Source organism: Serinus canaria, chromosome 5 (genome assembly GCF_022539315.1).
Source record: "Serinus canaria isolate serCan28SL12 chromosome 5, serCan2020, whole genome shotgun sequence".
Lineage (NCBI taxonomy): Eukaryota > Metazoa > Chordata > Aves > Passeriformes > Fringillidae > Serinus > Serinus canaria.
In genome coordinates, this window is record NC_066319.1 from 29,803,820 (window position 1) to 30,248,308 (window position 444,489).

The 444,489-nt window shown below is 39.2% G+C and overlaps 2 protein-coding genes and 1 long non-coding RNA gene across 24 annotated transcripts; 1 reads left to right on the forward strand and 2 right to left on the reverse strand.

Annotated features, from left to right (window-relative positions):
- Positions 1-19,564: 19,564 nt before the first annotated feature.
- GPHN (gephyrin) lies at positions 19,565-290,776 on the reverse strand. 20 transcript variants are annotated; one of them, XM_050975924.1, is made up of 36 exons: positions 290,668-290,762; positions 282,923-282,965; positions 282,253-282,361; positions 281,370-281,396; positions 279,417-279,475; positions 278,890-278,978; positions 277,819-277,905; positions 269,883-269,952; positions 267,409-267,806; positions 263,931-264,048; positions 261,151-261,194; positions 205,633-205,711; positions 179,094-179,151; positions 157,286-157,476; positions 148,434-148,526; positions 123,195-123,289; positions 120,900-120,966; positions 116,549-116,821; positions 115,170-115,277; positions 110,047-110,181; positions 92,543-92,599; positions 69,674-69,716; positions 66,273-66,410; positions 60,905-60,997; positions 57,820-57,875; positions 52,811-52,930; positions 50,325-50,383; positions 49,960-50,113; positions 48,000-48,121; positions 38,987-39,058; positions 29,595-29,682; positions 27,500-27,573; positions 24,783-24,847; positions 23,418-23,521; positions 22,142-22,238; positions 19,565-20,575 (listed from the first exon to the last, which is right to left on the reverse strand). In XM_050975924.1, the coding sequence occupies exons 14-36, from the start codon at positions 157,325-157,327 to the stop codon at positions 20,442-20,444; spliced, it is 2,289 nt and encodes a 762-aa protein (XP_050831881.1). In that variant the 5' UTR covers positions 157,328-157,476; positions 179,094-179,151; positions 205,633-205,711; positions 261,151-261,194; positions 263,931-264,048; positions 267,409-267,806; positions 269,883-269,952; positions 277,819-277,905; positions 278,890-278,978; positions 279,417-279,475; positions 281,370-281,396; positions 282,253-282,361; positions 282,923-282,965; positions 290,668-290,762; the 3' UTR covers positions 19,565-20,441. The 20 variants fall into 20 exon arrangements, with proteins under 20 accessions (XP_050831881.1, XP_050831882.1, XP_050831885.1 ...); XM_050975925.1 differs by lacking the exon at positions 269,883-269,952; XM_050975928.1 differs by lacking the exons at positions 277,819-277,905; positions 278,890-278,978; positions 279,417-279,475; ... (1 more) ...; positions 282,253-282,361; positions 282,923-282,965 and adding an exon at positions 268,739-268,921.
- Positions 283,092-289,411, reverse strand: LOC127059738 (uncharacterized). The gene is made up of 2 exons (XR_007777848.1): positions 288,087-289,411; positions 283,092-286,716 (listed from the first exon to the last, which is right to left on the reverse strand). It is a non-coding gene; the product is annotated as an uncharacterized LOC127059738 (long non-coding RNA).
- A 76,030-nt stretch (positions 290,777-366,806) lies between the features above and the next one.
- BMF (Bcl2 modifying factor) lies at positions 366,807-390,315 on the forward strand. Of its 3 annotated transcripts, none has more exons than XM_050975254.1 (5): positions 366,807-366,926; positions 368,257-368,421; positions 369,344-369,664; positions 370,608-370,771; positions 384,102-390,315. In XM_050975254.1, the coding sequence occupies exons 3-5, from the start codon at positions 369,349-369,351 to the stop codon at positions 384,201-384,203; spliced, it is 582 nt and encodes a 193-aa protein (XP_050831211.1). In that variant the 5' UTR covers positions 366,807-366,926; positions 368,257-368,421; positions 369,344-369,348; the 3' UTR covers positions 384,204-390,315. The 3 variants fall into 3 exon arrangements, with proteins under 3 accessions (XP_050831211.1, XP_050831213.1, XP_050831212.1); XM_050975256.1 differs by having other exon boundaries at positions 369,344-369,439; XM_050975255.1 differs by lacking the exon at positions 368,257-368,421 and having other exon boundaries at positions 366,829-366,926.
- Positions 390,316-444,489: the final 54,174 nt, after the last annotated feature.

The following is a 444,489-nucleotide window of genomic DNA, read 5'->3' on the forward strand; positions in this document are numbered from 1 at the left end:
GGCATCCCCCCGGTCCTCAGCCCAAGCTTGAATGCCCCAGCCAGGCTGGAGCCTGTGTGGGGAAAAAAGTATTTAATCTCATCGAGAGTCCATTCTGCCTCTGGGAGGCTGAGGCACAGAAGGTGCCCATAACACGCTGTCTGGAAGAATGAAGAAAACAGGAGGTTACAAGTAGTTTTACCGGGTTGTTTATATTCTTGGCTGTGTTTTTCAAGAACAGGGAGATGTCTTTTCAGTGTGCAACAGTTAAGGTTGACTTTGAGCTGCAAACTGCAATCACTTCCCTGGTTTTTCAGGCTAGCCTGCCTAGATCATTGCTCAAGGCATTAGAAAAAATGTTCTGTGTAACGAGACTAGTAAAAAAAGGCTTTCTTAGATAACTAAGAAGTCCTAAAGAGGTACCTGCTGCTTTAGTCCATCTGTCCGTGTTTCAGTTTAACCATATATAGAAATCTGTGCCATTTAACACTGACATTCTTCACAGTGAAATCCACAATTTCTTTAATGGTACCCTCTACATCATGTTTTCTTTTGGATCTTTTCTAAACACTGAGATACAAAAATTAATTTTAGAAGTCCCAAAATAACATTCTTAGGGCTTTTCTTACTGTGTGAAAAGGCTTAAGACGCTAAGGTATGTCCTGCCCAGTTACCTGCAGAGGAAAGTCTGAAAGCTTTTACCTTTTCACATTGTGGCTCTAACTCCCCAGGGCAGTAATGCCTTGTAAGTGTATTTAACATCGATTAACATATTAACATCTATTTCTGTTCTGACCAATAATGAGGGGCTTTGCATCAAGTGAAAACAACTGGAACACTGCAGGAGATACAGATGTTAGTGGACTGCAGAATTATTTGCTTGGGAAATAAAAAATTTTTTTTTAAAAAATGAAATTACACTGGTAATTTGTGACTGAGCAGCACCAAGCATGGTTCTTCTTATCTTTAGATGAACATGGTTCATGAAAGTTCACATTAACCCTTTTTTAGAAAGCACTTTAACAAAGGACCTTAGAAGCAAAGGATGCTTTCAAAATGTGATACTTGCCTAGAAAATATGACTGCAGAAAGTAGGTAGGTTCATCAGTTATCTGTTCACTGTTGATCTCTCTTTACTACATCCGAGGTTGGGATGGTCAGACAAAAAAAAGCCACAAATTCTGCTTACAGTTTCCTTCAGCTGATAGCATTAGTGCATTCCTTTCCACAGAAAATCCCATTCCCTCCAATTTGCATGTTGTCCAGCATCCATTTTTTTAAACCAGGATAAGGGAATTTTCTTCAATATGGTGTATAATTTGTAATAAGATAAAAGAGGATTCTCATCAGTTCTAGAATTTCCATTTCCATCCTTTACTGTCTTGTATCTGTAGCTGAAATTTAATTTTTTTGCCAGAAGGGATTACCAGACCAGGTTAAGACTGAGCTTGGGATATCTCTTGGATATATCTGCTTAAAGATCTGTTTGTTTCTTTGGCAACCAATCTCCTCCCTCTGGCTTTCACAAGGCATCACAGAAACCCTAATATTAGCCTGTGCCCAGCTGGCAAATCCATTCAAATGGTACTTGAATGGGATGTGCTTGGCTAATTCTATCCAACAGATTAAAATACTCTGTCAGGCCAAGAAGTTGTCATACCTGAAAACGATTCACAATAGAGCACAGAATCAGCAGCATTATTTGTAAAGACCCAGATAATCTTTCTGTTTTGAATCACTTCAGCAGACTTATGGTTCAGCTCTTATGGTTTATTTTGCCTTGTGGGTGCTATTTGGTGTTATGCTGAGAACACAAAAATTACTCTGAGAAAATAAACATTTTAGCTTGAATTTAACAAAATCTTCAAATTAAAAAGAAAATATACAGAGAAATAAGGTGAATGGGAGGATGAGGGATGACAATGGAATTATGATTGGGAAGATCAAAGCTTTTAATCTTCCTTTGTTTTGTCTTAGCTGATTAATCTTTCATATGAGAATCTACAAAGACAGCTTTTAAAGGAAATGAGAAAACTACTTTCCAAAGTAGTATAAAGCTTTTTGTTCCATCCCTTGTTCAAAGTGTTCAGTTATTATCTTTAAGTAGAAGGGAACTGAAAAGAAATACCCAAGTGATACCTTTTGTGAGCTTGGCTCTTTGAACATTTTAATTTTAGACAACATTTTTGCTATTTTTTACTGTCTGGGATTATGGAAACATTAAAGCCTGCTTGCAGCTGAAGAATCAGTGTATTTAAGCAACTTTATTTATTATAGAATTTTCTTTTTAAGATTGGTGCATTCATTCCACAGACAAATATTTTTTAACAAAGAAAATATTCATCTTTGATGAATTGAATTTGAAATGAATTGGTGTCACTGTTTGCCAGCAGGGTGCAGATATAATTGTGATCAATCTAAATCTGGCTGATTGCAATCAATAGAAAAGAGAAAAAATAAATTCAGACTCGAGATGGGGAATCAGCCTAACACAGAGCAAAATGTTTTCTTTGAAACCATTGCCCTCTGGAGGGGAAATGAAAAATCACCAAGAGATCAGGTAAAAATTCCTTTTTATGTCACTATTTAACTATATTTATGCTTTGCCTTCTGTGAATGGTTCTACAGACAGTTGCAAAGAAGCAGTGCAGTCAGAGGAGCCTCACTGGCCGCAGTGTTATATCAGTGGGCTGGAAAAGTAATCCCCATCTGTCTGCCCCATAACGCTCCTCCCCTTTATCTCTAAATTCTTCATCTCTAAACTCATGGAGCATCAATTCCACAGCAGATGTACTTTCTCTTCTAACTCCACCTTGGATCCCTTCCAAGCTGGTGTCAACCCTCTTTATTTGCCAAAATACTTATATTAATGCAATCCCTAAGGCATTCTTGTCTGCCTGATGCCAGACTCTGTATTCCATTCTCTTTCTTGACCTTTCTGCTGTTTGTTTGTTTGGTTAGTTCTTTTATTATCTTGATTACCTTTTCTTCTTGATCTTTAATTCTTGCACAGCTTTGAGAAATTGAGTACTCTTCTTTTTATCTCTCTACTTTCATGTCTGACATCTATTGAAGTAGACTTTTTTCCTCCTGTCTCTGAGAACTTCACAGAGATTTTCCCCTTGGCCTTCAGATATTGATAGCTTATGTCTTGGATAATCATGTTTAAATGTCACCTGTAATTGAATATGAATGAAAGTGAGCTCCTGCCTGCTCAGACTTTGTCTATATATTCTCCCTGTGTTGCTGGGGAAATGACAGCATCTCTCAGTGAACTTTCCAGTCTGATTTACAGCAATCTGATATCTCCTGACTACAAATTTGGTGTTTGTTTTAACTCTTAAGTAGACACATGCCCCAGCCATCTGAAAGAATGTAACAGCAGCACTAGTCCACATGTAGGGCTGGTTATAATGTTTTGAAAAAGAGTGCAAAACACCAAAGTCCATAAGCCAAATTCTGCATTAAGCAAGAAAAAAAAAAAAAAAAAATAGAATTCTTGGTCTCCATAACCCAGCAACAGAAACCCTAAATTTTCAATTCAATACAGGAATCCAATTTCATTTCAACATTTTTCATTGTTCAGGACAACAAATATCAAGGATTCAAATGCAGTTACATTTTTCTCCTTGAAAGCATCTAGAATTTTTGCTTATTTCCTATTTGATAACCTCATTCTGCATTCACTTTCATCTGGGTAGCCAGAACATCTTCGTCTCTGGTTTCTAGTGTCCTCTGCCACTCCTTATAATCCTTCAGATAAAAAAATTGTACAACTCCAAGTAAGGTATTATATTTATGAGTAGGGTCGTAAACCCAGCAGCAGTTCAGCTGCAGAAAAAGGTTACTGTCCAGAAGAGACGTTTTAAATCTGGGAGTACTATTCATCCCTCAATGTGGGATTTTAAATTCAGAAATAGGAATGGTTCCCAGAAGATGGGTGCCCCAAATAAAAACTGGAAGTCAGGATGTTAGTGTAACACTTTGGGGCACTATTTTTAATCCAGAAAAGAAAGAACAGGCAATAAAAATTATCCTTCTTTCACTGTTTTCCCCTACTAAGTTGTACTCAAATTAGTGATTTATCTTATCTCTTTGTATCTGTTTGCTGATTCTTGTTTATCCTCTGTTTGTGAAGAATTAACAGCCTATGAGATAGCTCAGGGATCTGTGAGAAAATAGGTGAAGAACCAACAAAAAGAACCAACAAAAGTTTCAGCAGTTGATACTGCCTAAGGAAAATACTCAGGTCGTAAATCCTATTGAAATAAGACATTTGTGGTTTTTAGATTCTTCCCAGGTACAATTGCCCTTCCTGAAAGGCAGCATAGTAGTGCTAATTATGTTAAAGACAGGACCTTCCTGTCTGATCGTGCTGCACTGTAAAGATTGAGCTTTGTATATTTGTCACCCAAAAGTGTGACGCTACAGTTCACATATTCTATAAACCTGAAATGCAATAAATTTTCCTCTTGAATGCAAACTAGATGTACAGGAAGACAGCTGTAAGTTACTGTAAAACATACACAAACAACATCATAATTCTCCTTGTTCCCTTTTTCTAAGTTTTCACTGAAATAATCTTGCATGCTATGCTTTATGAGTCTTATTTTGGTATAGACTTTCAGTCTGTGCATCCCAGTACGATAACTCTCCCCTCCCTTAATTACCAAGAAGATTTATGGCTAATCTTTGCTGTATCTTTAACAACATGGGTGTCTGAATACAGCACGAGACAGAATCACTTTCAAAATTGTTCTTTTCAAAACCTTTGCTTAAATATTCCCCTGTGTTTTTCAGCTTTCTTTCAGCAGATTATAAACAGCATCTGGGGCAATTAAATGCCAGCCAGCATGAGTGTTGTTCTCCAGCATTAAAATTGTTACTCAAAATCTGCTTTATTTGGATCTCTAATTCTGTAAGTTTTATTGCAAATATTCTGAAACTGAGATCAACCTTTTTTTTTTTTCTCATTGAGAACCATGCTCAGAAAAGTCCTTCTTATGTCATTTGATCACATGTTATAAAGTTGGAGTTCATGGCACAGAGGAAATTCAGGTATGGCATCCAGCATCCAGTCCCTTTGTAGAAGTCCATGCTGATCCCAATATAATGTCTTCCTTATAAAATGCCAGTAGATTTCATTTACCCATCAAGCAATGGAGCCATAGCTGCTTGATTTGTGATAGTGAATTATGGAGGATAGCACCATGATGTGCTTGTCATATGTTTATAGCATCTGTGTCATGTGCGATAAACAAAGCTGGTCTACCTAATACCTTTAAGAAAGCAGTAGCAGCTACACAATTGTCTTTGAGGAAGGAAAATGCTGTTTTGATACTAACAGAACAGTCCTTTCCACATAGCTATATGGATGGTCTTCATTACCCTTGGATAAATCTATAAACTGCAGTACCAATTCCATACTGTTCTCATGAAACTGCATCTTGCCAGAGAGTTGCAAAAATTGCTTTGGAATATACTGCATGAATACTGCTCAATTTTGCAATATTTCCTAAAAAGCATAGTCAAAACCATTATGCTTGGTATCTCTACTGCTTGCAGGATCTTCAATGACTGTCATTCTCCCAGCAGTAATTTTTCTTTCACAGGAGCTGATAGACTGTATTGGCTGGGTGAGCCAGCACTGCATACCAGTCTACTGAATCAGCTCAGTATAGGGCTGTTTTGGTATGTAACCCAGCAAGCATCCGTGCTGAGTTATTTTTCTTTGCTCCAGGCACAGCAATTAAGAGGAATTTTTTACTACATTTGCAATGCAGTCAATTTGTCCTTCTTCCCCGCTGTTGGAAACGCAGTACTCTGACGTTGTTTATTCTTTGCAGCGTTGCCTGAGAGCATTTTAGATGGGATTCCAGTAAACTGAGGCTGAATAGCAGCTCCTTTTGCATGAGGCCACAGTCCTTTGCCACACCTTGCCTCTTCAAGGTCTGTCAGAGTGACAGTTTTAGTCAGCACAGGATTTTCTGCAGTTAAAGGACCGTATCTACCAGTTCAGTCAGTCAGGAGGAGCACAATGCTCAAGAGTAGTTATTCTGGTTTTGCTTTGCCAAATTAATGACTTCAGAACAAATGTCATGAGCTTTATAGTCACCTTTGTCACATTTACCACTGCAGAAAATAAGTCTTTGTGGAACTATTTCGGTAATTTTCAGTCCTGTCTCGTCAGCTTATCTTGGGTTATGCCATGCTTGTAATTGGGGCAAACACATTTACTTAACAACAATTCAGCTCTCGGAATTTGAAAGAGTATATCTCATTAATGTCATTTCTCAGGAGAACAATCACTCCTTGCTTAGTGTCTGATCCCTATTTTGATGGATTTAACATTTTTCCTTCGGATAAAGTTATTTCTGATGGCCCTGTTATTTGCATCCAGACAGGTTGTTTGAATGCAAATCAATGTTTTATTTAGGCAGTGTGCAATGCTTCTCCAGGCATGGTATTTAGCTTATGAAGGAGGTATTCCTAATTAAATCTTAAATTTATTGCATTCGATTAGCTAGTATATACAGCATATCTTGGCATGAAATCGTTCATACCTATTACTTCTGTGTTAGGAAAATGATAATTTCTGATTAATATAAACAGCTTTCCTCTGTATTCAAAATCCGTGTATTGAATTTACCAACATTGTACGATTTTCATCTTCTTCACTTCTACTGTGTAAGTTTATGTGAGGACTGATGGTAAGCATCTGCACCCAGTCTGTGCATTGATGAGTATGAAAATACTGTTACTGATCTGTATTTCTGCAGCATTTTAAATTTGTTCTTGTAGCATACAGCAGCACTTCATAAATTTTGTGTCATCCAAGTACTTACTTGAGCAGAAGTACCTTGAGCTGCAAATACGCTGTTACAGCCATTTTCTTTGGGACCACCTTGTCAGTAAGAGCTACTTTGCTCTGATGATAAACAGAATCTAGAATTATTTTTTTCCCCATGGAAAATAATGTTGGCATTTCCAGTTATACTGAATGCTATTTCACTCTTCTTCACAGTACGGGTGCTGTCAAGAATTTGAATTTGCTACCTAGTTCTTTACAGTGTTCTGGACTGGAATCTGATTACACATGAGCTGCCCTCAAAGAGTATAAAGTTAATTTATATCCTCAAGGAACTTTAGATTGCCATTTGTCTCTTCAGATATTGTGAATTATGTATGTCCTCTGTGCTCATTTGGAGGAAAGCACAGTGAGCCTCCCATCTCCCATGCTTTGCTCTGCTTGTGCAGAACTTATGCTTCAAAACTCCAGTACAGTACTGCACATGCTGTGAACTACACAGGGATGTGCCAGTGACAGGTAGCAAGGGTAGCAGAAATTTAATGTGCTCAGATGCTAAATGATCCATAATGCAACAAGTATGTTCTGTCAAAAATTCTTTGTGGTGTTCCAGTAGGAGAGCAATGTTTGTAGCATCTAGATAATAATAAGAGTAACAATGATACCCAGTCCAGATATAATGGTTCTCATTAGTATGCTGGATTTTCAAGAGACATCTGTCTCTCCTCAGTCTACAAATGAAGAAGCTGAGGAAGTGATTTGCCCACATTTATAGAAGCAGAAATAGAACGCGTGTTACTAGGATTTAGTGCCCACTGTATGATATTTTTCTCTATCACTTGTCCCCCTGCAATGTACTCAAAGTTAGTTGAATGAGAAGCATAAAAGTGTAATCCACAGTCGGGTTAGTTTAAGTGTCTGTTTCTTTGCCTTCTGCTGCAATCTACAAGTCCTAGCCCTAAATATTGGTTTCAGTCACTAAACAAATGTAGATTCCCCTGCAAAAGAACCAAATTTATTGGTGCTTGTGCTGGCTGTGAACTAATACAGAGGAATACACAGTTTGTATTTCAGGAATACTTGTACTATAGTAAGAGGTTATGACAGGAATTGAAGTCTACCATGGAATTTTTTCTTCCATGTGTACATTTTTTTCTTTTTTCCAACTGCATCTGATATCCAGGATGCTTTGCTTTATTCTTTTATTTTCTTACTAGAAGCTTTTATCTGGGATGTTACTTAAAGCAGTCTGCTTGACTTACTGCCACTCTTTTGATTTCCTAAAAAAACCCCGCAGTAAGCATCAGAAAACAGGACAGTAAAGTATGAAATGAAAGATAAAAAGAAACACAAGGAATCAAAAGAGAGAATAGAACAGAAAAGATGAACATATACCAGGAATCACAAAGGAATAGAGATTGACCAGCAGGAATTGAGCTCCCTTTTGGGGAAGTTTACTAGAATTTGTGCTCTCTGTTCCAAACTCTGGCCTTTTCCCATTCTCTCCCCTGCTATTCTCCTTCAGTCACTCCTACAAGCTATCTCACCTACTCAGCTCACAGCAGAAATCATTGTTAGTCTTTGTAGAACACCTGAGAGGTGTGAAAAGCCTCTGCATGACTGGTATGAGTTGTCCTGATATTGTCATACTTCTCAGCTGCCTGGGGGTATGTGAAGATCATTATTTATTCTTTACTGAAAGCTGATCATCAGGTTGAGAAGACAATAGAGTCTGCAGCTGTAAGAAACCCAGGAAGAACACACCCTCTACCTCTATATGGCAAATTTGGGAATTGATAGTGGCATGCAGACTGGCAGAAAACATGGTAAGAAATTTAAGGAAAAGAAGGGACACAGTTGCACAGGAGGACACATATATCTTGGGAGAAAAGTACTATTGATGAAAAGAAAGAGGTACAGAGGAGACTTGAAGGATTGTGAGAAATGAGAAAAACAGCAATCTACAGCTAGAGAAAATAAGCAGGAAAATTAATCAGAGGAAAAGCTGAAAAACGGTGAGCATCTGTGGAGAAGGATCAGTTAGACAAGAAGAAGCAAAGATTGTTACAGAAAATAATTGGAATACAATACATCAGCTATTTTTCCTTCCCTATAGAAAATATAGTGAAAAAAATATTACTGCAAAATTAGTATCTAAAATTGTTTATATAGGACAGAAAATGGGGATAAAACTCTCAAGGAGAAGTGATTGAAATAAATAAGCAGATCCCCTTCCCTCAATGCAGCAAATCCAAATGCTGGATTTGTCAAGAGAGGCTTTTTTTGTCCAAATGATACTGTGGTGGTATGTGTGTAGTAGGAAAATATATTAAGCACTTCTATTCTATTTGTTTTACCACTTCTCATATTACAGTGTTTATGATACAATCACAAGAAAACACAAGTATTATAGCACTAAGTACTAGTAAAATATAATTATAGTGTTTGGCCCTATATGTGGGTCACAGATTATTTTAAAATACAGGATATTAATTTGAAATGAGAGTATAATTAATCTAGTGCACACATTTGGTATTGTTGACTAAATAATACTTTATTGTCTCCATTTCATGTGGAGTGCTGAAATAAGTTCTTGAGCATGTACTAAGATATCTTCTCGTAGCCCATTGTTATCTGCATTACCCCCATTTCTAAATTAATGGCTGTTAAGAGAGGAGGTGAGTGAAAAATAACACAACAATGGAAAATTAAAAATTATTTGTGTACCTAAGTCTATGTAGAGAGAGAAACAACAAGATCTTCAGACATGAAATGATGTGAGCACAGGAAAAATTAAGAAAGTTAAATGAGAACACATTTACATCATAAACTGAAGTACTTTTCCTCCAGGTCATGCAGATCACTTTAGGATCACCAGCTGGCAATTAGGACAATGAGCTGCACAAAGGCCACTGTCCAGCCATAAGAAAGACCACACAGTAATAGAATGTGCACAATAAAGGAGGTTGATTGAACAAGAGCTCATTCAAACTTTCATGACTTAGCAAAATGGAGAAGTGTGTGAAGGAGGATCATTAAAGCTTTTGTTCAAGACCCTGATTCAGTCACATGCAAAATGATGATGAGTTTAGATGTAAATTAAGGGGCATCAATAAGTTGAGTGGTGTCTGTCTCTGTCATTTCTTGGCAGGCTTAGATAACAGTGTTTCATCACTAACAAGAAATGGAGAAACATAAACGAAGGCAACTGTGGACATATATGAAGGCTTTCTTTAGGTGCTTACTTGTTCCAGATGGACAGTCTATAGAGATTTGTGCAGAAATGCAGGATGTCAGAAAGGGTGCTAATGCTAATCCTAACAGAACTTTGTGGAGAGTGCTTCAAAACAAGTCCATATTTTGCTTGAAACATGAGCCTGGCAGACGTCATGCTTGAGGACACTGCTGATGTGCTATCTGGAGATAAATTCAAGCTCAGACAAGGGGTTTTGGAAAGCCTTACATCACACTGGAAGAGGAGGTATGGACCAACATTATCTCTTTGACCTGGGTAGGTCTGCAGCTTCCTCAACCTTTCCACCATCCTGTATTTTATCTGTTTTGCAGTGGAGTTGCAATGGCTGCCGTGTGCCAAGCAAGTCAAACAGCAAGACCTTTCTAGAACAAACCTGCCACTGAACCCTGGAAGGTGAGATATAATCACAGCAGGGAATGAGCACAGGGTATCTTCTAATAATACGGCCAAAAAAATGCTGATCTATTGGCAATGAATACATAGTACACGGGAAAATTTGTTCTAAAGACCTTGCAACCCATTAAGTTTCAGCTTCTCTTATTTATTATTAAATTAGGAATAGGAATAGGGAAGTGAATAAATATCAGAAAAACTGTCATACCTGAAGTCAAATTTTTTTTCCACTTTTTTACTTCATTGTATTTGACCTAATAAAAGCAGGAAAAAAGATAATGCCATTGCCAACAAACGGAGTAATAAGCCTTACCCTAGTAATGTCGTTCTCTACCAGGATCAGTATGAAATAGGTGCTATTTTAATCTCTTTTCTGTCTGCAGTAGAAACATGTATTGGTAAATTATGTAGTAAGCCTTGTTTTTCAAGTGTGCAAGCACACTTGAGATATTTGAATGTTATGGGCTACACTTATATAGGATATATCTGAACATAGCACACATCTGAGCACATCACTTGATGTGTAGATGTCGCTTGAGAAGTGATTGTGGTGAAGCCTTGTTCTTTGCTGTGGTGCAGATGCTTATATAGGAGACAGTTTTCATTTCCTTCTGCCATCTAACTTTTGCTTGCCTAGTTTGTGCAACACCACCGACAAAAAATCTGCTCCTTTTCTGCACAAGCCAGGGTGCATATGGCAGTGCAGGAGATACAGAAAAGACAGATTTCTGGTGCCAGGACATACTGCTGATTTTGGGCAGAAAGGAAACATTGAGTGAGCCTCACACTATATGATTCCTTCACATACTGGGAGTCTAAATCAAAGCTATCTGTATGCAGATCCTTCAGCATTCAAGGAAACCACTGGCACTTCAGTCACTGAATATTCATGCACTTTTGCTTGATTGCCCATCTTTGTGAACCCAAAGGGTTATTGCTGAAATGGTCGTTCCAAAGCCCTGAACATCTATCTGAAAAACCAAAGTCTGGAAACTGCAATCTGTGTTCTATAGTAAACCTGCAAATGTTTTCCAATAGTGTATTTTCTGAAGACAAAAATATGACACATTCTACTTTTCAAAGTCAGCAGCAGAAACTAAATATATTAGATTCATTTTCCAAACATACCTACCTAGTTTTCATGTTTTCTGTGCTTTTGCTCTTATGTTTTTGTTCCTATTTGGAAACTGAGATAAGATCTTTGCTCTCCACCCATCCAGATTTTGACACCAGTCCCTATCAAAATCTGTCTTCTTTCAAGTAGCTGAGGTAGGGGGACCTGTAAGTCTCCCATGTGCAGAGAGATTTCTGTCTAAACAGAAGAGAACACTGAGGATGTTCTCAGAAGAGAACACAGAGGATGTAATAATACAAAAGAAGATCCAAACTTAAACCCCAACATTAAAGAAGACCACACAGTAACAGCATGTGGACAAAAAAGGGGGTTGATTGAACAAGAGCTCATGCATACTTTCATGATTTATCAAAATGGAGAAGTGTGTGAAGGAAGATCATTAAAGTAGAGAAGTCAATAGTGAGCAACAGCCACCACTTCAAGTATTGAAACTATTGGAGCTGAAGTGTGACTGGAAAAAATAAGACATCTATTCTGTAAAGAAAAATAGAGATTCTAGTTCTGGGTCTTGACTTTATTATATTGAATCACTAGTGACAATGGCTGTACACACAGGAGTGGACGTTCATGTCAGGTCAGCTTATGTCCAGAAATTGGTAAAGGATCTAGTCTTTGACAACAGAAGAATGGTGGCTCTGTAGGTATAGTTGAAACAGGAAAATATCAGCTAAAATTTTTTATAACCCCCTTACTTACTTTCTCACATTCTCTGCATTCTTATCTCTACAATGCCTTTATTCTACTGTCTTATTTCTTGAGAGTCCTATATCCCAATCTTGCTACCAGCTTTCAGCTTCTGGTATATTTAGAGAAAGGTTTATTAAGTATTAGTAGTGATTTTCTATCTATATGAATGTGGGTACCATTGGCCTGAAATGATTACTGGAGTGGGGCCAAAAGGTTTGTTTTAAATTTGTTTTTCCAAACTTTATGGTGTTAGTGCAGAGACAAAGAGCCAGTGTAAATATAAGCTCTGTAGAGGCCCAGAGAAGCTGGCTTTCATCTTGGGGTCACAAGGTTTGTTAATAAAGTCACCCTTAAAAGAAGAAAAACAGTGTATAGAAATGGGAAATATGTTCACATTTCTTATTTAATTTTCAAAGAAAAATTTAACAATTCTTGGTGCTAACTCACCTGGGAAGTTCCACATATTTCATGTGGGATGGCCACCGTGAGAGTTTCCAGATGTTTTTCATACTTTCCTATGGGAACATGTCAACATCACATTAGGCATTGGTGTACAGGGATTGACAGCATGGGGATCAGTGATCACACAGTTGGGTCAGTTGTGGACAAATGGGTTCTGTTTTTGATTAACCTGAACAAAAAAATAGAAGCTCCACCAATGCTGACATTTGCCACTTGATTTATCAGAGACTACCAACAGATATCATAGTAATTTGGCTTGGTGGCCCTAGAGCTTATCTGCTGGGTTGGTGAGGAGAGAGGAGAATGTGGAATAATGAAACAGGAGTATGCATAAATGAAAAGAAGGGAAAGAAGTTGAATAAGGGTAAATGATGATTGCAAATCACTCTTCACGTGTAATACAAAACATTGGATATCTGATTGCTGTGGTCAGAAACCTCTTGAGTACTATTATCAATAATTTATAGTATAAACATGATGGAAGAGACACTGTTCTGATGATTCACTCTCTTTCCAGCATTACTGTGATGTTAATGGTTTTGAACCAGGATCTTGCTAAGTGCTGTACTAAACCAGACTGGAAAAATATCCCAGGTAGTTTAGGTGTGACACATGAAATTACAGAAAGAGAAAAATGAGAAAATGCAAGAAGAATAAGTTGATAAGTATAACCATAGGATGAAGTTCATAATGAAATCACATGTTACATACCATTGTCAGAGCTTGGTTTTTACAGGCAACAGAAAAAAAGTGTCCTAAGAAGGAGTTTGAGGGAGGACAGTGCATTGAATTTCTGTATGTCTAGTAGAATCTCCTCCCAAATGTGAGACAGAGTATGTAAAAAAGATCAAAGGCTACTTTTAAATTTTATTTTAGTTTAAATGAATGGAGCTATTTTCTTGGGTTGATTGGTTAGGGCAGCTGCCTTCTTTGTAGTAAATGAGGTCTGATAAATAAAGCAGGAATAAATCATAAAGTATCCTGAAAAGGATACTCATAGCTCATTAATATTCTGCAGGTGTATCAACAATGCAAGATTTAATTAATCAAGGTAAGACCAAAGGATGTCATAATTATCACAAAGGGAGGGATTGAAATCCTGTGAAAAACACTGTTGAGGTACAGCATGTAAATAGAATTCACTTATTTTAGACACGCTGTGAATGCAGAATTGTAGGAGTATAGGCTGTTGCCAGAGTCCTGCAGGGCTTTGGCCAGTGCTTGTTGACAGGCAGGGCAGGCAGTTACACTGCAAGTGTAGGAGAATCTGCAAAAGCTGAGAGATTGTCCAGGAAGGGCTGGCTTTGATTTTGACTAGGTTGAACTGCCGCCATTGGTGGCTCACAACCTTAATGAGGTAGCACAGAACCATATTTTTTTCATCTACAACAGTTCTAGCTGCTGCTACAGGAAGGAGTAGGGCCTCACAAGGGAAAATGAAAACATAAATCTTTGTCCTTCTCTAATCTGCAGCATTGCTATTGCTGGGTTTTTGAACTATTGCCTTTAAAATGTGAGCAGAGTGAGTCTATAGGAGAAGGGAAATATATCTGTATATGTGTAGTTAACACAGAAAAGCATTAGTGACAATAACTGAATGAGGAGTACCTGTTGAGCTGAGAGGGAAAAAGAAAAATTGTAATAATTGCAAGTAATTTTGTCTTTAACATGCTAAATGCTTTTCTTTCAAGGACTTTTTACCTGGACAAACTTGCTCTTGAAGATGGGAGTAGAAGTAAAAAAAAAACATTCTGTCCTTTGCTAATAAGTTTCTGAATGTCATACATAACGGGCATCTGACTGCCCTGTACCTGTGTCCTCTGCTGTGTCTGGTAGTGATGGGCCTGGGAGAAGCTTGGGCCAGGTGTTCTTTGGGTTTGCCCACCCACCATCCTCTTTGTGATCGTTACTGTGTCTGCTTTTTATCCCAGTCCTTAACAAAGGAGTGTTAACTTGGCTTTTTTTTTTGTTACTGTTGTTTTGGTTGGGGGATTTTGTTTGTTTGTTTTTCATTTTAGTTTTTCTTTGGTTTTGTGTGTACTTTTTGGTTTGGTTTGCTTTTGGTTTTTGGTCTTAGTTTTAATCTAACCTTAGTCACCCCCTCTTAGAAAAAATCCAGTTAATGGAGAAAGCTGCAGCATGACTCCTTTGCAATGCAGACTGCCAAGGACACATGAAATCCTATCTTCTGCTCTATTCTCTGGCTTTTCATAGCACATTGGGCAAATTGATTGGATTCGGTCATTAGGGAGTAAATTACACAAAGTCAGTCATGGATGTACGGTGTCAACTATCTTTTAGTTAGATGGGCTCAAGAACCATTGCATCTGCATGTGTGCCTCTCCCCTCCTAAGACTGGCAGGTAAATAGCTCTCAGGCCATTTTTATTTTCATTATTCAGTATCTTTAGTGAGGAATAGCTACCTAGCTCTGACACAGAAGTCCTGGCAGGCAGTGCAGTACACCACAACCAACCTGCTGTCATCAGCACTGGCTCCAGTTCACTCGCCCACACAATTCCCCGAGCTCATTCTCTTGAGTGCAGCCATGCCCCAAGCCACAAAGCTCTGCAGAGCCACATCCCTGGAGACTGATCACCAGCCTTGACCATGAACAAGCCTGTTCCAGCAGCTTCATCCAAATACAAGAAAGCTATAGGAAAGTATTAAGCCCAATTCTTTTTTTTCTCTGCAGTATCTCCATGAATAGAAGAGGATGGTCTTGGTTGTCTGGCAATTCTCCAAAGCAGTGCAACAGCATCCTGAAATGAACATAGCTGAAGAGGCTGTCAGCAACAGCAAGAAACCTAGCTGGCAAGAAACCACAAGAAAATATCAGGCATAATAAGGTAAAGTATCAATATTACAGCATAGCTGTCAAACCACCAAAGCAGGTCTTTCCACAAAACATAGAACAGATCCTCAGTGGAGGTAATCACTGCAGTCTCCATTATCAGATTGAACTGAAGGCAACTAAATTCCAGGAAGATACCCATTTACCAGGAGCAAGAACTGCACAGGGATTGCTCAAAATTGAGTGGAAGTGAGTTAAAACAGCTAAGGAAAATTAACACAGATAAAAGTAAAGTTATTCATATGAGGAAATTATTTTCTTAAACTGTAATTATAATTACTGCTCCCAGGTTGGATACTACCAACAAAGCATGAGAATTTAAGGTCATCTCTTTTAAGAAAATAAGATTACCAATAAAGATTTTTAAGATCCATAAAAATATATCAGTCAGAAGTACTGAAGAACAAAAAATATTAGGAAATAGAAAACAAACAGAAGTCACCATGATGTGGTTAGTATGAGATAGTAGTGTCTTTTAATATGTGTGCAGTTTTGATCTCCTTGTTTCTGACAGAATGCAATAAACCTGATGAGGGTGAAAGAGCAGCAACAGAGATAGGTGATGCGGTTTAGGGATGACAGTGGCAGTGCTGCACTGGTTGTTGGACTTGATTTTGAAGGTCTACTCCAACCTTGATGGTTCCATGAATCTGTGAGAGATCATCCAATTTACAGTCTGTGACCACAAAGGGCAGACTACATAGATTAGGACATTCAATTCAGAAGATAGCCATCTATAAAATTATGGGTGGCAAAGTGAAGGTGACTTCTCTTTGTCTGCTCCAACAAAAAAACTAAGAAGCATCAAACAAAAGTAGGAGATGGCAGATTCAGAATAAAACAGAGGAGATGCTGCTTCACACTGTGAAAATGTGGGAGCTTTTGCCACAAACATTGGGTAGTATTTGGAAGCTGGAAAAATATCTCCTTGCCATGCATTTATACTTCTCTGGAGTTGTGAACCATTGGCTAGTATTTTGCAGAGGTCCAATTTGAAAAAAACAAAAAAGTTCTAAAAGTGCACAGACCACATCGTGCAAGGATGATTCTGGCATTATGTTGTTTCCTTCATAGCAGTTTCTTACACAGAAGCTTCTTCTGCTAGTATCAGTCATTGCCAGTGTAGGGAGATGTGTTTGAAAATGCCCATGTTGGCTTCTTGGCTCAAGGTCTGGTCTGTACATGGTCACAAAATTGGGGCCCCCTTAGTGGTCCAACCAGCACAACATTTCCAAATGACTAAGTCACTGGTTACTTTGCCACAACAGACAGACCTAAATAGGAAAGGCTCTTGTCAGACACATTAATGTGTTATATTGTCTTGGGCCACAGTAATATCTGCATGAGGAGAATGCCAGGTACCAACAAAAACCACTTTGCATGCTTTCTTGTCAGTCCAGTGGGGCAGTTTTTTGTGTGCTAATATATATGTGTGTATATATATTTATATATACACTTACCTTTCATTTTATCTTATACTTTTCTTGAAGTAACTTTATTTTTCAGTCCCTGGTTATCAAGGTCAGGGTAATACCTTTGTTTTGTGTGGTATGCTCAGATAATCTGCAGAGTTAGTAGAGTACAATGAGGTTTCAGTTTTGCTTGTGAATTAACTCTGCAAAAATTACTTGGTTGCTTGCATTTTTAAACACAAATTGGATCCAGCGCTACTGAGCCTCTGTGCACAACCTTTTGAAGGCTTTCGATTCCAAGAACTTTATCAGTTTGTGTGTGATATTGCACAAATGCAAAGAGCAAATCTTAATTGAATGCTGAATATGAGTCACTGAGCCCTTCCAGAAAACATGCAGCTAGCAGCAGCTCATGAGGTTGTAACATTTGCAAAATGTGCAGGCTTTTCCTCCCCACAAATTACCCTAGATTTTCCTGCATTTCAATGCTGACTTTAAATCCAGCATGATAACTCGTCTCTCTGAGTGGAGGCTAGGATAGATTTACTAGAAAACAACAGTCAAATTTGAAAGAAAACAAACAACCAAACAAAAAAACCCCATAAGAAAACGCAGAAGAAACACCAGTGTGGTTTTTTTTCACTTGGAGCAAATATGGAAATCCAGCTGCTGATAGTATCATGCTGAAAATGCTGTGCTTTGTCTCCTGAGACCAGCTGGCACTAGGAAGGAGAAGTGTTATAGCTGCTAGAGATCATGTTCTTTGTCATGAGGATAAGGCACTTAATTGGAACTTATGGACCAAATACAGGTATGGGAAGCTGTACCTTGTTCTACAGATTGCTGCTTTAATGACCACCAGCTGCTACAGCTGTTCTGCCCATGCAAACCCTTTGTCATCAATAGCTGTGACTTTGATTGTCCTCTCCTAGAGGAGTCTCTGGTATTTTTTAGTACATGCAGAAATGCTCTTTCATGTCTAACCTGTAGTCCTTAGGTTTCACCTTTTACATGGGAATAGTTGGCTGGCTTCAGAATCAAGAAGGAGGCTACTGTAGATATAAAGTATTCAAGCAAATAATTTTTTACCTGGAATTTTGGGAAATGTATAAAATACCCTCACAAAAGAAATATTAAGCTGGGAACATATTCCTGAATTCATTTGGGATGAAAGTCTATCAGAAATGTTTGGGAAGGGCAAATATGACAGACCATTTTCAAGCTTTTTTTTTTCCCCTGATACTAAAAACTGACTTCAATTTGCCACCTAAGGCAAAATAAAGGTTTTGGCAGATTTTGTGCTTGAGCATTTCAACATCTACTCTCTTGTTATTCTTAGTTTCCTGTCAGGTAAGAGTATAAGAATCATTGTCAGCCCCAACTTTTTCATGATAACATAGCCTGATTTGGGCTCTGACTCCTCATTTGTATTTCCTCTGAGGGAACAGAGGTGGGAGAGTGTGAAAATGTCAAAGTTCTATATCCAAATGTATCAAATGCATGTACTCAAGGAGTAGACTCTGCCTTTAAAACAACTATTGAACTTGAACTGCTAGTGAATCTTTATGTTATTGATGTCCTTTATAAACTTCTGATTTTCATTACACATGCTGCCTATAATAACCCTTAACTACATTATAATAATCCATCGGCTTATAATGCACAATGTTTGGCATTATTTCTCAGAGATGAGTTAACCCACCTCTCTCTTCCTTCTGTGGTTTGAAATATTAGTACAGTAAAAACAGGCATCCATGAATTTAATTTGGTACTACCCTGCTGCTACATAGAGAGATCACAAATGTGGACATGTAGTCCAGAACAAAAAACCTCTGATCAGCAAGTTGTGTTACTGTTTCTCTGAACAATCAGTCACTGGATTGCCTCCAAAAACAGTGTATGCCTACCTGCCTCCAACCTTTGCAGTGGCCCACACAAGGAGTTTCACAGCAAACAGTTTGGTTTTAAAACCAGCTTAGAGGGATGCCCTCTGCAGTTATCACAGAACTACAGCTCTGGTCCACCGTGATTTAAATTTTCTGTGTTCTCCCTGACTGAGTCTTCAAAAAATACTATAGATAAATGCTTTTGCTTCACAAATGGAGTTGGTGGGATAGCATTTTACCCATGAAGTCCAAGAAATAAGGTGTAGTAGGGCACTGCTATGGTCTTAATCCCAGATGAAATGTGAAGCTACCAATATACACAGTGTGGCGGGAGCTGAAAAGTCCTTATCTCATGGGGGGAAAAAAGAAAAAGAACACTTTATCAAATTCCAGACAGTGCAGCACAAGAGCTGTTTGCAAATGCTATGCAATTTATATGGGGAAACTAAGTATTCTTCAGCTCTGATTAGTCTGACTGTAACCCCAGCCCACTTGCTAATGCTGCTTCTCTTTGTCCCTTGGGAGGTGTGAGAGAGAGCTCACTCTGTAGTTTCAGTTCACTCATGACACTGTACATGAGGGAAGGCCCTAGATTGGACATACTATTTCTCTTCCTCCCTACACTCTTCCCCCACCCCAAATACCCTCTTAAATCACAGGGTTTTTCTGTTTCAAACAACCAGGCTGAACAAGTGAAATTTTAAATAATGATTGAGGATTTTTTTTATTCATTTAAGTTTCAATATCATTACAGAAAATGTTATGGTACAGAGTTGTTTAACATTAGTTTTATTTCTTTGCTCATTTAATTTCCACACGAATGCTGGTAACACTAATATCTGTACAAGATCAGTCTTTGATTTTTTTAGTTTTTAGTTCTGTACATTTTTAAATGTATTGGTTAAAAAGGCTGTCAGCACTTAAGGAAGCAATTTTTTTGTTTGTTGAAATAAAAGGTATCCAGTTACTGCCCAAGAGTACTGAGCTGGGTGGCTGCTGGGACAAGAGACATCCCTGAATGCGCGGCGAGGTGAGAAAACCTCGGGGCTTCACTGGGTTCCCAGGGCAGCCACTCTGCTTTTGGCACTGTGCACATCAACACGAGATACAAGATAAAGAACAAGCAGAAGCTCTCTGTGAAGCGGTTATGAAGCATACTAATAAGGGAAATCCAAGTGTTGTCTACGCTAGTATAAATAAGCAGACAGCCTTGTTTTAAGAGCGTAAGTAGTTGTATCTTAAAGATGAGAAAAAACACAAGTTCTGCAGGCACCTACTGCTGTCTACTAAAAGCTACCGCTATTCGAACTAGCATTGAACACACAAAGCAATTGCAAGAAAAGGAAAAAGTTGCTTTGATATAATCAGAATAAATTTCTTTGTTAAGATTTCTTTTAAAGTTTTTTTTTAAAAGGTATTTATTTAAATTCCATTTGAAATATATTTCAAGATGTTGACTATACTGATCAACTTTTATCCAAATCGGAAAAACTAGCTGTGCCGTTGCATATTACAGGATACAGTCAATGATATGTGGACATGCATCAAAGCTTCGCTCTTGCTGGTGACATCATAGCCTCCCAATGACCATGACATCCACCACCTCCCCCTTGTGAAGCTCCACATACTGCTCTGTCTTTGGAGGTAGCATCAACAGTCCATTGGCACTGCGCATACTCATCAGACGACTGCTCATCTGATTCCCTACAGGAGAGAGGCAGAACAATTTCAGTGGAGTCTTCAGTTAGTTCCAAATGCTGCAACATGGTACAACAAACAAAAGCTGTTATGATGAAAATGTTTATGTGGCTAACTTATTCGTGGAGCTTGGGTTTTGCTGTTCCAAGGTAGATGGAAACAGAGAACTCTGTGGAGATTTAGTCAGCCTCTCACTGCACTGGCTCTCAAAACCATCATTCTCTTTGCTGATTGTTTTCCTCTCCAGCCTTCCACAATATCTGTATCATGTATCTTGTCTTAGTAAATTGCAAATCCTATCGAAATTACTTTATTTTTCAATTTGTACACCTATTCCAGTTATACAAACGTTAAAATCAGCACAGTCTAGAATGTTTTTAATATCCTGTTCTAGAATAAATTTGATTAACTCTATTCTCTCTGAATAGAATAATTTAGGCTGGAAAAAACCTCCAAGATCATTAAGACCAACCTTTGACAGAACAGCACCATTTCAACTAAACCATAGCACTAAGTGCCATGTCCAGTTGTTTCTTGAACTCTTCCAGGGATGGTGACTCCACCACTTCCCTCAGCAGTCTGTTCCGATGTTCAACAGCCCTTTCAAGAGGAAATTCTTCCAGATGTCCAACCTGAGCCCCCACTAGTGCAGCTTGAGTCCATTTCCTCTTCTCCTGTCACTTGTTGCCCCCACCACTTGGCTACAACTTCCTTTCAGGTGGTGGCAGAGACTGGTAAGATCTCCTGTTATTCTCCTTTCTCCAGGCTAAACATCCCCAGCTCCCTCAGCCACTCCTCACAGAATTGCTCTCCAAGCCCTTCCCTGGGTTCACTGCCTGTCTCTGGAAATTCTCCAGCACCTCAACGACTTTCTTGTAATAAGGACCAAGAACTGAACTAGTATTTTCCCTGTGGAGCCTCACATATATGCTTTTTGTTGAACAATTTAGATGTAGCAAAAAGGCAGTTGTTTAAGGACCTAAATCTCCTGCAAGAGTGTCACAGCTTTCTAGCAGTACATAGCTGAACCAGTATTCAAATCTACCTTAACTGCAGCTGAGTATTCAGAAGTATTCCTAGGTGGCAAACATGACTAATAAATCCTTAGTTGGCTTTAAGAGAACATCTAGAGCCTCTGCTATCTTTCCTACTTTTCCAGTTCAGCTAAAATCACACTTCTTTTATTTGTATTGCTCCTACCTCTGCCCCAACTTGTGTTTGTTTAGTACATGCACAACAGCAAAAGGAAGCAAGTGTGCCTGGCTGCAAGTAAGCTTAGTGGATGTTTAAAAAAAGGAATGCATGCACATATGCAAGCATACACATGTAGTGTGTATGTGTATAAGGCAGGTTATTCAAATAAAGGATGTTTAATGGTAAAATTGACAAGCCATATCAGCACTGAATTTTGTACTAATGTGTGTGTGTGCATGTGCACAAATGTGTGAGTAAATCAGGCTGCATAAAGTAGGTTCTATGAAAAAAACATGTGCACACTCTTGTTCCCAGACACATCTTCAGGAAGGCAAGGCTGTGTGTGAGTGTCTGTCAGTCTGTGTGACTGGCACTGACCTGTACTCTGTGCCCAAGGTAGTGGTTCTTGGTGATGCCAAGTCAGAATGCACCGATGATATTCTGGGCGGGGGTCCAATTTAACATCACATGATAACTGTAAGATTAAAAGAGAAAGGATAAACATGTCATGCATTCACATTGCACTGTCTAAAATAATGGAATAATCTGCTCAGTTGTTCTTCCTTAAAAAAAGTCTTTTCAAAAACTTGCATTTCGAGGTCAGATGGTGTCTAGTGCAAGATTAAAAGCTGTAGAAGGCAGAGACTGCAGTATTTAAGAGACTGCAGTATTTAAGGAAATACAACTGTGATATTACAATATCAAAGTATCTGAAGGAGTCTACGTGCATTAAGTGGAATATTCCAAAACTGTTCCTTTAGTGAGAGTTTACAGATAGTATTTCTCTAGGAAAAAAGCCTGGTCTCTTTGGATTACATTGCAGAAAGATAAAAATGGTATTTGCATTCAAAAATCCTGCTAGCTCTGACAAAAGAAAAATGGCCAATCTTTGAAATGAAAAGACATACAGGCAACGCTCATAATGGAAAATACATGCAAAAGTGAAGGTCACTGCAAATTGCTCTCTCTTTTAGAATATTTTAGCTGTGAGATAAATTCTGGATGCTTGAGGAAGGGCAAAAGAGAGACACGAGCTAAGCGTAAGAGAAAAGTGCATAGCCAAGAACACTAAGAAAACTACAAAAGTTGATGTATGCCTTGGTACTTTATTTGAATCAAAAACAGAAGAAGAAGACATTATAATAACATGCCTTGAATCTATATTAAATACAGTTACACTATCCATGATTTATTGGAAAAGTTAGAAGAGTTTAAGGAATTTATATTGCTTTGGGTGGGGGTCGTGTGGGTTTCTTCTATAAATAACTCAACAAAAAGGCTTTAAAGTTCGTATTTTCTATTGCTAATACAGAACTATCTGTTCTAGATATTCACAGATTACTCTGCATTTTTTACCACAGCCTAAAACAAATATCTTTTTTAAACAGGAAATCATCCTTGCTGCCTGATTGGCAAATGGCTGCCTCTGCATCTATATATCTCACTCCATTAGATGGCAATCTAACTCTAAAAAATTATGGGACTGAATATTACCACCAACAGAGACTGAGAATGTGCCTCTATTTGTGTGAACATCCTTCCGCTGACAGAACTAGTCTAGGGCTCAAATTCCACAAACACAAGTCTTCCAGAGCCCAAAGAGCTGTACTTCAACATCTTGAGAGAATTTTTAAATAGAAGACAAGATTCTTACCCTGGCTTTGATGATAGTGGGCCGAGGATCCAGGATACCCTGCATTTTCCTCAGCGCAGGAACAACAAAGAGATTGCAGGTGACAACAGCTGACACAGGATTGCCTGTAGGACAAAGAGCAGTTGGTGATGATGCCCTCTTGGTTTACTCTGAAATGCTGAAAGTGAACTTATGTTTTATAGCAATTTTATTTTAAAGGACTCTACGGAGCTTTCCATGCAATGTACTGCATACAGTACAGACTGCAGAGGTGTGTGGCAAGGGGCATGAGGCAAGTCCCCCTTTTGAAAGCTACACTCTGGATGATGTGTGCTAAGGTCCTGCTCTGACCAGAACTGCCCCATGTTCCTCAGGCCCTACCATTTGCCTCTGTTCTTCTGCTGCCTTTGTCCTATGCCTAAATTTGTCTGGGGCTGGAGCAGAATTAATTGTGCATAGTTATTGTCTCTACCCTCACAGGGCTCTTTATTCATGACCAATGGTTCCCAGACACCAAGGGAAGAATACCTTTAAGTTCCCTAACAGAGTAGAAAAATGCTTTAGGACAAATTCTGAGGAGAATTCTACTGATTTATATGTTTTCTGTTTACTCACAAAAGAGGTGTTTGAGCACCTGTCAAACACCACCGTCTTACATAACTGGGCTTCCCTAGACAACAGTTTTAAAATAAATACTATGATCAGATGGATGTTCCACTGATCTCTACCCTGTAAGAAAATGTACTGCAGTAACTAGAGCAAGAGAGGGTAGAAGCACTGGAGATACATCTGAAAACCACCAGTTTATCAAGCAATCAAGGATTGCTTGTGCAGTCAAAATTCATGGAAAGCCAGAGCAATAAGAATAAAATAAATTCCTCCTCATTTAGAAGGACAGAAATCCATAAGAAAATCTTTATTCTAAACAAGTGCTTTCCCAGCCAGCAGCGGCGCAGCTGTGCTGCCCTCTTTTGGTTCCACACCATGAGCATGATAAACAAAAATATTCCATGACATGTTCCTTGGCATTCCCTCATTTTTGTCTCCATTTTCAGTATGTCAGAGTGGATGCACAGACTTACACCCACAGGATGTTTATGGTGAAGGTGCAGGGAGCTGTAGGAAAAAACACCCCTGTGAAAAATAGAAGGAAATTGTTGGAGGGAAGAAATCCTAAGACCTGTACCAGAAAACTCTGAGGACAGGGACAAAAAAGAACTCCACAGCAATCCCTGTAAGTCCATAACTTCTGTAAATTTCTGAGAAAATCTTACAGGTACCTTCCTTAGGGGCCAACACCAGGCACAGGTGCTGTGAAGTGTCACTATTCTGTTTCATGTCTGACATCTATGCACAGCAACAAAAGTAATCCACAAAACATCTTACCTGGAAGCGCAAAGATTATTTTTCTTACGCCGTCGATATCCAGAGTTGCAAAAGTTGTTGGCAGGCTATGGAAAAAGGAGTCATTTAATATCTGCATTAGAATTTGACTGAAGATTATTGTATTATTTAAAATATTTGCAAAAGAAAATAAAACAGGACATCTCTCTCTCAGCAGTTCATTAGAACCTGCTGGTTATTCCATACTGGAGGTATAATCCTCTCTTCATGGTGACAGAATAATTTTTCTTGATATTCAACTCTTAAGTTTTAAGTACACAAATTTGGAGAGGAAATATCTGAAAGGAAATTAACTAGAAATCAAAAATCTAAATCTTGTCTTCATGCTAGAAGCCAATTAACAATGAAGTAATACTGGAATTATGCAATTACAGAACTGTGTTTGTTTTTCATATAAGGGTTCCCAATTTTTTATAACATTGGTGACTCTAATTCTCTTACTCCAGTCTCTACAACAGTATTACAAGGGAGCAGAATTTCTGAGCAGCTGGTCTGCAGATGAACAAATTCAGATACCACAGGTAGAGCTGCAGCCAGGTGACACTCAGGTCTATCAATGAGAAGCTCTCTCTGCCTTTCAGAGCTGCTCAGTGATCTTTGGTGACTACTGTTACACAAATGGGACAGTAATGTGGCAGCTCAAGAATATGGCTGGCAAAGAGAAGGGACTTATCCATGAAAAAAGAAATTTATATTAGTATAATCCTTTCAAACATTAGAAACTATACTAGGAGCAATAATAAGGCTGGTTTCCTTGGCTTTATCTTGAGCTGACCCCTTGCACCTGGTCAGCAGATGACAGTTTACAACTTTGAAGATTTGCTGCACTTTGCTCATTATCACCTAGTTTTGTATCTGTTAAGACTCATCAATATCTTAGTTTATCAGGGGAAGTTAGTGCTTGATGTTCCTGTTTTAAAATGCCTCTAACATGATGGGAACTCTGTGCCAGACCTCCAACTGTTATAACCAGTGCACAAACCAATGGACAAAAAATTGAATTGCTAATTCATATTTACAGAAACTCTGAATTCTTCTATGACACTTCAACTCTATCACTGGTAGAAAGTTTCAGTACTTCCTTCTGTCAATGCAGTTAGACAAGATTACCTTACAGGAGCTCAGCAACTTTCAGACCAAGTGGAGGGATGGTAAATCCCAAGCACCACCCTGCACTCATGAAGCACATCAAACACAGGCATACTAAAAATTCTGACTTCACTCTTGGAACTTACTCAAGGGATTTTTTTCTCAATAGAGTAACCACAATCTACAATCTTTTAACATGAAGTTAATGAAACCCAAGATACAATATTTTCTATTGCACTACAGCTAATGAAAAAGAGAGTGCTTACATTCTCAGTAAGAACTGATGAGCAAATGTTTTGGTAGCAATAAGAAATGGCTTTCTTGTGGCATAAATTGAAAAGGGACTTTTAAGGTAAAAAACCCATTTCTTGAAGTTTTTCTAGCTAGTTATTAAAAGTTTATTGCTGCAGGTCTACAGAGGAGTCACCAGGAGAAAAAATTCCATTCGCTTATAAGTAAGCCAGAACCAGAATTTAATACTCTGAATTCTCTAAATCACGTTATCCCTTTTGTCAGCAGCAGAGATTGGAGTGCAGATTCTATTTCTGGGAGTTCCCTGCTTCGGTTGTAGCAGTACGACAGAAGCAGTGAGCAATTTCTATGCCTGGGCTACATCCACCAGGGGAAGAAACAAGCTTTCAGCCTCACTCATTCCTTTTGTGGAAAGGAGGTGGTGGAGGGAGCAGCACAAGCACCAAGCCCACACGCAGTTCTTTACCAGACTCTACGCAGAGACAGTGAAAGTATTTGTCTGTTTTCACAGCAAACACCCACTTGCAGCTCTGCTCCGTGACAACAGTTCTGGGCTAGAGGGAATCATCCTGCAAAGCTGTGCTTGATCTTGTGTAGCTGGACCATTCTGACCCAGCTTGCAAACAAACTGCTCTCCATAGGGAATGAGGCAGAGGTGCAGATATCTTTCTGCTCTTGCACTGTGGAGAAAAGGGAACTCTCTGTTTTCAACATGTGTGATTTTCATTCTCTTTGCAGAGCACACTTTCAGACTCACTGATGAGCAGTGCCACCGCATAGAAAAGCAATGCTTTTCTGTGAAAAGCTGAAACAGTTTCCTGGGGCAAACTAAACACATAAAGGACTCTGCTTACTTCAAAATTACTATGAGCAATATGCCAATTAGACAAAGCTTTGTAAATTACCTGTCATTCCACCTCTCTCAAGGAACTGCTTGTAGGAATATAAATTATGCAAATTTTGAAGTGAAATGAGATACTCTTTAAGCAAACTGTCCATTTAATGTCCTTATATTTCCTGGTTATTTCATGGTAATGCCAATGTGAGCTCTGTGATTGCACTGAAGGCTGTGGCAATGTTTATACCATGCTGCTTTCCCACCAGTCCCCAAACCTGATCTGCAACAGTTATCAGAGAAATATCTCTTACTGATAAAATATAATCTCTCTGTTCCAGTTAATTTCACCCATAAAGATGATGACTAATCTGAAGAGCACTGATTTTGCTGCTTTTCCCACATGTATCTATCCTGTGGTTAATAGTATATTTGGAAAAGTGAAATCTACTGAAGCACTTCACTAGGATATTTGGCCCAATGTAGCCTCCATCTAGGCTGCCTAAGCAGAAAGATTTCTTACCCAGGTTTCATAAAAACTCTGCCAAAGTGAATCTGTGCGTGAAGATCAATATCCAGCACCTGTTTAAGATAGTCCTGTTTAATTAAAAAAAAAATAAAATTAAGTAACATCAAAGTGGCTTTACATCATCTAAGCATTCAAAGCAATTAATTAATATCAAATGAAGATGAAAATTTCCATATCCTGAAAGTGCTACAGCCCAGTGGGGAATTTTCAGCATTTGAAAGAAAGTGTTTTGGAAAAGAAGAAGAACAGATTCATTTAGGTGCCAAACCTGACTCCAGAAGGACATATATTTCCTTAAAATTCATCTGCAGCATCAGAATCTTAGAGCACCCCACAAAAACCTACTACTAAAACATTCTCTATGTCAAAGGTGGAAAAAAACCTTTATGATTCAAAGCTAAGACTTTAAATGATCAAGGTATTTAAATTTTGCTATGGAAATTATCTAGTTGTTGATTTAGACATCTCCAACTACTTTTGAAATCAATACTGTACTGTAGAAATCATAGTATTCCAGGATACTGTAATGATTGTAATTTCTTGGGTCTAATGGTCTAATTCACAGTGGTGGGGTTTAACATTCCTTAGAAAGAAAAAACTGTGGGTGGTTTGTGAATGAGACCAAGATTGATCCAGTTATTAAAAAAAATGGAATTACTTGTTTAATCTTTATTGACAATTGCTGTGCCTAAAGATGCAGTACCCTATCTGTTGTGTTAAGTGAGGTTAAACATGTGGGCCATAGCAGTCATCTGTGAAGACAGGCTTTGAAAGCAGTAAATCTGAAACTCCCTGGCAGTTAGCCCTTTTTTTTTGTGCATGTGTGTGTTCAAGTACTTGGAAAGCAGCAACTCATTTCAGCCAGATGTTAACTCTCAATTATTACTTGCATTAACCCCTCCTTTACTTTGTGTTTACTGTTTGGATGTTCACAGCTATTTCATTAAAACTGTAGAAAGCTCAGTATCAGAGGGCAGACCATCAGTGGAATGTAGAGCCTATTGACCTTAGACTCTTGCCTCAAATTCAGACTGGGGAGGAATGAGTGGAAAGTCTGAATGTAAGACCAATCAGCAGTCCAGCCACTTCTCAGTGTTACTGTATCTGCACTATGGTGCCACATTCCCAATTTAAAGACCAGTACTTGTCCTTGATTATTTTTCTAGGCACACTGGAGACAATGGGAGTAATTGAAAGTTATTTGCACTGGTTTGATTAATTATCCATTTTCATTATGTATCCAGTGATATGATTTCTATCCAGAAAAGTAAACAAAACCAGCACTCATGTTTCCCACCTCCTAATGACCACCTTTAGTATCTGTTAATTATAAAAGATGTTTATTTTACCTGCCAAACCCACAGATTCAGCTTGGGATCAAAAAGTAATTTGAGTTTTCCCTTGCATAAGTCATGAGTTTTCCCTTGCATAAGTCATGCAAATGTCCGGCAGGTTCATCTATGCCCCACCAGCATCTATGTATCCCTATTTTCTCTGATGGCTTTGGCACAGGGATAATCAACAGAAACTCAATCAACAATTCTGTTAATGATTCAAAAGGCAAATATATCAGCTCGCTGGGTCTCATATGTACTCTCTGTAGGACTATCAGGTGCAAAATGTGATAAAACTATTTTTGTAACAGAGCTTTGGCACATTCAGGAAACAGCTGTGCTGAGTAAAAAATATGCTATATATATACTCAGGTTGCTTTTCAAAGTACTTTCAAAGTACCTTAATTAGATCCTTTTACCTGCTCTAAAAAGAAAGTCTATTGTCTTCATGTGCTATTAACCCAGCAGCTTCCTCATCTACATAAATCATTCCTTAAATAAAAACACATTTGTAAATCCCTCACATCAAGAATTAAAAGCTTTTCTGTTGTACTATGTCAACTATAGTACAGCAATAGGAATGAATGGAATGAGCCTTGAAGAAAGTTTTCTTCAGTAATTCACATGTAAGTGTTCCAATAAAAGTAAGGTCCATTTTTAATAAACATTAATACAAAAATAGTAGCTTGGATGACAGACTCTAGTTTGAAATTCTTACATATATTGTAGGAAGTGAAACTTAAACTTTTTCATACCTTTTCCCCCATGGATACACCTCCTGATGTAATGATCACATCAGCACGGCTGATACCCTCATTCAGTGCATTCAGTAAATCATCTGGGCTACAGGAAAGAACAGGCAAGCAGATTAGTGGCATGGAATCATTATGAGTTGTAATATAAGTCTGTGTGCACACATACAGATGCATATACACACTTGTTTTAAGAGAATAATACAAGCTCTTTTGCTTCTCAAGATTCCACACTGTTAATTCTAGTCAAGAACTGCAATCTCATTAAGTGAACACCACACTGTTTGGCACCTTTCTGTCTAAAGTTTGTAACAGGAACAGTGGGATGCTTTAGACTGGGACTGAAGAATGCTATTACAAGTGTCTAAGAGTATGCAATTGGCACAATAGGTAGTAATACAAATTGTGACTTCAGTGAACTGGCAGGGATATATAAAGGCACCCGACACATGAAAATTACTGACCACCAAGCAGGCTACAGTACTACCTGTCTAGCTTATCTGATGTGTGCAAAAATGGGGATGAGGCTCCACTTCAAACTTTGATCAGTGAAGAGTGGGAGTAAATCCTTTTTTTTTCTCTGGGGGCTCTGCAGCAAAACCACCTGTACATATCCACTTCAGCTTGCAAAAACACAATCCATGCTGTTAAAAGGTCTATTTACCTTCATGAGAAACAGTACAGTGGGAGCTATGACATTCTTCCATACAAAGAGCATAACGTGAAGGAAATTGGTGTCCTAACTCTTTTCTTTCCATTTTAGATCTAAACTGGAAACTTTGAAGCAAGCATTAGACATTTAAGAGCAGTACTAATACACAGCTTCAGGGCACGCAGTGGAGAAACTCAGTAATACAACTCACACAGGTCCAAAGGAATCAAACCCAATTTCCAATATATTAAATTCATACTTTGCATTTTACATTTGTGAACTGACCAGAAGCTGACCGGTTGCTATGACTGTATGCATTCCTTCAACAGCATGTTTTCAGTTCAGTGATCCTGAAAGCTTTCATGGGAGGCTGTTCCTACTTAGAATGCCATTGAAAGAATGGGCAATTACACTAGTGACTGTATGAAGGCCTTCACCTGGAATACAGCACCTCAGGTAAATACCACACTACAATACAAAAACACCATTGAGGGTGATGAATAAGGCTGAAAATGGAATGAGGGCTATCCTTTGAGAGCTTGGGTGTATTTCATCCAAAAGTAGAACTACAGCAGTAATTTTGGAGTTTGAGATGAAAGTACAAAAATTAGGAATATTATGCCAGTTCTAGTTGACCTTTCAGAGACTAGCAGAAACTCTGTGTTTCCAGATGTCTCAAAAAGAAAAATCCTTTCCTCTGAGCATCCTTTCTTTGCCCATGGTTCAGTGGAATACAAGCAGCAGCTATCATGATGTGCTGCTGTGTGCAGTACAATTTATGTGATGCAAGAATGAGCGCACTCCCCCACTGAGTAAATAGCTCAGTGCATGCAACCTTGCACATGGCTCATCTCACCAGAGAGCCCTCCAGTGTCCTCTGCCCTGGTTATGCCTTACAGGCAGAGACTCAAGATTCTTTCTCCACAATGTCCAGTGACTGAAGTACCATGTTCTTTGGCATCACAATGTAGTCATCCTGCACAACTTTATTATCCATGTTGGGTTACACCCCCCTCTAGAGTCAGATTGTTGTGTAAGAGGTAGACAACAAGATACAGCAGAAAGAAGGGCAGAAAGATTGTAGACTGCAATCAATAGGATAAAATTATACACTACCCTTTTTTAAAAGGAAATAGTGGCTGAAATATTGTGGCATGCCATCGTGACTATTGTTTAGGGTACTGGGTATCTTGGATACTCTTAATGGCCTACAAGGAACACCTAAACTGTTTTCTTTGGGAGAAAATAAACGGGCTTAAGCAAAACCATCTCCTTTGTTCTTTAGGAAATGGAGACATTTTATCAGCTGCCCCTTCTGAAATCTTGGGAACATTTTCTCCAAAACCCAGCACGAGTCCTCACTAGTCATTGAAGGAAAGGAGAAAGAAGCAAATCTGCTGTTGGCTACTTCTTTAAAACCTATTGTCTTGTATTGATCCTCTAAGTAGTATCTGTGTGTAACAAGATATTATTTAAGATTATTATACAGTTTGTAGTAGGAAAAGTCTCTCAAGATCTAAGTATTCCTTAATCCTTGCCAACAAGGCTGCTTGGAATGCAGCAAGGAATACATATTCATTACCTAGGTCGATATTGGCATTCCTGAGGCTCGGCAGACATATGCCACTATCACCAGCCTAACACTGCTTCCAGTACATTTTTCTCATTAGGTTGTGATGGAGCTGAGGACCTTATCTTGAACTTGCTCCAGGCTGTTTCATTTTATCTTGTTTAATTATTTAAAAGTTATTCATAGGTAGCAAGTCTACCTGTCTGGGGACATGCTAATTCTGGATAATGAAGTGGGCTTGCTTTTGGTTGTGGTTTGAGAATAATGGAAGGAACAGTAGAAAGCAAACAAGTATATATTTAACTGTTGTTAAAGTTAAATAGAATGGAAATGCAACTACTTACATAAGGAATATATATGTATGTATTTGTATATATATGAAATCACTTAACAAAGGAAAAAAAAAATCAATAAACCCCCTTCCCCCTCCAAATAAGCCTAAATTCAAACCAGGTGAGGACTCAATTCACATCTTTCCTTATGAGGACAGCATACCATTGGAATAGTTCATCATTCAAGTATTTTAATTTTGTCATGTAAAAAGCTGTATGTTACTGGAATTGGTGCATTTTTAGAATTTCCAGTAAAATGATCTGTATAATATAATTTTCTTCACCATTTTAAAATTCTTTTCTTTATTATCTGAATAGTGCAAGGCATTAAAAAATTCTATCACTAAAACTTATCCAGGCAATAGCACTGCATATAATCTTTAACATAGTTACAGAATTAATTTAATTATTTCAAAAGGAAAGATGTGATAGAAATTTTGTTGCAATAAACTAAATAATTATGTTAGTTTTGTGGAAGACACGTATATGCTGGAAGACATGATTCTTCATTGAAAAAAGGAGACAGAATTCCCTCCCTTGCCATTGCAGAAAATATCTCTTTTTTGGACATTTTTGGCAGACTTCTTTTGTCACTCAGGTCTGCTTAACTTTATGTTGTACTTAAGGCTAGTAGTTCCATGACTCTGCAATTAGCACCAAACACTCCTTACAGGAGTCCCCTGTTGCAGTCTTCAATCAACACTGTGAACATTTCCCTCACCTTTGCTGGATTTAATGCAGAGAGTTATTACTCAAACTGCATACTAACACTGAGTTGATATACTCAGATAACAAGATACTACTTCTTGTTTCATTTGTTGTGTAACAGTGAGCAGCTGCTCCTTTAGATTGAAAAAGGAAATAAAAGGAAAGGGAATAAATAATGAAAACTATTAGATCCTGAAAGAATAGACAAGATGTCTTTGACATCTGAGCATAGCATGACAAGATTGTTTTAAAAGGCAGGTGACAAATCACCATGAAGCTGAGAAATAGCACTCACTGTCTGAGCAGGTACAAATCAGAAGCTGTATTCTGAAGCAGGGCAGGGTACCGGAATAGCTAGATTAATGGTCTAATTTACTACAATAAATCCTTTAAAATATCTTGTCATAGTGCTATTCTTGGATTTTTTTCCTTCATGGACAGAACTGTAACTGGTGCTCAAATATAATGGTGAATACATAAAGTAGATTTTGATGGGAAATCTAATTTCCAGATGGTAAAATTACTGTTTCATTTGGCGATTTTCAAAGTCAGAGTGACATTGTGCACAAAAAGGGAATGTGCTTTTCTAACATGCTGCAACTTATTAAAAAAGTTATACTCAGATACGTTTCAGATCACATCTGATCATCCTTTGTTAATTCCCTGAAGAAAATTTGTTATTTAAGGACTGCATACATGAAGCTATTTATATACATAAATAAGAAACAAATCCAAACTTTCAACACCTGGAGCACCTCTGTCTGCACAAATATTATGCGTATTGTACCCACATTTTTGAAGCTGCAGAGTCATTTGCATAAGGAGTGCATGTATTTTTAATTACATCTTTATATTCTCTGCTAATTTTGTCAGGGCGATAAACAGAGTATCTACTCTACTATCCCAGTTCCCTGATCCTTCTTGTTCAGTTTTGTGGAACAGAATGAGCAGTGCAATCTGGAAATTGGTTGGAGGGTAACTATTGTACAATGGCAGCAGCAAGTATCCAGTAAGCAGATGTGTGACACTTGCTTTCATTGATTTGAAGAGAGGACTTGCAGCATGGCAGTACAGCAGGAACACCTTCTGGATTCAGGAAAAATGCTGCTTATCAAAGTTAGTTTGTGGAAAACTTATTCAACACTTGAGCTGTCAAGTAAGCTGTCTTTGAACTGAAAAGATATACAAGAAAGCTTAAGAGCTTGAACAAGAAAATGATGCAAGCCTCATTGAAATAGACATCAGGCATGTAAATTTTCTCCTTTCCACTCTCAAAACGAATAGCTACATTATAGTTAAGACCAAAAGAATTCTCTGTTTTTTAAGTGCCAGTTTGAAGGACCCTAAATTACAGTGTAATTTTCTCTTTCACAGAGAAATCAACACATGTTAATTCACTTTTGTTGATCCTATTGTTGTGCTTCACTGTCATTAATTATCAATCTGTCAGCTTTTTCTGTGATACAACCCTTAACAGCAGCAGTTTGATACATGCAATTAAACAGCTCAGTTTAATAATTTAATATAGAAAACAAATAACAGCAAATGTTAAAAAAATCACCTACCCTCTACAATAAAATGAGAGATCCCAGTTAAAATGGGACTGGAACCTTTAGTTAGGACTGACTTATCAAGCCATTGTCACAGTACCAAACCTATAGTTCATTACTAATTTCCAGGACCATTTCCACCACTTTCCTTGGTTCTTTGCCACAGCAGTCTCATCCATTCCATGTAACCTCATTAGCTGACAGTCACCTCCTGTCCTCGCTGCCCACTGCCACATACCCCATGCTGCTGCTGGGGGGTGACCAACAGAAACACTCATGGTTGTTGTATTTCTCTGTGCAGCACTCTGGGCTTTTATAAACCCAGGTCTTCTGGTAACCTGTACTTGAGAATGTGTGCATGCACCATCACAGTCAACACCTTGAACCTGTGTGCTTCACAGAGATACTGGACACAGATACAGAAAGATACACATGCACCATAATGCACCAGATGCATGCACAAGTGTCTGTTGTGAGTTCAAAAGCAGAGCTGGCCAACCTTTCTTGCCTGCTGTTTTACTTTATTTGAAAGTATCTCAAGTATTTCAGTTATATGCTGCAAGACATGATTCTTCACAAATTCTGAGGAGCTACAGATTCCTGGACACACAGTGAAAATGGAGGTGCGTAGCAGTGATCCTACACAATCACACCAGAGACCAAAGTAATCCACCTGCTTTCTAAACTACAGTAGTTGACTGTAAACTTCAAATAGAGGTGGGTGCCCTGAGCTTAGCACATTCTGGATACGTTCCCACAAACTGGCAATAGTGGTTTGTACTACTTTTGCATCTCAGGAAGTCTCTTACCTGTTAAAGAGATGTTCCAGAAGAACAGGTTTAACTGAGGTACAAAGACCTGCTAGAAATTCCCCTTGCATGCAAAGATCCCAGTCAAACTTCTAGTTCTACCTCCAAAATAACAAAGCATTTGCCAAATTAAAACTTTCATAAAATAACCAATGGACTACTTGTTGTATTCAGAGATCTCATCAAGCTCGATGACATTTCTTCTTGAGGAAAGATGGGATTTGATCCTTTAAGATTAACTCTCATTTTTTAACTGCTCATTCAGCTGAGGTGACAGATTTCAAAATGAATAGATGAATGCAGCGAGGCATAAAGACAGAGTCTGTCACCCACTTCTCACCTCATGGCCAAGAGGAGTATTTTGCATATCAGTAATTTGCAGGATGCAGAAGGGTGCATAGATGCCATTATTTTTAGCCAACTAAAATCCACCTTCTGTAGAATATAATATCGGATGTAAATCAATGCATACATTTCACTGAATGCAATTCAATGAACGAATATTTGATGGTAATAGGAATTCTGTGTTTTGACTAGTAAGGTTTTTGAAAGCAGAAGAAAATCCAATTTTGATGGTGTATGTGGTAACATATGGACACACTTCTGAAACTGTATTTGTTTCAAAATTCTCAAGTGTATTTCATCATGTTCTCATAATATATCTTCTTTTACCTTCTGTGGTATTTCCCTGGATCACTCTGAACAGATGCAGTATGTTTTCCCTAGGAAAATAGGCCAGCTTGTGAGGAAAGCTGGAATAATTACAGCAGCTTTTGGCTTGTTCAACATAACTATGTAAGTTTTGTCTATTTGACAGAAATATTAAAGAATCTGTCTTTGATAGTTTTTGCTGTTCCTTTAGTTGCTGCTGCAAATACAAATGTTTTTTGCAGAATATTCTTTTTCATGTTACATTTATGAACTCTTAGGGATTTTGGTTAGAGGCCTTCAATTAGAGGTCTTCAACTTTTTGCTGAAGTAACCATGATGGCTGTCTAATGCCTTATGTGTTTTTTTTTCTATATCAGGATGATAATAGATTTTCTTCCACTGTTTCCTTGACCTGCTTCAGAAGACTCCCACTTATATATATGCCAGAATGACAAAATATCAGAGAGGTCAGAAAAACAGATAGCCATGGGAGTGCTGCAGGAACAAGTCTCATGCACAGAAGCCAGGTGCTTATGCACAGTGGGCACATTCCTGCATGAAGGGCCCTCGATCACATCCTTGAGTGCTGCTTGTGTACATTCAGCTACAAGCATTTCAGTGTGAATTGTCATTTTTTCCATAAATGCTAAAAGAACAAGACCAAAGCTTTGATAACAGCTGTCTTCAGTTGCTGTGCCATTGTACTGACTCTTGAGCACTTAATTCACTCTAAATCCAGTATAGTGTATGTCCTTGAGTGTAAGAAGCAGCCTGAGAGCTGCTGGTTAATTAAAAAACTATTCCTGGCTATTTTTGCTGGCTGAAGATAATGAACCTTATCAGTACACTTACCAGAAATCCATTAGTTTTTCTAAGAAATTGGACGAGATTACACAGGTAAAGATTTTTATTTTATCCTCCTCCTTACAAAGGAAGTGAGTCAATATGGATTCACTGAAAAGTTTTCACTTTTTAAGTGCACTGGTGAGTCTGAAGGGCAACTGTGGTTCTGCAATTATTTCACTGAGAGCACTCATGAAATGAGAATTGGCTTATACTGACACAACTGAAAGTAAAATATATGATGATGTAATTAGTGCCAGTTGTTTACATATAGCAAATAATATCACCAAATCTGACATATAGTCAAATGGCATTGTAATCACTGATTTTCTTACCTTTTCATTTTACTTTAGCTTCAACTGTAAGAGCAAATTTTAAGTAAATTTAAAAGGAATTTAAAATTAATTCCTTCCCCCTGAAAACTGGTGTAACTGCTATTGATCCACAGTATGAATGTCTCTAGGACAGGTAGAAAGGCAGTCCCTAAAAGCAATGCCTCAAAATGAAGGCTTTCTCAAGGAAGCTCCATCCCTTACAGTACTATAACGATCACTTAGAAAAATGTCTGTCTTCAGAACAAAAATTATTTGGAAGCCGCAGGTTAGAGACAATATAAAAAGACCTTTAAAAATTCTCTGTCATCAGCTGTGTTCTAAAACAAATAGTTCTTTTTTAGAAAACACCAAATGAAATATGGCATTGATTTTTGTTTACTAAAAAAAAAAATTAAAATTCCCCATGAAGAGTAAACTACAGTGTTAGAAATAAGTGAAGAGAAGGACTGAGAAACTTATCCTATTTGAGACCAGCAACTTAATTTTTTTGACAGCTGCTAGTTTGTGGAAGGAACTAGAACTTCATCTGTCTCTACAATACTGGACCATATTCCTTCAAGCACAAAGATGTTTTTAACATAACAAAATGCCCATTGCCTTTTCTCCTGCTCTGGAAGCAAAAGCATTTTTTATTGCTCATGCTTTGGGTAGGAAGACTTCTAGGGGCTGGTTTTTGTTGGTGCTTTCCCTCACACTGCTTAGAAGAGACCAAAGGCTCATTTAATGTTTTATGCAGTAGCAATAAGGTGTGAACTGACTTGTATGAGGAATTCCAAGTCCATCACCTGCTGGTAGATTTCATCTTTTAAGTAATTTCAGATCAAGCAGACAGTCTGTATCACATTCTTCACATTAATTTAAAATGCTTTAAATACTGAAGATTCTCATAAATTAAGTTTTTTTTTTTGATGTGTAGTATAGCAAGAGGCTTAGTCCATTACATGAGGAAAACCTAGATTTATAACAACCTGGCTTCAGCATGACTAACTAATTGCTAAACAAGAACCAGTTTTTTGAAAGCCAAGGATATGGCAGATTGACTCAGTCATGAGAACAGCAATATGTTTTCCAGTATGCAAAGCAAATATTAAGCTATAACCCAATCCTCCAACTTTTTCTTACAAAAATGGGCCCATTTACCCCAGTGAGGACCCCACATGTGAAGTTTTCAGGTATTAGTCTTTGATAAGATTTTCATTTCTTTTCCACCTATTTTTATTTCCTTCATGAATGAAACTATAGAAACACATTGTTTCTGTTAATGGAGAAAATGACAGGTGGTTTATTCTCCCTGTGTCATCACTCCTGCTCTTTGGGCCTGTCTGTGTTAGAGGGCAAATTCTGAAAATTAATTTATATTAATAAACCATCTCCCTAAGTAAGATGCAGTATATAATTGCATATGTATTTTGGAAAAAATACATAGTGCATAGTTTAGAGATTTCCTGAATATTTCAGCCTGCTTTAGAGATGATCAGCATAGTGGTGGAAAACCAAGTATGCAGTATCACAGACTCACAGAACATCCTGAGTTGGAAGGGACCCATGAGGATCACAGAAGTCCAACTCCTGTTACGACTGAAGAATCACAGCAGTGACTTCCCTGGACTCCACTACTACCTTCAAGCGGGATTTTTCCTAATTGGCTCAGTTTTTAAAAGGGAAAAGCCTTGATGGATAAAGATGTTTGCTGCTCCTGATGAGTAATGTAAACATTTTCATTTTAGCCACGCTGTGGAGCCATGTAAGTCTACAGTGCACTGGTGCATAAGAACTTAACTGAGAAGGCAGTGCTACTTAATGGAGAGAATAAAACACCATCTGCTCCTGTAGGCAAATTGGTTGGATGTGTGCTCGAAGCTCTGCCCTGACAGACACCTGGCCGAGCCTGCCTGTGAGCATGCACGTGCCTCAACGTCCCAAGTGGTTTAAAAACAGTGCTCACCAATCTGGTAGGCCTGTCTCCGCAGTGTTCTGGAAGCTCTGTGTCCCTTCTTCTTTAAAAACATCTGGCTTCCTGAGGGTAAAGGAAGCAGAAGGGGTATAATAAAGAGCCAGGGAAGGAGAGAGTCTCCTGGGGTCAAAGGGAAGCTCTGTGCCCAGCTGTGTCCCCCTTGGTGGCTCTAGACATTCAAAATCACCGTGGGAAATGCTTCCTCTTTGCAAGGCCAGCCAATGGGAGAGAAAGGGAGTGCAGGGGAACATCTTTCTCTTGCAGTTTGGATGGGCTTCTCCCAAGGAATGAAGAGCAAAGTTATGGAAGTATTTAGGCTCAACTGGGCATGCCAACAAAGCATAGTTCATCTTTCCTTGCAATGTCTATGGAGAAACTTCTTTACTCTTGACTTCAAAACAAAGCAAAAAGAAGTGTTAAACAACTTGACGTTTTGGAAGGAGGACCACAGATAATGGGAAAATATTTGGAGATGGGCCCCATTGAAACACTTTTACTCACACTTTTAACTTCTTATTCAGGAAATAGGTCTCAAGGCATATTAACTGTCACCGTCTTAACTTCAAGGGGGAAAGAGCTGTAATTATCCTAATTTTATAACTCCATAGTCAATAAAGATGCCACTTCATTCATGAGAAGCTTCACACCCTGCTGCAAGAGGCAGGATTAGAAAAAATGTCCAAAACTGAGAAAGTTACTCCTATCAAGACCTTATTTAAAACAATTATTGATTTGTTATGAATTCCCAATTATGAAAGCAGCATTACCTTTTATATAGTTTTTCTGTGAAAAAACTATTTTTAGGTAGTGTCTTTGTAACAGAAATGTGAAATGAATAGAAATTATTTTTTTATAGTCTTAAATGTAGAGCAATTAAATGTTAAAAATATTCATTGGAAATGAAGATTTATAAATATACCCTTAAAAAAACCCCTGAAATCAGATATTCACGATTGACATGGACCATGACATCAGACATCACTGTGTGACTCTGGAGTCATTTCTTTGTATCAGCTGGCTGGACAGTTAACAACAACAAAGTCAACCTCCCTCCTCAGTCCATGGCCAGCTGATCCTGCACAAGGCAGCTTCAGTCTGGCATTTCAAAGATCACTTCTGTGCACACTCATGTCCTGTCTGACTGGGGAATGTGACAAGAAGACTGGGCCAGTGTCCCTACACTACTGTTACACATGCCCAAAGTCACTGCCAACATGAAATCTAAAATCCTCTTTTATCACCTTGTAAATCCACGCCATGTTTCTCCTCATAGTTCATAAAGAGGGTCTGTCAGATTGAATGCATACTAATGTTGATAGGAAGTGATGGAAAAATATTCAAATTATTCCGGTTAAAAGTTTAGATGTCCATTTCTTTCTGACAGGCTTCCCAAGAAAGCCATTTCCTAAAATGGCTTCAGTCTCTCATTTTCTCTTCTATTCATTGACAGAGTAACAAAGTCAATCTCTATTTCTCAAAACGGGGTCCCTATGTCATGAAGTGACCCACAAAAGACTTTCGGATTTAATAAATGGTCCCAGATTCTGGTTTAACACCAACGTTATGGACAGCAGTCTCAAAACTCCAAAATCTTTTCCAGCATGATGCTAAGCTCTGTTGTGTAATTTCTGCTGCTACCAGTCTTCTAATTTTATGCTTGTACTATGTATTGTCCATTAGAATAACATAAAAATTAATTTAATTCTCTGAAATAATACTTAAGAGATTATTTGTAACCAGGAGAAATGATTCTCTTTTTTATGATTTAGTATTTAAAATAGCGTGAGAACCTCCCTGAACTTCCTTCTGTTTGAATCGTAAATAAATACCCAATCTCACTTTGAAGTGAATATCAAAGCATTTGATTTAGTTTCCTAATAACTAATTATGATCACTGTTAAAATTATGCTTTACTTACACTCTGAATCAGTCTAACTTGAATACACAGGCATTGCTGCTGAAATAGAAACCTTACTCAGTTTGTTCTCCATGTGGCTCAGTATTACTGGAAGGTAATCAAGGGATCTTGTGAGAACATCTGTTGAACTACGCAGCCTGAGTTCTGGTATTACTTTAGTACACAGTTCATCTTTTAACCACTTAAGAAATCTAATGGTTCTTGTCCTGGGAATACAAAAGTGAGGACAAAATTAACCTTCTAATTCTAGAGGAGATTAGCTATATATATATATATATATATATATATATATATATATATATATATATATATATATATATATATATATATATATATATATATATATATATGTGCTAGAACTTGTGTTTAGATGAGTCTCAAATATTTTCTTAAATCTTTACTTCGTAGGATATAAACCTTCAGCCTGTAAATTTTACCTATATTCTTTAATCCTCTATATCAATTCATATTTGGCTGTATTAACAATATACTTAACCCAATTTTCTAAGTGATTCCTAGCACTGACACAGTGACCCATCTTCAGTGTTCTTCTTTGATTGTTCTGTATCTACTGCCTTCATTAGTTTTCATTACTTTCTTCTAGGATATTGGTAAAATTTCAAGCCTCAAAACCTTCTCAGTGACTTGGGCACTCAAATTCCTATATTTGCTCTAGGCACTACGAAGGTTGAAAGTCATTAAAGGAAAGGATACTTTGGCCTCTAGAAGTCAAAGTTCTCTTGAAAACAGAACTTATCTCTCCACGGACTTTTAAAATTGTTAACTTAAGCCTCAAAAATAGACCATAAAAATAGTAATTTTTATTTTCCTACAACAAATAGATTCCCTCTGTTTTCAAAGATAGGATTTTCAAAGCATTCTGTCCTCTTTATTATCTGCTCTTTACTGTCATGTGCTACTACTGAGCTGTGACTCTAAATGTGCTAATTCAGGAAGGAGCCCATGCTTGTGTTGAACACAGTCAGGAAAATGACACACTGCTGTGCATTAGCTTTGCACCTGTCACCTCTATAGCATGGAATTTTATTACCTGTCACATTATATAGTTTTCTTCTGGTACAAAAGACTCCCTTGGGACTTGCACTGTCCCATTTCACAAGTTCTTTTTTCACCTCTGTTTTGGCTGAGACATTCCTTTGTGATTTTGAAAGATGTGCATTAGATGAGATGACTTGTCAATATGACAACTTATTTGAAGATTTCCCTAATGATTATCAAGAGTTATTGTGACAGATATTAATCATTTCTGCTTGAAAAGGAGAATATTCTTGACAGGGCACAAGGAAGGAGAGGACATCCACATCTGAATCACCTTCAAACCATTACTCTGTGTCCCTGCATTCATTAGGCTATGATCAAAATTGATAAAACCATTGTATTTTGAGTAGAACTGGAAGTGAAGTCACTTTAACAAAATCTAATATTGTGACATTTAATGTACAGTCTTTCCTCTAACAAGCATTTTCTTGCAGCCACTTTTTAAATGATACTACTACTACTAATTTTGTTCACAGTAGATTTGCTTTTACCCAAGCTGGCATCAAGCTGGAGCAGGGAGAGACTAGGATTCTGTGCCTGGACTCTGTCCATAACTCATATTCTAACTCACATGATGATATATATCAGGTCAATATATCAGGCATGAGCAATTTTGGACTTGGAGCAGTTTCTCCACTCTCCTCCCTCCGCTCCAGATGTTCCACCTATATTATAACAGTAGTAATTACATGCAAGCCTCACAAATACAAAAGATTTAAACCTTTTTTTTGGGATGACAAACTTAAAATTGAAGCTGACTAAATCCTTCAGTAAGGTTTCAGTATCCATTCAAAATTTGAAGAGACTCTATCAAATCTTTTATTTTAGGGATATCACAGAGTAATGCTGTTACAACAGCAAGGGTGATTTTTAATAGGTTTATCTGTCATTTAGGAGCTCTATGTCCAACAGTATGTCAAAAAGGAGAGGTAAACAAATAAGAGACTAAACACTTCCCATGTAGAAAAGCTCTAATAAACTGCTGATTTAATAACTATTCAGATAAATCTCTCAAGCAAGTGATGAAATAATATGAATTTCCTGACTTTTTCTCCTAAAGAGAGAGATTCTTTCTCTCTCCACTGTGAAATCACAGACTCATAAATGAAAATGCTGTTGGAAGCAAGTAAATATTATACATGCCTCTGAGAAAAATGATAAGGGAATTAGAAAATAGGGAAAAGAATGCAGAGAAGGGGAAAATGCACTCATGTAAACAAAGGTAAAAGCAAAGGAAATTGAATTCATTACATACGTGATCAAAACTCCTTAGCAAGCTTAATAAGAAAGTCTCTCATAGAAGACAAGCTGTCAAAATGGAAGATGACTTTGTAAAACAGAGGCCCATCCTGCAGCAGATTTTGCTAGGGCTAAACTTAACACTTCAAACAATGGAATACAAAGAACAACACAAATGAAATAATCAGACATAAAAATATCCTGACAATTAGACTTATACAGATCAGATCAGAAATGCAACTTCTTTTTATCATTGGTTTCCAAAAAACCAAATAAATTCATAAGCTATAAGCAAAGCAAATGAAAGCCTTTTTAACTTGGTCTTGTTATTAGGAGGCAACATTGAAAAGTACATTGGAATAGCAACTTTAACTGGCCAGGTGTTTTTTTAATTTTTTAGCAAGTGTGTCTGAGATTCAGACAAAATATGTAAGACACAACAGTAACAACAATATCAGAAGGGTTCTTCCTTTCCTTAGTTTTGCATTTGTTCCTTGTGCTTGCAGTAGCTCTGGAAATGGATTTATCTTCCATTTCTACTCAGAGATGTGATCTTTTCAAACAGCTTGGCTTTTACGTGCTGAGAACACAAACAGAGAAACTTTTGGCTTCTGGCCAGACCTAACTTCAGCTGTATCACATTCTCAGGTCTCTTTTCTCCTATTGCTTTCTTCTAGGATTTCAACTGTAAACTTTATCTATGGGTTTTGGAATAGCTGTTTTTTATTTTGAATATTGAGTAATACATACAATTTATGAGAACAGAAACTATGGTGACAATCTCAGAAATCATTAAAATGCTCCCAAAAGAAATATAATATTGGTTTCAAATGAAAGTACAGCTTTAGGCAAAGTCAGACTTGAGTGGCCAGTTCAAAATGTAACTTCACGTATGATTAATATGCAAAGGCATCTTAAAAATGCTTCTAATTACTCTTCAGAAACCCAGACATTCAGTGTGCTTCCCATCTTTTCACATTTATCACAATCCTGGGCTTTAAAGCAGCTGGACAAGCTACCTAAACACCCCTGAGTGATTTGTATGCTGAAATTACACAGGAATAACCTCTAAGTTTGTCTTTGCAAATACTACTCTAAAAACATTTTTATGCTTGAATATTAGATCTGCAAATATGATTGAAGAGGATTTCCATGGTTATTAGAAACCTGACCCATTACAGCAATTGTAATACTCAACTGTGCTCCCTATTAGCTGCTGTCTCACACTCCATTAGTGCTTATGGTGCACAGGAAGTGATACTCCCAGTAAAATTAAGCAAAATTCACCCCATGAAAATTGTATTAAAAAAAGGAAATGGGAAAACAACTACCCAAATCTAAAGTATGGAAAGAAAGAAATATATACCATGATACATTTAAAAAAAAAAAGTACAAGTTTTAAATTTTTCCTTCTGAAAAGTATGTTTCTACACCAGTATTTTTACTGCACCAGTAGATATTGCAGGCATATAAAATCTTCCTGTTTTTCAATGTCTGGATACATATTATACACACAAAATACACATATATATGAGCACACACAAACACACAGAAACTATGGTTTAACTTCAGTAAACCATAAAACAGACACTGAAGGCTTGTTCCTCTCTTCCACAAACATGCTAACTAAAGTGTCAACATTGTACCCTTTGTAACATCTTTCTGGTAAGTCTCCGGCACTTGCTCAAGTGCCACAGTACTCCATCAAATCAGTCATGTTAGTCCAGATATATGTACTGAAATATTTGTAGTGTATGGGCAACACTCTGTTAGCTTTATTACATAATGAAATAACACCGTACTTCTTATCAAACTGATTTACACTGTTGGGTTTTCCTTTTGAGTGAAACAGAGCTGCTGGTGCATTTTGCTGTAAAGATATGGATTGGGCATGTGAGTGTGGAAGAATGGCAGAAGACTTGCTAAGACTGAATCCTGATATCTGGTGCAGAAGATTCTTAGCTAAGTCAACAGTACTGAATTATTCTTTCAAAACTTACTGCAAAGTATACTCCGCCATTGGAGGCTCCTTATTTCTATTCTATGAGCTAAGGTAATGACCACTGCAGAAGCTGCTTTGTTAGCATGAAACAGAAAAAAGCAGAAAACCAAGCATTTAAAAAGAACTGAAACTACCTTTGCCAAGCTAATGCTATCACAAGACTCAGAGATCATTTTAGTGGCTAAGATTCAAAAGAATTCACCTCTCACATAACTGAAAGCAAAGCTGCAGGCACTTCCTTAGACTGATATATTTGTTTGCTGCCTGGTGCTCAGCTAGCATCTGACAAGTAAAAAAAGGTAATAAAATACACTTGTAAAAAATGTAGAAAAGCAAAAAGTTCTCATGGGCCTTAAATCTCACTCGCTACAAGAAAGACATTCCAAAGAATAGCAATGAAGCTGTTGAAGGATCTGGGGCACGTCTGATGAGGAGTGTCTGAGGGACCTGGAATTGTTCAGCCTGGAGAAAAAGAGGTGCAGGGGAGACCTTATCACTCTCTACAACCACCTGAAAGGAGGGTATAGACAGGTAGGATCAGTCTCTTCTCTCAAGTAACTTGCGATATGATGAGAAGAAATGGCCTCAAGTTGCAGCATGGGAGATTTAGATTGGATATCTGGAAAAATTTCTTCTCTGAAAAGGCCATCAAGCATTGGAACAGGCTGTCCAGAGAAGTGATGGAGTTTCCATCCCTGGAGGTATTTAAAAGACATGCAGGTGTGGCACCTGGGGACATGGTCTAGTTGTGGACTTGGCAATGCTGGTTGGACTTCATGATCCTAAAGTCTTTTCCAACCAAAATGATTCTGTGATTCTAAAGTTATTTGCCATTTATTACTGAGAGCTTTCAAAATTATTTATCTTCACAGACTCTCCATGCCTAGGAGGTCACAGAAACAATTCCTGAAGGCAATGGAGTACATAGCTACAGTTTTGTGCAATGACCTTAAGTTAAACTCTCATTTTGATAGTGTTGGCTTTACAGCAAAGTTGAGACTATACCTGTTTGATTAGGACAAAGCCATAAGGAACAAACAAGCTTTACACCCTTATTTTTCCAGAGGGGACTACCAGGGAAAGCATCTTTCCTACCATTTGTTACCAATGGATGAAGCCATTGGTAACACAGGATTAAGCTGTCATTGACAATAATGTTGGTAACAGTAGCTGTTACTTTTACTCCTGCAGGTGGTAAAAAGTTCCACCTACAGTATTTTGCTGAAGAAAACCCCTGACAATCCCTCTACACAGAGATGACTCCCAGGAGGTAAGAGACTTTTTGTGACTGTTGTCTTTTTTCATAGCTACACAAATCTAGAACCTGATCTCTGGACATAATAGTTTCATTTGAAAACTTTTCTACTTATGCTTTAAAGTTTAAAAAGGTCCTTATAATATAGAAAGCTCTATCGACCCAGGACATTTAGATACCACTCCTGGAAAAAACAGCCTCATTAGTTTAGACTCTGTATGACATCACCACCTGAAACTGAAGCATTCATGGGCAGGAGGGCTGGATATTTCTTGCTGTTTGGAACTGCAGTGGTTTGCTAGGCTAGAGAAGCAGAAAGGGATACCTGGATGCAGTGAGAGTATCCAAAAGGGTTTGCCTTCCCTAAGATCACAGCTGTGATGTCACATTCCCTGTATGAATACTTCAAATTCAGCTGCATTTCCTGCAGCCACCATGCAGGTTGGTTTAATTATTGCAAAACCATGCAGTGGCTGACCCATTCATACACTTTCTGTCAAGCTAGTCATGTTTTGTATTGAATACTGCTTTAGGGAAGACTGGGTTTGAAATGACCTGCTCTGTAATAGTAACCTGGTTGGATTCCCTTTTAGTCCCTGACTGGGACCTTGTCATCTGCTCATCTATTTTTCATTTTTTAAATTATTTTTACTTTTAATTACCCACTGGGATGAGCTGAACAACTCCCTGTCAAACCAAGTCTGTCAGTTGGTTTGATATCCCAACTGAAAAGCAAGAAAGACTATTCAAAGCCTCCAGGTTTCAATACATTGAGGAAATACATTATGCTGAGAAACTCAAACCATGGATAGCAGTCGCTGCCCAGTCTTGGGAAGGACAGAAAGCTGAACACTTCAATCATTTATCCCAGAGCCCTCAAGAGATGTCACTTCACTACCACTGGGAAACAAGGAGCAATCACTGGCAGATGAAGAGAAAGACTGATCAGTAGGGTGCTACTCTGTGGCAATCAAAGTAAAGACCACTAAAGTTAAAAAAAACCCCAATTCTTCTACATATTTCTAGAAATGATGACCAATATGCAGCAGTGGGGCTTTCTTCAACAGACAATTACTCAGAATATGACAAAATTTTATACTCTAGATCAATTTTGGCATGGAAAATAAACTCTGAGAGAAACTTTCCTTCTCCCTTTATTTGACCACAAAAAGTGTAGCTGCTGTAGAACTGTCTCCCCTTATGTGTTTTAAGTATAGTGCTTGGAAGGATACTGCAGCAATAAATTCAATTTGCAACAGGAAATAGATTATCTGTTTCAACAAACAGAATGCAAAACAAATTAAACACCATGAAATATTTTTTTTTTCCATAAGATTCGTTCTAATATTAGAATAGACTTATTTCTTGCTATAATGAAAAGGGTGAACTACTTTCTCCAAGGTGTGCCTTGTCACAACACCGTGACATTTGTAATGAGTGACATTTTCTCTGGTATTTCTTTTTCCCATGGATGCCGTGAAGTGCATCACATGAATATGAAGTGACATCTTTACTAACATGTGGTACTTACTTATCCCCCACAATTCCCAAGTTGATTGTTGGATAGCCGTGCTCTTGGATTGTAGCTAGGAGAGTTGAACGGTTACTGTCCCGAATCTTGCCTGGCAAGAGGTCATCCTCAGGATTCAGCAGCTATAAAACCAGAAACACTCTCAGTTAGTCTCCTTGGAACACTGTGCTTTACACAAGGGAGAATTTAATCTTCAGGTTGGACAGGGTATTTTTAGACACATATCATGAAACATATGTATAAAGTGATTTAGTGAATTTAAATTAGTAAGATATGTAATGTGCTTGTTTAGTCCAATCCTCCATGTTGTTTAGTTTGTTTCTACTGGTTCATGACTGCAAAACATTCCTACTCCTTATGAGTACATGGCTTCTAATCTCAGACATTAGCAATCAAACAAAAAACTTTAAAGTTTTCACTTTATTGTTCCTATTTAAATGAGGAACAACTTAATTTTTAGGGAACCTCACTGACGTTGTTAACCAGATTTAAAGGCATTAATGAGCATTTTGAATTTCATTGTCTGCTCACCAAAAAATATGTCTTTTAAATACAACAGTCTGCATCAGATTAATTGTCAGAAGCCTTATGCTTAGCTCTTATATCAATTACTGTTATGGATTAAAAACTTTCTCTTAAGATAGTCTAACGTGGCAATTACCTCACATGTGTTATGTATTTTGGAAGCTAAACTACAAAACATACAAATGTAAATGTATGTTTTATATAAATTAGAAATTGTAGGATACAAAAGGATAACACAATACTGACAGGATGTAAATAATACTACTAATAAGAATGTATCTGTCAAAATTGCAGCATTAGGTAGTAAGGTAAGATTAATGAAAAGTGGAGCATGGGTAAACTTTGTGCTTTGGCTTGCAGCTCTGTTTCTGTGAAGATTGTCACAGGATGTTAAAGAATATTTTAGCATTTTACAGAAGAGAATGTCTACATCAGTAAAGGACCCTTTAATGCCATGCAAGAATCTTCAATCACATGGAAGTTACCAATCAGAAAATCACCACCTGTAATCCTTGTAGCTCTATGGATTTTTCCTCACTTAGTGGTTTGGTTCCTGCCTGCCATACCCCGTTTATGCTATGAAATCTGGCAATAATCTGTGCCCCAGATGACAAAATTCAACCTATGAAAAGTTTTCAAAATTGAACATATTCAAGCGGTACCAGAATACAGCTACTGAGTTAATATTTGTGGCTGGATTTCGAGAAGTTTGTCTTAAAGGACAGTCAAAACTTCATGCTCTCTTAACCCACATCTCTCAACCCACACGTTCTTTAGGTTTTGCTCTTCCTATTCTTTCTCTGTCCTGCTGCTGGAAGAAGTGAGAGGGCACAGTTGCTGGCCTGGGTCAACACACAACATATGCAAAGTTAGTAAATTAAGTTAATCTTAAACCTGATTTTTCTGATGCGGTTAAAACAATTATAAAGCTGGTCTGCTGTTCTACCAACAGGAGAGTGTCTGGATTTCAACATGTGCCACTATAAGACAGAATATTGAGGCACAGTACTGCAAGAAGGCATTTGGTGGAACTATTGAGTTTTCCAAGTCAGCTTGTCTGCCATTTGTGTTATAGACATAAAGGCTGTTGCTTAAAAGAAATTACTCTTCAGTCATGACTGGCAACATGAATTGCAACCCCAACTACCCCACAGGTTCTCCCTTGCTGGCAGGAGGAAAACAGCCAGCACACAGTTGGATACATTAGCAAAATTTTGGCAAAGAGAGTGTGAGACCTGTGAGAAAGCCCCTAAGGGAGAAAACACAAGCAGATTATTATGGTTTGGTGCCTCACAAAAATAGCTCATGTCAGCATGAGTTGCTGTCAAAAGTGAGTCTGCTTGGGAGTAGGGTGGAAGTCACTATCCAAAATGTTGCCTCAAAAAAAAAAAAAATACAGTATTTCAGACTATAATTCCAAAGAAACTTTTCTTACCTCATTCCCTGTTGACATTACTGCTACCACTGGAAACTTGTTAACTTCTACTTCAGTTACTCCAACAGTTGCTAAGAGACCAATCTCAGATGGACCCATGTGGGTTCCTTTAGCCAGCACACATTCACCTCTTTTAATGTCATGTCCTATGGGTCTGAAAATCAGGACAGAAAAACAACATGAAAAAAAAAAACAGGACGAGATTCAAAGTACCTTTCCTTCATTGGTCCTGCTCTAGGTCTGGACTGTCCACGGACACTCCTTAGTCTGACTGTCAAAATGTCAGTACCGCTCATGATTACAAAATTACTTTGAAATTCTGCAGCCCTTCAATTCCTAACAGAGATATTTTAATAAATACAGACCTGATATCTTGGCCTGGTCGAGCTTGCACCAGGATTCGCACTTCCAGTTCTTCAGTGCCCTACAAACACAAGGACATCACGTATGGTCAGCTGAACTATCCAAAGAAGATTAATGTTTAATTTCTCAGAAGCCTACACAGCACTCATTACACTGAGACATTATGGCTTAAGCATCATATGGTTCTCCTGATTTGTTTGTCAAGGTTGTAACACAATGTGTGCTAAAACTGAACAGCATTTTAAGAAATGCTCTTTGTGATGAGCTCACCAGGGGAGGACCAGCACTGAATATGTAGTTTTAGCTTCCCATTGTTTTTTGGTTTTTTTTTTAATGATACCTGTGTTTATATAGCTTTCCTGTTTACATCCTTGATCTGGCACACTGAGTGGATTCTTTCTACTCCTCTCAGGCAACTTGATCTGGTCAAACCATTTCAAAGATGGCACTTCAAACAGACCATTAGTCTGGCAGACAGTAGGCCATTGCATTAGCAGAAAGGTGGAGAGAAGCTCTGTGCTGCAGCTGTTTCAGGATTCTCATGAAGATTCCTGTAGTGGATACACCTACTTGAGAACCTTGTATGAATCAGAAAGGGGCTCCTTCATCTTGTTTATTTACTGTGAACAAGAGACAGTAGCCTGAAGAGTGTGATGCATTTCCTTGTTCAGAATGTCAATAGTTTGGTGATTCATTCAATGCCAATAAATGGCACATGACCTCTATCATTAGTTTTTAATTTTAAGCCCTGAAAATGGGTTGGTGATATATACACTCAGTTTGGAGATAGTGCCAGCCTGTCAGTAGCACTAAATCTAAACTTAGACTAGAAAAAATTCTGATTTTGCATTATGATGTAGTGCTTATATTTGCAATGTGGTAGTCCTCTCAAGATGAGGGGGGCAATGGCCACAAAAAACTTGCTCAGTAAGGCTAATGGAATGATTAAAAAGCAGTGAAGGCAATGGTGTATTTTGCAGGAAGATGTAATCTATACATATACATCTGTAACCTCAAAGCAGGATTGATAATTTCAATAATTTCCCTGCAAGGAAGAAGGACAGTCTAGACAGCTGGCTGAGTTAATTATATGTAAAAACCTATATATTTAATAAGATTACTAAGGCATGAGAAAGGATCCTGAGAATGAGTTTCAGTTTTTGTAGTCTTTATCAGTTTTGAACACTAAAATTCATCTGCTTACACCCCAGCTGCAATTACATTGCTGACACTGAGCTGTGGTGAAGTGGAACAGCTTGTTAGAACAGCAGCAGTAGAGCAAAGGCTGATCTGAGCACAGAACCATACACAGAGTTCATTCCAAAGCTGAACTTGGAAGTTGTGTCAGTGAGAGACACATCTTAATGCCTTGAAGTGTCTCAGATGACAGCAGATAGTGATAGTGCCTTGAAATCACAGCTGGGATTCAGAAGCAAACACAGCAACACAAAGGAAGTCCAAGATGGACTCTTTGGCATAAAGTTGTCTACAGAGAGCTCCTCTGCTTCATAAAAAGCACATTTCTATGTCTATGTTGAGACAATGGTGCATACAGAATTAGTACTACAGTATTCATTTTTTTCTGTAGTTTTTTTTCTGTGTTTTCTTTCTGTGTTCTTATTTGCAGCATCTGTAAGGTAGTCCACTAGTATGATTTAAAGGCAGGCTGGAAAATCTGTTCAAAAAGAAGTTTATGTCTACATTCTGGAAGAATATGCACCTTATCCATTTCTTGGGTTCCAGAGGTCTTAAATTCTGTAATGTTCTCATTTTAAAGGAGCACAAATGTCTTTTAAAAATCTTAGTTGTAACTTAAAAAAACATTTACTTCCCTTTTTTTCATAACAAAACCTATTTTCCTAAACAGATTCATTGGAAGGTATTTGTATAAGAAGTATTCTCCAAAATCCACCAAATTCTCCTTTGCTGCAACAAGACCAACTCTGGTAATACAGAACTGTCCTCATAGCACAGTTTAAAGGAACCCAGGTCACCCCATGGATTTTGCAGCACTTAGAGCAGTTCACTTTCCCACAGAAAATCATATTCAGCTTTAATTACATCAGCAGTAATTCACTGTTATTCTGAGATCATCATGTAATTTAATAAAACATTTCCCCTTCTTACCTGGTGAGTTTTTCACTAGCCTGTGTTTTAAAATGTGAATACAGTAGGCAATTGAATTGGACTGTAGGCATGGATTTCCAAGAGGCATTTGCCTTTCACTCAAATCATGCTCCCAAGCATTTTAGAGTCAGCATTCAACATTTTTGATGAAAAATCAGTCAGAACAGGAAGGTCTGTGGTACTGTTATCACAGCCTTAAAAAGTGAGAATTGCCACTAGGAACTGATGCAAAACCCCTCAAACTTCTCAGGTTACTGAAGAGCTTTTCTGCATGACTGTCTTTCATATTTACATGATTGTATCATGTGCCTTTTACTGCTGCACACAAAAGAAAAATGAGGTTTTTTAACTTGTGACTCACATCATCTGATTCCCTGATGAGCTCTGTATCTTCCACCTGCACCACTGCATCAGCACCACATGGAATTGGAGCACCAGTTGTAACTCGCATTACCTGGCCAGGCATCACAGTCTGAGTTGGCTGAAAAATAAAAAAAACAGGAAAAAAAAAGAATTTCAAGCCACTGGAACTTTGTGGAAGTAATCTATCTGAAAGACCAGAATTCTTATTTGCAGCATGACTCTTGATATACTTTGAGTGATATCAGTAGGTACAATACACTCCAATTCATACCTGGCTTTATTTGTATGGCCACATATTAGGCGGCTTCAGTTTTTTCTTCTTATATTTCTATCACATGAACAACTTTCAGAAGAAGGAATAGACTAATACTCAGAAAAATACTTGGCACAGAAAAATAACTGGGTTAAAAATTTAACTGTTAGATGGAAACTTCTATGAACAAAAATCTAGCAGTTCTCAGTACATAAATATTTTTTGCAGAGCACTCTGTCTGCCAGGGCTGAAACTGCATTGGTTGGATTTTTGTTTTGTTTTACCAGAACACTATGAAAAACCAAGCTATAATAGTAATGTAACCAACTTCTAAATTTTTAGGCAGATTTCCTAACACTGAGACAGCTCAATACTAGTTCACAGAGAATATCTATCGAGGGTCAATTTAGAATTGCCTAAAATTGATAATATTCTACAATTCTGTAAAGTCACAGGACATTAAAAAGTTTTAGCAGAAGCAGTACAAAGAACAGAAAAATATCAGAACAACATGATAAAACAAATAATATGGTTTAATAACACTTCTCACCAGGCAGACTATTTTAATAAATAGTCTGGGTAAATACAGGGTAAAACTGTAATTTGACCATAACTATTTAAGAAATAAATAACAACAACAACAACAAAAAATCCTAAAAAATTAAACTAAAAGAAGCTGATATAATGACAGAGATTTCATTGCTGGCTCCTCCCAGCACTGCAGTAAGCCTGGCTTATCTAGTTTTCACTGTTAGAAGTGAACATGTGCTACACAGAGATCTATGCAGCTGTGATCAGAGTGACATATTCTGTACGTGTCACACGTATAACTCATGTGCACATTGACTCTCTACTCCATATGCAGTGCTGGAATACATCCAGGACTTCTCAAACTGTAATTAGCACACATTTGGCAGCAACCCACAGGCAGCAGGCAGTACCTTCCTGGACTGTTACCTGCTCCTGCCCAGCAGGAATTTACTCCATGGCTTTTGTCAGGGGCTGAGAGACACGACCAGACTCTAGAACCAGTGGTCAGCACTTCAGCTGCATAAAGCTGTTTGTCTTGCCCATTCTTCTACTCCACTTCAGTGCTGTCATAACCCCAGAGAAGTGATTTTTACTTTAAAATGTGTGTATTTTACACATTTGGGACAGAAGCCATTGGAAAAGGTTGGGATGGTTTTTACCTGGCTTACCACAGTATCACAGCGACTTTTGTATTCCAGGAAACAACTGAGCCTAGAACTGACAATCTTAACCCTTTTCTACAGGTAATGGAAATCTAATACCCTTGGAGAAGAACATAAATAAACCCACTCTTGCCATATGTCACAGTTAGTGTATTTTTAGGGCAAGATTCATGCTATCATGAAGGTATCTAAACCAGATGAGATTAAAAAAAGCACTTTTAAGAAAATGGCATTTATTCCTCACCCCAGACTGTTCAAGGAGTTGTGGATGGATAGCTGAAACACTGCCAATTACACTAAAGCTGCTTAAAAGGGAAAATAATGCTATCTAGTGTGTAATTTTGATTTGACAAAAAGAAATGTTACAAAAGGCAAAGCTTACACCTTGGATTATGTATTTTGCACACCACTGTAGATATAATCTAAAGATACATTACAAATGGGTAATATTGTTTTGAATTTCTTAAGTATTTCTGGCTTAAATGACAAATTTCAGAGGAATGTGTTGCATAAAAAATTTCTGCCTATTAAAATGCACCATAAAGAATACAAAATGTCTACTACTGCCACAAATCAAAGCCTATGGTGATAAAATGTGCTGTAACTAACCATGTTTTTGGAGTTTATTGTTAGATGAATTAATTTTTTGAGATGCAATGATGTGATACATTTAAACAAACTCATGATACAATTGCTTTTAGAACTGGTCATGTTGCTCATATATTTAATTTCATTTTCATCTGCTGAGAATTTGATCAGATTAACTTTATGAACAAAAGTCAGCCATCAGATTTATTTGTGAATCTCCAGGGCTGTGTTCCTCTATGATAGATTTTTTGGAGATAAAGAAATGATTGCTTCTCGGAAAGCATATTAATGTGCAAAAATTTCACAGAAGCTCTTCTAAAAGGCCTTTGAGATCTCACTTTTACCTGCAATGGGGCAATACTGGTTTCTGTCCTTTGCCTTCATTACTGATAACCTATCAATTTTAGTCACTGAATAAAGCCCAGAAATAATTTACTAAGCACAACCCCTACTTCAGGCATTTTCTCCTGCACATGATTACACCTTTCCTGTGTCATTTAGAATGATCCTTGCTCCTTTTTCTGTAAAAAGGCACAAGTTAATGGGATAGTGGAAAATGTCTGCTTTTCATTCTAACACTGTAGCTGGTTAGTTGCAGTGCCACTTACAAACACCTTTAGGAAGTCTTGCAGGAAATGCTATGGTCTGTGTAAGTCTACAGAAGAAAATACATTTCTGCTATGGCTGAGTGTTCTACACAGAGGCCATTGTGGATGGCTTGTGACCAGTAATCTCAAGTGTGCCCTAACCTTCCCAAAGCAGGGTAATGACTGAAAGCTTTCCCTGATATACAAAAAAAGGGTTAACATAAACATTACCATCTGGAGAAGGAAATCAGATTAAAACACACAAATAAAAAATGGATACAGAAATGTCCAACTTGGCTACATGGCCTCCCTGCAATTCTCAGTCCCATCTTCTTCCTTGCTACTAACATTTATGTAACCTTTTTCCCTACAGTAGGAGCCAAATCTAAATCTATTTTGAACTCCCTGCTGTGAATCATTCTGTTAATTGGTCTGTAACATGAAAAGCAGAATGTTGCTGCTGAGAGTGACTGAAGGGTGAAATGAGACTGAGGAGCCTTCCAAGGCTATAAATAATTTCTTGGGAAGGAGATTAACCTGAAGATGTGTTTGCCCCAGAAAAAAACTTTGACCAATTATTCTGAGGTCAACAGCCTTGTTTTTCTAACTTGCCACTGGTATTTTCAGAAATAGCCTCTCTCTGCATTCCTGCTTCCCACCCAACTTTTGTTCCTTGCCAGAGAGCCTTCCTATTCCCCGTAATCTGGGAGGACAGACTGTCCCTGTAGAGAGACATTTGTGAGCTCTTGAACTTTGTTGGAGGGAAGCAGCTTCCATTTGCCCTTTTATCTTTTGTACAAACCTGCTGAACTGATTAGGACACCGAAACACTTCAGACCTCTAATGGGAAGTAGCCCCCATTAGAGACAACTTCAACAGTACTGCTTTTAAGCAACACTGTGCTGTGATACTTAACTAGCAAAATGATAATATTGATGACAGGGGAATAGTGACAGGAGTGAAAAATCAGCAGGTTGCTCTGCTGGTTCTTGCTATTTTATAGTGATCATAAAAAGGATTGTAAAAATAGTTGTCTTTGAATCTTTTGGATTCTGGACCAATGCTTGAAAATGCAGTCAGGAGGGCTAAAAATATAAGGCAGGTTAAAAAACTGCTGAATTAATCTGCCTTTGTTTTTTTAGAATTTCAAGTAATTTTACATATTTTGTGCAACTGATCCATTATTCTAAGTTCACATGAATATCAGTACTTGAGAAGATGTCTATTATACCAAAGTATAATTCATGATGATGGATAGGGCCTAAAGCAAAAATAATTTTTACAGTTCTTCCTATCATGATTAGCCAAATTAAATGTCTATTATACATTTAGAGACAGTTCAAGTCCATTTAAAAAAAATTAAATCATCCTGAAACTGGCAATACTTCTAAAACCTGACACAACTTTTAAAATATGTCGATTTTACCTGGACTTTTTTGTTTAGCAGTCAAAATGGACATACTATAAAATACTCATTAAAATTGATCAATTCTTTGTTTTGCCTGTACTATCATCTTTCCCATCATTTCACATACAATACACAGAACTATAAATCAGGACTTGAAACAGCTGGAGAAACATTTTGGACAAACTCACATTTTCCTGAACACAGCTGCCAGGAATGATTAAATGGACAGACTAACAGTAGTTGAACATAACTGATTTTTTTTCCCCATTACCCCAGTATGAGTACAGAAATTTAATGAAATATGCTCTTGAATTTGAGAACAAATCACGAAATGAGTCTATTAATGAATATTTATAGAGCACAGCAGGTCACAAACAGGTCATGGCTCAACTTGCTTTTAAAACCAATCCATGTTTCAGCTAAGGTGCACAAACACTCTTCTCACAAACCAGCCTCAAACCAGGCTGCTGCCAGGCTTCCTCAAGATTGTTCTGCTCGTTACCTATCTGTAAAAGCTTAATAAAAAATTCATACACTTCATTTTGCAGCTACCAGTATGAAAAATGGAAGCATCTTATGACAACAGTTATTGGGCTGACATCCTTAAAAAAATCTGTCAGCAAGAGGGGGTTAAATCCCTCTTTTCTCTGCTTCTGAATTGTTGCGCCACTAGAAATCTCATGTCCTCAAACAGTGGACCAGGGCAGAACGTTACTGTATGCACTCCTAGCAGACATGTCAGCACAATGCTCTGAAGTATTTTGGGATATCCTTGTTAGCTCCTTATGTAACTGTACTACCTCACTTTCTGAAATCATGTCCCAAGGCACATAGCAGGAGGGTCAGTACAGCTGTGTCCTACTTCACACCACATCCAAGACTATTGAATTTTGGAGCACTAGCAAGGCTTGTAAAAATACAAAGCAAAATCTTACAGAAGAAAAATACATTAAAAAAGAGAAAAGAAACTGTACTCACCTGCTCACCAGCCTGGGATTCCCCTATGATGAATCGATCTCCTGGGCCATCAGCAGCTGTTAGAAGGGACAACATAAATCGTAAACACTGGACCAAAACAAATGATGGCATTATAAATAAAGAACAGGAGAAGAGCAAAGATGATATAATGTTCACTTCTTAAGTGACTTCAGTTATTCATGACTAAGGTTATAGAAGTTCTGTAAACATTTTACCTTTTATGTCCATTTGAGGTGTGTTTATTATTTTGAAAAACACAAGTTCTAGAAAACAGAGTATTTTTAACTGAAAATTTCTGGGCAGTATGAGGTCATGTAAATGAAGACTAGAAGGAATTACATTAATAGCAAAGATTTAAGGGTGGTCATGACAGTATTGCAATACTGAAAATCAGGAGTGCGAGATCACTGATTTAACAAGTCTTCAGGACTTCCAATTTAGGAAACCTGCATTTCTACAGGGACAATGAAGACACAATTACTAATGACATTTAAACTCCTGCCTGCCTCAAAGGTCTTTCAGCAAGTTGCATTAATGGTATTATAGGCTTTACCATGGTGTAATGCATGTGTGAAGCACAAGCAGCTCTGCCTTTCCAAGCACAGCAGTCATGTTGCCAAGAGTGATCAAACAAGCTAGGCTGGAAAGATCACATTTAAATCTGCATTATTATTAATTTTAAATCTGTAGCTGTCAAAAGTTGATTTCCTAGAGATGAAGTCTAATCAGTGACAACCTTTATCTTAATAAACTTGGGTTTTCCTTCAGGAGTCCTGAATATACACCCAGGTAACCTTTTTAGGTTAGGTAGGAGAACTACTTTCAGGGAGGATGTCCATTCAGTCTATGATTTATCACATTTGTACTCATGCACTGGCTGCAGCTTTGCAGATCATTATCTATGGTACTTAGCCATGTTTGAAGACTAATAATTAACTTAGCTTTAAAAGCCTATCAAACAGACTAATCTATGAGCTTTAGAGTGAACTCAAAAAAAGTAGAAAAGGACTCTTCAACTAGATATCCTTGAATAATGCAAGTAACACTACTGAAAACAGTTGTTAGGCTTGCACTGAAAAAAAATTGCACTTGTATGATCCAGCAAAAGAAGAGAAAGAAATCCCTAATAACTAAATTATTTTAAACCTGATAAAATGCTACTGAATTAGATTTTATTCCCCCACTAATAATAATATGGAGACAAAGTTTATAGATGATACACAACTGATAAAAAAACGAGAAAAGGACAGGGGTTTGGGCAGACATGTTATGCCACTAAAAGCTAATCCTTATTTTTTGTAAGAAGTATCCATTAATGCAGTCAATATTATCTCTGCTTAAAAGATTCTCCCCCCCCCCCATATCCTAAGATAACAGGTTCACAAGAATAATAAGAATAGAACAAAACAATATAGAATAGAATAGAATTACCCGATCAATTCAGGGCTAACCAACATGTAAAGCAAATTATCAAAGGTACTGTCTAAATGCCTTTGACACAGAGACAGGCTTGGGGCATCAACCCACTCTCTAGGAAGTCTGTTCTAGTGTCTGCCCACCCTCTTGGTAAAGCAGTACTTCCTGATGTCAGAGCTAAACCTTCCCTGGCACAGCTTTCAACCATTCCAATGTAATGACATTGGACATCCTGTGCCCTTCCCCTCCCCAGGGAGCCATGAGGTAGGGAGTCATGAGGTCACCTCTCAACATTTCCTCAAACAAGACAAACCCAAAGTCCTCAGCTGCTCCTCATAGGACACTCCTTTCAGCCTTTTCACCAGCTTTAGTGTCACGCTGTGGTAGCATTCAAATATCTCAGTATTACTCTGCTTGAATTCACCACCACAATTAGGTTTTGTGTGTTGGTTCTGTCAGAAGTTGCTAAAAATGACATTCATGATCACTCTGCTCATTCTGCATGTTTACTGAGATTGTACTCATGCTTTGCCTTACCCTGCAGCAATCAGGTTGCAAGACAGCATTGTCTTGACCCCAAGGCCCTTGTCACTCAGCATTCTACTCAGAGCTCATTCTCTTAGCTTTTCTCTGTGTTACATTACCTGTATTTCTCTGGCTACATATGCACTCCCTAGACCACATTACAAGTCATTTTGGTCTTCCTGTCTCTCACACACACTCGTCTTGTGGACCTGAAAATTTATTTTTATATCGAATGTATGGGGAAGCTACTGGATTACATCCGTTTCCTGGGTCTGCAGGCAGTCCCTTTCATGGGTAGTTGCTTTCCATGGTTTCAAGTGCCAGTAACAAAAAAGATATTTTAATGTCCCTAGAAGAAAGTTGGCTACTGTGTACAAATTTCAACATGGTGTTATGATGATTCAACCGCTACCACGATTAAATCACTACTAGTATAATGCTTGATTCTGTACATTTTCAATTTCTTTCATAGACACATGAGGTGAACATCATTATTCTTGCTTTACGAAGGGAAAAACTGATGCACAGAGAAGCAACTGACTCAAAGTGATGTGGCACCTAGTGGCAAAGCAGAGTGTGAATTCAGGTCTCTTGGGAAATCATATTTGCTGCTTGAAATGAATACAGTCATAAAACTAATTTTATTTATATATGGCAGCTGCAGTATTTTTAAAGTAAGGACCTCTCCTTTTGAGGTGTTTCCATAAGAGAACATTATGGTAAGTTCTTCAAAAATTCTCTGATGTAATCAATATCTGTAACAGTTCAGAAACGTAAAATATATATAAAAAATCCTCATTAAATCTACATCAGAGGAATAGAAGATGAATCTGTAATTCAGAGACAGATGTTCTGCTATTGTCCTGAATTTTAAATGTTTCCAAGAAAAGCATGAGCAACAGAGGTGCACATCTAGGAGCACACGTGGGTGTACATTTTTTCTTGTACACCTGTACACACTTAAAAGATCTGAACTCAGCTTTGTGGCCTTCCTTCAAGGCAGTGCATTTTATATAACCGTGACCCCAGCAATGATCTGTATCAAACCTAAACCAAAATAAGCCCTGCTGGATCCAAAGCAGGTGAATTAACATGCTGTAAAGTAGCAGCCACTCTACTACACGTGCGCAAAGCGAGCGTTTACCTCTGACAGCGTAACCGTCTTTTACTGATGCTGGAAATGGTGGCAGATTATCTTTTGCATATACATCTTGAGCAAGGACTCGCCCCATTCCATCTGGAAAACAAGAGAAAAGAACATGCTCTGTGTCATTACAGTGAGTGAAAGGGGGAAATGAATTTAACAGCCATGCCCTCCAATAGGTGAAATGCGTGTGTATGGGACAGATAGATCTCTCAGGCTTTAGCTTTTTGACCCTACATACAGGAAAAAAGACTGGAGTCTGAAAGTAATGATAAAGGATTTGTGTAAGTCTGTGCTCCTGGTTATGGTGGAATTGTTGACAGTAGATCTGAAGGCCAAGTATCCAAACCCAAAGGTGATAGCTCCAATTAAGGACCAGACAGAAAAACAAGTATTTGTTTCTTCAGAAAAAGTTTTTCTCCTAAGATCTCTTGAATATATGCATTTTTAAAAATTTCCTTTATTTGAATTTTGATTAAATTTCTTTCTTAAAAACTTGTAAAATGACATTTCAAAAGTGAATCCTGTGCACAGAAGGTGAGAGGTGATGAATTGAGAACGTTAACAATGGAGCAGTTTTCATAAATTGACCAAGAAGTTTGGCAATAGATTAGCTTCACCTAATTGCTGAGAGCATTTCTGCTTAATGGAGGGTGAGTGCATGTAAGTGTCAGAATTATTTATATAAATGTACAGTGTTATAGTTCTAAATATTTCAATAGCTGTTTCAAACATACTCTTTCTCTTCACTTAGCAACTATGGCTGATGAGCTGAAATTTGGCTTAGACTCCCTGTAGAGACTGATATGAATTATTTCACCCTCAGTCAAGTGGCTAGTACTTTCACGGCATCAGCAAGAGCTTTATTTTTTAGTATGACATGGAACAGAGTGGAAAATATGTAAATTGGCCCTTGAGATAGTGTGAGAGAGAAAGCAGATTTATTACATGTGTGATTAGATGTACCAGGAAGGGACACATGGGTCAGAACTACTGAGACTGGCTTGATTCCAGTATGCCCAAGAAGGGAAGCCCTGCTCATAATAGAGGCCTGCTCCTAGGGTGCATTGTGGCACTGGAAGGCAATATCCAGCTGAAAATATGACAGAGTGAGAGGATGCATGATTATTTCTGCCAGGAGAATTTGCATGGATATGTGCTTTAGAGATTATGGTCTTTGAGACATGCCAAAAAAGAGAAGTGCATCAAGTGTGATTTTCATTTTACAGAAGAGATAGTGCTGCACACTAAATGGGCAGATTTTGTTAAAAAAGTTCACCCACTCATTGGAAAACGTTCAGCTCCAGTGAAGTGGTATTATAATGAAGATTGTATTTTACTTATTAACACAAAGTGATTTAGTTAGCAATTAAGTATTGTAACAATAACAACATTGTGCTCACATCTGTAGGTATCAACTTTCAGCCTGAAGTTACTCTTCATGTTGCATTGCTGAAATAAGTATTGCCATGAAAATGCTGCTGAAACCTGTTAAAGCAACTAGAAAAGCACTTTTGTAATGGCCATTAATTCACCTGTGCAAACCTGCATATCAGTGCCTGTGATACACAACACAGAAGTTATTAGAAAGCTCACAGAAGCTTGTACATTTATACTCAGTAAAAGAATGCAGATGCAGACATTTAAATTATAGCACTGAAAAGGCAGCTATCAAAGGCCTAGTAAAAACATCCTTTGTTCATAGAGGCTCAAAACCTCATACAAAAGTGATACTTCCAATTTTAGCAGTCATGTTATGCCTTCATTTTGCTTCTTGTCTGCATGCAAAATCACACCAATTAGAGCAAAGTTGAACAGTATGTTCATGGCATACTGCCATGCAATATTTGAAAGGAATAAATGGCTACCCAGTAATGGGAATGAGTTTCATTACAAGAAGAAAAATATAAGAATTACTTGCTGAAGCAGCCTTAGGCATTTAAAATGAAGCAAGTCAGCAACTAGAGGACAATCTTAACTACCTCTGCGCTCTCTTTTAAGAAAATATTCTAAAAATACATTTTGATCCTATTTTGATTAATTATAATTCAGAAAGATGTTCTGAATTATTTTAATGCCATCAAACTGCCCCTTGTGATGCTCATAGCTCTCTGACACAAAATGGAGAATTACATTAAACTCACTTTTCAAATGTGGGTATTAAGCTTAGGTGGCGAACCTGGTACAATTCCATGAGGAACTTTGATTTCTTTGGGGCACAGCAATAAGACATCTTGTACTGGGAAGTGATGGATTTTGTAAATAGCACCCTGGTAGCACTTCAGTGTGATATGAAAAGCCAATGCTACCAAACCAATCCATTAGACAAGAATAAATGTGCTGTTCTCTGGCTTAAGCTCATAAAATGTAGATTGCTTCTGCATTATAATTTTATTATCAATTAAACTTCTGCATCTTCTTAGTTTCAAAAGAATAATCATAATCATGTTGTCTAAAAACTTAACCTTATGTGCCCATAGAGCTATACTCAGGTAACTGCATTTATTTGGAATAAAAGCCTGACTGGGGCTTCATACCAGATATCAATGATGGCAGGTGAGAAATATGCTTCAGATGCCTTGGGTTTATGACACTTCCTTAAAATGCTTTAGGATAGTCCATTTTTTTTTAAATATGACAAAGGTTAAATGATCTACATGGTCACTTAGCAGCACGCCAGTGTGAAAGTCATTTTTCAAAAGATAACTTTGATAATCCTCTCCCTTATGTTAGGAGAGAATAGATAGATCTGTGAGACTACAGCCTACCTTGACTTAATCAAGAATAAAATCAGGACTGTACTGGGTGTTTGTACAGAATAACATTCAGCAGCTTTATTTATGAGGATGAATGCTATGAAATATGTTTAATTTTAACTAAATCAGGTTAAATTAATTAGGCAATTAGCACTCAGAATTTTTCACATTTCACATTCCTTGGAGAGAAACTGTGCTCCTGAAAGATGGTTTTCAGAAGCTCAGTTCTAATTCAAGACACAAAATCACAAAGAAAACAACACAGCACAATAGGGCTTTTCTAAACGCAGTTTCAGACCTCCAGAACTAAATTTTTACAATTTTCTGAAATTTGATGTATATTAACAACAAAAAAATGAACCGGTAACTAATTGAAAAACTGGTCCCTAATTAATTGCATTCTTCAAAATTAATGTCTTTAATCCAACACAAAAGTGTGTGATAAGTGTGTGATACACACACACACACACACACACACATATGCCTATACAAACAAGTCTATGTATTTGTCTGTATAACATTATGGTTATCCTTTAAGAACTTCTGAAAATGTATTTCCATCTTGGGATTTATATCTGTAGATTAAGAGAATTGAATTTGCAGTATCACAGACACAGACATGTCCTTCAGGCTGTCTCTTACAGGCTCAATCCTGAAATTTCATACTATGTACTTGGAAAATGTACAGTGCTAAATTAAGTGTATACTACTTAAAAAATAAATTGCAAGACAAAATTTTGCAATACAGTGCAAAAATATGAAGGAATTGTTCATATAATCATGTGAACATTAAATCAAGAATCTGTCTCTGAACCTGCTAAAGTTACCATCAATCGAATGCTTGTGTTTTGGGTGAGAGGGAAGAGGGTCAAAACTAAAGCAACTCAGCAGACTCAGTTCATTACTTCTGAAAGAATAAGAGTGCCAGGAATAACAATACATACATTCTGGCTTAGAATCAAAACTGCTTTTATTCAAAGAAGAATAATAATCCAGTACCTTAAGTGTATCTGACACACCAAAATAAATATATGATGTGCTTATCAGGGGGGCAGATGCCAGTCTTTCACCCTTCATTTCAGGAGTTCAGGGTTGCATGCACAGCATTGATTTGGACTAAATGTACCCAACACTGAAGCTCATCATACTGCTCATAAAAGGCTGTCTTAGAAAAGACACTTAGCTGACAGATACCCAAAAAGGACCCATAGTTATGCTCAGGCATTTATGCCTTAGTGCCTTCTAATCTGCATGCTGTTATGAAAGTACAGGGTGTATTATGCATATTCCCTGTTGATCCAGTATTGGTGCTGTTCTGAATGCAGGATATGGAGCATTTTCTCAGAAATCCTGCTGCCAAGGCATAGAGGAGCACTGAATTCTGCTTAGAGTCACTAAATGCACAGGTGTGATATTGCATACAGTCTGCTAAATGAGTATGTCAAGGCTCCTGGTAGCACAAAGATTTGGCAAAGAGCATGAAAACTTTGAACTTCCAAGCCAGAAGACAGAATATTCCATTCAGAAACCATTTGTACCTTTCTGTTGTCTAGCACACCAGTGTCCCAAATGTTTTTGCCTTTTGAGGTTTATAGTTCCACAATCCCTTCACTCACCACCTTACTTCTGGACAATCTGGAAGAATCCCTGGAAGAGGTTTCTGCTTCCCTACCTAGTTTAGGTTTACTTGTCAGCATATTTCCTGTCATGGTTTTGTTATATGCCAAGAACATTCTCCCACATAATGTCTAGGCTTGATGTAAGGAATAGCAGAAGCTTAGGGAGGCACCTAATAAACATTATGAGTATAGTATTTCAGGAAGGAGGATAGTTTAGCTGAACAAACATGAGAGATGCTTTGCTAATTCTTTTTAGGGCCACTTCATCTATCCCTACTTATGAGTATAGATACAGTCACAAAGTCTGATATTTTGCTCGCTGTTTGGCGCTTTTGAAGACAACCTCACTATATAAATCAAAACCAGTTACTCTTTAATTACAAAGTTTCAATAGATCAAACATTAAAAGGAAGTAATTTCAGAAAATGATCATGTAGTGTTAGAACAGAAAAGGAATTGTATTCATGAGAAGAGGAGGAAAATTCTGGAATGACTAGCAGGCTAACTAGAAACAGGAAAAAGAGACTAAGATGAACTGTTAAAGACATGGAAAAAAGTGATCTGGAATCAATAATCACTTTGCTTTGATCATTAATCTCAGATGGGAAAGGGGCTTAGTGAGAATCTTCCACAGTGAGACAACAGAGGGAACCAATCACAGTAAAGCTTTCAGCTACTTGGTATCTACAAAAGTCCACTGAGGCACATTCAGGTTGAGTATAACATCTTTACTGTACATAATACAAACAGGAAGAAAATTAATTAATGTATTTTATTAGTGTTCCTTTACAGACTCCTTCAGGGAGCACCACTGAGTTCAACTGACATTCCCCTAACTTTGAAAGGTTTCCCCTATTACAGGTATTTCCTAAAGCAGTTTTTCCTGGAGGAAGCACTGTATCAGACACCTCACAACATTAATGAAAGAGCAGGAAGGTTGTCAAATAGGGAAGTTATTGCCCTCATGCTCACAAAGAATCCAATTTAATATACCTCTGTAATTGATGATTTCTGTTCCAAGCACTGGGGTCATCTCCAGAACTGTGATGAAGGCCTTGTCCATAGATGTCAATGGGAATGGAGACATGCGATGTCTTCTTGCTACCTTGGTAATGTCAACAGCACTGTGACCTGCAATGAGAAAGAGCAAATTCATGTGGGCTACAGTGAGCAGATTGCTGTAGTGACGTTCATTTAAACCATTTTACTGAAACTAATCAGCACTTTGGAGCAAATTAAATTAGTTAGTTATCACTATTGAGCTTTCATGTCTGACCCTGGGAAGACACTGTATTCAACTAGAATCAAGAGAATGTATATCCTTATCTGTAGGGAAGAACATACCAGAAGTCTTGATGAGCATGAAAAGATTGGTTCATGTACAACAGAAGCCCTTCCAGGTGATGCAGTATTTTATACTGAGGAGGATAATCTGAGACTAATTCAGTTCTATGAACTCAGGACAATTCACTCCATTCTGTTCTGCACAAACACATCTCAACGTGCTCTGTGCTGTGCACAGGTAAAGCACAACAATGGACACTGTGCCCGTGAGCCCACCATCCAAGAGTGAGATGGGACTCCACAGGTTAGAAAGGGAGAGAGAGAGAGCACAATGAAAGCATGGGCAGTCAAGGCAGCAGACAGTGTCTCCAGCAGGTGGGCATCCTACCCACGGTCAAGATTTTGTTGTCACCACAGCAAAGTGTTGTTTAAATGTATGATTGGAGTGAAGGCAGTAGGACAGCCTAAGAAAGCTTGCTTTTCCCAAGTGTGACGGACAGGTAGGGAGAAAATATGACAGAAGTTGTTTGAAAATGAAACCAACAGTGTGTTTGATTTCATGATACTTACTGAGAGATTAAACAAAGGGACAACAAGCTCTGAAGGATTTTGGAAATGAAGACAAGCAACTGAAGAGAGAACTATTGCAGGAATACATGAACAAGAGCAACAGATATAAACTGAAAGATTCAGACAATTACAATTGCAGAGTATCTTGAAAGGATTCACCTAGAACAAGAAGGTATTTATGAGAGCCAAAGTGGATGATGTTCTATATGTGATATGTAATTATATTCTTAAGTAACATAAATTACAGTACAGAAAGCATTAAATAATAAAAACTTATTTTTAATGACATGATTTTGCTTTGCAGTCACTGCATAAATATCTCATTTGTTGCTGCACATGCCTTCAGATTCTGAAAAAAAATACATTATTGCTTCAGGTGCAGTCTTCTAATAAAAAGCAAGTAAAAAATAGCACAACAATCATTCAGTCTAAGTCCTTCCTTCAGAAGAGGAGGTTTCTTAATTAATCTATATATACTATACTTGTTCAGCACTAACACATGCTTACCTTTTTATGTGAGACATTGCTCACTAATTATTTTTTGCTTTTAACAGAGTAACTATCTTTCAGAGGAAGAAGTAGAGACAAGTAAAACTGCCCACCTAATTCTTCCAGGAATGATTTTGGAAGAAATTCTTTCAACAATCTCTTTGTACGTATTTAGAAGATAGCATGATGACAAAAGCAGGCACTGTGAATTTTTCAAGCACATATAATTTTTAATTGACTTAATTCCTTTCCTTAAGATAGCAGCTGGCATTTTGAAGAAGAGAGAAAGAGCTGATGAGACATTTTCTAACTATATTAAGAGTTTGCAAACTCAAACCTAACTTTTCATAAGAAAATTAGGGACAAATGATCTAAATTAAACTATTGTAAGATAAAAGTGTAGCATGGAAAAACTTCATTCCTGGTTTTATAAACGAGGATCTCTCTAGCAAGCTCACATTTCCAGTTATTGTGCCTGTTTTTTGTTGACAACATCATTAAAGAGGAAAAGGAAAGCATTTGTGAAATACAGTCAAACTTCCCACACCTGCCTCTGCATAGAGAAAGAAACCCTGCTTTAGCAGCCATGTAATTCCTGAAGGTCCAGCAGATTCCACACAACACATGCTAAAAACATTCTCCTGCTGCTTTAAGTTGGAAAATATCAAGGAAAAAGCTAAGAAAAAACATGTCACAGCAATGAAAGCTGAGGGAATTGTGTAGCAGTGAACAACCTTTATGCTCTTGCCACTAGATGCTTTTACTGCTTCTAGCTGTAATTTCACTGCTACTTAAAACTCACTGTTAGCTACTTCAGAAACTGACATTTCACCTCTTTAAACCTTAAAAAGTGATAGAATTCACAAGTTTTGAATGCTTTGACTGGTCCCCAGAGAACAACCTTCAGATTTGCTAGTCTGTCCCTAATGCATGTCATTTTCTTAAGTCAAAGGTTCTGTTACAATCTTCTGAGAAATGCATTCTCCAACATAGACTTTTTGGAAATAGTTAAATTTCCCTAATCTCTGACATCTTTTTTCCAACACCAAAAGTAACAACCATTATTTCTGCAAGAAAAGTCAAGAAAATAGAGCCCCTTTAGGTTTAACAATAGCATGAATAGCCTTTATGAAGGAAGGAAAAAAGATGCTGGTGTATCAACTACTTTCTCTCTCCCATTTCTTCCTACAAACAAATGCTAACACTTCCATTAGAGGTATCAAAGATTTAAATAGACCCAGAGACTAACAAAGGATTTTTTTAAATTGTAAAACTACTAAATGGTACTTTAATTACAAGGAAATGACATTAAACAACTCCTCAGACTTCACCAAGTTATCTTTCACTAATGTGAAATGTCAGATAGCTCTAAAAATAACTACTTACACTAAGCTGCACTTTGTACAACAAAATAATCCTCTAGCTTTGAAGCAGCTAATTCAATTGGTTGCATAAGGTAGAAAATTCTTGACAGCCTGTTCTTTTACCACCAAAACAACTTCCTAGTCCTGTCATTACACATATACACGCACATATGGTGGATCAAATTTTAGAATAGAAAAGATTCCCTTAACACAAAGAAAAAGAATTGTGCAAATTAAACTAGACATCATTTGGATCAAATGTGAACTCTCAACCTTTGCACTTTTTGGTTTGGTTCTATGTAATCCAACATTCAAGTTCATGTTCAAGTACGAAAATAAAAATAATGTACATTCAAGTGGAGAATCTCCATTTTCATTGTCTTTGAGTGTTAATTCTTGCCCATAAAACCTGCACACACATGATCATTTACAACAAAACATCACAAACAAGACAGAACTCCATGTCATTAGAAATACAACTTGGAAGAATAAATTTAAAGGTGACTTTCCATTAATACATGAACACTATGAGCTATTTGGAGTTTTACCTTTAGACTGGAATTCACTGTCTTGAGCTACTAAATTTCTGCTGCAAACCCGCTTAGTCCCACCTCTGATCTGACTATCATTTGCTGTCTTCTGAGCTCTCCTAGTTTCTCAATAGAGCTAAGAAGTTTCTGCACTTACTTGCTCTGAGGATGTTCTCCTTGCTGCTGCACCTAGACTGGACCTGCAGAGAGAGCACAGAGCCTATGAGCTACAGAAGTTAACAAGAATGCAAAATACAGAGATAAAATGGGCAAGCTCCTGGGATCTAAGACAGAGGCTACACATATTTTCAGCAACATTCTTAAATATTTTGCATGAGATAAGTATATTTAAACAGAAGGGTATATTTAAGCTGATGGTCAGAATCTGATACAAGAAATTTGATTCCCCACCCCTCCCATAAGAAACAAGATGGCCTAAGGACAGTAAGTGAGAAAAATCAAAGAACAGTGCTTAAAATTATGTGTTAAGCATCAGTTTTCAACAGAAAATCCATATTTTCTTATACAGCTGTAACTACAGTAGCTCTGAATCAAGGTCCTGTTTGATGATTAGACAGAATACTAACAAAACTATATGACCTGATTTAAAATTCTATTGCTAATATTTTCAGGTATTTATATTGAGAGTTTAAAATATTTAGTTTCAATTATGTTGATTCTGAAAATGTTTAATAAGAAATCTTCACAATTGTATAGGCAACACACAACTGCCTAAATGGCTCCTGGATGGAGCTGATAAATTTACTGTGATGCTCCTATTTGGTTAAAAGAAATGCTATGTTCACTATGAATTTTGTAGTGGAATTCTACTTTAAACTGTGTGAGAATGACATGGTTTCTCAACAACCCCTCTTCCTATCTACCACTGTGCTATTCCAGACAGATTAGTTTGACTACAGGGAAATTGGGCAATTCACATTGGTCTAACATTCTAGTAACACTGGATATTTACAATTCTGTTTACTATGCAGATTTAAAAAAGGTTGGTTTTTTTTTTTTTTTTTGAAGAGTATCAGCCCTGTAAACACAACACAGTTTAAACTTTTATTTCTTCTCAGGTTTGGAAAGATAGCACCATGTACAATAACCTTGAAGTTGCAAGATTTCAGATGGGCCAGATGACTGAACTGGAAGCACTTGAATAGAAAACATTTTGTGTGGACAAAACCCCAGCTAAAATAAACTTCACAGGAAGACAAATCTCTGAGATAGTAAGAACTGAATCCTTCTCTTTTTTACTTTATTGACAAAGGTTTTTTAAATTTCCATGAGAATACTAATAAAGTAAAAGTGTGTGCGTGTAGGGAAAGAAGTGGAATAGCACAGGTGATGCTGAGGGTGTAATTTCCCAGCAGAACATCTGTCTCTGCAGCAAAAGCAAAGGAGTGAATTCAGATTATCTGTCAGACCTCACTGTGGACTTGCAGTCACAGAAAAATTGCCTAGAAAGTGAATACGTATTATCTAACAATTGATGAAGAATGATCAACCCCCAACCCCTCAAAAGCTGTCTTCAGAAAGGACCAACCATTTAAGGCTGAAACAAATGGTGCCCCAGCTTCTAAACCTCTTTCTTCTGTTCCACAGCAGCTTGCCCCAGATAGATAGTCACATAAAAAAATTGGATTCTACAGCGCAACACAATCTACTCATTGTAATGGAATAACTTATGGAAAGTAATGTTGCAACTTAGAGTGGGTTATGGAGTCCTTCCCTGAAAAAAACCCTTGTTTAACAAAAACAAACAGAAAAACCCCACACCCTCCCCACTTCCCACCAAAAATACTATACAAGAAAACTGCAAACAAAATATTAATGATGCCCAAATTTGGCCCAGAGTTGTTTTACCAAATTTCAAAGGCATAAAATGAACTCTCTTTGGAAGAAGTAAATATTTACCTATAATTTACCAAAGGACAATTCTGGACCAAAAAGGTGGTATAATGGCAGGAAAGAAAACACAAAAGAAAGAGAAGCACAGTTTGAGAGGGAGAGAGAAGCAGGATGGATGTGGCAAGGCAGAAGATGGTGTATGCAAAAGGAGACATGGGCCTATGTGTGTAAGACTACTGTTTAAAATGGAAGAGGCTCTCTTATTTCTCACTGAAAAACATGAAAAGAGAAAATGAGGAATGGACCTGCTGCAAAATAACCAAGCGATTCAGCAACTGTGGAATGAAATTCAGTGAGATAACACAGTCCTAAAGAAAAAGGCAAAAAACCAAAAATACAAAACACAAACATTTGAAACAATCTACTAAAACAAACTAAGTAAAATATGTGATCCAAAGGACACAGATAAAAGCTACTAGAGAAGGAGGAAAAATGTTAGCAGACAAAGACAGTGCTAAAGAAGTAAAATGGAAGTCAAGAGAGAGTCTTTCAACAAAGTGGAGGAACAGAAGGAGCCCAAACCCATAGCGCAAAGCAATGTTTGCGAATGGAAAACAGCTCCTTTGAGCAGTAATAGTTACTCTCGAGTTGTAGCCTCTATTCCTCCTCAGTTCATCTTTAAGCCCTTCCAACCTATAGTGGAGCTAGTGTATGGACAAAAACAAGAGATTTATAATGAACAGAGCAGCTGAGATTTGCAGATCAAATCTTCTAATATAAAAAACGTGCTGACAAAGTTTTGCTCTTAAAATGTCCAAATGACAATGGTAACAAAAGACAGCTGGCTTCACATACAGCCTCTCACAGGTCATTTTTTTAATTCTGTGCACACAGAGGACTTCATATTTACTTTTTGATTTCTTACACCCAGCCTAAAGTTTCCATGTTATCACTCACCTGATGGGCAACATATGCAGTATGAGAAATAATTTGCTTCCCACAAATTTTAAAAGCAGCTGTGGAAGAGGAATCCATGATAATAAAATAAAAGGCTTGATCAGCTAGACTTGATCGTTTCCCAACCTATGCTCACAGCTGCAGAATACAAACCATGTTTTAACATAACTGACATCAAAATTAGTTATTACATAATACTTTTGTTTAATATGAATTGCACATTCTTATCCTCAATGTTATTTTTAATCAAAACTCCAGTAAAATGATTTTTAATAAAACCCACCAGTTCCCTAACACATACAGTTTTGGCAGCAATGGAGCTTTTATAAATGGGGTCATGTGCTTTAAGTGCCTTTAAAAATATTCATTATTTGTATGTTTTACTACTTTGTTATTTGTGACACTTACAAAAAAAAAAAAAAAAATCTGTATTCTTTTCACTATTGTTAACTGATGAATCCATGCTACATTGCATATAGTACCATGACTGACTAGGGAGAATTATTGTTAGGAGAATTTACTGTAATTCTTCTCATTCACAGGTAGTTAAAGAAATTACAACCTATGGCTGTCTTTTCTTTCACAGGGAAAGTATAGGCTTATTGTTTGTCCATTCTACAGCCTCTTGGCTCACAATCTATCTTGGCAGAAGATATGTTGGGCTACCAGCCAGTACCATTCCCCTGCATAGTTCAGACAGAATGTAAGCAAACCCAAAGCATTCAGTTCACATTACTCTGTATTTTAAACAAACTGGATTTTATGTTCTTGAAAATGAAATTTCATCATGCTGGAATGCAGAGTAAGCTTTCTTCCATAAGCTGAAGTAGTAAATAGAATGCGAAATACAGTACTCAAAAATAAATAAAGGGAATGGTAAAAATAAAGAGTCCTGCTGACAACTTCTATCTATCGGTCATGATTGGTCTGAAAAAAAAAAAAACCAAACAGTGGCTGTACTAAATTGGATTCATTTAAATTTACATAATATGTTTTGCTGCAAATAAAAATCAGTCTAAGAATTTTTTTTTCAAGAAAAATAGAAAAAGACACAAAGAAAAGTTCATGCTACGAGTGAAAAATTCATGTGAAAATAATAAAAAAAGAAAACTGAGAAACCCTTTAACACTCTACCATGACTGTTAGGAATTGTTAGAGAAATTACTTACCTTTTTAAAGTCATAACAAGATTAGCACAGAGTATTAAGTCAGCTCTTCATTATGGGAGGTACAATTAAAAGCCATTGGTTATAATAAAACAAATTGCTAGACAAAGGTGAAGAGTTTCCAGCCCAATATGAAAAGCTAACTCTTACGGGAGTACATTTTAACTCAATGCTACAACATGGAGAACAATTCAGAACAACGACATCAAAACATGAGTTACCACCAACAGAAAGAGCCCATTTCTCAGGAATACAGAGCCTGCAGGAGGCTGACCCATAACCTCCAGCACTTATGGGGAAGCACATTGCTCCACTCTGAGGAAAGCATGCAGAATGTGGAACCACCAGCAGAAACCCAAACATAGGCAGACACAGAGGACTAAGGTACAGCAGCGGGAATGACTTCGCCAAGCTGTAATGAAGGAAGCAGGGTAAGCAAAGCACAGCAGCTGTTCACAATTTCAGAACTGCATTCTCACTCTCCCAAACACCAGGCAGGCCTCTTCATGAGGTATTGCACCTACTGCACTTTCTGCTGGTGAGAAAGTGCATAACTCATGCAGCCTTTCCTTAAAACTTCATCAGCTTTAGGAAGACAACCTATCTGCTGGGATGTGGGAAAGTATGCTGCTGCTGCTTTTGTTCTGCATCTGATTTATTGGTAATTTCATGACCCGAGTTCTATACAATATACATTGTGCATGTGCCATTTGAATGGTCTCTGCAATATTTGCCTGCTTTAAACAGATTTCAAATCACATGTGATCTGATTTATAACTGTAGGGGTTTGCACAGCGTCTTCTGCCTAAAATATCTTCTATCCTCTAAGAGTGCAACGTACATTATTCACTGTCTTGAAATAACAGAAAAGAGAAAACTAAACCATGAATAACAATGTCTGAAGCTGCTCTGATAATACTTATAAAAACTGATTTTGGCATGTTATTCTAAGCAATATCCATAAGGCTAAACTAGGAGCAAATAAAAAATGCAATGAAATACATTTTTGATTTCACTAAAAAAACTGTGTTAAATCTATCCTGAATTAACAGGATTAATCTATTAATTATTATCTCTGTTCTCTGAAGAACAGAGAGTATAGCTTTGATTGAATTAATATGGAATAAAAAATGAAGTTGTTAAAAAAACATGCACAAGAATGGCTTGGGTTGGAAGGCACCTTAAAGATTGTCTAGTTCAAAAAAACAAAAGTGCATCTGGAATTGTGTATATCACAAAACATTCAATAAAGTATGTGAGGATTAAAAAATCCTATTACAACATGCAATCTTCCAATTTCAGGAATCAATTCTTATTCAAACAACACTTATATACTGAACTGAAAACACAAGGTCTTAAGAGAATTCTTTATGGCCATCTGAATTAGGACTAAAGTCAGTTCAAATCAACAGAATAATTTTTTCCTACTATACTGAGACCACTTCTGAAATGGAAAGAAAAGTGAGCACAAGGAATTTGATAGCAGCAGACATTACTCATTAACACAATTTTTAGTGTTTTGCTTGGCAGACTGGACACTGAACAAAAGTCAGTTTTAAATCTTGAGTATGTCACTGTCTTCATCCATACATTACTGAGCTCTCTTTTCTGAGTTTTTTTTTCTTATCACCTACACTTTATATACAGATTTATTGAATTTTGATAATTGTTTCCCAGTAGACTATGAACACACATATGGAATTCTATGGTCAGATTAGGGCTCATCCTAACTGCTATTCAAGCAGGACAGTGGAAGGGGATTGATAAATACACTGTAGAAACATAAGGGCTGAAGTGGTTCCTTTTACAGGAACAGTATTCAAAAAAAAAAAAAAGGTATCATCCAATATTTCAAACAATATGGAATGAAAAGGCAAAGAGCAGTTTCCTTAGATTAGTCACCTCTCAACAGAAATTGACATTGTCCTGGAGAGGTAAAATCAACACATTTATTTATCCTAGAAGAAGATTCAGAGAAATCTTACACGCCAACTAAAATTGCAAGCTGAACACCTCACAATGAGAAGACAGGAAGAACTCTGATAAATACAGCAAAAAAATGAGACAAAATAGCAAACCACAGTAAGCTAACAGGGAAGCCAACTGGCTACTACAAACTGGCAATATAGGCTTCATAGTTGAGAATCAAAAGAAGCAAAGACAGATTTCTTGTCTTCAGAGCACTTTTAATGAAATGTTTACCTTAGTATGAAAAAAAAAATATGAGCAGCATTTTGTGTTCTTAGGAGGGGACTGCATACAGATAATGCTGTATGAGTAACACTGGAAAGATGGCACATTTCAGTGATATTTTAGGGGTGGTTCAGAGCTTATTCAAGATCACACTGCTTTTTGTTCAGAGAAGTTGCATTAACTATAATACCCAAATACGAAGAGATCAGGTATCTTGTATAAGCTAAAGCCCATATAATTCAAGTCATAAACATTATTGCCAAATTTGTTCACAAACTCCACTGGGTATTTCTAACTTGTGCTATCAAAATTGAGGTGGGATTTGTAAGACACAAGAAATTTCTAGAAACGCTGCACTTGAAAAAATGAAACGTTCTACTACTTGTGTTACTAACTGTGAGCAAAATCTTTTATTTGTTTGAATGAAAATCCTGAACATTCTCCAAATGCCCTGGAAATAGTCTCCAGTTTGAGAAGTAGATAGTGTAAACAAAGGCAGAGAGAATAAGATGTATTTTCTAAGAGGTTTGGGGACAAAAAAAAATCCTGTTATGCTTGTTGTTTGCCACAGAAATGGTATTTACCGGCCTATTGTCATATAATTTCACACCCTGGCAATTTGACTGACAAACCACTTAGCCTTACGAGTTCACATTAGATGTCTGAGTTTTATCCTGTCTGACCAGCTTGAACTCCTTGTCCCAGATTAACCAACTTTTTAAGCTGTTTTCAATCAGACACATGAGTGATGTATAGAAATTCTTGTCTTCAAGCACACCATAAATTACCCTCTTACACTTGACTAGTATGGTTGACATTTAAAAAAGCTTCAGTTCTATTACAAGTATTTTGCTTTTCAATGAAATTTCAATCATTTTCACATTTTTATTTATTTACCCAGCAACAGCCAATTTCAATTCAGCATTAAACAGTGAAATATCAACATTACTGCAAAAAAATGGGAACTACTTTTATTGAATTGCATGAACCTTAAAATAAAATTTTAAAATAGATTTTTTATTCAAATGTAGTCAAGTAAAATTGCCAAGTTCAAGTGAAACATTTAGGGCAGATCAATGTTATGTGGGCAACTAATTTTTTGTTTAACACAAAGGCATCATAATTTCATCATAATTATTTTCAGCAGGGTTTCTGCATAAGACAGGGCTACTTCATTTTAATCTCCCTGCTCAAAGATTAGTTTCATGTTTTACTTACTAAACATTATTCAAAATGTCCACTAAATGGGTAATTATTTAATTCTGTAGAGATATCTCTGTTTGGCTTGGTTCTACTCAACAAAACCTTATAATACACACAAAGGAATTTATTTTTGCTTTGTGAAGAAGAGGGATGAGGTGATTTTAGAAATGGGAAACTGAGACCCAGAGACATCTAGAGTAAATTTAACCTAACATGCCTACAGTTGAATTGCAGAGATTAGACCCTCAGTAGGCATTTATTTCAGCTGCATTTGGAATGCCCAGTATAGAATGAGAGAATGGTTTGCATTGGAAAGGACCTCAAAGGTGGGTCAGTTCCAACACCCTGCCATGGGCAGGGACACCTTCTAGTAGACCAGGTTGCCCAGAGCCCTGTCCTGCTTTGCACACTTCCAGGGATGGAGCAACCTCAACTTCTCTGGACAACCTGTTCCAGTGCCTCACCACCCTTTACATCTCATGTGAACCTGCCCTCTTTCAGCTTAAAGCATTTTCCCTCGTCACACCCCTACATGCCACTGTAAATAATCTCTTTTCAGCTCTCCTGCGGTCCCCTTCAGGCACGGAAAGGCTACAAAGGGCTTTCTGGAGCCTTCTGCTCTCCAGGCTGGACAGCCCCAACTCTTTTTGCCTGTCTTCACAGGACACGTGCTCCAGCCATGGAACCATCTCATGGCCCTCCTCTGGACTCACTCCAACAGGTCCATGTCCTTCCTGTGCTGGGATCCCAGAGCACATGGGATCTCACCAGGGCAGAACAGAGCAGAGGTGCAGAATCCTCTTCCTCACCCTGCTGCTCACACTTCCTTGGATGCAGCCCAGGATACAATTGGCTTTCTACGCTGGGAGTGCACACTGGATGACATGAAAATCACACAATATGTGTCTCAAGAATGTCACTCAGAAAATGAGTACTCCTGAAAGTGGTGCAAGATGTTTTTCCAGCAAGAAAAATTAAGTCAGCACTAATGTGGAGACAGAAAGTGTGACAGAGGCTTCCTTGGCACCCATTCAGACCTTCCTGTGACAGACTGCGCCTCCTGCTCCACAGGGAGCAGAGATGGAGTCACCATTCACCACAACTGCTACTGCTGGGAAATACAATTCCGTTTTCTCAATATCTAGTTTTTGTCAATATCTGAATAAGTGTTGGTGAGGAATTGGTAGAAGCATGTTTGGAATTTTACTGCTTCTTCTTCTATCTGCTTCTAGGGCTATGGCCTCCATCCCTTTGATCCAAGGTCTGTGGAGTGAAAAAGCATCTCCTCACTGAAGTGAGAATGAGTCTGACTCACACTTGCAGGCTAACAAAGCTCACAATAGCCATTTCGTGCTTGCAATCCGATCTTCCTGGAAGCTGACCACACTGGTAACATTCCTAGTATTTCTACATTAAAGGAACATGAACACATGTAGACAGGAACAAAGCAATCAAAAATCATAAAATCTGTTCTGTGACTTTGTGGCTTCAAAAGCCACCAATCAAATGAGCAGTGCCTGAAGAGTCAGCTAAAGCCACCCCCCAATTTCTTACATTTTTTAAAGCATCTTTAATTTTCACTTTTTTCTTGTTGGTGTTTACCAGAAATTTTGGTTGGAGATTTTTATAGTTATTATCATTCTGAAGTGAATGGTTGGACTACTTTTTAAACTATATAAGCAGGAACAAAACATGTTTCTCCATGTAGTATAACTTCAGTACTAGCATAACTTCAAAGAAGTTGATTTTAGTTAATATTTTCATTTGAGCTAGGAAGATTAAATTTGAAGGGCTTCAAGTACAAGAGCCAAAACTAGTAAACACAGGGTAACAATAATCTTATATCTGGTGTATATTCAGTCAAAACCTCAGACTTGTACACTTTAAAGTATAAAAATAAATAAAGCACTCTAAAGTTTAGGATTCAAACTAGGGAACAATAACTGTAAGAAAAATATATCTTAATTTCATGAATCTATCTGAATAGTAAATATCAGACAGGGAACTTGCTGTATGAAGAGCTAGATTTCTGCCTTTGAGCAGAAATACAGACTTTATTCCTCTGAGGAGAATCCTTAAAGTGAAATCAGAATGGTCATGGATGAACAGCATGAAGATTTCAGAGTGTTCATAAGCTACAGAAAAGAGAGGCTGGAACTGAACAAATGTTGCACTAAAAACTATTGTTAAATCCACGTTGGAAATTATTTTTCAAAGTAACCAGAAATGCAAATGAAGAAAAGGGATTTGCATTTCTGATTTTGCTTTGAGCCTCAAAGGCTCAACAGGATAATATTCCTTTAGTGTTGTCTTGAATTTGGCAGTCTGGATTGCAAGGTCCAGCACAACAGCAATCTCCACAGCAGATATGCACCTGAGAACAAATTAGTAATTGGGCTGGGCTTATAGCAGCACTGAATTTTGGAAACTCAAAGATGAGAAAGGGAAATAGAAAGTACTGCGAATAAGGACATTCATTCTGCCCTCCAGTTCTTAAAAAAATCCCAACTTTATGGCAAGAATGCCTAGAAAAAAAAGTTCTTTCCATGTTAAAAGCAGCATTTGAAAGAGGGAAAAACAGGAAGATAACTTAGAGAGCACTTGTAGGAACCCACTGACATTTGAGCTGTGCATTACTGATACTGACACTGCTGTGAATATCTAACTTGATTTCCATGTATTTAAACAGACTGCCCGCTAGAGAAACATGCAAATTAAATCGCATGCCTGGCATTTTACATCAGCAATTTCTCCAAAAGCTTTAACAGCAGTAGAAGCTTTCCTCTACTTTAATTCATTGCTATTTCAGACTTTAGACTGATTTTTTTTAAGATTGTATTACTGAAGCTGACTCTTCAGAGTTAGATTGCTTTGGGAGCTGGAGCTAGAGAACAATTGCACTAAGTGCTATTACTAGTGAAACACAATGCAAAATAATGTCTGGCTTCTCAAACAAGCTGATTTAAGTAGTAAGCAGATAAATTCTAAACATTGTATGCTAGTGAGCAACACAATACTGGACTTAAAAAGAAAACAGTGGTTGTCTAGAAAAAAACCCTCACAGTTATATCTAATCAAGCCAATTTTATTGCCATACAGTCAAAGGTATGGTACAGCATAAGAAAATGGATAAAACCCCCTTTGCTTAAATGGACATATTTACAGTGAAAAAATGGCAAGACTAGCTTCAGAAAATGCAAAGGAGCCTGTGCTATCTTCAAACAAAATGAAAATGACATTGATAGCTCTTTGGCTCGATCTAATTTGTTTCATAAAGGATCGTACATCTCTACCATAAGGCAAGGTGAAATGTCTTCCTGTTTTGTGGTACAAGAAGGAAGGGAGAATAGTAATTAAAAATTGAAATGTGAAGTTTTGTCTTGAAACAAAAAGTAGGGAATTTTAAATTCCAGATGGAGAAGGACAGAAATTATTTATTTGCCCTTTTTCTGATAAATGCAGATCTGGAAAGCATTTCACCATAACAAAAATCAACAAAAAGTATTACAACTTTGTTAGGTTGAATAAATAAGGTTTAAGTCAAAAATCTGTAACATTAAATGAGATGATGTTCAAAACCCTGTCTTTTACCACTCTCCCAAATGTTAAATAGTTTTTTTGGTAAATTAACTTAGTGCTTGAACTGAACTTATTAGTACTGAATGAAAGTGCAAAATGTTAGTATGAAGGGATAACTTTATTTGGCAGAAGTCAAAAGCTAAGTACCATGCACAGAGAAGGTGTAGGCCTAAGTAACATTTTGTTTGTATTTTGAATGTATGAACTAATAATGGATCTAATTTGAGATTCAGCAATGATTGAGTAAAGATAAATAGTATTTAAAGTATAAGTATAGCAACACTGGTTAAAAAATTTAAAAAATTATCTAATGTCATGAATCAAAGTTATGAATGTATACTTGGATCAGATTATTGCAATAACACACTGTCCTTCCTGATGCAACTTTGAAATTTTGTCATACTCTATTCTTATATGATAAAGAGAATGCTACAGAAGATGTTCTAATCTTAATCTTAGACTAATACTAATATCATGAATGAAGATAGCACTAGCAAAACTATTTTCTATGAACAAGGAAGATCACAACTGTTTCATAAATTTTTGCATTTTAATGTGCACTGAGGAAACCGCGTTTCTCTAAAAGTAAGAATTTGAATTAATTAATTTTTCTTAAGCATAGAATAAGGTGGTACTGCTAGCAAATCAAAATGCAATCCTGTAAGTGGCAATTTCCAAATAGAAAACTCTGAGTTCTTGCTCATGTTCAAAAGAAAAATACCTATAAATTATAATTTTACTTAAAAACTCATTTTTCTATTTGCAACTGAAAAAAAAACCCAAAAAAACAAAACCAAAGAAAACCCGGAGGAGATTGTGCCAACATATTTGGAAAACCCCCAAATGATTATTGGATTGTTATTGGCTCTGTTGTGTTCATTTATTTCTTGGAAAAATGTTATTTCAAATTTGAAAAAGCATCTCTGCAAAGTATATGGCATTCCTAAGGCAACAAGATAAGGAATATGAATTTAATGCAGAAATTCCTGTTCAATGGCTCAGTATATTTTTGTATTTCAGACAAAATGAACTAAGTTCTCTATCTGCTGAACTTCTACATAAAATCAGAGAAAAGAACAGGGGACCTGCTTACATTTACTCAATTTGGGCTATGTCGAACAGATTTACAAAAGACATCAACAGGGAATTTAGCATCCTATACCTCGACTGAATTGAGATGTGGTAAACATCTCCTCCTTAATGATGTCCTGGTCATTCAGCACTGCCTTCTAGTCAAACTAGTCTAAGCAGAAGGAGAACCAATCTCTTACCTGGCTTTAATTCTGAAGAACAAGATTCAATTATTTTCAACATTTTGTGATGTACACTATTTAATGTACTTACAGCACTTAAAAATCTTTGTGCACTCTCTAAATGGTCCTCTGAAGACATCTACTTATTGCAGAAAATAGTATTTCCTCTTGTTCTCTGAATACTGCTCCTTAATTCCCTGTACTGGTGACCCTCAATAAGATAATACAGGGCTCTGCTGTGTAATTAACAATGCTAAGTATACTATTAAATCCCATCAATCAGTATGCAGCCAATACATTTTTTCAAACCTATCTTTACAGAAATAATATTCTTTGTGGGAGAGAGAACTAACACAGTATTTTGCAGATCTTTCACAATAAAAGACATCATGTTCTAAGCACTCAATGAGGCTAAATAAAACACATGACAAGCTGTGGACCCAAATGTCTTCCTCTTTGAAAAACGTTATTTTTGGGAAAGAAGGGAGCACTGGAATAGACATTTTGCTGCCACTACCCTTCCAACAAGCAGATCACTAGGTTTCCTTCATTACGCTTTTAGCCAAACACACAGCGCATGCAAAAGCCAGAGGACACGGAGAGAGAGGGAGAGAGAAACTGAGGCTGCTAAGAGAAAGTTTGAGATACAAATAAGAATAAAAAATGGTGCCACTGCATAACACTATCTAAATGTAGTTTTATAAATCAGGAGACTATGGGCCTTTATTGAATAATCTGTCCAATTTACATTGTGAATATTTTTGAGATACAAGCTGATGTCTGAGTAATTCTAAAAATTTAAGTGAAGCTGATTTGATTCAATATCTTAAGTGAACTATTACTACTTAAAAAACCCCTATGTTTTGTGACAACTGAATAATAAATAAATTACATATCTATACTACACATACCATACTGCACATCTTTTTAGTCATCATAAGTCCTAAATAATAATTTAACTCTTAGATAAACCATTTAAGTAGTCCTGCTAATATCCACAAAAGTTATAGGCATGAAGCCAACTGGCTTTCATCAAAGATAAAAATTTCAATACACACCGTGAAATTTAAAGAGAATATAAACTTATATTTTATCATCATAACATTTTAGAGAATTAAAACTTTACTTCTCTTGACAGAAGGAAATATCTTTTTAAAAAACCTCACTTCAATTTCACTGCATTGTACCAAAACCAAGACCTCATTACAGACACGCAGAATTGTGAAGGGGCTGACTGGGACTAAGAGTGTGTATAACACTCCTATACCATAATGCCTGCAACTCAAGAAACCTCTCTGCACATAAAAGTAAGTAAGTAGAAGTTTCTAAAATCTTTCTGCCCATTACTCTCAAAAAGGCATCAGCTGACCACATTTGGAGTTCCACTCATGCTGCTGGTGACAGTAAAAAGGAACGGAGGAAAATAAGCTTTTTCTAATTATTGGACTCTGAGATGCAAAATATCCTCTGCAAGGATATTTTCTATGAACAAAACAGGCAGCAAATTCTACCTCAAATACTTCACAATGCAGAATACACAGGTCCTGTTTTTCTTCTGCTGGAAGATCTTTTACTTCTGCAATCAAAGACCTTCTATGTGATAGGAAATCCTTGTTAGTAGACTGTCTTTCCTTTTTTAAAATTTGAGCTCTACAAGTGCCAGTTAATTAAATTCCAGACCTTTTCTCAACAATTAAAATTATGACAAAACTTTACAATTAATCTAATACATCTAGTTCCTAAAATGAGGTTTCAGAAATCATTTATATGAGGTTATCTCTTTCAGCTTTAATTGTACCTTTGTCAGAAGGCAGGTTCAGCTGAAATCTCAGCACTGATTCCATTTATCTTGCAATTTTGTTCCAGATATCCTCTGAAGGAAGGTCCAAAGCTATCTGAAGATGACTCAGATGCAGCAAATTAAGAAGCTCTAAACTTGATGCTTTAAGATTTAAATTAGGAAAATATTTTTTTGGAATAAGAACCACAGAAATATGTGTAGACACAAAAAAACCCAAACCCTTGAGATCCTATCAGAAGTGTGGTTCTTTCCCGCCCCCCCCAGTTATGAGACATCATGTAATACACCATTACTAATTTTCTTCCCATGATCAAAATTACTGATGGACTTCTGGAGTTGATTTAACAATACCTCAATATGGGAGATTTTCTATCTTGTAATTAAGAAGTCAAGATGTTTACTCATAGCAGCCTTTCCCATTTTCCAAAATAATAGAGGATAATGTTGAACATTGTTTGACACGCATCCTGATATGAAGCTGTATTTTTGAATGAAGAGCCTCTTAAAGATAGAAACTAGACTACAAATCCTTTATGGACACCAAAGAACCTCCAATCCCTTCCTGCTTCTTCAAATAATTACAACTGCCACAGACATCTTCAGTTTCAATTGGTTTACAGCTTTGGATCTGTCAGTGGTTGAATGTTCTGCTGAAAAACACACAGGGTGGTAGTCTGCCACCAGAGAATAATGTATCCATAATTTTTATACCTTGTGCTTTTTATATCTTGTACTGTGTGTTTTGTGAGCATGAAATTCTGATCTGATCAGCTACTGCATCACAAGATCTGGCTCAGCAGACAGCCAGGCTTTTTGTAGTTTAGATATGAAGATCTTGCCTTTGGACGGAGCACAAAGGATCAATTGCTTGCACAGTCTTGCAGGGCCACCTTGATACTCCAGTGATAGTGTTGGAGAAGGCAAAAATTTTTTGGAATCTGATCAAGCAGGAGTTCCATATATGCTGACCAGTTACCAGCTGTAATATGTTGGTTTGTACTTCTCCTGAAGACAGTGATCCCTCCAAAATGTGAAGGACAAATGGCTGACATTCCAGGCAAAGCAAGACTCTAATTTCCGTGAAAGTGTGCCCTGGTTTGGGACAGATTTGGAAAGGAATTTCCAAAGGGATGTCTCCTAAAGGATAAAATTCAGAAGCCCTTCCCCTCATCTGTCTGGGAGAAAAAACTTTGCTCTTCTTCTCCTCCCACTTCACTCTAGGATCCAGCCTTAAAGGTACAACACTTACATCTGGCTAAACAGATGAATGAGGATACAATTCAGCATCATAAAGTTATCTCAGGACAAAGTGACTTATTGACTTCATCATCTGTTAGAGCATGTTCATCACTTTTGCTGATATGACCTATGAAATGCCTGTTGATCCACTCCTTTTTCTTAATTTCATAGAGATATTCAGAAGAACGGAGTGAGGATGGCTTCTGTCTTGCACCCATAAGCACTAAACTTAACTGCTTGTTCTGGTGTTAGCTTAGAAAAAAGTGGCTTTGTATGCACGTGAGTCTAATATAGCTTATTTATTCCATACTGGTGTTTTCATGATAATCATGATAAAAACAGTAAGGCTTTCATATAATACAGTGATGAGGCACAATGAACTGCAGAATACAAATCAGGTGCTTCTAAGAACAAGTACTTGAGTATTTTTAAAACAATTTGTCTCTCAATAGAGCCAGACAGATCTGACAGAAAAACTGGTAAGCATCTTTCTTCTTAAGAATTGTTCTACTACATCTTTTGCCTATCCATGCACTGAAACTATGAAAACCTTTTAGTACCAAGGATAAGGAAGTGCTAGGAATGATTGCTTGAGAAGCTGAAACTTTTGAGAACAAATTACACACACATCCAGCAAGGTAGGGGTCTTTCTACTTAGGGACAAAGTGATTGAGTAGGTGAGCTCTTTATGTTTGCATTTTTTATATTGCTCTTGAACAGAACATTCAGATCAGGTCAAGAACATGGCCTATAGTTTTAGGTAGAGCAAACTGTTAACTTCTTATGGGATCTTGTCACCTTTAAGGGATTCTTTTAAAATACAGAATAAGTCACTATATATGCTCAAGACTGATTCAGTATAGCAAGAAAGCTTAAGTCCATCTTTTTGATACTCATCCATTTATAAATTATAATAATATGCTGAAACCTAATCTTTACACAGCAGGCCATGGAATTAATTTTAAAGTATTTTATAAACTTTGTTTTATCCCATGATGTTGTGAATTCTAGTTTATCTTTAGGTATTTCTTCTTTCTTTCTCATTCTAATTACAACTGAAAGCATTTTCATTTTTGATTCTTGTTAGGATGGTGCTATACCTCATTATAGAAGACCATCATGAAGCTGATATAAAAGTATTAAAAGTGGACATGCATTTTGTCAGGTAGTGACTCGAGCCAGAGCACTGGAAATTAATAATGAATTTCTGGTGTCATAGACCCACCTATATCTATTCAGGTAATTAGCAATCATAACCTGATGGCCATCTTTACAGAGTCCTTCCAGTTTCACTGTCCAAAAATGGGTCAGACTAACAAGTGAAGCATTTTGCAGCCTTGACATCTGTAAATTTGTTGTTTTTACTTAATGCAAGAGATAACTAAAGATGTTTTTATATTGTAATTTATGCTCATATGCTATGTAGTAGTTGCCTAACTACTGGACTATACATCATGGTGGTCTCAAACTGGTACAGTAATTTTAAAACCACGCTGAACATGGTTGCAGATTGATCATGCAAAATCTGCCCCCCAAGCGGATTTTTCCCCACTTGTGCACAGTGCAATGCAAAAAAAAAAAAAAGAAAAAAAGTAAATAAAATCAAAAAAGTGTGATGGGTGAGCAGGTCGACTGTGTGAGAGAACACGTGCAAAGTATACCTCAGAAACACTATAGGTGGATGAGCACGAAGGGAGTCGAGCCTGGTTGTGCAGTGGGGAAAAGAAAACATTGTTAAAAAAGAAATGGTGGCACAGTAAGGGTCTCAGAAGGTTTTCTGTATAGGTGGTTCCAGCATTGAGATAGTGGCAGGGAGTTCATAAAGTTTCCATGACCAGCTATTTCAGAAATTTCAAATTTATGTCTTTTAAGGTGGAAGCTTCTTAAAAAGCTTAAAAAGGGGGGAAAAAAAGTAGTCTATTTGAAAATAATTAAAACTAATGATGAATCTGAAGACAAATATAAATTCTTGGTCCTCTAGATATGTGACAACACTATCTTTAGGACAACAAGGTATTCTAGGACAAAACTTTACTGATCTCTTTCATTTAAATGTATTACTCTTATTCTAACTCTACAAATGATAAAATCTTACGGGTGAAAACCCATAAGAGGCTGTGAATATCTTTATGTGTTGATATACCCAGAAACCAGCATTTTGACAAGGAGGTTTTTCTTCAATCTCACTGCCCTAAAAACCAGAATAACTTGCAAAGTTCAATGACTAATGGTCAGACATAGGTCCGTAGAAATGTGCAGATTATGCCCCTAAGCAATGTCATGTGTGTGATTCTTGAGGGACTCTGTCCAATGTTGAGAGCTTTCAGTGCAAGTTAACACAAGTTGATTGGTAACCTACAGTTTTACTGATTGCTTAAGACACATTTTGTTTATACATGATAGCCATTATTCCAAACTATCAATCACTCAGACATAACTCAAGTATTAAAAAAACACTTGCCAGGAATTTCTAGAAAAATCCTTTCTTTAGGTGAAAATATTCCAGGTTTCACTGTCTGAACTAGGAGTAAAAGCAGCCTAATAAACTAAATGTAACAAAAATGGTTCTTATGAATGTACTAAAAATCATGTCTTGATTTTTTTCTAGGGGTAAAAAAATGAATTATCAGAAGCCTTAGCAAACTTCCTTAGATTTAACTGTTCAGCAGTTTGGACACATTTGTGGTAAAGATGAATCCAGTAAGGATTTCCACACAGGTTATTAGTGACCACTTGCTGACTTAGGTATATGATGGACTGAGCAGAGGACATAGTATTCATAAGAAGTCTCTCAAGAATATTTTTCAGTTTCAAATGTGTATTTCATATTTTTTCATTGAAATAGAAAATATCACTTCCAGGAAATTTCTACGGTCACATTGGTCTGTGCTAATTCGAGTCTTCATTAAATATACAACTTTTTTTTCTTCCTCAAAAAGTTTTAATACTCCAAAAATATTTTTGCTCCTTTCTGGCATTCTGTATTTCATTTGCTCTTCTAGATAACATTGCTAAGGAAATTTGAATCAGTTCACATCATCTTAAATATTCACACACACTCAACTTTCTCCAACTGATAAAATGTTTTCTTGAGTTGCAGAAGGATTAAGACAAAACTAGAAAATTCCTTCAACAAACAGCAAGACTGAAAAACACAGATTTAAGAAATCAACTGTTATTCTTAAACAGTCTATTTTATAATTATAGAAAAAAAAAGAAAGATCATCTTCTGACAAAGCAAAAAATATTTCTAGAAATGCAGGTTCAAAATCTTTCTAAGAAAGGTGAGGTGTGCTTTTGCTCAGAACAGGAGTGCAACTATTCACCTGAGAATTTTGGATGAGCCTCTGAGCAAGATATTAATAAATAATGTCCAGCCATTGTTCCCATGGTTTGTCTTTCAACAGCATGGAAAAAACAACTGGCCTTGGGTTTTTGCAGGTGAGGATCCAAAGAATGCATGATTAGCAAGAATGATCACAGCATGGGTTTTTGGGTTTTTTACATATTAGCCACTAGATACACAGAAACAACAATGATCAGAAACTTTGGAACTATACTCCACAAACTTTCAATGGCCTTTGAACTCAATCTGGAAAGAATGTCTTTGCAATTCATTCTGGAATAAAGGTTCCACCTTAATGGTATTGTGCAATAGCATTTTGTTTTCACTTTTGGGGCTGGCCATCAGATACTACATGCTCCCCCTCCCATACCATTCAATACTTTTGCCACACTGTAGAAGTATCAAAAACCTACATCTAAAACCCTTTCCAAAAGCAGTATGGAAAAAATGAAAATTATTTTAAAAATTAACTATTAACAGATCCCTCATTTTTTTTTTCTCCAATTGCTCCCTATTTCTTCTCTCTGATAGGCCATTTTTATATTGTCTTTTAAAATGCTCTTATCTAGAACATCCATTATTCCTGCATGAATCAGAGGAGCAGTGACAAAGCAGCAAATTTTAGCAATCTGTTCTGCTTGTTTTAGGAAACTTAGAGGCACATGCAGAATATATGGAATATTTCTTTATTTACTTACATTCCTTACTGACTGACTTCCATCATGGAGGATATGGTCATGAAATAACAGATAAAGTGGCACAGAGGAACAGGACACTTTCATGACTACTCATGTTGTCATGCTGCCATGGCTAATGCAGTCACAGATTTTAGTTTGAAATCTTTCTCCATGTCACATTCTGTGAAATAATGTATGATTGGAGCATCTCTTTTGTAGTACCAAGTTTCATTGCCTTTTTTTTTTCTGGCTTTACATTTATTTTTAAGTACTAAATCAGGAATTTAACAATAAGTAATTTAAAATAACTTGTTTTGTCTTGATTGTGAGTTATCACCAAGTCTAAATATGACAATTTCCTCCCAAAACTTGATTCCTAAAAGATTTGCCAGAATAAAGGTATCAGATAAAGGATAAAGATATCCTTTAATCAAATTTATTTTACAGGAAATAGCAAAATATTAGCAGCTCAATTTCCTTGTATTTGACCTGCAAAAGATTATAAACTCAGTTTCTACTTGACAATAAGCAGTAATCAACTGTATGTCAGATACAAAGCTGTATATGTGAAAGCACCCAAAAGGGGCAAAAATTATAAATAATTTTCATTACAAAAATTATCTTTCACTGTATAACCTTAGTGGATTATGCATTAGAATGATAGTTCTGAGGATGACAACAATCATAGTGTATGGAACACACAGAGGACATGAATCTAAAGAAATTACTGAGAGAGCCTTCAGTGGATGGATGTGCAAAGGGATAAAGTGTTATTAACTTTCACATTTACTCTGCTACAAACTTTTTCCTAATTTTCATTTTGTGCAAAATACATGGCTTAAAGACACTTCTATATAGAATTGCTGAAAAGCTATTCTTAATTTAGGAGGTGAGCTACTAAACAAGAGGTACTGCTGTCTGTGTTGTTATATTGGATTTGACTTGCTTTATTAAATATTTCTGTGAAAATTGGGTGAGTTTTATAGGGTGTCATGACTGATATACTAGATCCTAATTCTTTTTTCACAACTTTTTTTTCATTAAAGAACAAATGTGACACAGAAGAAACATGCTGCTGTATTTTTTGCATTAGTCTGCTAAAAAAAACAAGCAACAAAATTTGCATAGCTGTCATTCAACCAAATATTGACCTATTTTGTGAGATAAAACAGGGACCCAAAAAGATTAATGGCACAGACAGAGGTACATGTGAACCTACATGCTTTTGGGTTACCTTGTATCAGCCACACTTTTTGGTTCAGGTTAAGACTATCACTGGCAGAAGGTATTTTTATTTTTTAAATTAAGGCTATCTGTTTTATTCCTTGCTAAGTTTAATATTCAGGAAACTTTTAGATATGCAACTTCAATTTTGGAAAGGGATTTTTTTTTGGTTTCTGTAAAGTCAAGAAGTTTGATTAACACTCATTAAAATGCAGTAGGATATTCTTTACAACAAACTCTGTCATCAGGTCAGGTTTCTCACATACATTAAAATGAAACACCAGCTAGAAAAGAAAGAAAACACAAAGGAAGAAATAGAGAGAGAAAGGAAAAAGATGGGGATGAGAGGACAAACCAATCTGATTTGGTGTCAGCAGCCAGTAGAGGTTTTTTAAAAAAATCAGATCACCGAGTGAACTTGTGCATTTACTCAGAGAGAGCATCCTTTGACATTGCCTTCTGGGTGATGTCTAGCTCCTCCAGCTTTCAATGGAGCTACATGCAAACATCAGAAAATGAACTGAAAGAGCAACCTGTTCTCTTGTCACAGTTGTTTTTCCTTCATTTCTCTTTTGCTCTTTGTTTTTGTGTTTTATTTTGTTTTTAATAAACCATAGCATAATGCATTTCTCACTGCCTTTGCCAAAACATTTCAAGATATCAAAGTGCTTTGAACAACACAGACATACAAGGCTCAGTCAACTTGGTATCTGGAAGCAAGCTATATTTGCTTAACATGGCTCTTTTTCACTACAGGCAAAAAAAAGAAAAATCAAGGGAACTACAATGCTGCTGAATCTCTGGTACATTGTTAGTTTTTTTTTTTTCTTGCTTATTTATTAGTCAGGCTGTGTCCTAGAATTTATTTCCATAAAAAGAATTTTTAAGGAAAAATATTTTACTTAATAAAATACATTTTATTTTATTAAAAGATAACATTTTAAATTTTATTTTTATTTCTGTAAAATGAATATTTTCACATTTGGGTTCCTCAATTAGGATTTCCCATTTTCTATAAGGAAGATTTTCTGTCTACATATATATTTTAGGTCATGACATTAAATCACAAAGAAATTTTAATCCCAAATGAGCTATCAGTGGGTCTTCATAATAACAGGTGAAACCCACCATGTAAATAAGCTACATCTTCTGCATATGTGCATGCATTATGCATGTAGATCTGTATGATATCTCAAAATGCATGGTCACTGCAATCACAAACAGAATTTTCAAAAACAGCACAGAAACTGTGGCTGTCTTGTATTTTTATCCATGTGAATTCAGTGGTCCTGAATGTCTTCCCCTGAAACAGAGCCTCATTCATGTACACTTCTCTTCTCATCTACACTGTAACTAAAACATCTTCCCAAAACACAAGATAAAAAGATAAAGCCTCACAGACAGTGAGGAATGCTTCAGATGCCTCTAGCTAGAACTTGTATAAACAAGCAGCAACTGGCTTCTTTTTCTATGCTAAGATCAATTTAAATGGAGGCATTACCAGAAAGAGGTGCATAATTAATTCTTTCCCTCCCCTTCTTTGTGCTCAGTGAAATTACATTTTCACAAAGAGCAGCTGTAGAACAGTGTTAGAGAACAGAGAGGATGGCTTGTCCTGGAACAAATGCAATACACTTACATACAAAACCAAAACCAAAGATCATAAACCAAGAAGACAGGAAAGGCAAGGAGAATACAGAAAAAAAATTAAATAATTAGTGGTTGAGAAAGTGCTAAAAGGAAACAAAGTTGGAAAAAAGTGAAAAACTTGATAGCTGAAATAGAGGCAACTCTTGAGATCAAAATGGGTTGGACTGCATATGATCAGCCTCTTGGTTCAAAACCATTTATCAGGGTGTAACACTGTGTGTGGTGGGTACTGGTTTAGATATCTGCCTGTTCTGTTAAGCAATCTAAATATTTGTGTATGTTTATACAAACATTAAAAGGCAGAAGATACTATCAGCAAAACAGTGGCTCCATTCTTACTAGTCTCCTGTGACTATCTTTCATTTGATCGTTACCTACTTTGATTATTTTCTAATTTAAAGGCTATATATATATATATATATATATATATATATATATATTTGAAATATTCAACTCTCTTGAAATGATCTTTTGCAGTATTAAATGCAAAATGTGTGAATACTTTAAAAATTTAATTGTGTTTCAAGATGGGAAGCAGTAGTTTGAAGATGAGTAAATCACTTCTCTACGTAACAGGCAGATCAGAGAAGTGGTTTAATCACGATCACCATATTACAGGCACTTTAAAAAGGTTGTTAGTATTTCTCACTTCTAGAGACACCCAAAGCTACCTAACTGGCAGCCTACCTTCAATAGGTTGTTCTATGTGTAGCACAGAAACAAACAAAATGTGACCCAACAGCAATAAGAATACTGAAATAAAAATGATGTGATGGTGAGAAATGGAAAAGCCCCTTCCCTCCCTCCCCACACCTCCCCCTTCAAAAGGAAAAGTGTAGGCTATAGAAGAAAACTTGCAAAATAAATGTTAGAAACATATTTACTTTGAGGGATCCAACTCTACTAGCAACTCCTTTGCTTTCATCCGGCCGTCTAATTTGCTACAATGGGGGAAGATGGGTAAAAAAGACAGAAGAATAAAGAAAAAGTGAACTTAAAAAAATTTCCACACAATCAGTTAGCAGTACATGCAAGACATCAATTTGACTCTCTGAGACACCTCTAGAGGACAAAGACACAGACTCTAATTTCTGGAATAAATGACGCTTTATCATGGCATTTTAAACTTGCTCAGTACATTACCAATCTGGCACATTGTTACATGCTGGATTCACTAACGTTTCTATAAGAATACATGTTACTTATCTGGTTTGGATATTAAGAATAATGAAATTCTACAACTCAAACTGAAGAAAAAAACCCTCTGTACCTTCTATAAATCATATGAGCAAAGTATGATATAACTGGGAGCCTGCAAGTATCATGACTGATACCTGACAGAATGCATTACAGATTCCTATTAACCCAGGCCTAGAGATTTGAGCCACTGCTATCAAGATTCCCAGTTAAAAATTATGCTGCCCAACCAGAAAATTTTAATGCCAGACCAATATTAGATTTTTATTTAAGATGTTTAAATATCTGTGTTAACCCCCAACATCTCCTATCTGATTACTTTTCCTTTTTTATATATGGTTTTTCCTAGATGATGCAGAGGATGGAAGAAACAAATGAGGTAGCTGCTCAGAAGACTTCATATTTTTAGAAGCATGCAAAATAAAACATTCATTTACAGCAAAAGTTATTTTCAGAATTTCTTAATCTGGTAAATATACCTCTTTTACCAGTAAAGTGAACATGTGTCATTTGAAGCAGAGAGGAAGAAGACAATAAAAATTACTTTAGTGACAACCTACTAGTCTGAGCCAAGACTGAACTGAAAGTTCTTATTATCTTAACTAAAACAAAATCCCACACAACTGAGGTGAACCTTTTCAAATCACAGTAACTGTCTTTAAGAAATCTCAGCAAGGAAGCCAAAGATTGAATGAACCATGGAAATTCAGCTATGCTTTATGCTCTCTGGAGCACACTAGCAAGGCACAAGTTAAATTGTCCTGTTTGTTTTTGCCTGACCATGCAAAACAGAGAAATTCCTCTTCAAAAAACAGTCAACTGAGTGTTTTGGTTTTTTACTTGTATTTGATTCTCAAGAACACAATATCTTAACAATTTAAGTATTTAATTGTGATAGGATGTTCACTAGCAAAATACTCTGGAAACATTTATGTTAATTTTTGCTTTCCTTCCCTGGTTTTATGGCATTAAAATATCATCCAATTTGAATTCTCAAGTGAAACACTGTCACTGTGGCTATCATGGGACTCCAAGAAACTCCAATCAATACTAGTGTTCAGACCAAGAAGAAACAGCCATTCTTAAATAAACTATGTCTCCTTTAGAAGACACATTGAATTAAAATATATGAAGTTGTAACTGAGCTATTACATATTAGCTTCGTATTTCCTAATTGAGAAAGAAAGAGCAACTCAATTTGGAAAAAGATCCTTATCTGAACAAAAACATTGTGAGTTAGAGCAAAGATGCTTTCCCCAACATCCTGGTTAGGTACTACCATCTCAATAGTAAGACATAATCTAGTAGAACTGCAATTCATTTCATCAATTTTAAACTTTTAAATGAATAATAAATTTAGGTTTGTTTGGAAAATGAGAAATAGGAAAAAATAAATGCTTATAATCTCACATAATGACATGGAACTAGGGCATTAAGAAAAGTGCTACACAACACAGAAACTTGAGGAAAAGTTGTGACAGCAATATGCACTGCCCTTAAGGGAAAAAGTTTTTCTTGCATTACTCACCAATTGTGGCTGCTCAAGCTGTTCTGAAGGTTTAGGATTCAGTTAGAAATGAGACTGGAGATATCACAGGTGCATAGATCTAATATTATTTAGGTTTTCTCTCTTCAAAATATATGTATAAATACATACACAAGGTGTACACTGTGAGCAATGAAGTTCTAAATGCTTGCATGTATAAATTACAAGGTGACGGTCTAAGTTAAAGTCTTGCCTTACATCCATGGCACAGTTAATATACATGACAGCATGTTTTCTACAGGAACATTGCAGAGTGCAACTTGAATGCTTCTCAAGGGATGAATCAGAATTACATGAGTATTGCACAAACAACACCACATCTGCTCTGGGAATTGAAGAGGGTATTACCAAGAAGGCAAGGACAACAGGAATAAAAACCCATATTGTTTCATGGTGAATTCCACAGAAAGGAATTCAGGTGTATCCTTATCTTTCTCTGGTCAACTGTAGGAACATCTAGAAGTTATAATTCAGAAAATGGAATGGATTATACATCCCTTGTTTTTCAGAAACTCAGCTAACACAACAACCCCATGATGGATGAATATTGGTAAATAGAAAAGGTTATGATGAAAAATGTGTGTAAGGGATTTAAATCAAAAGTATCTGTACCACAACACAAGCTAAATAAGTGGGTTAAAAGATGAGACAGGAGCAACACCAAGTAGTTATGGGAAAAATGTTACCCAAAAATCCTAAGGGTTTGAAGGTGACAAAGGTTTTGAAGGTCACAAATGAAGATACTTCATGTAAAGAAGGAAGAAGGTTGCTATGTAGAGAACATTCCAGGAAACTAGGGGAGTATAATGCACTGACAGTTCATGAATGCATTATATTTACATCCCTTCCCTATTCTTATTCAATGAAATAACAGTAGGAGTTAATAGCTAAAAATTAGCTACAGCTATCCCTATCTTTATATCTGAAGAACAAGGTGGAGTTACTGATGGAGCAGAATGAGATAGGAAACCAGTCGAAGGAAACTTAGGAAGCAAGGAAAGCAGAACCAAAGAGTGAGCAAAGAGGAATGCTCAAATATGGTTAGTGGATTTGTTAGAAGATGAGAGAACAGAAAATGTTTTCTAAGTAGAAGTCTCACATATGGGTTCAGTGTTTTTCCACTGCCTTCTACTTAATAGAGCACATGAGAAATGAACCTGTTATCTTCATCCTTGATTTACTCCAGAAAACAGAATTTAGGAGACCCAACCTTAAATATGTATCTAATGTATCCAATCTATCATTCATACTTGTCATAAAGGAAGAACTGCTCTGAACAGTCACCTAATCTGAGACTCTGCCTCTGCTGGATTTATTGAAAGGAAGAGTTCCACAACAGGAGAAATAGCCTCAAACATTTAACACTATCCATGTTGGATTCCTTCTCCCTTCTGATAATATATTCTATTTGTGCTGCCCTAAAGGTTCCCTGCTTACATTCCAACAAAGAAACTGGAATTTTGCAGGACCCAAGTCTTTCAGAAAAGTGTTTTCCCATCCACATTCAACAAAAAGCCAAACCTCTGTCAGACTTTTTTCCAAAATCAACATATGAATGGTTCATAATGACATCTTTTTGATATGATTAAATTACTTAATTCTGAAATTGAATAAATGCAAAACTAGCAGCAGAATTTTTTACAGCAATAGTTTAAAAAGGTGTCAAGTACCTTATTCGATGATCTAGGCACACAAAGGTGGAATTATGACAATCAAAAGTAAGAGATTAAGCTACACAGCATCCAAATCAGGTTCAGATTATTTGCTGTACACATAAGAAAAACATCACTCTTCTCTCAATTGATTACTGCTGCAGAGATAAAAAATGAATGATGATTAAAGAAAACTATTATTATTACTTGTGGAACATCATGGAGTCTGCAAAGAGATGTTTTGTGGGTAGGTTATACCACATATCCCTGACAACCTGTGACGACAATCATTTCTGTTTACGTAGTTCCTGTCAGTTTCTAGCCATTGCCTCTTATTGCACTTAGCTGGAAGTTCCCCTGTGCTCTAACCTAGCTGCCTTAGGGCATGTGCAGTGCAATGGAGTGAACAGCCTCTGCTGAATACCAAATGATGAAACTTGCTTGCATGATATTTGTCAATGTGAGTCCACACGCTGTTACGAAATTTCATGAAGCTGTACATTCCATGAGAAAAGAAGACCTTCCTTGGTTTTTTTTTTTTTCAGTTTTACCTGCCACTATTTGCTTCCAGTTACTGTTTAATCTCAAAGGGCAAAGGATGATCAGTTTTGGAAATCTAGAACAAAACTGCACATGCGATGCTCCTACTTTGGTTCACTCCCTTCAGCAGAATTCCACAATATGCCCTGAAATTGCTTTTATTGTTTTTACCCTCAAGGGCCATTCAACTAATCAAGGAAAAATATAGAAGAAAAACAATAGGATAAGCTCCAGTCCAGCTTAAAGAGGCGTTTTGTGATTCAGTGAAAAGGTAGGTGGATGTATAAAAAAATATGAAAACGATCCTAAAGATAAACGCATTAAAAAGATAAAAACATTAAACCAATACCAGAAGAGAAATTAAATATGAGTCAGCATATATTCAAGCAGCCCCCACATGAAGGAGCTCTGAAAGAACACAACATATAAAGAACAGGGATATTTAGAGGCCATCAGGAATTTGTTATCAAAAGCTTGGAGATTTCTCCAGCTGATAAAGTACACTAACAAGAGAAGGAGGTCCAGTTGATAAAGAGAAACTACAAAAGCTATACTGTGCATATCATTATACCATTATGTTCCAAATAAATGTTCTTGAAAACTCTCACACAAGTTCTCACAGAGTTCATATTAACAGAGAAACATATCCCAAAAGTAACTCAACTGGCAATGATTTCACATCAGTTGGCCAGGAATAAAAAATCTTATGTATTGGCCAGATCACATAAGGGAGCTGAATACAAAGGAGATTTAAACTTATGAAGATGGAAAATGCATTTTCTGACCCTAAAGAATGTTAATTCAGTTCAAGGTACGCAAAAAACTGAAAAGAAGTGAAGGGTAGTGACATCCAAGTAAGAAAAAAAAAGAAAGAAACTGTAAACATGGCAGGAAGTAATTTTAATTATTGAAGTAATTACAGACTACTTCTGAACAACTTTGATGGTGGGGACAGTGACTGTCAACTTCCAAATATTATATAATACAATACTGGTCTAGGTGGCATGATTTACAACCCTTACTTGCCTAATCAAAATTCTGACAGAAATCCAAACTTCAACTTGAACTCTCTTCACTGATAAGAACCATGTTCTACATCAAGTGAGCAGTTTCTACTGCTAACAAAGAGCTTAATGCATTTTTAATGTAGCAGCAAATCAATTTAAGTTAAAAAATGCATTATGTATAACTTTTACATCCATGCATAAAAAATAGATTTGCACTTGAAAGTATTTTTACTTCTGCGGTTTTACGGCAGACAAACACCAATTAGAGGGGGCTTCTTAAATAAATGGGGAATGTTTCAAACAAAGGGAATACAGGCTCCTATCACAATGACATACATTCTCAACGAGTAAACATTTTCATGTCTGTACATTATACCACAGTTTGGCATAAAAGTTTTATTAAGGTTGCTTCACTTCTTGATAACATTAAACCTTAATGGTAAACAAAAATGTAATGTATGTGAATTCTAATGGATGCCAATAAAACATCATTGATCATATCATCTCAAATTTTTTCACACTACCCACAATTTTTTTTAATTCAAATGGTCACTACTACTCACACTGTTCCAAGTGCAGATGTTGGAACATCACAGTGCAGGTGGAACCAGCAGTGGTAAAAAGCACAGTAATTTTCTTACTGTTCTCAAACTCGTATCATGACTAGATTGAATGCTCTGTTAACACACATAATGGCAAAGATAATGTAACCATGCCCTTACACAAGAGACTTTGTACACTGGTAATTTTACACTGACATTTGTCAGTTCTTTAAAAATATCTATTGACTTCAGTGAAATTAAATGTTCAGAAATAAAATCTAAAAGTTGATAGGTAAATGCACGGCCAGGGCAAGACAGACTACAATAAATACAAACATTACATAGTGTGCCTCTATTTGTAGTGACCTAAAGTCCTAAATCTCATTCAAACTAGAGACTTGGCCATATGAGAGCTGGGTCCTTACTGTCACTACAAAGTGAACAGTTGGACAGGTCTCCTGTCACACAGCTGAAGTTTTGCAAATCCTTCAACCTGCTCAACTCTGCCTTTCAGACACTTCTTCCTGACCACAGCCCTTCCTTTTCTCATAATGCTATTGCTGCCTCCAGGATCCAAGCTTCTTCCTACTCTTCTTCAAACACTCTAAGTCCTGCAGCCTCATCACTCAAGAGCCACAAGTATTGCTTTGGCCTATATCAGACTTCTACCATTCAACCTTTACATCCAATTTCTCCTCAATTCAATACTTTCAATCCTTTCATTTCAGACCCATTTGATAAATTTTTCAGTGTCTGCTGGCACATTTTGCTCCTCACCTACGCCCACAGTGATTCTCTAGGTTCCCTACAAAAGAAAGCAGAATTCACACCTCACACTCCTGGTAGAGTTTTTCAAAACCTAAACACCTATCCCTTATATCAGAAATCTGTCTTGGCAAGAAGGGAAAGGTCATGTTTAAGGTGAAATAAAAACATTCTAGTCCTGGGTGGTGAAGTTCTGTATTCTTTATATATACACCTTTTCCAAACTGACAATTCACTTCTGAATGTGCTATTCTGCCTTGCTGTCCTGAGCTGAACTTAAGTTTTAAATGCTGCAGCAGATACAGGGTTATAGCACATACAGTGGTGGACACCATCCTTTACACACTTTTAGACACTAAGCTAGCTCCTATCAAAGATACCTTCATTGTCACAGAGAAAACTGTTGCACCATTAAGTCACTTAGAAGTGACCTGATGATGGGACAGGTAAAGCAAACCAGCTCTCTGGTAGGGTTATAAAGCAAATATCTGCTCTCCTTGACCACTTCTAGCACCAAAATCAAGGGAGAGATGTTAACATTGGGGCTCAGTGTAACAAGGAACCTTTCTGAAAACAGATGGGGCAGTGGGATTTTAAAGGGAAGAGGACAAGCACTTTTAAGGCTTCTTTTCAAATATCTGTAACATCCTGTATTTTATCCTTTCAGACAGGGCTGTGTGTAAACATGTCTTGTCACATGTATTTCCTCACATTTATGCATCCTGAGGAGTTCAATAATCAAAGAGGAGCGGAAGGGTTGGTAAGGATATTGGAAAAGGGTGTACCCAACTAAAGCACAGGAAACAATTAAAGCAGGGAGAGAACAATATCAGAAGATTAAGTTAAGTTGGAAAGACCTGGTGTGCAATTCACTTTGCAGAAGCTTAAAACAATATGACCTCTAAGTGGCCAAGTCCTAACAATAACCTGGTAAATGGCCAAGGTCAATCTTTGTCCACACTAACAGTGCTGTTGAGTGAAACCATTGTTCAACGAGGCTGTCTGCAAACTTCATAAAGCAAACACCGTGTTGCAAAGGACTGCCATGCAAACATGGAAGAACTCCTTGCTCCTCACATTTTGAATAACTATATATAAAAGAAAAAAAAAAAAAGAAGTCTTAAGAAATAAACTGCAATGAGTGGTACAGATTGGAAAAAACCCAGCAGCTGGTTTCAAATCTTGCCAAACCTGTTACTGTTTCTTACAGAACTATTTCCATAAATCTACTGTGAGGTTATCAAGTGGGAGGCCCTGGTTCCAACACAGGCACTGGGGAGAAACATGTTCCGACTGTAAGTGCTTTGAATGTCTCACCTTAAGGATTCCTGCTTTCTCATAGACATTTTCCATATAGACTTTCTCTACCACTGCTAGTTTAAATAAAATGCAGCATATTGAAATGTATGAAGGTTTCAGTAAATGCAAATATCAATAAATGCCTTCAGAAATTCATATCCAATAATGTGCAATGATGCTGTGGAAGTGATCAGAAATAGAAAAAAACACTTCCTTTCCTTTCAAAGAAGTAAACATACTGTTGAAAACTAATTGAAGAAATGAAATTCTACCCTACCCATAAATGCCCCTTATAAAGAGATAATATACATTTCTCCTTTTAAAATGAAACTAAATCAGTGAGCAAATTAGGGGCAATTAATTTCAGCATGTAAGTCTTTGGAATGAGTTTGTTCTAAAGGACAGAAATGAGGGAACTTGACTTAAATAACTAAAAAAAATAAAATCTGGAAATTTTTACGTATCCCTTTTGTCTGGCTGAGGAAAGAATACAAGATAGGATTGGACTATTTAAGTTAAAAGGTAAAAAGGCAACTGAGTGTAGACTGACCAACGAGATAGTGAGATTATAAAACAAGGCCTGAGAAAGCTGTGCAGAAGGGAAAAACTATTTTTAGTTTGCTGATCTTTGATGGTATCACATATTATACTGTTAAATAATATTAGACATTGCTCAAAATAGGAGTTAAGATCATAGAACCAGTAGGGGGCATGTACTTTCAACTCCTCTATTTCCTAAAACTCTTTCCAAAGGTGAAAATGGACCTCAGAAACTATTAGTACACTTGTTAAACAGCCTACCACTTGAAGGGAATTGCATATTTACATCATGAGAAAAGCAATATCTGTGCTTCAGATTCTTGCTTCTCACTCACATCTTGCATTGGATAGATGCGACTTCTGCAATGAAACCAGCAAACTTTTACAACAGATGATACATTAATCATTGGAACATGCATGCTTTGAAAGAGCTTTCTTAGTCTAAATATCAGTTTTGACTCCTAGGAACACGTAACTGCCTGCTGCTAGACTACCTGCAGTTGCCTGTTGTGCTGGCTTTGGCTGGGGTACAGATAATTTTCTTCACAATAGCTGGCAGAGGTCTGTGCTTTGGATTCCAGTGCTGGAAACACTGTCAACAATACAGAGATGGTTTTTCTACTGCTGTGCAGTTCTTGCAACATCCTCAAAGCCTTTTCTGTTCCTGTCCACCAGCAGGTAGGCTGGGGGTGCACAAAAACTGGAGACACAGCTGGAACAGCTGATCCCAACCAGAGGATATCCCACCCCATGGGGTCATGCTCAGCATGTAAGGCCGAGGGAAGAAGGAAGGTAGGGACATTTGGAGTGATGGCATTTGTCTTCCCAAACAACTGTTACAAGTCATGGGACCCTGCTCCCCTGGGAATGGCTGAACACCTGCCTGCCTATGGCAAGCAGTGAATGAATTCCTTGTGCTGCTTTGCCTGTGTGTGCTTTTGGTTTCCCTATTAAACTGTCTTTGTCTCAACTCACAAGTTTTCTCACTTTTCTGATTCTTTCCCCTATCTCACTGGTTGGGGACAGAGTGAACAGCTGCAGGGGGCTTGGTTGCCAGCTGGGGTTAAACTGTAAGAGTCTTTTTGGCACCATACCTGGGGTTCAAAGTGTTTGAGATAATGACAGGTTTTATTGACATGTGCTAGATTGAATTGATAGCTGCTATTTCTTTTCAACTAATAATCAGCAGGCTCCTGTGATTGTCATGGGGCTCACTTGCCTGTGTATTAGTCTAGTGCTCCTGAGTGGCTGCTTTTTGCTTTTGCTGCTTGCTGTAGTGCTGTGCAGCCTCAAATCAGCTCTGCCCCAGCCAAAACCAGCATACACGTGCATGAAATGCAGATAATGATGATGATGATGCTGCTGCAAAACTGTAGAAGGATGATACAATATCAAACTGTGACATGCTTGCTTCAATAGCAAGGTAATGTAGACCAGCACAAGAACTCTCCTTGAATGTCTAACAGATATATTAAGGGTGGCAGAGAAAAGGAAGGACATGTATGGATGGGGAAACAGAAAGATAGTGGAGGGAACATAAAAATGTTGATGGCATGCAGATTGGTAGTTCATTTAGTTCACAGCACTTCATGAAGCTTCTGGGGATACCCAAGCAGTAAAATCAGACAACCTAAAGTAATTTATAGACCAAAACAGAGCTGAGCTGTTGAGATGAAATCAGAATGATAAAGAGCACATTTACATAAGGAGAACACAGTACAGCAAGAAAATCTAACATATTCAAGAGGTGGAACCAGATGGAGAGACAAATATCCCCTTTACAGTTAGGTTCTAAAGAGTATAAAAGATGCATCCAACACTGACTTAAAGGATACTGGCATAAGAAGGATGCTAGAGAAGTTGTGGAGAAGGTCATAGCTGGTGCTCCACATCCTCTCCATCATTTCAAGATATCCTGACCAGGCCAGCTGGGTAGACACATACAGAACCTGGACAGACTAGTGACTGCATGTCTATTTGTGCCTTTGAATACATAATATGAAAGGGTGAATTAAACCCTTTATTGCTCTAAAATAGCATCAGCTATCTCCCCTATAACATCTGGCACTGAACTTTGCTACACCATCATTAAACTCTTTAATAAGAAAGAACCAACAAGAAGATTGCTGTTTATCCTTACAGGTACATGTTTAAAACTGCTGATTATTTCATCAGAAAAGAACACAGCAATAAATGATGTGGATTATTTATGATGTCAAGAGTCAGTGAAGGAACAGAAGCTGAGCTGTTAATTAAATCAGGTTAATGTATGAATGGACTAAGACACTAAAGAAGAGGAACAAAAGAAAACCAAACTCCTACAGACATAAACTATGTGAAAATTCACCCTGTAGGATGCACGTGAAACTATTTTTCATGAAGAAGCAAGATTTAGTCAGTTGAGATAATAGGAACTAACAACCCCAAAGAAAAAAGAATGAATGGAAAAGGGAAGCCAATATTTTTCTGATGTCATCTTCAGCAAGACTTCAAAATGATCATCAGGTGCCAGCAAACTCAATAAGCACCAGTGACAAAACCAGAACTAGATATACTGAAAATGTAGCCTGCAAACAACTCTGTAGAGGTCATTCACAGTAATTTCTAACTGAAGACGCTGGATAAAAGTCAGACCCAATTACATAGCTGTTGGTGAAAGAAACCCAAACCATTAAACAAACCCTAAAACCCTCATCTTGTGTTACATCAGAATTAAAACCAGAGATTTGTTTTGGATAGGAACTGAAAAGATCTCAGTAAGACTTCGAATGTGAGAAGAATGCACATCTTCCTATCTTAAAGAAATGACAAATTGAAGTTACCAGAACTTGAAAATAACACTTGGCCTTGGAAGACAGCATAGAAAGAAATGAAAGCTCTTGTTCCCAAAGTTAATTGAAAAAACGATTTAAAGGAGGAACTGAGAATCTGATGCAGTGCTAGCATACAGAGACTAGAACTCATGCAATGCATGTGTGAGACAGGATGAACTGAAAGATTGTTCTCTTCTGAACGAATACACATACAGGATAGTTACAACTTGAAAAGAAAAAGTATTTCTAGGGAAAAACTGAGTAACCTTTTCTGACCTGTTTGAAATTTTTTACTGGACTCAGGAAAAGAATGAAATTCTGTAGCTTAATAAACATCAACTAGTAATTAAGACATACAAACGTAGAGAAATGTTGCACACTAGAGCTTCTTTGTATGATTCAATCTATAACAGTCTGAAAAGTAGCTGATTCTGTGACTGCAAGAATTGTTCTGGATCTGAAGCTAATTCCCAGCTACTCTAAAATAAACAGTTCTTCAGCATGACTAAGGGAAGAGAACTATATTTTGGTGCTGCTATACTATTTAATACCAACTCCAGGTATGAATAAAGTACTACTTGAAGCACACATATTCAAGAAAGAAAGCTAAGACAAATAAGTAATTCTACTGAAATCCAATGTTCAGCCTGCATTTTACCCCAGTCCGTCTTCTCCAGAGTTGACTTGCTGACGGGTCTATTTTGGTACTAACAAAAAAAAAATGCCCAAAAGACTATCCCTGAAGTTTTTGACCTTCCTTAAATCAGTATCTTAAATCCATCTTTGAAAGGATTTTAGTAACTATGATGTATTTGAGGGATTTTTAATATCCCAAGCAACCAAGCTGCTTCTTCCTTAGTTAAAATGCCTATACTCTTGAAGCTGCAGCATGTCGTTAACTACCAGGGCTTGTAACCAAAATGTAAACTAAAAATAAGACTTTCTGGGGCTGCGTTACCCACATGTTTTGCCAAGACTATACAGTTTAAACAACGAGGGTAAAAGGTAATGAATACAGGAAAATATTCTGGTATTGTAATTAGTAATTGATCTGAGAAGAACCCAGGAGGATACTGTAGATTGATGCGTGTTAGGAAGCAGGATTCATCTTAAGGCAACTAGGGCCACTTTCTACTCAAATACACATTTCAATAGCATCTCTTTTTACTACACATAACTTTCTATAATCCTGGAATGTACATTGAAAAAACCAAGAGGAAATTAAACCCAGAAAAAAATCATGAAAACATTGGAAGTTTTAGCAGGAACAAGTATCTAACTACATTTGCATGTAATTTTCAAAGAAAAAGAAAGAAACCCTTACAGTGCTTGGAGTGTAATCTCACCTATGTAGATCATCCTAACAATTTGAAACATTCCTTGTACTTTTCCATGCTCTTCAACCTAATCACAACTAAACAGCCATGCCCAAGCACTTGCTATTTACTCAAGCAAGCTCCTAGGCGGAATAAACTTCAGCTATGCAAACTTAATAAATAAAAATGAAACAAAATTCACTTGGAAATTTAGTGTATGCATTCAAATTTTAAAATACATTTACATACTTGCCATATTTCACTTTGATGACCACCTTAAGAAGAAACAGTAAGATTCAGGAAGAAAAAAATATTATGTACTCAAATGAACACAAAATATCTACACTGTGGATACAAATAGAGTTTACTACAACACACCTTCAACAGCATCTTATTATTAGATAAGCATTTTTGGCAAGGAACCTGATTTTTATTTAACTGATAAATACTGAAAATATCTACTGAAAAATTTGTAACAACAAAAATTGACAAAAACATCTTTCCAACTCCACCTGCTCCCATCTGCTAATGTGCTTACTTCACATAGCAATTCTACATTGAAAAAGTATTAGACTGAAAACATAAATATTAATTAGGTTTAGCATTAATGTGTAACTCATTTGATTGTGTGGATGTCAATGTACACATTTCACATTAAAGTGGTGGATCATGACAGAAAATTTTTTGTTAGCAGTAAGCATGAGAAATTACTGAAATAATCAGGTTTTTTTTGTCACAGAAACAACTTTCATCAGCATTTTTTTTTCCAAAAAAAGTTTAAAGTATTTTTCTAGGCTATTTCATTTCAGAAATTCTCTGCAACTGGAACATTTACATAAATTACATGTGTCATTCTTTCTACATTGGGAATATTAGGTCTTTAGGTGAATGTCTACTTATGAATGATAAAGACAATAGTTCTTTATAGGAGACAGAAAGTAACAGAAAGTGACCAACTAGCAGAATTAAATGTACTGTTACAAAGAAGGTGTTAATGGATGGAGCAGTGGATAGGTGAGATGACTGTTTTGCTAGACTGGAAAAATTTCTGAAAAGGAGCCTTGCTTGCTCATTTTAGCTGTAAGATAGAGCCTATAGACTTTCATTACACAGGAGTAAAAAGTTACCTACTGCAACTACAAATATGTAAGGATCTAACTTACTACTGAGGGTTTTGTCTGGTCCACTGTAACTAAACAATGGATAGCTAGGGAAAGGACAGAAAACAAGCAAGTAAAGTAGAGAGACTTTCTCTTAAGCAAAATGTAAGGAGTGAAGGGAACGAAGCAGCAAGATGGAAAAAACCCCACACTCTCATCTTAAAAGTGCTATAACAACTTCCTTAGGATCCTTTGTGATCAAAGATAACACTGGAAGAAACTTTGCACATTGAAGTGAAAGAACTGAACATCAGTGAGACCAATGATCTTGCAAAGTGAAATACTTTGAACATTTCTTGTCACTGAAATGAATTCCTGGCTATAATTAAAAACCTGTCCTTGGTCTTCTAAATCTGCTTCTTTTGACTTTGACACACAACATTGCCAAAAACTAAGCACTGATTACATCATATATGTATGGGAGAACCAGACTTCAATTTGAAAACTGCAATTTTCTTTTATACTCATATGAACCTCCTAAGAGTAGAACAAAATTCAACGTTTGAAATAATGATTCAGTCATTTGCTCTGGATATGTTCTTTGAGTTATCTGAATTTATAGATCAAGGGTCTTACCCTGTAGGCTTAAAAAAAACCCAAGACATTATGCAAACATTAAAGAATTCTCCATATTTGTAAAAGTATTTTACCCTAGGTACCCCTACTGCTTTTGTGTCTGAAAAGAACATTGCATTTTACTTCAAGAAAATGCCAACCCCAAACACAGACAAAAACATAGTGAGATCTTAGAATCTGAGCAGCTACTGGAATGACAAGAAAAACTTGTAATCCATCCTATGTCATCCTAAGGTTCTGTGAGTATTCAGCAAATTCATCTAATCATGTTACGAAAGCCGTGAAACTTTTAAACAATCAAAACTATATTGAACAAGATAAAAACATGTCACAACCACTATAAACTTTAAGGTTGAATGACTGAAAAGGGAGGACTGTTAGTGCAGTTTTGCTCTGAGTAAAACTTGATTTATTTTTTACTCTAGATGTGAATCCATCTACTACAAATATGGTTTAAATGCTCTTTGTGCAGTGGTCGATTTTGTTTAAAACTCAAATACAATTATAGAGAACAAGAAAGGTGTTCTACAGAGATTTATTAAAAGTTAACAAAAGCTGGTTTGCTTACTCTTGGGGATGTACTTAATCACTGACATAGACTAGGCCCAATGGCAATTTGCCTTAAGAAGTTCCACCCTACCAAGAAATCTAATTACTTCTTTTACAAGGAAATTACATTTATGAAAACTGATTGAAATATCCAGGTTCTAACTCAATATTTATCATTTAGTACTTTGTTAGAAACAGAGATTTTCAGAAAGCACGGATGGTAAGTTTTAAACAGTAAAGCAAATTTGCAATTAAATGTTGTATTTTGTCTACATGATCTAGTTGTATACAAAAACAATATTAGATTTTCCAAAATATGATTACTAAAAGGTAAAATCTTCTAGCAGATCAATCAGGAGCATTAGTAACGTGTTCTGCCATACCTTTTCTCCAATATCCTCATGCATTAGTAACCTGCTACTTACATTCATTTACCAGAGGTGCTCCCGTCATTGCAGAAGCTTGATTTTTATTTTTTTTTTCCTGAGACACACAGAGCTTTGTGTTATTCACCAAATTCAGTAAGAGAGATGTAAGGGTTCATGTACACTTAGGACCAAAAATGCAACAAGAAAACGGTACCACAAAATAAACTGGAATATGCAGTTGATGAAGAAATATAGTGCCACTTGCTCTGTGGCTAGACCACCACTCCAAAAATAAATTTAATCAAAGAAATAATTTTTTTCCCCTGGCACTTCCCCTTCTTTGTTTCATGTTATATATGCATGTTTTGGAGCCCTGAAATGAGTTCCTAAACCAGCAAATGAGCGTATTGAAAAGATTGCAGATTAAAGAAGCAAAATAAACAATCTCAGAACATCACCTGGATGCTGAATTCTATTTACTTTTATTCTCATTACTGTGTGGGAAAGAGGCCAGTATAAATTTAATTCATATTGCATTATTAGAAAGCCAGGATCCAAAAGGAAAAACAGAACAACTGAGGACATTTAGACACATTGATAATCTTGAAGAATCTGAATGAACCACATTTCTTGATAAATTCAGATGATGTTTGAAAACTTGAGGATACTGTAAATGACTGAACAAAAATGTAATGGGTAGTTTCTTTGGTTTTTTGAAAGTAATATATAAAATGAACCAAGAACTGTCTAAGTGGTAAAGAACCTTATGTGCAAAATCCAACCTCTAAGTAACAGGAACAGATGCCATCACCTGGCAAGTTTGTTTTCCAGTGTGTTTTTTTCATTTTTCCCTATATCGGCTTGTAACAAACCACCATCAAATACACCCCAGAAAATCTCATCTGGCTAGCTGTTGCATGGCAATTCCTGTTAGAAAAGTGGTGTGGTCTCACACATTTTGAACAAAACCTGATTTTGCAGTGATACATGAAAAGTAGGTCTCAACATGAAATACCAAAGCATGAACTAATCATGAAATGAGCTCACCTCCACTAATTGCCCAAACACAGTTTCAGATTTTCAGTCTGTTTCAAACTTCTAGTACATTCCTTCTATAATCTTTGAATCTATCAAGAGAGTCTAGAGACTGCACTCTGCTTCATAACAGAGAGGCTTTACTCCTTCTCATAGTGACAAACTTCCTGAAAATATACAGGTATCATCTAGAGCTATTTTCAGCAGAGCTGTCTCTTTCTTATGCCTGTTACTTGGTCACCTTTGGTTTTCTCTGGACAATTCTGTTTTATCAATGGGCATAAAGCTCAGTGCAGTTTTTCTGCTTTGTTTTCCTCTTCTGCTCTGAGCATTGTAATGTAAAAAGCTCCATGTTTTTATTTTTAAGCTATCAGACAACATACAATTTTTTAGGAAAAATGAAGGAGATGCTTACAGAGAGAATTCACTGAACAATCTTAAGAAAAGTAGACTGTAAAGTGAAGCTCAAGTTTGCTGTCCATCAGAATAATTTTGAACATATTACAGGTAAGATAAAACAATCCCACAGGTTAAACCAAAATATTTCTATGGGTAGTTGCCCATAAATCTTGTTTGCTGACAGAAAAGAATGAGACAGTAGGAGAGAAGAACTAGCAGATGCTGGCAATCATTTCAGCAAGCAGAATAATCTTCAAGGATCATGAGTTAGATAAGGAAGAATGTTATTATTTGCCATCTGCTACTGGTTTATTATTATGTCAGCATCTGGTGCCACAGAAAGATCTTTGTGATGTGAACACACAAAGCAAATTTAGACAGTTTTCTTCTGCTGGAAGGAATTCTGCTGAAGGTAAGCATTACAGGCCTTGCCACTGGTCAATTTGCTTAGTTTTTGATGTATGCTATTTAAAGCCTGATAAAGAGTAAACATATAGAGTTCACCTCAATGATTAAATAGTATAGTCTAATCACTAAGAACTGAATAATAATCCCACAAGGTTGGCATTAAAACTTTCTTTCTATTAAATTTTGGCTGGTTTTTGTTTCCGAATGTCAGGCAGCAAATATCTAATTTTGAGCAAAGTCAGTTGGTTTGAAAGTCTTAAACTGAACAATAATAAAGTGGGGCACAGATCTGCCCCAGCCCAGGCTAGAAATTTGCACATATATTTTTTTGATAAAATACAGTTTGCTTAATGTTGTTACTCAGTGGCAGGATTATCTATGTTCCTGGGGATACTGAAGGACACTAAATACATTCAAGGTGCTAACATTTCATAGTCATGAAGGGTATTGCAAGAGATAACATGAAACTTCAGTAACCTTCAGTAAGGTGTTGGTGGACCCACAGGTTAAACTGTGCACCAGAACACGTGGAACGAGCTACACTGTCCTGCCTTTATCTCTTATGTAGAAGGACACAACCCTTGCATGCGAACCAACCTTGTTCAGCAGAGGCAAGACATTAACCTGATCAATTACAGGGCTGAGCATGGAGCTTGCAAGGCATAAATGTACTTACTTTTGGTGTTGGGCAGGATGCAGTGGAGAGGCGAGAGGTGGCTTGGGCACGAGGAGATTCTGAAGGAGTAGTACTGAGGGAGGCTGTATCACGTGGGAGAACCTGAACACCACGAGAGATGATGGAATCTGGAATCTTAAAAAGAAGAGAGATGCAATTAATAGCAAAAAATTATACTGTATGTAAAACTTACTCATAATCTTACCTCAAAACCACAGGGATACCCCACTCCTCATTTTGCACACCTCCTTACACTCCAGTGCTTGGCAGTGGTTAATGGCATCCTCTCCTAATTTCAGTAACAAATGCCTAACAAGGTCACATAAGGTCACATTCTAACTGAAGGAGGACAGAACATACTAGTTGTTCTGAAAAAACTACAAATCAAACATACTACAACAGGAAATGAGAAAATAATGGTTTCTGCTTAAACTTTTGCTTCAAACCCAACAATGACTGACAATGATTTCTACCTTGGCACTAAGGGAGGCAGACTCTCCATTCACTAACTAGGGGGCAATATTCTAAATAAAAAAACATTTGCTAGAAATTTACTGAACCCCTCTAAAGAAATGTCATGCAATGAGAAAATTTCTCACAAGAGATGTCATGCAGTGAGTAAATACTCTTTATTCAATGAAGACTTTATTTCAGCTACAAAGATTCTCACTATAAGGCTTGTGTTGCAAAAGGTACAGGCCTCTCTGGAGTGAGTGAAGGCTAACACATTAGAAACCACCACCTGAAGCCAACACTTGGTTTAAGATACATTCTGAGGGGAAAAATAAAAATTCTGTCTAATTTTACATAATACATTAGAGTGCCAATTAGGGAAGCATATCCCTCCTGACAAACAACTGGCAAAGTGGGGACAATGGATGAGGAAAAGGCTGGGGAATCAACAGCTTTTTGCCTCAGCCTCCACTGGCAACCTCTCCTCCCATACTTCTTGAATGGATGGACCTCAAGCCAGAGGGATGATCAAGCCCCACACTCAGGGATGATCAGGTTCATGACCACCTGAGGAACCTGAGCATACTTAAGTCTATGGGACCTGATTCCATGAATCCCAGAGTCCTGAGGGAATTGGCTGATGTAGTTGAGAAACCACTGTGCATGGCTTTGGAAAAGTCATGGCAGTAGGATGACATCCCAGGTGACTGGAAGTAGGGAACATTGCATCCATCTTTAAAAAAGGGAGAAAGGAGGAGCTGGGAACTACCAACCTGTCAGCCTCAGCTCTGTGCCTGGGAAGATCACAAAACAGATCCTCCTACAAGCCCTGTTAAGGCACATGGAGGACAGGGAGGTGATTTGAAGCAGCCAGCATGGCTCCACTGAGGGAAAATCCTGGGAAAATTCCATCACAGCTAAGCAGAAAATAAAGCCATTCAGATCTTTGATGGAATATATATACATATGCGTATTTAAAGATATTTCTCCTCATTAAGAATTTCTTCATTAAGCCTGATGTTCAAGTTCTAAGAGGAGCATCAGAAGAACCCCCTGTGTCTGGGGAAAGTGGCAGTAGCAGACAATAACAGGAAGCAAGAAAGGAAGATCCAGTGACAAGCCAAATCATGAATGTTGGGAATTTCCAGACAGGATTTCTTTAATAAGTGGAGATGCTGTTACCCAGTCTGCATCTAGGCATTTTGAGCATTCTTGCCTACTAAGACTACAGGGCAGATAAAAGCCACTGGAAAGTATGGCTTCCAGGAACAAGCTTGAATCCTAGCTTTTAGACAGGCTACACTGACATGTAACATAGCTGTTACATTATTAAGAACATCAAGAGAGCTTTGTTGCTCATCTCAGTGTAGTAAAAATGACCAATCCTTATACTTGTGTCATTAAATACATTTCATTTCCCACTTCCTTGACTTCCTTGGTTCCCCTCTACAAACAATGACTATGTCTAACTTGGCAACCTTGACTTAGAAATACTGGGGTACACTGAGGGTATCTTATTTCACCCTATATCCTCCTCCTCCCATTAAAAGTTTCTTTTGTTTCTAACTTGTTTATAAGTTGTGTGAAAACAGATTTTGTTCTCAGAGTGCCACCAACTGCCTCCTTTCTGCTCTACCATGTTTCTAGACTGTTTTTTTGCCAGTCAGTTTCTGTCAGCTCTCAGAGGAGCTTGCAAGGCCAAGGACCCCATGCTACGATTTCCACTGTAAATTCCAAAGTCAGCAGAGTTTCTTTTCACTATGGACAGATATGCTGGGGATATCTTCCTCTTCAGAAACAGTGCCTAACTGGCCTCTACATGGAGTATTCTAATTTGCAAATCACATCTCAGAGAGGTATCTCAGAGGTAAACTGAATCAGTGATATTCCAAATGCTCAAATGGTATGCAATCAGAAGCATGATTTCCCTTCTGTTCACTTTTTCTCCTGAAACCCCATCTTAAATTCATTAAAGCCCAAAACTGGCTGACAATCCCCAAATTTTATATTGGCATAGGTACTCCCTACAACTTTCAATGCTTCTTTTTAATGTCTATGGCTAAGGAAAATACAGCAAAAAATACACTTTCAAAAGGGCATAAAATAAAAAAAGACAAAATGAAAGAAAGAATAGCTTCAAGTCTTCAAATAAGATACCTTTTAACTACTTTCCTCTGATAAAAAGCTGCATGCATGTTGATATGATTGTGTACAGGTCCATTACCCCTTTTATGTACTCCTAGATCCCACAACACGAATAACAATATTGCTTTTGGAAATGATATCATGATTCAGATCTCCCTAGGTTTACTCTGGGTACTCTAGAGTACCAGATACTTCATGCTGTCTCATACCCTTCAGGTAAGAAACATTTTTATTTCTCACCATACTGAGCAATCATTGCTTCTACAATTTTTTCTGATATCACCTTTTTGTAATAAAAACTCCTCTGCAATAAAATGACTGATACAATCCCAGTTTCCCCTGACCTGCATGTGTAGTACTAATTTTTGCCTGTGAGAAAATTAAAATTTAAGTAAAATTTCAGCCATGATATTAATCAGAAAAGGAAGCTGAAGATAAAGGGAAAAGATGATCACAGGCATGTAATTTCAATAAGAATTATTTCCAAATCACTACCTTTAAATAAAATGTAATTACCAGAAAATAATTAACATATAAACCTACCTAGAGTGTAGATAAAACTTCCTCACTGAGAGAATAAAGTTAGGTCACAGTTACAAATTTTGCTCTTTTTCCAGTATGAAAGTGGAATGTGCTGTATTGCTAAATAAATAAGCACTAATATTCTCTTTGAACCGCTACAACTTGCTGAATTTTGTGAATCTACTAGTATGTCTATTCCATTAACAGAAACATATAAAAAATATAATGTGACATGGGGAATTTCTAATTTTTCTCCCTACATTTGGAGAGTTTTTGAATTTTAATATTAAAGAATTAAATTTTGGCAATACAATCCTCTAATCAAGTCAGCTTCTTGTTAACTCTGTTAAAGAGGCTCATAAACACATGAGAAATTTCTGTGTGCCCTGGTGCACAGAAACGTGGAATAAAGAAGGGCAGGAAAGTTACTGCATTTTGGATAGATTGTTCTTTTAACTTCCACAAAGTCACACTGAGCATTCATGATTTGTATCCCTAATAGTTTATTCATTTTTCAGTTTCAAATAAATTGAACACAGAGCAGAGATCTCAAAGCTTTAAATGGGGTACAACAAAATTCTTAGTTCTTAGTGAAAATAGTTTCTGTTTGCACTAGCTGGAGTGGAAAGCCTGTTGCAACATACTGACAAGGACAGAAAGTAAAGAGAGATGGATAGAAGTGATAAAGAAAGATATTGACCATATCCATCAGTCATGGCTTCTACAATTTTTATCTTACCTGGCCTTTCCCTGGCATACTTTTATTTTGGTTTAAATATTTGTGTTTTCATATTAGAGAACTTTGACAAGATCATTGATAAGAAAAAGGAAAAGACATGAGTTCTTTATTCTCTTGTTCAGAACTGAAACAAAGATTGACAATGATGGTGAGGTAAGAAAATGCTCTGTAGATGGCAATAACCATGACTGTTATACAAGAGAAAAAATGCCTTAAAAACATACAGAAAGGGCATCTTAAAACCCCCAATAACCTGCCAAAAAACTAACCATTTTCTGCTCTGAGTTTGAAGATCTGATTTGGATTATATAATGCATAAACCAATAGCTCAAGAGTCATCTGCAAAAGAACACAGAAACATGTATGACAGTTTACCAGTGTTCTTCATAGAGGCTAAATTAACTGCTCTACTGATACTCAGGAATTTGGTGCAAATTCTAGTTTAGTGACCTCAACTCAAAAAAAAAAATAAAAAAAAAAAGAACCACTGCAATAAATGGGTGTATGTATGTATGCATATGTACTATATAGCTTTATCATCAGGTGTGTGAACTTTAAAGTCTCCACATTTCCTCAGTGACTTTTCAAGAGACAGAATCATATTTTAAAAACAGAGGCGTTAGGCTATTTGATTGATGGTTTAAATTACTATTTGCCTAAGAGAACAGGTCCTTTTTTACCATTCACTGAAATAGTTTTCTACTATTCACCAAAACCCAGTAATTTATAATAAGTCCATTGCTTCCTGACTCCTGGAGTCTTCTGTCTTTTGAGAAATTCTACTTCTACACTGGAAACAAAATTAGGCAGAAAGTGCAAGTAGTGAAAGCCAACTATGAACACCCAGTGCAAATGCTGTATTATGTTGACAAAAAAACTGAGAGAAAAGCAACAAAACGAGACAAAGAGGAAAAATTTACCATTTCATAGCTCTAAAGCAGTAATTTTAGGAGATTATTTTAATTATATTCAATTATCAAGTATATTAGATGATAAAACCAGTGACTGATGAGAAGCATAGGCTTTATAGCAATTATTATATCTCAGCAGAGAAATGATTGAAAGTGACAACACACATGACCTTTACCTTGTTTAGCCCTTTATCTTAAACAGGTATTTTCTGTAACGTGGGCTCTCAAAGATGGCACTGATGTGTCTTTGTTAGAAGAAACAAATAGCACTGTCTGTGCACACATACACTAGGAGGCAGGCAGAGCATTTTTAGTTAGTGTTAGTGCAAAAGCCTCTTGGAAGTGTCTCTTACCAGTTCTCCTGCACTGCCTGCTGTGTGATGGCAGTAACTGATGAGACCAGGGATGGGCTGTTGACCTTTAGCCATGATAACAGCTGGACTGGTATAGGATGGATGCTTCTAATGCACAACACATAACAGCCATGAATACAGTGACAGGAAAACATGAAACTGTTCAAGCAAATGACCAAAAATGAATGAGGTGAAAACTGTGACATCGAAATGCCAAGCTCATATGAACATAGCCAGTTGAAATCTCAGGTTATTTCCTGCCTTTAAAAATGGCACATATTATTTATCTTTGCCTGCATCCAAAGAAATTAAACAATTTAAAATTTGCATTAATAAAAACTGATACTTGCAAATGATAATTACCTTAATTCATCCCTGCAAAGACATATGTAATCAGGATTTTCTGTATATTGGGAGATGATCTCCAGCTGCAGCTGTCTTAGAAATGTCAAGATGTCTCAGACCTGAATTCACATTTCTGGAGTTAGAATAGTGCTGCTTTGGGTTAGAAATTGTTTCATATAATTTTGCGTTACTTACACTTTCAATTCTCATAATAGGAATTAAAAGCACAACTTGTGGAGTAGATATGGAATAAAACAGTTTGGAAAAAACTGTTTCCAAACACACAGGGATCCATTATTTTTCCATTCAAAAACTGAACCCATAAAACTGAGGTAAATATTTATATATTGTTTCAAATAGTACAGAAATTCTTGGGAAAATATTTAAAATTTGAATTCAAATTATTTAAAAAGTGTTACCTCTTTTTCTTCTTTTGCAGTCTCCAATTAATTATTTCAGTTTGAGTAATGCTGATCTATGATTACTGGTTAAAGCAAGGCTCTGAAGACTTCATGATATTTAGTTTGTTGGCAGAATTTCCCATCTTTTATGCAGACATGCACATTGGAATACAGTAATCAGGATAGTTTACTACTTAAGTTGTTACCTGTCTGTCATACTTTTACCAGTTTTCAGAAACTAAAATTTTAATTTCAAATGAGATATTTTGGCTTGCAAAGTTTTGTTCTGATTCCTTAACATGCCGCCTACTGGACTTTGCATGCTCAGGCGTGTGAATACTTTGAATTATAAAAAGCCACTAAAACCAGTCTGTCACATCAGAATGGTATCATAAAACATATGTTAACACCAAGTTAATAAATGATATTTCTCCCACTGGAATTGGAAATCACCTACCAAAACAGAATTCATACTGAGCTTCATTATGAAGCTCTACTTCTACAAAATGTACCTGAAATAAATCTGTTTGACACGAAGACATCAATGTAGAGTCATAACATGCAAATGAACATTGGTGGAAAGTGCCTGAGACAGAAACTGAAGGGTCTCTTAAGGAAAGAAGCCAGACTCACCTTAGCTGCAATGGCTGCTGCTGTTATATGTGAAGAAGAACTGTCCTCTGTTGAGGCAACTCCGCTATCCTTCTTCTCTTCCTCCTCTTCCTCACACTGCACTCCTTTGTCTTCTGTCTGTTTGTGAGGGCTGGTGGTTGGAGGAGGAGAAAGAGGAGGTGGTGGTGAAGGTAGATCTTCAAGCTCATCGTGTACCTCCTTTACTTTTACAATGGCATCCCGCAAGAGATCAATGGCGTGAGGTAGGGCTGGCAGTATAAACTGAAAGCATTCCTATGCAGAATGAGAAGAGAAACCACTATGAAAAGCTACCTGCACTTGCAAATAGGAGTTTACTCTTTCAGTATATTTGGGATTTAAATGCATCTTTTCATGTGATCATAAATAAAACCTACCACGTCCTACGCAGCTGCTCTTAAAAGATAAATGAACTCAGAAACAGATCTGGTGACTATTCTATAAATTTTTGCCTTTTTTCATGCAAATATGATAAATTGCACAACAGGGCTATTGCAATGAGCTAATACTGAAAACAAAAGTTACATTTCTGTGAATATGTAATACATAAAAACAGTTCACAACAACTGGCAGAACGCTACAAAAAGAAGAAAAATATTAACTATATCCCTGCAGGGATATTACCTTCAAATCCTTCCTATTATGCTCCCTCACAATTAGAGAAAAATTCATAAGGGTTTTCATAATTATACTTTTACATAATTATATCCTTTTTTATTCATGGACTTATTCTACATACTGGAAGAATGACAAACTACACTGATGTCATTGTAATGCCATGTAACTAAAAAAACCCTAAAAATTCATAAACAAGCTATTTTTCAAACCTCTCCTTGTTCTATAATCTTACAAACAGTTAGAAAGTTTATTTTATATGGCTGGAGAAAGCAAAACTGCAGATGCTGTGCAATTGCTCTTGCTCCACAATAACTACCTATATATATAGGTATATGTATTATAACTACTATAATACATATAACATGTACAGCTACCTGTGCTGGTGCTGCATCAGATCAAAGCAGAACCTCAGGATGTAACAGGCTGCAGCTGCCTGCTCTGATCAGGCTCAGTATGAATCTCAGCCTTCTTAAGGCCTATTTCAGTAAAGTCTTGAAAAACAATCCAACAACAGAGACTCCACAACCCTTGCTGGCAACATGCTTTAATGCTTAATTACGCTCAAAGTGTTTGGGGTTTTTTTTTCAGTTTTGTTTTGGTTTTCCATTTCTTTTCTTTTTCATCTGTAAGCTACCTCATTTGATTTGTGACTATTGTCTCTCATTCCTCTGCCAGGCACCACAAGAAGGTTTTCTTATGTCATTTGAGGAGACTGCATATAAACATTTAAATATTGGAAAATGATGGCAGGGTCACAAAAATAATTGCTATGGCAATGCAGTCAGGAACCCACAGGTTGACAGAGAAAGCTGGCAGTACTCCTTTTGTTGCCCTTCAATTTTGTTTCAAGCATAGGAAGATTTTTAAAAATGTATTCTGACATTTTAGATTACCCAGAAAATAAATTATAATAATAATTTCATAAATAGATAATGAAAAATATTTTCAATAAATAAAAATAATTATGTAAACAAAATAATAAGAAAAGAATCCATCAGAAATTATTGGAGTTTATATATCCCACTTTGTTAGTACAACATGACTCACAAGCATTGTATTTCTTCAAAGCTTCTAAATAAGAGCACATCTTTAGTTGCTTCTTTATGAGTAATGAATGATAAGTCAGACTACTTCATAGATTTATAAATTCTTTAAACATTCAAGTTGGTAGTGCAAACAGCTGGAGTAAACCAGATGAGTACAAATGCTGTATAAAATGAATGCATAATAAAACATATTTGTAAAGATAATAAAGATTATGACTTACAATGTAACTGCAAACTGCAGAGTTATTGTGCCTTTTCAGTATTACTTTTAAAATAGTTTAAAATAATGAAGCACACAACCATCATTACTTTAGCAAAGAAGCAGATCTCAAGTAAGTGAGAAAAAAGAAGAACAATCTCTGAACTGACCAATAAATGTAATAATTGACTAATCAGAGAAGCACATTCCCCACTCCAGCACTGAAATAAAGCCTTGCTGGCTTGAGTGTTAATGCCCAGATTCCCACTAAGTCCTCCAAAAGCTCATGCTGCAGATGAAACTCATTGTCTTAGGCAATTGTTACTACAATTATAAAATGCCAAAGACTTAAAAAAATCTGGTAATTTCACATTTTGCCCTCTTCCACAATATTAACTGTATTTTGCAAGACTAAAAAAAACCAAAAAAAAACCCCACAGAAATGGAAGATTTCTGCAGATGTGGATTCAATGGTACATTCCACACAGATGTTCTCTGGTGAAAACATGTTTGGCATGCAGTCCATTTTTGAGGTGAAGCATTTACACTGCTGTCATTTTCCATTAATATTTTATTAAAGAACTATGTATAGTGCTGCAATTTCATAGCTTTATATAATCTTCTCATATGATCGTATTTATAAAATGGAAAAGAAATTAGCAAGTGGCAAAAGCGAAAAATGAGGGAAATTCCTGGTGACAATCTGTCCTTTTTGGTTCTTGAGATTCAGCCTTTTATGGGCCAATTTTCTCCACTCTTCATCTTAAAAGTCTTTGCTGAAATCTGAGACTTTACAGATGTCTCATACTAAAAGAAATCTCATGCTAAAATGACAGGGCAGATCATCATCATGACAGGAACAAATAAAAATCAATTTATTACAAGCTTGCTTGTATGATGCAATCATATGACACTTTTCCAGCAGAATTAACTTTTTTATGACTTACCCAATATCAAACTACTGTTAAAATACTTATTAAAGCTTTTTTCATTTCTTTTCTTCATTCACTTTCTGCAATTTACCTATCTTTAAAGTCTGATTGCCTCAGGACAATGACAATTGCTTCTGTGGGTTAGGAGTGCTCCTGAACACAATAAAATCTATTAGAGATTGCAGGCTATTTCATCTCTCTCCTAATTCAGCAAAAGAAGTATTTATTTGTGAAATAACCTTCTTACTGGTACATCACTTCTTTAAAATGGGTGGCCATTGCAATGTTAAATACATGTACATACATATGATTTCCCATGTATAACTGGAAGAATTTCAGGAAGGTATACTCCCACCTCATCATCCCCCAATGCCTCTCATGTGTTTTGAAGGCTTTTAAATTTCCTTTAAATTACAGTCTCACTAGATTTCTAGAAATGCTGTAAGGAGTCGTAGAATCATAGGAGGGCTCACACTGAGTCCTTGAACAGAAACACATGGACAGTGTATCTGAAAATCTGTGGTGGCTGCTCAAGACCATAGTACTCAAAACATTTCCTCTTCAACTTCCAGGTGACAGTCCACATAAATTTTGTATCTCCAGACAGAAGTCTAAGAAACAGAGACTTCAGGGCTGTGCTGCTAAACACATCAGTACTGCCTGCTCCAAGCCTGGTTCATCAGATGTGTACCAGGAATGCATTTCTTAGAGGCCAGAGGTAAAGACATTTATTAACAAGGCCAGATTTAGTCTGAGCTTGGAAGAAATAGATTCTTGTGACAGATGGGGACCTTCCTCAGCAGTCTTGTATCAGGTTGTACAGATCACTATTCAGCTTGGCAGTATTTCTGTGAAGACTGTTTTTCTAGCAGCCAACTATGAAGAAATTAGTGAAAGATCTAGTCTTATTAACACACACATGAATCCCTGCTGGAGTTTAATTCTCCTCCTCTCAGCTATAGAGTCAGACAGAAAGCATGGATAAAGAAAAAAATTTTAACTTCTGCATCCAAACAGAGCAAAATGCAGGGAGAAAACAAACTTTATAAAGGGTGAAAAGTGTGATATATCCATATAGAAAAGATTAAAAAGCATTCTCAAACTCTTAAAAATTATTTCCCTTTCTTCCCACTTGCCGATCAAAACTGCAAATTGCTCCAGCATGTTCGACCATATACTGTGCATTCCTCTTCTGTATAAAAAAGAATGATTTCTTGGAAGCTGGAGACAAGCCAGAGATAAGGGACAGTTAATTAGAGAAGAAAGAGAAAGTGTAAGAGATCATCAGACTCTTCACTGCCTGCTCAAGTGCGCGCTCTCTTGCACTGCAGGTAATGTTGTCCTGGTCACACAGCACCTTCCATCAGACTGGAGCTGTATGGTCCTTGGCTAAGAGGGATGCTGTGCTAACTTTCCATGAACATGCATTTCAATTCACTTTTGTAAAATTTGTTGTAGTGGGCACTTTCTACCATTCGAAACAAGGAGAAGTGCTCATCATAGTTCCTTCCTAGCAGATCAGTAAGAGCATTTCCTACCTGTGACCCTTTCTTGCTTCCTGGAAGATTAATTATGAGAGTTTTCCCTCTGATTCCACACACAGGCCTGAAATGAAAGAAATACAGACTGAAATGCTTGCATGCAACTACATCCATTACCAAAACAAAAGGAAAGCATTTAAGATAAATTCTATGATTTATCAGATTTTATAAACTTTATTTCCAATATATTTGCTGATTATGTTCTTGAGAAAGAACTTGGGAGAAGCTGAGGTGAAAAAGCAGAAAACAAGATTTATAGGGTCTAACATTAAACTGATAGTACAAACACTGGCTAAATTTCCATCTTTATTGAGATCTGTGTAGCTCCCTTAATTCTACTGCTAACTTGTGCCAATACATTATTTGATATAGTCCCTATTTGGTCATACACATGGTTCCTTTGCAGTGTAATTAACTGTGTCAAACATTATGTCCCTGGCCAGGTAAAAACACTAAGCTGTGCAGTTGTGCCTGTTGTATTAATTCAAATAGGTTCTTTCTATTTAAAGATTAAACATAAGAAAAGCAGAGAAGGAAGTTACTCTCAGGTGAAAATTCTATTTATGCAATTTATATATAATTCTTCTTCAAATAGTTTCTCCTCTCCCTCAAGAAAAGACAAAACCAACCACCAAAGAGAGAAGATTTTATTTATTTATTTATTTTTGTCTTTTAGAAATTCCTTTGGTGTTGATGTAAGGCTGAACACCCAAGCGCTGAATGTTTTCTGCTGGCTAGAGTTTGACTATTCCACATTTTAGCTAAACATTAAAAAAAAAAGAAATTAAATTACAGAATCTTGTCTTGAGGTTGTAAAAAGTGGCTTACAAAAGCCAAGGTGAAAAAAACCCCAGGGCTGGGATATAAGGATAATAAAAATGCAAAAAGACAAAACTAAACCATACAGATATGGAAGTTACAGTTTAGAGAAACTGTAGGACATTCTCTTTATGGAATTAAAACCTGAGCTGTAAGTGAAGACAGAACAGAAAATAAAATAATTTCCAGCTATGGCATTAGCAAAAATTTTGAGCTAAAGGACATGGCTTGTTGGATAGTTAAGTTCCCTGGATTTCTTTTTATACATATAATTCTCAGTGATTCATGTCATTTATTGGTTGCGTGGCATTTTTAGCAGGGTAACAAGTATTTCCATGACAGCTGGCACAATGCTCACAAGTAAACAGCACAGAGATCGTCTTTGTGCCACTAAATGAACTTTTGATATCACACAAGCCAGCCTGAATTGTTGTTTTCAAACGGCAGTTTGAGTATTGCCTGACTCCTAGCCTCTCTTTTCTCACATTGCCTTCTTTCACACTGTGTACCCCCAGCTTAGAAAGAATTCCAGCTGAGGAATCCCTACTGCAGCAGAGATGAGCCTGAATTAAAGAAATGTGTTCATTTTCTCTTGTTGCAGTAGCCAAGCTCACGGAGTACAAACCCAATCCAGCAAATCCCATACGTGGGTTACAGTTTATGGCAGACTTAGAACAAAGGAAATAAGAACTGTCCACAGAGGGATAAAAATGGAATAGTGGAATTGTGTCTGGCAGACAGCTCCTTTAGTAGTCATCTTCTTGGCTCTTCTACTCTGCTTTAAATATTTTTGAGCATTAAAAGCTAAATGTCCTGTACAACCAACCCATAATCAAGAAAGGACTAGCAGCCCGAAAGGACTAGCAGCCCGAAACTCAAATTTTCAGCCACCAGTAATCAGACCTAGGGGCTCAAGAGAGAAATGGAGCTGTCAAAAATTCTCAAGAGAGCACACAAATGTAAGTAAAAGTGCTTAAGTACTGCTGGCAAAGGTATTGTGTGTGCTTTCAAGAAAACCACACAGACTGTGAATGCATTCCAGGGACTTTGAGAGATAAATTAATGGTACTCCTCCAGATCTAGGGTAGTACAAAACATTTGTCTCTATCAAAGGGGTTTTTTTGCCACAAAAAAGCATGTTAATACTTGATGAACAACACACAGAAAAATTCTTCACTCACCTCAAAACACCACAGTTCTAGAATGAGAAGGCAGCTATTTAAGAGTATGCATCAACATTATAAGTAACCTGGCACAGAAAATACAGGAGGATCCAGTCTCTAATACAGACAACAAAGGGAATTTAATGAGACAATGCAATTACCATTATTTGAATTTGGCCCCTTCTCTGAAATTGAGACTTCTGGTCTTGATAACAATGGCAGTCTTCAATGATTTGTGCTCAGCCATTGGATAACAATGAGTAGTTCCGTGGAAAGAGTTCCCCTCATATTTTGAAGGAAGTAGTCTTACCTAGAGAGCATGCCCAGAGGTGTAACATTAAGTGATCCCATCAGCATTGCCAGGGCCATCCCCGGGGCTTCTCGCTCTATTACTTCTTTAGTGGCCTGCAATCAAAGATTAAATAGCAAACTGAGTGGACAACTGCAAGGATAAGACAAAAATGAAACCAGCTAAAAATTAAGTAGGAACATCTCATTTTTTTTCTGCCAAGAAATGTTGTTGCTAAATTCTCAACTGAAACAAGCTATAGAGTTTTTTTTTTTTAGTTGTGCAAAATAGGAAAAGAAAAGGAGTTGGGATGGACTGTTAGCAGCACTGTGAAGATTGCTACAGAAAGTTATAAAAAGTCAGGACCCTATAAATATAAAAAGTGTTAACCAACACCACAGAAATAACAACAGCCTCCAACAGAACAGAAAAACTGTTTGAGAATAAGCAAAGAATGTAACTGCCTTCTCTTCCTCATCAATCTTGTGCATTTTCCTGTTGAGATTTTCCCAGGCATGAGAAGGATGAATCAGTCTGTGCAGAAGATATAAACAAAAATTTGCAAAGGGAAGCCCATGTAGCAGGCAGGCAGGAAAATAGTAAAATGGTAATGATAATGGCCAGAGGCTGAGGCCTTCCCCTTTCATCATGTCAGCAAAACAGCAGTTCCAAACAGGCTGGTGGCTTTTATTCATAAGCAGTCCATACACAGTGAGCATTGAGAAATCTGGAAGCAGAGTCTGAAAATTATTGTCTTTTTATCCTTTTCCCAAACAGGGAATCAGATGGAAAATCATTCACAACCTTCTGTCCTTACTTCCTAACACAGATTTTCTCAAATACACAGTCTATCCAGTCACCCAACATCTAACTTTTCTTAGGACACAACCTCTCAAAGACAGGTTACAGCCCTATCCTCTCCTCATTTCCCCCAGTAGCTGCTGTTCAGTGGATCACATTGCTTCATGCTCTGAAACAAGATTCTAACTTATTCATCACAAGTAAATTGGTAGCAATGGTCATAAAACTGTGAAATCCATGGTATAACATACAGCCAAACTACAATGCTTTGATGGTACAACTATCAAAACAGAAACAGAAAAGAACAACCTAATCATAAGGACACCTGAATAAGCTGAATTTTTTTTGTAGTTTGATATAGAAAAAAGCCAGGCAAATTATTTTGTGGGAAAGATTCAATTATAAATCACATACTTGTACTTTTGTAAGCTCTTAGTTTACAAAGAGAAAACTAAAATAATAGAGAAGGAAAATGACAGAATTAACCCAACAGCACCCCTTAAAGAAGGACGCTTACATGTAAGGGTTCTTACATGAAGCAATAAATAAAACAGAAAAAAAACCCCCAAACATCAAGAGTACAGACATTCAAATGGCCATATTCTCAGACATGATCACCAGCTTTTGACATTTTAAAAGGAATATCAGAATATTAATTAATTAGAAATCAATATCATTATTAGAAGACATCATACATTGCTACCAGGTAAACCTTTGAGTACTTTATTAATAAGCAAACCTGTAATGTGCTCAGTTAGGCGAAGCTGGAACTTTGGTTTATTAAAAAAACAGGCAATTTTAATTTAGTAGCTGACACCACGGTCTCCTGTATTTCAAGCATAGCAGGTTGGTTTTTGGATCTGCCATCCTCTATGCAAAACAGAAAAGTCATATAAATACAATCCAGTGACTGTGTTTTACACAGGGAAAATAAGAAGAAGTGAACTTGGAATGATGTAGACAAAAATAAAACTCCTCCATGGAGAGAGATTACCTTAAGATACCTGCAGAGGTATGAAATCATCAGTCACATTAAAAATTCTTAAGACATCCATAGACCAGATGATTTTTATAATACAGAAGATAAAGACATTGCAATGGTGAAGAGACACTTTGCTGACCACAAAAAGGTTAGTGAAACATGGAATTCTCTGCGTGTGCATACTTAGCAAGTCTGTATCCATGCCTTTTCATTTCAGTTAATACCATGCTTCAAAGCTATTCAAAACTTTTTAAATATAAGGTGCATTTTGAGATTTATTTTCTGCCCTTGAGCACAGTGACACTTTGAAGATATCATTAGTTAAAATTCTAAGCAGGCTTCAAAGGTAGTACAAGATGCAAGACAGTCCATGAACAAGGTTCCTGCAGCTCAGGGATTCCTTCAATGAAATTCAAGTCCATTCTCCAACTTCACAAGAAAAATGACCTTCATAAAATGTCACTGCTAGCAGGCAATGTTATTATTAAAAATGTATAGACTAAGCAACAAAATCTGAAAGGGCATAAAGTCCAAGCAGCACTAAAATCTTCAACACAAGTTTCTAAAAATAGTTTCAAAATAAATATGCTTATGTTTATTAATGCAGATGGACCTCTACCAACAAGGAAATATTTCCTATTTGATGTTTGCAGGCTGACTGGACTGGATGGATGTAACCAAAAAAAGCTGCTGCTAAGTAAACCACTGTTACAGTGACATCTGCTCTTGAAATTAGCCACTGTATAGTCCACTTTTGGGATGTCCTTAAATAACATGACTTAAAATGTGCCTTGAACAGGAACTGAAATCACCATCACACTGGGAAGCACACTCTAAATTTGCTATACATATATGAATGAAAACAGCAATGCTGCAATCTGTAACAACTTTTTGTTTCACCTAACAAGGTACCAAAGTGCTGGTGGCCAGGTTTTCTCATACTTTTTTCACTATTTTTTGCTTGAAGGAAAGGTGGAAGAGTGATGTCAAACCTAGATTTTCATCTGTGTCCCATTCAGGAGTTAACTGCTGGCTGCCAACACCTGCGTCCATGGAAACTATTAAGGAATTAGTGACTCAGCACTGTCACATTTCCCAGTACTCTAGCAAGGCTGAATTAAGACTGTTCAACCTTGTTTCATGGGCAATTTTTTTGTTGGTAGTCTCACCATCAGCCAGCTGTTGCACACTGCAGGGGGCCATAGTGTTGGCACAGGATGAATCACAAATGAAGGCTGTTGCCCTTGGCTCCCTTACAGCAGCAGTGGTGACACTGTTGGGCAGATGCAGGAAAAAATGATGATGTTTCGTTCAGAGCTGTCACACTGATGCCTTAATCAGGACTGAAGCTTTACACTGATTCTTGAACCTGAGGCTGATGACTCAGGTACGTGGACAATACTGGAGCAAAACTGCATAAAACACTAAAATGATACCAAAAAGCGTCCCCAGTTTCTGATGGATAAGCTGATAGTGCAAAGAAAACAAGTCCATATAGGAGGGAGGTGGAAGAGAGGGGCTCCACAGAAACAAAAGTACCTGAAAGTAAAAGCCAGAGTTCAGGAGAAAGACAAATGCGGAAAGTCCAGCTTGGAGGTTGCAAAGAAAGGCAAGGTTTGTAACTTAGATAGGACAAGAGAATGTGGGAAGAAGGAATCTAAAGTGGGAAGGCAGAACTGCAGGAAATCCAAGCAGTAGGATTCTCAGAAGGGGAGATTTGAGCATAGCGTGAAGGCGAGTGAATGAAGTGTGTGGGATGGAATACAGCAAGGAGGTTGGAACCTGAGGATTTTTAAGTTCCCTTCAAATCCAAACCATTCCATGGTTCTGCTAAGAAAGACTGCCCAAGGCAGCTTTGACAGAAAATAGACGAGGGAGAAACTCAGGAGAAGCAAAATGGGAAGACAGGACATGACAGAAGTGTCAGGACATGGGGGAGCCACGGAGAGAGACAATAGGATTGAAAATAAAATGCTAGTTTCTACTCCAAAAAGGAGAAGCGGACAAACAATTTAATTATTTAGGATTTACTAAGAACATCGATGAGAGTAGTGCTTCTTATATTTCATTGCTATATGAATAAATGCAATTGATTTTAAAGCACATTTTTGATTGTTTACAAAGTGCCTTTTTATTGGAGTTAGGGCATTATGTTCCCAAACCAGCTGGTATATTTTTAGATATCTTTGACGTAGTTGCGGTTGCTTAACAGATGGCTCACTGCCAATTGGTTTCACAGAGTTCTCTGCTGCTTCACTGCCTTTCTTTGCCTCCACATAAATTGTTAGTTCAGCTTCTAACCTGTGGAAACCCTCCCAGGCTGTTATTGGAGGACAGACCAAATGCTGACTGATTCAATTGAATGATCTAGGACTACTCTTCTGGAAATGTTCAGAAACTCCTTATCTTTGTCTTTCAGGTATTAAGCATTGCAAAGGTTGACCTCAATAGTAAGCAATGATCTGAGACATTTCATATACTCTGCAGCTGGTTTTAGGCAGTAATAAAGTTTCACTTCTTCAACTAAAATGCAAATATGAGACCCAGAAATCATAATAAATTCAATGAAATTTAGATGACAGAAACTGCCTCTGTGGAAAATAATATTTCTGTTGAACAAGTTAAAATCTATGACTCTGCATAGAATATAATAGAGCTATAAATGCAAATTAATGGACAAATTTGCAGATAATTTATATTTAACAGACTACAGCATTAGCATCAATAAGATTTAATTACCTATTTAAGCTTTCCACTGAAAGCAGAAATCTTGGAAGGGCTTTACCAAAGAAATACCTATATAACCTCTGCAACAGAGCTCACAGACCACAGAAGAGCAGAAAAAAACTAGAGAGATAGATCAGTCAAATATGCAACAAAAGGGTCAGTCAGGTCTGTCAACCAGTTGTGTAAGAAGTGTGCACTTTAGGAATAAAAATTGCATCTCTCAGCCTGGAGACGAGATGCTTCTTCAAAGTTATTCAGAATTCCTCTGCTGGAGACAACACATGTGCCAGTAATTTTTATTCACAAATCAGCTATTTCAGCTTATTCTCTACTTTCCTACTCTTATTTGGCAGGAAGAAAATAGAGCTTCCCGTGGAGCTAGACTGATAAGAGCTTCTCACCAAAAAAACACTAATCTATTTCTTCTCCACGAACAACAAGAAATACAAGTTTCAGCAGTTGGTTTCTTTCAATACATTGGAAAGTTTTTTGGATAAGGATTTTAACTCATCTCAGTTTCACCATTATGCTGTCTTTCCTTGAATTCTTCCTGTTCTTTGCCACCAATAACCTGTGTGGTGATATTCAGTGTCTTTTTTTTATGGATAAGGCATGACAGGATTTGCAGTCTTTGATGTTTTCCAAAATCTAATTTCTTTGGCTAATTGCTCAGTTATCTTGACAAATGGATGGAACTGATCACATTTGCTAGTGCTACAAAACAATCAAAATCAAGTAGGTTTATAAAAATGTAATGCTAAAGTAAGGCTAAAGTGGTGGCTGTGTTTGGGATGACTGGTGGTGACTAGGCAGACATGGGGCTAGTGCTGACCCTGATGCATGTGTTTGCTCTTCCTCATGCAGTGATGATCCAGCTTTGCTAATTTTACTTTACTATGTGTTTAAGAAAGTCATACTGAGACTGGTGAGTCCTTGTCGGGAATTGTTGCTGTTAAATCCAGCTATGTCTACACATAGACATATACTAAGAGCACTCTCAGACTTTTGTAGGGTTTTTTTTACATAAAAGAAAACAAAACATGTCTAATCCTATTACAGTGGCTTACCCTGGCGCCTTTCCCTCTTACCAGTGGTAAGCTCGATACATACTTCTCTGCTAACTGACCCCATTCCATTTTCTTTTTCCTTTTCTTCTCCCAACTCAAGTCCACAAACAGCCAAAGTTGAATGGATCCTTGATTAACGTAGCCAGCTAAAACTGAACTCTACAAACTGGTGTAGCTGCACACACTAATAACACATTTCCACTGACAATAATTCTGCAGCACAAGAATGCTGCTTGCCCTCTCAACAAATCTGCAGTCATTCTGCTGCCACCCAGAACCTAAACATCACAGAATGATCCTACAAAATTTAATGGTGCGAGGAACAAAAATGTCACAGCAGTAACGACTGTTAGATTAAATACAGACTCTGTTTTCTCTATTCCCCCCCCGTCGTTGACTTCCTCTGTAAATTGCCTCCTCTGAATTCTCTCACTCCTTCCACTGGGACCCACCATACCATTTATTGCAGCCTAATGCCTGTGGCAGGAGACCCCTGTGACAGAAGCTAATTCAGTGTCTGCCATCTTTATAAACCAGCAGCAGTGAACGAGTCTGTCAGAACACTCCCACTGTGAAGATGACCACAAAAAGCAGGTAGCAAATAGAGATTTGCTCAATGATTTATGCATGACCAAGTCATGAATATATTTAATTCCCAATAGCTGGACCCCAATGAGAATTACTTTTGTAAATAAATTATTATTATTATTGTAATCATCACCAAAAAACTGTATATTAATTAATAAAAATCTTAGTGTTCATTGTAGCTTTCCTCAAAAGTCCTTGTTTTGTTCAATTGAAATCAAACTCATTAAAATATTTACTTCATAACACTCAGTTTCTTTTTTACTTATAGCTTGCAAAACATTTGGAGAAAGATGCTTCACATTTTAAACACTACAGAGAAGCTGAAAATTTAAATTAATATACTAGAAAAAACAACCTTGTGGAATTTGTAAATTATTCTTCCACTTCTGCAGTTCTAGATCTAAATTTTTTAACTAAACCTGATTGCATTTATATGCAATATAAACTTCATAGATCAGCTATTTGCTTGCCCCATTTGTGCAATTGAAGTGTTAATGAAATTGATGCACCTGGGCATCCAACCATGCACATTTGCTAAATATCACATCTAATATATATTGTGGCAATAATACTTTTTTATTCCCGATCGCTAAACAAAGTTTTAAGATCTTAAATGTGTATAAAATATTTACACCATAAAAACTGATCTTAATTTTATGATTCTGCCTATTCCTATACATTGTCATAAACCCACTAGAACAATCATTTTCAGTAGCTGCTAAAAAAACAAGACACTAAATGCTCTTCTGCACTGTAAGCAATGCATTTTGGCTGTACAGAGTTGGTCCCAGCCCACAGATGCAGTACATTACAGCTCTCTAAAGGGGTGTGTTAGGCCAGAGTCAAAAGGCAGAGTATTTGCAATGGTGGGGAGGTCAGGAGGAGCTTGGTAAAACAACAGATGGGAAAAATCCCTGCACTTAGTACAAAGAAGGGCCAGGTGTCTGATTCCTCTTTGAGCCCTCTCTCTATGTGCAAAGCGCTGTGCTTCCCACAGCGACTCCACTTTGTGCAAGAACAAATCCCTTTCTGTCCAGCAAAAGTAGCATAGCTGAAGACGTCCTGGTAAAGACATTAAAACCATTTTGCTATTACAAAAACACTGCTAAAATGTTTTCTGTTAATAATTACTATTATTTTAAGTTTTCCCTCAGCTATTTCAAACTGCTTTGTATTAATATAAAAATAGGAAATCCAGACCAACTTTTAAATAATTCTCTAAAATTTGAAGAAAAGGAACAAAACATGAGAAGTCAAAAATTTTGTTCTCTGAAAAACAAACTATGCAGCACAAATGAGAGAAATAAGCATGGGTATCTACACTATGCCAATAAGAATTCTACATGACTGAAGTGACAACATAATGAGCTTTAACTAACAGAATAACAGCTAGGGAGCACTGTCTCATAAAAATATACCTTAGACAGTGTTTCTGGTTATGTGTACTATCTTCTAGACTATATATCTATACCAAAGTGGAGTCAGGCTACAGTCAGCTCCTTTCAAAACTAGTGCCAAACTTAGATTCTTCTATATGGGAGGAGTGGGTGTATTTGTGGTTTGGGGAAGTATACTCAGCAATTAACCAGGAGAGAAGTAAGAACCAGAAGTTCTAACTTACAATTTCACTTCTATAAATAAATAATTTTGCAATGTTTTAGCTCTAGCACACTGGTTACTGAAACTGAAATGTGGAACTCTTCTGTTTTGAGGATCTTGTCTGATGTTTCCTAACATTTGCTACCTTTTGCCAAGAACAAATAAGGCACACAAAACACTCGCCCTTCTGAAACTTCAGTCAAATTCTTCCACAGGTTAAGCAGCTCCTCCAAACACTTCCAGATCTCAACTCTTCAATGTTGAAGATGTAATAAAAACAACCCTTCCCAAAAAACACCTTCTGCACTACAAAGGGCGGACTAATGAGCGCTAATTTTTCGGGAATACACCACAGCAACAGAAGAACTACAAAAGAATACTTTCTCTCAAGATTCTCTTACAGGTATCTTTACTCCCCAAGAAAATGATAAAGCATCTCTAACAACAGCAACTTTAAAGAACTTTTTCCATAACCTAAAAATTCATAGAAATTATTCTTTTGTGACATCCAGTGATGCAATTCATGTCTTCAGAGTCTGAACAGTTGTCAGTTTTGGCACAAGCCAATGACACTTTCGTTAGAACTGAACAAGCAAACAGATTTTGAAAGCCAAAGTGACCTACTGTGCATTCTCTCAAATGATTTCCTATATAGGACTATTTTAACTTCTGGCACAAATCACATTTTTCACCTCCAAGATTGTCATGGAAACAATTGAAACAATTCTGGTTTCTCAAACAGAAGATTAAAATTGTTTTGTTGAGAGTGCTGTAGTACAGAGCACTAAAGTGGAAGACAGCAGAATTCAGAACCTATATTGAGTGAGGAGTATTAAATATATTAAGTTTACCTTTTCCTCTGGAATATTATTATTTAATTAATGGCTTACAGTAGTTTATAGTAATAGGTAACTATATATATATATATATATATATATATATATATATATATATATATATATATATATATATATATAACCCCCTGTGCAGAATATATTCTCTCTATTACAGTGTTCTTAAGATGTTTACTATGCACATTTCCAAAACACCATTTTTTTTTTCAGTTTTAGAAGATGTTAAAACATCTTTCATGCACTAGGTAAAACCAGTTGAATCATTTATTGACACTACTCAGCTGTAACAGAGCAATGCTTTCACATGATTACAACTTTGCACTGTGTAGACAAACTCTGCCAGTTTACTTCCCAGCCACACAACTCAATGTTGAAACCCTCAGGGTTCCTATAACATACACACTTTTTCATGAATATAGATATAGCAACACAGGTATATAAGCACCTCCCTTCACATAATTTTCTGCTGTGCTTGAAACAGCAGACCACGTTGTGCAGAAAATTCTTTTTGCTTTTTAATAAAATTCCCAGTGTCCAAACTTTTTCAGCACACTGAAAAAGTTTTTTTTTTACACTAGCAGTGTGTGATGGATCACTGAGAAAAGGCAGTAGCTTTTAAGAAATGACAAGGCAAATGAGATTCTTGGATAGGCACAGTGAACAAGTTAATACTTGCTCTGTGTACTCAAAATGTACCCAGGACTCCTGCACTGAATGTTAAGCATCTCACTACCACAGCAAATGTGCTCATACTAAGTGTACAGCAAATACTAACATCACACCTCTAGGCAGACTAACTCAAATGAATAATCAGACAGTGTTTCTGTATAAATTATATGGGTGATGCAAGACCATAATTCAGAATAAAACAGAAATCAAATGTACCCAATGTTAGCTGTCCAACACTTTGTATCTGATGAAACAAATTACATCTTAAATAATCATGTTTTTTAAAAAGAAAAGATAAAAATGAAAATAAACAAAGACACAAAATATTTTTAGGGAAAATATTAGACTGTCTAAACAGTGTAAAAGCTATTGAGAAAATCCCACAGTTCTAGCTACACTGGAAAAATCCATCTTTGCTAACTTCAAAGTCAAAAGAAAATTCTATTCTCTCTTTCTGCAAAGAATGATGGTGATTTAACAGCAGCTTCTCATTAGGATTCTGCAGGACATAAGATCCCTAGGAGACAAACACATCTAAAAGAACTTTGTGCCCTTCTCTGTTCTTCTTCCAGGAATGCCCAGTGCTGACCAGCAGAAATCAGTAAAATATGGATGAATTGTAAGAGAGTTTAAAAGACACCACAGTGTTAAACCTTGCTGTTCATGGATTAATTCTGTATACCACTGGATACCTAAGCATTATTTGGTCTCAAAGGAAGAACTGTTCAGCTTATAGTAGGAAGTGACAATAAACCAACAATTTTTCACTTTTAAAAAGGGAGGTGTAGGCCAAAAATTCAGCCAAAATTCAAGTGCAACATGTAGGTTTCATTCAGCTTTGAAATCTGCAAAATCTCCCACTTGAATGTGATGATAATTAGTTCACTGGAATGAGTGATGTATGTGATTGCAACACTACACGAAACAAAGCTTATTTACCACTCACTCTGGCTGGCTGCAGAAAGGTGGCGAGAAGAAATCCTAATAAAGGTGTACAAATATGTATTGAAAGCAACCAATGAAGGTGAAAAGGATTGATTACTGTTGCTATGACGTTCCATGAGAGAAGTAAAGGCCAAGTGAAACAAAAGCTTAGGTGCAGTCTCAGGTAAAATTTCCAAACAACTACATAAATCTGACTTCATTAAACTCCCAAATGAAGCTAAAGAAGCTCCAGCAAGTCACAGAATAGCTTGAGTTGGGAGGGATCTTTTAGAGGCCATTTAAGCTCAATCTCCCTGCAATAAGCAAGGATATCTTCAACCAGATCAAGCTGTTCACAGCCCCACTGAATCTGACCTTGAACACTTCCAGAGATGGGGCATCCATAGCTCCTCTGTGCAAGCTGTGCTAGTGCCTCATCACCCCCACAGAAAGGAATTGCTTCCTAATATCTAAATCGACCCTCCTTCAGTTTAAAATCATTCCTTCTTGTCCTATCACATCAGGCCCTGCTAAAAAGTTGGGTTCCATCTTTTTTACAGTCCCTCTTTAAGTCCTGAAAGAATGCAACAGGTTCTCCCTGAAACCTTCTCTTCTCCAGGCTGAACCTAAAACCTGTCTGGGCAGAACAGCAGCAAAAGGTACGGGGGGAACAATCTGTGACAGTCACGGATTCATTACTTTGCACATGCATCTGTAGGAATAGGGCCCAAAGCCAGCAGAGATGCTGTGGGATGTGTGGTGAAGGAATTGATGTGGGCATGATAGCTTGCTGCTAGGGGTGCAAAACCCTGCCTTTATTTACAAACAGCTGCCCCTCACTATTGATGAGAGCAGCAACAGGATATTTGACTACAATACCATCTCCACTTCTCCCCAAAGTATCAATTTTGCATTTGAAATCCTCTTTCAAAGGCAAAGGATGAGAACACGATCCCATTCTGCAGACAAGTCAACAGGCTTGCTCCTCTCTTCCTTGCCAGAGCTGGGATGGCTCTGGAACATTTGTGCCTCTGCCTGCCTTGGGCATTACGTGTGAAGAGTTGTACATAGCATTATATGCCTACATTTTGTAGATCTAGTGCATTTATCACAGTCAATCTAACAAGAATGTGTAAGATGCTGCTTTCATGAGCTACACTATCCGTGAATCTGGGCTCATGAAAGCTCTTACTGGATGTACCAGACTTAAAGTCAAAGCCAAAATTGGCTGCAGTCAGAGAGTAAGCTGCCTGCACCTACACCCTCTTGATCTCTAGTGAAGAGCAGGGAAACAAGGGATTGATCTGCTGACAAATTTTTATACTCTAAATGAAATGCAACATCATCTCCTCATTTTTCCAACAAAAGCTATTGGCTAACGAAGTTAAGAGGAAACAGCAGAGAGACACTAGAACTTACTCTGTATCAATTAATTGCAACAGCAAAAGCCTTTGTCAGTGCTGACAAGCATGAAGGAAAAGGCATGTATGTTCTTTAGCACAACATGTATCATTCAAAGCATTCTTGTCTAAAATTAACCAAATAATTTTTTCCATCTGAATCCAGAAGCAACATACACACATAATAAAATCTGAATTCCAAGTTGATACAAGTCACTGTCAGACACATTATTTTTAAGAGTGGAAAACGTCAACTGAAAGTGAAGGCGGTGATTAAATGGATCAAGGGAGTGAAACACCTTCTGGAAATCCCAAGGTAGAAAAATAATCATATATCTCTCCTTCTTTTTGAGTGCAAAAGACCTGTGTTAGTTAGGAATTTGTTTTTTTCTTTTCAGCTGAGGAAATTAGTTGCTTAGAGACTGCAACATTGCTATCATCAGAAAAGACACCTTTAAAAAATAGACAAGAATAAAGAAAGTGAACTGTAAAAAAATAAATGGAAATTAAAAGTGCATTGAAGTTAAGAGAATATACAACAAACACTCTCTCCTGCTAAATAATTTGCAGGATTTAGATATTTTAGTTCAGGAAATGACTATGAGAACTGTAACAGGGTTTTTTATCAGAGATAATAAGGAAGGAAAATAGTCTGAAAACAGAGGAATAAAACAGAGATAAAATAGGGCCGATAACAGGAAATTTAGTCATTATTCTGCAAAGGGAAACTCTGTGAGCTGGAAAGACTTGTACTGCTCATGACTGTTTTAGAAGCTAATTTTTGGTAGAAAATCAGCACAGGATAGGCTAAAGAGTACCTTCAACCTCCCCACCTCCTGAAAATAAGAAGGAAAAAAGACTAAAAAACCTCCCCAAAACCCCTATTAAAATAAAAAAAAAACCACCACATTAAAAATGTTGTATATCACTATTCCAGGGATTTAACAGCAAAAATGTTACTTCCAAAGCTTTGTGTGCAAACTTTTCTTTAACCAAATGTTGACTCATTTATAAGACAAAACCTAAAATTTATTCTTTCAACTTACGACAGATTCTTTTAGAACTAACTCGAATATTTGTACCAGGCAGAAAACTGATTTTACTTGATATGTTACAGTGAAGCTGCCTACGACAGCACTGCATCAGTTTTGCCATAGAATGATTTTCAGTGAAGGAAATTCCACACATTCAAGAAAAAGCTTAGTGCTTATTTTCCTCCAGCTTCTGCTGCCTTTCTGCATTTAAAATTCATGTAACTCAAATATTATTTGAAAAAAAGGCACTATTAATTAAAAAGGCACTATTAATTAAAAAAAACCTATATTAAAAATAACTGAAATGATACACAAACAAATTATGTTTCTTGGGATGAGAACTGAATTCTAGCAGTATCCTGCAGCCCTACAGTGCTTGAGTGAATATTCCTCCTCCCTTTCAGCCCCTGCTATGCTTCTCAAACAACAGTCTAGGGAAGCATCAAAGTAATACTGGGAGGTAAAGCTTGGAGAAAGAGATTTGCCATTGAGACCTGTTCTTGTCACCACACCCTTCAACAACATGAAGCTGGTGGGAAGTGAGAGACTGACAGCCTACCATCTTTAAGAGTTTATGAAGTTGTGAAAAAACTACGCTTGGAAAAGCAAGAGAAGGTTGGAAAGGCTGAGATGAGAGAGAACAGGAGAGCCTAGGAGACAGCAAAGGACTAAAATATAGGTGGACATTCACATCCTCCAGCTCCTGGGAGCAGAACACAAGTTAACTGGTTTCTAGGCGTTAACGTGAAAACTGGGAGAAGGCTCCTACTAGCTCTTCCTCTGAACATTGCTAACTCTCCTGGGAGCCATCCTCCACAGCAGCAAGCACGTGTTGGGGCATGGGAACAAGGTGCTCTCACAGTGTCTTTCTCTGATTTCACAGCTGGTCCCAACACTAGTGAAAGCTGCTACTGGTTCAAGGGATGCTGCCCTGCTTCTATGCTTATGATGCCTCAGATTTTAGATTTTATATTTTTTTTGATTTTGTGCTGCTTTAGTGTGTAGTTCTGAGCTTCATATTCAGGAATAGCAAGCTCTCTTTACAGAGTAGGTAGACAAAGTAATTCCTTCTCTAGCTGGGGACCAAGGACAAATGGTCCAAATCTCAGGCCCAGGAGCGTAAACAACGGTGGACTGAACAGAGAAAAACAAGAATGATGGGACTTCATAACCTAAAGCTGTAACTGGTCAATTGGCTCAAATATGCTAATGGACCAGAACTTATAAAAGTGAGAGATCTCATTTTGTGACAACTTTGGTTCATCTCAGGTGTAGTCCTTGTTGCGCTCTTGAGCTGCCCAAGGTGTATCCATTGAGGACTTTTAATAAATCCCTACTTTATTCTTTAACTCCGTCTAACCTCTGGTCTAGGCCAGCCTTCACAAGGCATCACTTAGACATAATTTCACATATTTAGGGTACCTTTGAAGATAGAAAAAGCAGGAGTGGTATATCTGAAGAGATTAAAAGCTAAGGTTAAAGGAACAGTATATTAAATTTATTTAAATATAGTGAGAATTTACTATGGAATTATGACAGGATTCTTTATGAGAGAATATTTTCTCCAGGTCCTAGTTGCTACTGGTTTCAAAAACACAAACCCAACAACACTTGTAATAAACTAAAATCTGTGTCTAGAAAAAGAGGTCAAATGAGTTGAATTAAAAGAAGAGCAGGAAATCCTGCATCTTATTCTAAGATGTGACAATGATTTATTCCCTTACTATGGACCTTACAGATGTAGTCAAGTCCTGGCTCTTAACGTGTGAAAGAGAGACAAAAGGTTTCTGTAAACTAGCAATTGACCATTCTCCCAGTACAGAAAGAGGAGGAAGCAGCAATTAGGACACATTTTGGTTTGGTAATACTGTACTGATCCAGTGGTTTATTTAGATTAGCTGCAGCCCTCTGTTTTAAATAAAGAGACCTGTAAAATTTGTTTAGCTTCTTTGATCCACTGTGTTTAATGAACACAGCTCTGCATTCAAACCCTAATCTTTCTGAGCCTGAGCAACAGATTGTTTTTCCCTCCTGTTATTACCTACCTTCCATGGATTCTGAGGTACCTTAGGTAATATCAGGGTTATAGTACTTAATTATTATTGGATTGAATACTTAATATTGTACAACTTAGTCACACACTTCTCAAATAAAGTGATGGAAGCAAAGACTAAACACAATTCAGTTTGGGTTTGGTTTCTTTTTTTCATAAGATGGGAAAGGGTTTTGAGTAGTTCTATGAAAAAGCTGAATGCTGGTACTGAGATCAGTTTTTGGCTGGTGTTTTAAACTGAATCAGACCATGAAGGAGCCAGACAATAGTTTTTCCCCATTCCTTACAATTCTTCTTAACCTTTTCAGACTGGTGCATATTTAGAAATAAAATCTAGGCAGATGGGTAGGACAATATGACAGAAATGCCAGGCATAAAGCAAGTGGACAGGACAGCAAAAGAGCAAGTATCAGTGAGTAAGCAGACTCAAAGAGCAGCAAGGAGACACTGTATTCAAGGATCAGGTGAAAAGGCATGAGGAAAATGCCAAACATTCAGCAAGTTGCTAAAGCAGTACCAAACATTCAGCAGGTGTGCCAAGCAGCAGAAGAGCAATTCCACAAAGTCAGCAGATGCACTCAGCAGGAAGGCAATGCCAGGCACTGGAGCAGGAGACAGGGCAGCAGGAGGCCAATGCTGGTGCACAACCAGACTGAAAGGACAATAAGGAGGCGATACGTGCCAGTCAGCAGATGGACAGGCCAGGAGGTAGTCACTGTCAAGCAATTAGCTGGTCAAGAGGCAATGCCAGACAGTCAGGCAAAGGGCCAAGATCTCAGGAGGACAATGCCACACAGCCAGCAGGTAGAGAGAATACAAGACAGCAGTGAATGCCAGGCAGTCCCCAGACAAGGCAGAAAAAGACCAAAGGCCACCAACAATCAGATGCAACTGTTGGCAAGAGTAAAACATAAGCCTGCCAAATGACTGACAGGGCAGTAGGGTGGCAGTGCCAGCTCAGGATAACATGAGTGAAACAGTCCCAAGAGTCTAGATGCTCACACTTTGGTAATATCATTGGTCAGAGTGAACCATGAAAATCCACAGGAGAGTAGCACACAATGGAAACAGCAAATGAGTCTGACCCTAGCACTTGGGGAGGCCATGGGACCTTCCTATAAAACAAAAAATGGAATCCACAAGAAAATCAAACAAATGGGAAAAATGTGTCTAAAAACTGTTTCTGATGATGATTTAAAAAGCAAAAAAATACTAGCAAAGAATTAGTTTGGAAATGATTGGGTGGGATTGAAGATGTTGCTTACCCCTCTCTGGAGCCCACATAATGGGAATGTTGGGAATTTCTGCAGCAGAAAAACAGAAGAGAAAAGGGATTTCTGACTCCCAGTTCAAGGAAAGCATGTCAGTTTAGGACTGGGTAATCTCTTTGGGCAAAAAATAAGAATTTATCTGAATCTTTGCCCATCCCCAGATACATGCCTTTATGGAGGTTTGTGAAAAATTTAAGAAGCCCACATCACTTTCATCTCACGTCCTCCCACCATTGTTCCCCAAAACCACACTTACCTCTAGTATAAGAGGGGAAAGGGGTTGGTCTTGTGAGCTCATTCCCACATCCACTGCAAAATGGCTTGTGAAGTTGCACAGGAGCACCCATTGGCCATTTGTGAGATAAACGGAAGTCATCATTAACTGCTACTCATTATTAGTGCAGCTTGGTGTTGGAATTTGGCTTGGACACACCCACACTCTAATGTGTCTCTAATTAGTCTTATGAATCTTGTGGGGCAACCCTCTTCTAAGTATACAACTTATCAGCACCTATTTGTTACCTTGAATATTCTCTTGTCTTTAACTTAAGCATTTTGCTATTTACATAGCTGGTTTTTAAAACAAATTAAACTGTGTCAGAAATCTTAGCTGCTGCTTTATTTCAGATACATGCAATGAACTCTGAAATGTAAGAACTGAGAAAGTCCCAGGACTAGCAAAGTTCAGTAATTTAACTCACCTGTCATTTAAATCAAGAGACTTTTTATTCAGTATTCTACCAAGAAACTAAAAGAATCAACCAAGAATCAAACTTTCCTATTTCTGTCTACTTAGAAGTCCACATTGTGTGTGCATTTATCTACCTGCTCATTAACTTGTTATTGCCAGCACTGAAAACCTGCACTTCACTTTGACAAGGCAGCAAGGAAGCCAACTCTTCCCTCTTCAAACTGTAGAGAACCTTAGATTATATAAAGGACTCATGAGCTTTGCTATGCCATTGCTGAATTAGGATTTACAAAGGTTGCAGAGAGAATCTACATGAACTTGCCATGCACTCAATATGCAACAAAGTTTTTAAAGAACACAGCAGCACTAGGCTAAGGTGATGGAACTTTGTTTATACTGATCTCTGGGTATCAGCCACTCACTCTTCTCCTAGCAGAGCAAGGCACGAGGATAACAGAGGTAACAGAACTTCAAACTCAGAAATTTGGATCATAGAATAGGAATTTTTTCCATACCCAAACTTTCCCATATTGAACACTACTATTTGGGCTTAGAACAAAATGGCAATAATTCAGGCAGAGAAGACCAAGAGACTTTCATCATATGATTAGTAAAGGCATAAACCAGCCAGGAATTGCAAATACTGGCAGAGCCAGAGAGACCAGAGTACCAGGTAAGAGCACACATTGGCAGTTTTATAAAATGCTGTGATTTTGTGGCCAGCAGGAACTACAATTAGCTGCAACACATCAAGAACAAAATTGCTATCACCTTCTCTCTGAAGGGAGATCTTTCAACCTTAATGAAAATGAACTGTGACAAACTGATCTCAGTGTACCATAAGAAAATGCTTATTTGTGGAGGAAAATATGGACTTTAAAAATCCAGTGAGACTTTAAATGCCAACAATAAATAGCAGTAGGTTATGCACCTCACTCTGTAGGTATTCTGATGAAAGAGTAATTAGGAAAAGAATACTTGCATAAAGGGACAAGAAACTAAAATATAGTCTAAATAAAAGTTAAAAAGTAATTATTTTCTTGTCCATAACTGATAAGACTTTCATGCCTAAGCGTGACAATAGTCATTTTGGATTTCTATTTTGGTACTTATACTGAGTCAACATTTTGCTAAAGCTTCAGTGCTCCATGTGGTAGCAATTAGCAAAAGCAGGAGAAGAACTAGTTATAATCCTAAGAATAACTCCCAAAGGCAGCTGCTTTCCAAGACTCTTCTAGTTTCTTTCCACTTAGTGGCTGGAAAAGCTCCTACACAGCAGGGAAGAAGTAAATGAGAAATTCTCTATTCTTTAACAAGTATTAGTTTTAATGATCAACTATTTTAATAATGAGTCATTTTGCTATTCTGGTGTGCAAATGTCAAAAGGACTAACTCACTCAATTTTTCATACATCTTAAATCCAAACTAGTATTTGCCATCTAGTTATTATGTCTTTAAGCTGCCTTCACAGGGAAGCCTTCCTAACATGTCCATTTTTTTTTTTTTGTTAATTTTTCCCTGTATTTAGCTTTAACTAAACTCTTTGTAATAGACCATGACCAGAAAAAAAAAAATCACACATTAAGGACAAAAATTTCAGGCCTGACACTATTTTCAGGATTATTTTGCTCAAACTTGATGTTTAATTTTGTTCAGTTTCCTATTATCTTCTCCAAAATCATGCTTTAATTGAAACTATTTTTAAAAATGCCTAAAAGGAAAAAAAATTCCAGAAGTTCCAAACTGAAAATTTCATTATGCTGAAGTCCTATGGCAGGCCTATTTTTCTTCCCCATCTACAGAAAGGACTTGAAGATTTATTCACTGTTGGTTACACTAGCTGTGGCTAATAGGAGACAAGCCAGTTTATCTAAACTAATAGAGAAATGTCCACATGAGCTGTGGGCTCTACAGTGAAAACACAGCTAAAAGGCATCAGTAAAACCCTTCTCTTTATCCTAATAAAAAAGCACACCATAATCATATAGTTCATCTGGATGTACTTTTGGAAGTACTGGGTTTGCTCCCACAGGAACCATTTGTCCACTCTCAGGACATGCCAGCCTTCTTCCAACTGCCATTCCTATACTACCTTGGAAAAAACCTTTTAATTTCAAAATTCAATAAAAAAGGTGAGATTTCCTGGCTCATTACTGTGGCTTTGTTTCTCATTTTATGAAATATTCAAATTCCTTACTACTGTTTTAATGGTCTTTTCAGCAGAGCTGGCAAATATTTCCTACATGTTTGAAAGTCAAAAAACACAGCCTCTATTTGCTGTTCAAGAGTATTAAGGACACTTTAAAAAAGCAAATAAAAGCTGATCCTCAAATGAGCAAAAATAACCAAAGGCTTAATGGAATTCTATTAGCATTACCTTTATCATTTGACAGTCAGACAACTTTACACAGAAGGTTAATACATTAGTTAAGTAATTAAAAATATATTTGTCCCAGCATTTTCAGCCAATATTATCAGGATTTCACATTTTCAAAAAAGAGAGACAAAAGCAATTCATGCATTCCTTTGAGATTCAGGAAATAAAATTGTTTCATTATTAATTTCAGGATCGATTTGATTCAAAGTATCTTCTCATCTAACACATACAGAACATAAGACTGTAAGTGCAGGATGATTCATTTAACATCATCCATGATTTCTTCAAGAAGTACAAGATAACTTGAAATTTAGAAGACATTTCTCCCACTAGCCAACCCTTTTGATTTGACAGAATTAAAACAAAGAATACAGCTCTTTAGGGAATTTGCTTGTGTGATTAACCTCTTAAACCAACAAACCCTAACCCAAACACACAAAGCCTTTCATTATGATGATTTTATTGGATTTTTCTGGCTCAAGCTTTCTATTATCAGGTATTTTTAAAATTCTCTTTAGTAGGTAAAGAAAGCCTTTAGTACCTCACAAAGCCTTTAGAGTATTGTACACTATTTCCCAAAGAAAGTACAGGCAAAACCAAAGTTATTTATCAGTGTTCTTCATGACAAACTAAACAGACTGAGTTGTGTAACTCTCACAGAAAGCATCTCTCTTTTTACCTTCACATTTTTACCATCTTATTTTTTTTACCTTTTTCTATATACACAGTGGCAGGTGAAACTTTTTAAAAGGAATGTCAACAAATATATGCAGCTTTGCATTTTAGGCACACCAATCCCATATACAGACAAGAATTATCTGTATTTTTTGATGGTCTTAATTTTTTGGGTAACCTCTGACAGTTGACTAAATGGAGCTGAAATGTGATCTGCCTTTCTTACCCCTCACATTTCTCACTAAAGGAGTCAGAGGGGCTCACAGGTGTTTCCATGCAGCAACTGCAGTTGATGACAGCACAACCAAGGCCTTCAGGGATCAGGGTAAGGTACCAAATTTCCCTGAGAAACTCAAACGAGAGAAGAGAAGAGAAAGGCACTCCTCAGCCCTTTGTAAGTCAGAGTGGAATTTCCCAAGACACAGGTACTTCTGTAAACTGACAGTGTGCTGTGTGGTGCAAATAATCTGTATACTGCTGCTTCTCAAAGAAACTGGTAATAGATGCTTAGTGAAAACTGTTCTGCAATTAAACATATCAATTCTGCTATAATAACATGCCTTCCCAAGAAAGATTAAAAATCTAAACATATAATTTTAAATTGAAGCATTATGGCACATAAATATATTTTAATTTTATAACACCAAATACAGCATATCAAATAATAAATTTTATTGAAAAATAAAAGCAGACTAGATAAAGACCTAATTATATAAGCTAGGAACTGCCTGGAGGACTAAGAAAAATGGAATGGTACTTTACAGAGTTGCTGATAAACTTCTAAAAGAGTAGCAGAGAATTTGGAAGGAGTCTGTCACAGAGCAATCTGCTCCATTTAAGCACCTTTGATGATTAGATGCACGTAGCAAGGTTTTGGAATGCCGACCCTCCAGGAGCAAACTGGGCTGGAAACAATTTTCTAAGAACTATGAAGGCCTCAAAAGGTCTGATGGCAAGGTACAGGGTCAGCTGTCATCCACACAGCACATATTGTTGTACAATAGCTCACCACAGAAATCAAACTTAACTCGGAGCAAGACCTCCATTAAGAGATATGAAAAGCTACAGGTTTAAAAGAGACTACAGAAATATTCTTTTAAAATAGCTATTTAATTGGAGGGTACCTGGAATACTGAAGGGTGAAAAACTGAAACATTAGCCTGGGATATTTGAGGTTGTACAATTTCATATAACCCTTCCACAAAATTAGTTATGTCCCACATGAGATGAAGGCTTCATTCCTCCACCCTATGGAGCCATCCTGAAGTGACAGTTTGTAAAATGGAAATTATTTTCTTTTGGTCCAGTGCCAGTAATAAAATATTGCTGAGGAAGAACAAAAGTAGTCCTATATTCACAACAAACAATACTAGAAATCCTGCTGCTCTGGAAAGGCAGTATTTGAACCAGGGAGAACAAAAATCTCCTCTATATTATTTTTATTTTAAGTTGCTGCCTATTAAATGGAAATTGTTATTTGAAAAGTTTAAGTCTCAGTGGATTTGGGTTACTTAGATGGAATGTGTTGCTGTGAGAGTATGGATACAACATGAGTATCCCATCTCATTTCATTAACAAACTTAAAGTGGAAGAAAACAAACAGAAAAAAACCCACATAAAAACTGAAAATAATAGAGATCAAGAGGGTTTCCAACATTACTTGAGACAGAGAAATAGAAGAATATAGATATTAAAATAGTCTGCAGAAGTAAAATGTAATTTGAAGAAAAAAATCCATGAGAGATACCTTAGAGAATGGGGAAGAGGAGAATTATAGAAAATTCGCAAATGGCAATAATTATAAAAATGCTGGTGCAATTTTGAACTGAATATAAAAAGACATACTACAGAAGAATTGAGACTTTCTTCTATCCAAACATGGCTTCTGTGTGGTATGTTTGGAGTATTTTGTTCATTCTGACCATGATTTTTCAGAAACACTGATGAATAGAAGGGAGTTCCAAACAAAATGATTTTTTTTCATGAGTTCTTACAGAACTCTGATGAAAGAATAAATAAGTATGTATATATTTTCAGACTAAATGAAAACAAGTATGTGTCTAAATACATTTTAAACCAGTTCAAAAATATTGAAGAATATAAACAGCAAGAACTGAAAGAAGATTCACAAGTTTTCCAGAAGACTCGAAATGACTGTAAGGAAACTTCTGTCTGGTGTTACGTGCTGGAAAACAGCTCTTCTGTGTTTTTTATAAAGTATTATCTTAAAATCTTAGGGCTCAAAATTACCTGCAATGTGGATGAACTACTTGAGAGTACACATTGCGACACAGTTCAAGAATGTCTATCATCAGCTGAGTACAATACGTTGAGTTCCACTGCTATTATCTAAGTACATAAAATTAGTCTCATAGATGGGCAAACAAGACTTGCACAGAATCATACTAGAGACAAAGGATAAGAAAACAGCTAGAAGACTGTGAGGAGACAGACAAGTGAAATTTTTGAATGTACAACTTTGAAAAAGAATAAATGTAAAAATACAGAAGAGAGAAAACTGAGCAGAGCACCCACACACATGAGATTTTTTTCTTTCCCTTTGTACTGAGCAACAGAAACAGAGAAAATACATTAATATCACAGAAGGATTCCTAATGATTGATTAAAATGTTGCAACATTATTTACTTTTTTTTTTTCACAGAAGTTAATATATACTGTTATCAACATTCTGTAAGAACTACCACTGAAGTACTGTAGTTCCAAGAAATAAATGTTTGTGTCTGGAAATACAAAATGAAAGTTTCCTAAATAAACTTGGGCCATCCTTGGATCTCTGTCCAGCACAAACACTTTTAAAATCAACAAGCAGACTGTATGAGCAAACTCCAGCAGAGATTTAAAGACTATTCCCATAAATTATATGTGAAATTTTTACATCATAAAAAAATTGGTTGTATCTACAAAATGAGGCTTACACTTCAGCTTTAGTACAAATGCAAACTACCACCAACTGCCATAACAGTTAAGATTTCCAGCATTCACTAGTAATGCCTATAACACACTTACTTTCAAATTCAGCCATCCAGTGAGTGAATTTAGTTTTTTAAATATCCACATGCATTTCATCACTTCTAGTTGTGTGGTCAAGAAAGTGAAGGATGTTCACACTGCTTAAGCAAACTGATCTTTGCCCCTCAAAATGTGAATTGTAGGCACTAAATCAAAACCTCCTCTCCACACACCGACTAGACTGAAGCTATAAATTTAGGGATCAGAGACAGGCAAGGAAAATCAGATACTGTGAATATTCCTAAAAATCTTCTATTCCATTCCATTACAAGAAAAAAATCTTATTACACATCACTGAAATAACTGCCATAACCTGGAATGGTTCTCATACAGTGTTTGAAAGGCAAAGTGAGTGGGGAAACTACCAATTTTTTGGGATGATTAATTACATATTTCTGAGATAGCAAGAAGCCATTTTAAGCTACATTATGCTAGGCACTTAATTTCACTTTTATCAATAATTGCAAAATTCAATTAACATTAAGTCTTTGGGTTGCAATTATTTTTGGGAACTACCTTTATTGCATATGTACAATTATATATCTATAGAAAAGAAACAGAGAAACCTGCTTTCTAATCCAAAGTACAGGGGAATTAAGAAGAAGCAGGACTGAAACATACCAGCAGAAGTAAGATTTAACAGACTACTGTCTCTATTCTAAGGAAAAACAGTAAAACATTTTCCATTATCAAATTCAATTCTTAAAAGTTTCACATTACCATCTTAAAGATGACATCTCCATAGCACAATACCATGATCACATCCTTTCATTGTCAGCTCAGTGATGAGAGTGTGCTGAATCAACACCATACACACAAGGGGTGAAAACCAATTTCTACATCAATGCAAGTCTTCCTTGCACTGTTATTGCACATTTCATGTTGACATAATGAATTTTCCACTTGGGGTTTTCTCATTGATGTAAAATATGGGCTCCTTAGTATGTTTTTGGTATGACACATACTGGCAAACTGATTTTCTTCCCCTAAAATCATTTGTTTGACTGAATGATGTAATAAATCCTATCATAGGAACAATGCTTGTCATCACCACTTTGTAATAAACCTGGGATTCTGTAACTCCACTGCGATTAAAGTTAATCCAACTTAATTAAGTGAAAAACAATGCAGTTTTTCTTCAGTACAAGTTATTAATGATTTTTATATCAATGTGTTTTTTATTATGCAGAAACAGTAACAACTCAAAAAACTATCAGAATGGCTTACTCAACAAAACTGATGAAAAAATAATTTTTTGCACTGGCTACAATGCTTTGTCTGGCACTGCTGCCTAGGCTTGACTCTGCACAAAGGAAAACTGAAGCAGAAATTCATCCCTCCTTCTAGACAGCCCTGAAGGTCTTCACAACCTTCAAAAGCATGATGTTATTTTGCAAGCAGGAGACAAATTTAAGCAACTCACTTTTCACTTGTGGTGGCTTTAGCAAAGGGAATAATCTGCAAACTCAGTTTCACTCGGTACCACACTTCATCTTAACATTGTTCCCATTTCTTGATACACAGACTGCCCCCCCTCAGGTCTTAGTTACTCAAGGTTTCTAGTTCCACCAGAAGTAATGAACAGGAGCATTTTGTTTATATGTTTCTGTAGTTACACAAATTATACAATAAATTAAAAAATATTTTTAGTTTCCTAACGGAAAAAAATTTTTGAACTTCAGGCATGCAACAAAACACATTTGTAAGTAAAAAGCATTGTAGATATGCTATAAAGAACTCAAATCAGCTTGAGAGTCTAGGAAACTGAAAATATACAGGAGTACTTAAGAGAAATCTAGGTATGTTTAATTATGCAAATAAACACAACTCACTCAATCTCAACTCTGCCCTTTAGTGAACATAATCACACCAAATGAAAGATGTGATTTTAAAAGTTCATGTTAATCTAATTTGGAACCATAAATAACAAAATACTTCAAGAACAATCACACAGTCATTTCACATGACAACTCATGGCCATGAGGTCATTAGGTTAAGCTTCTCATTTTTCCCCCCTTACTTTAGCTTCTTGTAAGTGTAAGGTAAGCAAATTTCCTGAGCAACATTTACTGGTGCAGATTACCTGCACCTCTGTGCCTGTTTAGTTTTTTCTGACAAGCAGATCCATCTCTCTTATCCCACTCTTCCTTGCACAAGACACAACAAAAGCCACACAAGATTTTGCTTAGCAGTGTCATACTGCAGTGCTAAGGAAAATGACACCACAAAGCCATTAGAATTTTGTTTTTTGAGGGGACTGGAAAACCATTATACTGTACCACATTTTAGTTTGAAAATTGTTTTGGGTCAGAACCCAAGGTCAGAGTAATTCTCTTGTGCTATATTTTCTATTACTTTTTTCTGATTCCAAGTTGTGTAGCACTTGACCCATCCACAGATACCGCAAAGTAAAGTTACAGAGAAAATTTAAGAAAAAAAAAAAATCACCCTCCCCTCCTCCAGACTCATGCATTTTTGTACCAAAGGGCAGATTTCTCTATTCCAGGACTCTCTCACCTCTGGAGTGACATCTCGTGGTGCAAACCCTGTTCCTCCAGTTGTTAAAATCAAATTTAGTTCCTTTTCATCACACCAGTCTATCAGCGTCTCCTGAAAGAGAACATGAATCCTGTCAGATCTAGCAAGAAATGGTTCTATCAGATAACACCTGCAGACTCGAAATGTCTTAAAAACAGAGACACACACAATATGGGGAATTATAAACCACTCATGGCTTTTAATACAAAGATTTTAAACCCCTATTTATAACCAAGATAAGCCAGAATAATGCAAGTATCCACATAATATTATTTTTCATATGGAAACTGAAAGTCAGTTCTCCTTCTCTTGACCTGAATTGGAAAACAAGAATTCACAGTTATTAATTTCTAGCATTGTTATAATATATAAATATAAAATGCTTTGATAGACATTAATAGAGAATGTAAATTTAATTTACATTACATAATTGATTCTTGTTACAGTAACTTTGTTTTCCACGCTGCACTTTTTGATAGCCTGAAAAAACCAAGAACCACGTATCTGTAAGCCTAACTACCAAAAGATGCAATAATGCACTTGATGCAGCAGGTGATGATCTATAATCATCTTTCCTACATTCCTCTAATAACTCAACAGGAGTGTGTACACACATTGCAAAGCTGGACTAAGAAACCTGTCATGTAAATTCAATGACCTACAGTTCTGGAAAACTCATGATACTAGAGACGTGTTTAATTTTATTTGATATATTCATTTTAAAAAATGACTTTATTTAAACTAGTTCTCAAACTATGACAAAAATTTGACATAAGCAGACGATTTATTTAATCTCAATGTGATTATCTCATTTATCCTTCACACTTGACTGTAGGCCAGCACAGCAGGAGCATGTCTGCCTGGAGAGCAAAATTCACTGGGTTACCTTAACTAAACTCATTACATAGCAAAGTATCCATCTACGCAGATCACATCAATTATTGAGACAGCTATTCATGTTCTAGCAAAGAAACAACATTATTTGAAAATGTTTAGGGCAAATTTAAGTTTTGGAAGTATTATATTGGGAAAGAAGGAATAGTTTTGGAGATTGTTGGCTTAAAGCTTATCATTTATCACAAAATTAGCTCTGAGAAATATACTGGTTTAAAAAGCTTAAAATAAAACTGTCTAGAACATTTTAAAAAGTACAACCAATTCAGGTAATCCTCAGCTGTATTTTTCCAGTCCTAGTACTGCTATGCAACTCCCATTTAACAGAAGGATCAAATACAGACACTTAAAAATGGCAACTGGAATAAACCTGTGTCTGACTGCAAGCCCCACCACACCAACACACCCAAGGATTACTTGAACTAGTGGCAAAACCAAAGGTTCTGTCTTTATTTCTCCTTTCTTTACTCATTACTTCCACTTCCTCTTTTGTATTCTCTCTTGCCTTTATTAAAATCACAATCATCTTTTTACTCTACCCCTTTGGAGAATGACTCTCTAATTAACTGGGTTGTTAAGTGAACAGAAGTTTTTTATATGAACATTTCAAATAAGCATAGGAAAGGAACAAGGATAATGCCTCAAACTTGTACATAAATAAATGAACTAGTAACTAAGGCACTTGTGTTATATTTTGATAAAGATGTGAATTATGGTAGCAAAAGGATTTTAGGTCTTAAAATTCTTTGCTTCAACAACAGTTAAGCAATTGGAAATTTCTTTCAAATAGGTGTCATCTCTATCTTCTAGAAACATATTTGTCCTGACTAAAACAGGTACAAATTTCAGAGAACACTTTGGAGAAGCTCAGTTTTTGGCAAAGTTAGACCTTAATATTGCATTTATTTTAAAAATTAATATAGTCAGGAAAAAAACTTCCTTTATAAAACAGAATGGATAGGCTTTTGGGGTTTGGTTTGTTTTTTTTTTAAAGCATAATTTAGCTTTAGGTAAAATAAAACCTGCCAAACTCCTTTTAACAAGAAAATAGATCCTCCCTCTGTTCTCATTTTGCTACAGTTCAATAATACTTCCATTGACAAGGAGAGAAAATGTCGTGTGATATCCTACAAAAAACTAAAAGAATTAACATCCTAACTCTTCAATTAAATCGAGCAATAATTAAGTGCCTATTCCTGCTACTGCATCAGTGTATCTAGGCAGACTCCTAGACAGAATTCTCCATCAAGTTCTAGTTATTGTAAAGAAGCTTTCAAGTAGAAGACCTTTAACTATGAGGCAGTGGGTTTGGGTTTCATTGTCCTTCAGAAGTGCAAATTTATCACTTAGATGTTTTAAAACCATGGAAAAATACCCAAGGCTTACATCCAGCTTATTTATTTTCTCTCTAACCCAAAAAACTGTGTCCCATGAAATATTCTTATTGCTGTAAAAGTATCTAAAAAAGGAAGGCCCACACTCATCAATTATGAACAAACTGGGGACTCAGAACAGGTAGATTCTGTACTGGCTTTGCGGGGAACTGAATTTTCTCTGTCTTCAAATAAAAATTTCTCTAGGCAAGTGACCTGATATTTGGCTTTACTGATGCAATACAAGCAAAATTATTATATAACATTTCAACCAAAGAAAATTTCATTTAATATTTTTTATGCATATTTCTCCTATTGTTTCACTGATGACAAGCTTTCAAGAGAAAATGGCTGGGTCAGCAGATTGTGTAAAGCACTATTATTTCATTCAAGCCAATGGAATGATGCTGATGGATACAAAATACAGTAGCTGGATCTGAGAACAGTCCAGTAAAATTACCACCAAGTTTTAAAAAGCCAGAACAAGCTACAGAATTCCAGGGGGAAAAACCCCCCAACCAATAAATAGCTTAATACTTGTAACAATTAGTATCCTAAATTAGGCTTTATCAGTTATTTTCCAGGGTCAAGATGTAACAGAAATGAAATCATTACAGACAGTTCATCCACAAATAATTTTATTTCAAAAGGACACAACCATTTCAGATTTCACTGAAGTCCTAAAATAATTATATTAATTATGTCCTTCTGATGTACAGAAGTAAAATGCCAGGCCAGTTGTCTCCTTAAGCTTTAGATTAGATCTAGTTCCCTGTCCTCTTTACCTAATTTCTCATATTTTCTCTCTCAAATACATTTAAATTTCCCTCATTCAACTAAGTAAGAAATCCTCAGGTGTAAAACAAACAACCTCTTTCCATCTCTTGCTCCAAAGAGTTCTTGCTTCTTTCAGCTCCCTCTCTCCCACAACCTGGAACTATTTATTGGACTTCCTATGCACTGCCCAATATTGAAACTACTTCAGTTATAATACTACTCAACAAAAACCTTGTTTATGATGCTTGAATTTTCTCATGACCAGTGTTAATTTTACCAGTGCAGAAAAATCTTGTCTCATTTTTTTCTCTGAGTTCTTAGTCTTTCACAGGTAAATTTATTGATTTAAAGACCAATAAAGATGATTACCTCATGGAAAAAAATGCCTACAGGTGTGGCTCAGTGCAGAGACCCTCTGTATATGGCAGGTACATGCTTTCAAATTCATAAAGGCACCACCACATTAGGACTCACTAAGTCCAAAAGCTGTACAGATGCATTTTGGTGGCACCACACCTAAGCTAGTGCTACCTAACTTTTCAGTCAGAACAGCTGGAACACTCACAGACATATTTCCTTCTGCAGAGGTAACTTAAGCATCTCCACGTCCAAGATGCAAACCAGCCATTAGTCTCAGCTGCAATGAGCAAGCCACAAAATGCTGGTAATTTCCTTTTGTATTTAACACTAGCTCCAGGGCTCAGGCTCTTCCCTACACCACCCTGCCTTGATCTACAGGGTTCAAGAGAGAGAAAATACATCATGCTTTAATTTGGTATGGTTGTCCAGCAACTCTTCATGATTATCATTAGGTATTGTTGCATTTCTAGTAACTCTTCTTCACTAATAATTTCTGTCCACCATGACACATAAGAAACCTGATCACAGAATACACAATTACAATGGATAGGAAAGTTAGTACCATCCTTTAATCTCTGTGTAAGTGAACAGGAAAAACAAACAGGGATTCCTTTCTGGAACAAGAAGAACAATGCCCTGATCTTTGCAGATAACCAAGGTCTGTGGATTACTTATCTTAGCCAGAAATTTAAACTTGAGACAGGCTGCAAGTCTCCTCCAGTCCTCCTAGTGCTACTGTCTGGTGATTTTCCACACAGACATTGAGACCATGAGCCTTAACTGGAGCAGAAGCACCACAAAGCACACGAAAATGGTCATTGGGCATCAGATTAAATTCCTACACAGAAAAGCTGAGGTGCTGATGGCTTTTCCTTCTCTATGATGCTACAGTCTATGGCATGTCTTGCCTTTTTTTCATTGTCCTATTTTTGCCATCACTGCTATGAGAGTGTGATAACACTCCCACATGTTTATGCTTCCAAAATTACTAGAATATCTTCCTTCAAGTCAATATTCTGGTGCTTACCATTTAGATAAACATGGGTACGTTTTCCTGATCAATATAATATTTACTTCACAATACAAGGTTTGTAAAAATAATTCTCAATACACATACATATTTTCACATACCACAGCCACTAGAACATGACATGTACACTGTTATAATTTAAAACATCCAGAAAGAACAGGGAAATGCTAAAAACAGTATAAACAGGGCAGGATTTCCCAATGAATCCAACGAATCCATAGAGAATTCCAGCATTCTATATTCAGTATTGAAACTAGTTAAACCATTCTTAATTGTATAGTTAACAAAGATGTTTGGCATTCTGGCTAGATTTTTCCAGCACAGTACAACTGAGAAGTTATTTCACCTTATATGCATCACTAATCACACAGTAAGAAAAATATATAAAAATTTATACTGCTGAACAAATATAAGTGTTAAATATGAAACTTAATTATGGGAAAATATACATTTATTTACACTGGACTTTGAAACATAGGTAAGTCAGTATAAGCTGGTTTACAGACATGCATACTATCCAGAAGTATTCTCAAAACAACTTCATGTAACTTAAAAGATCACTGTGGCTCCCAGCACAAACTACTGATAGTGTTCAGAGATGCAGAAGTCTGTGTTCTCCAGAACAGATCTCAAAATTACAACCTTTGTAAAATAATGTAAATTCTGTATTTTCAAGCAAATCCTGTTTACTTTAGGAAAATACAAATGTATTAAATGCAAGGAGAAACATAGAACAGAATGTTTTTAAATGCATAATGACAACTTTCCTTAGCAAAACAAGTTAAATTAGAAAAAATATGCATATTTAGGAAGCCATAATAAATATCAATCTATTTTTCTTTCACACTCTTTGTGCTCAAGCTTAAAGAGTGAACAAGATAAATTTATGTATGATGAGTTAACATCATCACAATGAAGAAACTATAATGAATGACAATATGGCAAGACATATCAAAGAAGTGAAATTCTGCATAGACACAGATTTGCTAAGAAAACTGGATGTAGTTTCAAGCACTGAGTTCCAGGAATATAGGAACTAGCACATTAAGATCTCATTACAACCTTTATTTAGTCATGTAGCTTGGACTACTCAAGAGCCCAGCTCACTCAAGTTAAGCCTGATTCTATGACAGGAGAGAGCATCCATGAATCAGAAATTCATGTCAGAGCACATAAAGCAGGAGAAAAGAACAAAAGGTAAAGTTTGTTCCTTGTTGTATTATTCAGGAGTTTGAATCTTCTTCTCTATTCGGTGGATCATGGCTTGTACATTATTTAAAAAGATAAATCATATAGTGGGGACCATGCAAGAACACAAATACCCATAAAGAAAGGCAATGAAGTAAAGAGAAGAGTACAAAATTAAGTCTGAAAATGAGGGAAGGTCTTCAAAATGTTAGAGTATTCTTGGAATTAATTTCCTATATTTTTGCCCTACTTCTTGTGAAGTTTTTATTTCTTATGCTAACAATCCTTTACTTATTGCTCAAAAGCTTCCATGAAATGTGGAGGCCTGAAGGTACTCGTGTGGAGGAACAACTTCCCAAGAAATCAATTACAAAATGATTTAAGAATTTCATAAAATTAAACATTAAAGCAACATGAAAACATGCATGTTGTTTTCTATTATCTCCATTCCTTTTATCCTTTCCCCACCAGCAGAAGGCAGAAAGAGAAATGTTAGGAATATGTTCAGTGTAATCACTGTGGTCAAGAGACTTGGATGAAATGCAATTATGTATCTCACTGTGTCTAAATACAGCTTTTCAAATTTTGAGATTTTACAGAACACAGTAAGTCATCTTTCAAAGATTCTACAGGTAAATTTCCAGTTTTCAGCATCCCAGTCATGTTGCAGTTGTTTTTTTAAATACTAAGCTAATGTATTAAAAGACGTCATAAAAATGTAACTATTTTATTGAAATGCTAAACTAAAGGAGGAATGGAATAAAAATGTACTCTATAAAAGGCTTACTTTTTAAATGGAAATTTAATTACAGGCATTTTCCATTTAAAGTAAATTGCAGCTATCAAGTATTTCAAGGTTCAACATACCAATGCAGTCTTGTAACACAGAATTTTTAAAAAAGTACTTCATGTCTTCTAAAACCTACTATTCAAGGTAATTACCCCTAAAACAGAGAAAAAAAAAAGTAGGTGCTGAAGTGCAATCATCAACAGAGTTCATCTATGCAAACAAGCAAGGGAAGTCCAGCAGAGAGATGTGCAAACACTGAAATGTTTGGTCAAACCATCATGACTGGAAGTGCCAACACTTTTAAGAGCTGAGACTGGCAAAAGAATTTCTAATTATTTTGACAGAGAGCGGTAAAGACAGTCAAGGCCACGTACAAGATTGATTTCCTCTCAGAAAAACAAAGGAAAGATTCTTATTTCAAGCTACTTACCTTGACATACTAGTCTTAGTACATCTAACTAAGTATGGCTATACTACAGTCAATAAAAATAGTGAATTTATTGTATGACCTAATAAATTGCATTAAAAGGTACAAGTAGATTTAGATCAGAACAAACCATGCACCTACATGCACACAAAGGCACTAAGACCCTTTTCCTTCTGTACAAAAATCTGCTCCCATCTAATGTTGGTGCCGCTGGTATCCTCCTAGAGCCAGGCTAAGGTTACTCACAGGAAAGGAATGGGCACTTAGCATAACAGCTTTCTTCAGATGCTTGGAAAAGAAATGCAACTTGGAATTAGATACTTTCCAAATGTGCCTGTGTCTACAAAGACCTTTATTGCTGAATCTGTATTTGGCAGATACATACGTAAGTGTGGGCCTATGTGTACATGTGCTCATTTTTATCTAATAAAAATGTATTAGCAAAAGTTCAATGTGTCTCATTTTTGCCATGCACAAAGGCAAGTCTCTCAAATATAATATTTACTCACTAAAATAAATATTACAGAGTTATAAAAATTCTGGTTTTCTTAAGAATTGAAAACAATTAAAAATTTAAGAAAGACATAATGCCTCCTTGCCAGTATCACTTTTCCTAATAAGAATCTTAGCAATCTTATTTTTTAATTTTTTTGATTATACAAGCTAACAACAACACCAGCAAAATAGCAACTAGAATGAAGAGGAAAAAGAAAGCATAAAATCAAGTAAATGAATCCAATAATATTTACTAACAACAGACAGAAACTTTCTCTCTTCATTTTTAAAATTTTCTTAAATTAAAACAGCACTTCAAAGACCTGTTATCACAAGAATACATGTTTGATTTTGGAGCCATAAAATTCAGGTTACAAGATGGATTTTCCCACAATTTTCTTCCCCTTTGCATACATACAGTGTTCATCTAAGGTTGACTAGAAAATTATACTTTGGGTTTTCTCTCAGAATGTGCAAAGGCAGCTTGATATTACACACAAATCAGTAACTTTCTAAAATTAGAGCTCTTCATAATATTTTACGTACATGTACCAGTATCTACAGCACTTGTATAACATGTACCACAGATCAGAAGGTTCAGCAAACATTGCAGGCTGCACCTAAGCCCAGATAAACTACACCTTAGTCTTGCTGAAAAGGCAAAGTGACAGAAAACCAACTTTGAATTTCTTTGAGCTGCCAAGGCAACATTAATTGCTACAGCCTTAAGGAACTGGTAAAAACACATCCACTATATTCGGAAAGGTGACAGGTCTCAGAGAAGTCCCAGTACAAACAACTCAGAATCACATTTCTGTAACAGCCTTCAACTCACTTGAAAATAATCATTTGCAGAATTTACATGTGCATATTTGCATGTAGGGACAAGTACATCTCCAGTTTAAGCTAGGTTATACCCCATGTCTACTTGTTTAATGGGCAGGAAGTGTAGTGAATTAAAAAATTATTACAAGGCTTCAATAATTAAAAAAGAAAAAAAGTGAGGTCGGCTGTGGAAAAAATGTTTAAACTCAAATGTTGGCTTTCCTGCAACTAAGAAGTTTTAAAGATCAATATACTAGTATAAATAAAACTGATTCTTATAGAATCTACTTCCATTTCTAGCCTCATTTTCTAATAGTAAATACAATCTTACATATTACTTCACACACTTAGCTACAATTGTGAATTACATTTTTTTTTTAAATTATGTTACACCTGATATGATCTCAAGTTTTCATGTAGCTCTCAATGGAAATGATAAATTGAATAGAATGAAGATATTTAAATATCTAAATAAGGTTAGGATGGGGGAAAGACAAGAGATGAAACTATTAGAGAGACAGGGAGCTACTCAGTGTAATGCAGTTTGTGGTATAAAATTCCCCCCCATGTATTGTTCATGCATATCATCCATGGAGTCAATGAGCTAAATTGGTTTTAAAAATAAAATCTACTGCTTTACCTGTGAGAATACAGTAAAGAAAATTTACCTACCAATGAACAGCTGCAGTACTTTGAGACACTTAGTCCATACATATACTCTAAGAGTGGGTGGGCTCGTGGCCTGCCCTGCAGTGTCCCGGGAGGGGCACTCCCACTCCTCCCCTCGTCCTGCTCGAGGCATTGACACACAGGGCAGAGTGCATCCGCCACCACTGCAGTTCCTCTTAAATGCACAATCAAACCTGAAAGAGATTCAGAAAGAGGGGAAAAGCAGGTAGGAGACTAATGTACATGCAGACTGTACCTCTCAAAGAACACCAGTTACTGATGAGTAACCTTTCTTCTTTGAGTCTGCATGTACATTCCCACAACGACTCACTCTGATCAGTTACCTGTGCCTTTTCCCATCCAGGAGAAGGCCTGAGGACTCCCACAAACAACTGCAGCATCACTCCACTGAAGGCTGAAACAGCCCTGGATCCTATTAGACTAAGACAATGCTGGGTGAAAGCAAAGAGAGAACTCCAGGTGACCTTACAGCACGTGTCTAAATACCATACAATATAGATACTAAGTTTGTCCAGAGACCTAACAGAATTTGGTTTGGCCATATGAAATTCCTTGAGTCTACTCAGAGACAGAAAGGCACCTAAACAATCATTATCTGAAGTCTGCCAAACTTTTTGATATTCCCACAGTGCAACAAGAAAAGAAGCAAACTAGAAAACTTGGATCTTTGAAGAGAAATTAAAAAGGCCTTATGAAATCAATAATATAAATTATAAAATTCAATCAAAGAAGCATAAGATCTGGAAATAAGTATTGAAGGACTAATTTTTTTGCTACTCTGGATCTTTAGCACCACTTCAAGAAGGACTCCTGGATGACTGAAGAACAGATACTCTATCCATGTATAGGTAGTATGCAAAATAGCAGCTATAGGGACTCATGTACTTCACTAGCTGGCTGAGAAAACTATTTCCAAAGGTACCACTTTCCTAGACACAAGCAGAAGGAATAAGCAGAAGTAAGAATTAAAGAGCTCAAAAGGGGAGAAGCAACCACTGCAATACAGTGGTTTTCCACTCCATGAACAGTAGGAAGCTGTCATCAATCACGAACAATTCAATAGATCCTGATCATCTGTTAGGAAGATGTGAGTTGTGAAATGTGTGAACATCAGTGGACTGAATCAGAGAGAGCAACCTGGTACCCTCACCAAAATACAGAGAGAAATCAGAGGAACTACACACCACAAACATTCAGAGAGCTGAGATCAAAGCAGCCACAAACATGTCATACAATGTCATTTTCTCAGAGAGTATGCATGCCTAGATTATACTTTCATGCTACTAGCTGTCATTACTCTGGAGAGAAGCAAAAACTGACTGCCCTAGAGATTGATTAATGGTTTGGCTTGGGAGTCCCAAGATTGCCACAGACTGAAGAGCGAGGGAAGAGCTAAAATACATCTATGAGGACTTCAAAAGTGTCTCACAGAGCTGCTCATGACTATACCCACTGTCAGAAATCACAAAACAAAACCCCCACCGTTTTGTCGTATTTCTCTTTATGTTTGTCAATTGTGGTAACTTACAATCAATGTACCATAAAAGGAGAATCATTTTACAAGCCTAATCCAAATAAAATTGCTGTATGGCTCTATTAAACCAGGCATCTGTATGACATGCCAAAACAATAAGTATATTTTAGCACAACCACAGGCAGCATTACAAAAACTGTGACATTCTCAAGCACTGAGAAAGAAGGCCCTAACAGACAATAGGTTCCTCCTGAGGTGAAACCACTGCTATTTTGTAGCACATGTAAAGGTTATGGTCTCCTTCCTATCCAAAATGTTCTGTATGTTTAAATAGTCAAATAGAGTGTCATGCTTCACTGCATGAAAAATGAGGCTTCAATAATGCCTGAGTCTATTAGTCCAAATGATCAGTGTGGGGAAAAAAAGGCAGTATGACTGTAATAGATGGTCAGAAGCTCCTGAATTCCAAGTACTGATACTATGCAAGACAGAATGGAGTGATTGGTGGCACAGACACTGCTTTTTCCTAACCAAAACAGAATTAAGGTTATTGGTAGATAAGCACCAACCTGAGATGCATGGAAATCAATCAACACAGATGCTCTTGCCCTCTAGAGAAGACATTTTAATTTCTGGATGTTATGATAGATTAATTAGTCCTTGGCAAGTAACATTATCAATACAATTGCCTATTTAAATATGCAGAGAAATTGCTGTTAAGAAGATGTGCCAGCATATTTTGAAGATCCTGAAAATCTGTAACCATTATTTTATGTCAAGCACATCAGTTCCATAGATGGAGTAATTACATAATGCATCTATTCAGCACCTCCATGCTTGCTCCTACAGTGCACTATGATGGTGCCATTCACTAAAAGAATCATTTTTCTGAGCATCAGTGATTCTGATATTGCAGGTAACTTTTATTAGAATCATAGAATATCCTAAAGATGCTTCTCCTGTGCAATAAAGAAGCCAGCTTAGCTGACATCTCTACATATTTGTAATGGATCCTGCTACCAGCTGAGAGATTTAAGGATTACTATCATTCACCTGTATTAATTCTCTAACCTCAAATAATCAATGCTAGATTTAGCTTCCAGAAAATAATAAAGCAACTGTAAAGAAGCCCCTTCATTGAAAACAAAGCAATGTCCTTTAGTTCTCTAAATATAAGGAAGATATGGACATCCTGCTGTGATATATTCTTGTGATAGGAATACACAAACAAGACAGAAAAAGGCATCCACAATAAAAGAAGGAAGACTGGAGTATTCTGGATCTGATTAGATTGTCTGCACTTCACTTTCTGCTGAGTGGGAGTAATCCTGAAGACCCTGAAAATTATTCTCAAAAGCTATAAGGAAAGTATAAACCTCATTCAAAATTCATTGACAGTAATTAATAAAAAGCATGTTAACAGCTGTTGAAGGCAGTGAAAAATTAGTAACTATGATCATTACAGTAAAAAAAGATTTTTCCCTATGTGCCCTGGTTGTTTTTTTCTATAAAGAGAGAGCACAATAAAAGAGTAATAGAATGAACTAGTAATAGGCTGCCTTGCTGATTAGGTTATTGCTTATTCCTGAGTGAGTGTAAGCATCCAAGGAGTAAAATGTAGAGAAAGAACCTTTTTGCACTTATAAGACTGAACCAAACTTACAAGAGTGACTGAATTACTGAACTGGAAAGGCCATTGCCTTCAAAGGAAAGACATTTTCAGAATTGAGTCCATGCAGAATGTTTCTTATAGGCCCAAAGGATTACAGCTATTACATAATACTGGATGAAAGCTGTTACCATTGAATTTGATGAGCCATCATCTGCTTCCATTTCAGCTTGCAGAGGTGTCTTAGCATCAGCCAATCCCACTGCAATCAAAGATTTCAACTTTTATACTCAGGAGAAATCTAATGCAGAAAAATTAATATCAGAAAGACTTTCCCTAAAAGCTGAAACTTCTGGGTCATTTCTCTTTTGAAACACTTTTTTAAAATGCTCATTTTTTCATGATACACCCTAACAACAAAATTGCTTGGAATCAGGAGGCAATAAAAGCATTCAGAATACTAAAGAGTTTTCAAAATCACCTTTGAACTGTTTCTGCAGCTGGTATAAATGAAACTAAAATCTGCCAGGGTACTAAGATTGTTCATCCATGCCTTTATGGTGTTGGAAATCTCTCCAGCAAAATAACATACAGAATTTCAAATAACTTACAGCACTTTTAAAAAGATTTTTTTGTATTCTAATCCTCATTGTTTCCAAGGTTCTAAATTCTTGGAAATTATTTCATGCTCTAAAGAAAGATATGTGGTCACTTTTATATATTAAAGACTATACATATATAAAAATAGATCTAATTTTCTCAGCCAACTAAACTGGAGACAAGTTTGTAAGAAGTCTTCCTAGTTTGATAAAGTTGCTGCATCTGGAGCAAAGAGAAGCTTAATAAAACAAATGCTTCACAGAACAGCTCTAGCTCAACCTGGTCTCATGGTAGCAAAGTCCCAAAGGTTGACTAAGACATGAATTTAAAAGAACTACACGAAAAGAGTTGGAAAGGACAATTCTAAGCAGAATCACTTGCCATCTCTTGTTTTTCTAAAGACATATGCCAAACTTTACTAATTAAATAATTAAAGAAATACTAATCATTAGTATCAGAATGAGAGAAGCATAGAATACTTTCTCCTTACAAATGCTTGCAGCAATCATATTGAGTCTCTTGACTGCTGCAGAGGTATTCAAGAATCACCTGGACAGAACCTTCTGCAAAGGAGGGGGTCTCCAACATCCCTTTGGGCAATCCCTTCCAGTGCTCAATCACCTGCACAGTAAAGAAATTCTTCCTCGTGTTCAGGTGGAACTTCCTGTGCATCAGTTTCTGCCCATTGCCTTTTGTCCTATTGTTTGGCACCACCAAGAAGAGCCTGGCTGTTGGTTATGGGATCAAATGCAAAGAAAAACCTAAATGTAAGAAAGAATCTAAATATAAATATAAAATAACAAAACGTTGCTGAAGAAAAAACACACTGGTGCAGTGCAGTAGATTTTAGTTCCACAGGTGTTGTTTTTCTCTTCCTACTCTCTCTCCCATGTGAGCTCCCCTTAATTTGATTTCCTTACAGATAAACTACTGCCTTCTAATTGATCCTAAGGGCCTCTTGCTAATTTTGTAACACACAAAACATGTCTCAAGCATTCTATGCATGTGATTGTTTCCAATCACAATAAGTGATATGACATATTCATACAGTGGTTTTCTACCCAGATTCACAGCATCCTCAGCAAACACACAAATTACCTGGGCCTTTAGGGTTACCATTGTTCTAACCTTGGTAAGGGTGCCAGATGTTTGGCACCATTGCCATACAAGGCTCTATCCTCTGACACCCTCCCTTCAGATGCTCACAGACATTGATGAGGTCCCCTCTCAGTCATCTCTTCTTGAGGCTGAACAGGTCCAGCTCCCTCAGCCTTTTCTCATAAGAGATGCTGTCTTGCTGCCCCTTCACTGGACCTGCTCCAGTAACTCCCTGTCTCTCTTGTCCTGAGGGGCCCAGAATTGAACACAGCACTCCAGGTGAGGCTCACCAGGGCTGAGTGGAGGGGCAGGATCCTCTCCCTTGACCTGCTGGCCATGCTCTTCCTAATGCAGCTCAGGATCCCATTGGCCTTTGTGGCCACAAGGACACACTGCTGGCTCAGGGACAGTTTGTTGTTCACCAGGACCTCCAGGCCCTTTCCCACAGAGCTGCTTCCCAGTAGCTCAGCCCTCAGTCTGTGCTGGGCCATGGGGTTATTCCTGCCCAGGTGCAGGACCCTGCACTTGCCTTTGTTGAATCTCAGGCAGTTCTTCTGTGCCCATCTCTCCAGCCTGCTGAGGTCCTTCTGAAGGGCTGCGCAGCCCTCTGGGGTATCAGCCACTCCTCCCAGCTTTGTGTCATCAGTGACCCTGCTGAGGGTGCATCTGCCCTTCATCCAAGGCACTGCTGAGTAAGTCATTGACCACTGAGCCCAATATTGAACCTCGGAAGACTCCACTAGTGACAGGCCTCCAACCAAATCCTGTGCCACTGATCAGAACCCTCCTTGCTCAAGTATGAGTCATGTCTAGAAGTAATTTCCAGAACTCATGGAATACCCTCTGGACTACAAGTACTTGTTTGTTATTTTAAAGATTAAAGAAGACATACACAGTAACCTTTACCAGAATCCAGAGTTATTTATATAGTTCAAGGAAGAGTTGCATAAGAAATAATGAGTCTCTTCAACTGTGTATCACCTGCTTTATATACCATTATTCTAACATATGGTCTGTTACATGAAAGTGTTTATATAAGCAATTTTTGGTTATTTAATTGCAAAACTTACCTTTCTGGACAAGGTCAAATCATATTACAGTCAACTGCTCACTGCAAATCAGAATAAAGCTTTCATTGCCATAACTAAAAATAGCATATTGCCCCTTTCAAAGAGTTGTATCATCTCCCACACATCCTACTTCAGGGATTATGATGCATGCAGTATATGTTATCTCTGGACTACTGCTTTCCCTTGTAGAGACAATTGCCACTTTAGTGCTAGAGAGTGATGAAGAGCCTACACAAGGCAGCACAGTCATAAAGATAGTATTTTCAGCAGGAGAGAGTAGGTGGCATTAGTGGATGAGGGAGACAGGCAATAAATTTCATCTGTGAGCAAAAACTGGGCAACACCCTCTGGAAATCAAGGGCCACGCACTGTTCTGTTTATAACATTGTACCTCAAGGAATTAGCAAGGCACATAACAGTTCCCTTGAAGTTCCCACAGAAGGCTGCCCCCTGCTTTACGTTCAGCATGGTTTTCAGGAATGTGTCATGCTGCACAAACCTCTTTGGCCAAAGCACAGACTCATCCACCTCGGTGTAATGGAGGAACCTGTGGGCAGCTCCAATTCAGTTCTGGTGATTACACCACCAGCATGGCTTTCCTTCATCTAAAAGAGTAGCAGAAATCAAGTGGAGAAATCCATCCACATCTGATGCTGCATGAACACACAGTTCCCAGCATCTGAAGGGAGTAAGATTTATTTGCTACCTATATTCCTCCTCTTCCTCTGCTTTATGAAAGCAGGTATTTCATTCAGCTATTTGCTGTCAGGCCTTTCTTACTGAGATACAGAAAGAACCTGGCACTTCCCTCTCTCTTGCTTTCTGCCCCAGTACAGAAAACACACACACACACACTCACAGAGAATTCCCTTTTCATTTCAAGACCCATCCCTTCTAACTACAGAAGAGAGGCCTTTGCTTTTTTCTTGCAATTACTCTTCAAGTCTTTTCTGTCCTGTAAGAGTTCTCTCTCCAGGCTGACTACTTCTATGATATCTGAAAACATTAAAGAGTAGTCCAAGATTACTTATTTTATGCTAAGACTTACAAATCTGTGGTTAAATATCAGGTCTATCAGGAATTCAATAATTCTGAAGCAGCAATCTTCCAAGAGCCTTTACATTTGTACCAATGAATCTAACACAGTATGTTGGTTTTGCAGCTGTAACCATCCATACTGATCAACTTGAAAAAATTCAGCCAATTTTCAAGCCACCATAGCCATTCCTTCCTGAATGTCACAGATCATTTAGTAGTCCCTTAAGTCTTTAGCTCCTGTTTCAGCTTTCACTTCTAACTCCAAAAGCAGATATATTTAGCAGGAAACTCTAAGCAATTTTTGTCTGTCACACAAATTTCAAAATATCAGCAAGAAAATGTAAGACTATTGGCTACACTAAATATATTTAATTTGAATGAACAGCATACAGCTTTCTACACTAAAAATGAACAGTGGTAAGACTTTTTTTTTTTCAGACAGAAACTTATCTACTAATTTTTTTGAGCTTGGGAAACTTGAATTGTATTTTTTGACCCTTAGAAAAAAAAAACCACTAATAACACCCATGATAAAACAGAAGCACAGGAAAATAGACTACCACTTCAATTAAATATCCTCAGTTGAAGGTCTTAACTAGCAAGTTAACATCTGGCCATCCTAATTTATAGTACTGACAAGAGAATACTATTTTGCTCAGGAAATAATTGCAGTCTAAAAGAATAAACAGACTTCACACCTTTAGGCTCCTTTTATTATTACGATGTTTTTGTAGGGAGATATTAAATTTCTCACTGACCTACTTGTACAAAAAATTTCATTAGTAATCTCTGTTCTTTGGATAGATTTCAGTGTCTGACTGAGGTCTGATAAGAAAATGTTTAATTCTTTTGCAAACTCTGTACTTTGGATGTTCCCTTCAGTACTCTGCAGATAATCTACAATGGCAAAGAGCAAAAAATCAGGCTTCCATGAAGAGTTTTGCATGAGAGAAATACCAGGGATCTAGAAATCCATTTTAAGTTAACTGTTCATACCAAAGTTTCATTTTAAATTTTTTCTAAATTTTATTTGCATTACTGAGCTACTATCCACCCTATGTGTAAAAGAAACTTGTTATTTGTCAGTGGGCTTGATGCATTGCATCTTATTCCTGATCTTGAAACCCACATGTTGAAGTGATTTAAGCATGACATGAAATATGCAGTCAGAGAAAAAGTGGTGCCCCGTGTATTAATTTGAAGAACTGTGTTGTGAATACTGATGATGTACCCAAAGACAGGCCATGAAGCTGGTGAAGGATCTGGAGCACAAGTTTTTGATGAGGAGCTGCTGAGGGAGCTGGAGGTGTTTAGCCTGGACAAAAGGAGGCTCAGGGAGACCTTACCATTCTCTACAACCACCTGAAAGGAGGCTGTAGAGAGGTGGGGTTCTGCCTCTTTTAATAAGCAACAAGGAATAAAGAATAAATAAATTGCATGCTTATTTCATATAATATTAAAAAACTTTACTTAAGAAGAATGGCAGCCATTTGAAGTTCTGCCAGGGGGGTTAGATTGCATCTCATGAAAAATGTCTTCACCAAAAGGGTTACCAAGCATTGGAACAGGCTACTCATGGAAGTGGTGGAGTTGCTCTCTCTGGAGGTAATTAAAAGACATACAGGGAGCACTGGGAATGTGACTTGAAGGTGACCTTGGCAGTGTTAAGTTTAACAGTTAGACTTGATGATCTTTAAGGTCTTTTACAACCTAAATGATTCTATGACAGAACAAAATCTTAATTAAAATGACAATAAAGGATAAAATGTGAAAATAGCTGATCACATGTTAATTCCGTGTTTCATACATCTTCAAAATACGTAATTATAAGGACAGTAAGAATATTGCCTTTGGTTTTCTTTCCCTAGGTATTTAGCTGTTCTCAGAAGGCAATATAAGTGCTCAATCTTTTCATTGGCAGAGATCCAGCAGACTGAACTAAAAAAGCTTTTCAACAAAAAGCTACTCTGAAATTAGCTATTTATTCTACCAGTGAGGAAAAGCCTTTCTTTTTCCAGTTTGTACATTCTGAAATTGCCATGGTGTTAGATGAACTGCAACATCATCAGCTGTTTTTCCTGTTGCAAAACTAGGACTCTGTTAAAATACTATTTCTCCAAATATAGGATTGATTTTTAAAGAGTTTAAGATACTGAAATTGTGCAACCAAACACTGAAATTCAAAATATTCTGAATGTGCACACACATATTAAAATCTATATAAAATTTTACATGTTTCATATAAAAATTTTAAATATAATAACACATGGTAAAAATGCCTGAGTATCCAAACACATGAGGTGTAGCTCAGTTGTTTAAATTAAAGCAAGATAGTAAAAGTAGGGAACTGTGTCATTAGGAAGAAAGCTTCATGCCTGTGTATCAGCTATTGGCTAAATGATCAAAATGTTTGTACAAAGCACTTTTAATAATCAGGTCTGCAGAAAATATTTAATCCCCAGAAAACTCAGACTTTTCCATTATCTGTGAGATTTGATTTCTTAGTTCTTTTGCTGAGTGTCTCAGAAGTCAACTCTGTAGTGGGTATAAGGTTTGCAAAAGCTTTAATTACACTGAGAGCATACTACTTCACAAATATTCTTTTTTTTCATTTTCAAAACATAATATCTTTAGATTTCTCACCAACATATGCATTCACAGTTTCTAGCACTTAGAGGCATTTGGCACTTTTGTATGTAAAGCAGTTCTTCATAGCTCTCTGATCTTAAACTTGGTCACCTTTCCCTCAAAACAGCCTGACCATAATTGTGTGCTGTCATTTAGAGACTCAAGATACTCCCTAAAACTCAAGTGTTACTTTCAGTGTCCCAAATGACAGCCAGCTGTATTTTTACACATTGCCTGTTTTACGTAGCATAATTTCTTAGAAACAATTATTAAAATACAGAAGACACTCCAAATAAATAAAGAAGGGCTATTTTCTGCTTTGTTAAACAAGGAGAATTTTAAAACATCTTGATGTTAAACTCTTGTCTTCCTAAGGTATCCTCAGATACATAGTTTCATTTTCCAGAGTGATACATCTTGGGTAATGCTCACTCATTTAAATTACGTTCAACTACCAAGAGCACAGAAGAACCCTTTAAAATGACAGAACTGAGCAGTACAAATTTCCGTAGGGGATCAGCCCATTTGTTAAAAGAGAGACTGATGTGATCATGCTACTGAAGCTACTCAGAGAAAATGTTATCATATTTGTATGTTAAAATCAAGGGTATTTTCATAGAGCATAACAGTAACAAAGCAGGTGATAAATAGAGAAAATAAAAATGTCATTCTATGCAGAAATGATGAAACAAGTATATGTGTTACCTTTGTAGTCTTAGGACCCCACCTAATCTTGTCGTAATGATGAGGCAGCTGAAATTGAATGCAATAATTTCTGCCAGAACAATGCTAGAAATTTTTATGTATTTTTAATAAGAATGTATTTTAAAAAGTGAAATTATTCAACTACTCCACCTTTAACTGAACTTAGATGATTTGATGGCATTCCCTCCCTTATACCTTTTCCTTAGGACAACTGAGCCACAGAATTTCCAAAATCCTACTATAACTGAAAAGTAAAGAATCAGTATTATAGTATATAATACCAAAATGCTTCCCATTTTATCATGGCAGAATCCAGAAAAGGAGCATATCAAAACCATAAGGGAAATGAAAAGGAAAACATCAAGCTTTTATCTTACATGAGTCCTTAATTTGAAAAGAATTGTTTTCTTGGTCTAAATAGGTGCATGCTAAGACATCCTTCAGTAGTGTGCTCCAAGATAATCCAGAAGAGCAAATATTATTACTTCAGACACAACAAATTACATCATTTGTCTTGCAAACATTCTGTTTGGTAAAGCACATAATCTTGCACCCAAATATGCAATACTACTGTTGTCCAGTCAAATACTTACTCAGTGTTTTCTACACACACCATGGCAAAACTAATTGGCTTGTGCTAGAACCACAGCTCTCTGAGATAATTTGTCCATATCAATCCCACTTCCTTAAGGATCTGATGCCTCCACCCAAGATGCACTCTGCTCTTGTGTCTTTCCTTTTCTTATATGGTGGCATCGCTTATTAGGTCCCTTGGGTAAAAACCATGAAAATAAATAGTTCCACAAATTATTGAGCAAAAAAACTAAACAGCAGATAAAATACAGTGCTTATGAATATTAATGGACACAATAAGGCTTTTTATCTTGGAAAAAACTCCAACAAAAAATAGAGGAAGTTCCTGGGAAAACTTTTTTATCATGATACAGAAGCAAATCTTAGGGGAAGAATTTCTTTCAGCCTGATAACATATCTGCTGGACTTCCTTCCTTAAAATTGTTGCAATACAATATTTTTAATATGGAATAGACCAATGTCTGAGGGTGCAGGGGTTGTTTAGCCTGCACAAGAGGAGTCTCAGGTGGAATCTTACTGTTCTCTACAGCTGCCTGAGAGGGGACTGTAGCTAGGTAGGGCCAAGTCTCTTTTCTCAGGTAACAAGTGACAGGACAAGAGAAAAAGGCATCAGGCTGCACCAGGGAAGGTGTAGATTGGTTATAAAGCATTGGAGCAGGCTGCCAGAGAAGCAGTGGAATCACTATCTCTGGAGGTATTTAAAAGACATACATGGGGCACTTGGGGACATGGTTTGGCAGAGGACTAGGCAGTGCTGGGGTTGATGTTTGAACTGCATGATCTTTGAGGTCTTTTCCAACCAAATTATTCTATGATCCACTGTAGTTCAGGGATAAAATATTCGAATATACATTATTGGAGGCTAAATGCTCAAAAATTCTTTACTGATGAGGTAGATGATCAAACCATTTGGAGACTACTGGTCTAGAAAATTGTTTGGTTTTTTCTTTGAATAGTCTGCCAGAAGGGCTGGGCACTCTCTAAGTACATAGCTCAGACAACAGTTTCACTAGTAACAAGGGTACTGTATTATGAAGCTCACATCTGGAACCTGACATGCTGTGTTACGGGAACACAAGGGCTGGCTGAAGGCTTGGGACACATCCACCACAGCCTATTAGTACAAAACAGCCCTTTTAATACCTCTCTGCTTAACAGACTTTGGCTCAGATTGCAGAGTAGCCTTTGATCATATGAACTGGAATCCTTTCAGACGAAACTTAGTTGGAAGACGGACTTCAGCAGCATGTGTGATCTACTCCAGCTGTTAACAGGCACACAGAACAATACCAGAAGTAGTTTGAAATAAAACACATCAAAGAACATGTGATGTATGCTGGATCTCCAGCACCACATGCTTTACTTTATAGAGAGATGCGTTTTATTGGTTTGCGTGACTTGGTAACACAGACGTGACTCAAGATAGATGTTCAGTTCTTGGCACCAAGGACAGGGTGGCTAGGGCTAAGGCAGGCATTTTTAAATGTGTCTCTACACACTTGGCTATGATTTTATTTTGCTGGAAGACATCCATTTCCTGAAGCCTTTAGGACACCAGTTAAGCCAACATTCCAGCTCTGCACAATAGGAGATGAAAAGAGCCACTTACCCAACATACTCAATAAAACATAGAATCCACTTCTAATTTTTCATTTTACATCGGTGCTCAGACACAGCTGAGTCATCAGCACAAAATCTCATCTAGACCAATCTTGTGCCACCGATAAAAGAAAGTATTTGGGCAAATAAAATGCCTCTAACCACAGTTCAACATGTCAATACTTTTATATCATTCCCGTATGATATCTCCTTGAAGGAAGTTGTTTTTTGGTTTTCTGTTAAAAACATTTCATGTTTCATATTCTGTTTTAGACAGTGGACCTTATACATGACAGGGTCATGAATAGGACACCACAAAAAACCTAATTAATTATCATAATTATCAAAGAAGTTGAATGGGGTGCAATCACACAGTGAAGTACTAAGCATTTTTCTATTAATACAGTTGACAAACTTGCATGTCACAGGGAAGCTTGTGTAGTTTTTGGTGTCTTCCTACTGTGGTTTCCAATCACATCTTAAAACACAACCTTAATAATCTGAAAACATGATGAAAGCAAAATAAACTACACTATTCTGGCAGAATTATTTGCAGTCTACCAGTTGCAAATCTTTTTCAGGAAAACATGGTGTATTAAACTGGCTTCTGCTGTGCTGTGTGTGTTCTTTTTTCCCCTCTTACAATCAGTGCATTATCAACCAATAGAAAAAACATAATCAAAACTTTGGCACCTGCTTTCAGGCAGTCTTAAAATTTGCATAAATTAAGAATGAGAGTTAATTTTAAAAGTGCAGTATAAATAAATAAGGAAGAATGTTGCTGAAGTGCAACCAAATGTGCCACTTGTGAACATTTCTGTCCCAGTCTCTTTATCTGTTCCTCACATGAAAGTGCTTCTATAAATTAGATGATTTTTATAATCTGACTCTAAATATTTTTCAGTGCTACTGTGCCATTTTTGTGATGAAGTGACCAGCCCTTCACATGCACTCCTACATGCTGTGGCACTAAAGGCTCATGCACAAGACACAAAGCTCAGTGTTTTGGTCTTGGTTCCTGTCTCCTCAGCCCACCCCCATGGCTCCCATGCCTCTGCCCCTTCAGCTGCTCTTGAACACGGAGCTAACAGTACCCACCTCAGCACACTGCTCAGCCCTCACTCTTGGATCATAGCAGCCTAATTAGAGACTTCTATTTTATATGCAAATTGGAATTGGGGACTTTTTCACGTCTCCTATACACACCATTTAACATTATTCTCTGTTGAATTTTATCAGATGGTTTGTTACACAACTACTCAGTATTTTAATGTCCTTATTTGCAGTAATATTTCATTTTTCTGCAAGTAATCATTTTCATAATTCAATACGATACAAACTGTAAATAGCTGTACAACTGAGGGTTAATTTAAAAAAAATACAAACACCAAACCAAAAAACCCTAAACAACACCCCTGATCTCTTTTTCCCTATATACAAAGAACCAGCATATAGAACTCGAAGGTTTGGGGTTTTTTTTAAAAAAAGCAAACCAAAACAATCCAGCTGCCCTTTTCACTTATATATACAGGTCCAGCATTCACCTATTGCAACACTCATAAAAAGAATATATTTCAGAAATAAATTTACCACAAGAAATGAACATAATATTGATCTCCCTCAAACTCAGTCAAGTCCTTAATTACTTATGTCATTATCAGTTTTGATAGGATAACATTAAGTTTCCTTCATAGACCTCAAGTAAGAATAATCAGAATGCTTTCTTACAGGGTAAGAAAACCAACCAAAACTTAATGTAACAGGTCACGTGGAAAATTATTAGGGCTTTTATATAAACTTGATTTACTTAAACACTTGCCAAAAGCCATTTGCTGCTTAATGAAGCTGAGCATGTTTTCTCCTCTCATTCATGCTAAGTGACATCCCATTTAAGAAATTACTTTTCCAGTGAGAACAGAAGGCATTGAAAACATTGCTCAGTATAAGGAGTCAGATGAAAAGTACAAGAGACTGTGTTAGAGCTGGTCAGAAGATGCCCTAGGAAACAACTAGGTTTCAGGTGATGGCTGGTACAAAGATATGTATTTAGCAAAAATGGAAAATGAAAGAAAGCCAGGAGGAATTTAGACAAAATTGGTTACTACAGCCACAGAGAGAGGCAGAGGCAGAGATATTTTTTTATGCTGGAAAACAAGGGATTTAAATTCCTGTTTCTAACATATTTAATTAAGAAAGACTGAACAGACAAACAGGTCTGTGGTAATGAAAAATCTGATACACATTAAGGGCAACAGCTTAAATGCTGGGCAACCAGAAATGCTCAAAGGATGAACAATAGGTTTGTCTTGTAAATTTACTTACAGCTATTTTTGTTCTCTCTTTGTAGGAGAAATACAGAACTATCTTGCTTTAGAAAGTAAATAATAATATTTCTAAAATGATTTTGTCTTGTTAGCTTTGCATTTCAACTTCAAAGGATGCACGGTCTTCCTGGCCTTCCCTTCCCCATGTGGCAATATTCCATGATCTGCAAATCACAAGCTAAACTTTTGTATGTTCATAAGACTAAAACACACAATAGAAAATGCATTCATTTAAATTCTACTCACATTAGGGGACAGGAATTTATAACAATGCTTCAGCATTTTCTATATTCAAGACAGCCTGGAAGAGCAAGGTAACTTGGTGAGGTGGTCTCACCTGTCATGTCTAGAGACATGAAGCCTCTGAAGCCACAAAGCCCAGGCAACATAAGATGGAAGACAGCAGGAAAACAAAAAGTGACAATTCCTATTTTCACGTGGAAAGTTAGTGAGTATACCCTTTCATCCAGAATGCCTGGCCATTTGATGCCCTTGCCAGGGAAGCAGAGAAATATTTTTGACACATTCAGCAGTCCTAGATCAGAGTTTGATAGACACTTCAGCCACCTCTCATTTTACATTCTTTTTGTAAAGGTGGCTTTTTCTTTGATTGAGAGGCTGTGATTGCAGGGAGTATCCATCACCCACAGAAGATGAGAGAAACAGATGAAAAGCCCCTTCAGTGTGGGCTCCCTGGGGAGTTTCTATACAGAAACTTGAGATAGCAAAAGTTATAGCATGGAGAGCAGTCACGTCCTCCAAGCAAAAGCAGTCTCAAACCTATCAGAGCAGAAACAATCCAAAAGTCAAAACTGATATTCACAACTACTAATGGCTTCATAGGTGGGGGAAAAAAAAAAATCCCACAACAGAAAAGGCCTTCTTATGAAACACTCATATTTCACTGGTGTGAGACTGTGCCTGGACTAGTCAGGCTTGCACAGCCATGCTTGGCACCAAAAGTCTAGAGTCAGAACCTAACCTAATACAGACTGCACTTTCCAGAAAAAGGGGAAAAATCAGTTTTAGACAAAATAAAACACAGATCAACAAAGGGCTCATGAGAACAAAAAATGACATAATACAACAGATAAGGAAATCACAGTCTAGGAGCAACACAATATGATTCAACATAATATAAATAATCAGCCGTGGACTAGAACTACAAGAGTGAAGCACAAATGCATGGCCATTATTAATACTGCAGGGATTGCAAATCTCTAGCTTGTAGCACAAATGCATCCATGTGGACGAAAAATTAAAGGAAAGTAAGTTTTTATTTTAAATAAAGTTTTGGACAATTTTGTCACATAATCCCACACACAAAACTTTAGTTCTCTCTCGCATGGAAACAACATCTGTAACAACAGATTAATTATTAAGGATTAATACAGCAAGTAAAAACTCAGTTTTTTGTCATCTAAACAATGACGTGGCTTGAAAAAGAACACTAGTCAGTGATTGACTCTGCTAATTCAGGATTTGGAAATTAACTCAGGAAGAAATTTGTGTGTACATCAGGTGAAATTTGATTACAGGATAATACGATGAGACAAAATTGTTTCAGCTTAACACATCCCACTTCTCAATTGTCCCAGTTAGATTCACGTCCATAAGAAAGTCTACTTCATGAAAATCCAAGAAGCAAGTAGGAAAACCAAATCTGCAAGTTTATCAGGGATTTCATATACTAAGTTGACATCTCACTGTCAATTTTTGTTACTGGTTAGGACGTTTGCAAAAGGTTTTAGAAACTTTCTTTCCCTAGATGCAGGAGTATAATTAAGTGTTCACTGGATGGTCAGACTATGAGTGCACGTTAAGAGACGCAGAAGACAAGCCCTCAGTTTTAGTTAACACACATAACTAGCAAGCTAATGGAATGACATGTGACATGACTGTCATATATACCCTTTAAATCTTTTTAAACTTGTATCTGTAAGCTTTAGAGTTTATGGAGATGCTACTTGTTAATTCCCACTAGACATTCAATGGATAATACCCTTTTATGTCACGCTTAGTAAGAGCCCTTGTGCTGTGAGTTAGTAATTATAATTTGAGACACAGAAGAAGGAAAACACGGGCAGAAAAACTGAGAACCAGACTTGTCATTCCTGCAAGGTAAATAGCAAAGTTTCTTGGTGCTTTAGGATTAGTGGGAGTACACATTTCAAACAGCTTGAGCCTCTTCAAAAAACTTATTCTGAGTGGGCAAACCTTTTTGTTTGTGCTGGATCCAAACAGATATAGGAGCAACAATCTCAACATTATCATCAAATTCTGATGCCTCCCAACATCTTTGGAGAAACTTTTTGTAAAGCACTTGGCCAGTGCTGATACACTTGGCAGGAGAATATCCATACAGTGATGAAGTAAATCAGACCCAGGACTTAAACTCCTATGCAAAACTGGGATGAGAGCACACCTCCTTTTTCATGTAAAGCAAGGCTGATTCTGCAGAAGATGCAAAAAATATTTAAACACTGCCCTACTCTCCAGTATGGAAACACAAACCCAGTTTTGGGACATCTAAATATTTTCAGGCACAACCCTTTTCTTGTGGACTATCCACCACAGTAGTTACAACTACTTTTCCATTGTGCTTTTTTTAAATATGGGACTACAAACTGGCATTTGCTGACAAATTGCAACTTATTTTTGCCACATGTTGATAATTATGAAAATGCTTTGATGATGATTAGGCCATCATCTCTTGGCTGCAGACAAAGTTTGTATGAGTTTCATCAGCTACTCTTCTCAGCAAAAAAAAACAGATTCTGGGATACAGCATTATGTAGGTATATGACACCACAAAGTTGGCAAACCAAATGATTTCTGACAAAGTTTTGGAATAGACTGATTTAAATTGTAATCATATCAAAGCTGCCTATTTTTGATGGCAGGGAGTACAGCTTTGCTCTGAAATACATCTCACTGACACTGAAATCAACTTCCTTTGTTTCTAAGATGTTCCTAAAAATTACTGTGTGGAAAAGTTAAATCTTTTCAATTCCTAGGTCATATAGGGCAACTGCCCTCTCAAGAAGACACAGCACTCACCATTTCCTTTCTGGCTACTTCACTTTCCCTCATAGTTTTTATCATTATTTACTCCTGGATCATTATCACTGGAGTCTACCTTCTCAAAGGCTGAAGATAATCTGAGAAGAATGCACTTCAGTTGTGCATAAAAATTTTCATATATTAAACTCTTAAGTTAACACACACTCCTAAATAAAAAAAGAGAGCTATCCTACCATTATTCAGGGAAAAATGCCTGTAGTTCTAAATGCAGCCTTGAACACTTTATGCATATAAGTTTTCATTAAAATAGTATCTGTAGAAGAATTATGAGTGTTCCTTGAGGAGCATAAAGTGTGTCTCTGTGTGAAAGGGTAGTTAATGGAATTAAAAACCCCCTCCCATCTTGCTCCAGAACTGCTTTACATCTAATTTACAATTTATAACCAGTACTAACAAAATATTTCTAACAAGATTTCTTAAAACTAACTACCACAGGAGGCAATCACTTAACTTTATTCCCTACACTGGAATATCTGTCTCATGCCACAAATATTATAGGAATGAAATGTTCTGGCAATGTCTTTCTTGTGCATATTACTTTCATGAATTAAGGACCTGCTACAAAACCCATTTCAGGTCTTGAGATGAGATGCATGATATGTCTACATGAAAAGTATATATGAAAGCACATAAAAAATTCAACACAAAGCAATTAAATTTCTTTCTGCTCTTGACTTGCAAATCCTGGCAAAACAAGTTGGGTTTTATTTAGGAATCTGTTAAGGAGTGGTTTTCTCATTCACTGAGTCTTTTTCTATAATAACCACACTTCACCACATCTTATATTTCCTTTATAATGGCAAAATGTGGAAATCAAAAAGGCCATATCTCATGGTACTATAAACCATAAGGCATAAGATGAAACTGTTGACATAAATCTATAGGCAGATCACATAAACTTTCCCTAATCTGTAACAGCCATAAATTGCTCTTTATTCTTGAGACAGTCTCCATGTTCTCCATCAAAACCAGTGTTGCCTGACAGGCTCACCAGGCCCCTTGCACACAAAATCATTTGGCTTGGAAGACCTTTCCTTAGGCACATTCTATAACAGTGGGTGAGGAACAAGGCTGAAATCTGACAATGCTTTTTTGACAGTTTGAAAAGCTTCCTGCTTGCAGGATGAATATTCTGATGAGAATAGAAGTCTAGAGGAAGTTGAAACAATGACACTTTCTCAGGAATGTGCTGCAGTTTCTATATTTACTGTCTTCACCAGTTCTGGAAGTATTTAAAACCAGCAGGTACTGAAAATGAAGTGACATTGCTTTAACTGGTGTGGAGGAATGACAGGAATGCAGATGGTAGTACATCCATTTACATCCTGAAAGCTTCTTTTATTGAAGTGGATCATGTGATAGAGGACATAGCTACCTTCTAGAAGATTTTTCAGGGGGGAAACCTGAGATGACATCTAGGTAAAGCTACCTGTTGAGTGTTCTCACTTTGGAAACCCCACTTTTGTCACCTACCTGTGACAAAAATCTAGGGAAGGTAGGTTTCAAGACACTTTGTTTCAGGCTGATCCAGATGCTGTGGAACTGTAGTGGTGATGGGTTCCATACAATCCTTTCTAACCTTGGCATGGTCATGAGATTAGTTAGGGTACAAGTTATCACTTCTGCCATAAGTACTCCTCATTCATATGCCTGCAATAGTGTTCCACCCAAGATGAGTTTCATGAATTAACAAAATCAATACATTGATTTTCCTCAGAAGCTATCCTGAGCTGCAAAAGAGGTTAATCTGCCACCTTTCCTAGAACACATGCAAATGCTAAGAGACTTATTTATTTGTCAAAATAGCTACTGGTCTCTGTCTGATGAAGTTCCTCCTTTCCCATTTAAGAAAGCAGTTTACTTTTTAAGGTCTATCAGAAAACATGAAAATACAACTTGCATAAATATAATTCAACAATCCATCAAGTTAAACAGATTTTATAAGTGAAGCTATTCTTTTTGCCTATTTCATCAAATTAGCTTCCTTAATATTTCATGTTTAAATGGGGGAGAGATAGTTGTGAAGCAAAATAGCTGAATTAAGGTGCATGGAAGAAGATTCTGTTCTCTCTAGAAGCAAAATTCCAGTAAGCTGATTTGCCTTCTATTTTCTCCTCACTCCTTTTTCTACTCAAATCAGCTAGGAGAGCCTTTTAGATGTTAAAACTACCTCCTACAATTACTGCAAGGACACTCCCTCTCGCTGTTTACCAGCTGCTATTCAGAATACATATGGACAAAATAATACTTTTTGATATCCAATATATATTTGTCTTGGTGTCTTCCAGTAGTGCACTTTTTAATATAAATAACATATTGCAGTTTGAGAAATTCAACCATTTAAAGTGTGGGAAGTGGCCTGACTTCCAATACAACCTTAAAACCCCACTACCTGAACAAGACAGGACAGCTACCAGAAACAAGTAAAGGGAAGGATTCTTCCCCAGCACTTTAAATAGCTCTGACTTTGAACAATGAAATCCTTTTCCACACTTAGATCCTGGCACAACTGAGACTAATGAGTAACCCATCCTTTGATGCTTCTCAGGATCTCAAGCACTTAAACACCAGCTAAATAAGAAAAGGCTGAAAATTCAGAACTGGTCTCCTAGGCAGGTGAAGATTCCTGTGACTACTAATCTAGCAGTAAGTTCCTACAAGAAAAATTATTTCTTATCTCCCAACATTCAATTTTTCTTTGTTCACTGAACCCAGTTAAGTACGAAGAAGCCAGAAATATCAGCTTTCTTTATCTTCAACAGTAACAAAATATCAGTGGTATTGGTTTTCTTATATTAAAGTAAAAAGATTGTGGTTTAGGGCTTTTGTAATTTTTAAAATAGTTTTGGAGCATTTCTCTAAGCATCATGAAAATACCATTATTTAATTTTGAAAGCCTTCTTTTGTTTCTTTAATTCCAATACCAAGGTCTGAATAGTGGATCTACCCAGTAATAAATCATGCTCCCCTTGATAAAATTCAGGATAGAGAAGTCCATGAATTTTAGATTACAAAAATAAATTTTGATGATGATGGTGTGATAACTTTGACTGATGCAGATACTGCACAGTGACTGCCTGTGGCTTGCTTGCAGTGGGTTTGATACTAATTGAAGAGGAATAAATTCTCACCATTTGCACACTGTAAAGTCATGTCTACATCAGATATTATACAGTCACTTCCCTTCACAGGATTTTACAAATATTCTTAATTCTCTTTGCACAGCTGAAAAGGAGTATGTGAAACAGCACAGTGTAAGCACTCACAATGAGCAAGCAGCATGTCAGACTGACCTACTAACAACCAAATGAGGAATCAGCTACACAAACTCTGCTATCAGATCCAGGCCAACGTCCCCCCAGTACCCAACTTTCATTCCACTGAAAAACAGAACTGACACCAACTGCTGAAACACGTTTCAGGAGGGGACTTGGCTAAAGTGAGTTTTGTTACAATGCACATTACTTTGAAAATAACCATCAGTACTTATTGATATCACGACTCAAAACCAAAGAGTTTATAACAATTTTTTGAGCTTATACCAATTTTTTGACTTCATACTATCCCCTTCATAAGACAGGCAATATTGAAAATATGGATGTGCTTTAGATCTCAAAAGCAGAAGATCGCTATATAATTTTTTTATTATGAAACTATAACTCAGTGCTCATCATAGTTCTCCATCTGCCTTCAGGTAGCAAAACAGAAATAGGTTGAATTACACAGATTTCTGGCATCAAACAAATCCTGCTGAAGTCAGCTTAAGCTGAAGGTAAACTGTATTTGTAAAAAAAAACTAAAATTCTATTTTAGATGCAGAAATATGGATCCAATAATTTTACTTAAGACACTTTCCTCTCTCCCCTATGATACACTTCAAAGCAAGGAATAACGTGGCTTTTTAATATAACCTTTCTGTAATTTTCCAAAGAAAGAAATTCAGTGTTGAAAAGCAGTAATACTGTACCTTGATTTCTTCTATTTCATCTGGCACTATCTTGTATGCAGATATAGTCCCACCCAACCTGAAATCAGGAAAAAAAAAAGTTCTCAAAATCAGTAACAGAAAATATAGTTTGTTAACAGTCTTATGACTTGTTCCAAAACACAATATTCCTCCTAACAATTTAGAGGTAAAACCCAGCAAGTCCCAAATCAAATGCAAAAAAACCCCTTTCTTTATCCAACAAAAAATCCGTTTGTGATTAACATAAATACTAGAAACAAGGTATCCATCACCTTAACAATTAAGTCAGCCAAGCAAAATTACCATCATTAGGATGGTTTTTTTTATATTAATGGCAATCATCATATCCTATGATTTCTTGTTGATTGTCTAAGGCACACGGAGGAGTTTAAGTATTTAAAGACTGAAGCACTTTGTGCAATTTCACTATGCTGCTACACAGTCGGAAATGCATCCAAATATAATTCTAGAAATTGATTTTTTTTAAATTAAATGTGCATGTACAGACATTACAAATCACACAGACTCTACAGCCCCCATGTTTGAAAAATCTCTGCAGTTAATGATTGGTAATAAAAAGTGGGTGATGGGTAATAGCTGGAACTGACACAGAAAAAATAGAGTTTTGTCCTATGGAACTCCTGAAAAGTCCTACAGAACTCACTGAAATTACTTTTTGAAATGCTGCAAAAATCCTGGTAAAGAACAGTTCACATACTGAAGATGTATGAATAGCATGTACTATAAATGGTGGTTAATGTTACATTTTGCCCAGAGACATGCAGACATGGCTTCTCTTATTTCATGAAGCAGCCTCATCGATGGTGACAATTCAGACCTAAAAATATAAGTGCACTAATGACCTCCTGCTGGCTCTACACAGCAATACTACCCATTTTCTGGATCCTACAAAAATGGAAGTTACATAAGAAACTGTTTTTTGTAAACCAGTAGACACCTATCAAATGTGCATTGAATTATCTCCCTATTATTGGAATTTTTCTTTCTAATTGTCAGCAGTTCTACACAGACGCATTTTCTTATATCTTGAAATTATTATAAATATTGTTCAGTCAAGTGAAAAAGAGAAGAAGAGACTAACACACAAAATACATGAAGATTTTCCACCTAAGTCCTGCCTTTCCATACTTCTCTGGTAAATGAACTGTTTGAAGGTTTTACATGGAGGATGAAGTGTGCATAGGATAAGTCTGAGGTCCATCACTGCTCCAGGTAACATCAGCTGTGATTTCCAAGGTAAAGGCAGGGCTACATGCAAACCCATCATGGACAAAGAGTGTAGCAATGATTCTTTCCAATTTCCTCTGCAACTTCCATTGCTGCTATTCATTAAGTGAGCTTAAAGTTGGAGAGGACTCAAACTTTTTTTGCCAGTGCAAGTACAAACATGAACTTTTATTTTTCATGACTTTTGTTCAACTGGTGCTTCTAGGGATAGCTACAAGAAATTGGCTTTAGCATCACAACAAAGGATTGCTTCGTCAAACCACAAAAAGCAGTGGCTCAGGTGGCACCTTGACATTGCACCTGACCAGTCCCACAGCTACTGGAATGAGGTCCAGAAGAAAGAAACTTTCATGTGTTTCTTTGAGATCCATTCCTGGCTGCATTTTGGAGTACCCCAAAAATCACTGACTTTCTATCTTCTAGCAGAAGGAGAATACAGAACCTCTACTGCCAGCACTCCAGCAATTTGGAATTCCACCTGGCACATTGCTTTTTTGGCCACCCTTGGCATAACTATTTAGAACTTGTTTGGAATATCAGAAAAAAAAAATCAAAATAATTGACTCAGTAAACTCATCTGACTCACACCATTAATCAGCACCACTATGCAAATAATTCTGCAAAGTTTTGTGTTAAGAATTTAACAAACTCTGAATCTGCCAAGTTGCAGCTCAAATGGTACCACTCTTAAAAACTAAAATGTCAGCTACCACATTTCCACATTTTTGAAAGAGAAAGACATATTAAAAATTATGTTACTGTTTAAATAAACAATCTCTCACTGATAGCTCCAGCTCACATATCTCTTAGTCCATTTACAGTCCTACACTGACATCTTTATCTTAAAAATCCAGTCTACAAACATAAACAATAACAAATTTGAAGCTGAAAGAGAACCAGAGAACATTAATATACAATTTTATCAATGTCTCAGATTTGAAATGAAGTTTTTAAGGAAGTCTACACTCTCTTCATTTCAGAACATTGGATTTCAGTCAATCTTATAACTTCTGAAAGAGATTCACCACAGCAGATTATAGTAGCAGATTTAACTGGCGAAAGATATAAAAAAGACATTTCACTTTGTATATAAAGTTTATCTGCGAGTTTCACAGAAGTTTAAAGGCATCTCACACACTGGGAGGATGCAGCTAACACAGGCACATCCCTATTAAAAATCTCCAGCAGTCAGTTAAGTCGGAAGTGTAAGGGACTGGACAACATCGCACACAAAAGTAACAGAGAAAATCAAAAATATTGTGATGATTGCTAAGAAAAAACAGCAAAATCACAGTAAATTGAAAATCAATTCAATAATGGATATGTCCAGCTTGAGAAAATGTTCTATTGTTTCAAGTGTTTCTCTGAATTACATTTAAGTGTAACCATCAATTGTGGCCTGTCTGGAAGCTTACTTGCCATTGATTTGATTACTGATATCTGAAAGGAGAAAAGACAACGATAAACAGGAGATTTCAGCTATAGGATGATACAGAGACCATGACAGAGGGCTTGCACATGGCATATTTTTTCACTTTGTTGTGAAAAATCTCTTTTTGCAGGTTGTTTTTTTTTTTTTTTAGAATATTTTATAGTACCATTCTTAATCACAATTAAGAATCAATTCTTAATCACACAGTTTTAAGAAGTAACTGTGATCAGAAGAGTAAAGGATCAGCTAGCCTGAGTGAGTATACATTAACTACAATGGGCTTTGAATGCTAAAATATAATGCAGCAAAGAACATGTTAGAATGGCCAGAATTCAGATCACTAGGGATGCAAATTTTGTGCAGAATTACTCTTCATCTTTCATATTTTTTACTTTTTAAACAGATTTTATTACACCGCCCTCTATTTGAGCGACTCAACATCCAGCATACTCGAACAGAAATGGCATTTTCTCTCTGATAATACACACCCAACCAAGAGCAGAGCTAAATACACAGCCAGCTACTTCCAGTACACTGAAGAGATGGTCCCAAACTTCACCTAGAGAAACCTAAGGTGCAAAGTCTTTCTCTCCCAAACTGCAGTAATTTCATACTATAGCAAGACACACTAACAGTGAAATTATTTTAAATACTAGTTACCTTTAATGTTTCACTTGGATATGTGAGAGATAACCTCAAACATACCAGAATTTGTATGCAAATTTTGATGGACATCAATCTTATCAGCTCTGCATCATACCTTGAATGTAATGCAGACAGACCAATTCTCTAATCTCTTTGCAAAAGGGAAACGAAATTATTCCTAGATGTAGAAATAAAAGCTGACACAATAATAATGAAAATGCCCATTTTACACTGGGCTAAACCGGTGAAGGTGTTTGAGGCAAGGATCAGGAAAGATTAGAGAGAAATTCCATAAAAATAATCAGGAAGTATTAAATATAATTATTTTAACAAAGGTTTTAAAACAAATAGAAATGTAGTGTCTTTTTCATCTTTACAGACTGGGCTTGCTAAAGTTCACAAAAAGGATTCAGGAGAACAACAAGGTTGCTATAGCAACCTAAGAAATTAGCAAAATACAGGAAATAAATGGAACTAAGGCCAACACAGTTGTATTGCAACAGATGGATGCTTTACTATTTCACTAATTAAAGCTGAACATCAGAGAAGAGAGAAAACTACATCCAAGTTAAGGAAAGCTGAAAACCAGGAAGAACTGTGCTCAAATGGAGGTAAGAAATAATGAACCACAGCTCAAACGAAAAGTAAACTCATGACAAAACTAAAAGAGAAATAAATTTACTCTGTTACATTAATAAATTTACTCTGTTACATTATTTTAACAAGCTGAGCTATTTTCTATTTGTGTAACATCCCAAACAGTGCAAGCTGGACTTCTGGCTGATTTTCCCATGTGCCCCTCTACATATCCACGCTGGGACGGTGTCACTGGAGCGTTATTGCAGAGTAATGCTGGAGTATTATTCCATTTTGTGCAAGACACTTGTGCACTTGGACTGAATCCTTACAGGTCAGCTTTTATAATTTGAATTCTGACCAAAGTTATGAACACAATCTTTATATACAGTTCCACGTTAAGGGACTGCCATAAGAAGCTGAGCTATTGATTCATCTGTTAACTTAATAAATGAGTCACACTGAATGCAATGAAGTAAATTTTCTAAAAATAGCTTGTAGCCAGCTTGGCTGCTGTCATCTGCTGAATTTCTCCAACACCACTTTAATTAACATTAATCTTTCTTCAGATAGATCACTGTCTAAACAATATCAAGTTGTCACTAAGCCTCCCAATGAAACTCTCCTTCATCTTTTAATGAAAGAAAAACTCAAAATCCTCCACTTGGCATTTATTTCCAGAACTATCTCACAAATATATTTGTTACCTGCCATCAGGATATTCTGTCCTTTGACTGATTTATAAACTAAGTAGATTATTCAAGAGACTGTTCTTGGGAGCAGATCAAATGCCTGGGAGCCAGACTGGCTATTTCTAACTCTATGAGCATGCCCATTTTATCACAGGCTGCTGGATGAATACTTGCTACAATACTTCTGCCAGAGCAAACTGACCAAGTCACCATTCTTAGCCTACTTGTGCGGACTACCTTGATGCTGACCCCCATGATATCAACAAATCAACTGGCCTTGGATCCTCACATCCTCACAAAGTATTCCAAGGACAGAGGTAGCAGGATTTGAAAGCTTTTTTTCTCCACTACTTGCAAGCTCCATTAAAAGCAGAGAGAGAGCTCCTTTAATTGATAACTAGTTTCTACTGACCTTTGAGAAATTGTTAAAGCACCCTGAGGAGGTAGTAAGAAGGCTGCTATTCTGGGCTGCCTTCCTACACAACAGAGCACTGGCAGCTACAGCAGGCTGGGCTGCAGCTCCTGTCGCTGGCTGCTCGCCAGCAGGGAACCGTGCAAAACAGCTCCCAAAGAGCATCCTGCCCACAGCTTCACTACTCCAAGGGATTAAACTGGGTGACCAAGAGCCACCCCAGGCTTTTTGTTTCTTTTGGGGGTATTATTATTATTATTGATACTATTACTATTTGAATGGATTCAATAATTAGATCCTTGAAAACTTCCTTCCTTCCTCCCCCGGTCTTTGGCTAACTTCAACATGCTGTACAGAAAAACATCACAGAAATCAAATTATTGCAGACATGCCCTCTGTCAGTTCATGTCTCATGAACAACAGTTCTGAGATTAAGACATCACTTTACAGGATTCTCCCTCTGCCTCACCACATCCCAAAGATTCCTTGCCCACACAAAAAAAAAAAAAAAAAAAAAAAAAAAAAGAAGGGGGAAGGGATTAACCCAAAAGATTTTATTCCCTACCATATCATTTTTTTTAAGGGTAACAAGTATACCACATTTTCTGCTGCTTTCAGGCTTATTTCCCCCCCAAAAAAAGCAACAATCTACACAAAAATACTATTTTTAAGGAGGAAAGCTATCTTATTTTTCTCTTCCACCCTTCCAAGTTGGTTTGTTGCTTGGTTTTGTGGTTTTTTTGGTTTTTTTTTTTTTAATTTTACTATAGAAAAAGCAAGACTAAGTCAGAAGAGGCTAATTTTTCAGACACTTCCGGCAGGAAAATATTATCACCTCAACAGACTAATATTGGAAAAGAATAGAACAAGAATCTTTGTCCTCAACATATGTCAGAAATTAGGGATGAGGTTATATGTAGGTCATTTGGCAATCACAGGAGCAGGAGCCACTGGTCCTTCCCTTCCAGCAGAACTAATCTGACTTGATTTAACTTTGGGGAGGAAAGTTGGAACAGGTATAAAGTCTATGAATCTAAAACACACATCCCTGTGTAGCCATCCAGGCCCACATGGGCTCAGAGCTTAGTGCAGCTTTCTAGGGGGTAACTTTGCTTTACCTGAGCACATGGGGCACAGCCCTGTATGACAGCCTGGGGTAACGCTGCTGCCAGCCTGAGACACACCCATGGACACACTGCCTCCTCCTGAACACATTTATCAGTTTGCTTGCTGCCCAGCAAAGACACAGAATCAGTTTGCTTGCTGCCCAGCAAAGACACAGAATCAGTTTGCTTACTGCCCAGTAAAGACACATTTATCAGTTTGCTTGCTGCCCAGCAAAGACACAGAATCAGTTTGCTTACTGCCCAGCAAAGACACAGAATCAGTTTGCTTGCTGCCCAGTAAAGACACATTTATCAGTTTGCTTGCTGCCCAGTAAAGACACATTTATCAGTTTGCTTGCTGCCCAGCAAAGACACAGAATCAGTTTGCTTACTGCCCAGCAAAGACACAGAATCAGTTTGCTTGCTGCCCAGTCAAGACACACCAGGGCAGCGGGAAGGCACCATCACCAGAAAGTTTTGGGCTTACAGCACAACCACCCAAAACAAACAAACTGGATGAAGAGAACACTTAGAATACACTCAGAATACATACTTTTCAGTGGTGCAATTTTATTTTTTTTTAATCTCAGCATGGGGAGGGGCATTCTGTGCAAAATCAGGAGGACTGCCGAGCTTCCATGAGAAGCAAAAACTATTTAAGTTTTGATTTTTACTAAACAAATTAATTAGTAACTGCTCAAAAGTCCTATCATTAATACTTACATGCTTTGTGGCAAGAATTTGAAGCATGCAAATAGCAAATATTTTAATACATTTGAATACAATGAAATTAAGTATAAAATATGGATATTTATAACATCAGAGGTTTTTTTAAAAAAAGATTTTAGCATTTAACTAGTAAATAAATACATCATCATTTGTAATAGATTAGTTCCACCAGCTTATAGCAACTGAAATGGTCTGAGAATAATGGACTGAAGACTAATTCTGCACTTAGGATTTTCATTAGAGACTCAAAATTTTATTTATATTTAAAAGTAACTTATAAAGTCTTCCCAAACGCCAGCAGAATCTAAAATCCCTCTTGCCATGTGGACCAACAACAAAAGAGCCCACTTCTGTGCAGGATGCATGCATGTTTATGGTGCAAAGGAATGAATGTACTATGCTCCATCTGATTGGTAATCTAAATATGGAAATCATACATTAAATCAAACAGACAGAAATGTCAGCTAGATTTAAGTAAAAATGTGCTCAGTGACTTTGAAAGTTCCCACCGGGGCATCAGATGCTTGACCAGCCAGCTCATTAAACAACATGAGCAAGATTTGAAATTTCCTGAGAGAAAAAATATGCAGAAGCAGACAAAAATCATTATCACAAAACCAGTAAAATTCTCACCATTCAGACAAAGAAATGTATATTTAATATCCATGTTGGGATTTAGTCAGCAGACTGAGGACTCTAAAACACTGCATAAAAAGAGATATTTATAGTAAATGCCAAGACAATAATGTATGTTGATCTTACTTTGTCCTGTAGGAAATACCATTGTAGGGCAAAGTATGTATTTGCATTTTTTTTTCCAGCAAGTAGATACCTAAGAGAGATACAGAGCATTTGCATATATATAGCTGGCAATTGCCTGTCAGAAAATCCTCACCTTCCTCAACTGAAAGCAAAAATTTTGGGTGCTGGAGAGTGACCTTTTGCCTAGCTTGGAAGGCAGTGCAAATTAAAGGATTTAGGTGATATAAGGATTGCATTGATCCGCCTGGAAATGAAAGATTTCACTGGTAAATTACCATAGCAGCTTGTAGAAACCTAGGCAGGAAAATAAAGCTATTTTTGCTGACACTCCTATCATTGCAGTTGAGCTCTATTTGCTCCCACCCAAATCAAAAGAGAGACCATCCGAGTCAAACATTAAGAAGAGTCTGCCTATGAGAATAAGTTGACCCACAGCTAGCAGAAACCATAAAGTTAATTTTTGTAGAAATTAACATTGTCTACCTCCCCTACGGATTTATCTAACGAAAAATTAATTTTAAAAATATGGCATTTCCCGACAAACCCCTCAGGCTTTTTCCATTTATATGCTGCTCACATTCCACTACAATACTATAATTTTTTCCCAGTAACTTTAGTGCATTTTTTGCTCCTCCATTTTTAGACACTCGAGCATTGAACATGCTTGTGAAGCATGGTCAGACACACAAAGTCCATGTGCCAGTTTATGCCAAGGTTAAAAAAAAATTAAGTATTTATTTTAAAGAGAGGAAGATTGACTGAGATATGTAAAACCAGGAAATGGGACCAGCAACAAAGGAACACTTGATGTTGGAGAACAGGCTGGAAGGAATTGCAGACCACAGGTTGAAAAGTGCAGTCACAGTATTTTCTATGATTAGGCAAAAGGCATCCAGAAAATATCTTCATTCCAAAAAAATCAGAAAGAATTGAAGGTGAGAGCAGGATGATTAAAACTTGAATAAAATGTGGAGAATATGTGGGAATGGTCTGATTGTTCCAGAGTCTAGACCAAATTTTTTCTTTATAATTGAAATCACAGGGCTTATGGACAACCACCAGAACTTTCAAATTACTTGCTTTAAAAAAACCAACTTAATCCTACAATACTGAAATGACAAGAATGAGAGAGGAGTCTCAGAGACAAGCAGCATCCAGAAAGGCTAATAAACTTGTTCACACAATACTTCCCCTTCTGGAAGCTCTAACACCTTACTTTGCTCCACCACATTTCAGAGGGATGTTAACCATGAGTGTGATCCAGCATATAACTAGTGGCAGTCTTGTTATATCTATATTTCTCCATGCAGTTAAATTCAAAAGTAGAATTTGCTGGTTTTCTTTTTCCTTCATACACTAGTTTGCACACATATATATACATATATTGCCCTGTGTGGCCTAAAAGAGTGAATTAAATTCTGTTTAAAATAGTAATCCAACTCAAGGGGAGTTTTCTTAGTGTATGCTCTGTGCTGGGAATGTGAAAAGGAAAAAGAAAAATCTGTTTAGCCACAGAACGGAGTCACAGGAATAAAACAACACCAAATTTGATCTGTCTTCATACCTAGAAGTAACTTTCTATAGACAAATAGTATTACTGACAATGCTGCAAGTGAGATTTTATTGCATGTCTCACACAGTTCTCTCCCTTCCAGATAACTTCCAGTTACTTCTGACATCGTCATCATCCATATTTTACAGTTGCTTATAAAATACCTGTATAGTTCAAACTCAAGATACTGAAAAGCACTTCTTTGTTATTCATATTGGCTGTGGGTTTTTGGAACTAATTTTTGTTTTCTGTAGTTGTCACTCCCTTTTTCTTTGCATCTGATCTTTTAAATGTCAATAAAAATTTTCTAGATCAATTTGAAAACCACTTGATGTATTGCCTCTGCTATTCATGCCACAACATATTACAACCTGGCTCTTTCATTATTCAGAAACATGGGAGGCTGGGGACATGTGGATCTTGGACAACTTAAGAAGGCTTTGATTAAATGCATTCATGCATTTTGTCCCATTCAGGTCCTAAAAATAATTTCTACTTTTAATTTTTAAATAGCTTGCACAAACATAACCCATTGGCAAAATGTAACTATTTACTCCTCCTTACTTGCAAGCTTTAATTTACTTTAAGTCCCTAGCAGCTATGTTCTCCTTCCATCTATTCTGTACAATGTTCTCTTAAAAGCAAAAATAACAGTTAGGTAGGACAATCCCCTCTGGTTCCATCTTTGGAAGCCCTTCTCTCTTTTTATTGCTTCTCCTATAAATATGACTTCAGGAGGAGACTGCAAGGTTACTGAGTACACCACAGCACTTACTGTCTCATTCCTGTGGGTGACAGTGACATACCCCATAACTTCAACATGCCTCCAGCAATTCCTGAGCTGAAGAACGTGGATAAGGCAGAGATTTATCTCTTCCTCAACTTCTGCCCCAACACAGGAGTGAAAACAGAGAAGGTGAATCCTGGAGCTTACATTTCTGTAAAATAAGTAACTTCCTTCAGCACTGGCATGTTTATTCCATGTCAGGGAGGCCTGGTGAACTTGTCTAGACAAATACAGCAAAAGTGACAGGAGGTAGGTATCTTATCCAAAGCAGAGATTCAGTCTCGAAGTCTCTGCCACTTATCCGTGTATTGGGAAATCATAACCTCACAGAGGTTTAAGAACAAAAAACATAAAGCAGTAGGGACCTTTCATTTGCCAGAACATCTGTGTTGGTCTCCCTTTTCTCACAATCAATTTCATGTATCTGGAGAATAGTCTTGAAAAATGCTCGAGTGCAATTCTACCAGCAAGCGCCACACTGAGCTTAGAGGTGTTCCTAGCTATCTGAAACAGCCACTATGTAAACTGTGATCACAGAATCACACGGGAAAAGATGAAGCACTATGGATTTTGCTTAGACTATACACACAGAACCACATTATATTAATTGAAAGGCTGGATTCCTGACTAGCAATGGGCAAATGACTAACACTAACATTGCTAATACCTCCAGCAGTACTGACTGACCCTGGTGCAGAAAGGAGATCAAAGATGGTTAGGGCAAACTGGGAGTGAGGACAGCCCAGTGCATGCATGACCCTCATGGATAATGATATAAAAAACAAATACGTGAGGTTTGTGTACAGGGAGAGCTGGGCTTTGTGAATAAACCACTGTAAGAAACTGCAATGTTTCTTGTCCAATCACAATTTATTTTACTCCAAACAAGTAATTATTATGAAACCTGCCTTTTCCTTCCAGAACTAGCAATAAACACCCTCACTCTTTAGACAGAAAGAGTAATAACCAAAAAAAGCTAGTTACAAAAGCCCAGAAATAATCCCAGTCTATACTGAAATGACTTTAAGTGATACCCAAACTTAGGAACCAAGCTAAACTGCTGCATTGCATTAAGAAAGAACATTCAAAGAACTGATAGAAAAAAAACTACAGATAATGCCAGTACAATATATTTTAGGACCTTAACCTCTGGTTAAACTGCAAGATCATATTATGCAGGCAATGCCATACTATAATTGCATCACAAAGTTTTATTCTATTTTGGAATTGCCTTTGTGATCAAAGAGCTTAGAGGTAGGTGGGTGGTGCCATCAGGTCAAGCAATGGAAGAATCTCTTTCATTTAAAACATAAAAGGTAGATCTAGAAAGCTGGTGGAACAAAGACCATTTACAAACTAAAAGAAAACTCCAGATTTGGTATCTTATAAATAGTCTCCCTCCCCTCCCTCCAGCAGAATATCATGGGTAGATTCTACTGGGTTGTTCTAACATAAACTATATTGTCAGCTATATTTTCATCCAAAACATGTCAGGACAAATAGTGATGCTGTTCCTCCACAACAGCAGTCAATGCTTTAGCTCCTATTTCCTCCAGCCACATCACCTGACTTTAAATGCTCACTGATGCATAATGTTACCCTAGATAAGTGTCAAGATACATTTCATTGCTGCAGTGCCTCTATACCTTAAGCTTCTAAGAAGGCATGCTTCTCCAAATTCAGCAGTGTTTTTCAAAGCTGAGAAACACAATTACCCAGTGTACATTTAGCTGGCTTCATAAATCAGACAATAATTGTAATAAATTGCTTCTTAAAAAAGAATAGACTTCCCATGCTCTAATGATGTTTTAGTATGAAAACCAGAATATCCTCTTTCATCTTACTTAAAGAAAAGTAAATACACAGTAAAAGCATTCCCTCTCTGATTCAGCTTTGCAAATCTTATGTAATAATTTGTCCAAAATCCACTCACACCGAATTCAAAACCATTTTTAATGAAAAAATAAAATGTGGGAGAAGCCTTTTACAAATAAAAGAAAGTCAAAATTGAGTACCTAATACCTAAACATGTCCATTCCAAGGTTACCTTTCTGCCACATCTATTGACTGGCTCATAGTTCAGCTGATCTTTACTCCACAGTGGCCAGATCTTTACACTGAAGCACAGTGACTCCACTTGTGCCACATATGCCATTGCAACTAAAAACTCCACAAGTGGATTTTAAAATTTCTCTTTGAGTTTACAGTGATAAATTCATACAGTATTGTGGCATTGTTGGCATTTCTACTGTTGCCCCAGCTCAGTTTCATCCTCAGAACTGCCCTTGAGCAGTGCCCCAGATCAGTTTCATCCTCAGAACTGCCCTTGAGCAGTTCATGGGCAAAAACATACATGAGCAAAACACAGAACAAAACAAAAAAACAAGCAAAACAAAAACAAAAAACAGAACAAAAGTTTTCTAAGCATTTCCTTCCCCCCAGTCTTTCCCCCTTCTAAAATGAGCTGAGTAAGTAGCTATAATAAATACTTCAGGGAGAGCTTTCATATTACTGGAGAATTCTCTTTCACAGAGCAATTCAATCTGTGACACAGTTTTGCATTAAATTGCATTAAAGAAAGTATAAGGCACTAGAAGTCTTTTTTACAGTAAATTAAAATAACAACCCTAACTCTGAACAAGTGTTAGTGGCAGATACTTGAATGATGCTCACTACTTGTTTTTTAAAATGTTTACTACCTCTTCTGGCACAATTCTCAGCTTTTATTAACAACTGAACTATTAAACATAGGAGATGAAGGAAGAAAAAAACCCAACCAACCAAAACCTTGGATCTATTTGTTATTTTCAGGGAGCTATACCAGCATCCCACATGAGATCACAGCCAACTCTGTAGCACAGTGAGAGTGGCACTGAGCCACAGCTAATAAACCATGCTGAGAGGAAGAGCATGTTGGCTTGTACTCAGCACTCAGACGTGCTACAGACATCTCTCTTACAACAGCCAGCTCAGAGTACTCACTTGTCCTTATTTGTCAAAAACTACTAACAAGGGAGTAGGTAAATTACATTAATTACATATTTTAAATATAAAATGTATAAAATATGTTGCATGTTATAACAATGTAATTAGAAACAGTGTAATTCCATAAGAATGATGCAAAGGAATAGTCCTTAGTAGCAAATCTAACTCATTTATACCCATTTGAGATCTTTCAAATTAAAATTGGGAAAGAACTACTTAAGAATTTTTCAGTGACTTTTTTCACTTAAATATGCAATGCAATCAAAATTAAAATAGTTGTGCATCATAAAATTTTATCAAAATTCCTCAGTGAATGGTTTTATAAACACTTTGACATGAAATCAAATATTCAGTGTTTTGGTTTGCCAGTTTCATTTCATGATCAACCTTTCACTCCTTTTTACTGGACAAGTACAAAATATTTATTGCTTAGTTCATCTGCTTTCCTCTTCCTCATGGACTTGCTTGTGTTTTCTCAGTATTTTTAGCTCCAATTGATCATAGGGCATATCAAATTTATCTTAAGTTATCCCTTCAGTATTTCTCCCTTAATTCACACCCACACCCCCCAACTCATCCCACTATTAGACTTTTTATTAAATGCAGTAGTAAAACAAACACTTGTCTTATTTCATGACATAGCTTTCCTTTTACAAATTAACCAGCAGTTCCATCAGAAAAAGTTTCATTTTCTACTGCCTGAAAACATGATCTGTGAAACAGACTATTTAGAAAGGGGCTTGATTATTAGATTCTGGTGAGAATAACTCATTTTTAGCAATTTTACCAAGACCAGTCTCTTGCCTCTGTTCAGCACAAAACCCCTCAAATCTTAATTTTCCTTTTCTCAAGGCTGAGTACCATACAGCACATCACTCTCCTGCAGTATTGTTGGATTTTCCTCCTGTAACTAGCTACTGCAGTAGATGGTTTATTTTATGCTGTAAGACTGTGACAAGAACATCCTCAAAAGAAGGGAAAGAGGCTGCCCTGCTGCTGACCTGAACACAGCATCAACACAGGCTAATGATCAATAACTTCTGTTAGCATTTTCTTCCATGGGTTTCAAAACAAAGCAGCAACAGAAGCAGCTGTAAAATCTGAACAGTGCAGATGTATTTGAATGTCTTATTTCATCTTTCACTCCTGCTCCAGAATAACAGAATGTCAAAACATTTTCTGATAAAGTCTCCCTCAAGAGTCGCTTCTGCTGAGATAGAAAGGACATAAACCAGCATGAAGTCCAACTTTGCTGAAGGAAGGGACATAATTTCTGGAAGCAGTCACATAGGTACAAACCTCCTTTTCATAAGGCTATCAGTGGTCTGATCCTTTGCATTACTCAGTATTCCTGTGTCTTAAGAAATGCATATTGCTTTGTGCCACTGTAATTGTAGAAACTACAGATGGCTGCCTCTTTGTGGATATACTTACAGTCACAGGTCTTGTCCAAATACATTGTTTCAAAACTAGCCTAATGAGCCTGGATAATTTCTTATTAATGATTACTGATGTTTCATTTATCTCTTCTATCTTCTCCAGTGATGATTCCAACATAATCCTTCTGTAAACTGAATTGAATTACAGAGGACAGGGCAACACAAAAGCTTGCTATTAGGGTAGCTAATAATCTGAGAATCTAATTTCTGTTAAAAAATATTCAGCTAGTTTCCTGTGCAGAAGAACAGAAAGAGTACAAAGAAACCATCATTTCATATGCCAAAGTTGCACCACAAATCCATGGTCTTGAGAAGGCTCTGTATATATAGACCACTACCTCAAACAAAAAGGAAAATCACAGGAGAGACTGACAGAAAGAAAAGATGGGAAGAATGAAGATCCTTATGATAAATAAAGGAACTTTTTATTAATAAGCTCTCATTTGAGAGCTGTTTTTCCACATAACATAAGGTTCTGGACAGGAACAGTTCTAATTAGTCAGAAGTTAAAGGGTATTAAGACCTTGTTAAAAACGGAGGCTTAAATCAGTTCTTTGTTGGGTAATGAAAGCGATAGCTAAGATGACACTGAAACAAATTTTAAGATAAGTTATTGCTGCATTAGAGAAATAATAAGAAGAAAGTGTTTCTAAGTACTGCTAACCTTGCACAGATTATTGCTATCCCTTCACAGTAAATCAGTGTATTAGGCTATGCAGAAATACCCAAGGCCAGCTAATTAAAAGCTAATTTAAAGCTTGGATACTGGTAACAGCGTGTGACTGAAATCAAAAGTTATGACAAAACCTTCCTGGAAAGGTTATTTTTAGTAATACAAGAATACTATCTGACTACTAAAAATAGCTTGTGTATATACATGCTGCACTCATCACCCTGCTCATAATGTTTATTTCCTCATGTACACAATCAAAATAATAGTAGCAAATCAAAGATGATAAAACCCGTGACTGAGGAAAAAAGAATTTCAATCCGATGGAAATTTTATCTTATCTTAGAGGTCTTGAGCATCTTAAATATTCATAAACTGTAAAAAAAACACAAGCAAACCCTTTAGTTTAGCATATACAATAAATTAGCTAAAGAGATTAAAAGGCTTAAGAGTGCAGATGGCAGGACAAGAGAAACTCCGGAAGGAAGAAAGGAAAAAACACCCTCCTAAATGTACAACTTATTGCTATCACTGGGGTTTCTGAATAAAACCTTGAGCTGATAATCTCTTTTTCTTCTAGATCTGGGGGCAATTTTATTTCACATCTATATCTTCAAAATGTTCTGCTCAACCATGCAGGCTGAAGCAGACACACTTCTCAAAGGCATTTGAGACAGGCAAAAAGGGGAGATGTTTGCTCAATTTTGACTTTTTAAAAACACACTGCCCAAAAAACTTTAAAAATATAAAACTGAATTTTTAGAATATATGCAAAATATTGGAATTAAAAATATAAAATTGCTCTGAAATCTCCAACTCTTTACAAGCTCATCTTTTATTAATGTCTGTATAATCATTAGCAAATAATGAAGTGCACAGAAACACGCCACCTATTTGAACACAAGCATTATCTTTAAATCTTACTCAGCTTTTGGTCACAAATTCATTCCTTGAGGATGCATTTTTAAGGTTGCTAGCTTTTAAAAAAAACAATACAGAGCACACTGTTAAAAATATGAATCAGTCTGTGAAGTGTGTTGCTTCATCCCCTCATAGGCAGAATTGCCCTTGAAAAGCTATTTGCCTAAGGCTCAGGGCAGGCAGCATTCCTTCTTAAGCCAGGGAGAAGTAGTAAAAAAACCCCTAAAATAACTGGATTTCTTTGCAATTTTCTGGCAGATTTTTAGAAGGGATTCAATGCTGAAAGATTCTGAAAAAAGTGCATTTTAAAGTAAACTGTAGTAAAAGAATACAGTCTGAATACAGTAACATTCTTTTAAACTTAAAATGCTTTCTTGTAACTCTATTTGTGTCAGTTTTGAAAGTAAAGATCTGAGAGCCATTTTAGATGGATTTTGGGTAAGGTTATTTATTGTAGCTTGTGGAAATAAAATTTTGCACTTATACACAAAAAACCAAGATGATCCACCTGTGTATGGGGAAGATTGGATAAGCATCACCCCATTTGGGATGAGCATTTTCTGGGTTTTGTTGCTTATCTATGAAAACTGATATTAAGAGTTTTAATGTTTCAAGATTATTCAAAGTGTCTTCTGCATGTTTTCTTTATGGTTTGGACTTAGCAAAAGAAACCTGAAATCCGATAGGATAATACTCCTGAAGCCTCTGATCTTCCCCTGAAATTCATGCATGTTTGGATGAAGATGAGCTCCTCAACTGCATGAAACTGTTAAGACAGGTTGAATTAAAACTCTTTCAAATCTTGTTCCCTAATTTTCACAGCATTGCAAATGCAGCAGAGTAGGCACAATACAGAGTTTCCTGAACAAAATGCCAACGATGCGGGTACAGCCAGAGCTCCAGGCACAAAATGGACACAACAGCTGCTCATGGGACCCACGCTGCTTCTCAGGCCAGAATCCTGCAGCCACCCCAGAACTACAGTGGTAAAAATCTCTCAGCCACATTGCCCTCTCTTCTCTTTTTCTGGATGTGAAAACCAAAACAAAATTACACATTAATGTATTTCCTGGATTATTTGCAGTCTATAGAGTGAATGGCTTTCCTGGCTCTGTTAGAACAGGGGGGTTTTTTTATGTTAGCAAAAAGAGGAAATACATTAAAGGGATCTTTATGTGCACCTTCTGGAAAAATGGAACACAGCAGACTAAAAATCACCACCTCGTAAGTAATAATTACATCTTTTGTTAAAATGGAGAAGAGGTTCCAATCATGCATTCCCACATTCAATAGTTCCTCCATGGCCTATTCTGATTTTGAACACTTGCCACTGAACATTGTCACACACTATACTAGGCTATAGAGCACATTAACTGTCTAGAATGCTTGTGACAATGAGAAAAATACTGAATGAAGAGGGGTTGAGGAAAAAAAAGAACCTGAATGTGCATTTTTAAAATAGGTGTTACAATCATGTCAGTCAAATGACACTCACTCCAGAGCAACCTGTATTTTCTAAATCAATCACCTATCTGAAAATGACACCAATAACAAATTTCAAAAAGATGCACTGGATTTCCAACCACAAATATAGACAGATACAAGAATGTATCTGAAACCAAATAACGAATAAAAAATAGAATTTTAATAGAGTAAGAATTTCTCCTTATTAGAATACAAGGAAGGGGATGAAAATGGAGGTAAGAAGAGAGATACTTTAGTTAAAGAAAGACCAAAAAGCTTAGAACAGAATAAGTAAGGGTATATGTTTCAAAGGGAAGCATTTACTGCTGTAGTATAACTGTGTTTCTTTGACATAGTCTGTGGAAAATCACTTGAGGTAATTTTTCAACCCTTAATATGTCAGTTTTGAGCTCAATGCTATCTTTATCCATAAAAAAATACTTAAGTCCTGGTTATACTCTTGTGATGTTTATATGGTAGCATGGATAAAGGGAAAAAGTGCAAGTGAAGAATCCATGGTAAAACTCAAGCTGTAGTGACAGAGTGAGAAAAGCATACATTAAAAACCCACAAGATTTACTGTAGAATAGCTATACTTTTCTTTCTTAAGCCACCATCTGTAGAGATTTCTGTTGTGCACTGCTAAAAAGTGATTTTATAGGAGTCCCCCACAAAAGTTGTGGTGGGACAATTCTAATTATGAAAGCAATTTAGAATTGAAATGCAGTGAATAATATTGCATAAAAGCATGAACAGATTTGTGCATAGCAATTTTCTGTCTATCAGAACCATTCCTCAGATGTGCAGCAATGACTTCCTTTACATCTCTTTCCATTACAATATTTCAGTAGCAGATGATGCAATGCCCCTGCTAACCTAATCCATACTGCAAATAAGCAGACAAATTTCAGAGACCTTCTCTAAATAAGACATTCCTTCAAGTCGTTATAGCTTGGACAAAAATGTAGCCTCTCATACAAAGAGAGACCAGGGGTCAGCCCACAATTGCTTTTCAGAGGATCAGTTAGTAATTTTTACTAGTGAGATTAGAGGACAGCAATTTTCTATCATGTAGTAAATTATCAAAAGCCATGTTGAGATGGTTTTGTTCCTCCATTTCTGGAAGTTCCAGATTTCAGTTTGGCCATGTCAGGGAAGCCGCTCTACTTTGAAGGACGAGCGTTTACTCATGCAACAGAAAAATTGTTCAAGGTTGTGGGTGCTCCACTCTTCATCAAAGTACTCCTCCTGAAAGAAGTCTATCAAAATTGCCATAACAGCTCAGTCTAAATGTGCACACAAGTCAGTATGATGTTTCTGGTGCTAAGAAACAAATGCTTAGGGAATAAACACATGACACAGAGCATGATTTGTTCCCTGGTACACACCTCTTGCTGCCTTCAGTTCAGGAGCTTTCCTGACCTAGATGCTGCATGCAAGTATTTGGCTTGAACAGCCACAGTAGGTCTATCAGCCTAATTCCTCTCTTTGTATCTATAATTTATACTCCAGGTTTCCATATGATGCTACATCAATTATGAAACATCCAATTCTGCTACACTTGTACGAGTATGTACTTTCATCAATTTTAAACCTGCTGCTTGATTTTTTTCCTGTCACAATTTGTGATCTGTGAAAAACAGTGAATAATTGCCTCTGACTTTTTTTTAATGCTATTCATTCTGTATACCTCCACCATATGTTGTTTCTTTGTTAAAGTGAAAAATTCTAGTCTATTTAATTTCTTTGTGTGGAAGCTGTTCCAAATCTGTGCTTAATCTTATCATCCATACTATACCCCCACTAGAAGTTAACAAAGTAGTCAAGATTTAAGCACATCTGAGGTCTATAGTCATATAAATAGGTCTTCTCTTTGGTACTTGATTTTTTTAGTAAGTACTTTTATTTTAAATGTTCTTTTTTCGAATATACAGAAACACACAATGTACTACAAAGTATTAAGAGAATCCTTTCAGAACATTATCTTAAGAAATCAGCACTGGACCATTTCTTACCTCTGGATACACTAAAAAAAAAAAAAAAAAAACAGTGTAGACACTATGAGAAGACAACCCCCTTTAAACACCCAGAAAAGAACAGAATATAAATAGAAACAACTAAAATTTGAAAGAATGAAGTCAGGTGGAGAGTCAGGCTAGCTGTGATTTGGATGAAGTCTGGAGGTGGCAAATAGGCTAGAAGAAGCTGAGTTTTGAAAGTCACAGATCCTCAGAGAGTGGAAAGCTGACGAAAAGAGCAAATGCCAGGAAAAGACCCCACCAAAAGGAGCCTGAGGTTAAAAGATCAAGTAAGGCAAGATTAGGTCACCAAGAGAAGACTAGAGAATGCAACTAGAAGCATTCTGTGGTGGATTTGGGTTGGACAAGAAGACAAAATTCAAAGCCAAAGAGGTTTACAGCAGAATCCGTGAAGGAAATCCCTGTCATTACACATTACAATTTTAAAAATAATTTGGACTGTGGTTTTAAAAAAATCAAATATTGACCAGGAAGCTGAGCTGCTATGCCATTATATTCCAAAGCAAATAACAGGCTGTAAAATTGTATTCAATCAAATGAACATTTTACATTCTACTCCTGTCTATTCTTATTAATTATTAGTGCAAATGGTTACAGAAAGAAATCTTCTGGTACTTAATTCTGAGACTTTGACAGTACTTGGCACCTACTGAATATTCCTACTTCTTCTGTAAAAGTCATTCTAGTCTGGTCCTGAAGAACCCCAAACACACAGGAAGCTTGTCCATATTCCTTCCAAATGCAAAAGGAAAAAAGCAATTACAAAACTTATATATTTTTTTTAATTACAAAAAGTACTACAATTATAGTATAACTCATATGTGACCTAAATCTGATGGGGATGGAATTGTCTTTCTTCACAGCAGGTGGCTGCACCAGGATTGCTGTGTTCTGGATTTGAGCCTGAACAGTGCTGATAACACACCAACGTTTTCCCTGTGCTTGAACAGCACTTGAAAAAAAAAAGACCTTTTCTTTCCCTGCTCTGCCACCCCAGCAAGTAAGGCTGGGGATAGGAAAGAGCTGGGAGGGAGCACAGCCAGCACTGCTGACCAAAGGGATACTCCACACCTTGACCTTGTGCTCAGCAGTAAATGCTGGAGGAAAGGAGGAACATTTGACATTGCAGCATTGTCTTCCCAGGCAATTCTTGTGTGTGCTGAGGCCTGGCTTCCCAGAAATTGGCCAAGCATCTGACTGCTGATGGGAAGCATTAAGGCTCTTTCTTGTACTACTGGAGAATAGAAGTTATTAAGACAACAGGATTTAAAATTTGCATTTGGAAAAATAAAAAACTGGCACGAATTTGAAGTTAGAAGCAGAGTGGGCAATTTTAAAAGGAAGGTTTAAGGCAAACATAGAAATAACTTTTAAGCAACTGTGATACTGGCTAGACTGAAACTTGATCAAGATTTCTGAACCTGTGTCCTATGTATTTCTTTTCAGACACCAAAGAGCAAACATAATGAAACAGAGCATGAAGGGAATAGCTTTTCTTTTGACTCCTTAAAAAATTTTGTAACATTTTCATTTATTTTCCTAAATGAAAGTTGAAGTACATTTAATAATAGCAACAACAAACCTTAAATCTGAAAATGAAGGATCTAGTAAATCTCCATAATCAATGATGAAGTTTCTTATTTCAACAAACATGATATATACTTACACATCCTATAAGCAGAGAAAATCCCCTAAACTTGTTAAGATAGAGGTTCCTGGCTAACAAGTGCATCACTGCAACACAGAGAAGTACAATACTTAATTCTGAATCTAGTACCAGAACTGAAAAGAGAGATGGAACACCCAAGATGCTGCTACCATGCAAACAAACAACCCTCTCTCCCCTCTACAATACTTATCAGCCCAGACACAGCTCTGGGGCTGCACAGCCTCTAGTTCTAGAACAACTCATGCAGCAACTTGATTAGCTCATAAACTTCTTAATTGCAGGCTACCACTGGGTGGTCCAAGAGCAAAAGGAAGAAATTTCCTTCTAAGAATTTGGTAACTGTGTGATAAGAGAAGACATGTTTGTTCTAAATGTAACTACTACTATTAGTAGATAAAGCTGACACGGAGCTTTAGAGAGGTTACAGGAGACTGCTTTGGGCCAAGATGTAAAAATCATTAGAGGTGAAAGTTACTAAGTGCTTGAAAAAGACAATTTCTTGTGTTCTGCTTTGCACAGTCTGCTGATATGGGCTTGCCTCAGACAGATGAAGTTGTTCCTATAGGTTTATGAGTCATTAAGCTTAAACAGCCAAAGGACACATGCAATATTAGCCATTTTTGCTAGAAACTGCCAAGGAATCTCATAGGTTGAGAATTCTTTTTCTTCAAGAGCAAAAAACAGAGAAAACATTTAGGGACTGGTTCACGTGACTGGAGGTGAAAAAGATTTGGCAAATGGACAACAAGAACATCCTCTGTGATATATTTGATGAAGGCTGCCTGGACTATGGAGAAGCCAAGCAGGGAAACTGGTTGGAGAATAAACCCTGGCCACTTCAGGTCTTAACCATGTTTTAATTATCTTGATGGAAGAGCAAATACAATTTTTTAAGGCACACGAAAACTCTGCTTGCAGCTGAAGCAAATAAAGGTTTGTCTCAATCTCCCAGATCAATGAGAAAGCATAAGAATAGCATGAAGCCAATTTTATGTACATCAACTTTTAAGAAGTGCTTTTTAGATTAGACTCATCCTCATTAATTCCTTTATGCAGGTCTCAGATCTTTGGAAGTTTGTCAAATACAACTTTTTTCACTAGATTCAATGCTTAAAATAGGCAGCACTTCTGTAACACTCAGCATTGCTTCTTTGGATAACAGTCTGGGCTGGCACAGACAGCTCTCCAGCTATGCTAAAAAAGATAACCTGATAAAATCACCTGATGCTTATAGATGAGCTCAGGGGGCAAGAGAAGCAAAGCATTTTTGTAAGCCTATTAGGGAAAACATGCTAATACAGTCAAATAATGGACAAACAACTGAGCATGAACTCCCACTAGAAGGTTGCTGCACAACAAGATAACTGTGGATAGAATTACCAAAAAAAAGTTTTCTCTCCATACAGCATTACTGAGACCAGCAGTTAAATAAAAGAAACAGGCATGACATTGATCCATTGTAACAGGCATTGAAAAACTAGAAGGGCTGCACAAAGGGGAGAGGGTGTGAACTGGTATTCTCACAGCACTGAATGTGTAACCTTTAGCATGACAGAATGGGCCTCTGGTTTTCAAATGATGAGCAAAACACAAAGCATAAGATACAATACTTCCAGTTTTCCTCAAAAATTGCTTGATAGGTTCCTCCATGTGAAGATGGGAACTTACTAATAGGTCTGTCACCATTCTGATTGTCTTTCTACTGTGACTACATGAAGAGTAAACAACATTTTCTTCTCACAATTTTTTCATCTCTGTAGTACACACTCATTAAAACAACTTCTAATTTCCTGTCATAAGTTACCTGTTCTTCCATTTTATATTTATCTACTCTCATAATCAGTCTGAAGGAGACATGAAACACAGTTTAGATGTGATTTGATTTTGCCTATAAAGAAGTTATTCAGAGTCTCTTGAATATTGTTCATCTCAAAGACGCTCTGAAGATGTTTCCAAAACAAATGCATCAGTGATTATCTGCAGCTGCAGGTACTGAATTGCACAGAAAGATTAAAAGCATCCTCTTTTATGTTTAGACAAGCATTTTATGAACTTTATGTCTACATACAGGCTAGAGCTGAAAGGAACATCTTATAAAGTGATGGTAAGAACGAAAACTTTGGAATCTCAATACATAGAACCTCTGCTAGAAGTAGGTGGACCTATATACCTAACATTCTAATGAGCTGATGGTTCACTCTTCAGGTGTATTTAAGTAACTTCTGGTGATAAAAGAAAAGCAGTAGTAAAAATCTCAGGAGAAGTTTCAGGTGACAGACATATTGCATTGTATCTATCCCATTTCTCTCCTGAGCACAGACTGGCTATTGAGGGTGGAAAGAACAGGAAGACAGAGGACTGCACACCATTCAGTCTGCTCACAAGCAAGGGGTCAAATGAATTGATCAATATGTTTAACTTTCCTTGAGCACCAGCCTTTTGCCTTGTTAGAGGGCCTCAAAGACCTCCCCACAAAAGCAGGACTCTGCTAGCACCTTAAGCTGTTTCACTGCATTTTACTTCAGCTGAATAAAGTCTGAACCATCATCTGAGAGCCAGCAGCCTAGTTCCTCCAATTGCACCTGCTCTCTGCAGCTCTGCTGTTTAGGACAATGAATGGAAAAATACCTCTAGTCTTCTCCCACAGTCTGTAACTCCTCACTTCAGGTTTATTTGATATGCTTGGTGGTTTGGGTTTTTTCCTTTAGCAGAATTCTCATTTTTATTGACACACAGTAAATTGTGAGTTAATCACATACAAGTACAGGTGATCAAACTACTGATTTGAGCAGCAGAGCTTTTATTAGCATTGCTGAGAGGACTGAAACAGATTAAGTTTACAGTCCTGCTCCAGCTGGGAAATCACTTGGGGAAAAAAGGCTACTCTGACAATTAGGCACACTTGATATAAATCAAACATTAATGAAAAAACAACAAGGCTATGTATTTTATAGAGTTTCATTTCAATGTAAAGATACACTTTCAGCTGTCCAAAAAAGAGGCCTTCTGTAATAACAAAACAGAAGTTGTCTGTTGCAGAGCCAAGAGTGGCAAACTAAGAGGGACAGAGCCATTTGCAGAGATAGCATGAGAATTTTTCATGTAAATCTAATGTTTGCATCTGAGATTATAAAAAGGGGCAGTGCATCTACAGTGAGCACAAATGAGCACTAAAGAAGTCCTAAAGTGTAAATATTAAATGGGAAAGAGGATTAATCAAATGTTATTTTATGATTCAGGTATTATTACAGGCATAAATCACAGCCAAATAGGCATAAGATTTTAATTAAACTTTATTATTTATTTCAAAGAAAGATTAAAAAATCTCTTTGTCTGGCACTCCCATGCTTCATCCCAATGCTGTCCTTTGCATAATGCATTCAGATCCCATGGGACCTTAAGAGTCACCTACAGAAGGCTGGGTTGGACAAGATTGCCTTAGATGGTTTCTTCATTTTGGAGATTCACTCACACTATTACACATTTTGCAAGAACTCTTTATAGGTGCTCAGTCATAAACCAGCAAGAATTTAATTTTGGAAAGACAAACCCAAGTCTATACAATCTTATCATTCGTCAGGAAGAGGGCATTTTTCTTGCACTGTAATCTGTTACAGAGCAAAGTATCATAAGCATCTTTTGAAACCTAACATGTATTGAGACTTTACTCAGTCTTTCAAAGTGACAAAAATGGTTATATTGCAGTCACTTGGGCTTCTCATGCTATAAGAAACAGAAATCCATTTAATTTCTTTTGAAAATTACAATAATTTATTACAATATTCTTCATCTGAGTTACAGTCAAGGAAGAAAATGAAAAGATGCCATCACTTCTGCTAAAAAAACACAGAAAATAGTCATTCTACAACAAAGGCAATTCAACCTTCTGAGAGCAAACCAAAGAGATGCAAGCCCAAAACTATGTGTAGCATGTAAGCCTACCTGCAGCTCCAAAACCCACACACAATTCCATGTTGTTCTTGCATTGCAAAGGTTCCATTTTGCAAGAGTTTCATACCTCCTTTATGTTTCTCATAGGCAGCTCCTCTAAGCACTGACTCTTCCTTCTTCTCACAGTAGCCAACTGACTCCAGTTCCCCCTCAAGCAGCCAAACCACTCTTCTTACTGGCTACAGCTGAGGCCTATTCTTCATCTCTAATAACTGGCTCATCTGCAACCCCTTAGGGGTAAGATTGCTTTCTATACTACCTTTAATTTCTTATATGGTATCCCCCTACAATTCTAAAGCAAACAAACAAAAAAGAATCAACAAAGCCAACTGACCAATCAAAAATACTCAAAAAATACCACTCAACAGAAAAAATTTGAAAATTAAGACCTTTAAAATAGCCTTGACTTCAACACTTAAACAGTGACTAATAAAAATTTATCTATTGCATTCACTCTGTACACATCAAGCAACAATTTTACTTGCCACTTGTACCTATACCATTTCAGATGTATAAATCATCAGTTACATACACTATGTCAAAATTGTCCAAGAACGCATGTACGTGTGCATATATGTCATTTACCTGTGGGAACATGACAAAATAAATTCTACATCTACCTAATTACTATAAATGCACCTTATTTTTCACTACTTCTCAATCAATACTGAAAAATCTACTCTTTCAGCAGCAAGGAGCATCACATTAGAGCACACTGTGGAATGCACTGTTATTCATGTTAAAAAGATGTGAATTTTTTCTCTTTTTCCCTTCCCTTATAACAAGTGGTACACCTACACTAGCAAGAAAGTTTTCAGCTAGTACTAAAGTTAACGGACAAGAAAAAACCCACAAACAGAAAAAACTGAATGACAAAAAAGGTCTGATACAATTTCAAGTCTGGCTCAGAGCTCATGAGATTGAATTTTATTTTAGAGAAAGATACAATTCTGAGATAAAGACCAGCAGTCTTGTGATGAAGCAAAATTTAGACCATGTGCACATATACTTAAATTGAAACAGGTAGTAGAGCAAGAAACACATATCAGCTGTATGAAATCAGATACAAAGAAAACAGATTCTAGATTTTAAGGTAATTAACAATAACATAATTATCCAGTAATATTCTAATTCATATGCAATTCCTCCTTAAAAAAAGAGGGGCAACAATGTGCATACAAGTCCTCTATAGAAATACCAGCATGCACCATCTGTTACCTCTGGCGACTCTTCAACTCTTTACTGCATGTGCTCTCTGGATGTTACTTCACAATTATATTAGAAACCAAGGTGGTTTTAATAATACTTGCTTGTATTAAAGACTTACAATTTGGCAAGCATAAACCACTAAAGCATTATGTGTACTTCATCATACTACTTCTTTATATAATTACAAAACTACTCACAAGGATATCAGGTAGAAGCTTTTCTTTGCTTAGCAATAAGAGCCAGATACTCACAAAGAAGGGTCTTGGACCAGATCTTTAAGGTTTATCCCACTACGATCCTCGGCAAGGTTCCTGAAGCAACTGTCACTCACTAAAAAAAATAGAAATAAAATTAAAACAAAACAAAATAAAACAAACAAAATAAAATAGGAAAAAAAGAGGTAGAAATTTAAGAATGGAGCACAGTTCTTTGGATTAACTAAAAATGCTTTTTGGCTGGAATTTGAACATACATAAAGTCTGATTTTCACTGAGGTTCCACCTAATTCAAAGATAAGTCAACTCCATGGAAAGTGAAAAACACTGTATCACAGCTTGTGCAGAAATAAACTGCACAAATTTCAGGTGGTGTCCTCACTACTTGTCCACCTGAAGGTGCAGGGAAACTCAAACATGTGGATGCCCAGGTACACACTTGTCCATGCATTTAACAGCAGAGTCTTTAATCATGCACTGACCAATATACTTAATCAGAAACAGTGAGAGCTGCTATGTACTTAAGTTTATGGTTATTCATGCGTTAGCAAAAATGCTTCATATGAGCAATAACCAAAACAAGTAATTAAGAGCAAAAATGCACTCAAGCAATTTATAAATAACTTATAAAGTGCATGTAAAGCAGCTAGTTACTGTAATAACTGAAATTACAGTAAATATCACAGAAGTTTTAAAGAATATTAGTGTGCTTTCATTTTCTTCACCAATTAAAAGAAAAAAAAAACAAACCAGAAGAGTCCTAAACCTCAAACTCCAAATTTGTCCTCTTGGCTAAGTGTCCTCTCATGTACTCCCATCCTAAATGTCATCTCATTTCTCACACCACAGTCAGTTTGAGACATGGAAAAAGAGTAGTGGCACAAATACTTTTAGAACAGCACAGTATCAATTTAAAGGAATTAGTTATTTCTGACTACAGCACACTTTCTGAAGGACACAGAGTTTATGATATGGAGAAATCAGCATAAGGATCAATTTCCCCTAATGGGCAAGGTACTCTGTGAGACAAAGATTATGAAGAAATGTATTATTGCACATCTTTCAACACAGAATACAGCCTCACATTTGGTGAACAGGGATGTGTTTAAATCACTGCAAAAGCAAGTGCTCCTACTTTTTTCTCTCTAAATGCAAATTACTCTCTTTAATTTACATCACTAAGTATTCATGTGCATCGCCGGCATCCAGAAAATGCAAATCATTCCCAAAATACATTGTTTTCACAGATTACAACACATACAGTGACAGACCTACCTAACATTCTACAAAACTGCAAAATGTTTCTACTAGTACCTCTCATTGGCAGTGCATCTCACAAGTGTGAAACCTGGTGAGCCTGCTGGGAAGGACAAGTATTGGAAGGAAGCATCCCAGAAGAAGAGGCTGGGGTAGCTGATGAAACAGGTAGTAGTCCTGGCCCTCAGGCAAAGCCTGACAGTTTATGACTGTGGGAGAGGTATTTGTCAAGTGTTGAAAACACTCACCCAGCACGGTAATAACCAAGGCTACCCTAAGCTTCTCTCCCCCAGGGTCCCTGGAAACAGTACCTGGCAACTGCCCTGCACACAGCCCCTGAAAGCCCTCAGCCTTTCTCAAGGGGTCTCTTGTCTTTGAGGTACTTGTCTCAGAGCTTCATTTTAAACAACAGCTACCTGTGCTGACTGAGCCCAGACCCTCAGCTTGTTCCCCCCATGACAACTTCATCACTGCCTGTATGACAAACTGCAAGTCGCCTGTACTGAGCTCACAAGCACTGCCCCCATTGCCAGGCAGGCTCTGAGTGAGCAGCTTGAGCCTTCAGGAATTTTTCATTTCCATCCCCACCTATTACACTGAACCCAAGACCCTCGAGTGGATCTCTTAACTTTTTTGTTAAAGGAGTAATTTCAAGATCAGCAGATCCACAAACAACAACATTTTATGGGAGAAAAAACTCCCACCTGCATTGATATTTGATAGTTTATATTTGCTTCTCATCAAGTTTGGCAACAAAACAGCAAACAGACCATTTTATCTACAGTATTGTCCTAAATCCTACACGACCAAAGTATCAACATATCTCCTATGCTAACACAATACCTCATGAATGAAAATTATGCTGAACACTGTTTTTTCACTACTGACAAATCAAACTTTTTTTAAACATCCAATATTTAATCTAAACATGCTGCATTTCTCTAGTGTCTCCTACAATCTCCTCATGGAAAACAATCACAGTGATAATTGAGGAAACTAGTGTCTTTATCTCAAAAGTTGTTTAAAAGGGAAATGAAAAATGACAACACAAAATTATCAGTAAAACTGCCCATTATTTATCTGCAACTCATGATGTTTAAAACACAAAATGTGTTTCAAATAAATGTTTAAAATGAATGCCCAGATTTGTCAGAAACAGCCTTTGTTTCACTTGTCTCAACATAAAGCCAATATTGTAACACTCTTTTCATGAATGATTTTTAAAACTGCAAACCTTCCCTCTACTTTCAGACCTCAGCAATAAAACCCTTTGCTAAAAAGGCTAACTCAACATCAAATATCAGCAAACTTTGAAAAATGCATAAACCTCGTCTCCCTTGTTTTCTCCTTTGAATGTAGGAGGGTTAGAACAAGGTGCAGCTGCAGATTGCTAAGAAGTCTCTTCTTAGGGTAATGTTCTAGCTGGATTTAGAAAACACAGATGCTATAGATAAATGTAAAAAATTCCAAACCTGGTTTTAACAATCAAGAATTCCAATAGTTTTTTAATACTAACATTTGACTACAACTATCAATAAAATGACTAGTATGGATAGCAACAGGAGAGTTTCCAGTGAATGGAAATAATTCAGTGGAATAGGCTGGAATAAGCACTTGGTCTGCATACAAGCACAGCCCTGCCCCTTCACATCCTTGCAGACTCTTACCATAAATAAATATAACAATTTTTAAGCAATAAATGCAAGGTGGAAGCAATCAAGCAGGGCAGGTAGTCTATTTCTCACAGCTTAGAAAACTCTAAATCAACACTGTGCATATTTAAAAAATAACATATACCCTAACTGAAATACAAGCTATCTATTTTAAACAGGAGAGTGAAACTGTGATGGTATGGCAGAAATATCAGGGTGATCAATGGTGCTTCAAGTTTTGAGATAAGAAAACCTGGACAAAAACTTTGCATCACAGCCACAAATTGTACTACAGACACAGTTAGGCCATGCCTAACTTCTTCTTGAAGCACAACCAAGGGATGCTTTTGCATAGGACATCTACATTAACACAATCCCCATACAGGGCTTTATTGTCTTGCTCCAAAATTAAATTTTTACTTTTCAACCCTCTGAAACTTTATAGAAGCTAGTATTTTAAGCATTGTTGAGTGGATGGTTTCTGGAGAGATACAGAACTGTTAGCTGGTCCTCTCTACATGCACATCAAGTGGCTGAGCCTCTGGTCTGCAGTTCACCCCCCACAGGTACTTCCTTAGAGGCATGGCAAATGACTACAAAAAATAGTGCCCTAAAGCACATTTGCTCCATGGAGTATTGCACGTACAATGACAGTCTGTAAGGTGCCAGAAATGTTCTTAATACACCAAATATTGGCACGAATATCACAGGCATCAACTGAACAAAAACACAGAGTCTCAAAAACATCACAGTGAGGTAAAATCCCCAAACATGCTTTGAACAGTTTGACTTCCAAGTGAGCTGTTACATGTATCAAAGCAAACAGGATTTAGCAATAGCTCCAATTTTCCCAACATTCATCCTACTTCCAGCTCCTGGTTTCTATTACTGATGTTCTGTTTCTCACCCCTGTCTAGTCTTGTGCCTAGGAAGTAACAGAGGTGGGAAGCTAATAAGGGAATATAGCTCTCACCTGTCAATTACACAGCATACGAAATTCCCGACGGAAAGGTTAAAATCAGCATTCACACTCTAATGTGCAAACATCCAATTTACAGCAGTTGTGAAGCCTTCCCACTTGGCATTTGTGAACTTCTAAATTTGTCCGTGAGATTTTTTTCCTTTGCTTTCTTTAGCAGGGTTTTAAATAAGCCCATACTGAAGAGAAATAGATTGTTAGCCTGGTGATTTCCAAAATGAGAAGTTCTGTAACTCTGAAAGCAAACTAGTATTTTCTTCATGTAGTGGCAGTCATAATCTGTTGCAAAATGTTTCCTTGTTTTAATTTTATTTTTTAAATGTCCTACAATTTGAAAACCATGTAGCTCTTTAAAAATGTCTTTTAATCTCCTACCCCACAGAAAGTACTCCCAGTAAAGATGATCTCTCTTTAGATCAAATCACTTCCAAATCTACAGCTGCTAACAGTGATTTTCATATTTATATGATACAGAAAAAATGCAATAACCACTCTCAAAAAATGAGTATCTATAGTTTGGTGAAGAAAATTAACAATTAAGTTTACCTCCTGTTGTTGCAGGCCCCCAGCCAGGTAATAGTTAGCACTGACTCCATAATTCCAGAAAGCTGATCAGTCACTTTATTATCCTATACTTATTGAGAAACCCATCGCCCTTACAGATAGTCACGATACAGGTGGATCCAACTGGTCCTTGAATCCAAACACCATCACCATGGGCCAATTAAGAAACCACCCTTTGCTAAAAAAATCTCCACAACACATTCCACATGTTCACAACAACAGGTGCAGCAAGTGAAGATAAGAATTGTTTATCCATCCTTCTTTTTTCTGATCTTTTCACAGCATTCCCCAGGACAATGCCTGGGAAAGTTGTGCCTTGCTCTCTGTGGCCAGAGAGCTGCTGCCACAACCTTCCCATATCTAAATATGTGTTTCCAGAAAACTACTATTACCTGCCAGATTTTCCTCTGGTTCCCAGAATTGAGAACTACTTTTAGATCAGTTATGACTCCCTGTAAATAAAAAGCATCTTGACAACAAAATCTTGACTGTCATGAAGACAGTCACCAAGGCACTATTAGTTTGAAAACGCGTGGACTACTACAACCTCAAACAGGATGCACTGAAATATAAGATAACAGTTTCTTAGATTTGTGTCTTTTAGTGATAATATCTCCTAAGTTCACTTATTTTTCTTATTTTTCTTTCTTTCTCCTAAGTTCACTTATTTTTCTTTCTCTTCATCTACCAATAGTATTTTTGACAGACTTTACCTTACCCCTTTTTACAGGCTCATTTATGTATTTAGGTTTTATAACAGATTCATTCAGCAGTTAATAAATATAAAAATATATTTAGTACACTGGGGATGTTCTGAAAAGTACTGGTCTAGCACAATGTTGTACTCCAGTCTGGTTTTGCTTGCAAGAAGCATTATTCTGAAGTCTTGTTCCAGAATCAGGTGGTTCTGTTCCATGCACTGCATGCAAATGGTTCAGGATTGAAGTATTTTGCTTTTATGGGCCCAACCTTATACACAAGGGAGAAAGCACCTTCTTTACCTATGACACACATTGTTGGCTTCAAGAAATAACAAACTCTGCTAGGGAAGCTCAGGGTCTTAAAGTTTAGGATACAGCAAGGTAACAGAATTTTTTTCTGAGACCTCAAAGCACCTCTCCTTAAAATGTGTTCTCTCCTGCAAACACAGAATTCCTCTCCTATACAGGCACTATATATGTCCTATAAGGCATACTTTATAGAAGGCAAAGGAAGGAGAAAGCACCAGAAGATTGATTCTCTTAATCTTAAAATGATTTTAAGGTGTTTTATGGGTCCCATGGACAGTAACACCAGAGATAAAAAATGCTGCCTTTTTTTCTCTGCTACTGTCACATTTTTCAAGTGAGTGCACGTCAACCAGAAAACATACATAAAACAGATGGCACATTACAGAAATTTTGTAGCACCTTCTCCAGATCTATCAAAGAAGACAGCAAATTAATTTTAAGAGCAGCACTTACCATTTGCATATCTGCACACAAATCTCTGACGTATTTGCAGAATAAAAAGAACTACGAGTCTCCATGCAAACTGCAAATGCTTATAACTGCCAAGAAAATATGTTGTCTGTGAGTAGCAGAAATAAGGCAGGCTGATTTCCTAAGAACTTGTGATGCCATTTGCTATCACCATATAAATCCAGAATGGCATCCTCACAGACTGACAAAAAAGCACTATTATAAAAAAGGAGTGAAATACTGGAACAACAGAAGGGAAAGGTTCAGGTGACCTATTGAAAAACAGGATGATCATAAACCAGAAATACAAGCTAGACATGTGAACCTATGATTTTTCTTCTTCTAGAAAGCAGAGAAGCAGAGATGTCACTTGTAAACCAGATGTAAAGGAGGGCTGTTGTAATGATAAAGAAAATAAGAGAGTGGGGAAAGTGAAAAGAACTTTCTTGATTAGCTTAGCAAAAGAAAAATCATCAGATGATAGCTGCTGGTGTGTTTATATAAATACAACAGACAAACAAATATCAGAGGGAGAAAAGAATATTATTGCAGAAGAAATTTAACTGTGAGGAAATCATAAGAAACAGAGCATAATTTTCAAAGAGTTAGAGAGGTGAACCCTCAAAAATAATCCTTCTATAATAATAGTGAGGGCAAGAAAAGCACACAGACTTGCTCTCAACAGATTTAAAGATAGATTAAATGACACAGAAATTGTTCTTGAAGAGCTGAAGCATTCTGCATCACAGTAGCTAATGCTGTGAAATCTATATTAGAGTTTCTCTGAAGGCTATGAACTTCTAAACCTCCCCAGGGTTTCTTCCATTTTCTAACAGCAATTAAATGAGGCATTTTTTTCTGTGTATCCATTAGTCTAGTGGGTTATGCCTCCCTCAAATGATTTATCATTTAAATTTTACAATATTTGTGCAGCCTTAGGCTACAAATTCTGCACTAGGGTTTTAATCTAATATTTAACAAGCTTGAGTTACAACTCCATAGCACTGTCAGTATGATCACTGCAGTGATCAGGTGAACTTCAGAAGAAAAATATCAAACCATTGAAGACATTCAACTCTTAGGAGATGCAGCATTAGCAATACATCCAATTGTTTGTACCAAATAAAAAAATTAGGTTCCTTGAAGTTATGAATACCAAGCCCTTGATGAATTCTTTTCTTTGGGCTCTTGCTATTGGAGATAAATTAGTTTGTGTTTCGTGTGGATTTTTTTTCCCAACACGCATTTCCAGTAAGAAGTTTCCAGAAGAAGTTACTATAAAACCATAAAAAATTCCAGGATGGGAAGGAAAAGTATAGAAGGCAAGCACATCCAAGAGAGGGGAAGGGAAGAGATAAACCAACGACAACAACTAAAAGCTAAGTACTTTTGAAGAGTATTCTCATTTTAGACTTCTCTGGAATTTTTAGTTCTACCACAGGTTAGAACAGCTGTACTTAGAGCAGATGTGGAGAATCTTTCCTCTAAAGGGCAATCTTTACAAGGAGTTAATGATTTTCAGCTTTTCTGATTTCTTTAGAAGATGTCTGAGTTTTTTCAATACCTTGAAAAAGATAAAATTCTTATCTCTAAACTTAGCTTTCCTGTGTGTTATTTAGTTCAGGAAAAGAATATGTTTAGTTTCTTAGTTAACAACATTGGAAACAATTTACAGCATCTTATAGAGGCCCATTTTAAATGGATTCTTGGTTGCAGAGTACACTGATCAAGTACACAACCTCAGCTAGATGCACCTGTAAATATGACAAAGTATGCCATTGCAAGATGTTAACACATTTCACATATTATCTGCCAGCTTGATTAAGAGCCACAAAAATCACATGCAAATCTATACTCTATTTTCTTAATGATATATTCTATCTAGAAACACTGCATTTTTGTGAACCACTCCAGTATTAGGGACCTGTGACCACAGGCTTGTATCATTCAGTAAAGGCAGGATTTAAAGGATTTTAGAAATTTCACCTTGTGGCTTGGAACACCCCTTTTTGCACTGCTGCATTGCTGCACAGCTTAATGCATACAGATCTGCTGATAGGTAAACAATCCTCCAGGACCAACCCACAGAGCCCACACCCTCAGTGTCCTGTCTATCTTCTGCTCACATCTCATAGAGCCCCAGACACCAGGTAACTCTCCCTCCTTAAGAAAACTGAGGTATTCTCTGTTCAACATAGCCTGCCAAAGGCTGTTAAAAGAATCCACACCAAAAACACGTAGTAAGAAAGGGCAGGAAGAAACAGAAGTTGCTTTGTGCTTCTTAAGACACCTGTTGTGTGATGTCCATGTCATGCCCCAGCTGGCAGTGTGCACTCCCAGCCCAGGAAGCCAACTGTGTCCTGGTCTGCATCCAAGGAAGTGTGGCCAGCAGGGAAAGGGAGGGGAATTTGTCCCTCTGCTCCACTCTGGGTGGAGTGCTGCTGCACCTGAGTGCTGCATCCAGCTCTGGGGTCCCAGCATAGGAAAGACATCAAACTGTTGGAATGAGTTCAGGGGAAGACCACCAAGTTGATTGGAGGGCTGGAGCACCTATCCTGTGGAGACAGACTAAGACAGCTGGGGTGTTCAGCCTGGGCAACAGAAGATTCTCAGAGGGAAACCTTACAGCACCTTCCAGTACCTAAAGAGGGCTACAAGAGAACAGGAGAGGGAATTTTTATAAGGGCATTTAGTGATAGGCCAAGGAGTGATGACTTTAAACTGAGAGTAGGTTTTAGATTGGGTAATAGAAAGACATTTACTGTGAGAGTGGTGAGACACTGGAACAAGTTGCCTAGGGAAGTTGTGGATGCTCCATCCCTGGAAGTGTTCAAGGCCAGGTTGGATGGGGTTCTGAGCAGACTGGTCTGGTGGAAGGTATCCATGGCAGGGAAGTTGGAATGAGATGATCTTTAAGGTCCCTTCCAAATCAAACCACTCTGTGATTCCATGATTCCACAGACATTGTATCCATGGCTTGAGCAGATGCTTCCCTGAATCCAGAGGTACAACTATGCACTACAGGATTTCCAAGGAGGATTACAGGAAGGCACATAAGCAACACATAGAAAAGGTATGGAGCTGGAGGAGATCCAGGATCAGACCACAAAGCCAGCTGTCTTACTGAGAATTTTGGGTTCATCTTCTGAGTTCAAGTAAAAGCAACTAAAGGTTATCAACAGTACTGGACCAGGGGAGTGACACAAGCCAAGAGCCACAGAAATTAGGAGAAAGCAGAACACTAAATATACTAGTGGGCTAATAAAACTGCAGAAATCCCAGTGACAATCAAGTGCAACTCCAGACTGAATGGTGTTAAATCACATACAGCTATAAGACTTCAAAGCCTGAAGGTGTAATCATAGCAAAAGAATGCCAGTTAGCATGTAAACCAGAGCATGTATTGTAGACAAACATCTCCACTACAGGCAAGGACTTGAAGAAAAAGACAATCTCTTTTATTTTTTAGACAAAATCAGCACCTGGGACTAATCTGGTGTGTCTGTCCCCTTCAGTTTGCTTGCTGAAGGAAGCAGCTGGGACAGAAGAGCTTCCTTTAAGCAATTGCACAATTACCATTTATTCAGCACAGCTCTGTATGCAAAGCTCTGAACTGAGGCCCTACAAACACCATACTGAGGTATAAAAGGCATAATTTTGTACTGTTAGCAGAGGTGATGAAAAGGTGTTGACATTAAAATTCAGTTGTAGGTATTTACTTACTGGACATAAGGACATCCATTCATGCAAAAGGACCTTTAAATTATTAGCTTTCACAAGAAGATTAAATATTTAAGCAAATCAGTATAATTTAACAAGGTAACATGAGAATATAAGTAAAAAATAATTTATGCTTCATATAATTAAATATTGTTTAGATGACAATGTAATTTTCTTACTTTCTTTTTCCCTAAATCTCATTATGAAGTAAATTATATCCATATGTTTAGCACTTTCAGTTCATTAAATGTGAATTCTTGATAGCTTATGCAAAAATTCTTCATGTAAGTGGAAAAAAACAGTATTATACAAAGTGGTTGCAATAATCCTAAAAAAATAGGACAGTTCCTGTTTGTCCAAAACATAAGTACTTCTTAAGATATCTTTTTTGTACTAGTACTCTTAAGCCACCTTAAAACTAGTGGCAGTACAAAACAGACAGTTTCAAAATAGAAACACTTTAAGAAGAGATTTTCAACTCTACCTAGAAAAAAAAAGCAACAAACACCCAATAGGAGGAGTGGTCAAAAAAAACCAAAGTGCATTACAATAAATCCTGCTGCTTGTTTAGAAAGCATCTACCTCCATATTGTTTTCTTTTTACAATGAACTTTCCTTTATCAGAAGTCAAATAAGAATAAGAAGTCAATAATACCTTTTCCCTCAGGTGGTGGAGGGAAACAGCCCTGCAGACAGCTGTTACTGAGCATGCACAACAGAGCTGTCAACAGAGCCTGCTCTTCTCCCTGGGTTCAGCCCAATACTGTTTCTGGTAGGTCTTACCTGCCCAGATGCAGCATTTGATTGGCAAAAGAGCACTGTTTGAATTGAAGGGCATGGCTAAATCTAGACCATAAGGCAGAGGCACCAGCACCAGCTTGGATCCAGCAGGACTAGCCCTGAGGCACACAGATGAAATCCTGATCAGCATTCACTGACCCCATACACTCTAATGCCCCTGTGCAGGCTTAGGCCAGGAAATGCCAAGCCACATCCAGCCAAGCTAACCTCCTGTGGTGCCACCTCAGCCACCACAGGGTTTATTAGCTCAGATTCACAGTGGCACAAAGGCATCTGAAGAACCCTCAAGCTCCTGGAAGAAACACAGTCACATTCCCACAAAGCTGAACCAGTCAGGCTGTTTCAGATTTTTGCTGGCTTCCCAGGGCTCTGCAATTATCACAAGCAGTGGGAAACTGGTTCTACAAAATGATCTGGAAATGTACCATAGGTCTTTCCAGAACATTGAGCTGCCATCCACGAAAAAGTGCTGATATTAAATCCTACACAGGAAAGTGCAAATTCTAAAAATCAGGATTTTCAATACTGTTTATGTTTCGCTCACTGCCGTCTCTGGAGGTAGCAGAGGTGAAGATCTCAGTGGGACAAGTTCCACTCAGGTGTCATGGGAGGAAAGGATATCTCACCAGAAAGCCTGTAGCTCATTAAACAACTCTAAAAGAAACAGAGATTCAACCCTTACCCCCAGTCTCTAAAAGCTTTCCTTTTCTTTGGGTTAAACTTCTTTCCAATGTTTTGTTTATTTTAACATTATGCTAATTAACTGTGCCTACTTTAACAGCTCTGGAGCTCACCACTTTTCATGCAACTGGCTCAAAGAAGTGACATGACCAATCCTTCAACTCAGGGTTCATCTGTTTCCACATGTCTGTTCCTAATGCTAGTTAATAAACTTTGGAAGTGGGAACCAAAGCCTCTTGTCATTTTTTCCAGCTGGGAGGATCCTGAAAAAGCTGCAAATAGTTGGAACTAAGCCAATTATCTCAGTGAGCTGTGAAAAACCTGGAAATCAGTTTAAATGCTAAGTGTTTTCATCACTCACTCATTCAACTAATTATTAAAATTACAATCTCAAATGATTCCAGAGTACTACAAGTCATGCTTCATACCACTTGAAACATATGCTCCACCAATCCTGAAATACAGAAAATAAAAATAGGGATGCTAAAAATAAGCTAAGGAATTATACCAGGAGTAAGCTTTACATTTGTGTACCTTTGCTGATGCTCACTTACAGAGTTGCAACATTCAGGACTACCAAGTCTTGATAGCAGTCCTGACTACAACGTGAAGTTTGCTGTTCATGCTCTTTCTGGAATCTTGCTATACTTTTACAATCAGATATTTTAAACCACAGCTCCACGTGGCTAATCATGGATTGCATATAATGGTGGGGTTTTCTTTTCTTTTTTTGTTGTTGTTGGGGTTTTTTTGTTTACAATTTGCTTACTTTACCAGCATGTGTAAGGCAGTAATAGAAGTGCTTTCCAGCCCTAGGCAACCCTCATCTGACATGAGCCCAGAGAACTAGAGCCCAGCTTTTCCTCCTGTGAATGGTCCTGCAAATGTTTAAGCATGTTTGCTCCCATCATTCTGTTTGTAGTAGACTCTTTTTTGAGCTACTGTATTTTAGCCATGCTCAAAATTTCATTCCTTATTAGTTACAATGAAATTAGAAGCACTGATGCATTAGGCAGCCTACATTATTTCTCCTCTTTGTCTTTGCTATCTAAACATAACTTTCGACATTATCTTGCTGCTGATTTTCTTTACTTTGTCTTTCAGGGACTCACAGTCACTTCTGTTCCTAAACATCTTATTCCTAAACACACAATATTGTCATTTTATTGCTGTCCATGTTCATTAGACGTGAATAAATACATCATTTTTTCTTCACTTAAACAAGGAAAAATTTATATATTCTGGAAATATATATTCTGGAAATAATCTTGTCACACTGATATTTTACTCCTTTTTCTTAACTTTTAGTTCCCTCTCTTTGCTGATTCCAAATCTTTAACTATATTTAACTCTAAGCCTACAGCAAGCAACAAAATGGGAGAAGTCTTTAAAGCCTATACAGCCTGTCATGTCTCATATGTTTGCTTATCCGGGCAACGAATCAAATCAATCAATCAGCTGTCAGGACCATACCAAGCCATGCTGGCATTTGTAGGAGAATGACACCCCATATGAACACTCCATCTAAATTTCTTGCAGCTCAAAAGAAAGCCAGCAGTTGCCACATTCGTAACATGGCAACGTGGAGCACCCTGCCAAGGGCTCTCCCTCACTCGTTTCTGCCCTACACACCCAGCTGAGGCAGCAGCCCTGCAAAGGAGAGAAGAGAGCAGCAGAGCAATCCTGAGAGGTTCCTGTCAGCAGAGCCCTCAGGAACAGCATTCCCAGGCAATACTCCCAGGCAATGTCAGAGCCCTCCTGCCTGATGCCCTGTGTTTGGTGCCATGCCTGCTGGCACACTGCAGCACTCGGCACCACGGGCTCTGATCCCGTCTCAGCCTGGGTAGATGCACAGCTGGCTCAGCTAGGAAGGCTAAACAGGTTATGATCCATGGTCTGGGCTCATTTAGGAAGCCTAAACAGGTTATGATCCACTGTCTGGGCTCATTTCTTGCCACCATTACAGACCTATCAAGAGTAATGTTCTTGTGGATGTTCTGATACTCCAGCTCATAAATGTATACTGGTTTTCCTTATTTGCTCTGAGTTCTTGCCTGATCAACAATGAGGAGGAGGATGATAGGATTACCATTATTTTTTACTGCAGCATCAGTAAACCTCATGGCTTACTCACAAATGGCCAACAAAAATAGATAGAAATGGTATATACCATTGAAAAGTTTGCTGTGGTTTTCTATCATTATATAATTACTTTTGTCCTTACTGAAACCTTTGAGCTGTTATGTTTTAAACCAGCCATTTGAAGATTATAAAAATAGAAATGGGCATCAGGGTAATTTAACTGGGAAAGAAGAAAACACTTCTCTACTAAATGTTCTTTTTTTTTTTTTTTTTAGTGTATTCTGAGACCTGCAACATTATTAAATTCCCCCTTAAATGGGCTGTTGAGTGAATGGGAGACTCAATGGATTGTACCATTCCTTAGTTTATTCTGCAATTCTTCTTAAAATCAGTAGTCACTAAAACATAATTATAAAAAAGGTATAGGTAATAAAAAATAATAAAAAAATGTATAGGTATGCCTGACATCCATGTTTGCCATGCAGTTTTCATGAATTTCATGAATGACTTCTGTGTATTTACACAAGTATATAAGAAATCATAACAGATATTGAAAATGTTCCTAAGTACCTGACAAAAAAAATCTAAATGTCTTAATGTCTCAACATAATCACTATTAAACAAGCAAAGCCCACATTTGTAACTTCACCAGTTCATTGAGAAATGCCATTTTAGTCGTCCAAAAACTGTTCCATCAATATGGAGCAGGTAAACAACTAAACTTTTAAAAGTGTCAATATTTATAATTTTCAACAGTGTATAAGGCTTTCAGCATTTCTATGACAAAAAAAATCTGACAGCCACACATACACACTAAACATTTTCTTAAAATTCTTCAGTAATAATGCCTCATTTTGCATATAAAAACTACTTAAACACTGTCCATGCATTTCTCCACCAAATTCCCCTTTCCCCTTCTCGTGTTTGCTTCCTAACACAGTTTTTCCAACTCGATGACTAACTTCAAGTGAATTTTACAAAATTAGAGCTGTCAAAGCTTGTAAATCATTACAGAAAATTAGAGACATGAAAGACAGTATGATAGAAAGCATGGGAAATCAATGGTGGGGAGAGGAAAGGCAAATTGGCTATTCTGTTCCTCCTCTCTGTACATATAAACATTCATATGCAACCATTTTAAAAAATCTTATTACTTTGCAAAACTTCATATACTTTTTTCTGTGATGTCAGAAATTTCAGGGAAACCAAGGTAGGGCTCTTATCTATTCTAGTCCATCACAAGTCCAACAGCAGACAATGGTGCAACACGCACTTCGCCCTGAATCACTGCAAGCAGAGGATCAGTCTGAAATTACTGTGTGACTTTGTGCTACCATTTTCAGCTTGCTAGTGTATTTATAATTTAGTATTTGACTAATTCCAAATGAAGTCATACTCAGAACAATGCAAAACAATTACAAAACCAGAAAACACTAAAAACCAAGCATTATTTCTAATGGTTGACAACTCAAAACATTGGTGCAATTATGAACATAAAGTTGCTGTTCAACTACTTAATATATACATATTCAGCAATGCATTAAAAACCTCAGCATCAAAATGAGTATCATTCAAAGGGAAGTTAAAATGTATTATGGATAAAGAGAAAAGTTCTAAATTGAGACACATGCAGTGCTATTTTAGGAAGTGAACAGATGGCTACAGAAGAGCAGACCTAAAATCAAGAACAATGTATGGAGTCAGAGCAGGGGGGCTGGAACGAGGTATAACTGGAGAACTTGCCTTTCTTATTTTATTGCACACTTTTTGACAAGCTGAAGATACTACAAATCTACAACAGAGAAGACATGAATTACTTTTTTGGGTATTTTAATGACTTGCAAAGCAGTATTGGCTATTTTCTTACTACTCTCTATCCATACAAACATTCATATGCAGACATTTTACAAAATCTCATTACTTTGCAAAACTTCATATACTTTTCCTATGATGTCAGAACTACCAGGAAAACCAAAACCTAGGTCCAAAATGTGGCTTATTTGCTTTAAAACATTTCTATACAAATACATGTATTACAAACTCCTAAAGAATTGCCTAAAGCCAAAATGATGCATACAACCTACAATACTAAATTTTTACCCCGCTGTCAAATATGTAGTTATCATCATCTAAAATTTGTAAAATAAATGAATTTCAATTAATGTGCAAAGCCCCCTGTATGTGAATAATCTCATCTTACACTTCCAGAGAAAAAGGCAGCACTTCCTCTTCTTCCCAAACATGAGATGCATCCATGCCTTAGAGCACAGGATATCTCAAAGGATTTAATTTTAAACCCCAGTAATTAAATTTATTTTTCCTGAGGAAAGGCAACAATCGAGGTTGTTATTTTGTGTTGGCTATTAGTGTAACCTTAAGAATAACTTTCTTCATATTTGTCAAATGGAAGCATGAAATATTTTAATTTGAACGGTGAAAATTCTTACCAAAACCAGTAGGTCTTGGCTTCAGAGACAAGTTGGCTGGCTTATTTCTCCAGCCTTTTATAGTCCTTCCAGATGGAAGTATGAGCCTCTAACATATCAACCACTCATCCCAGCTTTGTGTCATCTGCAAACCTGCTGCCAACATCCAGATTATCAATGAAGATGTTAAACAGGGCTGGAGCTAGTGTTGACCCCTGGGGGCTCACTAGGTCACCAGCCTCCAGCTGGACTTTGGGCCACAGATCACTACTCTCTGCACCCAGCCATTCAGCCAGGAAGTCCCATATACTAAGGACAGTAGTTTCTGGGTTTCCATTTTAACTCTGGGTGAGGATTATACAATCTTCACATATCTTCTAAAAGCTCTTTTTTTCCTTTTTTATTTTTTAAAGAAACAAGCAGGACAAAATGGCTGTTGCCAAAAGAGACGTAAGAAATTTGTTCAAACTAATGTTCCCTAGGTGATGAAATGGAATACTGCTCCTGGAACAGAAGTCCAAAATCACTACTCCTAATCCATGATCAGCATATAAAAAAACTAACCTGAAATCTGTCAAAAAACAAAAACAAAGCTCTGTGTGGCACAGAAAGTGGTTTTGAAGCCTTCTTTCTGAAAGATGTAATCTGAAACCATTGACAACCTACAGTGTGTTACATACCCATTGAGAAGGGTTATTCCTTAAGATTCTAAAGTTGAATTATTTTAAAAATCAGATGTAATGACAATAAATCAGTGCAGAAAGGGTTAAACTATCTCTCTGCTGATAATTGAAAATCAACTAAAAAGGATAAAGGATTAATGACTTTATATGACCACCTACATAACATATTACAAACATATTTTAGTCATACTTTGAACTGGATGGAAAAAGCAAGACCTCCTCCAAAATTCAGCCAGACCACTGAAGTGGTGCTAAGCCAGAGCTGAACTGACAGGTCAGTTCTAGAACTGAACTGCCACGTTAACAATGACATCAGCTACCTAGGCTGAAGGATGGGCAAAACAACCCAGGTGTGTCTACAAATAAAAATCTAAATATATCCAGCACGAATATTCAGTATTAGAAGACACTAATCAGATACCTGTTTTGAAGTGCTGTATTTTTCCCATCCAGCTATTTTCTTATGCAACAAGGCATTTCTCTTTGTGTTGCAGAAAACAGTACGTTTATCTCAGCCTTGTGATTTCAGTGGCACATCCATGCTTGGAAAGAACCACCTCTATTATTATCCTATCCGTTTTCAGAAGTTTAAAGGTTTCACAGCTACCAGCCTGTTTTCTTTGTTTTAAGTACAGAACTGTAAAGAAAAAACCCAACAGATTTACTTCCTCAACAGAGATTCAGAACTACCATGGTCTTGACACTTCTTGACACTCTTGAGGAGCTGCAAAGCCAGCCCTGTGCAGGACAAGCAGCTTGAAGCCCTTACAGCAGGCATGGCAGGCATTGCTGTGGCAGCCAGCTGTGCACAGCCTCCCAGTGTTCCTGTGGCAGCCAGCTGTGCACAGCCTCCCAGTGTTCCTGTGGCAGCCAGCTGTGCACAGCCTCCCAGCCTTGCTGTGGCAGCCAGCTGTGCACAGCCTCCCAGTGTTCCTGTGGCAGCCAGCTGTGCACAGCCTCCCAGCCTTGCTGTGGCAGCCAGCTGTGCACAGCCTCCCAGTGTTCCTGTGGCAGCCAGCTGTGCACAGCCTCCCAGTGTTCCTGTGGCAGCCAGCTGTGCACAGCCTCCCAGCTGATGCCCCTAAGCAGCAGGCAGTGGCTGGCAGAGGAAACTCTCACTGGAGAGACACCACTCTGAAACCAAACCACACAAAATCCTGCCATTAAGCAGAGCTAAAAGAAAATGCTAAGTCGAGGAGACAGCTTCTGGCTTTTCCCATTTATTTTTGGAGGGCTCCTTGGCCTCTAGGGCCAAAGGCAAGGTGATTGCAGCATTCTGTGAAGCGAGACACCCTGGGAAGCATGAAATCATTAAAACACTCCTTTAGACAGAAGGAGAAAAGATGAGTGAGTACAAATTCTAAGCTAAGAAAAACCCCTCGTTGTATAACATCGTGATTACTGCAACACCTAGTCACTTTCCCAAAGTCAATTCAGTAACATTCTTCAGATTCTTCCCATTTTAATCCACATTTTCTTTTTCCCCCCAGACATTATGTAGTTTTAAAGATTTCTTAAGATTACTTTGTTCCTTGTATTAACCCTACATTACAAAAAAAACCCCAAAAAACAAACAACAAACCAAAAAACCCAGAGAACGCAGATGTTCATATCTGCAGCTCTCATCTGAGATTCTGCTTCATAGCCTCGGATAAGCACTTGAGAAAAGGCTGTGTGTGATAAAATAGATTTTATCCTTGCTGTACACAATGCACTGTGGCAAAGGAACAGTTATCAACCATACACATAATCTCAAAACTTCAGGTGAGAAGCTAGGTATGCTGAGCTCATTCTGTCTGCATCTTCAAGTTGTTAAAGAGCTTTTTTGTTTTGAAGACTTGCACAGAGAACAGACTGAAAAGAATAACTGACCCTCACAGCCTTCACTGCAGTATTAAAATGCTTTTAAGCAAACTTTCTTAAGGGCTTATGTCTAACTTTTCCAGGCATTATTTAGCTAAAAGGCAATGAAATCCACAAAAGGCACACTGGTTGCCATGATTCAGCAGTTTGCCTAACAGTATGCTGAGATAAACAACACTAACATGAGATTAAAAAAAAGTAGAAATCACTATAGATTCACTATCGTGAATCACTAAGAAGTTGAAATACCTCCAACCTTGAACACTTGATGAGTTCTGTATGTAGAATTCAACCAATAGCACCTCCAGATGGAGGCTCCCAAAAGTTTTTGCTGCTGACAGCTTTTATATCATCATCTTGTATTTACTGTTTTAGCCTGCTGCTGGTTTTCTCTAATCTGTTCTCTACCACAATGAATTAGCTGTTTTCTAAAATTGTGAGGTAAAGGAAGAGGGGAAAAACTGGAAACACTGAAACTGCTACAGCACCGAAATTGTTGCATAACAGAAAAAAAAATGCCAGAGTGGGGCCTTGGGTTTGATAGTTGTGCTTCAGAAATGCCCTTAATAAATGATTTTTCAGGGATTCAAATATTGCTTCTGTACTGTTTGAAGAGCAGTAGTAGTCACAGTAGGACTACAAATTCACCAGAGCTTTCAGAAGTTCTCAAAAACAGCTTAGAAAATACAAGATGGGATACAGTTGTTGCTTGTGTGGATCAATGTACATGTAATGAAAGCATCACGACCCTCCTTAAGCTACATGTTTACAGACAGGATCTTAGCTAAGGATCAGACACTACAATAAAATTAATTGAGTGAGCCCCATCACACTGTCAGTGACCTGGTATTCTTTGTTTTGGACTGAGCTGCCAAAGCTACAGAGTTTTGATTAAATCTGTATAATGTTAGAAATAACACCTCTACCTGGCAGATGGGCTCGAAGCCTTTGGCATCTGTTCATAGCTGTAACTGAGTAGCAGCAAGGGAAAGCTACCACTGAAGGGCCAACAGAAGCTTTTTCATCCTCTTACCAACAAATGTCTAATCCACAGCAAAATTAGAATCTCAAACTGCATTAGAATTGGCTAGCTGCACCAAGATTGTCACTTGGAAAGCTGTCACCAGGCCTTTTTTCTGCACTTACTCCTCCTCAGAAGAGATCATCCTCCTGCCCATGTCAAGCAGTGTGTTGGGAGCTCCCTGGAAGACACTGTGCTGGAGGATTTAGGGATCCTGAGCTGGCAGTGCACACCCTGCTGAGCCTTGTACTTAGAAGCCCAAATGCTGGCAGGAGCAGTGCTGCAGGGAACCTGCTGGCATGCCCCGGGGGGCACTGCTGGATGACATGACAGAAATGCCATAGCAGCTTCTTAGGAAAAATGACTGCTTGTTACACAACATAAAAGGCACTGGATAGGGAAAAGGAACCCATCCACAGACAGCACCTACACAGCCTGCTGTGGGAAAACCCACCTGGGCTCCATCTGAGGCTGAGTGATCAAGAGGTTCCCAATCTCTGAAGGGACACAAGATTTAATTGCTGTGTTTCTCTTTTTATTCTTCCCTATTAATAAGGCCGTTGTACCATGCTGTTCATTGGCCAGTCTTTCTTAGTGAGGTCCAAATAGAATTCTACAACATCTCCCTCCCTCCCATAGTGCAGAATTAATACAAAAAGTGAACAAAAAGAAAAACAGCTGAGCTATATGGCCCCTATGTCATCTGTTTCATTTTCATTACCCTTTTTTTCCCACTCTGCATTCACTTTACAAGTTTTGGACTATCAAATTCATATACAGCTATGAATGCAATTTTAGATATGCTATATAAATACAAACTTTATAAAAGTGATACAGTTTAATATATGTATATACAGTTTAATAGATCATTGCTTGGATCCTCCTGTTATTATGGAAATAAAATTACAATTCTAACAATAAATATAATGAAGTTGGAAATAGCACTTAGTATTATCACTCTATAATAATAGGGTATTGAGTTCTATGCTCTTTAAAACCATTAAAAATACAATAAAATTATGTTTTGCTAAAAGAGAGGCTTACAATGATACACAACTGCTGATTAAATCTAAGTCCAAAGTCATCACCCAACAATTGATAAAGTATACATTCTGCCAAGACTATGACCAACAAAAGGGTAAATCCAAGACAGCACTGTAGGACTTCAGCCAAAATTCCAACAGACTGTTCTCTTATTGTAAAGTCACATGTTGCAAACAACTACTTTCAATATCAAATGTAAGCAAAATTTTGAGAGTAATCTGAAAAATATGTTACACTCTGAAATCAAAGTGTTTATTAAATCCTGTGCAACTAACTGTAGACAACTGGCTATTACAAGCAATTTTAATTTTTTAAATAATGCTCATCAGAAGACCCAGAACATCTACCACTATGGCAAAAAAATCTAAAATAGTCATGGAAGGGAGACATTAGCACCTTTACTTAATTATTAGCAAAAAATGGATACAGGTTCTTCAAAAATTAAGCTGCAAATGCCAACATTGTGAATTCAAACCTGACAACTGTGGTATCTGCAACCATAACTATGACTACAACCTGTGTCATGAAAAACACTGAAACACAATTTCCAGTACAATAATGAATGGTTACATGTCTAATAAACTGGTAAAGGGGTAAAGAAAGTAAAAAGAAGACAGCAAGCTAGTTTCTAAAAAAACCTACCAATGAGAACAGAGGGAGATAGAGGAGAGTCAGGAAAAAGTAGTACAAAGTGGGTAAATCAACCACCAGAGGCTGTTTTTGCAGAGAAAACTCTCCCTTCTAAAGCTCCTCATCTTAAAATAACAGCAGAGCTGGCTTTCTCACTTCTGTATGAATGACAACATTTATAATCTTAATTTACACGAATTATCTTACCAAAGCCAATGGCAACTGCTCTCTTCTCTCTGTAAGACAACTCACAAAGTCTGGAATTATATGTTATATTTATGATTACTCAGAAAGGGACTAAGCGTTCACACAGGCACACATTCACCAGTGCCCTAGAAATTACCATCCTGCACCTCTGTAGTATATTTCTCTTCTAATTTTACAGTCCCGATTTCTTAGAACTTGACAGGAAAAAAGGGGTAGATGTTTCCAGTCTCTCACTTGGTTCCAACCAGTGGGCACATCACAGGCACACCACTGCATGACCTGCTCCCACCCATGCATCAGGTATTGTCCTCAGCTAGAAACCCTGAATGACAGAGCAGCTTCAGAGCATTCAGGCAGAGCCTGAAATAACAGCAACACACCATTGTTCTTCAAGCACGACTAAAGTAACACATGATTGGTTCAGAAGCAGAAGTTAACTTGATTTAGGGTGAAGTGTAAATGTAAAACAGAATAATAGATAAATCATAAGGAAAAATGAATTCTGACTGCATTGATAGTCATCTGGTAAAACTTGAATGTAGCAGAAAGTAAGTTATTGGTATGCAGTAATGCTAGCCAAAAAGTACAATAAATACTGCAGGTAAAGTCAATCCTGCCCCTTTGTTTTGAAAAAGAAGAAAAAGCCTCTTCCAGGTATTCCATTCTTTCCTAGTCCCCCACCTACCTACTGTCAATTGCTTCTTCTTCTGGTACTTTCTTGCCTAAGAGGGATCATAAAGAGAGCAAAGGAATGAACACATTTGGAGCCCCTCCCTAAAGAACCAGTGAAAATCCTGCCTGTGCCAGCAAAGGTGCCTGCTGCAGAGTGCCTGCCAGGCCACAGGCTGTGCCCCCAGGTGAGACAGGCTGTTTGCATTAGCTACAGCACAGCAGCCAGCAGGCAGCCTGCACACACCAGGCCAGTGACACAGCCCCACAGCACTCAATTATTCACACCTGCCACTCCTCATCCTCCTGGTTTGTTTGGTAATTACAAACATGTCTTCTTAGGGTTTGAGCCCTTTGGGCTTTATAAGTTCTTTTTTTTCTTCATATTATTAACTAGAAATATTCTAACTTTATAGATCCCCCTGCACACAGCTCCAGACTTAGGTAGCTGGAGAAGAACGTTCCAGTATTTCAACAGTTTATTGCACTGAGTATAACACCTGACATCCAGCATACAGGATAGTAACAGAGCCAGAAAAAAACCCTTAAATTAATCCAATATTTAATAAACTTTTTATCCTAAATTAATTTAAAATGATACAGTATCTGTCTTACTGTTTTTAATCTTTCCATATAAGCCTCAACAACTAATCAATCAGGAAAGCAATTTATCAGACCCAAATATTGGCCCACATTGCATAATGTCCAAAATCCAATGCAATCAGTGTCTCTGCAACACATAGAATGCAAAGAAAGTACCTGTGCAATTGTTTTAGCTGCACTGTAGTTTTCAGCATTTCATAATGAAAATGTTTCCATTTATAACCTTCAGTCTTTACATTCATATGCTAATAGCAAAGTCTACCTCAATTTTGTCTTTGAAAAGAGAACAGTAAGATTCAATTCACTACAATCTTTTGACTAGAGATACTCATCTCCTAAAAAGTAAGACCAGCAGATAAGCAATTAAGAGGTAAGCTTTTGAAGAGTAACAGTTATTAAAGTTAACAGATAGCAAAGGTTAAAAACAAGCAGTCTACAAATCAAACTAAGAAAAGTATAGTTACTGCTCTCAGAAAAAGAATTATTTATTCCAGATTTATTGTAAATACAGTTTAGGAAGCACAGGCTTGTAATACACCAATTTGAAAGGCTGTTTGCAACACAAATTTGTTTCCAATTTCAGTATTTGCAATATATCTTTATTATTAAAAATGGATGCTGTTCCTAGCAGAGTGTTTGGAAGCACTGGCAAAAATTCTCTGTAGAAATGAGAGAAAAAACAAGAAACAGTGTTCAATTTACAGAATTAATATATCAAATGGAGATAAGATTTATTTCCAATCACAGCAATCTTATGTGCTAACTTAATATGTACTTAGTTAAAAATCATGTCTGCTTCTCATAGCCTTGTCCATAATGATGTACCTGATGATTTAAAATTTAATTTAAAAGTCAGATTTAAAGAAAATAAATAACCATTTAAAATGACCCTTACATATTAGACTTAAAATTTTTAACAGGTAGACAAAGATCATATAAGAATGAAAGTTCAGTGCAGAAATACATCACAAAAATCCCTAATCCAAACCTCAGTCCAAGCCCCAATCCTCCTCCAACATAAAGCTTTTTCAGTTCCTGTTGTAGGATACTCCACAACTGCATTACCACAGGTACATCCTAAACTTTGAGCAATAAAGATGCATTATGGAGAAAGGAAATCCAAGGGCAACAGACATTCTAAACATTTTTTTTGTTTCAATGGTAGCAGTAAAAAATTGTCACTGCAAGACCTTTACTCACAAGCTCATACACACCACTGTGAATTCCAGCAATCCAGTTTTCTGAGTGCTCAGTGAAACAGTGCAACAAACAAAAAATTTTTATTAAATTAACACAAGTTTTCCAGTCTTTGACATAATTCATCTTTTTGATTTACACTACAGAACTAACTTGAAAAACATAAGGAGCCTTTGCAGTATTTTGAAAAAGACTTCTGCAAAAGCAAGACACATAAAAGTACTACTGCATACATCTCTGTCTCTCTTACACAAAAACTACTTCATTATACATGGCAGTGATTTTCCAAGAAATAACAGGAAGGGAAAATTATTCCAGATATGTATTACACGACTAGAAGTCATCCCAAAAGACAGACTACAGTTATGAGAGCTATATTAGGAAAGTAAAAATGAGAGCTTCTTGCTGACCTTAAAAATATAAAATGTTCCTACAGTTTAACAGAATTGATAAAGTTCACATCTTCCACTTACTCATCTCATTCATCCTCCTAATCTTTGCTTGCCACAGATTTTTATTTTTTTTTTTGTGTGTGTATGGTAGTAGCCACAATGTGATAGCATTTTCCAGACATTCAGGAAGGGATGGCCCACACCCCAGGGAGCTTAGACAGGCAGGCAAATAGACAGAAATCAGGAAAAACAAAATTAACAAGTCAAGCTAAACATCTACATTTGCTACTGGTATCACAAGAAAATTGACCTGTGAGCTGTGAAGGTGACAAGCTGAAAGGATGATGTCTGGAGGGGAATAACCAGCAGATGAATTCTCCTAGATTGTGCCATGCACTGATGCTGCAGAGCAGAGAGCAAAACTGAGTCTGAAAAAAGCTGACAAACAAGTAGGAAGCTTGGCAAGAGAAGCATGAGCAGAAAGTGAAAGTTGTATACTGTCTTTCATGTTCTAGTTTACCTTTTGTCACTTCCTAGCTTTTAAGGAATTCCTTAAATAAAGCCCTAATATTATAATAAATTTAAATCATTTGGGTTCTGCCAACATTCTTGAAACAGCAGCTTCTTATACCTCAACCACACAAAAATGGCTATTTCAACAGAAAGGCCATTCTGTTTCCTTCTTTGAGGATATCCTCAGAGGATGTGCTGGACTTAAAATGCAGTCCTTGCTGTGAGACTGGAAATGCAAATTAAATTTGCATCTTATTTTTGGGAACTATTTTTTTCAAATTTAATAGGTTGAGTGTTGTACAAACATTGTTATATAATTCTACATGTGATGCAACACACTGGTTTTCACAAGGCAAAACAATGTTCTAAGACCCCCAGAAAACTAGCAGAAGGGAGCTGCATGAATACCAGGTTTGTGCCACAAGTATAGATTCCCTGTTTCTGTCCCTAATTTTTCCTTCTTAGTTGCCAATAAATCATGAATAAAGTCTGCTAACACTTATTTTTGTAATTTTTTTAATAAATATTTAGGAGTAAGAACAAGGCTCTGATCCAAAAATCTCTAAAAGCTGTTCAGATTTCCATAGTATTAAAAATGCTGTCATATCAACTTGCTGTTTGAATGAATTACAGATATTATATGAGAGAATCACAGAATGTCTGGGGCTGGAAGGGACCTCTGGACACCACCTGACCCATCCCGTAGCTTCAAGCTGGGCCACCTACAACCCAGGACCATGCCCACACCCCTTCTGATTCTCTCCAAGGATGAAAAGCTCCATGGGCAACCTGTGCTGGTGCAGTAAAAAAGTGTTTCTTGATGTCCAGAGGGAACCACCTGTGTTACAGTTTGTGCCAATTGCCTCTGGTCCCATCACTGGGCAGAGGTGTGAGAAGTCAGACTTGGACTTCTTTGCACAGTTCCTTCAGAGATTTATAAAAATTGAGCCATCTCTTCTCCAGGCCATAAAGTCCAGCCCTCAGCCTTTCCTCACTAAAGTGATGCTCAAGACCTGTAACCATCTTAGTGACCCTTTGTTGGGCTCTCTCCACTCCAGGTTCTCCACATCTCTCTTCTACTGGGGAGCCCAGAAGTGGAAACTGCACACACCAAGTGTGGCCTCCCCAGTGCTGAGTAGAAGGGATGGATGATCTCCCTTAACCTGCTGGCAATACTTTGCCCACTACAGCTCAGGCACAACTCATCTTCTTTGTCACAGGGCTGCACTGCTGCCTTATTTCACCTTGGTGTCTACCAGGACCTTCATGTCCTTTCTGCAAAGCTGCTTTCCAGTTGCCTATGGTTGTTCTTCCCCAGCTGCAGGATTTTGCACTTCCCCACACTGAATTTCATGACATTCCCATGTGCCCCACTGTGTGCAGTACAACCCTCTGGTATACCAGCCACTCCTCCCAGTTTTGTGCCTACTGCAAACTTGCTGAGGATACACCCTGCTCCCTTCTCCAGGTCCTTAATGAAGATATTAAACAGGACTGGACTCCTGGGATACACTGGCCACCAACTAGACTTTGTGCCACTAATCACGAGCTGTTCTACCAGTTTGCAACCCAGTCACTAAATCACAGAAGTTTATCACTGGTCAAGCACTACTTCCCCTTGGTGAATCCACGCTGACTGCTCCTTACAACCTTCTTATCCTTCATATGCCTGGAAATTTCAGCTAAAGTCTCTTTGCAGACCCCCTTTCAGAAGTGGAACACTAATGTACACTAGATAGCTGTGAAGCCTTTAGAGCAGCCAAGAGAGAGAGGTGTCATGCATTGGGATGCAGTGAGCAATCCTAACTCCATGCTCCAAATTTCAAAGGATGATACTTCACAACAGGTAACTGGGCTGTAGTATTTGTTCAAATCTGACCAAAGTTACAATTATAGACTTCTAACCAAGATTAGAAGCAAGCAGGTATGTCCATATCCAAAAAATCCATTTTTCAAAGGCAATGAGCTAACAAGAGCTGATGCTAGGAAAAAACATGTCTCTATATAAAAGAGAAGTGAGACCCTTTATGGAAACTTAGGTCTCTTGCTGGCTGTTCTCCTGTAGTGGCTTAAAAGACAACTCCCTGTTCTCTGCCATGGCTTCCCACATCCTCCTATTTCCATTCTATCTACCTTCAATTAAAGCTTTCCCAGCAGAGATCATTTGCCATGAAAGTTCAGTTTTGATCTTAACTTGAACCACTAGGTGCTGCTGCAACACAGTCAATAAATATTTACAGCATAAACTGTCCCATAAAATTATTTGGGATTTACACTTTATGTGACAAAGCTGACCTTAGGACACTATATGAGAATGCTTAGTGCTGCCATCCTTTTGCCATGGTGCAACAGAAAATGAGCAGTTTCCAGTCTGGGAACTGGTCTTCTGTTTTTCTTGGACTCCAAACTTTATTCACTGATCTGGGATTCAAAAGCAACACATGAAAATCAAGCATAGATCAATCTATCTGCCACTGTGCTCTCCTTCTAAGCCAAGTGTATAATGGCCAGAAATACTTGAAAAGCTCACTCTCATAAGTGAAGTTTCCAGCAGAGCATGAAGCAAGTAACATGCTGAATATTGCTAGTCAAGGTAAAACACTGGCAGCCTGGTCATCAGCCAGGACCTTTCCTTTGGAACTCCAATCTCCAAGAGACCCTGCTGATCTAACTCTTCCCTAACACAACATTTATCAGCATTACTAGCTTATCACAGCTTGCAGGACAAGGAGACCCAGGATGAAGAATTCTATTTGCATTCCCTCAGGCTGTATCAGGTTTCTCTGGTTGTTAGCAAGTTTAAAAATCTAATAAATGGAAAAGGGGTTGCCAATACCAGAATGGTCTGTCCAGGAAATTGATGCAATTTGACAGAAAATTTATACACTAATCTATCAGGTATGTAAATATGACATTCTATCTACTGAGTAACATGATCACCTCTTTTTAGAATGACAAACACAATGCCACCACTAACTATAAGAGCTTTTGCCTTAAAAACCACATATATTTCTAATGTTTTAAGTAGTTATCTGAGAGTATACAAGCAGTGTACCGAAAAGGTCTGTCATACTCTAGCACAGTCACCAGTGTTAAATTCTTTTTATTGTCAATTTTGATTGAACCACTAGACATTCAGGATGAAACAGTTAGAGAACTTTACTGTGGATGAGAGTACTCCTAATTTCCTTGTAACATCATGGACTAAATTAACTTTTATTTTTGGGAGGGTTTAAACTTTTCACTGCTGCTACCAAGACACTCAAAATCATTCTATAAGCAAAGGGAAAACAACAGTGGATTATGCTTTGAAACCTCTTACATCCCAGTGAAAAAGAGCATAGCACACAATCATGCTGTCAGCCCCCCTGCCAGCTTCCCTACAAGAAAGGTGAGGTTGGAAAACCATACATCTTTGAGTTTAGGTGTTAGCTGAGACATGAGGAGGAATATAGGCTGGGTGCAGAATGGATTGAGAGCAGCCCTGCTGAGAAGGACTTGGGGGTGCAGGTGAGTGAGAGCTGGACATGACCCAGCCATGGGCACTCCCAGCCCAGAGAGCCAAACGTGTCCTGGGCTGCATCCAGAGCAGTGTGGGCAGCAGGGCCAGGGAGGGGATTCTGCCCCTCTGCTCTGCTCTGCTCACACCCCACTGCAGTGCTGCACCAGCTCTGGGGTGCCAGCACAGGCAGGACGTGGAGCTGTAGTGACAGAACGAGGAACAACGGCTTCAAACTGCAAGGGTATGTCTAGATTAGATATTAGGAAGAAATTCTTTACTGTGAGGGTGATGAGGCATGGGAACAGGTTGCCCAGAGAAGCTGTGGTGCCCCATCCCTGAGGGCATGCTGGATGGGGGCTTTGAGCAACCTGGTCCAGTGGAAGGTGTCCTTGGCCAAGGCAGGGAGGTTGAAATGAGATGACCTTTAAGGACCCGTCCAAGGCAAACCATTCTGGAATTCTATCATCTTTCCTGCTTCCAGTGTAAATTATTCTGCACAGGAAGAGTTGAAGTCAGCTGTCATTTCTGGTCCTATATCAATTTTTATCATCTTGTTGACAATTTTTTGATACAATCTGAACCATTTGGCCCCATAATTCAATTCCTCTGTCAACAGGGATGCATTGACTATTCTGAAGAATCTGATCCACAGCTTTCTTTCCAGAATAGACAGGGAACAGTTGTTTAAGCAGTGATAAATGTAGACCAAACAAATTTTGTATTTTCTCCTGCATCCTCAGTTTGGGTCTTACGGCTGCTGAAGGACAAAGGGTTTCAGTGGAGACACCTACTCAGAGTCCTGAGATAAATTATTTCAATGGCCAATAAACCAAAGTCCTCCATATTTCATTCCTGAAACAGATTTATCTGGCATTTGCTTATGTAGACTCCTGATTCACAGTGAATATCTTCTAAAGAAATCCTGGAAAGGAATCTGGAAATACTGATCCAGGAGGACCTGATTACCATGTTCAGTGTAATTGCCAAGTGTCTGATTTTAGATTTGGAGTTGGGCTCTTTTCCTTCCAAGACTCTGGGACAAAATGAACAGTGTTGACCTAAAGCAGACTATTTCTCAGGGCTTTAAAAAAAGCCTTACCACAGCCTAATTTTTTAAGTTTATTTTTTCTTACTCACATCACACTGACAATCTACAATTATGTCACAATCAACACTTACTCACTTCTCAAACGCACTCTTCTTCTCTGCCATTTCCAGCTGCTAGAAGAAATTTATTGCAACATTTTTCTAGATATCAAGTACATTAACCTGGATTGTGCATTGCAACACCTTAACCTTTTATGTCAGTCCAGGAAGACTCATGCTCTTCTACACAATATTTTCCTCTATATCAGTGGTGTTTTCCAGCTATTTTTGTCCCAATGACAAGACCATTATTATGCAGACCTCGAAGGACATCCTCCCAATGTTCCAACCTCTTCTATTTGTGTCATATTTAAGTACTTTCTACACAACAGGATAAACATATAAACACAATCATACAAACTTTAAGTTCTGTGCTTAACCAATATAAAGACACTATAACCAAGGCATGCTGCATAATAAGGACCAGTGGCCAACACCTGAAAATTTAACTAAGTTCCCATGAACTACCATTACTAGTTGTTTGACTGAAGATCAGGCACATTAAATCTAGATTTCACTTCGCAGGAAAAAGAAATTAGGAAAAGAAAGCTTACCCTTAGTAAAATCCAGTTGTCAGTGCTGAATTTCATGCTACTTTCTGTTTGCCTCTCTATTTTGAAATATTCTTTCATTAATATTTCAATATTACTGCCCTTTAGTTAAACAAAAATGCATGGTAATTCCACCCCTAGCTAAAGGCATGCATAAAAATTTATTATTTTGTAGTTATATGGCTATGTGCCCAACTTATTAAAAATTCCCACTACTTACCTACAAGACTGAATGCATAAAAAAGATTCTTTCTCTACTCCACTTCAAAAGAAACTCCTGAGATAAAATTTACATGCTTATGCTGCAGACTGCAATCCTTTGGATCTTAAGAGTGTCTTTCATCATCTTATTTTTGTCTAAAACAGTAAGTTTCTAAATGTGCATCATCATCACGCAAATAGTGCAGAAGAGCTCTCCTGGATGAGAGAAGGATTTGCTTCCTTGAAGCATTTATTTCTATCCTTGCCACCAACTTCCTACGAATCACTGGGCAAAGTCCTTTCACGTGTGGTGTGTGACAAGGGTCTCCCCCTGCAAACCATTCCTAAGTGGCCATGCCCTTTCAGCAGCTACAGTCATCAAGAAGAAATCACTGAAGAAATGAAATGCATTACTGATATGAAGAATTTAGAAAACTAGGCATTCTCTAAGCAAACAAAATAATAGGACGGTTTTGACCACACAAACTTGAAATCTCCACTTCTGTGTTTGCCATTTGTGGAAAGGAGTAATACTTCCCTGTATCAGAGATGACAAATAAATTCCACTTTCAGACAAACTGATATGCTGAGATGAAAAATTACAGAAAACATGCCAGCAAAACTTGTTTCTTTTTAACAACATCATCTGTGAACGATGAAGGCTTATTGCTCACAAAAAATGATCATGTTATAAAGAAATGCATAGCTACTCATGTACAGAATTGATGAAGTTCACCAGGAAGGGAAAACAATTACAATTACAGACTAGTATGACATTCAGCCTTAAGGAGACAGGCATTTTAAATACAGACTCATTGAATTCCATGTGATGAGGTTTAAAGCTACAACATTTAACATAGCTTTTAAATGCATAATTAAAGGCTGAATAAGGCTTCTAGATTCAGTAATACATGATGGAAGTGCACACACAGTAAGTTTTATAGCATAATTATGTTTTTTCTCCAATTAAGAAGATACACTGCATTGTCTTTTGAGGTTACAAACACCAAGAAATCCAAAGAAGCCTTGCTGGTTTTAACTAACATCCCTCTAGGTAAATATATTTCTGGCATGGACCATCGTTTTACTTTTATGGATACCCCTTGTAAGACCTTCTATGGCAAAAATCATATTCATTTTGCCCTGATCAAAATTTTACTTTAATATTCAATTACACACATGTTAGAACTGTATTCTGCTTTAATAATCAATTATCATGACTTTTGGAGAGGCAGGAGAATAAGACTGGGTAGCCCTAGTTCAAAAATACCTGTTTGCAGTTTACAATAGACAGCTGAATGAATAGGAAAGTGGAAAACAAAAGACTAAGGTAAAAACAGTTGCTAAACACCTGTTATCTATCACCATACTATTACTTTACCCATATGTCTACACACCTCTTAAAATGATAATTGGAAATATTCATTTCCTGGAGTAAAAATTTTCTAAGTACCTTTCCATGTCTTGGAAGAAATGTTCATATTAAAAGAAAATAATTTAAAACTCTTCTTACAAACAGGCAAAAACATATTCCTTGTTATCTGCCTAAATCCCCTCTTTTCCTGAGAGAAACCACCAGGATTGTTTGTCCACAGAGAACTCTCCTTATCAGCTCCATCACTCTCACTGGCAACTTAGTGCATCTCTACTTCCATCTCATGCATACATCCCTGCAGATCAGGACTGCAAAGGCAAACACTGCAAGCACAGTGCAGCAGTTTTGTATCAGGGACTGCAGGAGGATTTCCCACCAACAAACATATTGCCCTGTCTGAAAACAGCCTAAATACAAATCAAAGTAAAACATTTACTTGCAATATTCCAAATAAATCATCCCCAATCCCATGGGTTACAAGGAATGATTAACAGAAATTTTAGAAAGATGCTCACATCTCTGAGCTAACTAAGGCAAGATTTAAGACTGTTCCTAACCTTAAAACAAATCTCTTTCTTTGCACAATGAGTCAGATGCTGAGATGTTTCCCATCCATTGAGCTAATGAGTCCTTCCTAGGTAAGAACTGCAGCCCTACATTAGCTGAAGATTTGACAGATTGTGATAAACACACATCAGTTTGTCTTCTTTTTTATTTGGATTAAAGCCCTTTTTTTCTTGGTCCCAGCAAGATTGCTGACCACCAGCTTTTTTAAAATGCAGTTTCAAAACACTTCTCCTGGATTACTTGGTGATTCTACCATTCTGGAAAGAATAATTACCATTTGGAAGCCTATGTGCAATTGCCTTCTGTCGTGACAGCTGCCAGAACCTTTTAAGAAATATCTTGACATCCAGCTAGATGAAGCTATAAGCAAACAGTGGCTTTGCATTGAAAGAAAACAGTTTTCTTTCCTACAGTGGGCAACATTCAAAACTTGGTGCAAAGTATTTGTATGACACAATTCCTAAAATTTGACACATTTCATGTTTGTGCTTCATATAAAATCTTGCACATCACATAAATTAAGGGACACCCTTTATGCAACCTACAGGTGGGATTAATACATGCAGTGATCACTGGATTTTAATTTGGGCTAATTACCAGGAAAACCCATAACTTTTGACTGATAAAACAAAAATAGGTCTGAGATGATGCAACACATTAATATCTACCTTTGAAAGAGGGAGAAAGTGCTCAAAAAAAAAGCACACTCACTGAGAACCTAAAATTTTATTCAGTAGTTCTGAACAGTCCCAGATATAAACCTTGCTATGACCAGTTACTGAGTCTTCAAATTGCAAGAGAATAATATCTCAGCCAGCTTAGACATCTCCATAGGCTAAAAGGCAAACATTCTTCTAATGTAGAATATGTGCTCTGCACTAATAAAGTGCTAAGAAAGCATCATTTTATTAAGAATTTTGCTATTATTATGGAAGAAGCCAAATATCAATCTCTACAATTCAAAATAACATAATTATTACATTATTATTTCAAAACATTTCCCACCTGCAAACCATTATTCCAAACGCAATGGGTATTGAAAAACTGACACTTTGAGATGGTAAATAAGATTTTTTTCAACCATGTAAAAAGCCAGTACTTGCAAAATCCTGCCTTTTTAAAAATCCTGGTCACTTCAAAAGGAATTTTTTTCAGAAAATTAATAAATTTGTAAAAGCAAGGTGTCAATATCAAAACACCACACATGCTTGGCAACAGTTCTTGGCAACATCAGAATTCTCTGAAGGACATGGCTAAGAATGAAGAGTCTTTAGAGAGGAAGAAGTATAAACAGGCAATAACTTTCTCTAAGGAAGCACTACCACAAAGGCATTCACCTTCCAAAAAGCTTTGCAAAATTTCTTCAGCTAAAAGAGGTATGAAAAAGCAACAGCCCTGCCAGAAGTAAATATTCCTGAATGGCAAGATCCTGTTTCCATTTTCCTTGCATAGGTTTGCTTCCATGGAGCAATGGCTTCATAAGCAAATCCTCTCTGCACTGTATAAACACACTGTATACACTGCACATGTGTAACACTGTCCCCCTCAGTCTGTGAAACAGGAACAAATTACTGCATCCTGTTTAGTGAAAACCATCACTTAGGAGAAAATACTGGGGCTTTTACCTCCTGGTAAAAATCCTGGGTTTTTTACAGCTTTCCAGTTATGGGGTAGCTGAAACAGACATGAACTCATTTGGTAACTTGGACAAATTTTCTTTAAAATCATCTTTAAAAAGTTGTAGTTTTAAATATGTAACAGAGGTAAATAGTAAATAATTTTAAATATGTAACAGAGGTAAGAAAATGGCAAGATCAGACTGAATTATCTCTGCAGATTGTCAGGTTAAAAAAAATTAGATGACTCCACCAGCCACCCCCTCATCAATACTTTTTACACTGAAGAAGAATGGGAGTGCAGGCTGTGTGTATGCTGTGTTTGCTGACTAGAAGAAACAGAAGGCCACTGCCTTTTCATGTTTCTTATCCAGTAAGAGTACTTCAGAATAATGGAAATAAGACTTGTTTGCAAAGGGTTCAGCTATGTTCATGGCTTTATTTGTTTATTTGTTTGTTTATTTATTTCTCGGGGTGGGAAGGGGGAAGGAAGAGTCTACAAAAAAATTAACTTCTCTAAATAGCATTTTATTCTTTCTTGAACAGTTCTCCAATAGAAGAGACTTTCCTATCTGTTCTAGCACAAAGGCTCTGCTTCACCAACAGCATCACATCTTCCTAGCTTCCAGTCTTTTCAATATGAAAGACAAAACCAATAATCAGACCCCTAGCAAAATTTCATTGTTAAAAAACCTACCATGATTACAGAAGAATCACTAAGATCCTTAAGAAGGTCTTATTGAAGCTGAATGACAATATTATATTTTTGTAATTTACTGAATGTTTAGAAGATGCACAAAAAACACCAAATATAAAAACCACACAGACTCAAAAATTCTCATATTCTTCTAGAGCACATCATACATGCAAAGAATTAATTAAACCAATTTCAAATTCAGCCAATTCAGTCAATTTAGGAAACAGGAAAAGAAATGAGATGTGAGTTTTGATAAAGCAGCTGACATTTGCTTCAGGAATGGCAAAACTATATGTAAGGGGAAAAAAAAATAACTTCATTGCTCAAAATATTCTACTGCTATCAGACAAGTAGATCATAATGAACACATAAAGCCTTCTAGATGGAAGGAATGCAGGATTTTATGAAAAAGTAGTATCTTTCCCTCTCCCACCTTTAATTCATGAAAATTGGAAAGGATATGTATGCTGCAGAGGGATACTGACTTTATAGGTTGATAAATTATTTTTAAAACAAAAGTACTGTCTTGTTAGTAACTAACTATTAACTATTTTATTGTGATTTTACAAATTGGACATGCTTTTTACTAAAACTGTATGATTATAATGAGCTTTCTGCTGATCTAACTATAGCTTTATGTCAAATATAGTTTTAGCTACCTTAAACTACTAGATTTAGGGTGTGATCCCACTCTTGAATCACCCAAGCAGAGTTAGATAGCAAATTTCTTTCCAAGTTTAAGTTAACAAAAATAGCACATCAACTACATGCAACTGTTTCTCCTGGGTAGGTCAAGCCTTAAAGGACAAATCAGGAAAAGTGAAAGATGGATTTCAAACAAAAAACTGAATTATTTGGAGCATATTACAAGAAGATTCAAGTTTCACTTCAAATGAAGGTGTATCTTCACTTGCAAACTGGCTTTCCTTTTCACATTCATCCTCTTTTATCACAGCTTGTTCTTGCTTTTCAAATGTTTGGCCATTGCAAAGCAGACATTATGTGTGGGAGCACAGCAAAAGCATACAAATTATTTACTTCTGATGGACACCAGCTATCTTGAAACAAGTGCTCACTTGTGCCTTGTTCTTGTACCTTGTTACTCCAGACACAAAACAGTGATATTTTGCTTCTAAATTTAAAAATGTTGTATTTTTAACACTGCACACATAGAAAACCTTGTGGGAAATAGCACTGACAAAAAATTCCCCATAAGTGATCAGGAAGATGTGAGGTGGCTCCCTAGCTAATCCTGCATGTGATCCCTTGGTTTGCTCTCACAGTGCTGTAACTGAACAGGATGAAGGATCATTACCTATGAGATGAATGGGGGGAAACCAAAACCAATTGCAGTTGCTAAATGAACTGTACTGAGAATACTGTAAAAATGATAGAAGCAACTTTTTTCTCTTTAACATCAGATCAAGAGCATTCCATAACATGAATGCCACTGCTGTTCCCCACATATTTAAGTAACCTTACATTAAGAGCAAAAGAATGATTGTGCTGTGCTAGAAAAATGTTTATTGAGCTCTGGCTCTCTTATAGTGGCAAACAGTAGACATCTCAGTAATATGAAGACCAGCATGCAGTAATATTGCTAAGGAACTCTATGTTAGGACCCAATTTTTCAGAGCCCCCAAAGACCTGAAGAATTATTTATCCTTATCTTCTCCAATGCATGTTTCTTTCATCAAGTTCTTAAACATAAAACACTTAGTATCCACAGGACCATACCACAAGAAGCTACATGCTGTGTTGTATGCCAAGAACCATCTCCATGTGTTTGAGTACAACTACACTAAAATCCCCTTTTATTTGATGGTCCCTACTTCTTGCAGTGGAAGTTGGGCAGAGCAATGACCTTTCCAACCCAGGGCACAGTCCCATTACACCCAGGTCAGAGCAGAGCATGTCAGGATCAATCACAATCCAGTGGTCTGATTCTCACCCAGCTGGCCTTCAACATGGCCAGGCACTCCATGAAGGAGTGTCTTCATTTGCACACGCTTCCCACAATGCTGATGCAAGGAACTCTTTAATAGGCAATTATGAAAAACACTGGAAAGCAAAAAAAAAAAGCCCAACAACTATGGAGCTAGTACTGACTAATGTTCTTGAGCAGAGGGTTTTTAAAATTTATTTTAATGCTCTATGAACAATCATATAATTTGCAGAAGGGGTTGCAGAACCCATTCTTAAAGCTGGGGCTCCAGCACTAGAAGTAGCAGCAAGATCACTTTCCTGCATCACTGAAAAATCATCAGGAAACAGTATAGCAAATTGACAGCCTGTAACAAAATGATTATAGTCCAAGGGAGCCAGGAGAGCATAATTAGTATGCATGGTTTTTAATGCTGAACTAAAAGAATAATTATTTAAACACTAGAAATTTAAATTCCTTTTATTGATTTAGTTAAAATAAAGTTTGTGTCTTCTGTGATGTAAGAGAGGAAATTCTCACCTAGGAGTCCCAAACATGCTTTAAATTCTACAAATAAAGAGACCAAATGCATCAGGAGGAAGACTGTCTTCAGGGAAATCTAGAGGGTAATTAATCCTCAAAATCCATGACATGAAAAAGCAGAAACTTCATGAGACTCCAGATATGCAGCGGGCTAGGCACCATGGTTAGGGCTCCTACTGAAAATATCAAGGCAAAGCAACATGGATCACAGATGAAGCAGCATGTCTTAAAATGCTTTCTCCTTTGAGTTATCTACACTAGGAATTTACTCTTGCTAAGAGCATCATTAAGGAAAGAACTGCAGGTGAGAAACCACTAGGTGAACAAACTCTGACACAAGGTTACATTCAGTCCACATGTTCTGTAATCAACTTCACATCACTTCCAAGCAGCAAAGCTAAATGAAACATACGAAGCAAACACACAACACAAAGCCTCTTCACTCCCCAGAAGGAAACCAGTCCATTCCATACAATATTTCAAAGGAATTAACATTTTTCTCAGTCCTTCCAATACTTATCTCCATCCAGTGAGAAATGCTAGCTTACAGACAGGGAAAATAAATCCAAAAATATCCTGTTTGAATTGTAAAGTCAGGAAGAAAACTAGAGGAAGTATTTGACATCACCCAACAAAATCAGAAGTTTTCACTTAAACCAAAGCAGTATTCTGAGATTCAGATATTTAAGCAAATTTTGAGGAGGAATTTTAAAAAGCCAGTGCAGTGACTAGATTTTCTTTCCATGCATAACTTTTCAGCAGATAAAATGTATTACTAGTGCTTGAGAGAATGTGGCAGTTGAGTAGTAAAAAAAAGTAAGGTGGCACAAACAACATCAGAAGCAGTATCAGAATAAATTACAATAGGAGGAAGTATGAACCACAACTTCACCATGAAAAAATATGTACAAGAGATGATTTTGCTTATACAGTGATATGTTTCAGCAATGTTTGCTTTCCTCAACATAAAACTTTTGAAAGTTCGATTATCTTTTTTGTCTAGATATTATGAAAAGTATAATAATTATTTAGAAATAGTCTGCTTTTATTTTGATTTCTGATTAAGTAACGTGAAACTTTTTGTAAAAATTTTAGTGAAACTGGCCATCAGTCAGGCCGAGCAACAGTAACATAATTAAAATTATCTAGCCTCTCACCCATCAAGACCTTAAGCATGTGTTTAAAATGATGACGAGACAGCCACAAAGATATTACAGACACTGGCTTTAGTTTAGACATATGAGTCAGTTCACCACTAGTAAAGTATTTTAAGAACTGGCAGTATAAAGATAATAGTTAACACATATTTATATGAACATCCTTCCTGTCATTGTCTAAGACAGACCTTGTGAAGAAGAACAAAAAAAAAATAAATGAAAAATACAAGAAGTAAAAGACAACAACAAATCACCCAAGGATTTTAAGGAGAAGAGTAACAAAGGCATATGAAACACAACAGAAAAGCAGAAAATTATCACAAGATACAGAGAGCTCAGGGACAAGAAAGGGGTGAAATTTCACAGAGTAAAGGACAGCATTTTCAAGCTAATTGTTTGCAGAATTGCTTTTAGAATTTGCAATGCTTAAGCAACTGTTAGTGACATTTTTCAGGACTGATTTTTGATTAGTTTTTTTTTTTATTAGCTAAAGGAATTAAGAAAATTCCTCTTTCACCTAAAGAAGTGGAACAGTACATTTGGGAATATTTTTTTCTGGTTTAAGTGTTTTACAAAGACTGCTTTTACCATCAAGAGCTACTAAATGCCTATGAAAGACTCCTGCCTTTACTAACAAGGCAGATAGAGCATCTGCTGCTACAACAGAGATTCCTTTCCCTGCAGTGAAATTTTAAAGATTTCTTCTTCAAAAACAACAAGATGACTAATTAGGGAACTTCTCAGTACAAATGCTAAACAGAAAATGTTTATGCTCTTACAATGGTTAACACTTCACTGCCAATAGGGTGTAAAAAAAAAAACCCCAAAAATCCTTTACAAAACCAAAACTCAACCAAAAATCTGTTTAGCAAATGCAAGAGGAATCTTCTCTGCTGTGATTTTTAGCAACTAAGTTACACAACAAATGCATACTGGAGTTTAGTTCCAGGCCCTGAACAGAACATGGTTGGAGAGAGGCAGCTGTTCAGCATGACAGCTACCACAACACCCAAAGCAAGGCAATGAGCTACAGTAAGATACCCCACGAGGAGGCACACAATGCTCACTGAACACACATGCAAAAAACTTGGACAGTGACTCCACCTGGAATCAAACTGAGATGAAATCCACTTTAAAAAAAGACAGGAATACACAATTTGTGATTTTCCACATTTGTTACTCTAAAGAATCTGATAAAAAATCCCTCTGAACTGTGATGGCAGGACCACAAGCCAGTCAACTCTTCAAGTTATAACTTTAAGAATTTTCTCCTTAAAATGAGAAAACCAAAACCATTTGCAAGAGGTCTACATCTCTAGAGCTTTCTTTTTCGAAGGAAATAAAACTATAGCAAGGAAGCTTTGAAATAATGAAACTCAGATCTGCTGGATAAAACATATTAAAAGCAAAGGATTTGAAAATAAACTCATAGGCTGTGCCTTTGAGGGGATGGGATCTTCCTTTCAGATCTCCTCTCAGTTTGGCAACTGTCATCCACTTTCTGGACTGAAACAAGCATCGTGCAGTTCTTTGAGATATTCTGGAAATTCATCACATCTTAGCAGCCAAGCAAAGATTTGAGGTATTTTTCTGAGTCACACAGCTCACTCATTAGTGTGCAACTGTTCATTGCAATAAACAAATTGCTGTCAGCATTCTCAGATCTCCTGCAGCAAGCAAGTATGCAAGCATCCCACACATTGCTGGATTCTGAGCTGCACATTTATGAGGTTATCTTTTCATTTCAATCTAGCACAGCAAGACCCACTTCAATTCCACAACTATCCAGATGGGGCACTTAAGGACTTAAAAACAAACTATTTCAGTAATGAATAAAAACATACACACACAGCATCTCCCCACTGTCAGCAAATTCTGTCTAGGCATGAGGGGAGTCAAAACAAATGAGAATGTAATTATTCCTTAACTTTTGTAAGCTACTATTAATGGAATAATGCATTACAACAGAGATGATAAACTTTAATGAGGCATAAACACTGTTCACATAATATGCAGAACAGCAATATTTACTTCATCATAATTCTTTTCATGAGATGTTGGTAACTTAACACGAGTGCCCATAAACTTATTACTCAGAATTCACAGTTCACAGCACTAAAGTATCAATTGTTCTCTCCACTACAAAACAAATTTATTAGCAGAACTCAAATACCATAAAAAGCTTTCCAGAGTTGCTGATAAGATTCAAAATAAATAAACAAAAAATTCCTTTGATCTCCACTGTTTTGGAGTCAACCAAATGTCACCATAAAACAGTGCTGCAGTTAACAGATACTAGAACTGTTACAATTCTCAATGAAATATTTAACTGTTTTCCAAATGTCAATTTTGACTAGGGGAAAAAAAAGAAAAGAACACAAGGAATTTCCTTCTCTCTTAATGGGAATCATACTGTACCAAAACTCAGTAATTAACAAAACCAAACCAATACAATATAAAAACACAGTGTTGTTTGTTGTAAAACAGTATACTAAATTTTCCCCAATGAGAGACTCACTAGTTAAGGCTGCATTTTTTGAAAACTCTATTATACCTTCTACCAGCTCTTTGTGATACAATCTGCAGGCTTCACTGACCAACAGTTTTGCTGAAAATCCCCCAAAAAGAAAAGTTGTGCCTAATATCCAATGCACTTTGTACAGGATCAAAACAGCTATATTTCACAAATGAACACTCTGAGATGGTCAATTTGCATTTCAAGCACAAAAACATACCTGCTAAATTGAACAAGTCTGCAGACCAATAGGCTTACTTTCTAAATCCTGAAAGAATTTTTAATTTTTAGAATTCAGGTACCATTTGTGAGCCTAGGCATGGAGGCAAATGATACAGCCAAAAGAAAGATAGATTTTTTTTTTTTCTTCTTTAAAAATCAGCTTGCAATAAGGCTAAAAGTCAGATCATATTTTGGCTATCACCACGCACCCCCCCACCCCCCCAAATATCAGAAAAGCCTTACTCACCAGTCTTTTTGAAATAAAGCAACTAATACCACACATTTCTTAAGATAAAATGATGAAATACCATTTACAACTGATACTTATTATCTAAATTATCATTATTCTTACTGGAATCACCTTCTCTTTTACCTTACTGTTGTTATATTCTTTAAATTATTTCCTTTGGTCATTGTTTACTCCAGATCTCTATTGTGTATTTTATTGAAAATACTGCACAAGCAAGAAGGTTCTGTTCTTACTGTGTCTTGGTGGCCACCTTTGGCTCAATTCCAGCCTCCCCAATAGGAGCTGGGCCTGGTAAGCTCTGCAGGACCTTCTCAGCAGGGCAGGAGAGCTCAAAGGCAGCTAAAGGGAGAGTGTACATGCCTGTGGGGAGCTGAGATGGTGTCTGTAGCAGGTACACAGACTGGAAGACTTGCAAGAAAAGGCTGTTGAGGAATAGCCAAGAAGCACAGGGAAATAAAGTGCTTGTGCAACCATAGCCTCCAGCCTCCATCACAGCATGATTTCTTTACTAAGAATAGCTGAAGTGGGCAGAGCAAAGGCTTGTCTGTGATTCAGTGTGATTATGTGGCTCCTCAGACCCTCACCAATAACACTTAGGAAGGTGTGACCACTAAAACCACTCAGACCCTCCCAAGGTTATTGTTGCTGTACCTCCTGTCAGGGCGGCAAGAAAATGACCCTGCTGCCAACCAGGTCCAGGCACGAGCTTATGATAAATGAGCAGAACACAAGAAACTGTCACTACCTTGAAGTAGTACCATATAAATGTGAACTTCCCATGGCAACATCATCAGTAATACCAATTTGGGCACTCATGTGACTAAGCAATCAAGGAGAAGGTAATTAGGGGTGAATTGCTGCCTTGGAAGAAGCCTGGGTTAGAGAAAGATAGGTGTAAAAGTGGAATAGAGGGTCAGAAAACTGTAAAACCTGTATCAAGGCATGTAAATTACATGATCACTGCTGCCTGGGAACACACACTGGATGGCTCTGCCACAGCCTCTATCTGACAAACCAAACCACTGTCCACATGTTGTGCAACCTGCTTCTGCAGTCAGGAAGGAAGGAACAGGAGTTTTCCCTGTTTGGCAGGGTGGACCAAGCATCTTGACATCACTGTGTCATCATGCCATACCTCAGCCTGTCTACCCACTACATCCTAATGCTTCCAAGACCACACTCCCACTTTCCCAATCTTCTGCTTTAAGGACATCCTGAACAAGAAGTGACAGTTGTGTATTAACTGCACTCAGGGATTTTTCTTCCATGCATTTGTCTCATGATATCTCAAGGTAGCAGATGTAACATCACATGGCAAAAACATCAGGAATAAGATCTATACAAGAGCATCCTAAACCTCTAAGCAAGCAAGGTGAAACCAGCACAAGTGCTGATGAATGCAATGCACTACCCATACAGCAGACAGACTGAAACAATACTTTGTCCTTCAAACCTGTACAAATGCCAAGCCTACGTAAGAAACCTGTACTGGATTCCATGTATATGCTGTTGACAATCATCTATGGAAACTGACAACTGCTCTCCTGGGAGCACCAGTCCCGTAGTGCTGGAAATACAAATCCTCCTTATCTGTTTTGCATTCCACCTCTGCTATACTCTTCCTCCACAGAAAAATGGATATAAATATACCCTTTAAAAAATATTCCTCCTAAAAATAGTTATGAGCATTTATCTACAGATTGGTGAAATGGCCCAGCTGTACAGTCCAGCTTGCAAAAATAACTTCTGATATGGCGTGAAGGATCTTGACTAGTAGGTGAAAATAGAAGCATGATATTTAGAAACCAATTCTAGTATTCTGAGTAACATGGACTAACTTCAGGTTTTAGAAACTGCTAATTTAGACATTTAGAAATTGCTAGACATACAGCTAGGGCCTGAAAACTGTGCATAGACTGGTCAACTGGAATAAAGATGCAGAAAAGAGGCTGGTTGACCCTGTTTCTTACAAGTATTATAACTAGGGTGATTATATCCTCTACTAAACATCAAAAAAATTTCCCCTTTTAGTTTTGCTCCCTAGCTCCCCAGCTCCTCTCCCTGTCCATCACTGACAATACCAATACGAGCTTCATGTGCAATAACCCAGTCACTTGCTGGGCCAACAGACTTGAACAGAGTACTGTGGGTCAGGTTTCAGTCACACCAGCAGGAATGAAAACAGGCAAATGTCAGGAAAGAATGGGAGCCCTCTACCAGTCATTCAAATGTTTTAATACAGTGACATTAAGATTCATCTTTTCAGTTTCCCATTAATCATGCCAATCAACAAGATGTAAAAGTGAGTGTTCTCCTTTAAACTCCCCATGAATTTCACATTTCCTTCACTGCGTATTGTCACTACTCATCTCCATGGAAACAGTTGTGATGGGAAAGACTCACTGGTATATTGTATCACCAAGTGAATCAGACAAGACTAATTAAAGATAACTCTTTCTAAATATACTTACAGCCTGCAAACCCAGAATACTAAGAAAATATTTTCAAAATGGTTTTACAGGAAGAGTTTTATTAAAACTAGCAGGACTGTCTTATGGACAGATGCACAGGATTACAGTACCCCGATCAAAAACCTTCTTCACTTTAACCATAACAGTTCAAATCTCTTGCTGATATATAATGTCTTTATATCTAATATTTTAAATGGCAGTTAAGACCATTTAACCACTACAGATTTGTACAAAACTATTCATACAATGTATTTCGCAAACCTTCCACATACAATGACTCTCCTACATTTTTTTAATTTTTGAAGACATCCTATTATATTTATTACTAATAAAAAATGCAAAAATACTGTGAAACAAACTCATAAACAGAAAACAGGCCCTAGGTGTGATTACAAGAGAGAGCTGCCAAGAAGTGCCATCCATACAGACATCCTAGCTTTTCTCTTGGATACTTTCACAGCTACCTCACTGTAACCATTTACTTACAAATTCCTGTGGTTTTCATATAGATTCATAAAATTCATGAAATATGAAAGGGAATGAACTAAAAAAAAATAAAAATCACTATAGAAATCTCCTATTATACATTATCTCTTTTTCAGTTTAAGTAGTCACTCAGCATATTAAGGGTTTACTTAGGGATGAAAGATATTCCACAATTTCAAGCTGACAACCAATTCCCAAACAGCTTCATATGCATTCAGTTCATATTTTTATTTCCATAATAATTAAAATTAAATTTAAAAACAATTATAAATACAGATTTGGGGTTTTTTTTCTTTAATTAATATAAGCATTAATGTAGAGCAAGGAAAAAGTATCTTTACTTAAATTTAAAATGATATCAAAGTTACAAGACATTTCAAGGTCCAAAAGGAAATACATAAAGTTAGGAGACAGAGAAGGTGCCTAACACAAAGCACCTCTAATTAATGCAGCTTATTTCTTAACTGCAGCAGGACTTTGAAAACACCTCTTCAAACACAGGCCACTGTCTCTTCTGGAAAGGGCTTCCTACCTCAGGCACAGACCCAGCCTAAAGCAATGTACTGATCCCATATCCTGTGCTATCCTGAACTTAGCTCATCTGCCACTTTCTGCACCACATTTCACTGTACAACCTAAACATGACCTTACACACCTGTAGACATTTTTAAACACATCCTAAGAACACCAGGCATTTTAGATTAATGCGTTCATAGCAGCAAAATGAAAAGTCACCTCCAATTTAAATTATATGCTATCAAAAATACACATTTGTGCTTCATATTAATAAAGATGATACTACATAATACAGTATTTATCAAAAAATTATAGTATTTGGAATATGGCATATTCATCTGATGCAAGACTAAATTTTCATATCTACAGTTATATGATACAAATTCTGTGTAAATGGAAGCAAGTTGTTCAAGTAATAAATGTGCTTCAAATTTGACAGCCAGAAGAAAAGACTACTGTAAGATTATTTTTCCTGGTACTATGTCAGAAGGGATTTAAACCTTTTCTGCATGACTTACTGTCTTCTTCACTCAAAATTTAAATTCCATTAATTTAAATGGCTCTTTTTATCAGCTCAAATGCACTCCTTACAAATAATGCAACAAACATACAGTTATGCAAAATAAAATAGCTGATTTCATAACTGAAAAAAACTTCAAAGCAATTACCAATGACAAGTGCAACTATTTTGTTGCAACACCAGCATAAACAATCCTATTCAGAAACTTCTAAAAAACTAAGCATAGGTTATCTAAGCAAAAATGTGTCAAATTGCTAGGAAGATAGAGTTATTGAAAAGAAAATTAATACAACTGTATTTGAACAAAAAGACAATAGAATAACTGGCATCTTAAGTGCTGCCCATTCAATGCAAAACAGGGCATTCAGGAAGACAGAAAATTCATAAGCACACAAAGGAAATAAAGCAGAATGCAGTATGATATACATGGGCAAACTCTCACAGCCAGGAACCACTGTCCAAAAAGACAATCAATCCAAAAGTAGTTTGTTTTTCCTTGTAACAGTCTCAAAACTAACACAGGACATTTTGGCTTGATATGAGGCCTACATACTAATGTCCTACAAAAACATCAGGTTTGTGAAGAAGCAAAGAACCTTTCAACTTCAGAACACTTCTGCTGTCTTCTTAAGCACTTGTCATTGTGATAAAGCAACTTGTCCCAGTCACTATCAGGACTGGGACAAGTAAAGTAGAAAGATCTAAGATTTGATGAAATATGAAGATTTCATGTTCTTATTTAATATCAAATTATGACCAATAGTAGTTTTCCATGAGCTGCAAAATTAGCTCATTTAATTCTGATTTCTGTATTTTCTGACTTTTCTTAACATGAAGTATTGTGCATATTTACTATGTACTACAATTTAACATGAATGCATGGCTCAGAAGAGTTAGCCTATACTGTTAAACATGATGTTCTTAAAGAATATTAATTTCACAGTGAAATATGAGCACAAAAGAAAACAAACAAACAAACAAATAATTAAAAAAATATTAAAAAGAAACCAATCCCCAACTAATGAACAACAGTATGCAGAAAGCTGTTTATGACTTTGCTATCCTCCCAGAAGTCAACTATTTTGGGTGCTTATGCAAATGCATCATATTTCTAAGAAAATACTTAAAAGAATCATCTTTTGCTTGACAGAAGTATGAATCACATAAAAATTAAAGATCCTCTTCTTTGCAACCCTAATATTAATTTTTCCACATACCTTAAGCATTTTAATAAGAAATTCTCCTTGAAAAAGAAAATCCAAATTTTTTAATATAACTGAAATGCTAACACAAAAAAACCCCACCAAATCTACATTATTAGAAGCCATGCACAACACATAATAATGTACCACTCTATCTCTAAAAATGAGTCTCACCAACAGTTGCACTTGTAACATTTTTAGCTGTTCAGCAGTATTTGCAGGGCGTTCCATTTTTGGTAAACACTTGCATAAATCAACAGATTGAAAATCAGAAACAAGGAAGAAAAGTGGCAAATTCTAGTTAGATGGATCAGAAAAGATTTTAAAAAAAAAATTTCCCGCATATCCAGAAGTTTGAGATATACTACTATAACCACCAACTCATGGAGTTAATTTAGAAGACACAGCAGTGATTCTCAAGGAGAAGAAATGAAGCTTGACAGTAAATTGTTTCCTTCTCTCATCTTGAAAATCTAGTGCAGTTTGCCCACATAAGTACTCCCAAAGAGAACAGCAACTGCAGTAGGCCAGTGTAATGCCAAAAGCTGCAAAACATAACCATATTTTCATCTTATTGTTCATAGAGATCATGTAAGACCTTCAGGTCAGCATCTGCTTTTATTGCTTCATTTTACACAAGCAAAAAGGTTGTTCTGTGCTGTATCTTTCTTGATCCCTAACAGCTACAAGAACCATCACAATTTCTAGAACAGTCTTTTCCCCACACACAAAGCCTACATGCATTATGAGATAAAGACATTCTCATCATTAGGTGGTATCTCAAATTTTACAGTATGCAAGTTAGCACCAGCACCAATTCTCAAGAATTCTCTCTGTGCCAAAATTCTGACATCTGACATACCTACAGCTTACTTACAAAAAACAAGTAAAACCTAAATATAAATATATGTGTACACATAGACATTTACACAGACACAGAACCATAACAATAATACCTTACAAGTGACAATCTGGGACAAGTTTAATGATCCACAATCAAAGGATTTTGGTTATTTCAAACTTCAACTAAAGCTTTTTCCCTCACTTCTCAAAATCATGTAGAAATACAGACATAAATATAAGTACCTTCACCCTTCACAATTAATCCATATAGCAAGCTGTATTTATATTTGTTGCAGCCTCTTTTTTTAATAATCATGAATGACTCAATTGATAAGTTTCCAGCAAGGAAGACTTCCCATTACCAGTCAAGTAATATCCTGACAGTGGCAACCATTAAGCTTCTGTAGAAATACAGCAGATCACATCTACCTTGCAAATTCTTTTACTGCATTATCTGGGTACCTAAAGATACTAAGCCTATGTAGTATGAAAGCAAGTTTGTTTTGTATCTGTTGTCACACTTTGGTAAGATGATGCAAAAGCATGAAAAAAACCCCAAAACCACAGCCAAAATGTTGTGGTAGTCTTGCAGGTTGTGGGTCATTAATCTCTTTCAAAACTGCTTGAAACAAATTATTATTCTACATCCTCCTCATCCAAAACCTGTTTAATGTTACATATCTCAGTGAGAAAATACATACCAGAACAAGTACCTCAAAGAAGTAAAAATGCATATTTTAGCTGATGCCAACATATGCATGGCTTGCTCAAATAAAAAATTTACAGATTACAGGGAAGTAGAGATTAACAATTAAGAAGCTTAGCAAGGAAATAAAAAATTATGACAGTAAATAAATTACATAGGAAATAAGACTGACTGTCAAATCCCTCAATCCTGCTTTTGAAGTGGTTTAAGGGGAAAGAAATAATATCAACGTCCTCTTGAGACCATCCACCCCAAAAACTCTCATTTAATGAACCCCTATCATGGGCAAGGAATGGAGAGAAAATGGTACCCAAATGGGTGTTATTCAGGAGCAAATGTTTAATTTCCTTCATTCTTATAGAACAGGTACTACCAAACTGAAAGCACCTTTCAATTCTAGGGATCAGAGAGGTTCAAGGAAACAAAGCAGTGATGAAAGCTAGACACATGCTTGAAGGAAGCAACATAACATAACAAAATACTTTTTCCTCAAAGGACTCTTTGAACAAGGCAACAGTTTTAAAAAATCCCCTGGATCATGAAGTCATGAAGATTACGTGTTTCTACTTGAAACATTAGGGCATATCATGAGTGGAAAGAAGAAAAGGTGATAGGCATCACTAGCTGAACAAACAGCTAGAACAATTTCTAGAACATCAGACTAAAAAGGCGTATCTCAAAAGTGAATTTAGAAGAGTAGAAAGGAAATGTCTTAACATCAAAAAGTTTCCATGGGCTGCAGAGAGAAACACACGTGGGCTGCTATCTTTTGCTTTGGCAGATGTTCTCAAACATGAAGATGAAGTATTTAGTGTTTTGTGAAAAACCTGTTGAAGACAAATTTCTGGCACCAAGCATGAGGCAAAACTCAATTCATTTGCAATTTTTTATTACAGCTTCTGTTCTGCTTCAAAATTGCTTGTTTCTGATAAAAAGCTCTCCCGCCCAGCATGCTTATTTATGTGGAACACATATCCTTGAAAGAATCACCAAGTACCCAAAGTTTACACACAAGCATGTTCAGCAACTGTTTACACTTTTGTCCAATGGAACAGCTTATGAATATATTTTTCCCATTTACAGTGCAAAGATGATTTACCTTTGGTGGGCAGCCGAAGTGCCTTTCATTAAGATGAACAAGTTCGTCACACTTTCTGAGATTCTTACATACCACACATGTTCCTAGGATTCACCATCACTAATGAATGAGTGGGCATCATTGCACAGTGGAGGTTTTCAAATTAAATAATTATCTCAAGAGACACTTCACTTGTCTGTATTTCAGCTCTAAGAGGGAGACAATGTACCATATATTTAGACTAGGTTTTACAAGGTACACTTCTAAAATAAACTTCTCAATGATAACTGAGTACTTTTAATAATCTCAGTCCAACTTCCAAGTTTGGTACTATTGATCTACTGCTAATCATGTAGCCATATAATTTTCTACTGACTTTTCTATTTACTTTTATTTGCCATTTTTTAAAACTAGTGTTACCCCAAAGGGAAAACCAGAAGCCTATAAGAGCTATTTTAGGTTCTGAATAAGCAGTTTGTTTTAAACATATTTTTACTACTGTGCTTCAGCCTGTTGTATGCAGTCCTTATAACCTACAAAAGCCTAGAGGTGTCCTGACTGTACCTGTTCTACCAAAAGGGAGGAGATAAGTGGGGAAAAGACATCCATTATATACTAAGAGAGGCAACAGCCACTACAGACCATGTACCAATATACATATATGTATAATGAAGCATCAGTTCTCAGAACAATTCAAAAAGTAATTTTGATGCATCTTGGAACTTCCAGTTTATTTACAGGGCCATTTAGAGCAGCTAGGTATTGCCAGGTCACAAGCCTCCCAGGAATATTCCTCAAATACATAGAGAGGTAAGTAGGAAACAAAAGACACTAGAGAACAGAATTCCCTTCAAAGAGGTTATCTCTTCCTGTCAGATAATGCAGTTTCTAACATCTTTGCCAAGGTATTCATCTAGCAGAGTGGAAGAGACACTGGCATTGCAAATACATAGACACCCTTCTAGACGTGTTTTTCATGCCTACATTACCAAGGAAGATTCCACTCACTGATTAAGGCATTCAGGATGGTCAGGCACACACCAGATTGATGTGAAAGTTCTGTACCACAGAACTTAGTAATTTTCTCTCAAGATCTTTGTAGAAATATATGTCTTTTAAAACCTGATCAGATAAAGGAAGTTATTTGGAGCTTAAGGGTTTCCACAACAAGTTTTTTTTTGTCTGTTAGTGTCTTAGGTTGTAATGCAAGATGTAACCTAAAGTATGTATTCTATTACCATCAGTTAAAACCAGGTGGGGCAGTGTTCTTTACCTCTTCCACAACCCATCCTCCCTTCAGGAGATATCTTCTGTTAATGGGCCATTGAGTGTCACTGCATGACTGATAAAATTACATCATCCCATTGTGAGATGCTCCACCCAGGGGGAAGAGCCAGGCATTCCCACCTGGATATAATCTGAGGTTTGGAATGCCACAGGCAGCCTTTTTCTACTGGATTCCCAGAGGGAGACCAGGCCCATCTACTCCACCACTGGACCTTCAGAAGAAAACTATACCCTTCTATAGGATCACTGCTTCAACAGAACCACATCTGCTACTCCAGGAGGACTGCAGCCACCATTTAACTGGACTGCTACCAACACCCTGACTGACAGGGTGTCAGGCTGTATTCTAACTCCATCACTGTTTTTGTACTACTGCATTTTATTTTAATTTTCCTATTAAAATTGTAGTTCTGACTTGGGATCTCCCACTGGTTTGCTTTCAAACCCGTACAGTTAGTTTGAAGAAATGGCTTTCAAAGCCGAGGAGTAAAGTCATGAGTACACTTTGCAACTTAACTTTAGCAGAAATGTCAGCTTAGAGTGTCAAATTCTTGTCTCTTGCTCCCACCTTGACTGCCCCTTTTGCTGTGCCAACAGAACAATTTCTGCAGCAATTTTATAAACAACAGATAAGTCAAACACAATCATGAAACCATCAAAAAAAATCAGGAAGGATACACTAATCTTACTTACATTGCAGTTCCACAAACTGCTGTGCTGGCACAAACAGGGAGTTGGACCTGGTATACAAACACCCAGTAAAGGAGAGGGAGAACAGCAATTGCTACAAAAGGAAATGTCCTACTTTCCTGTTCAATCTCTCTGATTTCAATGCTGCTTTATCTTCCAGACAACTCTTTATCAAATTTCAAGCAAGAATGAATACATTTTAATATAATAAGTAATACAGGATACAGACAATAGTCCATAATCCTTGTAATTAGAAAAAAAACTTGAGTTATAAAACTGACTTTACCCACTGTGGGATATAAGAAGCAGGGTGTGATATTAAAATATGACTCAGTGACCCAGGGGATATTCTGTATAAGGTATGTCATGTATGCTTGGCAATTCAGAGCAGAAATACTAATCTTTATACCAACATTAACTGTGCCTGGTTCATATCCCTGTTGTACGATTTCTAGAAGCATTGCCATTAAAAAATTAGTCATGCCTCTGGAACAGTTTGCAGGTTGCAAAGACTAATTTACTATCTGTAATTAGAGCTTTGCCCATGTTATCAAGATGTAACACCAGGCACAGGAAAACGATACTGGAATAGGAAGCCTTACTTGTAAAGATCTCTGGAATAAAACAATCCACTTAGAATATTACATAAAAGAAAACAGCATCTGAAAAAACTGTAATTATTTCAGTAAAAAGTCAATCTAAACAAGTCAGAGAACATAGCAAAGGCCACTCTGGACTCTTCACAGCTCCTTTGAAAGTCTAACATCCAACAGCCACTCCTGTCTCTGCTCCTGTCAAGGTAATGTTCCACAAATCAGAAGCCCTTTTCTGTCCCTGCAAGCAATTTTAGTGAATGAAAAAGCAAAATATCTGGACTTGTCATGTAGTTTTTTTAACATTAGAAGTTGAGAAATGGACCTAAGGGAGTCTGTCTGCTGCAGAAGGCAAGTCTGGGAACTGCAATGTTTAAGCATATCGAGAACAGAACAAGACACAGGCAAAGCATAGCAACAATAAAGATGGTAGAAGCATGTCAGAGATAAAATTGAGTTATTTGATGGGGGTGGGGGGAGGTCCTTATTCAAAATTATTCATATCACAAAGGCAAATGCATATGTAACTGCAAATCATCCAATTATATACTACTAAAAATAAGACTTTCATCAGTAGAAAATTTAGTTGCCTGACCACAAGTATCAATAAATAGCTATTCAGCATAACAAACTCAATTTACAGGGGATTTAAGAACTTCTTTATAGCAAACTGTCTCCCTCAAAATAACTTTTTCTTTCGCTTAGCAAAACTGAAACTAGAACTCTCTCACAGCTTGTCCCTTGAGGACTACATATATGACCATCTTTCATACTGCATGAAAGAAATTTTCAAATCAACACTTAGGTCTTTTTTTCTCACAGAAAATGCGTACAGGTATCACTAGTGGGATTTAAGCAGTAGAGGATACTGAGGAAGGAAAAATTCAACAAAAATCCTATGTTAAGAAAAAAAATAATTACTACTACTGCTGATGACTGTAAAGTTATGTTTAAATAACCTCTCTGCTGGAAAGAAGATCAAAGGAGTTGTGTTGTTAGAGTCATTTTTGAAAAACAGCACACTTTTAGCATTCTTAATTTGCTTCCACATAATATATCTTCTGGCCATGTAAACCTTAGGAGCACTGTTAAATTTCTGGTTGGGCAGATCTTGTTTTTGTCTATCTATTCTTATGTCTAGAAAACATCAATTGATCCAAGACTCCCCTGTCCATTACTGGCAGATAGGACCAAACAAATACAAGAGCTTCAGTTCAGCCTAATGAAAGCCTCTAGTGCTCTTACATCCAAAGTATGCTTGTTTTATGGGTGCTTCAGGCATGGGCAGGGAGTAGGCAATAGTCAAAACAGGAACACAAAGTCCACTTTGGAAAACAAAGTTCTAGCTGCTTACTGTTATGTTCTACAAAGACAAATCAATAGTAAATATTCCACTTCTTTTAATGGATTAATAACAGTCATGTGTAAGGGGAGGACTTGGGATTTTAAGATCACACATATCTATTCTTAGAAAGATTAAGTATGGAAGCCATTGATCCTGAAAGAGAATTCAATAGTTGAAGAAAGAATATTTAGATTTTATTAAGGGGCATTAATACACTGCCACTTAAAGCTGAAACCTCCTCCATAATGTCTTTTTCTCAACCACCATGTTTTTAAATCTACTGATAATTGGTACAACTCAGCTCAAACAGTAAGTTTGGACTTCTAGCCTACAGAGGTAAAATGATGTTCATGACTGACTAAAAATACAAGTGTAAGAAGCTGCTTAAAACATCCTTTCCAAGCCCTTCACATTGATAGGAGTAGGAAGGTTTACTGTGGATATTTTTCCGAATGAATCCCTTTTGCTTTGTCACAATTTGTTTAATTATAGACAAGCCATATAAAAACACTAAGCCACATAGACTCCATTAACAAAGCAAATCCTAAAAACATTCTCCCCTCTGCTCTTCACAGTAATTTGAAATGTGCTTATCCACACAGTTAGGGATAGGATGCTCTCTTTCTACAAGATAACAAGAGTAGAACATACAAAAAGAAAGAGGCAACAAAGGAGGGGAATAAAAGCGTCACTCACTGACAAGACTCAGGACAACTGGTTTTGCTGAACATAAATGACAACAAGAAAATATCCTATGGGTATTGTTAGTGAGAAAGGAAGTTCAGGAAAACAAGATTCTTCTGGTGGATGGGTAAAAACAGCCCAGTGATAGTGATGCAGAAAAGACTGAAATGTCTCATTTTCTCCTGTTCCATACAGACAAAGCCTGCTCCCAAATAACTGCAGGTATTGACAGGGTTTGGGAAAGGGCAGGGAAACTAACACTATGGGACCAACAGTTATGGAATACTTAGTGTGCTGTATTCAGACCCTTGGGGCTAGAAGGCATTCACCTAAGGTAGCTGAAAAGATTGGCCAATGTGATTATGAGATTGCTAACAGCTACCAAAAATTTTAACAGTTGAGGTTTTTGAAGGGTCCTAAGGCTTCAAAAAAGTCCCTAAAAAAGGTGAAGAGACCCACAGAACAGGCCAGACAACCTGAACTACAAAGTACCAAAGAAGCCCACATGGAGCATGCCCTCCTAGAGTCAATTGTCAAACACAAAATGGACAATAAAGTAACCAGAAACAGACAAAATTGTTTTACCAAGGTCAGATTACCAACCTGACTGCCTACTTTAATGATATGACTGCTTAGGTAGCTAAGGAAAAAACTATGGATTTCATGTAACCAAATCTCAGGTTTTTTAGTACCATCTTATACAGTATTGTCTGGAAGCTGAGAAGAACAGAGTGTGAAAGTAAACTGTTAGGTTAAAAATGAGGCATTCTGCCTAGATCAAAAAGCAACAATAAATGAGTCAATATTCACTTAGCAGCTTGTAAAGACCAGAATACCAAAGAGGTTAATACTGGGGCCCAAATGGTTGATTTTAAATTGTGTTGTGGTTTTTTTAATTTTTTTTTTTTTTTCTTAAATCAGCACCCTGAACGATGTGACAGCTTACACACCTAGAAATTTGTAGAGGGCACTGCAGAGCTTCAACCCAGAGAACCCAAGAACCGGAGGACTAAGCAAAATAAGAAGGGTCTGCCCAACAGATCCAGGCAAGTTACTGTTCCTTCCTACTCTGCATCTGGAACAGTGTGCTCAGTGTTGGGTCTCTAGCTGAAGAGTAATTTTGAAAAATTAGAGAGGGTCTAGCAGAAACCATCAAGATGATCGGGGCCCAGAGCAAATGCACAAAGACACATTTTGGGAGGTAAACTTAGTAACCTGGCAAAGATGGAGATAAAATGCTACCTAGTAGCAACTCAAAACTATCCAAAGTGTAATTCCAAATTATTGCAACAGCAATAAAAATGTGGCTTGGCTATTCAGATTGAGAACAAGACCTCCAGAGGTTCTATCCAAACAATTTCTATGATTCCATATGACAGCTCATTGTTCTACAAATTCTAGAGACAACGATGACTCATTTGTTAAGACAGGCAAAATTTTCATTTCTACAAACGTAAACTTGGGTTTAGTTACATTAAAAACCCTCCCATTATTAAAGAACTCAGTCATCCTAAGTAAATATCCTAACAACGTTTGAGCTCAGGAGACTTCAAAGAGATTTTTTTAAAAGCAAAGAAGCACATTTGTTACTTGTTGAGTCCTTATATGTGTCCTGGTTTCACCTGGGATAGAGTTACTTTTCCTCTTAGTAGCTGCTACAGTGCTGGGGTTTTGATTTAGAACAAAAATATAATGTCAATAACTCACTGATGTTTTAGTTGTTGCTAAGTAGTGTTACTCTAAATCGAGGATTTTTCAGTTTCCTATGTTCTGCCAGTGAGGAGATTCAAAACAGCTGAGAGGGAGCAAAGCCGGGGACAGCTGACCCAAACTGGCTCATTGAAGCTCATGCCCAGTATATGAATTAGGGGGAATCATTTGGGACAGGCTGATCACTACTGGGGGACAGGCTGGGCATCAGTATTGTGCAACACTTGCACAACAACATTGCACTGTATTGCGCAACACTTGCTTTTCTCGTTTTATTCCACTTGGAATAAACAGGACTTTACTCCAACTGTCCTATTGGGACAAATAATATAGGAGTCTTAATGGGGGTGGGAGGGGGTTGAGATTTAACAGCAATAGTTTATCAGAGTAGGCCTTAGAGAGAAGCCAAGTAGGAACTATCATGGCATAGATTGTCCTTTTCTTGTCTTTGTGTTTTGTTTTGGGAGGATTGACAGTTGGATCCAATCCTTAACCTTATTACAGGGTAATGGTTTTGGTGATGGTCTCTGCTGCAGGGTCAGGTGGTTTTTCAGTTTAGTCTCCTTTGTATTGTTAGCATTACTTACGGGGGTTTTCGGTGGGATATTGTTAATTCTTGGGTGGGTTTTGTTACTTCTTGTCTATTTAGCCATAATTAGTCCTAATTAGTATTATTTTATTTTATTTTGGTTCAGTTATTAACTTGCTCTTACCTCAATCCATAAGGTTGTTTGCGTTTTTTTTCAGATTCTGCTCCCTACAGCAGGGAAAAAGGAGGGGAAAGAGAGTGAGCAGCTGCATGGCTACTTTGTTGCTGACTCAGGTTAAACACTAAGGTACTTCACTAAATAGAAAAACTTGAGATCTGCAAGAAATATTAATACTTTCTGCTACAGAATGACCATATTCCACTGAGACCTTTTCATAATCATTGACCTTAAAATTGCTTTAAAAACATGCAAAACATGTTGCAGCAAAAAAGTGTAAGTTCATTAAAAACAGAGAAGTTACTCAGCACATTTACGTGGGCTTTTCCATAATTTAGAGGAAACAACTGCTATATTTTAGAAGAATTTGCTTAGACTCAAATCATTGGTGAGTATTGTGTCAACTGCTCAGAGGGACAACTGTCAAGAGATCTGAAAAAAAGGCATTATTGCATTTGTGAAGCAACAAGGCATGTTCCTTTACCCTGAAAAGCCACTGAAAACAGCATGCAATTCTGTCTTCAGAACTCCAGCAAAGCTGAAGGAATAAAGCGACAAAAATGTACAAGTGTCATCTATTTTTTTCTTCTGGACAGTATTATATCATTGCCTCCTACCATCTTTAAACTATTTTCATATATGCCTTTACAATTTTTATCCAAAAAATTGCCACTTCAAAAATCTAAAACGTGCCAAAGGCATTACAAGAAAATTTTTACTTTTAACACAAGTACATGTCTCAAAACTCTTATGATATCATCTCTCAGACTAAATCTAAAATTTTATGTAGAACTCTAAAACTCTGAGCAGAAAACAGCCTGTGTTTTTTTAAACCAAAGCCTTTCATCTGACTGCACACTCTAGACCTCTTCCATGCATTCAAGTTGTCCATGGCAGCACTACCCCACAACGGTAAAAAAAAAACCCAGCAAAATAAACCCAAACCTTTAAAATAGGCTATAAAGCAAAATGAATGTTATCTGTTCAGCCAGTCACTTGCATAGAAGAACTGCAAGCTGCAATTCTTCTTGAAAAGCATTAGCTCCCTTTCACAAAACTACCTACAGCCTGCCAAATTTAGGATGGCAAAATTTCTTACAAAGAACCAGACCAACTTCATTATTACTGATGAGGAAAACATACCTTGACAACAGGCTGAATTAATGGGATTCTTGAGAGCAATGTTCAAGTAAAAACGTTGGAGTTTTTTTTGATAAAATGTATATTTTGAAAATACTTAAACCTCATGCCCATTGAATAACTGCTATCTACTATAAATTTTTCTTTCCCATGCCTAGAGATCAAAACTGTAGTAGAATGATGGTTATACACAGCACAGGAAGCTTATATTGCCAAAATCTCAAGGCCAAGATTGGAAGCAGGAGAATGGGCATCAAGAATACTGCCAATCCATCTATTACTAAACTGGCAAGAATTTCTACTACTTGATGAAAATAAAATGGAACTCTTTTACCTCCTTGCCAAAATTAGGGTGAAGTCTATAGCAGAAGGCAAGAAGCCAGTATTTACAGATGGCCAATGTGCTGGGCAACCCCGTTCTGGTTGAGATCTGCATATTCCTGCACAACCCTATCAAAGAGTGATGCTACAGATGGACTAAATAAGCCAAGGTCTACCCTAGAGTTCTGAAATGCAGAGCTAAAACAAATATAGTAGTTCAGGTTATTATTTATTAACAGGTATTTTAGATGACATAACCTGTAAGGGGCTGGGATTGCTGAAGACACAGTATGCACACACCAGCTGACACCACAGGCCTTTCTGCCAGATCCCACTGGGTCAAATGCCTCATCAGCATTTCACACCTTGGACAGTTATGGCACAGATTCTGCCCTCATCTCTAATGGCAAAAGAATGCATGGAAGATACAGGTGGCATCTTCCTTCTGGCATCCTTCATTGTCACAATACATTCTCACACTGCCTGCACCTTTTTCTCCACTTTTATTGAAAATAATTTTATATTCAAATAAAATCTTTCATTTGGGAAATATAGTTCCCAACTTTAACTTCTCTAGCTCTTCTGCCCAGAAGAATATTTCCCAAACAAAAGATAAGATATAAGAGCCCAGAATATTTTCTGGTTTTTACTCCTGATTTTTGACCCTGATATGTGACACTGTTTCTAAAAACTCTTGTATACTTTTAACTCATAAATATTAATGAATATAACTGCTATTAATACCAATCATAAGTAAGTAGCACAGCTTGACAGCAGAGTAACACTGTATGAGAAATCAGGGTACTAAATAAATAAGACAAAAGAGTTTACAAATAGCTACTGAAGTATTTTCAGACCTTTATCTAATTCTCAGTAGCTTTTAAACATCAACAAAATCCTAGTGTAAGTTGTCTGCAGGTAATATTACACCTTCATTATTTGCATTGAATTCAGATGTATGTCTGTGATAATCTGAAACTGAACTTTATTTACCATTTAGGGTGCAAAATATGCTGGCTGTTTGCTCTGTAGTCCTGCAATGCACATCACTTGCATGCTCTGACCAGATAATTACACAGGCAAACACGTGCTGTTCCTTGCACTCTGCCAACTGTATTTGCTTGTTCCCTTCACCACTTAAAGCACAATCCTGTGAAGACTTACATATTCATTTCCACTGAGAGCAGCAACACGTTTAATTGAAGTTAATGGGAAAATTCACAACAAAATGCTAAATATGTGTAAGTAGTAAGTCTTCACAAAGCTCTTCTATCCCTAAATTTAGAACATTTAAGCAGCATTTTTTCTAGTGTAAATATACTTACAACAGTATTTAAGCATCTGTAAAACAAATTAGACTTTGAGAATGCCTCCTAATAATTCTGAATATGACTTGCATTGCAACAGTAGTTGGTGATCCCAAGGAAGATTAGGATTTGCAGTCTGAAAAACAGACAACACAAAGGCAATTAAGCAAAAAGGGTTGCATTACATAAAGACTGAATAAAGAGTGTGATGTTTTGCATTCCTATTAATTTCAATGTGACAATGCTAATTAGAAGATACTGCTGCAAGGAGCTTAGAAACTAACATATTAACATTCACCATTCAATTTCTCCCAAGTCCTTGCATTCTATTTCTGTCTTTGGCACCAAGTATCCAGCCTATTCTTACAGAAAAATACCTCCAGTGATTCAGACAATCCTAGGAAAGTGAACCTCATTCACAACTAAAGACTAAAGAAATACAACTATCTTCAACCTAATCTGTTAGACAATTTCTCCCTAACCCCAAATTAATAACCCTGATCTTAAAACTAAGATTACTAGTAAGGCCACGTAGCTCTTAGTATCATTAAGAACAATGGGAAAATCTCAGTTTTAGTGGGAATCAATATGAAATGTATTTTACAGGGTAAGAAAGTGTTTTCAAAATCTCAAAGAAATCAGTAGAATCCCTAAGTATTTAACATTTGCCAAATTATTTTTTTCATACTTGGGCAGCTCTATCTGCTAATTTCCATAAAATTATGAAAAAATAAACGTGGCATATGCTACCTTGAGTCTAAATATGGCAAGCAAAGTCTTCTTACAGCTACTGTAAAAAAATTAATTGATCACTACTACATAGTAGAACTTTAAAGACTAGAAGTACAAATTTTATTCAAGTATAGGTTAATTTTAAAGACATTGCAATGATATGTATAATTAAAACTACTAACCCATAATTTCATTTATGCCTCCTGCAACTTGACATATGAGAAGCAATAAATAGTACAGAAGCTGGTTTCTATTATATTATGTTACCATCACTGCCTGCAGAGCTGATTCCTACATGATTCTGTTTGTAAACGCCTCTACTGAGAAGTCTGATAATTTATTCCTAAACTTTTCTAATTACTAACTGACTATGAAGAACAAAGACTTTGCTTCTTATTGCAGGACACTTTAATTTCTCAAAGAGCCATTTGAAGCATTCTGAAAATGCAAATTTATATCATATGTCTCATATTGAAAGCATCATGAGATATTTGAAAAACGCTCCAGCAGACTGAGTGAATTAACCTCAAAAAAAGCTGTATCAACCCTTCCCCAATACACTAGCAGATATGCTAAAAGTATACTAGTTTCTTCTATAGCTTCTCAAGTGTGATCAATGCAGAATCCAGACTTCTTGGCCTAAAGTTACTATAATTACCATAAATAGTCCCTTAAAAAACCAATCAAGCACTTCCTTTCAGAGTTCTGTTACTTCAGTATTAGTAATTCTTGCTAAAAACCTTCAAGGTGAAATAATCTAATGTTTAAAAAAACCAAAAAACAACAAAACAACACCCCCAAACATACTTAACTTTTACATAATAGATTTTTTTTTCAACCACTACTTTTACGTCTTGATCAGCTACTGACCCCACCAACACTGATAAACTTTCAGCTCCCTGATATCATGAACATTAGTTATTATTAGGTGTTATGGCTTTAGCAAGTTCATTCTCAACAGTCTTTTTTGGGCTTGCCCTCTTACTTTTGCATTTAACTTGACAGCCTCTCTGATCTATTCTCCCACTCTGCATTACATCCTTTTATCATGAACAACTTCCTCTCTCCTGAAGTTTCAAAGTGTCACCTTTAATTTCTGGCCTGCTGATACTGTATCAAAGCCCAGGCAAACAGAGGAGTACTCTGCAGTCCTTGCAGAGTAGCGCTTATGATGGCGACTTGCCAGTTCCATTCTGGGGGAAGCGGGAGCGCTCCACACCTTCACAGCTTGGTTTTCACAGAACAGAAATGCAGGTACACAGGCTACATGGGAGATGCAAGGCACAGTAATGGCCTTCTGATCTAGATAAAAAGCAACACTAATATATTGCACCATTTGAAGAAGCTAGAGGTCAGCCAATTGAAGCCTTTTCTTTTGCAGCCCACATTCCAGTTCTGAGTCTCATACAATGACTTTAAACAGATTGCACAGCATCACAAACCATTCAGCTGCTCTTTCTTACTTCCCTTTAGCTAACTGCCTCAATTTATATATGCTCAGTATGACTTTTGGTTTTTTTTCCCTCTTAAGCAAGCTGAACTTGACTAAAAATTACAGAGGACACCTTCTGTAATTAGCAGACCCTAATTAAAATATTATTTCTCCTCGTACAGTTCATCCAACTGCTTCTTCCTAGAAGCACTCACTTAAAGCATCTTGATCTTTGCATTCTGCACCAACACGATCTTAACTCAGACTGCATGGTAATGACCCAATTTCTTTTTACAACTACTTTTTCTGCATGTTTCCCCCAAGAGTAATTGTAGAGGCTGAGGGAGAGGATGTGGGTGAAATGGGACATTATTGTTTAGGCTGATGTTGATATAACTTGAGTAAAGTAGAAAACATCATCACTCATTTAATGTTATGAACTCCTATAACACTTTTTAGAACTCAGAAGAGTTTTTTTAGAGTATCTTCTACACAGAATATGACATTATGAATAGCACATTAAGCAGCTTGTTGACATTTGCCAGCTGTCACTCAGTCTTTACCTTTAACCATGGACATTGCACGGAAAATAACAGTTGAGCGTTATTTACAAAAATAAACTGTTTTCCACAGAAAAAAAAGCTTTTCATAGAAACAAGAAGAGTATAATAAGAAATTCATACAAATCTTGAGTCATTATTTATAAGTTTTAAAGTGCAACCTGTAGAAAGCAAAAAATTGTCAGCAGTTTTGTATTTTGGCAACTTCAAGAAAAACATGCAGAACAAATTGTGCAAGGAGACATGAGAGCTAGAACACATGAAGTATAGGCCTGGATTTATGCATTAAGTTTCTGTAAAATAATAAAAACAAAAAGAGCATCCAATCCCCTAGCATGGTTTATAATGCTTTACTGCCCAGTCATAGAGCAAACCCAATATTTAGTTTTGGAGGAAAAAAAGTTCAGCTGCTTACTTTCACCTGACTTGTGCTGGAGTACCCAATGAAATTTTTACTAAGAACCTTTCTTTTTTAAATTTAATTGTCACCACTTGTGCAGAGACCTCCTTGCCTCTTCCTTCATGGTGTAATGTCTTCTCATTTACAACCTATTGTTCTTTCTCATTTTACATTGCAAGCTGATGAGATGCATTCAGTTTTGGTCACATATCTTTTGACAGTATTGTCCTGCAACTCAACATCCTGTTCTAAAATAATGATTAACAGAATGTGTCACAGCAATCAAGAGCTTAGCAGGACTGAAATAGGCAAGCCATTACTATGAAAAAGCAAAGCAAAAAACTATATAACATATTGAACTCACACACTTACATCCTTCACCAATTTATTGTACTTCAGAAGAATGTTTTTTCTGGATGTGAACTGGCAGTAAGTTTGAAACATTTTGTACTAGTCACTGTCCACTAGTAAATTATGAAAAATATTTATATGGCTTAAATGATGTCCCAACAAAAAGAAAGCATATTTGAATCCTCTGTGTTTCTACATTCAGTACAGTTCATTCAGTAAACTGAATTTCCATGGGTGATGGAATAAATGAAGTGCCATTTGTCTGCGAAGGGATGAACTTGCACAGAAGTCCTTTCCTTGCTGGATACAATTTTCAATACTGCTATTCCTCTGTCAAATTTGATTGAAAATAACCAAAGAGCTCAAAAAATAAGGCAACAGTTCCCACTTGCAAAAGCCTCTTCCATAGGAAACACAAGCTGAAAAAAAGAAAGACATGCTGCTAAGTAGACAAATAGCAAGATTTTTCACAAATATATACATTAATATTTACATCTAAGGCTCCCTTATTGATCAAAACATTACCTATGATATACTATTAAATGAAATTATGGCTACAAAAGTGTTACAATTATAGAACTATAAATATGTTATGTAAAGAACTATTGACTAAAAAAATCCTGAAAATAGATGTCTTATTTATGTTTTAATAAGAGGCTAAACTGAGACACGAGAAAGGGAAAAGTAAAAATACTAAGCAACTAACCCTAATGCCTATTACAACATGGTAAAATACAATATTGATTCTAGTCTGAGACAGTACTGTAATTACATTTTCCTACTGGACACCAAGAAAAGAAAAAATAAGACCCTGAACCCTTCTAGTCTAAATGGAGAAACAGAAAATGTGTCACATGCACGTTAAACTATGACAGGACCATCCAATGAAGAAATGACTTATATTATTCAATTTTTTCAGATCCAAAAAAGAGGGAGACTTCTCAGAAGGCAATACTCTCTTTCACATTAAAAAACTGTACATACAAGAACTGACTTCTTGACAGTTTGACTGAGATACAATGGAATCAGACAACATTATTGTTAACTCACATTCAGGCAACCAATTCAAGAGGCACAGGTTAAGCTGACCTCACCAAGATTCCCTAGTTCCTGGGAAGTCCAATTTCCCACTACAGTCTGTCACACAATATTCATGTTATCTGAAACTGAGATTTGGAAATGTACCCCCACACACAGTGCCAGTAAACAAGAAAAGCTTTTTAAGCTACATCTCTACTAAAGATCAAAACAATGACATTTCCATACCTCAGGTAAACCTCAACAGATTAAGTGTTTAACAGAACAAAAACCAATATCAAGCATACTCAATGAAGCAAATTATAGCACTTACAGCATTGCAGTATTTCAAAAATCTTATCTCCAATATGCTTTCATTTGTGTTCTGCTCACATGAATGCTCAGTCAGACATGAAGGAAATGATCCTCTTTATGTTTTTGGTGTAGTTTTGGGGATTTGTTTATTTGGGTATTTTTCCCTTTGAAGATATAAGTGAGTTTTCTGTGTATAATGCACCTTTAAACAGAAACCCAAGAATTAGCCTACAAGCTACCTGGTCACAAAAATAAGCATGACCAAAACACTGTTTGGAGGCCTGTTTGGAGGCCTGGGAGAAACTGCATCCTCCAAATAATTTTCAATTTCTTGATTGGATTTGAGTCAGTATACTACCTCCACCAGAATTATTCTTAACATGTCACACCTGCTGCTAGGAAGGAGCTTGCCACAAAAATATTTATTCCCTATAATTATATAGAATTCCAATACTTTCAGAGAGATGATTTTATTACATGTATAGAAAAGAATGCTTTGCAAAACTGGTATATCTATTTCCAAAGAAAGAGCCCTTTTTTACTCACAGCAGATCCCCACTAATTAAACCTTAAACACATAATGCTGCTTTATAGGTCAAATTTCTTTAGGATGTTTCTTTGTTTTTTAACAATGCAATTCTTGCTACACACATATTCACTGCACTCATTCATTAAATACAGAGTCCTAATTTAGTACATGAAGACAGAAGAGACCTAAAGATTTCTTACCTACATTTTGTTAATGTAAAAATAAGCAAGCTAGGTGAAGTCAGTCCTCTTTGTGCTTCATTTTCCAAATTTTTATTATTCCCACATGCCATTCAAGAAATAGTGATGTGTTAATGCACACTTGAATTAGCTATATTCAGATAATGGGAAGCTCATAGGAAAACAGCATAGAAAGAAGATAAAAACACTTTAGTCCACCAGAAAATGTTATGGCTCATGATTTGAAATACTTAGGTTTGTACTAGTTTTTCTTCTTGTATTAGTACTAATCTGTATAATGGTGGTACTCAGCTGCCCTGCTTCCTAAGCAAAATATAAGGCTCTATTAAAAGGTTTTCTGTGTTCAGTTTATAGTGAATGTAGCTGAGTGACAGAGATCTTGAGTTAAAATACAGTTAATCTGAACTAACAGGTTTATAAAAGCTTGTTCTCACCTTATTAAGGTCAATTCAATGAAAATTAATTGAACAGAGTGTCCTCAAACACCTTCAGGACTCTTATATTCTGGGAAAATACAGAGTTATCAAAGAGTAGGTCAGTATTTACAGAATACTGAAGAGTTTTCCTCGTAAGACTTGCCCCTTACAATCATTGTGCTCAAATGAACCACATTTTCTTGACAAAATGAAACCAGTATCAAAATAGGCACATTTAGCATAGAGATCAGATGCTGTGTTGCACAGAAAATTTGATAACAAATTTCCAAAACACAGGCTGCATTTTCTAACAGCCACTACAGTGTTAAACAATAAACAGTCTCTGAAGTTCTGCCTAATTAAGTGGGACATGAGTTTCCTTGAGGAAGTCTTTAGTGTTTCTTCTGCTATGTGAATCTGTTATATGGACAGATATAGAATAATATTAAAAGGAGAGATTATGCTGCTGAAGCTTTTTTCTGCCAAGTTTTTTTTTTTAACTATACAGATTAAATAATTACTTTTCCATTTGATCTCCAGAAAGAACATCATTACTTTGTAGACTTTCTTCACTCCAATCCAGTACTTTTGAGTACGAGATTACTTATAAGAAAGTGCTTCTGTCCTTTCTTAAAATAGATTCTGAGTGGGAGCACATGCCATCATGATGCTGTAACTCATCAGGAAATTATGATGCAGTACCATCTTATTCTAAAGGCATACACTAGCTAAGATATGGACAAGGTCATATCAGCACTTTTTATATTTTTCAGGACTATTTTATTTATCAGATTAAAAGAAGTCCAGCAAACAAGGAAAAACACAGTATGGTTTTTCAAGAAGAAACAAACATAAAACCACCACCAACAAAAAACCCCAACAAAACAAAACAAAAAATCCCAACCAAACAAGAACCAAAAAAAGCCCCAGCAAAACACAAAACCAAAAAACTTGACACCAATCACTTGGAGTAACTTAAATTTTGATTTTGCATAGAACCATTGCTACCAAAAAAAAAAATAGGATGGAAAATGATAATTGTGAAAATACTAAGTATACATAATTTTAAAATGCAGTGAACTACAATGGAATTATTTATCTAGGAAGGCAACAAACTAAGGAGAGGAGAACTGATTTCAAATGTTTTTTTCTTTCTTCTTTTATTTAATCATATGGCATATCAACAAGGTTGTGGGGAAGACTGGTGGGAAGAGCAACCCAGCATTTTTTTCCTACTTGCTACAATCTTAAAGTATACCCAAATCATTTTTGTTATGAGAAAACACTGAAGAAGACTGCATCAGAGAAGCCATGAAAGAAAAACCTTCTCAAGAAAAGCAAGCAGTTAGCTATTTTGATTTTCTTTAAAAAAAAAAAAAATTATTATTTAACTTAAACAACTGAAAGGAAATCTAATTGTCCAGCAGCTTTACTCCTTCAGGTGTATTAATAAAGCATCCTGGCTGGGTGGCCCCAGAACTTTCTAACAGTTAAGATATTTTTACTTAAATGGCCACCAAAACCAGTGTTCCTGCTATTATCATATTCAAATGGTACTTGATAAGCATGATGTTTTCTCATCATCTCACTGTCTGAACACTTGGCAGCATGCAATAAAATTATTTTTACATATAAGCAAAATTCAGGCCCTCAAGTCCTATACAAAGTGATCCAACAAACACCACAGGATTTCCCTAGAAATAGAGATGATAAATGCAGTCAATTTTTCTGGTGCAAACTTTAATAGAAGGCTGAAGCTGCACCAAGGCACGCTAGGAGGCTCATGTGCAAAGTAACACAGAGGTGAGACCTGAGGCAGCAAGCACACCCCCTTGGAAAGGCCCATGGTTAAAGGGGCTGTGTAACAGCACTGCAAGGTACACTAGGGTCTACGAATGGTTTGGGACCACCAGTGCAGAGCTTCTCCTGTAGATACATACCAGATTACAGAGACTACCACACAGGCAAGGAACTTGGCTTTAATTCCCTGTTAGCATATGAGGATTCAAACCCATGCATTTATTTCCCAGAAGAGCACTTTAATTAGGAAACTAAAAGGATGGATAGTAACAAGCTTCTTGTCTGCTAAAGCTAGGTAACTACCCAGCTAAGAATTAAAATGCTATGGCATCTGGACAATTAACAAGGATCACACTGTAGCCTAATAACCAGGGTGCTCAACTGGGAGAGAAGACCTAGATTCTAGTCCATGCTCCATGGACTACTTCTGTTTTCTTACTTGCCCTTTAACAGGAGAAGAAAACTCTATGATAGTTCAAAATGCAAATAGCTGAACCCTGTTCTCTCCCCTCCCACTGCATGGTCCAAACTACTAAAGTTTAAAATGCTGAAGCATCACCACATTGATGTATCTCTTTGGATCTAGCCTACAAAGTGTTACAGATACCTGGATTTGATTGACTATTTATCTCTCTCTTCAGAAATACAAGATTTCATAGAATTTGGGCATCCTTCCAGCCATGAAGCTTTTTTTAATTTCACAAGTGTGTAACTAGGGATATAGCTCCTAATAGCACTGCTCCACAGAGAGAATAAAGGCAATGCATTCTATTTTACAGAGTATTTAAAGCTGCTTCTACTTTTAATACAGCTCCATTCCCTGGAGCAACAAAAATATCCCCAAATTACTGGATCAACACAATATTCTCTGCTTAGGGAACACACAAACTCTAGTAAATCCACCTCACAAGTCTAAAACAATGACTTAACACCCTCCTCTGCCCCTGACATCCATTATCACACTATATGTTAACGCTAACCACCTTCTTGTGTCAACTGCAGCTTTTCTTCCCTTTTTTTTTTTTTGCCACTTGCATCTTTTGGATCATGTACTATTTTTTTGTTTGTCTTCATTCAAAAATTTCAGCCCACCCTTAAGACACACAAAAAAGACAATATTCACATAAGATTGATCAATATGTTAAATGAATTGTGAAATGTTTGTTCATTTTTTAACATACTTTCAAGTACCACAGTAAGTTAAAACTACTGGAGCTTCTTCGACTTCCCATGTCAAATTCTTATCCCTGGAGCAAGAACAGATGCAGCCAGAAATAAATGCTCAGATGCAAGAGGAAGGCAAAATGTATTATTCTATGTGTGTAATTTCCAGTAGACTACTAGTGCCACAGTAAATTAAGAGGTTTGCAAACCTTAATTACCAAAGGAATACATAATTATTACTTTTAGAATACTCTTTTTAAATATCATGTCTTCCCTTTAGTTTAATGATTGCATTTTAGGCCTTATCCAGAAAGGTAAGGCTTTGGTAACATTAATATGACAGACAGTGGGGGAAAATCCTAAGCTTATTGGCACTCTTAGAGCAAATATACAACGGAAACATACATTATGTAAATCAAATGTACAGATTATACTTTGTGAATTGGCTAATTTGAACAGAGTAGTGAGTTCATATGGGCATTCATTTAAAACTGAGCAGAATTTTAGCCATTCAGCTAACAAATGCTGTATAAAAATATTGAGTTAAAAAGACAAGGTACTAAAAAGAAAAGTCCAAGAACAAAGCTCTGTCCATGTAATGCTTTCAATACATCTGATCCTGGTTACCTGATGTGAAAAGGCTTAGTAAGAAACCATATTCGAGCACAGAAAAATCCTAAAAAACCACTCCCTTTCAAAATAAAGGTATTTAAATAAAAGTATTGTGTGTTCTAAGAGCATCTCTCAGCTGCTAAATTTTGTTTTATAAATTATATGCAGGCCCTTGATACAGAAACTGTTATATGCATATTTCATAAATGACATCTCATGTAATACTCAAATATATATACTCAGTAGTACTCCCCTAGGGACACAGTCAATTTAAGTATTACATGAGATGTCATTAACTCTTATATTACATGTCTTAACTCATATTACATTATACTCCTGAAATTCTTAAATAACCAATGGGTGGTTTTTACCTTGTAAGACATATTTTGGAAGTCAGGCTAGAATAGCTTGAGTTATGAGTGAGTCCAAGCTAATACAAGCATCCAAGTTTATTTCAGGACTTGCAGATCAGTTGAGTGCTGGCTCTTGTCCTCAGAGACATAAAAACTCTTTTTTTTACCATGCAGTCTATGTAGCATATAAGTTTCATTATTACCTCTTTACCTGAGCATTTGCAAAGTACTTACGTAAATAACAGAAATCTGTATAATGTATAAATAAAAAAGTAAGGTATTTTGGCAGAAAGAACTTCATGCACAGTGAATGATGTTATCAGTCACAACCTAGTATCTGAAATTGCATTTAATATAGAATAAATCACAGAACTGTATCAACCTACAGTACTGTATCAAGTACTGTGATCTTTAAGTATCTTTAAACCACATCCTTATTTAAATATTCTCATTTGGGCAACCAATGAAAGGATTTTCTTCAATTACCTTCACTTACAAAATTTTAAAAATACTAGTTTTTATCTTCAGATGTATCATCAATGCACAGTAATTGGCATTAGATAGTTCTGTAACAGCCCAGGGGAAGATTGTAAACATTTTATATTGACTTAATGGAACTTACAGTTCGAATATTTACTTTTTTGTCCTTATGAAGGAAACTCCTTGAAAGTATGGAAGCTGAATTTCCATTTCTGAATCCATTGAAGGGACAAGAAAAGGATATGAATCACCAAAGCTTTTTCAGCAACTACAAAAAGCTAACACATGAGAGAAGTAAAAATGCTACTCACCAATTGTAGAAAAGCCAACATTGTAAACAGACAAAAAATGTTCACAAAAGTCTTTCTTCATCCTACAGGATGTGTACCAGATGGCAAAGCCATACAGTGGGGCATTGCTTCCTTGCACTGATCTCTAAATTGCCTGTATTCCTGAACAAAGAGGGCAGACAGATTTGCAGAACAAGCTATAAAATTTCTTATTGGTGCTTTTTGTCTGGTAGAAGGCCATACACAAAGGAAAAATTAGACTTTTCTACCTGTCTGGCTAGCAGGTAGAAAAAAAAATGCAGCAGAACACAGAGAACAGCCTAACAAAAACTTTCTACCAGGCTTGGTAAATGGAAAGCAATGGATATTGTCTGGCTTAATCTCAGTAAGGCACACACCTTTCCCTCACTTATTAAACAGCCCTTATCTCAACTGGTGAGTTTCCACATCTTTGCTTTTCTAATTCTGTCCCTCCTCCTGCCTGGGGACAGTGAGTGAACCTCTGGGTGGGGCTCAGCTGCTGCACAGGGTCAATCCACCACAATATTCTTTAGTGATTTATTTCAATTACTTCCTTTGTACAGCATTAAAGCAGTACATTCTCCAGATATATCCTCCTGGACAACAGACTATTAGAAAGCTCACTGGCTGCAAAATGAAAGAAACACAGAGGAAAAAAAGCCTTGAAATAAACAACCATGGTCCAAAGTGGTAATATTTACAAGCAATTATAGACAGAAAACACATTCTTATCATAGATATTCTAAGACTGGAAAGATGGACTATGGGAAAAACCTTTCAGAGTTGCCTATGAAGTCGTTCAGGAATGTGAGGCAAAGTGGAAAAAATGTCTTGTCATCTGTCAGATTTAAGAAAAAAAAAAGTAAGAAAGAAATGAGAAAACAAAGGTAATTACAGCTGTTGACCTGATAATGAAATCCTGAGATTCCAGGAGACGTCAATTCAAAGCAGGTAAAAATAAAAAATTTCCAAGAAAAGAAGCACTTCACATTTAGTAGAAATTCTGTAAGAAAATCCCCAATCTAGTTGCATTCAAGAGGTTGACTTTTTCATCTAACATCAAAAATAATCTGAATGAGACATACTATGTATTTGATCAACAAACTCTGTATCAAGACACATACATCAAAAAAAAAAAAAAAAACCAAGAAAACAAAACTGCTGAGAAAGATTTCAGTATAACTTGTCATGTTACAGGCAGCAAAAGATTTTATAGTCAGTCCCAAAGGAAGTATGCTTTTGTCAATTCACAAAAGAATAAAACTTTCACTAGAACAGAAATATAAGTCTTTTCAATGCAAAAAAAGCAGAAAAGCACTAAAAAGCCTTTTCCAGTATTTAGCCAGCATACACACCAAATACAAAGATGAAAAGTCAGACATGGAAGAAAATGACATCCAAGGAATCTGTTGGCCTCACATCTTTATCTTCCATTGTTTTTAAAGAAGAGCTAAGGTTTTTAATGCTTTATTTTCTTGCAGTCATTAAGAAAGTAGCAGCATCTTGCTCCATGGTGAGGGGATTAAGGAGGAAAAGGAATGGCTGAAACTCTTGGGAGCACTTTCCCCACTCCACCTTTTTTCAAAACTTTTTTTTTTTTATCAGTTGTAATAGGAGCTGTAACTAAATTCTGAAACCTCAACAAATATCCAGTAATTCCATACAGGTTAATAAAGAAAAGCAATGAAAGTAAACAAATTCTGATGGTCTCCTGAAGGAAGATGAGACATTAGTAATGCAGGAGCAGATTCACAGATCAACCAGACATCACCAGAAGTAGCACAATTACTTCAAAACCAGGAGGCCAATCACTTCATACCCCAAAAAGAGAGAAATATCCTACAGACACACAAACAGCATGTGCTTCTGTGAGCATGATTAAGTGAATGACTAGTAATTGAGTTTTGGAGCAGTATATTCAGCCTCAGGTCACTGACTCCGAAACTGAAATCAGCAGCCAATGGGTGGTGCACAAGGCTACAAAGTGTAATTGTATCCACACAATATTTTCAAAGAATGTAACTTCTGACTTTGATAAAAGTTAGTCCAGTAAAAATACAAGTTTTGAAGGCCTGGCAACAGTATGCTCCCCACATACACGGGCCACTAATGTCTTGGCAAAAGATCAGTTTTTCCCATGCATTATTAGCAAAAGAAAAAAGAATCCCACTGGCTTTACACTGGCAGCAACTTGTTCCCTTCTCTACTGTGTGGGCACAAGCATTTACTCATAGTAAACTGAAAGAAATTCACTGAAAGCTGGCTTGGCAAAATACTATCATCTGGATCAGTTCACATTTTGTTCATCATACATAGGAATAATTTTGTTGGGATAAATGAGAGCTCTAGGTGGGATTAATTTCACTATTAGGACAATGGAGTAAAAAACTAATTCATAAAGAATTGCTAAAAGATTCAATACTTTTCAGATTTGAATAAGGCTCAGTGAGGGATTTAAAGGAAAGGCTATTGGGATTATGAAGATCTAGTATATTTAGTTTATTACTCTATTCATTTCATAAAACAAATTTCCTAATTTTGCTTGTTAGGCTTTTCTAGTGAACAGGATGCTAGCACCTGTTCATACCTACAGATGTATAATCCTTAAGCACAGAAATCTTTTCCCTGTTGAGCTTGTCTGCTGTCCATTAACAGCCTTCACACCTCATTCATATAACCCTGGTTTCTATATTATTTGCTAGAAGCTGTCCTTTATAATACTGTTTTGATTTTACATATTGTGGTTATCAATTCCTTCTATAGCTTCTTTTTCTCACACTTCCAGTAAAATTCCGCTTTTATTATTAATCCTAAGCTTTTTTCCTAGCCAAACTGTACTTTTATGTTATGATTGCTTTTACAGTGACTACAGCATTTCAGTATTTTCTGTTATTTCAAAAATCACACGTCCACTATAGATGTACCTTAATACTGAAGATGTTACTTACATTTGCAATCTACAAAACTCAGTTTAGCTAGCTACCTTTATCAGAAAACACCGCATTTCAATACCAAAATCATGGTCTGTACATAATTAGTAGCCATGGAGATCATGAAAACACACAATATTAGACAAATGCATGGACCAGCAAGCTTCTGAGTGGCAGTTAAAGCCTTAAATAAGAGTGCATGGTCCATTGACCACAATTATACAACTAAACTATCTATCTTCATCTTCACCCCTAAGCCTCCCCCATTTTAGGGCAATATTAAAAATCTCAAAGCCTGACTTACCCAAATAGTTGATACCTTTGACTGGCTGGTCCAGTTACCTCCATCTCTCACATGGATAACAGCCCACTCAAGAAAAAGGTAATGACTCTGTTCACATCAGCAAGAAGGTATGCAGGGCAGAAATGAAATTATATTATGATCTTGCATATAGATGTTTTAATAGTTGGTATACAGAGAGATGAACAACAGAAGAAAAATAAGTCAGTAGCACATCATCTGCCATTTAGTACATATCAGGCCAGCAGCCTCAAAGAGATAGGCTTACAAAAACTATACTGAGTGCAAGTAAGATGACAGATTGAATGGTGTCAAAGAAATCCCTCAAGCAAAAGGGAAATCAGAACTGGCAAAAGTGTGTCACTTTTATTTTTTTAAAAATTACAGATATACACTATAATAAATGTTTATGTGGGTATGTATATTAATTATGTGTATATAGTCTTCAAATTAGTTGTGTCAGGCATACTATAGTCAAGAAAGTAAGTTAGAAAAACTAATGTTAGACATTTTGACTATTAAAAAATTAATACATTCATAAAGCGACCTTCTGTGCCCATAAATGCAGAAGATAGTGTTCACCTTTTCCCAAATTTAACACTGCAGGAATCTAATGTTCAGCTTTTCTAGTTACCTACCATACAAGTTCTCAGATGTTCAGCTCTTTGCTAAGCATAAATGCCTAGCACAGCCTTCATATTCTCCTCTACTACATGAATCAAATATCTTTACATACAATATGGAAAAATATATCCTGACTTACCCTCTCCTCAAAAAAAATTCCTGTAATAGGCAAATCCTTCCATTCCTTCACTATGTTTTTTACTGCTTATTATTGAGGAGAGGCAGTGTCTTTGCTTGTCCATGAGCACAAGCTAGTAAATACCACCAAGAGGACACCTGGCCTGACAAAGCAATAGCTGCACGCAAGGAGGCAACACAGCCAAATAAAGGAGTGTCAAGACTGCCTTCACAATTTATGCAAGTGAACTACAGAAAATTAGCACATGATTACATCTCTCTGGGAAGTGTTGAGAAAACAGAAGTCCTATCTCCCACTTTTTCCTATCCTACCTGTACAATCCAGCTCCTCCCTCAAACTGGCACTCCTGAGGTCCCTTGCTGAGTTGATTCAGTCTGTTCTGGCAGCAGAAAACTAATTCCTCAAAAGAAGAGCAGTTTTTCCATTAGGTTAGCCAGTTAAGTTTGTTTTACACAGAGGAAAGAAAGGGCAGGATAGAAGTAAGACAGAACAGAATTGGAAAAAAAAATTACAATAGAGGTAAAAAATTGCCAGCCTTGTTCACCATTCACCTACAGGAGAAGTCTGCAGAGCTCAGTGCTTAACCAGATCACACAACTGATTCAGCTCAAAAGGATCTTTTTTTTTTTTTTGGCAGGGTAATTTTCAGCTGCTTCAGTTCCTTGTCAGCACAGCCACACAACAGGTTATGCCAGCACAGCATGGCATGGCAGTGGACAAGAGAAGAGATGATAGAATCATATTCAAGATTAAACCTGAGCAGAGTCCTGTTGGGTTCTAAAGCAGTGGCACTTATAGCAGACTGCATGGTAAACCAGAAGAAAATTCAGTAACTCACCTTGAGATGTAGTGAATGCAGGAAGATAAAATCCCTGAAAAGGTGCTGCATGTATTTTCCTAAAAGACAAGCCAGATACAAGGTACAAAGGAGGGCCTGCTCAAACTAGGATTAATTTAAACATGCTTTTTCTGTCATTTCCTCAGCTATAGCTCTTATAAAAATTTGTAATTCTGTGGCTAGTTTTGTACATTTGAAATACTTCTACATACTACTGAACTTTACTTTGTGCTATCTTAAGCATTATTTCAAGGCTAGTTAACAAAACACATTTCACTTTCACTAGAGTATCCAAATATTCAAAGGTTATGCCCTCACCCACATCACCTTCACAAAACCCACAAGAGCCAGTGTCTTCCTGGTCACCTTCCATTTCTAGGAAGGTCTCCTTGTTGCTACCCACTGGAAGACCCCTCTGGCATACACAAGAATTTTAAGAGGCACACAAAACCCTGTGGAGGCAAAAAATAAGAGTGTGTCTGTATCAGTTTTTTGTGCTTGGTCCAAAAATGTGGCTTTTAACCTGTCTCCCAAGAGTCCCCAGTCACCACACTTTGGTTCACACTGCAGCGAAAAATCCAAGTATGAATGTGGAATTCACTTTGGACAAAACTAAATGAAATCCACTCCACAAATGCACCTAATGCACTCCAACACTTACTGAGGTCACTCCATGGGTTTTGAGCTAGTGTGAGGCCAAACACACTCAACAGTCAGCAGGTGACACCCCCAGTACTAAGATCTGTTTCTCTAAAGCAGCAGCACTTGATATCAAAGACTTTACTTCCATTGAATGAAATCACAAAAGATAAATTAATCTACTAAATTACAGTCAAAAGACTTACATAGGTACAGCACAAAATATTTTTTTAATTGGGTACTTATTGTTGAAGAATTGAGAGAGTACCTAATTATCCAAATATAGGGAATTTCTGCATCTGAGGGGTTGTTTTCTTCAATGGCTGCTAGCTGGGATGTCAGCATCTAGGGGGTATTAGAGTTTAAATTTATACTTAGAAAGAATGAGAATATGTATTTTACTATCACCTCAAATGGCTCCAGGCTGATGTTTTCCCAACATCTAAAACACTGAAAAACCTCCTGAATGTGCCCTAATCATTAGCTGCTTTCTAGATGCTAATAAGATCTCAACCATTCATTTTAAAGTTGTTTTCCTCATCATACTTTTCATATGCACAGCTGAATTTCTGGAGGCTGAAGCAAAGGTAGAACATTTTTAGCAGGTGTTTGTTTGGTGCTGAAAAAGGTTCCTAGGACTCATCTGAATATGAAGACCTGCTAAAATTATTCTGGGGTATACTAAAAGCTGCTACTACTCTGGTAAGAAATACTGAAAATTATTACTATTTTACATCTAAAATCTCCCTTATGATTTGATGAGTCCTCACAGCAACTTACACATAACAATAATGGAATACAAGACATGCTATCAAGGAATTAAAAGATTTTTCTAATATTAAAGATAATCCATGATGTCCCAGTTTAATGCTATACAGAAATTTGCCTCAGATAGCTTTTCCAGAAAGATGTTCTGTTCGTCAAAGCACTCACAGAAAGTCTACTTGAACCCTTTTCTGACATAACAATGGTGAAATGACAACTAGTATTTTCTGTAATTCTCTTTGATCAACTGCCAAGCCAAAGAGAAAAGTCATGTACTGAAACCATTGTGCATAAACTAGAGCTATACCCTTTGGAATAAAGAAATAGGAACAGGCAGGTGAGCTTCCTTGAAGCTTAACAATCACAGGAAATTCTTCATCAGTTTCTTTTTTCATCGGTTCCTTTTAACATGAACTTTAGTGTTTCTATTTTGTTTTTTGTTGCCTGAGTCTCACCCAGATAAGAAGGTCCTGCACACTGGAGACGTTGATAACAGCTTTCTTACCATGCTGGGATTTAACTGCAAGACCTTAAGGCTTGACAGCTTACCTTCCTACTGTGGAACAGAGCACATTCCTAAAAAATAGATATCAGAATAACATTAGATTCTGAAACATCAGATTCTGGAACAAATATACCAAACTTGAACCACATACATCTTACTAATATGATCATTTTCAAATTTTTAAAACTCTGTGCTTTGCCTTCTTTCCAAAGTATTATGTCTTACAGCACTACTCTGTAGTCACATTTACTTGAAAAAGTTATGAGATTTCTCTCCAAACTCTCCTCAGTCTCCTGGTTTATTCTACATATCTTTTACTGGCTTCTTTTTTAATGCCATGATATATGTCCTCATGACCAGAAGGGTTTGGAATCTCCTGCAATCGAGGGTTAGGAGGGAAAGAAATTCCCCTACAGACTTTTCAGTCTGCCTGATTACAGCACTCATTAAAAAAGCCTACCATCAAGTACATTTTACAAAAACTAGAAGTACTCAGATTTAGATTCAGCTCAATTCTAGTTTTTAAGTATTAAATTTTGAAGTATTAAATCAGTGTACCAGCAATGATGAAGTTTTAATCAGAAAGAGTTACACACATAGGAAGACCTGTTGCAACTTTATCTCAGCATCCCTGGAGATTTGTGTGTATTATCTACAGAAACACTTTGTCCCTGCACTCTCTTTAAAGGTGCTTCACAACTTTTTTCCTCACTATGCTTAATTTACAGCTTATTTCTTCAAGGAAGTTGATTTTAAGAAGTCTTGATTTGCTGCAGGCTTATTTAATGTCTCACCTTGAGTATTCACACAACTAACACAAGAAATTAGGCTAGAAAAAGAGGAAAGGAGAAGTACATTTTCCCTTTAATCTTACGTTTTTTTTTTTTTTCTGGAAACAAGCCTTTTTCTCACCAGATTTGTACTTACTTTAGGCATCTTGCTGCTTTCTCCCAATTTTTTTCTGAGGTGAAGTTTCTGACGGGGAATCCATAGTAAGCCTTGGGTTCCTCACCATCTACACTGCCATGCCACTACTCTACATCATATGAAAGAGTCATGTCAGTAGGAAACTATGTCATATCTGTTTCAATACATGGAAATCCTCATCTTCCAGAAACTTATTGCCACTCACACTTTCCCAGGACAGGATTTGCAAGTACCTAGTAGAAGGATCCATACCTGCCCAACAACATATCTTTGACACTCTGATTTGTCTTCCTGATCCCATGAGAACTGTTTTAAGAAGGGGTAAGAAATTGCAGTGTAGAAGTGTGTTGGTTTGCAGAACTCCTAACTAGTACCAAATTCAATGTTTCTTCAAGAATTACTGAATTAAGACTTTACAGACTTCACCTCAGGTCTTCCTATGAATTCCTTCCTAAGTGGCCCATCTCACAGCCAAAAATAGCTTGATAAGAATAAAGGGAATTTCCTCTTTTTTTTAAGGACAAGCATCATTTGTAGAGGTTCTAGAAGCCTTTCCATTCTGAGTCAGATCTGCAAGACACTTCACTGCAATTCATTTTAATTCCCAAAGAATGTGTATTATTTTCATCCATACAACTTCCCAAAAAATGATTCTGAATAAACAACTTACTTCCTAGATTTCAGTATGCATTTAAATCCCCTTCAGCACACATCTAAAAAAAAAAAAAAAAAAAAACCAAAAAACAAAAGCACCAATAATCCCACCTCCCAAACAATCCAAACTATAACACCTGGAAAAAAAAAAAACAAAAAACACAAACCCAAACAAAGCCACACCATATAATTTAACATATACTTTAATTTCTATTTCCCACTTTTGATCTCAAAAGTCACATACAATAGCCAGAAAAACCAACAAAATCCATGCATGAAAGATTTTTTTAAAGGAAGAATATTCCACATAAATTCCCTACAATATACAGGATAATGAAGAAAACTAACAATTTCATAACCACATAGTAAGTACTAAAATCACACAAAAATTTTATAGTTCAAAGCCCAAGTGTATTCTGCTTCTTCATGTTCCTCACTTTACTACATAGTAAGTGATATCATTGAATTAGAAAAGGAAAAAGTAAAAATATGTATTTCTATAGTTGCAGTTGGAAGTGCATATGCAATTCTTAATATATTTATTTTATAGGTCTACTTATACAATCTGTATGCTGAATACATAATGAAATGCCATAATACATCTGTAATTATTAAAATTACTGTTCCATGTAACATATAGAAAGCTAAATTAATGTTGAGTCAGTTCTTGAAGGTCATGGTATATATCAAAAAACATTTTACTGCTCAAAAATAGGTTTTGTTAAACACAGCTATTCCCTAACCATTGAAGTAAGACAGTGGAACTCTTGCTGCTTATTTCATAGTACAGGGAACAGACAATGCATTTTATTCCTTACATCATTCACCCACATTGTAACAGCAGGATAGAGCCCTGTTTTGCAGGATTTTGCAAAATGTACACAGAAGATTATTCTTAAGGGTTTATGCTAATTTTTTTCCACTTGACAAGTTAGGCATAAAATAGGACTCAGTAAATTAGTTTGAAAACAAAACAAGTAAACAAAACATCACATACAAGTCTCTTTCTTGCAAAATGAAATTTTCTAGGATAACTGCCTAATTAGGTCTATTTTCCCAAGCACTTTTTATGCAATTACTGTTCTTTTTAAATTTTAACTTATTTTTTCAATTGTTTTGTGAGAAAATAAAATAAAACAGCCAAAAGGCTATGCTTTTTTTTTTTAATTAAAAACATCCCACAGGAAAAAGGCTTCTACCTGCTCTTTTCCCTAATGGTTACTACCCTCCAGTTCTCCAAGGACACTTTTTTCAGGCATTCTGTCAACTTTCAAGAAGAATTCTGTCATACACAACACTACAAATATAAGACCATTTCTGTGTAAGAAGTGGAGAGTTGCATAGTGCATCTACATATATAAACAGAATTGAAATTATTTCTTTTCCTTAATTCACACTTCAAGACATTATAAATATCTAACAAGAATTAAAATTTGTTCTCATTTTTAGTTATCATGTCCTCTTGTTGCATAACAACCTCACAAATCGCAGACAACAGAATCTACACTTGCTTACCTACAAAAAAAAAGTCCAGACAGCTATGGCTAAATAAACATTAAAGGTGGAATTCTGTGTGTCAGAATTTGGTATGCTAGACTCTCCAAAACACAGCCTGATGATCATATATTCTGTTACTGTCCAATTAACAAAGCCAGCAGACCAACTAAAGGTTATCCCAGAAGTAAGCTGGTCCTCATGAAATTCACAATCGGTAATTTTTAAGGTAAATAACATGGCAAGTTTTCCTGCAGTACTGGAAAAGGAGAAAAATATAAACGTAGAAAAGCAAATGAAAACATGCTGTAATGGGTATGCTCTGTGCTGCTAAATATGAACCACAGACATGGAGCGTGGGTGAAGATGGAAGTCTTTCAACTGTATTTGGATAAGTAAACTCCAAATCAAGAAAGACTGAGTACACAAGACTTCTTACCCTGATCTATAAAAACACATAAATCTCCAAATTAATGGCCATTTCTCAAGCAAGTAGGTATTATTTCCCAACTATACATGTATGACTAAATCCCTCTCTTTAAATGCTTTCAGTTTCAGTGTTGCAACTTCTTCCCATGCAAAAGAAACAGTACTATAGCAAGCCAGTTAAATTTTAAGTACAAGAGTCCACAGTATCAGGGAGATTTCAGCCACCTACTTTTATTCCTTGCCGTACACTAAAAAATGGGGGGGTGGGGGGGGAAGCAAGGACTTTCTTCCTCTAAGTTTAAAAAGTAAAACACAGACTACAAAAAGGAAATGAGGTGATTTTACTGATCATGCTCAAGGGATTAAGCTCATCATCCTAGCCATATAAAAAGTCAAAAAGAAAGATGTACAGCTACAAATGGCAAACAGGGAGGAAATCTAGTTTCTATGGATAAACTCAACATTATGACAGTCTTACAGGTGAGAAAGATGAAAATGAATGTTACTCTGAATCCAGAATGTTTTAATGGAAGCACAGCATTTCTCTAACAAAGCTTGCCAGGAGAAGGTACTGCCTTTAATCTATGTTTTGAAGAATGGAAGCACAGCATTTCTCTAACAAAGCTTGCCAGGAGAAGGTACTGCCTTTAATCTATGTTTTGAAGATAAGTGCCCAGTGAGGTGTAATTCTGGACAGAAGTCAGATCCCAAGCAAAAAACTAAGCAACATCAATTTAGACAATTAGGGCAATTTGACAATAACTCCTAGGAAGCCTAGTGTCAGTCCTCCCCCTCCCACACACACCTCTATAAGAAAGTTTCCCACTAATCCCAAAGCATGAACAGAACCACCACAGCTAAGAGATCTTGCAACTTCCATGTTATTAATGAACAGTTAGAGCAAAGTCATGAGAAGGTACTTCAAAAAATAGGAAAGAGGCATAGGACTTTTTAGTTGGGAAACCGACAGCCTATACATTTCTAAACAGTCTGACCAACATATAGTGACACTCTAAGTATTTTGTTTGCCACATTCCTCAAAGATAATTTTTACAAAACGTTCATATCACCGAACTTCAGATCTGCCCAGGCAACTCCTTTGGTTGCAGTTCTCATGTAGATAAGGGCCTCACCATCTCAGAAGAGAGCTTGCTTCAAAGTGATACATTCAGACACAATGTCCACACTCAACTGTAATTTCAACCAAGTAAGGAGTCTCAGCCACAAAGACACTAATCCTCCATACTACAGGGTTACCTGGACATCAAGGTCTGAGTAACACATTCAGAAACATTTCATGTAGGTTATGGCCACAGCTATGGTTGAAAATGTTTTAATCTTTACACAGAGGAAGAAAGGAAGAACAATGTATCTGAAGTAAAATTTGCCTACACCCCTTACTCCCTTTATGAAAGGGAAAAGCTGTACCACATTGAAAGCAATACTGAACACAGTAAAACTGTCCTGAAAAAAAGTTAGTCTGAAAGCTTTTTCCTAAACAAGGAAGAAACAATGCAAAATGAGGAGTAAAGACAGAAAATGGTGTTTATGTCTGGCGAGGACTTTCTCACAGACCTGCCTCAAAAGCAGACAACCTGAATGAAGAGTTATTAGTCAACCCAAAATCTGACATATTTTTATCAATAATATTCTGAAAAAAACAAACGTGTAACAAAACCTCAAGTTTTGGCTGGCTACATTAAATGCTTACTGGAGAGAAAACAAGAAGAGAAGCAAATAAGAAGAAAATAGGGATGGAGAGGAAAAAAGCACAAAATGGGAGCAAGCAGAGAGAACCAGAGTATGGTTTTTTCCATTGGGCTAGTGGAGATGGCAACATCATTCAGAACTCTCTGGACGGTTCCAGTCAAGGGTCTGCTTTAGACACTGACAAAACAAGAAAGGTCACAGATTATATAACTGTTACCAATGCCACCACCAGTGAAGGATGACCTAATATTGATTCAACTCTGGCCAGAGCACACAATTTCTCCTCTTTTCTAGCCAACTTCAACATTACAAAATTCTGTACTTAGTACACCAGGTCCAGCAACCTGACACCACTGGTAACTGATTAACAACTGTTCTGTTAGAGATATCCCAAACATGAAAGGCTTGCAAGGGGCAACCAGAGTAATTCTGTACCTGTACTTTACTAAGGAAGCACTGATGCACAACAGTACACACAAAGCATGCATAGAATCCAGCCTTTAACTGTAAATGTGGAGATCTCTCTCCTTTTTCATTTATATACCCCACATTTCTTCTTTCTCTATAACTGTTTTCTTTTTAAAAGAAGATAATATCCAGAACACTTAAAACACAAAGTTTGGATGGACATTGTTAGTCCAACTCTGTTATTCCATCACAAAAATCTCCTCATTATCATCAATCTGACAGCATCACAGCCCTTTTAAAATGCATTTTACCATAAAAGTAAACTCACAACAACATAATACTGAAGCTCTATTAGTAGCTCATGTGCTTGCACTGCATATCTAAGGTAGCAGAGGGAAAACCTAGGTTTGGAACCTAAGTGAGCATTATCTTTAATCTGAACACTTCATTAAACCCTGGTGCTGAATATGACACTTTCACAGTTCCACTCTTCACAAATTAGAAAACTTATTGAAATGATAACACACAAAGATTAAAATTCATATTTCTATCCACAAACCAGTGAGGCTTCCTGTGTGCATAAGACATAACCTTGTATTTTGCAAGTTTTGCAATTTTGTAATCAGTCAGTTGTATATTTCCTCCTGTTTCAGTAAAGAAGCCTAACTCTACAACTTTCTATACAGAGACTCAAAAATAAGCCTGAATGTCATCTTCAAGTCCATAGATGCTGTATACACGAAAGTATTTTTCCTGATTTCAGGAAGACAGTTCTTTCATGTTGAGAAAATGTCCTAATTATGGACTTTGTTCTTATCATTGACTTTTAACTAAAGGCCCTGGACAGTTTGGGAATAGGAGAAGTTAACAAGTAATTTTTGTGTAAAAAGCCCAAGGTGCTACATTCTGCAAAAATTTGCATTTGAATAAAGTAAAGTTACTTTAGTAAACTGTATCTGTGTATAAATCCACTGTACCTGTCCAAATTTGCCACAAGTGAAAAAGTACACATTTGTTTCTAGATGGAAACTAGCAATACATACACAAACACAGAGGTCTACCAAGCAAAACTAAATACAATAACTTACTCAAAACAAAACAATGTAATGAAACTAAGCTTTATGACAAACATTACTCACTCTCAATATTCTCTGGAGCCATGTGCATCAGTCTCTACAACAGATAAGAATAACAATGTGCCCAAATAATTTTTATATGCCTTCATTTAAAAATAAACACACCACTTTACTCCAAATTAATTCAACAGTTACTCCTTCCTAAGTAAATTTAAATTCCATCTGAGTATGACCCTAAGGTGCAGTACTGATTATTTTCTAAATAATCAGTAGAAATAATGAGTATACCAAGTCTAACAGGAGCAGAAATCTGTATGCCTGATATGTGCTGATAAGACCACAAGTATATACAGCTAAGAAAACAAACATATGCCTATGATCTTAATTAGAAAAGATAAAGGAGTCATGTTATGTTAATGATCTAATTTCTGATCACTAGGCTATTCTAAATGTTAAAAAAATAGTCCACATACCTAACTTTTTCATTTCTACACTTATTCCTCCATACAGCAGCATGTATTATTAGTTCATTTCTATGAGAAAAATTCAGAAGAGTACATTTTTTAATTTGCTGTCTTTTCATAGCTGAAACAGCAGAAACAGCTAGGGGGTCCAAGTCCCCCAAAGTACAAATATTCTCTTTCCAGGTTAAAGGAGATGCCAGAGCAGAAAATAACATTTTATTTCAGGTTTATAAACACGCACAAAGAAGGGGCTAGGAAAATTGTAAGACACCGAGGTGTCCCCTTTCAAAATGGGAAAATAACTATTTGCAAAAATTGTTAGCCTGGAATTCAAAACAACCACATTCAGGCAAAAAAAACTAAAACTGTTCTGTTTGGTTATGTCTCTTGGCTTTCCTCTAAAAAAAACCCCTAAAATTAGGCCAGAAAATCTTCTCAACGAAATTACAAATTATGATACGAAGTTAAAAGAGTTTAACAATGATTGAACAGGATTTACAGTACAAAATAAGTGTATTCTGAAGGACTATCTGAATCTATTGAGAGACTAAATCGTTATTTAAATTGTTATAACACCAATATGTGCCTGGTACTGCATTCTGGGAACACTTACATGTGAAAATTATTACAACTCTGATCAAAAAAAAAAAAAAAAAAACAAGTTACATACCATGAAGTTGCACAAAATATGCAAAGAAAAATATGCATTCTGTTGGCACTCTCTTCCCACTTTAACTTTTACAATAATAGGTAGTGGCACACATGTCCTATCCTTTAGAAACAAAGGGAACAAACCCCCCCATGTGACTTTTGCATCTGGTCCAAAACCACTACCCACATTAAGGATGTGACTGCCTGGGATTTAAAAGCACGCTAAGGATTTCCACTTGTATCTACCGTGCTTTTCTAGCGGTTTATCGTCACGATCACCTTGAGGCCAAGCGCTTCCCAGTAAGGGAAGGAGGGGAAGAGCTCCAGCCTTCGCGACATCCCTTGCTCCCGGCAGCGGGATCAGCACCGGGCAGAGGAACAGCGCCGGGGGCTCCCGCGGGCTCGGAACGCGCCGTTCGGGCTCAACACCGCTAGCGGTAATAAATAACTTCAGGGTTAACTCCAGGCCTCCTCTCCCACCAATGTCCCCTCTTTCACTCCAAGCATCCTCCTACTCCTAAGCGAGCTCACAACGCTGCCTTCCACGAACAATCATGTCTTCCCAGGCTCCCGGTGAAACCTACTGAGCCTAAAAATTCCGCCGGTATCTCTCGCCCCTTCCTCGCAGAGAAGCGGTGCTGACGCCCGTGTACACCGGAACCCCTCGGGGCTCCGCTCCTGGGCGCGCCACGCGTTCCCCGCCGCGCCGAGCTCCGCGGGGCACCGGCATACCCGCCGAGACCCCGGCAAAGGAGCCCCCAGCCCGTCACACCCGTGCCGGCTCCGGGAGCCCTTCTGTGCAGCCACCGCAGGTCATGTGCCACGGGTTTATTAAAGGATCATCCGTGCGCTATGAGCGGCAGCATCATAAATGCCGTCCTACCCCTCCCAACAGAGAGCACACAGGCACAGGCATCCCCACCCACCCCCTCCCAATCCCCAAAGTAAAGGCCAGGGAGGGGGAGGGGAAGGAGCCACCCCAAAGGAGCTGCCGTGCGGAGCGTGCCGAGCTCGGGCATTCCCGCGGCCGGGAGCTGAGGCCGCCTCCCGCCCGGGGAACGCAGGCCCGGCACCTGCCGGCCCTCAGCCTGCGCCGGCCGCAGACTCCCTTCTCCAGCGCCTTCGCACTGGCGGCTCCGCCGCGCTCGGAGGAAGCCCGGCCGCGTCCCGGCCCCCCATCCCCTCCGGCATTCGCCCACCCGCGCACTCCGTCCCCTTCGCGCGGGTATCCCCGGGTTTAGCTCCCGTGGCTGCGGCGCCCGCCCGCCTGCGGCAGCGCTGCCCAGCGCCGGCCGGCCCCGCTCACGCTGTCCGCCGGCGGCCGGAGCGCCGCCCCCACGCCCCGACCCTGGCTCCGGGCTTCGGGTACCGCTCGCACGGCAGAGGGGCGCTCCCTGCGCAGCGGCGGCGGCGACGCCACGGCAGAGACAGACGGCCGGCGGGGCACCCCGCGGGGCGGCTTGAGGCGCGCACCGACCCGCGGCCGCTCTCCGCGCGTCCCCAGCGCCGTGCCCGGTGCGGCCCGGTACCTGTGAGGACGCCGACGCGGATCTGGTGGTCGTGGTTCGTCAGGATCATCCCCTCCGACGCCATGTTCGCGGCGCAGCACCGCACTGCCGGGGGGGGGGGGGCGGCGCGGGAGCGGCGCGGACGCAGAGGGGGCGGGGCCGGGGTAGCGGGGCGGGGCTGGGGGCGGGGCCAGAGCTACGACGGCGCCGGCGGGGTGCGAGACTAGCGCGGCGCGTGCGGCGCAGGCAGCACCAATCCAGCACCGAGAATGTAGCCCGGCCCTCGGGATCCCTGATTCCGCGGGGCTGGCAGTTTCATTCCTGAGACTTCGGAAAAGGGGGAAAGACACATAGGAGGGATGGTAATGATCCCTGCTCTCGGTTAGCATGAAATTACAGAACCACAGATTCAGTTAGGCTGGAAAAGACCTCTGTGATCGTCAGCTATGACCGGCGTTGTCGAGTAGAGCACGGCACTGATACCACATCCAGGCTTCGCTCAAACACCTCCGGGGACGGTGGCTGCACCACCTCCCTGGGCAGCCCATTGCGATGTCTAATCTCCTTTTCTGTGAAAAATCTCTTCCTGACATCCAACCTGAGCCTTCCCTGGCGCAGCTGAAGGCTGTGTTGTCTTGTGCTATCACCGGTTGCCCGGGAGAAGAGGCCGACCCGCACCTGGCTGCCGCCTCCTTTCAGGCGGTTGTGGGGAGCGAGATCACCCCTGATCACCTCCTGTTCTCCAGGCTAGACATACAGACCTACAATTTTTTTTCCCAACAATTTCCTCAGCAGGGCTCAGCAGGGTGTTTTTTCTGCCTTTCCAGGCCTCTTCTCTCACCTGTGAGTTCTTCCCATTTACTCTGAGACTAAAGCTGTTGTTACACAGACAAAGCAACAGTTGTTTTGACAAAGCAACTTTACTGTCATCTTTTTTGTCTTATGTTACATTGGATACTCTCAGGAAGCAAACATTTAAACTCATTTTTAATAAATATGTGGGCAAACGTCTTCCACATTTATTAGCACCATCATCAACTACAAATGATAACCATTGTCAAAATTCAAGTCCCCCGACTTCAGCAGATCTTGATATTTTTGGGTATTCCTCTTGCATTTTCAGTGCTATCTTACTAATAGCAGACTCTGTATTAGTCTCCTTTTGACTGCCTACTAACAAGCAATTATTGAAAGCATTTGTAATTTGCATGTACATAAATGAACCACTTCAGTTTTCTCCTTAGCATATCACTCTCTTAGATGAACGGCTAGCACCAAAAAAAAAAAAAAAAAAGAAAGGGCTGAAGAAATATCCTCTCTATGGGGAAGTCGCACTAGTAGCACTTTGGTGGGGTGTGCAGCAGCACACGATATCAGTATTTCTGTATTGGCACAGCAGTTGCAGTGTGTGCAGCCATAGAGACTGAGAATCCAGGCTCCAGGGATCTCTGGTTATGCAATGGTATAATACAACATATGTGGGTGGGTGTAAGCCTGAACCCAAAACAGCATGGTTACTGAAGATATACTGCATCTCTGGTGCTCATACTGCTGTTCCCTCACGGGTTCAGACACTATTTGTTGAATATTCTTCTGTAGACAAGGGAGAAAGATTTTTTTTTTTTTTGCAAACGTATCTGAAATTATCTAAAGTGCGAGCAAATAGCTTGACATTTTGTAGTTCCTGCAGAGGATTCTCACACCCTAAAAACAGTATTGTTTATTCAGAGCATCTCAGTCTCCCTGTGTAGCCTGTTGATTTGTTGCTCTTGTGGATGGTAAGAAGGAGGAGTAAAATTCAGATTTCACTGGCAGCATTAGTGTATTATTTCTGGACTTATAAGTGCCTACTAGAGGGATTTGTATGAGAATTGTTTTGCACAGAAATGTAGTGGATGATTGTATTAAAGCGACAAAATAAGTTTACAAATTTTTAAAAAACTGAGTAAAGGAGAAGATGAATTTGATAATAGGGGTCTTGTTACTGGGATGTGAAAAGCCTTGTAAACTAGGTGGTAGATCCATAATAGTTCAAGAGAAGGTTGTGAATGGGATGATGTCCTGCAGTCAAATGTGTGACACAGTAAGAAAACAAGTGTGTGGGATGGAGAAGCCTTTTACTGCAGGGATATATTCTAGGTAATGTGCTAGCAATCCACACTGGAGTTCACATTGCCTCTCCAGAGAAAAACAAGTTTTCCTCCTCTAAGTCAATATAAAGCTGATAGTCACATTTTGCCCTGGTCATGTCAGAGTTGAAGTATAACTCAATTCAGTAGCCTCTCAGCAATGTTTTTACATTATTTAGTCTGCCAGCTGGTAATTATCAGTACCTCTGCATTAATTGAAGCTCTGCCTTTTCATCAAGCTGGCTCTGCCAGCCATGCTTGTTCCACGTGGTCTACTGGGAAACAGAGTGGCTTTCTCAGTTTATCATGGGCACCACCGAATTACATCTTTTACTCATCTGGGGAAAACAGTTTCAGCAGACAGGAAGCTCCTGTACTAACTTCTGTAGTTACCTGTAGAAATCTTAATTAAAAAAAAAAAGGACCCTTCAGTATGATTGCAGGAAGACTGCAGTTTTTTCTCTTCATTACAGTGTGGGAAAGGATGATTTAAACTCTCATTAAAAGCTATCAGACACTTCATATTTAGAAAAAGTATTCAGTATAATTTCCATTGTTTTGTTGTCATGAAGGTCTGATTCTTTTTTCAGTGACTCCTTAACTATAATTTCTTTATTCTGTTTTGGTTACAACTAGTTGAATGTTTGGATCAGCAATGGGACATGGCTCTTCTTGCTGCAGATCCTGCTGAAGATATTACATAGCTGGTATAATAAATCATTAATCAAATTTAAAACATTTTAATTTGTGCCACTGGTGCAAATCCAAGTAAGGTCAAGAGACTAGCTGGCTCAATAGTTAAGTAATAGGAAACAAAGTTGTACCTCCAGCTTATTCATGTAAGTCTATTAAGAGTCAGGAAACTAAGGCTGAGACCTTAAAATAAAAAGATTTTCCAATTCAGCCATTGTTTTAAAGTCAGTCTATTACAGGTTACTTTCTGATGTGTTTAAATGCTCTGTGTTAATCTATAAATTTTGAAAAAGAAGAGTATGAACATTTTTTTGTGGCCCCTGAAATAGCACAATATTCATCACTCTAAAAGAAGGTGCAAGAGGTGATTTCTCCAAACAATCCATTTCCTTGGGCAAGGATCTAGGGAAAATACAGAACATGCACCATATTTTAGCTATGTAGGGTTAGAAACCCATCCAAATGTCCTAATGGCCTATACCATAGTCCATCCTTGCCACCTGAACGTTGCCAGAAGCCTCCTGAGAATCCTTTCTGGGTTTACACCTCCAGTCATGAGTAGGAACCCAATTTCAGTGATTGCTCTAACTGTTAGTGGGAAGGAAAATGTGTTTTGCTTACAGTAAAAATTACTCCTTGCATTGTACCAATATTTGCAAGGTCAAATTTGTCTAATAAGCAAGTAACCTGTGTCAGTGAGACAGACTAGATAAGAGAAGCTGTTATCTCTTCCACTTGGTAACAAACTACATCACGATTTAGCTGATTCCTTTTTGCAACATGGGCATTTGCAGCAATGACAGGCATGTGGAAAACTCCAAAGGAAAGGTGGCCTTGAGAGACATCCATGCATACACTTTCCCTTCCTGCCTCCTCCCACTCAGCTGCCTACTGTGGTGCAACTTCTGAGATGGCACCATATGCTCTAGGATACAATCTCACATATATTCTTAGAAACAGCAACATCTGGAAGAGTGATATTTACTGAACTTGTATGGTATGACTTTGATGGCTGTGGTAGTGACAACCATTTGAGCTGCCTTCAATTCAAACCCATTGCAGCCTTTTTTTTTCTTACTCTCATACCTGGTCAGACCAAAAAAGCTCTTCCTTTCCAATCATCCTTCCCATGATAAAGGTTATAGCAAAACCCTGTATTCTCATTATTTAATGCACAAAGTAGGTATATCCAGCTTGTCTTTTCTTTATCTGAGATTTCAGATGTTGCTATTTTGCTGCTCAGTTGAATAAATGTTTCTGTTTCCATGAGTCTTTGGAAAAGTGTGTTCTGTAGGTCTTTGTCCAGGACATGTTGGACCACAGTGGTTTTTTGCATTATGCAGACACACAAATTTCTGTCCAGACTTTCCCAGACAGAATTCCAAGGCAGGGAAGTTCCAGATTGAAGTATATCCTCAGCATGGTAGCAAGGTTTGAATCCTTCTCTAAGGAGCAGTGGAGGTCCTGCAGATCCTGTGATGAGGATTATCTTTTGATTCATCATCTTTATATTTTTGTCCACCACCCATTGAGCTGGTCCTACTACTTTCTTGGTCTCATCTTGAAAATTATGCACCATATATTTTGCTGTAATTATTCTAATCTGGAAAAGTAGGCTTTTCTTGAATAGCACTACACACACAAAAAAAAGGGTTTCCTTTCTTTTAGAATAATATGGAAATGGGGCCAGCCAAAGGCAATCCTGATGCTCCCAGGTGCCAATTCTCCTGGGTCACTGCAGCCCTTACTGCAGTGTACAACCCATCTGAGACCAGAAGCAAAGCCTTTGAGATAGGTTTGCAATATGTGTGACATCTGACTACAAATGCAGTGCTGTTGATTCACTACTAGTATGGGTGCCTGACAAAAATAAATGAATCTTAGCGTGACTCCATGAGTGGTGTTGACACATTCAATTGTCTGTGCTTCGTTTGCTGCAAAACAGTAGCTATTTTAGAAAAGCATTTGATGAGTTTAGCATACACAAAGAGTAGACAGATTTAAAAGACATCTTACTGGAACATTCTATTTTTGAGATTTCACTTTGACAAAACTGCCTCATTAAGGACTTGGATATGAAAAGGAGGAAAATGCTTCTGGATCTCATGTAAACTAAATTCAGAATTCTGATGAGCTGAATCAGTTCTTTCCATACATTATTTTCCTTTATTTGTATTTCTCCTTGTTTCTTTGTAAGAGATGACATAAAAACTTAAGGTATCTTGATCTTGATTAATGAGCAAGATGACTTCAAACTGTATGAAATAAGGGAGAAAGAGGAAAGAGAAAGTATTTTGAACCCAAATTAAATTATAATATTTTGGAATGAACTAACCACAAATGATCATCACATGTTGTGGCCAAAAGTGAAAAAATGACATTTGCTTCTGCAGGAAACCTTGCTGTGTGGTTTGCTTTGACTTAGTAGAAGCATTGAAAGTACTAGAATAGATCCTCTAAGGAAGAAAAGGATTCTGTATGGCAAAGGACAGCTGCAGCCTCCTGCCAGCTGGGCTGAAGGCAAATTTGCCAACGTGCATTTTTGAGTATTGGGTTTCAGCTCTGAGCAATGTGACAGTGGCTTTCAGAGAGTCTGTCCGCCTTCAGACATATGCAGCTATATCAACAAATAAAATTCAGGCAAAAAGCAAGTGGCCATGCCCTCTCCAGTCTTGTAAATCCTGATTTGGGTCATTTATGTCATATTTATGGTATGAAGTGGTTGGCTTGTAGTCAAATTGCACACAATGGGATACATGAGATTCCTTGTACCCACAACTGCCTTTGTTCTTTGATAAATGAATCTTGGAAAGAACACCTATTTTTCATGTGTTAGCCCCATGATTGGTGTGCATCATTCGCGCTAGGTCACTCTGCACCTTGGTGGGTTTGTTTTCCAGAAGAGTTCTTGGCCCAGCTGTGGCTCAATCCTTTACCTTCTTTGAAGCCTGTACCAAAGTACTGTTGATTTGTTTAAGTTGCCACCAGTGTGACTACAAAATTACCAAGGGACACAAATGACAGTACATTTGCAAGCCATTTCATGTAGTCATTTTAAATGCAAAAAGATTTTAATATGCATCCTCTGTGTATTACTAGGGTTTCATATGTTTTTGGTTTAGACAGGGCTAAAAATATTTGGATACACTTTGTAGCAGATCACTTAGTCTTGCTCTAGAACTCTTTGTTACGTCAGCTTAATCTCAGATGCTTCTTAAACTTCCAATATAGTCAGACTGTGTAGTCTATAGTCAATTGACTACTTCCTCCACAGTTAATCAATGTTCAAGCAGGAAAACACATAGAGAAAATAAACTTTCTGCTAAAAAAACTTTTCTTTTTTGTCTTTGCATTTCCATGACGGTCTTTAATCCTGTATGTACTTATTTTCCCTCTGTCCTTCCACACAGCTTGTTCGAAATGCTGGGATAATAGCCATTGCTTGAGAATCCAGGTATATCACCATCAGTGTATTTATCCTGATTGGCCACTATTACTCTGGTTTTACAGAGAGGAGGGCAACAGAGCTGCTGGCTGCATCACAACCAGCTGATGGGTGCTGTGGTATTATGGTTTCCTGATTAAGAATCTGCCACAGTCTCCTTGGCTCCTGCTGAGGCAGCATATGGACACACACACTTGGGCTTCATATCAATAGAAAGACAAGACATTCACCTGGGACCTGAGAGTTCAGAAGTGTTTCAGCTTTCCAGTCAAAGAGTGGCTGAAATCTGGATTTAAATCTACGGTTCCAAATGTACCAGGGAGCAAGCTGTCAGCTGCTCTGGATGTGTAATGCTTCCAGGTCCTTCTTGTTTACAGAGTTTGTACTTTAAGTAAATAATTATTCTTAAGCCAGAAGGTGAATACCCAAGCATGACTGACTATTCAAGATATTAAAGAACTCACCTGGGAAAAGAGAGACTGGGGTTCTAATCACAATTTTAGTCAACATTTAATCTAAAACTGGAACAGAGACTAGAAGTAAAGTGTTTCTCTTTTAAGATCCTTGCTTCTAAGAGAACCATGTTAATGAACTAAACAAATTTTTTCTCTCTCCCCCAGTTAACTGAAATCCTTCTTGTCCCTTTTGAAAATGTTTTTTGAAAATGTTAGCATCTCAGGTTCTAGTGTTGCTGATTCTAAGAGATGGGATTTATAGCTGCAGGTGCATCGCTGCTTCATCCTCTTCCACTCTTCTTGCACCCTCCACCCTCTCTCCACACCTGATCCTCACTCCACTCTGGCACTGCACGCATCAGACTCCTCTGTCAGCCAAGGCATTTCACTCCTATGGCAAAAATCTGTGCAGGATTTAATATGGTCTGGCAGAAAACTCACTCACAGATGGGTCTGAGGAGTGCCAGAGATAGCACAGCAATCAGTGTGAATGGGAGGAAGGGACCAATGAAACTTGGAAAGGGGAAACGATCTTCCTCTTTGGTTTCTTTTATTGGTTTGCAACACTTCAGGGAATGACATCCCAAAAAGGGCCAATTATGGGGAAAAGGTGGTACTTCTGACTACATTCAAAGTCTGCATGGTCAAACTCTTGTTACTTTTAGCCAGTTTTATTAGAAACACTGGTATTTTACCACTTCATACCAAACTTGTTTCATATTTAATTGCAATTTTAAAATTTTTGTCTATTTTTCCTGTGGCTGTAGCTATTTATCAAATTTGAAACAGAGGCATCACTTGAAATTATATTTTAAAACATGTAACTTATTAATCTATAAACAGGAGTTTCAAGAAGTTAATGATGTGCATATTTATCTTCATGATATAATTCTAATGTATCAATTTTCACTTGTATGTTTTGAAATGTTTGGAAATTACTGAAATTTATTATCTGTCTTTAAAAGATTAAGAAACTTAATCAAAACTATGTGTGTCCAGAAATCTTCCATCCCAGTTCAGTAGCTGTTTAGACAAGCTGACTTTTAAAACCCCTTAGAGAAGGCAATACACTGGTACTAGAAGGACCTTTCTGAATGTTTCTCAGAGTTGCAAATTAAATCCAAAAATATGGCACTGTACCAGCTACTAAGAAGGAAATTAACATCATCATCATTATTATTATTATTGTTATTATTGTTGTTGTTGTTGTTGTTGTTATCATGTCCAGCTGAAACCAGGACAATATTTTACTACATTGTCTCTCTTAAATCAAATAAACTACAATGTAATTGTCAATTTCTATTTTGGCTAAAATAATTTATTTTTAGTCTTACATACTGACAAAATAATGCATTTTTTTTTCGTTCTCAACAGCAAAAACCTCAGCCTGTCTTTCAGTGTTGGTCCTGCAGTTTCCAAATGCTCACTCTGTAGAAGTGTAGCTCATTTCTGCCAGGTAGCTTCCTCTCTGATAAAAGTATTAGCATCCCAACACCCATCAATCTAGCAGATTAGTCTCCTAGAGCAAGAATTTGTTTCAGCCATTTACACAGTACTGTCCATTTTATTGAACATGATATTCCCAAGCTACATTTAGTACAGAATTTTCCAGTTCTTTATATGAGATGTACTAACTTTGCTTTGGAGATTACTTGAGTATTGTTTTTTTGGGAAACTAACAGGAAAACTTTTTGCTCATACAATTTTATCCTTCCCACCTGTTCTTTCCATCAGTAAGTAAAACCAGTTGGCCTAGAACTTCAAATTCAGTATTTAAATATAGCCAAGTAGTTGATATTTATTTTATTTAGGATCCCACCTCACTATTTGAAAATACACTTTTCTTAACCATACTTGAGTGCAATTCTTTCTTGAACTTAATTTTAGAAGAGATTGTTTACCTTTCATTTTCTGAGTATTTCAGGAGAATATCTTCATATCTCTGTAACTCCTCTTCTGTCTTTAGTGAACAGGCTGCAGTATAACTGTTAAAGACTTCTAAGTATAGAAAAATATCTGTTTAGTAGGTGAGACCTCCAAGGGATTTTCATCTTTATTTTGTAGAAACAAACTGAATATTTTTTTGCTTTTACTGTTACATTGCTAGGAATAAGGGAATTAGCCTTTCAAGTAGAAAAACCCCTGGTATTTCCTCACTGTGTCATCAGTTATACAAATAAGATGCTTTTACAGATGACCACATAAGAGATCTTCTACAATATGCTCTTTATATCAATACAAAATATAATTAATATTAGAATTCAAGTAGAGTTGTATAAGCTATTGTGTTATCTGACACTACAGGTTCTGGTAAGGGCAAATGCTATATGCAGTCCTGAGTTTTGGATATCATTAAGTTTTGGAATTACAGAAAGGTTTTTGCCATCAACTCATATCAATTTACATCAATTCATCAATTGGTGGTAAATTCATACAAAACTGTTCTTGACTGAGGGATGGTTTTTGTAATGACAGATTGAAATTTGAAACAGTTCAAAAGTACTTTTGTGCCCTTCATTGCCTAGGTCTTTTAGGGATTCTCTAAGTCTTGATAGATATTGTTAGTGACCCTGTTGCACAGTGCAGGGTAGAGCATACTGCCTTAAGGTAAGAGGTGATACTGCAGCCAGGCTGCCTGATTACAGCAATAACTCACATGTAGTCTAGACTATGTAAAATAACATTTTCTTTTTTATGTCTGATAAATTTCACTGGTACCCAACTGAGCATGGAGTTAAACTGGATGTTACTGCTGCTTTTACCTATCATAGCTGTGTTTCCTCATCCCCTCTTTTGCACTGGCTCCAGCAGCTACATGTGCATGTAGCAGCTACATTCTGTTGTATCAATGAGTTGGTATAACTAATGATGACAGTAATTAGAAAAGAATAGAAAGAAGGAAAAATGTTGGAGGGGAAGAACAGGCTTGTCCCCTTCATTGGCAGCATAATGTGAAACTTTACCTCTAAGAAACCTTATAACCGTGATGTTATTTTTAAATGTAGAACTGTGAGAGAATTATTGCTGTAATGTGAAACTGCACTATGTGTCCTTTTTAACTTAGAGCTCCTATGACCCTTCTTGGTTTAATCTCTTTCTCTTCTAATTGTCCACTTTTGTTGTGGGAGTTCTTATTTACTTCTAGGATGAATTGCAAGCTGTAACTCCCTTTTCATTCCACAGACCCTATAAATAGAAGATTTTTTGCAAGTGCTTGCCCTCTTTACTCTCCCTTAATTCAAATTCTAAAATGAGATTCTTTACACCTTTGAACAGGTGTAAACAGAACAGTCACCATCTGCCTTCCTAAATCAGTAAGGCTCACTTCAGTGAACTAGAAATCTGTACTCCACTGTTATGACTCTTGCAACCATAGAAGGTTCAAAGGCATCTCTGGACATCATCTGGTCTAATTTTCCTGCTCAAAACAAGATCAACTAGGGGAAGTTGGTTGGGGATGTATCCAGTCAGATTTCAAACATCTCCAAGGATGGAGACTCCACAATCTCCCTGGGCAGCCTCTTCCATGTGCTCAATCAGCCTTACAATAAAACGTCTTTTTTTTATGTTTAATCATTCTGTACTTCAATTTTTGTACTTATCCTTTCACTGGGTACCACTGAGAAGAGTCTGGCTCTATCTTCCCCCATATGAGAGATGTTCCAGCCCCTTAATGATCATCATGGCACTTTGCTGGACTCTTTCCAGCACGTCCATGTCTGTCTTATAGAGGGGAGCCTGGAAGTGGACACAGCACTCCAGGTGTGTCTCACCAATGCTAAGCAGAGGGAAAGGATGACCTCCCTCAGCCTGCTGGCAATGTTCTGCCCAGTGCAGCCCAGGATGCTGTTGCCTCTCTTTGCTGCAAGGGTGTATTGCTGACTATGTTCTTCTAGCTGTGCCTCAGCTCTCCCAGGTGTTTTTCTGCCAAGGTGCTTTCCAGCCCCTCAGCTCCCACTCTGCCCTGGTACCTGCAGTTAGCTGAAGGCCTCATGCTAATCTTTAATTAAAAGATGAGGAAAAATACTTAACCATTAAGAGTCTTTTCCTTCTTGTTCTTTGGGTCATTGAAAGAGAATTACAAGCATGATGATGATACTCTGGAGGCAAACATACTTCTGTAAATACTCACAAGTAAGAAAAGCAGGCTAACAGCAGCAGTTAGCTGTTCTGTGCCTCAGAATGTAGCCATTTCTGACAAAAATTATTCTCTAAATATATTCAGGGATATATTTTACATAAGTTCTAGAGGCTTGTTAGGCAAGAGTGTTTTCTGCCTAATAAAGTATTCAATAGCACTTTGTATTTTTTTAGCTGGCAAATAGGTATAAATATGCTTGGTTTCAAAGGGAAAGCATGTCTGATATGTATAGACTGTATAGGATCAGGAACACTTTCATGAATAAGCCAACAGATCCCAACACAGTAATTCATATAAATGAATGGTGTTCTGTTTTAGAGAAGACAGTACAGCAGCAGAGATGGCAGCCATGGTTATTTAATCACAAATCGTGTGATATTTTATTAGATTCTCTGCTCCTGGAAACAGAATCTCAGTTTGACTTCCAGCATTCTTGTCTGGAAAAAAAAATTAAGAAATTGACATGACATTTTGAAAATACAATCAAAAGAAAAAAAATAGATTAGTTTTTCCTTCAAGGCATCTAAACCAAACTCTTTCTCAGATTTTGATTTCTTGGTTTTGAAATGTTCAGACAGGTACTACTGGGCTGAGATTGAAGGGTTACCCAGTCCTGTGGGACCACGTGCAGCAGCCCTCTGTGGCCAGATTGTCTGATCCTAAACTGAATTACAGGAGCGCTCTGACTGTTGTGATGTATGGTATAGAGTATTTTTTGTGTTAGGCATTGGCACACCATTTTCAGAGAAAGGGACTTGCTGGGGATCACACAGTTGTTTGAGGGGAATTCTCCCCACCATACTGACTGGCAGAGGAACTGATCCCAGGCTTGGTGTACGCTCATGGTCAAGATTATGATTACAGCTCTAAGGAAGGGAAATCTAACACTAGTGCTCGGAGGAAGTTGCTTGTATAATTTAAGGCTACAAGCAAAAGAAACTCATTGTTTCTGAAATCTGAATTTATCATTTTCACAAGATTGTTGGCCAATCTCTTATTCTTACATTTTCTTCCTTCTTTTGCATTGCATATCTGTACATGATATTAATTCTTACTTTTAATGCAAGGTCTCCAGGAGTTGTGTGAACTTTACTTACAGAGGGTTCATCTACCTTTCAGTGGTAGGTACAGGTGGGAAAGCAACTTTAGGAAAATGAGGCAGAATTTTTCATGTAATTTTTGGAATGTACATGTCCTCCATCTCAAAAATGGGCAAGTTGTAGAAATGTCATTTTACAGCTGAGGAAACTGGAAGGGAAAGTTCAAGTGACTTATCCAATGTCATAAAGATAAATAACTTTGGAAGTGGCTGAATAAGTTCAAAACTCTTCTGCTGCATTTACTTTCCTATGGACATTTTTTAGAGATACTAGAACTATTCCACATTTATTAAGAAGAAGGGGTTTTAAATATGCACTACAATCTTAAGAGAAGAAGAGGCTTCCCAAACCAGAGCTTGAATTGAATGGGTTTGGGTAATACAGGCAAATCAAGGCACTGATTATATGTCCACAAAGATGTAGGGTACCCTTGCCCTCCAATGATATAGCACTGTTTAGATGGTTTTGACTATTTTTGCTCATCTTTAGAGCAGAGGCAAATGATGGAATGTCAGTATCATTCCTTCATCCATTCCCATAGCACTATAAAAGAAAGCAAAGCTAGTTCCAAGCACTTCAATATTTTTATGAGAGGTTTTTGTTTTTAGGTATTCTAGCTCTTCATCAGACTAATTCCCTTTCAAATTTTCTTGGAAAATTATGCCCACTGGTTAACATTTCAAAGTTTTGAAACCCCAAACTAATTAGACTAATGACATTTTTCATTTGTTTCTAGAAGGCTATGGATTATGGAGAACTAGAAGTGAGGAAACAGGCTATATGATTTGCATATCCCACAGGAGGAGATAGGGAACTGTAGAAAGGGACTTATACAATTGCTCTGGGGTAATGGAGCCTGTGATCTACTTGAAGGTAGAAAGGAAAGAACCAGGAAAGCAGTACAGGATTGAGAATGAGAGAGAACAAAGTCATGAGGATGGTATGGAGACGTTACAGTCAAAAAGTCAAAAGACTGAGCAAGAGAAAAAATCATGACTGAAAACGGGCATGGAGGGAGGGGTGAAGGGATGGGAAAGCAGTGAAAGTGGAGAATTCTGCTGCTGCCTTCTGGTCAGAAAGTAATGTGAAAGGGAAGCAGACAAAGAAGATGGTTAAAATCTGGAAAATGTCTGAAACTGCAGAAGAGGCTACAGTAGTTGAAGACAGGGGAATCTTACCATAACAGTAATTTTGACTTTGGCTCTGCAAGTTGTAAATAATATATTGCTTCTCTGAGTGAAAGTACATTACTTCTTATTGATGGCATAGAGGATCTGCTCCTACAGTTACTGCAGCAATATATGAGAAGCAGTTCTTTAAGTTATCCCTTTTCATTGTCATGCTCTACTGCTTTTTCACATTTAAAATTTTCCAGATGCAGGCATCCGTTTGACACAGTAAAGGAAAAAAGACATCCACAAGGATTTATCCCTCACTGATTCCTTCAAGAATTTTGACGGATTTTTCTTTCTTAAGAAAAACCCTTGTTAGAGCATTTTAGATGGAAGTGCATGGATGCTTTCAGGTAGTGATTAAACCATGCCAGTCAGCTATAAAAAGCTTTTATAAATGATGCAGCATGGGTCATTTTGCCTGCAATTTGAGGACAGAAACAGATTATACTACCCATTTAGTGCTTTTTTCCATCTTTAAAAGAGAAACCTGCAACAAGTCTCCAGTGTTGAGGACTGTTTGCTATACAAAGAAGAAAAGTCAGAGGATGTTTGACACTGCAAACTAATTTTGCTCTAAGACATAAAATGAAAATCATTATAAGGTGAGGCACGTATACAGCATGCACCCAGATCCTGGATCAGAAACAAGTAATTATAAAGCATGAACGATTTTCCATGAAAGGAACATTCTGAAACAACTAGCAGTGTTCAAAGTGGAGATTTTCAGAAGAGCCTTGTTCCCACACAGAGCATGAGCTTTGGTCGTTAATGATGTGTCCGACTCACAGTTCAGCAGTCGGGAACCTGCTCACTCCGAGGGCCCCTGAACAGCATATTCATTGCCCAGGCAGCTGCATCAGGCCCAGTGGCCATTGCAGAGATGAGCTTCTTACTCCCTCTAGTGCAGCAATTGTGCACTCAGGCACTGCCTGCTACAGCTTCTACAAAAGGCTGAGTGATATGAATGAAGTTAAAGAGCAACCATTTTTGCGAGAGAAATTGAATCAGTTGGTGTGTTGATTTACAAAGAATTCAGGAATACTGTCAAAAGAACAATATTTTTGCCAAATGATTTGACTGACATGGTCTCTAAAGGTGCTTATGGGCTTAAAAAGGGGAGCTATCCTGGCTAAAACCAGATGTGAATAGTAATGAGGGGCTGGAAGTTAGAAGTTGTGTTTCTGTGGTGCCATAACTGGGGAATTGTAGTTCCCTGAGACCATTTTCTCTCTTCACTTTACTTGAGACAAGAGACTGACACTCACCTGCAACCTCCTTTCAGGTAGTTGTAGAGAGAAATAAGGTCTCCTCTGCTCCTTCTTTTCTCCAGGCTGAACACCCCCAGCTTCCTCAGCCACCCCTCACAGAACTTGTGCTCCAGACCTCTAGCAGCTTTATTGCCTTTCTCCAGACACAGTGCAACACCTCAATGGCTTTCTTATTGTGAATAGAAATATTTAAGCAAAGTGATTTTCTTGGTGTAAATGGTTGGTAGAAAAGGCAGGTGGGCAACTCTCTGTCAAAAATTGCTAGCTTTTGTCTAGCTCCATCTTCTGATTTGGCTGGAATGAAGCTGCATGAACACTGTATCCAGGTGATGAGAAGGACTGACAGAAGTAATTTTTCCTTTTTAGCAAAAGTCAGCTTTTATCAGGCTGTAAAGCCTGTGCAGTCATGCATGTGGAGTCCAGTGCAAGGTGACCGTAAGTCACAGATTAGTCTGTTTGGTCCTTAAATGCCTCCACTGAGGCTGCCATAAAAAGTAGACCATAAATGCTATTACTTTGGCATTATTTTGGTCTTTTTTTACATTGTCACTGTTTTTCCACTCTCTAGCTAGATGTTAACAAGTCACCGAGACTTCAAAACTTACCAGGTAGAAGTTATTTTGTTACTTTCTTAAAAAATACTTTCCCTCAACAAAACAAGGCACATGTATTCTGCGTTTCTTTTTTTCCAAGTTCATCCACTGTTGTTATTGCATTGCAAAGGTTCCATATTGCAAGAGTTTCATACCACCTTGATGTTTCTGCTAGGCAGCTCCTCAGAGCACCGACTCTTCCTTCTTCTCACATTAGCCAAATTACTCCAGTTCCCCCTCAAGCAGCCAACCCACTCTTTTATAACACTGTTCTTCTTACTGGCTACAGCTGAGGCCTGTTAAAGTCAGGCTTCTTCCTAATCCCTAACAATTGGTTCAGCTGCAACTCCTTAAGGGTTAAGATTATTTTCAGTACTACTTTTATTTTCTTATTTTGTATCCCCCTGCAGTACACCAGCTAGTAGTTAGCATAAGGTTGTTGTAACATTTGAATTCTTTGCACAGTATGTGTCATCTGGCTTGGCCAGTGAATTATGAAACATACGCTGTTTGGATGGTTTGTCCTGAGCTGGTCCCACTCCACTACAACACAAGCAATAACTCTGGGCTGTTCTGAAGATCTATTATAAGTTTTCTTCTTTGCTACTCTCATTCCCTGACAAACTTATCCCTCTTGGGTGTTTTTTAAAGCCTAAGAAAAACTTGAAAGTCTCATAAAAGTTCCGTACAATGTCACTCCTGTCTCTCCACTTTTTCTCTACAATTTTCCTGTGTCTCCATTGAAGGCTGTGTCCAAATGTTTAAAATTGAAAGAATAGCATACATCTACAAGTTCCAGGTGTCCCCAGAAACATCAGGTACTTAACATCTCTAAATCTGGGTCATGATTTCTATATTTATGAGATTCAGAATTCTTTCTGACTTTTTAACAAAACTAAATTGTGTTTTGCTGCCATCAGAATCCACTGTGATAAAGTGAGATCCGATAAAGCACTAGAAAGTTTTCTCATTGTGTATAAATATTTATGTATGTAAATAGGTGTATGGTTAATTATAACTGACAAGAACAGACTGACACAAACTCAGATCCTCTGTCCCCATGGACAGATACAAGTTGCTTGTTGAAGTGTTGTGGCGTATCTCATGGGCTGTGTACTGAATCATTGATTAAATGCTGCAGCATGTGGATAGCTGAAATGCCAGTGACTCCTGAGCAGGGAGGGAGGAAGGAATGTGCACTGAATAAGAACACAGAGAGATCATCTGGTTTATATTTCTTGATTTTCCAAAAATTGGTCAAGAGCTGAAAGGTTTTCCCTTATATTTTACTAAAGTTTGAACAGAAACCTTTACTGAAGGCTGCACAGGCTGTCTAGCTCACATATGCATACAGAATAGAATTCCTTACGCAGGAAAGAGTTGGAAAAGGATTTAATAAGAAGATAGGACAAGCTGCACTTGACAGGCACAGGACAGTTTGAAAACAACCCTCAAATCTGACTCTTTTAGCACAGGCAGAATCCCTGAATCTGCTTATATATTTGGAAAATATTTGCATATAGCTGACTTTTGAATGAGGCTTGCACTTTTTTTGTTTCTGTTTTTTTTTTCTTTTTTCTTTTTTTCCTTTTCATTCCTTTTTTTACTGCGTGTTTCTTTGCAGGTAAGATTATGTCTCTTCTGCCAGGTACATCAAAAGAAAAACTCCATTGTACTTCTGCTTTTGCCTTTTAATAGATTTACAATGTTAGTTGAAGAGAAAAGAATTGTTTAGATTAAATTTACAGTCCTCCTGAAAATCAGGAATGTCTATTTAATTAAAATATATGTATCTATTCAATTAAAACATGAGTAAATGTGTAATAATGTGTAGCTAAAACCACAATTCTTCTGCATGACATTTTTGGGACATAGAGGAGGGGTATTTCCTTTCAATACTTCAGCTTGTTTTTTAGCATGGCATCATGCACTGCTTATGCATACCTCGAAACAGTAATATTTTCAAGTGTGCTCTTTTTTGTGGGTTTTTTTTTGTCTGTTCATGATGAAAAGCTGCATAGTTATGACAACAAACTACCATCATTTTACATGTTTTCTGCATGACATTCCTTTATTGGATGAAGGCTGTTAGATTGGCATTTTTTGAATAATAGTGTGCCATGTGGTCTACTCCTGTTTTGGAGAAAAGTCTCAATTTTGTCTTTTAAACCCTGCTTCAAGGAAACCTAGAAAAAAAAATATCCTACCAAAACATACACTGGCATGAAGTTTTTTCTGGAACTAAACCTGTGAAACTGTTTTGAAATGCCTTGTTCAACAAAATACTGCATACATGTGTAATATATGTGGATGTAAGGAGCCCGGTAGGTAATTTGCCTTCTGTATAGAGGCACAGATGTCTGCTGATCAAGTGCACAGCATTTTCCCTTCCCTTTCCCCATATATTTTATTTCTATATGTGGCAAGAGACAGGCCCACCAATTACTTTTCTGAAACAAAATAGAACTAAAAGACCTCCAAGCTACAAAGTCAGCTTGTGCTCTTAAATATCCAGCATTTTGCCTATGCTGAGTTATCAATCTACATGGTGTTGGGTACACAGAAATTGGTATCTGAGTGCTAACAAATGTAGAAGTGCCTGACAGGAAAGAGAAAAATATTACACCGCAATTGTTGGTCAGTTTTGTAGTACTTAATTTGAAAGATGTCTCTTAAAAATCTTTGCAGCTTACTGGCAGGTATATTCCTATATTGCAAAGACATTAATAGATTCCTTTTTTTTTTACTCATGGAAGGTTTAAGTGTAACAACTTGCACCTTCAGACTCTGCTGAAACCCTAGTGAGCCTAGAGAGGTGGAGTACCTCAGGTGTTACACTCCTGCAAAATTCACTTGTCATAAAGCCAAATGGGTTCTTAATGCTAAAAATTATTTGCAAGGATGATGAAAGTGCACCTGACTTCATGGCCCCTATTCCAAAGCCCTTCTTATTGCCACCTATAGTTGGCACTGCATACTTCATGTCAGCTGGGCTGTCAGTCTGTCTTTTTTGTGCCCTTCCAGGAAGTCCTTGCTGTGCTGGGTTCTTTGGGTCACTCCTTTAGGTATGGTGATTTTCAAGTCAATCTCCTATCTGTGCAATTGCTGCTGATGGGAATCTGCTGCCATGCTTTTACTGGCTTCTTCCCATGTCAACTCCTATCAGCCATATTTCTTCTTACCCTCCTGAGTAGAGGTGGTTGATGGCAAAAGCTTTTATTTTCTTTCTAGTCCCTATCTTCATATTCTTGTGCATATAGCCTGTCTGCTTCTATTACATAGCTGTCTTCTAGAGCTTAGCCTCTTCTGCTATCTTTAAAGTAGAGCCATTCCAAATGACCTGCATTCCAATGCAACTTGAATATTATACTGCTGGATTAAGGGGCTTTGATGAGTTCATGGAATCATATTGCCTTGTGCATAATTTATTTTAATTGGAATCCATGACAGAAATGCACACAGGGCAGCTCATGTTGATTTTTCTGTTGACTTTGAAGCCTCCATTTGCAATCTACTTAACTGTTCTTTTTTGTATACAACAGTACTGAAGGAACTCATGCACTGGGTATAGCCAAAAGGCCTTTTACCTGTTACACATTTTAGGAAGATGCATTAAAATATTTCTATGGAAATTAAGAAATAATTTTCTAGAGTAGAAGATTATGTCAAAATATTTGAAGACTTGTCGGGTAAACCTCAGCTTCTTAATTTCACAAAATTGGCTCTCCATTGGCCTGTATAAATTCTACACCTTTTTTAGAACCAGCTCTAAAATGTATGAGTGTCACTACCTGAATGCCCTCATCGATTCAGTTACAAATTACTGCTCAAGGGAAAAAGAGATAAAGGCTCATGAAGTAAAATCATTATGTTGGGTGCACCTGTTGGACTTCACTTGTAGAAAGCCAAATGCAATACTGTTTTGACCACAGATTCAGGACTGCAAATACATAACAGCTGAGAAAGGAGAGGGACAGCTTAAATTAGCAGCTAAAGCTTTATAAGATGCCAAGTATTAGATAATAGCAAATAGTGCAAGTTAGGATTGAAGTTTAATATCAGAATATGGGCTATGACTGGAGTAGCTGTACCACAGGGAGTAAGGGTAGATGAAATTGAAGAGCATTGGTAAGCAAGTCTGGAGATTCCAGAACCTGATAAGCAGGAGGCAGCAGATGAGAACTGAAGCAGTGCAGCAGATGTAGGTAGAGGAAGAGCCTCTGGACCCCTGTCCAGAAGACCAGAGATTGCTGTGAATTTCTTTAAGATGCATTATTAGAAAGTACAGTTTTGTAACACCTGCAAGTGAGGAGTACCAGCTGCTATAGCTTACATGTCAAGTTTCAAATTTAAGATTTTTAATCCATCCTTTTTGATGGTAGAGGAGGTGATTTCAGTCTTAAAATTGCTAAACTGGTTGCTGCTGCTCTTGTCTAGTAGCAACAATGGAATAGAGAACCTCGCATGATCTTACTTTTTTAAAAAAAATTATTTTTTTATATAAAGCTACCTAAAAATAGAAATAGAAAACATAACTTTAGCTTTCACTGTCCATGTTTGGAAAGTTTGGTCAAAGGCCTATGGCAGAACTGTGGAATATCCTCTGAACTAAAATAGCTCTGTTAGAGTGCTTGAACTGCTCTTTTTTCTTACAAAGGAAATACTTACATATTTTACATCTGCTCCAGTATCCACAGGCAGGAAAATAATCCATATTTTTTGTTGTAAAAACAAAATAAGAAGTCATTAAATTTACCTGTTTTAATAATAAACCAAGATGCAAGATATTTTGACAGATGTGACATTAACTACACATGAAATAGTACCACGTAGGCTTCTCTTTACTGTCATTACAGAGGGAAACATATGGAAAAGGTTTTTTATTATTATTTTTAAAACACACAATCTTTATCCCAAACCTGGATAAGGTTTTTCACCCTAAGAAATTTACAGATGTCAGCTGATGGACAACTACTCATAACATTATTTTCTTACGTTTGTTGGTATCAGTTTTCTGTGAATAAAAGATACTCTAAAATTCCTTGGGAAATCTATCACTCTCTGTTTCTTTGTTGTGGATGTATTTGTAATGTGTGTTATACATGATGTGGAGTAATAGAGTTTGTTTAAACTGATCAGTACTTCTCCACAATCTTCTATTTTATGTTCTGAATATAAGACAGACCAAATAAGTCACTTTACAAAACCAAAAATCTTCCGTAGTTTGTTTATGTGTGAAGTCTGTGCCTGGCTTGCCTGCTACTCATCTCCTTTAGACTGGCCAGCTGTTAGATTTCACCAAGGAAAGGATCTTGTTTCAGCTGTTTTGTGAATGCTATTTCAGTTGTAACAATAGTGATTAAGCTCTTTTTAGAACACAAGGAAACAGCCTCTTCCTCACTGGCTATGCAGCCCTTTTCTCACTAGAATAGTATTTAGGACATTAGCAATCCTGGGTATTAATGTATGCTAGTCAGCTAAATAAAGCTTATCTTTTATAATAGATTTTAGACCACCTAATGTTTCAGTTACATGATATGCTGGTTTTTCTACTTAATCCCATGACATTTTCTGCAAGAATTGGATCACAACACAAAAAGCCATTTCAGATAGATAAGTTAGTCACCATATTCCTTTCTTTCTCCTGCTCTCAAAATGTTCACATTAATTTACTATAGGTATTTGTGAATTTATTTGGAAAATATTTTCACTACATGAATATCTTGTGAACAGTTTGTTGTGAATATTTATTATCTAACATCTACATTAATTCAGTGTTGGTTAGTCATTTGGCAGTTTCTCTGCTGAGTTACTTTGCATCTTACAAAAACCTTTCACATTCCAAGTATTGTGAAAACTCAAACTTAACATACATTTTGCTACTACTTAAGATTTTGCTTAAATTCTCTATGGCAAATGAAAGTAAACCTCGATTATTTCAGAGCTTAGGTGAACATCAGAGGCACTTTTCTTATTGCTCAGGCAACTCAAGTAATTGCAATCTTCTGACCCAGATTCTCCCTGCAGGCTCAGGTCAGTACAACCTTCTTCACTTGGTCTCTTACGCTGCTGTGCAAAGTCCCTATGAGCTGTGGAGTCCACTCCAGAAATGGCCTCACTGCAGCAAAACACATTTATTAAATCCTTTGGGATCCTTCCATGTAGGACCCTGAGATGTAAGGTTTCTTTCACATGCTTTGTAACTAAAAAATACAGTCAAGCACTATTAAGCCTAAGAAGGCATTACTTGAAATCATTTACAGATGGATTTATACAAAGAAATAGCTTTGTTAAAAGCTATTTCTTTAACTTTTTAGTTAAAGAAAATAGCTTCATTTGTCTATCTTTGTGTCACCTTCTGGATTCTGTAAAGTCAGTGACAGACATATATTTAACACTTACTAAAAGAAATAGGGCTTCAAATTGTTGTATTTAATAGTTGATTCTTGATAATTTTGGCTCTATCTTGTCAGTGCTTCTGTATTGTCCTAACTGTAAACACTACAATTCTATCATTACAAGGTGTGAGGGTTATGCAATTTTTAGAAAATACTTCGAGGTAATCAAATGAAAGACAATTACAGGAGCTCAAGGCATTTTAATATGATTTCTCTAAATATTGGTCATGGACAGAGGCTATGTTATAATAATAATTTTTCATGGACAATATCTTGAATAAACTTTAATTGAATCTACCTTGACTTTTAATTTAATTGTTAGTATCAGAAAAGAAGTTTGTATTCAGGGACTCCCATTTTGTAGATGGGATATCCAGTGGTGATATCCAGATAGCTGTGAAGGATTTCCCCTGAAGACTTGGTACAACAGACTCTGTAGTGATGATCCTCCTTATACCCAAGGTGGCCAAAGTCATTACTGCCAGCCAGCACTGCTGATTTATCTCTGTGCAGTTAAGAAAACCTTTCTCTTGGGACAGGAATGTGAAATTAGCAATGCCTTGGAGTTCCTTTCTAGATGTAAGAGGAACCAATAGGGAGGGCAGAGTAAGGAATTTGACAGCAAAGGGGAGGGAGCAGAGTACTGAAAGGGAAGACTTTAGTGTTTGCATTTTCAGTGGAAGGCTTCCAGAAAATAATAAATGAGAGAGACAGAGGCATCTTGTCTCAAGTTTGAAGTATCTCAGGATACTGAAGGATGCTCAGGCACCCTGAGAAAAATGTTCTGCATGCAAAATGAAATCTGGAGCTATTGATTACTTCATGTCTGAAATTTTGTCAGCAAAAGCATCCGAGAATAAATATATCAGTGCTCCAGTAAAGTCACTAAGTATTTTGGTTTTATGAATGAAGTCTCTTCTTCTGATGTTCTCAGTTGTAATATTCACTGCCTTTTATTGTCATATAGGAAGATTATGCCTTTTATGAATCAACCTGCATCACATCCATCAGAGCATCAGAGCATCTTGCCAAGATGCATCTGACACACATAAACATGTGATTTCACTCTCTTTGGTTGTTTTACCATTTATTATATAACTGCAGCAGCAATTTTTCCCTCTGACTTACTTCTTATCTATAACCACTGGGTATTCCCCTGGGTATTGCTGCTGCTTTTCTTTAATGTCTTTAAGAGTCAGAAGAGGGACTGAAGAAGATACCAGAGCAACTTACGTTCTCTTGGCAGATTTTTTTTTTCTGTGTGTGGACATCCATGGCCCTTTTTAAAGGTATTCAGGTGACTCATGTTATTTAGTAGACAGAGAACAATATGGAGGAAATTTTTACTGAGGTTTTTGCATATTAAGATTTTCACTTGGAGTCTTTCTGTGACCCTGCAGCCTTTTACACTCAGATTCTACCCAGATATTTCTTCATGTCCTTGAGTCTGAATGTGTCCAATGTTGGGGGGATTTTCATAGGACATCCCCATGAGGAACTGACATCCAGAAGTTGACTCTCCAGTTATGCTTAATAACTGCTTAATTGAATACACAGTGCTCAATACATCTATAGCTCACCTATATGGCATTTCTATACCCCTTCTTAGGGATACTTTAGCAATATCACTCCCACACCACCCCTTCCAGCGCTGCCTCAAAATCAGTTTTGGTTGCCAGTTCCAGACAACACACTGCTTTGGGAACAAATGCAAAGATGTGTAGATATCAGTTTTTGATGACTTTTCCTTAAACACACCTCTGTTTCCATTTTGTTTTTCTCCATGCAGTTTAATTCCCTTATTACAAATACCAGGTTTTCCCAGCCTTTTTTTTTTCTCCACATACAAAAGAGCTGCAGCAGACTCCTAGAACATTTTGTCCTGGGGCAATTTCATCCAAGCACTTGATATGGCTAGGCAGTTTGGAGTTGTAATTTGAGAGGACCACCCTCAAGTTTCTGGAGTGGATGAGGAGACATGAGACATTCCCATCAGCCTCTGTGTGAGAGACAAACTCAGATAAGAAGGAAGAAAGGGGGCAGCCAAGTTAGTGTGTCTCCTCAAGTTATCCTGTTGGAGCCTATGAGTGTCAGCTCGTGCACAGAAATAGAAGCCCCTTGGTAAACTATATCTATTAAAACAAAATAGGTAAAAAGTAAGGGGCACACTTAACCTCATAAACCTACTATTCCTTAATTTTAGCTCCTTCTATTTTGGATGAAGCATTGTTTTTCAATGTTTCTATTAACTGAACAGCTGTGTAGTTTATTAAGCTAAGAAAAGTACTTGAGGTGAAGATTTAAACAGTTTAAGAGCTGCAAGTGGTGGAAACATTACAAACTGGGAAAAGCAGAAGAGAAAAACTAAAAAGAGAACAAAATGGAAACAAGACACACATACCACTCATTTTTCTGCTTCTATACTGAATAGCTTTCCCTTATTCCTTTTTTTTGTTTGAAGAATTGCAGTCCATCTGGCAGAGAGGTGTATCTTCTCTTCTTGTGGCTGATGTAGTATGAAAAAGATTTTAAGCCAACATCAATATTTTAGGAAGTTGAACTAAGACAGTGCGTGCCCCCCATAGCTCCAACTCTTGTTGCTTTCACCAGAATATGTGTAAATTATGTTTTATGGCCAATGATTTTATTTACATAAGAGCCTGTGCAGTTACTGGTACTTGGCCAGGTATGGTTTCTTGGGCTCTGTGCATGTTCACTGAAGGGGAGAGACAACCAGTAGGCAGCTATTGGCAACGAAAGAGGAGCAAGGAATCCTTCTGTTAGTGAAAAAGATGCACTCTTGAGCCTCTGGAGGCTGTGCCCAGCTGACTCCACCAGGGGTAGAGACAGCAGCCATATATAGGAGTGGCCTGAGGCTGCAGGGGACCACACATGGGCACAGCAGTGCTCCTCACAAGCCAAACAAAGCTGCTCCTGCCTGTGTGAATCAGCTGGTGAGTCAGCAAAGCTTTTGCCAGGAGAGCAGCAGGCACAGAAAAAAGGATGCTAACTGGGTTTCCTAAGTAATAGCTTTTTGTTGTGCCTTTTGGGTCACAGAATGTGAAGAAATGTGCACAGTCTGCTGTTTTACAGAGTGATTTCACATTTAACCTGGCAAGTTCTTTAAAAACATGAGAAAAAACAAATAACTGAGAAATCGTGCAGAGCTATTAGGAATGTCTGAAGGTATTTGGATAGTGCCAGACATGTAAGGTTAGATGTGCTTGGCTTTTGAAATTTGGAAACTGTTGTCAGAGAAACATAGGAGAATCGACTGAAGTGTTCTGGAAGTATCTACATACAGGGCAGAGGAGATAAACTGACAGCTAAAAACAGATTTGGGTGAGAAAGTTGGTTTTGGGGAAAGCAGCATTTTTTCCCAAGGCAGATGGTCCTGATGCTGGTTTTTCTTCATGGTCAGCTGGTCATAGTGCAAGGCCAGTAATGTTTACCATATAGTTGTGCCTGGGTTTGGCAGGTGCAGAAGTGGAGGAGCTTGCCTTGACACATGCAAGGTGAAGAGGAAGCAAGGCCAGGTGTGTGGGACATGGCAGTTTCTGCAGCCAGGATGTGCATCTCACCGGGGAGCACAGCTTCATGGAGCCAGGGGAAGGGCAAGCAAGCAACCCTGCAGATCCAAAGGAGGATTATGGCCATAACTGGCAAAGAAACACTGATGTGAATGAGTGGGCTCTTAAATATGTCTGTTAGAGCAGAAAACACTGTTTCACTCTCTGTCATATACACATCTTCCTGGAGTATCCCATGCACATCTCTGCATGGATTAAAAACATACCCAAGAAGGATCAGAAGAGCATCTTCTTAACTGTGTTTGCTCAGTCTTCTGATTTGATGGTATGTCTGCAGCTCCTTTGCAATATGGCTTAGGACTTTTGTTCTCTTTGATTTAGCAATACTGAAATAATTTCCCAGCTTACACTACCTCAGCTGCTGAGAGGTGGAAGTGATATTGGTAACTGACATTCATTCTCAGAGACAACCATAGGACCATAAAAGCAGAGCCATTCTTTCTGCAAACATCTGCTGCCCCAGCAGATCTCTGATCTATTTTGTCCTCACAGCTTTAATTCTAACAGGAAGTCAGAAATAAAAAAATCAAATAATTAATTTTCATAGTGATCCACAAAAATAATAAGAAAAATTTAGGTACAACAGCTGTGCTGTTGTACAGGTTTCCTGGCAACCTGAAGGAGCTCAGTGGCTGTAAACAGCAGAGTGATTCCCCTGGCTCTTGATCCCCTTTTTCCTCTTTGCTGTTCCTGGGAAAGCAGCTAGAGAGGCAATTGTGGCTGGCAGTGGCCACCTGTTCTCAGCTATTAGTTTGCCAGGATGCCTAGCTGCTTTCTCCAGCACACTGGACTCACTGTGCATGAGCAGAGTACTACATGGGCACAGCTTGGCCTCTGCCTCCTAGATCAGAGAGTGGCAAGTAATTGTGCACAAAGAACAGAGATTCACAAAACCTCCTCTCACACCTCTTTTCCTTGGTCTGGGCAGGGCAGATTTGTTGAGGACATGCACAGTAATGGGCACACATACCAAAAGCAGTGGACACAGTCCCCATGTGGCAAACTCAGGCATATGGTAGAGGGGGCCAGTATGCAAGAGGTCCATGGCCCTGGATCCTCCTGGATAAACAGTCAACATAGGTTAACAGAAAGCTAATAATTTTGCTCTTTCTGTGCCAGTGATTGCAGAAAAATGGAATTGTCTTGCTTATGAGTTGTGTCATTAGCAAGTATTTGAGTGTTAGCAGCCATGTACTGAGAACCTTCTCAACCTCATTAAACTAGACCTAGGACTTGCAGAAACATTTGGGTTTACTGGAAGCACAAGAGCTTTAGTTGGCTGCAAAGTGGTAAATTAATTCAAAGCTGAAACTACCTTTCATCTGCAGACATTGACATTTGCATTCAAAAACAATGTTGTAAATAACACTCTTCCAATGTTCTTTATGAGCAAATGTGTGACATTATTTTAACTGAAAATTTGGGAAGCCTGCCCAACATGAAGCAGCAAACCATTTCTGTCTGAAATTGATTATTCTTTAAAGCTCTGAAGATTGGAAAGAGATTTATTTTCTCTTGAACAGCTGCTACTAACAACATAGATGGCAAAAAATTACTTCTTTATTTTTAGAAGAAAGTTATTTCTTAACAGTCATAGGCTTGAAAAAATAGAACCAAGGTCTCCAAGTATTTGAATTCTCTGACCTATATGATGTAATTTTTCTTAATTCTGGTAAATGCTTTAATAGCATTATTATTATTTAAACAAAAGTCTTAAGACTTTGAGTTTTTCTGCCTGCTGACTTGCAAAAAGGATGATGTTTTATTTGGCTTTGAGATTTTAAAGAATACAACAAAAGCCTTGGACAAATTCTGCAGAGCAACTAAGAGATACCTAAGCCTGAGCTTGGAAAAGGTGTGGGAAGTGAATGACAGTTGAACAAACAGCTCTTAAATTGTTATTTTGCATGAGGAAGTAGATAAGAGCAGTTAAAGGTGGCAGGGGATTGCAGCTGAGATTGTGAGATAGGAGAGGTCTGAGATAAAGGACACAGATATGGGAATACTGACAATAGATACCCAAACTCTTCATTGTCCTTGGACTACAAGGCCAGTTGTCAGCTGTCCATGGACAGCCTACCTGAACTGCTGTTTAAACTGGAGATTCAGAGGTGCCACAGCTGTTTGCAAGCAGAGCTGGCCCAGGTCCCCAGGGTGGGTTAGCTCCCACCAGCACTACATAAGCACAGCCCAGCTGCAGCCCATGCTCTGGTGTTTGATGGGTTTCACTTAATGACTGTATGGGACAGATTAAATCCATTTCTCCTGCACAATATGTAACCATGTAAGCATGGGGCTCTTATTTCTTCAGCTTATTTCCATTGCACTTGACTTTCTCTAACAAGGCAGCCACGCTGTCCCTCAGACAGTGCTTACTCTGCTATATACTGCATCATCTCCAGAGCAAAAGTGCCTGTGGAGGAAAAACAAGGCATAAATTAATTTTATGCCATTTATTTTGCAGACGCGTATTTGCAGTTTCATGTATAGATGAAGTGAACTTTAGGAAGTGAAGGGATTTAATGCAATTGCCTGTGGCCCAGCTCTTGGAAAATGCTGAATTGACTGGCTGAAGCATGCATTCAGGACCTGCATTTATGAGTTTGCAGTTTCAGGCTGGCCTCAGTCATATCTGGAGAACAGCATGTGTTCCAGATACCGTCAACGGCAGCAAACTGCTGAAAAAATCCTGCCAAAGTAACAGCTGAAGCAATGAGAGCTTTCAGTTTCTTACAACTCCATTTAACTGTGTGCTTAGGAGCAACTCATTAAGTAGCAAGCAGCCATGTGAGGGGATGCCAAAGATTAAAGGAATCCTGTCATGAGATAGTGGTGACATTTGCCTGCTGCTTTCCAAGTGACAGTGCTTGCCAAGCCCGGGGGAAGGCAGTGACAGCCCACAGCAGCAGCATCAATTTAAGCAGCAGATTGGCAGGAACGGTGCCTGCTTTGAATATCAATGCTTGAGCCATGATCATGGTAGGTCCAATTTGTGAATCCTGTCAGGAGAAAGAGTGCTACAGAAACCAATTACCTTTTACACACATTTTCATGCGTGTGTACACATCTGGGTGGATCTAGCTCAAACAAGTTTCTTGCACTGATAAATCAGTGCCTGCAGTGCCTGCAGTGGCAAGCACAAAGGGACTATTGTGCCACTGCCTCAGAAGTGAACACAGGGGAGCAATTCTCTTCCACTTCACAAATTCCTATGACTGTTGTGACCTGATGTAAACAAAGAGCAGCTCTGAATTTCCCACCTGTGGGAGGCTGGAAGGCATTCAAGACACCAGCAGACTCATCAGGACATCTTCAGACCTCTGAGTGGCTTCCCTGAGCTCTCTGAACCCCAGAAATTCCAGGCTTCACTACCTCTGCACCTGCATGACTTTGCAGAGGCATACTGATGTCTGTGGAGTCCAGACGATCCTGCAGGCTTGGTAATCACCTCTCATCCAGGAAGACTGAGAGCACTGAAATGGACTTTAGCACAATTACAAAAATTTTGCAAGAGGTTTCTTTTTGTGGCTGTTTTTTGGGGTTTTTTTCGGAGTTTTTTTCCCTGAAGTACTATGCTGCTACTACACAGAAAAGCCTTGCTGAATTTACAAGAAATATGCTTTACTGATGTTTCTTACAGTTAGCCTCAGGAAAGTGGAGCTTTTTTAGTCTTCCTATTGAGAGCTACTGCTCCAGAGAAATAACCTGGAAAGGCCATGAATGCTGTGCAACTACTTATATCAAAGAGAAACACTTCAATTAATAAATCCCTATTAACATCTCTAATTCTAACAGCTTTCCAACATTCACAGAAATCCCAAGCCTTCTCCTCCAGTTACTGTTTTTATGTACTCTCAGTTATTTTAGGAATTTCAAATGTTCAGTCCCAAAGTCCCAATATTGTGTAAAAAGTCCTTGTTCTTGCTTTGTGCAGTAGAACGTATTAATTTAGCTTAGAGCAAGAAATCTTGTGAAGAATTGTAAGCTGGAAAATAAAATTAAATCGCATGGTTGCTCAGAAAAGGGTAACAAGGTCTTTGGAGATTATACTACCACCTAGAGAGTGAAAGTAGCTACTTGAAACAATATGTACAGAACAAAACTGCAAACTCCATTTTTTCTTCCTGGTACCTATTCTTCCTCTAACTTCTCTCTCCTGTTTCTTACATCTTTGCCTTGTATTCTCAATGTAAAGATGTGCCCAGTGATGTTACGGAATTGTATAAGCTGAAGTAGTTGCTAGAGATCAGGCAAGGGGAGGTAGTTTCCAACTTCCACAGCTCTTTCTGTTCTGAAGTCTCTAAAGCCCTTGTTTTGTTTTTTCAGCTGGTTGCTACAGACATCTTGAGCTTTAGGTAGATTTTTCTGCATATATGAAACAGAGATAAGGAAAAAGAATACATTTTTCCTGTAAGAGCAAGAAAGAATTTTCTCTCCCTCTGTAGCAGCATTAGCATAGATAAGTACTTGGGTTTTAAAGAAATCCCAGGTTATTGCTTTGGTTGCTCAGATAAGAGTGATTTATCTTAGATAATAACAAAAATCAAGGTATAGAGTTGGTCTAGAGAGCACTCTTCTGGAAATGGGAGACAACTCATCTTCTGGGTGACAAGCAAAATAATAGGGCTTCCAGAGTAATAATTCCCTTCAATTTTACATAAGAGAGAAGGCAGTTTGTGATTTGTTTTTCTATTTGCCATAAATTTCATTTGACTGAGAATGGCTCATGGTCATTTGTCCCAAGCTAGCATTGAATTTGTGTTGTATACTCACAAGAGCACTCCAGCTGACAAATTGAAGCTGTATTTCAGCTGCACTTCAGTAGTGGCTTTTATTCCTATTCAGTAATGAACCCCATCTGTCTTCATGCAGCACTTCAGTGAGGGCACAAGATGACTGCAGGATCAAGATAAATACCCTGTACATCCAATCTCTTTTCAAACACTTCTGAGTGCAATTGCAACACATCCATCTTTGGTTGCCAATTCACCAGCTAGGCATCTAAACACACATAATGGCAAGCACATACTTTTTTTCAAGAATGTTTTACTTACCTTTATTAGAGACAAACTGGTCTGGCCTTGCTTTGGACTCAGGTAACATTTTAGGATGAAGGCTCAGTAACATTCCTGCTCTCGTTTCAATCATTTCAATATAACTCTATTGGTCATATTTCACAGAATCACAGAATGGTCAGGTTGGAAGACACAAAAGTGATTCATCTGTCCCAACCTCCCTGCTCAAGCAGAGTCATCCTAAAGCACATTGCACATTGTTGTATCTGGATGGTTCTTGAATATCTCCAGTGAGGAAGAATCCTCAGCCTCTCTGGGCAACCTGTTTCAGTGCTTAGTCACCCTTCATGACAGAAGTTCTTCCTCATGTTCAAGTGGAACTTCCTGCCATCAGTTTTTGCCCATTCCCTCTTGTCCTCTTGCTTGGCATCACCAAAAAGAACCTGGATCAATCCTCTGACACCCTCCCTTCAGATGCTCACAGACATTGATGAGGTCCCCTCTCAGTCATCTCTTCTTGAGGCTGAACAGGTCCAGCTCCCTCAGCCTTTTCTCATAAGAGATGCTGTCTTGCTGCTCCTTCACTGGACCTGCTCCAGTAACTCCCTGTCTCTCTTGTCCTGAGGGGCCCAGAATTGGACACAGCACTCCAGGTGAGGCTCACCAGGGCTGAGTGGAGGGGCAGGATCACCTCCTTCGACCTGCTGGCCACGCTCTTCCTAATGCAGCCTAGGATCCCATTGGCCTTTGTGGCCACAAGGACACACTGCTGGCTCAGGGACAGTTTGTTGTCCACCAGGACCTCCAGGCCCTTTCCCACAGAGCTGCTTCCCAGTAGCTCAGCCCTCAGTCTGTGCTGGGCCATGGGGTTATTCCTGTCCAGGTGCAGGACCCTGCACTTGCCTTTGTTGAGTCTCAGGCAGTTCTTCTGTGCCCATCTCTCCAGCCTGCTGAGGTCCTTCTGAAGGGCTGCACAGCCCTCTGGGGTATCAGCCACTCCTCCCAGCTTTGTGTCATCAGTGACCCTGCTGAGGGTGCATCTGCCCTTCATCCAAGAAATCACTGGGTAAGTTAAACAATTTCCAGTAAACAGGGAAGAATTATCAGGTTTTTTATGAAGTTTGTTCAGCAGTTCAAGATTGCAGTGCCTAGTGATGACATCACACAGATTTAGAGTGGGAAATTATTCCTTATCATGAGCTTCTAAAGCCTTTTTAATTTCAAATATTCTTATAGCTCAAGTTTGTCACAGTCACCAGCTGCTGTTGTTTATAAAATTATAAAAATTAATTTAAATAAATATTAAATGAAGCAATTCAAGAAAAACACAGTTATGAAAGAAAAATTTGAAGGTGAGAATTACTGTCTTCAGTTTGATGAAAGAGAAATCTTTTTCCTCCTATCCTGAGCAATTATTTGTGATGTGAAAATGCGCTTGTACTGAATGTACAATGGATGGAGAATCCTTTCAGAAAATATCAGGAGGAGCCACAAAATGACCTGAAACTGAACTCCTCAAATTAGAAGCAAAACAGTCTGTTAGATGCCAAGAAGTCTACAGGGAGTCAGTAGTTTATTTGTCTTCTGTGCTTGTTGTTCAAGATAGGAAAAATGGGATCTCTTCAACCATCACTTCCACAATATAAAAACAGATACAAAGCTAGAAGTGTTCTTAATTGCTGTGCAAGTGGGGGCTGTCCATCATTTATTACATCTTCACAACTCAGACACAATGGGGTCATATTTGCAACTCATACTCATCCAAGTGTTTGATCTCATTACTTTTAATTTCTTTTATGAATGCCTAGAAAAACTGACAAGGAAATTTTGCCAAGTTCTGCAATCCCAGGGTTTGAAGGACTTCATGCCTAGCATCTTTAACTCTGTGCTACCACTTATAGTCCTGAACTGTGCTGCTGAGTCTGCCCCAGGCCCAGTGATCCTTGTGCCTTTTCAGTATGCACAGTTGCTCATCACATTCTAGTTTCCAACAGGTTCACACCTAACTCTGTAACTGATTTATGTGCAATTTCAACATCAAATACTCAATACATCCTTTTCCCCTCCAATTATCAAGTTCCCTGTGCCTCAACATGATCACAGTTGCAATTCTCATGCCAATGTTTCCAATTGCTTTTGTTATAGGTGGTATGAGTTGCATCTTGCTTTATGCACTACCAGTATCAACCTTTCTAATTAGCTGGACTTAGATTAGCTCACATAGCCACCAAGTATCTAACAAATACTGCCTTCCAGAGTCTGCTGCAGTCAACTTTTCTCCCTCCTTCAATCCCTATTCTTCTTCATGATGCAATATGCTTTCTTGAAAATACATGTAAATGTCCATGAGCACATACAAGACTAGAATTAGCTGCAGGGCAGTGTGTTTACATGTTGATAAGCAATCACATCTTCCATTGTGGAAAAGGAGGTGGGATAAATTTGATGTTTGATCAGATTTACAAGGTTTCATAGTGACCTGGTGGTGGTCTATTTTGTAGTACTAGAAATAAGTTTACAGGAGAGATGCACCTTATAAAGGGGGAAATAGAATAACACATGGCAATTTCATTATGAATACAGATGGAAAGAATCCCTTTGAAATATATTTTAAAACTTTGATTTTGAGGTGTTTGGCCCTTGGAGCCTATGAAAGGACAGAACACAGCAAAAAGCCATCACTATGGAGTCTGACATGTCTGATGGGCAATTTTCTGGAGAATATTCTGTTTCTGACAAGCTCAGCAATAAAGCATGGACATGACAAGAAGTCCTACCCCTGCAGATGGCAGCAGTACTTCAAATTTCAGTTCCAGAGCACAGGATGTGGTAGAAGCTGAGTCAGACTTCCAGAGTGAAGGTACTGTTGACTGTCAGGCTCCTAAAGTGATATGTTACTATTCATCAGCAGGTTACTGACGATTTTTCCAGTTGGAAGATGAAAATTTTAATATTTGCCAAGTAGCAGAAAGGTGTTCCTAAGCCTTGTGGAACCCCTCTTGGTTCCAAGCATAATCAGCTCTTACCTTGCTTTATCTCAAGTACTGTAGGTGTTATTTTAAAACCAATTTATATTCTTCAAGCTAGCAAAAGCGTTTGACTTTGTTGGCTTGGAGGAGCACAGCACAGTAATAAAAGCAATGCTTCAACTGCAAAAAACTATTCAAAGCAATACAGACAAGCTCTGATCCCCACTAAAAGTATTCAGCATGCACAGATTATGGTTCTTATCCAATGGGCACCCCTATGGGAGGGAAGACAGGTTCAGCCTGTCAGCCAATCCCAGTAGTTACAATGGAGTCTTCCCTGAATTTTTCCCATTTTCAACTTAGTATTATACTATTTCTTTATGTTTAGATGGAGCTTGAGTGACTCTAGTCATATACACATTTGTTACTGATTGGGGTAAAATTCTGTTGCTTCACTGGTAAAGAGCCAACAAAATATAGAGCACATGCTCAGTGAGGGGTGAGTAACTTTGGGATGGAGGTGTGCATCAATGTTACAGTTAGGTTCTAATGAACCAAGTTCATCTGAGGAGAGCAACTGCTTCCCAGCTGTTGGCTCAGCAGCAAGACATCTTGTCCTCCCTCCCCTGGCTGGCAGGTTCTATGCAGTTCATGAACTAAAAAGCACCATCCAGTTCCCCTCCCTGCAAGGCTTTCTGCAGAGCCTGGACACAGTGTCTGCACTCTGCTCCACCCTCCTTCCACTCCCCTTAGCAGATGCTATGGTTGCAGATTGTGTGTATGGGGAATCATTATGGAATAGGTTTTGAGGAATAGGAATAAGTTTTCAGCATGCCAACCACATTCCATACAGGGAGCATCAACTGCATTTTATCCTATAATATCCATACCATTATTACTTCTGGTAGGATAGGAATAGAGCTTCTAGAACAGAAGCTTTAGAATAGAGCTTCTAGATTTTCTCTGATTTTACCCCCAGCCGTTTTTCTAGATTTTCTCTGATTTTACCGCAGAGCCACAAAAACCCAGGACCTCCTACAAAGTAAAACTGTGCTGTGACAAAGAAATGTAACAACAGCTGCCTGAGATGAAAAGTTGTCCCAGTAAAACCCTTTTCAGCCAACAAGAATGGATAAGGCAGGGAGATTACTTAGATTGTGTGGTTATTCTGCAGTAGTCATATTGAAAAGTGAGACCTGGGTATCAGGAGTAATAAGAAATTCCAGATGCATCAAAAAAGAGCCATAAGAGGAAACCAAAATAGCCTCTACTGCCTCTGAACAAAGAGTTTCTCTTAATTCTGAGAGAACAAAAAAAGCTGGCAAGTATGCCCAGCAGCACCGAAATATCTGAAGATATTCCTGTGAAAACACCTGTCAGCATGGGCAAGAGTGATTAAACACAGCTAGATCTGAGACAGGATTTTCAAAAACCTGAGCAGTCAAATTTTGCAGAGTAGCATATATGTGGTTGTTCACAGTTATTTATGTATATTATTCAGCTTGGGATATCTGGATGCAGCCCTAAAATGCACTGTACTCAGATGGAGTCAAGAAATAAAGCAGAACTGGGCTATTATTCAACTTTCTAACTGACATTTCCAGAGTTTTAAAAGGTGCCTCCTTATGCTCAAATTAGAGTTGCCTCTCTGTATGAATGACTATTTTTTGCCACAGATACTTTGAAAACTGTTGATGGAAGGGAAATTGCTATCCTGGTAGACTGGTTGGGGGTTGTTTGTAAATGACTGTTAAGAACTTATATTGCTAGGTGCAGAGCAATAGGTCCAAATATTGCAAAAATTGTATTTTGGCTGCTGAGTTAGCCTGGGAACTGAATTTATAGCCAAAGGATAAACCTGCTTCAGGAATAAGAAAAAAAAATCCTTGAAGTTATTTACAGTGTACATTTCCAAGCCAAGAAACACAGATGAGCCTGATACAGGCCATCTGGCATGCTACAAGAATTGTAAACATTATTACAGAAAACTGTGTACCTGAGGGACTGTTGAACCTTTTGAAGGGGCAAATGGCTCCCCACCTAATAGAGAGTTAAAAATCCCATTGCTGGAGTGTTGGTCCCATCTGAATTTTCTCAAAGTTGATGGGCTGCAGAATGAACACATGTTCATCAAAATGGGAACAGCTTAAAATTTGAATACATGTGTTTTCTAGATGTGATAATGATCAAAGCTGGAAATCTGATGAAGACCTAATTTGTGCTTTTGAAGCTGTTATCTTTCCAATCTGAGACAGCAGGGTGTGGCTGAACCACAGAGTCAAATTGATAGGCTCATATATTACTAAGTTAAGTACTCATATTTTCCACACTTTCCTTGCATCAGCACTTCCTAGGAGAGGAAGCAATGAGGACACATAGGAAAGAGTGAACAGGTTGGGAAAGAATTTGAGTGACTGAGCAGAAATTATTTCTGAGTAAAAGTACTCAGCATGCTAAAGTGACAGCTAATATTTAACTAGTCTGGAAGTTATTTAAGAGAAATGTGGTGATGGTCATGGCTGCAATATCTCTGACAGAAATACACAGCTGATGGGGATTTCTCAGGGAGAAATGATTACTACACAACTAGGGGATAAATTCACTTCTGCCTCAAACAAAATATAATCAAACACATGCAAAGATATGCATTTTAAATACTGCAAGTTTGTGTCTTACAATCAACCACTGAGAAGGTGGCCTGGTGCAGTGCAGGCACAAGTGTGCTGCTAGACACCCACTGAGGATGTACCAGGGGACAGAGCCATAGAGGGAAGAAAAGATTGGAAAAGACTGGGGGGGAATGTGGTGCTGAAAAAGTTCTGGCCAGACAGCACAGGAGACAGAAGCTATAGGAGTCCAAGACCCCTGGGAGCTCTGCTGCACACAGCTCATAGCTGCTCAGCCATGCCTCAGCATGTTGCTGTCCCAAGGCTCCTTGGAGGATGCAGTAATATTTATCGCAGCTGTGGGTTCCTCCTGCTCTTTGCCTTTCCCAGTTTCTCCTGTAATAGTCTCTTGTTTTCTATATGCTTACCTGGTCTAGAGAGTCTTTTGGATGTATTTTCCTGTCTCTTATGTCTACCTGCCAGCCATTGATCTAAACTTTTTGGGAATAGAATCATACAGTACAAAGTATTTTCAGATTGAATGGATTTCCAGGTATCATCAGATTGAACCTCTTGCTCAAGGCAGGGCTATTTGTGGTCAAGTAGCTCAAAGACTTAATCTCTAGCAAGGGAGATTGGACCACGTGGCCAAAGAAACTGCATAATATTTGATCAGTCATTGCAAAGAATATCAGAATTTCCCTTGTAAATGTGGCCCCTGATTCTCACCCTGTAGTGTTTCACAGAAACTTTTAATGGAAGAATCTGAGGCAATCTGCAAGTGTAATAGACATGAATAGACAGTTTATTTGTTTGCTATCTTTTAAAATTTGATGAGCTATTTCATAGAGCCTCACACTGATTTGGACAGCATAGTATATAAGTATACAGTAAAGGAAGCAGGGGAAAAAATATGGCATATCATCCTTTATGCAAGTATATCACAGTTGCTTTAAAACTTGCAGAAGATTTTAGATATAAGGTGAGGCTTTACCTAAATTCTTTTCAAAGCCCTAGAAAGAGATTTGAAGGCACTTTGTCTCAAAGTGCCTTCTTTAGCGGAGTATAGCATCTTAGGCTAAGCCAGACCTTCAGTAAGGAGCAGAGATGAAAACTTCCTCCTGACCTCATTCCTTGTCCACTAGTTAGCTACAAGAAGGCAGGGAAGATGGGCAGGTCTAATACAAGCATGTCTGGAGTCTGACAAGGATGTTAACTGCAGTTTTCTCTGTGGAATGATTATGGATTGTGATGGGAAAAATGAGTGCCAATTTTAGCTGACATACTAGTCCTGAAGCTTCAGGTAAAGGTTTTCACACAAAGCAGAACTTGGAATTTGATTTTGTGGAAGACAGAAATTCCTTCTGGTGCTGAGAATGTTGGCATTTTGAAGCAGGTAATTAAGTGTTACAGTCACTCTAGTGGATGCTGTGGTGAAGCCAAAAAAAAAAAAATTCAATTTCTTGCACTGATATTTTTAATTTGCTTGCATGTTCTTGAAGCTCAGGTCAACTATTTACATGCCTCTCATATTTGTCTTCCCATTTCAGGGGAAATCCACACATTTTTCTCCATTTGTTGAAGTTTTTAAGACAATCACCATAAGTAATCTCAGGAAGAATTATGTACACACAGGATAATTTTAATGAAAGCTTTCAATAAGGCTGAATTTGAAAGACCTAACAACTTTTATTTTACTACTGAATGGCTCTGTTGCTTCAGCACAGCTCCCAGGAGGATCTGTTCTGTGATCTTCCTAGGCACAGAACTGAGGCTGACAGGTTGGTAGTTCCCAGCTCCTCCTTTCTACCCTTTTCTAAGATGGATGCAATGTTCCCTACTTCCAGTCATCTGGGACTTCATCTTACTGCCAAGACTTTTCCAATGCCATGCACAGTGATTTAGCAACTACATTAGTCTATTCCCTCAGGACTCTGGGATGCATCTCATCATATCCCATAGATTTATATATGTTCTTCAGGGTGTTTTTATTCTCCTTTGAGCACTACCCTTCACAGGTTTTAACAGGCAAAGTTAACATAGGCATGAAACTGCTGATAAAAGTCAATTCCTCACCACCTATCCCCAAGCACAGGGCTCTGGACTTTGGTGCTGCTAAGACCTTTCTTTCCTCTAATTACCAGTTTCTGGAGTATCTAATTTATGAGAGCTTCCTGGGTCCTACCCATCTGAGATCCTGATTGAGTCTATTGATTCATCCCTTTAGTACTCGATTCATTCCTCTGAGATCTGAGCTATATGCTAAAGGCCTGCCTACTTACAAAATTAGTCTGAGCTCTGAATCTTACTGCAGTTAGGTTAGAGGAGTACCCAAGTAATAAATATTTAGCAGCTCATAGCTATCAGCTTCTGTTGTCCTCACTGGTAGGCTGTCAGTGTTCATCCCTCAAACTCTTTCAGAGTAAGTTGACTCCCAGCAACAAGAATGCTTCAGAGATCATCCACATCAAGAAGCATTTGCTGAAGTCTCTTTCCCATGCTAAGGGCTTTTCTGTGAGTGGAAATTTACTACACTTGGACATTCTGAAATAGCTCTTGGTGTGAATCTAGGCTTGTAATAGCTCTAGGCTTATACCAAAGCAGTTATTCCCTAATGCCTGTCCTGATTATTTTGAGAGCAGACAAACTGTAGCAGTAGTTCAGCCAGAAGCAGCAGCAGCGAGTGTGCTGGAGTAAACAGTGCAGGGAGCTGCTGGTGTTTCATAGAGGAGGTCACAGAGCCCTGCTTTGAGCTTGGACTGCTTTAAATGTTAGTTGCTGTCTGGAGCACTGTTTACAGTAAAGCTCCCTCCTCTGAGGTGAACTTCTGTTAGCAACAATGGAAAATTCTAGTTGAAGAAAAAATTAAATATTATTAGACACAGCTAAAGAAAAACCATTAAAGGAAATTACAGTAGCACTTTTAGAGAAACACTGTTATTTGGCAGTGATGTTTGCAAAGATTAGTAACTACTTAGATTCAATTATGTGACCTCAGCTATTTATTTCAAGGGCAAGGATATTTTTCCAAGTGTAGTTTAACTACATACATTGTCAGAACAATGTTTACTTGATATAAATTGCATCTTTAATGGCTTTTTTCTAGCCATTTCATTTTCCCCCTTTCAAGGTTGATGTCTCTAAGTCCAGATGCCTCCTTAGCAGGGAAGGGCTACTAAGCCAAAGACAAAAAATAATATCCCTGGAGTCCTATCCCTGAGCCTTCCTATCTCCCAGAGCTCTAAATTCAAGAGGTAGTCACTTGTCTGGGGCCCTCATATAGCCAGTGGCTACTAATAGGCCAGGCTGTCATATGTGACATTTCAGAATTTATTTTCTTGAAATACAGGCGGTGAGAATCTCCATCTTCCCCATGCACAGAGGGGCTTGACCTGCTGCTTAAGTCCTCCTGCCTTTTGATGCCAGACTTTGTTTTGACCCTCACACTGAATTGCAGTTCTGCTCTCCCTGAATGATTACCCCACTACTTGCTCTGCCCCCATACTGAATGCTGCAGTGAATGTATACTTTTGAAGGTTTAGTGCAACAAAACTGTTTTGAAGATGTGGAGTTTGAATGTATTAAATTACAAAGCCACCTTCTTTCAGCTGAGCTTTCAATAAAGAAGCACACGTTAGAGGACCAGAGCCAAAGAGAAAGGTGTACTTCTACAGGAAAGGAGGAGATGAAAGGCTATACCTGAAAGCTTGGAGCAAGAAACAAAGGACTTTGAAGATCATGAGGCAGTTTGGAGGCCTCAAAAGTCCTAGTCCCTGATGGAGAGTATCACCCTGCATTTGGACATAGGTTGTGACACTACAGCTTGCTTCCTTACTATGAGTGTTATCCAAGCCAAGGGTGATTTAAAATCCTCTTTCCCCAAGGGAGTACTCAATTTTCACCAAGACACTTAATTACAGCTGAAACTCAAGTTGCACTGTTATTTTTAGAATCTTTCACTATTCAGAAATATTGAACAAATTCCAAAACAAGATCTCCTAATAAACACAGAATTTTCTTTAAACTTCTCACATTTCTGTAAACAGCTTAAGCAGATTCAAGCCCAGACATACATACTTATAAATGTAGAGACCCTACATACAAGCAAAAAACCCCCAATATTCCTCAATTAGGATATTAAATGCCAGTGTGCTGTAAAGTCTCCAGTAAGTAACATAGATGAATCCTACAAAATTATCCTAGACATGTAGAGCTTAGTTTCCATGGCTGTGCAGAGAGCTTTTGTAGAAGTGCAAGTAGACTATAGGTTGCTCAAGTTGAAAGTGCCCTGTGGCAAAGGTCTTTGGCATCTCTTTTGCCCTTTAATTACAGAAAGGTGGAAATTATATTTCTATGGCACTAGAAAGCCTGGAGATTTTTTGAATGCCTGGCCTGTTGACAGCTGCTGACCCTACCTGACAATATAAATTTGATGCAAATAGGTCGAGCTACGTTTGTGCCAGCTCTACACTGTTTGATGGTTTTGATATTCTTCGAGCACTATATCACCTGATCTGGCACACACTGGCTGGAATAAGTCAAATCTAAGCCAGAATGATGATTTGCAGAGGCTTATCTTCAGTGAACTGAGACTGCAGTCATAGCTCACCCTGTCTGCAGCTGGAGCTGCCTCAGCCTGCCATTATCCACCTGCTGCTTTGCTTCCTGAGTCACAAGAGAAGCCACACGTTTTCTTCCTAGCCTCCTCCAGCTGGGGTGATCCAATGTTAAACACATTTATGCTAGCCCAGGTCATGTTGGCTGAAGTTGGTGAGGCAAGCAGTATTATGGGTAGATACTAAAGGAAAATAAGGATAGAAAAAATAGATATAGAAGTGCAGTACTTGTTTATCTAAGATCTAATATCTTATTTAGAAGAAGAACTGCTGAAACAGCAAGAGAAACAAAAACAGCTGAGTGAGTGTTCAAGGTCTAAGCTGTGTTGCACAGAGAAAGAGCAAGACTTAATACAACTATTAAATTACATTTACTTTTATTTTTACAATTAATAGATTACTTGCAACTTAGCTATGGAACTTACAGGACAAAATAAAACCACTGTTATAAAAGGTGACAGAAGACAGGTCTGTGACATTGCATATTATGGAGACAGGGAAATTGTACAGTTTTTCTGCATCTCCCACTAAATAGCATCCCCTTGTACTCAGAATTCAATATAGTTATACAGAAGACAAGAGGTCTTCTACCCAAACTGGCAGGAATACTACTAGAATGAGAAGAGCTGTTTTGGAATTCTGACTCTGAATGAGCTCAGGATTGTATGGCATGACCTAAAGGGGACCAAAAGTAACCATGTACCACCCAACATAACTATGGCGTTGCTACTACCATAAAACAGGCAGAAGAAATAAAAATATTAAGGCACTTGCCAAGTAGGATAAGATGCCTCTTCAATCTGCCAGATAAAGCTACAGCAAAAATTCGATCAAGCACATCAGATTCCTCTCCATATGAATTCTTTAAATCAAGATAAGATCTTTGTGGAAAGTTTACTAAGTTCTGGTAAAAGTTGTAGGCTATCCAGAAGAATTGTTTAGTAAGAATCATCAGACTATCATACATAAAGTATGACAAGATTATCACAAATCTTCCATCTAAAGAGTTTTATTGGGTAGGTTTTGGTTTATTTTTTGAAGGTTTTTAGGCAGGGTGAGGATTTAATTGCAGAGCCACAGAATATCTCCAAATGTCTCAGGCCTGGCGACTTGCTCTATGTGATGTACAAATACCAGATAAACCAGGTACTTGTCTCTGAAACAGAAGCAAGTATATTAATTAAACTACCATTTACACTACCCAACATTAGACAAACAAGACAAGACCTGCCTTCACTGCAGTTTAGTACCTAGTACAGGCCACTGAGGCAATGTACACAAGACAATTTTAGTGTTGCAAAGCATTTTCTTAGCACCCACAGAGAAAAAAAAATGTGATTTTACCTATGATTATACTTGCAGCCAGTAGGTAGTAAATAGTGAGTCACTGTGCTCTCTCCAGCTGCAGCTTCCTTCCCTTCTCTGGCCTATCATCTAGGCTTACTCATTTTCACTCTGCATCCAGTGTTTTCCTTCATTTTCAATTAACACGTGAATTAGCACAAATCAGGCCCTTTTTCAGCAAGGGATTGAAGACTTAATACAAAATTAGCATTTCATTTCCATTGCAGTGGCCCAAGTTTATTTTGGCAGAGGACTCAAATCCCTTGTCAGGAAAGGGCAGCAGGCTGGGATGGCAACAGGGCAGTAATAAACACTACCCCCAGCCCCCAGAAAGGATACAGCCATGCTGTATCTGAGCATGAAAAGCCAGGGTACCCATGGCCAGCAGTATCAGGGTCACTTAAACCCCAGGACAGCACACAGACACTCCTGCTCTAGCAAGGTCTAAACCCCCTTCCCCTGAGGTTTGAATGCAGCTCCAGGGCCAGCCAGTGGCTGGTGGATGGGTAGGGACTCATGTGAGGCTAACCAGGTTAATCAGTGCCTGCTGACCTGCTCAGGGCCCTGTCCAAGTCACAGCCCCCTCTGCTTCTTGTGGGAAGAAAAAAAATCCCATTTAGGTCTGAAGGGAGTTAAACATGTTTAACTGAAGTTTACACTTTAGTGCAGCTTAAAACATAAAAAACATTTCTAAAGTGTTCCTTTACACATATGCTTTTGGAGATAATTGGTGTGCTGAACCTCACAAGTGAAGAAAAATAATAAATTATTGCCACATTTGAAAGCTGAAAATACTTAGACATCACTTTTCTTCTACTGATTGTGGTCATCACTTTTTTTCTACTGATTGTGGTTTTCATGTACCTGTCTCCCTGGTCAAGGTTATAATCTGCCACAGACTCACAAAGTACTGAGCACAGGGGAAAAAGAAGTCATCTATATGTAGGCAGCTGGCCCTGAGACGTCAAAGGCAAGTTTCCAGCTGCCTGGATAAGATTCTCCAGACTTTTAAGAAGCCATCCAGCTCTGTGGAGCATGTGTTGATGTCTGTGCAGTGTCCAGTGCATGACGGTTTGACGATAAAATGCTTCATGTGGGTTGAAAAAAATCAGAGATTTATCTATGAGCAGTTTTATCAGTTTAGCCTTAACTTGGGAAAGGAATTACAGTTCTGTGTAAGGCACTATGTTGACTTTTCTGGTTGAGTCTATTGAGCGAGTGTTTTTCTGGGCTGAAATACTGCTGCATTGACAAGTTGACTTGAAACACAGCCCATCTGCCTCAGCAACCTCAAGGGAATTTGCTGTAGCTTGAAGCTAATCTTTGCTCACTTCTTTGAACAGCATTGGGAAGATGAGCTGACCCTCATTTTCTGCCTCGGAGCCAGATGCTGGTTAGTAATGCTGCATAGAACTTGCTGTAGTGCATTACATAATATCTGCAACAGAAAGGTACAGCCCCTAAACTGGATAACCAATAATTCTGCTAATAATAACAGATAATAGATAAATTAAACTGACATAGAGTGACCCATATATCTATATAATCATGTATAATGCATACTTATTCATATATCTCTGATAGTGTATATGGATAATAATTGTATAGATCAATATTCTATGTAACAATGTATAGATATAATTTTGAGACTCTCTGTCAAGGTCTATTTTATATTTAGATAGAGAGCTAAAGCTCTCCATATCTAGAAATATATAGATCTGTATGTACAAAAATTGTATTTGGAATCATCTTCAGAGTATTGGTTGGCAGCTTGCAGTGAGAATATCCTGTGTCCTACTGAAAATATCCTGTCTACAAGAATTTCTACCTCTTTTTACCTGTATAAATCATCTTGGTCCCTAGGAGAAGAGTTAGAAATTACTCATTATCCTGACCAAACAAATTTACACTATGGAACTCATTCCATGTTATTTGGGCAATCTACTAAACCATCCTTTTATAAGGCCTGTGTGCTGAGTTAGAAAGTCAGGAATCTGGTGGTTGGTGGGTTTCATAAATTCTAGCAGCTGATTCAGTTCAGTTATACTAAATCTGGTGATGTCTCTATATTACCAAGTTTCTGATGGGGAATAACATATTGCCTTTCTCTGACAGTTCTACCTTGGGCAATGGCAATCATAATGGCTTTTTAAAACTATCTAGAAAGGCTTGCAAAGGTTGATATGAAATTTTGTGCTCTTACTGGCCTGTTTATTTTACCAAGCCAAATGATTCAAACTAGATTTGAACCACCTTGTGCTTGCAATACATTCTGTCTAATAATCTAGCATAATATTATCTACAAAAAAACTTTGATACAGTCATGAAACATCATAAAGGATATCAGAAACCTTAATGCAAGGACTGATACATCATCTCTGGCCTATCAGAAACCTTTTGATAAATGACTATGGCTCTATCTTTGGAGGAAACAGGAACATATGAACCTCTCCTTTGCAGCACTTTGCTTGCAAAAGAGGTAATTAGATTGCAAGAAATTGGGTTGCACTGACTAAGTCTTATTGAGACTGTCAAGAGAGCCTGACAAGCAAGGCAAACTTTAGTTTCTTGGGCACAGCAAGAAACATCTTGTGCTGCAAAGCCACCGACCTGTTTTCAGATGTTGATTGCTAAAAGTGAATTGGCTTTTGACAGCTCCCCTTCATCTGAGCAGGTGATGGCTTGGGTTTGGAGGTGAAAGCAGGTTGCTAATTGCCCTCTCACAGTGCTGTTTGGCAAACCTGCACTGTCCTTGTGTCAGCAAAGAAGGTGTCAGCGAGAATGGCAGCTTCTTGTCTCCAGCTTTGAACGGGAGTTATACACAGGCAGCAGAATCCCAAAGTGCTCTTTTGCCAATTTAGTAGGACAATAAGGATTCACAGTAATGTTGTTTCTAGAAAAAGAAGATACAAGGAAGGATGAAGGACAGGCTTGCACAGACAGTAAGGTTCTGTTTGTTAATAATTTTTCTATCAAAAAAAAATCGCTCAAAGAAACCTCAGTCAAGAGAAGTAAACTCTCCTTTTAGACCTGCAGGTGTACTCCTTCAGCTAGCAGCCTGAACTAAAGGTGTCAACTGATTGATTGTCTCATAGGCTGGATATTGTGTACAAGCATATTCAGAATTTCCTTTAAAAGGAGACCTTTCAGTTACTGAAAAGATTATCTTTCAGATATACACTCACAGCCAAGTGGCACAGAGTTCCCTTCCTAAAGCTACAAACTAGATTAAATAGGGACTGAAAGCTGTGAATCTCTTATCCCTTATTTAGATAATTGAATTATAGATGTATGCACTTATTCCATCTACCTCCATGTAGTAACGTCATGCTTAAGTAGTCATACTGCTTAAAAATGACACTAGCGTAGATAAAGTAAGTCTAATCTTGCTTCTCCTTGATTTTGAGTGCAGTGGGAGAACACAACAATTTGTTACTGCAAATTGCATCATCCCTAACTAAGATCAGGCAAAACAACCATTACTCTTTTGTTTAAATATTTGCTCTGAGAGAGAAATTCAGAAGAGAACCCTAACAAGAACCAATTAACTACATACCTCTAATGAGTTTCAGTAACATCCTAAGAATTATCAGGGCCTAATATCCCATGGGAAAGAAGACAGAGAAGAATCCTTTGGCAAAGTATAAATCTCATTTTAAATGAGATCATAAACATGCTGACTAGCTACCCTAATTTTACTTCTGCATACAATACTATGTGCTTTTCCTTGCTTGCAAAATTTTAACTCCTATCATGTCATCAATAGCAGTAATTATTTTATTTCTAAAGCAAGAGAAGCTGGTTTTAGCTACCATTATTGCAAGAAAATTCTGCAGGTTAATATGATCATATTTTAAACAATAGGAAACTCATAAGTCTAGGGAATAAACACTTCAGGGGTAAGTAAAATATTCCACAATTTAATCAGTCAGGTCTGTACATCTTCACGGAAAACACAGTTTCCAATCTGTGCTCTGAGGGATCTGGGAGCGCTGGCCAGAGAGGAGAAGTTTTAAAACTGTCAGATGAAGCTGACACCTGAATGCATCTCTTCTACTCTGTTGTTGTGGCCACTGGTAAACTAAAACCATGCATGATACTTAGGAAAAAACAACATTGCATTTATTCAGTTTTTTGATTTATCATTCTCAAACTGTGGCTGTTTTTCGAATACTTTTTAAAAACCTTAGAAATTTTGACTTTTGTGATAACAGACTTTATACTCCTTCAGATTTGGCTTTTACTTATTACCATTTTTCCTGCTTTTTCCCTCCATGCTTCTATCTTATTTGTTCCACAAATATTATCTATCTGCCTTTCTTCCCTTGCTTCCTTTTCTAAGTGGAAACAGATGCACTAAGTCTTAGCTTGATGATCATCTCTGCTTTTATTTTTTCTGCTTTGAGCCAGTGCTTATGGCACGAATAAGAACCTGCCTGGAGAATTATTTCATTTAATTAACAAATGAGGTTACTAAATTCCTTGTGTGATTAAAAAAGACAGGGAAAGGCAGAGAAAGCAAAAAGAAAAGCCTTGTGCAGAGCTGTACAGCACTTGCGAGACGTTATCATCACAACTGGCAACATGCCCTCTCGTGGTCATACTGCTACAAGAGCAATGCCTTGCTTTGATTCAGAGCAGGCTACTGATCAGCTAGTACTTCAGCATTTTAGTTTGGGGAGACTGCTTTTAAGACATGTCAGAGCCCTAAAGTGTGAGCTGGCTGGACAGTACAATGCTACAAGCAGAGAAACAGTTAGGAAAAAGTGAAGTTGCGTGTTGAACTGTCCACATAGTTTTGGAGTACAGTTTTTATGGCAGTATTCTGGAAATACAGATCAACCCTCCCAACTGAGAAATACAAAGACCTTTATCAGATTTTTTGATGCCTGATGTTATGTATCATAAAGCAAAATATGCAAACTTGGAAGACCTAAGACATAATGACAATATTTAAATTCTTTAAAAATTTCAGATGTCATTTCTAATCTACAGTTGTATATAGATCAGAAATACTGATTTAGTCTGCAGGTAAATATTGTTGATTAGTTCCACAATTGCTTCCGATTGAAATTAACAAGGTATTCTTGTTTTCTATGATAAGGTACTCTGATTTAATTAGGAATATGCAATTATGTTACTCTTTGCATTTGAAAAGACAGTGCATTCATTTTAGAATGAATCCAAAATTGTCCACACAAGATGAAATAGCTACCTCCATTTAGTCTGAGCTAGGCATCACAACCCTCAGTCACTGCAATTTCTGCTGGAATCATAGTCGCTGGTTGCTCTTGCTACAAGTGTGCTGAATGATGCAAAAAGCAGCATTACATCTGCTATTACACTACTAATTAATATGTATTTTAATTCTCTAAAATATCATAATAGCATTTTCATCCTCTGTGCTTACACATACCAATAGTACACACACAAGAGAAGACAGTTTTATTTGCAGTGTAATATCTCCAAAAGTGATCACTGTGATGTACATAATTTCACTGAGCACCTTTTGTGCCCATTATTCAGGAACTTGGCCTTTGTGGCCCCTGCAGTCACATAAAGGAAGTTGCAGCAGCTGAAACGTAATGGCCTTTAGACTAGAAAGTGTGCTAAAGGTTATTAAATGACAAATACATAGATATACACAAAATCAGAAACTCTGTAGCTTCCTTTTTGTCCATCCCATGTGAATTTCTTTCAGGAGAACCAAATATTTCTTGTAAAGAGTGTCCCAGTCTAGGCACAAAAACAGTAGCCCTGCTGCACTCTCCCACTTAGTATTAGGGTAATAAAGCAGGAAGACTTTATGTGTAAAATTCACAACAGCACAATGCCATTTTCCGCTTATTATTACCCCTGTTATATGATTTATTATTCTTGCTTGAGTTTTTTAGCCAGTTTGTCTGTCAGATTTTCCTTTTTTTTCCCCCCAGAGTTTATTTCCAATCTTCTAAACGAGTTTGATGTCTGACTCTGCCATTCAGCCAGTGTGTTTTTTCCATCAGGGTTTAAGCTCGGTCGTTATATCCACCCATGTACAATGTCCACATAAATGTATATTAAATTATTCAAAATTATTGTGGTCTGGGGAACTCCTAGCCACTGTTGCTGGAGATCATGACCTCACTGCCTCAGTGAAATAGATAACTCCTTAAGTCAGAGTGTCAGCATATCTTTTTTTGTTCCCTTTAAGAAGTGTTTTCTTCAGGCTGGTGTGCTCCTGCAGCTCACCACTGTACATAAGCTCACCATATGCACACCAGTGCTACAGTAGCCTGGTGACACTGGAGTTTGGGCAGTCCTGTCTATATTTACTGCTGCCCAATTGCCTTCCCTGCCACAGCCTCAAGGGCAGGAGAGAAGGGTCTAATGCCTCTCTTTTTCCATGCCAGTGCCTCTGGAAAATGCCCCCAAAGCAATCCTATGGCTATTTCTAGCGGCTGTGAAGCTTCTTATGTCTTTACAGTACAAGATAGCAAAAATTCCTTACTTCAAGTCTGAAGCACAAAAAATTATCATAATACAAATTGTCTACTAAACCCAACTTCCATTTTTCATAAATATATCAGTAATGCAGCTCACTGACAGTGGCTGGCTGACTGCAATTACTGAATACTTCTAAAGAAAAATGTCCTTCTACAGTTTTATTACTATGGATACTTTTTCCAATAGAGTAAAACAGTTTAGACTTACAAATCAAGCAAAAAGATTTAAATAGATAGATTTAAAATAAGACTGGAAGTGCATAAAACAGTTCCAGAAAATCCAGGCCATAATTCAAATATCTTTGATTATGCACTTCTAAAGATGGGAAGTGCTCATTGAATTTAATGAATATTTTCGTTCTTTATCAACTTGTGGATCAGAGGCTTGATATAAACACAGCTGGTGTGTGTTCAATGACATCTTCTACTGCTTTACCAGTTATAGGATGCTATTTAATAGGATCTTCTGAAGATGTTTATCAAGTTAGCTTGAGCTTGGCAGAAGTAGATTATGTAAGCATTTTGCAACAGAAACATACACAAAATATGCCTGAAGCTTTAAAACTTCTCCCCCAAAAAATGCAATTTAAACATGCAGTTGTATATTACATATTTCATAAAATATCATCATACTTATAAATTCCACATGAAATTTGTGGGACAAGGTTCATCTATGACAAAGAAATAGCTAAGATTTATATTTAGTTTCACATCATGGTACATCTGTTTGATTTGATTTTAAAATTTTCTTACTACACACTAATGTTTGATGTTTATCTAAGTTGTCCATGTGTAACTTCAATGGGGACAGTGGCCCTGCCTAAGATATAGCCATGCTGTACCACATGTTGCAGTGAAATGGATGGCTAATACATAAATAGTTCAATGCTTTCTCAAAAGAAAATAAATTAACATACCTACTTATGGAATTTTTGGAAAAAAATATGGAATTTGCTGAATCTCAAAGTTAGGCATCATTAAAAAAAGTATGAAAACTACCTTGGATTGGGCTTTAAGTGGCTGCAGTCTGCTTTCATAACAAGGTAAATACCATTTGATATTTATTTTAGGAGCACACAAAACAAAGGACAGGGAGATGCTGCCACTGGTAGAATCAGCTGATGTTAGAAATTTTCTGTGCCCAGGGGTTCCTGGCATCCTGTACAAAGGTGCTGCCTGTCACCTTGATGCTGCCTCACTGAGGCATGGCTACTTGGTTAGCTTAGTGATTTTAAGGTGAAGGAACTAATGCATCAAAGGAGGTGAATAAAACTTGCTGAATGCTCTGACTGGGTGACCTGTGAAAAAGAAAGAAAGCTCACTGATTGCTGATATGTAAAGTGCAGAACTAAGGCCATTTCTGATGGGAGCACTGATTTTAGTCTCTACTGAATTCTGAGCTTAATATGCTGATGTTCATGTTCTTCATGTGTCTAGGTGAATTGGCTAAACTCCCTGTTTAGTCCCACAGCCTTGTAAGGCAAATAAGGAGAAGGAAGTAGCTGGTTTTGTGGCAAGAGACAGTATCAAAATATTTTTAATATTACCAGTAGCAGTTAGTGTTGGTTCTATTCTCTGAATGAAAATTTTGACTTTCAGAGACACATGGGAAGGTTGTGCTGAGTGTGTCTGAAAATCCCACTGACAGTGTGACTGTTCAGAGTGAGAAATTATTTCTATGTATACTGTATCTCTGCTTCTGCATTACTCTCTTCTGTGGAAATGCAGCTCGAGTTACACTTCCAAGCTCCTACAAATCTGGACTGGAAGTGATGTTTGTAAATTAAATTAATACCTCGCCACAAATAAGTCTCCTTTAAGAAAATATTGATAGCCTCAGTGATAAAACACAGTCTAGCTGTTCTTTCTGTTTTCTACTGGCCACTGTAACTTCTAAGAAGACACTAATGGATGACTCAGAAAAGAGGAAAATGAAGTTTTCTTAGTTTCAGCACGTGCACGGGAAGGTGTATGGGGTGGGACAGAAAAGAGGCACAGATACAATCTGATTTTCACATTTCCTTGTCATCCTTCTTACAAAGTAAAAATTCCTTTATTCTCAGAGGGAATGCCTGACTTAAGTTTGCTCGTTTGCTTCAGTAGTCAGGAACTTTACTTTCTCTTCGAGGGAAACCCCAGCCGAGGTTGACCTGGCGGTGAAGTTTTCCCTCAGGCCACTATATACTTGCACAGTCCCGCAGCTCTGGATGCTCCCGGCCCCTAGGCAGGAGTGGGCTTTTTACATTAAAAACAAAACAAAGAAAAGGCCTTAAGCTAAAAGAATACCGAGGGAAAACTTAAAAAAAAAATTAGAAAAAAATTCAGGAATTTCCAGAATCAAGTTGTGTAGGTTGATTTGGTCCATATGTGTGTACATGATGACACTCATTAGATTAATAATCAGACTTTTTTTAAAGAATGTGCACATTTGGTGCACATTAAATGTTGGTTGTTTATTCTTCTTCACTTCAGCACATATATTCTGCATTATTTATTGTATAAACCATACATGCCCTGTTTTCAATTTAGAATTCTGTGTATCTCTTCATACCATCTTCTGTGTTCGCAGTATCCTCATTTTCTGCCTGGTTAATAAACTTTCCACTTTTCTGGATAGCACCTAGAAGGCCAGATGATCTTATTCTGATCTTCTGGATAAGAAGCTGAGCCCCAGAGTGTAAACCCAGCATTTCTCAGTATAACTATTTAATCTCGTATTCAGTATAAGAAATCAGTTCCACAAACTTTGGTGCTCTAGACACACCCTACCTTCAAAGCCCAAGTTAGTTTTGGTTACTGCAAGAGCTCAGTACCTTTGCAGGATGCATCCCAGATTTGGGAGCTAGAAGGAGGAGTTTTCGTCCCTCTGTGATGCTGAACAGACGGGGTGGAATCTGTTTCCCCAGAGAAGCCCTCAGTGGTCTTGGCTAGTCCCTTTTAGCTTTTCTTGACACTGTGGCCTGGCCTGTCTGTTTGGGTCCTTCTGCAACAAATGAATTATAGGACACATTCCTGACACAAGGGCTGCTCTCGTTGCCTAATTTAGAGGTCTCGCTCCTAAGCAGTGGCATAGCAGACGCAGGAAGCCGAGAGCGGTGTCAGCCCTGTGCTACACCACGATCGCATCACCGAGGGGCACTGTTGCCTTTGCTTAAAGCAAAAAGCAGCGGCCCTGGAAATGATGGCTCGGTGTATAAAGGATCCCCAGCCCTGGCACTACTCAAACAAGCTGCCCTACTCCATCAAGACTGCGCTACCCTGATATCCAGGAATATGTCCGAATTTGAGAAGTAAAGCCTAGTACTTGGGCTTTTTGCTGAGATTACCTCTCAGTAACAGCTGCGAAATTGCCGCCGAGAGTTATCCACCGGGGACTAACAGAGACCAAGTCACTTTGCATTCAGTGAGTACACGGTATGATTCAACTGATCTGAATAAAGGTAGAGGTAGCAAGCAACATCTCATTTCCAGGCTCTCATAAGTTCATTTCTCAAAGAGACACCAAACCTTGAATTTAAAAAAACCTGACTTATCCATATAATTTCAAACACCTTCCATGAATGCTGCAGACAACTGCAGGAATCAGATCCCGATCTTGCTTGCTGTGATTTTAAAGTGAGAAAAACACCAGTAGCTTCAACAGATTTTTATTAGATTAGTTCCATTTGTGCTGAACTACCAGAAAACTGTTTTAGCCTTGGAACTGGCAGCTTAGTTACATGACTGGGTAGGTCCTGGTCACTACATCAGAAAAAAGATTACAGAAGGCTTTTCCATTTAATGGCATTTCTGCCAGTTTGTACTTCTGGCATGAATATTCTTTTAAAACAGCTCTCTGAAGGCAATTAAGGAAAACAAAAAAATAATAAGGAGAATAAAGAAACTGTCATTAGTAATCCAAGAAGGGTTTCATTTCTGAGAAAGGATTAACAATGAAGACAAAGAGCAGAATGAGAAAGCAATTGCTGTTGTCATTATCAGCAATTTCTTCAAATTAAGTTGGCAAGTCTTGTATTCAGTGTGCAATATTCATTGTGGATTGGCATTTGAAAAGATTTGTAAGAATTAAAAGTAAGTCTTTAGAGCAAAGCAGCAGCAATATAGTCTTGGATTGTGACCTTGGGTAAATTCCATCAGGACTTCAGTGCAGCTCTAGCCATGTAATATATCACTTGGTCCTGGGGAGATCCTGTATCTTTTCACTGTTCTACTGATCCCTTAGAGAAAAGTTAAGCACACAAAGTTTTTTGCAGACCAGCCAAAACTTTGCTTTCTGCTTTGCAGATCTATGTAGAAACAACATAGCAAACCTCTGCAAATCTAAATGAGCAGACCAGTTTAGAGTGAAGGAAGCATTAATAATATTAGGGTGAAAGAAATTGAGCTGGGACTTTCCTTCTTTGCAATAGTGCAGAGCTTCACCATGTAATGGTGAGTTGTGATAGGGACGGCTGAAGAACCCCAGATAATTTATATCATGATAGGATTTGCTTGGTGGGGAGCTCACTCCAGTGGGAGGACTGAAATGTCACTGAACATGTGTGATTTCTAAATAAAAAATAATAACCAATGCACTGTGGTGCAATATTAACATTGTTTCCTTCAGCTCATATCATCAAGGAAGTATCATCAAGGAGATGGGAAATGTCATGGTGTGGCCTGTACCCATCCTTCATGATCTAAGACACTGCCCCAGAACAATTGGCTCCTGAAATCTGGTGGCTCCTCAAATTTGCCTTTCCCTGGCTTTGCCAAGAATGCATTGGAATACCTTGATTTCACCTGATGCAGAATGAGAAAACTGCATAAAGCATCCCAGGCTGTGACATTAATTCAGATCATGGCATCAAGAAACCTGATGTCTTTGTCTCTGTCCTTTAATGTCTTCCATCTTAGCTTAGCCAAGGCCACTGTGTTCACAAAACAAAACGAGACCTTGCTATTGTCATTCAGCCTCACAATTGCTCCTTGCAGTGTTTCTCTTGGCATTTCCCACCATTCTTTCGCGTCCTGCATCTCTGCTGCTCCTGCCTCTTTTCCCCTCTGCTTTCCCTGCTTTATCTCCTGCTTTTGTCTGCTGCTCCCCACTGTGCCTCTGATAATCCTTTTGTTGTGTCCCTCACGTCGGTGCGAGCACCACTCCTCTTTCAGCCTCCTCTGCTCTTCCTGCTTCTTCTCGCTGTGCATCCCGCCACTTCCCCTGGTATATCTGCCGCTCTGCCATGTACAGCTGCTGCTGCTGCTCTTCTCCCCACCTCCACCACTCCCGCTGCTGCTGCTGCTCCAAAAACAGTTTTGACCAGCTCTACTTCCAAACAATGAGGCTTTGACCTCTTTCCCCTGGGAGAAGATTTCACAGCCAAACACGTCTCACTGGCAGGCGCTTTTCCTGATATTCAGCCTGTTTCCTTCTCCCATTGCTCCTACTTAAATCTCTTTATATTGAACTAACAGCTTATGCCCCAGGCTAGGTGTTTTACCCCTCCTGTTCTGCCTGTTGCAGAGAAGGGCAGGATACAGATAGTGTGGCCAAAAGGAACAGGGACATACTCCTAATATGCAGCACTGTCTGTCCAAGTAAGCAAGCTCCTGTTGTACCCAGGAGCAGAACAAACACTCTTACCATAATGAAAAATAGGCCACATGCCTTACAAAAATTCACTAAGGGCCAAATCTTGATCGGTTTTTATTCATCTGAAGGAAAGATACTCGTACGGACAGCTGTGTCAACAGCCTGTGAGCCAGGGGCTGAGTGAATCTGAGCTCCTGAAGGGGAACCGGGATCTGAAATAAGCGAATAAGGCCCAAACAGAGTACATTTGGACATGGGGAGAGAAGTTTGAACCCAGGAGGCAGAGGAGAAAAACACTGAGCTCGCATAGAGTGCAAAAGCAGGAGACACTGAGTTTAATTAGTGAAGGAAAAAAAAAAAAGAAGAAATAAAACAGACTGCATATGGAAGGGAAAGGGGTGGGAGGGGTGTTCAAGCAGCTGGATGTGGGCTGAGGTGCATTAGGCAACCTGCAGTGGGACCACAAGGGTTGAGTAGGGCTAAAGGTGAACACTCCCCCCACACACAGCAAAGTTAACAAATTGCGGAATGACTGAACACAAAGGTGAAGAGACTTGTGTTTTAAGGGTGAAGATTGTCTTTAAACAAAGTATCAATAAAGTGCTCAGTCAAAGAGGAGATTAAGACTAATAGTAAAGCTCCACTTAGAGTCTAATGCAGCCAACTGACGTCCTTAAAAGAGCTCCATGGCTGGTGTGAAACAAGAGTGGTCATCTATCCCCACAACCACCGAGACTCCTCCTTGCTAGGCTCAACACACGTACCAAGGATAGAGAATGCAGTTTTACGGCGTAGAGCGAGCCAATGGAACTGCTGAAGAAAGGTGGAGATGTTCTGTTCCTTCCTACCCTCCCAGCTACACCTTCTGGACACTTACTGGGCTCTGGCACTTCTTCGCACCTTGCATCTATGGATCTCACTCACTAAACTATCACAAACGTATCCATTTCTTTTTTTGTGATCAATTTTCTGCTGGCTTAGTGAATTGGTGCATATCAAGGGTGCAGAGAGTACAATTTTTAAAGCACAAACCACAGCTGTTTGGGCACAGGATAATGAAGATGAAGGGAAAATGGAGCATTGTTTTTCCTCATCAGAGGCAATATTGAATCTAGCTGAGTGTACACAGCACTATAACCTGAGTGAACATCTTCCTTTTCTCAGGTGTTTTAAAATGTGCCAACCGATATGTTCCCATTAGCACGTTGTAAGGGCTGCTCATTTTCCTAGTCTAGACAGGCCTTTCAAGCAGACATGCAGATCTGCCTTCAGGCATTTTGTCAGGGCAATCCTCAAAAGCACCTTTCAGAGGCTCAACAGACAACTTCAAATGGCAATTTGGAATCTTATTCTTGGTGGTTAAAATAGCTTATTTTGGCCAGTCCAAAAGCTAAATTATTAATACCAGATGAATTAATAGCAGTGAAAACTGCTCATTAGAAATGATAATGGCATGGAACACCATAACAGATCCCCTATAGTGTAAATCAACCTGGTCCCATTTATTTAATGAAGCTACAACTGCTTACAGCAGCCAGGGACATTTTCATGCTTTTGCATGTACCTAACATACCACTGCAACCTTCTCCCTCAATTTTTCTGCCATTCTTATAATTTTTCCCTTAGAGGGCTTCTTTAGACATAGCAAAGACTGCTTGGTAATTTTTATGTCTAGCCTCCTATTTCCCTTGCTACTCTCCTGCACAGTAATTTGTGTGAGGAAAAGGTAAATCAGAGCCACATGTTCCCTTTATAAGCCCAAGATAAAGGACAGCAGCAATATTGTTTGCTGTGAATTCGCTGAGATTAGGCAAAATGCTGTTAACTATAGAGAAGACCACAGTATCAGCATGCTTCCTCTGTTTTGCATGTTATTTGTTGGGGCAAGTTCAGTTTCTTCTGTCAATGTAAGAGGCAGCTGAGGGTGGTGCATCATGTCCTGGACTTCCTAGGCAGTGGGCCCGTTGCCCTCCAACAAGCTGGCACAATTAGATATGCCATCCTCAGCCAACCAAACAAGTTGTACCTAGTGAAGACACTAGCTGAAGGTATGGAGAACATGCAAATATTTAAAAATTCTTGGTTACTCCCATAACAAAAAGAGCTAGTCAAAATCAGAGTTTAGTTTGTTAATGAAAAACTAGGAGAGGGGGATTACTTTGAGGTTTTTCCCTAAGTAAACTGTAATACTCATGTAAATCTGAAAACATGACATTTTTATTTTGAAATGCCACCATTGTAGTGTGAATGTATTCTAATCTGTTTTGTCTCCTGTAGTGGAGAGGGAGTTATGTGTCCCTTCCATCACTGGTGACATCCCACCAAGGGTGATACAGTCCAGCCAGTTTCTGCAGCTCTAGAACAAAGATGGGCATTATTACTGGATCAAAGAAAAACCTCCTTAATTAATATCACATCTAGGGTCTGACAGTCCACCAGGCCACAACACAAAGAGCTATGATCTATTCCAATAAAGTCAAGAGCATCACCGTGGAATTACACTTACATGAGTGCAGACTAAATCTCTTAGTTTTGTTCTGGCTGTTTTATCTGTTCCCAGTTACTCTAATTAGCAATTCCCTGAGGAATGATTAATCCACCTATCTCTAGCTGAAGAGTGCAAAGCTGAGTATTTGAACAGAAATTTAATGCTTCCCACCAGATAGTTTTAGGAACTATTTATTCCATGCCACACTTCCTTAGTTTTGCATCTATGTTTAAGTTATATATGTGCAAAAAAGTGTGTATGTCCTGTGGTTACATCTATTCTGGAAATAAATTAAATCCACAGATGATTTTAGCATTTCAGGTAATGCTCTTGCACTAGAGCTGCTGGTCAGTGCTTGTTTTTAATACATTTGCTTAAAAATCAGTCTTTTTCAGAGTGTTTCAAGAGCTAGTTATCAATAACATTTAATGAACACTCAGCAGTCCTAGACTAGTCAATTGTACCACCTGTAGCCATGTGGCTTCAAAGATGACTCTTCTGCCACATTTGGAGTGTTGGAGGGTCTTAGGCATTGTTGATACTGGTACCAGAACAATTTTGCCCAAATCAGTGCTGTTATATTCATCTCAAGCTTAAAGACTTGGGGGATGTTTTCTCCCACTTCATTTTGGGCTCTGAGACATGCAGGGCTTTCCTGAAACTTCTAGCACCGAATCTCAGCAAATGATACCTGGATGTGTTTGCTTTGAAGACAGAAGAAATTCTTACATACAGTGGGATCTCTTAATACTACGGCACTTCTATCACCCACCATAACTTTGCTCAGAGCCATGCTTTGCTGTAGGCCTTGTTTGATGAAAGATGCTGCACCAGAGGTACAAAACCATAAAACTTATCAACATAAATATCCCCCTTGCAGCAGAAAACTAACCACAACTGCTGTATATAGCTGCACCAATATTCCCACCAGCTTCCTGGTGTAAATGGGGAAAGGGACACATCTATTTACAGCACAAACTGCTGGGCTCTGAACAATATTCCCACCAGCTTCCTGGTGTAAATGGGGAAAGGGTCAGATCCATTTACAGCACAAACTGCTGGGCTCTGAACAGAAGGGTGCCAGCACCATCTGCACGGTGCTTACCAGTCCAGCAGTCACCCAGCACAGCCCAACACAAATGTGAGGTGGCTGCCTTTCCTCCTCCTCCCAGGACCAAACAGTCTCAGGTTACTCCATGCTGGCTGTGGGCAGGAGAATGTCTCTGTACTGGAAGTTTCACAAGCTTTGATGATTTAATGTGTCTGTACCCTGAGGATAGGACTAGGTATTCCTGGTTTTCAGTCACAACCTCTGATCTTTTTAAAACTTGCTTAGCTCTTCTTTGCTCATTTCCTTTCCACCTTCCTGGCTTAATCCAAGCTTTGGTCAGGTGAGATGGCTCTGGGAAGCTTTCCCACTGTGAGATAGCTACTCCATTACCTCTGTTACTGTACATTTGTTTAATTAATTGCTCATTTTGTTGCTGAGCTGTTGTGCTGGCCCAGTGCACTTAACTGTATGCATGAGTGCCTAAAAGGTGACGAGGCTCCTAGGGATGACTCTGTCCCTTTCATTTATTTATGGAAGTTGAGCACATGATCCCTTATAAATTGCAGGCACCACTTGCTCAGCCTGACTGTAGATACAGTGCCACAGGCTCCAGCCCCTCTCGGCTGGCACTGACAGCAAGCAAGGAAAGCAGCAAGGACTGTGCTGCAAAGAGCAGGACTGATCAGCCCAGATCAGGAAAGCAATTAAACTTTATGTGGCATTTGAACTGTGGACCTGGAGGTGCACAAAATAGCCTTTGGCCACTCTAAGATCTTTTTTTTAAGTGCTGTGACTACTTAACAGAGGTAATTGTAAGAGCATAAATCAAGGGTTCTGTTATTCCTCATGAGGCAAACATTTATTACAGCAGACTTTAAAATTATTTTGAAGCGTAGAAATTATGAGAATTTACATAGCAAATTACTTATTGTCAACAGGCAATGTAGCAGAAGCTTCAGCAACAGCAGCTGAGACAAGCAGTCTCATCAGTATATGGGCTTATATTTAAACACTGAACTATGATGACTGATGTTCCTTCTGGTAGGAATGCTGGCTTAAACAGCCCAAACCAATGGTTCTTATCCCTCAGCTGCCTTGGTCACTCTGGGTCACCATCCAACCCCACAAACAGCTACAATGAAAAAAAAGGAGGGAGTGGCACACGGTGGGAAGGAGAGAGAGTGTGAGGCCTTGTCTTGGGGTGACTTGAGCCAGCAATACTGCTAAAAGCCATCCTTGCCAGACTAGGTTCCAGCTGTCTGAAGCCCTGGGATCTTTGCTTCTGTTCTGCCTAGAGACAGCTTCGAAGGTTGTTCAAGTGTCAAACTGGGTGTTTCCATCCACCTTCCCTATCTTTGGCATGTGAGCAGGGCGTGTGTACAGTAGGATATGCTGCACCTGTGTAAAACAGAGTCAATAGATATTTCACTAATGTGTACTTGGAGGATGGGATGAGGGAAGGTGACAAGCAGTTGTCCTCCACAATAGATCCGTATGTTGAGGTAGTCCACTGAGGCATAAAACTTTCCTTGTCAGACTACCTCAAGTCCAGTGCAGAGAATTTATTGTCCTGGATCCAGGCCCAGGACTGCAGCTCTGGCTCTGCTGCTATTTGAGTAGTCTGGGACCAACAATTTACCTGTAGTTCACTTTTCACCATCTGTTAAACATCTTAAGACAATTGTGCTGAACGTCAAACATGTTGGGTTCCGTATCAGCTGGGTTATAATTAATGAGTGGCTATGATGTGGCTGTTGGAAGACTTCCACAGAAAGTGGAACTTCTTTTATCCACAACTCTGCTCCCCCTATTCATCCTCTGTGCTTTCCCTGTGGGTATGTGTAGCTGAATCACTGAGCACTGATCTGGTTTTCCTTGTTCATAAGCACTGCTTTTTTCCAGTACGAAAAGGAGACGCCAAAGAAGGTTGTTGACTTCATGTAATTTCTCTGAGGTGCTCAGATACTGACTTGCTGCACACACTCTTGATAGATGAGATTAGATAAAGGAATGAGGTCAAATAGCAGTTTTCTGTTACTATCTTCCAGGCAGTGGAGATGAAGCTAATATGATGGGCATCCTGCGAACACCTAAGAAAGATAGGTCACTGGGAAGCAACTAAATAAACCATTTTCCCCTCCTCGAATTGCAACTATGCAGACACTCCCCCATCCCATTCAACTTTTCCCTATTCCTGAGACACAGCAGTCTGAATCTCTAAGTACAATATTTCTGGCTCTTTTTTTTTCTTCTTGCAGTGACTGTTGGAAAACTGGATTTTAAAAGAAGTATGTAGCAAAAAAGCAAATTCGTAGTTATGAAACTTTAAAAATTCACTAGCAAAAATGCTATCCTTTTTTAAAGTTAGCAAGTATGATTACTCTAATTCAAAGATATTTGATTGGAGAGATAGAAAACTTGCAAAGTATACTTCTGTTAATGGATTGAACTTGACAATGTTTTTATGCCTTGGAAAGGCTTGGATATATATTTTGTTCAAATGAATTGATTCCACAGAACACAAGTTGTCAGTAGCCTGTTAACAATAAGTAAGTTCAGAAGAGTACTGCTCTATTGGGATTTAAATCTTTATCTCAGCAGTAATACTTACCATCTAATTTTGATCAGTGGTTAGAAAACCATTACTTACTTCCAGGAAAATCTTCACAAAAACTATCGCTAGAATTACTCTTTTTCTGAAATGCTTGGAAACATTTTTGGGAAAAAACATGAGGAAAAGATGGAGAATCTAGTCTTCCTGCAGGAATACAAAATATTAGAGAAGCATTTAAAACAATTTCATTCAGAGACTTCCCAGGTCCATTCTCCTCCTCCTCTTTCCTCTTCCCCTTGTATTCCTCTTGTTCCCCAGTAAACCTTTGACACTGTCTCTCGTGACATCCTCCTGGATACACTGGCAGCACATGTCTTGGAGAGGTGAACTGCTCATTGGGTCAAGAACTGGCTGGATGGCCAGGCCTAGAGTGATGGTTAGTGGTGCTGCATCCACCTGATGTCTGGTAAACAGTGGTGATACCCAGGGCTCAGTGTTGGGACCAGTCCTGTTTAATATTTTTATCAACCACATGAAGGAGAAGACTGAGCATCTCCTCAGTCATTTTGCTGGTGACACCAAGCTGTTGATCTGCTGGAGTGTAGGAAGGCTCTCTAGAGGGATCTGGACAGGCTGGATCACTGGGCTGAGACCAATGGTATGGGGTTCAACATGGGCAAGTGCTGTGTTCTGCACGTGGGTCACAACAACCGCAGGCAGTGCTAGGCTGGGGGAAGAGAGCCTGGAAAGCTGCCCAGCAGAAAAGCAGCCAGGCGTGCTGGTTGACCCTCTTTGCAGAAGTGGTTAATTACAAAGGTTTCTGCTTCCTTCTTGAAGAAGGACACCTTGTGTGCCACAAACTTCTCTTCGAGTTCTTTCTTGACTTAAGTCTCTCTGATTTGCAGTTTAGCACACAATAGAGGCCATGCCAGCAGCAGAGCAAAGAAACATTCCTCTGCAATGAGCAAGTGCAGTACCCATGTCATTAGTTATTTGAAGAAATTGCCAGTCAGGGTAGCCGTACATCTCTAGACTGTGACGCTTCTGAGGCTGTATTGCTGTCTGTACCATTCAGAGCTGCAGTGCCAAAGAATAAAAATATCTCTAATATCATGTCATCCAGCTCTTTTCAGGGATGCTCAATATTGAACTGAGCAAGAGGAGATTTCTAGTCTCTCATCTCCTGTGGTATCACAGCTTCAGAAATCCTAGAATCCTTTTTTCTGGAGGAAGCTTCTGGCTTTCCTTAGCATCACTGAATTATCCCTTTGTGCACCTGTGTCCAAACCCTGGACCAGTGACTGGTTTTCAAATCCCATATACTTTGTGCTATGAGGGGTGTCCCTTTTGACCCTGGAGTTTTTGTTCCACCTCAGGCTGAGACTACAGAGTTTAGGCCAGAAACTTCTCCATTACCTCTCCCATAAGAGTCAGTTCTTCCAATGAGACCTGGTCTCCAGAAGTTCCCGATGTGGCGGTGTGCATTCCAGATTCCACTTCAATTATTCACACGGCACTGCTCTGCGCTACTTGCTACTCAGACAGCCTCCCTCTCTCACTTTTCTTTTAAATAAGACATGGTCTCCTCTAACCACAGAGAAAGGTCTCAGGAGCTGACATGTATTTATGTAGGCAGGGTTCTCAATCCTACCCTTTTGAAAAGGAAATCTCCTGTATCAGGTGCAACCCCAAAGACAGTTTTAGTGGAGAAGGAAAGACTAGGAAAGACTCTCACCATTTGAATTGATTTGTCAGTTAAACAAGAGCAAATCTAGAGGTCTCTGTTCCTCAGACTTTGGGGACCTTGGAGCTTGCACTTCATCTTTGAGGCATTTGTGTTCTATATGTTTCCTATACAGTGTTTTCTGTTTTAAGAACATGAGGGCCCTGTCCTTGTAAAGCTGCTTTTTGTGCTGAAGGATTTGCTGTCCTTGATCCTGAGAATCCAAACCAAACTGTTCCAAGTCTGGTCTTAGGAGTGCTGCTGGTTCCTTGTGACCTGTCAGAAGCACTTTGCTCTTGCGCTCACACACCTCAGAGAAGATCAATGATTGGCATCACTGCACAGGAACCCTGCTAGCAGCAGCCAGCTCTGTGCAGCACAGCTGGGGTTATTAAATGTCCAAATGGTTAGACAGAAAGACTTCCTGGACTACTAAAAATTATGTGATAGATTAATTAGAGATGACATTTAGAAAGGATCTTCCATTGTAGTCCCAGAAAGTCTCAGATTTCACCTATAAAAGGGATGCTCTGACTGGCAGCTCAAGGGCCATACTTTGCCCAGAGAAAATTCCTTTACTTTGCTGGAAATGGGGAACATCTGCTAGTACTGCACGTATGGCTCAGCAGTTGAATGACCCCTGTAGTGCCTGTACATAATCAATTATGAAGAGTCAGGGCCTGCCATTCTTGTAACCACATGACCAGCAAGACAGGCTGTGGGGAGCGGGCTGAAGAGGGATTTAGCCAGGATCACCTGGAAAGGCTCTATTGTCCCACCCATGGCTAGCATGTGTGGGGGAGCACACAGTTTGTTTTACACTAGGCTGTTGGGTCAGACAGGGTCAGCTAGACAGTAGATCATACAGCTTTTAACTGTGTTCAAATCCTACAGAGCTTCATAGGAGATAGAAGGGCAGGCTGGCATCAGCTGTATCAGTGTTGATAGCACACGCTGGCTTTTTTCTGTGTAGTAAGGGATTGTTTGCACTGTCTAAGAGCAGTTACTATACATAAGCTAGGAAAAAAAGGTGCATTTTAACACACCAAGCCCAGACACAGTAAGTCCTGGTTTTGCCAAACATCTTCACAGCTGCTTTATAGGCACTCGCTTTTGAGTTCCTGAGCCCCAATTAGATGGCCAACGCCCCAGAGCAGCTGATAGCTGGAATGAGATATACAGCAGCCAGGGTGCTAAGCAGGGAAATACCAGAGGAGAGGAGGAAGGCTGGGGTGAGTGTGGAGCCTTATTGTTCCCTAGAACTTTAGGATTTGAGTGGCCTTGAGTTAGGTACCTGCTACTTACAATGGGTATTTATGGCCACCGAGTTATTTCCTAAGAGTAGTCATCCCTTTGGACACAAATAACTGGCTCATCAGGCACGTACTTGACATTGTAACCAACCTAATCATTAGAGCAAAGGACAAGATAGAGCAGCTGTAACCACGTTCATTCAAAAGCAAGGCTAGAAGATGAGAGAGCCACATGCCTCCTGTGTCATTTCTGGTGGATAGCTACCATACCAGGAAATGTCAAGAAACAAAGAGGCATCCTTGAATCCTGGCCTTGCTCATCCTCACAGCTCCTGCAAATTCTGTTATGTTAAGTATGGTGTGGCACAAGCCTGGCAGTGACTTGGAGTGTGTGAAAGCCATCATGCCTAGTAGGCTGTGTGAAGTCCTTATTCATGTCCCTTCCACACCTGTAAGTCAGTCACACTGTGAACAAAGGCACACATAAGAAAAATTAAACACTTGGAAGAACTTTTCCTAAATTTCCATCTCTTCAAAGTCTGTGTGTACAGTCAGTCTTGTTTAGGTTATACATGAATAGCACAGACTCATTTGTAACACTCTGTACTCTTTGTAACCCTTTGTACTGCACACCTGCCTGACCACACAACCACACAATCTCCTTGCACCTCCGCTCTGGCCATCTCTGGCTGTTCTAGTTGAATCACAGCACCAGCTTTGCTAACAGTATATTTTCACTGTGGTTGTGTGAGGGACTATCAGTACCAGCAATGCCAAATACCTGGCAGCCAAGAACCAAGCCACAAAAAAAGCACCAGAGTTTTCTTGAAAACTACATTTGTAAGAAGTAATAACTGTATAGTAGGATTCATTCTACCTGACTTCTTGCATTTCAGTATTGAGACTTCCTTCCAAGTTTTCTCCTACGTCACCATGGTTAGGAATAATATTTTGGTCCATGCTCTGGGTGTGCCAGAAACCACTAGATAGCTAGAGGCTCACAATGGATTGTTTGAATTGACAGTGTTGTTCAGCTGTTTATAAGACTATCTGGCATTTAAACCCAGTGCATGAAAAAATCTGAAGTGGGTAGAAAATGCTGTTAGACTGGAATGGTAGCTGACTTTGCAAAGGTGTAAAGTGCAGTGAAGGATGAGTGGTGCCAGCTGCCTGCATGGTCCCTTGCCTGCCATGGACTTCCTGTGTGGCCTTGGGCAAGTCACATGGCTTCCTTGGGCTTTAGTTCCTTATCATTGCAAAACATAGAGCATCTGCTTACTACACAGAGGTGCTGGGGAGATCCATGCTCCAAGGGAGATGTGTCGAGGCAGTTGGGTTTCTAAGATTTATTCTACAGGGTCAGAGCAATAGAGAGCCTCTAAAGTACTGGTTAGCCTCCATTCAGAAATGGAAATTGTTTATCGTGTTAAAACTGTTTCAGGAAATCAAGATATTAAGTAAAATATTTCCCTTCCTCCCTCTCCCCCCTCCCAAAAAAAAAAGCTACAACTTGATACTGCTGAAACACCTTATAAAATCTCACCTGTCTATTTCATTAGCTTTCCCTTCAGTCTTTGCACTTCAGGGGAAATAGCTCATATAGCTTGCAGCGCTGCCTAAATTCGGGTGAGATGTGTTAGTGAGGCTTTCAAACAGTCAGTCTGGTCTCGTGGCAGGAAAGAGAAGCCAGGCTCTGCCAGTGAGACTCTGCCTCACAAGCCCCAGCTGGGGAAGTAGCTCTGTGTGAGCAGTATTGGGGACCCTGTGCCTCAGAGCACCACTCTGGGTCTGGCTGCCTTGGAGCTCACTTTACCTCCTGTCAGCGTCTTTCACTTCGTCCCGTGGGTCTGTAACGAAGCTGAGTAACAAACACAATAAAGATGGACCTAAAGGACCATGTTTTGTAATCAACCCTCCAAAACTTTTGTGGGTTAACAACACGGTTCCACTTTTGACTCATCTCTAGAAATGAGCCTCCTTTCTTTCTGCCAAAAAAGGTGACCTGCCAGCCAGTCTGACGCAAGGTAATTTGTCCTGTTTATCTGATGACTTCGATAAGGCATAGAGATTACTGCTCTTCCTTCATCCTCAAGTACCAAGTTGTTTATATGCTGTAATCCCGAGTGACTTTTTTTTACAGTGAGAGCTTGAATGTGACCATAATTTGGAGGAAAATCTTGGTTGTAAAACTAAAAAAAGCACTTTAAATACGTTCTTGGTGTATTTTCTTCCATCTTGCACATTATCCCTAGTCGTGGCCCCTCTCAGCAGTCACGAGATAAGCTTCGAAGAAACAAGGTTGTTGATTGACGGCTCATTAGAAGTTGCAAGGGCAACAAAAGGGAGCCTGCAGCAGCTCACCGCCTGCCTGGCTGTGAGGACGCTGGTCAGCACTGGCCTGAGAGGAACAAAGACCGCGGGAGACACTGGAGGAAAACAACATGAAATTTTCATGGTGTGCGAGAAAGGCCAGGTGTAATGGATCGGGGCCAAAGCCTCCCCTGCCCCCACGGCCCCGCCGCATAGATTGACTTGCTATATTTAGGCACTCACGGAGAGCATAGGTTGTGCCACTTGGCACGTACACGCGCGCACAAATCCAAGGTACCCTGACTTCTCTATGCCAGACTGAATTTATCTGTCAATCCATTTAGAAATGAAGAGCTCCAAGTACATACAGTGTTAATATCTGTACATATTAGATGTCACGGCTCCAGCCTTAGATAAGGTCACACACTGAGCCAAACTCACCCCTGCAGTGTAAGCCAGGGGAGGCTTACAAGGAATGAATTTGGCTTAATGTGCCTGCCTGTAGTTATGTTTGTTTTTACAAATCTTGTTTATCCTTCGTGTAAGCATTTCCTCCTAGTTAGGAGACTTCTACAAGGCACACACCAATCCACCTTCAACCCACAAACTGGGGTGTCTGCTTCTTCAGCTTTCCACAGGGGGTCTTTCAAGCCCCCTGATTCAAGTGCTGAAGGGCACTTGCTCATCAGACATGCTGGCTGGTGACAGCCTTCCCTCAATCCTCTCAGAGCAAAACAGTAGAGACATGTTCATAACAAATGCATGCAAAGAAAATTAGCCTTTGCCCTTTGTATACAGAGTCATCCGAAAATAGTTGCAAGTGAGTTTTAGTTAAAATTTTTCAGTGGAATCTTTTTGCTCAAATTCCCTCTTTTCCATGCTGAGGAGAATAGGAGAATTCTGTTTGAGGTGTAGGTATGTGGGCCCGATGTCAAAAATCAAATTTTAGTTCTAGAAGGTCACTTAGACTTCTTCAGTAAGTGCTCAAAAAAGAACAGTTATCTGCCTTATCTAGTAGTTATCTAACTTCCAGTTATGTGTTTTTCCTGAATAGTCAAATACAGGGCTTTACATTTATCTCTTGTAAGCTTTCATACTACTACAAATTCACTATGAAAGTGGATCAAAATTCCTGGACTTTTTTTTTTTTTCATTTTAATACATTAAATACATGCAGAAACATTTCTAGCATACTCCTAAATGTGGAACACCCAGTAGAAACACTAGACTTGAAGAGAAAATCAGATTGTAGAGGTGGTGTGCAACAAGGTGCCATTAGATTATTTAACTTAGAAACTCACATGCTGCTGGAATTTAGGTAACACTTCTGGTTGTATTAAGACTTTACAGGTTGAAGAGAGCCAGTATTTTATGAAATGGATAAAATGACACAAAGACAACATCTTGCCATGGGATTTACTGATAAAACTTAAACCTATTACCCCTGTTCTTCAGTAAGCATAACTTATTATTAGATTTTGTTAATTTAGTAGTGTTATGTGAGCATAAAATTGGGATAAACACAGATGTAATTTGGAACTTGACTTTAATAAAATTCCTTGTCCTATAACACACAATAACCATTTTCATATTTTTAATATGCTTTCTCTTCAGTTCTTGAAGAGCTATAAGGGTAATGCTTAAAACTGAATCTTTTTTTAGCAATAGAAAGTTTGAGTCCTGAGTCCAGGCAAGGTGATTTGCCTAAGATTGCCTGTAGATTCATTTTGAGTCATCTTTCATTCCTTTGTTCTGCCTTCAGCTCATGCCAGATCTAATTTTGCTTTCACTTAAGAATTGAATTTACTTGTAGTTAGCTCTTCAGAAAAACTTCCAAAGTGTTATCTGCTGTAAACCACAATGAATTACTAAGGATTGAAGTTTGCATACAGAAATCTGCTGATATCAGTAGAAGTTTGGGGATGGGGAAAGGGAACTCTGAGAGAATCACCTATCACGCAGCTATAGCAGAAAGCATGTACAGAGTTGCAATCGCAGCACAGTGATACACGCAAAAAGGCGTGAGATGTAACCTTTCTCCTGTATTGTAACCCACCCCTTCCCAGAGCGGCCGCAGTGAATTGAAAGGAAATATTAAGCAGGCTGCGCATTCTTCAGCCGCGGGGCCGTGTGCGCTTCCTCGGGTCCTGCACCACACAAAGGCGAGCGCGGCTCCGCGGGGACCCGGCGGTCCCGGGGGGGCCCTGTGCGGGAGCTGCCATATCCCTCCATTGTGATTTCCCCTCGAAAATAGTCCACCGCTTTACAAAAAGCCCAAAACACAATAGTGTGACTCAGCAGTTCGGACCTGCAGGCCACCAAGCCGGCTCTGTAAAGATCTTGTTGCTTGAGAGGGAAGGAGGGAAGATTCCAGCGCTGCCTGCTTTTGGACCTCACTTTGCCGTCAGCCTTGGGTAAAGGTGACTATTGTCAGTGCTGCGCTGAGCTGCCAGGGGCCCACAGACACCTCAGCCTGGCAGATGCTGAAAGAACAGGCTTTCAAGGAAAACACACATAGAAATCACACAATTGTCAAACCTGCCCCGTGATTTTGGAAAGCCAGCTGGCATCTCAGACTGATACCACAAATCATTAGGCAGGCAGATGAGGCAGCTATCTCAGCTTTGCTATCAATAAAGTAGGTCAGGCACTTGCTTGCCAGCCTCTCAGTTACCATAACAATACTATTTGTAACACACTTCGACAACAAAAAGCACCAAAGCTAGAAACTACAGCTAGTAACACTGTGGCTGTGCTGGGGGCCAGTCGTGGGTCCCCTTCCTGGGCAGGAAAGAGAAAAATGAGACCAGGTGGTGGTAGAAAGCAAAGAGACTGGCAGAGCAGCAAAGCTGATGAGAGGAAGAAAAGACAAGAAGGGAGGCAACATCAGCAAATAAGCAGAGAGGTGAAAAAGTAGCAGAAAACTTTAACAAAAGAAAGGGGGAAAAGAATATGAAAGTCTATTTAACCAGAAAAATAGTCCCTCTGGCTAGTCGCCCTAGAAGGGGAGTGATGACTTAGGTCAGAAGAGGGGCTGTGCAGCACCAGAGGGGAGGGCAGTGTGTGAACAAACCCACTTCCCCAGGGAGCAAGCAAACCAACCCAGACTCACAAATACAGAGAGGCAGGGCACTGCCTGCCCATCTGCTCACAGCTTCCCCCTGCCCCTTGCCTTGCAGGCACTGAAAAGTGGGATGCACATCTCTCAGCCACTGCCTGCCTCTGCACTCACTGGCTTCTCCTCACTTCTTCTTCCTCTCCTCCTGCCATTCCTCTGAAGCCAGCAGTGAGCCTGCTATCTATGTGAAATGCTCAGGAAAGCTTCTATTGCCTCAAGCTTCTGAACGGTTGCCTGATTGCCTTTCAACCTCCCCACTTTTGTTCCTCACTTGTTTTCCTCCTAAGTTTGCTTCTAATCAAAAGTTATGGGCAAGATTTTAAAATCTTTTAAAAGGCAATACTCAGGTGGGACTTTTGTACCCAAGGTACAGATGGAGATTTGAAAACCGACCATTCGGGGTTTGGGACTTTCCAGTAAAGCAGCCCTTTGAACCACAGTGCTATTTGTTCAATTGCAGACTGTTTTTTTCCGTGGAATTTTTTTTAAGCCATTAAGTCTCCCTTTAAAGAGCAGACAACTTTTGTGCTACACTGTTTTTTGGTGGGGCTTTTTTGTTTGTTACAGACTGCTCCATTTTCCCCGAGTGCCCCCCCAAATTCCTCTCCTCTCCTCTCCTCTCCTCTCCTCTCCTCTCCTCTCCTCTCCTCTCCTCTCCTCTCCTCTCCTCTCCTCTCCTCTCCTCTCCTCTCCTCTCCTCTCCTCTCCTCTCCTCTCCTCTCCTCTCCTCTCCTCTCCTCTCCTCTCCTCTCCTCTCCTCTCCTCTCCTCTCCTCTCCTCTCCTCTCCTCTCCTCTCCCTCTCCTCCCCTCCCCTCCCTCCTTTCAAAAATAGATCATTCAAATAATTGGAGGCAAGTAATGAAAACTGGTCCAGAGAGTTTCATGTTCTATTATGAGTTTTCCACATGTGTCAATCTGCTCTGCTGCTGCAAACCCCCAGCACCAGGCAGGGAGGGAGGATGGGAGCTTGAAGGAAGACAACCTCCCTTTAACAGAAAGGACAAAAGTACTACTTGCCTCCTGCTGGCACGTTTTGAAGGAACTCAGCATGTTTTTCACCACAGAATTGTCCATCTACTACTGTACACCTGTAGAACCTGAAGCACAAACCATGTGAGTGGAACCTACTGCAGCATTGCATCTTTTGTAGAGCTGGGATGCAAGCATCTCCTCACCATTTCTCTGCCCTGTGCAGCTCTTCCTCCCCTTGTCTGTCCCTGTAGTGGATGACTTGCTGGACTTTGATGAGGTAGCCACAAAAATGAAACAAAGATTGCAAAAAAGAAATAGCAAACACCTCTCCAGATTTAAGGAGATACTTTACTGTAGTTTTGTAAGAGGATCTCATCTATCTCTTTAATAAGTAAAGAATTTGGGTGACACAGGACCTTCTTGTCTCCAGTGGAGAACATTTTTTTCCCAGGGAACCTGAAGCTCAGTTATTAAAAATGAAAATCTGTCTCAGCCTTTCAAGTCTGTTCTTGGAAACACCAGCCCTTAAAAAGGGGAGAGTTAAAAAGGAGCCAAACAGAGGGACCTTTTCCAGATAAAGCTTTCCTGTGATCTTGGTATCGGGACAGACGGCGGCACTCGGCTGCAGAGAGGAGAAAAGGTGAGCTCAATTGCTTTTTACATATCACCGAAAATGCTGTGTTTCCTCTTTGGAATTGCTGCCCACCTGGAGTGCAGAGCTGCATATGCACAATTAAAACCCAAAGAAAACCCTCTTCCCAAAAGTGCCTTATGCAACTCCCCAGGCTGGTGTGGGAAAGGGGTTTTCACGAGCATTAGAGATACTGTGATGAACTGGTGAATCATTAGTTGCAAACATTCCTTCAGGAAAATTGTAAAGCAGCATCCTGTTCTGCCAAATTATTTTCAGACTTGTTTTCCAGGCTTTGACATTTATCAAGAACTTGTTTGGTTTTTTTTCCCACCCAAACTGTAAAGTCTATCCATTCTAGTTGTACTGGCATTTGGAGATGATTTGCCAGTGGATTCACTGGAAGAAGAATAAGGTCCTCAGTTTTATGTTAGTTGTCATAAGTATGCATTAAAATATACTGCATTTAAAATTAATACAGTGAAAACAAAAACTCAAGGCAGCAAAATGAAATTTTTCTACAGAAAGTAGGATTTTTTTGCCTACATAGTAAACTTAAATTTTTGTGGTTTATAAAAAAAGTTTCTAACACAAGGAGAGCACAATGTTGTCATTAACTGAAGAAAATAAAGACAAAGATCAAAAATTACTTGAAGAATATTCTCTGGCTGGTGAAACAGGGAACACCATAGATTTACATATGAAAATTGAGGGTCTGAATTTGCAAATAACAGTGTCCCTAGACAGATTCTTCTAAAATGTATTCTGAGCTGACTGAATAGTCAATGTCCTGTAAGCCCTTTAAGATAGGAAAACTTGCAAAGGAGGAAAAGAATATACTTTTCTATCCTATATTTTTAATCTTTCTTTTCATATATTTAAATTTTCACATTTAAATAAAGTGAAATACTCAGCAGCTTCTAGCACTAGATCTTCCTTTTGAACTATTGACAGAATTGGGCAATTCTGGTTTTATATTCACTTTTACTTTCTAGCTTCAGTTTTAATTTTATTGCATCTAGGACTTAATGCTCCAGTGTACTGAACACCCTGAATGGTCCTGTATTGCAACATAAACAGTCAGCACAAGGGGTCAAATTTCTCCGCTTTACTGTCACATTTAGGATAGCTGAGTGCTACTTTTCCACCATTTTCTATCCAAATATGAATGATTTTGAGGTCAAACCTCAATAAATAACACTGAACACTTACCAAAATAAATGAATTCTCTGCTGGTTCCAGCCAAAGGTCCACACAGCACAACACACAGTTTCTGGCAGTTGTTTGCCAAAACATGTGACACACGTAAATGTGATGTTCCTCTTCTGCATGATGACAACAATACAACAACATCTACAGGACAACAACATCTGTATGGGGATCTTGCACAATGTACTTTGTTAGGACCTGATACTGCAAGGACTTCTCTGTTTGATGACCTGTGAGTAGCACTGAGAATAATGAAAAAGCTGAGAATCTTGAATCTATATATGTGGCCCAAGATAGGAACAATCACTGTCATTGGTTTTAAAATAAATGACAGTGATTGTTCCCATCTGGAAGAAATAGATTTGGGAAGTTTTTAAAGAATGTAATAAAAATGTGTCCCTTAGGTATTTTGAACTTGAGATTCCAAAAGAATTTTCCACCCTAGCTGATTTGCACTGGTACAGGTTGGTAAGGGAGGTAATGGAGTCTCCATTCCTGGAAATAGTCTAAAGGCATCTGGACATGGTGTAGGTGGCTTTGCCTGAGCAGTGGGGTTGGACCAGATTATCTCCAGGGACCCCTTCTCCCTCAGCAGTTTTGCAGTTCTGTGATAACTGAGCTCCTAAATCAAATACTCTCAACCAGGCAGGGAACCCTTGCAGGCAGTGAAGTGTGGTGTCAAGCCCCAAGCTTACACATTACCCAGCTGTGACATTTAGCAGCACCATAACTTTTCATGCAGTGAGATAAAGACCTGATTCTGCCCTGCCCTGATTTATCTGGTGAGTCCTGAGTATAGTCAGTGTCCATTAACAATTACAGTCAAAAATGATCTTGATCTTACCCCTCTGAACTCAGCTTGTCTTTGCAAGGAGTGGATCAGGCCTTTACGGAATGAGGCTGCAACTCTGTAAAGATCAGATACAGATTGTCCTTTAATATAGCCCTCATGAAATCCCAGTAGTGGAGTCAAATATCTGAGGAAGTTTATGCTGCAGGAATTAGTCCAGAATCCAAGAAAGGAAGATGATGAAGAAGAAGAGAAGTCCTAAGAATGAATGGGAAAAAGCAACAGAGAGTGCACAGGAGTACAGAATTAGGAAGAAAATCATGGGCAATGGAAGAAACACAGAGATGTGAACAAATGCTGTTGTTTGGTCTCTATTTTATTTTTTTCTTTTTTCAAAAAAAAAAAAAAAAAAGGGAAAAGAAATCTTCTTGGGAACTTCCCCCTACATCATTAGCAGGCAGAAAAAATTCTGTCTGCGCAAAATGTCTGTAGAATTGGACAACTGCTTAGGGAAGAAGAAAGTGTATAGCAAGTGTTTTTGAGAGGGGAGGGAAGAAGGATTAGGAGGAGGGAGGAGGGTAGAGGGAGGTACTGGTAAGGAGGAGGGTGGGAGGGATTTGGGAGGGGAGGAGAAGAGGGAGCTGGGACCGGGAGGGGAGGGAGGGAGGAGGAGGGGACGGAAGGAAGGAAGGAAGGAGTAGGAGGAAGGAGGGAAGGAGGAAGGAAGGAAGAAGGAAGGGGAAGGCAAGGCAGGACAGGAAGGAAGGAAGGAAGGGCAGGAAGGACAAGCAAGGGAAGGAAGAGACCAGGACAGAGGAGAGGACCGGGAACGAGAAGGAAGAGAGGAAGGACAGAGGAAGGAAGGAAGAGGGAAGGAAGGAAGGAATGGAACAGGAGGGGAAGGAAAAGGAAGGAAGGAGGGAAGGAAGGATAGGAAGGAAGGACAGGAAGGAAGGAGGAAGGAAGAGGAAGGAAAAGGAGGAAAGGAGAAGGAAGGAAGGAGGAAAGGAAAGGAAAGGAAGGAAGGAAGGAAGAAGGAAGAAGGAAGGAAAAGGAAACGAAGGAAAGAAAAGGAAGGGAAAGAAAAAAAAGAAAAAAGAAAGGAAAAAAGGAAAAGACAAGAAAAGAGAAAGAACAAGAGAGAAAAGAAAAAGCAAAGGGAAGGAGGAACGGAAAGAGAGAGGGAGAAGGGAACAAAGAGAAGAAAGGAAGGAAGAGAAAGAAAAAAGAAAAAAGAAAAAGAAAAGAAAAGAAAAGAAAAGAAAGAAAAACAAAAGAAAAGAAAAGAAAAGAAAAGAAAAGAAAAGAAAAGAAAAGAAAAGAAAAGAAAAGAAAAAGAAAAGAAAAGAAAAAGAAAAGAAAAAGAAAAGAAATTGAGACTGACTACAGCACACAAGAGCATGTTCAGTAACACACAGAAGCGCAGACACCCTAAGCCAGGTTGTCAGTGTTTCCTCAGCCCAATGTTTCTAAGGGCTGGCTGTAGAAAGCCTACATGGAAAATGCAAACTCCTGTCTTCAGTATTTGCAGTAGGAGTCAGAGCACTCCAAGAGAGGGTGAAGCATTTTCCCAATCCAATGACATTATCTTGGGAGAAAAAGTGTGCCTCAATTTTGGTTTCAGAAAAGCAATAAGGAGTAACCTCGGCAGACTGCCCTAAACTTTGCTCCCTTCAGAAGAAAACCCCAACAACAATATCCTCTCACTTTTATTTAGAGACAGCAAGCGATCCTGTTCTCACAAACATTGATTGAAATGTGCAGCACTTTCTCCTACCAGCACTGGGTGCTGCACACAGGGAGCCCTTCCATCAGGACACAGGCCAACTTTCCTCCAGAGTCTGGATTATGTGAGAAATACACAGGGATGGTCAAACATGAAATTCAAGACTTTTTTTTTTTTGCCTCACACAACAATAAATTGTAGCAGAACACATTTAGTAAAGCCACTGATATGTGTCAGGGCAGAAGACACTGTTTTCCACTCCTCTGCACTCAGATTGAGCCCCCTGAAAAATCACCTCATTGACCAAATGTTTTTAAGATAACAAAATAAATAGAATCAACCCCGACTGTTTTTCTTGTTCATCCTTTGCTTTATGATCCATGAGGCTACTCTTAATTTCCCTATTCCAACCATGAGAGCTACAAAAATAGAAAAATAGAAATGAAAACTGAGCTCATCAGACAAGACTACCCCCACCAAAGTCAAGTTGGCCCTGTGTGGGTTTTGGAGCCCACCCAGGCAGAGCAGCTTGCAAGGCCCGTGCCTAAGATCACAATGTACTCTGCAATTACAGCACAATGCTGACAATAGCATTTTGTCAGTAAAATAAGAAATAGTTGTGAAGACATGTGAGGAATATGTGGAGGGGGATAACTAAATAAAAGAAGCAATTTTGTTCACTATTCTTTTGAGCAGTAGAGCAGGCTAACAGAAGGGTTATAGGATGGCACAGTATTTCCATCCACAGATGTCACAGGGACACTGCTGCACGAGATTTAAGATTAATCTCTTGAATCAAAATGTCACCATGTACACTAATGAGCAAAAACTCTCTGGCAGAGAACCCGTCCCTTAGGCTCCTGTTCCCAGGTAAGAAGCTTGTCTCCATACTATTGTAGAAACTCTCTCAGCTGAGTGCAGTGAGGTTGGTGGTATAACTTGCCCCTGGTTCACAATTTTCCATTTCAGACTCGCTGTCTCTGTCTTGGTTTCGGTCTATTTACTCGGAGCCATTTCTTAACAATGTCTAATTTCCTCAAGGAATCCCTCTGAGTCCCCTCTCTTAGAAATGCTGCCATATCTTTTTTTTAATCACTGAAAGGCACAAATATCCTTCCTGAGCCCTCTTACCATCCAGCCTGATTATACACATAGATTTCAGTTTCCATACATTTTCTACACAGTAGGAGTTCCCAAAATGCAGCCTCTGGGGATATAAAGTGTGGCCCCAACTGCAGCTCAATGAGATGAAAACAAAGCCGATCAGGTACTGTTCCTACTGTTAATGAGCCTAACCAGCAGGCAGTTATTACTCAGTCTGGAAGACATAAGTGGTTGGAATCATAGCACATTCATTTTTTATTTATAGTGATACACATTCAAATTAGAAGTAGCCCTCCAGCAGCTGGCATTTTGCCAGGGTCTGACCATCAGTGTGATAAAATTTGACTATCTCAATGATATTGAATGCCTTTTGTTGCTTTTTGGTTTTTTTTTTTTAATATCAATCTCCTCTTCTCCTACTCACCTATCAAAAGTGAACAAAGAGGGTTAATTACTTTAGGAACCTTGTCCCTTACTGAAAATGAAAGCAAAGAGTATTTTTTCTGTCTTACTTGATGGGGAGGTACAAGTCAAACATGATCTGACCTTCTCGTAAATAAGCAGACTCAAGCCTTTTGGCAAATAAAAGAGTTTAAATGAACACTTGGACAAGAACCACAAAGAAATGGGTTTTTGGAGACAATGGACATTATTAGTCTGTTAATCTATTAATGGCAACTGTAAATACCTCACTCAAAATCATAGTGACTCTGAAACATTTAACTGGAGAGGCTCTGTTAGCCTGCCCAGGACAATGTGATAGAGGAAAACGTAGTAATTCGCCTCACCTTGCTAGCCATCAGTTTGCAATCTAACCCCTCCCCTGAGTTTAAGTTACAAACCTCAGTAACTGTGTGGCAGACTTGACAGCAATTAACATTACTCAGCTGCCAGCTGGGTTTTAAAACCTCCCTACCTCCCTTCCAGGCGATCTTGTTACGTAGGTTTTAAAAACAGCCTGACAGGGTGCTGCTCTGCGCCAAGGAGCTGTGTCCTGCCTCTCTTAACATGGTGAGATTTTGCCACTGATTACAGGGGGAGCTGATAAATCATTGGCAGTAGTAAAGGTAAATGCACCGAGTTGTTGCTTGCAGCATGAGGCTGGGGGTTTTTACTCTATTCTCATTGAGGGGGCTTCACAAAAAGCGCTATAAAGAAACTATCCTTATTAGTTTAATTTAGTCCTGTGCAGTCCTGTAGTCGTACTCATCTACAGGAAAGAGCACAACTCACTGCGAAGAACTCCTAGACCCTCACACCTCAGCATTCCGACTTTACAAGTCACGAAGAACTTTCTAAGTCATTTAAAGCTGAAAAATCAAAGTTTTGTGGGAAATCTACTACCTGGAGTGGCACTCCCATCAGATTTAAAGCTAGCCCAGCGCGGCTGCGGCCCAGCTCCGGCTGGGGCTGCCTGCGGAGCTGCGGGAGCACTCCGAGGGCGGCTGCAGGCCGCGGTGCCAGCAGCGGGTCCCGCTGAGGGCGGACGGACACCGAGCGCTCGCCGCTCCCACCTGTACCGGGCCGAAGTGGGCCCGCCCCGCCCCTACAAAGCCGAACGCCGGGCCCGCCCCTCCCTGCCCATTGGCTGGCGGGCGGGGAGGGGCGGGGCGCGGCGGAGGCGGGGCTGCCGTCAGCTGTTCGCGGCGCGCCCGCCGGCGCCGACCGCAGTTTGGCGGTGCGGAGGCTGCAGCGGAGGCGGCGGCGGCTCCTCCCGGGACGCCCCGTCCCCGAGGGACGCCCGTCCCGCTTCTCGGTGAGTGCCCGGGAAGCGCCTTCGCCACTGGGGGTCGACCCCTCTGTGCCAGGTCGCCGTTGAGGGCGGTGTCGAGGCCGGGCGCGATCGTGACAGGGAAGGGGGTTCGCCCCGGGGCAGCCCCGGCCCAGCCGGTCCAGCCCGGAGTCCCGCGCCTGCTGGGGAGAGGGAAGAAAGAAGGAGGGTGCGGGCGAGGAATGAGCTCGGTCGGCGCTGAGATAGATGATTCGCTGATGTAAGCGATGGCTGATTCCACAGCCAGCGCTGCCCCTCCCGGGCCGCCCCGCCGAGCTCGGGAGCCTCGTCCCACGGCGCTGCCCGGAGAAGCCGCGTTAAACCTCTTGGTCGGGGGCACATCTGCGGGGCTCGGGTCCGGGCGGGGAAGAGTTAAAGGCGGCCAGCGGTGGCGAAGCGAGGCCGGCCAGCTTTGTTTTGGGACGCTGGCACGCACGTGTGCGCTGAGCCCTCCCTCCGCTCTCGGCCCGCCGCCTGTCAGCGCGGGCGTGCGGCTGCCCCGGCCCGCGGCTGTCTCCGCTGGCTTGTGTGAGGAAGTGCCGTGGGTAGGACACGGCACCGGAGACGCGGGGGCTGCCCGGGCAAAGACCCGTACCCCGAGCTGTCCGGTGTCTGTGGCTTCCAGCGTGAGCTGCGTTTGGAGGTTGTAGGAGTTCCAGTGAGTTGTAGGACGAGCTGCCCTTCGCGCTGCCTCGGCATTCTCTGAAAAGCTCTGCAAAAGGGTCGGGCCGTATTGCAGGAGGTCGAGTTAAACTTCTTGCTCTTTAAACCCTCTTTTGTTTGGGGTTTGCTCTGTGCCTTTGCTGCACTTCCCTTGAGGAATGCCCGTGTCCCAGTGAGGCTGACAGATGAGATCTGGCAAACTTTCCTGCAAAGAAAAAATACATTCCCGCCTGCTTCTCTGTCAGGTGACTGATCCAGCAGAAGAGCTGGCAAGGAGATCATCCATGCCTGCCTCTTGGGGCCCATAACTCCTTTCAGTATGCTACTTTAAGCCATGGATGAGAATGTTATGAGTGCTCTGCCACTGTTGTCATCCAGCAGAGTTGCATCCAGCTGTGGGGCTGGTACCTGTTCTGCTCTGAAGAAACTTCTCTGGGAGTTGGGGCTTAGTTGAGTGAACTGCTGAGATGCAGCAACTTAAATAGCCATAGTGCCCCCCAGCCAGAGCTCTGCAGAAACAGTTCTTGCACTGCTTGGTCCTGTTGTCTCTAGTGTGCTGGTGTCCGGAGTGCTGCTCACCTGGGGGGAGTTGGGAGCACCAAGGGCAGTGCTGAACACATCCTTATAAAATTATTATTAATGTCTCCTTCAGGCCTGAAATTCCTCTTGCTAGTCTTCCATTCTGTTAAATGCTTCGCAAACCAGAGCAAAGGAAGAGACATGAAGAGTTGAATTTCACTGCCTTGTTTGGAACTGGGTGGAAATCCTGGAGATGGATCTCTTAGGAGTCTGTCTTCCAATTGGGTTAGATGCACAGGTAACAGTAAAGGGACTTGTGGCATTTTTGGTAATACTGCTTCTAATTGCTTTATATTTGCAAAGAGCTCTGAAATAGTGATTTAGGGTTCATGGGGGCTTTTCCCCTCTACCATCTTTGTGCTGTAACAGAGCTCAGGAGTGTTTACTGTGGCAAATACAGAAATCCTGCTTTAAACACTGACACCAGCCATGTTTTTCTTTAGTAGTAGGATGAACCATTGCACTAACAGTGCATGTAGGCTTGAGGGTAAGAGGAATAAGGAAGTGACTACATTGCCAAGTTTGGGACATGTCTTAAGTTGAGGTGAGGGGAGAAATGAGAAGTTGAAAGGAAAGTTGGCCCTCATAGGGAGAAGTAATGGAGAGCTTCACAGAAGTGGCTTTGACAGCTCTTTTAAGTTTTGCAGCCACTGGGGTTTCTTAAAAATCTGGCCTTGCAGCCTTATGATTACAAGACCTTTTCTTCATCAATAAGAAATAGGTGGGGAAGAGTGAATGGGATATACCATTAAAGTTCAAGTATAGCAGGCCAAAACAAAGCAGACCCCAAAGAAGCTGGCTGTCCATGGGGCTGTTAGAAGAATCTGGGTTGCTTTTTAAAATGTCTTTTCAGTTTCTGTGTGCTGAGGTTGGGGATTGGCTCTCTGCTTGTGAGCAGGTGTGGAATTGGAGCTGTGGACTTATACACGTGTGAACTTGGTCTCTCTCTGGCCCAGCACCTGAGGACTTTCTGCAAAGCCTTAACCTTCACCACAGTCACTCACCTCTCCTGTCCACGCAGATGGGCAGCACTGGGAAGTGGGGAAGAGGGAAGGTGTGATAAAATCGATTGTGTTTTACTGTTGGAGCAGAAGGCATTCTCTCCTGGACAACATTCTTGCTGTGTCTTAGCTGTTTCCTCAAATGTCCCTTTATTGCAGGAGCAATGGATCGCCCCAGCTACCTGGAAGAGGACTATTCTAGCCTGGATGGGCTGGACGATGACGTGTTTCACTCTGATGACTTTGGACTTGCAGGTCAGCCTGGTGAGATGACTGCAACTGGCTTTTTCACACAGAACCAGTCCTGCAGCTGCCTTCTGGGGAGGTTTCAACTATTCCCCCTCACACACTGCTGTGGTCCCGGTATCAGGCATCCTGAGCAGCAGGACAAGGCAACTCAAACACTCAGCCCATCCTCTTCCAGTCAGGATGTTATGTTGCCTTGTGGAGTCACTGAAGAGCCACGGAGACTCTTCTATGGTAAGAGCACTCCAGTGTCACTAGCTTTGCAGCAAAGAAACTGTCCCTTTAGCACTTCCCCAATCAAGCAAGGTCTCTTTCATTAGGGTGTTTTATTAAAGGACTGAAATTACTTTGCTTTAGTCCTACTCCCTCAAGAAAGACAGCTTGTATTTTCTTACCCTTGCTTGTCCACTGCAGGAACCAGACACTTGCTCATTGCTTCTGCTATCTTTGATATTCCCTCTTTCTCTCTTTGGCTTTATTCTATCACATTTGATTTTACTGCTAGATGTCTAAATGTTCACTGTACTTCATATCCTACAATTTGCCTACATTTTTAACTACCAATGGTCTGTCTCATCCACATAGGAAGTGGAAACTCCTAGGAGTTTTCAGTGGAGAGAAGATGATGCAAAAAGTTACAGCTTTTAGGCTCTTCACTGGAGTTAAAGTTGCTGAATAAGTAGCATGTCCCTCCAGTATTTTAGTAGTAACTGATGGGTCACCACTCAGCTTTGTGTATCCAATTCAGCTTTAATTCAAATCACTAAAATCACTAAATGACAGAAAACTGAGAAAAAACTGACACAAAAAATACTTCTACCTCTGAGGGGAGACAACTTGAAGCAGAGATCCTGTAAAACTGTCCTTAAAATAAATCCCAAGCCACATCATTTGGCTGAGCCGTAAACATGCAAAAGGAATCAATTTTAAGATCCTGCCACTCATTTGACTATGGGAATCAACACAATGCTCTGTTTAATCAATGTAAACTGATTTGAAAGCTGGGCAAATCTTTTACTGCACTGTGTTACAGTATACAGTTATTGTTTGGCCTTCAGGAACTAGACTTGAAAAGTCAAAAATGTAGGACTGTGTAGAGCTCTTTCCTCCATTAACGTACTGAGCAGAAAAGATAATCTTTGCACTGGAAGAATGACTCTTCTGCTCTGTTTTGTAGGGAGTGCTGGTTACCGTTTACATGTCCCTCCAGCTGGCTTTGTGTTGGATCCGCACCTCCAAGAGGAACCTCGGGAAGGTCAGCGGGAAGCACGTGCTGAGGTGCAGATTGCACGGAAGTTGCAGTGCATTGCTGACCAGTTCCACCGGCTCCACATACAGAGGGTAGGGTGTCTCTGGAGGGGAAAGTGGGGGTTTACCTGTCCAAGAGGGCTACTCTGAAGACTGGCTCCAGCCATCAGCTAAGTGAACTGTTGTTTAAGACAGCAGACTGCCAGCAGTGATAAAATGGCAGGAGTATCCTGATGGATTTTGCTTATGCTAGTTTGCTTGCTCTTCCTAAAGACTGGCAGGTGGAGGGAAGAGAATATGAGGGAATATGAATATGAGCATTTACTGCCCAGGAAGGGGGCTCTTCTGTGTTAGCTGCTGCTATTCCAGCTCTTCCTGTTCATCAGCAGTGGGGTTTGAAGCTTTTCCCAGGGATCTTCCTCTTGCTTTTCATTACAGCTTTTACTCTTCTCCATTCTCCTCACCACCAGCACCTTCTCTTCTGTGGAACATGTAGCCATCAGTGGCTTATGTCAGCTCCTTGTCTTGGAGATAACAAGCCTGGAGTCTGTTCTGACATCCCTTGTTGTCTAACGGTAGTTCTATGTAATGTTGTAAAGAATATTTAGATCATACTAGACTTGCTAGCAGCTACTAGTAAGATAGTCGCAGCTAGTGTCTCAGACTTGTGACTAACTTCCTCACCACAAAATACACCTGTAAGATGCTATCAGGTCTGAAAAACACATGCCAGATTCTTGGTTTCTTAAAAAAACAAAACAAAAATTAAAAAAAAAAAAACAAACCCCAAACACTGCTGTTCAAAGAAACAAAGTAACCATTACCCCCAGAACCCTTGATTCTTTCTTCCTTGCTCTCCTTCCCCTTTGAGTAGAGATAAAATATAAATCTCAGCCCATTCAGAGATGGTCAGTGGTGGCAGAAGCTTAGCAGTAGGCAGCAGTTTGCCACTTCTATGCAAGCCCAACAAAGAGGGTGGGCATCTGCTTGTAAATGAAGAAATTTTGCTGACTTCAGAAAGGGACAAAAAGCTTATGCTACTCCAAGTGAGTTTGTCTTCTCTTAACTGTGGGATCATTTGCAGCCCTTCTCAAAGGTAAGTGAGGATCTCTGTCTGGGTCAGAGAGTGTGGTTTGTCGCTGGGCAAAAGCTTGGTCCTCTCTGTGTCACCTGAGAGATGAGGAAATTCTGGGACTCCTCATCTCCTAACAGGTGGATGATTAAAGCAAGAAAAGGAAGATTAGCCTGTAGATATGTAGATGGGGCTATGAATGTCATTTAGCAAACTGCAGGAATAAAGAGCTACCATGAGATTTTTAACGTGTTGTTTGTGGTTGAATGGGGTTTTCCCCGGTGGCGCCTTTTCGCCAGCGTTAGCTGCCGGCCCCGCTCTCTCGCCAGGCTGTCTCTCAGGAAAGGGAAGGTTTAACCAACTTGGCGGACGAGCCCTGCACCGAACTGGTGGAACTGGTTGTAACTTGACCCCTTTCATCTGGGGGGAGTGTCCCTATCTGATGCCCGTGCCTTGGAAACGCGTCCCGGAGCGCCCACCCGCCCCGGCCCCACCAGGGCAGGCGGGGTCGGGCTCCCGGTGCCCGGCCGCGGCTCCCGGTGCCGGCGCGGCCGCGCAGCCCCGGCCGGCGGCCAGCCCGGCGTGTAGAGCCGTAGTAAACAAAGGCGTCCGGCTGTGCTGGGCGGCCCGGCCCGGCCCCCGGGGCCCGCCAGAGGAGGGGCTCCGCGTTCTTTGTTTGAACTGGAACAGCAACAAGTTGTAAAGGGGACGGAGCGGGGGCCTTCAGCCATTTAAATTTGAAAACAAAACGGGGAAAAAAATACCAAAACCAAACCAACTCGAAAACTTAACCCGAGGACAGAGTAGTTCAGCCAGTGGTTATCCACAGCCTGACCCTGGGACAGGCCTTGGCATTTGGATCTGCCGAGGGATTCTTTCTTGTTTGTCAGGGAAACTGAGTATTGAGCCACATATTGGTGTCCAGAGCACTGATCCCTGCGGAGTGTTTGTCATGCCCAATCCCTTCCCTCGCAGTTCTGCATGGAGGATTTCCTTTGGCTTTTGGCATGAATCCCCCGTGGAGAACCCCCTCTGTCCTATGTGCAATGACTGCCCAGCCCTGCTGAAGGAGCAGGCGGTCTGCCCCTGCAGACACGTGAGCGGTTCACAATGTGCTGTGGTTTGGAAGGGGCAGTCTCTGAGGCATGGAAAACTGGGCTGTCGTTTATCTTGCTGTGAAACTAACCCCTGATTTGAAAACCCCATTTCAGCTTGTCTCAAACATTTGGTCAAAACCAACTTTCCAGAGTGGTGTCTTGAATCAGATTTAGAATACCACAAAGTTAGTCACACCAGTGTGGTCTTGTGAAGTCCTGAGAGAGAGCAAGCTTGGTTTTCAACAAGCTGTGCCCGTTTTCAGAGCCTACAAAACATTTATCTGTGAACCCGTAAAAAGAAAATGCATGTGCCCTTTCAGTGGAAGTTAGGAAAGGCTTTTAGCATTGGAATGGTGCATCCAGCTAGCTCAAGAGCTGCCTTCTCATGGCTCTTGACTTCTGTGAGACTCTCCAGCAGTTCAGGTATGGCCCCCATTCTGCTGCTGCAGCAGCAAGGCTGTGTTGACACAAAGGCTGCTGGTTAATGTACATCCCTGGCTAAGAGAGAAACTGAGCAGGCAATTGCTGCTGAGGCTGACATCACTGAGTTGTCATTGGACTCTGCTGCATGCATGGTCTAACCCCATCCTACACTTGGAGCCCTGGAGAGTCACTGTTATCTCCTCTCTGGGCTTCTGGAGCTAAATGGTATTTATTCTGTGGTTCTTGGCTATACAAAAGATTTTTGGGTATGCATCTAGCAAGAATAAGAAAATTGGCCGCACCTATGCTTGCTTTTGGCATGAAAATCACTTTCAGAGTTTCATTTCCTATTAATATGTTAAACAGAAAACAGTAATTTAAAACCTGGCTATTTCATCCTTAGAACAGTGCTAGAGCAATAACACAACATTCCCTAGAACTCCATGTCTTTCATCTCCTTAAGATACTGAATTTCTTGTAAGAAGACTTGAACAACGCTCTGTGTTCCTAAATAGCAGAGCCTGCTACAGGGTGATCTAGATTGCAAGGGCTCTGCAGAATGACATGTGAGACCCATATAGAAGAGTTTTTTTGAGTTCTTTACTGTCTCTTACTTGATTGAGGCTGTGTAGCTTCTAGCAGACTTCCCTGTTCTATTTTTTTCACCCTGCCCCTGGAAAACAAGGTAGAGGCAAACCATGCTTTCTGCAAGAGAAGCCAGTACCTGCCACCTCCTCCTTGGTTTGAAGCAAGTGTGTCTTTGCGCTGGAATCAGTGAACTGCTGCTGTAGCTCAGCCTGTGGCTGAACTTTAAGAGCATGCTCTGAGGTTATGGAGAGCAGAGCTGAGCTTATGGGACCTCCTGGTTGGTTGGCTGGGATATGCTTCACACACCCCACATGTCCAGGCTGTGGCAGCAAGTGTTTGGGCTCTGCTTCAGGTCCTCAGTGCACTTGGGTTTCCTTTCCTGAGGAGGGGCTTTGACCTGTGCTGAATGGAGAGTGTATTTAATGACATGAGGGGTTGTTAGATGGGATGTGAGTACACAACCAGGAATGGCGGTGGCAGCAAAGCCGCCCCAGAGGAGCAGGGGGTTATCCAGGGGTGGGGTAGATGACACTGTATATCAGGATCACACCCCTTCAGTTTGACAGGCTCCAATGAGGCACTGGAACTCTATAACTTTTTCCAAATAAAATAACTCTTTTTAAGCAGGCTGCAGCTTTGAGGGGACTGCTTTTATCATATTTCTTCTTCATGGAGATAAGATCACTATACAGGGGATAAAATTGTCTCTTTAAGAGCCAAGGAGTGGTAGCCTTGAACAGTTCTGGGCTCAGGTCCAAGCAGAGCCACTGACTTGCTGTATGACCTCAGACAAGTCTCTTGACCTCTTTGTGCTTCAGTCAACCCATCTGGAAAGCTCAGTTTAAAAAAAGCTGAGCCTCAATGAGAACCAGATGCTGAATCAGAACTGAGCTTTCTTGAGTAAATAAGTGCATTACAAACAACAACAAAGTCCCTTTCCAACACATCAGGAATCCTGCAGTTGATTTAGATATGCTGACCATGCTCAAAAATCCTCTGTGGATCTAGCTATAGAAAACTTTGTTTCTCTAAATTCCCCAGTTGGTTCAGCAAGTAAGTCTCACCATCACTGCAACAGGGTTCAGCAGCCCATGGAACACAAATGCCTGCGTCCGCACTGGCTGTGGGCAGACAGCTAGGCATGTACCTGTTTGCCTCAAACAAATGACACTGAAAATGTCCAGAAGGAAATGTTATTTTCCTTTGAAAGTGAAACGTGTTATGTTTTGCATACTTCTTCCTGTCTGTCTCTCATAAGGGTTATCAAGGCCTCCTCTGAGACACTTCTACTTATGCAGCAGGGAGCCTGCTCACTTGTTGGAAACTTTCTGGCGTGAGAGAATGGGTACATGGTACTGCATGTGCATCATTTATCCCAAACTCCGTCAGGCTTTTTTCACTATTAAGGACATTCAGGGCATTTTTAACAGTTGCTTTTTTCTTTATGATGACCTTATATTTTAGGAAAAATGTTCAGGAAAGCTTCCTAATAATAATGCAGAGATTCAGACTGTCCTGCAGCTAAGCCTGTAGCACCAGCAGCTCCATACTTCACTTGTATCTACAGTCTCTTTGAGACCTAGGGTATGTGTTTTCGTTCATTTGTTTCTTGAGTAGGTCAGTGCCTTTCAGGATCTCCCCTGCTGGCTGGTCCTTGCTGCTGCTGTGCACAGCAGTGGGTCACCTCTTTGGCTCTGCTTTCTGTGCGTTGCCCACTGGTGCAGGACTTGACTCTCCAGCTGAGGATGTACAAACATGGTGAGGGAGAGAACTCCTGAAGTGAGTGAGCCCAGTTTAAAGGGCAGAGGATGGGTGGGTGTGAGTTTGGGAAGTCTGAGATGTAAAACAAACTTCTTTCAGGGCTATGGAACTGGAATCCTATGCTTGAGGAAAGGAAGGGCGGGCCATTCTTATGGTCAGCAGAGTCAAAAATTTGATATAAGGAGGTGGAAACAGATTTTTTCCTTATTGTTATTAGATTTTCCCCCCCTTTCTTTTCATTTTGACAAATGACAATGAAGGAGAAGGTGGGCTTGGAAGTATACCTTCCCCATGCATACAAATGACACAACAACTTGCTGCCCCTCATCTATCACCTGTTTTAAAATGCTGCTGCCCATGGAGCTGATTACTTGACATGTAGGTTAACAGAAATGTGCTGGACCATTTCACATTTTGTCTGAAATGGTATTCTTTGGTATGTTAAGAAAAGACACTGAGAACAAGAACATAATTATGCCACTGTATAAATTCGTATTTCTACTGTATCTTGAATGTTATATGAAGTTCTGGTTTCCTTCATCAAAAAATGATGCAGCAGAACTGGAAAAGGTTCAGAGAAGGGCAAGATGGACAATAGAACTTCCATATGAAAAAATGGGCTAAGGACTACTAAGCCTAAAAAAAGATACAAACCAAGAGTGAAGCAATATTAAACAGAAATCAAAAGTGACATGAATAGATTAATTTCTCCCAGTACAAGAACTAGGCAAAATCAAGTCAAACTAGTGGGAGCCAGCTCAAAGTAAATGAGGTCATTTTTCATGCAACAGGTGAAAGCTGTGGAGCTCCTTGTCAAGGCATATTGTGCATCCCAGTGCTTTATCTGGGTTCAAGGGGAATTGAGACAAGTTTATGGCCATTGAAGCAGACATTAAATAAACAGAAACCAGATCTGACTCAGAAATCCTAAGCTCAAACTAGTTAGATGCTGAAAGAGAGTACAAGTGGAAGCTATTGCATGTACTTGCCCTTAGCAGCTTTTCCTCCGGCAGCCATGTAAGGCTGCTGCTGGAGGCTGGGCTATACACACTCTTGATGCAAGTCACATGTAATCATTGTATACTAGTTTAATAAGACCCACAAAACTTCTACATCATCCTAATCTAGCCTCTCTATGCTTTCAGCTGACGAAAGATTTAAATATATTACATATATGTTCCTGCTTAAAATAGGGTATAATGTTAAAAAGCAAAACTTCCTGCCTAGCTCTGGTAGAGAAGGTGGGCAGAGGATAAGGGAGCTGGACGGCAGGAGAGCCGTGCAAGCTCTGTGCAACTGTGTGCAACGAATCCTGCTGGACACAGGACTGTCTTGAGGCAATGGGGCCACAACCTCAAAAGGCCAAGACTGCCCAGAATAAAGAGCACAAAACAGTTCTTTGAGACAATGCAGGTGAATTGTCCTGCTGTATATCTAACATCAGTGTTCAGTGCTGCTGTCTCTCCTGTACAACCCCTTCAGTCTCCACAGGTTCTTCTGAATTTCCTCAGCTCTCGCAGCACCATGACAGTGGTAACATGCTTTCTGCTTGTAGCATTGTGACAGCTGAGAAATTATTTTGCAATTAAGAAATAATTGTGGTAATGCCCCACTTATTTTTTATTGTGGGAAAATAGAAAATGCAGGTTATAACTTGACTGAGATCATACAAGGATTGCTGATAGGAACCTAGTTGTTCTGCCTCCAGTCCTCCACCTAGGTCGGTTGATCTTATTAAGATAGTGCCATCTCTGAGTGGGATGGTGAGATGTTTGGACTGATTATTTACGGAAAGGAGTGTACATGTTTGTATTTTACTCAATTAAATTTTATGCTGGAAAGGCATGGAAAGCAAGTGCCCAAATGCAGAGTTCTCTTTTGTTTCAAGCCACTGAGGAAGAATGTCCTGCCAGCCTTTATAGTCTCCGTTTGGATGTTGGGTTTTTTTGTTTGTTTGTTTGTTTGTTTCTCCTCACTAGCCGCCTTGCCAATTGAAAAGAATCCTTCCGAGGACCCGACCACGGCAGAAAAAAACAGCGGTCCAAAAACAAGCAGTGAGGCAATTCCTGTTAACCCCAGTTAGGTTTTCCGTGATGGGAGCCAGACCCGAGGGCGCCCTGGCAATGGGGCTGGAGCCCCCCGAGGGCCAGCGGACCCGGCCGGCGGGCGAGGAGGAGCGGGTGCGTGCGAGGGCCCGGCCGGGCCGTGTTTGCGCTCGGAGGCTGTGTTTATATCGCTGGCTAAATTTAGCCTCTGACTCATCGGCGCTGCTGACGAGAGTCAGCGCTGCCCGCAGGCTCCAGCCCTGCACCTGCCCTCCCGCCGCCTCCCCCGCAGCCGGGCGGCTCCGCGCCCACCCCTTCCCCCCTGCGCCGGGATATTTTTCCTGTAAAAACTTTTAAAGCGTTATTTTAAGCAAACCCCGAGGCAGACTTTAATCACTAGGGGGGGTCTCCGCAGCAGTGAGCAGTTTTGGGAGCGCCTCCCTTCTGCTGGTGAAGGAATGGATGCCAAACATGGGTCACCGGGTCCTACGGCCCGCGCAAGGCAGGCGGTGAGCACCGCGAGCTGCGGAACAGCCCTGCCCCATCACACGCAGGTTCAGTCAATAAACCCTTAAAAAGGTCAAAAAATCTTACAGCTGCCGCCTGTGGCTGGGCGGTGTGGGGTGTCCTCGCCTGGGTATCTCTTCCAGCACTCACACACACCCCTCCACACCCAGAGCATGGGGGCGAGCCGTGCCGGAGCCCGGGCCGCAGATACAGAGTGGTATCAGGCACGGTTCTGTGGAAATGTGGCATCTTTATGTACCGTATTTGTGGAAAATAAGCCAGCGTGCCCCTCGGAATGGGGAAGGAGGGGAAGGCCGAGGGCCTGGGAACGCAGTGGCCGGTGGTTGCCCTTCCCAGGTTGCCGTCAGCTGGCTGTTGCCATGGCGGCTGTCTGCTTCCCCTTCCTGCCCGCGCTGGAGGGGAAGGCGCGAGTGGCTGCGTGTTTGTTTTTAAACGCGGAGAAAGCCGAGAAAGGGCTCACCTGCGCAGCTGCGCCAGCAGCAGGTTTGGGGCAACAGCCCTCGCTGCTTGCTGCTCAGAACCAGCGCCTCAGTCCGTGCCCTCTCCCGTGCTTGGGCTGGGCAGCCCATGCATTAGGTTTGGGGGTCCCCTGCACCCTGCATCCTTTTGGCTTTACCCAGTGCTGTCTATCCTCTCTCTATAAACACACGCGTTGCTTCTCTTGTTCCAAAGTCTGATGGGGCTCATGAGAAAGGAAGCAATACTTGACATGATGCCTCTTTTACTACAAGTTGAGTCCCATGTAAGAGTCATTGCAAGACAGAAGGATGGAGTTTCCGGAGGAAGGTCTCTCATCCTCTTTATTGTGTTACCATGAGAAACTATGTGGCTGAGCTCCTCTTTCATTTTTTTTTCCTCTGTTTTTTTCTGCCTCCTTTTTTTCTCTGCTGGTTCTACACAAGCATTATACTTTGGTCATTAGGAATCACAGCTGGAAAGATTTGTATTTGACTTCCAATGGCCTGCATTTCTCTCTCCAGTAAGGGAACACCTCCTGTAACCTCTGTTGCCTTGGGGATTGTGACTTTCTAGTCTTTCTAAGCTAAAGCATATTTTGTGGTAGCACAATATGCCTCCAGCCACCTGGCAGCCAAAACAGCCTTCAGCGATGAGTCAGCAACTGCTCCCGGTGTGCAAGTATTTTTGTATTCAGTGAATAAATACAATCCCAAGAACTTGTTACTAATACTTGTATTAGTCATTAAAGGAAGAATAATGTTTTTATGTACACATATACCATTATTGTTCTTTTGCTCTCACAGCACCATTTAGGGCCATATTAATCCTTCTAGTTAAGAAGGGATCAGAATATGACCCTTAATTGTCTGGAAGCTATGAAGCAAAGTCAGAAGCTGCCCATGAGATCAAGAGAGTAGACGGTGTAGTACACTCTGTCTGGAGTGTACCAGATAGACCCACATACAACATGTGCATATGACAAGCATATTTACTTTTTTAAACAGGGATGTTAATGGCACTGTATATCAAGTGTAAAAATGAGTCTTATTAATCTGTTAAACATTTATACTCATGGATTCAAGGAGCTGTGTCAGAGGGACAGCATTTTCTTTGAAGTGCATCACCTGTCCTGATCTTCCCTTTGATCACCCTGTGCAAAGGCTTGGTAGGAGTACAAAAGGTTTTGACGTCTGGGGTGCTATCTGCCAGATATGTATCTGTAAGCTTACAGTGTGAAACATGTATTAGGAATTAATTATGGGGAAGGACTAAGTGTCGGGTCAGGCATGTTCCTCTTTCATTTGCTTCCAGTAAAAGTCTTGCATGTTTTTTTTTGTGTTTGTTTACAAGTAGTCTGGTTTTTGGTTCAGCACAGTTCATGGAAGAGGCTTCACTAATGTACTGTTGCTGCAGAGAACACTTTTCCTGTAAAATGGCCTTTTCTTGTGACTCATTGAAGCATTCATGCTAACATTTCAGACAGACAGTCTCTTAAGGATATCCCCTTTAAAAAGCAGCAGCTGCAATAGGAAATGGTTTTATGTGTTTCCAGCTTTGTGTTGACTTACTGTATTCACAAGTCTACTCTTCTTTAGTTACAGTTAGTGTAGAGGGCAAAAGTGGCTTCTTTCCTTCTTGGGAAGGAAGCCTCAAAAGGGTTATTTTGTTGCTCCCACATGGAGGTGGCAAAGTGTTCATCCCTGATATTTTTGTACAGTAGTGACTTTGAAGATTGAGTTTTTTGATAAAGGGCAAATCAGCCTTGTGAAGCTTAGGGAAAGGATACACCAGTGTCACAATAGTTATGAATCTTAGAAAAATGTCTCAAAATATATTGCATTAAAAAAATATATGCCACGTTCATGGCATCACTCTTCTGAGTTTTCTGTCCATCCTGAAAGCTAAGTTATACTACACCAAAAACTCCTCAGTCTTGAAATATTTAAGAATTTTGGTCTTAGCTGAAGTATGTCTGGGGAAAAAGACACAGAAACTTGTGAAAAGGGCATTTTTAGTTATTTCCATAAAATGTTTACTGCAAATAATATCTGTCATTCTGTTCTGTGACTCTTGTCCCTGTGTCTTGTCTGTGGCTGCATTAGTACCACAGAAAGCAGATCAGCCCAGCAGTGAAGCCATAACTCTAAACACCATTAGCTGGGCTTGCTGCTGAAGCATGTAGTCCCAGCTTGCTCCTCTTCACAGATCATCATATTTCTCTTGTCCTGGAACAAGCATCAGTCTGAGTACATGGATCAGGTAGTTTAGGATGATCTGTTAAACAGTAAGTGCAGCTTTATCAGATTAGTTCTGGCCTTGATCATTGTGGTGCTGTAGTTCGCTTTCCAGCGCTGCTGTTGGGAGAGGACATCATGAGTGAGCTGCTCCAGTACGTGGGCCACACCCAAGTGTGTATGGGGCCACACCACCATGGGAGAAAATGCTGACTGAATACAGACCTAGGGAAATACAAGCAAGGCCTGGGTCTAGGAATAAAAACTGGAAAGGTGCCCTCAAGGTAGTGCTCTGGTTTTTACTTCAAAACAAAATGGTGTCAACATTCTTAAAAAAGTTATTTGAGATGGTATGCTTCTTATAAGCAAGGAGAACCAAGGGTAAAATATTTCCTATTCTGCTCTTGCATGGAAATCTCCTTGAATGTATTAGGAAAATACATTAGGAAATAATTTCAATTGGAAAAGGACAAAACTGCTGTACCAAAAAGTGACTTCAAGAGGCAGTGAAATAAACACAATAGAATATAAAGTAAAATACATATTAGAGTTTTACTCAGTATTTGTCTTATCACATCCCACTGATTCTCTTGCAGGCCTGTAAACCATAAAGTACAGTTCTAAAACTCTTATTTACCAGATAAAGCCTTAATGCCTTCCTCAAAAAATTCCCCCCTTAAAAAAAAAGGGATATGAGGTCAGTCTCAGTCCTTCCACTGTTTTTTTCCAGAACATGGCCTCCTTTACCCATCACTGGAAAGAGCAGGTAATCCTATTCTCCTGAGGTGAGGTAGAAAACTTGAGGAACCAGAATAATTAGAAATCTGTTACTATATGAGAAGCACAAAGCAGCCTCTTACATGAAGGAGGACATCAATATGGGGATTCTTACATGTGTTTAGGCTCCCAGCATGGTGAAATAGTAAAACTGTACATGCCAAATCAGGACTCCTCCTGTGTGCCCCCAAATTAACCCCCTTTATAAAAATTCCATTAGAGTTTCCATTAGAGAGGGTCCACCAATGAAGCTGAGATGCATTTCAAGCTTAGGATTTCTGTACCAAGTTTTAAACAGCCTTTTGCCTTTCCCTTACTAGATCTCTATAAGACAAGTTTTTACCCTCTTGGCTGCCAATAGAATAAAATAATCTAACAAAGCAGATTGTCTCTGCAATATGTTTGTCCACTGTGCTCTCTTAGCATAGTTCCTGGCTTGTGGAAACTGCAGAAGAGCACTTTGTTCTTGCACGCCACTTCATTGAGGTCTTACCCAAAGGTCTCTATTTAAGGAATCTGCCTAAGCTGTAATAGCTTGGTGAAAACATGGTATCTACATGTCACAGGGATGTTGTGGCTCTCTGTGCAGTTAGAACAGTTTTAGGAGTGTGGCTGTATGGAGGAGGTTGCTAAGAATCTCTGGAGTTTGATGAGGAAGGCAAACCTGGTCAAACTGAGATGCAAGTAACAAACCAAAAACTTTTCTTTTGCTTTTTGAGACCAAATTAGTGGGTTTTAACCCAGTCCTACAGGACAGTTTAAAAAAGATTGTTTTCACCTGTAAACCTAGCAATGCCTGTGCAATCAGTGAGGACTGAACCCAGGACTAGTTACTTTAAAATAAATAATAGCAGGCTCTAGAGCCACTGCTTACAGGTTATGCTACAAACACAGTGCTCTTGAAATGTGTGGTGGGATCTGTGTGAACTCCTCCAAATCCATTTCTTTTTCTTGTTAAGTCTTGAGGGCAAGAATAATGACCCACTGCTAAGATGCAAGATGAGCACAAGTTTTCTGGAAGCCTGTTTTGTGTGTGCTTGTGATTCAAATGGCACAGATCTACTCACACTGGAATATGAACATAATTTAATGGCTATCTGGAAGGGCTTTGAAGAGCTGTCTATTGACACATCTCCAATACACCAACTCCAGTTGCAGCTCTCTTATTTGTGATTATGTAAAAAATGCCTTGCAACTGTGTTGTTCTGCCCCGTTGGGCTAATCTGAGTTGAAACATCTTGTTCATATAATGTGCTTCAGTGCTCTTTTATGAACTCCTGTGTACTGAGGCAAAGTTGTGGGAAGCCAATCTTCTGTTTCCTCGTCTGCTGGGGATTGGGGAGGGGGGTAGGGGGCGGAGATTTGGGCTGGTTTGTTTTGTTTTCCAGAAATGATCATGCCTGCTTAGCAAATATGGAATTCTGGATGAGAAAATGAAGACTGACTTCTAATAGAGAGTCGGTTATTGAGGTGAAATAGTATCCCAGACTGGGCAATGTAAGGAGAAACCCACCTGTTTGTATGAGATGCCATTAAAGTGCAGGAGGGTGGGGGTATAATCGGAGCCACTTTTGCAGGGGCGATTACTTATAACAAAAGGAGGAACAGCGTCCCTGTCCCAAAGCTGCATTATGTAGTCTGGTGTCCCCCTGAAACTCAACTCCCATGTTTCTTCCTTGACAATGGGACCTGAAATAACCTCTTGGTTTTGGTTTTTTGTGTGTTTTCAAGTATGTTCTTGCTTAAGGTTTAATTGGCTCCAGTCAGTAGGAAAGGGCTCCAAGGCTGATTATTTATGGCTTACTGTCAAAAGTGGCTATAAAAAGGGCAGTATTATCTTGGAGATGCTGGGAAGGAAAATGTGGTGGGGGGAGGGTGGGGGAGTGTGTGTGTGCACGAATGTGTTTTCTTGTACTAGATGAAATCAGAGTTTTGCTGTCTCAGCAGTGTGGTTTAAATTGAAGATTAACCCTTTGACCTTCACGGTGTCAAATCACTTACAGATGGATCACCAGTTATATTTTTTTCTTTTTTTTACTTTCGGGGTGAAGGGGGGCTTTTTTTTTTTAAAAAAAAAAAAAAAGGTTGTTTGTTCATGCAGCTGGGGCTTTTGAAAGGCTCAGAAGCCAATCTGATTAAAAACAGCACTTGGCTAAACTCTGCGAAATCCTACAAGCAAAAAAAAAAAGTTTAATCCTCTTGTGCACAATGCATAAAGGGTCTGCTCTTTTCTTTTTGTAATGTTAGAGCTACAATTATTTCTGGAGAACTTATCATTTCCCTCTCTCCCCTCATCCCTTGCTGCACCCCCTTGTTATGCTGATGGGATTAAAGTGTCTGCTCTTGAAAAGTGTAACTGAGTTGTTATTGGAAAAGAGAAGTGGTATGTTGCAATTTTAGAAATATAAATAACCTTGCTTTAACTGTTCTTCTCTACAGCATCAGCAGAACAGAAATCAAGTGTGGTGGCAGCTTTTTCTCTTCCTACACAACTTGGCCTTAAACACAGAGGTGAACAGGAACCACACTGGGCAGAGGTGAGCTTCGCCCGCCTGTTTCAGGCCACATCCAGTCTGCAGGGAGCACTGAACAAACACTGGTTCGGGGGCGAGACGTTGCACACCGCCGGCCGGATGTGAGGACTCTGACTTTCTGATACTCGTCTTCAAGTTTGGGTGTTTTTATGGACTCTTCTTTGCTGCTGCCTGCCTCGTGAGGCAGGGAGCTCTTGTCCAACACTGTTGAAGGAAAGCCAGAATGTGGGTGTGTTTGGTAAAGCTTGCTGCTGGTTCCCCGCACCGGTGACCTCTGTGCAAGGGAGGCAGGTATTAGACTGACGGCTTCCTCTGCCCTGTGTAGTAGTGGATGGTAGAGTGCAGGAGTGTCATTTTGGCTGCTAGTTAAAAGTGATGCCTGGGATTGATGACTAAACATACATCTTTATCTTTTAGAGCAGAGATGCTCAATTCCTCCACATCTTTAGCAAGGAAAAACATTCAAGTAGCTTGGTTCCATCAGGTTACTTGTTTTATTCATTGGTTATTGTTTATTTCATTCCACCCTGTGTGAGAGAAAATCACAAAGAAATCTGAACTCTTCAGCCATTCCATTGGGCACCACTTGCAGCGCTCTCACAAGAAGTTGTTCTTTGTCATTGCCATCAATTAAAAAAAAAAACAAACCAAAACAGTAGAACAGGCTGAAAAAGAAAACTTCTTGGTGTAGCTGGTGGCTATTAGCTTCTGCCACTGCCTGCTTTCAGTTCAGTGTTCTCAGTGCCCATGAGCCAGCAGGAAGCCAAAATCCATGGAATATGGCGCAAGTGTCATTCTTCTACAATGCTAATGTATATGTTTTTAGTAGTTTTATGATGGATGTTTATTTTATTTTGGTTTTCTTTTCTCTTACTATATAATGTGGTTGGTCAGGAACGCTTAGATCCCAGGCATCTGATAATTTTGCTTCAGGATTTGACAGGGAAATTAATTAGCATCTAGTCTGATATGTACACTGTACAAGCAGTCTGTCCATTACTCTAGTGTGTAGTATTTGGAGGCTGCTGTAAGCATATATTGACTAGCAGCAGCAATGTTATTTCAAGGGAGATCGTCCGTCAGTTTGTATGCACTCAGAGGTTTGTCCGTATGGCTGACACTATTGGACCAGCACAGGGAAACTACCCTACCAAAATGAAGTAGCCTTAAATATTGAAGCTGCTTCATGTAGCCTTAAATATACTTAGTTCACAGACCCAGTGACAGCTAGGGTCAAACATGAACAGAGAAGCAATACAGACCTTACTATTTTTTCTGATAATTTCCATATTGCCACTGCACCTTGTTGTAGGTATCAAATGATTAAACCAGCTTGAGGAAGAGCTGTCCAGAGAATTGCTCTTCAGTTGTGTTAGAAATGTCCAGCTGCAGGTGTTGAGAAATTAGTCTGCTCTTGATCCACTCTGAAAAATACTCATTACTGTACGGAAGAGTAGTTTACTTGCACATATGCTTTCCTTCTCCACCCGTCTTTGCATATTTGTCTCTAATTCCTGCTTTCTCTGGTATTTGTGTAATCTCATCATTGCACTGTAGTGTCTGGTAACAGTTTGCTGAACTTAGTTAAATTTGGACCTTCTTGCTTTCTCTCAGACCTGTTCTCTTTGATTTTCATCCTGTGTCTACTGTGGCAAAATGTACTTTAGCTCCCTGAGAGGTTTCCAAGCCTTTTTCACCCTCATATATTCACAGTCACTCTCTTTAAACATAAGAAGAGAGTTTATGTGAGAAAAGATTTTTTTTTCTCCTTTCGTGTAATTTTTCTAGCTAGAGCTAGAGTAATATGTTTCTCCATGATGGTAAATAATTCATATAAACGAATCTCAAGTAATATTTTTGGGGGTGGGTTTTATGGAGAGGGAGGGTGGGAGGTTTTTTTTAGGGGTGTGAATTGTTTTTAGTTTGTATTGTTCCTTTAAGCATGTGCACTACAAAGTTACCCAGAGTGATCTAAGTGATAGCTGTTGCTGACTATGCTGCAGCAGGATGGAAGCTGCTCTCTTCTCATGCTGCCAGAGACGAGGCTTTCCATCCTTTGCTTTGCACAGTCTGCTTGATGTAAACGCTGGTCACTGGAGAAAGAGGACTTAAATGGTGGGGAAAGCCTGAGGTGTAGTGCAAGCACAGTTTGAGCTGGGGACCCCTGAGAAGCCAAATGTTAAGGAGAAGACTCTTAAATAAGAAGCTCTTTAAGAGGCAGAAGTGGAAGTGTGGGGGCTCAGGAAGCAACACAGCAATGATGCCTCCCCATGTGGCATGCCTTTGGATGTGATGCTTGCATTTCCCTCTGCTTGCCAGGACCCTTTTATAGGAACAGTCAATGCTACATCATAACAGCCCTGCAAACTATGAAAAATTCAGCAACTTCTGACATTTAAAAATCATCGCAAACTTTCCCCTTTCCCTCTGCCTTGACTTGATGGTCAAACAGGCTAATGAGGCCTGTCTTCTGGATGCATCAGCTGGAAAGATTAGTCTGGTACTGCCACTTTCTGGTGTTAAGATCTGACCAATTTATCTAGGACGAGACTCTTCTTAACATGGAGAAACAAGTACCTGAAATGGTTCCTCAGTCAGGCTGCTGGCCTCAGTAAAGTCATTTGGCTCAGGGAAAGACACATCTTTGCCAGTCCGTATTTCCCACTGCAACAACAGACTTATCAAAATTGGTCATGCCAGGGCCTCAAAACCTCCTTGAACAACAATACTTCATTGGAGACATAGAGCTAATGCTAGACAAAGGCCGACTTCCTGCAATATGTGTGTTGGTTACTGGTGCCAGAGATTTACAACCACTGATAATATATTTTAATTATATTCCATATCTGCGTATCTCAGAGAAAGGAAATATGCTCTGTCAACCCAAAAGTCTTACTTTGCTTCACATAGATTTGGAGGGGCAGGCTGGTTATTCACTTAGGGAAAAGCAACTACTTAATACTTAAAGTCTCACCTACTTGGGGAAATGGTGAGAAGGTCTCACACATTCAGCAACGAACTCATGGATGCACAGCACTCATGCATGTGTCACCCATTCTGTGTTTGTAAGGCCCCTTTGAACACCTGCTGGGGAGATCTTGCCCGCAGACTAGCTTCTGCAGTGTGGCCAGGGACATATGTTGATTATTTGGAGAAATGGTTCCAAAGAACATGGTTTAAATCCTGTGCTGAAGGATTATGCTCAGGTTTTTAGATATGAGTTTGTTCTGGTGTAAAGAATGAGATGCTTTCTCTCTGTGTTGTTAAACTAGAGTCTGGCAATTTAGAAAGAAGAGTTGGATCTTTCTCCTAAAACAAATTCCTGTCTTTAATGAGCAGTTCTTAAGAAAAACTTGAGCTGCTGCTCATGGTGCCAGCAGCCTTTAAATATCTTACTTGCCTTCCCCAGATCTCCAAAACGGCTTCATAACTCAACTGTCCTTCCTTGAGGGATGGAGTTCTTTCTATTCCTTCCCAGCTTCCTACTCTGTTGATTATCTTGTAGCCTGCCCATCCTAGGATCCAGCAAGCCTGGTGCTAGTAGAGAATAGTTAGCTTTACTTTTGTTTCCTGCAATTTTTGAAAGCTGAGCCAGTAAATCACAAAGTGACTGCCCAGGGATAGCTTCAAACCGCTGCAAATAGGATACAAAAAAGGCAGAAGAGGATGAAATTGCATGGAAAGTGCTGCTGCTGGATCTGTACAGGGCTGCAGCCTTCTCTCAAGGTGCTGATGATCCCTGGTAGCATTGAATTCCTGCATAACTGATCACATATTTCAGTTTAAATAGGTTGTTACTAAATATTTGTTGGCTAAACTCTTGTTTGAGGAGTCCTGAAAGAAACTTCCTTGTCAGCCTTTGTTTTGGAGCTGTGTATCAGCGAGGAAATAGAGGCGAGGAACCCAGCCTTTCTTGGTGTAGAAAGTGTGATTGCAAAGACACCTTTCTTTCTTTCTACTGGCTGGTTATTTTGTCCCCTCAAGCCTGGATTAAAGGTATAGGCAATGTGTGCATGTGAAGTTACTACGGTCCTGGAGTTGCTCCATAGCAGTCACTGGAGCTGTACCCAAGGTGGAACTTCATTCAGTGTGGCACTTGGCACTCTTCTGGGAAACAGCAGATCCTGACCATTAGTAAACTAGGAAGAAAGGTTAGTTTGTTGTTTTGGGTTTTTTTGGTTTTGTTTTTTTTTGTTTGTTTCTTTGTTTTTTTTAAGAAAAAGCAAAATTACTTGAGGCAGTTATTACAATGTGACCCTATCAACTGTACAATGAATTCCACCCTTCTGCTGCTGGTCCTGACCCATATCTCTGCTGAAGCTGTGGGAATGGTGAGACTGTGACATGCTGAATGGTGTGATACTGAGGGTATTTTTAAAGGGAAAAATAGGGAAAACACTCAGTGTATGTGCTAGAATCAAACAAGAATGCAGATTTGTGGAGGTCTTGCCTTGTTGTATCAGCAGTATTTACTGTGGGATCATAAATAAAAGAATCATAGAATGCTGGTTCATATTAATGGGAGGTCTGCCTATGAACCAAGCGCTGTTGAGTATTAGCATAATTTGACAACAAAGGTTTTAATAATGTCCTTCAAAAGTCTGTCTTTCAAACTGGCATTTGTGATCATTTGCAAAAATGCCTACCTGTTGCCTTTGATTGTTTTAGCAAGAAGAAATACCTCAAGGAATTGATAAAAGATCCTAGGACAATCTTTTACAGTTCCTAAAGACTTCAGTGGTCTCTGTTTCTTTGGTTTGCATGTGTTCACACAGGTGTTACACAGTTCAGCTCTTCTCCACCAGGAAAAGCAGAAAAGACCAAACACATCAAATGCACTGGAATGTAATTGTGTGGGTGTGTGTGAGTGTGAGTGTGTGTATGTGTGTGTTCTTGAACTGAATGCAGTCTGACATCGCCTACCCCTTCTTTCTTCCGTGTGCCTCACCTTCCCCCTTAGCCACAGAAAGGAGGGTCTCTTCCTGAGAATCCCATGCTGGAAGTTGGTTTCTGGGAAGCGAAACCTAATGTCTGTGGGCTGTTTTTTAAAGCCATGTTTCAGTTCTGTCTTCAGACTTTTTGCTGCCTTTGGGGAACAGAGGGGTGGGAAGGGTAGATTGTTAAACTGTTTTTAAAATCTATTATGGAAATTTTGCATGTATAAAGTTATTCTTAAATCTAAAGGAGTCTCCCCAGTTTGTGGACATGGCTCCAGGAGAGCATCATCACAGATTCCTCAACTCAGTTTTAGATGAGACTGTCTATACTCAAATATTCTATACTCCTCAAAGGAGTATTTGATGACAAAAGGAGAAGGGATTGGTGTGATGGAAGGACGACATTGTCAGTATGTCCTTAAATACATGTCAAAAGTTCAGCTTGTAAAAGGGAAGTTTTAAAACAATCCACAGGATATGTATGTCTATTTCTACTGGGTGCATTTGAAAATCCTGCCACTAAATTTGAGTTTGGGTATGTAGATGTTGGGGGTTTTTGTTGAAATAATCGTGTCTCTCTTCTGTTCTCTTCCATGGTATGTAGCACAGTCTCCCATGTTTCTAGGTGAAATTCACTGATAAAAATACTGTGAAATGTGGATTCACATTTTCTTCTACTCTTCCCCCCACCCCCGCTTCCTGCATGACTGTTCTTCGGTGGGATATTAAAAAAAAAAAAAATAAAACAACAGCAAAGTTGTTCAGAGCCCTTCATCTGGAAAACAAAAAGGGTAAGACGAGCTAGAATTTGCAGTGTACTTAATAAATTTGCTCTCAGTAGAGGGTTTCCCCATGACTTCTGATTTTCACCAGAATATGATACTGTCCTGCTGCAGAAGTATACCCAATGCTCTCCTGTGAGATTTCTGTCTGGATTAGTCCTGAAGTGCACACACCTTCTTTGCCATGGACTGAGACCCAGTGAGAATGTAGCATTTTGTTTATCCTGGTTGTGTGCCTCCAGGACTCCTGCCTGTACCAATGGTGACTGGGCAGAGCTCCTTTTTTGTATCTGTGCAGTATATTTGCTTTGTGCTTTCTTCTTTGGTGCTTTTTAATACTTTAATACTTGGATTTTTTTTCTAATAACTGGTACAATTTTTAATAAAATTGTTAAATTTGTCTGTGTTCCTTGATTTATTTTTTGAGGGATGGAGGGCATTTACACAGCTGACCTATGGAGTTACCTAAATCAGTGATACCATTTGGGTTGTTCAACTTTGAAAATATCTGGTAGGTCATTTTATGTGCACCCTAATACCAGGTCCTTTGGCAAGGACAATATCAGCTTTTGAGATTGGACTGCTTTCCTTGGGCATAATTTGATTTATAAAATAGTCTTTCAAGAAGATATATTTCCATGCTTGGACAGAGAACTGCTGCTGCTTGGAGCTGCAGTTAACCCACTTCAAATCAGGAAGGTTTTGTTAAAATACATGAGGTACATCCTTCAAACATAATCTTTGATTGATGACTACTTACCTACTGCCTACACAGGTACGTTCAAAGGCACTGAGGCCTTAAGAGTAAAGACTCATTGCTAGGTAATCCTCTTAAGGAAATATGGTTCTCACTGGTCTTTTGAGGCAGCAGAGGAAGGTGAGAGTGCTTGTAGGGTAGTAATGACTCCTTCAAACACAGACTTGTCAATGTCTTGGCCATCCCCAGCACAGCAGTCATCAGGCCTGCCTTCAAGTTTTCCTCTGCTCCTATTGGGAAAAACTACCTCCACTAAGGAAAGGTAGCTAACCTGGGTGGAGCAGCAATTGTGATACGTGTATTGTGAATTATTTGTAATATAGCTGGTCAAATTCCTTCAACCCCATTGTTCCTCCAGTGCAATGCTGCTGCAGTGTGCATGGGAGGCTTAGAGAACTGAGTTAACAATCCTACCCGATGTTAAGTTGCCTTGACTGGTGTCTGCATGTTACAAAAGGGTCTTTCATTCCAAGAACACATGATGTGTGTGGTATGAAAAGCCACATGTGCATCTAAGACCACAGGGGGAAAAAGACAGTTTTTCTTTTCATTGTATTAGAACTAGTGAGAAGTGTGTCCCCTGGTCAGCCTCATGTGACTGTGAAAGAGCCTGTTGTAACACACTGATACAAGGGGACAGACGTGAGATTGACTTCGATGGGTGGGTTTGCTCAGAGTTCCCTCATTTTCATGGTTAAGTTCTCACCATTAATTAAACTCTCACTCTTAGAAGCTTTAATAATTCTTGTAATTCTTGTCTTGTAATAATTCTTTTAAAAGCCATTCTTCTCAATGGCTTTAAAAATGAATGGTTTGTAATGCTAACCCAGAAGCATTTGCCAAAGCAGCAGCATGCACTGCACGTTGCCCAAAGCAAAGGCAAGCGTGCAGATGTATGATCAGCCTCCCTTCCTCTGAGACCTGCTAAACTACTCTTAACTCTTTGGTTTGGCTCTATCATGACCTGCTGGCCGTTATTTGCCTGTGGCAAAGTAGACTCAGGGTGCATGGAAACATTTTCAGGGTTAGGCATCAGGACCAAATAGTACAGGCTGGAACATTCATATTGCACATTAATACTTTTTAATATTTTTTTATTTTATTGTTAGTTTGAAAGAAATTGGATATCCTAGAAAATGTGCTTTGGAAAACTTTCTTCTTAAAGTACTAAGCCTACATACTAACAGGGCAACTTTCAATTTATTTCCAGCCACGGCCCCTTTCACAACAATCACATGTCCCTCACTTTCTGTACTAACATGACTAGCACTTTAAAGGAAAATGAATTCTGTTATTAACTTCCTAGCTGCATGCTGTAGGGATAAGGTAAAAAGTTTAAGTAGGATTACTGCTTCAAGGAAAAAATGTTTATCAAGAAGTGCACAGCCTGTCTCGTTAAAAGTAATAAAGCACTCTGAGGACAAGAAAGTTCTTGGGTTGCGCAAGCTACTGCACAAAGCACTCTATTTTCATGACTCTGGCTGCTGAAGTTTAGAAGCCACTATAGTGTATTGATTGGGGAATATTTTTCAAGCACTCATAATATTGTTTTATGGTGCAGTAAATGTGCTTGTCCTCAGTCTCCACAATGCATATACAAGCTTGGAAACAACTCTACTAACCAGCTTTCTCCTTGTGCTCTCATACTTGAGTAATTCGGACATGATACAGCCCCATTTCCTTAATTTGGTTGCAACCCCCCTGCCTTCTGTTTCTTGTTATGAAGAGATGGGGTTTGGGGAGGAAAAAGCATCCTGAAAGCTTTTGACAGCTTTGGGAGGTTGGTGTTAAAATGCAAGAGCTACAGTTATTTCATTGTTCATATTACTGGTTTCTGTCAAGAGGCTTAAACTGAAAGAAACCTGTTTCCAACGGGAATCTAAAAAGGAGGTGACAATAATTTCTGATAGTGAGTTGTCTTCCACCTGACAAGATGCATGGTGCCCTAACACAGCTAGAGAGTCTGACAACAAACCACCAGGCGTGACACACTGACATCAGTATTCATATTGCCCTCTATAAGTCCTTTAAATCTTGATTTCTCTTAAATGAATTATGTTCTCTGTAATGTTCATAATGGACTCTTTTCTTTCTCCCTTAAAGTCTGTGTCAGCATTCTCCTTCTCTGTGTTTTGCCTTAGGGCTCTTGATGTATACAAAGACTCCTCTGTTTTCTGCTCTTAGTCACACGCTTTCACTCTTAACCTCAGCGCTATAAACTAAACATCCACCCACTAAGGCTGGAGATGACCCTGTTTACGTCTGCTGCTCAAATCACGACAGCAGCAGTCATGAAACTTTGTTTTCATGGAGACAGTTAGCTCTTAGTAAGAGGACAATGAGGCTTGACTTCAACACTGCAAGTTTTTGAAAAAATTTTAACACAAATAAATATTCAGGAAAGTATAATGGAATATATAAAGAAATTGGTTGTCTCAATCATTTTACATCACTGCCCTTTTAAAACTCCCGTATATGATTTGTTGTAGCAGTCCACTATAGAATTGGAACACTCTAACTCAATCAGAGACAGCAAGGGCACAAGCAGGAGAATGGGGCTTATGTTTACATTTCAGGGCTGGTTTGATGATCAACCTGAACCATGACTCTCTGCAATCCAGCAGTGAGTGTAGAACAGCAGGGTCACCCACACCACTGAGAAATTCCCATTTTCAGACACCTTTGCTACCAGACTTGCTGCCATGCCTACTGAACAGGGACCTGTTTGGGAGGATGGCTCTTCCTGAGGAGACCAGCAGCCCCTTAGTAAACAGGGTGATGAGTGACTGGTTTGAGAATATGAAGGAGAGTGTCAGGAGCACTGCTAGCTCACAGCGCAGTATCCCCTCCCTCAACCATGCTCTTCCTAATGCAGCTCATGGTCCCATTGGCCTTTGTGGCCACAAGGACACACTGCTGGCTCAGGGACAGTTTGTTGTCCACCAGGACCTCCAGGCCCTTTTCCACAGAGCTGCTTCCCAGCAGCTCAGCCCTCAGTCTGTGCTAGGCCATGGGGTTATTCCTGCCCAGGTGCAGGACCCTGCACTTGCCTTTGTTGAGTCTCAGGCAGTTCTTCTGTGCCCATCTCTCCAGCCTGCTGAGGTCCTTCTGAAGGGCTGCGCAGCCCTCTGGGGTATCAGCCACTCCTCCCAGCTTTGTGTCATCAGTGAACTTGCTTTCATCCTTTAGTAAGAAGGTGTTGAGATGCTCCCAGTATAAAACATATTTCAATGTCTTCCAATGAGTCTTCCCTGTGACCCTGCTCAACATTTCCACTACTGGGACAGCAGCTTCCCAGAGCTCTCTACACTACTCCCCTTCACACAGGGAGGCTTAGGGTTCTGCAGCTGGCAGCCAGCTTGCCCAGTCTCTTAGGCATTTGCACAAAGCCCTCCTTCGACAGGACAGGGTCACAGAGCTCATTTTGCCTTAGTGTAAGCATGTTCCCCATGGAATCTTTGCTGGCACTTTCATTAGTCTAATTTTAAATATCCCTAGTGAATGGCTCTCTACTATTTCCCTTGAGAGACTGCTGTACCTACTAATAAATCTTACTGACAAAAGGTTTTTCCCAATATCCATCCTAACTTCTTTCTCTCTTAATTATATTCCAATACCCTAGTTGTATGTCCTTGTGTCACTTTGCAAGGAAACCTTACCAAAGTCATTTCTATAACTAACACAGAGCTCACTGAACTCCTTGGCAAAAGCTCCTGCTGACTTCAAGGTACTTGCAGCCAGCCTTTGGGCAAAGCTCTGCGTTCCCCCTCAGTGCAAACCTGTAATCCTAGAGCCAGCATGGTGTGGCATAGCAAGGCTCAATTAGTGTTGCTACTCAACCCTTTCACTGCTGCCCTCAGTCTTTCTGCCTGGGACCACCAAAGACTTCAGTGACAGTAGGAAAGTGGACAAGACATATAACCCAGGATATTCTTCAGGCTTCCTGAGGTGTGTAACTCCCCTGCTTGCTGGCACTGGCTCCCCCAGTGGGGCTGGCAGCCTGTGGGATTCAGGGCTGAGGCTCCAGTAGGAGGGTTTGGTATGTATATCTTGGGAGCAGCTCACCTAGGAACAGAAACCTGGCTCCACCATCCAAGTTCTGCTGGTCTGGCAGCCTGGCTGTGTCCCTGCATGGCAATATCCCTGCCTGGGGTTACACTAGTAACAACAACTTGACATTCATTCCTGGAATGTTGGATGTAGTAAAGCATTTCCCCTTCACTTCCTTCCCTGTATGATTGTGACTCATGGTTCTTGGGAGCCAATTACATGGGAATCCAAACGGTGCTTCGAGCTGTGCCCAAACATGAACAAATACTTGATCAGTCAGGGATTTATCAGAAAAGAAATGTTTGTTTGTTTGATGCAAGCTGTTATTTGGAGCTGATGTGCTCATGTCACGTTATGTGGTCTTTATGCCTCCATCTGAACTGGGCACTTTTCCTTCAGGTAAAGTTTCCTTCCTCATCCAGAGAAACAGAACCAATCTCCTCCTCACTCCTACTGCAGTAGTTTGCTTGCCGTTTGCAAAAGGAAAACCAAAGCATAACATCCAGCTTTGAACCAGCTGCCCATGAGGTTGACCAGGGGGAGTTTCCCTTGCTGGAGAAGGGGTTACCACAGGCCACAGCTACAGCTGAACTCTCCTTAACATGGTAGATATGGCCTGTAATTGCTAACATCCCACTCTGTTGTGCTCCTTAGTTAAAGGTGTGTGGAGTCAGTCAACCAATTTGACACTTTATCGGAGTGGATATAACAGAGAATGATGGAAGCTGGGCAAAGGGATTATTGCTCCTGGTTGTTAAGTTCTCTTGTAACATAAGGCACAAAATCAGATCCAGCAAGGTGCGTTGGTGTTTCACCTATCCCTTTTAAAACTGAAGTCCAACCCCACAATCTCATCCAGCTGCTGCCTAACCCTGGAAGTGGTTTTCACATTCCCCACCATCCTAAAATTCTGCTGGAGGTACTGAAGATCTCAGAACCAATCCCATGCCACAGTCCTGTGTGATCTACCAAGCTGGTGCTTTTCTGGCTCTCTCATTTGAGATAGCTCTTGGGGCAGCCTGTTTAAGAGTGGGCCACCAAAGCAAGGTTCACAAAGATGCAGAGGAGGGTGATCCTTCCTCTGCTGTCAACCAATAACTCATTTGAACTCTCACCCAGAGTCACTGTCTAGTGCCAGACAGGATCTGAGCCTGGTGCTTTCTGTTCCCGGAGGAGGGCCCTACACATGTGAGGGTGACTTGCTCTAAGCTCCTTCTGTCACATCTATAACATAGATATTTTGGAGTCCAGAGAGCGGGAAAAGAGTGAATACAATCATCTTAGGGCAAGCAAAAGCATGGTGTGACGGCAAAATCTGTGATTCCGTTTACATTCGGTTGAATTTGAAGGTTCAGTCTTTGAACCAGGTTGAGAGAGGTTCTGAATACCAAGGTTTTGAATCCTGCATGAGGTAGAGAGAACACATCTGGAGAGAAGTGTTTTATTGACACTCTTCTCATGATCTCTGTACCTAATGGCACTCCCAGCTGCCTCCCTGCTGAGTGCACCAGTGGATGTTCTCTGCTCTTAGACATCTGCTGCTTCCTACATTGCCAGAGGGGCAGCTCAGGCACCTGGTTCAGGGCAGTGGAGCTGATGGAGAACCTAAGAGTTGGTACTGCAGAGTTCAAAGTTAGGATGTTAGCTGCCTTTTATGCTTCTCCTTGCTCATTACTGTGGAAAACAGGGTAGTGCATTTTGTTAATCTTGGAATAGACACAGTTCTATAATGGGACATTACTTCTGTGCATTGCACTTCTTTGTCTGAGATAAGATATGGTCTCTAATGTCTCTTTTTTTTTTTTTCTTTCTTTGAGTTGGTACTTGTCCAGAGCACTTCTTCATCTTGCCAACTAGTGATTAATTGGCTGTACTGAAAGGTTCAACACTTTTCTGTACGTTTACCAGAGGAGATAGAGGAATGTGTGCTCTATCTAGAGTAAAAGCATGCCCTAAGTGGATTTAAAAATGGGTCATCACTTGCTCATTTTAGAATCTGTGCCCTTAAAGCACATAAGCAGAGGTGCCCTACCTTTTTGATACCATTAAAAAAAAAAATCATGGTGAATGAGAATGTCAGTGGGAAATTCCAAGACTTCTGTTTATCTTCAGTCAAACACCATACAAACAGCTCAGTCACAGACTTCTTTGTGCTATGTTGGTGTTGTCAGCTGTCATGCAGAATGTGGTTTTGTCCCTTGCTGCTGGAATTTCCATGCTGATTACACAATTTTGCCTCCTGACAGTCCAGGGGGAAAAAACTTACTAAAAAACATCAGCCTAGGCAGGGCCTTGTCAGCTGTAGTTTCAGTTCCAGCACCTGGTGTCTTTCAGCATTTCCAGCCCTAGAGTAAGGCTTTGGAGGGTTAATAGTCCACTTAACAGAGACACTTGAGAACTCTTTGAGCAAAACTTGGAATGGGACTCAGCTCTCTGTTTCACAGAACTGCATCTCTGCTACTTGCTACATATCCTTTTGAAAGGAAATCCCAAATGAGGGCCTTCTACAATTCATGTTGTCACTCTTCTGCAAGAGAACTTCATGGAGCAATTTGACCTTGTTCCTACTTCTGTGTTAGCATCTGATTCATTTGCCCTTAAGTTGGAAATTCATGCTCTTGCAACCAGACATCCATGGTTCATGTCTTACAGATGACCCAAACATGGGTGTGTTTCAGCTGGCCATGGTGCTTGTAACCACCAGACCACAATCTGCTCCCAGAGCCAAGAATAGCAGCAGCATTTCTGATGTTCGATTTTCAACAAAGCTGTCTTCCTTGCAAGACATTTTGGAGTGTTAGCAATGTTGGTAAACTGACAAGGACCCAGGAGTGGGCAGGTTGAATTGGAAATGAAAGGACAGAACAGAAAAAAAAATAGTATTTTTTAAAACATTCTCTGTGGCCGCAGCTCTCTTCACAGAGAGCAGCAGGCACAACTCATTCTCTAGGCTTGTTTTTAGTGTTTTGGTTTTGTTTTGTTTTGTTTTTTTTGAGTGACTCACAATTTTTAAATTTGTGGTGGGTTATAGTGTTGCCAAACCTAATATATCTTATCCTTCATCTAAACCTCTCTCCAAAGTTTTCATGCTTATTCAGTCCTTGATCTGTCATTTGGGATGGCTTCTAAGGACACCAACCAGTAGCAGATGTGATAGTATTTTTTTTTATTGTGGACATCTCCTGAAAGTATTGTACCAAAATAACAAAACAGCAATGGCTTTTGGGGGCTACCAAACAGTCTCCAGCCAGTCACTTCTTTTGGTGCTTGCAAGCCTAATTTGATTTGAACAGACAACTGATAAAGAAATGCTGTCAAGCCCAGGCAAGTCGTGTTTCTGCTTCTCCATCTGAATCATTTCTTGACTGCCTGTTGAATGCTTGAGAGCAAGTTGGGTGCCTTCCAAAACAAAGCAAAGATAGCCTCCCTGTCCCAGAGAGGTTACCGTGCAAACAGAGACTACCCAGCATGAAACAGCAGCCTTGTGTGCATACAGGAAGCAGTGGAGGCAGTTGATCATATGGATTGTGTAGGCAGGACTTAAAGATAGATGTAAGGCCATATTAGTTGCCTGTGTGTGCTGTTGGCCTGCTGGAGCTCCCAGGGCACAGCCCTGGGCAGCCCTTCCTCCCAGGGGCAGGGAGGATGAAGCCCAGGCAGGTCACAATGGGCACACTGTGCTCATGTGTAATGCTTTAAACTGAGCTTAAAGGGGTTTGCACGGATATCCCACATGATCCAAGTGACCAAGACTAAATTACCAAGCTTTTCAATGGGAAAGGAGGCTTCTAGATCAAAAATTATAATGTTTCACCATACATAAATTAAAGGTTCATTTCTCTACATACTGACAGTTATAAACAACACTTTTTTGGCCCTAGGTCAGAGGTATGGCTTTGACCATAATTGCATTCTTTTTAGATAACTTATTTTTGTTTTGGTTACCAGAGCTTTTGCAATGGATCAGGCCTTTGCATTACTGTTTGTGTCCCATGCTCCCATTTTTCTGCCATGACAGCCACCTCCTGACACCAACACCACCTGGGTGCTGGGCACAAAGGCAGGGCAGCATGGGTCACCATGGGTCACCATCAAGGGGAGGGAAGCTCAGCAGAGAAAAGCTCTTCAGTTTTGAGCAGGACCCATGATGGCAGAGTAGTGAGAAGTGCTGGTGTGGTGGTGTGTAGTGCAAGGTGCTTTGCCCTGACAGAGGAGGAGGAGGAGGAGGAGGAGGAGGAAGAGGAAGAGGAAGAGGAGGAAGCAATGTTCTTTATCACTTTTGTTTCCCACTGTCCTGCAGTCAGATTTTTCTGCTTGTTTTTCACTGTGCCCTTCATGTGTTTTCCATCTCTCCAGAAATCACTGGCTTTGTTTAAAATAGACTTCGAGCGGCTGCCAAGACTTTATCCAGAGAGGGAGAAAAATGCACGGACGCCAAGTTCCTATAGAGTTATCAAAAGCTTTCACTCTCCATGAAGAATACACCAGAAGCCTGGTCTTCTCAAGAAGAGTTCTGAATTCTTACTACAAGTCATCCTGCAAGAGCCACCAAAGCAATTCTGCCCAGGAGAGCAATCCTCAGATCCCAGTGGTGTCTCCTGAGATCTGCTTGCAAGTGCCCTCACAAATCTGTCACATCCTGGGATGTTGGCCTTTCTTTGCAGTGTATTGAATCTACACAGAAATAGCACAAAGTTAGAGAAAAATTACTTAAGGATGTTTGACTCAACATTTAAAGGTACCCTGTTCATAATGTAATAGATTTAATCAGAGCAAAGCTTTGTGCTGTAGGCTTGCAGCCAAGGAAGATTCACCTTGAGGGGCTTTGCTGGCTGTATTTGCTTTCTCTTTATGCTTTACCACCTTTTTCTAACCCAACCCTAAAGGGATTTCCTGCTCTGTCTCCAAAAGGAGATGCTATTGTTAAGTAATTCCCAGCTTAGAGCTTAGCATCTCCTTCTCTCTGCAACAGTTCAAGTCAGCAAGATAAGTGCATTTAAAATTGAAAACAGGATCAGCTCCTTCATCACCAGGGCAAAAGGTATTGAAATAGAGACAAAGACAGATATTCTTTGCTTTTAGTTAGAGCAGTGTGATTTAACTCTGGCTTTTGGACCTGTTTCCTAATATTTCTTGATTAGAAAAGCTTACTGAAAATACTTGAGATGGCTGGTGGGGAGAGACTTTCCTGACAGAAGCAGCTTTCGGACAGAACGTAAACAATCCCAGAGCAGGCTTCATGAACAGCACTCCTCCCACCAGGAGCAAAAACACACCAGCTCAAAGCCAGCAGCTCTGATGCTTTGGTTGCTACAAAAAGCTGTGGTGTGTGTCTAAAAGCTACCAGGAGCAAAGGGTTGTCCTTGCACACTTTGGTTTCCAAGGGGCAGCAAGGTCTCATTTTGACTAAGTCATGTAACAGTCTCTTGTCACCTGCTCTTTTATCTCACAAAACAGCATCAGGGAGGGAAAGCTGCGTTGGCTGAAAGAAGTGTGTAGTGGATGCCAGACTTCCTGATGTTTTAAAGAAAGGAGAGACATACAATTTTAGATGAAGTGAAAAATTATGATCTCCTGTTTCTCCTATTGCTCATCTCCCTGCTCCCTTTAGAGGCTGTCCTCTGCTCTCTGCTTTGTCACATGTAGCCTTGGTTTGCTGCAGCTGCTTTTGTTATGTTCCTCCTCTTACTCTTCCTAAGAAAATAATATCAAGTCCTCATTATTTTTTCCTGCATGTTGAAAGAGACTGATACAAGCAAAGTCTTCTGCAAATCCTGGCTGCAGAAAGCCATGTAGGTATTCCGTGAAGCCTGAGGGAGCTGGATGCTGATGTCCTTCCTCACTTCACCACCAGCACGGATGCAGTGTTTTCAGGGAAAAGGGAATGTCCCTGACTATGCTACCCCTGTACATGTGTGTATCCCTACAGTGATTAAGTCTGCAATTATGGTAAGCACACAGAGAACTCAATACACAAAAGGTGAACTTGTTTTGAAAGTCTGGGCAACAACATCTTGATGACTCACTTTATCTCTGTAAAGAATGACTGAAAAATACTTCTCTCTCCATAGTATTGTGACAAATCAGAATACTCTAGAAAGCATCTTGGAGGAAATTGCTGCTCCTAGTCCTATTGTAAATTAAATATTTGGTCATTCCCCTCATTCATGGTGCTAATGCTCTGTAGGAAAGGAGTAGAACTTTCACTGCTTTTTTCCTAATACTGTTTTACTGCCACTTCTTGTGTAAGCAGGAGAGTGCTCATTGAGCCCAAAGCAGTCCTGCATTACAAAATATCTTTCTATCTAACCTGGTTCACTGAATCCCAGAAAGCTGAGTATCCACTGCAGGAGTTAGCCTTAGATGTTGTTAAGACACACAGCTACTCCCCAGTTCACAGTGGGGAGGGGGGAAGGAAGGGGGAGACTGAATAACAGAAAACCCCTGGTGCTGTGAAAAATGGAGTGAGGTGTAAGAGGGAAGAGATGCAGCACCCAAGTAACCAGCAAGAACAAAGGACAAATTCAGCCTTTGCACAGCAAGCAGAAATTTATAAAAGGCATCAGACCTTGCTTCTTGCTTAGTTTTTTTCGAACAGCTCAGAAAATGAAGTGAATTAATAGTTTCCAAACCTAACAGGTAAGTTTGCAGCAATCAGAAACATGAGAATAAAAGGGTGGTGAAGCAATATTGAGAAAGAAGATTACATACTGGAAATTGGGCTCTGTGCAAAATCTTTTTTCTGTCTTTTTTTTTTTTTTTTTTGGTTACTGTAACTATAAGCAAGAAATGTGTGCCAGAGGAAATGAGAATTTAAGAAAATATAGACAGTTTGGCAGGGCCACAAAATGAAAGCTTTAAGGAAAGAACATTTAGAGAACAGAAGGAAATATTAGTGGGAGAAATGATAGCAGCATAAAAACATCACCTTTTGAAAGATATCATTTTGCACCCAACTTTTTAACATCATTTAACATGCATATGGTAAGTTTTATCATATTGATGCTTGGATGGGAAATTATAAGCGTCTGTTTTTTTTAACCTGCTGGGAGAAAAAAGTGCATGCAGAAAGGCAGGGAAAGAAGAAAGCAATTCCAGCAACTTAATAGTTAAGGTGTTGGAATAGTTACCAGACACTGTTTCTGTAGGAATGATGAAGCTGAGATTTAGAAGACGTTGAAAGAATTGTGATTCTGAATGGCCAAATACACATTAGTGCCCCCACCTTGACACAAATAAACCACAGCTGCCTGGACAGCATAATTCCCTTTTGGCTTGAAACTGTATATGTTATTTAGAAGGCTCTTTGAGAATAGAAGTAGCCCAGTGAGAGATTCATAGAGAAGCCAGGGATCTAAAGCTGACCCAGCAAATAACTGCTTCTTGCTGTCTGTGCTAGAAAACGAAGTCAGTTGGATCCCTAGCAAAGGTAGCTGGAAATATAGAAAAATAAGCCCTGATCCTTTCCTCTAAGAAGATAACAAAGAGATAGCAGGTGCTTGGAAGCTGTGGCGAAAGGCCTTGTTTTGAATCACTGTGAGCATGGAGCTTGTGCTGCCATGTTTGCCTTTGGTTGGATGTCAGCAGAGAATGGAATTTGGCTCCTCCTCATTCTGCAATGTGTAATTTTTATCTCTCCAATATGTGAAGTCACCAAACCTTCTGACCTGTTTACTCAGTGCTTCCAGAGGCCGATCATTTCAGAACATTACCACGTTACAGGTACGTGGAGTCCCCAGTTCAACCCTTTATAGTAGTTATTTATTACTCTGGTTTGGTCTGTGAATGCTGAAACCACAGTTTTTTCTGCCCCAGCTGGCCCACTGCAGGGCCTCACCCTCTTCAGCTTCTGCCACCCAAAACCCCCTGGTCCTTGTGCAAGAGTAGCTTCAGCAATCCATTCAGCCAGCTGGTCCTGGCTCCACAGCCCTCAGCCTGCATACCCATCTGCAAACAACGTGCTGGCCAGACAGGAGCATCCATGGAAGGCATCACAAGCATCATGCCAGAGCTGTGGACATCAAATGTTCCACAAGGCCAAGGGTGGAAAGGGCAGCCTGCCTGTGGTTGCTTTTCATGAAACTTCACCAAAAGTTCCTGTGGAGCATACTCAAGAAAAAAGGGGAAGAGCCTGGTGGCGTGGTGGGAAATTTGGATTGTTTTGTACTTATTCCCATGGTATACCAGCTTCCAATCATTGATTGAGAAATGAAAGACTAAACAGCCCTTCTGTTCCAGGACAGTGGTGGAGTTTGTTTAGGCAGGGTCTGTCAGAGCTTGCAGTCTACCCATAGTGATGTGAGACTCAGCCTTGGATGGAAAACTGGCCCAAGAAAACTAAATATTTGAGCAGCTAATCTGTGCTGCACTATCAGTACCTGAGATAGGTAATTAAAGCTAGCTCTTGCAGAGCTACAAAGTCTCTGGCCATGCCTTTATGTTGCAGTGTTGGCATCCTCTCAGGTGCCTGAGAATCTTTGCTTCCAGCCTCCCTTTGGAATTACTTAGTGCTAAATGCACCATGTGTAATGGAATTTATTTAGTCAGACATAAATATCCCTGTGGATATCATGGGACCATTCCTTGATGCAAATCACTGCCATTCATGCTTTGGGATACTATGCTCCAAGATGCTGCACTGTGCTGGGAGAGGCAAGTCACTGCTTTCCAGAAGGAAGCAACCACAAATGCACTGCACTCACCATTTGTCCCTTTTGTTTGCCCTTCAGGCTGCCGAGTGCTTTGGTAGCCTCACAACTGCAGGCATCACATGAGCAAATCTTTGGATGTTTGCTCCTGTCAGGCCTGTTGGTTAAATATTTGGGAAAGGTGGCTACAGCATGCAGGTCACTGAAATGCAGGAAGGATCCCAAAGTGTTTTACAAATGGTGTTTAACTCATGGTTCATCCCATCTAATGTAAGGGTTTTGCCTGGAATACTTAAATTGAAGCTTTGTCACTTTGGCTTAGTTTCTGTCATCCAGAGAAGCCTTCTAGTTCTTAGCAATTTATAACCCACTGATGGGGTGCTGAAAATCCAGCCTGAAACACCACCTACATCCTGTGTGAAGAGGATGAAGACCAGGAAGCACTCATCTTCATCCCACTGGGAATTCCCTTGCTTACAGCAGGGTGGGTGGAGGAGGGGAATGGTGTCTCATGGAATACCCAGGATACGGGCAAACCCCTCTGGCCTTTACTGCTTCACATCCCTGTCAGGTGTGATCTAGGACACAGTAGTGTATATTCCTTGAAATAGTGTATATTCCTGGCAGTTCTTACAGCTGGAAACTCCCTGGGATGTTGCCTTGCTTAGCCAAAGCTGGGAGAGTAAGTTGCTCTTTCACAGAAAGCCAGGGAAACCCCTGACTGCAGAGGGAAGGGTCAGAGATGCTGCCAGTGGAAGCTACAGAGATAAGCCTGGGTCAGGTAAACCCACTGGCCCATGCAGGAAGGTTAGAAAAATGAGTCAGAAAGTGAGGAACATGCTCATGTAAGCTGTGGCACCAGCGTACAGAAAGGCTCTGTGATTCACAGGACGAACTATGAACTTTTGGAAATGGGTTCTGGACCTCCTCCTTCTGCCTGAGCCCAGCTCAGAGCTTCTTCTGCGATGGAGCCTAGGAGAGGAAATGCTGGTGACATTCACTACTGTCACCAAGGTCTACATATTGTGCTGTCACTTGTTTTAGGGTGCTGGGGAAGGTCTGCACACTATGTGCTGTATTCAGTGTAGGCTCTATGAACATTTAAACCATCCTGTGACACAAGCCTGGAGGTCTGGGGCAGGGTGTGCTGGAGATACCATGGGTCTCTCAAGAGCTGGACCGGTCCTTGAGGCTTAGGGCAACTGGAGGTACCAGAATTTCTGCCTGGAAGAGAGGAAGAATTAGAAAAGTGAAGGCAGAAACAGTGCCGTGGCCATTAAAATCACAGGATTCATAGATGAGTGGATAACAGACCAATACAGCCACCAAGCCCCCTTCTGGTCTTACTGCAGCAGCAGTGCACACCAAGCATGCCTTGCTCAAGAGAAGTGAGTCCTCTGTGCTCTTTTATATGGAGCTTGATGGCTGCTTTGGGAATGCCAGTCCTGGTGGGCACACGAGGGATGCCCTGTGCTTTCCGACCCTACTGGTCTGGCATATTGCCCAGAGTTTGGAATTGTGTGCACATCTGTGGTGTCTGTGCCTCAGGAGGGATGGAGGTGACTTCACTCACTTTAGTGCCATGGTGGCAGTCCATTTTCACCACACCACTGTTGGTCCAGTGGTGAGCTGGGTCACCTAAGCACTGCCTTCATTTTTCAGATACAGTATGAAATGACTTACTGCCACACCACTGTGTCTAAGAGTGAGTAAATGAAGCTAGATGGTCCTGTGCAAGAACATTGACTTGCAACATTAAATTAGAGATGTGATATGAAAAACATAAATCAAACTCTTGCTATTGGTAACAGAGAAGCAATTTTCTCCAGGGGAGATCACTATAGAAGATATCTTGCATCTTTTGGAAAAAGAAATGTTGGCTGCTGCCAGAGAGAGGATACAGAATAAACAGACTGTGAATAGGTATGGCAGTTCAGGCCCAGGAGTGAATGGGCCACAGTGCCAGCAAATGGCTCCCACCCACTGCACTGCCAAACACTCTTCCTCAAGTGAGAGCCAAATACTATTGCCTGTGTCACCAAACTCAGAGGTAATAAAGATCAGCTGGCCAAGTGAAAAGCCACTTTGCTTTTTCCTTCCCCTATCTGCAGCAAATAGAGGACAACAAGGGCAAGGAGCCCCCTGTTCCTCATCACAGCTGCTGGGGTCCCCTTTCCCCCAGGCTGCCTTCTGCCCCCATGGCCAGGCTGCCTTCACCAGCCCCCTGGGGAGGGGAAAGCTCAGCTGTGCATAATCTTGATGTGATACAGCTACAGGCTCAGTTAGCAGGTACACGCAGTGAAGGTGAATATTGAGAGCTGCTTATAGGATTGACTTTTCATTAAGATGAATCTATTGTAATTAAGCCTAACAGAGATGTTTGTGCTAATGCTGCATTATTAATTGCCTGAATTCAATCCTTCTTTTTTCAAAGTTTTTAAGCACATGAAGTTTCTTTACCTTTTTTTTCTTTCTGTCTTGTATTACTTCTCCCTCTAGAATATATACTGGTGTGCCTTTTCTTCTTTCAATGTCTGTTTTCTCTCATGACCAATTTTTTTTCTGTTTTGTTTAATTGTTTTCCTCCTGATTTATTATTCCAAGCCCATGCTAGGCAGTCTGTTTATTTATAATTTGGATTATTTTAAAATGGATACAGAGCTCTAGGTCAGTGTTTAAAAATTAACTAAAAAAATACACAAATGAGGCCCAGTGGTCAACATAAGATTACACATCCTCTAGGATTCGCATGCTACTCCAAATAAACCACTGGGGAATACCAGCCCCAGGCCCCAAAAACATGGAAAATTCACTAATCTGGACTGAAGTGGGCTGGTATAGAACATATATATGGGAACCCCTCACAGAAAACACCAGGCTACACTTCTTACAATTGAATCAGCAGGTGTTAGTATGAACCCTTGGGAGGAGTGACAGTGATGGTGTCTATGGCAGAGAAATGCTGGGCTTTGCCCAGCCCAGGTACCCACTTCCCAAGAGCTGATCCTCTCACATTTAGGCATTTTGGGAGAATGAAATTCCAAGGAGAATAATGTGGCACTCACAATACTTAGCACAAGACCAAAGCATCCTAAACTTCTACTGCACCTTCCTCCTTCCAGTGGAAAGGAAAACCCAGGGAAGGCAATGGGTGTTGTTCTGCACAGAGAGAGAACCCACCCGTCAGCTCCCCCCTGCTTTGGCACTACCCCGCATATGGTACCCTGAGGTTGTATCCCTCTCTTCACAGTCCATTGCAAAACTTCTCCAGTAAACAAACAAACGGTGTCAGCCACTGTGTGTATTTGAGAGGCAGCACTGCCTGTGGAGGAGGAGGGGCAGCAGCCCCGGGTGGCAGCAGGCAGTACAGCGCAGGCAGGCCTGGATGGCAGCAGGCAGTGCAAGCAAACAGGCCTGGATGGCAGCAGGAGTGCAGGCAGGCCTGGATGGCAGCAGGCAGTGCAAACAGGCCTGGATGGCAGCAGGCAGTGCAGTGTAAGCAGCCCTGGATGGCAGTGTGCAGTGCAAACAGCCCTGGATGGCAGCAGGAGCGCAGTGTAAGCAGCCCTGGATGGCAGCAGGCTGTGCAAACAGGCCTGGATGGCAGCAGGCAGTGCAAACAGGCCTGGATGGCAGCAGGCTGTGCAAACAGCCCTGGATGGCAGTGTGCAGTGCAAACAGCCCTGGACGGCAGCAGGCTGTGCAAACAGCCCTGGATGGCAGTGTGCAGTGCTAGCAGGCCTGGATGGCAGCAGGCAGTGCAAACAGCCCCGCTGGCAGTGTGCAGTGCTAGCAGGCCTGGATGGCAGCAGGCAGAGGGGGTGGCCATGCCACAGCCGGCCTTGGCCATGAGTGCACAGCAGGGAGAGGGCCCAAGCCATCGCGCGCCCAAAGGGAAGCGGTGCCGAGGTAAGGTGGCCACAGAAAAACCATCACCCCCCAGCAAACAGGGTTCCCCACAGGTGCTGCCATCAGTGCTCCGAGGTCCCTTGTCCCTGCATGAAGAGTACAGTGCTGAGGGGTGGCCTGAGGCCGCACGGAGAAAGCAGTGCCCTTGCTCATGCCCAGAGAGGCCTCGGTGGCAGGGCCAAAGGGAGAAGCACTTTGGGCTTTTCAATGCTGGCTTGACAACTGGGCACATTGAGCTGATTTGCACAAAGGTTTGAAGCAGTGGCATGGAGTAGCCAGCGCAGTGTGTCCTGCTCATCCCCCTGCAGAGCTGAGGGCATGTCCACCAAAGGCAAGAACACCGGAGATGCAGGAAATAAATCCACCTGCTCTGTCAGTCACAGCTTGGGCTGCTGCTTTAGATACACAGATCTTTCACAGTGGTGCAAAGAGGGAGCAAAAGACAGAGGCAGGGCCGTTGTGTGGAGATGCTGATGCTGGACACCAAACCAGCACCGCTCCCACTGCAGCAGAAGGGTGATTTAGCTGTTGCCCCAATGAAAACAAGATCAGGCTTTTTAGTGCGGTGTTAACAGCTATGTTAAAATCCTCACACTTTCCAACAAAAGAAAGGCCCTCAGAGAAACCCAAACAAACACTCACACAAGCAACACTGGAAGTTGGCTTGAGTTACAAACACAGGAAATTAAATACAAAACCATGTTACAATAGCATTGAGGATCTGACTTAAAACAAGCCAGACTAGAGCATGCACTGTTCAGATGGCTGTATTTTTCCCTACCCCCACTCCCAGAGGGATTGTCTCTATAAATACACGCATGCATGGCAGTAGTTGTATGTTTGTATATACGCATACATGCATGCACAATTCCTACCACATTGAATAAACCAGGGAATTAAAGAATACAGTAGCCTTTCCATGGACTGAGTTGGCCCAGTGTACAAGTACATGAAGGTGTTTCAGCCAGGATTGCAAGTACAGTATATTATGGGGAGAAAGTTTGCTTGGCTTTTTTTTCTTCATTCCCAAATAGAGATTCTCGCAAAGATTCAGTTCCCAGCACAATTTCACAACAAACGAAGGCGCAACTGAGAACAGGGTGAAGGTGAGAGCAAGAACAAGAAGACAAGAGTTCCTTAAACAAGTTTTATTGCTGAAGAAAACATCATGTTTAATCATCAGTTTCAACTGCACTATCAGAAGACACGTTTATTCCAAGAGAAATTCACACCAAGGGTTATGCCAGTACAGCAGGATTACCTGGAAAAAATACTCTCCTGACTGACAGAGCTTTAATGGGCTTTACTCTTCCGTGCCCCTTGGTATGACAGCCAGCACGCTGCCATCAGGTGCCATTACATGTCCTCAGCAGGAGGCTCTTCTCACCTCCGGTTGCAGCCTCACTCTGCTGGAGGCCGGTGGAAAGGGAGGGTGGCCTCAGGTTAACATGTCTTGACTTGTCCCTTTCTGTAGGCAAAGCCCTTTCCCTTTGCTTCAAATCCCTATCTCGTGGCCTCGGTCCTAAGGTACACGCTTGTTTTTCTGCTTTTATCTTCAAAACACTCACAAATGTATTTCAAATGAGAACTCTATTATGTTTTCCTTTCCTTTATTACACTTTGCTACAGTTTGTCAATACCGGCTACCGGTGTTATTTGAGGCCACACTTTAAAAAAAAAAAAAAAAAGGTCCTTCCCGAGCTCTGCACATTTATCTGAAGTTCTGCATAAGGTCACATGTCTCCTCCACCAGAAGGTCTTGCAAAGTTAAACAAAGTCCCCTCGCTTGCTCTGTCTGAGTAAATACAGACCATATTGGAGTAAATAAACAGCCAGGCAGTGTCCCAGACAATGGGCCTTGGCGATGAATTAATAAACTCTGCCTCTCGCATTAGTAGAGTGTGACTGGAACTGGCAGGAGGCCCTGGCGGGACTCCAGAAACGATTATTACTAGACAGAGCCAAAGGAGACTTGGCACGGCGCGGAGCCCACAGCTGGAGATTAGGTAACAGAGCCCGCCTGCTCGCCGAGCTGCCAGGGCGTTGGTTACCCTGCCTGAGGAGAGGGTCAGGGCTCTGCTTTTGTAGCTCACATTCACGTAGGGTGCCTATCTCTGAAACTCACGCTGCTCCGGTCTGTAATCCATGGCTTTATTCTGCAGGATCAAACTGCCATCCCAAACCCTGGCAGCTGACCAAATGCTTGTCTGCTGAAACTACAGAGGATGAGCCTGTACCACCCCTGTCCTGTGCAGCACCCAGAGAATCTGGTACCCATGGGGAAACAGGGCTTGGTGGCACTGCACAGGCAACGCAGCAGGGCAGCGCTGTTCTGGGTGAGGAAGCAAGAATTGCTTCTGTCGAGGGAAGCTACATCTGGGCTTGTCTTCTGAGCTGGGGGTTGAATCCAGAGCAAGGAGGTCTGCTGAGGATGTAAAGTCCTTCTGATGGCTTGCTCTGGGGGTTGGCTGAAACCCACGGGGAGCCACTGCTCTTTCTGAGCAAGACAAAGTTGTCACCCAGACATACTGATAAAGGAGGTGGACATAGGAAGGGACCATGGTAACCCAACCCCTCTGTTCCTACCTCCAAAGAAAAGGTGTCCATGTTGCTTCATGAACTGTGGTGTTGCAGCCCCTGAGCTCTCTCCCAAACCCAAAGAACCACTGCCTTGGAGATTGGGAGCCTGGCCGATGCTCATGTTAGATGAGCACTGCAGCAACCTCAGGTAGCAGGTTTATCATCTGGGCTACCTCCAGCATGGATGCCCTGCTGACAAAGCTCTTTTGCTTCCAAGAGCTGAGCTACCTTCTGCACCCAGTGTTATCCTGGTTTATTTAGACCTGCTTCTTGGATCTCTGACATGGGGCTGCTCATTGCCATGCACAGACATGCCTGTGTTTGCAACTCACATCCCTGCAATCAGCTGTAAACCTGTTAACAATATATCAGTCAGGCCTGGCAGTAGTGTGCTGGAGTACAGGTGGAGGGGGAAGTGATGCCTCCTCCTGCTGTGAAGCATTTTGAGGAGTATGAATGCAAAACTCAAACTTTTTCAGTGTCTGCTGATCAAGAGAGGCTGTATGCTAAACCACTCTCTTCTCATTCATATATCCATGGTGAGAAGATGGTGGTCTGAACTGCATCCCTGAGGGCCCCACACTATTCTGATGACCCTAATTTCAGGAACATCGCTTTTTGGTGCGCATGTCTTTTACATCTCAATGTCTGCAGCTCTGAAAATGAAAAGGTATAAATCAGCCTGAGAGCCATTAGCATGAATAGAACTACCTGGATTACCTCGGAAATACACTTTGCCGAATATAAGGTGGTAAGAAAAGTTACCAAAATGAAGAGAATGAGGTCTTTTATTTCACATATATGCAATGGTAAATGGCATTTTCTTATCCTCATTTACTGCTGAATCTCCAACCTGTCCTGGACTGAATGCCCCCAGAGAAGAACAATAATAGTTCCCAGCTCTGAATACTGCCTTTTGTCATCAGGTTTGAAAGCCCTTCACAAAGGAGAGGAATCTCATTTTCTGTGTTTTTCCACAGGGAGAAAAGGGGTCACGCAGGCAGAGCCGGAGCGCCGCTGCACTCAATGCCAGCCCGCTGTTGTGCCTCGTTCCCAGGACACGACCATGCCCTCGGCTGCCACCCACTCCGGAGTCTGCAGTGCTGCAGTACTGCAGTGCTGCAGTGCTGCAATGCCCCTTGCGTGGGCTTGTCCGATAAACATTCTCTGTCTGTGCATGAGACTGCGAATGCCCCTGGTGTGAGCGACTAGCTGGTGGTTGAATCAAACGGAGTACTTTCCACGGAATGCCGACCAGGGCTAATGTAAAACTGACTCCACAGCCCTTTGCTCACTCTCCAAGCTCCTCCTTCCTCAGCAAGCAAGCGGTTTTTTTCTTTCATAACAAAACTTGAAGCGAAGGATTGCTTTCCATTACCTAAAGTGCAGATCTTGTCCTTCTCCTTAAATCACCTTCAGCTTGATGAGCGTGGGCACTCCTTGCTGGTGCCTCTAAACATCGCCTGGAGAGAAAACCTCTGCGGAAAGTGAAATTCAGAAGAGCTAATAAAACATTTTCTGAAGAGTTTGAATCTCTCATTCCAAAGAAAACAAAAAGGTCGGCTGACCTTTCAACCTGACCCTTTTCTCTTTTTTTCTAAGGCATTAAGAAAAACATTCTGCAAACAATGAGTGCTCGTGGTAATTGTCCCTCCCCTGTGCCCCAGTTCTTGCCAAAAGCAACATTTCAATGGCTATGGGGGGTGGAGGTTGAAAGCAAATGAGTGAGCAAGCAAATGCTGGCTTTCACACATCAGTGGCTGGCTACGCCCTGACCACATCCAAGGAGGTTCAAGGTGAGGGAGTCAAGCTCTTGTGCTGCTCCTCACTGAGTTTTACAGTTGCAGTGTCTGAAATATTGCGGTTCAAGTATGGAAATCTGTGTCGGAAGCATTCAGAAAGTTTAGTCAAAGGGTAAGAAAAAGGGTCATACAACCTAAAAGTGAAGTATAATTTAGATCAACATCTCTTCCATTGCCTGTTGAATTCCACCTTCGTGTCACGTGCCACATCTACTCATTCTTCAGCTTGTCACAGTCCTTCTAGTGTTAGAAGAGGCCTGTGTGAGAACAATTTCATGTTAGGAAAAAAAAAAAGTGTGTTTTTTATATGAGAAAAGCCTTCTTGTACCATTTATCTCCATTGTTTTCCAGCACTAGGACCTGCAGTGGATCCTGCTGTGACATGTTTCCAGCTGCAAAAGGAATCAAAAGATTTAGGGTTGAGTTCCCTCCTGATTCTGGAACATGTTCCACTGTGCAATCTTTTGTAATATCTCTCTACAATAAAAGCACTAATGCTCTCCAAGAGGCCTCCCCCTTTCACTTTCCTCATAAGAGGTGATGACAAGCTCCCAGCCCAATTGTCTGCACACATCCTTAACTGCGTGAGCCAGAGATTTAGCTACCTTTCCTGGTTCTGACACTAACCTGTACACTGGTCCAGGGCAAACCATTTAATCTTTACCCCACCCAGGCAAAATGTCCATAGAAATCCCTTCTTGTTAGTTCCAGAGCAGAAGCATTAGCACTGCTGGGAGATGGTTTTAAACAGGGGGGCTTTCAGCTGCCTTTGGGACTCAGCTGCCAGGAAAGGAGACCTGTCTATGCCAGGGCTCATCTTGCTAATTCTGAGGCAGCTGAATCCATTCTGTAAAAGCACACTGGTAGTGTCAAGGTCCTGCCTTTGAACGTGTTTCTCCAGCTGTAAAATGTGGATAGAAACACTGAACGAGCTCTGTAAAGGTCTGCTGAGATTTAAGTTATGTTGGCATTCTCCTCCTCAGTGTTAGTGGAACTGGCAAACACTAGGAGAGAGCAGGAGGGTTTCTACTTTTCTTTGAATCGTACTGTAAATCTCCACAGCCCTGAGAACAGACCTTGTAATCCCAACAAGCACACAAGTGGGTTTGGGTGCTGGCGTGGGAGGAAAGAAGAGGTCCAGGGTGGGTAGTGGTGAGGTGGGGGTTGGGGGAGTGTGTGTGTCATGACATGATAAGTAAACAGTGCATCCAGAATCTCTTTGTTACCCTCCAGATTTACTTCTCCTCTTCAGTAGGGGTTTGTACAACAAAGTACAGTTTTGTGGCTCTTCTTCAAGACCATTAACTCAATATAAAAATATCAGCACTGTTTTTATTATCTGAAAAAAAAGAGCTCAGAGCTGAGTTTTTGTGAGCAATGCTTGGTTCATTATACAATGACTCAGACTAGGTTTTGTGGTGGAGGATTCAGCTTTTCCTTAGTGGTAGGATCAAGATGTTCTGTTTCCATGATAATCTACCTTTCATCTCTCTCATGTTGCAAAATTCATTTTTACCTTGATCCCACACAAACGTCTTAGTTTCTTGCCTTTGTTATTGTAAATTATTTACTTTAGAAATGCTGAATCATGACACTGAGGTTAGAGAAAATTGCACTTGTATTTAAAGTAAGAATTGTTCCCACATCTTCTGAAGATTCCTGGACTATTATTTTTGTGTGTCCTTACATTTTATGGTTCAAAAAAGTTCAAGTGGCACTTGGCTTGACCCCCCTCAGAGAGGTCCAAACCTGAACCTTTTACCCTGGTGGAGATATTTAATTCTAGCAAATGATGCCTCCTCTGTGCTACGTGGGAGTAGCTGTGCCTGTGGATCTGCAGGACAGCCGCATGCCCAGTGACAGTGCTGAATTCCTTCAGCCTTCCTTGAAGCCTGAGTGGCGCAGCACCACCCAGGTGGGTCCTGGGGGCAGAGCTGTATGGGCTCCCATTTCTGTGAATGGCGTGGCACCTGAACAAAGGCAGCCTGCAATTCAGAGAAGGGCTACAGAGTTTGTGTGAACACCTGAAGCTTACATTAACACCTTGGGCCTGCAAAGATTGGGCTACAATTCTCCTGAAGAAAAAGACGATCATAGTTCCTGGGTTTTATTTGAACAGAAACACAGGGAAAATGAGCCAGAACCCCAGCCCCAAGCATGCACTGCAGCCCATCAAGCAGCCTGAAAATCCATCACAGTGTGGTACCATGGCTTGGTTGTTACCCAGCTGCAACCTGGCCCACAAGTGGCAGGGCCATCTCTTGCCTCTCCATAAGCTGTGTTCCACTGGCTGAACGACAGCCAGTGAGCAGACATGCACTGCTGTGAGCAGACATGCACGCTCCAGTGGCACACAGCTACCAAGGCTCCCTCCACTGCAGTCGCCAATGGCACTGAGAACTCATTTGTGTGTCACATCCTGCAGTGGATGTGAATGCTGGGACAGGCTGCCATGTGGTGTGTGCTGCCTGCTGTACTGCAGTGACTGGCTACCAGCAGCTAACAACCCGTCTGACCCAGTGACCTTTCCCATTTTTAATAGTTTTTATGAATGCAAGGAGGAGATGCAGGAGAGTGGTTAGAAGACAAGGTCCATAATTTTCAATTTTCTTTTCAATTTTTTTTTTAAAAGCTATAATTCACACACTCCCATGTTACATATACTTACAGGTGTCTGTGTTACCACCCTGAGCATTTTCTATAGGGCTACTGCAACGCTGGCACTACTTTGAGAATAAAATCTGATGAGATACAGCCAGTGGGGTGGGGCCAGTGGCCTGGGGCCGCCATGCAGGGCTCCTGCCCTCTCTTCTCTGAGCCAGCTGGTCACCCACCGCCTCTACCAGTGGCTGCCACCTCCGCTCCACTGAGCCCCGGCCGGCCAGCATGCAGAAAGCCAGACAGGGGCCACCTCGTTAGTCATTTAATGAGTAAACAAACCATTTCTCCAGCCTTCTCCAGGATCATTCAGCCTGAGCCAGAAAGCCAGCCTGGCAGAAAAGGGTCTCTTTTTCTGGCCCCCCTCTGCAGCAAGTGACAAGGGGCTTCTCCCTCGAAGTGGTGCAGGGCTGCCACGCAAGCAAGCCCACTGTGTACATAGCACATGGGACCAGCCGTGCCAATGACTTCTTCCAGAGGCCAGCTCAATCTGCATCAGTTAATCCATGTTTTCTGTGCATTAGACCTCAAGTTCTTTTATATTCCCACTGATAATTGAATTCTCCATTTTAATGGCTCTCATCTTCTGTAGATGTCAGCAGTGCTCTGTAACTGTGGATTATTTAAGCCTCAGCACATCTTTAAGGCAGGTTTAATACCCTCCATTTAGAGAAGGGCTGGGTGAGGCCAGGCAGCAGTCAGAGGGTACGTGCCAAACTGCACCATGGCCAGGGATAAAGCCCCATTTTCCTCTGTTTCTGGAATGGGATGTTGTCTGTTTAATCTAGGCAACTCTGTCAAAGGATGGGGTTTCCCATAAGGATGGTAGGATGGTTTCTGTGCATGTGAGAGCCCAAGCCAAAGTCCAAAGCTGAAGTGCTTTTGGCTTTTCCAGTGTCAAAGTAACTATTATACCTGTTAGTTGCCCTGCATTTTACAACCCTTCACATCCTGTGTGACCTCACAGCTTCATGGATGGACTCTCAGGAAGTGCTAGCCTGCTTACAGATACAGCTATAGGGCAGCCACTATTTCAGCTCAGGCTGGAAGGAGAGGTGTTAGAGTGCAGAGCTGTGGGGGTTTGTAGGACAGCAGGAACATCACCCATCCTCTTATCTCCCAGGGTTTATCAGGATGCTGTGAAGGCACTCGATGCTTGCTTCTGCTTCATGTATGAGGCTTTGCCACCCAGTGCAGGAGTCACATGGGTGCTGTCCCTGCCAACTCGGAGGCAGTGCTGCAGGCAGGCAGACCTCCCTTGCCCTGCTACCCGCTCTTCGGAGGGGTGGCGAGGGGAGAACTGTGTGCTGGAGGATTGCAAACAATGCAGGATGGGGGGGAGAGCATAGGACTCATGAAGCAGGAACATTTGGGTCGCGTGTTAGCACTAGAACTCTGCCAGAAATGGGACAAATGCAGGAGTGCAATTAGTGACCCGTATTCCTGCCTGTTTCCAGAGAGCGTTCATTCCCCCTTCCCAGCTGTGCTGGGGTGGAGGTGAATTTGCAGTGCAGCGGGAGCACTAACAAGTTAATGTTTAACATTATTATTACCTCATCTTCCAGAGGCTCCTTCTAAACATAACAATTGACGACAGGCTCCTGATAGTTCGGAGAAGACCGACCTCAGCCCTTAGACTATGATGAATATGATTTCCCTTCCCCCTCTGTTTTGATTTTCTGCTCTGTTACTCCAGAGCATTGGCTGGCCATGACCCCTGGCTGCTTTTTCTGTAATTACCAGCTCCTGCCAGATTTACTGTGGAAGTTAATGTCTGTTCCAGCCAAGTCAGCCCCACTGTTATATTGTACGAGACAGTAACCCCTTCAGTACAGGCAGAGCTCTGGTGAAGCAAAACAAAGAGTTGGGAACAGGGCTTCTTGAGGCCCTGGGGAAAGTTTCACCTGCTTGACAGGGGTGCTGCATTAACCAGGAGCACTTTCATTGTGCAAACTTCCTCGGGGTCTTTCAAATCCTTTGGAGCACAAGGGGTGCGTGGTGTGGAAACAACAAGAAAGCAACTGGTACAAGAGTTTACTCTGACAAAGTCTCAGGATTTGCTCTCAGTCCGCTATGCACCTCTGGGCCATTTCTTCAGAGCCTGTGCATGGTCTGGTGGGACTTGCTTTAATAAATTACCATTCTGGACATTTACCCTTAAAACTGGAAAGATTTTTTTCAGATGTTGTTTTTGCAAGCAATTTTTTACATGCTCAAACGAAGCATGCTAAAAAGGGCAAGACTCAGGCTCAGATGGCTGTCCAGCAGACACACAGGTCTCAATTTCAGCCTAGCCATCAGAAACACCCAGTTCTGCACCGACACGTTCTGCCCGGCTGATCAGAGCAGCTCCTGGGCTGCACCCCCTGCAGCAGTGTGCAAGTGCAAGTGCAAGGGCATTTTAGATGTCTGTGGAAGGTGAAACATAATTGAAACATAGTCGGGGACTAAATGTGGTTAAAATACAGTCCAGATTCTGATAGAAATTATATTCAGCTATGTCTGGAATAATTCCATCTAAGCCATTGGAGCTGTGGGGTGCAAATCCTGTGCCAGGAGGTCATGGGGAAATTAGATGAGTAGCCTTCATACAGTGTGCACCACAGGAACAAGAAGTGGCCACCAGAGCAGTGAGCAAAGTCAGAAACTTCTGCTTCAGACACAGTTGGGAGATAATAATGAGGAATCAAAGAGATCACGCAAGTACCAGTCTGTTAACATGACCCATTACTGTGGAGGGGAAGACACTAAGAATAGACATTAAGAATACTCAAGCAGGCTTGAGCAACACATTTGCAACAAATTCTGCTCTAGGGCTCCCATATTTCTGTTTAAGATTTTGCAGACAGATGCACAGCATGTGTATGTCCTGTTATCCTTTGCATTTTAGACTGGTATTTAGATGTTTGGGGAAGTATGCATACATTAGGTCTGTGCATTGGACTTAGTGGGGTGACTCCTGGACACCTGTCTGAGACTCTGACGTGCTGCAGCACAGCAAGGGTCTTTTGATCTCTTGGGCCAACCAAATATTCAGAAAACCATGAGAAATCTATAAGGTTTAAAGAAAAGAAAAATATCCAAAAATATCCAACTGGAGATATTTATCTACAGAAAAAGAGGACACATCTGAAAATGTGTATTTATGGGCATCCCTAGCCTTCACCACAATTTGAATCTGTGGTTCATGGCAGATAGCCCATTCTTGAGGGAAAACCAGCACTCTCTTCTTCACCAACACCATCAGAGCCCGCTTTCGGGTTTGTGGGGCTGCTAGTGGGACTGGGCACCTGAGCTGCTTGGAAGGAGAAGCTCTCTGCTTATTCCCACTGTGGAAGCCAGGACTGGAGCCATGCCAGGACAGTGGGGCTGGAAGGAACAGTTTGATGTGTGGGGACTCACAGAATCCAGCTTTCGGGTAAAAGACCACTAGTGACTACAGGCACAGCTGAGGTATAAAGAGCCACTTGCTATCTGCATCCAGATTTGACAGGAGCTCACCTGCATTGCTGTCCCAGTGGGTGGGTCAATGTGGGTCCTGGGCTCTCCTGGGCTGGTTGCGTTTCAGCACTGATGGAGAAGGGAAGGTCTACACCCTGGTGATGTTGGCAGCGGATTGCAAAACAGAAACAAGAGTAAATGCAGAGTATCCCTATCAGAAACATGGGGAGAAGAAAATCATCTGCAGCACCCTGGGCACCAATTCTTAACCAGAACCAGGAGGAGGCTCACCCACCCCCTCCAAACCCCAGGCTGAGCCAGGACAGTGAAGGGGACCCTGCATGGGCCTCTCAGTGATGAAGCAGACCTTCTCAAATCTTTTCTAGCCTGTGAAACAACCCAGTGGCCTGTCACGCGACGAGGGGACGTGTCTGGCAGGCTGGCCCTGCGAGATGCAGGGTCTGTGGCAGGAGGCCACGGCGTCCTGGCTGCCCGCCAGCCCGCGAGGCTCTCCTCCTCCAGCAACCTGCCAATCTGCCGCCCCTGGACGTGCTGTCGGGGAGCCGAGAGCAGCCTGGCCCCACGCTGTGCTCAGGCGTGAGGTATTTATTATCCAGCAGTGAGAAGGTGGGAGTTGGATCAGTGAGGAAGGCAGGGATTGGCTCTGCCCTTGGCACAGGGGATGCCTGAACTGGGGACAGGAGGGTGCCGCAGGAGCCATGGATAGTGCTGTGGATGGAGGTGTCTGTCTTCTCAAGGCACTCCAATGTGCACAGGTGCCTGTTGTGAGTTGGCTAAAATAATCCATGACACCTCAGCTTAGTTCCCAGGAGATCACCCCACAGCTCCTGCCCTTGTCCCCTAGGCTGGCAAGGTGTCCAGCACTGCCTGTAACATGCTGCGGGCAGTGTGCTGGACACACTCAGGCATATTTGCCTGCCCTCTGGATGCCACCACAGGTTTTTGGGAGCACCTCAAGCTGCCATTGTGGGAGGCTGTGCAGACAAGAAGAGAGGCCATCAGTGTCCCTGGGTGAACCGTGAATGGGGTCGTGCTCCCCCATGCTGCTCTGCAGATGCAGAAGCCCTGCATGGATGGTGTTGCATGAGCTGTGTTGTTTCAAGGCACGCTTGTGAAGCACCCTACAGGATGTCAGGGATCACCAGGACACGGCTGACCACTTGTCTGGTGCAGCTGGCTTGGTACCTGCCCCTGGCTTTGGCTTGTTCCCACACTGCTGAGAGAAGGGAAGATCTGGCTCCTGCATCAGGGCAGTGATGCTGTGCTGGACTTTGCAGGCAGGGAGCACCCCAGCATGCTGTCCACTTTGTGAAGGGCTATTGCTTCTATCCTTCATCCCCACTCTATTTGGTATGAGGTACATTGCTGGACATGTGGGAATCTTTCAGGTATTTCCATGTGAGGAATAGCACAGGATAGATAAACGAGTTACAGGCCATTTGCAACATCTTCACTTTACCAGTGCAGAGTTTGAGAGTCTCCAACAGCTGCAGCCTGGCACCCTCTTGGGTCCTCAATTTCAAACCTTCAGCTTCACAATACTGAGAGAGCTGGATTGGCAAAAAATGAGTTAGACTCTCTTGATTTTATATCACTCTCTGTCTGATTTTTAAAATATATCTTCAACCAATATTGAAATGTGAAATACATTGTCAGTGTTTTTTAAGTGTCTTCAGGTGCAAGTAAACATGACTGGAAGCCCTTGAACAAGGGCAGGAGTGGGAGGTAGTTCTGTCAGTTCCATTTATGATGTTGACTGGGATTTTCTTAATTTGTTGAGTTTGACTGCAGTTTTCTTGCCATTTTGTGGTAGGTACATGTTTTGTTTGAGTAATTATTTTAATAGGTAAAGCCTAGGATAAGAGCTTTCTGTGTCTGTAAATTAATGGTATAGATGGGCAATTTGTCAGCTTGAAACACCGAAGAAATATACCTACACTGCTGCTATATACAAGTACACTGCTACACTGTGCTGCTATATACAAGTACCTATAGGCAGACTGTTTATTGTTTATTATTGGCAATTACACATCCTGGAAAGCCTATGTAGTGAGACCCTCTCTGTCATAAACACACTCAGCTATCTGGTCATCAAGCTGTGGGATTTTTCTTGTCGGGTTGGAGGCTGACACCAAACCCAGCAACAGAACAAAAGCTTGGTCAGAGCGAAGAGGGTTTGCTGTGTATGAAGTGAGTTTTGATTCATTCCCAAGCTCAGATGTTGCTTTGGGAAATATATTCTCTTCAGGCCTCTCGCTGTGACTCTATAAACAGAGGCAGCAACGGGCATTTGGAGGCACTAAAAGTGATTTAAATGATCCAGCCTGGGACTTTTGCCAAGCAGCACCTCCTTCTGTTTGCTGCGGGGGCTTTTCTGCCCTCCCCCTTGCTGGTGGGTTGGTTGTTGTTTTTTGGGGTTTTTTCTTCTTCCATGCAAAATTTTTTGAGACTATCCTTTGAGACAATCTCTTTCTCCTAAAAGAAGAAGAAGAAGGAAAAAAAAAAAAAGCTTGCTTCTCCAGATGGACAGCTGCTCCCTGCTCCTTTTGATGTTGCTTTTATCTGCCAGGCCAGTGCTCTCTCACCCTCTCCCCTCCCCCGGAGGCAGTTTCCATGGGGGTCTCAGGGGAGCTTTGTCTCTCACATGTGTTTAAAGAGAAATGTGGAGCTGACACAAAGGCTCCACAGCTCGACCTTTCGCCCTCCCGAGTTATGGGGGCCATAAAGCTCGAGTCCCTGGTAACAGCGCCGATGACCAGGGCAGTTCTGGACACAGACAGAGCTTTTTTGGCAGAAAATTGTTTAACTAAAAATAGTTCTAGGAAAGAAAATAAAAGGTTGTGCAAACTAAGCAACGTCTTTTATTGCCTTATTTGGTGTTACTGGTAATAACATGAATTTCTTTGGTATGGCCAGAGGCAGATGGCTTCACTGCGTTTAGTACCAGCTTTGAAATGCACGGCACACAGATAAAAAGTGACACCTGCTGAGGTGCTGGGGACCGAACCTGTGCTCGCTGGGCTGCAGATGCAAGAGATGAAGGTTGCTCTGCTGCGGCATCTGATGCTGGGCAGAGCTCAGTGGAGGCCCTGGCTGAGGCAAAACCTCCAGGCATCGAGGCTTTCTCTACCAGGCAATGGGAGACCTGCTGGAGAGGAGGAACCTCCGAGTCCAGCAAAGGGCTGAGGAGCTGCCAAGCCAGCCAACAAGCAACTTTTAGCCTCAAGGGTCACAGAAGAATTCAAGTGCCTTAGCTCCAGAGCAGATGAAGGGATTGCTTTTCCCTTACTGCTCACACCTGTGAGGCTGTCCACGACTAGGTGTGCCCCCTGGGAGCCTCCCACCGTGATTTGGGTCATTAGTAGTGCCATCTTTCTCTTGTTGTTACTTCCTATTTGGCCTGGCTAGCAGCAGATGTTGGATCCAGGTGCTCCAGAGTTGACACAAAAAGTTCACTAGTATTTACTTTCCTGCTGAAGCTCTTGCCTTTGCCTAAAATGGGCCAGATATGGAATGAATGGGAGGAAAAGTCCCAATGCATGAGTTATATCAAGTGGAGAAGCTTGGAAGCTCACAGGCGAATGACTTACCCAGGACAGCTGGAGCCTAATGACAGAGCTGCTCTCCCCAGAGCTGCTCAACACCAGAAGAGAAATTCAGAGGTAGATCCTTTAATTCCTTAAGGGAAACTTGAATGCTTGAATGTGAAAAAGGGCTTGTGACAATGAAGTCCCGTTGCCCTAGTTTTCTCTCCTCCAAGTCAAACTTGCTGCAGTGTGGCCTGGCCTTTCAGGCAGGGGTTTGACAACATCCATGAAAATGGAAAAGGAGGTTCAAAATTTTAATGGAATCTAAATATTGTGAGAAAATGCCTCACTGTCTTTTGGTAGCAGGCTGTTTGGGAGCAGTGGCCACCTGTTACATATGTATGTGTGGCTATATCAGCTTGATGGAGTTCTTATCAAGGCTTAGGGCTGTAGCAGTAGTAAGACATTTCCCAGGAATCTTTCCTATAACTTTTGTTCTTCTAAACCAGATAAAGTGGGGGTCACTTGCTGTGCAACAGAGGGAGAGGCTTTTCCTACTCACAAAAAAATTCAGGAGGCTTTTATTTTTTAGGTTAAATAAAGCAAAGCCAAGAAGCAGGGGGGAAGGGAGGAAACCAAGTCTCCAAAAAAAGGAAAAACTTCAGTGATTTATGCTGAGACATTTTGTGTTTTTAACCTAAATACAGCTACTGTTAGAGCAGACAGGGAGAATTTTTACACCAGAAGGTACACACAAAAAACAAAGACAGCATCTCCCTCACCCTGGTAGTTTTTGCTTGAAATGAGTAGCTTTGTGTGTCAACCTAAGTAAAACTCCCTGTGCAACCATGCACCAACAACCACATGCAGTAATTCTTCATGTAGCCACGTTTGTCTGCCTGTCTTGCATGATAAGGTGCACATATGCACTATCATATTTCTTCCATAAATCTCCTTTTCTTTTCAGAAAGTTGTAAACCTAAAGATAACAGCACACACTCTCTTAAAAGCGAGGTTGACATTGAAATCCTTGGCTTAAAAATGTTGCCTGAGGGAAAAAAGTCTCCATCAGTCCAAAGGCAGCAGATTTGGCTCATGTGCCAATTGTCACTCTCCCACCACACCATGGGGAGCCTGCTGGGGGAAGGAATGGTGCAAGAAAAGGAGTATGAAGGGCAAGAAGTCCTTCGACTCTGGCGATCCTTCAGTTGTATACGAGCCTTGAGGGGATCACATGATGGGAATGGAGCAAAACAACCATCTAGCTCCTCTAAATCACATCACCTTGTGGAATCAGTGAACACAATCTCTTCCCTCCCATATATCACCCTCACACCAGACAGATCTCGAATGAAGAGGAGAACTGAGCACTTCTGCTCCAAAGCATGCGTCTGTGGTTAATAACAGATGATCCTAATCACTGCTCCTGGAGCCCAGGGCTAGCAGATAACTCTCTCTTCTTACTACTGACCCCCATAATCATCTCATTCCTGAGAGGGAGCAGATATTGTGAATGATGGGTTTTAGCAATTGGGACAAAAATAGTCCTCCTTTTGCTCAAGGAATTCAGATATCAGCAAACTGAGGGAGAAGCAAAGAGGCTGAACAGCCTCTTTGCTGAGGCTGAACTACAGGGCTGGGAAAGATCTTCATCATGTATCTGGATCTGTCACAGGTTTGCTCTCAGTCACCTTAGGCAAATTAGTAAGTCTCACAGCCTCATTTTCTTCCTCTGGAAAAATCAAGATAATAACAGACAGCAGCTCCAGAATGGCACTATGAAGATACATCATTAATCGGTATATTTCTAAGAAGAGTTGAATTTTCCAGAGATATTATATTAACAGCTGAGAAACACACTTTGCTGAACTCACTTCTTTCCTCAGAGTGTGGTTTCAGTGCTTCTGCAGCAGCCCTTGAGGCTGCAGTGCCACTGAAGGGCAGCCTTACCAGCTCTCCACTTACACTTTAAAACCTCTGTGCAGGCAGCAGCAGTCACAGATGCAGCTGCAAGAAGAAACCACACACCACACTTGTGCAGGTGCATGTGGGCCCCAGTGGGGAAGAATATTAACTATTTCCTGGTAATAGGGACACAGAGGTCCTTCACACAGCTCAAATAATCTCAGCACAGTTCCAGGACATGGCCTGTGTGGGAAGCTGCTATCCAAATGAATGCACAACTGTGCTTAACAGATCCTGGCTTACTTAACTGCAGACTGAATTCTGGATTCTCTTTCAAATTCATCTAGGTTTGTGCATTGTGCCTTGTATCTTCAATGTGGCTGGGAAAGCTTTCATCCTATGACTTTCATTAGTGTTAGTTTAAAGCCTAATTTCTAGAAGGCATAGTTGATATTTTCCCCAGTATTTCAAGATTAGATCCATTTTGTGTAGCAAGCTAATTATATTATTTGCATCTCACCTTGACAAAAAGTTGCAGCAGGATCATCCTATGTTTTCACCAGGTACCTGGGAACTAGAAGAAAAATTTATAATTTATGCTTTTTAAGAACAGTTTTATCTCTTTGGGAGAAAATTGTTTAGTTATATTCTTCTAATATGTTCTTTAATTGTAATTATTGCATGAAATGGTAACTGCATGCTTATTTGCAAAAGTTAGTAGGCAAGTTTCCCTTCTCTGAAAAGACTGAAGTGAGGATGAGGCCTCCACTATGAATGTATGCAGCTACATTTAAAAATAATTTTCTATGAAATTGCTTCCACTTATCTGGTTTTCTAGAATATTAAGATGCAAATCTAGGCAAAGTAGATTTTTTTTAAACACTAAATATCTGTGAACCTATTAGGATTGGCTGAGCTGAAGCTGCTAGAGGAGATAATGATGTTCTGCTGAAACACAGCAATGCTTCAGTGAACACTGATGATGACAATACATTGAAATAACAACATGTGGCATTGCAATCCACCCACACATCATCATGCATCACACCAAAAATGTCACGTTATGCTGATGGTAAAGTTTCTCTTCTAAAATCACAATGCTGGCAGTTCTAGCTACAATGCTCACAACAAACTGTCCCTTTTCATTTCATGTCTTGCTGGTTTCAACTGTACCCAGGATCTTTCTTGTTGATGGTGGATGCCTCAGAGATTTTAAAAATGGGATTCAGAAAAATACTTAACCATCCAAGATTCTGCTCTTACAGAGCCCCACCTGAACAGTAGGAGGCTGTAAAATGAAGCAGAAAATCTAGCAGGGAAGAAGTCTGGCACCAGATTTCCATGCTGTCTTGCTTTCAAGCAAGAAGTAGTCTCCGTCTTTCAATTCTACTTGAAATATAACTTTTTCAGGTGTTCCAAATACCTTTGCACTTAAAAATGTTTGAAAGCTGAGATTTGACATGAATTTCAGAAAAGGATTTAGGGTGGTAGTTATTGCTATTATGGCAGAAATGGGAATTTATCTTCCACCTACGCCATCAGAATAGTTAAGAAAACTTTTTTTTGTTTGCCTCCTTGTCTGATAAATAAGACAGCACATTTTTTTACAACTACCTGCAACATTCTACCACTGATGGAGCTAAAGATGAACAATTTTAGGAAAAAAAATGCTGAAATGGATCAGGCAAAATCCAAAGAGGGCCTGCCAGTATTAAGGTTGGGATCTGGATGGAGTTTTGGTTTCCGTACCATAAATTTTAATGTTGATAACCTCAGTTATGCTTAACTCTGCAAATACCGGCTTTCAACATGTGTTTCAACTCTTAACATCCAGAGAAAAATCCTATTTAAGCACTCTTACAGTGCTTACTAGCACTTCAGTGTTTGCAGGCCAGAGAACTGTGGCTTCTACTCCATATTGACAGTAGTGGAGATCGAAACACAAAATATTTCTTCTCTCTGCCATTCCCTCCTTTTCCCTGTTGGCTGAATGATGATGCTTGCTGGTTTTTGTTGGGGATTTTTTCTACCCCCCCCCAAAACAACACTGCTGCTGCTGCTGCTGCTGCTGAACCTGTGTTTTCACAGCAGAGCTTGGCAGTGGCTAGTCATCCCAGGATATACATTAGATGCCACAAAGTAATTGACAGTCTTAAACATGGTTAAGTCCATTAGGACTTCTTCTATCTAATCAAGGAGAGAGACCTCATTTTATATTTTTAAGGTTCTGTGGAGATGGACATAATTCCCTTAAAAAAGGGTTTAAAATTCTCATTTCTCTCTAGAAAGTGTGACAATGATCAGGGCAGAGACTGGGGTGGGACATTTCTTCTCTTGGAGGTCTTCAGCTGGGAAGGGAAAGAAAATTGGATATGTCAGAGAAAAAAAGAGTGATTATGGTTATGATGCCTACTGGCTAGGACACACACTAGCCAGAGCCTTGGCTTCCCTGCCCTGCTCAGGATTGCTTGTGCATTTCCCTTACCATCTGACTGCAAACTAGACAGCTATACACTTTCCTTTTGGACCAACTAATATCTAATCCTTTCCTAAAGCTGGCTTTCCCACAAGAGAGTTTAGGAATACTCCCAGATTTCTTGTCTGGTGGCCAGAGCACTGTAAGCAGCTGTGACTTTATGGAGGGTAGGAAAGGGCAATAAGCAAGGCTCCCCTGCATTTCACACCTCTGGCCAGTTGCACCTGCTAAGATATCACACACATGAATTACATGATGTGACAGTGGCCATGTGACTGACTGTGTGCTTCATATTTCCTGCTACATCTAGATCTGAGTTGTCTCTGTCCCTGCCTCCTGGAAGGTCTGAACCTCCTCTGGGACCTGGTTTCTGCTCAATGGGACTGAAAATTAGGTATTCAGAGCCTCACCCTGCAGGGACAAAGTTTCTCTTTTGGACTCAGAAAGTACAGTGTGTGTGAGTGAAGCCATTCAGCCCTCAGTCTTTTAGATGATACTGCCAGTAATATTTGCAGTGATTTAGTTAGGGCAGTGATATTTTGTTGTGGGAACTCCCATCCACTGGCCCCTGAACTGAGCACACAGGTTTCGCACTGCAAAGGCAAGAAGCAATTCCTCAACAGAAAGAGCTTTGGATGGCTAATGGGCACAGATTCAGAAACAGGGAAGAGTCTTATGGACCCCACTATTGATCAATAGAGCCACTGTTTCCTGAGGTGTGGCATGGCATACATATAAAAACAAAGACAGTATAAAAATAGATGTGACGCAGTGCATGGACTTCTTAGCAAAAGGACTTTGGGTTCGGGAACTTCCTCTACAGACACGTGCTGCATCTTCTCCTTGTTCATATGGCAGGGGAAATGAAAGATGAGAAACACCAAGGGTGGGAATTAAGGCTGCTTTCATTTCCTCTTTCTTGTTTGTTACTTGGTCTTTCTCTAGTAAAAGAAAAAAAAACCAAAAACAACCCAACAACAAAAAACCCAGCTGCACCTGGGGTTTTACATAAATGTTCTCTTGCACTTCAACTCGTTCACCTCCTGGCAACACTGAACTCCAGCAAAATACGGTGTACTCTCTCTTTAAGAGAGACTGCTCCCTGCCCAGCTGTTGACTTGCCTGAAGGTGAGACCTCTGCTTAAATTCATGACTCCAGCTGTCAAAAGCAAAGAAAAGCAGCTTTTCCTTGGCGGCTCTCTGCTTTGGGTAGAATTTGACATCTTCCTCCGTCAGCAGAATTTAATCAGCATCAAGTGCCCACAGCCACTCAGCTCCACCACTGCTGGGGCTAGGGCTGGGGAACCAGACCAGCAAAGGAGAAGAGGGGGAGAGTCTTCAGCAGGCAAAGACACAGACACAATCACATATTTCTATGGGAAATCCAAAGCTTGTCACCATCTAGGGAGAGCCTCATTTTCCTATTTGACTTAAGAATTGCTGTTATCATGCAGTAACCTTACCCGGCTCGGAGTCTGCCATGTCCTCCTGAGCAGCTGAGAGCAGTAAATGGAGTGAGTTATTGACAGCTAACAATTATACTGATTTCCTAACTAAAGCTGGTGAAACAGGCTCAGGGATATGGTTTCCCAGACCTGAGTTGACAAGTAAAGCCAAGGGAGCAATTTTTGATATTGTTATGCCTTGTTTGCCTTTCTCCTGGGGAAAAGAGCACCTTAAAGTTATTATAACATAGATGCCAACAAACTAAATGATCCAGCACATGTCAGAAAATTGTTACTTTTCTGAGTTTAATCTCTGAGTGCCTAACCTATAAAGCACAGTATCTGATCCATTCATGAACCTCAAACGATCAGATCAGACCAGTGCATGCACACATAAGTATGCTCAGACTTGCCTACAGACATACTACAGCAGGAGGGCATTTGACAGTACCATTTTCTTGGTACTGTCACCTGCTTCCTGCAACCAAGGCCCCAAATCCTGCAGAGGGAAACACAATGGGGAGAGATCAGAAAAAGGTGAGGCGAGGGAGTGGCACCTCCCGGTCCAGGGAAGAAGAAACTCTTTACTGTGAGGGTGTTGAGACACTGGAATAGATTACCCAGAAAAATTGTGGATGTCCCATCCCTGGAAGTGGTCAAGACCAGGTTAAACAGGACATTGAGCAACCTGGTCTAGTGAAAGATGTCCCTGCCCATGGCAGAAGGTTGGGACGAGATGATCTTTAAGGGCCCTTCCAACCCAAACCATCCTGTGATGTTGGGGGACTCGCTTAGAGAGAGACAACTGCTGTTACAGCAGAAGTCTGCATGGGGTACTTTGTCAAGGAGATCTTACATTAGTGTTTAGAATATTTAGAATAACCTAGTCACAGTAAAAGTTATTTGTCTGTATATTTTCAACACACAAACTCCAGGCATTCTTATACATGTAGTTAATTTTCTAGCACCTGCAGCTATTACCCATTTCCTGGCAATATCATCATGCCCATTGAGGAGAGGAAGGACACGTTGGGTTGTTGGGAGTTTTTTTTTTAATGTTTACCCCTTCCACCTGTGTGATATTAGCCTGCATAATGGCCTGGAGTTAAAGCAAAGGAGGTGGCTGCTAGAAGCAAACAGGAAATGAGGCAATACCCAAGGTAAGGCAGGCAAGGGTAGCAGGGAAACAAGCGTGTGGGGATATTAACTGGTGAATATCCACATGCCTCTAAGCAGAGGGGTGATTTAGCTTTCCCTAGGCCCAACCTATGTATCAGAGGGACACTAAAGACTAGAATGCCCTCAGCTAGGAAAGTAGAGGAGTGAGAAAGAAGGAGATTGGGGGTGGGATACTGTGAATGCAGGTGGGAGTGCAGGTAAAGGCTTGCTGCTCAGGGAGTGGGGGAGAGCTCGCAGGTGCATTGCAGGCTAGCAGCTTGACAGTGATCAATGGAGGGCTCCGGCTGTGAACTGTGTACTCTCGCAGCCTGTAGCCATGAATGTGGTGGGCTTTTTTCCCCTGTTCCTTTGTATTTGGGGAATGAACTTCATAAAACCTGCATTCATCGTTTCTGCTCAGCCACATGACAAACTTCTACTGAACTGTGTCCTGGAGGGGTGATGCAGCCACAATAACAAGATCCCTCCTGCTCCAGTCATTAAGAACACTGCATTTCTCATGTCACAGAGCTGGGGGAGGGGACCGAGAGCAGCCGAGGAAGCAAATGCCACTGAGGATACTGTTTCAATATGAAAGAGACCATTAACCCAGTGTATTTACCTACAGAACTCAACAAATGCCCTACCAAAAGACATTCTTTTAATCTTATCATTAATCTTATCATACTTTTAATCTTATCATACTGCTCATCTTTCTCAACATCTGCCTTCCAAAAAAGCTGTTACTGATAAGCAAATTTACAATATTGCTCCCCTCTTTAAACCTCTTTAAAACTTCACAGTGCTAAAGGCACAGTGCTGATTTGTGTAGTGTCTGGAACCTCTTCTTCTCAAATGATATCGCCTGTATAGAGCATCTAACTGAACACATCTGTTGAATGTAATTTGAATGCTGCATGTTTGTTCTATATGTATTATCTTCTATATTACTTGGAAATAATGGCTCTAATTTTTTTTTTTTTTGACAGTGATATTATTTGTGAAGGCGGTTTTCTACTGTCAGCAAGTTCAGTGAGTGTTCAAACACTGTTTGCAATTTTTTTAGTAAAATTTTGTTATTGATTGTATATGTGAACATTTAATTATTTTAATAGTTATATATATGTATAAAATATACATATATACATATATGTTCTTACATATATGTAGATGTGTATGTTTAATTCTTTTAATAGTTCTTCCCTGCTTCCTTTAACAGAAAAGAGCTGATGTGCTCATTCACAAGCAGATCCTCAGTTATCATTCACCATAATGCAGTCTCATGGGAGGAGATGAACAAGCTTTGTGTCTGTAGGATTACCTGCTGTACAGTACTCTGCTTGTGGGAAATGGGCCAACTAATAATGTTGGATTACAAAATAGATGGAAATGACTGAAACGTATTTTCTTTTGGGATCAGAAATATTTTGCTAGAAGTTTTAGAACTTTCATCAAATTTAGTGACAGCAACTGGCATGGACTATTTTAAAAAGAACACATTCAGCAAATTTCTGCTGAGAACTTTTCTCTACCAACTCCATTTTATCTGCTTTCTAAAATAGGTCCTATAGACTCTGACACAGCCAAATTGCTGTGGCATGCAAAAATACTAGTGTTAGCTGAACCCTGGTAATTGTACAAACATGTGCTTTTAGCTGGGGCAAACACAGGATAAATGACATTAACACTTCTCTTGAGTATAGACTAAACATACTTCTCCTCTCAGGAGGAAGCCTGACTGCAGGTCCAGCAGGGCAGCCTGGCTAATGGGCAGTAACTATCTGAGCTTAGCCTGAAGATGTGCCCAGCTTGATGTGAAGCCTGGCTCCTTCCCAACAGTGACAACAAGGGGCCTTCCCTAGTGCTTGACCTGGTGAGTAGAGAGGGAAAGTGCATTCTAAGTGTTATTTAATTTGTATTTCTGTGATACTTAAGAGCTCTTGTTTGGATTAAGGACTTTGTGGTGCTAGGCTCTGTTTAAACACACCTAAAAACATGATGCTGTCCTCAAGAGCTGCCTGCCTTACACAAACACACATGGAAGTCAAGTATGGTTTCCCCCTGAGGTTGGGCTTTGTCTTCTGTATCGCCTTGTGCTGTGCCAGGCATGTTGTCAGTTGTTGCAGGCCCTCCATATCTCACAGCCTGCACCTCTGCCTGCTCCTGGCTGAATTGGTAACTCAGCAAGTGCCTGTGTTTGTGTAGTACGCACTAGGGTGCCCAGAAAGATACCTGAGGCCAAGTGGGACAGACCTTCTCTTTTAAGGGTAGCTACAAAAAAACCCCAGGTACTGTAGTTCTGAGTGGGGAGAGCTTGAAGTAGCTCAGCATGGAAAACAAGGACCTAGCACTAGGCAACTCAGGGGTCAAGAGAAGGCAGAGCTGATCTGGCATGGGCAGTACTACAACACCTCTTGGGAGTGCTGCATGCTTGGTGCATGCAGGATGACTAAAGGGCTGCAGGGCTTGTCATCCCATGGGAAGTATCTCTCCATCAACTCTGAGGCAATCTGTTGAAAAACAACAACAAAACTGCTTTTGGAGGCAGCAACTAAAGTAGGACCAGTGTGAAGCAGTTAGTTTACCCTGTGAGAAATTTGTTTTGCCCATAGGCTGTTCATAGGACTTCTGGCTTTAGCAGAAGTACCACAGAATGTTCAGGGTTAGAAGCAACCTTAAAGATCACCTAGTCCCAACCCCACCTTCCATGGGTAGGGACGCCTCCCACTAGACCAGGTTGCCCAAGGCCTTAGAAATCCTACCATATTCCCTACAACTTCCTCAATAAAGATGAATTGTAAGCATTATCTGTCTTTCAAAGCAGCAATCCTTCCTTTAGGAAGGAACGGTGGTGTGATTCCTGAGAAGGAATTGGATAAGAACCTCTTTGGGTAATACCAAAGAGTGTTCAGTGGCCTATAGTGACAGACTTGTAGTGGTGTGCATCCAAATGGTACTTGGATTTACCATTTTCTAAAAGTAAGCAAAGACTTCTCTTTGCAGTAATCTTTTAATTTCCCCTCTTTCTCTCAACATTAAAGATCTGACTACATTACTCCTCATAAACCCAGACTCATAGAATATGCTGAGTTGAAAGGGACCCACTGGAATCATCAAAGTTCAGCTCCTGGTCCTGTGCACAACACCATTGTCCAAATGCCTCTTGAACTTTGTCTGGCTGGTGCTGTGACCACTACCCTGCACTGTGTTTCAGTGCCCAAACACCCTCTGGGTGAAGAACCTTTTCCTAATATCCTCAGGCCATTCCTTCAGGTTGTGTCATTGCTCACCAGAGAGAAGAGACTGGTGCCTGCCTCTCCAGCTGGTGCCTGCCCCTCCATTCTCCTGATGAGGAAGTTGCAGACAGCTATGAGGTCTTCCCTCAGTCTCTTCCTGGATGCAGACCAAGTGATTCCATCCACTACTTTTCTGGTTTTCCCTCTAGACTCTTCCCCATCTTTGTTGCTGTCCTTTGGATGCTCTCTAACACTTTATATCTTTCTTATACTATGGCTCTCAGAACTGCCTCCAGCACTGGAGGTGAGGCCACGCCAGAGCAGAGCAAAGGGGACAATGCCCTCCCTTGCCTGGCTGTGCCTGATGCACCCCAGGACACAGATGGCCCTCCTGGCTGCCAGGGCACTGGTGGCTCATGTTCAGCTTGCCACTGACCAGGACCACCAGGTCCCTTTCCACAGCATTGCTCTCAAGTGTCTCGTTCCCCCATCTGTATGTAGTTTTGTCCTGTCCCAGGTGCAGAATCTGGCACCTGTCTTTGTTGAACTTAATTAGAAAACTTACTTAGAAAAGCTATATTGCTTTTTATAGATAGCCAATCAATTTAGTTGTGTTCAAGACCTACAGAGTGCCCATCTGGACAAAGTTCATCAATTTGGCTACAGCATCATTTATATGTAAGTTGTATGTGATGTGCTGCTTGCAATTACTCTGTCTTGTAGGTTAAACAAGTTATGTGGGTAGACTGATTCCAGGAAAGCATTTACATATCAAAAGATGTCAGAATTCTCAAAACTGGTATAAGCTTAATAAACAAGTGTCCTCAGGTGTTGTTTGAGATGGTTTGGTTTTGTTCAGAAGGAAGGATGCAATGCAGTCAAGGTGTTGTGGTCTGACTGATAAGCCAATTCTGGTCAAGATGGGGCACAGAGCCTACACCACTTAGCTAACATCACAGAAGTGAAGCAACTTGCCTTTTCTTTAATGTATTGCACTCTGGCTCACTCCTGTGATCAGTCACTCCCAGTAAAAATACACATTTTTACTCTTGTAGACAAAATGTATAAATATTTGACCCCTGGAAATATGATATACAGCTAGAGACAGCCCTTGAAAACCCTGGAGTATGTACGTGCATTATAAATTTCCCCTATCTCACAGGACCAGCATGGTAGAAAAAAAGATAATCGGTTGTCTCTCTTGGTCTCCCTCTCCACCCCGCTCCCTCACGCCCTTGCACTCCCCCTCCCTTTTACTGCGGGATGTGCCAGCACTTGTCTTGGCAAAAGCCAGTCTTGGATTTTAAAACTGAAGAAAGTTCCAGGGTGTTAGTGGCTGGCTCAGCCTTTACCAGGCCTCTTGTCCTCCTGCCCCCACCTGCCCCACAAGCAGAGTACGTGGTGGTGGGTGTGTTCTTGGAGATGCAAGAGACTTCTCTGGGCTCAGGGCAGGTAACATCAGCTGATGGCTGTGTGATTTCCACCCAGCACCCTCCACTACACTGCACACAGATACTGCTCGTTTGTTCTCCCTGTCCAGGCAATCTTTGGCATTGCTAGAAAGATTGCCTGCAAATCTTACCACCACCCCCACTTTTGGCAGTGGCAATTTCATCACATAAAAACTGCCCATTTGGAGTTGCAAAGCAGCTCATTTGCCAATGAAGCTACGAGCCTACAATTGGGTGCTTCTCCTTCAGACAGACACAGTCTGGTCTGAATTTCAACCAGGAACCAAGATATGACAGTTTCCCATTCTCACTAGTACTTCACAGTGTCCTGTCCTGATCATTAAAGATTAAATCACCCTGTGAGTAAACATGCATGCTGTTCTTAAGGCATATGCATTTGCATCTGCAGCCAGGACTTAGTCTGGTGGGGCCTTGTGTATCATAATATGTTAATAATTTGTGACATTCCATCCTAAGCTTGCTCTCTCTATTTCTTCCTTGTTAAATTTAATGGAAACTTTTCATATAAGCTTGCTCCCCTGGTCATTATTTTTTATACCATCTTGTTCTTGTGTTAAGGTCATGATTTATTTTACATGACTAATTCTCTCTCCCCATTGTTTTCTTTTCTGATATATTTAAATAATCCTGTCCCTGCTCTCCATTCTTGTTTCGTTGCTTTCAAATCAGTTTCTTTTAAAGTCTTCTAGGACAGTTTTCATTTTCCTGAACATCAGGAGTTGTGGTTTATTTTCTTTTGTAAATATAGGTGACAAGGGCTATGTGCATTGTTCTGGATGAAGTTTTGATACTGCCTTGCACAATGGTGGTAAATGCTTTTCTAATAGACTAAAGTATCTTGTCTAATTATCCTCTGACTGTGTTTACCTCTTCCATGACTGTGTCACACTGGTGGCTCCGGTATCCTGTATCCAATGGATGAATAAGTTTGGTCTCTATTCACTACTGCTTCTTACAAATACTGTGTCTCTGTCTTTGCAGCAGGAGCTCCTGCTGCCTAGGTGTATGACCTAGGTGTATGACCTTCTATGCTGTGAATTTCAGAAGCCATCACATTTTTTCCATCATGGTATTCTACTCATCCCCTCTGTTGATGTGCCATCTCACCTTCAGTAAATTTCAGTAGCACACTATTATTATTAATTCTGTGCCTCCATCAGCCCTGCTTAAGACAAATAATAACATCTCCTTAACTTTTGTCGTATGCTGTTCCTGTTGGGAATCTCGTCCTTAAAGCTGTAACACAAAAACTCTGTTGCAACTCCTGTTCATCAATGGCAGAAGTTATGCATGTGCCTTTGCCCATCTATTTCTGCTTTTCTCCAGTGCAAGCCAGGTGGGGAGAAAAGCAGACCTCTTAACCATGCAGAAGAGAACAGAAGTGTGCCCTGATAGGATCAGCCCTGAGTAGACCTGAGGATGGGATCCCTAGAAGGACTTAGCAAAGCAGCTGACATACTGATGGATGGGGACTGAAAAGGATTTCTGCTACTTGTACAGTATTCCCAAATATGCTTTGGGAGTCACTGAGGAGGCACATTTTACTGGTGTTCTGCAATACATAGCTGTGGCCTTTACTCCACGCACAGAAGAGGCTAGAAAAAAACAAAAAGAGTCTTGAATTTGTGTGGCAGCTCATCTCCAGTCTGGTCAGTTCCATGGGAGAAGTCTCAGGGCTTTGAGTGCAGCATTTCCAAACACTGAGAACAAACCCTAAGCATCTGCAAAAACCACAGAGTGTACAGTTAATACACCCAGATGTGCTGTCAGCTCCACAGCACTGCACTGGAGTGGATGGAGCGTGTAAATCTTGGAAAGGTTAAAGCTGAGAGACCACTGATATGCATAAAGACTCATGTTCCTTCCAGGAGAAAGAGGAGGGGGGTGAGGTGTTATCATTCTCCATTAATCACTTACATCTCCAACCTGCCTAAATCCTCTGAAAAGAACCAGCAAAGAAAACACCAGCTGCTGTAGCTCCTACTTTTTCCTCTGTAACCACCGGTCTCCCTCCCTCCTCCCTGCTTTCCCCAGACTGTTTATTTTTACTGCTCGTGAATCAGCCAGGAACTTGCTCCCTGCAACAGGATCAGCTGAGAACAAGCTGCAGATTGAATGTTCCCTGAAATCCTGGGTTTGTTTTGTAGCTTAGGACCAGGAGCAAAACAGTGGAGAAAAGGAGAGAAAGTGATACCTGTGTTCTTCCTCACCCAGAGACTTTCATTCTGCAGAGAGTGGGACTTTCCCAACTTGCTCTTTGATCGCACTGCAGATTTCACTAGAGATTCTGAGCAAGCTAAGCTTATAAAAGTAACTTAAGCTGTGGGTGCATTGGGTAGGGAACCATTGTTTCACACAGATGTGCCTACAGCAGCCTGAACTGCTGCACCTGAACACCACACTGCAAGCAGCACAAGGCTCTCCCTTTGGGCATGGCTGTGCTGGGATGTGAAAACTGCCCTGTCTTGAATTGCAAAAAGATTCACCTTCTAAGCTCAACTGCACCATGGCTACTCCAGCTCTGACATTAGTACTCATCTTGCACCAGGGGCAGGATGTTAGTGAGGTCACTGCCCTGCTTAGTGAAAGCCATGCTGGGTGACAGCCAGGTACATGAGTGGGGTAGCAAGACAGAAAATTGTGAAGAATGGTGACAGAGAAGTGACTGACAGGGAAGAAAGAGCTGAGACAGAGGGAAACAAGAGGGGAAAACTGAAGGAAGAAAAAAAGGAACTGAAACAATTCCCCTAATTTTTTTTTGTAAAAGGAGAAAAAGAAAAGGTAGAATCATCCTTGGGAGAATGAGTGTCTTCCTCAGCCCAAATGGGGTTGTCTCTTTGGTGCCTCTGTGAGCCCACACTAACCACAGTGCCCTGAGTGCAAGACCTGTGCATTCTCCTGCCAGTCCTGGTCCCTAGGAGGATCACACTACTGATCCACAAGCAGTAGAATTTGGGGAATCAGTTTGGAGTCCTTTCCTCCACAGAGGAAAAAAACAAGTAAAACCTTATTTACAGAGCGCCCCAAATAATAGCTTTCTCCAGACTCCCGTGTTCAAACAGTCCGAAGGCCACCCTGACTTTTGCCATCCAACACACCATATAATCTGATTAAAATCCAGCATTTCAATTTGTACGCCTCCAAAAGGCATGAGGGCATTCCCTTGCCACCAAGTGGAATGGAAAAGCACTCAGCTTTTGTGCAGAGAGGTGCATCCCCCCATGCAGCCCTGCCACAGCATGCACCCAGAGGCTGAGCTGTCACTCGGGCTCTGGCCTGGTGCAGAACTGCTAATCTCACACCGAAGAGGCTACTTGCTGCCAAGACTTCTCTGCCAAAAGATAACTTTATAATACTGATAATCAGGTGCCCTGGGATGATTAAATGCCTGTTGCTTTCCTCTGTATGAGGAGTTTCTTGCTGACATGCTGCTTATTACAGCAAACCACATTAATTACAGAAAAAGCAGTCTTTTACTGAAAAGAAGCAACAGAATCTTATCTTAGCCTAGAAGTGGAGAAAGTGCAATTAATTAATTTGTTTCTAAGTCTAACCTCTAGACATAATAGATTTTCTAGCACGGCTATATATTGTAATTACAGGATGGAGCAAGTCTATACTGTAGCTTGTATTTGAGTGTGTAATGAGGAGTGAAAGATTGATGTTCAGTGTGGTCAGATGACTAATACACTGTTAAGAGCTGAACTGGTCGAGCAAGAGTAACAGGCACCGGAGATAGCATTTGATGTCTTGCTGAATAATGATGTAGTTTCCTATGTTAATTATCTTCCTTTAACCTGATAATTAACTTGTCCTAAGAGTACTGAGTGCAACACAACATTGAAGACACTGTTGCTCCATGGGTAGCTGGTGTCATGCCACTGCTCATCCCTGTGGTCTTTATTCTCCCTCAAGAACACTAGTGGATTTTCCCAGACTGCACACAGTAGGCATGGATATATAAACACATGTGACAGATGACAGATGCCTTCTGAGAAATTGCGTTAATGATACTCTTCAGTCTTGTCTGGGAAAACAATGAAAGGAAAGATCAGGGTGAGAGAAAACCATACCTTGATTGCAAAATTATGTTAGGTAAAACTTTAGCACAGACAAAGTAATTTTCATCCTAGGATTTGTGGTTTGGTTTTTGTTTTTGTTTTTGGTTTTTTTTTTTCGGTCAAACACATCCCTTTTGTAAAGTTCATCATAAAGACCTAGAGTACTCTTCCTCCAATGGAGTTCAGTGGGGTTTTAGCTCTCCTGCTGTGTTGAAATGATGATAAAACAATGTTGGGTCATTATAAGGTTTAAGCATGATAGATGCCCTACATTTACGGTGCCTCACTGGCTGAGTTCTCTGTAAAACTTCTCTCTGTGCTTGGCAGTTTAAGTCCTAGAGATTTTACTGTTTTTTTACTGGCTTTATAACCCAATCATAACTTCTCTGAAAAAAAAATCCCACACCAAAACCAACAGGTGGGGTTGAGGTTTCACTGCAGAAACAAACAGACAAACAAAACTTTTAACAAAATAAATTCTTTGATAAGGAGGTTTCTGGCACAGTATTCTGGAAACTTAGCACACTGTACCTTCAAGCAACGCCACTCCTGAACTTTGAAAGCCGTAGGGGTCAGTTGTCACAGAAGTTTTTAAGGCTACAGGCAATAACAAAGGAGCTGCGTTTGTAATACCTGCATGGCTTCTGATAATTTCCTTGTCAGGATTCCATTTAAGGCTCCGTGAGCTTGACTGGCAATGTCTAGCTTACCTGCTCCTGCAAGCAGGGGTGACTCACCCGGGATTTCTATAGCCTGAGCACTAACAAAGAGCCTGTGACTTCCAATCTGCCTGGGGCTCCTGTCTGCTGCCCTGTGTGCCTTTGAAGACAACATGTATTCAGAAACAGAGGGGGAGGCAGAAATAAAGGGACAGGGAGAGCAACAAACCCAGATTACGGTTTGGGCACCTGCACTTCCTGTTTCTGAGTGGCTCCACACACAGTTACAATGCTTAGATTCTTCTGCTTTACAGAGAAGAGGTACAGAGGTACCCCCTGCAACCCTTAATCTCAGAAGAAGCTTTTGATAAACAAAGCCCAGTAAGTGAGGTTGGATTTGGATATGGAGAAACATCACCAGAACCAAACTACGTCAGGGTAGCAAAGGAATTGCCTGAGTGTGTAGGCAGCAGGAGGCAAGTAGGAGAGTAAAAACACTCCTTGAGCTGATAAGAGTGGATTAAGGATTTGGCACTGAGCAAACCACTAGAGAAGAAGGACATGTTTTGAGAAAGGCAGAATGAGAAATCACGGCCAGTGCTGTTCCTGCCCTAATGAACTGACCACTGCTGGAAATGGTTATCACAGGATGGTGTTGAAAACCATCTACTATGATGGACGAGATGTTTTAGGTGTTGTAAGAAGGCACGAGTGATGCTTGCTGACACTGAAGCTCTGCACATGATTCTTATTTTCTCTCTCACTGGAGGCAGAAGAAAAGACACAAACTAGTAATATCCAGCCTGCTGTTTCAGGCTCACTCACATGGGGTCCAGGCTGTTTATATGGCAGAGATACCTTCAAGCCCTTGTCACCTCAGCCTCGAGTGTCTCTGCCTCCTCTCCTGCGCTGCCATCCACCAAGGGATGGGTGCGTGAGCTGGGGGTGTCCGGAGCAGAGGGAGAAGGCAGGCGGACAGCTCATGTAGCAAACAGCCTTGCAATGCCTAGATCCTGCAGTTTTTTCTTTCCCCCTATTGTTAAGTGGCATTGAGCACCAGCAAAACAGGAAACTGCTTCCTCCAGCCGCTGACCCAGCCAACCCAGGGCAGCTGCTGGCTGTGCAGAGTGGCCTCCACACCACCCTGTTCCTAGAAAGTGTCGGGACATTTGGAAGAGTGCTTAAGGAAGAGCAAAATGTACCACTAAATCTTGAATAAGTAGGTGTGCTTGGCAACTCTTACAAGAAGGGAATTATACTGGAAATATCTGGTTAAAACAGTTTAAAAGACCTCTCTGTTTTCCCAAAATTAGGGCTTATGGAAGTGAGAGCAATGATATCTAAGCCAGTCTCTATCATTTCACTCATCCAGTAACTAACTTGACTGTCTTTTTTTTGTGATGAGCAGATCTTGTATCGGACATCATTACTTGAGTTATGAAGAAACTATTGTTTTACAGGCACTGCAGCTTTTGTTGTGATCCTTAAACCTCAGAAGTCCAGCCAGGTCTCGCTTTGCGGAGCATCCTCAACAGAGGCAGGAAATTGTGCTGGTGAGGTGGTAGGTGACCCTTTTCTTCCTGAGGCAGCAACACCCCATGGTATCAAGAGAATACATGCTGCTGGGGTTTCTGTCCTTCTGATGAGACTGCAAATGGAGGATAGCAATGACATTGTGGCTCCCTTTCTAATTACACATCCCCGGGTGATCTCTGATATCAAGGACAAGGTTATCCTCCCTGGTGACATTCTGCTGATCTAAAATTCCTGTTGATTTGTTTTGGTTTAGTTTTTGGTTTTGTTTTTTTCTATGTTGTGATATTCTTCATTTGGTCTTTTAAAAACTTACATAGTTTAAAAAAATTCCTGTAACTTCACTGGGAATGTCTGCTGGAAATTTTTCACAAGTGCATTTCTGTCTTTCTGAAAGTAGGACATATTGATGTGAAAGAAATGATGCTCAGTCTAATCTCTGTCACCTCATTACTCTTGAGCTCCAACTTAATTACCTCCCTGATGCTTTGCACAGCTCCTAGCCAGCCATTTTGTGTCTACTTAAAAAGCTGCCATACTAAATGAAGTGATGACTAGATATACTCTTCCCACTGGAAAGAGGAGACGTGAGGTTTGGTTGAGGTTTGAAACATCATTTCTAGAGCACCCAGAAGGTGCATCATATTGTACAGGCTTAATCCTGCATTCTGGAGTTCACAGATGACTGACACAGACCCACTGAAACCATGCTGAGCGCTTATGTCACAAACCCACCGTGCCACACTCATGGCCACACAGTCTCTGGCTGATGTCTGTGTGTGCAGTGCAGTGTCACTTCCCAGCAGTGGTGGCAGCAGCCACAGGCCAGGACTGAGAAGAGGAGGGGACAGACGGGACAGCTCGGCTGTGTCACCTCGCAGGTGCACTCCTTCAGAACAGGCTGTTCTTACACTCTGCTCTGCTCTACTTGCAGCTGAAAGTTACTGGAACCAATCAAAACACAGAGTGGATGTTCAAGTTGCATCTCTCTCCTTTTTTATCTGACCATTTTCCTCCAGTGTTTTGCACTGGATTTGGAGGTATGTGAGATTGCCTTTTGCTTGCTCCATCCTTCAAACTAAACTCGTATGATGACATGTTGCTTCTTGTCCCTTCCTCACACTTTGGGAGTTAAATGAATTGGCTCTTTAATTTCCTTGTTCCCAGAAGTATGTTGAGCACTACATGGACTCAGTACATACATGCCATTGCAGGGTCTTACAGAGCGCAGATGACACCATCACTTGTACAGATGAACAGCTCTGCATCTGAACTTTTCTTCCAGCCTTTTCCCCCCATTTTTTGTGAGATGGGGGCTTGTCACAAAACCACTTCAAGCATGTGTGAGACAATGATATAGTAAATATACATCCCTTATCTTCCTTGACAGGGAAGCTTTCTATAATCTGGATGGTACTTTAAAACCATGTAGGTCTCCTCCAACAAAAAATCTTTTTGTGTCTCACTCAGATAGGCTTTGATTTGCACAATAGCAATGCGGTGCATTAGAGTCATAAAAAATGTATCCACATCTATTTCCTGGTCTCCCTCAGAAAATATAAATCACTGTTAACATTGCTATTACACAATGAAAGTCAGTGTCTGTTGAACTCGAGGTTACACTTAACTTATCTTTAAACTCATTATGCATAAATTTGACACGATAATAAATAGAATAAGAGGGATTCACTAAAATGAACAGAAATGCTTAGGGAAGAGCTTAGGGTAAATGAATCAGTTCCTAACACACAAGGAACCTGTTTCTTGAGGAGATCTTCTCTTTGGAAGTTGGCTTTCTCACCAGCAGAAGCTTCTCACTCAGCAGCTTTCTGGTGGCATAATGTGGTCTCAAAAAGATCTTTCTAAAATGCCTTGTTTAGTTCTCTGTTGGAATCCATAAGGTATTCAGAATCTTTTTCTTTCGTGGGCCTACCAGCTCATAAGGTGAATAACACTGCTTTGTGCCTCTGTATCTACCTTGATCAGCAGGTCTCTGATCACTGTCCCCTTGCATGTCCTTTATTTCTTTTCACAAGGGCCACTATAAAGAAGGTTAAGACCCAATCTCAGGACTGACGTTCACCTGTACAAATGTAACCAACTGATTGCTTTGTTGGAAAACCACCTAATACTAGAAAAAAAGAGTAAGTGTTCCTTCCTCTTGTTAAAATTTTTCTTCTCTACTCCCCTGGCACAGGGCTTAGGGATGTTATGGTAGCTATTCCAGGGTTAACAGTCTTTCTGCCCAACCAGCCTCTGTTAAATGTTGGCTCTAGAAGGATTTTCCTTTGCCTATTAATCTCAGATCTGGTGAGGCCAGTAAGACAGTGAGGTGGGCATCTCTGTTTTTACAGGGCTAATGATAGACTTGTAGAGGGGGGAGACTGTTACTGGGCTCTGGCTCTAACACTGACTCTTTTTCCTGTGCATAGCTATACTTTGACGTGGTATTCTTGAACTTACAGATCAAAGAGAATTACCAAAATGATCCACTTGTGAATTGTGGGCCATTATCTGTTATTAACTCATCTTGAGCACTGTGGTGAGCAAACTGTAATTTACAGTATGTTATTACATTTCTGCTCACTGTGGCGTGCAGCAGCTGAATATGTGTGTGTGCTAGTCCATAACTAGTAGTAATCTTTGCTGGCTAATTTGAATAGATCTTTGCCAACCTCTACTAAGGTTGATCAGGAATTTAATTTACTTCTAATAATTTTGTTTTTCTGCTTCCTGCTCCTCCCACCACATTTAGGAGAGATTGCACCTTCTCCTTTTCTCTTCAGTACATGATTGCTTCCAGAAAAACTTGGAAGTGCAGCAACAACCTCCTCCAGTTCTCTGCCAGATTTCCTTCAGGATTTAATGATTCAGGTGGCTTCATTTGCTAAATTTTTGCCAAAAAAAAAAAAAAAAAAAAAAAAAAAAAAAAAAAAAAAAGTAGTTCTCCACTGACACCATATAATAAAGTTGAGCAAACAAGAGGGCTGGTAGGAGACTTATTTTTATTGCCTGGCCCTGGTCACATGACAGATCAGGTTACAAAATACTAATACCCTTGCCAACTCTCAGGATCCACCAATTCCTCTTGCTACTGTTTTAATCCAACCTGCCTTTTCTTATTTTTTCTTTTTTTTTTTTTTTCCTTTTAAAACAATTTCCACCCCCCCCGCTTTTTTTTTTTTTTGCTTTTTTTTTTGTGAGGGCATGGGGTGAGGGGAAAGACATCAGGCTGGAGCAGGAGATAGAGTGAAAAGCGAGTATATCATGATTGGGAGTATCCCTTTAGCTCCTTCAGTGTTTGTTCAGCACTTTTTCGCCAGCTGAATAGCTTATTCCCTCAGAGTGTTGGCAGCCTTTGGCAAAAGTAAAGCAATGTCAGCATTCCCCTGTTCCATCTATTTTTTGGAAAGCAATCGTTAAAAATGTTCCATTTTCACCTTGTTTGCAAGTTGTGATTAAGGCTTCTCCCCCAATTAAATTGTGACATTCTGGCTTGAAAAACAGCTTCAAGATCGGGAAGATAAGCTAACACACATGCACACATGAGGGGAAAAAAAAAATCCTCTTTCTTGTGGAAAGAAATTCAGCAGTTCAGTGGAGCCACTTCTTTTATTAGCAGTGAGACAAATATATTTTCAAAAAAATTGCTGATAAAACAACAGATTTGAAAAACAAACTTCATGCAACTCTCCGGAGTTCTGCACAGCAGTTTCCTCTTTGTCCCTTCTTCCAGCATACAGCAGAACCAGAGCTTTAGTGTCAGATTCCTGCAAGGAATCTGCCTGGAGAGGTGGATGCCCTGTAGCTTTGTACAGTCTCTGATGTGGCAGCTACACTGCTGCTGACACTCAGCTACATCAAGATGGGCACCACTATGCCTACAGTGTCCCGAAGGTGGAGGTACACCTCAGCAGCTGAGGCAGCGCTTCACAGAGCGGGGAGATGCAGGGGAAAAACCTCTGTGGTGTCCTTCCCACAGACACTGCTGGTTTGGGCTGTGTCAAAGGTTTAAGAGACTCACTACGTATTTCTCCACCTTTATAATGAAGAGCCGTGGCACAGAGAAGTTAGGAGAGGAGTTCATGGCAACACAAGACTTCTCTAGTGAAGTCAACAGTCAGAACTCAGGTGACAGTGGTAGTCCCTGTGTTTCAGCTACGAGACCACCCATCTTCTCTTTTGGCAAGCAGGAGTGGAAATGTACTTCTGCCTTCCAGGGCCTGTGACCATGGTAGTTTCCAAGGGGGAGTGTGTTGCAATTGTTCTAGTTTTTCCATTTCTGCTCTTCTTTGACAAGTTGCCTATAAAAACCTGCAACACTCTTACATTGACCATGTTCTGGACTCTCTTGAAAACACAACCCTACTCTGATTTCTGACAAAACAACCTCTTGTAGTCAGGAGTGTGTTATGACTTCTCCAGCAACCAGGCAGGGTTAGAGGAAGTACGTGTCAGCAGTGACTCCATGCATCCACCCATCTTTGCTCACTGCAAGCTGGTAGGGCCAGGGACCATCACTTACTACATTTCTACAGGGCTTTGGCCTGTCAGTACTTCCAGCCACACCACTGATGGGGTCCCCTTAGAATGTCCATTTTCAGGAGGCTTCAATAACACATATTCCTCCTTTTTCATGAGATTTCTAACGCCATGAGAAACAATGGAATTTATTTTACTGAAGTCTTTTCTCCTCAACTACAAATAATACAAGTGCAAAAGCATCAGGAGGATGATACCATCCTGGATGTGAGAAAAGTAGTGCTGGATCTCTACACTTCCCTTGACTCTAACATAGTGGAGTTACCTTAATAACCGGGTAGATTTTCATGAACCATGGCCGTGTTGCAATGACCTGCTTCTTGGGCATTTGTTTCCTTGTTCTTTAGGCAGCTTCATTTCTGTGTGTGCAATCACAGCACCCTCTACTGCCTCCCCCTGAACCTGCGAAAGGACCGCGAGTAGTTGAGGACTCTAAATAGGACTTTTGGAGTGACTAGGCTTTCTCATTATCACGTGTTGTTTCACATACGAAACAACACCCCCACCATGAGAACAATAACCCAGGAAAGTATTTCAGTTCTGTCTAGAGCGCAGACCAGAGCCCATAAACGAACAGTATGAATTCCCCAGGGACTCAGGCACCTAACAGGCTGAGAGCAGTTTTTCCTTTTAACCTGTAAGGCATTATCTTCCACTTTTGTCAGGTCCATGGAGGAAAAGTAGATCTATTTTC

Excerpts from the sequence above, each read along its gene's own strand:
- GPHN (XM_050975916.1), bottom strand. The coding sequence starts at position 290,731 with ATGGCGTCGGAGGGGATGATCCTGACGAACCACGACCACCAGATCCGC. Across the intron at positions 69,717-92,542 it reads GTAGAGTTGGATCCCTCAAA|GTCCAGTCTAGGTGCAGCAG; the intron begins GTAAATATGTTT and ends CTCTCTCTGCAG. Across the intron at positions 52,931-57,819 it reads AATCCCAGGCTGGTGAGCAG|CCAACTCAGACTGTGATGCC; the intron begins GTGAGTACAGTT and ends TTTATTTTTCAG.
- BMF (XM_050975254.1), top strand. The coding sequence starts at position 369,349 with ATGGATCGCCCCAGCTACCTGGAAGAGGACTATTCTAGCCTGGATGGG. Across the intron at positions 369,665-370,607 it reads GCCACGGAGACTCTTCTATG|GGAGTGCTGGTTACCGTTTA; the intron begins GTAAGAGCACTC and ends TCTGTTTTGTAG. Across the intron at positions 370,772-384,101 it reads ACCGGCTCCACATACAGAGG|CATCAGCAGAACAGAAATCA; the intron begins GTAGGGTGTCTC and ends TCTTCTCTACAG.